This window comes from Giraffa tippelskirchi, chromosome 2 (genome assembly GCF_054371585.1).
Source record: "Giraffa tippelskirchi isolate mGirTip1 chromosome 2, T2T-mGirTip1v1.2.pri, whole genome shotgun sequence".
Lineage (NCBI taxonomy): Eukaryota > Metazoa > Chordata > Mammalia > Artiodactyla > Giraffidae > Giraffa > Giraffa tippelskirchi.
Window position 1 is genome coordinate 196,127,188 of NC_137276.1, and position 576,716 is coordinate 196,703,903.

A 576,716-nucleotide genomic window follows, 5' to 3' on the forward strand; every position below is an offset into this window, starting at 1 on the left:
CAAATCTGAGATTCTCTGAAGAAATACCCTGAAAAATACAATAGTGTCAAAAATAAATCAGAAAGTCAGAGTTTATAAAAAAAGAAGAGGGAATGTGGACTGTGATTTCTTACTGATGATGTACAGAACATCTAAGTGAGGCTGACATGTATCATACATTCCACAGAAATAAAGAACATGAATAAACAATGAAAATCTTCAGGGAAAAGGAGCCACTCATGACTATATGGGCATAATCTGAAAAATGGACAATTAATAGATACATTTCTTGAGAAATCTCTCCAGATATTTTTAAGCTTTGGAATAGGATCAGTAAGGCTATTTAATGGGATATCTATATATGTGTTTTTGCCTATTTATGTGTGTGAATAGATAGGTGATGATAGAAAATGATAGATATTTAGTATTTTTATATTTGCATACATACACACATGCATATACTTTCACAGGGAATTTCTATTAGATGTTATCTAAATCTCTCAAAACTCAAAGAGATCCAAAATCTACTCATAAAGTCATTATTCAGATAAATTTATGTCTGCAACATGAATTCAATTCCAGGGTCATCTGTCTCCTTTGACTTCCACAACTCACTAGTAGCCATCAGTGTATCTCTAATTCCTTGGGCTAAAGGCCTCTTGTCAATGTACTAAACTAGTAAGAAGCACTATCACTCAAAGATCATCTATCCACAGTAATCTTCTAAGAGTTGTTTCTAAATCTTTCTTATAGTTGTTCATCTACATGAGCCACTATCAGTCTTCTGAAGGCAGAAATAATGCTTGAGAGTTTATTGTATGCCTACCAATCTAAGGAGAGTTTTGAACTCATAACAAGTGATTCATAAATATTTACTCACAGATGCAGCTTGAAATTCCTCCTTAAGAATCTCTCAGTCGTGTTCGACTCTTTGTGACCCCATGGATTATACAGTCCATGGACTTCTCCAGGCCAGAATATTGGAGTGGTAGCCTTTCCCTTCTCCAGGAGATCTTCCCAACCCAGGAATTGAACCCAGGTCTCCTGTATTGGAGATGAATTCTTTACCAGCTGAGCCATCAGGGTAGCCCCCGAAAGAATCTAGCCCAGGCAATAAAACATTATTAAGATGATAAAATTCAGCTATGACTTTTAATGATGAAGTTAGTCATATTATTTTCAGAATCTTATGTCAAATATGAAACCAATAAAATCTGAGCATCATGGCAGGAATACTAGGGGTTGGAAGGAACGGAAGGCAGGGCAGTGTTTGGGGGTGTGGAAGAGGAAACTGCATAATAATGCACTTTTTAGAGTCTAAATTGAACTGTATCTTTGTGACAGTTATTTAGGAAATTCCAAGATTTTCATGGTTTCCCTAAGTATGGAGTCTGGGAATAAAGAAATAATCTGGCATTTATCTTGAGGAATTCAGGCAGCCGCTGAAGCCCAAATAAATCTAATTTTCGTGATTCTCATGATTTTAACAGCCATTTGCAGTGTGGAAACTGTGTGTTTGCTATTAAATTAGAACTATAAATATCATATCATCTGTAAACTAGAAATATGAATAATTCTGAAATGACCATGTGACTTCAACTGTGACAAATAAAATCAAGGCTATGAATTCTCACTATATTGAAGCATCAATCATTTCAGAGGCTTTAGGTCAAAGAGAGCAAAGGCATTTCTATGCACCCTTCTTTCAGAGCTAATTTACAAGCATTTTTAATGTAAGGTAGAAAATATAAGAATGTGACAAAGTGTCATTTTCATTAAAAACTTTAGGTTAAGCTTCTATCTACATATAATGTTTCAAATTATTGGAGAGAGATGTGGTCCTGAAGTGAAAATATAGGGCAAAAATCATAAGATCCTTCATGTAAAATTCCAGTACTTCCTTGATATCCAATAGTATATCAAACTTGCCCACCAAATTCCTTACACATAATGCAAATGCTGAATTTCTATGTCAGCAAGTATCATGCCCAGTGAAGAATCAGTATTTTTTTATAGGAGGGTTTGTAATATTTTTGAAGCAAATGCATAGGATGGTCACAGTAAGAACCCCTGCTCCTATCCACAAACGTTGGGACTCATGCAGAATCTTGTGTGGTTTAGAAAACTCATATGTAGAAACATGAGTCATTGATGTTGAGGATCATCAAGCAAAGAGAACTTCAACTCTCCTCATATAAGCAGTTATATCCCTAGTTCTCTTCTCACCATGTGAGGAGGACACAGCAGTCTGCAACCTGGAAGGGAGCCTTCATCAACTACCAAATCTGTCAGTGTCAGGGCCTCAGGACTTCCAGACCTCAAACTGCGAGAAATAAATTTCTGTTATTTATAAGTTAGCCAGTCTGTGGTATTTTGTTATAGCAGCCTGAACAGACGAAGACAGCTTCTGACTACAAATGAGTGGCTTTTCCACATGAAGCAATTCTCCAGTTCTTTTGGGACACCAACTAGATGTCCTAGAGTTTAATTCACTTCTGACACTATCTGGAGTTAACACAGACCCCCACAGGTTAAGGGCTCCATCCACACAACTGCTCCCACTTCAGACGCCAATCACAAGTCCCAAGTGGTGACCTGAATGTCAAATCTGCTATAAATCAGGGCTTCCCACCACCCCCTCTTCTGTTCAATAATTTGCTAGAATGACTCACAGAACTCAGGAAAGTGCTTTACTTACTACTATTGGTTTATTATAAAATATAAAGCTTAGGAACTAGCACATGAAAGAAATCCATAGAAAAAGGTATGGGAAAGAACAGAGTTTCCATGTCCCCTCTGAAAGCACCACTATCCCAACACCAATGTATTCACCAATCTGAAAGCTCTCTGAACTCCATCATTTACATTTTTTTATGAAGGCTCCATTACACAGTATCTCCTGGAGTTTGCTCAAATTCATGTCCATCGAGTCAGTGATACATCCAACCATCTCATCCTCTGTCACCCAAACGGCCCTCCATGAATAACAAAGGCACTCTTACCACTCAGGAAATTCCTAGGATTTAAAAGCTACCTCCCACAGATAGGAACAAAAGCCAGTTACTTTTGGGGGCAAGGTCAGATTCTTTGCTAAACAGCCTATCTGTCACAGTGGACTGCATACAGAAGGATCAAAACTCTAGAGACTGGAACTTAGTCAAATGTCCCACAAGAAACGGGGATTTTTTGAACCAACAGAAACCTCATTCCCTTGGAATGGTAGCAGAGACAAGAAATAGGGTAAAAATGGCTTCTGGGAGCACGTGCCTGAAACCAGGTGGCATGAACTTCAGAAAGGAGTGATGAGTTTAGATTCTAAAAGAAGCCAGGCACTTCATAGAGAAAGAACTAGCATTATCCACTGTTTGCTTAAGCCTACGAGTGGCAGTAGAAATTCTGGGATTACCGGGACCAGAACAAGGAAATATTATGACAGGTTTCATATGTGTGCATGTGTATACACCCATACAAACATACACACACACACACACACACACACACACACACACATCAGTACCAAGCAGACTAAAAGTGCTTCTTTCTCAGAGGCCAGAAGTTAGAAGATTTAGGCAAGAAAATGGCCAAACAGACCACACAAGCCATGCCGACAGTGATCTAAGAGACTGTTAGCCTGGTCCTTTCCCCAAGTGATTATTATAAAATCCTGAAAATGAAAAGGAGTGTCAGTTTCATAAAAACAGGACACGAAGATCTTAGGAGGCTATAATCTAATTCATCAGCATATTTGAGTCAATTACAGCATCTTTTAAGAAGATGGAGAAATCCTTGACACAGAATAAATCAACTCCAGATCTGCAAAAGTAAACATAGTTGGGATATAAATGGTTGAAGGCCCATGAGATTTTTTGACAACAAATGCCCATTTCCTACAGTTTCCTAGGATGGCTATTAAAGAAGTCAATGGTCCCCTCCCCCCTTAATTCTGCTCAGGAATTTTATTAATAATAATCATCTCTACACTATGGATGTGAGAGTTGGACAATAAAGAAAGCTGAGTGCCAAAGAATTGATGCTTTTGAACTGTGGTGTTGGAGAAGATTCTTGAGAGTCCCTTAGGACAGCAAGGAGATCCAACCAGTCCATCCTAAAGGAAATCAGTCTTAAATATTCATTGGAAGGACTGATGCTAAAGCTGAAACTCCAATATTTTGGCCACCTGATGCGAAGAACTGACTCCTTGGAAAAGACCCTGATGCTGGCAAAGATTGAAGGCAGGGGGAGAAGGGGACAACATAGAAATCTCATTCTATGACATTGGTTGGATGGCATCACCTACTCGATGGACATGAGTTTGAGTAAGCTCTGGGAATTGGTGATGGACAGGGAGGTCTGGCCTACTGAAGTAAATCGGGTCACAAAGAGTCGGACGCGACTGACCGACTAAACTGAACTACACTCTCAACTTTACTAATCTCAGCTTCTCTAATCCCAGAGACTTTGACATAGATGGAAGGGTTAGAGTTTTATACTACAAGATATATTCAGTTATGAAATTAAGTTAATAACAACGATTCTTTGTTATCCTTCTTCTGAACTGAAATAGCATGTAGAATTTTTTTTTTTTAACCAGACCATAAGCTTTTAGAGGGAGAGAAAATAAGTAGATCTGACTCAGAGAATGATCAGGGACCCCGATGTAATCTAACTTTCAAAATGAAGAAATACAAAAAGATATTAAGTGTCATGCCCAAGGTCACAGTGCTAGTTAGTAATATAACAAGATCTAGAAGGCAGTCTTCCTGAAGTGAAAGCCCCTCTCCCAAAACAAATCATCTAAAGCTATTATATCTACAGTTCAATGATCAATTTCCCAGTTGAAATCCTGCAAAATATACATATGCATAAGAAATTAATCAAATGATTTTTTTACCTTGCCTGTGCACATAAAGCTATGAAGGACAAGGTCAGAGTTCTCTTAACCAAAGGCTAAAGCATAGTAATTTTCTGCCTGCTAATATTTATCTCTCATCTCATAACTCATATAAGAATTTATTAAAGCCATGATTCATCCAGTTTTCCAGATTTCCTAAAAATTAGTTTCTGTACAACATTCCATATATCTTTATTTAATCCGCTATCAACTTACTTTACAGTGGTAACTTTGAAAGTAACTTGTCACTTTCCTCATTCAAACACAGCCAACTGAGAGAATCGAAATTATGAAAAACATGACTTTAGAAGACCACTCCTGCAACAGGCTGTGTTTAGTGAAGTGAGTGTAAAAACTAATACAGGCATAAAACTGAGTAGGACTCTGTGGGGCTCCTGGGAATGGAAGCCTTTCAAACAGTGGCTAATCAGGGAAAGGGGGGGTGGATACAGAGACAAGGGAGGAGCAGCCAAGAAACAACAGTGTAGACTTGGGCAAGGTCCTGGCTCCATCTCAAGGGATAACACATCACAATACCTTTGAGCTCTTCACAGAACTATGTGCTTAGTCGCTCAGTCCTGTCTGACTCTTTGCAACCCCATGGACTGTAGCCCACCAGGCTCCTCTGTCCATGGAATTCTGTAGGCAAGAATATTGGAGTAGGTTGCCATGCCCTCCTCCAGGGGATTTTCCTGACCCAGAGATGAAACCCAGGTCTCCTGCATTGCAGGCGGATTCTTTACCTTCTGAAGCACCAGGGAAGCCCTGAGATTACAGATTTATAATTTGTTGGGGATTACAAAACTATGAAAAGTAAAAGTGAAAGTTGTTCAGTCATGTCCAACTCTTTGTGACCCAGTGGATTATACAGTCCATTGAATTCTTCAGGCCAGAATACTGAATTGGGTAGCCTTTCCCTTCTCCAGGGGATCTTCCCAACCCAGGAATCAAACCCGGGTCTCCCACACTGCAGGCAGATTCTTTACCAGCTAAACCACAAGAGAAGCCCAAGAATACTGGAGTGGGTAGCCTATTCCTTCTCCAGGGGATCTTCCCGACCCAGGAATCGAACCTAGGTTTCAAGCATTGCAGGCAGATTCTTTACCAACTGAGCTACAATCCCTAACAAATGGAAGATGTCAGCATTCTTCACTCCAGAGAAACCACCTGAGGCCAGATTAAAGGAACCAGAGAAGCTCATCAAGAGATTACCTGAGACCATATTAAAAGTGTGCAGGCCCTGCACACCCCTTAATCCTTGTCAGGAACACTGCCCTTGATCCATTGCTATAAAATTCCTCACCAATTCCTCCCAGGTTAGGACACACAGTTTTAAGGGGCAGGAGTCTGCTGTTTCCCCCTTTGCCTGTCAAAGTAATAAAGCTGTTCTCTGTGTGTGTGCTCACTCATGTTCAACTCTTTGCAACCCCAAGGACTGTAGTCCACCAGGCTCCTCTGTCCATGGAACTCTCCAAGCAAGAAAATTGGAGTGGGTTACCATTTCCTCCTCCAGGAGATCTTCCCAACCCAGGGATCGAACCTGTGTCTCTGGCATCTCCTGTATTGGCAGGCAGATTCTTCACTACTGCACCTTCACCCCAAACTCTGTCTCTGAGATTCAATCTGGCACTGGTGCACAAAGGCTGAGTTTTCAGCATCAGACATTCCTTGGAGGTACCGTGGGTTCAGTTCCACACCACTGCAATAAAGCAAGTCACATGAAGTTTTTGCTTTCCCAGCATACAGAAAAGTTGTGTTTATGCTACACTGTAGTCTATTAAGTGTGCAACAGCATTATGTATAAAAAAGAACATATCTTAATTAAAAATGTTTCATTGCTAAAAATTGGTAACCATCAACTAGGCCTTCAGTGAGTAGCATTAGTAATATCAAAGATCATGGATCACCATAACAAATATAACATTTTAAAAGTTTGAAATATTGTGAGAATTATCAAAATGTGACACAGACAGGAAGGGAGAAAATGCTGTTGGAAAACTGGCACCAAAAGACTTGCTCAACACAGAGTCACCAAAGACCTTCAATTTGTTTAAAAAAAAAAAAAAAGTGTAGTATCTGAAAAATGCAATAAAGCAAATCACAACAAAATGAGCTATGGCTGTGTGTAGATAAGACACACTGGTACCCATGTACATTTGTTTGAATCCTTACCCATATTTAAAGGTCTATTTTAAATGAGAACTATTTCATGAACTCTTTCCCAGCAACCCAACCACAGTGATTTCTTCCTCCTGGGACATTTTACAGCGCTCAGTTTAAGAACAGCATGTTCAGCATTTAGCACACCCTGCCTTGTTCTACCACTTCTTCTCGTCTTCACACTGACCCTTTTGTTCTCCAAATTTAGGTGGGAAGAAGAGAGAGACGTTTTTTCATCACATGTCTTAGTTGAGATAAACTGGAATTCTCAAAAGGGGTTCTCCTAAAATGCTAAAGGAATTAGCAACATTGAAAAAACAAGAACAATGACATAGCAACAAAATCACAAAAACAGTCTTATTTACGGTGCACATTTTTTAACCGTCACAGATGTTGGGTCTAACCACAGACTGGTTTGGCTGGCTTAATTATAAAAGCCCTTAGTTTTTGTCTTCACCAACTCTGGCCCAGATGCTGTAAATCTAATCTGAAGAATATTCATGCTGCAGCCTTCATGCTAGTCATTGCTCTGGGTCCTGGGCCATCTCCATGCTTCCTCTGATGTTCAGACTGTTCTTTAATCTGGACAATTACCCCAGGTTAATTACCTCTGGGTTAGAAAAAAACCCAGGTTCTTACTTTCTGTGCCTTGTGGAAAAGCCATGCCTCTGGCAACTCCCTTCCCACCTTCCTCCCCAAATTTGAAGATACTCACTTACCAAAATATCTCAGGCTCTCTCCAGGTGTTCACAGACTCATGAAGCTCATGTTCAGAACCCATGTTTTTGAGTCTGATGACCTGATGACCTCAGGCAGGGAGCCCCACTTTGCAAAAGTCTCTCTCCTTATGTAATTCTCTGTCAGATTCTTCCCCCACAACCCCTGTTCATCCAGCACCAACAACAAAAGATTTCTTAGGACGCACATCCCCATCGGGACTCTCATTGAGTTACTTCCTGGAAAGGATACTCTTAATTTTCTGTTAATTTGTAAGCAGAGAAGATTGATACCTGGCCCTTCTTAGAAGAGGCTGATAATTCTTCCTCCTTTCTCAGTTCCTCCAAGAGGCTTTGCAAAAGTCTACACATTACAATTAGGCAGTGTTAAAATGCACTTATTAAGAAATACACATTAGGAAGAAAAGATCATTCTACTATGCTTTCTATTATTTTTTAATCATTAATCAAATTGAGATATTAACTTTTTTCCTTGCTATATATCCCCTTTCTCTTTTCTCCATTTAAAGACAACAGTGGCCTCTGTAACTCACTGCTTCAGGGGAGGCAGACCAAGAGGTAGCTTGAAAGCCTTTTTTATTTTGGAAATTTCTAAAGCCAAAACCCAATGTAGAATGTAGAGAATTCACAAACATAAACATACTATCTTTGAAGAACATAAAGGGAAGATGATTCACTCCAGACTAAAGATACATCTTACACAGAGGCAGAGAGACAACATCTGCAATTCTTCAGGGCACACAGGTCCTTGAAGGCACCCCACAAAACCTCATCCATCCAAAGAGTGTTGCCTATGAGGTGGGTATCACAGCTGTTCCTCACATCCCTAATCATGACAAGGAAGCCACAGACCATCACAGGATTCGACGATGCCATGCAGAGTGGGCCCTGACCTGAATTCCTCATTTACTTACACGGGCACCGTGGTCCACCGAAACTTAGCATCTACAAGTACCCAGAACTGTGTGTGGCTGACTCTGGAGAAGGATAGGAAATCCTCCAAAGTAAATGACATCCAATTTTTCACACTAAATTAAGTTACTTTTTGGATAACGAAAAAAGTTGTCTTATTTTTTGTACAGTTGAGTTTGTGGAGTGGGATTTCTACTTTTTAGTTTATTCCTGCACCCTGTTTTGCCAGTTACTTGTATGACACTTGAAGATAAAGATCAGTCTTAAACTCCTATATCACTAGAATTTGTCAGAGGGCCCTGGATGACTCAGTGTTAATGAATTCTGTTTGATGATCATTATCGAATTATAAAATCTTTGAACTAGAAGCGTTAGACAGTCTTTTATTCCAACCTCTTTATTTCACAGACAAGGAAACTAAAGCCCAGGGGGATACATTTTCCAGGTCACACAGAAGTCTTCACAGTTGTGTTTTCCTTCCAAACTTTATCTTCTAAAAGTTGAGGGTTCTATTGGCAGGTATCCTTTTGAAGACTGAGTCTCAGGAATTGAAACAACAGAGATACTTAAAAGATCATGCACATTTCACTTTGCCTCTCAAATCCCATCTTAGTGTTCAAACTCCTTTTGAGAATTTAAAGGACATTGGTCCAGACTGTCTTCTATACTTTCTGCTCCTGTAAGGATGTTCCCTCCCTCTGGACCACTAGTGAATGAGCCATGCTGGGTGACTGTATCTCTAAGTCTTCTCTACTATCTTCAGAAGAGTATCAGGCATCATTTCTGTCAGAGAGTATTCCACTCAGAGGTGTTCTTAGGGGACAGTAAAACTAGAAGACTGAGAAAGGTCTTGCACCTTAAGGGAGAAGATGTGGCTTTGCCAGATGGTGCTAAATAAAAGCCTGCAGTGTTACACAGCTCCTTTAAAGGGATCAAGTGCATGCCCTCAGCCTGTTTTTAACTAGCATCGCATTGAACTCAGAATGCTCGCTGCTTACTTGCCGCTGTCTTACGTTTTCTTTTCTGAAGGCTGTGCTGACTTCATTTGAACCTGATTTTATGTATATCTGAACTATTTGAGGAGGTAAAAGACTAAAATGCTATGAATCTGGGCTCTATTTTCCTCTGTTGTCACTTCTCGCTTCTCTTGGGCTTATCCATAATCCATAATATATGCACTTTCATCCAAATCATCCAGTTTTCGAGAGTTTTTCCTTCCCTTTAGGAGAGGGCGGGATGAATTGAGAGAGTAGCATGGAAACATATACATTAGCACATGAAAATAGACAGCTAGTGGAGGTTGTTATATAATAGAGGGAGCTCAGCCCAGTGCTTGGTGACAACCTAGAGGGGTGGGATAGGGGCAATGGATGGGAGGAAGGGTCAAGAGGGAGGGGATATGTGGATACTTATGGCCGCTTCATGCTGTTGTACAGTAGAAATCAACACAACCTTGTAAAGCAATTATCCTCCAATCAAAGATGAATATTTTAAAAATTGGAGAAAAATAGTCTTCCTTCCCTTTAATATCTGCATATATCAACAAAGCCTAGCCCAGGGGAAGCGGGCAATAGAGGTGAACAGGCAGAACACAGAGGATTTTTAGGGCAGTGAAGATACTATTTGATATTATAATGTAAATATCTGTCATTACACCATTTTTAAAACTCACAGAATGTACAAACCAAGAACGAACCTTTAGATCAACTATAAACTTGGGTGATTTTGATATATCAACACAGGCTCATCCTTGGTATAAATAAATAAATAAATAAATAAATAAATAGCATTCTGGTGAGTGGTACAGATAGTGGGGAAGGCTATGCATGTGTAGGGGTAGGGGTTACAGGAGAGATCTCTGTACCTTCCTCTCAGTTTTGTATAAACCTAAAATTGCTGAAAAATAAAGCCTTTGAGAAAATAGTTTTTTAAAAATTAAAAAAAAAAACCACCCAAGAGCTCCCATGAGAGCACATTACAATGGGAAATTCAGCATCTCTTTTCTATTCCTTAGACTATTGACTCTAGCTCCAAGTCTTTAGGTCAGATTTAGGTCTCAACTTCCTACCCCACAGTCTTGCTCACTGCAGCTGCTGCCTGCTCTATTTACCCAAATGAAGATAGAAGTTGTCCTGCATTTCCCAGAGCACCACTAACTTAAAGACAGTGGGTCTATTTTTAGTAAAGATATGGGGATAATTATTGGAGATAGTGGCACAGGACCAAATAAAAAATGACTTTAAAATAAATGTTTGGACATTTTTCTTTCTAAGCTTCATAATTAGCACTACCACTGGGAATTTCTCATTGATCACTTGTCTTTTTTGGTCTTAGTCTAGTAAAATGTCCTGGGTCCCATTATCATCTTCTGTCCCAATACCTGTCTCCTCTCTGCTACTCACTTCCAGATCCCTACAACCTATCATCCCTTCCGATGCCATACTAGACTCCCCAACTTCCTCTTACTTAATCATGAATCATAATCTATCTCACATTTATTTTATTCTCTATTCGAGACAAAGTGCTAAGGTTTATTTTTATATAACAAAAAGTCCTGTAAAAGAAATTTACTAAACAACAAGGAATTGGATTATGACATTCTTATGTAATGTGGGAGCAGCAGAATTCATTTCTTTTAATAACTAGTTTTTCCATATGAGAAAACACTGCCCATCTGTTGGTCTAAGAGAAGCAGTCATCTAAGGAGGATTTGAAAGTCAAACAACCTTTACTCATGCCTACTGCTCCAGCTCAGGAGTGATCAAACCACCCTGAACAATCTCCGCAGTGCTCTGGTTACAACTGCCTCTCCTAAATCAAGTTCTGCACGGTGAACCATATTTCAAGGCTTTATCAACCGTTATTTTGATCTAACAGTTTCCTTCCTTTTAAAAGTTTTGAGGTAGCTTATCTGAAGTCTACAATCAGTTCAGTTCAGTCGCTCAGTCATGTCCGACTCTTTGTGACCCCATGGACGGCAGCACGCCAGGCTTCCCTGTCCATCATGGACGGCAGCACACCAGGCTTCCCTGTCCATCACCATCTCCTGGAGCTTACTCAAACTCATGTCTATCGAGTTGGTGATGCCATCCAACCATCTCATCCTCTGTTGTCCTTCTGAAGGAGAAGTCTTTCTGCCTTCAGTCTTTCTCAGCATCAGGATCTTTTCTAATGAGTCAGCTCTTCGCATCAAGTGGCCATAGTATTGGCCTGCAAAGTACTGAAGTCTACGATAGAACCTTTAAAATAAGGTGCCAAGATGGTGGACTGTAATTGGTATGAGCCAGGCAACACTAGCTGGCCCTAGGAAGCAAGCTCCTGACATAAGGGGCATTACTGGATGGGAGGCAAGCAGTCTCTACTAAGAAGTTGCCCTAAAATATAGTTTAGTGTGATCAAAAGTGACGGTATTATCATATACAAGGACAGCTCCAGGCCGTCCTAATTACCTGCAGCAATAATGTAAGAAAATATCCACATCAATGATAGGTAGCCAACTCCCAAGCAACTTTAATGCTGTTCTGAGTGATCACAGACAAGTGCATTCTGAGTGTCTTCACCACCAGCATTCCTTTTGTTGCAAAGGAAATTGTCCTTTCATTCAGATTATCTCTTTTATGAAGTAACTTAGAGCATCCTATGCACCTGGAAACCAAAATGGTGATGTTACCATTAATTGACACTTGTGTCTGCTTCCTTATCTTTGCTCAGGTTGTTGGAGAGAGGCTGTTTTCTCATCTATCGGTACAATGCCAAGCACATCAAGAGAATGATCTACTAGACTGGATTGTGCTCTTATCAGCAAAATGATCTGATCACTGAGGAGTGGTTTAATTTGAACTAGTTTAAAAAGTACATGCTGATTAGTTACATAAATTATTTCAATATTTTTCTTCATAGAAAAATTAATTTATAGTTTATCTAATTTTCTAAGAGGCGCATTCAACATGAAAGAAAATTTCAATTAAAAAGACTAAGTCAGTTAGTGTTTGAAAGCAACTAATGAAAATGAATATTTCCTAGAAGGTCTCTTCTAATAGAAAAATTAAAAAGTAAAGGAGGAAGAAGAATTTACTTTTTCTTTTCATTTTTAAAAATGCTTGTTTTTTCTAAAAGCCAGAAATCAATTCCAGGATCTTTGCCATGATATATTGGGTACCTTTCATTTACTCATTCCATACCTTTGATATTTATGGAGGTACTGCTACAAACAAAGCATAACAAAGTGATTATGACAACTGGGTAGAACAACTTACTCTTGTAGCGATGATAACAAGACTGCTTCTTCCTGACTTCAAAGGAATGATTCTAATGCCCAAGTATAACTTTGAATTGAAACTGATACCGGGTTAGTTGTTTCATCAGAGCAGTGGGAAACCAGAGGATGAAGGAAAAATTGTTTCTTGCACTGACCTTATTGATATAAAGTCAATGAAACTTATAAGCACTGAAACAATATTTTCACCTCACCTCTCACTGTGATTCTGAGGGTGAACTTTTTGGTGGTTATTTTTGCCTAGGCAAGTAGAAACAAACATGGTGCCAACTTACAAAGTAATATATTTGTGCAGAAATTCACAAAGCCCAGTGTTTAAAGAACATTAAAGGTCATCAGAAAGGTCCCAAAATTACAGTGACATAAGCTAATGTTCTCAAATAAGAGCTTTTCATTGCTTCAGTCTATGAAACAAAATACTAATTTTTAAACATACCAAACATACTTGATATAAACAAACACATGAGCAAAACTACATGGTGCAAAAAACCCACACCAGTTATAAACTAGAACTTACGCCTGCACTTGCATGAAAGCAATTCAGTGTTACTGCTGCAGAACGTTCCACCGTAATCTATAATTGCATTTAGACAAAGATATTTGGTATGTGCATCAAGGTTAAGTTCTGCTTGAATTAATAGTCAGTACCTCAAGCCTGGATTGTTACAACCTCTGGATTGTCTTCTAGTCTCTCCACTACAATAGACTTCAGAGCACTGCCAGATTCATCTAACTAAAACACTGAATGGCTCCCCATTGTCTAATAAATTAAGAAGTCATCACCCTGGCATTTGAGGTTCTCCACAATATGGTACTGATCTAACACTCTATCTGACATGTGAGCCCTCCATTCCAACTGCATGGTGTTTTTCACTGTTCCCCAGATAAACAATGCTGACTCCCTTCTCCATAATCTTGTTTACGCTGTCATTCTCCAGATGTTAGATGTTCACAGAAAAACACAGATCCTTGATGAAACTTTCCTACTCTTTCCTTCCCACAGTGATTTTCCTCTGAATCTTGAGCCATTTTTTCAACCAGAACACTATTGGCATTTTGGTTCTGATAACTCTTGTGTGGCAGGCTGTCCTGTGCACTGCAGAAGGTTTAGTAGCATACTTGGCCTCTGTTCTACTGGTGACTCTACCAGTAGGAGTCACCCCCTCAGCAATGACCAGCAAAAGTGTCTCCAGACATTGTAAAATGTCCCCGATGGGGGCAAAATTTCCCTAGTTGTTCCAGATCATTATTGCCTGTATCATTTATGTTGGCATTTAAAAATGTCTCATATGTATGTATCTTACTTCCTAAGTTAGATTGCTTTAATATAAGTATTGTGTCTTACTTTATTTTGAATCCCTTATAGAGCACTGTAGTGAATACTCAATAAATACTTAAAACTTAAATGAGTGAGTGAAAGTCACTCAGTCGTGTCCAACTCTTTGCGACCCCATGGACTATACAGTCCACAGAATTCTCCAGGCCAGAATATTGGAGTGGGTAGCCTTTTCCTTTTCTGGGGGATCTTCCCAACCCAGGGATTGAACCCAGGTCTCATGCCTTGAATGCAGATTCTTATCAGCTGAGCCACAAGGGAAGCCCAAAACTTAAATGCTTAGTATCTAAAAGTTAGAAGGTATGTGAAAGATCATTTGACCCAATCTCATTTTTTTTTAACTGTGGAAACTCAAAAATAGAAAGTAAAACTAGTTGCCCAAAATGAATGTGTGTTGGCAGAATAGTTCTCTTCTACCCGATCAGGTAGTATTAATATTGTAGTATATTTCTTCTTATTGAGTTTATTATGAGAGACTTAATTAATTTCATATCAACACGAGCAAACACTAGTATATAACTTTATTGAAGGTTCCTTCTATGACTTTGCTTTAATAATGTGCATATATTTTATTAATACCCTTATATTTTTATATTTAATGGAAAAAGAAAAACCCTGATATAAGAAAGAGCCCTTAACATCTGATGGAAAGGTCAGAGTTTAGCATGTTCAGTTGTGTGGTCTTCAGGGAGTCACTTAACTTCATTGTATCTCCAATCTCATCTTTAAACCTCTTATTCTGCTAAAAATAAACTCCTTTACAGAGGAAAAACTGTTTTGTTGTTGCTACCATATCACCAGTACCTGGCACAAACTATGACATTCACCAAATATTTTCTGAATAATATCTCCAAACTGACAAACTGGAGGTATATCAGGGGCTTATTTTAACTTATCCTGAGAATAAAATGAGACCAAAAAAATCTTGGAGAGTGTGAAGTGTTAGACAAATTCAAGATATTTTTATGCTTTAAAAGTCTAAGCAATTCATATGTTTAAAAATAGTAAAGTAAGAAATCAAACTTAAAATTTGTGAGATGTTGCAAAGCAGTATACTTTGTGGAAAATATTAGTATTAAATGCCTGAATTAGAAAAGAAGAATGTTCTTGTATTAATAAACTCAGCTTCCATCTTAAGAATCTAGAAAAAGAATAAGTAAAATCCAAAGTAAGAAAGGAAATAATAATGATCGGAGCATAAATCAATAAAATTTAAAAATGGAAAATCAAGTGAGAAAAACTAATGAAATCAAAAGTTGGTTCTTAAAAAGACACTCCGTACCATATGTTATCAAAGAAAAGCAAATTAAAAGAATTAGCTACTACTACACACCTATTAGAATGGCCAAAATTCAGAAACTGATAACATTAAATGCTGTTGGGGATATGGAACAACAGAAATTCTTATTCAGTGGGAATGAAAAATGGTACAGCCACTTTGGAAGTTTGGAAATCAGTTTGACAGTTTTTTACAAAACTATATATACTCTTACCCTAGTTCCAGAAATGGTACTTCTTGGTGTGTACTCAAAGGAGTTGAGTATATATGTCCATGCAAAAACCTGCACCAAGGTATTTATAGCAGCTTTATTCATAATTGCCAAAATTTGGAAGCAATCAAGATGTCCTTCAATAGGTGAATGGATAAATTGTGTTACATCCAGACAATGGAATATTATTCAACACTAAAAAGGAATAAGCTTATCAATCACTAAAAGACATGGAGGAATCTCAATGCATTTTACTAAGTGAAAGCAGGCAATCGGAAAAGGCTACATACTGTATGAATCCAACTACTTGACATTCCAGAAAAGGCAAAACTATAACGACAATAAAAGGATCAGCAGTTGCCAGAGGTTAGGTGGAAGGAGGAACAGATGAAGGACAAAGTATTTTTAAGGCAGTGAAAATACTATCTACTACATACTGATAGATATCTGTCATTATACCTTTGTCCAAACCCACAGAATATGCAACATCAAGAGTGAAGTTAACTGTATCTTTGGGTGCTTTTGATGGGTCCATGTATGTTCATCCTTGGTAAAAAATGAACCATTCTGGTGAGGATGTTGATAATGGGGGAGGCTATGCATGTGTGGGAGGAAAAGTATATAATTGTTAACTGTCTTAATACGAACATATGAATATACCTTAATATGAAACTACTCTCAAATATGAACAAAGATCACTTGACATTGGCAAAAAGCCTCCAACAAAAGAAGAAACTGGAGACAAAGCAGAAAACAGAAAACGTAAATAAACTAACTATCCTCGGAGACTGAAGAGATCTTTGAAATTAGAAAAGGAAAAAAATTCAGAGAAAAAAATAAAACTAAATTTTTTAAAGCTCATTAAAAAATAGGATGAGAAATAAAATACATTTAAAATATGCCTTAAGTTTCAGGACTCTCTCAGGAAATGCAGGGAGAAATGATGGAAATAAGGAAAGGAGATACAAATAAGAGTATCAATACAGAGAATTCAACCAACAGTTGAACCGACAGCTCCAGAAAGAAAGAAAAAAAAAATAAAGCTGGAGAAAATGAGAGTCAAAAAAATGATTCAAAAATTTCTCAGAACTCAAGGATTTGAGTTTGAAATTGAAACCAGCACCGTGCTGTGCTTAGTTGCTCAGTCGTGTCTGACTCTTTGCAACCCCATGACTGTAGTCCACCAGGCTCCTCTGTCCATGGGGATTCTCCAGGCAAGAATACTGGAGTGGGTTGTCATGCCCTCCTCCAGGGGATCTTCCCAACCCAGGGATCGAACCCAGGTCTCCTGCATTGCAGGTGGATTCTTCACCACCTGAACCACCAGGGAAGCCCAAGAATACTGGAGTAGGTAGCCTATTCCTTCTCCAGGGGATCTTCCCAACCCAGGAATTGAACCAGGGTCTTCTGCATTGCAGGCAGATTCTTTACCAGCTGAGCTACCAGAGAGGCCTCAAAACCAGCACTAGATCAAATCAAAACCCTTAGCGATCAGCGAGTGCAGGAGATGCCATTCCCAGCACCTCTGAGGTCGGCCTTCACAACTTTTCTAGAGGGTAATCAAACGGGTAGACCTAGATCTCAGTAGGCAAGTGACCTTGGTTTTCCTTTCTAGCTGTACTCTGGAGGATTAGTGCAGCCAGACAGAAGGATGACTCTGAGACAGGACCTGATAAAGTTAGAGAAGCTAGGAACGCCAACCAGACCCATAGAATATTTCATACCTGGAGCTCAGGTAGTCTGTATTCTTGTCAAGTGTGTCTCTCTTTACAATCCAACTTTTCTTTATATAAAAGGAGAAGAGGGAATGAGGTAGTGTCGTTATTATTGTTATTATCATTATTATACAGCGTAATAGGAAGACAGTGCTAAAGATTTTAGGCAGTTCAGTTCAGTTCAGTCGCTCAGTCGTGTCCGACTCTCTGCAACCCCATGAATTGCAGCACGCCAGGCCTCTCTGTCCATCACCAACTCCCGGAGTCTACCCAAACCCATGTTCATCGAGTCGGTGATGCCATCCAACCATCTCATCCTCTGTCATCCCCTTCTCCTCCCGCCCCCAACCCTACCCAGCATTAGGGTCTTTTCCAATGAGTCAACCCTTCACATGAGGTGGCCAAAGTATTGGAGCTTCAGCTTCAACATCAGACCTTCCAAAGAACACCCAGGATTGATCTCTTTTAGGATGGATTGATTGGATCTCCTTGCAGTCCAAGGGACTCTCAAGAGTCTTCTCCAACACCACAGTTCAAAAGCATCAATTCTGCGGCGCTCAGCTTTCTTCACCGTCCAACTCTCACATCCATACGTGACCACTGGAAAAACCATAGCCTTGACTAGACGGACTTTTGTTGGCAAAGTAGTGTCTCTGCTTTTAAATATGCTATCTAGGTTGGCCATAACCTTCCTTCCAAGGAGTAAGCGTCTTTTAATTTCATGGCTGCAGTCACCATCAGCAGTAATTCTGGAGCCCAAAAAAGTAAAGTCTGACACTGTTTCCACTGTTTCCCCATCTATTTCCCATGGAGTGATGGGACCAGATGCCATGATCTTAGTTTTCTGAACATTGAGCTTTAAGCCAACTTTTTCACTCTCCTCCTTCACCTTCATCAAGAGGCTCTTTAGTTCTTCTTCACTTTCTGCCATAAGGGTGGTGTCATCCGCATATCTGAGGTTATTGATATTTCTCCCGGCAATCTTGATTCCAGCTTGTGTTTCTTCCAGCCCAGCATTTCTCATGATGTACTGTGCATAGAAGTTAAATAAGCAGGGTGACAATATACAGCCTTGACGTACTCCTTTTCCTATTTGGAACCAGTCTGTTGTTCCATGTCCAGTTCTAACTGTTGCTTCCTGACCTGCATACAGGTTTCTCAAGAGACAGGTCAGATGGTCTGGTATTCCCATCTCTTTCAGAATTTTCCACAGTTTATTGTGATCCACACAGTCAAAGGCTTTGGCATAGTCAATAAAGCAGAAATAGATGTTTTTCTGGAACTCTCTTGCTTTTTCGATGATCCAGCGGATATTGGCAATTTGATCTATGGTTCCTCTGCCTTTTCTAAAACCAGCTTGAACATCTGGAAGTTCACAGTTCACGTATTGCTGAAGCCTGGCTTGGAGAATTTTGAGCATTACTTTACTAGCATGTGAGATGAGTGCAATTGTGCGGTAGTTTGAGCATTCTTTGGCATTGCCTTTCTTTGGGATTGGAATGAAAACTGACCTTTTCCAGTCCTGTGGCCACTGCTGAGTTTTCCAAATTTGCTGGCATATTGAGTGCAGCACTTTCACAGCATCACCTTTGAGGATTTGAAATAGCTCAACTGGAATTCCATCACCTCCACTAGCTTTGTTCGTAGTGATGCTTTCTAAGGCCCACTTAACTTCACATTCCAGGATGTCTGGCTCTAGGTGAGTGATCACACCATCGTGATTATCTGGGTCGTGAAGATCTTTTTTGTACAGTTCTTCTGTGTATTCTTGCCACCTCTTCTTAGTATCTTCTGCTTCTGTTAGGTCCATACCATTTCTGTCCTTTATCGAGCCTATCTTTGCATGAAATGTTCCTTTGGTATCTCTAATTTTCTTGAAGAGGTCTCTAGTCTTTCCCAATCTGTTGTTTTTCTCTATTTGTTTGCACTGATCGCTGAGGAAGGCTTTCTTATCTCTCCTTGCTATTCTTTGGAACTCTGCATTCAGATGAGAATATCTTTCCTTTTCTCCTTTGCTTTTCGCTTCTCTTCTCTTCCCAGCTATCTGTAAGGCCTCCTCAGACAGCCATTTTGCTTTTTAGGCAGTGGACTATTTTTATTTTTTAAACATCACTCAGTCAGCTTACAAGGACAGCACATAAAGGGAGCTTGACACCGTTGTACAGCCTTCAGTCTGTTTCCACAGAGGATCAGGGCTCCCCCACTTCCCCTCCCTGCCACCACCCCTCACCCCTGCATCATAGACAATGCCGTGGGATCTCTCCAGCCTATGGCAAAGCTTGTGGTGTCTTCTTCCTTCCTGGATAATTTAGATTAAGCTTTTACCCTGAGGCCCTTGTTAAAATGCACATCTGTCACCTAGGAGATTAATACAAGCGCCCATCTGTTTGGTTCAGAAAGCTGGCCAGCAGCAGCCTGACACCGAGCTCATGACAAGAGCTCATGACAAGCTCTGTTCAGGGTATCCTGAACAGAGGCCCTGACATGGTCATGAACAGAGCTGGGTCCCAGGACCATCTCAGCTACTCATTTGCTGAGGACAAGCCTCAGCTTCCCCAGATTCATTTTTTTATCAAAGACAAACTCTACCCACAGAACTGTACTCAGTATAATTGTGCTCACAGACCTCTAAGATTCTGTCCCGCCTTAAAATTCAGTGGCTCTATATTCTGAATAGAATATATACTCTGACAGCTCAGTCACCAGGAATAAAATTTGATTTTTTTAAAGAATAAATATTGTATTTTAAATATCCATATAATATATCTGCATATGTAATTTTTTGAAAAATGCAAATAATTCCAGCTGGTTAAATTTAGAATACTTATATTAAAACCAATTCAACAATACTCTCTGGCACGATTCCCAGAACATTTTCATTTGATTGGGAATTGTTTAAATTTTAATTCATTTTAAGCTCTTCTTTCTCCCAATTGTGCTCCTCTTAGAAGGTCGCATTTGAAATATTGACTGCAATTGTACAGACTCTCTTATTAAATCATGGATCTCAGCAGTGATACTGCTACCATGTGGATGTTTTCTGGGTCACATGGAGAATGTGTAGTGGGGTAGAGAAAATATATTAATATGATTATGAATTGTTTTTGTGGATTCCCATTTCCTTCCAAGAGCACCTGCCAGAGGCTCACTTCTGCCCTATATCAGGATCAATACTAACATGCTCTTACTCATCTGATCTTTCCCTTTCTTTTTTAAAACATTTAAGATAACAGCAAAACTGTCTTCCCAAACACTTCTGTCAGTACAAACTCTAGAAAAGCACAGAAAAACTAAATCAAACTGTGCAGATTCCATTAAGTCAAACAGGTTCATTTCCTATAAATTCATGGGCTTCCCTGGTAGCTCAGATGGTAAAGTGTCTGCCTAAAATGTGGGAGATCCAGGTTCGATCCCTGGGTCAGGAAGATCCCCTGGAGAAGGAAATGGCAACCCACTCCAGTATTCTTGCCTGGAAAATCCCATGGACTGAGGAGCCTGGTAGGCTACAGTCCATGGGGTTGCAAAGAGTCGGACACAACTGAGAGACTTCACTTTCACTTTTTCTTTCATGATCACACTGCTTTCCCTTTCCTGACTGGTGTTTTTGCTGTACTCTCAAATTTTATTCAATCTGGATCCCAATTTTCACTGGCCTTGGGAAGAGAAAGTGGAAATAGTGGCAGCAGAGGCTGGGAAAAGGGCTGCAGACAGGGCTCCCAGTGGATGATGAAGCTCTATTTTGGATACAGAGCCTTCCTGCATCTTCATACCTGGCTTTTACCACTCTGTACAACAACCAACTTACACTTTTTCTTAACAACTCTTCCTCTCCTCCTACACCTTTACTGACCCAGCCACTGCTGGAGACTGAGATTTACCCTCTCATCCTAAGAGCTACAGTCCTTTATAGCTATATACCAGGCAGTGAGTTAGCCATTTCATATAAATTTTATCACTTAATCCTTAGACAGTCTTACAAGTCAGGAATGGCCTTGATTATTCTAAAACTAAGGAAATTGAGACTGGAGAGTTTAAATAACTTGCATAATGTCCAAAGACAATACAGAGTTGAGGTTAGATGTGTACTCAGTTCTGTCCCACTGTTTAAAATATGTATTTATGTAAAATGCATAATAGCCAGGAGGTAGTATTGGATGAGCACAAAAGTGATAAAGCCAGTACTATGGTTTGATCAAAAACTACATTAACATAACATCCATATGTCTACAGGAAATGACTTCCATGATCTCATATTCAGTGATTGTAAATGGCACATTGTCAAACTAAGGAAAGCTTTCAGCCATAAGTAATAGCCCAATTTTTACTGGCCAAAACATATCTTTCTCACACACAAAAAAGTCTAGAGCCTGTAGCCACACTGAAAAAGTAAAACGAAACATGTAAAGTTAACTTTAATAATATATTATATTTCACCCAATATATCCAACATATTATCATTTCAACATGCAATCAACATTAAAAATATAAATGATATAATTTTCTGTGTTATTATTATTTTTTTTTGTTGGCAGAGTAATGTCTCTGCTTTTTATTTTTTTTATTTTTTTTTCTTTTATAAATTTATTTATTTTAGTTGGGGGCTAATTACTTTACAATATTGTAATAGTTTTTGCCATACATTGACATGAATCAGCCACGGGTTTACATGTGTTCCCCTTCCTGGACTCCCCACCCACCTCCCTCCCCATCCCATCCCTCCGGGTCATCCCATTGCCCCGGCCCTGAGCCCTTGTCTCATGCATCGAACATGGAATGGTGTTCTGTTTCACATACGATAATATACATGTTACAATGCTATTCTCCCAGAACGTCCCACCCTCACCTTCTCCCTCAGAGTCCATAAAATTGTTCCATGCATCTGTGTCTCTTATTCTGTCTCGCATATAGGGTTATCATTACCATCTTTCAAATTCCATATATATGCATTAGTATACTGTATTGTTGTTTTTCTTTCTGGCTTACTTCACTCTGTATAATGGGCTCCAGTTTCATCCATCTCGGTTCTGTGTTATTTTTATACTGTCTTTGAAATCCAGCATGCACTTTGTGTTAACAGTATATCTCAATTCAGACTAGCCACATTTCAAGTGCTCTTAGCCAGATGTGGTTAGTGACTACCATACTGGACCAAAGAGTAAGAGAAGTTACTGCTGGAGTTAGATTCCTAGTAATTCTCAGAGCTTCCTCATATTTAGCACCTCAGATTGATAAAATGGTTACCAAAATACCAGACGTTGCATCAGTATCCAAAACAAGAAAACGGAAGAGGCACCACTAGTAAAATCCTTCCCAGAATACCTCTATTTACATCTAAGAACTATGTCCCAACATAACCCTTCATCACAAGAGGGGCTGGGAAAGTGGAAAATTTAAATTTTTCTTCTGATTTGCAGTGGAAGTATAAGAATATGGTAAGTCTCCTATGTACAAATGAGTTCCATTCAAACAGCATATTCATAAGTCCAATTTGTTCATAAATCCAAGAAAGTTAACCTAGGTACCCAATTTTTATAGATAACATCAGACATGTGAACTAACTTAACATGACTGGACATGCAAATGAACATTTGCATCTTTGAAAGTCTGCAACTTGAAGGTTCATATGTAGGGGGTTTACTGTAAAGGGGCTGGAAATAGAAATATATTTATTAACTGGCTAGCTCAGCCATAGGTATTAATTAAAAAAAAACAAGAGACTGTGTTTTAAATAAAGAGACATTCTAAGAATTACAGAAATATGCTCTGCTTCATTTCTGCAATATTTATATAATATTTAACTAAATGACAAATGGGTCTTCCTTTCAGAATAATACCTATATAGCTCACTCACACCATTTTCCAAAAGAGACAGAGATGGAATATCAGGAATGAAGCGTCTGGAGGGAAGAGTGGTTCTCAGAAGATGAGGGTATTGACCTCATTTTCCCCACATCTTTCCATGGAGAGCCTTTTATGAATACATGAGTGCACATAACTGAGCACCAAATGTAACACTATTTACTCAAATTCCTCTAGAGCTGCTAATGTCAATGTTCATTTTAATACATCACAATGTATGAAAGTGAAAGTCACTCAGTTGTGTTTGACTCTTTGCGACCCCATGGGCTATATAGTCCATGGAATTCTCCAGGCCAGAATACTGGAGTGGGTAGCTTTTCCCTTCTCCAGGGGATCTTCCCAACCCAGGGATTGAACCCAGGTCTCCCGTACTGCAGGCGGATTCTTTACCAGCTGAGCCACAAGGGAAGCCCAAGAATCACAATGTACATGCTTCTCTTAATAGTTTATAATTCTTCCCGGTTATCTGTTTCCAAAACAAAATAGCAATAAATAGATCTAAAATAATACTATCTTATACTATCAACAAAATTTTGTGGATACCTTAATGAAAAGGAAAGAGATCTTTAACTTCAGAAAAATGAATAATACATAGCTTTGACATAATTAACATTGGAACTTGAGTAACAGGAAATGGAAGCAAATTAATATAATATTATATTGTAGATAGTTTGAATTCCTCTGTCTTATTGTACAGATACTAAATATTATGGCAAACTTAACTACTGTCTTCTAAAGTACTTCTGTATGTTCTCTCTTCTCACAAAGATCTTAAGAATATTCTCAGTTATCTTAAACCATGATATGACACGGCATATTCTATTTAATGGTAGAAAATGAATCTATAATAAACTCATTCCGCTTCATATAAATTAAAGTTGGTACTCTGTTTATTCAGTTTTAAATATGCACATACATGTATATGCAGGCTTTCATATAACTAATCCTCTGAATATTCAAACAGCCCACTAGGTCATCTAATGGGATTGTGTGAAGTAAAGTTGCCATGAACTGGAATATAGGGCGCACTGCATGAGCTGACAATTAACAAGGATAAAATTCCTCAGATGAAAACATGAATGAGTTTAAACCATCAGAGACATTAGGCCAATAACATACTCTTTAATTATAATCTCCTGAGATTTGCATTCTGAAAAGGAGTAGAAATCCTTGGATTCTGTATGAGAAAGAGTAATCCTATTATAACTTCACTAGACTGTAGCAATTGAGATGAACTTTGTACAACATCATATAAAGGACACATGCTGACCTCACCACAACTAAGCCCCAGTTTCAAGAGATTCCTATGATTGTTCCTTAATACATTAAAAACCAAATAAAAGAACAATTTGTGCAACATAATATTACCACTAATACCATTAATATCACTTGAAATCCTCTGTTCTTGTTAAATGTTTGACAGCATGTCAAATGGTTGCATAACCCCTATATACATATGGATGCCTGACTCCTATGACACAGGATAATGATAGTGCACACTGCAAATCAGTGAGGGACTCCTTAGTGACATAAACTCAGTGCATAAATTGCCAGTGGGTCATACTTTCCCATCATTATAGTACTAAGTAAATATGCACTCAGGGCTATTAACACCATTGTGGGCTTTGACATATGCCACCATGCAGAGGCTGATGACCAGCTACATAAACACAGGGAATAGATCTCCTATATTGCCAAGGCCATACATTCCTTGGAGACCTGAAAATGATGCCTTTGTCATTTGAAAATGACATATGATCACAATGTTCTATTTGAGAACATTGTCGAATTAGTGATTATTTCAGAATTTAAGGGAGAAAAAATGAGAATACTTTCATTCTAATTAACTAAAAAGACTGAGGGAACACACTTAAAATCTAGTAATAACTCTGACCTCACCCCCAGCATCTCTCCTTGACTTAGACCTACAAGCAAAAGACTTTTGGTGCTGTAGACATGGATGAAAGCTTGGAGAAATTTTGAAGAATCAAAAATTTTAAACTCAATGTTAGATCCTTATATGTGCCTCTCCTGCACCCTATTATGTGACTCAACCCACCTCTCTACTGTCTGTTCTCCCCTCCGCTTGCTCTTCTCTTTGCCCACCCTTCATAAAGGAAAAAAAAAAAAAAAAACAACCTCCTATCTTCTTACAGAGTATTTCAGCTATTGCCAACCCCTGTACCCAAACTCGGCAAAGCAACACCTTTTGTATATTCCAAAGTCATGTCAATGAGTCATGCTTACTCTTTCACTTCCTATGAATATTTGCTGAAATAAAGGCAAAGTATAGTGCTATGACTTATAACATCATACCTTAGAAAGCAGATGTTGACAAGTTTATTTTAATCAGATTCTTCTATGATAAATGGATCAAACATTTAAATGACCTAAAGTCTAACTGCTAATAGTTTACTGTTGTGGTCTAAAATGTAAGCTAACAATTATGTAACTTAAAAAAATAAGGATTAAAAATAAATAATTTGCAATGTCTGTAACATGATATACAAAAAAATCAAAATTAGAATCAAGCAATTGATTTTTATATATCTAGCTACAGAAAACAATCTACTCAGTTTTTTTTCCTATAAATGAGATGTCAAATTGAAATAATTTGTTGTTGTTCAGTTGCTAAGTTGTCTCTGACCCCATGGACTTCAGTATACCAGGCTTCCCTGTCCTTCACTGCCCACCAGAGTTTGCTCAAACTCACATCCATTGAATTGGTGATGCTATCCAACATGTTGATGCCATCCAGCATATGAGGATGGGGATTTACGGAAACTTCAAAACCTAAACTATGTATAGCATTTTCATAGTCTACATTAAGCTTATTATACAGAAGTAGATAATTTTATTACTAGCTTACAAGCCCAAACTCTGATAGAATCAAAACATCATTAGCCACATGAAGGTTTCAACAAATGTTTATCCCTATTGATTCCTAGCTTCCATCTGTAAATGCCTTGAGCTTCTTGATCCAAGACATGTCCACAGTTTTCATACTGCTTTATGAGAAAAATGAAAATAAATATTCTAATAGAATTTCACTTCCTCCAATTTCATACTGAGAACTAAACCAGCCATTCAGGAAATAAGTCATCTTGAGTTAGGTGGTACTTAAGATATCCAGCTGCAAATTAGTCACTTTTCTGTAAAGGTAAAGGAAGTATGCATAATATTATTTTATTTAAAATATTGATATATGTGGCAAACAGGAAAATGTTGTAATCAAAAGAGGATACAAACATATATGAGTTTGATAATCTGCAACAGATAAAAATCCATTTAAATATAAAATTACTATTTCTAAAAGTGGCTACATCTTATTTTTGAAACTATAAATGAGTATTACATGCATCAGAAGGTGATAAATTATCTTGGGATTTTGGAGATTAAAGGATCATTATCAACTAATACTTCAACCAGAGCTTAAAGATCTACCTAACCTGGAGATTATTCTAATAATAATATTGAAACTTTTCAAAGACTTTTAGAAATGCCAAAACATTTGATTGCATCAAACTCTAATTTGAACTATGTATTTTAAAAGCCTAACTAGTAATCCAAAAAACAATTATGCATGTAATATACGCAATTTAATAATCTTATGAGTCAAATCTTTCAAGTTTCCTTACACTCGAGCATCTACATTTGAAACTTGAAAGAATTTTGCATTTAATTTTATGACTTAAAAGAAGGTAAGCTAAAATGCATCTACCAACTAATGCAATATAATAGAAACAACAAACCCATGCATTAAAAACAGGCATTAAGCATAATCTCATAAATAATGAATTGAATTAAATGTGTTCTTTATTCCTTACTAAGTTTTAGTTAATAAATTTAGCACTTACTCCACTATAAGCAAATAAATACAATTTTATTTAATTTTTAAAATAGTCTCTTATGATAATTATGCCTATCTCCATGTGGTTATTGAGGTTCAGAAAATGTAGGCAACTTTCCCAGCATTCATGTAGCAAACCACAGCGGGAAGTCAGGAGATTGATTCCAACAATGATATTCTTAGTCACCCTTCTAGAATCTCTCACATAAGATTTTGAGAAACAGAAACTTAAAATAGCTGTTTGAAAGGTAACACTTTCTGAATATATATGTGTGACAACTAGCAGGTCAAGTTCCCAGAAACTTTATATCACCAAAAGAAATGCATAGTATAATTTATGAATTGATAAACTAGGTATATGAGATATCCTTGATTCTACAACATATGTTTTTAAGCCCCAGCATTTTCTGTATTTTGTCTTGTGATCAAAGTCAAAGAAACCTCCTGTCTCCAGGCAGGGTATTTGTCTAGCTTTTGAGAACTTACCCAGTATCAGAGGCATCCGATTCTTGTCTTGGGTAGCACAACATGTGGTTACATTTAAACTAAAATTTGCACTACTAATTATGAGGAAATTATCTCAAGAATACTTAATTTTCATTAAAATGCAGCACTGAAATAAAAATCATTTTATTTATAAAAATCCATTTTCCTCACCTATAAAATGCTGAAGGGCAGTTATCATCAAATTGTTATAAAGATTAAGTGTAAAGATTTAGAATAGTGCTGGGCGTGTAATACGTACTCAATAAATGTGTACTGTTCCATGACAATGCTAATTATGAGACAGAAAAGGAGGATGCAAAAGAGCATGGAAAACAGCTGCAGGATATAAATCTATGAAAGAGAAGAAAGAACATTTCAACAGAGCCATGACCTACTTAATTTTTGGTATGGTAATAACTAAGTGCTTTACGGGACCTAGAAATGGGTAATACTTCCAAGGAAATAAAACAGTTTCATATTGTCATTGAAACATATCCAAAAATGCCACCTCAGACTCATGTAGTTTAAAGTACAACTCACGTTTTCTTCCCCCCAAAATCCCCCACTTACTCCCTTTTCCCAAAGAGCATGGTACCTACACCATTCCATGTGCTGTTAACATTTACAGTGAATTGAATAGGGCCCCTCTCACCTCTAGATTCATCTTCACCTGTGACCTTTTTGGAAATAGGGGCTTGCAGATGTAATTAGTTGAGATAAGACCATGCAGGAGTAGCATGGGCTACAAATCCCATGACTCGTGTCCTTCAAAAAAGAGAAGAGGACCCACAAATGCACCGGAAAGAAGGCCATGTGAAGACAGAGGCCGAGTGGAATGATCCTGCTATAAGCCACAGAACATCAAAGAGAGCCAGGAGCCACCAGAAGCTGGAAGAGGCAAAGGAAGATTCTTCCCCAGGGGCTTCAGAAGGAGTGTGGCCCTGCCCACACCTTAATTTCAGACTTTCAGCCTCCTGATCTGGCAAAGAATAAATTCCAGTTGTTTTAAGCTACTAAGTTTGTGGTATTTTGTTATGGCAACCCTAGAAAAGGAATACACCACCTCTGCACGCCCACTCCCATTGGTATCCTGCCTAAACGCTCTCTTCTCTATCCCAGTGTTAAGTGTTAGACGTTCAGTCCTGTCCAACTCTTTGAGGCACCATGGACTGTAGCCCACCAGGCTCCTCTGTCCATGGGATTGTCCAGGCAACAATTCTGGAGTGGGTTGTCATGCCCTCCCCCAGAAGATCTTCCCGACCCAGGGATCGAACCCGAGTCTCTTATATCTCCACTTTGGCAGGTGTGTTCTTTAGTGCCACCTGGGAAGGCCCCAGTGGATCCATTCAATTCCTCTCTGAACCTCCATGCAGACCTCATTGACTTTCTCTGATCACATTAACTATCCCTCTTCTCAACAGCTAAAGCTTATGAATCCACTCCTCAAAATTTAGCAACAAGTTGTCAGCCCTTCAAGGGGAGAGCCAAGTCTTACATTTGTTTAGCCTCACGGTATCCAGCACTTACAAGATGCCCAACAAAAGTACCTAAATGATCAAGTCCACAGCCCAGGCTCTGAAAAAGATTAAGAGCACAATCTCTGGGACCAGGCAACTAGGGCTCAGATGCTGGTTTTGCTGATTATAAATGTATAATGTCGACCAAATTCTCCTGTGTCCTCTTTCTGCCTCATTTGCCTTATATGTAAAATGGAGATGATGTCAGTACTTTTGTTGTGAGGTTCTAAGAGACTGAATGAGTTAACACTATAAAGCACCTAGAACAGGTCCTAGCACACAGTAAGTATGTGAAGCTATTCTTTTTATTACAGTTATTACCATATACAGAGAAAACACATATCAAAATACATTTGTTTAAGACTGGGTATGGACAGATGACTGAAAAGGAGCCATAAGTGAACCAAGTAAGCATAAAGAATTAGTCAAGCATTTTGCTCTTCAAAACCCCCAGTTATTTCCTGTAATAATCAGAAATGGCATTATTTTTGAAGGAATCAACTAAACATTTCTTTTCCTAGGAGTGTGATGGTTAATACTGTGTGTTTCAATTTCACTGGGCTAAAAGGGTAACAAGGTAGCTGGTAAAACATTATTTCTGGGTGTGTCTGTGAGAATGTTTCAAGAAGAGATCAGCATTTGAATTGATAAACTGAGCAAATATCTTCACTAATGCACAGGTGAGCTTCATCGAATTCACTGAGAGGCTGAATAGAACAAAAAGGTGGAGAAAAGCCAAATTTGCTCTCTTTGTTTAAGCTAGGATATCCATTTCATCCTGCCCTTGGATATTAGCACTCCTGGTTCTTGGATCTTCAGATGGAGGCCAGGATTTACACAATTGGACTCCTGTTCTCAGGCCTTTGGACTCAGACTGAATTAAACTACTGGTTTTCCTGGTCCTTCAGCTGGCAGATAGCATAGACAGTGGTGCTTCTTGCCCTCTATAATTGTATGAAACATTTCCTACAACAAATCTCCTCATTCATTCATAGATAGATAGACAGACAGATAAACAGATAGAATATGGTAGTGTAGTTGCTAAGTCGTGATTGACTCTTGAGACACCATGTACTGTAGCCTGCCAGGATCTTCTGTCCATGGGATTTCCCAGGCAAGAAATACTGAAATGGGTTGCCATTTCCTTCTCCAGGGGATCTTCCTGACCCAGGGATCGAACCAGTGTCTCCTACACTGGCAGGCAGATCCTCTGCCACTGAGCCACTGGGGATTTCCGATAGATAGATCTTGTTGGTTTCATTTCTCTGGAGAACATGGATTAACACCTTGCCTTCTCAGAAGATATTAGCCAACATTCCAAGTATCCTCGTAGAGTTTAGTAATCCCAAGTCCCCTTGTCTCCACTCAGAAATTGCCCTTGTCTACAATATCTTCTCTCTTTTCCCTAGGTGATCCCACTCCCACTTTGAAGGCCAATCTCCTACCTGTGACATAATTACTTTCCCAATTACTCAAGCCCACTTTAATTATTTCTTCCTGTGACCATAACACATAATTCAATGCACAGTCAAATACTGATAATTTATCATTTTATGTACATATATTATCTTTCCACTAAACTATAAGTTTAAGAGAAGAGTCAGCAATTTAGCAACAGATTGATTCCAAAATCCATTCTCTTTTTATATTTATGTATTTAAATCTGCATTTTGTACAAAGTGGTAAATGCTTTAATACAGTAAAAACATTCTAGACATTATAATATTTTTCCTAGGTCACTTAAGTAAACTCTGGCTTTTAAAAAATTGGGAAGGATAATTTATTGGCTGTATTTGGCACAAATAAAAATGTTCTTCAGTAGTATATACAAAGTCATATTTTGCTATTTGATAGTTATGTTTATAGAAAAATAATGAGAAAGAGAAAGTTATAAAAAATAAAAAGGCTTATAAGGAAAGTTTCAGAGAAATGAAATAATTTAGACTAAAGAAAGGAAGTGAGATGGATGAAATAAATAAGGTGAGTGTTAAATTTGATGAAAACTTGAACTTAACTTTCTGCAGAGAAGAGCCAGGTAAGATATAAGAAAAAATGCATTAAGATATAAATTTATAAAACATAAAACCGAGAAAGAGACAAAGATTCTCTTCTTTTAAAACTACTCAAGAGAATAACTATCTGAACAAGAGCATTTCCTGTTGTGCCTAAAAGCCTGGGAAGGGTAAGGAGCCTTATTCTGTAAATCCTGAAATCCACTTGAAAGAAACATATATTAAACATGTTTGGTTTTTAAAATAAAACTATCATCTGTAATTTTATTCCTGCTGCTTTTCCTCAGAGAGTGATGATTACAATCAATTCTTTAACCTTTTTAATTACAGGAAAATGGGCAGCTTAATTACACATCATGGGGTAAAGTACAGTGGGAAGCAGCTGCAGTGGTTGGAACTCAGGTGAAAGAGCAACAAAGGCATTGTAAAGAAAAACACTTCTCATCTAGTCAAATAAATAAGCTATAAGACAAGGCAATCAGACAAATAGAAGGGGAAAATCTCCACCTATATTTGTTTAGTTTGATATTTTAATTACTGAATGAACTTAGGGAAAGACTCGAAATAACTCAAAACCTATCAAATTTTGAATAGAATAATGCTTCACAGACTTCTTGAGAACAGAGATATTGTCATGTTTCCTTGTCTAGCCTCATTCCACAGCACAACCCTCAGAACCTCTGCTGCAACTAAAGAAAATTGAGGTGTACGGCAGTCACATCCAACGTGAACCCAGATAGGAAGCATGGATGCATCACTGCAGCCATATAGAAGCCACAGAAACATCACTCTTAAAGCTCAACCTGTTGCTTACTGGATAGCCCTTGAATCTATGTCAACCAAGGAAAGAGTGGCTTTCATCCATTCATTTAGAAGTATTTATTGCAAACCCATGACACTCCAAGCACAGTTCTAAGTATTGAGGACACAACAGTGCACAAGTGAAAGGGCCGGCCTTCGGTAGGGACACAAAGTATTCATCTCTATTAACAGGAGGGACAGCGGAGTTTATACAGATGCATGAAGGCTGGTTGGTTAGGCATGTAAATATATAGCTCTTCAGCTTGTCTTTGTTTTCTCAGTGAAGTAGGAGGCAGATTTATCAGCTGAAAGAAGAGAGGGGGAGTACTGAAGGTTTAGGAGAGAGAAAAGTGTGAAATAGCCATCTTAGAGAGTGAAAGAGTCAATGAATAGGAAATGAAATTCAACTCCCGGCAGTGCCAAGGACCCACAGAGGCATGAGTTAGTCACTCAGCATGGTTGGGTTCTTTCTTCCAGCTACCTTCAGTCATTCAAGAGCAGGCACAGAGAGCCAGAGTCAGATTTAACCAGAATTTTGGTTTTGCCAGACAAGTACCACAAATGGAGAAAGGAATAAAGAGTCCACATATAAAGTAAAGTGTCCTTTAAATGGAAAGGAACAGTGCTGATATTTATGTGTAAATTCACTTAATAACCATTAATTAAAATTGATTGTATTTCTAGTATATGTTTATTTATTGGCTTATAGTAACACTATTTTTGGTTGGCATTGGACACCTCCTAGTGTATGAGGGAACTTTGTCTATACCAGAAAAATAAAAAAAAAAAATGAATACACCATACGAGGAAGAAGGGAAGTACAAGAAGAATTAAAATAGCTTGAAAATAAAATAGGAATTTGGGGACAAAGGAAAGAGCAAAGCTGGACTGAGGGGCAGGAGGTTGGAAAAACTATTGTTTTGTGGAAAAATTAAGAAAAATGATTAAGTCCTGTATGATTCAGAAGCACATATGTGAGAGGGCAAGGTGACTTCTCATCACAGTTACTATGGAGAGGAAATCAGAGCCAGAAGTGAATTTGATAATTTACAAAAACCTCAGGCATACCAGTGGTCTTCCTACAAAGAGTGAAATGACAGTTATGTTAGTCATATGACATAACACCCAGGATGACTATTCTTCCCTGGAGCTGCATGGTTAACATTTATGAAACTGTTTTTTTGGCCCCCAAAGTGAAGGTTATTAAACTAGATATTTAGGCCCACTTTCAGCTCTTACATTCTGAAACTAAGGTTTTCCAAGAGAAAACAGAGTTAACTAACCCTAAGACGCTACACCCAACCTAAAAGTGACAAACTGAATATAACCTAACTTGAGTTCATTGCTACATCCTTAACTGGCCCTGTTCCCACTGGGATATATGTCTTAATGGACAAAGGGCACTCTCCAGCTGTCCCCATCAGCTTGTTTAAAGTGATTCTCACTGAGTGAAGTGGGAACAGGAGGCAATCACAATCAGGAGGCAGCTCTTCATGAGACAGGGCTCCCATAATCAAGCCACAAAGGTTTGGGGACAGTATGCTTTGCTGGCCTTAACCAGTTATTTCTGCCTTGTACGTATAATCTTCCTGCCTTGAGTGATTAAATGAATATGAACACTATGTTCTAATAGGTTAATTGTACGATACAGGAGTAAATGTTGTATCACTAGCTCTTTGTTTATCTTAGAAGGCTAACACCACTTCTTGAAAATGTAAAGCTGCATATTTTCCGTAACTAATTAACAAAGAACTTGATTAAAAGTTATGTACTTCATCTACTAGATGCAACATCTGGGTGAAGGATTTAAGAATTAAGATAGTTTCCAGGTGAAATGAAACAGATTCCTTAAAGGAAAGAATCTTATACAGCTACAATATTTACAACGCTTTTATCAAGACATTAAAACAGAAGCAGATGCTTCTCTATAATTCTAAAATATTAGTTACACATGGTATAATGCATTGCAGAAAACATAATAATAATAATGGATGATAGTAAGACAGAGCAGCTTTCTCCTGGAGTTGGATACAGAACAGATACCAGAGATTTTTCAAGTTAAACTTAATACAGATGGGACCACTGTAAATGTGCTGCAAAGTAAATATCACTCTAGAGAGATAAGAGGAAGTATCAATTTTTTTTTATAAGTATCAGTGTTGGGGATGATAGTGTAACACATATACTTTTAATAAGTATGAATTATTAATATTTAAATTAATCATGTAACTGTTCTTAAAATATTTTCAATGATGTACTTATATATGACTTAAAAGTCTATTCTAAATCTGTTCTGTGGGTTCATATGATGAAACATGATGTAGCTATGACTGGATTGAGTAAGAGTGGGCTCCTTATTCTAAGCACTAGATCCCAGTGCTTAATATCCATACAACACAAATTGAAAAAACAGTTCTGTGCCAGCGCTGTGCTAAGTAGAAGGAATATAAATACACACTAAACTTTTTTCACCCTGTGCCCTGGGTAACTCAGGAGAGAACATACCAGAGGGCAAGGAGATCTCTTATCAGATTCAGTACAGGCAGGAAACTGGGCCTAGAAGTGAACTTGAGAATTCACAGAAGTCTTAGGAACACCAGTGGTCTTTCCACAAAGAATGAAATGGGAATTTATGGAATTAATTGTCCAGTGGAAAAGCAACTGTAGGTAGGGATAAGCACACAAAAGCGTGATAAGGACATTGTTTCAGGTATGTATTAATATAAGGACCACAGGGACAGGGACAAAGCAATTAGGTACTACTGGAGCTGAATAAAGCTTTACCAAGAAGGAAGAGACATTCAAAGTGTATTTGGAAGGATGAGGAAGGGGGACATCCTATGAAAAGCAGACAGTACCCTAAGTGAAAGCACAGCTTGAAAGAGCAGGATATCGTCTACCTCATAAAACCTTCCAAAGCTATAATTTACCTGTCTAAAGCAAAGCAACAGGAGACATGGAAAAAAGACTTGACATGCCCATAACATGTCTAATACATATCAAATACTCTGCAGAATCTACAAAGAATTCAGAAGGCAATTTCATATGGCTCCAGACTTGAAAAAAATTGTGCAAAGCTCAGCTTCTGCATGATGAAGTTTTGTTCTAGAAACAAAATTCTTTCTGTTTTCAAAACGTAAATATCTTTATTTTGATTCAAGAAATGTTTATTGTAAAAATATGCACAAATCACAGGAAAATATAAAGGAGAAAATTAAATCAACCTCTTAGAAACAAACATTATTTACGTATCAGTGTATGATGTTTTAACACTTCCAGTGTATGTGTGGATGTATGTGCATGCCAGAGTGTAGTTCCAAATTTGAACAAAAAAGTACCACTTGGAATAATTTAATGTTGGAAAAGGCAGTCTCCTTGTGCGCAGACATCGACCCCACTGGGCCACATGAGAATGGACCTTGGATATATGTATAACTAAACAACTTCTCTGTACACCTGAGACTAACACAACACTGTAAATCAACTATATTTCAATAATAAAATAAAGCGAAATACAATTAAAAAAAAGAATGGACCTTGGGCATGGAACACTTCTTCACCAAGAAATGATAAATCCTTATAGCCTGTGCCAGGAAGATTCTCTTAAGGGGAAACAGCTTTCCCTATTGTAAGCTCAATGCATGCTCCTTCGTTCTGCTTAAGCATTACATCTTATTGTACCCACCCAATCCATTACTATATCTGTCCTGCACACGGAAGGGACAGGCTCTTGCAGTGGAGCTCCGGAGGTGTAGGTAAACTGCCCTATGTGAACTGCCAGGAGAGAAACGCTTGCCTTAGGGGACCAATCCCCACCACTAAAGCCGATTTTGTTCTGCCTCTTCTCTCTGTAAGTAAAGCATTGCTCCATACAGTGCTTCACTGTCGTAGAGATCAAGAGCATCATTTTTAATGACTACATAGTATTTTATGATTATTTATTCACCCAATCACTTTTTATAGCTGTATAATTTATTTTTAATCTGTCCTTACTTCAATTAATATCTTGATTGCATAAATACTGAAAATATTCTCTTAGGTTATTTGGGAAGTAGACTAAAGTTTTTACTGTATAAATTCCTATCCTAAAATAGAGTAAGCAGAGGCTGCTTCCTCCAGATGAAATTATCTGATCAGTCAGTCATTTCTGCACTCTGATTTTAAAATGTACACCTCCCTCTTCCTTCTCCCCATATTTAAGAATGCTTATTGACCCTAAAGGCCAGGAAAACTACCTGTGAAGTTATGACCAGACAGCAAGACATTTCCTTTGAAACTCTGGTGGTACATATTTCTACAACTCTTCAATTAATTTTTTTCTTTGAAAATGTGAAACCTTAATAGTTGTACAAATATTTAAATATTAACCGTTAAATTTGTTCAAATGAAATGGAACCTCTTCTATTCAAAACAGTCTTCATAAACATCAAGCATTATCAATCACTGCTTAATCTAGGCTTGGGTTTTCCAAGGTCTGAGTAGCTTTCTTACTTTGCTTTTCTTCAAAAAATGCAGAATTTTCAGGGCCAACCTTAGCATTTTTTTATTAAATGACCTGTTATAAGTCAAGTTTCTCCAGAGAGAAAGAACCAATAGGAGATATACATATATATTCCTGTGTATTTAATAATTCTAATTTCTTCAGAGTGGGCTTCCCAGGTAGTGTTAGTGGTAAAGAACCCACCTGCCAATGCAGGAGCCATAAGAGACGTAGGTTCAATCCCTGGGTCGGGAAGATCCCCTGGAGAAGGAAATGGCAACCCACTCCAGTATTCTTACCTGGAAAATTCCACAGACAGAGGAGCCTGGCAGACTATGGTCCATGGGGTCACAGTAAGACATGACTGAAGTGACTTAGGATGGACAGACGCAACTTCCTCAAGTCATTATAGATCCCATATCTACTTCTCCATATTCACTTTTGTTATTTGTTTTAAAGTGTTCAATTTTCACATTCCTCTTTAAACAGAGTACAAATTTTTGATTAGCCAAAATACATCACAGTTAATAAATATCAACTGTATATTTTTTTTAATTCCAATACTGAAACTTTAGAGAAAACTGTTTGATAGATTTAATATTTGTTTCTTTACTCTTCTGAATTTTAGTATCAGTTGCTGCTGCTGCTGCTGCTAAGTCGCTTCAGTCGTGTCCGACTCTGTGTGACCCCACAGACGGCAGCCCACCAGGCTCCTCTGTCCCTGGGATTCTCCAGGCAAGAATACTGGAGTGAGTCTGACACAAATATCCCAGCCAGCCTCCCAATTCTCTCTGATTTTGAAACATGTCTATTTCATAAAGAGGCTTTGTAGAAAAAATAGTGAGTCTGTTTTAAATTGTTGCAGTTTTTGTAGACCAACTGTCTCAGAGAAGTTTGCTAAAAACTGTTTATACAATTATGATTTTCCTAGCTACCACACCCCAAAAGTCAAAAGAAGCACCCCTTTGCCAATTACTCATAATTAGTTCCAGAATGCACAGTAATCTCAAATCCAAAATTGAATCAATCTCTCGCCTCCTCACCCTTATTCCTTTCCAGTGTTCCCATGCCTGTGAAACATATCACCTCTTACATTTGACCATAACAGAAAACTGGAAATTGCTGAATACTGCCTCTCCCTTACCACCTTACCAAATCACTCACCAATAAATGCTGATAACATGATTTCAAGAGGCTAAATCTGTTCTCTTTCTCTAATCCCAAGGTTACTGTCTAAGTTCAGGTCTTAACTGTTTCTTGACTGTATTTTAACATCAGCACATGGCCTCCTTGCCTCAAATACTTAGTCATTTTCCTCATCCCATTCCCTATACATTCCCCACCCAAGAGCAAAAGAAATTTTTCAAAAAATCAAAAATGAAAGGAACAAACAAGCAATGTAGTCAGATCATGCAATTCTATTTAAAATTCTTGAACTGTGTTTTCCATTTCACACGGAATCAAGTCCAAGCTCTTCAGCATAGTGAAGACTCTCTCATAACGTTGCCACTACAACATCTTCAGTCTCAACATTCATTTATTATCCATTTGTATTCTTGATCCACCATTATACAGAAAACTGCAGACAAAGTTCAGGAATGACTCCTTTATCCTTTCAGATTATAAAATAAACAAGTGATCCTATTTATAAGCAAAATTCAAATGTGTTATTAGTAAAAGTTTTGCCAATCAAGCCCTTTATCTTTATTTATTTTGGCTGTGCAGGGTCTTTATTGCTTCATGGGCTTTTCTCTAGTTGTGGTGCACAGGAGCTACTCTCTAGTTGTGGTGTTCAGGGTTCTCCTTGCAGTAGCTTCTCTTGTTGCAGAGTGCAGGCTCTAGGGTGCAAGGGCTTCAGTAGCTGCAGTTCCCAGGCTCTAGAGCACAAGTTCAATAGTTGTGGCGCACAGGCTTAGTTGCTCTGCAGCATGTGAGATCTTCGCAGACCAGAGATCAAATCCGTATCTCCTGCATTGGCAAGTGGATTCTTCACCACTAGGCTACTAGGGAAGCCCCAAGTCCTTTATTTTACAAGCAAGATTTGTTGTTGTTCAGTCATTAAGTCAGGTCCGACTCTTTGTGACCCCATGGACTACAGTATGCCAGGCTTTCCTGTCCTTCACCATCTCCTGGAGTTTGCTCAGATTCATGTCCATTGAGTCAGTGATGCCATCTAACCACTTCATCCTCTATCATCCCCCGCTGCTCCTCTTGCCCTCTATCTTTCCCAGCATCAGGGTCTTTTCCGATGAGTCGGCTCTTCACATCAGGTGGTCAGAATATTGAAGCTTCAGCATCAGTCCTTCCAATGAACATTCAGAGTTGATTTCCTTTAGGATTGACTGGTTTGATTTCCTTGCACTACAAGAGTCTTCTCTAGTGCCATAATTCAAAAACACCGATTCTTCAGCACTCAAGCTTCTTTATCATCCAACTCTCACATCCGTACATGACTACTGGGAAAAGCATAGCCTTAACTATTGAGACCTTTGTTGGCAAAGTGATGTCTCTACTTTTTAAAATGGTGTCTAGGTTTGCTACAGCTCCTTATTGCAAAATTCTGGCTTAAACTGAAAAAAAGTAGGGAAAGCCACTAGGCCATTCAAGTATGACCTAAATCAAATCCTTTATGATTTTACAGAAGAGGTGACAAATAAATTCAAGGGATTAGATCTGGCAGAAAGAGTGTCTGAAGAACTGTGGACAGAGGTTCATAACATTGTACAGGAAGCAGTGACCAAAACCATTCCAAAGAAAAAGAAATGCCAGAAGGCAAAGTGGTTCTTTCGAGGAGCCTTTGCAAATAGCGAAGGAAAGAAGAGAAATGAAAGGCAAGGGAGAAAGGGAAAGACACCCAACTGAATGCAGAGTTCCAGAGAATAGCAAGAAGAGATAAGAAGGCCTTCTTAAGTGAACAATGAAATGAAATAGAGGAAAAAAACAGTATGGTAAAGACTAGAGATCTCTTCTAGAAAACTAGAGAAAAGGATCATTTCATGCAAGGATGGGCATGATAAAGGACAGAAACAGTAAGGGCCTAACAGAAGCAGAAGAGATTAAGAAGAGGTGGCAAAAATACACAAAAGAACTATACAAAAAAGTTGTTAATGACCTGGATAACCACAATGGTGTGGTCACTAGCCTAGAGCCGGACATCCTGGACTGTGTAGTCAAATAGGCCTTGGGAAGCATTACTATGAGTAGAGCTAGTGAAAGTGATGGAATTTCAGCTGAGCTATTTCAAATCCTAAAAAAAATGATGCTGTTAAAACGCTGTATTCAATACATTAGCAAATTTGGAAAACTTAGCAGTGGCCACCAGACTGGAAAAAGTCAGTTTTCATTCCAATCCCAAAGAAAGTCAATGTCAAAGAATGTTCCAACTTTCATACAATTGCGCTGATTTCACATGCAAGATAGCCTTAAATTATTGGTTTCTCAGCCTATTTACTTAGTAAATACTTTCTTAAACTATTTCAAAAGTCAAAAGTGAAGTTATCATTTCTTCTTATATCATCATAAAAGAGGTGAACTAAGAATGCTGGTTCACAACTGCAGGAATTCCCTTGGTAAGACCTGAAATTAGCCCAGTACACAGAGTTTAAGGAGCACTTGAGGAAAGAGGCAGATGACTCCAGATGGATAGGGTGTAGTTATTTTATCTTGTTAACAAAAACATTTACTTATACTTGAGAATTAAAAACATAACAAATGAAACTTTATATATGAAAAATGAAAGTGTTAGTCACTCAGTCATAACCAACTCTTTGCAACCCCATGGACTGTAGGTCACCAGGCTTCTAGGTCCATGGGACTCTCCAGGCAAGAATATTGAAGTGGGTTGCCATTCCCTTCTCCAGGGGATCTTCCCCACGCTGGGAATGAACCCAGGTTTCCTGCACTGCAGGCAGATTCTTTACATCTGAGCCATCAGAAAATTTTATATATATTTTACATGTAATATATCAGTTCAGTCACTCAGTTGTGTCCGACTATTTGCAACCCCATGAACCACAGCACGCCAGGCCTGCCTGTCCATCAGCAATTCCCGGAGTTTACCCAAACTCATATTCATTGAGTCGGTGATGCCATCCAAGCATCTTATCCTCCATTGTCCCCTTCTCCTCCCACCTTCAATCTATCCCAGCATCAGGGTCTTTGCAAATGAGTCAGCTCTTTGCATCAGGTGGCCAAAGTATTGGAGTTTCAGCTTCAACATCAGTCCTTCCAATGAACACCCAGGACTGATCTCCTTTAGGATGGATTGATTGGATCTCCTTGCAGTCCAAGGGACTCTCTAGAGTCTTCTCCAACATCACAGTTCAAAAGCATCAATTCTTCGGTGCTCAGCTTTCTTCACTGTCCAACTCTCACATCCATACATGACCACTGGAAAAACCATAGCCTTGACTAGACGGACCTTTGTTGGCAAAGTAATGTCTCTGCTTTTTAATATGCTGTCTAGGTTGGTCATAACTTTCCTTCCAAGGAGTAAGCATCATTTAATTTCATGGCTGCAAACACCATCTGCAGTGATTTTGGAGCCCCCAAAAATAAAATCAGCCACTGTTTCCACTGTTTTCCCATCTATTTGCCATGAAGTGATGGGACCAGATGCCATGATCTTAGTTTTCTGAATGTTGAGCTTTAAGCCAACTTTTTCACTCTCCTCTTTCACTTTCATCAAGAAGCTTTTTAGTTCTTCTTCACTTTCTGCCATAAGAGTGGTTTCATCTGCATATCTGAGGTTATTGATATTTCTCCTGGCAATCTTGTTTCCAGCTTGTGCTTCTTCCAGCCCAGCATTTCTCATGATGTACTCTGCATGGAAGTTAAATAAGCAGGGTGACAATATACAGCCTTGATGGACTCCTTTTCCTATTTGGAAACAGTCTGTTGTTCCATGTCCAGTTCTAACTTTTGCCTCCTGACCTGCATGCAGGTTTCTCAAGAGACAGGTCAAGTGGTCTGGTATTCCCATCTCTTTCAGAATTTTCCACAGTTTATTGTGATCCACACAGTCAAAGGCTTTGGCATAGTCAATAAAGCAGAAATAGATGTTTTTCTGGAACTCTCTTGCTTTTTTGATGATCCAGTGGATGTTGGCAATTTGATCTCTGGTTCCTCTGCCTTTTCTAAAACCAGCTTGAACATCTGGAAGTTCACGGTTCACGTATTGCTGAAGCCTGGCTTGGAGAATTTTGAGCATTACTTTACTAGCATGTGAGATGAATGCAGTTGTGTGGTAGTTTGAGCATTCTTTGGCATTGATTTTCTTTGGGATTGGGATGAAAACTGACCTTTTCCAGTCCTGTGGCCACTGCTGAGCTTTCCAAATTTGCTGGCATATTGAGTGCAGCACTTTCACAGCATCATCTTTTAGGATTTGAATAGCTCAACTGGAATTCCATCACCTCCACTAGCTTTGTTCGTAGTGATACTTCCTAAGGCATATGTATATATAATATACGTATAATTATATATAGAGAGAGTATGTTGACATTTGGACACTGTTATAGCCATTTGAAAGTTTAGTATAATTTTAAATGGAAGTTTGTATTTAAATTTTCTAGTAATTAATTTGTTTTGTACTTTACAAAAGCATCAGTCCAAGACAGAATAAAAAAAAAATCTGGACTTCACCAAAGATAGTTTGAGAAGTTCTGTTGTAGCAAACTTTTTAACTCTGCCAACATACCAAACACCTAGAGTTTGACTTTGCATCTACCCAATTGCCATTAGCATTTGTTTCATTCTACTAGCATATTTAAAAGCAGAGACATTACTTTGTCAACAAAAGTTCGTCTAGTCAAGGCTATGGTTTTTCCAGTGGTCATGTATGGATGTGAGAGTTGGACAGTGAAGAAAGCTGAGCACCAAAGGATTGATGCTTTTGAACTGTGGTGTTGGAGAAGACTCTTGAGAATCCCTTGGACTGCAAGGAGATCCAATCAATCCATCCTAAAGGAGATCAGTCCTGGGTGTTCATTGGAAGGACTGATGTTGAAGCTGAAACTCCAATACTTTGGCCACCTCATGCAAAGAGTTGACTCATTGGAAAAGACCGTAATGATGGGTAGGATTGGGGGCGGGAAGAGAAGGGGACGACAGAGGATGAGATGGTTGGATGGCATCACTGACTCGATGGACATGGGTTTGAGTAGACTCCGGGAGTTGGTGATGGACAGAGAGGCCTGGCGTGCTGCAATTCATGGGGTCGCAAAGAGTTGGACACGACTGAGCGACTGAACTGAACTGAACTATACCTCTCTAGCATGGTCTCTTCCATGGTTGAGTTTCTAACACTGATACTCCCATGTGGCCCAGTGTCTACCACAGATACTGTCCAAAAGTCTTATTAGGTGCTATGCATCATGAGCCCAGTCCTGGCCTCCACAGACAGCCCACCTCAGAAGGGCCGATCAGTGCTGTTCAGGCTGTTCCCCACAGCTGCAGAAGAGCTTACCAAAGGTGATAAATGGTGTCAGTTCCCACCAATAGGAATGGCATTAAATTCCAAGTCCTGCATACTACTGGCAGGGATAATCTGGTGAAATGAATTTGTAATTCTAGCCCTGAAAAGCAACAGTCAACATCACAAGTACTAGTATTAGGCAGTCTATTCTTAAAAAGAAAAAAAAAAAAATTAAGCCTTTTTCATTCTAAATGACTGCTGTGTCTTACTATAATTCTCACTTACCCACTCAACTACCTATGTCATACTGCTTGAGTCCTTTTCTGGTTTTCCTCCTCATAAGTTAAACCTCTCAACTGGATTAAAGAGAATTTTTATTCATATTAAGTCTTTCTGGGGATGTCACTAAGATGACTGAATTCCCCTCCTTCCATGGATGCACCAAGTATACAACTACACGCAAATCAATTTCCTACAGAGAAATCTAGAAACTATTTGAGTGGCTCCTACACATCTGGTAACTGAGAAAATACCTCTTGGACAGTGCCTTACAGTTGGAAGGGAGCTCCCACTCCCAGATTCTCCTTGGGGAGCAAAGAGTTTATACCTCATTCTAGTGTTACAACTTTTAAGTCTGCCACCAAAGGACTAGATCCCAAATCACCTAGCTCTGAAAGCCAGCAGAGTTTGCATCACAAGGCAAATTGACTCCCATCTTCTTGCATTTTTTTAAACTGTTATTTATATATTTATTTTTGCCTGTACTGGATCTGCCTTGCTTCGTGCGAGCTTTCTCTAGGTGCAGAGAGCAGGGGGCTACTCTCGAGGGCTAGTGCATGGGAGTCTTATTGCTGTGGCTTCTCTTGTTGCAGAGCAAGGGCTCTAGGGAATGTGGGCTTCAGCAGTGCAGCACATGGCTCAGTAGTTGTGGTTCATGGGCCCAGGTGCCCTGAGGCATGTGGGATCTTCTCAGACCAGGGATTGAACCAGTGTCCCCTGCATTGCAAGGTGGATTCTTAACTACTGGACCACCAGGGAAGCCCCTTCTTTTGTTTTAAAAAGTTTTCTTAAAAAAATAAGTTCCAGAATGTCTAGTGTACATTTTATTGGGTAACTTCATAATAGGTTGACTAAATATACCAGGATATCTGGCCCATTTATTGGTGAGATGTCACCTATGTTGTTTTTCTATCCCATAAAACTATTTATCATGAAAGATGGTAATGGAAGAGCCAGCACCATTAATTGAATTCCAATTAAAAAATCCAGATATTTATTCTGATCATACCAACCTAGGTCCCATACCCACAACTAAACCAGAAAGATGGAATGAATACAATGGTGAGTTTAACATCAGCTTTCACCAAACATCATGGTTCTACAAATCAGTACTAAGAACAGAGTGGAGACAATTGGGTGCTGGGGGAAGGGAGCAGCAATCAAATAGTGTCTGCTATCATCAATAATATGAAAGGCAACCCGTGGAATGGGAGAAAATATTTGCAAACCACATATCCAGTAAGGGATTAATATCCACCCTATACAAGGAATTCATACAAAGTAACAGTAAAACACCAAATAACACAACAGGCAAAGTACCATAATAGACATTCTTCCAAAGAAGACATCCAAGTGGCCAAGAGGTACATGAAAAGGTGCTCAATATCACTAATTATTGAGGGAAATGCAAACCAAAACCACAATGACATATTATCTCACACATTTCCAGATCATGGTACACAGCATGTAACACAATAGGCCTTCCACAAATGTCTTACATTATGTAGGTATGCAGGTGTTTATGGATAGATAGATGGATGATGGAATAATGAGGTTAATTATCTCTATCCCTGGTAAAATGCTTTTCAAAAACCTAGGATAAATAGATTTGGTGTATCAAGTTTCATCATTATAATTAATTGACCTTCTCAACTACTAGAGAAAACAGTGAAAATGATGTATTTTCCATATGTAAGTTTAGACATAAGTAAATTCAGAATTAAAGTCTCAACTCGATAGCTTCTATAGGTTAGCATTAGCTGACGTCATGGTCCATGATCCTACTTACATCTTACCTCATATTACATTTTTTTACTTAATTATCATCAAATGTCTGATTAAACAAGAGATGTTAGCCATTCCTTAGAACAAACTGTGGTGGATTAAGAGTTTCCTCATGTGAGTACTATCAGTAGAAAATATCCTGCCTTTTTGATCAAGGAAGAGTATCTTAGAAAGATCAATGATGTATTCTGGTTAATCTGAATTAACATAAGATTATGTAATATGGAAATACATAATTCCATTTTAACTAGAAGATCAGACTTCTGTTCAATAATTAGATATTTGGCAAACCAGATTTCTCTGGGCCACATTCAGGACCCCAGAAATCCTCAAGTAACTTCAGAGAAAATGCCTGTGTGGTGAATGTAACACTCCTTCCCCCTGAAGTTGTCATTAAAACTGAGACCCTTGTGAACACTTGGCAATCTTCATATATAACAAAGAGATATGGCAGTAGATTCCCAGATGATTGGTTTAGAAACAAGTTGTCAAGCTATTGGTTTTAATATCTTATTTAAGATTTCGGAACCTTGCTGAGTGGAAACATTTGTTGAACTAATATAAAATGGACATAGTGAAGTACCTCTCTTTAATCTTATTTTGGATATACCCTTGAAATAGAAGATTTCATATGGAACAGAGTAAATTATAAGATTAGTTCTGAGCTCTAACACGATGTTGAAGATCTAGCTCCCAACTGAGGCACCGGTTTGGAAAATTTCTGTGTGGGGCAAAAGTAACAGACACAGAGATGTGAATGTGGGGATTTCATATTCCATTTAGATGATTCTGGAGCTCTCACTGTGTTAGGAATGTAGAGTTATTTTATATAATCAACAGCTAAAAAACTTGTGTGATCCTAAGGATCCTACAGTAGACAGAGAGGTTACAGAGGAGTCCTGCAAGACTCCAAAGACCCTCATCACATGAGCGAACACTTCAAGGCCTCACCCAAAGAGGGCACCACCTACCACTTTCAGAGTTTAAATAGGCTGCCAATTAAATAGTTTACAGTAGGGTTGGAATTATGCTATCTTCCTCACTGCAAAACATTCCACATTTAAGATTCACCTTCATGAATCATCTGATAAATGCTATTATCTCTGTAATAATCTACACATGATTAATTTAATTACACATTTAGTCTCAACCCAGGCTCCCTGTGAGGAACAGAAAATAGTTTGGGATTCTGTCTGGGTTTGGAGGCAAGGTTAATCCTCATACTTTTGCTTTGACCTCCAGGAGTAGGGAAGATGTTAGCTGAAAGTTAGGATTAGAAGCTCCTCCAGTTTCCTGGGTCCAAGTCCTACTTGTCAGACCCCCTACCTCATTATAAAATTCAGTGCTAGTGCTACTGACTCCAGAGCTGGAATAATTGCCAGATTTTACTTTTTGTCTTCCTGTTCAGTTGTTTGGCACATCTTTTCCCTTGGTTTCTTGATCTAACTTTGTCCCTCGCATTCATTGTATTGGTGGAAATCAAACAGCCCATTCCAAGAGGGAAAAGGCAAGTGATTGTTATGTTCTTTCAACTATTAGTGCCTTCAATTTCATCATGAGCATAACTTAATATCCATTCCATCCAAGGCAGGCCAGGGGCTAAATATGACTACATGCTAATGAAATAACCTCTAAGTCATTTTTAGCTTTATAGAATTGCTATTATTTGTCAACAGTATGTGACACAGTACCTTATGCTTCAGAAAACTAGCATCTTTCTTGCATGTTATCTATATGATTTCTATTTCTAAGGATAAATGAATGATTTATTTAAATGTTATTTTAATTCATTTTTATACATTAAAATATTAAATTAGTATGTGTTATAAGATTTCTACATTTAGCAGATACATAAAATGTTAAAATCTATAATACCCATATACAACAAAACAACATCCTGTCCTAAGTTGTTGATATGTAACATTATCCCTCTAGATATTTATGACAAAAATTATACTTGACTATGAGTCATAGCTATTAAATAGAACAGTAACTCTGTGTATAAGAAAATATGTAAAATCATGCATTTGGTTGGAAACACCATGGAAATGTTTCCCATGGGTACTTAATCTGAGCCTGAGGAATTATGAAGTTTCTCATTCTTATTAACATAGTTTTTAAATAGTGTATGTGTATGTAAAAAGAAAGCATGGTCAAGAAAATGAATAAAAAATTCATAAAACCTTGGAGAAAAATCTAAAGAAATTGATCATACCTTAAGAACAGAAATAATAAAACTAACATTTATAAATGAACTGTTATAAAATAATCCCTATGTATCTTTCTTCTGCAATAAACAGAATCAATTCATTGCTTTTGACTAAAAATAAAACAGACTTTTTAAATGAGTAGGATCAACATCTTGAAGAAGTTCTACAATGATCTGTTGTGTGCCTTAATTTTAATTAAAAAACCAAATGAATAGCATAATGGAAGCAAAGAACCAACATTAATCTTTAAATCAAAAGGATTTACAATGAGATTATAATTAATTACACGCCAAAAATATCTTATTGAATAGGGTGGTGACCTCAGTTACTTTGTTTAATCACTGGAACAATTCAATCTCCAAATAAGAATTTGGATCAATTCCAAATATATCCAATTAAGATTATCAATTCACTAAGAACAGTGACAATAAAACTCAAAAATGAACTCTTTAAAAACTTTTCTTTTTGATTAATGTATCTGCACCATTTTTTTTTAGTACTTAGGTCCTTAAGGAAAACAATCTTGGCAGTAGGACCCTGCTAGCCCCACAATGCCTGGGAGCAAACATTTCCATAAGTAATCATGTTGATTTTTTGTTGTATTACTGAGCACATCAGTTATCACTCACTAAACGCATGTGCAGCAGACCAAAGTAAAAAAGAAAAAAAAATGCTGTTCTTTTTTTCTTGACTACATTCTGGACAGTGACAGATTAGCAGATTTTATCCTAAGGATTTGGAAAAAGCCTTTAGAATTTTGATATGTTCCTACATGTGTGCTTCTGATCTCTCAAGCTCTGCAACAATACTATAAAGGTTCTCTAGACAAAACTTATATTACCAAAAGATTATAATTCATTTCTCTGGAAACCTGCAGGATTGTTACATACAGATGACTCAGAAACTGAAAACAAGAATGAATCATTTCTGGCATCTTATAAATGAAAATGTATTTTACTAATGCAAAGCAACTTTCCATTTACCCTTGAGTGGCCCTGGGAAGGCATTTATGAGAACACATTTTATTTTTTCAAATGTCTATTTTTTTTCCACATGAAATGACAAGTGTGTCAAGTATCCTAATTGCAAAATGTTAAATCAATTACAGAAGTTTCCAAACAGCACCTTTCAATGAACTTCAGAGAGAAACTAAAACAAGCCTTCTCTAATCAAGACAGGGGTAAGGAAGTCAGTCTGTTTCTCTTAACTTTAGTACTTGCTGATACAGGTTATATATCTCTGAGACTCCATACATTCTTTTTACACATACATACACACAATTTCATGTTTTTTAAATAATAATTAATATCCTCAACTAGTCAAAATGTGAATATTTCTTGAGTTCCCCTCTATGCACAGCACTCTGTCAATTTCCCCTCAGAATTCTGCCAAAATCGTCTGACTCTAGCTTCAACCTTGGCATTTGGATAATCTTAAAACTGAAGAACTGTTGGCATTCCTGAAGTCATGTGTAATAAATGACAGGTGTTTGATTAGTTACCAACATATCTAATCAGTGTAACAACATCAATAATGTAAATGAGACATGTCATTCGGATTTATTGTCATGCTCTGAAAATTTACATTCAAGTACAGATAAAAGCATTCTAAATGTAACCCAAATAAAACAATCTTACGTGCTTTATATGCTGAAACTCTGTCACTCAGTTGAACAGTTCATTGACACTGTCAAAATTAATTACAAAAATAATAGTCAATGATAAGAGCTGGCAAACTGGTTTCAGAAGGCTAAGAAGTTTCTTCAACATCCATTTAGGATCAAAACTCTGCAGGAGGTCTTAAAAACCTAAACACAGAGCTACCATATGATCCAGAAATCCCACTTCTGGACACACATCTGGAGAAAACCATAATCTCAAAGATACATGCACCCCAATGTCCATACAGCATTATTTATAATAGCCAAGACATGGAAGCAACCTAAATGTCCATCTACAGAGGAATGGATAAGGAAGATGTGTTAATATATACAATGGAATATTACTCAGCCTTAAAAAAGAATGGGATAATGCCATGTGGAATAACATGGATGGACCTAGAGACTGTCTACTAAGTAAAGTAAAGCAGACAAATGTTATACAATACCACTTATATGTGAAATCTAAAAAAGAAAACAATGAAACCCATGGCTGATTCATGTCGATGTATGGCAAAAACCACTACAATATTGTAAAATAATTAGCCCCCAACTAAAATAAATAAATTTATTAAAAAGTAAAAAAAAAAGAAAAAGAAAAAAATGATACAAATGAACTTACACACAAATCAGAAATAGACCCACGGACATAGAAAAATAAACTGATGGTTCAGTTCAATTCAGTTCAGTCGCTCAGTCGTGTCCGACTCCTTGCAACCCCATGAATCGCAGCATTCCAGGCCTCCCTGTCCATCACCAACTCCTGGAGTTTACTCAAAATCATGTCCGTCGAGTCGGTGATGTCATCCAACCATTTCATCCTCTGTCATCCCCTTCTCCTTCTGCCCCCAATCCCTCCCAGCATCAGGGTCTTTTCAAATGAGTCACATCTCCACATCAGGTGGCCAAAGTATTGGAGTTTCAGCTTCAACATCAGTCCTTCCAATGAACACCCAGGACTGATCTCCTTTAGGATGGACTGGTTGGATCTCCTTGCAGTCCAAGGGACTCTCTAGAGTCTTCTCCAACATCACAGTTCAAAAGCATCAATTCTTCAGCGCTCAGCTTTCTTCACAGACCAACTCTCACATCCATACATGACTACTGGAAAAACCATAGCCTTGACTACACAGACCTTTGTTGACAAAGTAATGCCTCTGCTTTTTATTATGCTATCTAGGTTGGTCATAACTTTCCTTCCAAGGTGTAAGCGTCTTTTAATTTCATGGCGGCAATCACCATCTGCAGTGATTTTGGAGCCCCCAAAAATAAAGTCTGACACTGTTTCCAGTGTTTCCCCATCTATTTCCTATGAAGTGATGGGACCAGATGCCATGATCTTAGTTTTCCAAATGTTGAGCTTTAAGCCAACTTTTTCATTCTCCTCTTTCACTTTCATCAAGAGGCTTTTTAGTTCCTCTTCACTTTCTGCCATAAGGGTAGTGTCATCTGCATATCTGAGGTTATTGATATTTCTCCTGGCAATCTTGATTCCAGCTTGTGCTTCTTCCAGCCAAGCATTTCTCATGATGTACTCTGCATAGAAGTTAAAAAAGCAGGGTGACAATATACAGCCTTGACGAACTCCTTTTCCTATTTGGAACCAGTCTGTTGTTCCATGTCCAGTTCTAACTGTTGCTTCCTGACCTAAATACAGTTTTCTCAAGAGGCAGGTCAGGTGATCTGGTATTCCCATCTCTTTCAGAATTTTCCACAGTTTATTGTGATCCACACAGTCAAAGGCTTTGGTATAGTCAGTAAAACAGAAGTAGATGTTTTTCTGGAACTCTCTTGCTTTTTCGATGATCCAGCAGATGTTGGCCGTTTGATCTCTGGTTCCTCTGCCTTTTCTAAAACCAGCTTGAACATCTGGAAGTTCACGGTTCATGTATTGTTGAAGCCTGGCTTGGAGAATTTTGAGCATCACTTTACTAGCATGTGAGATGAGTGCAATTGTGCAGTAGTTTGAGCATTCTTTGGCATTGCCTTTCTTTGGGATTGGAATGAAAACTGACGTTTTCCAGTCCTGTGGCCACTGCTGAGTTTTCCAGATTTGCTGGCATATCGAGTGCAACACTTTCACAGCATCATCTTTGAGGATTTGAAATAGCTCAACTGGAATTCCATCACCTCCACTAACTTTGTTTGTAGTGACGCTTTCTAAGGCCCACTTGACTTCACATTCCAGGATGTCTGGCTCTAGGTGAGTGATCACACCATCATGATTATCTGTGTCGTGAAGTGAAAGTCAAAGTTGTTTAGTCGTGTCCAACTCCTTGCGACCCAGTGGACTAGACAAGTCCAAGGTATTCTCCAGACCAGAATACTGGAATGGGAAGCCATTCCCTTCTCCAGGGGATCTTCCCAACCCAGGGATTGAACTCAGGTCTCCTGCATTGCAGGCAGATTCTTTACCAGCTGAGCCACAAAGGAAGACAAATGGTTACTGATGGGGAGGGTATATTAGGAGACTAGGATCAATATACTAGATGCTGATCAACATACTGCTGCTGCTGCTGCTAAGTCGCTTCAGTCGTGTCCGACTCTGTGCGACCCTATAGACGGCAGCCCATCAGGCTCCGCTGTCCCTGGGATTCTCCAGGCAAGAATACTGGAGTGGGTTGTCATTTCCTTCTCAAGTGCATGAAAGGGCAAAGTGAAAGTAAAGTCGCTCAGTCGTGTCCGACTCTTCGCGACCCCATGGACTGCAGCCCACCAGGCTCCTCCATCCATGGGATTTTCCAGGCAAGAGTACTGGAGTGGGGTGCCATTGCCTTCTCCGGATCAACATACAGATCTGTATATAAAATAGATAACCAACAAAGACCTACTGCACAGCATAAGAACTATACACAAGGTTTTATAATAACCTATAAAGGAAAAGAAACTGAAACAGAACGTACATACATATAACTGAATCACTTTGCAGTACCCTTGAAATTAACACAACGTTGAAAATCAACTACATTTCAATTTCTAAAAAAAAAAGAAGTATAGCAAACGAATAAACCTGTCCAGGGACTTCCGGCCTCCTTTATGCCGCCATTTTACCTGCGCTGGGTCTGTTCTCACGAGGTGCTGGTTCAGGACGGGGTGATGAGTCTGAGAAGGCTCCAGTGGAGGGGCCTCTCTCCTTGCCCTGCCACAAAGACAGGACCGAGGCTGGCGACACCAATGCAGGTGACCGGACCAGGCTGGAATACGGACCCCCATGCCCAGCGCCCCCTCCTCTCAGGCCGCTCCAGCCACACTGCGCCCACCGACTCCGGAGGCAGTGGCGGCGCAGTGGGACCCGCCGCAGGTAAACGCTCCGCCAGACTCTAAAGCCCGCGGTGCCCGGCACCGCTCACGGGCAGGCAGCCCAGGCCCAGCCTCTGGGGCGGCGGGGCGGCCGTGGGTGGGGCCCTGTTTCTGACAAACAGTGTGATGGCGGCGCGTGGGAAAGGGTTGCGGGCGGAGGGCCTGGCACGTATAAAGGTTTGGAGGTCAGACCGAAGCGGGAGGACTCGAGAAATCTGGGTTCATCGTGTATACAGTGAACAGTGCGACCTAGTGGCTCTGGATGGGCAGAAGGGTGGTTCCTTCTTTCTCAGGCCTTGCAGGCTGGTGGACACGTTATATGTTAGCGTTTGTTAGTCGCTCAGTCGTGTCCAACTCTTTGTGATCCCATGAACTGTAAGCCTGCCAGGCTTCTCTGTCCATGGAATTCTGGAGGCAAGAATCCTGGAGTGAGTTGCCATGTCCTTCTTCAGGGAATCTTCCTGTTCCAGGGATTGAACCCAGATCTGCCACATCGCAGGCAGAGTCTTTACTGTCTGAGCCATCATTTAGAAGATACCCAAATACCTCTGGAGAAGGCAATGGCAACCCACTCCAGTACTCTTGCCTGGACAATCCCATGGACGGAGGAGCCTGGTGGGCTGCAGTCCATGGGGTCGCTGGGAGTCAGAGGCGACTGAGCGACTTCACTTTCACTTTCATGCATTGGAGAAGGAAATGGCAATCCACTCCAGTGTTCTTGCCTGGAGAATCCCAGGGACAAGGGAGCCTGGTGGGCTGCTGTCTGCAGGGTCGCAGAGACTCGGACACGACTGAAACGACTTAGCAGCAGCAGCAGCAGCAGCAAATACGTCTGGAGAAGGGAATAGGCTGGAATGTGGGTGCTGGGAACAGTGAGGCACAGAGAACTAGAGTCCTTGTTCAAGAGCAGAGACCTGGTGCAAGGCAGCTCTGAGGACTGAAACAGACGTAAGTTAAGCGGAGGTCACCAGGTCCCAAGCGTGGGTGGGGATACAGGAGATTCCTGCATACCTGGAGCCCAACCATAGTTACCTTCCTTTTCTCACAGGTTCTGGAGGTTTTAAAAGTACTTAGAGATCCCACACCAGGCAAGGCACTGGCACCCCACTCCAGTACTCTTGCCTGGAAAATCCCATGGACGGAAGAGTGTGGTAGGCTGCAGTCCATGGGGTCGCTGTGAGTCCGATATGACTGAGCGACTTAACTTTCACTTTTCCTTTCATGCATTGGAGAAGGAAATGGCAACCCACTCCAATGTTCTTGCCTGGAGAATCCCAGGGATGGGGGAGCCTGATGGGCTGTCATCTATGCGGTCGTACAGAGTTGGACACAACTGAAGCAACTTAGCAGCAGCAGCAGCAGGGATCCCACACAAAGCAGGAGAGGGTGTCTCCATCCCTCAGTGGTAAGGACACTGCTGTTAAAGTGTCTGGGTGTTGTAGTGTATTAAGATGCTTCCCTTTGTATATTCTCAGTGCTTCGGTGTGGGGGTCCTGAGGATGTCCCCAAGCCCTCAGTCCTAGGGGCCCAACAGGGGTAACATAGAGGTATTCCCATTCCTGACAACCAGTGTAAACTGGTGTGGAAGGTTATCCCAGGAGCAAACACCAGCATATGCAGATGTTTGGAGATGTGACTAAGGTGGGACAAGGTACATACAGCAGGCCTCCATCTTTATGTTAAGAACAAAGAACCGAGGATCAGTAATCAGGCCTGTGATGAGGCTATCTAAGAAGTCTGGCATCATTTCTGGAGGTGATGAGAAGTTTGGATAAAAGGAAGTAGGTGGTGCTAACCAGTTTTCAGTAGGCTCCATTTGGCTGGGGAGAAAAGACTTTGGAGTTAAGGAAGGAGGCAAGGAGTCCAGGAGGAGATTATTGCTGTTGTCCAAATGAGTGTTGAAGGACCAGAACTGTGGCCATGGAGATGGGAGACAAGTTGGGATTCTAGGTAATTTTTAATGAAGAGACAAGTAGATTTTTGGATGTTGTAGGTGAGGGAGAAAAAGGAAAAGGTTAAGGATGACTCCATGGTTTTTGGTTCTGGCAGTTGAAGGAATATATCCTTCCTCAACTTGGATATGACAGTTGTCGGTAGACTCATCAGAAGTTTTGTTTTGGTGCTGTTAAGGTTCTGAGCTGTTTAGAAAACAGTGAGTGGAGACATCAGATGGGCAGCTAGACACACACATCTGAAATTTGGGGAAAAGCTCAGGATGGAGATTTTGAAAAGTGGTAGTTATTGTGAGGACTGAGTAGAACTGTGGATAACATTTCGAACATGAAATGTATGTCTGTGTGTGTGTGTGTGTGTGTGTGTGTGTGTCCCACACAACTGTTTTCAAGTATATTCTAATTTTTGAACAATTCTACCATGCCAAAAAGAAGCCTGCACCCTTCAACAGATATCACCCTCTTCTCCGCCACAGACCTAGGTAATTACTCATCTATTTTCAATCTCTTTAGTTTTGACTATTCTGCTTATTCATATAATGGAATTGTATCCTGTGAATTCATCTGTTACTGGCTTCTTTTACTGAGCGTAATGTTTTCAGGGCCACCCCCACTGTATCATATATCAGTACTTTATTACTTTATATGGCAAAATAGTATTCCATTTCTTGATACACCATATTTTATTTATCCATTCATCACTTAATGGACATTTGGGTCGTTTCCACGTTTTGACTAACATCAATAATACTGCTATGTGCATCTGTGTACAGATTCTTGAATGAACATATTTTCACTTCTTTTGGGAATATACTTAGGAGCAGAACAGCTAGATCATGTGGTAACTCTATATTTAACCATTTGAGAGACTGCCAGACTGCTTTACAAAGTGGCTTCATCATTTTATATCTCTACCCGCAGGATATGAGTGTTCTAGTTTTTCCAAACAGTCACCAATTTTTGTTATTATCTGACTTTTGATTCTAGTTATCCTCATATGTGTGAAGTGGTATCTTACTGTGATTTTACTTTTCAGTTACCTAATCATTAATAATGTTAAACATGGTTTCTTATGCTTCAGTTCACTTCATTTCAGTTCAGTCGCTCAGTCGTGTCCGACTCTTTGCGACCCCATGAACCACAGCACGCCAGGCCTCCCTGTCCATCACCAACTCATAGAGTTTACCCAAACTCATGTCCATCGAGTCGGTGATGCCATCCAACCATCTCATCCTCTGTTGTCAGCTTCCCCTCCCACCCTCAATCTTTCCCATTATCAGGGTCTTTTCCAATGAGTCAGCTCTTTGCATCAGATGGCCACAATACTGGAGGTTCAGCTTCAACATCAGTCCTTCCAATGAACACCCAGGACTGATCTCCTTTAGGATGGACTGGTTGGATTTCCTTGCAGTCCAACGGAATCTCAAAAGTCTTCTCCAACACCACAGTTCAAAAGCAACAATTCTTCTGTGTTCAGCTTTCTTGATAGTCCAACTCTCACATCCATATATGACTACTGGAAAAACCATAGCCTTGAATAGAAGGACCTTTGTTGACAAAATAATGTCTCTGCTTTTTAATCTGCTGTCCAGGGGGGTCATAACTTTCCTTCCAAGGAGTAAGTGTCTTTTAATTTCATGGCTGCAATCAACCTCTGCAGTGATTTTGGAGCCCCGAAAAATAAAGTCAGCCACCATTTCCACTGTTACCCCATCTATTTCCCATGAAGTGATGGGACCAGATGCCATGATCTTAGTTTTCTGAATGTTGAGATGTAAGTCAACTTTTTCCCTCTCCTCTTTCACTTTCATCAAGAGGCTTTTTAGTTTCTCTTCACTATCTGCCATAAGGGTGGTGTCATCTGCATATCTGAGGTTATTGATATTTCTCCTGGCAATCTTCATTCCAGCTTGTGGTTCATCCAGAACAGCATTTCTCATGATGTACTCTGCATATAAGTTAAATAAGCAGGGTGACAATATACAGCCTTGACGTACTCCTTTTCCTATTTGGAACCAGTCTGTTGTTCCATGTCCAGATCTAACTGTTGTTTCCTGACCTGCATACAGGTTTCTCAAGAGACAGGTCAGGTGGTCTGGTATGCCCATCTCTTTAAGAATTTTCCACAGTTTATTGTGATCCACACAGTCAAAGGGTTTGGCATAGTCAATAAAGCAGAAATAGATGTTTTCCTGGAACTCTCTTGCTTTTCAGTGATCCACAGATGTTGATCTCTGGTTCCTCTGCCTTTTCTAAATCCAGCTGGAACATTTGGAAGTTCATGGTTCACGTATTGCTGAAGCCTGGCTTGGAGAATTTTGAGCATTACTTTACTAGCAATTGTGCAGTAGTTTGAGCATTCTTTGGCATTACCTTTCTTTGGGATTAGAATGAAAACTGACCTTTTCCAGTCCTGTGGCCACTGCTGAGCTTTCCAAATTTGCTGACATATTGAGTGTAGCACTTTCAAAGCATCATCTTTTAGGATTTGATATCGCTCAACTGGAATTCCATCACCTCCACTAGCTTTGTTTGTAGTGATGCTTCCTAAGGCCCACTTGACTTCACATTCCAGGATGTCTGGCTCTAGGTGAGTGATCACACCATCGTGATTATCTGGGTCGTGAAGATCTTTTTTTGTACAGTTCTTCTGTGTATTCTTGCCACCTCTTCTTAATATCTTCTTCTTCTGTTAGGTCCATACCATTTCTGTGCTTTATTGAGCCCATCTTTGCATGAAATGTTCCCTTGGTATCTCTAATTTTCTTGAAGAGATCTCTAGTCTTTCCCATTCTATTGTTTTCCTCTATTTCTTTACATTGATCACTGAGGAAGGCTTTCTTAGCTCTCCTTGCTAGTCTTTGGAACTCTGCATTCAAATGGGAATATCTTTCCTTTTCTCCTTTGCCTTTTGCTTCACTTCTTTTCACAGCTATTTGTAAGGCCTCCTCAGACAGCCATTTTGCTTTTTTGCATTTCTTTTTGTTGATGATGGTCTTGATCCCTGTCTCCTGTACAATGTCACGAACCTCCGTCCATAGTTCATCAGGCACTCTCTCTATCAGATCTAGTCCCTTATGTCTATTTCTCACTTCCACTGTATAATCATAAGGGATTTGATTTAGATCATACCTGAATGGTCTAGTGGCTTTCCCCACTTTCTTCAATTAAAGTCTGAATTTAGCAATAAGGCATTCATGATCTGAGCCACAGTCTGCTCCCGGTCTTCTTTTTGCTGACTGTATAGAACTTCTCCATCTGTGGCTGCAAAGAATATCATCAATCTGATTTCGATGTTGACCATCTGGTGATGTCCATGTGTAGAGTATTTTCTTCTGTTGTTGGAAGAGGGTGTTTGCTATGACCAGTGCGTTCTCTTGGCAAAACTCTATTAGCCTTTGTCCTACTTCATTCTGTACTCCAAGGCCAAATTTGCCTGTTACTCCAGGTCTTTCTTGACTTCCTACTTTTGCATTCCAGTCCCCTATAATGAAAAAGACATATTTTGGGGGTGTTATTTCTAAAAGGTCTTGTAGGTGTTCATAGAACCATTCAACTTCAGCTTCTTCAGCATTACTGGTTAGAGCATAAACTTGGATTACCGTGATATTGAATGGTTTGCCTTGGAAACGAACAGAGGTCATTCTGTCGTTTTTGAGATTGCATCCAAGTACTGCATTTCAGACTCTTTTGTTGACTATGATGATGGCTACTCCATTTCTTTTAATGGATTCCTGCCCACAGTAGTAGATATAATGGTCATCTGAGTTAAATTCACCCATTCCAGTCCATTTTAGTTTGCTGATTCCTAGAATGTCGACCTTCACTCTTGTCATCTCCTCTCTGACCACTTCCAATTTGCCTTGATTCATGGACCTAACATTCCAGGTTCCTATGCAATATTGCTCTTTACAGCATCAGACCTTGCTTCCACCACCAGTCACATCCACAAATGGGAGTTGTTTTTGCTTTGGCTCCATCTCTTCATTTTTTCTGGAGTTATTTCTCCACTGATCTCCAGTAGCACATTGGGCACCTACTGACCTGGGGAGTTCATCTTTCAGTGTCCTATCTTTTCACCTTTTCATACTGTTCATGGAGTTCTCAAGGCAAGAATACTGAAGTGGTTTGCCATTCCCTTCTCCAGTGGACTGCATTTTGTCAGAACTCTCTACTGTGACCTGTCCTTCTTGGGTGGCCATATATGGCATGGCTCATAGTTTCATTGAGTTAGACATGGCTGTGGTCCATGTGATCAGGCTGGTTAGTTTTCTGTGACCATGGTTTTCAGTCTGTCTGCCTTCTGATGGAGAAGGATAAGAGGCTTATGGAAGCTTCCTGATGGGAGAGACTGACTGAGGAGGAAACTGGGTCTTGTTCTGATGGGCGGGGCCATGCTCAGTAAATCTTTAATCCAATTTTCTATTGATGGCCAGGGCTGTGTTTCCTCCTTGTTGTTTGACCTGAGGCCAAACTATGGTGGAGGTAATGAAGATAATGGACACCTCCTTCAAAAGGTCCCATGCAGGTCCTGCTGCACTCAGTGCCCCCAACCCTGCAGCAGGCCATCGACAACCCATGCCTCTGCTGGAGACTCCTGGACACTGATGGGCATGTCTGAGTTAGTCTCTTGTGACGTCACTGCTCCTTTCTCCTGGATCACTGCTGAAACACCATCACCAGGAAAATGCTGGATACCACCAAAAAAAGATACCCTGTGTCCAAGGGCAAAAGAGAAGCCCCAGCAAGATGGTAGGATGGGCACAACTGCATTTAAAATCAAACTCCATACCCACCAGAGACTCTCGGAGGGCTCAAACAAACCTTGTGTGCACCAGGACCCAGAGACCTCACAGAAACTGAGGCAGAGCTGTGTTTGAGTGTCTCCTGTGTAGGTACAGGTCAGCAGTGGACTGCTGCAGGGGCAGTGGCTCTGGGTGCAGTAGACCTGGGTATGGCATAAGCCCTCTTGGAGGAGGTCACTATTAACCCCACCATACAACTGTCAGAACTTACACAGGACTGGGGAAACAGATCCTTGTGTTCACCAGGACCCAGGAGAGAGGAGTGGGGTTAGAGTGAGGCAAGCTATGGATAGACCAAAAGTTGTACCTATTAGAATAGTGCATTATCTTAAGTGAACAAAATTGCCAATGATTGAATCGTATTTACAAGGCCAAAAAAAAGTTTGGGAAATTAAAACAATCCAGTTTAATCACTGGAAAGGTTATTCTTTTCATATTTTTTGAAAGTAATGCAGAGTTTTTAAGGTATTTTTTTTCTTTAGAAAAAGAAATCATGCCCTCCATTCCCTCCAAGTGGAATGGCCACTACTGTCTCTATTGTTAATTTAGTAAGGAGTAGACAAAAAAGTGAAAGGAGCTTCCATGAGGAGGTCCATTAGAGACTGGGAAGGAGCTGTGCTTGCCCAGGGAGCTTCTCAACTGCAAAGGTGCCTGAGCAAATCCAGAGCACCTGGCCTTCAGACTCTCTCAGAGCAAAGTCCTTCTGAAGTGGAGGGGGGAGCATCTCAAAGAAACCCTGCTAAAAAGGACTTAGCTCTGGTCTCCCCAGGCTTCCTGACTTTGTGAGTGAGTAGTAGGTTCCAGGCTAAACCTCAGATTTCATCTCTAGCCACCCTCCTCTAGGGGAAGGGAAGGGGCAGATTTTTTTCTCATGGTCTGGTCCAACAAAGATACAGTAGATGAGACATGGACAAGATGGAGGGAAAGAGGTGAAAGATAGGACCCCATGGCAAGGAAGGTAGAAAAGTGGACCTAGTGGCCAGCCCTCTCACCACAGCTGATACTAGCAGGGGATCCTTGAGGATCCTACCTGTTCCCCTAGGACAAACTTTTCGTGACAGGAGCCTCAGATCACTTCTCCTGGCTGAGATTTACACCCTCTACACCAGGCCCCTGCCCTTGGTTCTATCTAGTGTTATTGTAAGGATTGAGGTAGTTAGTTATTTTTACCAGAGTATCCATCACCTGTGGTTACTCAAAACACATGCTCCCAAGGAGCTTTCAGTTGTTACATTTAAGGGGAAAAATATCTTTCTTTTGTCCTATCTTTTGTCCGGTTAGATCCAACCGTGTTAAGGTACCAGTAATGGTGCCATCAGACAGTTCCCCCAAGGAGGTGCATAGGGCCAGGGTCACGGTTGGGGTTTCGGCCCTCAACCTCTAAATCCAACTTTAGTCATCAGGCTTCCTCCCTCTCCCATGCCAGATAAAGAAGCAGGGAAATGTTCTGCATTTAAATCATCATATATTTGGAAGGGTAATAGTTTTATGATCCCTGGTGTTGATGCAGATTTTTTTGCAATGTACCTTCAATTACTGGGTAAGTCTGTGCTGTTTTCTGTCAGTTGTCTGCAAACATGCAAACAGTTGCATGGTTTCAATGTCAAAGCCACTAGGATCTCCCCGTGAACACATCAGGGGAAAGAAAAGATGAGAGAGGAGGAAAGGGTTGACTTGAGGCATAACTTCTTCTGTGAATGAGAAAGCTCACGTGGACCATATGGGGCTCTGTGAGGTCCCACAAAAGTACTGGTGGCTCCCTGCTGGGCACCATTGAAACCTATTTACTATCTGAGCAGAATCTTGCCGGTGAGTCTACACATGAAAACCGTTTTCTCGAACAAGCTACTATGGCAGTCTTCAGATTGCCTTTACTGTCTGGTTACCCAAACATGTGTTTGAAATTACTGTTTCATTCCTTGGGGATAGGACAAATTGTTCACTGTAGATTAGATACTTAAAACACATTCGTTTTACCTGAGTCACATCTTTATGGAAACTTTCCCAGGATTGAATTTGCAAGAATCCGTGACTGGCATTTATCATAGTTATTAAGCATAATGAAATCCAAACCAATACGGGTTCATCTACTATATCAGCCTCAAGGGCTCTATTTGGTACTCTGAGGGCCCAGGTTGTGAATACTGCTTGTAATTGTGGCCTGGTTACTATTGGTTAGAGATTCCAATTTGAGAGAAATCAGTTTAGTTTATTTCAAGGCCATTTTAAGTTTGATTGAGCGGTTTCTGCTTCATTTAAAATAAAATCTCTTCAAAACCAGTTAAGTTTAAATCTTTAAAGATCTTATTTTCAAGAAAAGAAAATGGTAATGACATAGTTAATAAAGTTATTGTTATTCTAAAACATTATTAAAATATAGAAGGGGGAATTGGATGAAGACAGTCAAAAGGTATGAACTTTCAGTTACAAGACATTTACTAGGGGTGCAATGTACAACATGATGATTCTAGTTAACACTGCTTGTATAGCATATTTGGAACTTGTTAAGGAAGTAGATCCTGAGTTTTCATCACAAGGAAAAAAACATTTTTTTACTTTTTTGTATCTATACGAGATGATTCATGTTAACTAAACTTATTCGTGGTAATCATTTCACAGTTTATGTGAGTCAAAGCATTATACTATACACTTTAAACTTACACAGTGCTGTATGTCAGCTATGTCTCAGTAAAATTAGGGGAAGGGAAGAATTATACTTCACTCAGTCAGTTCGATTCCTGGGTTGGGAAGATCCCCTGGAGGAGGGCATGGCAACCCACTCCAGTATTCTTGCCTGGAGAATCTCCATGGACACTGGAGCCTGGTGGGCTACAGTCCATAGGTTGCAAAGAGTCTGACATGACTGAAGCGACTAAGCACTGAGCACAGTCAGTTCAGTCGTTCAGTCGCATCTGACTCTTTGCGACCTCTAGGACTGCAACATACCAGGCTTGCCTGTCCATCACCAACTCCCAGAGCTTGCTCAAACTCAAGTCCATCGAGTCGGTGATGCCATCCAACCATCTCATCCTCTGCATCCCCTTCTCCTCCCACTTTCAATCTTTCCCAGCATCAGGGTCTTTTCTAATGAGTCAGTTCTTCACATCAGGTGGCCAAAGTGTTGGAGCTTCAGCTTCAGCATCAATCCTTCTAGTGAATATTCAGGACTGATTTCCTTTAGGATTGACCGGTTGGATCTCCTTGCAGTAAAAGGGGCTCTCAAGAGTCTTCTTCAGCACCACAATTCAAAAGCATCAATTCTTCATTGCTCAGAGCTCTTTATGGTCCACCTCTCTATTTAGAGTAGTATCTATCACAAAATATACTTCACTATTAAGGTGTGATCCTATAAAAGGTTGGAAATCCCCATATCTGGTCCGGACCAATACTAGATCTGCTTTAGAGCAGGGTTTCCCAACAATAGCAGCGTGGACACCTTTGTTGTGAGGGGCTGTTCTGTGTATTGCAGATGATTAGCAGCATCACTGGCCTCTTTGCATTGCATGCATGCATGCAAAGTCACCTAGTCATGTCTGACTCTTTGCAGTTCTTTGGACTATAGCCCACTGAGCTTCTCTGTCCATGGGATTCTCCAGGCAAGAATACTGGGGTGAGTTGTCGTGCCCTCTTCCCAAGAATCTTCCTAACCTAGGGATTGAACCCACATCTCTTATGTCTCCTGCATTGGCAGGTGGGTTGTTTACCACTAGCACCACCTGGGAAGCCCTGGCCTCTATGCATTAGATGCCAGTAACATCCCCTGCCCACTGTAACAACTAGAAACATCTCCAGAGATGAGCCAGTGTCCCTGAGGGCTTAGAATCACCCACAGTCAAGAACCCCATCTAAAGAAAGAGCTAGGGTTATTTCAGGGTAGGAATGGGATCATCTGCATGAAGTGTCCCTGTCCTTCAGTAATCCTGGTATAGACACTCGCCTCCCCTGTCTAATCTAGATGTTTTCACCCAAGCCCAACTTCACATACCACTGATTCTACTGGTTTGAACAGACTCTAGGAATGTGTAATTTGAGATCCCCTCCTCCAAGGCAAAGTTAGAGAACATCGACACTGATTTCTTCTGACGAAAGCTATTCCCCATATCAGAAATTGTTCTTACGCTTTGTGTTAATGGGCAGAATGTACCTTCATTCTGTGAGCTAGAGCTGAATACTGCATTATGAATCTTTTCATTCATCACACAGAGCAATTCACAGTGTTCCTTTAGGGGGCTTGCACTGTACAATCACTAATAACAAACAAACAAACAAAAAACAAAAAATTGTCAGAAGCTATCACTACCTTCAAGAAGCTAGTAATCAACTCCTGAGCTATTCTGGAATGGTTTCCTTTCAGCATCACTCCTGCTAACCTCCACTCTCCACTGCCCTTCTCTGATAGATCCTGGCCTCACACAGGGAAACATATACACATACTCCTGTGGTAGTTGTCCATTTATTCTGAAAGACAGAGTTCATTTTTCTGGTATCTCAGTTCTACTTGAATTGACCCTACAGTTCCCTTAATCTCACCGAGCTTTCCTGATCATATACTTATTTCAATTCTTTTCACCACTGAAGAGTGATTCCCTTGCTTTGTACCAGTCTTTTGGTTTATATTTTTGTGAAACCGTGAGCACAGAAAGCAAATAAAAATATATAAAAAAGGAATGTTCATAATAGTCAGAATCCACCCTTATATTATAAGTTCACATACTGAACAGTTAGATGTTAGTAGCTACCTGGAGTACTGTGTTGAAAAGGATTCTCTTGCCAATGAAATGTGGATTCGGTTTCTAGCATGTAGAGAATGCTACGGACACTCAGAAGAGGGAAGTCCCAGGAGATGTGTGGGATGGTCTTTTTAAAAACATGACTTTTCACGAAGTTCCCATTCTCTGTGTGTTACTGGAAAACATTACAGGCAGAAGGAATTGCATTTGCAAAAGGTTTTAGCAAATGTAAGCAGCAATTCAAGGCATATGGGTTGGGTTTGGGGGCAGGATGAGAATATTGTGGAAAACAGGGCCAGAAAGTTAAAAATTAAAAAAAAAAGAACCCGGATTTTTTGTAAAAGTTTATCACTCTGGAAGCAGTGTAAAGAATGAATTGAAGATTTTTTTTTTTTTTTTTCCTGTAATGACCATGTTACCTTCTTAAAGAGAGTCCATCTGGGAGGATATTACAAAGGACTCTGAAGTTGAAGATCAGAATTTCAGCAGCATCCAAAGTCATATAATTTTAAATTTACATATAAAAGAGATAACACAAAACTTGCTCTAAGATGGTGCTATTTACACACTTGATGAAAGTGGTAGATAACATTTAACTCTTTATATACACCGTCTCTCATCCTAAGCACTTGCCTCTTAGCACTCCTAACTCATCTCATCCTCATGGCAAATCACAAATTCTCTCCAGCTTTGACTGTATGCTTCTTTGTGCTATGAATTCCCACTTCTATCAAGGGATAGGGTCTGTCTCTCTACCCCTTTAACTTGGACTTGACTATGTGAATTTCTTTCATCAAAAGGCATTAGCAAATAGAGGCTTGAAAATGATCTTGTTCTCGTTTGTTGCTCTGAGAGCACCATGTAAAGAAGCCTGGGTTAGCCTGTTGGATGATGAGACACGTTCAGACATGTAAATAAAACCACCCTAAGCTAGCCATCTTCAGCCAGGCCTCTCCAGATCAGAAGGATCTCCTAGCCAATCCTCGGAGTTGTAGAAATAATACATGTTTATTGTATTGAGCCACTAAGTTCTTGATGGTTTGTGACACAGCAGAAGCTTACTGATAAACCTCTCTGCAATCCCAGGAGATGGGTACTAATATTTTTGCCATTTTAGAAAAAAAAAATGAGACATTTAAAGACTAAGTAACCTATCCATGGTTATAGAGCTAACAAATGATAAAGACCAGAATTTGAACCCATACTCTAGACAGATGTGGATTTTGAAGGGGTTTGATCTGCTTAGCAAGATAAATCTGCTTAGTGTTTTCTCAATTAAAGAAATTAAGATTTTGCTAGTACTTCAAAATGGGAGTGGAGGACATACAAGAACAAGAATTCTGGGATAAAATAATTCACCAGGTTTTCAATCGCAGAATGCGTAAGTTAAAGAGAAGAATGATAACTGTGTTGCAGCGATTGTCAAAAATAGTAATTCATAGCCTATCAGTCAGCTACAAGACTCAGTAGCCTGCAGGGTCTTCTAGGTGGACCATTGCCAATCCACAAACCTATTAACATTAACATGTGTGATGTTACAACATGGCATGGATGTCTTTATTATGTACCTCCACAAAATGGTATCAGAATGCCTCACAGTTCTTCATATTCATTCTTTCTTTTCTTGTTTGGTGATGGCGGGTGAGAGGGATTTATTACCGTGCCACAGTCCCTGGACCCTAAGTGTTTGAGACACCACAACCAAGCATACAGCCAAAGATCCCTCCCAAATCTAAACCTGCCAGAACAGGAAACAAGAAGTTCCACAATAATTAAAAAGGTAGCAGCAAGAATGCTGTAAAGCATAGGCATCACAGTGAATACAGAGTTCTACCATAGAGGTAAAAGAGCAAATTTTGATTTATTGAGCTCTAATTCCATTGAGAGTTTCTGGTGACTCCAGCTTCACACTTGTGGTTATAGTATTCCCAGAACCCCTCCATAGAGTGATTTCCTGAAATGCACAGCTGCCTCTTATTTATTTTATTAACTTTACATAAAAACCATGGGAGCACAGCTTTCACGGTATTTCACTATGATTGGCCTTGTCTTTTCAAGTTTGGGATGGAAGGGGGAAAAAAAGCATAAAATGCAAAGAGAACACCATTTAAAAACTTAAACTTTCAAAGGAGTGATAAGTAGAAAGACTTTCTGCTTGAGGTTATAATTTAGCAGTGAAATTTCCTCAGACTAGTATATGATAATTGATTATATTTCAAAACAGATCAAAATGCAGATTTTTATACCATGAAGGACAGTTGTACAATATACAAACACCTAGTCAAAGAGACAGAAAAATTGCTGAACTTCTTGGTTGAAACCTTGTTATTAAGAAGTAAGGTAATATAATTTGTTGTAGAATCTATTGTGATCCATTCAAGTTTTTTCATCTAGAATACATCTGAAAAGATCCTTTGAAGTTGTCATCATTATTCCAAAATGTCACTGCAAAGAGTATTACCTTTAAAACATAAACCATTAGAGTCTGGTCCCAGATTCTGGAACTAAAATAGCACACTAGAATAGAAAAATCAGTTCACTGAGATGAAAAATTTAAGTTAAAATTATATAGTTATTCATTAAACTAATGATACTTTTATAGTTTTGAGATAAATTTGCATGTTTTAATAAATCCTAAAGAAGCTCTTTTGGGTAAAATCTCTAACCATTCAATGTCATTATAAAAATTAAATTAGTGCTAGTAAACCATGATATAGTGTTAGTGCCAAAGTATTTTGTTGCTTAACCAAACAAGGGTATAATCAGAAATTCTTCAGAAAGTCCAGCATATGGAGCTTATAGCTCTTCGATTATGTCAACATTTATTAGTTAAATAGAAATCACAAATCTTCTTTAAGGAAGTGAGCCCAGATGCCTGCAATTAATATTTCTCAGACCCACAGAAAATACTCTAACTTAATTCCCAGTATCTTTACTTTCATGGGCTAAAAACTCACCAATTATGTCATTAGAAAAAGCAATGGCTAACCAGAGCTTTGTTGTCATGTATTTTCATTAGCTGAAGCTAATTGGAGCCAAATGAGTAGAGCAGTGTTGTAAGGGCACGAAGAGAAACCTTGAGTCTTGAGGAACTGAAATAAACGAGGGTAATCAGTGGTGTGTGCAGAATATCCTGTGTTCAATTAATATAAATAGGATGGCAGTCAGCTGGGAAGTGCCACGGATCATGATGGCTTGTGGTGGGCAGCTGATGTCTTATTACACTATATAAACACAAACAACACGCCAGACGGAACTAGATCAAATAACAGGGAGTCAGGGAACCAGGAGCTCAAATGAAGGCTATTGCAAATTTCTCTGCTGCCATTTTACAGGACACAGTCTGGTCTAGATTGTCAATTTGTGTGTTGGATAGTAGGATGCACGGAAGTCCTCTTTTCAAAGATGAAAGATGTCGCTCAGGTAAGGTAAAGCTACTACTGTGTTCCAACCATGACAATTATTTTCACCCACACACCTATATAATAATATGTTATATATAATAAGCATAAGAATGATTTTAAGCTTGTATTTGATTTTTACAATAAATTTTGATCTAAAATATAACACTTTCTGGAAGAATTTCTTGATGTACTGGCATTCATTTCTTAGAGGATAAAAATTATACCTTGAGTTTTATTAGCATAGTATCTTTAGGAAGTGTCTCTTCTTATAATGGACATTTAGTTCCCCTTTAAAAATGAAGTAGCATTAAACTCACAATTTGAAGCTATTTTGTGCACAACATATTGAAGTTTGTCACAACTATATTGGAGTTAAGACTTTTTCTCCCATTTTTTCTCCCATTCTGACTTAAAGATGCCAACTCTGTGGTCATCATTAAGCATGTGTGTGTTAGGTATGTGTTTTCCAACAGACACCGAAGTAAACAGTGATATTTCAGGTAAGTTCATATTGTTGTTCTTAAAGCAATTTTGCAGTGAGAATCTTGGATATAGCGTAATAAGACGTCAGCTGCCCACCACATGAGATTCATGAACCAACTCTGTGACTTTCCGATAGAGTGTCAGCCTCTCTAGGTTTCAGTTAACTCACCTTAAGATGAGCGACTTGGTTTAGATAACCTTAAAGGCTTTTCCAGCTTTCAGAGTCTGCGTAAACTGAGAACCAGTCAAACCATATGAAACTACTGATATTTAAGGCAGAATGGTCTTTTTTTATTGTCATCTTTATGGCTGAAACTATTTCTGAGACTTCTGAAGTTCTAATCATGAGTCTTTACAGGAAGTCATGTAGGAATCAGAGAGCAAGCCAAATTATGTATAATTATTACAGAAAAAAATTACAAAATACAGCCAAGAAGAAAAAGGAAAATATAAACCAGCTATCATCTTAACTCCAAAATAGTAACATTCTTAAGATTTTAGTGAATACAAGAGGGGAAGAGGATCGAAGTACGGTGGAGGAGATGGTGGGAGAAAAGAGACAGATGATGAAGGCAATAAAACTAATAAATGATATAGTTAGTGTAGATATGGATATACATATGGCACGTATAGGGGCTTCCGTTTTGGCTCAGATGGTGAAGAGGCTGCCTGCAGTGTGGGATACCTGGGTTCAATCCCTGGGTCGGGAAGATCCCCTAAAGAAGGAAATGACAACCCTCTCCAGTATACTTGCCTGGAAAATTCCATGGATGGAGGAGCCTGGCAGGCTACAGTCCATGGGGTTGCAAAGAGTCCAACATGACTGAGTGACTTCACTTTCTTTTCTATGGCATGTTAAGACACAAATGATGTAAGATGGCAGAGCATACAATCATCATTTTTTAACTTGATTTGCACTTAAAAATATTTTATTAGGTTATTAAATGTTTTTCAAAAGCAACATAATTAAAGACTGGTAAACATATATGCTATACATAGATATATTCCATATGTGTGTAAGAGTGTATATTGTTGTGTTGTATAGTCACTAATTCATGTCCCGACTTTTTGCAACCCCAGGGACTGTAGCCTGCCAGGCTCCTCTATCCATGGGATTTCCCAGGCTAGAATACTGGAGTGGGTTGCCATTTCCTTCTCCAGAGTGTATATACATGTATATATATTGACTTATGTAATTTTATAAAAAATATCCTATAACTAAGTTATAATTTATGTTCATAATTTTTAGGTTAAATTTCAAGACATAAAAATAGTATGAGAGTGCTGTGTAAAATTTTAAAAACTTGACAAGTCATAAATCAAGCATTAATGAATGCCTCATTTAGGACCTAAGGCACTATTAGGATAAAATGATGCCATCCCTGGTGCAAAGGGAAGTGGGATGTGAGGAAGTCTCCTGTGCTATCTTGCTCTGAACGATTTTAATATTAGAGGTTTGTTTCCTGAAGCGAGCTTCAGGATAGGTGTGTGAGGCGTAAGAAGTTGAGATCATCTGTGAGATGTCCTGATACAGGGCAAGAGCCGCCATCCTCATTTAATTCATCCTCCTTCAGTTCTGGATGGAAGGGAGGCAGGACAAGTAGAACAAAGCAACAGAGACCAGTCTACAAGATCGTTTGAGGAGGTCTTCATTTCTTCCAAAGACGAAAGCAACAGAAGTAACAGAAGCAAGAATTGTGCAAGAATGTAGACAGGTCTTTCAGTAAATTCACAAAAGGAAGCTACACTCTTGATGTTTAATTTCCAGACTCATTACTCCCACTGTAAAATGAATAACTTCTCAAATTCAGCTTCAGAATTTAGTGGAGGTTTTTTTTTTTTTTTTTTTTTTCAGTTGTTGTTGTTTTTAAAGCTGTGCCATGAGGCATGTGGAATCTTAGTTTTCCTGTCCATGGATTGAACCCATACCCCCTGCAGTGGAAGTGGAATCTTAACCACTGGACCATCAGGGAAGTCCCTAGTGTTTCATCTTTGGAGATTTCCACGACTTTCAAAGGGTTACATTCACTAATTTTTTTTTCTGATTTTTAAAAATCAAATATCAAGACATTGTCTGACCATCAGTTATGGTCATCAGTTACAACATTTTGCAGTGCAGTGTTGAGAATGGAAATGGAGAGGATCCCATTGACCTGGAGGTGGCTGGGTGAGGAATTCGGCTTTCTAGGGTTTATGACCCCATGTTGAGGAGCACCTTCCCCTCGCCCCTCCTCCCACTGGATATCCAAGGTCTTGCCTTCATTTTCTTAGGCTAACAGGTTTCCTTGAGTACCGGTAGAGGAGGGGCATTGAAAGTGGGTAGTAAAAGAAGATTCAGTTTTTTCTCCTTCACTTCTGCCCCCAAACCTTATCTAAGTACTTAATCCTATTTCTTTTGGGGTAAACTCAGTTAATTTTCCACATTAAGAGTCTGCATCTTCCTTTTCCTGTAAGGTGGTGGTGAATTTTGGTAGTTGCCAAATTGCCTCAGTAGCTCCATGAGAAAGAATGTATGTCATCATTCACCAGAAGATGTTACACAGGTTGGAAGTATTGATACATTTGTGCAGGTCACCAAATCTGTCTGAGAAAGGGTTCAGAAATGCCAGAGCCCAGAATAGGTCACTGTAGAGTGCTGTATTTCTTTATTTCTGGGTCTCCCAAAGCCCAGAATAGAAGAAGCAGTCTGAAGGAGTGTGGAGGGAGCCACTTTGTGAAGAAAAAGAGGAGTCAAAAAGAACGAGAACATAGAGAAGATCTTAGCATTAAGAGACAAAAGAGCGAGAATCAGATATTTTATCTTATTCCTGGGTGAGGTGGGGTAGATGAATTTGTTTCAAGATCTTCATACTTCCACAGAAAGTGTTATAATCACTGGCTCCAACTGGACAGGACTGATGATACCTATAGTGCTGTACATGTTTCTGGAGGAAGTTTCAAAGGAGTCACAATAAGCCAAGGAAATTCCAGCAACCACACATGGAAAATTAAGAGCAAAGTAGCCGTGTGAGGGCAGGACAATGAGCAGAGCACACTTGCAGAAACTGTGTAGCCAGTTTCTTTCCTGCAGCCCACCCTTCTCTGGAAAGAGTTTCTTTTAATCAAGGACGAAATTTGTAAGAACTTGTTATGGGACACAGGTGCTGTGAGACAATAGAATTTAGAGTGCTGTATTTCTTTTTTTATTTCTTTTGTGTGTACATGTTAATTCTAAATACACATTTAACAACAAATCATTATACCCAGCTGCCTTCCTGTAGAGAAGTTAGAAATCTGCTGAAGTGTCGCCTTTCCAGGAGAAGATGATTCTAGATTTCTGAGAAGGAGCTGACGTTTAAGAGGGGTCTTCCAAAAAATAATAACACAAAGGGCCTTCATGTCCTTGGCCTTTTTTTTTTAACCATAAAAGTTAGTAGAAACAACATAATCAGAAAGGAAAATTTTTAAAATTTAAATGCCTATATAATTTTATGATATGAGGGACTTAAATATGTGTAGCAGTGAAAGGAAAGGACCTTATGAGTATAACAGTGAATTTGTTAAGCACAATGGGTAATACGACCAAATGACTAAAAGGAGTAACAGTCAATGTCACCACTTAGGATTGCCAAGAGACAATGTGACTACTTGGAAAAACAAAACAACAAACCTTTAGAATAATGATGTCTCTAAGCAAGGGAATATTATGTATCTTTATGAACAGTTGGTGCTATAGTAGTAGGAATCTCAACCATAGTAGCTTAAATATAAGAGATTTTTTTGAGGCCACCTCTCGAAGTCTATAGGTTGGTTAACTCAGTAACATGATGATGTCATCAAAAATCCAGGTTCTTACTCTGTGGCATAAATCACAGCAAGATCCTCCATGACCCACCTCCTATAGTAATGGAAATAAAAACAAAAATAAACAAGTGGGACCTAATTAAGTTAAAAGCTTTTGCACAGCAAAGGAAAGTATAGAAGTGAAAAGACAACCCTCAGAATGGGAGAAAATAATAGCAAATGAAACAATTGACAGAGGATTAATTTCTAAAATATACAAGCAGCTCTTCCAACTCAATACCAGAAGAAAAAAAAAAAAAAACCCAATCAAAAAGTAGGCCAAAGACCCAGACATTTCTCCAGACATACAGATGTCTAATAAACACATGAAAAGTTGCTCAACATCGCTCATTATTAGAGAGATGCAAATCAAAACCTCAGTGAGATATCACCTCACACAGGTCAGAATGGCCATCATCAAAAAAATCTACAAATAATAAATGCTGGAGAGGGTGTGGAGAAAGGGAACCCTCTTGCACTGTTGGTGGGAATGTAAATTGATATAGCCCCTGTGGAAGACAGTATGAAAGATTCCTTAAAAAACTATACATAAAACCCATTAAAACCATATGACCCAATAATCCCACTACTGGGCATATTCCCTGAGATATAATTAGAGATATAATTTAAAAAGACACATGTACCGCAGTGTTGATTACAGAACTATTTATAATAGCTAGGATGTGAAGCAACCTAGAGGTCCATCAATAGATGAATGGATAAAGAAGCTGAAGTTGTGGAACATATATATAATGGAATATTACTCAGCCATAAAAAGGAATGCATTTGAGTCAGTGCTAATGAGATGGATGAATCTACAGCCTATTACACAGAATCAAGTAAGTCAGAAAGAGAAAAACAAATACTGCATATTCATGTAAAGGCTACCCACTCCAGTATTCTGGCCTAGAGAATTCCATGGATTGTATAGTCCATGGGGTTGCAAAGAGTCGGACACGACTGAATGACTTATACTTTCACTTTCAATGTATAAATATGGGATCTAGAAAGATAGTACTGATGAACATATTTGCAGGGCAGCAATGGAGACTCAGGGCTTCCCAGGTGGCACTAGTAGTAAAGAACCCACTTGCCAGTGCAGGAGATATAAGAGATGTGGGTTTGATCCTTGGGTTGGGAAGATCCTCTGGAGGAGGGTATGGCAACCTACTCCAGTATTCTTGCCTGGAGAATCCCATAAACAGAGGAGCCTAGCAGGCTACAGTCCATAGGGTTGCAAAGAGTTGGACATGACTGAATTGACTTAACACACACACAGTGGAGATGCAGAGATAGAGAGCAGACTTATTAACACGGGAAGTGGGGAGGGAAGGAGAGGGTGAGACAAATGGAGAGAGTAGCATGGAAACATAAAAACTGCCGTATGTAAAATAGATAGCCAGTGGGAATCTGCTGTATGACCCAGGGAACTCAAACTGGGGCTCTGTGATTACCTAGACAGGTGGGATGAGGTGGGAGGTGGGAGGGAGGTTCAAGAAGGAGGGGACATATGTATACCTATGGTTGATTCATGTTGACATATGGCAGAAGCCAACACAATATTATACAGCAAGTATCCTTCAACTAAAAATAAATTTAAAAAATAAAATCCAGGTTCTTTCCACTTGTTTTTTCACAGTGGCCAGAAATGACAGCTGCAGTTCCAAGAGTTACATGTATTAACATTCAGAGACAGAAACATGAAGCACAAATTAATTCATTGCTTTTCATGAGTGAAGATTCAGTGTCTCAGAAACCCGCAGTAGCAGTCGGGGCCTACTCAAAAGAGAAATCACCCAGCCGGTTAAACACAGAAGTTTTATATAAGAATTATTAACTACAATAAAATAGTAACTATAAAATACAAAGAACCTCTCTATGGTATTTGAGACCTAAGGGTGAGTCCTGGAGGAACTCCAGCCTCACCAAAGAGGATGCTTCAGCCACAGCAGAGCAGGAAACTTGGCCCATCTGGAGTCTCTGGTCACATCACCAGCAGCCATGCCCAGTGCAGGCCCGGGAGCAGGGTCAGTTACCCATGGTATAGGTGTCCAGTGGGAGTCTGGCTCCCTTGTGTGCGGTGGGGAGAGGGAGCTAGAGAAGACCTTCAAAGGGCAGCACTGGCAGGGAGGGGCTTGCAGAGGGAGCTTTCTGTATGGATTCTGCACCTCCCTTCCCCTTGGGTCCCAGGTAGCTGCACACAGGTCAGCCAGGTTATGGCCAGGCCAAGACTGCAAGGTCACAGAGAGATTGAGTTCTGGGCCCTGGGCTCAGGCAGTTCTCACCCAAGGCCCCCACACCCACAGTTCAGGCTGCAAATTGAAGAAGTATGGGCTTCCCAGGTGGCTCAGTGGTAAAGAATCTGCCTGCCAGTTCAGGAGACGTAAGTTCAATCCCTGGGTTGGGAAGGTCCTCTGCAGAAGGAAATGGCAACCCACTCCAGTATTCTTGCCTGGAAAATTGCATGGACAGAGGAGCCTGGTGGGCTACAGTTCATAGAATCATTAAAGAGCTGGACACTACTCAGAGACTGAACAACTTCCCCCTACAATGTCTCTCCAGTGCCCTCTACTGAAAAATTTAGCATCATGAGAAGTGAAAAAAGTGAAATGTAAAAGGGAAATGGTTACAGGAATTTCATTATTTATCATAGAGTGTATGTCCAAGGGTGCATTCAGAGCTGAGAGGCAATACATTACGAGCTGACACAGCCCCGGATGACTTTCCCTCATATCTCCCTGGCCAGAAGTGCATGACATGCACATGCCTAAACCAATAACAGGTGGAATTAATCACCATATTTGGCTTAGACTAAATCAAGCTCTTTTTTTTTTTTTTCCAGTAGTCATGTATGGATGTGAGAGTTGGACTATAAAGAAAGCTGAGTGCTGAAGAGTTGATGCTTTTGAACTGTGGTGTTGGAGAAGACTCTTGCAAGTCCCTTGGATTACAAGGAAATCCATCCAGTCCATCCTAAAGGAAATCAGTCCTGAATATTCATTGGAAGGACTGATGCTGAAGCTGAAACTCCAATACTTTGGCTACCTGATGCAAAGAACTGACTCATTTGAAAAGACCCTGATGCTGGGAAAGATTGAAGGCGGGAGAAGAAGGGGATGGCAGAGGATGAGATGGTTGGATGGCATCACTGACTCAATGGATATGAGTTTGAGTAGGCTCTGGGAGTTGGTGATAGACAGGGAAGCCTGACGTGCTGCAGTCCATGGGGTTGCAAAGAGTCAGACATGACTGAGCAACTGAACTGAACTGAACTGAATCAAGCTTTACCTCCCTAGCGCTAGAAAGGTGCTTTCTTTCCAGAGCGCAAGACCCACAAGGCCAGTCAGGGCTGTGCCCTCAAGAAGAAGCCTGAGATTGGTCATGGGCAGACAACCCACAGCACATGCTACCCCAGGCTTCTATTTCAATGGTTTGGGATACCCCAGGTCAGAAAATGAATGGCAGAAACCTACAGTCTATTTTCTCCTAAAAAAATTTTTTTTAAGTCTGAAACTTTAGCAAAAGCATCGGAAACCAGATGATACCAGAGAGCAGAATCTTACAATATTTAAGTAGCTGAGTTAGAAGATTCTGTGTGTTTTTCATGATGTGAAAATTATCATTTTCTAGAAACTAAAAGCTTGTTATAAGAAGGGAAGATGTTAATTTTGCTTGCTATGAAAAGAGAATGGGAGAAAACTTCAAGTATCCGTCAAAAAAAATCTCTAATCCTCACTTAGAGAAGTCTCCAGAAACTATTTCACTATCAAACCACTGTCATCCTAGCCCTCTGATAGAACCTGACTTTTCCTTTTATTACTTGCTGATGTCTCTGCTCTTTTGCACAGTCATCTGAATGATCTCATCTTCCTCTTCCTTGCCCTGCTTTCTCCATGTGATAAATCTGAATTCACATTTACCACCATACACTTTAATAGCCACACCTTCAAAGGGAGTTGTGCCAAAATTGTGCTTGATGGTGAAGGTGTTGCTGACCAGTTCAGTTCAGTTGCTCAGTTGTGTCCGACTCTTTGCAACCCCATGGACTGCAGCACACCAGGCTTCCCTGTGCATCACCAACTCCCAGAGCTTACTCAAACTCATGTCCATTGAGTCGGTGATGCCATCCAACCATTTCATCCTCTGTCATCCCCTTCTCCTCCTGCCTTCAATCTTTCCCAGCATCAGGGTCTTGGTCACAATTTTGGTCACAATGTTACTAATTTAGAAATTACATCTGCTCAGTCTGAAACATTTGGTGGATAGTTTTTCTTATCTGCAAAATATAAGTAAATATATGGAGGACAGACATTGTAGTCCATACACAATTTCATGTTTTAAAAGATATTTTAACTTAATATACCATCACTTTTAATGGGATAAAGTCAACCTTAACATTAAAAAAAAAAAATCAAGTTGCTTTTCCCACTAAAGAATTATCTCCTGCCAGCCCAATCAGTAGTCACCTCTAAAATCTGATAGGAATCATCCATTTTAGGGAACATTACAAGAATTTACCACTGGGAGTCATATTTCTGAGTGACATGTAACAAAGCTTTGGTAGCAGGCTAGTATGTCATTTACTTGCTGATGTGGGATGTTGTCACTGAGAAATATTTGAAAGCTGCCAAGACCTTCCTGAAGAACAGAATGGCATCTTTATTTTGGTGATTATGCCTTCTTTGGGAGAAGAGGAATTGTATTTATTCACAAATTTTGGATATTGAGTATATTCAAGACTTCGAAGCATAACAGTGGAGTTCTATTTGGATGTGTGACTTAATAGTCGAATCTCATTTAACATATAGCTAAAATGTATAGTTAACTCTAAGTAAAATTTGGCTTAGAGATTTTATATTGGAAGAGATACAAAATCTTAAACTCATCCTATAACTAACTCAGGTTCAGCACCTCGATCTCCCAAGTGTAGGAAGAGGTGAAGATCAGATCTAGGCTGAAATATGAAAGGGAAAGCTTCCTTGGTGCATCCCTCTGAGCAACCACCTCCTTCCCTATAGTCTCTCACTGTTACACCTGGAAAGTGCCCTCAACTCCAGAATTTTCCTTCACTTTCCTCCCATCTTGATAGTCAAACACTCCAATTACCACATCCTCATTCAACCAGGAGTTAAGAAGAAAGGACTCAAACATTATGGGGTGGGGGTGGGGGGCGGGTGTTGAAGGAGTTAAGAAGAAAGGACTCAAACATTATGGGGTGGGGGTGGGGGGCGGGTGTTGAAGGCAGGAGGAAGAACTGGCCCTGTTTTAAGGTAATCGGGCAGTTTTTGTCTTATAGCTGAGTAGATTCAAATTCATGTAGTTGCCTGGATTCAAATTCCATGTTTGATCTAGTATTATCTGTACAACCTTGTTGATATTATTTAATTTCTTTGTGCTTCAGATTGCTCTTCTGCAAAATGCAGAGAAAAATCATACCTACCTGACATGGTTGTTCTTAGATTAAATGATTTGATATATATATAATTCCTAAAATAATGCCTGAGACAAAATAAGTATATCAAGTCAATGCAAAGCATTTTTCAAAATAGAGGATAAAAATGTTACTTGATATCCATATGAAGTTTAAATAATTTGAGTGTCAATAATTTATGAATATAAAAGTTTTTACTAATTTTGACTAGAAGGTAAATGAGCAATTAAATGAAGTGCTGAATTATATATTTATTATATTAAGAAATTTTTAACAAGTATAATTGTGGCCAGTTTTTGACATGTGCTTCTGTTAAATTTTAAATACATTATTTTTGCAAATTGTGCTATTCAATTCGGAGAAGGCAATGGCACCCCACTCCAGTACTCTTGCCTGGAAAATCCCATGGATGGAGGAGCCTGGTAGGCTGCAGTCCATGGGGTCGCTAAGAGTCGGACATGACTGAGCGACTTCACTTTCACTTTTCACTTTCATGCACTGGAGAAGGAAATGGCAACCCACTCCAGTGTTCTTGCCTGGAGAATCCCAGGGACGGGGGAGCCTGGTGGGCTGCCGTCTATGGGGTCGCACAGAGTCGGACACGACTGAGGTGACTCAGCAGCAGCAGCAGCAGCTATTCAATTAAATGAGTATTTATTGAACAACTACTGTGTGTAAAGTTATTCCAATTATTTGTTATTATGGGAAAACCCTCCCCAACATTTAGTGACATAAAATTGTTACTAATTTATTATGTTCATTATATTGTGGATCAGGAATTTGGGCAGAACATAGTTTCTCTCTGCTGCATGATAACTGAGGTCTCAACTGATGTTGAAGTTGAAACTCCAATAATTTGGCCATCTGATGCGAAGAGCTGACTCATTGGAAAAGACCCTGATGCTGGGAAAGATTGAGGCAGGAGGAGAAGGTGACGACAGAGGATGAGATGGTTGGATGGCATCACCGACTCAATGGACATGAGTCTGGGTGGACTCCGGGAGTTGGTGATGGATAGGGAGGCCTGGCGTGCTGTGGTTCATGGGGTCGCAAAGAGTCAGACACGACTGAGCGACTGAACTGAACTGAAGTGAACAATTGGGTTGAGGTGGTTAAACAGAAAAACTGAGGCCACATGTCTGGAGCCTCATTTATGGGCGGCTGTTGCATTTCTTGATTCTTCTCCATATCACATCTGCTAAGTCTGGAGTGTTCAAGATGGCGTCTCCTCAAGTCCTATTCCCAGGACTGGGATGGCTGGAACAGATAGGGCAGCCCAGGTATCTCTCTCTCACCTATCCTCTCCATGTGACTAGCTTGGGCTTCCTCAGAGCGTGGGCTTCTCATCTTTAGACTTCTCATATGATGGTTCATGACTCCAAGAGCAAGTGTTCCAAGAAGCTAGGCTAGAAGCTGCAAAGCTTTTTTTTTTTTTTTTTTATAAATTTATTTATTTTAGTTGGGGGCTAATTACTTTACAATATTGTAATAGTTTTGGCCATACATTGACATGAATCAGCCATGGGTTTACATGTGTTCCCCTTCCTGGACCCCCCACCCTCCTCCCTCCCCATCCCATCCCTCTGCAAAGCTTTTAATGACTTATCTCAGAAGCCCCCAAACATCACTTTTGCCACATTCTATTGACCTGTAAGTCACTAAAACTAGCACAAAATCAAGGCAAAGAAAATTAGAAATGGGAAGAAAAGCAAATAATTTGTATTTTTTAATCCATCTCAAGTCAGTCATCGACTTAATATATATTTTTTCAAGCTACTGCCCATGACAGTTAACCTTCTCAAAAGAATTTTTACCAGGTTGTAACTACTCTCTCCTTAATGTCCTCTAAGCTTGTGTTACCCCTCATTATATCACTTACACTCTTCTCGAAAAAGTTGTTAATGATCTCCATGTTCACAAATAAACTGGAAAATTTTCAGTATCATTTATTTTGATTTCCAAAGGGTTTTTTAAACACAGTTGAACACTTTCTTGAAAGATCCTCTCCTCTAGGCTTTTTGACACCTTTACTCTCTGATTTTTCTGTTTCTCTGGCTATTTCTTCTTAGCATTTCTACTTCCTTCTTTTTTTCCACCCTCTTCCTTATCACCACCACTATATCCTCACACACACCCCCATCAGTTGTCACCTCTGTTTTAACCAGTACTCAGTCCATTCATTTATCTTTATTTCTACTGCTACGAATCCAGTCAAAACCCAAACTCTCTAGCACCTGACTTTTTTTCGGTACCTCAACTACCATGCTCTTAACACTTCAGCATCTTTCTCCACACTCATCTCTCCAGATGGAAAATGCCATTCCTCCCTCCCTCCCGTCTGTGTCCTGGCTAAACTCTCACCCTACTCAGTGGTGAGTTTAGTCACTAAGTCATGTCCGACTCTTGCAGCCCCACAGACTGTAGCCCACCAGGCTCTTCTGTCCATGGAATTCTCCAGGCAAGAATACTGGAGTGGGTTGCCTTTTCCTTATCCAGGGACCCTACACAGAGTCTCAGCTTAAATATCATCACCTCAGAGACAACCTCATCTCTCTACCTAAATTAGGTCTTCCCACAATTCTTTATCATTTTTCTTCATAAAATATATTACTAATTACAATTATGTATTTGCTTATTTTATTTCTTTAACATTGTCTCTAGTAAGTAGGTTGTAAGTTTGATGAGGGCAGGAATACTATTTTTTAAATCATCTTTGTTGATATAATAGTGATAATTTTTCTCTCTGGAGTTAGATTACCTAATGTATATTCTGAGTATAGGACTAGCTATGACTTTGGGGAAGGTATATAATCTTTTATGTTTCAGTCCTCTTATCACAAAAATGTGGATAATAATTAAATATGTCTAATAGGATTGTGGCAAGGACTTAATGAAATAATATGTGTTAGATTAGCAAAAAGTCTAGCACATGGCATTGTATTCTCATTAAAAATTTTCCACTGGTATTTCTATTATTATTATTTCTGGTGCAGTGCATGGAACATAGTTGGTACTCAATAAACATTTGTTTTTCTTTTTTAATTTAAATTTATTTTTAATTGGAGGATAATTATAATATTGTGTTGGCTTCTGCCATATATTAATATCAACATGAATCAGACATAGGTATATGTATGTTCCCTCCCTCTTCAAGCTCCCTCCCACCTCCCACCCCATCTCACCCCTCTAGGTTGTCACAGAGCACCAGGTTTGGGTGCCCAATAAACATTTAATTATTGGATGAATGGTGAAAATTAAACATAGCTTGAGAAAGGTACTTTATTTCTATGTGATATTCTAATTTTTATATACATTTTATATATTTTAAAAGATATATTTTGAAATATAAGGTAATAGTATATGAAAGAACTAAGGGAAAATTATATCAGGCTAAACATTTCCCTTCCTCAGTGCCTGCTCTGTATTAAACTAAAACATGTCTTAATTATCTCTTTACAGATCATGTAAAGGTTAATTCCAATTAGTCCAAGTTGAATATTTACATATTTTGAATTAATGACATTCTGATTAATGAGTTTTTCTGTATGTATGGTTTATTCTAAACTAAAAGTAAATTATACATGCTGATAAATCATTAAATTTGATTCATATAAGCATTTTAATGAAATAATTGAATAAAATTTCTCATGAATAAGCATATATTTATGGAATTATTATAAGATAAAAATCAACCTGTGAAATTAAAAGAAAAATTACCTAATTAAAATGAAAAGGGAAACAAAAGGGTTCTTTTGTCTATAACATAATTATAATATAGTTACTAATTTATAATATGGTTTGGCTTTAACATTCTAGGAAAAGATTCATAGATGATAATCAGACTAGATTTATAGGGGTCAGTATAATAACGATACAACTTTTGTCCTTTTCCCTTCACACCAAATTTCCTATGAGAAAATAGAAATGAAAATTCACTCAAATTAGAGCTTAATATCTTACAAATTTCCAAATCAGTTATTCATTCATTGCTAAGCAGAAAAAAATAGTATTTCTATTTATGGTAAAATCCAGAAACAAATTTACTCATATATATATATTTAGTCAGATTTATTCTTTTTTTAGTAATTCAGTTTCATATTTTATTTCAGAATTAAATCCATTAATATTTCTGAAGGACATGTTCAGGGAATTGAATCATGTTATACATTTGAATATGTCTAAAATGAAATTTTGTTCAGTTATAATGGTTTATATAATTAACCATAATCTGCTCAAACTTTGTTGCAAAAAAATTCCTATGAGAATTTTTTAACAGCATTCATAAGAACACAAGGTGTGGGGCAGGGAGGTAGACAAGGAGCATATATTCATTTTGGTAAGGAAATCTTAGAAAAGGCCACTCATTTTATTAGGAAATGTTTTCCTAAGAAAGCAGTATTTGCTAATTCACTCCTTTTCTCTTAAGCCATAGAAAATCATGGCAATCCAAGATTTTGTTCTTATGCCTTTCCTTGTTTAAGAATGATAAATGATTTTATCTCACTGCAGCCCTTTGGCCAACATGTATGGGGTTTATTGCAGTCATGAGAAAGTTGCATAAGATGCTGGTGGCTTCTTTGTCTTCAAATTTACTGAAAATGTTTCTATAATCATTTTGTTAAATATCATCCTAAGTGAATTTTACTCTAATTCTTTGATTCCTACATTGTTAACTCTCATTTAATCAGGGCATTCTGGTTTTGCAAACAAAATTTATTTAGTTTTTCTGATGCAATTTGGTTTTTTATTTAAATCAATTGAAAAGGTACAATTGCAGGTACAATTGGAATTGTACCTGCAGATCCAATAGGAAGAAAAATCCTATCCTGCCTGTCATCCTTACTGGCTTAAGTTGTGACCCACCACCTCACTATGCCATTGCTGACATCACACAGGTGTGGCAAGCAAAATTTCTAAAATGCATCCCTGCCTCCACCCACACCCACACCCCTGCCACATACACACACAGAGATGTCTCCCATAACCCCAGATGAGATGTGATATGATATCATTCCTTTGCTTATGTTATACTCTGTGAAAGTTGACTTTAAAGCAGGGAGATTATCCAGGTGGGCCTGAGCTGATCACATGAATCTTTTAAAAGCAGAAAGCTTTCTTCAGCTGATAGCAAAAAGGCAAGTCACAGAGATCTGAAGTGTGAGAACGACTTGCTGCTATGAGGATGGAAGGAGCCACCATAAGAAGGATTGCAGATGGCCTTCTAGAGATAAAACCAGAAGCCCACTGATGGCAAACAAGGAAACGGAGGCCTCTCTAACATAACTGCAAGGAATTGAATTTTGCCAATAAACAGGGAAGATGCCATGCTCCAATTAATTACAAAGCCTGCAAATACCCTCTGTTCAGCCTTGTGAGACCTTGAGCAGAGAACCAGCCAGGCCATCCCAGACTTCTGACTTGCAGAACTGTGAGTGATAAATGGGTTTTGTTTTAAACTGCTAAACTGGGGATACTTTGTTATGCAGCAACAGAAAACTAATACAACTAGGAACAATCCTAACATTTACCAAATGACTCACGGAACTTATATGATGATTTGGGTCTGTAACAAAGTACTTCAATTTGTCATATGATGATATCCTAACCACTGAGCGAGCATACACATTAAGACAACTATAGTTTGCCCTGGTCTTTTAAGTTCCTTTTTCAGCAACAATAAAAATTCTTATCATTATTTTTTAAAAATTGAACAAAATCTACATTCTAACAACTCACAATTTACTAATAATATGACTGAAATTTGAATAAATATTGATTAAAGCTACTTTCTTAGAAGGGAGATTCCATTTTCACCCCAGATAGATCCATATTTGGAATCATTTTTAACAGTTTGATAATACTGCTTGTCAGCAGCAATATACATTCTTGTTCTAAAATGTACCTCTATCATCCAAAATATTATTCACAATTGCCCACATGTGCCTGCTACACATCTGTTTTCAGCTTTTCTATCCCTGTTCCTGGATTCTACTCTAACTTTTCAATGCAGTGATTTCTTAAAATTTCATCAACTGCAAATTAACCACCCTTCCCCCCTCCTCCCATTTCCAAATGATTATCCACAGCTGAAGACTTTACAACTTAACAGTACTTCTCTGCTTGCCTGGCATTTTTTTAAAGACTATTTTCAATAATCCCAGCATCTTAAAACATTTTAAAAAATTGATATGGATGTGAATGACTTATTAGCAGTCCAGTTGAAAGAAATTAACAAGTGATTTATTGTGAATAAAGGAAGAAATAAAAAATAACACAAAAATTTCAAATAGATGACCTAAAGGAAGATGCCAGTAACAGTAACAACAAAAAAAAATACAGAAAAAGCAGCAAATCTGGAAGGAAACAGTGAGTAGATTTTAGATAATATAATGTTTATTCAAATACTGAAAGGAGAGATTTGTACTAAGATTTAAAATTTTATACAAAGATTTACAACTTTATACTAAATCCCAATCTCCTCTCCCAAATTTTGGATTCTTCAACCCTCTATTATTAAGTAAATCTGTACTTTTAGTTTATACCTAGAAACTTAATTTCATTTGTATGTAATAAACTACTTAATGTTAGTATAAGCCCATACTCTCATGTAAGAAACCATCTTCTACTATATTTCTCTTGGTAATTCAGGGATTGACAATCTCCTTTAGGAAATGTTTTTTCAAACTTTATAGCTAGTTTGCTATTATGACCAAGCAAGGAAATTTCACTTCCAAGTATAACCACAAACCCAGCTACTTTCCTCTGTAAACTATTGTTCCAACATATTTCAGCCTGAAATTTTCCAGCTGTGCTCAAGGGCTTCTCGCAACCACATGGAAACTATTTCTTGGGGCTTATTTTTAATTATAGCCTTTACTCTTTTTTGGTTCTTCAGATATTTCTGCTCCCAAGGTTACATGATGCTCTAGAGACATAACATTTGTGACACCACCACTGTATGATATTCTACAATAAGGAATATCATAGGACAGATGGAAACATTACCACAGAATTTGGATTTGTTTTTGTAGTTTATTCAGAAGGATGTCCATACTACCATTAATATGTGTGCTTTGAACTCATCAGATGTTATTCATTCGGTTAGATGCCTGTAAATATACCACACAACTAGAATCCCACAAAATGTCATGCTAAGCAAGATCCATACCCTTAATGACAGAAGTGGTAACATACATTACACATCCTTCCAGTAGGAAAATGTAGTAAAGAACATTGTGTAACATGTCTGTCTTGAGAAGCAAGCTCCCATTGACTAATGCATCTTACTGGCAAAGCTTTCAAGTGAACTCTCAAGTGAAGTCCTGTTTATTTCTCTCAAATCATCGAAAGTAAGCCAGAAAGTTCAATAAGGTAGATATAAATGTTTTCAGTTCAGCTTGAAATAATGATAATGGATATATTCCTAGTTCTTCCTCAAATTACTAGAATCTCAAAAGTTCAGGTTAATTCTAAAGTAAATCCAGAATTTGTGTATTTCAAGAAGCGGTTAAAGAGATCCAAGATGTAGTCTATCCAATAAGAATGTACTGCTTAAGGACTAGTCAAGAATTGGCCAAGAAGATTAAAATGATTCCTTTATGTGGGTATCTGGAACATAGTATCCTGCAGTGGCTTTTGCCTGAATTTTTAGAGCTTTTTTAATTAAAAGGATCCATACACTATATTCAGTATAATTTTTTTTCAGTGAAGTGTGTATGAGGAAAGAGGTGGAGTGAAAGTAGTGTTTATTAACTGAAAATTAGTTAATGTAAAAGTGTTACTTATACAAGGTAGCTAATCATATAGGATAATTCCCTTTCTACAGATAATGAATCTGAGATTCAGAGACACAGAATGACTTTCCAGTAAGGGCTGAGGAAGATTTAAACTAAGCTGTCTGTTTTCCTTTTGAAATTCCAGTTCCCATACTTCTTCAACTATACAACACATGGTCCTCTTAAACTTATCACATTATTAATAAAATTTTTGTTTGAAAAATTACTATTGCCAGAGTTAAAAAGCAAAAATAACTGTGCCACAAGACAGTGGTTTTCAAAGTGGGGTTCCCTAACTAGCAGCAGCTGTATCACCTGGGAAATGGTTAGAAATAGTCTTACACTCTAGTCCTAATGAAGCAAAGTCACAGGAAGTGAGCCTGGGCAATCTGTGTTTTAACAAGGTTTCCAGCTGATTCTGGTACACATTCAAGTTTGAGCTCTAGAATAGGAATTCTCAACATTTGATGGTGTATCATTATCACCAGTACAACTTTTCAAACTCAGATGCATTCCCTACGGTTATTGCATATGTGTAATTCTCACTTGCAGAAAAGGTTGTGTGACATTGCTACAGAATGTTCATGAGAGCAGTGAAATTCAGTTAAACAAAGAGTTTCATTATTTTCACGTTTGGTCAATCTAATGATACACTAAAGCAGTGGTTCTCAACAGGGGACAATTTTCCACAATATATTTTACAACATCTTCACTATTGTGAGACTGAATTGTATCTGTAAGGATTTTATGTCAGATTTTTAATTGAATATAATTTTTATGTGTTGGAACCTGTAAGTGGAAACACAGTATGACCTAATACATTTAGAGTAACAAAACAGATAGATATTGCCTTCTGGATATATCTAGACTTGCCTTCTATCTATCTAGACTCTACATATGGTTATAGAGAGATGACGTCTTTGAAGAATAATATAAATATGTATAGGAAAAAACACCAACCAGAGTGGAGAAACCTCATTGAATATACTGGTTTCATGGACTGAATTGTGTTCCCGAACATTCATATATTAAAACCTTAACCCCCAATGTAACTGTATGTGGAGATAGGAAATAGAAGTAAATAATTAAGGTTAAATGAGGTCATAAGGGTGGGACCCAAATCCAATAGTACTGGTGTGCTTATGTATAAGAAGAGGAAGAGACACCAAACAGTTCAATCTCTCTCAGTACATGGACAGAGAAAAAGCGATATGACAACAGTGAAAAGGTGTCCATCTACAGGACAGGAAGAGAACCCTCACCAGAAACCAACCCTCCTAGCACTTTGATCTTGGACTTCTAGGCGCTAGTACTGTGAGAAAATAAACCTATGTTGCTTCAGCTACCTAGTCTGTGGTATTCTGCTATCATAGCCCGAGAGGACTACTACACTGGATGCAGGGAGTCCCCAGAAAAGACAACTCTTTATATTGGGAATAAACTGTGGCTGCTGCTGCTAAGTCGCTTCAGTTGTCTCTGACGCTGTGCGACTCCATAGGCGGAAGCCCACCAGGCTCCCCCGTCCCTGGGATTCTCCAGGCAAGAACACTGGAGTGGTTGCCATTTCCTTCTCCAATGCATGAAAGTGAAGTCACTCTGTCGTGTCCGACTCTTCGTGACCCCAAGGACTGCAGCCTGCCAGGCCCCTCTGTCCATGGGATTTTCCAGGCAAGAATACTGGAGTGGGGTGCCATTGCCTTCTCTGGGGAATAAACTAGTCCTGGAGAATAGCTATCTTTACCCACCCACAAATGACAGAGAAGCAGGGTTTGAATGGACCGGGCTTATTAGTAACTAATGTAACTTGCCAGAACACAGTCTCTGTTCAGTTTAGTCGCTCAGTCGTGTCCGACTCTTTGCGACCTCATGAACTGCAGCACACCAGGCGTCTTTATCCATCACCAACTCCTGGAGTCCACCCAAACCCATGTCCATCGAGTCAGTGATGCCATCCAACCATCTCATCCTCTGTCGTCCCCTTCTCCTCCTGCCCCCAATCCTACCCAGCATTAGGGTCTTTTCCGATGAGTCAACTCTTCGCATGAGGTGGCCAAAGTATTGGAGTTTCAGCTTCAACATCAGTCCTTCCAATGAACACCCAGGATTGATCTCCTTTAGGATGGATTGATTGGATCTCCTCGCAGTCCAAGGGACTCTCAAGAGTCTTCTCCAACACCACACAGTTTAAAAGCATCAATTCTGCGGCGCTCAGCTTTCTTCACCGTCCAACTCTCACATCCATACATGACCACTGGAAAAACCATAGCCTTGACTAGATGGACTTTTGTTGGCAAAGTAATGTCTCTGCTTTTAAATATGCTATCTAGGTTGGCCATAACCTTCCTTCCAAGGAATAAGCGTCTTTTAATTTCATGGCTGCAATCACCATCAGCAGTGACTTTGGAGTCCCCAAAAATACAGTCTGACACTATTTCCACCGTTTCCCCATCTATTTGCCATGAAGTGATGGGACCAGATGCCATGATCTTAGTTTTCTGAATGTTGAGCTTTAAGCCAACTTTTTCACTCTCCTCTTTCACTTTCATCAAGAGGCTCTTTAGTTCCTCTTCACTTCCTGCCATAAGGGCGGTGTCATCTGCATATCTGAGGTTATTGATATTTCTCACAGCAATCTTGATTCCAGCTTGTGTTTCTTCCAGCCCAGCATTTCTCATGATGTACCCTGCATAGAAGTTAAATAAGCAGGGTGACAATATACAGCCTTGACGTACTCCTTTTCCTATTTGGAACCAGTTTGTTGTTCCATGTCCAGTTCTAACTGTTGCTTCCTGACCTGCATACAGGTTTCTCAAGAGACAGGTCAGATGGTCTGGTATTCCCATCTCTTTCAGAATTTTCCACAGTTTATTGTGATCCACACAGTCAAAGGGTTTGGCATAGTCAATAAAGCAGAAATAGATGTTTTTCTGGAACTCTCTTGCTTTTTCGATGATCCAGCGGATATTGACAATTTGATCTCTGGTTCCTCTGCCTTTTCTAAAACCACAGTACAGAACTTGTTAAAGGAATGCAACAAAATCTAACACTCAACAACAAGAAATTTACCATGTCTAGCATCCAATCAAAAACTACTAAATGTGCCAAGAAGTAGGAAAGCATGAAACTTAACTTGTTTAAAAAATATATATATTGATATAAACAGGCCAAGAAATGCCAGGGATGATGGAAAGACCTTAAAAAAAACTACAATAAATATTTTAATATGCTCAGAATTTAAGAGAACATAGATATAATGAGGAAAGAATTGGAAGGTATAGAAAATACTCAAATGAGACTTCCAGAAATGAAAAATCTATTATCTGTCATGAACATGTCACTGGATGGGTTGTCAGCAAATTAAACAATTCAAGAGGGAAAAAGATAAGTAAATGGAAGATACTGCAATAGAAACTATCCCCCAAAAAGCACAGAGAAAATTTAAAAAATAAATAAATAAAATAAATAGAATCTCACTGTCCTGTGGGACAGTATGGAGCAGTCTAACCTGTGTTTATGGTGTCTCAGAGTGGGGGGATGGCATGTGAAAGAAAAAAATAGAAAAGAAAAAATATTTGAAGATATAACTTTTTCCAAATTTGATAAAAACTGTGAACCCAAAGACTAAAAAAAACATAAGCAAGATTTTAAGAAAAAGGAAAACTATATTGAGAACATTATAGTTAAATTGCTGAAAATAGGTAATAAACAGAAAACCTTAAAACCAGCCAAAGGAGAAGAAAGATTTGTTATGTATAGAGGGCAGTCATTAGAATGATTTCAGACTTCTCATTGTCAAAAATAGAAGGAAAACTACATTTTAACATCCTGAAAGAAAACAAAAAGTCAACCTAGAATGTTTTACTCATATAAATATCTTTTAAAACTACAAGTGAAAGGAACTTTTCATAAAAGCTGAGAGAAATCATATTAATAGTTTCCAGTCAGGAATTAGGAAAAATGAATAGAACAGGCAGAAGAAAAATGATACCAGATGAAAATGAATCTGTATGAAGCAGAGAAGAGCATCTCAAAAATGGTATGTAGGAAAATAAAAAAATACCTTCATCACCAATTTTAATTTATTTAAAATGTCATTTAAAATATTACATGAATTAATCCCTCCAAACCTGTATATTTTTGAAACAAGTTTCCCATGCATTTATTTCTGTAAATTTTCCATTTTTTTACCCTGAGGGTGCATTGCAAGTAGAGTAAATGTGAAAGAACTCTGTATCTTAATTGCATCCCTATAATTATTATTCACTCTTTATCATTTGGTTTCTTTTCGCTTTATATTCAGCTTTGTAGCTAGTGAGTGTGGATGACATTTAACTATTTTAAGAACATTTAGCCAGTTCTGAAGCACCTTCAGTGATTTCAGCATATAACAATTGCCTTCAGGAAACACTGGTGCTGGAATTCTCAGTCTGAAAATGAATGTAAATGGTTTATATTGAATGACATAGCAAATTCACTCAATAGGAAAGAGCCTAGTCTTTCTCACTGTCTGTCAAAACATACTCAGCACAGTTTAAAGGATCTACATTCTTGCAAATTATGTATTGAACATAATCATTGGGATTTTTTTATTCTTTCTTTCCCCCTGAATAATAAATTCAGTGAATATTGCTAAACACAGTTTAGTAATTGAATAATCCAAATGTTTTTCAAATAAAGTCCTTTCAACTATCAAATTATCAAATTCATGGCTGACTGGAGAATTATGTTGCAAAAAACTAGTGAAATATTACCAGAATCAAACATTTTTAATGGGATTTTTTACCCAAAAAGCTCTATTCCTTAAACTCTAAGCATCTCCTGTGCAAGGTATTTCCTGCAAAAATAGATATAAAATTAAAAAAGAAAACTAATTAAAAAATTCTTAAAAGTTTTTAATGTTTAGAGTTGGAAATTTCATAGTATAGCAGGAAGCAAAAAACTAATCTTGCATTTTGTTATAAACCCTCCAATGGCTTCCCACAAATTCTGGAATAAAGTCTATAGTCTTTGTCATTTCACCCACCCAACTGAATGTTTTGGTCTCTGCTAACATGACAGGATCAAGACCATCCCCAAGAAAAAGAAATGCAAAGTGGCAAAATGGTTGTCTGAGGAGGCCTTACAAATAGCTGAGAAAAGAAGAGAAATGAAAAGCAAAGGAGAAAAGGAAACATATACCTATCTGAATGCAGAGTTCCAAAGAATAGCAAGGAGAGATAAGAAAGTCTTCCTCAGTGATCAATGCAAAGAAATAGAGGAAAACAATAGAATGGGAAAGACTAGAGGCCTCTTCAAGAAAATTAAAGATATCAAGGAAACATTTTATGTAAAGATGTGTACAGTAAAGGACAGAAATGATATGACCTAATAGAAGCAGAAGATATTAAGAAGAGGTGGCAAGAATACACAGAAGAACTGTACAAAAAAGATCTTCACGACCCAGATAATCACGATGGTGTGATCACTCACCTAGAGCCAGACATTCTGGAATGTGAAGTCAAGTGGGCCTTAGAAAGCATCACTACGAGCAAAGCTAGTGGAGTTGATGGAATTCCAGTTGAGCTATCTCAAATCCTGAAAGATGATGCTGTGAAAGTGCTTCATGCAATATGCCAGCAACTTTGGAAAACTCAGCAGTGGCCACACGACTGGAAAAGGTCAGTTTTCATTCCAATCCCAAAGAAAGGTAATGCCAAAGAATGCTCAAACTACCGCACAATTGCACTCATCTCACATGCTAGTAAAGTAATGCTCAAAATTCTCCAAGCCAGGCTTCAGCAATACGTGAACTGTGAACTTCCAGATGTTCAAGCTGGTTTTAGAAAAGGCAGAGGAACCAGAGATCAAATTGCCAATATCCGCTGGATCATCGAAAAAGCAAGAGAGTTCCAGAAAAACATCTATTTCTGCTTTATTGACTATGCCAAAGCCTTTGACTGTGTGGATCACAATAAACTGTGGAAAATTCTGAAAGAGATGGGCATACCAGACCACCTGACCTGCCTCTTGAGAAACCTGTATGCAGGTCAGGAAGCAACAGTTAGAACTGGACATGGAACAACAAACTGGTTCCAAATAGGAAAAGGAGTATGTCAAGGCTGTATATTGTCACCCTGCTTATTTAACTTATATGCAGAGTACATCATGAGAAACGCTGGGCTGGAAAAAGCACAAGCTGGAATCAAGATTGCCGGGAGAAATATCAATAACTTCAGATATGCAGATGACACCGCCCTTATGGCAGGAAGTGAAGAGGAACTAAAGAGCCTCTTGATGAAAGTGAAAGAGGAGAGTGAAAAAGTTGGCTTAAAGCTCAACATTCAGAAAACTAAGATCATGGCATCTGGTCCCATCACTTCATGGCAAATAGATGGGGAAACACTGGAAACAGTGTCAGACTTTATTCTGGGGGGCTCCAAAATTACTGTAGATGGTGATTGCAACCACGAAATTGAAAACTGCTTACTCCTTGGAAGGAAAGTTATGACCAACCTAGATAGCATATTAAAAAGCAGAGACATTACTTTGCCAACAAAGATCCGTCTAGTCAAGGCTATGGTTTTTCCAGTGGTCATGTATGGATGTGAGAGTTCGACTATAAAGAAAGCTGAGCGCCGAAGAATTGATGCTTTTAAACTGTGGTGTTGGAGAAGACTCAATCTTGAGAGTCCCTTGGACTGAAAGGACATCCCACCAGTCCATCCTAAAGGAGATCAATCCTGGGTGTTCATTGGAAAGACTGATATTGAAGCTGAAACTCCAATACTTTGGCCACCTCATGCGAAGAGTTGACTCATTGGAAAAGACCCTGATGCTGGGAAGGAATAGGGGCAGGAGGAGAAGAGGAAGACAGAGGATGAGATGATTGGATGGCATCACCGACTCGATGGACATGAGTTTGGGTAAACTCTGTGAGTTGGTGATGGACAGGGAGGCCTGGCATGCTGCGATTCATGGGGTCACAAAGAGTCGGACACGACTGAGCGACTGAACTGAACTGAGTCAAAGCTATGGTTTTTCAGTAGTCATGTAGTGAGAGTTGGACTATAAAGAAAGCTGAACACCAAAGAATTGATGCTTTTGAACTGTGGTGTTGGAGAACTCTTGAGAGTCCCTTGGACTGCAAGGAGATCAAACCAATCAATCCTAAAGGAAATCAGTCTTGAATATTCATTGGAAAGACTGATGCTACAGCTGAAACTCCAACAGTTTGGCCACCTAATGCCTCATTGGAAAAGTCCCTGATGCTGGCAAAGACTGAAGGCAGGATGAGAAGGGGACAACAGAGGATGAGATTGTTGGATGGTATCACCATCTTGATGCACATGAGTTTGAGCAAGGTCTGGGAGTTGGTGATGGACAGGGAAGCCTGGCATGCTGCATCCATGGGGTCACAAAAGGTGGGACAAGACTGAGCAACTGAACTGACATGACAGGTCATCTGCTCCCTTTCTCAGCCCACTGTGCTCAATGTGCTAAATAGTTTCAAGGCCTAGTAACATCATTTCAGTCTGTTGACCTTGCCAAACTCCTTCCCCCTGAGGACCTCCCCAAACGCTGTTCCCTCTGCCTGGAATGTGTTCTACCTGTCTAACATCATCTCCTGCCATCTTCTCTTCTCATCTGTAACAATTTAATATATTATATTCTTTATTTTTTGTTTATTGCATTTATTTCACATAGTAATTGTATCTTTTTATATCTTTGCACTGACACTGTATTCCAGTAGGGAAATAGCACGTTTGTTTGGTCTCTTTCCTCATGTCCAGCAAGTGCCTGGCACAGAGTAGGAACTTCAAGTTTGTGGAATGAGTGAACAGCTTGATTTGCACATAAATTTATGAATGCTTTTTACCACAAATGCCATTTCATTCTTAGATGAAACCCACAAGCTGTGGTGATATTTGCTATTATTTTATATGCTTTAGTGGGTCTTTCAAGAACACTGTATACTGAAATTGATTCGTTTGGCATTACATGGATTCCTCGTTGTAATATGGAAGAGCAGTTAAAAGCATCATATGTGAACATTTAGAGGTAACAGATGCATAGAAATTCTAATGTTCCTTCCAAAAAATCCAATGCCATACACATGTATGAACTTGTACTAGAAAATGGAAGTACTTGTTTATGATAAGATGTTATAAAATGGAAAGGAAAATCAGTGCAGGCATTGGAAATCCCTGTTTCAATATGAGAACTCAGCATTCTGCCAGCATGGCAAGGTGAATCTGTGTTGCAACATCTCCACACTGTGGCCAAATCTAGAATCATTTACTTTTCTGTGGGAACACAAGCTTTTCAGGTCTTAAGTAAGGGTAATGCACACAAGCATTCATTTAATATTAAATGCAACTAATTTGAATAATTTCTTGAAAATTAATCTCTCAGAATTTTATTAGCACCCCTTAATCATCATGGCTTAATGTCATGCTGGCAGAATTTACTGTGGTTGCCTTTCTAACGGCTCACTCCTCTGTTTTTTATCCTACTCATATCCAAAAGCAATTTTTAAAAAAACTTAAATGCATGAATTTGAAAAACTGGAAACTATACCGTATCTCTCTTCCTCTATCTTAGCAGCAGTTTCCTTTATTAACCATTACTCCTTTCCCCAAAATATCTCTAATACACAATAACCTGAATTCTAACCTTAAGCTTAAATTTTACAGTTACTTCAAAGTTTTGTGCCATTACATTGAATACTTAAGATCAACTGTTTTCAATATATAGTCACTTCAAAGTGCCTTGTGTACATCTCTCTTTTTCTAGTATTGAGTGAGAAGTAAAAAGAGATTTCCTAAAAGATTAGAAAAGTGAGAAAAATCTATATAAATTTGCCAATTCTGCTTGGTCAAGCCTTTTTGATGACAAAAAAATTGAGTTGAAGTGAACTCTCAAAGCATTTGACACTTGATAATGAATTCTACTGCTTTGCTTCAAAAATATTAATCTATAAAATCTCTTGATTGGCTTGTCTGTTAATACTTTTACTATGTAATAGAGAAAAGGCATTTTGTTACCTAAAATCATTCTGCATTCTTACTTCATCCAACACTCACAACTTTCTATATTAGATTCTATAGATGGTATAGTAAAGATTTTTCCTAAGTATGTACCTACTCAGTTCAGTTCAGTTGCTCAGTGGTGTCCAACTCTTTGCGACCCCATTAACTGCAGCATGCCAGGCCTCCCTGTCCATCACCAACTCCTGGAGCCCACCCAAACGCAAGTCCATTGAGTCGGTGATGCCATCCAAGCATCTCATCCTCTGTTGTCCCCTTCTCCTCCTGCCCTCAATCTTTCCCAGCATCAGGGTCTTTTCAAATTAGTCAGTTCTTTGCATCAGGTGGCCAAAGTATTGGAGTTTCAGCTTCAACATCAGTCCTTCCAATGAACACCCAGGACTGATCTCCTTTAGGATGGACTGGTTGGATCTCCTTGCAGTCCAAGGGGCTCTCAAGAGTCTTCTCCAACGCCACAGTTCAAAAGCATCAATTCTTCAGCACTCAGCTTTCTTTATACTCCAACTCTCATAACCATACATGACTACTGGAAAAACCATAGCCTTGACTAGACAGATCTTTCTTGGGAAAGTAATGTCTCTGCTTTCTAATATGCTGTCTAGGTTGATCATAACTTTCCTTCCAAGGAGTAAGCGTCTTTTAATTTCATGGCTGCAATCAACCTCTGCAGTGATTTTGGAGCTCAGAAAAATAAAGTCAGCCACTGTTTCCACTGTTTCCCCATCTATTTGCCATAAAGTGATTGGACTGGATGCCATGATCTTAGTTTTCTGAATGTTGAGCTTAAGCCAACTTTTTCACTCTCCTCTTTCACTTTCATCATGAGGCTCTTCAGTTTTTCTTCACTTTCTGACATAAGGGTGGTGTCATCTGCATATCTGAGGTTATTGATATTTTCCCAGCAATCTTGATTCCAGCTTGTGCTTCATCCAGCCAAGCATTTCTCATGATGTCCTCTGTGTATAAGTTAAATTAGCAGGGTGATAATACACAGCCTTGACGTACCCCTTTTCCTATTTGGAACCAGTCTGTTGTTCCATATCCAGGTCTAACTGTTGCTTCCTGACCCGCATACAGGTTTCTCAAGAGGCAGGTCGGGTGGTCTGGTATGCCCATCTCTTTCAGAATTTTCCACAGTTTATTGTGACCCAACAGTCAAAGGCTTTAGCATAGTCAATAAAGCAGTAATAGATGTTTTTCTGGAACTCTCTTGCTTTTTCGATTTTTCATCGGATGTTGGCAATTTGATCTCTGGTTCCTCTGACTTCTAAAACCAGCTTGAACATCACGTATTGCTGAAGCCTGGCTTGGAGAATTTTGAGCATTACTTTACTAGCGTATGAGATGAGTGCAACTGTACGGTTATTTGTGCATTCCCTGGCCTTGCCTTTCTTTGGGATTGGAGTGAAAACTGACTTTTTCCAGGCCTGTGGCCACTGCAGAGTTTTCCAAATTTGCTGACATATTGAGTGCAGCACTTTCACAGCATCATCTTTCAGGATTTGAAATAGCTCAACTGGAATTCCATCACCTCCACTCGCTTTGTTCGTAGTGATGCTTTCTAAGGCCCACTTGACTTCACATTCCAGAATGTCTGGCTCTAGGTGAGTGATCACACCATCGTGGCTATCTGGGTCATGAAGATCTTTTTTGTACAGTTCTTCTGTGTATTCTTGCCACTTTTTCTTAATATCTTCTGCTTCTCTCAGGTCCATATGATTTCTGTCCTTTATTGAGCCTATGTTTGCATGAAATATTCCCTTGGTATCTCTAATTTTCTTGAAGAGATCTCTAGTCTTTCCCATTCTATTGTTTTCCTCTATTTCTTTGCATTGATCACTGAGGAAGGCTTTCTTAGCTCTCCTTGCTATTCTTTGGAACTCTGCATTCAAATAGGAATATCTTTCCTTTTCTCCTTTGCTTTTCACTTGTGTTTTCTCAGCTATTTGTAAGGCCTCCTCAGACAGCCATTTTGCTTTTTCCATTCTTTTTCTTGGGGATGGTCTCTATACCTGTCTCCTATACAATGTCATGAACCTCTCTCCATAGTTCATCAGGCACTGTGTCTATCAGATCTAGTCCCTTAAATTTGTTTGTCACTCCCACTGTATAATCATAAGGGATTTGATTTAGGTCATACCTGAATGGTCTAGTGGTTTTCCCTACTTTCTTCAATTTAAGTCTGAATTTGGCAATAAGGAGTTCATGATCTGAGCCACAGTCAGCTCCTGGTCTTGTTTTTGCTGACTGTATAGAGCTTCTCCATCTGTGGCTGCAAAGAATATCATCAATCTGATTTCTGTGTTGACCATCTGGTGATGTCCATGTGTAGAGTCTTTTCTTGTGTTGTTGGAAGAGGGTGTTTGCTATGACCAGTGCATTCTCTTGGCAAAACTCTATTAGCCTTTGCCCTGCTTCATTCTATACTCCAAGGCCAAATTTGCCTTTTACTCCAGGTCTTTCTTGACTTCCTACTTTTGCATTCCAGTTCTCTGTAATGAAAATGACATCTTTTTTGGGTGCTAGTTCTAAAAGGTCTTGTGGGTCTCATAGAACCATTCAACTGCAGCTTCTTCAGCATTACTCGTCATGGCATAGGCTTGTATTACCGTGATATTGAATGGTTTGCCTTGGAAACAAACAGAGATCATTCTGATGTTTTTGAGATTGCATCCAAGTACTGCATTTCGGACTCTCTTGTTGACCATGATGGCTACTCCATTTCTTCTAAGGGATTCCTGCCCGCAGTAGTAGATATAATCGTCATCTGAGATAAATTTACCCATTCACTGATTCCTAGAATGTCGACATTCACTCTTGCCATCTCCTGTTTGACCACTTCCAATTTGCCTTGATTCACGGACCTAATATTCCAGGCTCCTATGCAATATTGCTCTTTACAGTATCAGACCTTGCTTCTATCACCAGTCACATCCACAGCTGGGTATTGTTTTTGCTGTGGCTCTATCCCTTCATTGTTTCTGGAGTTATTTCTCCACTGATCTCCAGTAGCATATGGGGCACCTACCGACCTGGGGAGTTCATCTTTCAGTGTCCTATCTTTTTGCCTTTTCATACTGTTCATGGGGTTCTCAAGGCAAGAATACTGAAGTGGTTTGCCATTCCCTTCTCCAGTGGACCACATTCTGTCAGATCTCTCCACCATGACCCATCCATCTTGGGTGGCCCCACACAGCTTGGCTTAGTTTCATTGAGTTAGACAAGGCTGTGGTCCATGTGATCAGATTGGCTAGTTTTCTGTGATCATGGTTTCAGTGTATCTGCCCTCTGATGCCCTCTCCCAACACCTACTGTCTTACTTGGTTTTCTCTTACCTTGGACATGGGGTATCTCTTCCTGGCTGCTCCAGTAAAGCGCAGCCGCTGCTCCTTACCTTGGATGAGGGGTATCTCCTCACGGTCGCCCCTCCTGACATTGAATGTGGAGTAGCTCCTCTCGGCTTTCCTGCGCCTGTGCAGCCACTGTTCCTTGAACGTGGGGTAGCTCCTGTCAGCTGCCGCCCCTGACCTCGGATGTGGGTAGCTCCTCTCGGCTGCACTTCTGCGTGGTCCCTCACAGCCGCTGCGCACAAGTATTTTAAACTCTAATTTGCATAGTAAAACTCACATGTTCACGGTGAATTTCATACTTACACCCAGTCCAAAGCTCAATTCAGGTGGACAGGTTGTATAAAATTTCTGTGTATCTATATTTGGAAATGTAAAGGGATGCCTGAAAACATGGTATAGAAGCTGACTTGCTGCCCATTTCTTATTTAAACACCTCAAACTAACATAATTTACCCGCTACGGCTCTTAGTATATATGTCATTAGGTATCATGGACATAGTTTTGGGCTCCCGTAGAGTTAAAACGGGTCAGATGTGTGTCAGAGGTTTTCAAAATGCATCCCTAGATAGACATCAGTCTCACCAGTGAACTAAGAAACCTAAATTTCTTGGGGGGGCGATGGGGTGGTTGTGAGTGAGGCAGAAATCTGTGTTACAACAAACCGTCCAGATAGTATAAATGTACACTAAAGTTTGAAGGTCTTAGTGGATGAAATGGGTTTAAATTACAATGGAGCAGATTTCACTCAACATAAAATTTTTATTTAAAAAACTATAGGCTACTTGTAGTAATATTCTTTAAATAATAATCATTATGAAAATTTCTAAACAAATTCAAAAGTAGGCAGCATAATAATCCCTATTTACCACTCACCCTGCTAAAACAACCATAATTTTTTCAGTCATTAATATATTCTGTTTAATCTTGTTAGATGTAACAATAGTGTAATTGTTCTGTTGGCAAATTCCTCCTCCACTAAAAAAAATTACAGTAGTTCCCCCCTTATCCTTGGTATCAGTTTCTGAGGTTTCAGTTACCCATGTTCCGCTGTGACTCATAAATATTAAATAGTTCCAGAAATAAACAACTCCTAAGTTTTAGATTGTGTGCCCTTCTGAACAGCATGATGAAATCTGCAGCCATCCCTCTCTGATGGTCACATTGTCTGTGACAATATATCAAAGCTTGCATTAAAGTAACTTTATTTTACCTGATAACAGCCCCAAAGCTTAAGAGTAATGATGTTGGCAATTCGGCTATGCCAAAGAGAAGCTATGGATTGTTCCCTTTACGTGAAAAATGTTCCTTACTTAGTAAGGAAAGAAAAAAATTTGAATGCTGAGGTTGCTGAGATCTAAAGGAAGAACAAATTTTCATAGATAGCATGAAGTTGTGAAAATGGAAAAAGAAATTTGTGTTAGTTTTGCTGATGCATGTCAAACTGCTAGCCATAGTGTGTGATAATACCTCTTCCATCTTAACTAAGCACTTAAATTTACACAGTAAGATATTTAGAATGAGAGAGAAAAACCGTCACATAATTTTAATTACAGTATATTGTTTTACTTATTCTACTTTATTAGCTACTGTTGTTACTCTTACTTTGCCTAATTTATAAATTAACTTTATCATAGATATTTATGTATAGAAAAAACATAGGATTTGCTACTGTCTACTGGGGGTTAGTGGAATGAATCTCCTGTCGATAAAGGAGGACTACTGTATTTGCTGAAGTATTTAACAAAGAGTGAAATAATATATCCGGGATCTGCTTTATAAAAGAGAAAGAACTTTTAATAACTATAGTTGCCAGCACATTAAATGAGCTATCTAGGGATACAATGATTTCCATCTTACCAAATATGGTCTAAGAAATTTGGGTGCTGTAGAAAGAATGTCTGCATTACTTTTTAGAGAGGAATAGATAATCTCTAAGATCTCTTCAGACTCTAAACCATATAATTATATGATGAAATGCATTATTTTTATCAAATGTGATTTTAATTAAAGATATTTAAACTTCCAAGAATAATTTCTCATTGAAATCACAAGTAATATAAAAATATAAACAAATATCTACTCACATATAAATGATAGACATGAGTAATGTCATTAACTAAAAGTCTGTTTATATATCATAATTATGATATTAGAAATACAGTTTGCAAATTATTAAACCAAACCCTTACATATAATCACTATAATCACCATAGAGGATTTACTGCATAAATAATCATCTCCCAATACCAGAGGCACTATATATCTGCATTACAAACTATTGAAGAATATATCCCACATTCATGAAAATGTAACTGAAGAACTGACAGTATTCACAAATGTCAGCTTCATGATTCAAGGACATGGCCCACTTTGAAGAACATAGAACAGAGACAACATTTACCATGAAGCATAGAAAACATCTAGATCTGAGATGATGGTTGGATTTTACTTCTCTTTCTAATGTCAATTGATTAGGAATGGTGTCTGGAAAAATGCACTGAAGAATGTGTGACCCTCTTTGAGCTCAGTGGGAAAAAAATGGGAAGATTGATGACTGGTGTCCACCACAGGTTGGGGGTATAGGAGGGTGGGTGAGTTTGGAATCAAGTATTTGCCAATCTTGTAGTAGACTATTAATCACTGACTCTCCACAAATCTTTTTCCTCCCACCTCTACCACTTTGACTAGCTATAAAATCTCTCATTAATATTTAAATTGTTACCCATTCTTTCAGAATACATCCTATTCCAGCAAAGTAATAGTTATTTTGAGTGGGCAGAATTCTCTCTTTTTTTTAATCTTGAGAATGCATAAAACAGGGTGGCATTCCAGACTTCTTTTCAGCAGATACTCTTCATCCATCAGCAGTATAACAGAAAACATTAATTTGGAAAAGAGAAACCAGAATGATGTGAATAATCATAGTACCCCCGCCCCCCCAAATTGCTGATTCAATGTCCCTCCTTCTGTCTGGGTCCCATGATGTCCCTAGACTCTTCCTGAATAGTGATTAAAATTTTCCATTGTTGCAGCATCACTGCAGCTGTTAACTCCCACTGTTGGCATCTGCCCCAGTACCTTCTCTAGTTCTTGAACATTTTGTGATTTTGATTTCTACTTTGTATTTTCATTATTATTCTTTTACTGTTAATTGTAGTTATAATCACTCTAATTTTTTCTTGTTAACGTCAGTTAAGATCTCTGAACTTTTAAGTAGTTGATTTACAGTATCGTGTAGTTTCAGCTATTACACCAAAGAGATTTAGTTATATTATATTTGGTTTTCAGATTATTTTCCATTTTAGGTTATTTCAAGATATTGAATATGTGTTGTAAATCTTTCTTGGTTATCTGTTTTATACATATATATTGTTCTTATTATTGCCATACTGCTAATTTATCTTGCGCCCCCTTCTCCTTTGGTAGCCATAAATTTATCTTCTATGAGTCTGTTTCTGTTTTGCTTTAACAAAGTGTATTGATTATGTTTAAAATCTATGTACTGGCTTATTTAAATGATCTCCAATCCTTTTTAAAAATTCATTGGAGTATAGTTGATTTAAAGTGTTGTGTTTCAATTATTTTGTGTATTTGCCTATCCTATTGTGATTTTTCTCTTTCCTGTAGATTTTTGCTCCTTTTCTATTTAGAGATCTTTAATATGTCTTTTAGCGTAAATTTAGTATTGTTGAATTCTTTCAGTTTTTGCTCATCTGAGAAATTATCTCTTTCTGTTCTAAATTATAATCTTACTGGGTAGAGTATCCTAGGTTGGAGATTCTCCCCTTTCAGAACTTTGAATATACCGTGCCACTCTCTTCTGGCCTGTAGTTTCTGTAGAGAAATCTGCTAATAGCCTTATGCAGGTCCCCTTGTAAATGATTCATTTCTCTCCTGCTTTAGAATCTTCTTTTTGTTTACCTTTTGTCATTTTACTTACAGTAAGTTTGGTGTGGGTCTGTTTGGTGTCACCTTGTTTGGGGTCCTCTGTGATTCCTGTACCATAATATGTTTCTGTCTTTAGGTTGGGAAGTTTTCAGCCATAATTTCTTCAAATACATTTTCAATCCTCTTTTCTTTCTCTTCTCCTGATACCCATATTTTGGGTAGATTGGCAAGCTTTATAATACCCCATGAATCATGTATGTTGCTTTCCTTTTCTTGCTTCATTTGTCTTCCTGTCTGATATTTTGATTGGATGATTTCCATTATTCTGTCTTCTGGATCACTTATTCATTCCTCTGTGTCATTTAGTCTGCTATTCATTGCTTCATTGGTTTTTATCTTGGCAGTTCAATTTTCTAATTTTCATCAGTTCATCTTTATAGTTTCTATATCCTTATCACAATGATCTGCACTTCTATCAATAATCTTTCTTAATTTCTTTAACATTTTTATTAGCTCATTTGTGAACTTGGAGTGTAGTAGACTGGTGAGGTCTGTTTCATTATTTGTTCTTTCAAGGGATTTCACTTGTTCTTTCAATTGGCAGTAGCTCGTCTGCCTTTTCATTTAAATTTACATCTTTATGAATTTAGAAAAAACAGTTATCTATTTTGGTCTTTAAGGAGTGTTTTTATGTGGGAGCATCTCTGTATTGCTATGTGTCCAATATTTTCAATATGAGGGCTGATTTTGGTATGGATGTCAGCCATCTCTTTCCTCGGAGTATGCTGGACATTGTCCCCTTGAAGGGTGACAGGTTGCAGTGTTTAGAACCCAAGCTGGGTGTGAGTCCAGGCTTCATCTTTGCTCCAAGGTGTCACTGCCCTGTCCAGGGCAGAGTCCGCTCCCCAGTTGTTGGGGTAGAAGCCCTGTGGGTGGGTTGGATTAAACTTGCCCTTGAGTGCATGCTCTGCCCAAAAGAAGGTGATTGGTGAAGCGAGTATGACCCATGGTGTCACAGCAGACCTAGGCACCATCTGTAGAGGCACTGGAAGTTCCACGCAGAAGCAGCATAAGGTTGCATCCTTTTCTCTGTGGTGTTCATCCCAGGTCCAGTGCAAGGCTGTGGTGTAGATTAGGCTGAATGTCAGGGTGTTGTGGCTGCAGCAATTGAGGTGGCTATCCTGCTGCCTCTGTGCAGACGTCTTCCAGAACCTGTCTGCCCAGAGCGAGGGTAAGCTGCAGAGTGATGTGGGTGGGGCCAGGGTACTCTCTCTGGGAAATGAATCTCTGTGCTCCCCTGCCCAGGGGCTGTCAGGCTGAGATTCAGCGCTTATTTGCAGGTCATTCTTGTGACACTGCTGTGGCTCCACTCAGGCCCTTGGGTCTGTTTCTGTGGAACTAGATAGAGTGCTCTCTCTGCCTAAGATTTAGTGCTTTGCCACTGCATGTTCTATGGCGCCACCCACTGCATGCACTGACAACGGTCAGCCTGGCCTAGCCTGCCACCCCTATGTACGTGCTGACCATGGTCTCCAGGGCTCCTCTTGGATCACACCCCAGGTGCCACAGTCTCTCTTTGGAGCTAGATTGAACTTTGCCCTGATCTAGCGCCAGCCTGTGGTATGGAATGAGCAGAGCTGAGGTATTTGGCTTTTCAGATTGAGAAGTGTGGTGAGGCGGCAGCCACCAGTGCAAGGCTCTTTCTGCTGACTTAGCAAGCCAGCACACGCAGACTCCTCACGCGTAGAGTCTAGGCTTCTCCAGACCTCTTTCTGTCTCAGGGGATTTCTCAGCAGGCAAAGAAAGGGCTTTGTTACTTCATAGGGCACCCTATTACTGGGATGCCTAGATTGTGAGTCTACCTGCCCCCTACTCTGGGCAAGGGTCCACCCATGGAGACCACCTCTTCCTTAGTGATCCCTCCCAGAGGTGCAATTCCCAACCTAAGGCCTTTTTTTTTGTCCTGCCCAGTTACATGGAGATATTTCTTGCAACTGTGGTATGTGGTAGATCTGCCAGTTTCTAGTTAGTTTTCTGTGAGAAATTGTTCCACAGGTAGATGTACTTTTAATGTGTTCATAGGGGGAGGTGAGCTCTGTCTGCCATCTTAATGACAGTTTTTGTCTCTTTTATTCACTGCTCTTGCATTCACCACCATGAATAGTGCTTAGATCATAGTAGAAACAGAATAAATTCTTAGTGAATAAATGCTTAATAGATGATTAAGTTAACAACATTGCATTCAAGTGGGCATGCTGTGATTGGTTTAATTTCACATTTGGAGAGATGCCTTACTATAAACAAAGTTCTGTATAACAGATTTGGGTCAAGTTATGTGAACTAGACCTAGGATAAAATTCAGATTAAGATATATTTAACATTTTATTGCTATCAATTATTAACAATTATTAGAGTTAATTATGTTTCTTTCCATTCCCAAATCACCACTGAATTCTAGATATACACTGCCTTATATTTATACCATTGCTTTAATCTTCTAAATTGCTTCTCTACTCCAGTTGTTAATACTGTATTTTAATTTATTTTACAAACTGCTGTCAAATTAATCTTTCTAAAGAGCACTATGACAATCATACCCCAGAAAATGACTGTGGCAACTTTGCCTAATGCAAAGTCTCTCAAGCTGGCCCTAATCCACCTCTACAGACTTTCCTTCTACTACTACCTCATCAACTTGTGCTCCCACCACTGAGCCTTTGTGAGTTTCACCAATTCACCTATAAAGATGATCCTCTACATCAGAAACAGGCAACTATTTTGTGTTTAAAAAAAAAGATTAGATAACAAATACTTTAGGGTTTGTAAATCATACAGTCTCTGTTACAACTACTCAGCTCTGCCCTGTAGATACAAAATGAGCCCAACAGTAAGTGAATAAGCATAGATGTGTTCCAGGAATATATGAATTTCACATAATATTCATGTGTTACCAAATATTATTTTAAAAACCATTTAAAATTAGTAAAGCCATCTTAGCTCGATGTACTATACAAAACAGATGTTGAGTGAACTTTGACTCCGGGACCAATTTGCCACCCTTTGTTCTACATGGATGTAAATTCTGCTCATTTACAGTTCAGTCTATTCTGTGAATGCTTCCAAATTATTAGTACCAATGTGCCATCTTCTCCCTATCAAACTTTCTTCTGTTTATATAACAAAAAAGACCATATTCTGTACTTCTGTGTAATCCCAGCAGCACATTATGCCAATACTAGACACTCAGCATTTGCTGTTTGCTGTCACTACTGATAATAACTTTGATGAACATTAGTTATATCACATTCAACCGTACCTTATAAAAAGAAAAATTAAAGACCTGTTATTTTTAAAAAACTTTTTAATATTAGCTTATTTCTTTCATCCTAAGACATTTCCTCACCCCCTCCACATACATTATTATTTAACATTTCTGATATTATATTTTTGTTAACTCTATATATCCATTGAGTGTGATGCCAGGTTTTGGCACCAAAAAGTAATTAAATCAGTGGTGCAGCTTACAATCAATGGAATCAGACAAATACAGGACACTTCAATTCTAATTAGAAAAAGGAAAAATAATTCTTCTACAAATTTTTCTTTTGTTTTGATTTTGAGCTTAGCAGACCACAGCTTCCTAGATCTAGGAATATGATTTTGATTTGAAATATTCTATACAGCACTCAGATTTTGTCCTATTTTTAGTTTCAGAAAATACTACCATAATCTAAAGCACAAATGAAAGTTATTTTCCTCCCAAATATCTGAGTCCATGAAATAAAAGTCAAGAAATGATATGAGTCCTGCCCTTCAAACTTGTTTGCCTGCATATCCCCTGAAAGAATGCTTGTAAAATTTACTCCCTCACAAATTTTGAGTTGACATCCGAAATATTATATTATTAAATAGCTGAAAAGAAGTAATTTCTATTTTTAAATAAGTATTAATTTTTAAAAATGTATCCAACTTAATTGTTTTTCTACCAACCAGTATCTATTTAAACATTTACAGACTTTTACACCTAGAAATTTTACTTGCACTCCTTTAATTTGTACTTTATTTCCCTGCTTTCTTTTATTGAACATTGATTTACAATGTTTCAGGTGTCAGAATATAAATATTCTTTTTCAGATTACTTTCCATGATAGGTTATTAAATACTGAATATAGCTCCCTGTGCTATACAGTAGGTCCTTGTTGTTTATCTGCTTTATATAAAATAGTGTGTGTCTGTTCATCCAGGCCTGGTGTGCTGCAGTCCATGGGTTGCAGAGTCGGACACAACTGGGCAGCTGAACATCTGTTCATCCAAAATCCCTAATTTATCTCTACCTCCCTTTCACCTTTTGTAACTGTAAGTTTGTTTTCTATGTCTGTGAGTCTACATCTGTTTTGTTAATAAGTTCTTTTGGATCATATTTTCAGATTCTGCATATAAGTGATATCACATGTTACTTATGTTTCTCTTAATTGACTTAGTCAACTTAATTGACTTAGTATGATAATTTCTAGGTTCATCCATGTTGCTGTAAATGTCATTATTTCATTCTTTTTATGACAGAGTAATATTTCATTGCATATTTATTAATTTGTATTTCAGTTGTCCCACAGAATTTTATCCTAATATATTTTATTTTTTTAAAACTTATTAATCACTGTATAACACTTCTATGCAGGAAAAAAAATCACAATTTTTAAAAATTTTACTATGTTTAAAGTGTTAAACATGTCTTCTGGTTATTATAATTTTTAGTTTTATATAATTGACCAAAATTCTGTAACTAATTCACACACTTCACTGAAAACCCATGATTTAATGAAGTAGGTTATTTCTTATATAAATCATCAGTTTTTCATCAGTTTTGTCTTTTAAATAAGCATGAGAAAGTACACTTACACTAATAAGCAGAGAGGAATGAAATTATAATAGTTGAGACATTTTCTAAGAGTTGTACATTTTAGTGTATATAAATTTTAGATCAAAAGGAAAAAAATAGACAGTGATTTATTGCCAAGATTCATTTTAATAAATGATCTATCAGATGAAACCGTGTTTTTCTTTAATTTTGTTGAAACCAAGTAAATTTAATGCAAGCTTAGCAACCATCTGACTTGCAAAACTTTTGTCGAATGATAATTGTAGTGATTCCCTTTCCCTACACCAATTAATTAAAAATTTTTATTTTTAAAATTTGAGGTTTTGATACCACAGAGCAAAGCATTATAGTGAGGTGGAGGAGGGGTAAGAGTAACTGTAAAAGGAAGGTTGGAAAAAAGGAAATGGCATAGTGCCTAGACCACAGGCCTGGTCCAGTTAGTATAGGGAGAGGGCAGGTATTGAAGTTAAGGAAATTGACTGCCTTAAAACCCTTTATATCAGTTTAAATTTTTGGAGTCTTCAGGTACTCTCAGAAGTACATTTTCCTGTTGGAAGTCCACTAGTACAAAGTCCATTCTATGACATAGACATAGAACACTCAGAGAAAAGCCTTGGCCACAAGATGTCACTAAAATTCCATGTTCTACTTTAAGATGTTATTACAAGCTTCTTTACTTCAAAATAATCAACAGCAACATTTGAGTTTGAAACAAGAGGGTGATAAAGTATTCTTGATGCCTTCTTAATTTCAAAGAAAAAAATGTGATGGGGAAAGAAAGGATGATGAAGACAAGCAAGACAGTTTTTGCAGTATTATGCTATCTGAGCCTATACTAATTTGTTTCTAGCAAAATGCAATCCAATAAACTGTTTAGATGGAATTAAAATTTAGTAATTTAAAGTAGGGTACTCTTAAATGGAACATCTTGTAAAAATAAGTATTTTATTAAATCTCCTAGAAAATTAATACATTTTGTGGATGAAAATAAAGCTATCCATTTAATCAGATTAACCTTAGAAAATCTGTTTATTCGTCTACATAGCTGTGCAGCCCCTGAAACTTTTTATAATGCAAGTCCACTCAAATTTGAAAACTTAGCTATTGCTTAGTTTTTCAAGAGTGATGTATATTTATAGTACTCACTATATACTTCAGGTATTTTGAGAACTTGTTTATTGGCATGCTACATTTATTACCAGTAAAAGTTAAACTAATCACTATGCAAAGTCTAGCAATTAGGAACAGGCATATTTTAAAGTTACCTGTGTACAGTTCTCGGGACTTTCTCTAAGGTGCAAACCCAAGAGTTTCAAAAGACCCAGCTTTATAAGGACTAACTTATAAAATGAAGAAAGATATCACAACAAGCCATCTGAATGTAGAGATATAAATAACATAAAGTTGCCTATTTACTAATTATGATAATGAATGAATGCTTTATTTTGGCTAAGAAATAACAAAGAGTATGAAAATCATCTGATGAAAATATCCCCCCATCTATGTATCATGCAAAAACACACCCTTGCTCAACATACATCTAAAAGAATATATACTGATTAATAACATTCTGAAAATGTTGGTAATTGTAATTTATAAAATGTGAGTGAAAGACAATAGGATTTTTTTTATGTCATCTCTAACTTTTTATTGAAGTATAGTTGATTTACATCATTGTGTTAGTTTCAGTTGTATAGCAAAGTGATTCAGGTTTGGGATTTTTCTTTTGCAGATTATATTTCATTATAGGTATTATAAGGTATTGAGTGTTATGACCTGTGCTATATAGTAAACCCTTGCTGAAGAGACTGTCTTTCCTCCACTGTCTGTTCTTTGTCACAGCCTCCTTTGTCATAGATTAACTGACCCTAGGTGTGTGGGTTTGTTTCTGAGCTCTCTATTCTGTTAAATTTATCTATATTTCTGTGTCAATATCACACTATCATTTTAAAAACATTTTACATTAAAGTATAGCCAATTAACAATGCGATGATAGTTTCACAGCAAAGGGATTCAGCCATACATATACATGTATCCATTCTTCTCCAAACTCCCCTCCCATCCAGGCTGCCACATAACATTGAGCAGAGTTCCCTGTGCGATGCAGTAGGATATAGTTGGTTATCCATTTTAAACAGAGCATTGTGAACATATGGATCCCAAACTCCCTGTCTTTTCCCCCTATTCTCTCTCCCTTCCCTGGCAACCATAATTTTGTTCTCTTAAGTCTGTGAGTCTGTTTCTGTTTTGTAAATATGTTCATTTTTATCATTTCTTTTTAGATTCTGCATATAAGGGATATCACATTTCTCCTTCTCTGTCTTACTTCACTCAGCATGACAATCTCTAGGTCCACACATGTTGCTGCAAATGGCATTATTTCATTCTTTTTAATGGCTGAATATTAATGGAATCCAATATTCCATTATACGTATGTACCACATCTTCCTTATCCATTCCTCTGGGACGGGCATTTAGTTTTGACTTGAAAGTGAAAGTCACTCAGTTGTGTCCAGCTCTTTGTGACCCCATGGACTATACAGTCGATGGAATTCTCCAGGTGAGAATACTGGAGTGGGTAGCCTATCCCTTCTCCAGTGGATCTTCCTGACCCAGGAATCGAACTGGGGTCTCCTGCATTGCAGGCGGATTCTTTACCAACCGAGCTATCAGAGAAGCAGTTTTGACTTGCATTTCCCTAATAATTCGCAATGTTGACCATCTTTTCGTGTGCCTCTTGGCCATCTGTATGTCTTTTTTGGAGAAATGTCTATTTAGGTCTTCTGCCCATTTTTTGATTGGATTGTTTTCATGATGTTAAGCCTCATGAGCTGTCTTGATTAATATATTTAGTCTGAAGTCTAGAAGGGTTATACCTCCAGCTTTGTTCTTTCCTTGGGATTGCCTTGGCAATTCTGGGTCCTTTGTGGTTCCATATAAATTTAGGATTATTTGTTCCAGCTGTGTGAAAAATATCACAGGTGTTTTGATGAGGATGACATTGTTTGTAGATTGCATAGGATAGGATGACCATTTTAACAATATTCTTCCAATCCAAAAGCATAGGATATTTTTCCATTTCTTTGAATCATCTTCAATTTTATCAATGTTTTATAATTTTCAGCATATAGCTCTTTCACATCCTTGTTTGTTTATTCATAGGTTTACTTTTGATGCCATTTTAAACAGGATTGTTCTTTTACTTTGTTTCTAAACCTTCATTACTGCTGCTGCTGCTGCTGCTGCTAAGTCGCGTCAGTCGTGTCCGACTCTGTGCTACCCCATAGATAGCAGCCCACCAGGCTCTGCCGTCCCTGGGATTCTCCAGGCAAGAACACTGGAGTGGGTTGCCATTTCCTTCTCCAGTGCATGAAAGGGAAAAGTGAAAGTGAAGTCGCTCAGTCGTGTCTGACTCTTAGCGACCTCATGGACTGTAGCCTACCAGGCTCCTCCGTCCATGGGATTTTCCAGGCAAGAGTACTAGAGTGGGGTACCTTCATTACTACTATCAAGAAATGCAAGATTTTTGTATATTAACCTTGTATCCTTCAACCTTGCTAAATTCATTCGTTACTTCCAATAGATTTTGTGTGGAGATTTTAGAGTTCTCTATATATCATGTCTATATATCACCAGGGCTTCCCTGGTGGCTCAGCTGGTAAAGAATCTGCCTGCAATGCAGGAGACCTGGGTTTGATCCCTGGGTCAGGAAGATCCCCTGGAGAAGGGCATGGCAACCCACTTGAGTATTCTTGCCTTGAGAATTCCATGGAGAGAGGAGCCTGATGGGCCAAAGTCTGGGGGGCAGCAAAGAGTCGGACACAACTGAGCGACTCTCACTCACACACACACACACACACACGTCATCTGCAAATACTAAGTTTTACCCCTTTTGTTCTAATTTGGATATTTTGTATTTTTCTTGTTGGATTTGTCACTAAGACTTCCAATTCTATGAGAGTAGGCACCATGAGAAGCTATGAGTAGCCATCCCTGTCTTGTTCCTGAATTTAGTGAGAAGGCTTTTTTTTTTCACTGTTGAGTATTATGCTGACTGTGGGTTTGTCATAAATGGCTTTTGTCATGTTGAGTTATATTCCCTCTGTATCCACTTGGTTAAGAATTTTTATCAGGAATAGATGTTGAATTTTGTCAAATGCTTTTTTGACATCTTATTGAGATGATCATGTGTTTTTTGTCTTTCCTTTTGTTAATATGATGTATTACATTGACTGATTTGTGTATGTTAAACCACCCTGTGACACTGGAATGAATCCAACTTGATCATGGTATATGATATGTTTTATAAATTGTTGGATTGTTTGCTAATATTTTGTTGAAGATTTTTACATCCACAGTTGTCAAAGATATTAGCTTATAATTTTCTATTTTTGTGGTGTTTTATCAAGGTAATGGTGGCCTCATAGAATGAATTTGGGAATGCTCCCTCCTCTTCAATTTTTTGTAGTAGTCTTCAGTGAAAACAAGCTCAAATAAAATTTTCAGGATCATCACCCAAACAATGAGATCCAAATATCTGAGAACTCACCAGAACACCTGAGGAGTACCAAGAAGCCAGAGGGGCACAGTGGGTCCTTACTGGTACTGATCGCCAGTTCCAGGTAGACTCCAGGTGTCCTCTGGTGAATGTCTCTGATATCCAGGCAGCTGCACCATGCATATGTCAACAAAAAAACTAGTAAATCTAAGAAAGAAATGGAAAATTTTGAGCCAAATTTGAGGATTATAACCCAGGAAGAACATCTCACAAAGTTCCAAGAACCATTCTACCCATCAGAAGGCAGTTATACAAGTTTTTTTGAGACAGAAAGCCGTACACTGAATGATAGGTTATTGACAGTTTACACAATCCAGAGCTAAGCGCTCTGTAGCTCCTTACAAGATCAAGAAGGAAAGTTATCTTTTAAGAAGTTGTCTTGTTGATGCTAGGGCAATCTTGCTCTTTATGGTTAAGCAGCTATTTCTGCTGATGGGGGGAGGTTTGGTTGATGCATAATGTAGATACACAATACACAGTAGAGAGGAGAGAGGAAGTCAAAGGGCAGAGAAATAAATTTATGTTTGAATTCTTTCTATAAAATGAATTTTATTTCATAGCCAGCACTTCCACACTTTTCATGAGTCTATGCATCTTGAGCCCTTCTATCTGTCCCAATGGGGCTTGTCTGCTCCGTGGAGGACCCTGTGACTGGGCTGCCCAGTCTGTGGCTCAGCCTCCTTGCTCCCCAGGGTGAGGGTCCACCCATGCAGACTGTTTCTTCCTTTCACATTCCTTTCAGGGTTGGAGTCCCAACCCTACGCCTCTTCTTCCATCCTACCAGTATGTGATTTTTCTTAAAGCTTCCGTTGTGAACAAATTCTGCCAGTTTCCAGTTAGTTTTCTGTGAGAATTGTTCTGTATGTGGATGTAGTTTTGATGTGTTTGTGTGGGAATGTGAGCTCCATTTTCCTACTCCACCATCTTGATCTGAACCCTGAAAATAGGTTCTTTTAAAATTTTTTTACTCTAGTACTGAAAATGTTTCAAAGTAGCTTTATTTGAGTGCAAAGTAAAAGGAGATAGTTAAATTGATCTGACAAACTGCCAGAATATGGGTTATAAAAGGACAGAAAATAAGAGCATTGAATAGTTGCTAAAAAATGATAACGATTCCAGTTGTTAGGGAGAAAAGGTGATTACTGTGTTTTTTTAAACAGTATGTAAAATTAGGTCAGCATAAGATTTTAGTGTACAGCTTGTTCTATAAGAATGATATGTAAGCAATTTTATCGTATCCCATAAATCTGTTCCGTATTACCACGTTCATATGAAAGAGGAAGCTTGTCACTGCTTTGGTATTCTAATAGACATGTGAGGCCCCAAACCTCCTGTTTTTATGAATCCACGTACCAAATTTCTTAGTCATATACTTTCTCTCACAATAATCTTCTTGAATCATCATAAGAAAAATCTACCTGCAGATAAAGTTAAATGGGTTCCCAATCTGTCCTTTGCATGCAGTTCAAGAAAGAATTTTTTCATGTTATGTTGCAGTACCCTAATGTACCTAATGTTTCTGTAATAAGGCAAGAAAATGAGATGGAGGTTAGGTGGGGATAAAGCTCTATACAACAAAGCCATTTGCAGAAGACTTCTGTATTACAATTAACATTATGGACCTGAAGGGATGTCTCTTCAAGAAAAGTAGGTCAACGGGTTGAGTATGCCACATGAGCAAGGCACCTAAAATCAAGGAAAAGCCATTTACTGACATTAACAGTGTCTGAAAGAAATATTTTTAATCTTTGCTCTGATCTCAAAACCTCATGTGAACACCTTTCCTCTAAAAAAGGAAGTATCAAGGAAAAAGTTTTCACCTCATACCCAGTGTTCACATTATAAAAATGGTGTAGACTTAAAAGATAAAACTTGGTGTTTTCTTTCCCCTTCAGCATTGCATCAACATCTAGACCCTTCATAGTTGATCATTAACTGTTCTTTTTTAACAAGATGAGTTGACTTTTTGCATAACACTTTAATTTACCTAGCCACCACCTTCATAGCTGCCCTAATAGATGGCATTCCATCATTAAAAGATCATACTACATACTTTCTGTGTGTGTCTGCTTAGCTGCTCAATCGTGTCTCTTTGTGACCCCACGTACTGCAGCCTGCCAAACTCCTATGTCCATGGGGATTCTCCAGGGAAGAATACTGGAGTGGGTTGCCATGCCCTCCTCCAGGGGATCTTCCCAACCCGGGGATCAAACCCAGGTCTCCTGCATTGCAGGCATTCTTTACTGACTGAGCCACCAAGGAAGCCCACATCCTGTACTGAAAAATAAATTTTGGTGAAGACATCCTTTTTAGTCTTCACCAAAATATATTTTCCAGTATATTATTATTTTCTATATACACAGATTTTCAGGGATGAATTAGGACAAGTTAAGGACTTCTCTTATCAATATATGTAACACACATATACCCAGTAATGGGTCTGAAAATATCCTCTACAACACATATGAAAGGAATTACTCTTCTGTGTTGTCACTAAATTACAGAATTTTCTGATAGAACTTTTCCAGTACCATTTTTGTCCTGATTATATGTTATTAATGTTGAGACTGTTTTTAACAAGCTTTAAATAAGTCTTTTTTTTTTATATTATTATTGCTATTACTGTTACAGATTTGACTTTTGAACTGAGTCTACAAGTTCAGACCCACATGTAATGGACTGCTTCATGGTTGTTGGGAGGCTAGTGTTATTCTTTTATACATAAATAACTTCTGAGGATTACATCTGATGGCAGGAAACACAGGACAGATGGATATAATCATTAAGAGATGCTAAAATGTGCCTGAGTGTCCAAGAGACTGATCTAAGGTGGGGGCCCTCCTAAGGCAGGGACTTCAGTTACTCATCTTAAATGAGGCGGCTCCACACTACTAGGTGCTGAGTGAGCTGTAAGCCAGGTGTCTGGGACAGAAACTGACAACAGTATCCTACACTTGGCCTTAAGGAATGCAATTCAGGATGATGCTTCAATAATTTTGGACTCTCCTCCATCTTGTACAACATTTTAAACTGAGATATTTTATACTTACTCAGAAAAAATAAAATTACCTAACTAAATTCATTTACTAGAGAAATCAATGTTTTAAAAGGATCTGAAAACTTTAGCAACATGCAAATATTTGAGAGGCTATGTGCTACTGACCAATGGTATAGAGATTCAGTCCAAAAAGTTTTTTCAGATGTTTATTACTGTTCTTCCTTATATGGTTTAGTTGATATTTTGAAGACATCACTCATAAAATCTCCTGCACAGAACATACAGATTCTAACTCTATTCACACTGAAGTTCTACTATTTATATTATGGAATTTTTGTGAACAGTGGTATTCATTACTATTCAATCATTTTTCAGTTACTTATTTTTGTGAACTGGGAATAAAGAAGTATCAACTGTAAGATGCAAATCTAATTAATTTACATGAAAATTAATAGAAAGTACCTTAGTGAAGATGAACACCTTGTTGACTTCATGCTGGCTAAAGTAAATTGACCAACAGTCCTTGTATACATATGTATCTAATAACTAGAAAGAACAGTTAAAAATGAGATTTTCTATGAAAACCATATCTTACATTTAAAAGTTGGAAAACATGAATTATGTGCAAAAAATTGTAAAAATACATTTGAAAAAATATTTCATTTTTTTCCTTCTGAACTATGAAACTGTTTACTATGGTCTCCATTCTTTTAGCAGCATTGTTCTAATCTGAAAATTACAATTTTACCTACAATTCAGATTAAGCACCAAAAGATGTCAACGGTTGAAGTAGTAAGGGCATCAATGAGAGATCACAGAGAACCACCTTCTAATAATAATAAAATAAACTATTAACCAGTAATCATTGCTTTATACAAGTTAAAGCGAGAAGAACATTAAGAAACTAGAACAAACAATAAGCTACTTTATGTACCAACTGTATTCTGTTAAAATACCTGGTACATAGTAAGAGCTCAATAAACATTCACCAAATTCAAAGAACATTTAAGAGAAAACACTGATGTTATTTAAAATCAACTGTTTCTGTCAGTCCTAAACTCTTGCTCTAGCATAAGGTTGCTCTCAGAATTAAAATAATGGCTTATTCTACGTTTCTGTTAATTCCTAGGAGTCTACTGTTCATTAATTTTGACTGTCCTATTACTAGTTCCAGCATTAAAGCTCCTGACACGCTAAAATTTTCTAACGTTATCTAGTTTCTCCACTCTAAACTCATTTTATCATAAAGCTGTACTTCTCTAATAAGTGCAATCAGTACAGCAAAACCTTCTGTCTGCTCTACAAATGTTTTCCATTACACTTCCTGGAATAACTTAAGAGCAGGAGCAGTACCCATCCGGGGCCATGCTTCCCTCAGCAAAATCCTATCCCAAATCTGCCACTTGTCTCCAATGTCACTCCTACTAATCTCTTAGAGTCACAAATACTTGATTAATAACATCTTTATTTTTACTGGTGATTACTGGCAGTCTATAATTTGGCCTTCTGTCAACCACTTTACACTTTTCTTGACTAAGACATGGACTTATATTTTAACCATATGCAACAAAGCAAAAAGTTTTCACATTTAAGCATTTATAGTGATTAGAAAGTAGGACAGTATTTTGAAGGCTTCATACTTTTTCCCCTTTTTCTAGATATGACCTGTAATCTTTTTATGTATATTTCCTCTGTAAACAGAAGTACACACTGCACACACATCCTTAAAAATGTTTGAAAAAAACAAAGAATGCAAAGTGTTTTTCAATGAGCATGATTTATGAAGCAGCAAAATAATAATTTCCTTAACAATGAACTACAAATTCACTTAAAGTATTTTTAAGTTGCTGAGAAGGTATACAATCACAAAATCATGTGTAACTTTTTAAAAAATTGTAGCAGACCTTAGATATCATCTGGTTCACTTTTACAAGTGAAGCAATTGAGTTTAAATTCCTTCAAAATAAGGAAGTAGCAGTTGTCAGACTGGACTTAAAGTGCAAGAAAAAAATAGGCTTTGTAATTTAAAAAGAAAAACCAAAAAAATAAAAAGCCAGAGGGGAAAAAAGTCTCTACAACAAAACTATGTGAACTTTAGCACATTATTTAACTTTTGGGGCCTGTTTCTTCATCTTTACAAAAGCATAGACTTTAATAATTCTGTCTACCAGTGTTGTTAATTTGAATTCATATATTATTCAGGAAAATAACTTTGGCTTTATTCATTAAATATTTACTAAGTATCTAATATATGTGCTAAGTAATGTCTTTAGCAGATACACAAAGGACTAGGAACATATAAGGCTCTGAATAAAAACTAGCATTTGTTCCCTTACTTATATCTTTACTAAACATATTGAATACCTTGTCTCTGTGCAAAGCAATGGAAATACAATGGAAAAGTAAAACAGTCCTTGCTTTCAGCTTAAACTCTTAGTATGGGAAATTCAACTAACAATAATATCTAATGTGCTAAAACTGAAACAAAGTGCTCTGATAAATACCAATATTATAAAGAGGGTCCACTTTTGAGAAAACATTTAAGCCAAATCCTCAAAGATGAAAAAGCAGCCATACAAAAAGCTGGGGAAAGATTATTCGTGATAAGACAAGGTACACAAAACTCAAGAGAAAATCAAGTTTGACTTACAGAGAAATTTTCAGTTTTTAAACTCCGTTTCTATTAGAGTCCTTTTCTTTCTACAATAAGACTGTCTGCAACAACAAAAAAATTAAATTCTACAACTTTGGATACTTGCCAGTAAAAGCAGAGAGCTAAGTAAGCACAAGATAAATACAAAGACTACACGGCTATAGATGTCCGCTGGACCAAACAGTGTGTAAAAATGAATGGAATCAAAGCTAGACAGTGATAAAAAGAAGATTGTGATATCCGGATTTTATTTTGTAGGTAATGTAACACCAATGAAATTTCTGAATGTGGAAGATATGATGAAAGCTGTAGTACTTTAAGGAAATTTTAATGTCACAAATATGCAAGAAATATTAAAGCAAAGAAATATGAAATTATTACATAAGTCAAGGGTTAGGTAAAGAGGGTCTAATTACAGCAGCTAAAACAGAAAACAATACTATAGATATGGTACATCCAGACACGGCAAGAAACTGCACATATGAAACGACGACTATTTCTAAGGCCGAAAACACAATGGTGTCACAAACAGGAAGGAAAGAGAACTAGAGCTTGTGACACAGGGAGTTGAAGAAATCTGATATAAATTCTTACATTTTTAAAATTTTATTTAATTTTTTTAAATTTCCCAATTATCCAATTTATCCTTTTTCATAAGTAACACTGTCATACATTAACTGCTCTTTCTTCCAAGTGGTTTTATACCACTAATCAAGCAACTTAAGAGGTATAATATAATTACAAGAGGAAACAGTATGCATTAACACTCCCGCCTAATCCAGGTGAACAATTCAAAGGCATGTTTGCTTTGGAAATGTGACAGCAAATGACAGTTAGTCAAAAAAGATTCGCCAAAAACTACTTTAGGGACTTTGCTGGTGGTCCAGTGGTTAAGACCCCATACTACCACTGCAATGAGCAGGGGTTCGACCCCTGGTTGGGAACTATTAGCAAGATCCCACATGCCTCTCAATGCAGCCAAAAACACAAAACCCACAACTTACTGTAGATACAAGGCACTATGTATAGTAGTTACCACACACTGGCTCTCAAACTCTAAAATTTGGGTTTAACCCTAGGCTCTACTATCAGCTCTGAAAGCTTGGGAAATTACTCAACCCTATTTTCCAATAAGTGATAGCTGTCCACAGGATTAAATGAATTAAAACACACAATATGCACAGAAAAGTAACTCCCATATAATAAACACCCCAATTTAGCTATTATTTATATTGTGCAAGGCACAGGTGGGAATGATTGTGAAATAAGGAAGAATCACCAATTCCAGGAACTATTTAGGGAGACAAAAGTACCTTTAACAACTTGAGAGCAATTAGTGTAGTAAAAGATCAGAAATAGAAAAGATTAATTCAAGTTTATGAAACGCTTCAAGCAAAAAAGCTTTAAGTAGTTATGATGCTTTGTTCAAAAACATCCCATCAGATAAGTAACACAATTGGCAGTGAACAGCAAGAGATTCCTTCAATCCTTAAACTCATTAACTCAAATATAACTAATTTCATACTTGAGATTTAAGTTGTTTTAAAACTTATGATGAAAACTGCCAACCAAAGAACCCTCACTAAGTGACTCACTGAAAAGATAAATGAAATTAGGCCAGTGATTCCAGTAACATCATGCCTATACACAAGGAATTCTGGAGTTTCTGGTTTAATATTGTGGGGCACATTATAACTCACAGTAAATATCACTCAACACTTTACTGAAAGACTATAGGAAAGGTTCAAATTAGAAAAAATAAAGCTGAAAGGATTTAGTGCACTCTTAGACAATGCAGAAATATTTTTCTTCCAACTCTAGCAAAGGGCCTAATGCAGTTCTCACCTTAAGACATCTAAAACCAGAGATCTGAATTCAAAGTAAGTTTAGGTAAATCAATCTACTGATGTATTGTTTTCTCTTAAGCTTGATTCACTGACTTAGATTGCAGATGTTCAATAAATACATGCATATAAACCCAGATGTAGAAAGTCTTGTTTTCCAGCACCACAGCTGTGCTACGTGCATTCAAACTGGCTAGATACACATTTTATCACTTTCTCCAAAGCATGGCCATTAAACTTATCTTGTCAAAATAAAATGAATTCTGCATTAATATTTTTGTTTCACTTGATACTATTTTAGTAGGTTCTGTCATAACATCTAACACCTACTGAAAAAGAAAAACTCACAAGTTAACTATCATAAACTAACAGACTTTCTAGAGATTATTCTTAGTAAGATTTAGTCTTTTAGCTTAAGGACTTTGGTAAGAGCACAAAATCTTCTAAAAATAATTTAAGTCTGCAGGAAATAAATTATTATGGCAAGATTTGGATACTGAATATAAGGATCCCTACAGGACTCACAGATGTGCTTTAGGGAAGTCCATGAATTCACTGAATTATGCAAAAATTATAATACTATATGCAGAGGATGAGATAGTTAAGATAGTATCACTGACTCCATGAACATGAATTTGAACTAACTCCAGGAGATACCGGAGGACAGAGGAGCCAGTGTGCAACAGTCCAAGGGGTTGCAGAGAGTTGGACATGAATCAGTGACTGAACAACATATGCAAACATAATTTTTATAGAGAGAGAACATAGCTCCCTTTTTTCAAAAGGTCCCCCACAACCCAAATTTAAAAAAGGGCATCTAAATTTGTGAAAATAGATGCTGAGAAATGGTTTTCACTCATTTTTGACTTTTTAAGCCATAAGAGCCATTTTGTTAAAATACAATGTTTCTGATTATCTTTTTTATTTAGTTATACTACTATTATTTAAATCCTTTTCTGGAGCACTATTACACTAACTGGGCTTAACTAACTAGCGTTCCTTTGGCATAAAAATGTTGCCTTTCTGATAGCCCAAGAATGTTTTCCTGTGTTTGCGATTTTCTAGTTGATTTAATAACACTGGAGAGGGCTTTTTTATATTATTTGATATTTTAGTAAGACACATGAAATATGTTTTTTGGTATTCTAGATACTAGTAAAACATCCAAATACAACAAATACGTTTTCATTGTAACAAAAAAGGATATTGATGTGTCACTGTCAGCTACAGCCCATCAGCCTCCAGTAAACAGACCACGTATCCCTGGTTTGACCACTGAATTACTATGAATTAAGTGCACTTTTGGATGTTCTCAAAGGCCTGGCCAAGCTTTAAGCTTCATGAACAAATTTCTTCTAGATCTTTCTCTGACAGAAGTACACACTTCCCCAAAACTGTTTCTAGGCATCTTGGTGGTGGTGGTGGTTTAGTCACTAAGTCATGTCTGACTCTTGTGACCCCATGGACTGCAGCTAGCCAGGCTCCTGTGCCCATGGGATTCTCCAGGCAAGAATACTGGAGTGGGTTGCCATTTCCTTCTCCAAGGCATCTAAGGGCCCTCCAGTATATCCTACTCTGACCTTTATGTCAGTAAATTTTAATGGGAAGTTAAAATTTTATCCTAATTTGGGGCCTAAAAGTTTGTGCATCCACATATTAAATTTCAGCAGATTATATAACCCCAAGACCACCACTAATGACTAGAACCAAAGACAAAATCTAGATGCAAAAAAAGTCTTTTATACAGTAGGTTAAGTGTCTTTTACTCATTCATTCACCCATTCAGTTGGACATTAGGTCCCACTGTGTAGCCAGCTGTGGAGATTCAAAGGAAATAAAATATAGCTCTAATTCTCAATTGTGCTTAGTCACTCAGTTGTGTCCAATTCTTTGTGACTCCATGAACAGTAGCCCACCAAGCTCCTCTGTCCATGGGATGCTCCAGGCAAGAATACTGGAGTTGCCGTTTCCTTCTCCAGGGGAATTCTCATTTAGTATATCAGAAAGATTTCACATTTTTAAAGGGTGACTGAAAGGACATGCAGATTGCAGCCTAACTTGAACATTACACATTCAAAAATTCAATCCTGAACATACCTACAGCTAATTTCTGCCCATCCTGAGCATCTTCCTTCGGTATTATTTCTACAGTATTTGACAGCAATATAACAAAGAAAACATGGGAATAATTTTAAATTTTATCCTTTACTAAGGTTATCTATCAATTACATGTTAAAATGATACTTCAAACTTAAAGAAGAAAAAACCTAAACAAAGCACTATTCTTACAGCAGACTAAGGGATTTCCTTCCTTTATTAAGTTCTTATTTGGGGATGCATCAATTTGTACTCTTCATAAGAGGCATGGCACTAAAAAAATTACAAAGATCAGTCTTTCCCTCCTGGTTTCCAAAATGTGGAAGTCACCCTAGATGATCATGAGCTGAGTTAAAGTTAAAAAATTAATATGTACAAGTACCTCATCACAACATTTCCTAGCTGAATTTTTTCCAAATGACATTTCTGTAAATTATTCAATAAATTCAGATTCAGCAAGCAGCTGCTGGGTGATGAGGAATTTAAACTTGAAAACAACTGTGTAATCTGGCAATCTAATGTTGTAATTTAAATCCAGTAAAACAAATTAGAAGTGAAAAAAATCCTAATAATTTTAATTTATGATATCGGAGTATATCTCAATATATGTTTAATTTGGGATATTTATGGTCAAATAAGATTATTCAAGAGAAAAAATTCATTTAAATTAGAAACTGGGTATACCTTTTAAAAAATTTCAACAGTGTAATAAATGCTCTATAAAACTGTTAGCTGAAAGCTTAAAGAAATAAAGTCTGTTTTAAGAACAGCACTTATTACCCAAAATACTTCACAAAACGTTGCATATTATATTGCTTGGACAACAGATAACTCTTGAAAAATGTTTGTCAAATATTTTAAAAAGCACATTAAATTTTTCTCTACTAGCTAAATTACTGTACTTTTTATATGAGAATGTCATTCAAGTTTCTAAAATAACCCCTGACTTTAAACATCTCTAAAATATGTACCTCTTTTTAAAGCAATACTGTCATAAGATGCATTTGTAAAATTACCTAGATTTAGAAAAAAGTAACTGAAAAACTTAAAGGGGAAGCCTTGAACACTATTAATTTTTTCCCCAAGTGAAAAGTACAGATAGCAGCAGAATACCCACTAAGTGAAAATATTAACTGGTTTCTAAGGCACACTGTTAGTTACAACATCTGAAGTGGGATTTATTTGACGAATTGCATGAAATTTTCAGAACATTTGCTGCAACTCAAGTAGAAAAGAGGCAAGTGTTCACATTAATATGTTAGTAGTCAAGAAAGACATTTCAACTAAAATATGTCAACCCCCAAATATGAAATCACTTAGACATTACTGATGTAGTATTTGGATGAATTTCTGTATAGAAGATTTTTCAGACTGACATTGTACTCAGTGCTTCAAGGGCTAGGTAAAATCAGTTCTCTTTTGTTCAACAGTACCTAATTTCCACTAGATGAATCTTGGTCTCCAATCCCACTGTCCAGTGCCTGCCTTACATGGAGTGGTACTTCACTGGACCACATAAAGTGTTTACATTATAAAAGGCTTCTAGGTCACTTGGTTCAAACGTAACAGCCGGTTTCATTAATGTTCCAGGAGCAAGGGAACTCTCTCCTATAATTCTCAGGTTGATAAATTTGATTTTCCAAGTATTCTCCACAAAAGGGCAGCGGATGAGTCCAAAAATTTGTTCAAAAATGCCCAAACAAGTATTTCCTCGGTGGACAGTCCCAGCAACTCCAACCATAACGAGACCATGGGGAGAAGCAGCACATTTTAGTCCATGGGAATCTAGGTTGGGACTGAGAAAAAGATATTCCTCTTTCACTAGTGATAGCAGACGAAGGCTCACAATTTCTGCTCCATGGTAGTCTATCACATTTTGTTCAGATGTGTTGTAATAAAACCTAAGCTTGACATCGTGCCAGAAGTGCTGTGGCCCCCATTCATCTTGAGGTGGTCCCAGAAGAGGATTCTGAGAATTCAGAAGTTCAAAGAACCACTGACAGAATTCTTCACCTAATCGACGAAAATCAACCTTTTCAGCCTTTTTTTCTTCTTTCTCCTGCTGATTAATAAAACCAAGGTTAATTCTCGTATCTATTTTCTATCTAGGCTATTTCAGAGTCAAGTTTTAACGTACTAATTATAGCAGAAAGGAAATGAACCACCTATGAACTCAATGATAGTACACTCTTTCTCAAAAAGGGGAGGTCATTTAAGAAATTCTCAGTTTAAACTTCTGACACTTCTAAGAAATTAAGGTTCAACCGAGTCTCTTAAAATATCAGCATGAATTAAGTCAATAATAAAGATTTACATAAGCATTTTCTCTTGATTGTGGCAGTGAATCATAGGTATGTTACCTGTCAAAACTTTCAAACTGCTTTAAATGAATACACCTTACTGTGGTATATTTCATATGCAGCAAAGTTTATAATAAAAACAGTCTTTAAAAGACACTTCTAAATTTGACTGAAATAGATTATTTTCTATGAGATTAATTTCATACACAGGAAATAGGTTTTTCAAAGGAAATATTGTAAGAATACACCTGATAGACTACGATTCTATTCAACATGTATTCCAGAGCATAGTACTTCACCTAGATGCTTAAGGTCTTATACTTACTGGACACATGCTACTACTAAATGTACTAGGCACTGTGCTTGGCACTAAAGCACTATTTCCTTCTATCTTCACAAGTCTTATGACACAGATTTATTGTTAGGCCCCCTAATTTGAAGTCACATTTATATGATTTCAAAGTTAACACTCTTTTCAGTACATTAAGGAAACCCTAGAAGATCCTTTCCTAATGTGAAGGCAAACATCTCTCACTTAATTTAATGTGAATGTGTAGTTTAAAAACTTCAAGTTACCTAAAGGGTCAATAGGTATTTAAATATTCACACAGTATTTAAAGTGCACAGTGGAAATACAAAGAAATACGAACAGCCAATGTCAGCTGGAGGAAGTTACTAAAAAGGGACTTTTTTATAGATAACAAAAATTTCTTTCATTTTTGCAATTTAACGCCAAAGCAAGTCTTCAAAATAAGAAAATGCTTACAACAGCGTTCTTTTAAAGAAGGGGGAAAAAAGATTAGAGAACCAGAGGCTAAATTAAAACTAAATTGACCCTGCAGTCTATCTTGGAGAGGAGCATGGCAACCCACTCCAGTATTCTTGCCTGGAGAACCCTTTGGACAGAGGAGCCTGATGGGCTACAGTCCATAGGATCACGACTGAAGTGACTTAGCATGCACACATGCTGTCTATCTACTGTCTTTAAAAATCAAGTCTCCATTTGATAAAGGGCTGCAAAACATTTTTCCCTCACAAATCAACAGAATATCACATACACATTACTAAACATAAAAAAAAAGGTTCAAAAGATAGGGGATATATGTGTACCTACGGCTGATTAATGCTGAAGTTTGACAGAAAACAACAAAATTCTGTAAAGCAATTATCCTTCAATAAAAAAATTTTTTTTAAATACTTTGTCTTAGGTGCTTTATTGCTCTTCCGTTAGGATGCAAAAGATATAAAGCTAAAATTATAAAAAAATAAACATTAATTAACCATGTCACCCCAGATCTATGATTATCTAAAGATTCTTACACAGAACTATAGTTTAGGGTATCATCACTATGAAATCCGTTTTACCTGTTCAAAGAGTCTAGTCTTATCTGGCTCTGGTGTTTCCTTCAATTTTGGTTGTAACTGCTTTTCCCAGTAATCCTTTGCATGCTGAATAAGATTATGTTTTTCAGTAGCTGGAGGTATAATAACACCCTGTGTTGCCAAGTACTTAAATATGATTTCTCGGTGGACTTTTCTTCGCCTCAAAAGTTCTTCTGCACTCTGACTGTAGACTAATATTGCACGAATGGCATCTAAAAGAAAATTGTAAAGATTGGCAGAAAATCATGAGTCACTTGTAAATTTGTCCAGGGTTAGCAGAAACACTATCAAATGACATTTTATAAACTCTTCTCATGGTATTATTGTTTTGTATGAAATGGTTATCATTTTTACAAACCAGGAAGTGGGTTGTCAGGTTTTGGGTTTTAAAAATATTTCTTTATAAATTTCCCTACCTAAAATTTCTCCTTGCTTTTACTTCTCATAAGAGATTGTGAATTTAAGCATTTTAAGGAATGGTTGTATCTTAAGAAAAAAACTGAATAAGAGAAAAAACAATTTCTTTCTAATAAGGTCAATGGACCTACATTCATTTACAATCCCTAAAAATAGACAAAATTACAATTCTTTTCAGTTCAATCTCCTTACTCTACAAATAATGAAAGTCAGAGATACATGAGGTATCAACAATCATACTTGTAAGAAGTGGCAGAGCCAAGACCGTCTCTTTTTTTAATTTTAAAGAATTTCTGTTAAACAGACTAAACATTATTTTTACATGTGTGAGGTATGTAGTGAAAGTCACTCAGTTGTGTCCAACTCTTTGTGACCCAATGGACTATACAGTCCATGGAATTCTCCAGGCCAGAATACTGGAGTGCGTAGCCTTTCCCTTCTCCAGGGGATCTTCCTGACCCAGGGATGGAACTCAGGTCTCCGGCACTGCAGGTGGATTCTTTTCCAGCTGAGCCACAAGGGAAGTCCAAGAATACTGGAGTGGGTAGCCTATCCCTTCTCCAGGGGATCTTCCCAGTCCAAGAACTGAACCTGGTCTCCTGCATTGCAGGTGGATTCTTTATCCACTGAGCTATCAGGGGAGCCCGTATGAAGTATACACAATGGCAATAAAATGAACTCCTATATACACATGACACAGATTAAGACATAGGAATAACTAGTATTTTTGAGGTCCTCATTTTACCTTTCCCTACATAATACTATTCCCTCTCTCTTCACCTTACATGTAGATACTCTCCTAAATGCGATTTATCATTTCCTCGATTTTCGTTCTTTTTGGCTGCCTCTCGGGGCTTGTGGGATCTTTGTTCCTCAACCAGGAATTCCAGGGATTGAACCCAGACCTCCAGCTGTGGAAGCGCAGAGTCCTAACCACTGGACCACCAGGCAATTCCTTCAATTTTCTTTATAGTAGTACAACATAACCATGTAACCCTACAGAATATAGTTTGGTATTTCTCTGAATGGTCTATAAACCTAATCCATCATTATATTACTGTAATTTTAATTTTTATTGTTTCTGAGATTAAGCTATGTGGATAAACACAGCTATAGTCAACTGATTTTCAGTACTGTACCTAAGGTAATTATAGACTATACCACAAGGCATTTACTTTTGTTTTATAGACTTATTATGTGTATCCAAGTACAAATACTATTGCTTTGAACATTCCCACACTATTGGTGAATGTGACTAAAACTGTAATAGATTAAAATGCTGAATATAATTGATGGTGGATCTAAAAGCAAACAAGAAAGGAAACTACCCAGTACAAAAATGTCTCCCAGCACAGAAGGGCAAAGAGAATGATCATCACCTGGAGCCTGTTACAAAGGTAGAATTTCTGGGCCCTCTCCAAAACTACTGAATTAGAATCTCCATTTTAAGAAAATCCCCGAGAGATTCATGGGCACATTTAAGTTCGAAACACTCAGGTAAGCAATCTTCCATTTTAGGAAATAATATCAAACTTGTTTTCCAAAGTAGTAGTTCCAATTTACACTCCCCAGTAGTTGTCAAAGACTTACTTCACAAGATAAACAATATTTGATGTTTATATGTTGAGTTTTTGGAAATTTGGTACATATAAAAGAGACCACATATTTTGGGATTTTATTTCATTGCTTTCTTAAGATGTTGACTATCTTTTCCTATGCTCTCCCCCACCCCCAGAAATGATTGTTCAAATCACCTAACATTTTTGTACAGGGTAGTTTCATTTCTTGTTTGCTTTTAGATCCACCATCAATTATATTTTAATCTATTCACCAATAGTGTTAGAAGGTGATTATCATGTAAAATATATAAATGCCAAAGAACTACATTAATTCTAAAATTATTTTCAGTCTAACGTCTTAGAAATTCATTTGGTGTTCATGGTTCACTTTCAAATGAATGCTCTTAAACGGCGAAAACGTAAAAGAACTTAAAAGAGAAAGGCAGTTTTAAAACGCAGACTCTGATACTTAAGTCATAAGCTAATATAGGAGTCAGAAATTTTCCCATTTTAAAGTAAATTTCAGCAAATTTAAAATAAAACTAGTCAGGTAATATACAACATGATAAATGCTTAATGCTTAAGCTACTCATTACATTACAACCAAACAATATTTGTAACCCATGAAATCTACTCTACCGAAACGTTTATTTGGCTCTGAAAGTAATGTAGCCCTAGTACACAGAATCATCTCTGAAAAAATTTGGATCCAAAAAGAGACATAGATTCTAACTATCTGCCACTGTTTTATCACAGCAGTTGTTTTAAACTCATAAAGCAGCAGACTGATAGTATTCATGATATATTCCCCAAGCTCAAGAAAATAAGCAGCAGCTGACTCCTCCCCTGATCGAAACTGAAAAAGGAGAACACCCGACTTCCCAGAATTTTTTTTAAAAAATCATTATTCACGTACCTTGAATTTTCGAAACGAAACAAGCAGCATTTGCCCATAACATTTAAAGGATTAAAACCTGGAAAGCAGCGCCATTTCCAGCCCACCATTTCCCCCAGTGCTTGGCGAGGCGGGGCTGAGCCGTGACTACGAGGCAACACAGAAGATATAGTGGCCACGATTCCTGGGGGCTTCGCACAAGTGCAATCGCGGACGGGCCGTGAGCGAGACCTACCACGGCCTCCACTCACACGCTCCGGCAAGGTGGGGGCCGAGTGAGGCCCGAGGAGAGATGGCCATCCTTTGGGGGGTGGGGTCTACCCTTACCTTGGCGGTCCTCAGGCTGCACCAGACGGTTGGTGATAGTGTCACATAGGGCCATGATCTCGTCGTTGTCCAGCAGGCTGAGCAGGTTACGACAGCCCTCCATCTCCGTGTAGCTGAGCCCCGACATCTCGACCCCCAGAATGGGGGGAGAGGAAGCCTCCAACACTGTCGCTTCCTTAGGCCCACCAGGCCGGCGCCTAGGCAACAGATACCGGAAGTGCCTTTTCGGCCGTTCGCCGCCAAAGAGCCTCGGGTATTCCAGACCCATAGGCGGAAGTAGTAGTAAATGAGGGCACTCAGGAAACTCGGTGCTCCGATCGGTGGTTCCGGGCTGCTAGGAACTGAAAGAAGTCTCTCGCATCTCACTTTAGGGAAGCTCCACGTTTACACCGGAACGCCAGCATTCCACAAGATAAAACGAAACCCTCAATTCCTCAGGAGTCCAGCCTCCAAAAGAGCGCCTGGGAGGCCTGCGCAGTACAGGTGCGTGGAAAGCGGGCAGCGGCCCCCGCGCAAGGCGAGCTCCCGTGATGCAGCGGGGCCGGCCAATGGAGGCGTCTCTTCCCCGCCCGCGGGCCCGGCCCCTCGAAAGTTATCTGTGGCCACTTCGTGGTTGGGTGGTACACCTGTAGTTTGATATTCTTAAGTTACATAGTTGTGTGTTGAAACAATTACATAGTTGTGTGTTGAAACAATCTGGCTTTGTTTAACATTGTACTTGGAAACGTTTAGGAAGAAAATCGCCTACCCTATGCCACGCCTGCCCGCCTTTCAGCTTAACTCGCCCACAAGCTGGGGTCCGCTATTGCTTCTCTTCTGATCCTCGCCGGCTTGGCTTTCGTCGAGGCAATATCGCGAATGGTTTAAGGTTGGGGACTCTGAAAACCAGATTGCCAGGATTTTATTCCGTCATTTATTAACTGTGACCTTGAGCAAGCTCCTTGGTCTCCCAGTTTTCTGTCTGTAAATGGATACAGTAGAGATACCTAACCTGATGGGGTTGTTGGGGCGGGGGAGGAGGGTGAAGAACCGTAGCGCCTAGAAAGAGCCCAGTATGTATTAGCTCTTGTTGTCACTGTTAGTGTAAACATTTACGAGAGGGAACCTTCAGGCTTAAATGCACTGTCACTGGCTTCTGTCTCCTTCCGTTGTTTAAGCCATCGTTTAGATTTATTAACATTAATTAGATTATTGCCAGTTAGTACCTGAAATGTGCACACTTGCATATCCAAATAAACAAACTTAACTTTTATGTAAATATCACAGCTAAATATCAGTCAAAATGTACTGTGAATATAGTCTTAAAGATAAGGCATTCAAAGCATAGTTAAACTGACTTGCCAGTGGATGTTATTTAGGGTACATTTTACTTATCAGATACCAATTCTTCATTTTTCAATAAGCATTGATCGCCTATCATGAGAAATGACACAGACCCTTCTCCTAGAAGCTTTTGGGAGTGTTGCAAATAAAGAGATAAGTGCTCACAATACTGGTGCGGAGCCACATGAAAGACTTGCCCAAACTGTGTGTGCGTGTGTGTGTGTTCAACGTATTTACTGAGCACAACTTGCTCACTTTCACTTGCCAGGCACTGTTCTTTATGCTGGGAACCATTACAAGTCTTTTGGAGCTTGCATTTTAGTAGGAGGAGACAGAAATGTAATAATGCCAGGAATTTCTATGGCGAGAAGTCAGAGGGATGGAGGAGAGGATGTTGCTAATTTACATAGGCTGTGAAGAAAGGCTTCTCTAAGTGACACTGAAGGAAGAACTGAAAAAAGTAAGAGACTGAACCACAGGAGAGTGTTCTAGGAAGCATCAGCAATGGAGGTTCTGAGGAAAGAATAGAGTGCTTGGCATATAGGAAGGAGGCCAGGAGGCTGGAGCAGCTTGTGCAAAGAGGCAGCAGTAAGAAGTGAGGTTAGAGCTGTAGTCAAGATTGATCTAGAGCTGGGTTTCTCAACAGAGGCATTATTAACATTTTGGGCAGGATAATTCTTTTTTGTGGGTCTGTCCTGTACATTATAGGATGCCCAACTGCATCCCTGACCTCTACCCAATGGATGCCAGTAGCACCTTCTCCCCTAGTTGGACTGCCAAAATATCTCCTTCCTCAAATATTTCTTTGGCGGAGTGGGTGGGGCAAAATTCCCTCAGTTGGGAACCACTGATACAGAACCACCTGTCCAAAAGTGCTTTCTAAGATGAAACTATTTTGCATCTGTGCTAATATAGTAACTGTCAGCCGGCCACACGTGACCACTGAGCTCTTGTAAGGCACCTAGTATAGCTGAGTCAGTGAATTTTAAATTTTATTTGAATTTTAACAGTAAGTTGTAGCTAGTGGCTACTGTATCAAATAGTGCAGTCTAGAGTCTTACAGCCCATTGTAAAGACTTTGGCTTTTATCTTTTACCTCGGTCTGCATTTCCTATTCTCAGTCTCTCCAGACTAGTCACAGTGGTTTTCTTGCTTTTTGTGTCTTAAACTTACCACGCAGGTACTTGCCTCAGAGGCTTTGCTCTTACCTGGCACATTCTTCCTTCCTTCAGACGTCTGAGTGGCTGTCTTTCCCTTACTTCATTATTTCCCCTGTTCAACAGTTATCAGAAGTGCTATCATCATCTCTTATCATCCTGTTTAAAATCACCACCTACAATGCTATGCTTACTTATACTTCTCTAGCTACTTTTCTCTATATTGTACTTTTGCACCTTCCCCCCAGTAGAATGTGAGTTCTGGGATTCAGGGATTTTTACATGTTTTTTTCTTTTTCATTGTCTATTAACAGAGGCTGGCACATCGTCAGTATGCAATAAATATTTGTTGAATACATGAATGACCTGTAAAGCCATTGGAGGATTTTAAACCAAGGAATGGTATGATCTGACTCATTTCAAACTGGATCATTTTGGCTGCTGTTGTCTAGAACAGACTGCCAGAAAGGCAAGGATAAAGGCAGGGAACTAGATTAATACAATAGTCCAGGTGAGAGTGGAAGACATGATAACAAGTCAGGGATGACTGGAAAGTTTTGGTTTGGGCAACTGGAGTTGCTGTTTACTGAGAGGAGGAAGACTGGGAGAAATAGATTTCAATAGAGAAATCCAGAATTATCAAGAGAGATCTGCTTTCTGGAGAGTGTAATGATGCTCAAGAAGATTAAGCAAAGAATGCGTGAAGCAGAAAAAGAAGTACAGGTAGAAGGAGCAGCAGTGAAAAATGCATGGAACAGCATGACTGTTTTTGGCTAGAACAAGGACAGTACAGGAGCCATAACATGAAAAGAAAGTAAAGTCAGTAAAATTGTAACAGGAAGGGCTCAGCACTAGGCCCTTCAGGCACTTAATTCTTAAACTTTCAAGATTGGCTCTCCCCTTTTAACAGACAGGGAAGTCTGAACTCTGTGGGATGGGCTTAGTTGCCTTAAAGCTATTATGCTAGAATTTGAATACATTTGATCTCACATCTTTGAGCTCTTTTCATTAAGCTACATTCTGGTAGTTGGGAAGAAAAAAAGTTTTCTAGATGAGCAGATTTGGGGTATAACATCTGTTAAGAAAATATTCATTCATTCAACAGTAGTTGTTTAAAACCTATTAAAGGTGACTTCCTTAAATGCCCTGGAAATTGGGTTTCTAAGAATGCTCTATACATTTAATAGTTTACCTGCTAGGGAAATATGGAAAACCTTGTTGATATAGATCTGTGGTTTTCAAACATTAGTGTGTATCAAAACCACCTGGACAACTTAAAGACAGATTGGTCCCTCAGTTGATCAAAAATTTAGCATTTCTGTTTTCTTGGGGGCAGGGGCACAACCACATCCTTGTGACTTATGGAATCCTGTGAAAGTGCCGAGTCCTAACCACTGCACTGCCAGAGAAGTCCCCCAAATCTAGCATTTCTATTAAGTTCTCAGGTGATAATGCTGCTGTTCTGGGGACCACACTTTTAAGAATCACTGCTAGTGAAGAGAATGAAACATCAACCAGCCATGTCTGTACCAGACTTCATCCTTTGTCTCTGAAATCACTGATCCTCAGGCAAGTCTAACCCTCTCCACTTGGAAATTATTATCAGGTCCGCTCGTGCCCCACATTTGTAGGGAAAACTGCATGACAGAATGGAAACTACATGACATGATTTTAGGAGGAAACATCAGATTTTTCAGTGCCACCTCTGCATTTATTAGCTATGTGACCAGTCAGGTTATTTAACTTTCCTGAGCCTTTGTGTCTAAAAAGCACTGCTGCTAACCATCTTTGGGTTGTTTTAACAATTAGAGGTAACACACATAAAGTAAGCTGGTACACAGTAATTTTTCTCCATTTGCAGTACCTGTAAATAAGGCATGAATCTCTCTCCCATTTTTAGTTTTTATTCCAAGTAATACTAGATTGCCTCCATTTTAGGTATGGATGGATGTACAGCCCAAATTTCTGGCCTCATTATTGGTTGACTCTTGAAATCAGTATGAATTTTATGCTATGAAAGCAATCTGACTCATTTGTCTTGGAAATGTATTTAATATTCGATTGCTTCCCAGCATTCCTCAAATTTCAGAAAAGAAAAAATAGAAAGTAGAGATAACCCCAGTAACTTTATATCTAAATACCTCAATGCATTTATTTAATCATCTAAGATCATATGACCATGAATCATAGATGGTGAATCCTAGATCTCAGCTCTGGAATGCTTTAATAACTTTCTCATAGTGTTTTTCAAAGCATAGCATTTGTAATATTTGCAAATCACCGTAATTAACAGAATATTTATTCTTTCATTTTCACTGCTATCATCGCATCAAAGAGCTTCTCTTTCTACTTCAGCTCTCACTTTTCCACGTTGCAAATTATAGCAAAAATATAGGAGGTTTACCTTTGTTAATGAGCCAAAAGAGCAGGAGCCCTTGTGACAAAGGACCTCACTTTTAGGTACAGATTACTAACTGGCTTAAACATGTTCCCATTGAGGTATCAATTGTACATGGATAATGTACAATTATGTACATTATCATAATGTACATCTTATTTCAAAATGACTTCGCAGTCTTTAAGTTCCACCAGAGGCTCGTCATCTCTGAAGAATTACCAATGTAGATCAGTCCATCCACTGTCCTGGAGAGTTCTGACATTTGTCTTCCATGTACTAAGTTTGCAGAGGCTACTATTTCTTACTGAAACTACTTACCTGAAATAACTTTAGTAAACAGTGTTCTATCAACTTGGAATTCCTGCATATGGACATTAGTTTAAACAATGTCTAAAGATATCTATTTTGTATAAACTTTTAGAGTTTTCTGTTTTCCATGTATTTTAAAATCACTCAATGATCTGAATATAATAACATTAACTGAAATACCTCATTCTCTTATGAAACATAATATAAATTTCTTATTTAACATTTACCTTAAGCCTAATTCCTTTTGAAGTAATGTGCTACATAAAACTGAACACTTCATTACCAACAAGGACAATGTTTTATTGAACAAATCTATGTACAGTACAAAAAATTTCTTGAAATGAGACACTATTGTTGATTTATTGCAGTTCAATGGCTCAGTTTTAATTTGTACTCTTATAAAATGCAAAGTAAAATAATTTAATGTTCAACAAGGAAGCACAAATTTCCTTTCTTGCTGAATCTGTAATACCTTTCACATATTAACAATTCCAAAATGCATATGCAGCATTTAGTCATTCTGAAAAGGTGTTTTACAGTACCAAATAAATTAAAAAATAAACACTACCATTCTTTTTAGGTTTTTCACCCATACTACAGTTTGAACCAAATATGAAAGGAGTACGGCTGTACTTTCAAGTGTGATTTGAAAAGAATCACAAGTTTGATGTTATAAGTTATCTTTTCATTATATAATTGGTGGTTTAAAAGAAAAAAAAAATATGGCTAAAGCCCAAAGTACCAGTGTCCTTGTCCACGAAGGGTCTCCTTTTCTACCTTCTCCATAATATCTGAGCAGCAAAATTTCAGATTTGCTATTCTTCTGACCTTACTGAAACATAGCAGAAAGCTAGTATTTAATATTTCAATGGAAATTTTTATTTGACAATGAAGGACTGAAACTTGGTCCATGTAAGATAAACACATCCTTAAAATAGAAGGAGTAGAGAAGAAAAAGAGAAGAATTTGAGGAATAAGAAGAAAGCTTCCTTGTCTTCTGAATCCCACATTAGAACTATTGGAAGTTTACACACCTCATAAAAGCAAAATGATGTAAGTTTTATAAGGCATACATAAGAAAATGCACATATTCTTTCAATAGCAATTATTTGATAAGTAAAGAGGTTAGAATTAGAACAATGTGGTCCAATAGAATTTTATAAAACAATCTCTTGATGTATAAACCAATTTGATCTCAGTCTTTCAGAAAGTTTTCCCTTAGCAAAACAAAAGTAGAAATAAAACCTCAAAGACAAAAAAATAACAAGTGGAATATGTTTAAAACATTTTGGTATGAACTACAGAATGAAAACAATCTGCAGACATGGATTTACGTCAATAGTTACAACTTATAAAAAGTAAAAAGTAAAAAATGTGATAAAATGTTAAGCTGTGATTTTAAACTTCTGGAAAACATACAAAGCAGAAATATTTCAAAATAACTTCATTGCCCATATGAACTAGTTTCCAAACAGGCTTTTTTATTACATGACTGAACTGAAATAGAACTCAAGTATTATATTTTAGTATCAGGAAGCATGGAAAATGTTTTTTTCTTTAGTTGACCTTAAAAGACATAAAAATCTGATCAAGTTGTTTATGTTATTTAAATGTAAAATCCATAGCCTAATATAGGCTACATAACAAAACAAAAACCTGATTTGATTGAAATGGACTGACAACTATCAATTGCATAGTAGTAAATGCCTATGATAAATAAACTAATAAAATTGGGACATTACTTTAGATATCTGATTTATCATGACCTGGAAATCCTAATTTAATAAAGTCTGGATGCCGCCCATGAAGAAAAGTCTCACTTCCTTAGTAGCTTCATTCAAGAAGCTTTAATATCCAAAAATTTATAATGTAGGATCTGATGAGATTATATACTTTGAACAAGAATATACCAGTTGGAATCACTGGAATATTTGGTGGACATATTTGTATGTTAATAGCTCTGTTTTTAAAGAATATACCTTTGCAGCTTTTGTTCATTTTACCCCTGCTATAGATTAATACCCTATTAGGTAAAAGGAAGTCTTTAAGCTTCTTCTTTTAAAGACTATACAAGTGGAACACATCTGAGAGGGTATTTTAAAAAACTTTTTAAACAATTTATTGGCTATTAAGTTAAAATCTTCCTTAGGAAAATTACTGGTCATCAAAGAAAATAAACGCATCAATATATCTTACTGTGTTCTTGCTGTGCAAGTTTTTGTGTAAATATTTCCTTTTATATATAAAAATTACTATTCAGGCCAAATTTATCAGAAATAAATAAGAAAGCATGAGTAATATGGCTTATTTTAGAATAAACTCTCCTAATTGAATAAAACCAATGAATTCTTGACCTGATTCTTGGCTGCATTTTTTTTTTTTACAGCCAGTTATTTTCATAGGACTGTACTTAGATAACTCACATTAATGTCTAAAGGACCTTACTATGAATCATCAAGCAATGTCCTAACACTACTCTATATACAAACAGAAATATCCCAGTGTGCTTATACCATTATTCACATTGAAGAATTTGCAATTCAGTGTTTTCCTTCAACTAAGACATCTAAGACAGCCTTTAATGATCTTACATTCCTCCCATCTCTCCCCAGAGTTACTGATAGTATGTTTTCTATTGAGGCTGCTGCTTTATAGCTCATTGGTATCATAAAAATGGAAAGTGGAAGGTTCTGTCAAGAGCTCATTAGCAAAGCACTACTGTCGCCTGTTAATTTTCAATGCTGGCATGTCAATCATTGAACTCTGACCTAATCAATCCTCTGGAAACAAGTTACAATCTTTTATGGCTAGGATGGTGATAAGTCAAGTTTTATTCTATCAGTTTCTAAATAATAATAAACCAAATAGAAATGGTTCCTTAAAGCATGTTTGACCCAAAAGAAGGACAAAATCTGATTATGCATGACAAGAATCCTATTTGTAGAATACTTTAAATTGTTTATTGTAAACCACTCCTTCTTTTATTTATATATATATGTATATATACATATACATATATATATATATATATATATATATATATAAAATGGGTTAGTTTTTCCCTTTGTGTAAGGCCATAGCTGGTTATTCTTTTTGACTAGTTGCCTGAACATGTTTCTCACATAAGCGAAACTGAACATGCTGCTATTGATCATCATCAACTTCTTTAAAAAAAAAAATGTGGTTTTTATGGATAACTGGTACTTTGGGAGTTTTGTAATAACCCTTTTGGAGTCTAAACCAGCACATCTCCTCTGTGGGTTCATTCTAGAAAATGTGCTTTGTCTTTATCTTTAGTAATCCAAGATCGCTCTAAAATTAAGGCCATCAGGGAAATAGCAAACTGATGATGCATTTTCTTGTAGTGCTTTTTGCACACTACTGCTTGATCGACAGATCTTTCTGAAACATTTTTATCAGGCACCTGTAAAACAGAACACGTCTGTTAATTCATATTTTATAGATGTTCATCTAGTATTCTAAGTTAGATTTCCTGTTTATTTATACCCTTACTCATTCAAAGAATATTAATATTAGTAGAAAAGCATGTTCTTCTTTAGCTCAGTTTGTTTTTCAATTATTTTCTGTTTTTAGTTTTTTTAAATTTTTGTTTTTGTAATAGAGGCTCAGCTTCACTTGGTTTATATTCTGGCATGCAGATGAAAAACACTTTCATCATAATTAGTTTGTCTTCAGATTTCTTATTACATAAAAACATGGAATGAAGAAAAGCCTCAGATAGTTAAAATGTATGATCCGAAAGTATGAAAAAATTGTTTAAGTTCTGGCTTCCACAAGCTCATAGGCCTATGCCTATGCAAATTACTTGTGAATGTCAGTTGGTTGATCTATAAAACAGGAACAGAACCTTATGGTGATTGTATGGTTTACAGGAAATAATGTATGGAGTAGTGCTTCATTATCTGTGTTATACAAATGTTAATTTTTTTAACCTTATGACGATCTATGGCATTTTCTACTTCTACAGATATACCTACTGAGAAGACAGCAGACTTACTTTCATCATCTGAATCAAATCCAAAGAGGGTCTGACATTTCTTTTGTGCAAGGTGAGCCTCAAGTGCTTCTGCATTACAGTAGGTGGTCAGGCATTTGCCACATCTTAATCTTTTCACTGATTTTTTACAAACGTTATCTTGATCAGAACAGGCATCTACCCTATCAGTCAGAAATTTTCTGCGTTTTGGCATACTAAGGTACCGTTCATCAAGGTAACTGGGAGGCAATGGTCTGACATATGGCTTTGTTAAAATTAAGCCATATGAAGTATGTTCGCTCGTCGGATTTGGTTTGGAAGGTGCCTGAGATACTGGCAGGGTACTGTGTTCTTGTGGTACAACACTGGGTAAAATGGAACCGTTTTCTGTCCTGATTCTATTTGTATCAATTTTCAAAGCAGGATCTGATGAAACTAAAGGTGTTTGCTCTATTCCACTGTGTCCATTGACTAAATCATTAATACTACAATTATTTTCAGAATTTGGCTCTATGTCAGGCATCTTTTGGTCTGTCAAGCTTGTATCAGAAACAGTGCCATCAGAATGTTCATTTCCATTCTGAATTAAATGGTCTGTTTTCTTTTCCATACTTTCTATACATGTCTTTGGTTCTGTAATATCTTTCCTTGATTTGCTAGTAGAAACTGGCAGACTAATAGTCTGTCTCTCATTACCAGATGAGTCTTTTTCCTGATGATTAGATTTTGAGTCTGTAAGAACATCCCAAAGGATTGCTTCACTTGGTTGTGCAGATGATTCTGGTGTTTTACTTAAATAGTGCTGAGCTTCATGTTCATATAGCAGAGGAAGATCTTCAAAAAGCTCATGGCATTCTGGAAAACTACACTGAGCTTGAAATATCCTGTGACTTTTTGTGTGCTGAGCAAGTTGGAATGGCAGCTTAAATGATTCATTGCAATTAAAATGCAAACAAAAATACACATTTGGATAGCTGTGTCTATTAAGGTGATCTATAAAATGTTGAGAATCTTCAAATTGCCTTTGACAAAATTTGCATTTTCCTTTGCTCCACTTCATTACTGTTTGCCGCACATTTAAATCAGTTGGATGTACAGTCCTTGCATGCTTATTCAGAAATCCAATTCTTTTAAATATCCTGACACAGCCAAGAGCAGGGCACTTAAAATTTCCTTCTTGATCTGTTGCATATATGTCTTTCGGATGGCATACAGCTCCATTGATTTTATGAAGTACTGAACTTTCTTGATTCAGGTCATAGTCATCTTCTTCATAATCACCTTCCTCATCTTCTTCCTCCTCATAGTCATCCACACAGATAGGTAATGGCTCTGAGACATTATTTAAAGAAGTATCAGGACTGCCATTTTCAGTAATGTTTTCAATAACATCTTCTGATACATTTACAGGAATTTCAGTGAATTCATCCACATGTGCAGGGATGACGTCTTTGTTTCCATCACTGGAACCAGTAATAGTCTCTACTTCCAAATCCTTATTATCAGAATTCCCATTTTCAAATGAAATGAAAGTATCAGAACAACTCATTTCTTCCAAAGCAGGATTTTCTTGATCCTCTTGCTGAGCTGCCGCAATTTGCTGTCTCTGTATTTTCTTAACGTGATTCTTTAAATGCTTTTGCATAAGTCCTCTGTTTCTAAATTTCCTGCCACATATCACACATGAAAAACTGCCCTTTTTCTGATGAGCCTGGGCATGCCTTACAATGTGACCACCTAGAAATTCCTTGTTACATAACATACACCGATGCCTTGGGACATTGTGATCTACTCTGGAAGCATTAAGAGCTGTAAGGTTTTTCTTTGCGTTAATAGGGCATTTTGGTTGCACTCCAGATATATCATCAGGATCAAGCTCTCCAGTGCTCTGATCTGTAAGAGAGTCAAGCCCTTCCTCTAAACTGTGCTGATCCAATGCCTTTTTTACATTACCTGTAGAATTTTCCAGTGCACTTTCATTTAGAAATCTAACTGCTGATTTATCACTCAGTAATGCTACACAGTTTTTCTTAATCATTATGAAGTTCCAGAATTCAGGATCAAAAAACAATCCCTTTTTCAAAATTGGAAGTAATTCAAAACGAACACGATTTTGAACACTACTTGTGCCTTCATTGTATTCTTCATCTGGACGTTTGTAAAGCTCTTCAACAGTATGATAAGCTTCCAAGGAGCGTTCAAGAAAAAATATCGAGAGTGCACAAATCCTGAGAATCTCTAAATCATTTGGTAAAAAATGTGCAATTGTTTTATAAATTAGACATTTAGTTTTGGGATCATCATGAAGATCTAGTTGTAGAGCACAACCACATATTTCAACACAAATTTGTAAGCCTTCTTCTTCAACCTATAAAAGAAAAATATTAGCACTGAATACCTTCTAAAAAATCATTAACACTTACTAGTTTATCTTTTTAAAATGCAACTCTGGAAACGAAAGCTGAATAAACAAACATAGTATTCTAAACATGCAATTTACTTCAATGGGTAGCCTTGTTTACTCTTTTTTAATATATAAATAAATTTCTTTTGTTTACTTGAGAATAATCTGGAAAAGATAGCATTTTAGCTTTAATTTATTTAATTTTCAAGTTGACGAGCCTTACTAACCATAATACAAAATGTTATAACCTTATGGTGATTAAAATATAAATGCTTCATAAACTTATGGTGAATAAACTTATGGTTTATTACAAATCTAGATTTTTTTTAAAAAAGGACGGCTTATGGAAACTCATAAAGCTGCACTAAATAATATTACTTATTTTACTTATTAAGTAATATTATTTATCAAAATAAGCAGAGAAATGAAGAAGGCAATTACAAACTTTCCAAATCAGTAAGGAATCAGAATAATGAACGTACTGAAAGTTATCTGAAAAGTATTCAAGCTTTGAAACTTTACTGATGACTCAAATGTAACTGCATCAAGCTTTTAGTTGGGAATTTGTTGACTATCCACCTGAATTCAAGTTATAAATAATGCCTCTAGTGATTTGGAATGATCTGCTCATTTGAATAGAAAGAGATAAAATAATATGTTTTTAACAGTTGTGTGTATCATATTGCCTGCATATGGTAAATTACGGATGACAGGGAGGAACACTACTTTGCCAGCCTTATGTTCTCTAAGTTCCTTATGTGCTATGTAACCCTTACTTACAGTTCCACAAGCAGACCTTAACTTTGCATATCACTTTACCTAGCTGGTAAATTCCTACCTATTTCCTACTCATTCTTTGAGAATCTTAAATCACAGGGACAGTATCTCATGTGGTTAGTATCTTCTGTGGTTAGCATAGGAGTTGGCATATAAAGACCTTTGATAAGTGTTTGCAGAATGAATGAGATCAGATATATTATACCAATTTTAGTCTTCTGTAAATCTACCATTTACAACTTGGAATCCTTTTCTAAATTTAAATTTCTTATTGTTACTTATAATTTCTAATGGTCAGTTACAAAACCTGCATAAATTTTCCAGATACAGCAAATTCAAATCCACTGCTTCAAGACAGAATTCATTCTCTTTCTCCAAAGTTCTATCTACATCCTCTACCTTTCTTAACGAATTATAATGTACTTAGTTGCTGAAGTTTAAAAAAATTTCAGGATCATCACAAAAGGGAACAGGCTAAGGCTACTTTCTAACCTGAAAGCCTTTAACAATTCCACTACATTTAGGAATAGTTTCAACTTTTAGTGTAATATTCAGTCCCTTTTGGATCTCTAGCAACCAGAACCCCACAGCAACTAAACTCTTTGATTAGTTTCCCCACCCACACTCTCCTGTTAATGCCACTGGACAGTTATGAGAATCAAATAATAAAATGAGGAAAAGAGGCTCTGTAAACTACGAAGTCCTCTACACATATTAGTATTATCCTATTCTATCATTTAACACCCAGCTGAAAGCATCCTCCTTTGTGAAGCCTTTTCAGATATGCTATCTGTAATTTCTCCTTCTGAACTCACATGGCATTACCTGTGCCTCCTTTCACAGCAGTGAGGCATATGAATGATCTATTTATTCCGTCAGACAAAAATGTTTTTAGTAGAGTGTATAAGAAATTAAGCACATTTTAAATACTTATTTCATCTTTGAATTTTTCTTACCATGTATTCTTAGTTGACCATGCATGTGAAATTGAGAAAGTTCTAAGGTAATTGGCTGAACTTCACCTATATTTTAAACTTTCTGTAAGAGTCTCTCAATTTTTGGTGAAAAGTAAAAGTGTTAGTCACTCAGTCATGTCTGATTCTTTGCAACCCCATGGACTGTAGCCCTCCAGGCTCCTTTGTCCATTGGATTTTCTGGGCAAGAATACTGGAGTGGGTTGCCATTACCTTCTCCAGGGAATTTCCCGATCCAGGGATTGAACCCAGGTCTTCTGCACTACAGGCGGATTCTTTACCATCTGAGATGAGAATCATTTGTTTAAAAAATATAGAGAGAAATCTTTATTTTTAGAAAAGTTTTACAGGTGATTCTGATGCACTTCAAATATTAAGTGCAAAATTTGCACTCTACAGCATAGATTTTTTTTTTTCCATTTTTTGGTGGCATAAGAGGTTAATTTTGATGATGCATTAAAATGACATATCACTATTTAATAATGAAGCTTTTAATGCAGTTAGCTAAAAAGAACCTATAAAAGTCCTCTGATACAATGCTTTATATCATGGGAATATGATACAAAACTTTGTATCAGGGGACTATGATCACTACATGGTCATACATCTAATGAGTGATGTAATAATAAATATGATAAATGCATAAATGTATAAAAAATTAAAATATATTATTTAATGGATGCCTCCTTATGTATTTAAAAGTAACTCACATAAAGATTCAGTTAAATGGAGCTATCTAAAATGTAAGATAGCTTTATCTTTCCTATCTTTGTATTCAAAGTTCTGTTAATATTTGAGGAGAAAAAGTAACAAGATCTGTAGGATCTACTTTCATGTCTATATAAGAATCTTATGTAGAATTGTACACACTTGCCAGTACCCCATGAAAAACTTGCTTCAGAACTGTTTTTAAAAACAGGTAATGGGTTTTTACTCTTATTTTAAATAAACACTTTAAAAGTTTGTCCTTAGGTTTCAAAAATGCCTCAGAATTCATTGTTCCTTTTCACCTAAACATCAAACTTAAAACTATGAACTGTATTTCTCTATCACAGTGAATAGGTATTACCTATAGTTACACAAAGATCATTTGCAAATTAGTTAAGATTATATAAACAGGATTTAGAATAATGTTAAAAGTGACAGGCTTATTTAATTTTAAGAAAGATAACAGCTTCTTACAGAAGCAAGTTGTTCTCACATTAAACTTTATGTAATACTAAATTGGCTTTTTATCTCTTTTTTTTTTCAGTTATTTTCATTTATGTATAAGCTTTGTGTCTTGGGAGTTTTGAGGTTAGGGGGAGGGGAGTATATAATATATGGAGGATATGGCCTTAAAATCTTTCTTTACTTCAGTTACATGATCAAATAAATTTTATAAGAGATGCAAGTTTCAGTGAACTGTCTTTTAAATTTAACTTAAAATGAAGGGATAAATATATACTATTTACCTCATCTTTAATGATTTTCATGAAAGGAAATATGACTCTCACATTAGTTGCTGTTCTTAAGAGCTGGTAGCACTGATCTACAAAAACTTGTTTTGAAGGATTAGACTTTAGCTGAAGTTTACTCCATATGAAAATCAACTCCCTGTAAATGAGAAAAAAGAGAAATATCAAAAATACAGTTTATTCAAATACAGACATTAGCTATCTTTCCTTGATTCTGTACTGCCCTGGCTTGGATGTATACAAAGTGGGTGTAAGTGGATATTAAGTTAACTCCAAGCTACTTCTGAAGCTACCTGTTTGGGACTAACAGAAGCTGGGGGAAAAGGAGAGATCAGAAATTATGATTTGCAATGGTACAGAATGTATCCCAATCATATGCTAACAAACCTAAGGCATCTCTAGTACTTGATCAAAACACATTCTAATTTCAATGTACCAATATTAATCAGATTACTTAAAAAAATAACTTTGACCTTTAAATTAATATCCACTTAGAAATCAATGTTGTACTTTCTGCAAAGAAGAAACAATTCATACTTTTAAATCTATTAAGACACCAAAGGTACTACACATTAAAAGTGTTAAGTATATTATAGCACTGATTCTGAAATTTTATGTTTTACATCATCTACTCTTCCCTTACAATGTAGTACGTTTAAAGGAACAAGCTATGGACCATTTAAAATATTTCACAGGTAGATTCTTTTCTAAAATATGGACAGCAGAGGAATCTGGTGTGCTTCAGTCCATGGGGTCACAAAAAGTCGTACATGACTAAGTGACTGAACAACAATAGGAGCAAGCAATGGGTTTTGAGGCAAAGGAAATTGTAAGGTATAATTGTAATGTTTGGATATTACATTTCAGCAAATTAGAATTCCTTGAAAAGTGTCATAAAAGTTACAGAAAGCACCATAGTCTAAAAAGTATTAAAATAATTGATGAAAAAATATATATATATTTTTTAAAAGCGACATACTGATTATGTACTTTGAGCCCAGCACATAAAGCTATTAAATCTAAGGACAGTTTGACTACTATCATGAAGGTGCACATACTCTGTTTACAGAGACAATACAGAAAACACAAAACAAAAAATGATGGCAAGCAACACAGAAAGTAAAACCAAAATTTCACTTCCATTTCACACTAGCTATGTAGGTGTTCCTAAGTTTCAGTCCACCACTTACTTTGTATTTTTTTTTTTTTTAGCACACAGAATCCCTTTGGGAAGCTCATGAGGTTTCATACCATGCTCCCAAATCTCTAGCTCTGACTTCTCCAGTTTGCGTAACTGGTTATTTCAATTTAGATTGGTTTCTATCACTTTAATCCATTTCAGTTCAGTTGCTCAGTTGTGTCCAACTCTTTGCGACCCCATGGACTGCTTCTCTGTGTTTGTTGATTGCTCTACTTGGAAAATAATTATTTCTAAGATGAGCTTATCTTTCCAAGTCCTTATCAAGTACCTCTTCATGAAAACTTTCATGAACACCCCAAACTAAAGTGATAATTATTTCAGAACAGATCTTATCTCTCTTACTGATTTCATGCCTTTCATAAACTTCCTCGTTTTATAAGGCCTGTTTCCTCACGTTATTAATACATTGTAAATCTTCTCAATGACACACTGTATAGTGGAGCTAATGGAAAAGAACGGGGATTGGGAATAAATGAGACCTACTCAAGACGCCTACATCTCAATCAGGCATTATATACCAACTGGGATGGTACTACCCAGTTCACAGTGAACCACCATTTTCTAAGAATAGCCCTAATACACAGGGTTGGGACCTCAGTGGCCATGCCTTCTTTATGACCCTCCTCACTGTCCCTAAAATATTAATCTAAGGATGGGAAACTGACCTCACTTCAGTTAGAACACCTGGAATGGTCTCAACTCTAAACTATGAAGCCTGGGGAGTGTTGGCATTCTTCTGGTCTACAAAAAGAAAGACTGAAGCCAACTGGCAGATCAGAGATACTTGTAAAAAACCCCAGCTATCTCAACATCCTTGTTAGCAGTTATTTTTGAGGACCACCCATATCTCTGCCCTTTATGTGGCTTGTGTAATATCCCACTATCCATTCAATAAATGCTACTTTTTCCCTGAACCAGTCAGACATAGAATGATATCACTTGCAAACTGACAAGCATAAATTCCAACTCCATTTTGTTATTATTAATAGCTGTGTGGCTTTTACCTTTTTTATCCAGAATTTTCTTACACATGAAAAGCATTAAGACAGATAAGTGAAAACATCTAGGTAAAATGTCTAGTATATACTGATGTTTAATAAATCACTCACTGATAGTCTTCTTTGTGAAGACCAGAGGGACAGTTTAATGAAGCTTCTGTTTTCTTTTCCCAAAAAGGGTCCTTACAAAAAACATGGAACTTCCCTGATAGTCCAGTGGTGTAACAATCTGCCTTCCAATGCAGGAGATGCAGGTTTGATCCCTGGCTGGCAACTAAGATCCCACATGCCTCAGGGCAACTAAACTCACTCATGGCAACTAGAGAGCCTGCATGCTGCAGGTTAGAGAGCCCGAACCCTTAAGAGCCTGCGCACCACACAGGTAGAAAAGCTTGCATGCCACAATGAAGAGTCCGTACACCTCAATGAAGACCCAAGTGCAGCAAATAAAAAACAAACAAAAAGCCTCACAGCACTGACTTGGTGTACATACACATTTCCCAGGTAGCTCACTGCTAATATAACCATCAAGTTATCTAATTGCAGAGAGACTATAAAATGATTTACAGCCACCCTTACCACATAGATTTTTTTCATACTATACCCATTTTATGGTTAAGTAATATTTAATAGCAGAGGCTGCTTAGGTTTAAATCTTGGCTTCATTTACCCCATAAGATTGCTGGAGTAAATGAGATAATAAATATATAAAGCACAGACTAATGAAAGCACTCAGCCAATATAAGCAGCTATGATTACATTATTATTGATGGTGAGAGAACTAGATTAGTAGCTTGTTTCATTGGCTTGAGACAGAGTAAAACTGGACTGTACATCAGGTTTTGTCCTCAGAGAGGGGAGATGCAGAACAAGCTGAAGACCAAGATGAAACAGACAACACAGACCTTGTAAACTGGAAGAATCCTGCTCTTCAAGTTACAGTGAAAATCAGCTTTTAGAAGAAAAAAAGACCCTAGCACTCAGAAATATAAAGGAGAGAGGTAAAAGAAATAAGGGGGCAGGCAATCAGAACTCAGCCTACTCAGAAGGAAGGACAAAGAAGCAGGCTAAGGAGTCCTTTTTAGTTAGGCAGCTGGGAGGCACACACCCACCTTCTATTTTTAGGTGACTGTGGCCAGGAGCAGGAAAGATAGGCTCTGTTCTATTTTTAAAGTTCCTCTCTAAAGAGTAGAAATTGGTTAGCCAAGAGAAGAAGAAAATAAAATGTTTTCCTGGTCATTTTTCGGTTTGTTTATAGGTGATTCCAGTTTACTTATGAGTATGTCAAAATGAAAGACTAAAGATAGTCTTAAATAGTTTAATAAAGCCAAGGGTACAGAACATTCCTATCACCATAGAAAAGATATATTAAACAGTAATGACTATACATCGTTTCAAAATAATTACCTATCAAGAAATGATAATACTTTGAAAACTTCTTAGAAGTGTGTGTCTTAACCACTATCTCCTGATCCTCTTCTCTATTTGCAACTCCAATTTACATAGTACACTTTTGAATAAAAATTTGTATAATCTAACTTATAGTCCCACAGAAGATTAAGTCCACTAGTTTCTAGACCTAACTCTATTAATTACCTTTTGACTCCATCTCTGAATCTAAAGATTTTAATCTATAACATCTATATTAAATAAGTTTATCTTTACACCTCCTTTAAGCTATTGTTTTAAGTATCTAAGAACTTAAAATTTGAAAGCATTCATTAAAAAATATTTATAGCCCATACCATTTCATATTATTTTGTTAGGTAAATGAGACCGAGTTTTCTCTTAAGAATTGGTGACACGTCAAAGTGGTAGTATTGTGTCTGTGTGTACTGAGGTAGGGGAGGCAAAAGTTACAGGATTTTTTTCTAATTATTGTTGATTTTATCTAATAGTAAAATACTCTCAAATTAAATACTCTTAAATTAAAATACTCTCAAACCACATTCTGAATTACATGATTACTTGGATCATGTAATTGGATGCTTCATATGTTCTAACAACTTTTTAATGGTTTTTTAAATGCTCAGAAAAACTAACAGTCACATAATACCATTTATATTAGCACCCCCCCACACCCCCTAAATGAACTACTTAGCTATAAATCTAGCAAAATATGTATGAGATCTACATGAGGAAAACTACAGAACTCTGATGAGTGAAATTAAAGGAGTAAATAAATGAAGAGAGAGGCCATGTTCATGGACAAGAAGACTCAATATTATCAAGTTATTAGTTCTCAGCTTAATCTACAGATTCAACCCCAATCTAAATCCTGGCAGGTTATTTTATGGATATGGACAAACAGATTCTAAAGTTGTTATGGAGAAACAAGAGACCCAGAATAGCGAATACAATACTGAAGAAGAACAAAGTTGAAGGACTGATACTACCTAACTTCAGGACTTAATATAAACTAACATAATGAAGACAGTGTTGTACTGGTTTAAGAATAGACATGTAGATCAATGGAAGAGAACAGAGAGCCTAAAAATAGATGTACAAAAATACAGTCAATTGTTCTTTGACAAAGAAACAAAAGCAATGCAATGGAGCAAATTATCTTTTTAAGAAATGGTCCTCAAACAACTAGACATTCACATTTAAAAAAAGATGAATCTAGACACAGATCTTGCATGTTAAATGGCTTCAGTCATATCTGACTCTGTGCAACCCACCCTATGGACTGTAGCCTGCTAGGCTCCTCTGTCCATGGGATTCTCCAGGCACAGACCTTATACCCTTCACAAAAACCAACTAAAAATGGATCATGGTCTAAACAGAAAACACAGAAGACCTTGTGTATGGTGATGCCTTTAGACATAACACCAAAGACATGATCCATGAAAGAAATAACTGACAAGCTAGACTTCATTAAGATTGAAAACTTCTCTGTAAAAGACAGTATCAAGTCACAGACTATAAGAAAATATCTTTCAAGACTCATCCAATGGACGACTGTTATCAACAATATACAAAGAACTCTTAAAACTGGACAATAAGAAATCAAAAACCCAATTAAAAAATAGACTAAAGACCTTAACAGATAACTCACCAAAGAAGGTATACAAATGGCAAATAAGCATATGAAAGGGTGCTCCACATCATATGTCATCAGGGAAAAGCAAACTACAACTAAATTAAAACAACAATGAGATACCACTACACACCTATTAGAATGGCTAAAATCTGGGACACTGAAAATAACAAATGCTGGTGAGGATGTAGAGCAACAGGAACTCTCATCCATTTTTCATTGGTGGAAATGAAAAATGGTACAGACCCTTTGGAAGACAGTTGGGCAGTTCCTTACAAAACTAAATATACTCTTACCATAAGTTCCAGCAATCATGCTCCCTGGTATTTACCTAAAGGAGTTGAAAACTTATCTCCACACAAAAACCTGCACACAGATGTTTACAGCAGCTTATTCATGATTGCCAAATCTTGGAGGCAACCAAGATGTTCTTTAGTAGATAATATATACATAAACTGTGGTACATCCAGACAATGGAATATTATTCAGCACTAAAAAGAAATGAGCTATCAAGCTATGAAAAGACATGGAGGAAACTAAAATGCCTATTACTAAATGAAAGAAGCCTATCTGAAAATGCTATATACTGTATGATTCCACCTATATGATCCTCTGGAAAAGGCAAAACTATGGAGACAGGGGGCAGGGGTGGAAGGGAAGAGATGAATAGGTTGAGCAAAGAGGATTTTTAGGGCAGCAAAAATACTCTGTGTGATATTATAATGATATATATCACTATATGTTTGTCCAAATCCATAAAATAATTAACACCAAGAGTGAACCCTAAACATAAACTGGACTTTGGGTGATTAATATATGTCAATATAAGTTCGTCTTTGGTTAAAAAAAAAAATGTACCATTGTAGTGAGTGTTTTGATAACGGGGGAGGATATGCATTTGTGGGGACAAGGAGTATGTGGAAAATGTCTGTACCTCCCTCTAGATTTTGTTGTAAACCTAAAACTTATCTGAAAAATAATCTCTTAAACAATTTAAAAATAACACTCTAAATGTAATGCAAAACATAATTATTTCATTATAACACATTTCTTAAATATTAACACTGTTTATTACTGGCACATGATCATTTTCTTTTTTAACCCTTAGGTCTTACAACCCATTGTTTCTTGCACAATAAATGTGTGTGGGGAGGGGGGAGTGACTTAACATTTTCACATAACTTTTTAAAAAATAAGGTATAAATTCTGCTAACGAATTCTCCTTCTGCATCCCATCTCACCATTTCTTTGTCTGTATTATGAACACTTACCAGATACAGTACATATCCCCATTCTGGAGCTGAGAAATAAGAAAGGATTCACAAAGTTGCAAGGCTAACATAGTCTTGCCTTCTTTTTCAGTGTTACAGATGATATCAATTCCACTCTTACAATCAGTTTTCAGTAAATGCTATAAGATGAAAAGAAAACTCAGTTCATATCATTAAAGATATCTAGAAAGATAGCTGTAATAAATGTTTAAGCTTTCAGAAGAATTTAAATTTCTAATTTTCTTATACAAAGACAATGAATTATACAGAACTATTTTTATGTTTTTCCATAGTTTCACCATATAGCACCTACAGTTTATAATGACTACTTTTAACCTCAATGTCCATAGCTTGCAGGTATGTTGGGTCCATATTAGGAAAACATTAATTCTTTCATCTTAAAAAAACACCAAAGTAACAAACATTGGAATTTAATTTCTTAGTATTTTAATTAAGATGCAAAATCCTGAGGCTTCACACCAGAAACTCGCTCAACATGAATAATGCTTATCAATGAAAATTTTAATTTCATCATTTGTTAGTATTATACTCTAATTCAATGAGCTTAAAGAATGGTGTCAAAGGGAATACATCTAGATAATGTAATCTTACGGCCTTTGATAGTACTGTAAAAGGAATTTACCAAAAATGGGCTACATATTTTTTGGTAAGTTTAATAGGCAAACATAATCTCAAACAATACCTCCCGGAATAGGTGATCTTCTACAGGTGACATAAACAGACAGGTGAAGAGTGCTTGATGGAAGTACAAGTCTTTACTGATTTCTGGGTGATTTACACAGCATTTAATAAGAGCCATTGCTTCAGGTATGCGTTCACAAGCAATTAGGTATCTGGCACGTAGTTCAAAGAATAGTGGATTTTCAGAACTTAAATATTTGTTCACTATATTAAAAAGAAAACAGACTCTTATTATTCTCAAGAAAAGACTGTCTCAAACATTTTTCTGTGACACTTCAGCACTAACATGTAGTATCTAATTAAATCAACTATTTAATTAAGTAGCATTTTCCTTATTAGGAGTTTGTGAAAAGAATATATCAGTTAAATGATTGGGTAAATGGCAATAAAGCACAACAAAACTGTGCCCAAGAAATATTTGCTGATTCCTCCTCAATCTAAAGAAAGAAGCAAAATTTAAAAAAAAAAAAAAAAAAATACTCTTTTTTTTGTTCTCGAATGTTAAAATATGTTTCAAATGACACAGGATCTGGAATTTCTTTCTAGTGTAAGATTATGTACTTTGTCTTCTTACCATTATTTGCATTACTGTAAGATTAAAAGGCTAAATCCTAATCTGTCACTAAAACCATATTAATTCAATTAATTATAGAGAAATATAATCTGAATTAGTGAAAAGTTCGGTCATAAAAGAAATACATTTTATTACTTTCTAACAAAAAAGTAAGCTAAATGTAATGTCAAATAGGACTGCTTATTAATATATGTCCATTTATATATGCCCAAGGATAATTACTAAACTTAATACTTGCTTTTACACAATTTTAAAATATATAAACACCTTTACCTACATAAGTTTATTCAGACCTAACAACAACCTCATGACAGATATAATACTTGTTTTACAGATCACAACACTGAATCTCAGAGAGGTCAAATGACTTGCCCAAGGACAAAGAATTAATTAAATAAGTGGCAGAGCATGAAATGGAACCCATATTTCATGATTTTAAATCCAAAAATGTTTTAGTTAATTATATATATTTAATCAATAGCTTCTGAAATGCCTATGAATAATGTTTTATTTGGGCTTCAACATTTGCCTTGCAACTCTGTTTATAATATATGAGCAGCAGACACTGATTTGTACAGTTAATGCAAAAATAAACTTCAGACTGATCTTTACCCTCATGATCACAAGAGTCAAGTCATCCACATTAATGAGCTTCTAGAGCAGCTTTTCCCAAAATGAAGTATGCCAGGGTAAGTATAAAAGGAGTATGTATGAAAGGACTATACATAGTATGTGCTGTGCTGTGTTTAGTCGCTCAGTTGTGCCCGACTCTTTGCAACCCCATGGATTATAGCCCACTAGGCTCCTCTGTCCATGGGGATTCTCCAGGCAAGAATACTGGAGTGGGTTGCCATGCCCTCCTCCGGGGATCTTCCCAACCCAGGGACTGAACCAGGTATGCAGCATTGCAGGTGGATTCTTTACTGTCTGAGCCACCAGGGAAGCCTAGAAACTGTATATATATATATAAAGGCTATCAGCCTCACACCAACCAACAATGGGTTTGTTCTAGCTCCTACTTAGAGAAACCTAAAAGTTATCTGAAAAATCCAAACTCTTCTCTCCTATTCTCACTCCATATGAATCTGTCTTTGCCTAGCGCCTGTCCCCTCTGGCCACATTCCCCAGTCTCCTCAGAGATTCCTTCAAGACTGTCACCCCTGCCTTCCCTATATTTGATGGTTCATACATTCCCTCAATAATCCAACTCTTGCTCCTCCAATGTAACTACTGCCTCCGTCTTCAGTTTTTTTTTAATTCCGAGACATTCACATCAAGTGCTAGTTCTCCTTTCTATCCTTTATACAACGATACCACTGCCACATGTACCTTAGCTCTTTCCTTCTAGTCTTGTCCTACTTCTCATCTCATTCCACCACTCTGCATTATTTCTCCTGGTGTTATCTTTTTCTTCTCTCACATCTCTTCTTGTCCCCTACATTTGTATCTGGGAGTCAGCTTGCTCTTAAGCCCTAGAATCATAGACCCTTCCCCACTCAGTTCTACTCAGAACCCACTCCCACCCCTTTACCTGGGACAAACAGAAAAATCCTAACATAACTCAGGCAATTGGTGGTGTGCAGTGTTTTCCCCCCAGACCAATGTCTGAATGGTTCCAGCTGAGAGGTCTTGTCTTTTCCCTTTGGCCATGTTATAACTGCACTCCATAGGCTCTCTCCATGCTCTCAAATGTGTCCAGACTTTTGTGCTTATTGTTAAGTTTTGGTGACTCAAATGTTCTGGGGCTAAAAAATAATATGGCAAATACATATATATATATATTTTTTTTTTTGAAGAATTAATTAGAAATAGTTGACAGAGCTTTCTGCCTTCAAAAGGAGATTTTGGCTCATAGGACTCTAGATTAAAGAGAAAGTGATGTCAAAAAGGTATGCAGGTGGTAAGGGAATGAGGCAAAACTCCTACTGATAAAGGAAGTTTGGGAAATACTGCTCTAGAGTATTTGGAACTGAAATTTACTTACTCATTTAATTAGTCACACATTCACTTATGCATTCATGTGGTCATTCATTCAATAAACAAGTACTGATACTGAGCACCTACTACTCTGTACCAGGCACTGGGCTAGATGTAGGATATGTTAGTGTTTATCAAAACAAAAGCTAAAGGAGTTCCATACTTCACAGAGTTTCCTGTATAAGGGAGAGTCCATGTGCTTAAGCAGGGTGTTTTTTTTTTTTAAGGGTGTTCCTACTTAAATAGATTTTAAAAACATAACTGAAATGACAAATACAAACTCTTTGTAAATAAGTAGCATCTGGATACTAAATATGTTAACACTCTGAATTCCCATTTTAATAGGGAATTACTAGAGATCGTTTGGAGAAGGCAATGGCACCCCACTCCAGTACTCTTGCCTGGAAAATCCCATGGATGGAGGAGTCTGGTAGGCTACAGTCCATGGGATCGCTAAGAGTCAGACACGACTGAGCGACTTCACTTTCCCTTTTCCCTTTCATGCACTGGAGAAGGAAATGGCAACCCACTCCAGTATTCTTGCCTGGAGAATCCCAGGGATGGCAGAACCTGGTGGGCTGCCGTCTATGGGGTCGCGCAGAGTCGGACACGACTGAAGCGACTTAGCAGTAGCAGAGATCGTTTTACCTAATCTTGTGTCAAATCACTCTTGGGCTGGGTTAATATAGCAAACTAAACACACTTCATGTGAAAATGCATTACTCTTATTCAGTATTGTAAAATAAAAAACACTAATACTGCTCTAGTTAGAAAATGAAATATGTTTGTTTCTCACAAACATGTAGGTTTAGATTTGAGTCTCCTGTAGTACCTATCTCCTGAGATGCTGGCTGGGCTTTTAGAACAGCTTGCAACACAGGATCTTCCCATGGGCCACCATCTTTAATGATTCGAGTCACCAGTTCCAGATTCACATTTCCATATCTGCGGAGGTGATTCTGGCATTCCTAGGAGAGAAAAATCATTTTGGCTTTGAGAATTTAAAGGGGTTAAAAACTAAACTTGATCATCATTGTCAATAAAATGACTGATGGTCAATGAGGCAGCTGTTAAACTATGAAAGAGAAAGGGTTGCTTTAGTAACCTAGTTAGGGTGTCAAAACCCCATTCGTACACAAACAGGCTTTAATGCCAAAGGTTACACAGTTTGTAGATAACTGGACTTAGAAAATCCCATTATAGCGGGAATAAAGTGTAACCTAAGGAAAAAACATAAGGGATGCATCATTCCTAGGAAAAGAACCAGGTTGCAAAAATATAAAACGTGTATGTTCAGTTATATGAGGGCTCATAAAGTTTCCATTAACAATGGCAGGCCTGACAATAAGAAGGGAATAAAGAGGTCCTGTCCAATGCAGACTCTGGCTGGCAGGTAGGTACAAGTCCTTGTCCCTGATCCCAGATGTAGAATCTTGGTTGTGGCAGAGGCTGGAAGATGGACATTCTATTCCACTTTGTTGTATAAGTAGATTTATAGTCTTGGGATGAGAAGTGACAGGCTGAAGGAATGAATCTAGCCTATAATATGAAGACTCTGCATTAGATTTAAGATAAAAATACTATTGATAAGTTGAGCATTAACTGATAATTTGTCTATGCATTTGTGGGGATTACAAAAGATATTTGAAATGTTTTTATAGACTGGTGATTAAAATATGAGTTATATAACATAAGTTTGTAGACAATGTTAAGAGAACTTGGTTTACTGAATTTATAAATTTATTAGACTTAGATTTGCATGATTTAATCATTTGATTATGCATCTTAAGATTCATTATGTACTTTGTTAGGTGTTTTTTTTAAATATTTCATGGAATTTGATAATTTAAAAAGATTAACTGAATACCTGGTGAAGGTATAGATAGATTTATTTTTTAATGCTTAAATTGAACGTAAGGCCTTAAGAAAAAACTAGATACAGACGTTGGCAATGCTAAAAACTGGAATAAAATGCACATCACTTGTAATACAAACAACTGTCAAAATTTTTTTCTGTGCTCAAAAAATACCTCAGACATGAAAAATTTAGTTATAAAGTGAAGCTTCAAGATAAAACCATACATATTTACAAATTTTACTTAGATGAATCATTAGGCTACATATTCAAAGTGGCAATTAACATTTTGCTTTTATTAAATTGTCATGTTCTTTCATTATTTCAGTAGTCCAAAGTGATATCTATATGCCACTTTTCATTCATTGTTAAAATACATGAAAGAGGTTTTGTCTTTTAAGAGAACAAGGCAGTAGAAGAAATCAAGTTTCAAGATAAAGAACCATTCAAAGAAGTATCATTAAGTCAAAACATGAAAATAACTTCTAAAAGTTATTTATGGAATTCCCAAATTAAAATAAGCAGGCAAGCAAACAAAAACCTTATAAACAAGTGGGCAAGTTACTTAACCTTTCTGCTTTTTCAGTTAACTCCTCTAAAAAATGGATACTAAAAACACCTACTTCATAGGATTGTTGTGAGGATCAAACAACACATAGTACTGACAAGTGCTTGGGACAATGCCTGGCACATAACAAATACTTAATAAATGCAAGCTACTTTTTTTCTAGTATTTTTAACGATTCTGAATAAATATTTAATTTTAGGACACCCAACCACTTAGCATAAAATTAATTTCTATATTTCCATGTGTCAGCATGTTATAGCACTCATAAAAATAGGGTATAAAGTTATTGATCAGCCATGATTTTTTTAACACATGGAACATAGTAATGATCTGGGCAATGACTTCACAGATAAAAATAATAATCAGTTTCAAACCTCAAGGTAAACAAATTCCTAAATTACTCTAGACATATATATCGTTGCCCATACAAATTAAGCTACTGTAAGCTGGTTTTAGTCCAAACCACAAGAAATAAGGTGAGCTGGATGCCAGCCCATGAATCACTGGTGAGGCTTTCTCTCTGCTGTGGAACTCTTGGTGAGGCACCAATAATATGGCACTGTGGGACCTGAAATAGGACTTGGGCCTAAAGTCAAAAGATGATGAAACAGATCTACTGCTAATATCTGAAACTTGGCAGAAAATAAGAAACACTTGGAGGTCTTGTTAAAAGATGATTCCCAGACCCCAATTCAAACCTACTATTTTAATTATTAAACCTACTATTTAATTATTATAATTCAAAGTTTCTAAGGGAAAACCCTAATAATCTATATGTTTAACAACAGCTACCCCTCAGTCAGCTCTGGCATATGTTTTGATTTATCTCCTACATTTAAAGTGCACTGTCATAAATGTTTATACTATAAAGTATATACTTGTACTCCTACCAATCCTTCTATTAAAATTAGTAAATTAGCTTAAGTTTATTTCCTAAGATAAAATTATATTTAAGTGAAAGTTTTGTTTTTTGGTGTGTGCACTCCTTGAGTCAAATACAACATATTTTGGAGACCACTTCTATGGGGAAGTAAGTCTGGATAGGAAATAGAGATGAAATAAAGATTTCACTTTGGTCTATTTAATAAGACACAGAATGAAAGAAAAGTTTTTAAGTATCTTTTGGCTCGTTTTTCCTTAAATAGTATGGTGGCTTTTTTGAATGGTTTTCAACTTAAAGGCTTTCAAGTGAAAAAGGAAATACTTAAATCACTCTAGATTTACAACTTATCTTTTCTAGAGTATATTTATATTGTATTTTTTAGGAGGTTTAATTAAAAACTTGGACCTATATATTAACTTAATCCTTTATTTACCCCCACTGCATTGTGCTAAATATAATTCCCTTGGAAACTTACATTCAGCCTTGTGTCTTTGCCAAAGTAGAGAGAAAACATAACTTCCTCACTCTTCTTTTATAATCTGTTTAGTTCCAGAAGACTTTTCTTCCCCAAACTTGCTGCCACTTTGGAGTTGGCCACCACAACATGTCTGTGTAGCTGCAGGTCAGTGTTCTGGCCATTACACAAACTTAATCTGAATCCTTTCATTTATCATAGTATAAAAGTTCTTAATACCCAAACTTTATATTTAAGGACATCTGAATTTACCAACCTAACTCATTCACCTATTAATGAATACCATGACTCCTCTTTCCCCAGCCTGGTTTTTAATGTCTCCCAAACTTATCTCGTACTTCCTTGCCTTTTTTCCTACCACTCTCTCCTACAACTTTCTCCTGTCTTCCCACTGAGAAGCTTCCACTAGCTACCTCAATACATAATAATTCTCCAGCAGTATTGAAAATCTGTACAACTCCACTCTTCTGGTACTCATTATATAGGAGCAGGCCCTGAATTACTGACTAGGTGTTGCCATCTTACTTCCTAGGTAGTTAAAAGTTTCTTCAGTCAGAAAAGGAAAGGTATACTAGAGAAGACATATTCTTAATTAATAAATAACTTTTTAAATCAAATTAGGATTTTATAGAAATCTGTTAAAGTAGAAGCACTATGAAATATGTCTTATTTTGAATGAAATCAGATTCCAGAATAAAAGTATAAAATACCACGTCAAATTCATTCATAAGCAAGATATTGCAGCAGATCAAAGCAAAAATATAAAAGATATGCAATGTGATTGATTTATAAAAACAAAGACTTTAAAATACAGCAAAATCTGTATAACACTTTGAAATGAGAATGATCATATCTTTTACTATTATATTTTCATTAGCTATGGTAAAGTACTTCAAAAGGGGTAAAATTCAAAGATGTTATGAAGTTTTCTTTTACAAAAAGACAGTTGTCACAAATTTGCTGTTCTTTTCTGTGATAGGTTTCTGAGAAGTATTTATCTGATGTTTTTGAAAAAATTAGCATTCTGAGTTTTCTAATATAGAAAGAATAGTATACAGTGAGAAAGTTACTGCTCTGTAAAAGAAAGTTCTTAGGAGATGATCATTTAAAATAGATGTTTGGATGTATTTACATCATTACGTGACTGTTGTTGCCCCAAATCAATACCAACTATAGTGCTTGTATCTATGCCATTAAAAAAACTTAATTAGAATTTTCTGTTTAAAACATCCTTCATTTGGAGCATTTTAATGAGTTTTCAGTTTATTTGTTAAAAAATGGTTACTGTTCAAGAAAACAGTGATTTCAGAAACCAAAAATTTAGTCAAATTGCAAAAAAATTACAAAATTGCAAATTTTTATTAAAAATTTTTAATAATATGAACTTAAAATTTTTAAAAAATAAAGCACATTCAGTCATACTGGTGTCATTAAAGTTTCACGCTGTTAAAATATTATTTTACTACATATTTTTATGTTTTATAACAGTTGTTGTTTAGTTGCTAAAGTCATGTCCAACTCTTTTGCGACCTTATGAACTGTAGCCCATGAGGCTTCCCTGTCTGTGGGATTTCCTAGGCAAGAACTTTGGAGTGGGTTGCCATTTCCTCCTCCAAGGGGTCATCCCAACCCAGGGATCGAACCCATGTTTCCTGTATTTGGCAGGCAGATTCTTTACCACCAAGACACCTGGGAGCCCATACAGTATTAGTGAAAGTGTCCATCACACTCAGTCGTGTCCCACTCTTTGTGACCTCATGGACTGTAGCCTGCCAGGCTCCTCTCTCCACAGGATTGCTCAGACAAGAATACTGGAGTGGGCTGCCATTCCCTTCTCCAAGGGATATTCCTGACCAGGGATCGAACCTGGGTCTTCCACATTGCAGGTAGATTCTTTACCATCTGAGCCACAGGGAATATCTCCAAATACTATAGTATTAGTACATGTACATAAAATAACAACTATACACATATTGGGGATGTATGTTCAAACTTTAAAAAAAAAAGTCTGAATGGGTATGATATCAGAAGTGTAAGGATTCCTAGGTTTTAGGTATTATTTATTTATTTTTAATTTGTGTTTTGTATCAGTTATAAAACTCATCGTCTTCTATTGATCCTAATGGCTTGGCAGTTTCCTTCAACATCTGGTCTGCTTCTTCCTTGCCATTACCACAGTTTGCACTCTAGTCGCAACTGCTTCTAGATGAAGATAGCCTTCATCTGCTATCACTCAGATAGCCACACTAAAGTTTCTTATTTCTCCCTCTCCCCATTAGAGTGGTCTTGAACAGGCTTTAAAATGTTAAGATCATGAAGCATTTAAGGTAGGAGTATAAATAAAAACATTTTTTAAACCTATTCTTTTGACCCATACATTATTGCAAACACATGGTTGCATCATTTAGTAGATTAGGGAACACTGGAAAGAAGGCTGAGTTGGGAATAGGATTCTATAAGCCTCAACTCATTTGAGCTTAATTTTCTGATCTATAAAATAAGGAATTATTGGATTAAATTTCTAAGGTGACTCTCATCTTAAAATTATAAAAAATTGATTACTGCATATAAACTATCCATATTTCATTTTTAAAAATAACTAGAAACCATGTACTTATAAATGAACTATTGGGGCTTTTGAAAAAATAAAAATATTTAACTATGAGTATTGTTCCCTATTTAATAAACCTGTTTACATTTTTATACATTAAAAAATTTTTGGTAACAATGTAAATGTTACTTAGTTCTTTTCTGAAGGGGAAATCAATCATAAATCAAGTAAAACCACCAACTCAGAGTATAATCAGATTTCAGAATTAATTGGCAGTTGCCATGATAATGGGCTTCCCTGGTGGCTCAGATGGTAAAGAATCCACCTGCAATGTGGGAGACCTGGGTTTGATCCCTGGGTTGGGAAGATCCTCTGGAGGAGGGTATGGCAACCCACTCCAGTATTCTTGCCTGGAGAATCCTCATAAACATAGGAACCTGGCAGGCTACAGTCCATGGGGTCACAAAGAGTAGGACATGACTGAGCAACTAAGCACAGCACAGCACCTTCAATTTAAAGACAGAAAATTTAATTTCTGCATATCTTATTAAGAAACATTTACTTCTAATTTAGTTTAAAATTATTTTTACATAGAAAGTCTGAAGATTACAAAGAAATATATTTCTATGTGTGCTATCTGAGCGTGAAAGCACAACCTACCCAACTATCAATAATTTAAAATAAGTAATGAAATGATATGGCCATCAGAGAAGTGCTATTGTTACAGTTCTAACCTGTAAGATAGACCCTGAAGCAGAATTAAGGTAGCTGCAAGATTTACTTGAGCACAGATTCCTAGGCAAACTAAATATAAAATATGACTCCGTAAATAGGTCAGTCAAGAGAACAGGTCACAATATGGGTTATGCTACAAATTAAGCTCCAATAAATATTGTTGAATGAATGAATAAAATTTCTCAAGTCTTTGGTTTAATCATTTATTTAGAAATATCTGGGAAAATATATATTACTTCAAGTATTAATATGTTCAGATAATATGGGAACATAATTTTGAAACTGCTTCTCACAGAATGTCTTGTTCTTAAGCTGATATTTGTTGTTCAGTTGCTCAGTTGTGTCTGACTCTTTGCAGTCAATCCCACAGACTGCAGCATGCCAGGCTTCCCTATCCTTCACCATCTCCCAGAGTTTGCTCAAACTCATGTCCATTGCATGGAGTCAGTGATGCCATCCAAACATCTCGTCCTCTGTCATACCCTTCTCCTCCTGCATTCAATCTTTCCCAGCATCAGGGTCTTTTCCAATGAGTTGGCTCTTTGCATCAGGTGGTCAAAATATTGGAGCTTCAGCATCAAGCCTTCCAATAATAATCAGGGTTGATTTCCTTTAGGATTGACTGGTTTGATCTCCTTGCAGTCCAAGGGACATCTCCAACACCCCAGTTCAAGAAAGTATCAATTCTTCGGCGCTTAGCCTTCTTTATGGTCCAACTCTCACATCCATACATGACTAATGGAAAAACCACAGCTTTGACTAGACAGACCTTTGTCGGCAATATCTCTGCTTTTTAATATGCTGTCTAGGTTTGTCATAGCTTTTCTTTCAAGGAGCAAGTGTCTTTTAATTTTATGGCTGTAGTCACTGTCCACAGTGATTTTGGAGCCCAAGAAAATAAAGTCTCTCACTGTTTCCATTGTTTCCCCATCTATTTACCATGAAGTCATAGGACCGGATGCCATAACCTTAGTTATTTGAGTGCTGAGTTTTAAGCCAGCTTTTACACTCTCCTCTTTCACTTTCATCAAGAGGCTCTTTAGTTCCTCTTCACTTTCTGCCATAACGGTGGTGTCATCTGCACATCTGAGGTTATTAATATTTCTCCCTACAATCTTGATTTCAGCTTGTGCTTCACCAGCCCAGCATTTCACATGATGTACTTTGCATGTAAGTTAAATAAGCAGGGTGACTATATATTCAGCCTTGGCCTGCTCCGTTCCCAATTTGGAACTAGTCTGTTGTTCCATGTCCAGTTCTAATTCTTGCTTCTTGATCTGTATGCAGGTCAGATCTGTATGTAGGAGGCAGGTAGGGTGGTCTGGTATTTCCATCTCTTTAAGAATTTTCCACAGTTTGTTGTAATCCACACAGTCAAAGGCTTTAGCGTAGTCAATGAAGCATAAGTAGATATTTTTTCGGGAATTCTCTTGCTTTTTCTATGATCCAACAGATGTTGGCAATTTGATCTCTGGTTCCTTTACCTTTTGTAAATCAGCTTATACATCTGGAATTTCTCCGTTCATGTACTGTTGAAGCCTAGCTTGGAGTTATATTTAAAAACATTTTAACCAGAGCTACAAAGGTGGTTTTGAATACCAAGATGAGAAATTTGCCAAATCATTTATGAGAAATTTGCCAAATCATTTGGGAAATTTATTCCAAGTAGTCTAGGAAGGGGACATGATCCAGGTTTTGAGACAGTTTTAGTGGAATGTCAATAGTTCTAAACTTATTCCTATTAGCTAAAATAATAAAATCTGGGAGACACACTGGTCTTATGAAGATAATGAATATATACTCTAACTTCTTTTCATGTGTGTGTTAGTTGCTCAGTCGTGTCCGACTCCTTGTGACCCCATACACTGTAGCCTGCCAGGCTACTCTGATCATGGAATTCTCCAGGCAAGAATAATGGAGTGAGTTGCCATTCCCTTCTCCAGGGGATCTTCCCAAGCCAGGGATTGAACCCTGGTCTCCTGCATTGCAGGCAGATGCTTTACCATCTGAGCCACCAAGGAAGCCACTAAGATCAACACTTGCCCCAATAAAACAGGGTGGACATAACAAGCTATTAAAACTCCTCTCTTGTGGATGGTTCTTTTACTTCTGATTATTTTTTGCTCTTCAAGATGCTATTGCAGTAAGATAGCCTTGAGCCTCCTCCTGTTTGGGAGTTTTTATCCCCTATTTTCTCCCACCTCCTTTCCCTACTCACACAAAGAAGGTCAAACAGATGGAAAAATAGGGTGGAGTACCAAGAAAAAAAAAGCTTAACTAAGGCCAACTTCTATGCTCAGTCACTAAATTGTGTCAGACTCTTTATAACCCTGTGGACTGTAGCCAGCAAGGCTCTTCTGTCCATGTGATTCTCCACACAAGAATACTAGAGTGGGTTGCCATTTCCTCCTCCAGGGGATTTTCCCTGACCCTAGGATTGAACCCTGCATCTCTACAGAGCTCTAGCAGCAATGCTTTTAGATTACAGGTTGGGATTTTTTTGACTACTCCAGGGTCAATCTCTTTTTTCCCCCTTATATTAAACAAGTGAACAAAAATCTATATAACATTTATTTTTCTCTTGATTAATAAAATTATACATTATCTTGACTTAAAAAGAAACAAATTAGGGAGATACACATAAAAACCCATAAATCTACCATTATTGGGCATCATTCAGTTCAGTTCAGTTCAACTGTTCAGTCGTGTCGGACTCTTTACAATCCCATGGACTGCAGCATGCCAGGCTTCTCTGTCCATCACCAACTCCCAGGCTTGCTCAAACTCATGTCCATCGAGTCCGTGATGCCATCCCACCATCTCATCCTCTGTTGTCACCTTCTCCTCCTGCCTTCAATCTTTCTCAGGATCAGAGTCTTTTCCAGTGAGTTGGCTCTTGGCATCAGGTGGCCAAAGTATTGGAGCTTCAGCTTCAGCATCAGTCCTTCCAAGGAATATTCAGGACTTATTTCCTTTAGGACTGACTGGTTTGATCTCCTTGCAGTCCAAGGGACTCTCAAGAGTCTTCTCCAACACCACAGTTCAAAAGCATCAATTCTTCGGCACAAGCCTTATTCTTCCAACTCTCACATCCATATATGACTACTGGAAAAACCACAGCTTTTGGACCTTTGATGGTAAAGTAATATCTCTGCTTTTGGGCATCGTTAGTACTTGGATATTCCCAAAATATTTAAAACTCTTGTGTCTAGAATGGAACTTATCTTCTTTCTATATCCTCCTCTTCCCCATATGATCAATGCTCAGTTAGTGAATAGCACTAACTGAGGTTATTTCAAAGAAGGAAATGGCAACCCACTCCATTATTCTTGCCTGGAGAATCCCACGGACAGAGAAGCCTGGGGGGTTGCAAAGAGCTGGACAGGACTGAAGTCACTTAACACATACATGGTTCAGTTCAGTTGAGTTCAGTCGCTCAGTCGTGTCCGACTCTTTGCGACCCCATGAATCACAGCACACCAGGCCTCCCTGTCCATCACCAACTCCCGCAGTTCACCCAAACCCATGTCCATCGAGTTGGTGATGCCATCCAACCATCTCATCCTCTGTCGTCCCCTTCTTCTCCTGCCCCCAATCCTTCCCAGCATTAGGGTCTTTTCCAATGAGTCAATTCTTCGCATGAGGTGGCCAAAGTATTGGAGTTTCAGCTTCAACATCAGTCCTTCCAATGAACACCCAGGACTGATCTCCTTTAGGATGGACTGGTTGGATCTTCTTGCAGTCCAAGGGACTCTCAAGAGTCTCATCCAACACCACAGTTCAAAAGCATCAATTCTGCAGTGCTCAGCTTTCTTCACCATCCAACTCTCACATCCATACATGACCACTGGAAAAACCATAGCCTTGACTAGACGGACCTTTGTTGGCAAAGTAATGTCTCTGCTTTTAAATATGCTATCTAGGTTGGTCATAACCTTCCTTCCAAGGAGTAAGTGTCTTTTAATATCATGGCTGCAATCACCATCAGCATTGATTTTGGAGCCCAAAAAAATAGTCTGATACTGTTTCCACTGTTTCCCCATCTACTTCCCATGAAGTGATGGGGCCAGATGCCATGATCTTAGTTTTCTGAACGTTGAGCTTTAAGCCAACTTTTTCACTCTCCTCTTTCACTTTCATCAAGAGGCTCTTTAGTTCTCCTTCACTTTCTGCCATAAGGGTGGTGTCATCTGCATATCTGAGGTTATTGATATTTCTCCCAGCAATCTTGATTCCAGCTTGTGTTTCTTCCAGCCCCGCATTTCTCACGATGTACTCTGCATAGAAGTTAAATAAGCAGGGTGACAATATACAGCCTTGACGTACTCCTTTTCCTATTTGGAACCAGTCTGTTGTTCTATGTCCAGTTCTACCTGTTGCTTCCTGACCTGCATACAGGTTTCCCAAGAGACAGGTCAGACGGTCTGGTATTCCCATCTCTTTCAGAATTTTCCACAGTTTATTGTGATCCACACAAAGGGTTTGGCATAGTCAATAAAGCAGAAATAGACGTCTTTCTGGAACTCTCTTGCTTTTTCGATAATCCACTGGATGTTGGCAATTTGATCTCTGGTTCCTCTGCCTTTTCTAAAACCAGCTTGAACATCTGGAAGTTCACGGTTCACGTATTGCTGAAGCCTGGCTTGGAGAATTTTGAGCATTACTTTACTAGCGTGTGAGATGAGTGCAATTGTGCAGTAGTTTGAGCATTCTTTGGCATTGCCTTTCTTTGGGATTGGAATGAAAACTGACCTTTTCCAGTCCTGTTGCCACTGCTGAGTTTTCCAGATTTGCTGGCATATCGAGTGCAGCACTTTCACAACATCATCTTTCAGGATTTGAAATAGCTCAACTGGAATTCCATCACCTCCACTAGCTTTGTTCGGTTACTTCAGCTTAAATGCCCAAGAATATACTTGATTCCTCCTTATTTTCCTTACTTCTATCCAATCAGTACTATAATCTCAAATTTTAGTTGTTGATTATTGTGTGTATACTTTTATTTAAAACTTATAGTTTCTTTTTTCAGAATCATTTCTTATATTAATAGGATTTTCATAACAACATATTAACAATAGTGTGCTTACTTTTACTTGTTTCTTCAGATCAGTCCTATTTTTTTTCCTGTAACCACTCTGTGTAAATTCTTTGCTTTGATCACTTCTAAATCAGCTGGTTTCTTTCTTTTGTTTTCCTGATAAAAGATATGTAGCTAGTTTGTCTTCTAAGTATCTAGACTATTTCTGTTGCCCTCTCTCATAAACTATAGGGCTTGGCATCTGTATTATTAAGTAATACTTTAAAAACTCCAGATATTATTTGTTCTGGCATTTGTTACAATGAAGAAGTTCAACGCAGACGTGATTTTATTCTTTGCTTTGTGAGAATCCTAGTTTTTTCTATGTGAGTCCTGTATCTGTCGGAGTTTTTTTAATCCTAAAAATGAAGACTGTAATAAGATATGGCTGTATGTAACCATGAATTGAAATTAATTTTTAAAAATTATTTACTTCACTGGTTTGGTTTTTCTTAGAGCTAATCTGCTGTTGATAGCCTTCACTACACTTTTAATTTAGTGGTTTCCTCTCCATACAGTATTTTACTTCCATACATTCTTGAGGTTGTACTTTCTTTTAAATTTCACTTCAGTTTCATGGAAGATACTTGAGACTCAACCACAGTAAGAACATAACCGATCCTTAAAAAACAAAACAAAAAACCCCCCCAAAAACCATCTTTTATCTTACCATGTAACTGATGGTAATTCATGTTATTTAGTCTCTTTATTCATCTCTCCCTAGAGTATTTACAACAGAGAGCTGTTTTAGTAATGGATAAATAGGTCTCTGTCAAATTTTTCAAGTCCAAACAGAGAAGGTAAAAGTTTCTAAGTATGATTTGTTAAGAGTAATGGCCTGTGAGGCAGTAAATTATGAGGAAGCTATAGCTGGAGCTGTACAGCTGAGCTATTCAGAAAACTTTCTTACCTCTGGGTATTGGGACAGGCTGCATTTAGTTTGGGTCATACCATCATTCTCTCAATGAAAGGAATGCTCTCATGCAGAGCCATACATGCCATTTTTAATGTAGGTTTAACAGTTACATCACAATTCCTGTTCTGTTGGTTCTGCTGCACACCTAGTGTATTTTCAGGAAGCACCAACCAGAATGAGACTGGCCACATACCTAATGCCCCACTATTTGCTATTTCCTCCAGCCTCTACTATTAAAAGCTGGTGGGGGGAGCCATATATTACTGGATAGCACTGGATGGTCCTCTCTTTTCTCTCTCTCATTTCCGTATTTAATCACATTCAGTTAATCAACTGCCTATTATATAGCATTCACAAGGAATTTTTTTCCAAATTTTACATTATTTTTGTCATTTCACTGGGAGTCTATTTAATTAAATTAACGGATTTTGGAATTCAATTACAAGCCTATGGAAAGCTCACCAATGAATAGATTAAAAATAATAATAATGAAGTTGGTGCATCACACAAGAAATGTGTCATCTTCTTATGTTGAGGTAAAGAAAAATTACAGAAGCCAAGTACCAAGAAAGCAAGCTTTTAGGAGCCAGTACAGATCCTCCTCAACTTACAATGGGGTTAAGGCCTAATAAACCACTGTAAGATGAAAATACCATAAGTCGAAAATGCATTTAATTCATCTAACCTCCCAAACATCATAGCTTAGCCAAGCCTGCCTTAAAAATGCTCAGAACACTTATAGTGGGCTTGTAGTTGGGAAAAGTCATCTATCACAAAGCCTATTTTATAATAAAGTGTTGAACACCTCAGGTAATTTATTGACTACATTGAAAGTGAAAAACAGAATGGTTGTAAGTGTATCATTGTCTACTCTCATGATGGCATGGCTAACTGGAGCTACTGGGAACTGCTGCCGCTGCCCAGCATCATGAGACAGCACCATATGGCATATTATTAGCCATAGGAAGAGATCAAATTTCAAAATGTGAAGTACACTTTCTACTGAATGGTATGCTTTCACACCATCATAAAGCTGAAAAATCCTAAGTTGAACCATTGTAAGTTGGGGACAATCTGTATATGGAACATCTGGCTCTAAGAATGAAGTTTCCTCTTGGAATAAAGCACAGAGGAAAACATAGTCAATGGATAAGAAGAATATGATTTCATGAGTTCATGTACTTTACCAGACAGGCTATAGGGCTGCCTTAGGCCTTAAACCTGATCATTTTTCTAAGAACAATGCCAAACGGAGGACCCTATACAGCAAATACAATTACTGTTCCCACTTTACAAACAATGAAACTGACACCGAAATTATGTAATTTGCCCAAGATAACAGAGTGGCAAGTCGGGAAATGGGAAGGAAGTGGGTGGGGGAAGAGAATGAACAATTAACTCAAATCTGCCAAGAATGTTAGTTAGTCCCTTGCTAATTCAAAGTGTGATCTAGGGACCAGCACCATCAGCATCACGGCAGAGCTTTTTAGAAATGCAGATTCTCAGGTCCCAACCCAGAACTACTGAATCGTTAACTTGGATTTTAACAAAATTCCCATGTGATCTTTATGTACACTAAAGTATGAGCAGCACTGTGTTTGTCCTACTTCATATAGAGAAGAAAGAGCATGATCTTAGCTGATGTGAATCTGTATGAAACATGGATAGAAATGTACCACTTGGGAACTAGGGCTTCCACTAGTAGAAAGTATTTAAAAAAAAATTCAAAAGGTGACATTGGGTTTGTTTGGATTATCAAAGGTCGGTCTAAAGCCTGGAAAATTCACAAGCTTACAAATGTGAGGTTTTAAAAGAGTACACAGGATGGGCTACATGTTGGCCTTTCTTGAGTCCCTTAGGGCACATGGCTGGGGAAGCACCAGCAGCAGCAGTTCAGTTAGAAAATGACGACTCTTCTCCAGATGAAGCTAAAATGGGAGCAAAAGGTGAAATTTCTCCAAGGAGGCAGGAATTAGAGGCTTAGGAAAATTTAGAGTAGGAATGGGCCACAATATCACAAGTAGCAGAAATGCAGAGATTGAAAACAAACAGGAGAAGGGGTGGGTTTTAGAATTTGTTGAGGAAACAGAAAACAGTGCAAACCTATTGAGGCTGAGGAACTCTCTCTATTGAGGAATTAATTATTTAGATAACTGAATGGAAACTCTGTTGACAAAGCAAAAAAAGGATATACCCTTCACAAATATTACGATTTCACACATTTAAAACAGAAGTCAAATACTGTCTCATCAACTCTAAAAACACTTCAGTATTTCCCACTGAAGTTATCTGTCACTTTCTAAAATACTTGTAATTTACAAAGGTTTGACTTCTCGTCTTTCTGTCTCTAAACTAGAATTAAAGTCCACAATAGCAAGGCTTTTCTGGTTTTGCTTATTACGGTGTTTTTCCAGAGCTTAGTGCATAGCGCACAGTGGGAACTAAATAAATATTTACTGAAGCAAAAATTCAAGAATAGATTGCTAAGGACACAAGTGTCAAAGGAAAAATGGAATGGAAAATTATTTTAAAATACCTGAATATAGACTCTTGTTAGAATGCAGTTTCCATGAGAACAGGTATTTTTACCTCTTTTGCTGAATGTAAGGATGGATACAATAGAAAGTTCAATATAATGTAACTGATTCTAAGATGTGTTTTATTCATATTTTTATAACAATGAAATCAGATTGTTTTACAATACTATCTTTGAATCCATGTCAGCCTGGTAATGGTTATGATGTAGTTGTCAATTCTGCACGCAAGGACATTAAAGACAGCATGAAACCTTGCCAGAAGGTTTACTGGTGACTCAGAATAAAACCCAAGAGACTAGCAGAGCACTCTTTTAACTCTTGGATATCAAATGGTATAGGTAACATATAGGACAATTAATCTAACTTAATACCCCTGAAGCAAGAGTCCAAAGGTGACTAGTTAAACAGAACTTATTGTAAGTCATTTTAAGCTTTTAAAAACCCAGTACAAATGAGTTTTAGTTCTTTTACTAATTATTTTAGGAAATGCTACATCACCAACACTTCGGATGCCACTGAAGACAAAATAGTGTAGAAAAACAGACACTGACAACTGGAGAGGAAAAGCAATTCTAGAGTCAGATTCTGAGTGGGAAGAAGTTTTAGATATACCTTGGCCAATTAAGTTTGCTTATAGTTTTCCTGTTTTAGGACTTCCCTGATAGCTCAGTTGGTAAAGAATCTGCTTGCAATGCAGGAGACCCCGGTTCAGTTCCTGGGTCGGGATGACCTGCTGGAGAAGGGAAAGGCCATCCACTGTAGTATTCTTGGGCTTCCCTGGTGGCTCAGCTGGTAAAGAATCCACCTGCAATGCGGGAGACCTGGGTTTGATCCCTGGGTTGGGAAGATCCCCTGGAGAAGGGAAAGGCTACCCACTCCAGTATTCTGGCCTGGAGAATTCCATGGACTATATGTCAATGGGGTCGCAACGAGTCAGACACAACTGAGCGACTTTCACTTCACTTCCTATTTTATGTATGTACCAGAATGATCAATCATAAAAAGTATTTTAATTCAATCTAAAAGCTCTTTAAGTAAACATGAAATAAAAATTATAGGGGAGAGAAAGCATTGCATAATTTCTCTGTGACTCTGATGATTTCCTTCCTCAATGTAGAATGCAATATGTTGTCTGAACAATTATACCCCTAGGGGGAGCTCAAAGTCCATCTTCCTTTATGAGTGTGTGCTCAGTCACTCAGTTGTGTCCGACTATGCAACCCCATGGGCTGTAGCCCACCAGGCTTCTCTGTCCATAGGATTTCCCAGGCAAGAATACTGGAGTGGCTTGCCATTTCCTTCTCCAGGGGATCTTCCCAATTCAGGGATCAAACCTGTGTCTCCTCCATTAGCAGGCGGATTCTTTACCACTGCGCCACCTGGGAAGCCCCACATCTTCCTGTACTTCACCCCCAAAAAGGGCAATAAGATATTGCCAAGGACACATTAATGAGCCACAGTACTATATATTGCTTCCCAACAAAATGGTAAAAAACATCAAATGATATTGTATCTACAGGTGAGGTCTTAGATCTTTAGTCACTCCCTTCCAGATTTACTCTTCATTCATAGAGTATATGCAAAAAAAACAAAAACAAAAACAAAAAAACACCTACCTCCTCTCTTGGAAAGGCTATTAATGAAATAGAGGAGAAAATCAGAAAATAGCCAAGGGAAAAAGTGGCATGGGGACAGACAGCCTGCTTCTAGTCTAGGCAAAAAGACTGCTTTTTCTATGGCTAAGTTCTGCATGGGGTTTTTCAACGAAAGCCTTTAGCAATAAAAAGAATGCTAGCAATAAAAGGATGTGCTTGGGAAGCTACAGGGGGTGGTGGCAGCAGGCTCCAGTCTAGCAAATAAGGAATTAAAATCTAATGCATGAACTGCTTAGAAGTATAGCTAAAAGTTACTTTTAAGAGCTTTCTTTTGTGCCAATGTGAAAGAATCTTGAGCATTGCCACGTTAGGAAATCTAGAAGCTTATAATCAATATACTATTTTCAGGGGGAGCATAAGGGCCTGTTTCAAAGGTAGATTAAAATGAAAGTATAAACTGTTTTACCTGGAATGATCCAAGAATATCCTTTAAGGGCTCTTCATAAAATTCATCTCTTCCAAAGAACAGCAGCAACTCAAAGAAACTCCTAGAAAGAATAAGTGAATGGATTGATTTTTTTTGCCCCAATTTAAAAGATTGTCAAGAAATAACAGTTACATAATATCAGATATTTAGTTTTAAAATAGTTGGCTTTGAAAAACTGTATTAATCATTTGGAGTGAAGTGAAGCTAAAGTCACTCAGACGTGTACGACTCTGCAACCCCATGGACTAGACATACAGTCCATGGAATTCTCCAGGCCAGAATACTGGAGTGGGTAGCTTTTCCCTTCTCCAGGGGATCTTTCCAACCCAGGGATTGAACCCAGGTCTCTCCCACATTGCAGGCGGATTCTTTACCAGTTGAGCTACAAGGGAAGCCCATTAATCATTTAGGATTCATGTTATGTTTTTGGTAAAATTATAATAAAATGAAATATACTGAAGTTCTATATCAATAGAATTACTTGAGTCTAGTAGTAGGAGTAGTGTTAGTCACTCAGTTGTGTCCAATTCTTTGTGACCCCATGGACTGTAGCCTGCCAGGATCCTCTCTAGGCAAGAATACTAGAGTGAGTTGTCATTCCCTTCTCCAGAGGATCTTCCCAACCCAGGAATTGAACTCTGGTCCTCCTGTATTGCAACCAGGGGGAAAAAATGCAGTGGTATACCAGGTGGCAAAAACATGGCTACATATAAAAAATCATAGTCCCACTTGACCCCAGTATAACAGACCCCAGAGAAAACGCAAAATCTAATTTTTGTTTCAGAGGGATATAGTGGAAGCTCAGTCATGGCTGGCTCTGCAATCCCACGGACTGTAGCCCTCCAGGCTCCTCTCTCCAAGGGATTCTTCAGGCAAGAATACTGGAGTGGGTTGTCATTTCATTCTCCAGGGGCTCTTCCCCAACCCAGGGGTTGAACCCATGTCTCCTGCATCACACATGGACTCTTTGCCATCTGAGCCACTAGGGAAGCCAGAGGGATATAAGGGATGGGTAAAACTGACACAAAATGTAAAATATATTCACAAAAATACAAAAACATTAAAGTCACAATGAAACTCTCAGTCAACATTTGTATTACAGCAAAATCACCAATTCTATAGCTAAAAAGTAACACATCAGTCCTCAAACCCTAGGCCACCCTTGATTATCCCATTTATGATACACTGTCCAAATTCTGTGATTCCTCCTTTTTAAATAAGTTATTTGGAAAATACTGTTACTAAGTACTTTATGTGCCTTTAACAATTCATGAGTTCACACAGGAAGAAATATGACTTACTTCCTAATCATGAGCATGGGAACTATTAAAAATTAATATTATTTAGTAATCCTAAAATAGCACAAATGACAAAACCCTAAATTTTTTAAAAAATCTTATTAATCTAGAAGACTCAACTAGGAATACCTGAATATTTTTTAAACACTTTTGGCTCCCCTTTTTGAGGCATAACTGACACACAATAATATATTAGTTTCAGGTGTACAACATAGTGATTCAACATTTGTACATGTGAAGTGATCACAATAAGTTTAATTAACATCTATCACCACACATAGTTGTAATTATTTTCTTCTGATAAGAACTTTTAAGATCTACTCTCTTAGCAACTCTCAAGTATACAATATTATTAACTATGATCACCATGCTGTGTATCACATCCCTGTGATTTCTTTTATAACTGGAAGTTTGTACCTTTTGACTCTCTTCGCTCATTTTGCCTAACCCTCACTGTCCACCTTTGGCAACCACTAATCTGCTTGTATCTATGAGCTTGTTATTTTGGGGTTTTCTTGTTTCTTTTGGTTTAAAATATTCAACATATAGGTGAGCTCATACAGTCTTTATCTGACTTATTTCACTTAGCATAATACTCTTCAGGTTCATTCATGTTGTCACAAATGGCAGTACTGCATTTTTTAATGGCTGAATAATATTTATTGTACATATATATATATACACAAACCACATCTATTTTATCCACTAATCCACTGATGGACACTTAGGCTGTTTCCATATATTGATTACTGTAAATAATGCTGCAATAAACAATTGGTGCATATATCTTTTCGAGTTAGTTATTTTCTTTGGATAAATACCCAAGTATTATTATTATGCTGGCTTGTATAATAGTTCCATTTTTAATTTCCTGAGGAACCTCCAGATTGCACCAATCTACATTCCCACTAACAGTGTACAAAGGTTCCCTTTTCTCCAGTTCCTTGCCAATGTGTGTTATTTCCTGTCTTTTTATTTTTGCCTTTATTCAAAGTAAATCACTAATAAAGACAATTTTTAATGCAAATGAAGAATGTAACTGAGAATTTTTTTAATTATATAAAAGACCTAGATATTACACAATAATTACAAAGACCTTTCTAAATATAGCATAGTAACCATATTCCATAAATTGCTATATTTATTTATAAATTTGACTACTTATATGTTTTAAATGTCAACAGAACAAAACCACATAAAAGCAAAATAATACACTGAGAATCTTTGCTGATTTCCTTAATTAAAAAGCTTATACAAGTACATTTTTTTTGAAGTTAACAACCTAGTAGAAAACTAGAAGGAAGACTACTTTACAGAAAAGAAATTCAAGTGGATTTTTTTCAAATATGAAAAGATTCCCTACTGTAACTAAATAAATGAAATTATTAAGATGAAATTTCATTTTTCCTATCAAATTTACAAAAATAAAAACACTGAAATATCATATGATGGCTCTGAAGTACAGAAATAGGCTCTGATACCTAGTTGGGGGGTTGATAAGTGGCACTACTTCATTTAAAGGCAGCATGCTGCTGCTAAGTCGCTTCAGTTGTGTCCAACTCTGTGCGACCCCATAGACGGCAGCCCACCAGGCTCTGCCGTCCCTGGGATTCTCCAGGCAAGAATACTGGAGTGGGTTGCCATTTCCTTCTCCAGTGCATGAAAGGGAAAAGTGAAAGTGAAGTCGCTCTGTCGTGTCCATAGCAGTAGTCAAAAAAGTTTAAAATGCACATACACCATTACACTTACCATTTCCAGTTAAAAGAATTTAATCCTCCAGATATACATAAGTTCAAACACACACATATATATGGATATATATCCACAGATGGTTTGTAGTAGTAAAAGAATGGAAACACACTAAATGTCTACCACAGGGGACTGGGTAAATTAATTATAATATGTAGACTGGGTAAATTAATTATAATATGCCCATAAAATGAAATATAAATATTAATGAGAATATTACTGAGAATATGTCTACATCTGTATGGATAAGGGAAAAAAATTCCAGGATATACTGTTAAACAAAGATGGAGAAATCTATTCATTACATTATTACTGGTATAAAGGAAAGGAGAGAGTAGAGGACACATGTATACCAATGCAAAATAATAGACTACTAGCGATAGCAACAAACTGGTAGAAAATAATTGCCTTACAAAGGGGAAACAGAAACAAATGGTCAGGTCAAATAATTCAAGGAGAATTATTTTTCATTGTCAACCATTATGCATTTATTTTACCATCAATAAGTAAGTGTAATATAGCACCATCAATGTACTTCTGGAGTCTTCTCTATCCCTATTAATAAAGCATTAATTCACATCTGTCTCATCTTTAAATTTCTAACAGACCCCATCTCTTATCTTGCTATTCCACTTTACTTAAAATCCATGTTCAACATAGCTGCCATTGTTATCTTCCTAAAACATAGAATGATTTAATTACTTAGACTTACCAATTGCTGAGTAGATTGTATCATCTAAAGTGAAGACCTCCAGCTGACGCATTTGTTTTATAGATGGATAAAGTATTATTTTCAAATATTTTAGTCATTTTCCAATGTTTAAAAACTGATATTTCAGATTAAATATAGATTTCTCTGAGCTCTTAAAACACGGAAACCCCTTTATCTCCCCACAGCAAAATAAGCTGAGCAGGTACTACCTTTAGTCAGGGCATGGACTTTTTTCCAATTTGCCAGTTTCCATCTACCTCCCATTTCCTCAACAAACTGCCTACATGACTTATTACTTATATTCCCTTCCTATTCCATTTAGGTATTTGAGACCACTGATGAAGAGAAGGAAATTCAAATTCCTTATTTTGACATAAGAACCTTTATGTCTGACTCAAAACTACTTTTATACACATACTTGTTACCAAATTCCATGCACACGAATTGCAGCATTTCCTACATGCCTTAAAACTACTGTGTGCATAAAGGTGTTTGGATCTCTTGCTTCCTCAAACCTATTTATAAGACTTTACCCAGGAACTTAGCCTAACAACTCCCTCCCTTCTCTCCAGACAAATACATAGGTGATTCATCTGTACTATCAAAGTAGTGTACTTGGAATATATATAACATGGTGAAACAAGGAAATGTTAAATTTGCACTAGGTATAATGGGGTAGAAACTGCATCATTACATTGAGTAGATGGTTCTAATTACTACAGCACTTAATTTTACTGAAGGAGGGAGAGATACAAGGTTTTTAGTAGACATAAAATATATTACGGCAGTTAATTTAGAGATGAGTGTGCAGATTTATATGACCTGGTAGATAATCAAACAAAATATGCAGAATTATGTCTGTATTATGTGAACATGAAAGGGGAGCCAACTTAACAAGAGATCTGTATATCCCTACCAGCTACTACAATAACGAGGCCCACTGTAATGACATTAAAATGAGAAAAACCACATGAAAAATAAAGAGTTGTTGTTTAGTCGCTAAGACTCTTTTCTGACCCCATGGACTGTAGCCCACCAGGCTCCTCTGTCCCTGGGATTTCCCAGGCAAGAGTACTGCAGTGGGTTGCCATTTTCTTCTCCAGTTCAGTTCAGTTGCTCAGTCGTGTCCGACCCTTTGCGACCCCATGAATCGCAGCACGCCAGGCTGCGAGTTTACCCAAACTCATGTCCATCGAGTTGGTGATGCCATCCAGCTATCTGATCCTCTGTTGTCCCCTTCTCCTCTTGCCCTCAATCCTTCCCAGCATCAGGGTCTTTTCCAATGAGTCAGTTCTTCGCATGAGGTGGCCAAAGTATTGGAGTTTTAGCTTCAACATCAGTCCTTCCAATGAACACCCAGGACTGATCTCCTTTAGGATGGACTGATTGGATCTCCTTGCAGTCCAAGGGACTCTCAAGAGTCTTCTCCAACACCATAGTTCAAAAGCACCAATTCTTCGGCGCTCAGCTTTCTTTATAGTCCCACTCTCACATCCATACATGACTACTGGAAAAACCACAGCTTTGACTAGACAGACCTCTGTTGACAAAGTAATGTCTCTGCTTTTTAATATGCTGTCTAGGTTGCTCATAACTTTCCTTCCAAGGAGTAAGCGTCTTTTAATTTCATGGCTGCAGTCACCATCTGCAGTGATTTTGGAGCCCCAAAAAATAAAGTCTGACACTGTTTCCACTGTTTCCCCATCTATTTCCCATGAAGTGATGGGACCGGATGCCATGATCTTAGTTTTCTGAACGTTGAGCTTTAAGCCAACTTTTTCACTCTCCTCTTTCACTTTTATCAAGAGGCTCTTTAGTTCCTCTTCACTTTCTGCCATAAGGGTGGTATCATCTGCATATCTGAGGTTATTGATATTTCTCCAGCCTGGTGTTGCGTGTGTGTGTTAGTCGCTCAGTCATGCCCAATTCTTTGTGACCCCATGGACTGTACGTTGTCAGGCTCCTCTGTCCATGGAATTCTCCAGACAAGAATACTGGAATAGGTTGCCATGCCCTTCTCCAGGGATATCTCCAACCCAGCGATCAAACCCATGTCTCCCGTATTGCAGGCAGATTCTTTACCATGTGAGCCACCAGGGAAGCCCTAGAACAAGGTAGGACTCCCCAAAATATGCAGCAGTCTAGAGCAGAGCTGGCAAACTACTGTTTTTTTGTTTTTTCATAATGCATGAGACAAGAACACTTAAATTTAAAATTTTAAATTGTTAAAAACCAAAAAAAAAGGGGTGGGGCAAGAGAATAGTATTTCCTAACAGGTAAAAATTACATGAAATTTCAATATCATTGTCAGTAAGTACATTATTGTTCAAACAGAGCCACATCATATATTTACATATTGACTATGGCTGCTTTCACACCAGATAAAGAAACTGAGTAACTGCAACTAGACCTTAATAGTTAAGCCTAAAAATATTTGCTGTCTGACTCTTCACTCAGCCGTGGTCTAGAGCCAACACTCGGTTTCAATCTCAGCTCCACTATTTCCTTTATATGTGATCCTAGGCAAGTCACTTGGTATCTCTGTGTCTCAGTTTCTTTATTTATAAAACAGGAACAATAATAATAGCTACCTCTTGTAAAGCACTTAAAACAATCCCTGGTAGTGCCATATAGGTGCTTGCTAATAATAATACAGAAAAATTTTTATTATTAATATTGCCATCAAAGTTTCCTTCAACAATCTAAGAGGAAACCTAAAGTCTTCACAGATGAGTTTTTCCCAGCTGTGCATATGTCAGTTTTGTTGAAATACAAGACACCGATTTTTCCTTACTTAAATTATGAAGATTTTTAAGATACCTAACAAAATTCATCAAAATGCTTTACTTTAAAAATGAATTATTGTGTAATGTAATACTGGAAATGTTGAATGTGTTTCATACAATGCTTAATATTTGGATAAACTATATATTTAGTATAATGCTTAATATGTAACAGTCTATATATTAACCAATTATAATTAGTACTAGTCCTAATTATAGGTTACCTACAGTTCATTCAACTAAACTGAAGTACTTATTCAAAATAGAAATACCTAAATAAAGTTATTTATATCAAACAAATTATTTGCAGTGGGATGAGTATATTATAGATGGCATGCCTTTTGAATTAAAAAAATTATACCTTTTATAGTCATTTTTACTTTTATCAAACAGTATATTCCTATTAGCTATGTAAGCTTCAATAACTAGAATACCACTAGAGTCCCCATTTATGAAACAAACTATATTCTGGCCTTAGAATTCAGATCATATTTTCACATATACTACAAGTGGTAATAAGGTACTTCCTAAAATACATAGGCACACAATAATAGACTGTTTGGTAATTATGACCAGAATTACTTTTCGTTTCTGGGTCTCTGAAGCAGATTAAGTAATTTTCACATTGAAATACAAGAATATGAATTTGTGCATTTATGTACCACAGGAAAATTCCACTAAATTATGATGCTTAACTACCCAAATACAAGAAATCCACTTACCAATTTAAGCCAAATAAAATTAGATCTACATGAATTAAATAAGTATAGAATAGAATGTTATAAACTCTCAATTTTTAACAATTTCTTCTATAATAATTCTAAATCTTTGATCATATATTTCAACTTAAATGCTACTTAAGCTTAACAAAGAGCATTTAGTCATACTGAGCCATTCGAATGCATTTATCTGCAAAACAATTTCTTCAGTAATGTCTTTACTAAGGAAAGAAAAGGTCTGTATTTTTTTTCAAATATATACAGATAAAGAAACTGTACATTATTTTTTATAAATGATGAATCACTACCTTTGGTGATTCACCCTCTGAAAATAAGTAAAGCGCTGGCTAAAACAGCTGGCTTTTGCCTTGACTAAAAATTAAAATAGTTATACTAATATGCTCCTCCCATCAGTTTCACCACATTTCTAAGCCTCTAAGGAAGAGTGCCTGGTTGCACACTGAATTACACAGGAAAGGGGAAAAAAAGACTAATTTTAAAATCCTCTCATATAGGTTTTCACCTGAATTCATATTATGTACATGGTCCAAAAATTCTCAGGCCAAGACTTTAGCTAAGATTGGTCCTGTGCTAGTAGTATCTCCAGGTCTCTGGCTGAAACAAATGTAAATCCTTTCTAAATATCCACTTCAAACCCAGGCTTCAATTTTTACAAATAAATTTATTCCAAGAAAATACAAATTCACAATCTGTAAATACTGTAGTATTTGTAAATATTAGTAATAATGATGATGCCAATAAAAATCATAGCCTATATAAGGAAAGACAACACCATAAGCAAAAAGCAAAAGAAAATCCACAAAGACTTTATATGTTTAAACCAGATCTAGAATATAAAATGAGAATAATATAGTTTAAGGAATATTATCCAGTCACTAAATGTCTTGACTCTTTGCAACCCCATGGACTGTAGCCCACCAGGCTCCTCTGTCCATGGGATTATAGTGGAGTGAGTTACCATTTCCTACTCCACATTTAAGGAATAAAGAAATATTAAAAATTATAAAAAAAGATAACAGCAATCAAAAACTTATAGAAATAGAATCAACAAAATTAAAAGTCAATGAACATATTTAACTGAAGGTTAGACATAGCTGAAGAAAAAAACTAGTAAAACTAGTAAACTGAAAGATCTGTAAAAAAAATTAAGTGCAATACAGAGAGACAAAGAAATGGAAAACACACGCAAGGGTTAAAGACATGAAGAATGGAGTGTACAATTCTAACATGACTAATTATACTTCCACAAAAAAAAAGATAGAATGAAGCTAAGACAAAAACTAGGTAAGAGTTTTTTATAACTGATAAAAGATACCAGATCTAGAAAGCCCAAGAAATTTCCACAATGATTAACCTATACCTTCCTAATCAGAGTATTTATAAAACGCCAAACAAAAGAACAATGTATAAACAACCAGAAAAAAAATAAAGACTATTTAAAAGACATGGGAAATTAAATGAGCAAGAAGAGTCTAAGATGCAAATTAGTAAAGTGCGTGTGTGCTCAGTTCTGTCCAATTCTTTTGCACCCTCATGGAGTATAGCCCGCCAGGCTCCTCTGTCCTTAGGATTTCCCAGGCAAGGAAATGGAATGGGTTGCCATCTCCTTCTCCAGGGGATATCTTCCAGACCCAGATATCAAACTAGGGACTAGCGTTTTCTGTGCCTCCTGCATTGGCAGGTGGATTCTTTACTGCTTGAGCCATGAGGGAAGCAGATGCTAATTCACTAATGCAAATTAGTAAGCATACAATGACTGAAAAATTTGACAGCATGAAGCAATAATAATCATTTCATCTGGGTTTTTAAAAATCACAGTAAAAATATATAACATCAATAACATTAAAACTGGAACGAGAAGTTTCAGTCATTGTGTTCGAGTGCTCTTGAGCTGAAGGAAGATAAAAAGCATATAAAATATATTCAGTACTAAGCTCTCCTAATTTATATATTTGTATACCTGAAAGTAGAAAGTTGACTACAAAAATGAATATCCATGAAAACCATAAAACAGCATGAGCAATGAAAAGCAACTAGCCAATATGAAAACATTTTGAAATATTAAAACATTTGAAAGCCTTTATAGTTGAACCAGCATTACATTGGCACGTTAACAAACAGCCTAATGAAATTTAATGAAAAATCCAAAAATAGGACAGTTGCATGGGAGAAGTGAATACGTGACAAAAGCAGCATCTCAAATCAGGGAAAATGTTGACTTCATATCAGATAGCCCAGTATTAAAAGACAAAATTGATTCACTCTAACTTCCAAACATAAGAAAAAAATTCAAAATGGATCAAAACCCTAAATATAAAAAAAAAATTAATACAAATATCAGAAATAATCACATTAAACTTGGTTATAGAGAAATTTTTCTTAATTATGATTCAAAAGTCAGAAGCAGCATAAGAATACTGATAAGATTTTCTGTCTGGCATCATACTTGTGCTACATCTTTTTGTAGTTCACTCCTTCTGGGAATAAAATCCTTCAGCTTTTGCTTCCCTGAAAACATCTTTATTTCTCCCTCAAGAATTAATAGTTGAAAGACTTATTCCTGCAGTACTTTAGAGATGTCACTTGACTATGTTCTGGCTTACATAGATTCTGAGATGTCTGCTGTGGTATTCTAAATAAGGTAATGTCTTTTTTCTCTGGTGGCCTTCAAGATATTTTCTGTGATTTTCTGAGTTTAAATGTGATGCATCTAGGTGATCTAGGTGGCAGGCTGAGAGAGAGTTTAAAATTATTGTTTGTTGTTCTTTGTTCTGAGTTTTTTAGATCTATGGTTTAATGTCTTTCAGTATATTTGAAAAAACACACAGCTACTGTCTTGCATTTCTTCTGCCTAATTTTGCTTCTATTTCTGGGATTCTAACAGACTTATGTTATACAAGTTCATATTTTCTTAAAGTTCTTAGGCCCTCTGTTCTATTTTCTTTTTTTTCCCTTGTTATTTAGTTTAGGTAATTTCTTTTGACCTACACTTGAGTTCATTTATTCTTTCCTTAACTGTATTGTGCTAACTCTATGATAAGCCCATCAGAGGCATTCTTCATCCGTTACTGTATTTTTTATTTCCAGAATTTCCATTTGAATCTTTCTTAAAGTGTCCTAGCTCTCTGTTGAAATTCTCAATATATTTCAACCATGTTATCCACTTTTACCACTAGATCTTTATATGTGAATTTGATTCTACAAACTGCTTTGTCCCTTGATAGTGCATTCTTTTTCTTTTTCTTTTTCATGTGTCCATAACTTTTGGCTGAAAGCTAGACTTCATGATTATGAAAGTAAAGACAGATACTAATAAAATTGGTGCCTGGAAAATGACATGCCTTTTCTTCTGCCAGCCTTTACTGTGGGGCATTTAAATGAATCTAGTCATGAGTTAAGTGGGCTTGTGTTATTGCTATCATGTGGGTTGTTGCTATCATGACCTTCAGTGCACCGGCTTCAAATTCCTCCGCTGTCATCTTGTGTTGAAGGTGGAGCCTGGGTTGTCAGATAACATTTTAGGCTTTCTGAGCCACATTAAGGTCTCGCTCCCATTTTTTTTTCCTCCCCCTTTCCTCGTCCCAACTGCCACCAACCTCACATTTTTTTTTAATACCATTCTTTAAAAATATAGTATGTCTTAGCTTGGGAGCCATATTAAAAATGAAAACAGAAACAGCTTTGGACAGCATTTGACCCCATGGGCCACAGTCTGCCAACTCCTGAGGTAAAGAATAATCATGTTAAGCAGAGAAACGGAACACATTAAGACCCAACTGAAACTTTTATAAATAAAAAAATACAATGTCTGAGATGGAAAATACATTGTATGGGATTAATGTCAGATTAGACTGAAGAAGACAGTGTCAGTAAAAACAAGATACAGCATTATTAAAACAAAACACACACAAAGACTGAAAAAAATGAACAGAACAGTCAGTAATATGTGAGTCAACTGTGGATTTCCTTCAAGTGGTGTCCTTTAAGAAAATATAAGGGTCGTTTCTAAAAAAATTCTCGAAGGAATTTTACAAATTTGGTAAAAAGTACAAACCCAAAAGTCCAAGAAGCTTAAGAGTAAGAAGTGTGAGAGAAACTACTATGTAAAATTACAATCAAATTTCTTAAAACCAGTAATAAACTTCAAAAGACACTAATAAGAAAATGAAAAGGTAGGCCACAGTATAGGGAAAAGTATTTACAAATCACATATCTGATAAAGAATGTGTAACTAGTATAAAGAACTCTTAAAAGTCAATAAAGTAAACAATCCAATTTAAAAATGGGCAACAGATTAGAATAGATGTTTTACTAAAGAAGATATGCACAGAAGATAGGTACATGAAAAGATCTACCATCAACAGGACTGAGGAAATGCACCAAAACTGAGATACCACTATGCAACTACTTGAATAGCTATCATGAAAAAGACAAAAAGTAAGTGCCAGTGAACATGAGGAGACACTGAAATCCTTATAGATAGCTGGTTAGAATTTTAAAGGTGTAGTCACTTTAGAAAGAGTTTGGCAGTTTCTATGTTAAACATAAAGACTCTGTCTGCAATGCAGAAGACCTAGGTTCGATCCTTGGGGTGGTAAGATCTCCTGGAGAAGGGAGTGGCAATCCACTCCAGTATTCCTGCCTGGAGAATTCCACCAACAGAGAAGCCCTCTGTCTGTGGAGTCGCAAAGAGTTGGACGACTTAGTGACTAACACTATCATGAAAGTAAAAGTCACTCAGTTGTGTCCGACTCTTTGCGACCCCATGGACTATACAGTCCGTGGAATTCTCTAGGCCAGAATACTGGAGTGGGTAGCCTTTCCCCTCTCCAGAGGATCTTCCCAACCCAGAGATCGAACCCAGGCCTTCCTCATTGCAGGTGGACTCTTTACCAGCTGAGCCACAAGGGAAGCCCAAGAATACTGTACTGGGTAGCCTATCCCTTCTCCAGGGGATCTTCCTGACCCAGGAATCGAACTGGGGTCTCCTGCATTGCAGGCGGATTCTTTACCAACTGAGCTATCAGGGAAGCCCACAACACTATCATAGGATATTGCAATTCCATTCCTAAATATCTAGTCAAAGAAAATAAAAACATTTGTCCACTTGTACACAAATGTTCATAGCCAAAAAACTGCAAATAGTGCAAATATCCATCAATTACTAGATTTTAAAAACAAAATGGATTTTGTTTTGGATTACTATCCAACACAAAAATGAATGAGCTACTGATGTGCTAAAACATGAACTTCAAAAACATTCTAAATGAAAGCACTCATATGTAAAAGCCTACATGTGGTGACATATTGTTTACATGGAATGTCTAGGTATAGCAGCTATAATATTAAGATAGAAAACAGATGTTCCTTGGGCTGGGGAGAGACTAAGATTTGTCTGAAAGTGTGAATGAGGGATATTTTAGGGGTGGAGAATCGTAGTAATACTGGATTGTAGTAGTGGCTGCACAGCTTTATAAATTTACTGTAAATCATTTGCTGTTGTTTTTTAGTCATTAAGTCATATCTTACTCTTTTGAGACCCCATGGATTGTAGCCTGCCAGGCTCCTCTGTCCATAGGATTTCCCAGGTAAGAATACTGGAGTAGGCTGCCATTTCTTTCTCCAGGGGATCTTCCCGACCCAGGGACCGATTAATAATACTTAAATTGCAAGAACTTAGTGGAAATTATGACTCAATAAAGGTATAAAAGAGATAACTAGCAATGGGTAAGGAGTGTAGAGATAGAGATAAAAGAAAGCTGATGATATATTCATAATTATTAAAGCTGGTGATGGGCAGTTCATTATACTCTTCCTTTTAATTCTGTGTAGGTTTGAAAATTGTCATAATCTTAAAAATTTATAAAATACTGCATTAACAGCGATGTAGGGAATCAGGTCCCCTCTTATAAGGCTGGCAATATTGTAAATTGGCTCAACTTAAACAGAGAAAATTTGGCACTATCAAAATGATAAACCTAACATTCTCTGATCTAGCAATTCTACTCCCAGGATACCTGTACAATATGCAAAACTCCTTGAAATCAAATATTTCAGATTCAGGTCCAGACCACTGCAATAAGGCAAATATTGCAATAAAGCAAGAGACATGAATTTATCTTTTTGGTTTCCCAGTGCACATAAAATTTATGTTTATACTATACTGTGTAGTCCATTAAGTGTGCAATAACATTATTCATAAAAATGCATATAGCCTAATTTAAAAATACTTTATTGCTAAAAAGTGCTAACCATCATGTGAGTCTTCAGTGAGCTGTACCAGTAACATCAAAGATCACTGATTACAGATGATAATAACAAATATAATAATAATGAAAAAGTGTGAAACAGTGTGAGAATTACCAAAATAAGACAAAGAGACATGAAATGAGCAAATTCTGTTGAGCACTAACAGACCTGCTCAATGCAAGGTTGCCAGAAACCTTCAATTTGTAAAACAGTAGTTACCTATGAATCACATAAAGCAAAATGCAACAAAACAAAATATGCCTGTATATATTCCTAGGGCCATTCATACATGGCAATTAATTAAGGGGTTGTTGATAAAGGGTTCTTGATAGCAACAGACTGGAACAAAATCTAAACACTCATTAACAGAGTACCAGTTAGTTAAAATTTTTATATATCCATAACATTTAAATACTCTACAGCCGTTTTAATGACTGATGATAGTCCTTCCATAACGGGAAAAGATATCCAAATGAAGAAAGGGTGCATACTATAGCACCTTTTAGCATTTTTGTAAAATGGAGGAAAAGGAAACATGATTTTTTTTTGTATATGCATAAAATATCTCTGGAAGGAAACCCAAGAGAATGATTACATTGACTGTCTATGGAAATGGAAACTAGAGGACGTTTTCACTGTAAACAAAATTGAAGGATATAAACTGGACAATATCTATTTGTGTGTTCACCATACTTCCTGAATTTTGAACCACAAACATGTATTATACCACCTACTCAAAACTTAAAAACTGATACCAAGAAAATCTTAAAAACAGCTCCCCCAAAGGGCACATTATATACAGGGAAACAAAAATAAGGATGCCAGACTTTTCATCAGGGAAAAAAAAATCACACAAGCCAGAAAACAATGGATAGACACCTTTTAAAGTACTAAGGTAAAAAATCCTATCAACCAAATATAAAATCAGTGGAAATACCTTTCAAAAACAGGTCTTTGATCTCCGTGACAATCAGCACACCACCACACCACAGTATCGTATCTGTCTGAATGCTGACAACATTGTGATGAACCTATAGGATGAAAGCTTCACCCCAGGGAAGCTTTATAAAGGGTAAGAGGAGTTCACCACTGGAGAAGAAAAACAAAAATCTCTCCCTTCCTTGGTGTTTAAGGAGTCAGCTTGGGGTCCAGCACACCCCACCCTGCCCCCAGTATCAAGTGATGGTCCCCTCTGCTCCAGTCTTCTCCACCCTTCTTGGATAAACGAAGACTGACCCATTTTCAGAGGAATGACTTTCCTCCTCACTGTGCTGGCCTGAGGTGTTAGAACAGCATGTTATTTTTCAGTGACTTCCTACAGTGCGGGTTCCTCCATCAAGGGTGGGAGGCAATAACCACCATCCCAGGAATTCTCAATACATTTTTATTACCTAAACTGAGGGGGGTAAAAACCCCAGACGTCTCAGTCAGTTATGCAGAAGGCAACTGCTTAGTGATTAGGTTTGACCAAGGAGGCAGTGGTAGAAAATTGAAGGAGGAAGGGAGCAGTAAGAGGTCTTTCCCCCTTGCTCTTCTTCTGGGTCCTAGTTAGCAGTAATTATATCTCTCCCAAGGTCTCCTCTCACAAAGGTCAATACATCTTTCCCTTATCAACCATCTCCAGTCTCTGAGTTCTAGCATTCCATCTTTGTTCCTCTGTCCTATTTCCAGGGAAAACAGCAACTTAACTGCTAGTTGCTAAGTCTAGGTTCCTCTTCTTCATGGTCTGTTCTCTCAGATCTTCCAACAACTATGAAACTGGTTCTATAAATTAAATTCCCTCTACTGAATTATCTAGCATGATTTACATTTCCCTAACTAGAGCTTGATTTAAATAACCTATAAGTCTTACCTGTAACTTATAAACTTATCTTCACCTACTAAACCTATCTTTGGAGAAGAAAATGGCAACCTACTCCAGTATTCTCGCCTGAGAAATCCTACGGACAGAAGAGTCTGGTAGGCTACAGTCCATGGGACTGCAAAAGAGTAGGACACAACTGAGCGACTAAGCAACAATATAAACCTATCTTAATCAAAAAGAAGACAGGAGACAAAAATAAATTTACTTGTGATAATTCCCTATATCACCAGCAGGAAATTATATTCCATCCCCCCAGTTCCAAAATTAGAATGGAAAACTTGTTCAAAAGTCAATGGCTTAAGAAAAATATAACCAATAAGATACAGCCAAGATGAGTCACATATTTATTTTTACGAAGTATTTTGAAAATATGAGTGTATCTTGGTGCTTTCATTCTGGAATTTTTTAACTCAGATACAATTTTACATATAACATTATATTAGTTTCAGGTAGATAATATGATAATTCAATACTTGCATATATTACAAAATGATCACCACAACAGTCTAGCTTAACATCCATCACCACATATACATACACACCATGTTTTTTCCCTATGGTAAGAACTTGTAAGATCCACTCTCTTAGCATCTTACAAATTTATAATAAAATATTAACTAGTCACCAAGCTATACCTACATCCAATGACCTGTTTATAACTGGAAGTTTGTACCTCTTAACCATCTTCACCCATCTGGGCTACCCTCAACCCCCACCTATGGCAACCACCAATCTGTTCTCTACCTAGGAGTTCAGTTTTGTTTTAGATTCTACAACTGAAATCATTATGGTATTTATCTGACTTATCTCACTTAGCATAATACCCTCAAAGTCTATCCATATTGTCACAAATGGCAAGACTGCATACTTTTTTATGGCTGATGAGTTATGTGTTTATAGATATATGAATACACATACACATACATATCACATCTCTTTATCCTTTCCTGTACTGATGGATACTTAGGTTGCTTTCATATCTTGGCTACTGCAAATACAGCAATGAACATAGGGATGGTGATATCTTTTTGAACTAATATTTTTGTTTCTTTCATATTAATACCCAGAAATGGAATCACTATACCATATGGTAGTTTTTTAACTTTTTGAGGAGCTTCCATAGTAGTGCTTTCCATAGTGGTGGTACCAATTTACATTCCCCAAAACAGTGCACAAGGATTTCCTTTTCTCCACATCCTTGCAATGCTTATTACTTCCTATCTTTTTGATAATAGCCACTCTAACAAGTGTGAGGTGATATCTCATTGTGGTTTTGATTTGCATTTCCCTGATGATTAGTGATGTTGAACACATTTTCATATACCTGCTGGCCATCTTCATGCCTGCTTTGCAAAACTATCTATTCAGATCTGCCCATTTTTTAAAATCTGATTTTTCTTTTTTGCTGTTGAGTTGTATGCATTCTTTATACTTTTATATTTTGCATAACAACCCCTTATCAGACATATAATTTGCAAATATTTTCTCTCATTCAGTAAAGTTTCTTTTCAATTTATTGATGGTTACCTTTGCTGTGCAGGAACTTTTTAGCTTGATATAGTCCCACATGTTGATTTTTCCTTTTGTTTCATTTGCTTTTGGTGTCAAATCAAAAAAAAATTATCACTAAGAACAACATCAAGAAACTTACCACTTGTGTTTTCTTCTAGGAGTTTGATAGTTTCAGGTCTTGCATTTGATTCTTTAATCCACTGTTGATTTTTGTGTATGGTCCAGTTTTATTCTTTTGCATTTTGCTGTCCAGTTTTCCCAAAACCATTTACTAAAGAGACCCTCCAATCCCCACTGTATGTTCTTGGCTCCTATGTTATAAATTAATTGACTATATATGTGCTGGTTAATTCTGAGCTCTCTATCCTGTTCGATGACCTATATGTCTGCTTTTATGTCAGTACCATACTGTTTTGATTACTCTAATTTTGTAACTTATAGTTGACCCTCGAACAACCCTTGAACTGCACAGGTCCACTTATATCTGGATTTTTCTCCCCTAAATACATACTGTAGTACTACACAATCTTTGGTTGGTTGAAATCCATGGATGTGGATGGAACTTCAGCTGCAAGGGCTGACAGTAGTTACTTTCCATTGCACAGTGGATGGGAAAGTTGGTGCCCCTAACTTCCGCATTGTTCAAGGGTCAACTGTAGTTTGAAATCAGGGTATAATGCCTTCAGCTTTTTCCTTCTCAAGTTTCCTTGCCTATTTGGGGTCTTTTGTGGTTCCATACAAATTTTAGGAATGGTTAGTTCTATTTCTGTCAAAATTTTAATGTATTGTTGCAACAATTAATATATTGTTGCTAATATTTAATTGAGGATTTATACATCTATTTTCACTGGACATTGACCTGTAATTTTCTTTCAAGATATCCTTGTCTGGTTTTGATATTAAGGTAATCTTGGCCTCATAAAATGAGTCTGGAAGTGTCCCCTTCTCTTCTATTTTTGGATGAGTTTGAGAAAGATTTGTATTAATTGTTTGAATGTTTGGTAGAGTTTCCCAGTAAGGCTGTCTGGTCCTGAATTTTTGTTTATTGACAGGTTCTGAATTACTGATTCAATCTTACTAGTAACTGTACTGTTCAGATTTTCTATTTCTTCATGATTCACTCTTAGTAGGCACTATGTTTATAGGAATTTATCCATTTCTTCAGTTATTCAATTTATTGGGGTACAATTCTTCATCGTACAGACAGCCCTGCATATCCATAGGTACAACACACACAACACATCCATGGATTCAGTCTACCACATATGGAAAATATTGAAAGGGAAGGGAAATTCCAGAAGGTTCCAAAAAGCAAAACTCGAATTTGCTGAGCACTAGCAGTGATTTACATAGCTTTTACTAACTGTATTTACAATGCTCTACATAGCATTTACATTGTACTATATATTATAAGTAATCTAAGATGACTGCAGATACCATGTTGTTTTATATAAAGGACTTGAGCATCTGTGGATTTTGGTATCTCTGGGGAAATCCTGGAACCACGCCCCTATGGATGCAGTGAGACAACTGTAGTCTCTGATGATCCTTTTCATTTATGTGGAATTGGCTATAACAACTCCTCTCTTGTTTCTGACTTTGAGTCTTCTGTTTTTTTTCTTGGTGGGTCTAGTTGAAAGTTTGTCAATTTTATCTTCCCCAAGAACCAGCTCTTAGTTTCATCAATCTTTTTAGTTTCTATTTCATTTAGTTCCACTCATCTTTAGTTACATCTTCCCTTCTACTGACTTTGGGCTTCATTTGTTATTCTTGTTCTGATTCCTAGGAATATAAAGTGAGGCAACGCTGTTTGAGATCTTTTTTTTTTCTTGATGTAAATATTTATTGCTATGAACTTTCCCCTGAGAACTCCTTCCATATACCAAAGTTTTGATATACTTACTGTATTTCTACTTTCATTTTTCTCAGTACTTTTTGTCTTTGATTTGTTCTTTGACTGTCAGTAGCATGTTGTTTAATCTCCACATATTTGTGAATTTTCCAATTTTCTTCTTGTAATTGATTTCTACTTTCATACCATTGTAGTTAGAAAAGATGCTTGATATGTTTTCATTTTTCTAAATGTTTTAAGACTTGTTTTATGGACTAATATGATCTATCTGTCCCATACATTTGAGAAGAATGTGTATTCTGTTGCTTTTAGAAAGAATATTCTGTATGTCTGTTAAGTGTATCTAGTCTAAAGTGTCATTCAAAGCCAATGCTTCCTTGTTGATTTTGTCTGGATGATCTACTGATTAATTAAAGTCCTTTACTATTGTATCGCTTGCCTATTTCTCCCTTTAGGTCTGTCAATATGTGCTTTATGTATTTGGGTGCATCTGAGGGAGTTTACGATTTCTGTATAAGGAGCAATGAGCAAAATTTTGTCAAATTTTCAACAAGTAAAGATGTATTTCATATTTGTTTTGTTTTTTCTTCTGACTTTATTCCACAGTGAAATCCAACAGTATAATGATATAGTCTAGTTCTGTCAACCAAAGCTACTATGGGAAGGAAATCAAAAGAATGATCAAGCTTTCCTTCCTTTAGTTAGAAAAAACTAAATACCATTTTTAAAACTACACATATTCATCATTCTAGATTTTAATAGGTACTATAGGTGAGAATAGAGGATGTCATCTGATCACTTCACCTCTGCCAAAACAAATATACCAGTTAATAATCCCTTTATCTTTTTGCCTTTAAGAAGACTACAGTCTCAATGACTTCACTTCAAAATTAACAAAAGTAGTAATAAAAACCAAAATTACAAGGAAAAAAGATGCCAGTCCACATATAGCACCAAATGAAATTCTGAACATTTAAACATGGCCAATATAAGTAAATACATATAGGTTTGTCTAATTTGACTTTAAACATGACAAATCTTGAAAACAAAATATCCTAATGTAATAGCAGAGAAAAAACAATGTTGAGAGAACTTAGTAAGGGAATTTAATTAAGACCCCCAGTGAGCTCAAAAGGGATTTCTTCCTTAGGGAGAGAAAATAAAGAAAAAGAAGGCTAGACAATCTTCATTTCTCTATAAAATAAATGAAGTTCACCTGCCACAAATGATTAGTAAAGATAATGAATACAAAATTGGAGAAGGTTCAAAAGAGTTGCAGAGTCAAGAAGTAACAGAAGTGTTACATGTTGTAGAGAAAGGCTATACTGACTGAGGCCTACAAAACTAACACCTTTAATGGAGTCTTTGTTGTTGTTTAGTCACTCAGTCATGTCCGACTCTTTGTGACCCAGTGGACTGTAGCCTACCAGGCTCCTCTGTCCATGGGATTCTCCAGGCGAGAATACTAGAGTGGGTTGCCATTCCCTTCTCCATTTGTGGGGCCTACCATCACCCTCAAAAAAAAAAAGTCCTTTAGAATTAGCCTTTCTTCCTTTGATTTCTAGGCTATCCCCTAAATTAGTTGAAACCTGGACTTAAGTCATAAATGCAACCAAATAAAACATGGTTTAACACAGTAGAGACTAAAGTTAGGCTCAAATCCTATGTTTGAAATATGGTACAATACAGCAACATAATCAGAAATGGTCACTGATCTCTCATTATATGTGTGGCCCATGACAGTCTAGCCACTCTTATTAAAGAGGCAGAGTATACCCACTTAGTTCCATGAAAAAAAAGGCCCTTTGGTCTTCTCTCCCAATGCAAATTGGCATATATACTTTTAATGTTTGCCAGTGTATATACTAAATGCTGCTAGCTGAACTAGTTCTCACCTCCAGTACATCATGTGGGTCCTTTTAGACCTAATGTTGCTGCTGCTAAGTCACTTCAGTCGTATCCAACTCTGTGTGACCCCACAGACGGCAGCCCACCAGGCTCCTCTGTCCCTGGGATTCACCAGGCAAAAACACTGGAGTGGGTTTGCTATTTCCTTCTCCATTAGACCTAATGGCTGCCAAGCAAATCATTACCCCCATTACTGAACTCTGCCTGGAATGCTGAAATTATGAACATTTACTTTCTGCCCAGATAAAATAGGCTAGAAAGGCAACATTAAAGTTTGCTTTTATGTAAAACTGATAAAGTTTACACTGTCTGTCTGAAGGCCCACTTAGTTAAAGGTGTTTGGCTTTGTTCTACTTGGAAAACTTAGAAATCAACATTTAACTGATCTAAAACAAGAAAACAATAGGAAAATATAAACAGAATTTAATTAGCTTAGATGTGCAAAAATCCCCAAACTTCTCAGGTCTCAGTTTTCTTATCTATAAAGGAATTAACTTAAGGTGCTTTTTAGTGCCAACACATATGTACACACATGGCAAAATTTTCATTTCTTTAGAAAATACAGCTTGCAAGCAAAGTCAACCCAGATAAAAATTATAATTAGTCCATTTAAGAAAATTCCCTACATGACTATTCATTTCTGTAAAATTTTAAAAAACACTCAGGTAAGAAGCCAGAAAACAGAAAGCAGAATCCAGTTTCTTCTCTATAAAGAACATCTTAGAAAAAGTGTAGTTTTCAGAATCTCCCAGCCTATAGAAGGTAGATCTTCACATATGTATTAATTTACAAGGTGTGTATTGGTTTTTATGAAAGTGAACATATATAGACCAGGACAATACTACCAGAGAATATAGTGATTTTTAACATATACTATATATATATATATGTGTGTGTGTGTGTGTGTGTGTGTATAAAATATATATCAGCATAAGACATAATGTTATAGCTACTACTACTTTAGCTTGCCTATACATTTTTTGTTAAGTGAATAAAACTTTGAAAATACATGATATATATCATAAATAAGAATTCTACAAACAGATATGAGTTACAGTAAAATACATTAATATCCTGACATCCTGTCCAAGCACTTTGAACATTCTGTTTGCCATTCCTGGAAGTTTCTTTTGCTCCTTTATCTAATTTACTCTCATCATTCCTTTAAAACTTAGCTAAAGTATTAGTTCACCAAGCATATTTTTCCTGACCTCCTAGACCAGGTCAGGTCCCCTGTTATATTCTCTCACTATACCATGTAATTGTTTTATACTTATAATATATGCTACTGGAGTTGCTTGTGTAGTAAGTCTATAAGATCTTTAAAAGAAGATTTCATCTCTTATTTTCTATTTTATCTCTTAGAATGAAGCACAGAGATTTACAGAAGGAATGAATGAATAATTATAGAATAATTGTTAGAATAGTTTTCTGGCTCAAGTATTCCAATAAAATAGAACACTATACATACTCACTGTTCTTTTAATGGTACCATCATGTGGTTTTTTCTCCATTTTTTTTTTCTGGTATTAAAAATACAATTATCTTTTCCACTAAAGAAAATTCAAATAATGCAGAAAGTTTCCCCTATATGAAACATTACTATTTAACAAACCACTAAGATAATTTACTTTCTTTTGCCTAGCACTATTATTCTTTTCATGTGTAGTAAAAAAAAAAAAAAAAAAAGCAAGGAATGAAAGTCAACAAATGACTTTAAAAATCTGTTTAAGTACTTTTGAAAACTTTAAAAACATTTTCACATTACAACAGAAAGTTCAGTTCAGTCGCTCAGTCGTGTCCGACTCTTTGCGACCCCATGAATTACAGCACGCCAGGCCTCTCTGTCCATCACCAACTCCCGGAGTCTACCCAAACCCATGTCCATCGAGTCGGTGATGCCATCCAACCATCTCATCTTCTGTTGTCCCCTTCTCCTCCCGCCCCCAATCCTACCCAGCATTAGGGTCTTTTCCAATGAGTCAACCCTTCGCATGAGGTGGCCAAAGTATTGAAGTTTCAGCTTCAACATCAGACCTTCCAATGAACACCCAGGATTGATCTCTTTTAGGATGGATTGATTGGATCTCCTAAGTTAAATATTATATAGATGAAAGTGAGGGATAAATAATCCAAATAGGCACTGAATCAAGAATAGTACTTCTTGCTTAAAATTAATCTATTTCTTTCAGTATTTATTTTCTTCTCTTCAGAAATCAGCAGAGAATAATTGAAAATGTTTTGGTAGCTTTCAAAATATCATATAAAAATATTTTTTGAAATGACATCCATTATTTTTGTCTACCTACCTAGCCAGCTATCACACTATCTCATTCACTTCTTGAGTAAACTCCTTACCTTCCAACAAATCTGTGGTCCTCACATGGTAGCCAATATAGTATCCTCCTTTCCCCTTTTCCCCCTAGCCATGGGGTGTGTTTACTATCAGACAGGCCAAACGCTTATCACACGGTGATTACTTCAAGCAACAGGCAAATACCTCAGCCAGTCTTGAGTTCCCAAAATATTCTGGGAAATAGAAGTAGGAGCAGAGGGTTTCTTTTCCTTTGGTTAAAGTAACTTAATCCCAGAATTGTCAGCACTCCAAGAGAATGAAGCCAAAAAAATAGTGATGGAAAGTGACCAATTATAGATATTTTATTCTATGAATTCAGAAAATCCTGAAACTAGTTCTAGTCCTTGCTTTTCCATGGCTTAGTCATCTAATAAATTCCTCCATGCCCTTCTTATTTTGTTTAAACTGCCTGGGTAAAGATTTGTTAATTATAATCAAGAAATCCTGATATTTCTATATCCATTTAGGTATCACAAAAAATAAATATTTTTAAGTTATACACACACACACACACAATTTTATAACTGCTACACTCTTACAAGTCTACATAACGTCATACTCTAAACTCTTCTTCCTACCTACAATTTTTTTTCAGCTTTACTAGGGTACAAATGACAAATAGAAATTGTATATATTTAAAGCATACAACAGTAATCATATTAAGCCAGTTAATATATCTATCACTTCACATAGCTCCTATGACTTTAAATACATATAAACTTTTAAAGAAGCATAATATACATGCTCTCTTTAAAATTTATATATATATATCATATATATAAATCAAAAAACCATAAGGTTCGTATATATGAAATCTACATGTCTTCGAGATTTAAAAATGCTAAATGTACAGAAACGCTTCAACCCTGTCTCTTACTGCCAATGCCCCAGAATTAACAACTTCAGTATTTTTAATAGTTACTGATAATAAGCTTTGCTAGTATTTCTTGATTTACCAATTTTAACTATTATCTCTTAACTTCTTGCTATGATAAAAAAGAATTTAACTCCTCACACAACCAATTTCATCCTCCCAACAGTTACTCATTATTACTCCTCTATTATTTATCTTTGTAACTTTACTTACACTTTTATTTATGGTTTCATGTACTACTGAAACTCCATTTTGTAAAATATGAAATAAAGGAAGGCTATTAGTTCCCTTGTCCTTCACTTTCAACTCACAATTTCCATTAAGTAGTCTTATACTGAAAGGCTAATAATTTTCCTCTGTTCTGTAACTATAACTATTTGTGCTTTTATAAGCTTAAAGCCAATAAGCATCGTGTGTGTGTACGTGTGCACTAAGTCACTTCAGTCATATCTGACTCTTTGCGACCCTATGGACCATTACCCGCCAGGCTCCTCTGTCCATGGCATTCTCCAGGCAAGAACACTGGAGTGGGTTACCATGCCATTCTCCAGGGGATCTTCCCGACCCAGGGACTGAACCCACATCTGTTACATCTCCTGCATTAGCGGGTGGGTTCTTTCCCACTAGAGCCACCTGGGAAGTACCCTAAGCATCATGTATATGAAGAATATATAAATAATATTTATATAAATAACATTCACTGCATATCTAAGTAAGTGAGTTATCACTCTGTATCCTTTTCCTATTCAGATTATTTTTAATTTCCTGGAGTATCTAATTGCTTTTTTATTTCCTTTGCTTTGTCTACTTATATAATTACCTTAAATGGTTCCAAAGTCTCAAAGTTAGTTTCACATCTCCTACTGAATACTTCCCTCTTGAAGTGACATATCTGTAAGACCTACTATTCGGCAGTGACCCTGGAACCTCTCTCCTCTCTAAGTAAAAAATACTGTTTTCTAGATCCACTGTCATATGATCTTTTTATATTATAACCCATTTTTCTGGAGCACATTCTCTAATAACTTCTCAAGAAAGAGAATGCGGACAAATCAATCTTCCAGATCCTTACATGCCTGGAAATACGGTTTCTACTCTCATACTTCACTGACAGTTTGGATAAGTATAAAATTCTACAACTGAACATAAGTTCTCATTAAACCTGTAGAGATACTGATTCATTATTTCTACCACCCACTGTTGGTTGCATGAAAATTGATACCAATCTGATATTTGTTTCTTTTTAGGTGACCTAGTTTTTTCTCTCTAGAAGGTGTTCAAATCTGTTTTTTCATTCTTGGTATTTTCAACTTGCAAAATGATGTATTTATCTGAATATTTTTTCTAGTCAACGTGCTAAGCACTTCTTGGGCTCTTTCAGTCTGGAAGTTTACAACTTGTTTCTAGGAAATTCTTTTATTGTATCTTTGAAAATTTCCTCCAACATATATTCTGTAAATTATTTTTCTGGAACTCCAACTAGTTAAATAATGAAACTCCTACATGAGCTCACTGCATCAGTTTTTTTCTGACACATTCCTTCTTTTGGTTTTATTTTACATTCTGGATTATTCAACTTTCCAACTCCCTAAGAATTCTAAATTTTAACCATCTTATTTTCTTAATTTCCACAAACTCATTTTTGATATCTCATTATTCCTTTCACACAAAATAATATGTTGATGTTTTCCGTTCAGTTCAGTAGCTCAGTTGTGTCCGACTCTTTGCGACCCCATGAATTGCAGCACGCCAGCCCTCTCTGTCCATCGCCAACTCCCGGAGTCTACCCAAACCCATGTCCATCGAGTCAGTGATGCCATCCAACCATCGCATCCTCTGTCGTCCCCTTCTCCTCCTGCCCCCAATCCTACCCAGCATTAGGGTCTTTTCCAATGAGTCAACCCTTCGCATGAGGTGGCCAAAGTATTGGAGTTTCAGCTTCAACGCCAGTCCTTCCAATGAACACCCAGGATTGATCTCCTTTAGGATGGACTGATTGGATCTCCTTGCAGTCCAAGAGACTCTCAAGAGTCTTCTCCAACACCACAGTTCAAAAGCATTAATTCTGCGGTGCTCAACTTTCTTCACCGTCCAACTCTCACATCCATACATGACCACTGGAAAAACCATAACCTTGACTAGACGGACTTTTGTTGGCAAAGTAACGTCTCTGCTTTTAAATATGCTATCTAGGTTGGCCATAACCTTCCTTCCAAGGACTAAGCGTCTTTTAATTTCGTGGCTGGAATCACCATCAGCAGTGATTTTGGAGCCCAAAAAAAATAAAGTCTGACACTGTTTCCACTGTTTCCCCATCTATTTCCCATGAAGTGATGGGACCAGATGCCATGATCTTAGTTTTCTGAACGTTGAGCTTTAAGCCAACTTTTTCACTCTCCTCTTTCACTTTCATCAAGAGGCTCTTTAGCTCTTCTTCACTTTCTGCCATAAGGGTGGTGTCATCTGCATATCTGAGGTTATTGATATTTCTCCCAGCAATCTTGATTCCAGCTTGTGTTTCTTCCAGCCCAGCGTTTCTCATGATGTACTCTGCATGTAAGTTAAATAAGCAGGGTGACAATATACAGCCTTGACATACTCCTTTTACTATTTGGAACGAGTCTGTTGTTCCATGTCCAGTTCTGTTGCTTCCTGACCTGCATACAGGTTTCTCAAGAGACAGGTCAGATTGTCTGGTATTCCCACCTCTTTCAGTATTTTCCACAGTTTATTGTGATCCACACACAGTCAAAGGCTTTGGCATAGTCAATAAAGCAGAAATAGATGTTTTCCTGGAACTCTCTTGCTTTCTCGATGATCCAACGGATATTGGCAATTTGATCTCTGGTTCCTCTGCCTTTTCTAAAACCAGCTTGAACATCTGGAAGTTCACGGTTCACGTATTGCTGAAGCCTGGCTTGGAGAATTTTGAGCATTACTTTACTAGCATGTGAGATGAGTGCAATTGTGTGGTAGTTTGAGCATTCTTTGGCATTGCCTTTCTTTGGGATTGGAACGAAAACTGACCTTTTCCAGTCGTGTGGCCACTGCTGAGTTTTCCAAATTTGCTGGCATATCAAGTACAGCACTTTCACAGCATCATCTTTCAGGATTTGAAATAGCTCAACTGGAATTCCATCACCTCCACTAGCTTTGTTCGTAGTGATGCTTTCTAAGGCCCACTTGACTTCACATTCCAGGATGTCTGGCTCTAGGTGAGTGATCACACCATCGTGATTATCTGGGTCATGAAGAACTTTTTTTGTACAGTTCTTCTGTGTATTCTTGCCACCTCTTCTGCTTCATCTTCTGTTTCTGTTAGGTCCATACCATTTCTGTCCTTTATCAAGCCTATCTTTGCATGAAATGTTCCTTTGGTATCTCTAATTTTCTTGAAGAGATCTCTAGTCTTTCCCAATCTGTTGTTTTCCTTTATTTCTTTGCATTGATCGCTGAGGAAGGCTTTCTTAGCTCTCCTTGCTATTCTTTGGAACTCTGCATTCAGATGGGAATATCTTTCCTTTTCTCCTTTGCTTTTCGCTTCTCTTCTCTTCCCAGCTATCTGTAAGGCCTCTTCAGACAGCCATTTTGCTTCTTTTGCATTTCTTTTCCATGGGGATGGTCTTGATTCCTGTCTCCCGTACAATGTCACCAACCTCTGTCCATAGTTCATCAGGCACTCTGTCTATCAGGCACTCTGTCTATCAGATCTAGTCCCTTAAATCTATTTGTCACTTCTACTGTATACTCATAAGGGATTTGATCTAGGTCATACCTGAATGGACTAGTGATTTTCCCTACTTTCTTCAATTTAAGTCTGAATTTGGCAATAAGCAGTTCATGATCTGAGCCACAGTCTTCACCCAGTCTTGTTTTTGCTGACAGTATAGAGCTTCTCCATCTTTGGCTGCAAAGAATATAATCAATCTGATTTCAGCGTTGATCATCTGGTGACGTCCACGTGTAGAGTCTTCTCTTTTGCTGTTGAAAGAGGGCTTGCTATGACCAGTGCGTTCTTTTGGCAAAACTCTATTAGCTTTTGCCCTGCTTCATTCTGTACTCCAAGGCCAAATTTACCTGTTATGCCAGGTGTTTCTTGACTTCCTACTTTTGCATTCCAGTCACCTATAATGAAAAGGACATCTTTTTTGGGTGTTAGTTCTAGAAGGTCTTGTAGGTCTTCATAGAACTATTCAACTTCAGCTTCTTTGGCGTTACTGGTCGGGGCATAGACTTGGATTACTGTGATGTTGAATGGTTTGCCTTGGAAACGAACAGAGATCATTCTATCATTTTTGAGATTGCATACAAGTACTGCCTTTTGGACTCTTTTATTGACCATGATGCCTACTCCATTTCTTCTATGGGATTCTTGCCCACAGTAGTAGATATAATGGTCATCTGAGTTAAATTCACCCATTCCAGTCCATCTTAGTTCAGTGATTCCTAGAATGTCGATGTTCACTCTTGCCATCTCCTGTTTGACCACTTCCAGTTTGCCTTGATTCATAGACCTAACATTCCAGGTTCCTATGCAATATTGCTCTTTACAGATCGGACTTTGCGTCTATCACCAGTCACATCCACAGGTGGGTATCGTTTTTGCTTTGGCTCCATCCCATCATTCTTTCTGGAGTTATTTCTCCACTGATCTCCAGTGGCATATTGGGCACTGGAGATGTTTTAATGTCCTACAAATCTCAACTCTCTCTGAAAAGGCCTATTACAGATTTTATACTCCCCTTGTAATTTTTTTGTTTTCAACATTAACAGTATTTCTCCCAGAATTTTTATAGTTTGTTTTCATTGTGTTTTTACCATGATGAAGTCATTCCCCAAATGTCTGATAATTTTTGAATATCCATTAATATCTAAGGATTAATTTGGAACCCTATGAGCATGTGTAGAGTTTCGTGATAAGTTTTTTCTTTGGGGTAATTAAGTGATGAGGTAGCTGTCTCAAAGAAAAACATTTAATTGCCAGAATACAAAGGTCACTGCTCCAAAGCCATTTAATTTCTTGAGAAAAAAGAAAATATCAATGCTGTTTCCCCACCTGACAGGCCCTAAGGTCTGGTGAGTAACCTGAATGGAAAAACTGCAATTAATTCCTTTATCTGTATTCTCCCAAAGTATCTCATTCCCTACACTCTGTTTCATACCTTGCATGTTCAAATTCTGTACCTCCCTAGGATTCCAAGGGGGAGGCAGGACAGATAGTCTTCTTGCCATCTTACAAGGCTAGGATAATTTTGTTTTATAAGCTACCCACAGTTTCAAAAAATGTTTTACAAATAATAAAGTATACACATACATAAAAATAACTATACAAAACAAATGTTGCACAAAATAATACTTTTCCTATGAGACACACTCTGATATTTTCTGTTGTATTTTGCAATGCTGATAAATGAATTCACAACCCACTAATGTGATATAAGTCTAATTAAGGAGCCAAAAATAATTTAAAAAATTAAGTTGTGATTTGCTCTGCCATATTTCAAAGACCACTCCTCTATTTGTTTTCTTTCCCAAAGAAAACTGCTGAAATTTTTTTATTCACTGATGACTCTTCTCTATTTTCTTTTCACTGTATTTCCCTCTTCTACTTCTTTACTACTTTAGTAGGATCTAGGAGGGCAAAAATGATAAATACAAGTGCTCAGTTTGTGATCTTTAACTGAAAGTCCTTTACAAGTGTTTTTAAAGACCAAAGTCTCCTAACCTCTTTCTGACCTGATTTAAGTTCCTTCTGCTAACTATGATGGCCTCAATTGCTACTGGGACTTACAATTAAAGTTTGCCAAGAGACTCTGGGGAATTAAAAAGGAAAGGAAAGTGCTAATAGTTAACCTAAAAATCTTTATAACTATTCCATTTAACTCTAAAGCTAAAAGTAAAATTATGGTTAAATGTTCAAAATTAAACCTAAACACTTACATGAAGAAATGAACATTTCTTTTTGAGGAAGACTTTAAGAAAGGTTCTGTCTGCAGAAGAAAATAATCAAAAACCAATTCTCAAATAGATTAAAAAAATGCTCTTATGAGAAGTAAAGAGTACTTACAAAGCAAGGCTACTCAAAACATATTGTACGTGCTCACATTCATCTGGGAATGATGCACTGGCTGATGTAAAACAGCAAAGTGCCGTCTGAAGAACCTGAAGCTGTGGCAAAGGGACCTGCCATCTTCCAGCATAATCTTCAACCACCTGATAAGGAAGCAATCCAAAAAGTACATTATTAGAGAAAATGTTGAATTTGGATAAATCTTACCAGATAAAACATTAGTTCAGCATGAACACAAATGATTTAGGAGGGAAAAAAAATTCTTTATTGTTTGTTGTTGTTTAGTTGCTAAGTTATGTCCACTCTTTTGTGACCCCATAGACTGTAACCCATCAGGCTTCTATGTCCATGGGATTTCCCAGGCAAGAATACTGGAGTGGGTTGCCATTTCCCTCTCCAGGGGATCTTCGAACCCACATCTCCTGCATTGGCAGGTGGATTCTTTACCGCTGAGTCACCAGTGAAGTTCCTCTTTATTGTTTAGTTCCGTTGTATACATCTGAAAATAAAATGAACTATTACCTGAAAATGTGGGAAAAAATTATAGTATATAAAAGACCATATGGTTCAACTGCCAAATCTTTACCAAATGTTGTAATAAATGCTTTCACATCCTATATCTAGTTATTTTTCCAAAGTACCAATTATCAAATATTAAAATAGCTAGACAGCAGAAGATAGTAATAAATAAAGTTAGAATTAAGCATCCATTGTTAGAATTAAGCATCCATTATTATCATTATAATTTATATAAGACTGAACTAAACACTCTGGCAACAAATGAGTATTAAAGATACAGTGGTATGATACTCTTTCATAAACTGTACCATATTATGGGGAAAAGATTACAGAATAAAATCAGTCTTGGCTCTGTCATTTAACTAGTTTTATGAATTTGGGTATGTCATCTACCTTCTTTATGCATTAGTTTCCTCACCATAACATGAAAATAACAATGCTTATCTTGCAGATTTACTTTGAGGCTAAACTGGGAACAATTTATGAGACAACAATTTAGAACTATCAATTGCTATAAAATGTTAATTATGATCTCTCATATGCAAGACTACTGTATTCAAACTATCACATTCTAGAAATTCATCTTATAAAACCGGTTGACAAACTATGGCATGTAGGTCAAAGTCAGCCTACCACCATCTTTGTATGACCTACAGTCTAAGAATGGGCATTACGTTTTCAAATGGTTGAAAAAAAATTTGTGATGCATGAAAATTACATGAAATTCAAATTTCAATTTCCATAAAGTCTTAATGCAACATAACCAGGTTTAGCCATTTACATATTATATAATCTATGGCTGCTTTCCTACTATAACAGGTTGAGTTGTTATGATGAAATCATATGGCTAACAAAGTCTAAAATATTTAATATCTGCCCCTTTACAAAAAAAGCTTGCCAACTCCTGATTTAAAGCTGGTAAAACTAGAGAAGAGTAGAAAAGCCAAGAACATTTAGAGCTCAAGGACTTTTCATACTAATCACTTCCTGTTAGAGGTAATTTTCCATGGGTCCTTGTATTTCCAGTTAAAAGAGACCCAGACTGCCTTCATCCTTTCAAAGATGTTTATAGGCAACAGCCTTGAAATACAGAAATGATGTCTCTCTTCAAAGCAATGGCTCTCTCTGGAGCAAAGGTCAGGCAGATATGCTTGCCCACCATCATAAAATATTGCTGTTGTTTGTTGTTGTTTAGTTACTAAGTCGTGTCACACTCTTCTGCGACTCTGTGGACTGTAGCCCACCAGGCTCTTCTATCCATAGGATTTAAGATTAGGAGTCCCTAAGTTTGGGGTTCCTAAGCTGTGATATAAACTTACTATGAGTGCAGGATTCACCTGGACCATTCACATCACCTTTGTGATACTTGAGAAGCAAAGAGAACAACCGTGAACTTGAAGCTCATGTTGTTTGTTGTGCTATAAGCAACAGAGTCTGCTATCTCTGACCCAGGAGTTTGATGTCTTTGGCCAGCGTTTGTGAAACTGTGGCAGTCTACCTTAGATAGAATCCCTGACTTTTCACAGTTCTTTGACAATGCCAAATTGTAACGCCAGGTGGCTAGTATGTCTCCAATGTTTCTAGGAACATGTATGGATAAAGAAGAAAGCTAGAAAAAGCTAGAGAGCATCAGCTCTGTGAACTTGTATCTCCCTTCTATTATCTAGTACTTTTTAACCTGGGAATTAAAAACTACTACTAACTGTGATAATCCCAAGTAGGACAGATTTTTCCAAACCACCATAGGCAAAAAAAAGAAGAAGAAGAAGAATGTTAGATAAACGGTGGTTTCCTGGATTTAAATTTTCTCTTCACTGAAGCATCTGACCAACTTTATTGCCTTTTTGGCCCAAATAAAACCTCTCTGGTGCCACATTAAAAATAGGTACCTAACAAACTCACATTTTTCTATCTTTAGTTTGCCCTAATACATTTCTACTTAGAACCTTATTCACTTTCTATTTATGGGCTGGATTTATCTCCTTAGAAGAGAACTTTTCTATTTTTTCAGGTTCTATAATCATTGTAGCTTCCCTTATTCACCAAGATTCAGCTAGTAATACCCAACCTGATCTATCTGAACCCAAAATAGTAAAAGTACTTGCGTGCTGTACCTCCAATAGGCTTCCCATACTACCCATGAAGGAAAATAAATAAAACTAGTTGAAATTTACAAGCAGTTGGCCCTCAGTATCTGCAGATGATTGTTTATAGGATCACCCTGTTCAGTTCAGTCACTCAGTCGTGTCTGACTCTTTGCGACCGCATGGACTGCAGCATGCAAGGTTTCCCTTTCCATCATCAACTCATGTTCATCAAGTTGGCAGTGCCTTCCAACCATCTCATCCTCTGTTGTCCCCTTCTCCTCCTGCCTTCAATCTTTCCCGGCATCAGGGTCTTTTCCAGTGAGTCAGCTCTTCCCATCAGGTGGTCAAAGTATTGGAGTTTCAGCTTCAGCATCAGTCCTTCGAATGAAAATTCAGGACTGATTTCCTTTAGGATGGACTGGTTTGATCTCCTCTCAAGAGTTTTCTCTAACACCACAATTCAAAAGCGTCAATTCTTCGGCACTCAGCTTTCTTTATCTCTCACATCCATATAGATTACTGGAAAAACCATAGCTTTGACTAGATGGACCTTTGTTGGCAAATTAATGGCTCTGTTGTTTAATGGAGAAGGCAATGGCAACCCACTCCAGTACTCTTGCCTGGAAAATCCCATGGATGGAGGAGCCTGGCGGGCTGCAGTCCATGGGGTCGCTAAGAGTTGGACACGACTGAGCGACTTCACTTTCACTTTTCACTTGCACGCGTTGGAGAAGGAAATGGCAACCCACTCCAGTGTTCTTGCCTGGAGAATGCCGGGGACTGGGGAGCCTGGTGGGCTGCCGTCTATGGGGTCGCACAGAGTCGGACATGACTGAAGCGACTTAGCAGCTGTTTAATATGCTATCTAGATTGGTCATAACGTTTCTTCCAAGGAGCAAGCGGCTTTTAATTTCATGGCTGCAGTCACCATCTGCACTGATTTTGGAGCCCAAAAATATAAAGTCTCTCACTGTTTCCATTGTTTCCCCATCTATTTGCCATGTAATGATGGGACCAGAAGCCTTGATACTAGTTTTCTGAACGTTGAGCTTTAAGCCAACTTTTTCACTCTCCTCTTTCACTTTCATGATTCCAGCTTGTGCTTCATCCAGTGCAGCATTTCTCATGATTTACTCTGCATATAAGTTACATAAGCAGGGTGACAATATATAGCCTTGACCTACTCCTTTCCTGATTTGGAACCGGTCTGTTGTTCCAAGTCCAGTTCTAACTGTTGCTTCTTGACCTGCATAGAGATTTCTCAGGAGGTAGGTCAGATGGTCTGGTGTTCCCATCTCTTTCAGAATTTTCCACAGTTTGGTGTGATCCACACAGTCTAAGGCTTTGGTGTAGTCAATAAACCAGAAGTAGATGTTTTTCTGGAACTCTCTTGCTCTTTCGATGATCCAACGGATGTTGGTAATTTGATCTGTGCTTCCTTTGCCTTTTCTAAATCCAGTTTGAACATCTAGAAGTTCATGGTTCACATACTGTTGAAGCCTGGCTTGGAGAATTTTGAGCATTATTTTCCTAGCGTGTGAGATGAGTGCAGTTGTGTGGTAGTATGAACATTCTTTGGCATTTCCTTTCTTTGGGATTGGAATGAAAACTGACCTTTTCCAGTCCTGTAGTCATTGCTGAGTTTTCCAAATTTGCTGGCATACTGAGTGCAGCACTTTCATAGCATCATCTTTTAAGATTTGAAATAGCTCAACTGGAATTCTATCACCTCCACTAGCTTTGTTTGTAGTGATGCTTCCTAAGGTCCATTTCACTTTGCATTCCAGGATGTCTGGCTCTATGTGAGTGATCACACCATTGTGATTATCTGAGTCATGAAGATGTTTTTTGTATAGTTCTTCTGTGTATTCTTGCCATCTTTTCTTAATATCTTCTGCTTCTGTTAGGTCCATACCATTTCTGTCCTTTATTGAGCCCATCTTTGCATGAAATGTTCCCTTGGTATCTCTAATTTTCTTGAAGAGATCTCTAGTCTTTCCCATTCTATTGTTTTCCTTTATTTCTTTGCATTGATCACCAAGGAAGGCTTTCTTATCTCTCCTTGCTAGTCTTTGGAACTCTGCATTCAAATGGGTATATCTTTTCTTTTCTCCTTTGCCTTTTGCATCTTTTTTTTCCTCAGCTATTTGTAAGGCCACCTCAGACAACAATTTTGCCTTTTTGCATTTCTTTTTCTTGCGGATGGTCTTGATCACTGCCTTCTGTACAATGTAACAAACCTCCATCCACAGTTCTTCAAGCACTCTGTTATCAGATCTAGTCCCTTGAATAGATTTTTCACTTTCACTGTATAATCATAAGGGATTTGATTTAGGTCATACCTGAATGGTCTAGTGGTTTTCCCTACTTTCTTCAATTTAAGTCTGAATTTGGCAATAAGGAGTTCATAATCTGAGCCACAATCAGCTCCTGGTCTTGTTTTTGCTGACTGTTTAGAGTTTCTCTATCTTTGGCTGCAAAGAATATAATCAATCTGATTTCGGTATTGACTATCTGGTGATGTCCATGTGTAGAGTCTTCTCTTGTGTTGTTGGAAGAGGGTGTTTGCTATGACCAGTGCATTCTCTTGGCAAAAGTCTTGTTAGCCTTTGACCTGCTTCGTTTTGTACTCCAAGGCCAAATTTGCCTATTACTCCAGGTATCTCTTTACTTCCTACTTTTTCATTCAAGTCCCCTATGATGAACTGGCGTGTAGGGCCACCGAAAACAGACAGGTTATGGTGGAAAGTTCTGACAAAACATAGTCCACTGGAGAAGAGAATGGCAAACCACTTCAGTATTCTTGCCTTGAGAACCCCATGAACAGTATGAAAAGGCAAAAAGATAGGACACTGAAAGATGTACTCCCCGGGTCGGTAGGTGCCCAGTTTGCTACTGGAGATCAGTGGAGAAGTAACTCCAGAAAGAATGAAGAGATGGAGCCAAAGCAAAAACAACACCTAGGTGTGGATGTGACTGGTTATGGAAGTAAAGTCCAATACTGTAAAGAGCAATACTGCATAGGAACCTGGAATGTTAGGTCCATGAATCAAGGCAAATTGGAAGTGGTCAAACAGGAGATGGCAAGTGTGACACTGGCATTTTAGGAATCATCAAACTAAAATGGACTGGAATGGGTGAATTTAACTCAGATGACAGGATCGCCCACCCCATACCAAAATTTACAGATGCTCAAGTCCTTTATATAAAAGTGTATTTGCATATCATCTCTGAAATTACTTATAATACGTAAAACAGTGTAAGTACTATGTAAATAGTTGCAAGCACACAGCAATTTCAAGTTTTGTGTTTTGGAACTTTCTGGGTCTTTTTCCAAGTATTTTTAATACATAGTTGGTTGAATCCACAGATGTGGAACTCACAGATATGGAGGACTGACTGAATCTTCTTACACTGTTTAATGTCATGCCAGATACTAATATTGCACTTTAACATTCACTGTAACACTTTTTTTAAATATTTTCCTTAAAATATATAAAACTTTACATTACATTGTCTTTTTACTTTGAAATGTTTCTCCTGCACTATAACTTATCAGTAAGCACTCTACTAATGGGACATGGTCCCATGACGTCATAGTATGAAGGTCCTCTACCCGGCCACCATGCAGGGAGGAACACGCCTTACTGTGTTTGTCATTTTCTTTGGTGTTCTAGTAAGTAGCAGTTTCTACTGTTCCTCTAGATAGAACTGCTGTATAGAGAATTACATGCTTTATTTACGAACATTAAAATACATCATCCAAATTACTACAGACTGAAATGTGTTCCCCTAAAGTTCATGTATTGAATGATGTCTTAACCCCAGTGTGACTGTATCTAGAAATAGGATATTTTGTTATGGCAGCCAGGGCTGCCTAACATACAAATGTATAAAAATAACACAAATGCATCAGTTTAAGAACACCTAAAATATCATATAAGGTGATCAACTAAAATAAGATTATGTTTCTTAACTGAGTTCTCCTTATTTCTAACAAAACAGTGAAGACTGCCAAACACTAGTTTGTCACTAAGGAAACAATCCTGATATCTAAATCCAGGTTATAACAGACTGAGATCATTAACACAGTTATTCAGGATGACTTTACTTCTATTAGCTGGCCATTCGCATCCATGTCACTCTACTACCTGAAACCTCCCACTGTCATCAACATTATTTCAAACATTTCACAGGTGTCAACAGAGCTGTTCACTAATGTTAATTTCATTCTTGTTTACAGTGAATCCACCCACTTTTTAAATCTAACATACCATGGCCATGATCTTTTAGCAGTTAGTACTGTCATGTGATTAAGATACATCATAATCATTCTAAGAGCTTCAAAAAATGGCTGTAATACATCCCAATCTATGCACTGAATAATTCTGTTAATCTTCTAAATACCTAAAATAAACATTGTAACAAATATTGTTAGTCTTTTCCCCATCCCTTTCAGTATCATTAGGTTATTCATTTATAATACAGCTTATATATATATTTCCTAACTCTGTCCATTGAGAGGGCCTAAGAGCAATGACACCTCGGTAGCAGTATACACACTTAGGACCCAAATCTTGGTTTCTAAACACTCTTCTCCAATATCCTTGGGTCTCCTCAGGCACAAGGAACTTGGGGTGCTCAAGCCTTCCTCCAGCAGGGATGGAACCGGGAAAATATCAAGATAAGACTCGAAAACTTTGTGCTGCCAGAAAGTAATGAAATGCTGAAACAGTGATGGAATATAAGAACATGGGAGCCAACCTGAAGGCGCTCCGAGCAGTTAAAACTAGAACAATTTGAGCAACAAAATAAATGATGGTATCCATGAGTCTCTACTGAGAGAAATAATCTAATTAATCAATAAATGTTAGAGATGAGACTGCTTTTACTCACAGCAGAATACCAATTAATACATATCAATGAAAAGAGAGAAACAGAGAATCACCATTGGGCAAATACTATACACAGCAGTGAATGTTGCAGAAAAGAACCACGAATCTATGCTATTATTAGTGGGTGAAAAATTTGAGGAGTTGCAAGACTTGCCATCTTAAAGCAATTCCCACAAGACAGCTATCAACTGAAAACAGAAAGATAGTATCTTTGAGTGGAGAAACCTCACAGACACAAACTTAACCAAGCTATCAAGGTAAACAGCACCAATAACTAGTAAAGCATACTATCATAAACCTCTTAATATGATGCCCCAAGACAAAAGCATTTTTGTGGTAATTTTGCCCAAAATGCAAAAACCTCATTCTAATTATAAGAAGTCCTCAAACAAACCCAAACTATAGGATATTTTACCAAAAAAAAAAAAACCTGACCAGTGCTCTTCAAACATGCAAAGGTCATGAAAGGAAAAACTGAAGAACTGCTAGAGAGTGGAAGACACTAATAACTAAACACAATGCGAGATCAGAAATAATATCCTGAAACAAAGAAAAAAAAGAGCAATGATGGGAAAACTGGTAACTTTCTAATAAGGTCTGTAATTTACTGGATATTACACAATGTTACTTTCCTGAGCTTAATAAGTATATTCTTTTCTATAAGTATAAAATTAGTTCAGTTTTTAGGTTTAAAAACAAAATATTTTGTTCCAAACTTTCCCCTCATATTTCAATGTTCTCACTTATTTTGTGGATGCTATTTTATAATATAAATACATTTACTTTCCTTACCTTATTACCTAACTACACACCAAGATTTACTCTTGCCATTTGTAGAGTCAGATAGAAAAATAAAGCAGGTAGATTGCCAGCACTGTGGGAAGAATACAGGTTTTGGAATCAAGACAGACTGGGCTTTGTCATTTATTAGCTGGGTAACGTTAGCAAAGTTATTAACCTTCTCAATCTAGGTTTCCAGTAAAATGAATTTAATATTAATCACAGAGTTATTGAAGAACTAAGGTAATATGTCAAAATCCAGGATAATTCTGGGCACATAACAAACAGCTATTATTACCAGTACACTTTGTTTCAAAAAACACCAAGCAAGCTTAAGCTTACTCTGCTGACTATTTCAATACATCAGTATGAACTGGTTAACTGTTTCCAGATGTAAAATTACAACAAATTTTACTATTATTAGCAAGCAGATAAGTCACTCACAAATAAAACCTATTCAAAAGCTATTGCTGAGTTTCAACTATTTTGTTCAATATTCATTGACAAATAAAGTATATCCTAGATACAGCAATACAAATAAAATAACTTCATGCCTGAATAGATATTAATAGATTTTGGTACCTGTCAATTTTTCATTTGATTCCAAACTCACTAGGGAAAGCAATCTACTAAATGCTCCCTGTATAAACATTAAAATTGGCATAAAACCCCCTGTGTAAACATTAAAACAAGGGAACTCCAACAAAATATGTGGAAATGTATATGAATATCAAATTAACATGTGGAGTGAACAGAACTCTTCATTTGCCTGCATCTGGTGATATCCACAGATGTGTGTGTACATGATAAAGTCTTAACTAGCATGGGCTAAGCAGAACCCTGCATCTGACTTCAATTTGGCATGGCCACTAAGGCAAAAGAAATAAAAGCAAAAATAAACAGATGAGACCTAAACTTTTTTAAAAGCTTTTGCACAGCAAAGGAAACCATAAACAAAAGGAAAAAACCTACAGAACTGGAGAAAATAAATGCAAATTATGTGACCAACAAGGGGTGTGCAAAATCTACCAACTGCTCATACAACTCAATTAAAAAAAAAATCCAATCACAAAATGATCAGAAGACCTGAATAGACATTTTTCCTAAGATATACAGATGGCTAACAGGCACATGAAAAGATGCTCAATAATTAGAGGAGAAATGCAAATCGAAACCACAATGAGGTATCAACTCACATGTGTCAGAATGGCTATCATCAAAAAGTCTACAGGTAATAAATGTTGGAGAGGATATGGAGAAAGGGAAACTCTTCTACACTCTTGGTGAAAACGTAAATTGGTGTAGCCAACGTGAAAAACAGTATGGAGGTTCTTTGAAAAACTAAAACTAAGAATACCATATTACCATATGATCTAGCAATTCCACTCCTGGGTATGTATCTGGGAAGGAAAAAAAAAACTTTAATTTGAAAAGATACATGCACCCCAATATCAAGCAGCACTATTTACAGTAACTAAGATATGAAAGCAACCCAAGTGCCCATCACAAATGACCAAATTAAGATGAAACATATATACACAATGCAATATTATCCAGCCACAAAAAAATTTTAAAAAATACTGCCATCCGCAGCAATGTGGATGGACCTAGAAAATATTAAGGTTAGTGAAATATATCAGGGAAAGCCAAATACTATATGATAGTATTCCAAATACTATATGAGGAATCTAAAAAATAATACAAATGAATGTTTATGCAAAACACAGACTCACAGATATAGAAAACCAACTTGTAGACACCAAATGGGAGAAGGAAAGCAGGATGGGCAAATTAGGGGTGTGTGATTAACAGATACAAACTACTATATATAAGAGATAATCAACAGAATATACATAAGCGTAAGGAATTATGCTTATACCCATTATCTTGTAATAACCTATAATGGAATATAATCTGCTGAAATATTGAATCATTATGCTGCACATCTGAAACTATCACAAACTACTGTAAGTCAACTATACTACAATTTAAAAAAATTAGCATGACCTGGCATGATGGAATTGCAGGTGTTGTTGAGGCAATAATTATATTTTGAATCTTTTAAATGTCTTTTAGTCATACAGGTTTTTTAGATACTAGTAGGTGGAAATCTTTTTTTGTTCCTTCTGTCTGGTTTCTCAACAAAGTCCACAAGCCAAAGAATTAAACTGAAAAGCCAGTTAAGTTCCATATGGGTCTTAGAACACTAGTGTGTGTGAATGTCTAGACTTTAAGTTATTAATATTTGTCTTAGATGAGCTGACTTATTTTGATCCCTGTTAATTTTGTTCTCAGAGAAGAGCTCTTATATTCATGTGACTTGCCCAAAGGCTTCTAGAGTCACTGTCATAATATGATCTCTAGTAACTTCTGAGAATGATATGTACATGAACTTAATCAAAGCTATAGTTATCAAGATTTTATTTGAGTTCAATGAAGATGTCCAGAGGATTCTATTAAGTGCAGAGATAAAGAAAGGTCAAACTTAATGATTATTTAGGGCATAAATCACTTTCCTAGACTGAGGCAGAAGAAAAACTCAATGGAATTACTACACATCCAAAGCAGAAATTTAAAAGGCCTATGTCTCAAAAACTAACTTTAGGTACCAGGTATGCTTAGTCTCAAGAAGAACTAAATTTGTTTTTAAAAGATGACTAACTTTCAATCAAAATAACAGTGAAAGAGTTTAAAAAAAAAATAAAAGGAGGTCATGTTAAGATGGAAGAAAAGCGGGACTTTCTTAAGAATGAATTCAATCTCAGAAGCTAAACTAGTTAGATACGAAGAAAGAAAATGAAAATACACTGATATATACCAGAACTATGCATTCTTAAAGATGGAATTGGGGGGGAAATGTATTTAGCTGTTACTCATCAGAAAGGAAGAGTGACTGATTCCAAAGGTATCTAACAGAGGAATAGGAGGTAAACTGAAGCATGGAAGTTGCAGTGAATCAGAATGGAAATCAAACTATGGTAAAACAGTATTTTAAAGAAATAGATAGAAAATACATAATAACAGTAAGTGTAAAAACCACACACCATGAAGACTGAGACTGCTATTCAGTAACATAAAATCTGTACAGATGTGAAAGGATAAAAAAAAAAAACCTGAGAGACTATCATTGAATACCTGAAGCATTTCAGATGCATTTCAAATTACTAGTTATTATAGGAGGCAATGTCGGAGAAGGCAATGGCACCCCACTCCAGTACTCTTGCCTGGAAAATCCCATGGATGGAGGAGCCTGGTAGGCTGCAGTCCACGGGGTCGCTAAGAGTCGGACACAACTGAGCGACTTCACTTTCACTTTTCACTTTCATGCATTGGAGAAGGAAATGGCAACCCACTCCAGTGTTCTTGCCTGGAGAATCCCAGGGACGGCGGAGCCTGCTGGGCTGCCATCTATGGGGTCGCACAGAGTCGGACACGACTGAGGTGACTTAGCAGCAGCAGTAGCATAGGAGGCCATGTATGATATGGCACAGTGTCACAAAGAAAAATGCCCCAGGAACTCAAAGTTAGGCCTCAGGGAATGGACAGGAAAAGCAAAACTGAAGAAAAGCAAAATAAGAGGTTAAACCTTGGTTTGATGTTGAGCTGGTAAGATTTCCTTATATCTTGGAGATAAGAATGGGCAAAATCTGTTTCATAGTGAATGCTTTTCAGTAAATTCCAAATTCCTTGACTTTCATCTCTGATATTATAGGAGATCTTACTGAAGATAAGAGATAACTGAAGAATAATAAAACCTAAGCCCAAAAGCAAACAGAAAGGGAAAGAAAAAAGGAACCAACTTAAGAACAGGCTAAAATATAGACAAAAATAGAAACCAACTATGTTTATATGAAATGGCATATCCTATCATTGCTGAAGGACTTTCCTGGTAGCTCAGAAGTAAAGAATCTGCCTGCCAACGCAGGAGACGGCCCTGGATCAGGAATATCCCCTGGAGGAAGAACTGGCAACCCACTCCAGTATTCCTGCCTGGAGAATCCCATGGACAGAGGAGCCTGGAGGGCTACAGTTCATGGGGTCACAAAAAGTCAGACACAACTTAGTGACTAAATAACAACAATCACTGCTAAAAGGAATGTGACAAAAAGGAATGTTTACACTGCCAGTGAGGTAGAACAAATCATGCAAGGTCTAGAACAGTTAAAGTAGATTGAACCAGTCAATCCTAAAAGAAATCAATCTGAATATTCATTGGAAGGACTATGCTGAAGCTGAAGCTCCAATACTTTGGCCACCTGATGCCAAGAGCTGACTTATTAGAAAAGACCCTGATGATGGGAAAGATTGAAGGCAGGAGGAGAAGGGGACGAGAGAGGACAAGATGGTTGGATGGCATCACTGACTCAATGGACATGAGTTTGAGCAAGCTCTAGGAGATAGTGAAAGACAGGGAAGCCTGGAGTGCTGCAGACCACAGGGTCAAAAAGAGTCCGACATGACTGAGCGACAACAACAGAACAGTTAAAAGCAGAATAAAGAATGGATTTAGAGGAGCAAGTGGCAGAAGACATACTATCTTCACTGAGTACAGACATCAGAAATATTAAAAGTAGCTTTATTTCATTATGGTTATTTTCCAAATAATACAAATAAGCGGCACAAGAGGAGTGCTTTTATGATTTTAGCTCAATAGGCCTAAGAATTTCAGGGGAAGTGGCAAAAGTCATGGTAACACAGGGCTAAAAATGTCTTGGCACAGGCTGGGGACAGAGAAATCCAGAGACGAAGGCAGAACATCAGAGCTATGGTAATTGCAAGGCTCGAGTCTTGTGGAACCTTGCAGAGATTGTACTTTGAGCTTTACACACTACAAGTAAGTGATATACTCTTTACAAAAGGCAGTAAAGAAGCTATACCACTAAACAGAATCTATACTTACTGTAGCACAGGAGTTCCAGGACAATACAGAAAAAAATAGAAATTAAAAGTTTTTAATATGAAGGAAACCTTAAGGAAGAGATATCAAGTATGACCTGGTGCCTGGGGCTGTCATTCATGGAAATGTATCAACTTTGCAAGACAGAAAATCAGAAACAGCTTTCAAGCAAGCAGAAATGTTCAGGTAAAGTGCTTCCACCTCTCAAAAAATTATCATAAGCATTGAGTGGCACAACCATTTGATGAATTTTCCCAGTAAAACTTTACAAGTTGTAGACACTGGCAGTTGCTGTAACTGATTGGCACCCTGGTGAGGCTGAAACCAAAACTGACTTGATACCTTGATTTTTGTGCACCCATCTTTCCTCTAATATTCATTGTTAGTGATACCACTAAATCCTACTGGCAAAACTGATGGGAGTCAACTGTACTATGTACTAAGTTCAAGGAATTACTAGTGTTTCTAAGTTTAATGGGTGTTGGCTGGGTAGTGTAAGGAGCGTTTGCCCTACTGACCTTCTGGATTCTTAAAAAAGTATGGTTGGAGGTTAAATGATTTTCCTTTTGAGGTGCAAAAGAAGCCACTCCCAGTGAGAAGACAACCAAGCTACAGCTCCTGAAAACTCCCCAGCCCTAACCAGACAGGCACAATGGCTCTGATTAAGCAATATTCCAGGAAGGCAGAAATTTGGTATCTTAACCTGTTTGGGACTCTAGACTTTAATTTCTCTTTGTGGAATTAATCATAGGAGACCATTCATTTGATCCAAATGAAGTGTTTCTGACAGACATAACAAGAGGCAGGAGAATACTTATTCAAGCTGAAGAAGGGGGCAAAAACACTAGAGTAGCTGAAAGTAAGTAGCAGAGACAAAAAGTAATAGGAGACAAGTTAAAGAGCTAGACAGAGGCTAGATCATCAAGCCCTGCAATCCACTGCAAGAACTTTGGCTTTGAACCTAAGACAGAAAAACATGGAAGGTTTAGTTTAGAAGAGACCTCACTCTTACATCTTTAAAAGGATCACTTGGCTATGTGGAGAAAAGAACTGAGAAAACTGAAGCAGGGAGAGAAAATTTCCCAGAGGAAGGATGACCATGGCTTGGATCAAGGTCGTGACAGTGGTTGTAGCAGTCAGATAAACTTTTTCTCCCTTACTAGATGATTCAGTTTCTTGAAGGAAGGGGTTGTGAACTTTTTCTCCTTTAAGCTCCTATAATCATTAGGATGAAACTTTCCACATAGTACACAGCCAATGTTTTTTTTTTTTTTTTTTTTTAGGAATACCTTCTACAACACTTTATGTATATAGATCTATGCCTAAGGTAATTAAGGATAATTCAATAGATTGATATTAAGAAAAAATAAGTTTTATATATATATATATATATATACACACACACACACATACACACACACTGTCAGACAGGCATATATGCAGCATTTTATAAATACCTATTGAGTTGTGAGCACTTAATAGTTATTGAAGTTAAGTTCAAAATATAAAACAGAATACAAAGAATCTCAAGAGTTAAAGGGTAAAACATGTGGAATCTAAAACATGGCACAAATGAACCTATCTACAAAACAGAACTAGACTCACAGACATAGAAATCAGACTTTAGCAGGGGAGAGGGACAGGGGAGAAGAATGCACTAGGAATCTGGGGCTGGTAGATACAAACTATTACATACAGAATGGGTAAACAACAAGGTCTTACTGTATTGCGCAGGGAACTATATCCAGTCTTCTAGGATAAACCATAATGGAAAATAATATTTTAAAAGAAGGTATATATGTGTAAAACTGAGTCACTCTGTTTTGTTCAGCAGAGATTGGTACAACACTGTAAATCAACTATACTTTAATAAAAGAAAAGACTAGTAATTCAAAATAATAAAATTTTAAAACAATAATAAAAAAAAGGAGTTAAAGGACAAAACGGCTTCAGTTAATATAGAGTTTTAAAGAAACTACAAATAGAATATTTCTTTTCAAAAAAATCAAGAAAGGACTGCATAATAAGAGTTAAGTCCCATAAAGGGAAGCAGAAATTGCATATTTGCTCTTCACAAGCACAGGATGAAATGGAGGAAATTAAAATAATAAAAAAGGATGAATGAGTTTTAAGATTCTAACTCAGTTCTAATTTTTTTTCAACTGCCTCCCCTCTTGATAAGTTATACATACTCACTGTAGTAAATCTGGATTATTAAAAAAAAATCATCCATCATTTTCTGCCCACATATAACCACTATTAACACCTTGGTAATTTCTCTTTTCTAGTGTGTGACTTGGGGTTAGTTGCTTAACCTCTCTGAGTCTCATCTGTGCCATTCATAAAATGAAGATTAAAAACAGTACCTATCTCACAGGATTATAGAAAAGAATCAATAAGAAAGTAGCACAGGGGCTTAGATACTTTTTTTTAAAAGACCAGAAAGCTGTTTATTAGCCGCACATTGTCCATCTCAACTACTTAACCCTGTTATATCATGAAAGCAGCCATAGAAAATACAGAAGTCCAATAAATTTTTATTTGCAAAAGCAGGCAGTCTTGCTTATGTCACAATGGCTTACAGCAAAGGTTCATTACTTGTTGGTGTGTTTGGATGACTGTGGTCTGTGTTTGTTTAGTAAGATTTGAAAATTCTTAGGAGAATCTGATAAAAAACAAAAACTTTAGACTTGCTCACCAAGGAAATGCAAGTACAACTTCTTTTGCAAATAATTTTAGAGTTCACAGACTTCCTGAATTCACAAATGGCTCCTATAGTTTATCTTCAAGAAATCCTATCTCTAGTGAAGTAGCTCATTTGATTTTTATTTACAGCATCACCCCCCTCTAAATTACAGTGCATATGGTGAGAATGGACCAGCCTATATTCAAACTGTATAGTCTTCCTACAAACAAATTTTTCCACCTAATTTTTTTGTCATTGTATTTTATCTTCCTAGGTCATTATAAAGTCATTAAGAACATTTTTTAAGGCTGTATAGTTTATGATGTTGAAAAATGTTCAGCTGTTTTAGATGTTCTGGTTGCTTTTTTATTTTCAACTGATTCCTTTAATTACAGTTAATATTATGATGAATTGCTTTATATCCAAATTTATATTTCTCAGAAATTAATGTTGTAAGTCAAAAAGTACAAATTACTTTTAATGTTTCTAATCTATTTTGATGAATTATGGTTCAGAAAGGTTGTGGTGATTTCTGCTCCCATCATTTGAACATGAGATATCCATTTCACCACACCCTCATAAGCATGGAATACAAATCTTAAACTTTACTGATGAGTTCTATAACCTGAGAGATCTTTGGCAAGAGTTTCCAAAACATGGCAAAGGATAGATAATAAAGTCTAAAAATGCACATCCACTGCTCTGCATTGTAAAATTGTAAGATATTCAAGATTAATCTAAATAATATGGAGAGACAAACTTTAAAATTTTAATCATTAAGAAAAACATCTGAAATATATTCCGTAACCCTTCAGCCTTCAAAATACTAGGTAATAACATGAAGTAACCAGTTTGTAATCATCATAATTCTTGCATTTTAAAAATGACCACTAAAGTAAGCCACTGCTTCAGAGAGAAGCATATCTCACTCAAGTGGGTTGGGGGAAAAAATAAAAAGTTTGAAAATCACTTATTAGAGAGAACTTCTGATAGCTTAATTTTTTTTCTCTCTTTCACAATCATCAACATCTTTAGTTTCTGCTGTATTGAGTATTTTTAAATCACTACTTCTACTCAATATACACCAATATATATGCACAGATACTATAACAGATACTGAATGCTTATTCCTAGATATAATATATGTGTATACTGGAATGGTTAAGTATACAGGCTCTTGACAGATTGGCCAGGATTCCAATCTGACTTAGGCCATTTAATCTCTCTTGGTCTTAAATTTCCTAAACTGTAAAAGGAGAATAACGGCACATACCACATAGAGTAGTGGATTAAATGAGACAGAAGAGGTAAAACACTTACCACAGTATCTGACACACAGAAAACACTCAAAATATCACTTATATTCATAAACTCCAATAAAATAAGTAAACCTTTCAGATAACTAAAAATATAACACAGACACAGCAAATCATTGACAAGTGATTAGTGAATATTTAGAACATTTTAACTTCAGGGTAACTAAAACAGATATGGGTTAATTTTAGTAAACTCCAGTTATAGAACTATGTATTAGTAAATTGTGTACATGTTTTATCAGAGTATCAAATACACACACACAAAGAGCAATGTTGTGTACCCATCTATTAATATCTATTGATACAACTACTTCTCTAACTTCTTTCTCTTTTCATTTCTCTGTTTTACCATAAATGTAGCCAGAAAAGGAGGATGTCCCCTTCTCTCTCAAAGTTAATAAACTAATCAATTATAGTGTATCACTCAACACTGAATAAATATAGCTAATCATGTTCTCCATGCCTTCACCTACCCAGACAAGCCCTGAGGAACAAAAGTACAGACTAGTGGTCACTCTGTTCTCAAAATCAGCAAACTCAAATGGTTCTGCAGGTCAATTAAATCTATCTCTTTAAGAAGCTACCATTTTAGACCTCTGTTCACTTTAAATCTCTAACCACCCCCATATACTCTCAAGAGATGAAGCTTCCACCTACCCCAAAGCTCCTATACAAAGCACCTCTTCCATTTGTGCTTTGAATCTGAGAAGATCTTTTTAGGATCTTACTTTACAGATTAGCTTTCATTATTTCTTCCTTTCAAATGAATCATTCTCATCAAATTTTAAACACAACAAATTCTCAACTATTATAGGACAAATGAAAAAAAAAACTTCACCTTCAACCCACAATTTCTCTTTTCCACCCATATCTTCCCATCTCCTTTATAAATTATCTATATTACTATTTATGTCTTTTCTTCCCACTCCTCAAACTATTCCAGTTTGACTCCTGCTCCCATCATTACATGAAAACAGAGCTCTGCTTAAAGTCACCAAAGATCTCCATAATAATTCAATGGTTGGACATCAATAGTTTTCAATGCCAATTCACTTCATCCTTCATTCTTATCTTCTGTGACACCATAGTTCCCTGGTTTTCTCCAAGCTCTTTAATCTTTCTCAGACTTCATATCAAGTCTCAAAATTTCCATTAGGCCATTTAACTGTGGAGTTTCTTCACTTCTAAGTCCTTTTCTCTATATCTCTTTATGTGAGCTTATTCACATGCATGGCTTCAAATACCATCCACACAACTATGATTGACCAGACCTCACTTCTGAGCTCTGGATTATGTAAACCCAATCATCTTTAAGATCTCTCCTTGGAGACATCTTAAATTCAACATGCTCAAACTAAAGCAAAGAATCTCAGTCAAAGTCAACTTGCCCAAGAATGCCTGCCTGCATTTTATATATACTGTTTCTTCACAGACCTTATCAAAGTTATAGCTATATACAAAAACAGGGACAGTGCCTGTTTGATTATCACTGTATGACCAATGCCTTATATAGTCATTCATCAGGATTTGGGAGACTGGTTCCAAGACCATTCCTACAACCTCTATCCTGCCCACAGACACCAAATCTGCAGGTGCTCAAGTGTTTCATATAAAATGGTATAGTATTTGTATATAACCTACATATATTCTCCCGAATACTTTAAATCATCTATGGATTACTTAAATACCTAATACAACGTAAACACTATGTAAATAATTGCCAGTGTGCAGCAAATTCAAGTTTTGCTTTTTGGAATTTTCTGGGATTTTTCCCCCAATGTTTTTTCATCTCTTGTTGGCTGAACTCGGGGCTGTAGAGCCGTGGATATGGAGGGCCAATTTTATAAACAACAAGCATCAACCCTAACATCAATCACTTTTTTTCCTACTGTTTAAACACAAAGCCTTTCAACTGTTTTTCACATTCACCACTGCTTTGGGGAATTGAAGGTATTAAGTGGTTGGTATAAGAGTGTCAATATCCCGAACTTTAGGATCTTATGTCACACATTATAGAGACTGACCTCCTCTCATATTTAGTTGCCACCAAGTGTTCCACCACAGTGCTAAACAAGTGATGCTGATTTCGTCTCATCCCAGAGAGCGGACCTATTACTGAACAGAGTGTACCACTGAAATGATGAGCCAACGTGTCAGAGATAAGCTAAAAAATAAAGGTGATACATATTACATGGAAGCTGAAGACTACCTTGTATTAGATTCATCTGAAATTGCAAACTTTAAAAATACTCTCCAGACTAGGTATTGTAAAAATATAACTAGTTAGTATTTTAATAAATTATATTAGATTTTAAATGGCCTAATAGCCCTTTCATTACATATTAATATACACTTTATTAAAACAACAACAACTTTTGGCTGCAAGTTGTGTGGGATCTTAGTTCCCTGACCACGGATTGACCCCAGGCCCCCTGCAGTGGAAGCATGGAGTCTTAATCACTGGACTGCTAAGGAAGTCCCAATACACATTTTAAATAGCATATTAATTGACCATATTTTATTGATCATATTTTATTTTTCAAATACTTCACCATATACACCTTTTACCATATCTTTCTTTAAAGTTTTCTTTTTTGCTTTTACTTGTAATTGCTAAGGTACAGTTTAGCAAATTTTGGCAAGAAAATAAAGATCAGTGCCAACAATAACAGTACAATTGGTGCCTTAACGTCTGTTTGGCAAAACTGTAAAATAATGGTATCACTCAAAGTTTTAAAGCAATGACTTCATTTAAAAATATTTTCTTCTACCATTTTATCTACAAAAACTGAAATAAATTTCTTTAAGCCAATGTCATGGGTGATTATTAGAAAGCAGTAATGAATATATATTTTAATGCAAGACTGTATATAAAGAAGTTTAGGCTGTCATTGGTTAACCTAAAATTACAAACCAATTCATTTTTTTTAAAAAGCATTTCACATATTTTTGAGAAACAAAGGAGTTCAAATTTCATCATGCTCAAAATATTCTTACATTTATTCACGGTGAAATAGGGAGAAAAAAATAAAATGCATTTTTTATATTTTATTTTTCCTCTGATTATAAAGATAGTAGATTTAATGAAGAAAATACAAAAAAAAAGTAAAGAAAAATATTCATCTACAAACATATATCATTAATAAATTATCCACTGTTTACAATTTGATTTTTTTTTTGGTCTTTTTATTTACAAAAATGATATCACCTGCCTTCAGTGTCTTTTTCTGTTGTTATAATACCACTAACAATTTCCCATATCAATAAATATCCCATAAATAATGACTCTTAGGGGCTTCCCAGGTAGCTCAATGGTAAAGAATCCGCCTGCCAAGGCAGGACACATGGGTTTAACCCCTGGGTCAGGAAGAGCCCCTGGAGAAGAAAATCGCAACTCACTCCCGTATTCTTGCCTAGGAAATCCCATGGACAGAGGAGCCTGGCAGGGCTATATTCTATGGGATCACAAGAGTCTAAACAACAACACATGACTATTAGGAGAAAGGAGTCCATTAAATGTAACATTTTCCTAACTTTTGTTATTAGCTAATTTTTAATAATTTGCTCTTTCATAATGGAAAGAACTGAAAGTCAACCAAAAAAAGCATGCTGCTAAGTTACTTCAGTCGTGTCCAACCCTATGGACTATAGCCCGCCAAATTCCTCTGTCCATGGGATCCTCTACGCAAGAATACTGGAGTGGGTAGCATTTTCTTCTCCAGGGGGAAAAAAAAAAGCATAAAGAATAGCAAAGCATTTAGCTCCCTAAATACAGCCAACAAGGTCTAGGATTCACTTTGTTTTGTTTTTCCTTTTTATAATAATTATAATAACAACATGGAGGTAAACATCATACTTGCTAAAAGAATTGCAAGTGATTACTTCTGGGGAATATGCGGGGAAGGAACAGGACAAGAGTATGATCACTATTTTTTTATTATAATCTATGGCAAAATAGGAAAAATAAAAATAAAAACACAAACAAGAAAAGGTTGCCTCTACAATATCCATTCTTATTTTCTTCCTTCCTTATTAATAGAATCATGTGAAAGTGAAAGTCGCTCAGTCGTGTCAGACGCTTTGGGACCCCATGGACTTAAGGTCCATGGAATTCTTCAGTCCAGAATACTGGAGTGGGTAGCCTTTCCCTTCTCCAGGAGATCTTCCCAACCCAGGGATCGAACCTAGGTCTCCTGCATTGCAGGCAAATTCTTTACCAGCTGATCCATAAGGGAATCATAGACACATGTTTATCTGGGAGAAAAATACAAAAATATATCCTAACATTCTTTTCAGATGGGACTAGCTAACAAGATGGAAATCAAAGCTACTGAGTAGAATTTACAGCAAGATGTTTTTGGCTTACCCCAGAGACACCCCATTCCTGCTACATGGAACTGAGATTTGATGCTTAGAACTTCAGCAACTATTTTGGATCATGAGGCAAACTTGAGATAGAAGATAAAGATGACTAATATGAAAGAACAAATGATGATAAAACTACCATATCATCCCTACTAACCATTCAAGACTTTTCATATGAGAAATAAATATGTACTCATTTAAACTATTTAAGTCAGGTCTCTTCTAGCAGCAAAATGCAATTCCTCATATTTAAGTCTTATATGACTTATTAATAAACAAAGCACATACAAAAACATAAAACTAAATCAAAAAATAATTCCAGGAATAGTAAAAATGTATTATTATACTCTTAAGTAACTGCTCAAGAAACTATATTATGTAAACTTTATACCAAGACTAAGAGATAAGGGTTGTATTTTCCTAAAACAATTAAATTTTAATTTCTCTAAAGAGACATTAGCATGTATTTTGTAAAACTATGAAGTGAACTCTTTTTCTGTTAGATTATTTATCTGTTTAAAGTGCCTGCTACACACCGTGCTGTGCTCAGTTGCCCAGTCGTGTGGGACTCTTTGCGGCCCAATGGACTGTAGCCCGCCAGGCTCCTCTGTCCATGGGGATTCTCCAGGCAAGAATATTGGAGTGGGTTGCCATGCCCTCCTCCAAGGGATCTTTGGAACCCAGGCCTCCCTCACTGCAGGCAGATTCTTTACCATCTGAGCCACCAGGGAAGTCCAAGAATACTGGAGTGGGTAGCCTATCCCTTATCCAAGGGAAGTTTCCAACCCAGGAATCAAACTGGGGTTTCCTGCATTGCAGGCCGATTCTTTACCAGCTGAGCTACCTGGGAAGCCCTTCCTGCTACCCAGGGTGCACACCAGCTGCTTACAATTATTTGATGAGATGATTAAATACTTTCTTTCAAGACAGAGTATCCACCAAGAGTTCTAAAGTAAGGTTATAGCAGGATTTCTCAACTTTGGCACCAGATAGTTCTATCGATAATTCTATTGACCACTATGAACCAGATAATTCTTTGCTGTTAGGGCTGCCCGGTACATTACAGGATGCTCAAAATCTCTGGCCTCTGTGCACTAGATGCCAGTAGCAAGCCCCTAAGGAAGACAATCACAAATATCTCCAGACATTGCCCAATGTCTGGTACAAGAAATAAAATCTGAAAAATAATATAGTTATTTTTGCAAATCAGTTAGTGCTTCATTAGGAACATTTGTCTTTTCTAGTTAATTAACAATTCATTTTCTAAATTCTCTCTCAAGTTTACTGCAGGATACAAACTTCAAGTGACCTACAGATTAGATTATCTCTAAAGTTCCTCTTAAACCTTCAGAGGATTTCACATGTGAGAAATATTAATAGCCTCTATCTATTTAAGCCTATCTATGTGCTGGGTATAGTACTGAGAACCTCATGTTCATTCTCTCATTTTATACTTATGACATCCTCATGGGATGGCTATTTAACCCCACTATAATAAGAAATGATCTTAATCAACATATCGAAGTGCTTTCAGAAATACTTATATATATCATTCACTATATCCATTCTGGCACCGAACTAAGAAGGGTATCTTTAACTTACTTAATTATAATTTGTGATAAAAAATTTCAGTGTATCTAGCAACACAATTAAGTTGAATTACCACAACCTTCAAGTACTGGAGAAATGTTCACAGCGCCTAAGAAATCAGAGATAATTAACTGTTACTTGGAGTATTTTTTATACTGTGGCATAATGAAAGAGTACTTTTAAAATTTTCCATCCATTATTCCCTGAGTTCTTCAGTAAGTTTTTCTCCTCTCTTGTACAACTTGACCAAAAAAACCATAAAAGTCACTTTATAATTATTTGAGGATTGATTTGTAATTTCAATCTATGGTTCAGAAGAAATTGACAGCTGGGTCCAAAAATCCCAGCTTGTTCACCTGACAAATTAACTTGCTCAGGCCTCAATTTCAACAATATAACTTGCATAACAAGACCTATCTGAAGGCCTTAAGAGTTAGCAGGCCCTCTATAAAAATTACATTTCTCTTCCTTTCATCCTCAAATTAAATATCAGCTAAGGGCCAATTCTATTTAAGCATTTGTTGGGAGTGTACTAATAAAAGCCAAGGGAGGATATGATGGGGCAGTCAGTCAAACATTATTCAATGTAACTGGAAATGAACATTTTCAGTCTCCCAAATCCATCATCTCAAAAATCAGTTATAGGCTAAGGGATTATCCCCTTAATTTGAGATTTATAATTACTAGTATAGTTTCTCAAATAGAAAAGTTTATCATTAAATGCATTGAGTACATGCATAATTTTTCACTTATATTATCTACAGTCTTCTGTTTTACTTTTCCCTGTGGTAAAAGACACAGAACCATTCTTGAAAAGAAGTGTTCCTTCCTCTCCCTTCACCCACACAACTAACTGCCAAGAAATTTTGATTCATATTTCTCTCTAAAAGGAGGAAGAAAAATTGGAGCCTTTCTTCTCAACTTAACAAGGCTGTGTGTATAATTCATATATTGAGTTAACTGTCACCAACTCAAATACGTGTTATCCATTTTATGGATTACTCACAACTAGTAATTTACTAATGAAGGCAAGTTACCCTTAGCGAATATTAGGAAACCAAACATTTAAAAAGAAATAATCTTTAGGAATTAGACTGTATAATCCACTGCTTCCCTTACTGGCAAATAAAGCATAATTATTATACTAGAATCCTATTAATCAGTAAAATTCAACTTAATTCAGGTAATCTTTTATTCCATCTTAAAGTTTTAACACAAAAAAACACTTCACAAAGGTCACCTGCAAGGTGGAACCAGGATAGGAACCCTAAGAAGATAACTTTTGGTAGTGTCGAGTATGATAAAATGTTATGAGATTGCAGGTAAAAGTTGGTAACATGAAAGTATGTCAGTATAACACTCATAATTTAGCAATATAAAGGTTTACTAAGCTCTTCCTATTTACTTTTATTTCCTTGGATATTTTAGAAGGTAGTGGAGTTTTATAAAACAGTCAACTTCTTTTGTTCTTAAAATAATTTACTGTCACTATTTGGACACTGTATTTCACAAGCTAAATTTATTCATGTGTTCTTAAAATTGGTGTTAAGAAATAGAAGGAAAGTAATTAAAAGTTCTCCAAAAATGTTTTGGCCCTCAAACTAAATTTCGCATTCTACAGCAAATAAATTTACAAAGCTAAATGAAACCAAGGCCAAGATGCTCATTAATGATATAAAAAGCAAAATATAGAAAAAGATAGACTTTCTGTCTGTGACTCTATTAAAAAAGATCAATTGTAACATAATTTTACAGAAGTTTAAAACTCCTGCAGGTAAATAATCTACTGAAAACATGGTTTCTACATGTAAAACATAGAAGACAAGCTCTGTAAAGACACAACCTCTAAATTCTGAATGCCAATACAAAAAAAAAATTTTTTTAAGAAAGTTACTAAATAGAGAGCAATGCCAAAGAAAACTGACATACCCCGTATAACAAGACAATTTCCACCATCAAACAAACTTATCTATTTTGGAGAAGAGGGGGATATAATCTCCCTGAAAATGTCAACCCCACCCTTTTTTCCAAGCAATCTCTCAAAGCTTGGAACGACATAAAATCAAATTTCAGCAAACATGATGCTCACTTCTGCTTAGCTTTATTTCTTACTTGCTACCAGAATGAAATTAATGGCTAACTTTAATAGGTAAAGGATCCAAAGGGTTTGGATCCTTTACATATTCACTCGTTTAATTACTATCCCGATTTGATGGTAAAGAAACTAAGGCACAAAGAGGTTAAGTAATCTGTTTAAGATAACACAGCTAGAAGTAGTGGAACCAAGATTTGAATCCTATACATTCAAGATAATAAACAAAGGAATGAGATGGAAAAGGAGCAATTAAATTTTTCCCAGGAGTTTGCAAAATAATTGTGCTATGAAAAAGAACAAAATGTTAAACTATAAATATATGCAGAGGTAAATGTACAGATTACATAAATTTTACCCCTGCACAAATATGGTACTTTAATATTTGATTATGCTTAAACGTTCTAAATACATTAAATCGTTGTGGCAGTCGACCAAGTAAGTAATTTACTGTCACTGTTCAGACACTGTTTTGTTGGTTTTTTTTACAGGCTAAATAAAATACACTATAATTTAAAGGAAGAGGGGGTGGTGGTGATGTAACCAGAGCAATAGTTTCAGGAAAGCTACTTTCTCTATTAGCAGTTTATCAGAAAAGAGCTTGTGTGTATCGGGGAAAGGGGGTAAGAAAAGGAAAGATGACAATCCCATGGCCTTAACCCCACCTCCCAAAAAAGTAACTAAATCACCGTGGGTCAGCGCCTAAGCCAACTGGAGAACTGGCCCAGCGGGATCTCGTGAAGGGATGACAGGAGACCCTAACAGAGGGGGAAGGGTGGCGATGACAGGAGAGGGGGCGGTAGAGAGATGGCACGCCTCCCATATCCGAAAAAGGGGAGAATACGGGGGGCAAGGGGCGGAGAAAGGAAGGCAAGATATGTTGCCAGAGACTCCAAATGAGGTGACAAGAAACAGGATAGGAAATATAAGAAAAGCGGGACCCTCGGGCAGAAAGGGGTCTGTCTGGGGCAGGGGAGGCATGTCAGTACAGAGCTTTCCTGCCATCTGACCCTCCGGTCCAGCCCCTCCACCCGGGACAAACTCTCACTTTCTCCGCAACCCTAAACCAGCGCGGGTCAGCCCAAACCCGCTCCCCGCCCCCCACCCCAAGCCGGATAGGTGGAGGGGGGAGCTTCATCCTCACGCTTCTCGCTGCGCCGGTGGCGCGAGCGCCGGACACAGTCCAGATTCGGGGACGAGAAGAGCAGGAGAGGCAGGGAGGCCCAGGACCGGCTGACAAGTCCGGGCGGGCGGCCGACGAGCGCCTCACCTGACAGAAGCGTCGGCAGTAATCCCGACTGCTGATCCCGACGCCGCCACCACCGCAGCTGCCGCCGCCAGTGCCACCTCTGCCGTCGCCCGCAGCTCTAAGCCCGGCTGGGCCTGGCGGGGACTCCACAATGGCCACGAGCTCTTCTCCGAGGCGTTCGGCCTCTTGGTCGCTCTCTTCCTCCGCCATGAGGCTCTCGCCGCCCAGCGCGTACCAGCCCCTGCGCCGCCGCCGCTGTAGCTGCCTCGGCTAACCTCCTCCTCCTCTAGTTCCCTCCCCCTTCTCTCCTCCCCAGCCGGACGGGGGCCTCTCGGCTGGCTCTACTTCCGGCTCCGCCCACCCACGCCCCCAGCTTTCATTGGAGAAAGCTAGCCGCCAATCATGCACATGTCCGCCCTTCCACCACTATTGGTCAAATTTGCCGTCTGTTTGATAGACTTGCAGTCCGTTGGTCAATGTTGCTCGGCGGTTGCTGGGGACCGCCTACGAGCTCTGCCCCTGGCGGCGCAGGAGGACGGGGCGCGGCGGGGGACACGGCGGCCGCCGCGGGGCTCGATCGGGCAACAGCGGCGGCGACGGCGGCGGTGCTGCGGCGACTGGTCCTCCTCTCTCACCCTATTGCTCCTCCTATTCTTCCTCCTCCTTTCCTTTCCGGCCGTGTATCGTCCACTTCCCCTAGCGACGGCCCAGATCCTACGGTACCGAGGAGCTAGGGAGGCCGAGGGTGGGCCCGGCCGTTGGTGCGGGCTTTGGGCCCGGGGCCTTCCGTCCCGAGCGGGAGCCGGGGGCGGGGCCGGGGCGCCGTTGTCGCGGGAGGAAGAGGGAGGGGACGGGAAGCCTGACAGCGGCCGCCTCCGCCAGGCGCCTGCCGCCTCCTCCCTTGAGACTGCCGCCAAGTCGGCTGTCGAGTTCCCGGGCCCACGGCCGGCAGCTGGGACTCGGCCCTGCCCAGCTAGCGGGCAGGGGCGGTGAGACGCCGGCGTGCTGGGCTCCGCGCGGGAGGAGGGAGTCTAGACGTCGGGAGCGTCGCGAGCCCCGCCTTTCCCTCCTCCCGATCCCCGGGGCTGGGGCGCGCGATGAGGCTCAGATCGGGGCGGACGACTGAGGAGGGACTGGGCTGAGGAAAGCTGGGGTAAACGTTGGGACCCGGATTTGTGGACTCAACTAGGGTGATTTTAAACACACCTGCGTGGTGGCTGTTGTGGACGTTCTTCGTTTTTTCATCCACCCTTCTTCCCCCTCCTCCATTTTTTCTTTCCGTTTGTTTTTCGTGTTTTACAGTAAAGGCATGACTTCCCAGCACCTCAGGGAAAATAGGGTGCAAGCCCAGAAACTGTTTCCCCATCACCACTTGTTGAAAAACTGATTTGAAGGCATATCCGGGTTTGAACAAACGGAAAGTGCCAGGATTTAATGCGTCTTTGGTTTTGCGCTGGAGACCCTTCACTACTAGGTATCAAGACGAAAAAAACTGGAAACTCATCCGGTAAACATTTAAACTTTAAAACTTCTGATGAGTTTTATTTTTACCCAGTAAATGATTTGCTTCTTTTCTTTTGTTGGCCAATTACTGCCCTTAACTTTTTAACTTCCTCGTTTAAAACATCTTTACTTCTATGGAAAACACTTTTGTTCTTCGGTTCTGTAAACTCGAGCAACCTCTACTGGGTAGATACTTGCCTCTGCAGTAACACAGATATACTAGAAAACTTAAAAGATTTTGTAATGAATAGGCCTCTCATATTAACACAAGTGATTGCGTGTTTTATGCTTCAGAGAATAGCAAACATGTTAATTGTTTACAGTTTGAAATCCAAAGATAGAAGACTTTAAACACAGAATGATTTAAGGATTACTAGGCACAAATATGTAATGTTTTCCATAAATAGCTTGGAACCATTCATTATAATTGAGACTGACTTGGTGTAAGATTATACAACACATACCATAAAGTACAAATATGTGTAATGGTAATTCACTGTTAAGTGCGCAGGAATTGTCTTCTGCAATTGAAAACCTATAGCCTAAATAATATTTGACACATGAGAGCCTTGGGTTAACAGATTTTTATTGGGAAAAAAAAGAATAGAATTAAACCTATTAAAGCCTAAACTTTCCAAGAATACTGTGAAATGTTGAGTTCTCTGAGGTTATGTCCACAGGTGTCTAATACATAAATTCTTTTGAGAGAGATTTCATGTTAACCAGCTGTGAATTCTGTAGCATAGATTATTAATCTATTGGAATTCTCCAATGTTTTTGATTATGCTTATAAAGCACAGTTCTTCAGAACACACCTGGGAATTTTTCTCTAGTGTATTTAAACGGAACAGAATTCCATCTTGAAATCTATCAAATTCACTTCAGTTTCTTTTATCTGGACTAATGTAAGAGTTTAATCCAACAAATGGTTATCATTTACAAACTTTGTTATCTCAAGTTTTCAGTGCCTATAACCTTATGATTTTGGCAATGATCAGAAAAACCTGTTGTTGGGATAAATTGAGAAATTATTAAGCTGTTTCTGAGTTAAATATTTGTGAAAATAATCACTTATTATCCCATATCAAACAAATTGTGATTGAGCATCCATCATGTACTAGATACTGTGTTAAGTTCTTAGTTTTGGTCTAACTTAATAGTTAATAAATGAAATAAATATTAGCAAATGTAAACATTACTCTTCGATGTAAACAAAAGTGTTAGAAAAGCTACTTTGCATAGCTTGACTATCATCACCTTTTGGAAAGGTGTCTTAGTAGAGGTGTATATACATTAAATAAAAATGACTCATTAAATAAAAATGACTAATTTGAGCTCTATATTTTGACTGTAAAATTTAATGTCATTGTTGCTGCTTTTAATCACATTTGGCCTGTGTCCTTTCTTGACTTTTACTTTCCTTATTCCCAGAACAACTTTAGAAATTATATTCATCTCCACATAGAATTATACCAGCCTAATGGCTCACATGTTTGAATAAATTTTGTACATAATTCCTTGCAGTTGTTTTTCCTAAAATCTGTCATCCCAGAATTGTGAGGAACAAAGTTTTTTTAAAATTGAATACACATCTAAATTAGATGAGATTCACACAATTGATACCATTAATGTAGACCTGTGGTTAGATTTTTCTAAAGGATAGTGACATCTATGATAGTTGGAGTTCTTTTTTAATAGTTTGAATTTAATTTCATCAAAATCAAGGAATGGACTTAGTTGTACTAGTAACTGCTCTGGTTTTCCCTTCCCTTAACATATTTCAGGTAAGTTAAGACTTAATAGACAAGTCTATTAATAATAATTTGAATTAAATTTTCTGAAGCCTTTAATCTTATAATGTTTATACTTACCTTTTATTTTTGCTTCCTGCATGAAGTGTTATAACACTTACCTTTGTTTCTCTTGTCTTGAAAGAACCCCATTCAAAGTCAGAATGGAACGATTTGTAGTAACAGCACCACCTGCTCGAAACCGTTCTAAGACTGCTTTGTATGTGACTCCCCTGGATCGAGTCACTGAGTTTGGAGGTGAGCTGCACGAAGATGGAGGAAAACTCTTCTGCACTTCTTGCAATGTGGTTCTGAATCATGTTCGCAAGTCAGCCATTAGTGACCACCTCAAGTCAAAGACTCATACCAAGAGAAAGGCAGAATTTGAAGAGCAGAATGTGAGAAAGAAGCAGAGGCCTCTAACTGCATCACTTCAGTGCAACAGTACTGCGCAAACAGAGAAAGTCAGTGTTATCCAGGACTTTGTGAAAATGTGCCTGGAAGCCAATATCCCACTTGAGAAGGCTGATCACCCAGCAGTCCGTGCTTTCCTGTCTCGCCATGTGAAGAATGGAGGCTCCATACCCAAGTCAGACCAGCTGAGGAGAGCGTACCTGCCTGATGGATACGAGAATGAGAATCAGCTCCTTAACTCACAAGATTGTTGACAAGGAGGTTACCACCATTGTGATCAAGATAAATAATGTGGAGTATTAAAAGTTATGTGTTGATTGTGTGGTTCATTTTTATATTTATTTCATTTTAAATCATGTGATGCAGAATAGTTTTGCAATGTATATACAGTTGCAGGCAAAAAATTAAAAAAAAAAAAAAACACTGCAAAATGTATTGTTAATTTTAGTCACCAATGGTGTAAAGCAAAACTTAGGGTTTAGAGTGTGCTAGGATACCTGAAACCTGATGGTTATCTTTAAAATTGATGGTTTTTCTCCTGAAATGTTTGTGCATGGAAGAACTGCCCTGCTTTTTTACCCTGTTGCCATGTATAATTATTCCTTGTGAGATTACCTAATTACTTGGATTGACGACTAGCCTAGGAAATTGAAGCTGCTGCCAGGCAATACCACTCACAGTAACTTAAAGAAATTATTTCCCTGAAGAGAGGATCCTCAAAAAAGAAGGGAAGGTGGGAAGCTATTCTTATATCTTCAGATTCCTAGCAGAAAAAGACTGTTTATTGCCGACTATGCTTTACTTGTATATGATGTAGTTACCTTAACTCTCCTTCAGTTCTTCACTGTCTTTTTTTCCCGTTTTTTTTTTTTTAAAGCTTCATATATTTAGTAGCAGCTTCGAGTGACCAAAAGACTGAAATCTTCATGTCAGTGCCAAAAGCCACGGGGAATTTTGCAGTGATACGATTTTAGTCTCTAACTATAAACAGATTTTTGAACCATAGCTTTCAAGTGTCATCCTGAATTTGCAAACTTCTTTTTAATGTCATGGTATTAAAAGATTTCAAGATTGGCATTTTAATTTAAACAAGTAGATGTTTTATGATTGAGTTTCCTGTTTTTACAGAGAATTAGCAATTACTTTTTGACTGACAAATCAGATAATGAGATTACTTTTTATGCATTAATTTTCCATATGATTTTATAAAAGTTTATTTAGATAAATAGACTAGAAGTAAGTTTACTTACTTTCACTTTTACGTGCTTTGCCTCTGGTGGTACAAGGTTTTTAAACATAGATGATAAACCATTGTCTAGAAATACTGGCAAGGTTTTTTTGTAGTGGCGATCTGGCAGTATCCTGCATAACTGTTTGGGTGAGGAAATAAATCAGTTCTGTTAAAGGTCAACCATGTTCAGGAAATGAGCTCTATCTGAACTTCACTATCCTGTAAGGTTATTAAAGTAGCTTAGCCCAGTTGTCGTCTTTGTTGGATACCCAAAATATATTTTTTAAAAATTGAACAGCTGAAAACTTGGACTAGAGCTTTAAAAAAAAAAAGTCTTAAATTCTTTGAAAACATTCAAGTTAAAAGTGTTTATAAAATATATTTCTATTATAAGCACTGATAATTGATGCCCTATGTGATGTAGAGGGAGTTATCCTTGAGATCATTTTACCACAAATCTTCATTTAAAAAAAGCCAAAGTGAGTAAGAAAAAGATTTTGTTTTTCAGAAACAGCTTTCTATATCTTTTTTGGTAGATTTAAGTTCCTAGTTTGGGTTGTCAAAGTGCCCATCTGATTTTAGATTTATGTGAGGTTTTTTGGTTGTTTTCATTTTTAAAGAAGCCTGCCACCAAAAAAAATAATCACTTGTCAAAATTTGAGCTACCACGTTTTCTCATGTTCAGTTACGTTAAAGTAGCACAATTAATGCCTAGAATAGTGCTCTCACTGATAAAGCACGTGCAAGATGAGACCAGCAGCAAAACGTAACCAAATGTACTTTGTTTTTACTTCCTGTAATAAAGAATTTGCAGGCAACCATGTTTGATTTGAATTATCTAAGATGGTACAAGATCTACAAAGCTAGGAAAATAATTGAGTTTTATAGCATTCTTTTCAGAATACAAAGATAAGGTTAGATAATCATTCTAATTTTTTTCAAGACTCATGAATCGGACAGCTCCCTATTTAGATACTAATTTGCACTAACAGCAAACACGTAGTGGCAAAACAGCTTTGAGTAGTCCTCAGCAGTAAACTGGATGATGTTGCACTAGAAAAACACCAATAATTCACATTTGAATATTTAGTAGTTAAAACTAATTTGATAATCATTTAGGTCCCATATAGCTTGATGTATTTCTCCAGGCTCCTAACTTTTCACACATACACTATATCTAGAGGCATAATTTATCCTCCTGTTAGAATTATATCATGTCCTTAGAAGCGTTTTCCATCCTGTTGCGAAGGTTTAATATGTTTCTTTACTGATTGTGAAATTTTTCGTTCCCTGAAACTGGTTAACTTTACTTCATAGTTCAATAGACAAGGCAGAATGATTGTATTAGCCTGCTCAAACTGGTACAAATCTGTGAAACCATGGTTGGCATACATGGGATAACGAACAGAATATCTTAAGAGGCATATGCTGCTGTGGCGTGTAGTGGACATGTGTACAGACACTTTCAATCTTAACTATAGTGTTAGTGTGATGCTATACTATTGGAAAAAAAAATAGCACATTTTTTTCTATTTTATAAGTTGTATGCATAAACATAAGATTTGTTATGTTTCATTTATAAACTGCCTTCAACACATGCTTACCTGTTAAAATAGCGTTTTCTCAAAGTATGGTAGTATGTCTTCCAGAATTTCACTATATGCTTACAGTAAATAGTTCCTAACTTGTTGAAATGTTAAATTCCTTGTTGGTTTCTTTTGATTCTCTGGGGCATATAGCAAGCCTGAAAGACATTATAATCATTTGTTACAGGGTGAAAATTTAGAAAGATTGCATATTGGAGCCTAAATAGTTATTTTATTCATTATCATCTTTGAGTAAGACTTCTTTTATTTTAAACAAATGCTACTTCCAGTTAAGGCATTTGGCCCTAATGAATTTTCAGGGACCAAAATACTTTAAAGTTCTGCATCTTAAAATTGTAGCAATTAAGTAGCGGCTTGGGATTGTTCAGAAGTATTCATTGCTTAAAAACTATTGTGACAGTTGGCGAGATCTTCAAGCAGAAAGTTCCACATTCAGATCTTTTGCCTGAGAGAATCTGTATGTAAATGTTAATGGAAAATACATTTAAACAAAATGTAAGGTGGTCCAAAACAAAAGCCACAATTTGTCATTTGGTGCTTAGTCTTTGTAAGGGCTCTCTGTGGTTTGACTTGCCCCAGCTGCCTTTAAATGAGTACAGATCACTTTCAAACATGTTTATTAAACAGAAAATTCATTCTATAATTTAATTGAAAATCTTAGCCTAAAATAAGTTGTTTGGCTTCTAGTCAGCCCTGATTAAAATGTGAATAGTGAAGTGACTATCCTAAGCCTGGTTTATCTCAATCCATACTACCATAGATTTTTGAGGTAAATACAGTTCTTACGTAGTGGTATTCTACTTGTATCCAGAATACTGTATTCATTAAAATTTTACTATGTTCATTTGTGTATTCCCTTGCTTATTTTTTTTGCTCATGCATGTATACTTAGTATAAATTGTTGCTTTTAAAGTTTTGTCTCTGTGACTTTTAGAAATAAATTTCAAAAATTGTTTCAGAATTTTTTGAAAGCATGTTTTGTTTTGTGGGTCAATAGCATATATTTCATAATTCCAACAGATAATAAAATTTTATGAATATAGATTTATTTTCCTACTAGTTACATCTCTTTGAAAGATTATCGATCCTTACCCCCAGTATCAAAGCATATATTCTGTCAAATCAAATTCACATGATAGCTACAGATAGCACCTTTCCCCTAAAATTATATAGGTAATATTTAAATACACTTAATCAGTACTTTTAACTGGAAACATACTCTAATTTTCTACCTTTACAAATACTAACTATGGAAGTTCAGTTCAGTCGCTCAGTCGTGTCTGACTTTTTGTGACCCCATGAACCGCAGCACGCCAGGCCTCCCTGTCCATCACCAACTCCCAGAGTTTACCCAAACTCGTGTCCATCGAGTCAGTGATGCCATCCAGCCATCTCATCCTCTGTCCCCTTCTCCTCCTGCCCCCAATACTTCCCAGCATTAGGGTCTTTTCCAATGAGTCAACTTTTCGCATGAGGTGGCCAAAGTATTGGAGTTTCAGCTTCAACATCAGTCCTTCCATGAACACCCAGGACTGATCTCCTTTAGGATGGACTGGTTGGATCTTCTTGCAGTCCAAGGGACTCTCAAAATCAAGAGTCTTCTCCAACACCACAGCTCAAAAGCATCAATTCTTCAGCGCTAAAGGGCCTAATTTTCATCTCATAAGTTTTAGTGGGATTTTGAAAGATTTGCTATATCCTTATTCAGCACTGGAGGAAAATGTATAGAAGTGGAAACTGTCTTTTATTAGTTTTACATAGTTTTGAGGGCAAGTAGTCCTATTTAATGCTATTTGTAAAATATTAATGAATTTATATTTTTGATGATTCCCTGGTGGCTCAGTCGGTAAAGAGTCTGCCTGCAATGCGGGAGATCCGGGTTTGATCCCTGAGTCGGGAAGATCCCCTGGAGAAGGAAATTGCAATTCACTGTAGTATTCTTGCCTGGAAAAGCCCATGGACGGAGGAGCCTAACAGGCTATAGTCCGTGGGGCTGCAAAGAGTCGGACACAACTGAGCAACTTCACTTTTCAATGAATTTATAAAGTAATTGACTTGTTTTTTTCTGGAGTCAAAATGGTAGGTAGGGCCTTAAGAAATTTGTCAATACTCTTGTTTCCGGTTTAGTATCTCCAAACCATCAGAGACTTATCTTCATTCTTCCTAAAGAATCTCATCATAACCTTTATTAAACGTAAACCAATTGAATGAATGTACTTTTGAGTTTCATAATAGTTTCTTTTTTTTCTGTGTAAATTGAGTTGTATTATGCACCTATAATATGGTATCTCATGATGCAAAAATGTTCCTGGGATCAGACTAGCTAACCTAGCCCAGTGAAGATTAAAACTAGCAAGTAGAATAGGACTTGTGATACATTTTATACATATGGCATGACTTCCATCTGATTACAACTCCAGTATGTTACTTGATCTCACTTGTTTTATATGCATACTACTTAGGATGAATGCTTGGTGCTCTCTTGTTTAAATGTTGGGATCATAATTTAAAAGTTCATGGCCTCAAGTTCTTGGTTAAACATAATATGCAATCAACTAGTACTTGGTGAGTCCTTATCGTGTGCTTGAAGCTACTCTAGCCACTGGGGATATATGAGAGAAAATAAAGATGATTTGTTGCCACAACACAGTAAAAGGGGCAGAAGAGTGGGAGAGCACATGTCTTTTCTAGCCAACTTCTTTAAACCAATTCCTTGTAAGACTAGTAAATTACCAACAAAACACTGATCACTGGTTTTATCTTGATTCTCCCAGTCTCATTTTGTACAGAAGCAATAAAAATTGAAAATTTGCAGATTACATGGTATGCATATCCTATGAAAATCTGGTAGTGTATTTTATCCATCAAATATCAATTTATAGATTAAAATCTGTTAAACAATGAAAGTGTGAGTCACTCAATCATGTTTAACTCTCTGTGACCCCATTGACTGTAGCCCACCAGGCTCCTCAGTCCATGGAATTCTCCAGGCCAGAATACACTAGTTCAGTTCAGTTGCTCAGTTGTGTCTGACTCTTTGCGACCCCATGAATTGCAGCACGCCAGGCCTCCCTGTCCATCACCAACTCCTGGCGTTTACCCAAACGCATGTCCATCGAGTCGGTGATGTCATCCAACCATCTCATCCTCTGTCATCCCCTTCTCCTCCTGCCCCCAATCCTTCCCAGCATCAGGGTCTTTTCCAATGAGTCAACTCTTCGCATGAGGTGGCCAAAGTATTGGAGTTTCAGCTTCAACATCAGTCCTTCCAATGAACACTCAGGACTGATCTCCCTTAGGATGGAGTGGTTGGATCTCCTTGCAGTCCAAGGGACTCTCAAGAATCTTCTCCAACACCACAGTTCAAAAGCATCAATTCTTCGGCACTCAGCCTTCTTCACAGTCCAACTCTCACATCCATACATGATTACTGGAAAAACCATAGTCTTGACTAGACGGATCTTTGTTGGCAAAGTAATGTCTCTGCTTTTTAATATGCTATCTAGGTTGGTCATAGCTTTCCTTCCAAGGAGTAAGCGTATTTAATTTCATGGTTGCAATCACCATCTGCAGTGATTTTAGGGCCCCCAAAAATAAAATGTGACACTGTTTCCCCATCTATTTCCCATGAAGTGATGGGACCAGATGCCATGATCTTAGTTTTCTGAATGTTGAGCTTTAAGCCAACTTTTTCATTCTCCTCTTTCACTTTCATCAAGAGGCTTTTTAGTTCTTCTTCACTTTCTGCCATAAGGGTGGTGTCATCTGCATATCTGAGGTTATTGATATTTCTCCCAGCAATCTTCATTCCAGCTTGTGTTTCTTCCAGCCCAGCGTTTCTCATGATGTACTCTGCATAGAAGTTAAATAAACATGGTGACAATATACAGCCTTGACGGACTCCTTTTCCTATTTGGAACCAGTCTGTTCTTGCATGTCCAGTTCTAACTGTTGCTTCCTGACCTACATACAGGTTTCTCAAGAGGCAGGTCAGGTAGTCTGGTATTCCCATCTCTTGAAGAGTTTTTCACAGTTTATTGTGATCCACACAGTCAAAGTCTTTGGCATAGTCAGTAAAGTGGGTTGCCATTCCCTTCTCCAGGGGATATTCCCAACCCTGGAATCGAACCAGGGTCTCCTTCATTGCAGGCAGATTCTTTACCATCTGAACCGAAGCCCTATTAAACAACGGGACCAACCAATATAAATGCCTGTAATATAAGAATCTGCCACACATTTTAATTTTACTGCAATGCCCACGATAAATCAATAGTGTCACTGAATACTGGATATCAAGATAGTCACTGGTGTACTTCATCAATCAGACACTAACTAATGATTATGATCCAACCTCCTGGGTTGATATGTATATCTGATGACAGATTCCACAATCTTGTCTGTTTAAGCATACAAGCAATCAGTATGTAATAGAACACGGTGACTTTTTTATTTTTTTCTTACTATGCTCAATTAGTATCTATTCAGTAGTAATAATAATTTTATGCATTCCTTTTAATCTAACAAATTCCACTTTTATGAATTTATCAGAAAATAGCCAATGTATAAAGATATATGTAAAAAGTTCATTTTAATACTATAATCATAAAAAAACTGCAAGTGCTATGAATGTCCAGCAGTACTGGAATGGTCCAAAAATTATGACACAGCCATATCATGTCACTATTCAAGTGATCTAAAACAACAGATTAAAAGAGGCACAACAAAGCTACTCAAGGTGACAGAATTCCAGCTGAGCTATTTAAAATCCTAAAATATGAGGCAGTTAGAGGGCTGCACTCATATGTCAGCAAGTTTGGAAAACTCAGCAGCGGCCACAGGACTGGTAAAGGTCAGTTTTCATTCTAATCCCAAAGAAGGGCAGTGCCAAAGAATATTCAAACTAATGTACAATTGCCCTTGTTTCACACACTAGCAAGGTAATGCTCAAAATCCTTCAAGCTAGGCTTCAGCAGTGTGTGACCTGAGAAATTCCAGATGTACAAACTAGATTTAGAAAAGGCAGAGGAACCAGAGAGAAAAATTGCCAACATATGCTAGATCATAAAGAAAGCTAGGGAATTGCAGAAAAACATCTATTTATGCTTCATTGACTATGCTAAAGCCTTTGTGTGGATCACAAAAAGCCGTGGAAAATTCTTCAAGAGATGGGAATAGCAGACCACCTGACCTGCCTCCTGAGAAATCTCTATGCAGGTCAAGAAGCAACAGTTATAAAGGGACATGGGAAAACAGACTGGTTCCACATTAGAAAAGGAGTACATCAAGGCTGTATATTGTCACCCTGCTTATTTAACTTATGCAGGGTATATCATGCGAAATGATAGGCTGGATGAATCACAAGCTGGAATCAAGATTGCCAGAAGAAATAACAATACCTCAGAAATGCAGATCATACCACTCTTATGGAAGAAAGCAAAGAACTAAAGAGCCTTTTGATGAAAGTGAAAGGGGAGAGTGAAAAGGCTGGCTTAAAACTCAACATTCAAAACACGAAGATCATAGCATCTGGTCCCATCACTTCATGACAAACAGATGGGAAACAATGGAAACAGTGAGAGAGTTGATATTTTGGGGCTCCAATATCACTGCAGATGCTGACTGCAGTCATGAAATTAAAAGACACTTGTTCCTTGAAGAAGACTTCGCTGGTGATCCAGTGGCTAAGATTCCACAATCCTTTGACTGTGTGGATCACAATAAACTGTGGAAAATTCTGAAAAAGATGGGAATACCAGACACCTGACCTACCTCTTGCAAAACCTGTATGCAGGTCAGGAAGCAACAGTTAGAACTGGACATGAAACAACAGACTGGTTCCAAATGGGAAAATGAGTACGTCAAGGCTGTATATTGTCACCCTACTTATTTAACTTATATGCAGAGTACATCATGAGAAACGCTGAGCTGGAAGAAGCACAAGCTGGAATCAAGATTGCCGGGAGAAATATCAATAACCTCAGATATGCAGATGACACCACCCTTATGGCAGAAAGTGAAGAAGAACTAAAAAGCCTCTTGATGAAAGTGAGAGAGGAGAGTGAAAAAGTTGGCTTCAAGCTCAACATTCAGAAAACTAAGATCATGGCATCCAGTCCCATCACTTCATGGCAAATAGATGGGGAAACAGTGGAAACAGTGTCACATTTTATATTTTGGGGCTCCAAAATCACTGCTGATGGTGATCGCAGCCATGAAATTAAAAGACGCTTACTCCTTGGAAGGAAAGCTATGACCAACCTAGATAGCATATTAAAAAGCAGACACATTACTTTGCCAACAAAAGTCCATCTAGTCAAGGCTATGGTTTTTCCAGTAGTCGTGTATGGATGTGAGAGTTGGACTGTGAAGAAGGCTGAGTGCCGAAGAATTGATGCTTTTGAACTGTGGTGTTGGAGAAGACTCTTGAGAGTCCCTTGGACTGCAAGGAGATCCAACCAGTCCATCCTAAGGGAGATCAGTCCTGGTTGTTCATTGGAAGGACTGATGTTGAAGCTGAAACTCCAGTACTTTGGCCACCTCATGCAAAGAGTTGACTCATTGGAAAAGACCCCGATGCTGGGAAGGATTGGGGGCAGGAGGAGAAGGGGACGACAGAGGATGAGATGGTTGGATGGCATCACCGACTCGATGGATATAGTTTGAGCAAGCTCCAGGAGCTGGTGATGGACAGGGAGGCCTGGCGTGCTGCAGTGACACTTAGCAGAGTCGCAAAGAGTCAGACATGACTTAGTCATTGAACAACAACAACAGCGAGGGTGAAAAAGCTTTCAAAAAACAAAGATCACAGCATCTTGTCCCATCACTTCATGACAAATAGAAGTGGGAAAAGTGGAAGTAGTGACAGATTTTATTTTAGGGGGCTCCAAAACCCCTGTGGATGGTGACAGCTGCCATGAAATTAAGAAACTTGCTTCTTGGAAGGAAAGTTATGACAAACTTAGACAGCATATTAAAAAACAGAGACATCACTTTGCCAACAAAGGTCTGTATAATCAATGTTATGGTAGTTATGTACAGATGTGAGAGTTGGACCATAAAGAAGCACTGAAGAATTGATGCTTTCGAGTTGTGGTGCTAGAGAAAGTCGCTCAGTTGTGTCCGACTCTTTGCAACTCCATGGATTGCAACACTCCAGGCTCCCTGTCCATCACCAACTCCCGGAGTTTACCCAAACTCATGTCCATTGAGTCAATTATGCCATCCAACCATCTCATCCTCTGTCATCCCCTTCTCCTCCTGCCCTCAATCTTTCCCAATATCAGGGTCTTTTCAAATGAGTCAGCTCTTCACATGAGGTGACCAAAGTATTGGAGCTTCAACTTCAACATCAGTCCTTCCAATGAATATTCAGGACTGATCTCCTTTAGGATGGACTGGTCGGATCTCCTTGCAGTCCAAGGGACTCTCAAGAGTCTTCTCCAACACCACAGTTCAAAAGCATCAATTCTTCGGCACTCAGCTTTGTTTACAGTCCAACTCTCACATCCATACATGACTACTGGAAAAACCACAGCTTTGATTAGATGGACCTTCGTTGGCAAAGTAATGTCTCTGCTTTTTAATATGCTATCTAGGTTGGTCATAACTTTCCTTCCAAGGAGTAAGCGTCATCCTTTAATTTCATGGATTTTGGAGCCCAGAAAAATAAAGTCAGCCACTGTTTCCACTGTTTCCCCATCTATTTGCCATGATGTGATAGGACTGGATGCCATGATCTTAGTTTTCTGAATGTTGAGCTTAAGCCAACTTTTTCACTCTCCTCTCTCACCTCATCAAGAGGCTTTTTAGTTCCTCTTCACTTTCTGCCATAAGGGTGGTATCATCTGCATATCTGAGATTACTGATATTTCTCCCAGCAATCTTGATTCCAGCTTGTGCTTCATATAGCCCATCGTTTTTCATGAGGTACTCTGCATAGAAGTTAAATAAGCAGGGTGACAATACACAGCCTTGACGTACTCCTTTTCCTATTTGGAACCAGTCTGTTGTTCCATGTCCACTTCTATCTGTTGCTTCCTGACCTGCACACAGATTTCTCAAGATGTAGGTCAGGTGGTCTGCTATTCTCATCTTTTTCAGAATTTTCCACATTTTATTGTTATCCACACAGTCAAAGGCTTTGGCATAGTCAATAAAGCAGAAATAGATGTTTTTCTGAAACCTTCTTGCTTTTTCTATCCCAAAGGAAATCAATCTTGAATAGTCATTGGAAGGATTGATGCTGAAGATCCAATACTTTGGCCACTTGATTCAAAGAGCCAACTCTGGAAAAATCCCCGATGCTGGAAAAGGCTCAAGGCAAAAAGCAAAGGTGATGGCAGAGGATGAGATGGTTAGATAGCATCACCAACTTAAGGGACATGAATTTGAGCAAACTCTGGGAGACAGTGGAGGACAGAGGAGCCTGGCATGCTATAGTCCGTTGGGTCGCAAAGCACTGGACACAGCTTAGCAACTGAACAATAACAATTGTATTGAGTCTACAGAAAAACAGGTTCAGGTTGGCGCAAAAGGAAAGAGGGCTAGGAAAAAAGGTCTCCAAGGAAACAAATGGAATACATATTATTTTGTATTACATTCATATTATTTCTTTGATAATTTATTCTCCTTCATTTATTCCATTCTGTTTTTGACTTCTAAGACCTCCATCTTGTTTTCTGAACATTTTCTTTTCATAGCATCCCATTTTAGGTTTATGGCTGCAGAATTTTATCTTGTGATAACTAATTTTTTAAAAGCTTTCTTCTGCTCTTGCACTGTCTTTCTTTCCTCCAGGCTCCTCTATTTTGACTACTTAATTTTAATCTATCTCTTCCTAATTGGAAACATTATTTAAGTATATAGTGATTCATAGATGCTCTTTTGTATTTGAGAACGAAATAGCTGATTGTAATCCATATGTGCATAATTGGGACCTGGCAACAACTAATCAGAAACAATTTTTGAAGAACTCAAAAATCAAGTTGTTGAAAATCCCTTATCTAAGTGCTTTCAGTTTCTTTAAACTCACAGAGAGAAGGGTGACAAATGTAAATATTAATAAACAGAAACCTCAATCAAATAGAGTCTAAAGATCAGAAGGGGGAGCTCTCATGGCCTATAATGATGGTAATGATGGCAGAACCCGACAGGAAAAAGAAAGACACCTGTACTTTCCTAGCAAGGACTCAGCCAATGAAGAGCCATGAACTCTTTAAGACAACACATCCAACTTCCTTTTCCCTTTTATAAAAGCATTCTCATTCCTTACCATGTGTACAAATTTTTGTTTTCAGTACATTTATTTTTATAGTTAAGTCCTATTCATGGATATTTCACTTTGACTTTCCAGTTTTAATAGCTTTCTTTTTAAATAAATCTTTTGAAGTATAAAAAAAAAGCAAGTGAATGTAAAACATACCAAGGAAATAATAGCACTTGTGAGACTCAGGTAGAGCAAAATCCTCAAAGGCACCGCGTACTGCTACAAAAATACAACAAAACACAAAAGGTGATAAGGCACAGAATGGCTAGCTGCTCACCAAACCTGCAGATAAGGAACTGCAGTTCCCAGCCTCCCTGCCCAGATGATGGAGTCCTGGAGTGGAAATCAAATTTTTATCTCCATCTTCTATTCTCTTCCTCCTCTGATGACTGAACTCCAGGCTCTAGTGAAAGGAAGAGTTTGGGAGTTGAACTGTGTTCCTACAGAAATAATAGCAAGAGGTAATCTTCCTGGATGACAAGGCATATTGATGTGTGCTGCTTCATCATTTAGGAAGATTTCCCTCTAGAAAGTCTTTAGGGCAGTGAACTTTATTTCACTTGACTGCTTGATAGTACAATGGAGAGACACACACAGAAACACACTCACTCACTCCACACGCTTGTACCTAGTATTCTACTTGTTATACTCCTTGCTCTGAGGTTTGTATAACATTATGTACAATAACTAGGTTTTTTCTTTTATCAGCATTTGAATAATCAACAGAATTCATCATATTACTTAAGATAATCTACTTTCTGAGGTTTAACGAAGAATTTAATACAGGCAAGGGAATGCTCAAATTACAAATGCATCTCATCTGTTCATTGTAGCAGGTGCATAGTAGGCTTGAAAGGCTTTGGAAGCACCTTCTTCAAGTTGTGGGTGTATGACTATAAATTAGTAAAATCACATAAAAAAATTCCAAGGTTAAAGTTTTTCACTACTTGAGACTGACCTTTATCGAGTTAGTACCAAACAGGGTTCTTATAATAATGAGAGAATGAATGAATTTCTTAACATTATTTATATATGTGTGAATTGTTCTTTCGGGTACATGTTTATTTAACAAATTTCTAATTATGGGTGACATATACTCACTTTCTATTGTGTTTCGTGACTTATATTTTATGATGTCACTTTCATTTATTCAACACATATTACTGGGTACAAACTACTCACGTGTTGTGAGAGCACTCTTTGCTCTAGACCTGAGGGGACACAAGACTAGGCTGTTATTCTCAAGAAGAATCTCTAATAGGGGAAAACATGCAGAGAAAAAAAAATTGCAGTATAGTACAATAGAGCTTCCCAGGTCATGCAGTGTTAAAGAATCCTCCTGCCAATGCAGGAGATGCAAGAGACACAGGTTCAATCCTTGGGTCTGGAAGACTCGCTGGAGTAGGAAATGGCAACCCCCTCCAGTATTCTTGCCTGAAAAATTCCATGGTCAGAGGGCCGTGGCAGACTACAGTCCATGGGTTTGCAAAGAGTTGAACACAACTGAGTACACATGCACACACGCACATAGCACTAGTTCACTCTAGTCAAATAAAGGAAAATTAAAATATTAATGAGATAACTATTTCTGGCTGGTAAAGATGATACTATTTTTTAATGTTAGTTAGTCCACTCCAGTACTCTTGCCTAGAAAACCCCATGGACAGAGGAGCCTGGTAGGCTGCATTCCATGGGGTTGCTAAGAATCGGGCATGACTGAGCGACTTCACTTTCACTTCGCACTTTCATGCATTGGAGAAGGAAATGGCAACCCACTCCAGTGTTCTTGCCTGGAGAATCCCAGGGACAGGGCAGCCTGGTGGGCTGCAGTCTATGGGGTCGCACAGAGTTGGACACGACTGAAGTAACTTAGCAGCAGCAGCGGCAGCAGCGGCAGCAGCAGCGGCAGCAGCAGCAGCAGCAGTGTATGGGAAGAATGGATGTCTCAAATTTCTAAGACAATACAAATTATAGATTCTGGATACAATTTGGGAATAAGCTATAAAAACCTTAAAATGTGCAAATCTTTTGGTCTAGAGATTTCACTTCTTTGATTATGTCATGAATAAATATTCATGAATGTATGCAACCAATATGCTTCTAGGATAATTCACCCAGTGTTGCTATTATTAGTAAAAAAAAAAAAAATTAAAATAGTTAACAATTAGTATATTTTTCTAAACCAGCCATGCGATTGAATACTCACAACTTTTAGAAAAATATACTGTAGAAGAGGATTTAGACATGAAAAAATTTTCACATCATGTTTTTAAATGAAAAAAAAAAAGAAATTACAATATATCCATCCTTAGGTATTTACATTTATCTCTGGGTAATATAGTCACAGGGATTTTTATTTTCTGGTACATTCATATGTATACTTTCTAATCTGGAAATGTCCCTAGAGCAAACAACTGACCATTAGGTAGTGGGAGCCTATCAAACCCATTACAAAGAGAATCTGTTATATATGTGCTGCTTTTGAGTGTGAAAGGTGCCTAAGGTATGGTGGTCATATTAATTTAGAATTATACCCTAAAGGATCTGCATAAAAGGTGTCAATTGTTTCACTTTATGCTCAATACTCTGAAAATTCAGGAATCATTGATACTTTTGATAATCTATTTTATAAATTTGGCATCGTCCCTCTTTACCCAGCTGCTACTATGACACACTAGCATGTGTATGGTACTTAATAGCCCTGGCAAACTGGAATAGAGTGTGTGCTGATTTCTTTTTAAAGAATTTTGTCTATACTTTAAGTCTTAAAACAGCTAGAGCTGATTGATAGTGAACTCATAAAGTAGGTGCTATATCCTCAGTGATGAGAATAGTCTACAGGAAAAGTACTGTCAAAAATTTTTAAACTTGTTCCTGGCATTTGAGAGAATTGGTTGTCACCTTGACTGAATGAGATTTGTTGTTTCCTTGGAGTGAGATTTCTTATAATGACTGAATTTCTCTTATTTATAAAATCAATTAAATGAATAAATGCATTAATTATAAACCTTGGTGTTATAATTTTATCTACTCAAGTGCTATTTATCACCTGTATCCTCATTACCAGGCAAGTAGCCTGAGGAAAACTATGTTTGCCAATAAGTTAAGATGAAATCTATAGTTGACTTGCTTCTTATAGGTTCTTTAAGAGGGGTAAGTTTTCTGCTAGATATCCGAGGTAGGGACTAACAAGCCAGTAGGTTCCTATGGAAGGAAAATGCATTCTATTGGGCTGGCCAAAAATTCATTCAGATTTTCCCCAAAGTTGTTACGGAAAACCCGAATGAATTTTTGGCCAACCTAATATTTTTTTTTTCCACAAGAAATTATCCTGTAAACAGTCAAGAGTCAGTGGTTGTATAAGGCTAAAGTGACCAGAATTGTGATAAGAAACAGGAAGGATGTAACTGGGTAATCAGAGGAAATTCAATCATTTCTATGGCTTGGTGTTCTGAACATGGTTAATTTGGCATTTAAAAATAGTTTTCCATAGTATATAGTACAAGGAACTCTACTCAATATTCTGTAATGACCTATATGGAAAAGGATCTTAAAGTGGATATAGGTATATGTATAACTGATTTATTTTGTGTACCTCTGGAACTAACACAACATTATAAATCAACTATACTCCAATAAAAATTTAAAAAAATAGTTTTTTAGTTTTCTAATAAAATTCCATTTGAAAAATATACCAACAGAAAACACAAATGCTATTTGTACAACTGAAGAGGGTCAATGAACCCTCAATGTTACTTTAGGTTCATCCATAAATTATTTGCATGATTTGAACAAGCTTGTGTAGACTTCTATGAGCCTTAGATTTCACTCTTGTGAAATGCCAGATTTGGTCTATGTGAACCAAATACTTTGGGAATCCAAAATACTTTGTGGTTTACATTCTATCATTTAATGATAATGAGAAAAAGTCTGTGCATGCTGAGATGCTTGTAATTGCACACTCCATCTGTTTTAAAAGAGCAAAGAGATGGAAGTATTTAAACAGTAGGAGGCAAAGAAGGAAAGAGTGAGGAGTAAAATGAGCATTATGAAATTCCTGTCTTCACTTTTCATTCACATCGGTATACAAACAACTTGGGCATAAATGTAAAATATCTTAGTGTAGACCTTAGAAGTGGTGATTAAACTATGTTTAATATTTAAATATATTAAAATATAGAGAGCAGCATAATATAAGGTACAATGTAATACAGCTATAGCAGTATTAATCTGAGAACAGAGAGGAACAAAAAGTTCCTTTCTTTTGGGTACTGAAAAAATATATTTAAGAATATCATTTATATGCAAGAATTGCTGAATGGTAATTGGGCTGTTTGGTGGATTAAAAATGACTCCTAATTCGTTGACATTCCTCCTAAAACTGTGATACTTAGATTGGGACTTGACCCCATAGCCTTATAACTGAGGTCATACCTGGTCTCAAGACTTAATGAAGCCTGGGTTCTTGATGTCTCATTGCATAAAGAACTCAGTGAGAGACAAAGTAATAGGTAAGAAGTGGACTTACTTAGAAACACACTCCACAGACAGAGTGCAGGCCATCTCAGAAGGCGAGAGTAGCACCAGGGCATGGGGTTGTCAGGTTTTATACAGGCAGGTAATTTTATAGGCTAATGAGTAGGAGGAGTATTCTAGATATTTGGGGGAAGGGGTGGGGAGTTCCAGGAATTGGGCCATGGCCCACTTTTGAATCTTTATGGTCCACCTTGAAACTGTAATAGCATGGCACCTGTTGTTGTTGTTGTTGTTGTTCAGTCACTAAGTCGTGTACAGCTCTTTGCAATCCCATAGACCAAGCTCCTCTGTCTTCCATTATCTCCTGGAGCTTGCTCAAATTCAAGTCCATTGAGTCAGTGATGCCATGAAACCATTTCATCTTCTGCCATCCGCTTCTCCTTTTGACTTCAATCCTTCCCAGAATAAGGGTCTTTTCCAATGAGTCTGCTCTTCACATCAGATAGTCAAAGTATTAGAGCTTCAGCATCAACAACAATCTTTCCAATGAATAATCAGGGTTGATTTCCCTTAGGATTGAAACTGGTTTGATCTCCTTATAGTCCAAGGGACTCACAAGTCTTCTCTAGCACCACAATTTGAAAGCATCAATTCTTCAGGGTTCAACCTTCTTTATGGTCCAATTCTCACATCTGTACATGATTACTGGAAAAACAATAGCTTTGATGATATGAACCTTTATGGGCAAAGTGATGTCTCTGCTTTTTAATATTCTGTCTAGGTTTGTCATAACTTTTCTCCCAAGGAGCAAGGGTCTTTTAATTTCACAGCTGCAGTCACTGTCCACAGTGATTTTTGGAGAACAAGAAAATAAAATCTGTCACTATTTCCACTTTCTCCCCTTCCATTTGCTATGAAGTGATGGGATTGGATATCATGATTTTAGTTTTCTGAATGTTGAGTTTCACTCTCCTTTCACATTTATTAAGAGACTCTTTAGTTCCTCTTTACTTTCTGCCATTAGAATGGTATCATCTGCGTATCTAAGGTTATAGATATTTCTCCTGGAAATCTTGATTCCAGCTTGTGATTCATCCAACCTAGCATTTCACATGATGTACTCTGCCTATAAGTTAAATAAGCAGGGTGACAATATACAGCCTTGTACTCCTTTTCCGATTTTGAACCAGTCAGTTGTTCCAAGTCCAGTTTTAACTTTTGCTTCTTGACTCACATACACTTTTCTCTGGAGACAGGTAAGATGATCTGGAACTCCCATCTCTTTAAGAATTTTCCACAATTTATTGTGATCCACATAGTCAAAGGCTTTAGTATAGTCAATGAAGCAGAAGTAGATGTTTTTCTGGAACTCCTTTATTCATATGTTCATAGCACCACTATTCACAATAGCCGGAACATGGAAACAACCTAAATACCAGTCAACAGATGAAAGAATAAAGATGTGGTACATATATATAAATGGAATACTACTCAGCCAGAAAAAAGAATGAAGTAATGCCATTTGAGCAACATGGATGCAACTAGAGATTATCATACTAAGTGAAGTTACTCAGAAAAAGACAAACACCATATGATATCACTTACATGCGGAATCTTAAAATACAGCACAGATGAACCTGTCTGAAAAACAGAAACTGACTCATAGACGCAGAGAACAGAATTGTGGTTTCCAAGGGGGAGAGGGGAGGAAGAGGCATGAACTGGGAGTTTGGGGTTCGTAAATGTAAACTATTACATTTACAATGTATTAACAAGGTCCTATGGAACAGGGAACTATATTCAAAATCATGTGATAAACCATAAAAGTTAAATTCACTCAGTCGTGTCCGACTTTTTGTGACACCATAGGCTATACAGTCCATGGAATTCTCTAGGCCAGAATACTGGAGTGGGTAGCTTTTCTCTTCTCCAGGGGATCTTCCCAATCCAGGTCTCCCGCATTGCAGGCAGATTCTTTACCAGCTGAGCTACCAGGGAAGCCCCGTGATAAACCATAATGGAAAAGAATATTAAAAGAAAACAATTTATACATGTATATAACTGAGTCACGTTGCCATACAGCAGAGATTGGCACAGCATTGTAAATCAACTATACTTCAATTAAGAAATATTTTTACAAGACAGAAGCTGCCACAAGTACAGTGAGCTGACAGCTTCCAACAGCAGTGCCTTCAGGTTATACTCCAGGGTTCAAATCAAGGCCAAGCTGTCTTCAAGCAGCTCCCTGGAGAGACTAAACACAGCAGGGTAGTAGAGCATGCAATTTCTTCCCAATTCGAAACTATGGACAATTTTGCACAGTATGCCCCACTGGGCTGACTGAGACTTTCTCTGAGCTGCAGCATGGTCTGAGGCTCTTCCTCCCCAGTCTTGCTTCCCCTTTCACTTTCACATGTGTCAGACTTGCACTGTAGGTTGTAGACTTTCTTTGACCACTTTTGGTCCCTCTGCTCTTCATCTTACACATGTGCTATCTCCACTATAGCTCTTGCATTTCTAACTCCATGCTGGTGTTTGTTTCCAGGACAACACAGATAGGAGAAAATTAGTGTGTGTGTACTTAGCACAGCATAGCACAGCACGGTATTTATTTAAGAAGAAAGCCCAGCCCAGAAGACTTGCAATCTGATTTTTCCCATATGCTGCTACAAGAAATGGACTACTGTTACCCAGCATGCTCTGCTTTCCTTATTCTTTGTCCCATCAAGGCTTGCAGTGAAATGAATTTTGAGCTATCAAAAATAGATATATTTTTATTATACATCAATAGATTCTTTTTATTATAGCCTTCCCTGGTTTGACATATAGTATATTAATAGTATAAAAAGAATAAAAATACTATTAGCTCTTTAACTTATTTGTAGTTAACCAAATAGTTTCATTTTGTAGATCACAACTTATGATATTGGCTTGGCAGTACCAATTAGATCATTCTTGTTTACTTTTTTGGCTTTAAGAAATATGTGAGTGGTTTCTGACTTATTTAGAGTTAACATTTTCCATTTTCAATCTGTTGCTACTGTACAAAACATTGAAACTGAACAATTCAGATAGGAATAATTCACAGGATCTTTGAAGATTGTATAAGCAAATTATAAAAGAATACAAAAATATAAAGAAAAGAATTGTTTTTAAAAACTTGATGAATTTTGGAAATGCAAATATAATTTCAACATTTTATTTTTATATTAAGGCATATTGACTTGGTGAAACATAAAGGACCTCTCTAATTACACTTAGTTTAGCTGTTAAAACACCAAAAATTTTTTGTTAAACATCAAATTTGTTAAAACAGCAAGAGATTTATAGTTACTCCTCTATCTCAGTCAATCAAATCACTGAAGTTTATAGTAGAGAGTTTGTATTTCTCTAGACTGCAGCCTTTCTCCAATTACAGATACTTAGCCTGACAGTTAAGTATTCAAATTGGAGACATTTTATGAAAAACATGTGGTTTGTACTGGTGTGACTATGATTATTTACATTTCAATTTTTACCATGTATTAGTCTGCATACTGACTTTTTTGCTCTGTGGTTAGCATCAAATGTTTGGCACTGGCATATTTATATAAAATAGACTACTGTGGTGATACATTTCTGAGTTCACTGTTTATTTTTTGTGTCCACAAAACCCACAGAGCTACTAGGTGTCACGTGACAGCTGCACTGCAACAAATTTTTGCTCAAAGCCACACTTACTTTTGCCCCAGTTTAGTGGATTCTTATTGTATGCAATCCAAGGCTTGTCCTTGGAAGAAAAATGCCTGGCTGCATATCACAGGCACTTTCCTGTGATTTTTTTTTCTGAAACTGTAAATGTTCAAATTAATTTCAGTATAATAAAGACAAAAAATAGCAACTGACTTGTTACCTTGCATAGTAATTTAATTAAACTTATCTTGCCAACATTTTCTTCATTGCACATAGCCTTAAAAAAAACAGATGTCAGAAATCTTTGGGATATATTTTATAGATAAACAAGGTAAGAATATAAACAAATTTCTGGTACAGGAGATAATTCTTGAGCATTAAAAGGGCTCAAGCTATTTAGTAGTAAAATAGAAAATGTAAGAAATCACTTGATAAGACTAAGAAAATAAAGCATTTTAGTAGCTAAAAATGTACTAGGGATACACTGGTATCCCATTAGTCCTTGTTTTCATTAGACATATTCTAGAGGAGGAGACAGACAATAAGCAAATATATAAATATGACTTAATGTCAGATAGTGAAAGGAGCTATTATTAATAAACCATGTACTCAGAGAGCAACTATTCTAAGTAATTTTTAAAAAAAATAGCTGGTCCCTGAAGAAATGGCTGATTTCAGATCTTGGTCAGTAATAATAAAAGGTAAACTTAAGAGTATCTTCTTATACCAGAAAGTAAGAGAGTTAGTAAAGATTACACAATATTATATCAAAAGGACTCAGAGGCCAACTCTAAGAACCTCTTTATCAGTCTAGATTCAACTAAGAGAAGAGCCACACAATTATTATGGGAATAATAATTCCCATATGGAATTTTTATTCTTTGTTATAAGAATCTGAATTTACATGAGTGTGGAAAAACTGAGAAAGCAGCCAGAGGATCACACCTCTAATTCTTCAGCATGAAGCTGAAATCATTTTGAAAAGAAAGAATTCTAGAAGAGTTTGAGAAGCTGTCATTCCACCTACAGTGACTCTGAAGTGCGAGCTCATGGACAGATCTGTGAAGCCAATGAATCTGTCCATAGCAAACTCCTGCAAATAATGGCTTCTGCCTCCACTTTCAACTTTCAAATTTTGCATGCGTTCCTGTCACTGACAAACTCTGACCTAAAACCACACAAGAAAGGCGAATCTGGGAATGTGGTTTCCAGACTTAGAGAACGTGGCAGGCCTTCCAAGCAAATGGTGGCTCCCACTGTCCTAATACAGACAATTTGAATGCAGTATAACTATGATTAACTAAAATACATGAAATAGGATTAAATCCATGAGTTAATAATGACCCTAAGATTGATTGCAAAAACAGCCTAAATTATTTCCTTTCCTTACGACATGATTGCAGTTCTTCTCATCAGAAGGGAGAGCATTTTTCTCCATCCCTTGAATCTGGACTAGCCCTCCAACTCTCTTTGACTGACAGAATGCAACAGAAAGGACAGTGTGCCAGGTCTTAGGCCTCAAGAAGTAAGCATGCTTCTGCTTGCTCTCTTACACAGCTGTGCTTTCTCATTTGTGCCACCCTCCTACCATGTTGTGAAAAAGTCCAGGCTAGCCTGCTGGTCGATGAGAGATTACATGTAAAAGAATTAAGTCATCTCAACTGTCTGAGGTCATGCTATACCAGCCAGTTGCCTGCTGACCAACAAAACTCAGCCTGGAGAAGTTGAACTGCCCAGATTACTTTTCAAGTCTATTTTTTAAACAGTTTTATTGAAATATAACAGATATACAATAAACTGCACATATTTAACCTGTACAACTTGGTAAATTGTGACATATGTTTACATTCATAAAGCCATCACTGTGAACGATTTGACAGATATATCCATCATCCTCATTTAATTCTATTTATGATCAGAGAATATACATTGTATGACTTTAATCTCTTTGAACTGAAATTTGTTTTATGGGTCAGAATATGGTCTTTCTTGGTAGATGTACCATGTGCATCTGAAATGAATGTCTTCTGTTACTGTTGAATGGAGTAGTCTATAAATGTCCATTAGGTCAAAGTGGTGGTACTCTCCTAGTCTTCTCTGTCATGTATTAATAGACTCTTCAATAAAGAAAAAGATAGTAAAAATATTAGGCTTTGCAGGCCATAGAGTCTTTGGCACAATTATGCAACTCTTAAGGTGGAAATTAAAGTAATTTATATGAGATCTTTCTTTTTTCCGGCTCTTAGTGCTATAACTTTCCCTCTAAAGTAATGCTTTAGTGGTGTTTCACAGAGTTTGATCTGTTTGTTTTTATTTTTGTTCTATACAAAATATAGGCACTGAGCACTCTAACTTTTCCCCTAAATACTACTATTTTGTTACAGTGTGTAAACAGCCATAGACACCTTCTGTTGTGATGCAAAAGAAGCCAGACACAATACATACAAGTGAAAGAATGTTAACATAATAAAATATTATTTACAAAATCAGGTGGGACAGACAGAGGATGGATTTTGCTCTCAGGCCATAGATCATTGAACTCTAAGGACAATTAGATTTTACATCTACATGTTACATTAATTATTAAGACAATGGTATTAAACTCTCTAAATATACTTGTAGACTTGCCAAGTTCTCCTTATAGCTATAAATTCTGTTTCATGTATTTTAAAACTTTGTTATTTGGTGAATAAACATTTAGGAATGTTTTGTCCTTTTGATAATTGACAATTTTATCATTACGAAATGACATTCTTTACCCTGGTAAAATACCATGCTCTGAAATATATTTTGTATGATATTAATGCACACATGCTAAGTTGCTTCAGTCGGGTCCGACTCTTTGCAACCCCATAGGCTACATCCACCAGACTTCTCTGTCCATGGGATTCTCCAGGCAAGAATACTGGAGTGGTTTGCCATTTCTTCCTCCAGGGGAGCTTCCTGACCCAGGGATTGAACCAGGGTCTCTTATGTCTCCTTCATTAGCAGGTGGGTCCTTTACCACTAGTGCCACCTGGGAAGCCATTCTTTCTTTGATTATTAATAGCATGGTGTATCTTTCCATTCTTATACTTTTAGCTATTTCTACCTTTATGTTTGAAGTGTGTTTTTTTGTAGGTAGCATACAGTTGGGTCTTGATTTTTTAACCCAACTTGACAATTTTATCTTTTTAATTGGGGTGTTTAGACAATTTGCATTTAATGTGGATAGTATGGGTAGATTCAAATATATCATTTTATTTTTTCTACTTTATTCATCTGTTTTTTCTCTTTTCTTTTTCTTCATTTGGTTTAATTAAATATTTTATAAAATTTCATTTCCATTATTTCCTTATTAGCTGTAACTTACTGCTTTGTCATTTTTGTGGTTGCTTTAAGTTTTATTGTATATACCTTTATCATCCTTGCCTTGCATGCGAGCTCAGTCGTGTCTGAATCTTTGCAACCCATGGACTGTAGTCTTCCAGACTCCCCTGTCCATGGAATTTTCCAGGCAATACTCGAGTGGATTTCCATTTCCTACTCCATTACTTTATCATATGCATCTTCGAGTATATCAAGAGAACTTTACAATAGTACATACTTCCTTCTTCTCTTCTGACATTTGCATTATTGTGGTCATCATATTTTTTGTTATATAGCTTGTCTGTTATAAACTCAACACTGTACTGTTACTATTTTTGTTTAAATAATCAATTATCTTCAAAAAGATTTAGATAATAAAGAAATACTCATTTACCCATGAATTTACCATTTCTGGAATTATTCATTCCTTACTGTTGGTCATATTTGCATCATTTTCCTTCTAACTAAAGGATTTCCCTGAATATCTCTTATAGTGTGGGTATACTGGAGATCTTTCAGCTTTTGTATGTCTAAAGATGTCATTATTTTACCTTCATCTTTGAAATATTTTTCACTGGGTATAGAATGGACACTTTTTTTCTTTTCAGCACTTTAATGTTCTTGCTTCACTGTCTTCTTACTTGCACTGTTTCTGACAAGAAATCTGCTGTCACATGTGTATACTGTGTATTTTGCATTTTTCATCTAGCTGGTTTTAAGATTACCTTGGTTTTGAGCAATTTGACTATGATGTACCTTGGTATATTTTTACTCATGATTCTTGTGCTTAATATTTGGAGATGTGGCTTTACAGTTTTCTTTTAATATAGAAAATTTTATCTGTTTTTCTTCAAATAATTTTTCTATCTTTTCCTTTCTCTCCTCTTTCAGGGACTACAAATATGTGTAGATTAGTCTGCTTCAATTGTGCTGCAGCTCACAGCTCTGTTCATTCAAAAAAAAATCCCTCTTTTTTTGTGTGCTTTATTTTGAATAGCTCTACTGTGGTATCTTCAGGTTTATTAATCTCTAAACTTTTCTTTTAGAGTCTCTAATCTGCCATTAACTAGATTCAACATTTTCACTTCACACATTGCAATTTTACAAATTTGGTTTGGATCTTTTTAACGTTTCATGTCTCTTCTTAATTTGCTGAATGTATGAAATAAAGTTATAATAAATGTTTTAATGTGTTTGTTCACTAACAGGTATGTCCATTCTAGATGGGTTTTGATTAAGTAGCTTATAGCCTTATAATAGTAAGTCTTACTCTCTTGCTTCTTTCCATACCTAATAATACTTTATTGGACACCAGACAATCTAAACTTTATCTTGTTGGGTATTAGGTATTTTCTGCATTCCAAAAGGATTCTTGAACTTTGTTCTGGGTTAAAGTTTTGTGACCTGAAAATAGTTTGACCTTTCAAACTCTTGAATTTACGATTCTTCAGTGAGATCAGTTCAGTGCTTAGTCCATTGCCATGTAATCTCTACTCTTGAGACAAGACCCTTCCACGTACTGTTCCTAACAGTTGATATAAATTATGGGTTTTCTAGTCTGGTTAGTGGGGACAAACACTATTTGTGGCCCTGTTTGAGTGCTAGTCACTGCTGCCTCTAATCTTTTCTGTTGATTCTCCTCCAACCTCAGGTAATTTCCTCACATGCATATACTGATCAGTACTCAGCTGATATTTGAGGATGTACCTCTACTTATCCCCACAGTTCTATCAATGAGCAGTTCTCTCTTCTCTGGTACTATCTCCTCTGAACTCTAGTTTCTCTGGACTCACTAAAATCTTGCCTGCATCACCTTGATTCAGGGAGTATCTGGGATCTGCCTCAGCTTTCCCTTCCTTTGCTGTGGCCTCTAAATTCCCCCATGTTAGTACAATGGGACAGCCACTGAGCTTACCTGGTTTGTTTCATGTCTCTCAGAGATAACTGTCCTTTGTTGTCTAATGTCCAATGTCTTACAAATTGTTGTCTCATATATTTTATATTTTTAAAAATTATTTTAGGCAGGATGATAATCTGGACCTTGTTTCTCCACCTCGGGAAGATTCATAAGTGCTTTATTGTTTTAAGCTACTGAGTTTGTAGGGGTGGGGAATGGGAGAGTTTTTTCAACAAACTGATATAAATCCCACAGACAGAGGAGCCTAGCGAATTACAGTCCATCCGGTTGCAAAAAGTCAGACACGACTGAGCAACTTTCACAACTGGTAACTGCTACAAGATGCTGAGAAACTCATTATTTTGAAACTTCTTTTTTTTTTTTTTAAAAGAGAACCAATCAAGCATTTATCCCACCTTTCCTGTATGAACTCTACTGGTAGGTAACCAAAAAAATTGATCTGGTGAAGTTTTTCTTTATAACAGTACTCTAGTTAATAAGATAGAACAACAGAATTGAAGTTTATCATTTTAAAACTTCTAGTGCATTAGTGGAGCAAGTCAATACCAATAAATTTCTGCCTGTGTCACAAATTAGATAGTATAATTTCTGTTGGAAGAACACCACAACCCCTATGAAGCAGTTTCACCAAGAAAACCACATATGATCCAACCATCACTTCACAGGAAATACCAAAGGGGAAAGTAGTAATGAAACTCATTAGCAAAATCCAGAATGGGAAATGATACAGAACAAATGATCAAGTATTTTTTTCAATAAATAGACTACCGAGGGAAATGGTGGGGAGAGAGAAAAGGAACTTATCAACAAATCAGTAATACAGCTTATTTAAATACTGATTCAAACAAAGAAAACCTGATATTAATCAGTAACTTGGTCCTTTAAGCACTGACTGAATATTTGCTACAGTAGATAATTATTATATTTTCCCAGTTCTATTGATAAATGATTGACATACATCAGTGTATCAGATTAAGGCATACAACATGATGGTTTGATTTATATATATTGTAAATGATGACCACAATAGGTTCAGCTAACATCCATTTACATACACAGATGCAATAAAAGGAAAAGACAGAAGAAGAAAAAATTCTCCTTATGGAACTCTAAATTTATTCTTACAATGACTTTTTATATATCATTCAGCAGTATTAAATATGGTCATCATGTTGTTCATTACATTGCTAGTATTTATAACTGGAAGTTTGAACATTTGACCACCTTCTTCCAATTTACCCTCCCCCACACTCTGCCTTTAGTGACCACAAATCAGATCTCTTTTTCTATGAGTGGTTTTCTCTCTTTCTCTTTTTAGATTCCACACATAAGTGAGATCACACAGTATTTGTCTTTCTCTATATGTCTTATTTCATTTAGCATAATGACTTCACATTCCATCCATGTTGTTGTAAAAGGTATGAATTCCTCTTTTCTATGACTGAATAAATATTCCATTGTGTGTGTGTGTGTGTATATATATATATGTGTGTGTATATATATATATATATCTCAAGACTTATTATCTTTTTTCAGTTATGATAATGGTATTATGATTGCTTAACCAAAAACTCCATATAAAATATTTATGGATGAAAAGATATGTCTGGAAACTACTTCAAAATAATATAGGAGGGGAAAGTTAGTGTGCAACAAGGTGAAACAAGCTTGCCAATGAATTAGGTAACTTTTGAAGTAGTTCAGTTTGCTTTCCTATGTCTGGAATTTTTTAAAAATAAACATAAAAAGAGGATAACATATGGAAAAGTGACTGTATGACAATGAGTGCTGTTTTATTTGGGAGAATTAAGAAAGGTTTCTCTTTGAAGAGAAGGCTTTTGATCAGGAGACTTTTGAGAAGAGGCTTGATGGAAATAAAGTTGCAAAAGGAGAATTAAAGTCTACAGGATTTTTCAGTTAGAAAGCCACTGATGACATTCATGATGGGTGAAGTGTAGAGGATGAAGTTTGAGTGCAAAGAGTTGAAAATGAGCAAGAGGAGACAGCATTATTCTTTCCAGTAGCTCACTGTGGCGAAGGTCAGCGGACAGAGAGAGACAGGGGAGGACGCGTCTCTGCCTGGAATTACCTTCTGACTCTTAGATCCCTTCCTGGAGCCCCTTTTTCTGATCCTATTTTCTTTCAGCTTCAGGTACTTTTCTCCCACCTAGCTGTCGGTTCCAGCCCTGCATAATTCCTTTATGGAGCTGCCTTTAGGCCCCATATCACATACCAGGTACCATAAAGGGGCGATTGTTGGAACTCTTGTGCTGATGGAGGCTTTTATTTCTTCAGCTTTTGCACAAAGTGTTTTTTCAACTGCTTCCTCCTTTTGTCTGCTCTCTCCTATCCTGACTTCTGCCTTCACTATTCACTTTCTATTTTCATCCTTGTCTTGTCTTCTACACTAGATTTTTAGCATTGTCTTCTTACCCATAATCTTCTTACCTGTTTACTAAGAATTAGGTCCTTTCTGTACACTGTTTGGGGCTGCCTATCTCAACCCAGCCCCTGGAGATATGGAGTTTCCTGATGATATACCAGAGGAAACCACAGATTCAGTTATTAATCTACAGTTTTGGATCACCTCCATGGCCATTTCATGCCCAAATTAAAGTTCTCCATGGATAGCCAACCTGGCACTAAAGGTAGAACATTACTCAGAATCTCTGGGCTCATTAACCATTAACAGGGACTAGGGCAGAACTGCTGGCTCTGCGTTCAGAAGCCCAACCCCCTTGGCTCTGAGAGCCCTCTGGGCTCCATGCGTTCTCCTGGCAGTTCAGTCCTGCTGCTCTCTAACTTCTGTGTGATAACATGGGAAGGGTGCACAAAAAACTTTTGCTGAATAATGATGTATTATGATGCTTATCGTGACAAAAGAGCTTGGGCTCTAGTTTCCACTGCGATCTGAATTAGCTGCTGCTCTTCAAGGAATGTCATTTTTACTTGAAAGACAAACCCTGGCTACCCAGATGTGGTCACCTGACACATATTTTCTCAAAAATAAGACTATCACTTCAAGGAAATTAACTAACCGTATTTGTTGCCAATGATAACTTTCAAGTTTTCAAGCAAGGGAGAGCACCTCACACATGAGGCTTGTTTTAGTACTTTCCCTCCTTAACTTTTCTCCAGAATTATCCAAACTGAAGGTCAGAAAACTGTTTTCAATTAAGTGACTCATCCCATATGGTGCTCAGTATTTGAGACAATTCACTTGTGTAATTTTGTGTGTGTGCATGTGATAAAGGAGCTATTTCCTATAAAATCTGATTTCAATGCAAAGAACTATACTTTTAAAATGTGATTTAGCAATTTTATTATCTTACCAGTAAGGGGCAGCAAACAACAATGTTTGTTTGAAATAATAAGCTAATTTGGAGCTTGTCCTCTTATTTTTTGCTTTCTGAATACATCTCTGATCCCTTTTCCACTCTTTCTAGTAATGTGAAGCTACAGAGATTGATGATTAAAAGGTCATCCAGAAAATAGTAAACTATAACACTTAAAATATAATTCTAAGAAAAGATAAAATCTGCCAGTCCTTTGTGTTGACACATGGTGAAATCTCTTATAATTTCCAAATTACATCCTAGGAACTGCCACACACCAAGTTAAGTATCCATAAAACTTACTCATAGTCTATTAATGAGAAGGAAAAGGTGAAAGTAGTATTTTGCCTTAATTTTGTCTCACAAAATACTGTTTCTCATCTGAGCTTTAGTCACCTAATTAAAAATTTTTTTCATTTTAATGATTATTTATTACTTTGGTCACCAGATGAGAAGAACTGACTCATTGGAAAAGACCCTGATGCTGGGAAAGATTGAAGGTGGGAGCAGAAGGGGACGGCAGAGGATGAGATGGTTGGATGGCATCACCGACTTGATGGACATGAGTTTGAGTAAGCTCTGATAGCTGGTGTTGGACAGGGAAGACTGGCGTGCTGTGGTCTATAGGGTTGCAAAGAGTCAGACACGACTGAACTACTGAACTAAACTGATTAAGCATGTACCATAAGCCTGGAACCATTCTAGGCAGTGGAGACAAATGGTAAGCAAAACTGATATAATACCTGTCTTCCTGCTGCTTTTTTTTTTGAGTTGGGGAAAGATACCCAAACTAAGATAGGGGCTAAAGATAGACAACATAAAGAGAAACTTTGGACACCAAGTGTGAACAAAGACTAAGATGCTAGTGAAGGATAGACAAATGCCAAGTCCCACAGCTGGAGAGATTTATTCAGAAACTTCTTTTGAATCTTTCACTCTCTTTCAGTGAATCTTTCACTTTATTTTTTTTCTTAATTTTTACTGGAGTATAGTTGATTTACAATGTTGTGTCAATGCTGGTTTCAGGTGTACAGTGAAGTGAAGCAGTTATACATGTACATATATCCACTCCTTTTTAGATTCTTTCCCCATATAGGTCAGTGAGTCTTTCACTCTCTTTCAGAACCTTCACTTAAATCTTTCTAATCACAAATGCTGGTGTGAAAACAAATGTTAACTTTATTTTTCTTGTATTTCGATGAGTACTCTATCTTAAGACCCCATTCTTCTGAAGGATAAAGCTTAATTATTTCCAGTAAACTCTATTGCTCCGGGGATTTCTGAGTATTTCGTGCTTTACTCAAATCCAGAATCTGCCCTCCATACCCCTCTTTCTTCCTCTGTTTGGGAAAGTACATCTATTTCTCTTGCTTGGTCTGTGTCAGTGCCATTTTGCAATCTTTGAAATGTAACTCATGTTATAAGGTACTCTTGCACCCTTTCTCCATCATGGCATCAATATTAAGATGTGACTGCCACCAAGATCTGATCTTCTGTAGTGTCTTCATATACCCCTAGGGCCCTTGCAGGGCAGATACTTCTCTCTCTCACTTCTACATCTGGGGTCTTTTGAAAGAACTCTCATGCAACCAGTGGCCCTAGGATGCTCCCTGGGCCTGCGTCAGTCCCATTTCTGCCCCCATACTCTATGCACCTATATTTAAGAGACTGCTACTGTACTTTTCTAGAGTAGCTAAGTCTGTGGGAACTCAGCTGCTCAGGGTCATAGTGGAAACTAGGTGCAAAAACCTTTCACTCTCAGAGTCCCCTCAATATATTTTGGATTTTCTACCCCATAATTTGCAGTTTGATCACTGTGGACTAAATGAGACAAATATTCTCTTCTGATGCTATATGTTATATTTGCATCATGGTTTCTGAACCTGAAGGGCAACATTTGACATTTATTCCAGAGAAATTTCCTTGAACGAGGAGGGTCAACTAGCTAAAGAAAATGCAGGGGGAAAAATAACATCAAGAACTATTTCATATATGGACCTCTAGAGTGAACTACACTGTAATTTAAGAGTCAAACCCAAATCGACATTTAATTTCTATCTTAAGCATATTTCTCTCTTTTTTTTAATACTAAACTCAAAAGAGGTCTCCATTTCTCAGTCATCTAACAAGTAATAGTTTCAAGTCACATGGAATCTAAGCAGCAGAAACAGAAATACTTTATAAGATTTCATGAGCATTCTTGCTTCAAGTTCAGTACATCTGTACTGGAATATAGGGGGGGTTTGCTTTTTCCAGAATTTCAATGTTATCTGTAAGTTTTAAGTCAGCCTGCAGAGGGCAGCAAATACGCTTGCAGGAGGAGCTGATTAGCAACAAAGCACAAGTGCTAGTTCACCGTTTAAAGTCAACACTGAAAGATTTCATTTACGTAAGGGAGTTTTTTGTGGCTTTTTTGTTTAAGTAAAAATAAGTGCTTGGTGGCTTGTTAGTAAAAAAGAAGCAGTCAAATCTATGTTTAGCACTTATTACTCTGGTACTTCTAGATCTTTCTTGCAGACAACAGGACTTACTCCACCTTGGCTCTCCCCAGTAGGATATCACATATGCCAGGCACCCAGAATTATACCCCCTCCAACAAAAATAACTTTCTTGTATCTCTGCTTGTGTCTTCTTCTATGGGTAGTGATAATTTATAAAGAATAACTACTCTTGTTATATGCACAATATCTTTAACAGACATATATTATTAAAACCTAAGTATCTAAAATAAAGCCATTAATAAAAAGAATAATTTGTACTGCAGGGCTCCAAAATCACTGCGGACAGTGACTGCAGCCATAAAATTGAAAGACATTTGCTCCTTGGAAGGACAACTACAACAAACCTGCTGCTACTGCTGCTAAGTCGCTTCAGTCGTGTCCGACTCTGTGCGACCCCATAGACAGCAGCCCACCAGGCTCCCCTGTCCCTGGGATTCTCCAGGCAAGAATACTGGAGTGGGTTGCCATTGCCTTCTCCAGTGCATGAACCTAGACAGTGTATTAAAAAGCAGAGGTATCACATTGCTGACAAAGGTCTGTATAGTCAAAGCTACGGTTTTTTTCAGTAGTCATGCATAGATGTGAGAGTTGGACCATAAAGAAGTCTGAGCACCAAAGAACTGATGCTTTTGAACTGTGGTGCTTGAGTAGACTATTGACAGTCCCTTGAACAGCAAGATCAAACCAGTCAGTCCTAAAATAAATCAACACTGAATATTCATTGGAAGGACCGAGGCTGAAGCTGAAGCTTCAGTGCTTTGGTGAAGACCCAACTCATTGGAAAAGACCTTGATACTGAGAGAGATTGAAGGCAAAAGGAGAAGCAGGTGGCAGAGGATGAGATGGCTAGATAGCATCACTGACTCAATGGACATGAATCTGAGAAAACTCTGGGAGATGGTGAGGGACAGGGGAGCCTGGTATGCTGCTGTCCATGAGGTTGCAAAGAGTTGGACACAAACTTAGCGACTGAACAACCACAACAATTTTTAAAGTAAGGTTTACTTGGCTAAGGACAGTGGAATGAAGCAAGATTCCCCAATATCTAAGTCAATAATCAAATAAATAACAAAAAAAACCTACAAAAGAGGGGAGGATAAAACTTAACAGCAGCAACAAAACAAAGGGTCACAACCTAATGTCATAAAGAAATGGGGTCAAAGAAAGACAAAGAAAATGCTATCATGCTGTATTATACTTCTTAACCTTCCCTTCATCTCCCAGAAGAATTACCATGAAAAATGAGTTTAGAGTATTTTGCAAGTTCTCACTAATGTCATTTAATTTAGAAATACATGCACAGAGGAGTTAAGTAGGCATCCCTGAGAAAAATGAAGAAGAGATGCATAAAAATAAACCCTAAGTTGAAACTTCATTAGTGATAAGAAGGGTTGATAAGCTGAATATCTTGAACGGAACTGTACTATGTTGGAATGACAGCCAACCCAAGAATTCTCTCATAACAGAATCTCTGAAAAGAACTCAGATGCCAGGTCTACAGCAAGGGTAACACTCATCCACTGCAGGGCTCCACCCCTGCTATCCCCACACACACAGCCTGCACCTCTGCTGTCTCTGAACGCCTATAAGCTTGAAAGAAAGACCAACTGGGTACAGGAAAGATGGGAAGTGATTCAAGGAAAATCTACACTATGCTCAGTTGGGTAGCAGTATCTGAAGATAAATGTGACCAAGGTAAATCACATGGCAATTACAGAACTATGATAGAGCAAAAAAGAAGGGAAAAAATGGAACGGAGGGTTGGAGGGGAAAATAGAAGAAGGAAAGGAAAAAAATAAGAAAGACATAGTTCATAAAAGGCACAAGTCTGGAAGTAAGCATATCGAAAACTACAGAGTGCCCAATGCTTTATGCTACACAATAACATAATATCAATAAATAATCCAATAAAAGAACAGCCAAAATTAAGATGAAATTAAAAGGTTAAAAAGAGATTCAGAGATAAAACAATCTGAACACTGATGTATAATTGTAGATGTTACCAATAAACCATGATACCAGAAACACAATGTACTAAGTACCAGACTGGCCCTAATTGCTGAGCAAAACTATCTTTAAAAACCTTAAATGCATGCAAATATTAACCAAGAAAGTTAACACTACTTAGGGTAAAAATGAGTTAAAGGCAGGAACTCCAAAAGGTAAGTAAAGCACTGAGGTTGCTTTTTGCCTTAATGGCATTGCTGAGCTCAGATGATCTGAGGCATTCATTTTTAAGGTTTCAGGGATAAGAGACAAAGCCCACACTCCACTCAAATTAGGGGATTATATTAGGAGACCCCTTTTTAAATGACACTGGACCCCTGAAGTGTTATACTCGCAATTTAAAAATGAACTAGAACTATACACTGACACCAATATGGAACTTGGAAACAAAAATTGCCCATCTTGAAACATGAACATCTTAATTCTGACTGGAGGTTGAAAAAGGATTTCTCCTGAAAATTCATAACCACAATCTGACTTCCATTTAATATTGTATCTTGAACACAGATCACATGGCATTATGAAATACACACACACACACACACACACACACACACACAAACAAAACCCCTCCAATCAGCAGGTAGTTTAGTTTAAATTGATACACCACTGTAATGCCCACAGATGTCTCATGGAAACAAATGCTAATCCTCCCATGGAGGAATCCACCTGCATCCCAAGCCTCAAAGAATTTTCACAGATCAAGTTCAAATAAAAATGAGAGCCTGAGGTAAAAAGAAAAAATGTCAATGAACACACATGGAAACAAGGCATCATAAATATAAAGGCTCAAGAATCTTCAGATATAGGAATTGTCAGAAAAAATAAAAATCAATTTGTTTAAAATGTCCAAAATATAAAAGGCATGAAAGTCATGCGTAAAGAATACATATTTAAAAATCCAAGACTTCTAGAAATGAAAAATTAATAGAAACTTAAAACTCCATGGATGGTTTACACCAAATTGTCTGTAATTGAAGTCCAGAGATACAAAGAAGTAGAAAAATATGAAAGAGACACGAAGGACAGAATAAGATGGCCTAACAGATATCTAACTGGAATTCCACAAGGAGGAGAATGCGGAGGAGGCGGGAGGAGTGAGCATGGCGTAGGGACTATATTTCAAGATACTGATTGAGAACTTTTCACAATTGGTAAAAGAAAACAGTATTAGAAGCAGGAACTCCAATGAACCACAAGGAGGACAACTTAAAACAAATCCGAATTTAAGATCCACTACAGCTAAATTGTAGCTCCCTTAAAGAAAAAAGGGCTTCCCCGGTGGCTCAGAAGGTAAAGAATCCACCTGCAACGCGGAAGACCTGGGTTCGATCCCCGGTGGCTCAGAAGGTAAAGAATCCACCTGCAACGCGGAAGACTGGGTTCGATCCCTGGGTTGGAAAGATCCCCTGGAGAAGGGAATGGCTACCCACTCCAGCACTCTTGCCTGAGGAATCCCATAGACAAAGGAGCCTAGCAGGCTACAGGTCGCAAAGAGTCTGACACGACTGAGCGACTTTCACGTTTAAAGAAAAAAAGAAAGGAAAAGATGATGGAAAAAATCTTTAAAGTTATATGGCAGTTTTTTTCAGAGGAAGAAATTTATCCAAATCTCATTCTCTACCTTATCTCTAACAAATACTTTGTCTTATTCTTTCCATAAATACTTGGAAAAGTATATAGAGAAATCCAGGCTTTTTGTTAGTCAATTGGGACGGTTCTACTTTATTTGAACGGTTCGATTTTATTTCAGTTGACACCCGCAAGATCTTTTAAGACCAGTGTCAAGATGTAATATGAGCATCTGTATCTTTAAACAGGCAAACGTGGTATTCCGATTGCGCTGTCACCACAAAGTTAAATTCAGCTGAGTTAGGCTGACCAAGTACAAGACAAAGTTTGCTCTAAAGACTCATCAGGGAGATCCACTGCTGTGGCAAAAATCATTACCAGCAAGCTGAGTAGTCTGAAGTAAACTCGCCAATCTTTCACAGTCAAGTTAGTTCTACACGAACCCAGTAGCTGACGCGGAGCGCAGAGGTCTCTGTACTCACGAACTCGCGGGCTCCTGTGACTGCGCATGCTCCAAACTCCAAGCCCTCGAACTTCCGGAATGAGGGCAAGGCCCCAAGCGAACACAAGGGGGCAGGTGTGGCTGTGGGTTGTCTCCCGTGGTGGCTGGCGGTTTCGATTAACACCGCAGCAAGCAAGGCTCCGAGACTCCCGAAAGTTCCATCATATAAATCGCAGCTGTGTATACTAAACTGATAGTATAATCTAAAGAAGGAGAAGGACGGAGAATGCGGAGGAGAGGGAGGAACGAAGAACCAAGTAAAATCAAACAACTCACATCTCTCCAGGAAGTTCAATTACCTATTTACAGATATTTGAGAACAGGTGCAGATGTTTGTTTTTTTCCCTTATTATTTCCTTCTAACATAGTTTTAATAACTAGTGAATATATACCTCTCTCTATGGAGTATGTGCAGATTCAGTTCAGTTCAGTCCCTCAGTCGTGTCCGACTCTCTGCGACCCCATGAATTGCAGCACGCCAGGCCTCTCTGTCCTAGGTTTTATTTAATCATCTCTGTAACCTTTTCTTCCCGTCCTCTTATAAGTGCGAACGTTTTTTTCACTTCATCTCTATTAAGATTTATTTTGAGAGGGAAAAGGTGAAACAAGCTGTTTCTCAAAATCCAACACATACATACAACGTGATTACACTCACAACTCTTCTTAGGAACTCAAAAATTAGAACTCCTTGCAGGAATGAAGAAAATTTCTGTCCTTTTTCATTTGCTCTTGAATGTTATTTAGTAACAACATATCAGTAACTACTTTTTACTGATTTTTTTTTAATTCAAGAAAATAAAAGGAATTGTCTTCACGCTAAACAGAATTTTACAAATGATAATGTGAATTCTTTGAGCTAACGGAAGGACCAGAAGTGAAGTTATTGTAGGTTATACTGTCAAATAAAGGAGACTCATTTTATAGCTCAGTCTTCCATAAACACTGTGGAAAAACATTTGAACACTTAAAATCCACGTCTGCTTCATATATTCTTCCTTTGTAGTTTTTAAATAGAATGCTATAGGATGTTCTGAAATGATAAAGTGAAAGCCAACACTCATTATTTGAAGGATATGGTTTATTTCACATTTTACTGTGTTTTGGGGCTAAGCAACATCAAATTCCAGAATATATTTATTTTTATTACCCTTTTAATAGCAGCAAACTGAGCAGACTTTCATATTTCATAGACTTCAGAATTCATGTTTGAACATTTTCTATAGTTTGGGCAATTGCTATTAAAACTGTTAAATGTAAGTGGTTTTTCATTTTTTTTTTTTTTTTTTACTAAAGATAATAACCACTATATGTTATTTTTCATCATGGGTAGATTTGAGAAAAACACATTTAAAGTTTTGGCTCAGATTTAACAGTATACAGATACAATTCTAGTTCATTGATTACTCAGTGGAAAATACAAACATAAGAAGTCAATTATCCAACTTGAGCCGCTAGATGTTTTGCTTATGATATACTATAAGAACAGGGAAAAGGACAGAAGATTCCTAAAGCATGCATGCATTTATAATTGGAGTTATTTTTGTATAAGTATGGCAAGTAGAATAGATAGTATTTAAACGTTTAGATTAATAGGAAGATACAACAGAAAAGAAAATCAAGCTTAAAGTTATTGCTGGGTTGGGGTTCTATACTTTGAAACATCAGCATAAATGAAAATAGACAAAAATACGAACTCACAATTCACCTTTTATTCCCTTCTTTAGAAGTATGTAACTAGAACCTGAGTATGTGGATGAAGACAGACCCTTGGAGAACAAGGGAAGTTCAATCGGGCATCCAGAGTTAACACACTGTGTTCTCCACCATTGGAGTTGATTCTCAGGGACTTGTTGTAGAGCTGGGCAGTTTTAAAGAGTTGCCATTTCTGTGTCTAGTCAACCTAAAAGTGCCTGTACCATAATAATATGGGATAGTGAGGTGCATATAGGCCCCAATTACTTATCATCTCTTTTAAGATGCTTGGGATAAATGAAACTGTTAAGAAATGTTTCTCTGGCTTTTAAAAATATACAGAGTCATTTCCAGAATTCCCCAGGAAGTAAGAACTATTCCTTTTGAACTGAAGAACATATTGCATCTTCTACTTCACTGCAGAGATATTTCCTACTCTAAAATGCCATCCTCTTTTCATTCACATGCACATTTTGGAACAGAAGGGGGCTGAGGCTAGGCAAGGAGTAGGAAGAGGAGATATTCATGTCAGGTGGGCAGGAAATCAATAGCTGAGTTTTAATATGACTAAGTGTATTTATTTATATCTGTTTTAGAATAGCAGTTAAAAGACTGTCTTTAGAATAGACAGTTTAAAGCATTTTTATATAGTGCATATATCATTTACAATGTATAATTACCAAACAGCAAATTTTTCATAATGCATAGATAGTGCCAAAAGTTAATGTTCTATGAATTTCATGTCTTTCATTATCAAAAAATATTCTCTAATCATTGAAAAACAAGAACTAGCTTTCTATTTCTAGCAAAACACACATTACTTCTTAGTTTCTTTTTGGTAATAAGCGACTGGTATTCCTTTTTATTAAATTTAGGAATAAAGATAAATCAACTGTGAAAATTTCTAGTTACTAAGACACAGTGGAATTCACCAGGCCCACTTAGAGAAGGAGATCAGTATTCAAAAATATTTGTGATAAGTATGGAAGGAATATAAAGAAATAAACATATGTCCCTTGAGTAACTTGCATTACTCTTTTTAGTTGGTATAAGTATCAAACACTAATGAAGAAATTAATGATATGAAAAACAAATAAGGAATTATTGAAGACCATATTGTGTCCTTACAGTATTGAAAAAGAGTACAAATTTAGTTTCACAGAGGAAGTGGAATTTAATCTGTGCTCTGAAATATAAATTGCATCAGCGGGGGAGGTGGAGGGCACTTCACGTGGGAAGGATAAAATGCTGAGAGCAATTGAGAGGAGAATGAGCAAGACACACTGAGGGCACAGTGAAGAGAAGGACCGGGTGGAGACAGCACACGTTGAGGTGAGAGAGGCTAGTGGGGAATAAGATCTTCTAGAGAGTGGTTATCTTTTGTTAGTAATATTAAGGCCCTAGTACTAGGACCAAGCCAGAGAGTCTTATGCAATGTAATAAGCAATAGGGAGACATTATTGAATAGTTGCTTTAAATTTAATATTTTTATATAAATTAGTAGTGTTTTTTCTTACATTCAGTAGAGTCAAAAAAAAATTTAAGCCTCCAGTCTTCTTTTCATCAACTTAAAAGTTCTCATTTCAGAAGAAGAGTTCTCATGTCCAATGCTGTCTTCAAATACGAAAACCATTTAGGAGTTAAGGGAGTAAACTAAAACCCTAATCCTGAAACATATGGGAAATCACTTTGAATATATCGATAGAAGAAATCCATGCTGGAATAATTGCAGTTCTGATTTTAATAGCATAGAAGGATTGTATTGCGTCCTTCAAGAAAGCTAACCAGGTTTCCATAGTGCCAGGCTTTAGTAATAGTATGGCAGGATACAGCAAGGAAGAGACTGCTCAGTGCCCAGCAGGGCAGCTTTCCTGTAGCTGCAGATGGGGTTGTTGAGAGCTGTTGCTCTACTAAGGACAGAGTGCCCAGGGAGAGCCAAAAGCAGGAGGCCATCAGTTACTCACTTCTCTCCAGATACAGACGAAGCAGTGCATAATCCAGAACACCAGTGGTGTGCTCTGACTCATTCCAGACCTACCACAGAGGATAATGATAATGCCTGTTTACATTCTGTGGTCCATTAGTGTTTTTCAAGGGTGTTTGCTTTATCTCACTCTACTTCCTTAGACTTTCAGCTCGAATTTGAGGCAAGCAGGATAGATAAAACTTGCTCAACATCAAGTCAATGATTAGCAGAATCAGGACTCCCTTTTAGACTTTTATAATTTCAGATCTGGCTACCCCAGTGGCTCAGTGGTAAAGAATCCACCTGCAGTGCAGGAGACCCAGGAGACACAAGTTTGATCTCTGGGTCAGGAAGATACCCTGGAGGAAGAAATGGCTACCCACTCCAGTATTCTTGCTGGGAAATCTAGAGACTATTTGACTCCTTTAAATTGTTATTTCCTATGTGATGAAAAACTTCCATTCTTTGTCCTAGAAAATTTAAATAATATACTGATAATTTCTTTAACTGAGTGCTTTAGAATCCACTCAGCAATGCTGGTTTTTAATTGTTCAGTTTTGCGTTAGGCACTTTTCATATAGTGGCAGTTCTGACTGGATCTAACAAAATGATGGTAAAATTTCATTTTCAGTTATAACTGTGTGTGTGTGTGTGTGTGTGTGTGTGTGTGTGTGTGTGTGTGTGCGCGCGCGCGCACGCGCGCGCACGCGTATGCTCAGTCGTGCCTGACTCTTCGTGACCCCATGGACTGTAGCCTGCCAGACTCCTCTGTCCGTGGAATTTTCTAGGCAAGAATACTAGAGTGGGATGCCATTTCCTCCTCCAGGGGGATCTTCCTGACCCAGGGGTCAAACCTGCCTCTCTCAAGTCTCCTCCATTGACAGATGGGTTCTTTACCGCTGTGCCACTTGGGAAGCCCCCAGTTGCTGTAACTGTGTATATGTGTGTGCGCTCAGTCATTTCCAACTATTTGTGACCCTATGGACTGTAGCCCGCCAGGCTCCTCTGTCCATGGGACTCTTCAGGCAAGACTACTGTAGTGGGTTACCATGCCCTCCTCTAGGGGATATTCCTGACCCAGGGATTGAACCCACGTCTCTTATGTCTCCTGTATTGACAGGTGGGTTCTTTCCCACTAGTGCCACCAAGTATATCCTATAAAATACTTGACTAGCTAGCTGGGAGCTTTCAAGCAATGGTCTCTGGAAAAGCTCCTAGCTCCACCTTCATTAGAATAGCTGGAAAACCCTGCTAAAACTCAGATTCTGGGCCTCCATTCAGAATTCACCGAGAGTCTTTGAAATCTGCCTTTGTAGCCAGCATCGCAGGTAAATTCTTCTGCACACTGGTTTTTAAAATCTCAAATTTGAAGGACTCCTCTTTCTTTCTGCTGAAACTTGACTCTCCTTTCTCTTTCAAGTTCAGTTGTGTGCTGTGCTAAGAAAATTCTTTTTTTCCAGTTCAGTCCATCTTGAAGAAGTGAAGTGAAGTGAAAGTTGCTCAGTTGTGTCCAACTCTTTGAGACCCCATGGACTATACAGTCCATGGAATTCTCCAGGCCAGAATCCTGGAGTGGGGAGCCTTTCCCTTCTCCAGGGGATCTTTCCAACCCAGGGATCGAACCCAGGTCTTCCGCATTACAGGCGGATTCATTACCAACTGAGCCACAGGGGAAGCCCTCAGTCCTTGTTAACATTGGCAAAATCACACACACACACTACTAGGATCCCAGATCCACTCAAATCCTAGCCAGGCCAGCTAACACAAAGAAGAAATTGTCAATGTGTGTGTGTATGGGGGGATGTGGATGAGTAAAATTTTATTTTATTAATAAGAGTGGGGACAGGGAAAACTCAAAGGCAGCAAGACCTAGCAATATAATGTAATTATAATTATATAACAATTAATGATGCAACATATGAAATAAAATATGGTATAGTAATTATAATTTTTAGGAATGAATGTTAATTATACATGATTTAGGATTATTAACAGGATATCATGAAAAGTTTATTGGAGAGCATGAGAAAAAAGACATAACAAGTTTTGCTCTATCTTCATAAACCAGTAAGATCATTTTACTGTCCTTGCAGACCTAGAAACACTCCATGATAGATATTGGAACTATGACTAAACTTGAACTTTACTGAAAGGTTAGTTTGACAAGATTTATTTTCAATCAAAATAATATGATACATTTTTTCCTCAGAGTTTATCATTTCTGGACTAGTCAGGAAGTGGAAATTCTTTGAAAAATTTTTATCTTTCTCAGGCAGATTTTAAGCACTATCATGTTTTGTGCAGATTTATTATGATGTTGGAAAATATTTCTCTCAACAAGTTTCTCATTTAAATGATAGGGGAAAGCATATTGATTCACAATACCATGAAATTATCACAGTGCCATAAGAAAACATTACTTTGTTCATGACGGAAATATTAACTTGCCTTTGGAACTACTTTCTGGCAAAATAAAGGTCTAAATATAATCACTTTAGTTATTAGGAGGATATTAGAAACACATTTTCTAAAACAGTTTCATGTGGACATATTTTCAATTGAACAGGATTATTTTTGAAGGACTTTAACATATATTAAGGAAAAATCCTTCAAGTTTCCTTTCTACTGCAATACAGTAAACTTGATTTTCTGACCACAAGTCAAAAAAGGTCTTGTGTAAATTCATGAAGAAGCTGTTCACTCCACGAGGTAGAGGAAAGCATGTCAGGAGGAAGCAAATAACTACTCCCACTTTCATGATATTTGCTGGAGCAAATGTCCTAGTAACTGGTTTCCAGTTTTTCTCTATTTCTTTTTGACATAAAACTCTTGATACAGAGTTTAAGAGTTAAACTCTTAAGATTAAGATTGAGCCTGTGAATATGGGGATATGCTTTATAAGGAACTTCAAAATTTGGAAAAGCTAGAAGAATTTGAAAGTGAGTCCAAAAGAAGCTTTTCTTCACTTGGAAACAGGAAACTAGCATAACCTAGAGCACAGGGAGGGGTTTGAGGCAGGAGTGGAGGTGAATCGAGTTCACCAGGAAAATGAAAGGATGATTGTTTTTAGAGATTCAAAATGGAAATTCATCCTATATACAGGCTGACCTAGCAACTGCCAATACCTGGATAAACTGTTTATGCTATGGATTTGACTGAGTGCTGGTGGGGGTGGGGCATCTATTGTGAAACAAAACAAACAAGGAGGAGGGACACATATTCTCATACCAACCCTCTAAAACAGACCGTATTTCATAAACAGAAGGAAATTTTCAAACATGATTTGTACATGGCTATGATAAATGGTTGGGGCTGAATTTAGTACTCTGTAGCTTGGCTTCCTATCTTTCTTTGGTGTTTTGACCTTGCCATTTACACATCCTTCATGTGAAAATATTTAGAAGATATTAGATATATGGAAATATTAAATATTTAGAAATATTAGAACAAAAACAAATCCTCCACTTACTTTTCCGGTGCTGATATATTTAAAATTGTAGCAGGAACTTATCCTTTATTAGCTCATATTTAACCATTTTCTGTGATATTTATTGGGCTTCCCAGGTGCACTAGTGGTAAAGAACCCACCTGCCAAGGCAGGAAACATAAGAGATGGGGGTTCAATCCCTGGGTCGATATTATTTTCTTCTACCTTATCAGTTAAATATATGCATTATTGTATCGTTACACTTGTTATGGGTGTGAAAATTAATTTTCTTCAGGAGAAATCATCAGCTTTTAGTACCTTGGAAAATTTTCATTGAGAGAATAAATCCTAGGTATTCAGAGAAGCATATTATGTTATATGCAATCTGTTCTTCATACAATTTTTTAAAGTGCAAATTATAGGTTATTAGCCCCTATGTACCTACCCTTTAAAGACATTAAAGAGAAATCACTCATATTAGTTTATGAGGAATGGCATGATCTGTATCTTCATGTGGGGGAAACATGTAGATGGAATGATAATTACTGTAACATGTTGTGATCCCCTTGGAATAAAAAAAATGCTTCAAACACAAAGAAATAAACTCCTAATGCCCTGTCACTTAGAATACTATTTTCCTAGATTTGAGCTTTAGTCCAACTCAAAGAAGCATATGCATGCTTTAGTACATGCATATGGGTGAGCCTCACCCTGCTTGAAAATTTGTCCTTTAGGTTGATGGGTTATATCTCTTAGAGTTCTCTAATATTAATATAAAATTTCTGAGGTGGGTGTAAATAAATTAACAGATTATTTTAGCTTTAGCAAGGCCTTTGGATAAACAAATAACAGAGTCAAATTTTGTTGAGAAGGAGAAAAAGAAATAAGCAGAGAATGACAAGGTCTCAAGCAGGCTTTGACTGTCAACACAACGCACGGACCCTGAGAAATAAAGAGAAGAGGATAAAAGAGGCAACAAGAGCTTTAGATAAATCTCATCTGCTTCTTAGTTTTGCCTGGGCCAGACTGCTCAGAAGGCACCTGTGAGCTCTCACGTGTCTTTGTGTGCTTGGTTGTACCCAAAAGAGAAGTCATCATTGCACTAATAGGCTCCTTCTCATGAGTTCCTCATTTCTGTTGAGAACAAGTTATCTCAGTGACTCATGTCTGTGTGTCTATCCACCTGCTTATTAACACATTCGCTGTAGATTCTGCCTCCATAATATCTCTCTTCTGTTTCTTCCTTTATGTTCCCCAATGCCAGAATCAAGTTCAGGACATTATCACCTCTTGTCTACATTAATGATTGCTTTCTAACAAAAAGTTATTATGTACTCTCTCTGCTTAAATCCATTTAGCTTTTTTTTTTCTTAGAATTGCCCTAAACTTGTAATATTTCTGTGAAAAAGCATCAGTGACCACTCATTGACAGCCAGCAACCAAACTGACTGTAGACTTCTTTTTCTAACATTCAAAATCAGTCACAGTTATGACCAATTTCTCTTTTAATCTCTTCTTCTGCATTCTAAATAGCTGCCAAACTATTGTTATTTTATAATCATGTCCCACCAGATACTTCCAGGATGCAGTCTGAAATCTTTATGTTGCCACCACTTGAAGTATGCTCTTCCATATCTTGTGCTCAAGTGTTGTTTCTTTGATATTCATATTGGATAAATTCTTTATAAAACTTTCCTGATTTTTCTCAACCAGATGTGATCAGTTTTTCTTTTGAACTATCATAAATATATAAACAACTTCCATGCCAATCTTTGTTTTTTCTTTTCTATTATAGTGTCATTTTTTTGTTTCATTTTTTAGATTGTAAACATTTTAAAGCAAGAAATAGTGTATTTTTTCCTATATCTTCTATACAGTACATCTCAATGCCTTATATAAAATTAAAATTCTGTAAATACTTATTAGGTTGAGAGTAATGTGTCATTGATACATAAAAAAATTATGTACTCTGAATCACATGACTGGGAAAGAATATTTACAATATATATAAAGGTACACCTTAGAACAAAAGGAAATGTATTATTTTTTTCAAATTATTTTGCTTGATGGTAGATTAAAAGGTAGCATATAACCTTGCTGGTTCAAATGAAATGAAATTTTCTCAGAGCATGGTTCTTTTGTTTTCAAATCCCTGTATAAATATGGTAGATAAACTTATGAAATTGCTTTGGCTCACTGAACTTCTGAAGTGGACTAATTAGGAGATATATACATTTAATATACTATAGTTAGTATAATGTGAATCTTTGCTTGTTCATTTCTATCAACTGGAAAACAGTAGAGATTTTTTTGAAGTCATTGGAAAGTTCTAAGAATTTCTATCACATTCTCTCTAACAAAAAGGAAATATCTGCTAAAGTGGAAAGTACCATAGATGTTTTAGTTGGCAACTGAGCTTATTAACATTGACAGAAATGAAATATGTCATATTTTTAAAAAGACAGGCATATAATATCTATGGCAAGTAATGTAGGGTACTAAGTGCCTTCAATTTGATTCCTAAACATGACAAACTTAGAACATCTCTCCCTAGACCCTCCCTGAGTTATTTCTACTAAGGTAAGGCTTTGATTTCAAATGTTGATAATGTATGATTAAGAAAATATTCCTCTAGCAGTTCATATTAAACAAAAAGAATATGTTAAATATTCAGAGTTCAATATCCAGAATTATTCTGCAGTACCTAACTCATTTTATGATTACTCTTTACTATCTAAGTATAAAGACAGTATCAACCTCTGACTTTCACATCTCCTCCTGTCACACTAAGTCTTTTTTAGCTCCCCCCCTACTTCTTTTGCCCAGGGTAAGATGGAGATGGGACAAGGGTTAGGTAGGAGAAATGTGTGCTTTGTGGTGAATTTAATCTTTTCTATAAAATAATATGGAGAAGGCAATGGCAACCCACTCCAGTATTCTTGCCTGGAGAATCACAGGGACAGCGGAGACTGGTGGGCTGCCGTCTATGGGGTCGCACAGAGTCGGACATGACTAGGATCATATAATAAAGCAATAGGATTATATAGAAGTTATGGATGGAGGTATGTTATTAATAAATTCTTCAATAATTGTCATAAGACATAAACCCGAAAAATCAGTTATCAATAATATGTATTTTTCCAGTTAGCTTGTTAGGGACTTTGCATAGGCAAAATATTGTTTACAAACAATAAATTATTTTCTAATTTCACATACTCGAGAATGATGGTCAAAAATGTCTTTAAATCAGCACATTTTATATGCATGTTGCTATTAAAATATATATTAATATCATCTTAGCAGCTTTAATTCCTTCTAAAAATTTAAATGTTTTATTTAACATTCATTTAGTTACTTAACCTCAATAGAATCCCAACCTTTTCATAATAAACTTCTTTGAACTAACATCGACATCGCACAAGTTTTTGGAATGCTTTCTTGAAGTCTTCATTGAAGATTGTATAAATCAGTGGGTTTATAAGGGAATTGAGATATCCAAGCCATGTCAAAAAATTTGACATTTCTTCAGAAATCTTACACTTTTCACAGACATTAACAACCAATTCTTTTACAAAGAAAGGAAGCCAACATATTACAAATGCACCCAAGATTAATCCCAGGGTAGTGGCTGCTTTGCGTTCTCTTGTGCCTGAGATCTTTTGCCTTCTCCAAGATCTCTCATGCTTGAATTCAGACCTGGGACTTTTCACTGTGCTATGAATTTTATCAAAGTCCGTTGATGGATCAGATAAAGACTTTTCTAGCATGTACGGTGTGGAGACCAGTCTAGTGCTTTTCTCACCACTCTCCAAAAGGACTTGGCCATTCATTTCCTCCTTGGCAATCCTACTTGCTTGTCTCTTGTGGTATAACGTCTTTGCTGCCTTATATATTTTGTAATAGAGGATCAAAATCAATGTTAATGGGATGTAGAAAGCTCCAAATGTTGAGTAAATAGTGGAAACGATGTGGTCGTGTTTGATGATGCACTCATCCTCTCGACTAGTTCCTTGGTGCCTCCAGAATAGAGGAGGCATAGAGATAAAAATAGATATAATCCAAACTATGGTAATCATAATGCCAGCATGCTTGGGAGTCCTTTTCCTGGCATACTCAACAGCATCAGTGATTGCCCGGTACCGATCCAAAGCTATAGCAGAGAGATGCAAGATGGAACACGTACAGCACGTAATGTCAACACTCAGCCAGATGTCACAGACCACTTGTCCCATAATCCAGCTCTCTCTCACAATATACACAATGCTGAAAGGCATCACCAGGACAGCTACAAGGAAATCTGTGACCGCAAGGGAGCAAATTAAGTAGTTGGCTGGGTGGTGCAGCTTTCGGGTAACAATAATTGCAGCAATCACAAGTGAGTTAATGGTGGTTGTCATCAGTGCCAGCCCGGAGAGAATGAAGGACACCAGAATTTTGGATGGCATTCTGTTTAACAGTTCTTCTGAGGTCAAGTTTTGATACGATGAATTCAAGAAATCCATCTTTTTGTTGTTTTAGAAGATTATTAGAGCTGTTGATACCTGTAACAGAAGAGGGGAAAAACAGTTCAGAGGAGGTTTCGAAGATTTTTCTCTTCCTTGCTGAATACTGTTTGTTTGTTTTTAAGTATACATGTACGCTTTCCTAGAATACTCTATGGATTTAAAAAATGGAGTTGAGATTGCAATTTTCTTTTTCTTTTCATTTAATTTAGGAAATCCAAAGGCAACAGTAACAAACGATAACTTTAAAAATGTTTCTTAAAATAGGGTACAAATAAAACATATTTCATGTGTCAAGTACCCTATCAGTAAATCTCTATTACAGAATTGTGTTTAAAATCTTTATTAATCTTAGGGGAGGAGAGGGTGAGATGTATGGAAAGAGTAACATGGAAACTTACATTGCCATATGTAAAATAGATAGCCAATGAGAGTTTGTCGTATGGCTCAGGAAACTCAAGCAGGGGCTCTGTGTCAACGTAGAGGAGTGAGATGCGGTGGGAGATGGGAGGGAGGTTCAAAAGGGAGAGGATATGTGTATACTTATGGCTGATTCATGCTGAGGTTTCACAGAAAACAACAAAATTCTGTAAAGCAATTATCCTTCAATAAAAAAATAAATTAAAAAAATCTTTATTAACCTTAGCTATGTTTTTCTCTTTGTCTACAGAAAAACTTTAAAAGCACATTTCATTAGTATATATTTGTGTACTATATAATGTAATATAAGAAAATATCATTTTAAAAGTAGTATTCAAAATCATAAACAATTTTGTACTTAGCTCAAAGTTATGTCGAGGACATTATCATTGGGCTTGTGGAGACTAAAGGAAGTTTCAGTGTATTTTATGTCAGGATATAAAGGTTATAAAAAAGTAAAATAAGCAAGAATAAAATATTTTTAGTGTATTTCTGGCATTCCATGTTCATTTTATGAAATTAGGAAAATGTCACAGTGTTTAGTAGTCTTTGTGGATATAAGTAGTTAATTTGATTTACAGGGACAAAATAAAACTGGTTGGAACCAAATAATCATACAACACTGCCCATTATTACAAGGACATATATGACCTAAAGAAAACACTGAACAAGGTGAACTTGCCAATAAGAAAAACTCATAATGGCACGCACTCTGAAATGGAAATTATTCTTTACAAGACCTTACTTATAACCTTATTTTTGAAAAGGAACCCTCCAAACTCAGCTTATAATTTTTATTTCAGTTCATGCTGTTATTTAATTGCAAGTCAAATAAGAACAATTAAGAGTGCAATGAAATAAGATTAATCTTTTATTTATTTTTTTTTTGCATCAGCCCTTCTCTCTTTCTTTAACAATTCTTTGGTAACAAACCACATCTTTGGAAAAGACAGAGAAAAGATGGAAACCTGAAACTTTATTCTTGTAGTTATAACTATTATTGTACCTCTATATTCCTTCTTTATACTTTAAAATGGTTATGTTTCACTTATTGGAACTGATAGAACAATAATTTAAAATACTTGATATTTTTATATCAAATGCTTCTTATGGAGTGTGTGTATGTACATATACATACTATAAAAACTTGGAGTGCAGCATATTTTAATTTCCTACTTGTGGTTGAGTTACCAGTACTAAATTTAATTTTTCTTTTCTCATATTCATTGAAGGTAGTGCTGATGGCTTGCTTCCAAGCAAATTGAATGGCAGAAGAAATCTGAATACCTACTACCCATAGAATAAATATTAATAGTTGTCAGTATATAACTGGAAAGGAGTTGTATGTATATCTAAATTACTTATATCAACACTTAACCATTTGTAAAGGGCAACTAAGACAACTCCAGATAAAGAATGGAGGCTAAGGCTAAGAATAGCATTTCTCTTTAGAAATGCTAAACCAGTGGTTCTGGAATTTAGTTTGCCTCAGAGTCACCCTGAGGGCTTTTCAAACAGGTGTTATTGGGTCCCTCTCTCTGAGTTTGAGACTCAGTAAGTCTGGTGACTGCAGCCATGAAATTAAAAGACGCCTGGTCCTTGGAAGAAAAGCTATGACCAACTTAGCATATTAAAAAGCAGAGACATTACTTTGCCAACAAGTTCCATCTAGTCAAAGCTGTGGTTTCTCCAGTAGTCATGTATGGATGTGAGAGTTGGACTATAAAGAAAGCTGAGTGCCAAAGAATTGATGGTTTTGAACTGTGGTGTTGGAGAAGGCTCTTGAGAGTCCCTTGGAAGGCAAAGAGATCCAATCAGTCCATCCTAAAGGAAATCAGTCCCGGATATTCATTGGAAGGACTGATGCTGAAGCTGAACTGGCTAATTGGAAAAGACCCTGATGCTGGGAAAGATTGAAGGCAGGAGGAGAAGGGGACGATAGAGGATGAGATTGTTTGATGGCATCACCGACTCAATGGACATGAGATTGAACAAGCTCCAGGAGTTGGTGATGGACAGGGAAGCCTGTTGTGCTGCAGTTCATGGGGATGCAAAGAGTTGGACACGACTGAGCAACTGAATGAACTGAACTGAAGTCGGGGGCAGGCCCCTAAAATCTGCCTTAACAAGATCTCACAGGATGCTGATGCTATTGGTCCAAGGAGTCAGGATTCTGGGGGGTAATCCACATGGTTATTTCCTCAGTGCTTTGTCTGATCCTTTCACCTCTATGAGTTCCTTTTTGTTGAGAGCACCTCTGACATTTCTGCTGTATAACTTTCTTAGCATCTCTCTTTCTTACGTTCTTAATTTATTTCTTAGAGTTTCTCAAATAAATGATCTTTCTCTAGCTTTTGACTGTTTTGAATCCTGACTTCCTGCAGCTCTTGGACCCTCTGCCCTAGACCTGTTAGCTCCCCTTCTCCCACATCATCCCTACTCTTTTCACCCTGTTATGAGAGTTATACCATATAATCACATTTTCTAGATCAGTTTTGCACTACAGGACCTGGTAAGTAATGATGTGCTAATCTACACCATCAGGACATCCAAGAAAATCCTCGATGTGTGCTTTCAACTATCAGTGAACCTCAGTCTTCAGTTTTTTCCCTAGAAACATCTTTAAGGGGTCAGTGGTCACAAGTGAACTGCTTACTCCAAAGCCAACTAGGCATTAAAAACATGGTAGATTAGGGGACTCCCCTGGCGGTCCAGTTGTTAAAACTGTGTTTTCAATGCAAGAGGTGCCAGTTTGATCCTTGGTCAGAGAACTAAAGTCCCACATGCTGTGTGGTGCAGCCAAAGCTAATAATAATTTAAAAATTAAAAAAAATTTAAAAACATGGTAGATTAATTAATTTCTACACTTTTTCCAATCTCTCCCATTCTTTCATCATAAAATCTGCGCTATACAGTGAATAAAAATCTAAATGTTTTCTTAATTGGTTAATTCCTTTGCAAAAGTGTTTATTTACTGTTATAAGAATTGATTTAAAAGTGTTGACATTTTTCTGTATTATAGGTAAAAATAACTTTCCACTTTAATTCTCTTGATAAATAGTTTTGGCAAAAGAGCCTCTTCAGGAGATAGTCCTGAAATTACATTTTGAATAAAATATTAAACAAGAAAAAGTGTTTGGAAATAGTTATGTGTGTTTCCATTTATTTATTAATAAAAATTAATTCTGTAGGAAAATGGACCAGCTTAAAATTAGAAGGTGAATTATTTGATAATTCACCTGATTTCTCTAAGCATCCCACAGTAGCATTTAAATAGGCTCAATAAAATGGTACTTAATGCTAAGGAAAAAACTCAAATATGTCATATAAATTCTACTGATTATATAAGCATTTTTTCCATTATTAAATTTAGAAAGTTAATTAATCTTATGATAATTGTTTTTGTAGAAAACAAAGAAAAGAGGGAAACAAATGTAGTCAATCATAATTGGGTTTCTTTTTGTCTTATTTTCTTTGCCACTTACAATTAGAATTTCAGTAAACCATCTGCCTTCATTAATTCAGATACAATGTCTAATCAGATTATTTCTTATTCCTCCCTTTACATTTTAAGTTCCCACTGTGAGTCCTTGTGGTGCTAGGAACCACCTCTGGGTTACTGCACATAGACTATATCACACATTTATTCTCAAAGTATATTCTGTATTTTGAATGTGTTCATTGGGAAATAGGATTATAAGCAGAGCCTGTAGTCTCACAATTTATGTGTAGCCCTCTTCATAATAACTAAGAAAAACTTTCCCAGGCTTTACTCAGAATGAATATCTGCCAATGTATTGATTCAGCCACATGATACATTTCACTTCTCTGTTTACACAGTTTTTTAAATCTAATGTTGATTTATATTCAGGTGTCTGCTTGATCCTGATGTCCAAATGTACTGTTCTCATTCAGGTTAAACTATAAACTCATTTGGGCATAGCTTAATTTACATTGTAAACAAATGGCAGGACTATACACAAATAATTTTAATAATAAGATTGTAGAGAGGCAAGAAAGCAAAATTTAATTCTATCAAGACCTCAAAAGAACATACAACTTAGCTGTGCCAATTAGAATAATAATAACAGTAATATTTATCTTTTCTGAGTATTTACTTCTGTAGAGACTATACTAAGTGGTTTCCAGTCCTGTGGCCACTGCTGAGTTTTCCAAATTTGCTGCATATTGAGTGCAGCACTTTCATATTTTAGGATTTGAAATAGCTCCGCTGGAATTCCATCACCTCCACTAACTTTGTTTGTAGTGATGCTCCCTAAGGCCTACTTAACTTTGCATTCTAGGATGTCTGGCTCTAGGTGAGTGATCACACCATCGTGGTTATCTGGGTCATGAAGATCTTTTTTGTATAGTTCCTCTGTGTATTCTTGCCACCTCTTCCTAACATGTTCTGCTTCAGTTAAGTCCATACCGTTTCTGTCCTTTATTGTGCCCATCTTTGCATGAAATGCTCCCTTGGTATCTCTAATTTTCTTGACGAGGTCTCTAGTCTTTCCCATTCTATTGCTTTCCTCTATTTCTTTGCATCGATCACTCAGAAAGGCTTTCTTATCTCTCCTTGCTATTATCTGGAACTCTGCATTTAGATGGGTATATCTTTCCTTTTCTCCTTTGCCTTTCACTTACTTCTTTTCTCAGCTATTTGCAAGGCCTCCTCAAACAACCATTTTGCCTTTTTGCATTTCTTTTCCTTTGGGATGGTTTTGGTCAATACCTCCTATTCAATGTCACAAACCTCTCTCCATAGTTCTTCAGGCCTTTTGTCTATTAGATCTAATCCCTTGAATCTATTTGTCACTTCCACTGTATAATCGTAAGGGATTTGATTTAGGTCATACCTGAATGGTCTAGTGGTTTTCCCTACTTTCTTCAATTTCAGTCTGAATTTTTTAATGAGCAGTTCATGATCTGAGCCACAGTCAGCTCCCAGTCTTGTTTTTGCTGACTGTATAGAGCTTCTCCATCTTTGGCTGCAAAGAATATAATCACTCTTATTTCAGTGTTGACCATCTGGTGATGTCCATGTGTAGTCATCTCTTGTGTTGTTGGAAGAGGGTGCTTGCTATGACCAGTGTGTTCTCTTGGCAAAACTCTGTTAGCCTTTGCCCTGCTTCATTTTTTACTACAAGGCCAAACTTGCCTGTTACTCCAGGTATCTCCTGACTTCTGACTTTTGCATTCCAATCCCCTATAATGAAAAGGACATCTTTTTTTGGTGTTAGTTCTAGAAGGTCTTGTAGGTCTTCATAGAACTCTTCAACTTCAGCTTCTTAGGCATTAGTGGTTGGGGCATAGACTTGGATTACTGTGATGAGGGCATTATAGAGGTATGTATAAAGTGTCCTAGAAATACTGGTGAGGAGGAACTAGTCATACCATGATGAAACACTGGAAATCTCCCCAGGCTGAGGGAAAAGTATGAGCAAAAATCAGAGTATGAGCAAAATAGATGCAGGATGTATTCAGACATGTGAATTAGTTGAATGTGGATACTGAAAGGGTATATTAGAACCAAGCCTGGAAGTTAGGGATGATAGTTAACTAAGGAAGAAAATAAAAGGGCTGGCAAGATATGATAAGGACACTGGATTTTCTTTTATATGTAATCAGAATATTTCAAAATGTTTAAGAAGGTAAGTGACAGGAGAAACTATGTTTGGGCAGAGTGAGGTGCACAGGTAGGGTGATAGGGCTTGGTGAGAGTGGAGCACCTATTCTAGGGAGGAGGCATAATCAAGATTACAGAGCACTCTTCTAACTTTCTTGAGGCTTCCAATTTCTAAGTCAAAGATCTCTCAGTAAATGTCACATTGGACTTGAAAATATGTGGGTTATTTTCAAATATCTTTTGATATTGATTTCTAACATAAATCCACAGGCGTAAGAACACAGGCTCTGTATGATTTCAATATGTTTAGACCATCAAATTTTTACACCTGGTCTTATGTCCCTGAATATGTTCTGTTGTCTCCTAGTTTCTAGTCTAATTGGTTCATAGTGCTTTTCAGGTCTACTATATCCTTCTACTTCTCTGTATATTCCTTGTATTAATTTTTGAGAGTTTAATATTGAAACTCCAACTAAAAAAATCTTAATTTATCAACTTAAAAAATAATGTACAGTGAAACTATATGCAACCTTGTTCTATAATTTTCCAAGTCTCCTGTAAATGTGTCATCATATTTTCATAATTAAAAAAAAACATTTTAAAGGCAAAAAATTAAAAAAAGAGAGTTGAGAGCCCCCCCAAAAAAGATTATAGAACACTCTTAAGAATGTATTGTAGCTGAAATTAGGACTTTTATAAGGTCATTGGCATAAAATTGTCCTAGGTTTTGGTTATCCTCCATCAGTGATTCGCAACGATGAAATATATATCTCAGAGAAAAAATAAGTTGACTTAGGATCTGGATCAGGAATTGGGATGCAAACTCTGGTCAAAGGCCAAGGGAAGATGTTAGTGACAATGCTAGATCAATGCTAGTTACAGAAAAGACAAGACTAGAGAGGGCAATTCTGCACAGAAACAGATCAGGGTCTTAATAAATTTGAAGAGTAGGTTTAAAGCAGGCTCAGGTAATGTGCAAGGATGAGAGAAAAGGAGAGATTGCAGTTACTTTCAAAGCCTGAGACTGCAGAGTTTCAAAACGTAAGAAGTGATTCCAAGGCTAGGATATGGAAATAGTAAGAACTGCTCTAACTCTTTCAGACCAGTAAAGACTTGCTTACAGAGAGCCCTGTGGATCTGATTTTTACAAAAGCTTTACAGCACTTCTAAAGTCAATGAAACATTACACACATATATGTGTATAAATTTTCTCTTCTATATTTCTTTATCACGGCCTGCTGGATTTGATCTCTAAGTCTCTTGAATTTTGGCCCTGATATACTCTGCTCAGATTTGTCAGCTCAGCTTCCTTCTTGGCATGAATACTCACTCCTTCCCCACCACATCTTGCTTCAACTCAAATCTGCCCATATTCAACTTGGGTGATATACCTGCGAATTCCCAGATGTCTGGCCTAGTCTGACTCTTAGTCGGTACATTACCTTTTCTTTTTTTGTCTGCTGGATCCAATTACTCCTGTTTCTTTCATATTCAAAATACATTCACCTTCTTTCCTGGTCTCCCAAAACTCACAATCATGGCACCAGTCTCGAAGTCCATAATCTCATGTTTTACATGAGGTCAAGAAGCAGATGAGGCTCCTTGAGGCCACAGTGCCTCTTGATTCAGAGACCTATGAACTAAAAAGACAAGTTATCTGTTCCCCAATCCCCAATATAATGGTAAGTCGATGACGGCAACAGACATCCCTTTTCAAAAAGATGAGGAAACTGGTGGCTCATAGTGGCCACTGATCTGAAATTCACCCAGAGAAGTCAGAGTACTCTACACTGAGGGTTAGAAATGCACCTTCATTAGGCCCACTTGGGCTCTCTAATTCAATTCCCTAGTCCACTGTACTCTGTGGACCTTGAATCCCCTCTCTGAGCTCTTAACTCTCTTCTCAGAAAAGTCCTTTCTTTTCTATGAGAAAGTCTGGATTTACAGTTAAATAGACTTCTCGGCTTGCTTTCTGCCTATAGAAAATCTTTTCATTTCTATCTCTTTCCCCTTTGATCCAAGTTACTATTAAATTTCGTATTTCCCTATGAATCTGCCCAGAAGTCACTACAAGCCCCAACATGCCACATAATATTTTTCAAGACATTCTTCTCTGTACCTTGCACAGAGTGTGAGGGCTGTGGGATGACACTTAAGATTCTTAAGGTCTTGCTGTCTAGTGCTACTATGGAAATCTCTCTTAAACCTTTTGGAGCCTTAAGAAAGGAGTTTATAGTCAGATCCTTGCTCTGCTTTACCCTTAAGCCATTTTTACTTTGAGAATCATTTGCTACCCAGAGATGTCAGTGATAGGAAATAGCTTTGTTTTCTTCTCTGCAAGCCCAGGCTCTTACATATTTCTTCTAAATTTTGCTTGCAAACTTTAATTTCTCTCTTTATTTCTACACTATATTATATACAGCTAAGAAACTGTCAATTGCCACTTTAAACATTCTGCCTGGAAATCCTCTTGGGCATATGGACAAGTTCATGAATCACATTTTATCTTTCCTGGAGACTACACATCTACAAATTGTTTTGCTTGTTGCCCTTTTTCTAGAGTCTAAAACAGTTTCATCACCTCCACTAAAAGTTTGTTTGCTAACAGTCTCCTCACTCTTTTTTCAGTCTCTGCCTGCCAGCTGATCCCAAAGCCAATGTCATGTGTATCAATGCAGAGTTCATAAGAATGAATTGCCCTGGATTGTTGTCAATCTTGTATCGCTATAGCTCCCAATCCCTGAAATGTAGAGAAATAGGGAACTACATTTCCCAGAATCACCTTCTTTAAGGAGTCTGATTTTGGAGTTGGGTAACAAGAGGAATTCCCGCAAGGTTTGGGAGGCAGAAGAAGAGGGGAGTTCATGATTCTCTGACGGTGGCTGCAGCCAGATGAATGTGCAGATACTGACAGCAGCTTCTGTGTGCTCTTGGAAATAGTCATTGGGAATTTTGTGATATTTTTGAGATCTAACAAGTTTCCAACGAAGCCTTTGAGAACTACCTACTTGGCGGCTTTAGGCTAAGGTGCTTCACTGTCTGCTTCTTTAACTGTATTGAATTAAGATTTGACTTCCCTGACCTTTTCCCCTTAGCTTTCCCAACATTAATGTAAACCCCAATTTCTTCATTAAATTCCTTTGTTCTAGGAATATTTTGAGTGACTCTATTTCCCTGATCAGTTCTAGACTGATGCAAGCAGTTATTTTGCTAAGTGGTTATTGAAAACTAATAACTAAAGCAGCTTTAACCAAATCTTTAAAAATATTAAGAATATTTTCATTAAAACCATTAATGAAAGCAAATTTAACCAAATCTTAAAAATATTTAGAAAGAAGAGAGGAATTCTGATACTAAATTAAATTTATATATTTACACATTTCAAGGTTAGAATGATTCAGGCTATTGTTTTCATGAGACACCTGCTTGTCAGTCTGCTACAACTGGAGAAATAGTTAAATTAAAATTCCAACAATGAAAATCCTGCACTATATTCAGTGGACTCTGAAACTAGCTTAGACGCACCTGCTGTAGAAGAGGAAGCAAAGATGTGCACAAATTCAGTATGCTGTACTGGTTCCTTTGTTGCTGAAACCTAAAGAGGAAGAAAGTTGAGTATGTGTGGGAGTGAAGGACAGGTGGGGACATACAGGAAGATTCCGGTTGTGAAAGCAGTAAGAACTCATGTTTATTACTGAGACTGACTCTTCAGTTTATTGAAGTTGGTATTGTGAATAAAACCCACAAGTCCTAGAGTTAAACAGAATATCACTTAAAGGCTGTCTTTCCTACTAATTTATTAGTGTGAGCTTAGGAGAACTGTTTCAACTTTCAGAAACTTAGTTTTAATACCTGCAAAATGAAGATAATAAAAGTGAAACTTTATAAAGTGTTTTTGAAGATTAAGTAGAAATCCCTTAGGTGCCTGGCACCTAATAAACTCAGTGTTTATATTTGTCAACTGTAGTAGGGGTCTAGAAACTTCTACATTTAGAATGATTAGAGAAACCATGAAATGATCTAACAGGGTAAAAAGTATTATTTTTATTTTTACCTCAGTATACATCTTATAGTGTCTAATACGAAGTTTGTTTTCTAATTTCACTAAAGGAAGGTGGTGTGGAAGGAAACAATGTACAATCACCATGAATGAGGAGTTATGTACTCTCTCAATATTTGAGTTAAAATAAAAAAAGAGTAATATGTTAGCAGGTTGGAGAAGAAAGTTTTGAAAGAACATGTTTATGATCTTCTCTCCTCTGGCCTAGCAGTTCCTCTCCTTGAGTACTCAGTATAAGGGTAAAAAGTTCACTCCACAGTGACAATGGATACAATAATATCTTATGTAAGTGGTTGTCACCAGGAACTAGATAAAGAATATGAAAATTCTGTACCCTTACTGGAAAGTTACTGAAAAATTGAGTTTTAGCTATATGCTAGATGTGAAGAATATTTTTAAAAAATTATTTCTCAAGTTAGTTATGTTAGGTAGTTAAATAGGAAAAAAGAGTCCAGAATGGAGGTGGCTAAAAGACAAGGAAGGGGAAAGCCCGTGAAAATAGAACAAAGAAGGTCTGAGGACAGGAGTGAGGACCTCAGGTAGAACAAACAGCACTCCTGGCTAGCCCAATTTACATAGGGCAGGTCCAGGGGGAGGAAGAAACATATAAAAAGAGGAGCCAAAGGGCCAGGGGTCTCTCTCTCTCTTCTCTTTGTGTCTTTTGGGTCTGCATGCCCTCACGTGTCAAGGATGTATTTTCCTTTATTTTCTAAATAAAACTGAGCTGTAACTCGGAGCTGTAACACTGGCCCACCTGAGGGCTGTAATGCTGGTCCGTTGCTTCAAATTTTTGTTGTGACAAGACAAAACCGAGGGAATTACACACTCCCTCAACAGTTAATTATTAACAACTTGGTAAATATTTTAATCTAGATTTTTTATTCTTGGTCTAGAATAAAATATTGGATTGGACAAATTCTATTTCAAAATTTGGGACAACAATATCTAAGTGTATCTAAACAAATAAAAATGTAATGATAAATTATTTGGAAAAAAAAATCACATGCTTAGGATGTGTTAAAACTCAATGGAAGCTATTATTATAAGGTTAAAAGAGATCTAATTTTAGTAATGATGTTTGATTTAGCAATGTCCATTTTTATCGATGAATAATAACTAGTTCACCAAGCTAAGTTGGCAAGATTTAAGCAATTTCAAGCACAACAATCTCACTCTCTCTCTCTCTCTTTTTTTTTTCGCTTTTTGTTGTTGTCTTAACCAGCTTTTAAAAAGCATTAGACTGTTACTTATACTTTATGCAAATGGAACTAATGGAACTAAAAAATTTTTTTTCACTTGATCACAATATATGAGCTTCCCATTTTATTTGCCTTTTGTAAATATGTTAAACTGGAAGTATTTCTCTTCCTCTTCTTTCATCTTTAATCCATGTTTTCTCCTTGGGCTCCTTCACTTAAGCTTTATAAAGTACTACTTTACTTCTGCTAAGTTTAATGAGTACCAGCTAATTAACTGAATCTCATAAATAAAATAATTTTTATTGACATTTATTAGGCACCACTGGCTTGGTAGGATAGGTACATGAAGCAGAAATCTTGTAACATAGTGTGAGTGCTTAATTGCCGTCAGCTGAAATTAGATAGTTGATTTGTCATATTTAATTAATGATATTATAGAATGTTCAGCATTGAAACACAAGGCAGATGTTATACACCCATGATCTGAAGCACTGCTCAAATGCAATCTGGTCTTCCAGTCTGCTGGTTAACCAAGGCTATCAATACTAATTAAAATATGAAAAAAACCCTTAACTTTAAAATTTGGATAAGACAGGTGGTATTAAGACATACTTAGCCTAAACATCCACTGGTTTTATTTAAATACAAAGGACAAAGTAGTCACAGTTTTAAATAAGAAGGGTATCTTTTTATTTTTTCAAATTTAGTTGTATTTACTTAATGCTGTAGAATATAATATCTTGTTTTTCACTCTTTTGCACAGTAAATCATCTTAGACTGCCAAGGTACAAACTGAAGCCGAGTAAGGTTTAGACAGTAATTCATCTCCACGATAATTATGGGAAATCTGTCTACATCTGAATGACAAGAAAGAATTACTCATGTACTTTGGCTTAACATGTTTTTCCTTCTGAGATACTGAAATTCTACTATCAAAGAATTTTTCTCTTCTTCAAGATTTAAAATAGATTTTTGGTTATTTTTTTTTTTTCAACCATGCCTTGGGGGCATTCGGAATCTCAGTCCCCTGATCAGAGATCCAACCTGCATCCCCTGTACTGGGAAGCACACAGTCACTGCCAGGGAAATCCCTCTTCAAGATTTTTAAGCTAGATTTTTATAACTTAAAAACAAGTTCTCATTCAGTAGTTTCAATTACCTCTACCCTTTTAAAATCTTAGTGACTACTATATTAGTAGCTATTATAATCTCTAGATTAAAAGTATTTTAATATATGTATCTGTTTGGAATACCAGATGACCTCACCTGCCTCCTGAGAAATCTGTATGCAGGTCAAGAAGCAACAGTTAAAACTGGACATGGAGCAACGGACTGGTTCCAAATCAGGAAAGGAGTACATCAAGGCTGTATTTTGTCACCCTGCTTATTTAACTTATATGCAGAGTACATCATGAGAAATGCTGGGCTGGATGAAGCACAAGCTGGAATCAAGATTGCTGGGAGAAATATCAATAACCTCAGATATGCAGATGACATCACCCTTATGGCAGAAAGTGAAGAACTAAAGAGCCCCTTGATGAAAGTGATAGAGAAGAGGGAAAAAGTTGGCTTAAAGCTCAACATTCAGAAAACTAAGATCATGGCATCTGGTCCCATCACTTCATGGCAAATAGATGGGGAAACAGTGGAAACAGTGACAGACTTTATTTTTGGGGGCTCCAAAATCAGTGCAGATGGTGACTGCAGCCATGAAATTAAAAGATGCTTTCTCCTTGGAAGAAAAGTTATGGCCAACCAGGACAGAGTATTAAAAAGCATAGACGTTACTTTGCCAACAAAGGTCCATCTAGTCAAAGCTATGGTTTTCCCAGTAGTTGTGCATGGATGTGAGAGTTGGACTATAAAAAAAGCTGAGAGCCAAAGAATTGATGCTTTTGAACTGTGGTGTTGGAGAAGACTCTTGAGAGTCCATGGACTGTAACAGGAGATCCAACCAGTCCATCCTAAAGGAAATCAGTCCTGAATATTCATTGGAAGGACTGATGCTGAAGCTGAAACTGCAGTACTTTGGCCACCTGATGCGAAGGACTGACTCATCTGAAAAGACCCTGATGCTGGGAAAGATTGAAGGCGGGAGGAAAAGGTGGCGATAGAGGATGAGATGGTTGGATGGCATCACTGATGTGATGGACATGAGTTGGAGTCAACTCTGGGAGTTGGTGATGGAGAAGGAGGTCTGGCATGCTGCAGTCCATGGGGTTGCAAAGATTTGGACATGACTGAGTGACTGAACTGAGCTGAATATATGTATCTGAGACTGATAATAATAAAGTCATGTTTTTTAGAGAAAACTATTAAAAATTATAAACAATGTTTTGATATTTTAAAAATGACATGGTTAAACAATGATGATTTATGTTACCTATTGTGATTTGGGACTTCCGTATAGCTCAGATGGTAAAAAATCTGCCTGCAATGCAGGAGACCCTGCGTGGAGTTGTGGGTCCAATCCCTGGATCAGGAAGATCCCCTGGAAGAGGGCATGGCAACCCACTCCATGGACAGAGGAGCCTGGCAGGTTACAGTCCATAGGGCTGCAAAGAGCTGAACACAACTAAGGGACTAGTATCCACATTGTGAGTTAGCATAGAACAAATCTAAAGTGTCAACTGAATAGAATAACAAAATATCAGAGAACTCAATGGTTGAACTTCCTGATTTGTTTCCTAAGTTTTGAGCATGAATCAATAAATATTTATCAAGAAACACAGCATGTGTTAGGTTCTAAAGGTGATACATATGCATAAAAGATGCAATTCATGCCATCGAGAAGTATATGGAGAATCACATGGACACAGGAGCCTGGTGGGTTATAGTCCATGTGGTCACAAAGAGTTGGACACAACTGAAGTGACTTAGCAAGCCTGCCCAGAGAAAAGAGATATACACCTATTTAGCAAATGTTTATTTAGTTTCAGCACTATAGTTGGCACTCTAGATATAAAAATGAATATGTCTTAAAACATTTTCTCAAAAGGTTCACTCTCAGATTATATGAATCAGTGTACTATGACAGTACATTATAGTAGTCACTAAAACCAAAACTTCCAAACCTTTTCTTTCTATAATAGTAAGGCTGTTAACAGCCATAATTGTTGGCTAATCTATAATAAAAAATATCAAAATGTTTCTGTACCAGTCAGTAAATAAAATATTAAAACTATACTAAGCAGTAAATCGAATATACATTCTAAAATAATTTCGCTGGTTCAAGTCAATCAAGAAAACTATTGAAAAACTGTCTTCTTCTTTTACATAGAATTGACATTAGAGATCTTGAATATGGAAAAATCTTGGGCAGAATTTTGAACACAATTGCTATCGGTTCAGCAGAGGTTGAAGGAGGATTTGGCATGATGAACAATATTGCTACTGTTAAGAAATCTTTTCCAGTCTATGAGTTCTGCAAAGATGTTGCCCACTGGTGCCACTGAGGTGGGTAACAAGGTGTGGATATGGTTTCTGCATGGCAGCTGGTTTCCTTGGTTACGTGCTGGGGAGACAGAGGTGATAGCAGGGGCAGTTACTGCCCTGCTCCTCTAGAGCTGTCCAGCATGCTGAGGTGGCATTGTCGTCACCGAGACCGGTCTCTGGGTCCAGGTCATGTGGGAACCTGACATCTAGGTTCGTCCCTGACCGTGATGCCCAGGCAGAATGCCTAGCAGTATTGATTATGGTTCCCTTACCCACACCACATCTTTTTAATTAGTCTCTTTGTTAATAAATCCTTTTTGAATTATCCTAATTTGAATATGCCATCTATTTCCTGTTAGGAACCTGACTGATAATAAAATTCATAACTCCCTGACAATGACTGTAAGTAACAACAATTAGTTCAGTAGTGGGCATGTCTCCAACAACAAGTGAATCCAGACAAGGAAGTTTCCAGTAGGGAGAATTTTTTTTTTTAGTTTTATTTTTCCACTGGATATACGTATTTAAGCTTGGATCTCTTGAAATGCCTTTGCCACCACATGAAGCCTGAGAATGAAGCCAATACTTATAACCTGAAATGTACTACATTTACATGCATTTAGTAAGTGTACAAGAAAGAAGCCATGATTATTCATACAAGTTTATCATAGTTCTGTCTGAGACTCAGGGACAGAGAAGCCCTTACACTGGAATTTAAATTTAATAAGACTTGAAGATCAAGTTCATTAGGTCAACAGATGGTTGAGGAGTATGCTTCAAAGAAGGGTTTTTGGGAGAAGAAATATCAGGAAGAATATGGTACGAAAATAACTTGCATGGGTATTACAGTTGAGGCTGAAAAGTCAGACAGGAAGTAAAACCTTCATATACCACAACCCTGGAGGCCATGGAGAGCCACTGGAGAATATGAAGCAGGACATGCAAAGAATAGAGGCAACGATAGGAGATCATTAGGTATTTTAGGTGACAGATAGTGAGTCTCTAGCCAAGGAATGAAATAGAAGGCTGGAGAGAGATAAATCGTTTTTTAATATACGACAAAATGTGGCAGTTTATTTTGGTTTGGGAGGAGGGGAAGCTTGAAGAAGAAGAAGAGGGGTTAGCGTTAGAGTGACTGCTGTGTTCTGTGATGGGCAGCCGGTTGAACGATGATGCTATAATACATGTGACAGGAACACAGGAAAAGGAGGTTTGAGGGACATAGAAAAGGATAGGATCATGGTGAAAGTAATAGTTAAAACACACTGAGGCAACATATGAGACAGCCTATATGAATTCGTCTAGAGGCAGACCTGGATTGGAAATTTAATTTATAATTCACACATTATTAGTTGAAATCCTGTGTGTCTATAAAATCACCAGGGATTGGTAAAGACAACACATCAAAGAATGAATGGAAGGTGAAGAAAGGGAAAAAGTTAGTGTGAAGTAAGGAAAACATAAAATTTAGAAATTTATGAAAGGCAAAAGATATTTGGACACTTCAAGTTAAGAAATGTAATTTTTTTAACATAAAAATATTTTGATATATTTATGTAGCAAAGAAGGAAGCTAAAGCTCTCAGGCAAAGTAAAAAGTTTAACTGGCATTTGTTTTTTATGTCTTTCCTTATTAAAATATAAGCTATATAAGAGGAGAGAGACTTTAATCCCTGGGTCTGGGACAAAATTTGTCTCATAGAGTAGCTCTAAAAATATTTGATGAATGAAAAATACTCTGTGTTAATTGAGAGTGAGGAAAAGCATGCACTCTTACACACTGCTGATATAAACTGGTCCAACCCCATGTAGACAATATGGAAATAATATTTGATACAATCATTCTAAAAATTTATCCTAATATAAATAATAAATATCTAAGAATTTTCCATCTGTGAGAAATATGTACATCAATACAGATAAATTATGTACATCCTTCAGAGAACACAGAAGCTCTTTATATTCTGATATGAAAAGATTTCTAAAATATATTTTAAAGTCACAAACCAGAGTGTAGAAAAGTAAGGATAGTATGTTACTATTTCTGTAACATAAAGAACATTTATGAATACACTTGCTTATTTGTACATAGAATAACTCTGGAAGATACACAAGCAACTGGTAACTGCTGTAATGAAAACAGAAGTATTTTCTCCCTTAACTACTGCTGAAGATTGAAATGGAAACTACAATTGTTGATAGCCCCAAACAGTGGTCGTCCACAAATTCCTTTGTGATCAGTGACACTCCCATAGTTTAGAAAAAAACAACAGAGAGACTCTATCCTTTAGTCTGTTACTTTGTTTGTTATCAAGTACTTGGGTATTGGCACTATGTAGAGACATCCTTCAGAACACATGTGCTATCTTTCTTATTCAAATACTTACATAATCTGTACACTATCAAAAATGTCTTTGCTCCAGTATTTTTGAAGGAAATATAAAAACTGATGGTGACAACTGTGGTTGTCTTCAGGGAATACAAATGTGTGTCTAGTGAAACAGGGTTTGGAAAGAGATTCTAAAATTTTTATTTATTCTTAAATATTTATTACCTGTTTTATAAGAATGTGATAAAAAACTAAACAATCTAAAACTAAAAACAATTTTATTGAGCACATTAACTTGTGTCAAACACTTTCCTAAGTACTTTGTCTGTGTGGTGTTATTTGAGACCAGGAGGAAGGAGATAAACAAAAGGGAAAAGTCTGCAGCTAGTGAACATGTGAGCTTGTATGTATTGGGGGAGGGGGTGGAAATGGCAGAGACTTGGAGGTTTTTTTCTTTGAATAAGAGACTGTCATCTGTTGAGTGGGAGGAGGCAGGGATCATGAAGACTAAGATGAACATTTGGCATGGTTGCTATAGAGAATAGGAATGGAGGTGATCAAAGGCAGATAAAAGAATTCTGTGTATTGTTTAAAGCTGCATAGGCATCAATCTTTATTACAGCGCTGTTTTTCTTCAGAGATGCTCAGTGGCTCTGGTATAAAAGTGGGAAATAAACACTGTTAGATTATATATCTTGTTGTGAGAGAATGATAAAGTAGCAAGGGAGTAGAGAGTTGGGAATACTAGTAGAAAAGTTATTGTTTAGTTGCTTCAGTTGTATCCCACTCTTGGAGACTCCAAGGACTGCAGCCAGCAGGCTCCTCTGTCCATGGGACTCCCCAGGCAAGAATACTACAGTGGGTTGCCATTTCCTTCCCCAGAGGATGTTCCCGAACCAGGAATCAAAGCCGGGTCTTCTGCACTGCTAGTAGGTTCTTTACCGCTGAACTACCGGGGAAACACTTAGTAGAAAAGTAGCTAAAATCAAATGTTAAATGAAGACACCAAAAGGGAACTTCGATTCTCCCATAGCCTGTGGTTTCTGTTGCTCAGCACACAGTCTCAGAAGGTAGGCTTCCATAGTGAAATTCTTTCAGAAAGGCTCCAGCTAGCTCCGAGGGGCCCTCACCCACTCGGGGAAACAGCTGCAAACACCCTGCACATCTCTCGCTTTTCCTCCAGCGCACGGATTCTCCAGTGCCATCCCAGGCCCACAGCAGCAGCAGCAGCAGCAGCTGGGAACCTTTTGAAATGCAAATTTTTGTTCCTTCCCTGACACTGAATCAGAAACTTTGTGAGTCGAGTCCAGGGATTTGTGCATTAACAAACCCTGGGGAGAATTCTGATGCTAACAAACCTCCAGAGGATTCTGATACAGGTTCAAGTAAGCCCAGCTGCTTTAGCCTGAAATAGCCTAACCTGAGACAAGCACTTGGTTAAATATAATAATTCTATCGCTTCCTTCAAGTCTGAGCAAAACTCCTACTACTCTACTTAATATTTCAACCCACCTTTACCTCTCTTCCTCTTTATGGTACCCCCTCCCTCATCTTCCTAATCTGCTTTAATTTTTCTTTTGTTCCTTATCAATTATAATCTTTGTTATTATATACTTATTTGTTATGAAAGTTTTTGTCTATCTCTACCCACAAAGATGTAATTGATTTGAGTATGGGCATCTTTGTTTTGTTCACTGATATATTCCAAGTTCCCAGAACAAGTGCCTGATGTCTAGTACTTCAGTTCAGTTCAGGCGCTCAGTCATATCCGAATCTTTGCAACCCCAGGGACTGCCACATGCCAGGTTTCCCTTTCCCTGTCCATCACCAACTCCCAGAGCTTGCTCAAACTCATGTCCATCAAGTTGGTGATACAATCCAACCATCTCATCCTCTGTTGTCCCCTTCTTCTCCCACCTTCAATCTTTCCCAGCATCAAGGTCTTTTCCCAATGAGTCAGTTCTTCGTATCAGGTGGCCAAAGTATTTAACTTATACCATTTCTTCAGCTTCAGCATTTGTCCTTCCAATGAATATTCAGGACTGATTTCCTTTAGGATTGACTGGTTTGATCTTCTTGCAGTCCAAGGGACTTTCATGAGTCTTCTCCAACACCACAGTTCAAAAGCATCAATTCTTAGGAACTCTACTTTCTTTATGGTCCAGCTCTCCATACACGACTACTGGAAAAACTGTAGCTTTGATTAGACAGACCTTAATCAGCAAACTAATATCTATGCTTTTTAATATGCTGTCTAGGTTTGTCATAGCTTTTCTTCCAAGGAGCAAGTGGCTTTTAATTTCATGGCTGCAGTCACCATCTGCAGTGATTTTGGAGCCCCCCAAAATAAAGTCTCTCACTGTTTCCATTGTTTCCCCATCTATTTGTCATGAAGTGATGGGACCAGATGCCATGATCTTAGCTTTCTGAATGTTGAGTATTAAGACAACTTTTTCACTCTCCTCTTTCACTTACATGAAGAGGCCCTTTAGTTCCTCTTTGCTTTCTACCATAAGGGTGGTGGTCATCTGTATATCTGAGGTTATTGATATTTCTCCCAGCAAACTTGATTCCAGCCTGTGCTTCATCCATCCTGGCATTTCGCATGATGTAGTCTGGATATAAGTTAAATGAACAGGGAGACAATATACAGCCTTGATGTACTCCTTTCCAATTTGGAACCAGTCTGTTGTTACATGTCCGGTTCTAACTGTTGCTTCTTGACCTGCATACAGATTTCTCAGGAGGCAGGCAATGTGGTCTGGTATTCCAATCTCTTTAAGAATGTTTGTTGTGATCCACACAGTCAAAGGCTTTGGCGTAGTCAACAAAACAGAAGTAGACGATTTTCTGGAATTTTCTTGCTTTTTCTATGGTCCAGTGGATGTTGCCAATCTGATCTCTGGTTCCTCTGCCTTTTCTAAATTCAGCTTGAACATCTGGAAATTGTCAGTTCATGCACTGTTGAAGCCTAGCTTGGAGAATTTTGAGCACTGCTTTGCTACCGTGTGAGATGAGTGCAACTCTGCAGTAGTTTGAACATTGTTTGGCATTGCCTTTCTTTGGGATTGGAATGGAAACTGACCTTTTCCAGTCCTGTGGCCACTGCTGAGTTTTCCAAATTTGCTGGCATATTGAGTGCAACACTTTCACACCATCATCTTTTAGGATTTGAAATAGCTCAGCTGGAATTCCATCACCTCCACTAGCTTTGCTCATAGTGATGCTTCCTAAGGCCCACTTGACTTTATATTCCAGGATGTCTGGCTCTAGGTGAGTTATCACACCATCGTGGTTATCTGGGTCATGAAGATCTTTTTTGTATAGTCTTCTGTGTGTTTTGCCACCTCTTCTTAATATCTTCTGCTTCTTTTAGGTCCATACCATTTTTGTCCTTTATTGTGCCCATCTTTGCATGAAATGGTCCTTTGGTATCTCTAATTTTCTTGAAGAGATCTCTAGTCTTTCCCATTCTATTGTTTTCCTCTATTTCTTTGCATTGATCACTGAGGAAGGCTTTCTTATCTCTCCATGCTATTCTTGGGAACTCTGCATTCAGATGGATATATCTTTCCTTTTCTCCTTTGCTTTTCACTTCTCTTCTTTTCTCAGATATTGTAAAGCCTCTCAGACAACCATTTAGGCTTTTTAAATTTCTTTTTCTTGGGATGGCTTTGATCACTGCCTTCTGTACAATGTCATAAACCTCCATAGTTCCTCACGCACTCTGTCTGTCAGATCTAATCCCTTGAATGTATTTGTCACTTTGACTGTATAACTGTAAGGGATTTGTTTTAGGTCATACCTGAATGGTCTAGTGGTTTTCCCTACTTTCTTCAATTTAAGTCTGAATTTTGCAACAAGGAGTTCATGATCTGAGCCACATTCAGCTCCCAGTCTTGTTTTTGCTGATGTATACAGCTTCTCTATCTTCGGGGGCAAAGAATATAATCAATCTGATTTTGGTATTGACCATCTGGTGATGTCCATGTGTAGAGTTGTCTCTTGTGTTGCTGGAAGACGGCTGTTTGCTATGATCAGCGCATTCTATTGGCAAAACTCTGTTAGCCTGCATGCCAGGCCTCCTTGTCCTTCATCATCTTCCAGAGCTTGCTCAAACTCATGTCCATTGAGTTCGTGATGCCATCCAACCATCTCATCCTCTGTCGTCTCCTTCTCTTGCCCTCAAGCTTTCCTTGCATCAGGGTCTTTTCCAGTGAGTCAGCTCCTCACATCAGGTGGCCAAAGTATTGTAGCTTCAGCTTCAGCATGCATCCTTTCAATGAATATTCAGGGTTGATTTCCTTTAGGATTGGTATGATCTCCTTGCTATACAAGAGACTCGCAAGAGTTTTCTCCAGCACCACAATTTGAAAGCATCAGTTCTTCAGCACTTAGCCTTCTTTATTGTCCAGCACTCACATTCATATGTGACTACTGGAAAAACCATAGCTTTGACTACAGGGACCTTTGTTGCCAAAGTGATGTCTCTGCTTTTTAATATACTGGCTAGATTTGTCATAGAAATCAGAATCTTTAATTTTTATTACATATTACATGGTCTTCTTGCTTGGCTTTTACAGTTCATTATTTATGTTGAGGCAAAATGAGCATTTAAAAGCATGACTAGATGATTTTATTCTGCTCTTCAGAATTCAATGACTTTTCATCATACTTAGAATAAATTCTAAATCTTTAACCATGCCCTTCAAGACCTTTCAAGAACTGGTCCTTGTCTATCTTTTCTGTCTTCTATGGCATCACTCTCCTATACTCACTATTCTTGTAGTGACACAGGCCTTCTTAGTTTGGCTACTTCTTAAATTCAAACTCTCTTCTAAATTAGGGCCTTTGCACTGGCTGATCCCTCTGCTTGGAAGATTCTCTCTTTGAGAACTTGCTCTTGTTCTCATTTTCAGACTCTATCTACTATTTTTCTTCATAGTATTTATCACTACTGGAAATTCCTATATTTCCTGCTTGTATGTGATATGCTTCCCCCACTAGAATTTAAGGTTTATAAAGTAAGGATTTAGACTTTCTGACTCAATGTAGTAACTTCAATGCAAGGAACAATATCTAATATGTAAGTTTTCAATAAATTCTTTGACATTTTATTGCATGCTTCCCAGGTGCCAGGCTGTGTATCGGTAGCACAATTTTAATATAAAAAATTTAGTCTCTGCCCTTAAGAAAACTTCAGAGTATGAAAAACAAGAAAAAGAGCCAAATTTTCATTGTTGTAAGCGTTATATAAGAGCAAAGTGTAAGAGCTTCTATGGGCTATACAGTAGGTCCTTGTTTGCCTATTTTATATATAGCAGTTTGTATATATCAATCTAAAACTTCGTTACTTGTACTGTATATAGGAGTTTTCAACATCAATAAATTATGTAGATAATTCTGAAAGCTAACTTCACAAAATAATAAAATGTATAGGAGTTATTGTATTTGAAAGATTTCCTAGCCCTGTCAAATCAGTCATCATTTTATGAGTTTTAAAAAGCAATAACATAATCTAATTAATCAATAACTATTTATTTTATTCTTAGTAACTAATGAAATTGTTTTTTTGCCATTTGGGTTGAGTCAGTTGAGTCATCAACTTAAAATTAAGGCATTTACCACTTTTTGTCAGATGTCACTTGTCAATAAAATGATAAAATTACATTGTAAAAGATGTCCATGTGACAGACCATTATTTTTCTATCAAAGCTTAAGTTTAACATGCAGTAGAAATCAAACACCATATTTAGCAATCAATTTTCTCCTTTGGAAGGAAAAAGCTCACAAAAGTGGAAGAAAGATTGATTTAGGAGTTAATTATGCAACAGTTCTGATACCTCTCTTGGTGTTCTACTCTGTTTAGGAAAAGGAAAGACATAATATGAAGTCCCTAAAAGGCATTTTAGTAAAGAAGGTGTAAGGTCATCTGAGATGCAGAGGCACTAATATGGCTTTAACCTGGGTAGGGAAAGACTTAGTCATTAACCTTTTGGCGCTAACTTTAATAATAACTCATGGACACATGGATATTCGTTGCTTTGATCTCTCCTGGCTAATTTTCTATTGCACAAGTCATCTAAAATAAGTGTTTTGTCAGTATAGTCCTTGACATTTGTGTTAATTCTGTAATGCTTGCTTTTCTTGTATTACTCGTAGGGAATGTTGCCACTTATTCTCCTAAAGATAGCATTATTATCTGGTATCCTTGGAATATGTCTATTTTTTTTTTTTTGGAATATGTCTATTGACTTTAGTTTTAAGAAGGCAGCACATGATCAAAATGTGTTTTTATCTTATACAGAAGGTACAGAATGAAATGGCAGCCTCTCCTAAGTCTTCCCTTGGTTTTATAAGATCCAGCTCAATCTTACCATTTTCACTCTCCTATGTAATGATTTGACATTACTCCTTTGGGCTGAAGTTCATTTTTTTATATATACATATATATGAAAAAATAAGTGAAAGTTCCAAAAATAATAGGAAATATCTATTAAACAGCTTTTGGAACATGTTTTTAAAGATCATATGATGTAGCACATTATTTGCAAGGAAACATATGCCACTAATTCAAAGAGTTCATGCAAATTCATGTTACCTGGAGTAACCTCAATTTATGAAGGACATGTCCATTTATTTAAAAAAAAGAAAGAAAAATTGAATAAGCCAGCTTGATGAAAAGGGACCATTAGTACAAGTGACTTTATACCACATGAGGGCTACTCAGGGGAATGAAGAGGGATATGGAAAGGAGATTCTCTTACTTTTCTTCCAGATTTAAGTAGTCTGTCTCATCGGCATTTTTCTTTGCTCTTTCTTGTCTCTGCTTGCATGTCAACCAACATGAGATCCTTGCTACAGTGCTGGATAACCTTTCCATTCAAGTCCGGCTTCACCCAGCAGTTAATGGACACAGTATCTCCCTACCCTATTGATAAATTCTGAGAAGTTTGAATCAATTTCAGAGCAAGGTGTTTGGGTGACTATGTTGACAGAGCTGGCATCAGATCCTTGCTGAAAATCCACTAATCCCCACCTCTATTGAAAGTGAAAGTGAATGTCACTCAGGTGTGTCTGACTCTTTGCGACTCCATGGACTATCAGTTCAGTTCAGTCCACTCGCTCAATCGTGTCCGACTCATCAAGACCACATGGGCCACAGCATGCCAGGCCTCATGTCCAGCACCAACTCCTGGACTCTACTCAATCTCATCTCCATTGAGTCGGTGATGCCATCCAACCATCTCATCCTCTGTTGTACCCTTTTCCTCCCGCCTTCAATCTTTCCCAGGATCAGGGTCTTTTCAAATGAGTCAGTCCTTCGCATCAAGTGGCCAAACTATTGGAGTTTCAGCCCCAACATCAGTCCTTCCGATGAACGCTCAGGACAGATCTCCTTTAGAATGGACTGGTTGGATCTCCTTGAAGTCCAAGGGACTCTCAAGAGTCTTCTCCAACACTACAGTTCATAAGCATCAATTCTTTGGCACTCAGCTTTCTTGATAGTCCAACTCTCACGTCCATACATGACTACTGGAAAAACCATAGCTTTAATGAGACAGACCTTTGTTGGCAAAGTAATGTCTCTGCTTTTTGATATGCTGTATAGGTGGGTCATAACTTTCCTTCCAAGGAGTAAGCATATTTTAATTTCATGGCTGCAATCACCATCTGCAGTGATTTTGGAGCCCCCAAAATAAAGTCAGCTACTGTCTCCACTGTTTCCCCATCTATGTGCCATGAAGTGATGGGACCAGATGCCATGATCTTAGTGTTCTGAATGTTGAGTTTTAAGCCAACTTTTTCACTCTCCTCTTTCACTTTCATCAAGAGGCTCTTTAGTTCTTCTTTACTTTCTGCCATAAAGGTGGTGTCATCTGCATATCTGAGGTTATTGATATTTCTCCTGGCAATCTTGATTCCAGCTTGTGCTTCATTCAGCCCAGCGTTTCTCATGATGTACTCTGCATATAAGTTAAATAGGCAGGATGACAATATACAGCCTTGACGGACTTCTTTCCCTATTTGGAACCAATCTGTTGTTCCACATCCAGTTCTAACTGTTGCTTCTTGATCTCCATACAGATTTCTAAAGAGGTAGGTCAGATGGTCTGGTATTCCCATCTCTTGAAAAATTTTCCACAGTTTGTTGTGATCCACACAATCAAAGGCTTTGGCATAGTCAATAAAGCAGAAATAGATGTTTTTCGGGAACTCTCTCACTTTTTTGATGATCCAGCAGATGTTGACAATTTGATCTCTGGTTCCTCTGCCTTTTCTAAAACCAGCTTGAACATCTGGAAGTTCACGGTTCACGTATTGCTGAAGCCTGGCTTGGAGAATTTTGAGCATTACTTTAGTAGTGTATGAGATGAGTGCAATTGTGTGGTAGTTTGAGCATTATTTGGCATTGCCTTTCTTTGGGATTAGAATGAAAACTGATCTTTTCCAGTCCTGTGGCCACTGCTGAGTTTTCCAAATTTGCTGGCATATTGAGTGCAGCACTTTCACAGCATCATCTTTCAGGATTTGAAATAGCTCAACTGGAATTCCATCATCTCCACTAGCTTTGTTCTTAGTGATGCTTCCTAAGGCCCACTTGACTTTATATTCCAGGATGTCTGGCTCTGTGTGAGTGATCACACCATTGTGATTATCTGGGTCATGAAGATCTTTTTTGTACAGTTCTTCTGTGTATTCTTGCCACTTCTTCTTAATATCTTCTGCTTCTGTTAGGTCCATATCATTTTTGTCCTTTATTGAGCTCATCTTTGCATAAAATTTTCCCTTGGTATCTCTAATTTTCTTGAAGAGATTTCTAGTCTTTCCCATTCTATTGTTTTCCTCTATTTCTTTGCACTGTTCACTGAGGAAAGCTTTCTTATCTCTCCTTGCTATTCTTTGGAACTCTGCATTCAAATAGGTATATCTTTCCTTTTCTCCTTTGCTTTTCACTTCTCTTTTCATAGCTATTTGTAAAGCCTCCTAAGACAGCCATTTTAATTTTTTGCATTTCTTTTTCTTGGGGATGGTCTTGACCCCTGTCTCTTGTAAAATGTCATGAACCTCCGTCCATAGTTCATCAGGCACTCTGTCTATCAGATCTAGTCCCTTAAATCTATTTCTCACTTCCACTGTATAACTATAAGGGATTGATTTAGGTCATACCTGAATGGTCTAGTGGTTTTCCCTACTTTCTTCAATTTAAGTCTGAATTAACCATGGACTACAATGTATGGAATGCTCCTGGCCAGAATACTGGGGTGGGTAGCTGTTCTCTTCTCCAGGGGATCTTCCCAACTCAGGGACCAAACCCAGGTCTCCTGCATTGCAGGTGGATTCTTTACCAGCTGAGCTGCCAGGGAAGTCCTCCATTAGGAGTTAACATAAATCTTTATCCTAGTCCCAAAGTCGAGAGATAAGAAAGGAAGATAGAGGAAGAGAAAAACGAAAGCCAGAGAGAACTAGATGGAATTAAATTGGTGAGAAATATAACCTCCAAGAGACACTGGGTCTCATTATGCACTGATTTTATCACATTAGTGCTTTAATGATACATCCACAGAAGTTATGACTGGAAGTCAAGGACCAAAAACGGGTAACACGAGAGTGCCACCCCACTCCCTTGGAAAGCCTTGGCCCTTCCCCGGTAGTCTAAAGCCCATGTCTCCCTTTCATTAGCCTCATTCCTCCTCCCTTTGTATTCACTCTTTAAAATCAAATTCCTCTTGATTTTTGGGCCAGAAGTTGATATGTGAACTACACTACGGCTTCTCCACTCTTCGGCCATTAAATAAAGCTTTGACTTTGTTATTTGGCTACAGAAACCGTAAAGGAAAAACATCTTTTTCTTCTGAGGCAGAGGACCTTGGCTAAGGTTAGGGACTGAGCTGGGGTCAATGTAACATATTCAATAACACTGAAGAATTATATATTACTCCATCTTAATGATATTTGCTGGTATGATTATGTCAGGATAAAGAAATAACATCAGAACTTTAAGAGTGACTTACTTTGATCTGATGTATAATCAGCTGAAGATGAGCGTATTGTGTATGGGTAAGAGATATCAATATACTGCATTTTTATACTCTCATGAAAGTGAAAATTGTTAGTCACTCAGTCGTGTCCAACTCTTTGTGACCCCATGAATTGTAGCCCCTCAGGCTCCTCTCTCCATGGAATTTTCCAGGCAAGACTACTGGAGTGGGTTGCCATTTGCTTCTCCAGGGGTCTTCCTGACCCAGGGATCCAACCCCGTTCTCCCACACTGCAGGCAGATTCTTTACCGTCTGAGCCATCAGGGAAGCCCTTTATACTCTAACAGTTGTGGACAATTTTATGGCATTTTAATTCCTACTTGCTATTAGAAGATCCTTGAAAGAGACTGAATACCTGGGCATTCTTCTCAGGCAGGGTGAAAACTAGATTAGATGAGTGTACCTGATGGCTGTATTTTGGGGAAGTGGTACAGATGCTTCCCCAGTCTTTTTGAAATGTAGTTAATTCTTCTTTTCTAGGTCACTTTGTATTTGTAGGACTGTTATCAAGGCAGTCCCAGAGGAAATTACTCTAATTAAAAGGTTTGTTTATAGTGCATGGCTTTTTGCCTACCCTTTCTCTTGCTTCTTTGAAAAGAATTAATCTATTGATAAATCTTCAAGTAGAAGTGGATAAGTTAGTAGAAAATTGTGAAAATTGTGTTCCACTATGCAGTCAATTTTACAGGAAAAGAACCTCAAAGGACTTGTGTGGGTTTTGGGGAAAAATAAATTGGTTTGAGTTTTGGATCCTGCTGCAGAGGAAAAGGAAGGCCAAGAAACTGGCCTGGACTGGAGAAAGGGCACGTCACTAAACAGAAGAAAGATGCATTTAATTCCTTAGTATTAATCTCTGGATGTTTAAGGAGCTCCTGAAAGTGAAAGTGTTAGTCGTTCAGTCGTGTCCAAGTCTTTGCGACCTCGTGGACTGTAGCCTGCCAGGCTCCTCTGTCCATGGAATTCTCCAGCAGGAATACTGCAGTGGGTTGCCATTCCCTTCTGCAGGGGATCTTCCCAATCCAGGGATTGAACCCAGATCTCCTGCATTGCAGGCAGATTCTTTACCATCTGAGCCACTAGGGAAGGCCAAACCAAGCCCATAATGAGCTCCTATCAAGTATGAAGTCCAGTGCTCCGGTCTATGGAAAAGAGCTAATTGCTTTCAAAGAGTTTACAACTCAGCTGGAATAAAACTGCACACATATTGCTAGATAGGTTTGGATATGATAGGCCATGAGTTTATATGGAGTTAAGATCACAACAAACTGTGGAAAATGCTTAAAGAGATGGGAATACCAGATCACCTTACCTGCCTCCTGAGAGATCTGTATGCAGATCAGGAAGCAACAGTTAGAACCGGACATGGAAAAATGGACTGGTTCCAAACTGGGAAAGGAGTATGATAAGGACATCTATTGTCACCCTGCTTATTTAACTTATATACAGAGTACATCATGAGAAACCCTGGGTGGGATGAAGCACAAGCTGGAATCAAGAATTCCGGGAGAAATATCAATAACCTCAGATATGCAGATGACACCACCCTTATTGTAGAAAGCAAAGAGGAACTAAAGAGCCTCTTGATGAAAGTGAAAGAGGAGAGTGAAAAAGCTGACTTAAAACTCAACATTCAGAAAACTAAGATCATGGCATCCGGTCCCATTACTTCATGGCAAATAGATGAGGAAACAATGGAAACAGTGACAGACTTTATTTCTTTGGGCTCCAAAACCACTGGAGATGGTGACTGCAGCTATGAAATTAAAAGACACTTGCTCCTTGGAAGAAAAGCTACGACCAACCTAGACAGCATATTAAAAAGGAGACATTACTTTGCCGACAAAGGTCCATCTAGTCAAAGCTATGGTTTTTCCAGGAGTCACGTATGGATGTGAGAGTTGGACCATAAAGCAGAGTGCCTAAGAATTGATGCTTTTGAACTGTGAGCTCTTGAGAGTCCCTTGGACAGCAAGGAGATCAAACTGGTCAATCCTAAAGGAAATCAGTCCTGAATATTCACTGGAAGGACTGATGCTGAAGCTGGAGCTCCAATACTTTGGCTACCTGATGCAAAGAACTGACTCATTGGGAAAAGACCCTGATGTTGGGAAAGATTGAAGGCAGAAGAGGAAGGGGATGACAGAGGATGAGATGGTTGGATGGCATCACAGACTCGATGGACATGAGTCTGAGCAAACTCAGGGAGCTGGTGATGAATAGGGAAGCCTGGTGTGCTGCAGTCCATGGGGTCACAAAGAGTCAGACATGACTGAGTGACTGAACAGAACTGAAGATCTCTGGCCCTGAGATGGAAACATAGATGCTTTGTCCTGAAACCTTTCAACAGAATGGATTTTGAGGAGTCAGAAGCCAGAAGTTGCTACAAAACTGAACTACAAAATCATGGATTTCCTGTACAGGAACCAATGTTGCAGGTTAACACTTTGAGGCTGACAGACATGTCAAGAGAGGGAGTTGCAAAATTTGCACCTTGCAAGGTTGTCACTTGCAGAGTGTTGTAGTGACACAGTGGACTATGATACACAACCAGTGGCTCATTGTTTTCTTCTCTGTGGGCTTCATTTTACGGACAAATAAGATCTAGTGAGCGCATCTCTGGGTTTATTAAGTTCGTCACATTTAGGTAATTTGGAAGATCAGGACAACCCAGAACCTCCTTCCTACCTAATATTCTTATATATTATAAGAAGTGTTCCTAGAGACAGTTGTAGCAAAAACTTTTTCTATAATGTGATACTTTTCCATAAATATAGTATAACTTTCTGACTATTGTCAGATGCAAATTTTATTGCAAAATTTATTGAGGAGCCACTGCATGTTAGTTCTATACACATTCCAAATGTTTGAAGCAACTTAAAACTTTCTTAACTGTGGTGGATTCTTCTTTTTTTTTTTTAATGTCTGAGCCACCAGGGAAGCCTGAAAATTTGCCTTATCTATTAATTAATCAGGTATGAAAAATAAATCAAGAAAACAAGGATGTTTCAAAAGAATAAGACCACTAATTCACACTTGGTAGATTTATCTGGTTTGAAAGTTTAAATGTGTTACAACCTTTGCCGGTAGTAGTCTTACTACTATTTTTTCCTATTTGTTAAAAAATTCAGTAAAATATCATTGTTTCAATCAGAGTATAAAATCACTGTTTTAATTAACTTTGAGGAAATTACTGAAAAGTACAAAATACATAATTTTTTGATCTATCAGGAATTTGTGAAGAAAGTAAAAAAACAAAACAGTTTTTGGTGCTATTAAAGTGAGTCTTTATTGCATGCAACATTAAACTGAAGTACTGCCCCTGCTGCTGCTGCTAAGTCACTTCAGTCATGTTCGACTCTCTGCGACCCCATAGACGGCAGCCCACCAGGCTCCGCCATCGCTGGGATTCTCCAGGCAAGAACACTGGAGTGGGTTGCCATTTCCTTCTCCAATGCATGAAAGTGAAAAGTGAAAGTGAAGTCGCTCAGTCGTGTCCGATCCTTAGCGACCCCATGAATTGCAGCCTACCAGGCTCCTGCGTCCATGGGATTTTCCAGGCAAGAGTACTGGAGTGGGTTGCCATTGCCTTCTCCAAACTGAAGTACTAAAGAGAGAATATTTGGTGTGATGGTGGAGTGAGGAGTTACCTGCATTTGTTTAAGAACTATCTGGAAGCAATCTAATATTAATTATTTTTAAATGCTTGTTCCAAGTAAGAACAAAGCAAAGTGTCACTTGCATTCTCTTTTTATGTTTTTTTCTTCATTAGTTACATACTACAGAGATATAAATCTGAGAAGTACTGAATATAATGAAATAAGATGCCAATCAATGCAATTAACACAATTGTTTTCAAAAGAATCTGATTATTTCATATCTCTAAATATGAAAGAAAAAATCTATTATGTTTGTAATGAATTAATTCATAATACAGATATTCATTTAGCTTATTTTATTTTTAGAAACAGCTCTCTGACAGTACAATTCTCCTATGTTGACTTAAGTATAATTAAGTTCATGCTTCCTCTTTGCATAAGAATTTCTCACCTGTCTTATCTTTAGTTTTATGATGAAGCAATGTTATATTTATTCAAATAAAAGCTGTTTTGGAGTGAATGAGTTAAAAAAATCTGCATTTTGAAATAGCCTTTGTGGCTGTTTCTCACACTATCAATCTCTATTTCCCAAAGCAGTTTCTGCAAAATTTAATTAAGATTTCCTTTTTTTCCATTTTATTCTCCTTAAATACTGCTGTCCTAAATACTTGCTAAACTAGCAATTCTGAATTCCTAGACAGATCTAGTCAGTATTACCTGTTTGCAAAAAATTGAAATTGTCTTTCTTTTTCATTGTGGCATGTCAGTATCTGAAAGCTAAAAAATGCTTTTCATCATTTGTAGTCTCTGTGTGCTTTGTTTGATGCTATTTAGATATTTAGCACATTTAGGTTGCCAGACAGATTTAACAAACAAGAAAGTAGAAAATATTCAGTTAAATTTGAATATTAAATAAACAATGAATATTTTTAGCATGTCTAGAATGCTTATATTGACAAATTATTCATTGTTTACCTGAAATTCAAATTTAACATGGTGTCTTTTACTTATCTGGCAACCTTAACACACTTCATATTTCATAGGATTTGTGTAAACATTCAATTCCTTTTTAGATCCTATTTCTTCTCTTTTATACTATTTTCATTATCTCCCATTTTTCAGATTACAAAATGATAAAGAGTGAATTCAGTTCTATAATTGTTGCATACAGAGAAGTTGTCTTGCTGGGTAAGATACTAAATACTATGTTTGTGGGTAATACATTAAAATTATCAGAAAAAATCAAAAGCACAAGTAGTCATAACCCTGATGACATTTTCAACTCTAAATCTCTAGTCTAACTTTTCATTTCAGAATTTACTTTTAACCTCCCCCTTTCACCACTACCTCTCACTTCCAAACACACACACAGGTTTTAGGCTTCCTCTCTTGATCAGAGTTGGCTGGGCTGGGCTCTCTTCCAATGACAAGGAGGGACATGTCGTTGAAATTAGTTTTCTGGCTTTTGGCTAGTCACCAAAAAAACCATTCAACAGTATTCTCAGTATTCTCAGTATTTGTTCCTTAGAGCTAGCTCACTAAAACTATTAATGGGTGTCCCTATGGGTGGGGTGGTCAAATAAAATTGGGACATTCTGGGTTAAAGGCATATATCTACTGTAGAACTTCTCTGAAGCTTAAGTATGCTCCTTTTCACTACAAATCCATAAGAGGAGGCCAAAGTGAGACAGGCTGGGACCTGGGACCATTTGCTGAGGTGCTTGCACCTGAACAAACATCTCCAGCAACAGAATACAAAGAAAACATAAGGGACTAAAAATAACTGTGTACCTGAGAAGTGGGGCAAATTAGGAGCAAGACACACAAAAAAAGCAAAAACCCAACTGCTGCTTCTGAGGTGTTGGGAGCAAAAGAAGGGTATTGCACATGCGCCCTGCACATAGCGCCACCTAGAGGGTGGGTAGACCACTTACGCCACCCCTCCAGCCTGACACATGAACTTACCCTTAACCACTTAAGAAACCAGTTTGCCCCCACTCAGGGAGCAAACAAGGATTTGTTGTTGTTCCCTTGTGCTCTAGCATGAGTCCAAATAAAACCTTGACTGAATTTCTCATCTGGTCTCTGATCAATTTCTATTGATTAGAGTCCAAGAAACCTGGTTGATAACAACAATATACTGCTTTTCCCTATTTTTTTCATATAGTCAAAGTTATGGTTTTTCTAGTAGTCACCTATGGATGTGAGAGTTGGATCATTAAGAAGGCTGAGCACCGAAGAATTGATGCTTTCTGACTGTGGTGCCAGAGAAGACTCTTGAGAGTCCCTTGGGCATAAGGAGATCAAACCAGTCAATCCTAAAGGAAATCAACCCCGAATACTCATTGAAATGACTGATGCTGAAACCGAAGCTCTGGTACTTTGGCCACCTTGATGCGAAGAGCTGACTCACTGGAAAAGACCCTGATGCTGGGAAAGACTGAGGGCAGGAGAAGGAGACAACAGGATGAGATACTTGGATGACATTATCGAATTTATCGACATGAGTTTGAGCAAACTCTGGGAGATAGTGCAGGGCAGGGAGGCCTGCTGTGCTGCAGTCTACATGGTCGCAAAGAGTTCAATACAACTGAGCAACTGAATGACAACAGACCTTGTTGTGTGTGTGGCACGGCAAGTACTTTTTTGTGAGACATTGAGTTTTAGGAAAAACAGTTTGGGAATTCTGAATAAGGTTCCAGCTCATTTTCATCTGACTTCAACATCCCAGGGCTTCTCTTGTGGCTCAGTTGGTAAAGAATCTGCTTGTAATGCGGGAGACCTGGGTTTGATCCCTAGGTTGGGAAGATCCCTTGGAGAAGGGAAAGGCTACCCACTCCAGTATTCTGGCCTGGAAAATTCCAAGGACTGTATTGTCCATGGGGTTGAAAAGAGTTGCACACAATTGAGCGACTTTCACTCACTTCAATATCTCAGGTGGTTTGAGAACTAGAATAGTGTGACAATTCAGTCTCCCACAGTATCAGTCAGGTTGCATCAACAGAAAATATTTCAAATGGCCCACTCTGAGCATTGTTGCATTAATTTAAATTAAATAAACTCATATTAATAAATAACAGGGACTAGGGAATCACTGATGCAATGGACATGAACTTGGGCAAACTCCAGGATATGGTGAGGTTAGGGACGCCTAACCTCAGTGCTGCAGTCCATGGGGTTGCAAAGAGGAGGACAAGACTGGGCAACTGAACAAAAGGGAATACAGAAGGTACAGAGATCAGAGGGAGGAAAACCTGGAAATAACCTTTGTTGAGCACCTACATAATCTTAGAAACTCTGTAAATGTTCTGCACTCAATATGTCAGCAAATTTGGAAAACTCAGCAGTAGCCACAGGACTGGAAAAGGTAAGTTTTCATTCTAATCCCAAAGAAAGGCAATGCCAAAGAATGCTCAAACTACTGCACAATTGCACTCATCTCACAGACTACTAAAGTAATGCTCAAAATTCTCCAAGCCAGGCTTCAACAGTACTTGAACCGTGAACTTCCAGATGTTCAAGCTGGATTTACAAAAGGCAGAGGAACCAGAGATCAAAATGCCAACATCCGAAGGATCATCGAAACAGCGAGAGAATTCCAGAAAAACATCTACTTCTGTTTTATTGACTATGCCAAAGCCTTTGACTGTGTGGATCACAATAAACTGTGGAAAATTCTGAAAGAGATGGGAATACCAGACCACCTTGCCTGCCTCCTGAGAAATCTGTATGTAGGTCAGGAAGCAACAGTTAGAACTGGACATGGAACAACAGACTGGTTCCAAATAGGGAAAGGAGTACGTAAAGGCTGCATAGTCTCACCCTGCTTATTTAACTTATATGCAAAGTACATCGTGAGAAATGCTGGGCTAGATGAAACACAAGCTGGAATCAAGACTGCCAGAAGAAATATGAATAATCTCAGATATGCAGATGACACCACCCTTATGGCAGAAAGTGAAGAACTAAAGAGCCTCTTGATGAAAGTGATAGAGGAGAGTGAAAAAGTTGGCTTAAAGCTCAACATTCAGAAAACTAAGATTATGGCATCTGGTACCATCACTTCATGGCAAATAGATGGGGAAACAGTGGAAACAGTGACAGACTTTATTTTTTTGGGCTCCATAATCAGTGCGATTGGTGACTGCAGCCATGAAATTAAAAGATGCCTGCTCTTTGGAAGAAAAGCTATGACAAACCTGGACAGCATATTAAAAAGCAGAGACATTACTTTGCCAACAAAGTTCCATCTAGTCAAAGCTATGGTTTTCCAACCAATCCATTCTAAAGGAAATCAGTCCTGAATATTCATTGGAAGTACTGATGCTGAAGCTGAAACTTCAATACTTTGGCTACCTGATATGAAGAACTGACTCATTTGAAAAGACCCTGATGCTGGGAAAGATTGAAGGCGGGAGGATGAGATGGTTGGATGGCGTCACCGGCTCACTGGACTTGAGTTTGAGTAAACTCCGGGAGTTGGTGATGGACAGGGAGGCCTGGCGTGCTACAGTCCTTGGGGTCACAAAGAGTCGGACACAACTGAGTGAATTGAACTGAGCACCTACATAATCCTAGAAACTGTAATACGCCTACTATACCTTGTTTAGGTTAGGCATTGTTAGTATTGTTTATATTATTTTCATAATATCCTCACAACAAAAGTGTTGTACCCTTTTATAGATGAAGAAACTGAGGCTCAGAGAAATCTTTTTTGCTTTTAGTCACTAAATCATGTCTGACTCCTTTGTGACCTCATGGACTGTAGCATACCAGGATCCTCTGTCCATGGGATTTTTCAGGCAAGAATATTGGAAATTTCCTTCTCCAGGATAAGTCTAGTGATTTGTTTGTTGTCACATATAGTTAAGTTGGCACACTTGGGATTTGATGCAGGATTCTTTGGGCTTCAAAACTATATTTTTTCCCCTACTCATAGGAATCTACCTGAAAGTCAGTTTCTTTTTGGCTTCTCCGATTCTACAACTACCCAGACTACTTCAGTTTTGAGAACTACCACTCTAAACAGCAATTATTCTTTTTATTTTTAATTATCTGAACAACTACATTTTCTGGTAACTTACAATGACCACCACTCCTTTTTGTGATTCATCTAGTTCAGTTCAGTCGCTTAGTCCTGTCCGACTCTTTGCAACACTATGGACTGTAGCATGCCAGGCCTCCCTGTCCATCACCAACTCACAGAGTTTACCCAAACTCACGTCCATTGAGTCAGTGATGCCATCCAATCAACTCATCCTCTATCATCCCCTTTTCTCCTGCCTTCAGTCTTTCCCAGCATCAAGGTCTTTTCAAATGAGTCAACTCTTTGCATCAGGTGATCAAAGTATTGGAGTTTCAGCCTCAACATCAGTCCTTCCAATGAATACCCAGGACTGATCTCCTTTAGGATGGACTGGTTGGATCTTCTTGAGGTCCAAGGGATTCTCAGGAGTCTTCTCCAACACCACAGTTCAAAAGCATCAATTCTTCGGCGCTCAGCTTTCTTCACTGTCCAACTCTCACATCCATACATGACTACTGGAAAAATCATAGCCTTGACTAGACGGACCTTTGTTGGCAAAGTAATGTCTCTGCTTTTTAATATGCTGTCTAGGTTGGTCATAACTTTCCTTCCGATGAGTAAGCGTCTTTTAATTTCATAGCTGCAGACCATCTGCACTGATTTTGGAGCCCCCCAAAATAAAGTCTGCCACTGTTTCCACTGTTTCCCCATCTATCTGCCATGAAGTGATGGGACTGGATGCCATGATCTTAGTTTTCTGAATGTTGAGCCTTAAGCCAACTTTTTCACTCTCCTCTTTCACTTTCATCAAGAGGCTCTTTAGTTCTTCTTCACTTTCTGCCATAAGGGTACAAAAAGATCTTCACAACCCAGATAATCACGATGGTGTGATCACTCACCTAGAGTCAGACATCCTGGAATGTGAAGTCAAGTGGGCCTTAGGAAGCATCACTATGAGCAAAGCTAGTGGAGGTGATGGAATTCCAGTTGAGCTATTTCAAATCCTAAAAGATGATGCTGTGAAAGTGCTGCACTCTATATGCCAGCAAACTTGGAAAAGTCAGCAATGGCCATGGGACTGGAAAAGGTCAGTTTTCATTTCAATCCCAAAGAAAAGCAATGCTAAATAATGCTCAAACTACCTCACAATTGCACTTATCTCCCCATTAGTAAAGCAATGCTCAAAATTCTTCAAGCCAGGCTTCAGCAATACGTGAACTGTGAATTTACAGATGTTCAAGCTGGTTTTAGAAAAGGCAGAGGAACCAGAGATCAAATTGCCAACATCCGCTGGATCATTGAAAAAGCAAGAGAGTTCCAGGAAACCATCTATTTCTGCTTTATTGACTATGCCAAACCCTTTGACTTTGTGGATCACAATAAACTGTGGAAAATTCTGAAAGAGATGGGAATACCAGACCACCTTGTCTGCCTCCTGAGAAATCTGTATGCAGGTCAGGAAGCAACAGTTAGAACTGGACATGGAACAACAGACTGGTTCCAAATAGGAAAAGGAGTATATTGTCACCGTGCTTATTTAACTTATATGCATAGTACATCATGAGAAACACTGGGCTGGTGAAGCACAAGCTGGAATCAAGATTGCCGGGAGAAATATCAATAACCTCAGACTCATCTAGGGCGTTTTACAAATTGCAGATTATCAACCACTCACAGGAGTAAATGAAAGCTCTCAGGTAGTGAAAAGGCAGCTGTTCTCACTTTGCTGGCTGCCATTTTGGAATCACCCCAAGGATTTTAAAAAATATCGATGCCTATGTCCCACTCCCAGAAATCCTGACTTAATTGATTTGAGGTGTGGCATGGCGTTGGGATTTTAAAATATTACCAAGGTGATTGTAATGTGCAGTCAGGCTGAGATCATCTGTTCTTATAGATCATGTTGAGTATATAAGAATTTCCATAAAGAAACAAAGGAAATATTTTAATGTTATTTTTAATTTAATAAACTCATTCAAAAAATATCTGCTGAGTCAAAGGCCTTTTTCAAATGAACCAAGAGCAAGTTAAAACTTGGTATACTTTCCTAGTTAAATGATATTTGTATTCATTTGGGGTACTGTGGTGTAAAATATGTACTTTTTTCATCAGGTAGGTCACTGAGTCATTCTTATTTAATCTTTAAAACTCATAATCTTCCCCCAAACCATGGTGGTTTCCCATCACATTTCACTGTAGATTTAATTACCCTGCTAAGAAAAGCATATTATCAAAACAGCATGAAATATCTCCTAGTAATGTCCTAAGTCTTTTATTAAAGCATTTTTTACATCTCATATTTCTTTCTCTCTTACTCCCTCTGTCAGAAGTCTCATAATAGAACTTAAGCAAACTACCACTTTCTGAGAGTAACAACATTTTTCAAACTATTCTTTAATTTTGGATGTTAATTTGTTTTTTCTAAGTATCAAAGTTGAAGAAAAAGAACCTTTATTAGATTTGTTCTATAAACAATACAGTGTAATTTTTTAGGAAATGCTAAAGTAGTGACAATAACAGTGGTGTTTACTGGATTTGGAGAAAGCAAGGAGGTTCCAGAAAAAAAAATCTGCTTCATTGACTATGCCAAAACCTTTGACTATGTGGATTACAACAAATTGCAGAAAATTCTTAAAGGGATAGGAATACCAGACCACTTTACCTATCTCCTGAGAAACCCTGTATGTGGGTCAAGGTACAAGAGTTAAAATCACACATGGAACAACAGACTGGTTCCAAACTGAGAAAGGAGTATGACAAGGCTGTATATTGTCACCCTGCTTGTTTAACTTATCTGTAGAGTACATCATGGGAAACGTACGGTTGGATGAATCACAAGCTAGCATCAAGATTGCTGGGAGAAATACTAACAACCTCAGATATGCAGATGATATCACTCTAATGGCAGGAAGCAAAGAGGAACTAAAGAGTCTTTTGATGAAGGTTAAAGAGGAGAGTGAATAAGCTGGCTTAAAACTCAACATTCAAAAAACGAAGATCATGGCATCCGTTTCCATCCCTTCATGGCAAATAGAGGGGGAAAAGTGAAAAAAAGTGATAGATTTTATTTTCTTGGGCATCAAAATCACTTTGGATAGTGACTGCAGCCATGAAATTAAAAGACATTTGCTCCTTGGAAGAAAAGTTATGGCAAACCTAGACAGCATATTAAAAAGCAGAGACATCATTTGGCCAACAAAGGTCCCTACAGTCAAAGCTATGGTTTTTCCATTATTCATTTATGGATGTAAGTGTTGGTCCATAAAGAAGGCTGAGCACTGAAGAACTGATGCTTTCAAATTGTGGTACTGGAGAAGACCCTTAAGGGTCCGTTGGACAGTAAGGAGCCCAAACCAATCAATCCTAAAGGAAATCAACCTTGAATATTCACTGGAAAGATGGTAAAGCTGACTCTCCAACACTTTGGCCATTTGATGTGAAGAGCCGACTCATTGGAAAAGCCCCTGATGTTGGGAAAGACTGACGGCAAAAGGAGAAGTGGGTGGCAGAGGATGAGATGGTTAGATAGCATCACCAATTCAATTAAGATGAATATGAGCAAACTCTGGGAGACAGTGGAGGACAAAGGAGCCTGGCAGGTATGTGTCCATGGGGTCACAAACAGACATGACTTAGCTACTGAACAACAGCAACAACAACAGGAAGGACAAATGTGACTCTGTATTAGTTCTGTTCCTTTTACTCTAACTTTTGTGTTTTGTTGCCTCTGTTTAGTCATGTTGGCTCTTCACATTTTGTAAAACATGTTACCTATAGCCTTAAATTAAAAGACGCTTACTCCTTGGAAGGAAAGTTATGACCAACCTAGACAGCATATTAAAAAGCAGAGACATTACTTTGCCAACAAAGGTCCGTCTAGTCAAGGCTATGGTTCCTCCAGTGGTCATGTATGGATGTAAGAGTTGGACTGTGAAGAAAGCTGAGTGCCGAAGAATTGATGCTTTTGAACTGTGGTGTTGGAGAAGACTTTTGAGAGTCCCTGGGACTGCAAGGAGATCCAACCAGTCCATCCTAAGGGAGATCAGTCTTGGTTGTTCATTGGAAGGACTGATGTTGAAGCTGAAACTCCAATACTTTGGCCACCTCATGCGAAGAGCTGACTCATTGGAAAAGACCCTGATGCTGGGAAGGATTGGGGGCAGGAGGAGAAGGGGACAACAGAGGATGAGATGGTTGGATGGCATCACCGACTCAATGGACATGGATTTGGGTAAACTCCAGGAGTTGGTGATGGACAGGGAGGCCTGGCATGCTGCGATTCATGGTGTTGCAAAGAGTTGGACACAACTGAGCAACTGAACTGAACTGAACTGATAGCCTTAAATATACAGGATAGCCAATTTTCAGGGCTCTGACCTTTAAGAGTTCATTCATATAGCAATAAAGAGTTGTAGAACAGAGAATAACATTTGTCTTGTTAAAAGTTCACAGGAATATCCTGACCTGACCTATGTGAACAGTTGCAAGAACAATGTATTCCTGTACCAAGAAGTTTGCAACAACTGATCCGCCTCTCCATCACCTTGCCTTTAAAAGTGCCTTTGAAACACTTTGAGGAATTTGGGGCTTTGGGGGCATGAGCCATCCGTCTCCTTGCACAACCCTGCAATAAAACTTTCTTTGCCCAAATCTCTGATATTTCAGTTTGTTTGATCTCACTGTGTGTTGGGCATACAAACATGCAACCACATATATGTGGTTAATTGATTTTTGAAGAATGTGCCAAGGTTGACATAAGAAGTCTTTTTTAATAAATCACATTGGAATACCTGTTATTCACATGGAAGACTGAATACTGGTCCTTCATAGAAACACAAAAAAATACTTTGAAATGGATCACAGACTTAAAAGGAAGAGCACAAATTTTAAAAACAATAGATGGAGGCATAATATTTGAGACTGTAAAGCAGTGACAACCACAGCCCAGAATATGCACCAAGCTGAATAAAGCATAGAGTAGAGCCAGATTATCTTGGAGAACCTGGAAAGACTGACAGTGTACAAATATGTAGATGCGAGTAAGATGAGAGGTTGAAGACAGAACCATATAGTTTTCTCCTGACAATAGTCTTATGAGAATGATGCCCAATTTTACAAATGAGGAAACTGAGGCTCAGAGTGGTTTCTTAAAGTCTGCCTGTTTCCATATCAATATCTCCACTCAATTAGTGGTTTTGGAGATGCTAGTAGCTTTGGCTGCCCTTGATAAATGGATTCAAATGCTTTTAGAAACTAAAAGACCAGGTATAACAAATAATAAACATTAGAAGTACCCATTACTGTAATATTTGTTAAAAAATCAAAGTAATAAAAATTTATTGCTATACCTTAGTAAAATATAAATAATATCCCTTATTCAAATGTTATCTATTAAATCAGCTTAGAATGTGACCTTGTCTCCTATAAGTAAATCATTGACTTAGGGACCCTGACTGGACAGGATATGAATTAATGTTACTTTGAAAACAGAAATGCTCAAACAAGATGTTCTTCAGTAGTTGAATGGAGTGAAGTTGGGAACAACCTATGTCACCATCTTGGTGACATCACTCTAGTAGGTGAATGGATAAATAAACTGTGGTACATCCAGTCAACGGAGTATTATTCAGCCCTGAAAGAAATAAGCTACCATGCCATGAAAGACATGGAGGAAGCTTAACTGCATATTACTCAATGAAAGAGGCCAATCTACAAAGGCTACATACTGTATAATTCCAACTACATGACACTCTGGAAAAGGCACAACTATGAATACAGTAAAAAGATCAACGGTTGCCAGAGGTTAGCACCAAGGGAGGGATGAATAGGTAGAGCACAGAAAAATTTTAGGGCAATGACACTATTCTCTGTGATATTATAGTTGTGAATACATGCCATGTCACTACAAACTGGTCCAAACTCACAGTGTATATAATACCAAGAGTGGACCCTAAGCAAAACTATGGACTCCAGGATATAATCATATGTCAATATAAGTGTCATAAATTGTAACAAATGAACCATTGATAATTGAAGAGGCTGTGAATATGTTGGGGCAGAAAGGTATAGTGCAAATCTTTGTACTTTCACTCAATTCTGCTGTGAATCCAAAAGGGCTCTAAAAAACAAAGTCTATTTTTTAAAAAGGTCTGGGATAATGGACAAATACACATTGATTAGTTCTTTAGCAAGTACTCATTATATCATCTTGATTTACTTTTGCCTACATTGATCATTTTACCAAATGGATACTCATAGCGTCTGTCTCCTGGGGTTGTTGACAGGAGAAACTAAAATGATACATCTCAACTGTATAGAGTACTTCAGTTCAGTTCAGTTCAGTCACTCAGTCGTGTCCAACTCTTTGAGACCCCATGAATCACAGCACGCCAGACCTCCCTGTCCATCACCAACTCCCGGAGTTTACCCAAATCCATGTCCATCGAGTCGGTGATGCCATCCAGCCATCTCATCCTCTGTCATCCCCTTCTCCTCCTGCCCCCAATCCTTCCCAGCATCAGGGTCTTTTCCAATGAGTCAACTCTTCGCATAAGGTGGCCAATGTATTGGAGTTTCAGCTTCAACATCAGTCCTGCCAATGAACACCCAGGACTGATCCCCTTTAGGATGGACTGGTTAGATCTTCTTGCAGTCCAAGGGACTCTCAAGAGTCTTCTCCAACACCACAGTTCAAAAGCATCAATTCTTTGGCACTCAGCTTTCTTCACCGTCCAACTCTCACATCCATACATGACCACTGGAAAAACCACAGACTTGACTAGACGGACCTTTGTTGGCAAAGTAATGTCTCTGCTTTTCAATATGCTATCTAGGTTGGCCATAACCTTCCTTCCAAGGAGTAAGCGTCTTTTAATTTCATGGCTGCAATCACCATCAGCAGTGATTTTGGAGCCCAAAAAATAAAGTCTGACACTGTTTCCACTGTTTCCCCATCTATTTCCCATGAAGTGATGGGACCAGATGCCATGATCTCAGTTTTCTGAACGTTGAGCTTTAAGCCAACTTTTTCACTCTCCTCCTTCACCTTCATCAAGAGGCTCTTTAGTTCTTCTTCACTTTCTGCCATCAGGGTGGTGTCATCTGCATATCTGAGGTTATTGATATTTCTCCCGGCAATCTTGATTCCAGCTTGTGTTTCTTCCAGCCCAGCGTTTCTCATGATATACTCTGCATAGAAGTTAAGTAAGCAGGGTGACAATATACAGCCTTGACGTGCTCCTTTTCCTATTTGGAACCAGTCTGTTGTTCCATGTCCAGTTCTAACTGTTGCCTCCTGACCTGCATACAGGTTTGTCAAGAGGCAGGTCAGGTGGTCTGACATTCCCATCTCTTTCAGAATTTTCCACAGTTTATTGTGATCCACACAGTCAAAGGCTTTGGCATAGTCAATAAAGCAGAAATAGATGTTTTTCGGGAACTCTCTTGCTTTTTTGATGGTCCAGCGGATGTTGGCAATTTATCTCTGGTTCCTCTCCCCTTTTCTAAAACCAGCTTGAACATCTGGAAGTTCACAGTTCACGTATTGTTGAAGCCTGGCTTGGAGAATTTTGAGCATTACTTTACTAGTGTGTGAGATGAGTACTTAGCACATAGTAAACTTTTAATGTACTGTTATTGTTGGGTGGTGGTGGTGGTGGTGGTGGTGGTGTAAACAATACAACGTTTCAGACAATATGCTGGATGTCTTTGATAAAAGTGGTACGTAAAAGCTTATAGTCTGAAATCACAGCAATCACTATGTAACTGACTCCACTTGCACTAAGCAGTCCTGGAATAGGAAGGAAATCAATTGATGGGGTTTCTCAGGTTTTACAGCCTGGCCACTGGTTAGAGAAATTTTCAACAATGTGGGACTCACCAGAACATAACTGATGTTGACCCTGAGGTCCAAGATAAACCCAAGAGAAAGTGCAACCAGGGACATACTGATGAACTGAAAGACTAGAAGAAATTAAGAGTTTGTTATATATGAATGAAGAATTAAAAGTGGGGAAGGAAACATGATTTTAGAACACCAGATTTTGGAACTAGAAGATTTTCCAATTGAATAGATTGGTGTAGGCTTAGGAAGATCCTCTGGAGGAGGAAATGGCAACCCACTTCAGTATTTTTACCAAGAAAATCCCATGAACAGTGGAGCCTGGCCGGCTACATTCCGAGCTTGCGTGCTAAGTTGCTTCAGTCATGTCCGCCTCTGTGTGACTTTATGGACTGTAGCCCGCCAGGCTGCTCTGTCCATGGGATTCTCCAGGCAAGAATACTGGAGAAGGTTGCCACGCCCTCCTCCAAGGGATCTTTCCAACCCAGGGATCCGACTCTGGTCTCTTACTGTCTCCTGCATTGGAAGGTGGGTTCTTTACCACTAGAGCCAAGTGGAAGCCTGAGCTACAGTCCATGGAGTCACAAGGACTGGACAGGACCAAGAGACTGAGCACACAAGCACACAGACTAGTTAATAGAAGCCCAAGAAGGGGCAGCATTCTGAGGATGACAAAACAAAATCTACATGAAAATTGTTCCAGCTGGGAACTGTGAGGCTACACTGTCTTGTGTTTTGAATTTCCAAGTGTCCTGATAGGGAATAGGAGAAAAAGAAGACTTACACAAACCAAGTCTAAAAAATCTCTGACCTCCTACCTTTAGGTCGGCAGATGGTAATAGTGAGGTCACAGTTTGGGTGATACAAAGAAGATGGTGAGTACTTCAAGAAGCAGAGGATTTTGGAGACAAGTGAGAGTAAAGATATGAAAGTGGCATCTCCTGGCTCCAAGAGGCAGAAGAAAGATGACAGTAGCTTTCATTTGAACTTTATAACCTGCCATTAAGCTGTTCCCTGACTTCCCCGGTGGCTCAGAGGTTAAAGTGTCTGCCTCCGATGCGGGAGACCCGGGTTCGATCCCTGGGTTGGGAAGATCCCCTGGAGAAGGAAATGGCAACCCACTCCAGTATTCTTGCCTGGAGAATCCCATGGACGGAGAAGCCTGGTAGGCTACAGTCCATGGGGTCGCAAAGAGTCGGACACGACTGAGCAACTTCACTTCACTTCACTTTTCCCAGTATCACCTTTTTTCCCCTCAACACATACTTCAGGCTTGCAGAAATTTGGCAGTCCTTATAGTAGCTTATCTTTCTGAAGGAACTGTCATTCTCCAAGAACTGAGACAGAAGAGGTATGGATTTTTAGCCTAAAATGACTTTTTCTTGAAATGTGCATGCATACATTCAAGCTGCTTCTATGCTTAGTAACTGACTGACCTCGCAGTAGTAGATGCTTTTAAGTAATTACCCATTTCCTGAGTATTTAAAATAGAGGTATATGTAAGGCAGCCTTAGCAACTACTCTATAAAGGATCTTTGGTCTATTAGCAATACAGTTAACTTCAATTGTTGTGTGTGTGTGTGTGCGCGTTTGTGTGTGTGTGTCTTTGTATACAGAACTTCTTTTGTCTCTGAAGAATAAATTTAGACACATATTTTATTAAGGAGGGAGTCTGGTTTCAGAATTATCTTTGCAAACTATTTCTAAAACCTAAGCAGTAAATAATACTTACCTTATTTACTAAGGTAAATACTGATTGAATTTAGAGATACAAAATTTGGTTTAAAACAGAATAGTTTATGTAGCTAATCTGTAAATAAATAGAATCCCTCTTTTACACTTAAGTAGATATGCTTAGAGTAAGGGATTAGTGTTTAACAATACTGAGAGTGTTATTATGGTCAAGTACTTCTAATGGAAGGACTTTTCAACACAACTATCAGTGCTTTTATCAGAAAGTAAACATAATATTAAAAATCAAAGTCTTCACAGAATAGACCTGAAATTGTGATATTAAAAGAACAGTATATAAAGAAGGCTACCAACTGGCAGGAGAACTGAAATGGGACTTAAGTCCTCATCTTATTTGGGACTTTCAAATTTATGCATACATGGATTTAATGAAGAAGTAACTTATCAGGACAAAGATATGAATTTTTAGGCACAGTATATTGTCTTCGAGCCTTTTTATCCTAGTGATCTCTGCCTTTTTAAGTAAGGGTAGCTGTCTTTTGGTCTTTGAAATCCGTTTAGTTCACAGAAGGTACTATAATAATTAAGTAGGCTGCTCTGAAAATTTGGGGTGGCCATCTAAAATGAATGAAGCAGTTAAAATAGTCAAACTAAAATTCAGACCTTTTAAAATTGAGGTCAACTATATTTACTTTTCTTTATTCCCTCTAGGATTTAGGATTCAGGATAAGCCTTGATTTTTTAGAATATTTTTCTGAATATAATTATTTTCAGTAAAGTAAGTATCTGCAAATATTAATATTACTGGATAAGAATCTCTTTTCATTCTAACATAAAACTATATGTATGAGTAGTTTAATAAATTTTAAAACATAGCAGAAGGTATGATCCTGACAGTTTCATATTTTGTTTTTGCAGTATTAAACCAAATTTAAAGTCATCAACATTATTCTAGCTGGGTGTATTAAAGGAGAAACATTAGAATATCAAGTCCAACGGTAACTATCCTTGGTAAAATAAACACAATAATAATTCTGATAATAAGGATAAAGTTGGTTAATATTTTTGAAGAGTTGCTTTGTTCTAGGCATTTGAGTTTTCATACATTATCCCCATCAATCCTCACCAAAATCCTGGGTGGTAGGTGTTATTACCACATTTTACAAATGAGATAAATAAGGCTTAGAAAGTTCAGATAATTTTCACAAGGGCCTGAACTAGGAAGTGGCTATTGTTGGCTTTTTGGACACCCAAACTGAAGTTTTTAAATGCCATACTATAGAACTTCTCTAATACTTTCTGTACCTTTGACATTTGTGGCTATAGCTAGCAAAAATATTTCTGTCTTTCTAAATCTTATGATTTTTATGTAATACCATATGTGAAAATAGTTCTTCTAAAGTTCACTGAGCAAAAGAAAACTATCAATAATTTCCTCTTAGACTTAAAATTGTAGTAGTTGGAGAGGAGGAATTATTTTTATTAAAATTTTGTTAATTTAAAGAGAGAATTATTCTAATGTTTCCCATACAATCAATTTATCTTATATACCCAAGCCACCTTTTTTCTTGTACTTTATCTAACTTAAAGACAATTTGAAAGCAAAATACATCTATTTTTAAGCAATATTTTTTTTCTTTCAATTTTTTTTTGGCTGCACTGCACAGCATGTGGGAAATTAGTTTCAAAACAGAGACTGAACCCCTGCATTGGAAGCATGGAGTTTTAGCCACTGAACTGCCAGGGAAGTCCCAAGATACCTCCCTATTTTTAGCACAGTCCTTCCAGTAATGAAAATTTCAAATTACTCTGAATAAAAAAAAGACAATATTGTGATAGCATTAATATTATTTTGGTAACAAAAGTAATTGTATTAAATAATACTATAAACTGCTGATATTAAAATACAAGTTTCAGCTCAATCTGAGCTGTACAACTCATTGAATTTTTACACATGCTTGGTGGGCTACAGTCCATGGGGTCATAAAAGAGTCAGACATGACTTAGTTGGGGCTTCTCTGGTGGCTCAGTGGTAAAGAATCCGCCTACCAATGCAGGAGACACGAATTCAATTCCTGGATCAGGAAGACACACTGGTGAGGAAAATGGCAACTCACTCCAGTATTCTTGCCTGGGAAATCCCATGGACAGAGGAGCCTGGTGGGCTACAGTCCACAGGATCACAGTCAGATAGAACTTAGTGATTAAACAAACAAAAAACCACATCTGTGTAACCACATCCCAGGTAAGATGTACACAGAAGACTCCAGCACCCTAGAAGTTTCCTTCTCAGTCCGTAATTCCTTCAAGGATAATCACTGTTTTTTGAATTCTGTCACCATTATTTGAGTTTATTTGTTCTTGAACTTCATAAAAATGGAATTAAGCAGAATATACTCTTGTGTATGGTAGCTATCACTTAGCATAATGTCTGTGAGACTCATCCATTCATTAGTGGATCAGTAATTCTTTTTTTAAATTGCTCTGTGGATTCCATTGTATACTGTACGACTAATTGACCCTTTTAAATGTTGAAGAACATTTCGGATATTCTAGATTTGGTTGTTGTAAATAAAGCTGTCATGAACATTCTGTCAGCTTCAATTGGCACCTGCCAACTAGTAATATCTTTACAAGGATTAAATCGTGCTGCTGCACTGCTGATTTTCAACACCCCTTGAAAGGAGTTCAGAGTGTAGAGCAGAAATGAAGCACTTGATGGTTGCGAAAAAGCTGGCAGGACAGGTCTTCAGACAGTTACATATTTTCAGGAGTTGATTTTACAAGCCCAATTCTTGTATCTTCTCCTATCTAGACAAGCACTAAAATTGTTCATGATGACAGCTGTTTCTTATGACTAGCAGAAAGCTTCACCAGACTAGCAGAAACCTTCTGGAAAAATATGTGCTTGACTGCATGTAAATCACAAATATACCAACCTTCCCCACTGCCTCTTTGGGGCAGTTCCTCAGAGTTATCTGAGGTGCTGTCTCCCAGGCTGCAGTCCTCATTTTGCCTCAAATAAAACTTAGCTCGTAACTCTCATGCTGTGCATTTTTTAAGTTAACAATTAAAAAAAACTAGAATAAAAATAAAATATATATTTCATTTTAAAAGCGGTTTGAAGATACTCATTGAAAGAAATGCTTGAAAAAAAGCCCAAAGGTGTCCCCAGACTCAAAATATCCATGACCATTTTAAATACAACCATTAAATGATAAAATTAATGAATCAGAATACTTTGGGACAGAATAATATTATTTCTCTCCTTTTTACTCTTTCTCTAAATTTATCAGTATACATGTGAATTATCTTTATCCTTTTATCCATATTTATCAGAAGCATTCAACTTTTAGTGTAAATAAATATTTTAGAAAAGTTAGAAAAATTTTATTCATTTTATTCTTATCAAAAACAATTAACTATATACGTTCAACTACCATAGTGTAGTATGTTCTTTGGGTGGCAAGCTTACAGACTCTCTTATTTGATTATATTTTTTCAATAGTTTTCAAAAGTCTTAGGATTTAAACTAAGAACAAAATAAATCAATGGACTAGGAAAAATAAATTAGAGTGGGCCCTGCAGTTTTAGCTTCATCTCTCTCTCTCTTTTTTACTTTCTGTATCTATGAAAGTGAAAAAGTTAAAGTGAAATTCTCTCAGTCGTGTCCGACTCTGCGACCCCAGGTACTACACAGCCCATGGAATTCTCCAGGCCAGAATACTGGAGTGGGTAGCCTTTCCCTTCTCCAGGGTATCTTCCCAACCCAGGGATCGAACCCAGGTCTCTTGCATTGTGGGCAGATTCTTTACCAGCTGAGCTACAAGAGAAGTCCAAGAATACTGGACTGGGTAGCCTATCCCTTCTCCAGGGGATCTTCCCGACCCAGGAATCAAACCAGGGTCTCCTGCATTTCAAGTGGATTCTTTACCAACTGAGCTATCAGGGAAGCCCTAAGAAGAAAGGGAAGCCCTAAGGAGAACATCTCACTGACTTAAAAGGGTCAGTGAGATGCCAAGCTACCGAGAGATGGAGCCTGGTGGCAAGGAGCTGTGACATGAGTATGGAAGATAAGGTGCTACTCACACTCCTGGTCTTTTTTCTTGATGGTTTTTGGCTCCTTGTCAGTATTCTTCACATTGCTGTGTTTTTTGTTTTGTTTTGTTTGTATTTTAATTTGTGCTAGCCCTTCTACTGTCATTCAACACAAGTGTTGATTTTTGTGGATACTAGAGATAATCACTCAAGACCCATAAAATTAAACTCAAATCTACCAGATGGTTTACAGACAAGCAGTCAATTTTAAGGTAGAATTATAAAGTGCTGCTGCTGCTGCTAAGTCACTTCAGTTGTGTCTGACTCTGTGCGACCCCATAGATGGCAGCCCACCAGGCTCTCCCATCCCTGGGATTCTCCAGGCAAGAATATTGGAGTGGGTTGCTGTTTCCTTCTCCAATGCATGGGACTGAAAAGTGCAAGTGAAGTTGCTCAGTCGTGTCCGACTCCTAGCGACCCCATGGACTGCAGCCTACCAGGCTCCTCCGTCCATGGGATTTTCCAGACAAGAGTACTGGAGTGGGTTGCCATTGCCTTCAAAGAACTTTTAACAAGTGATATTAATACAGTGCTTTTCAGTTTACAATGGTCTTTCACGTTCTCTCATTTGAATCTCAGCAGAGTTCTAAAAATCCTTCTCATATACAGAGGAATAAACTGAAGCTCAACAGAGGTAAATAAATTGCCGAAGGTATTAATTAGTTAGTAGGAGCAACTTCCTCAGCTTGTAATGAGCATATAGTAAATAGTTGTTGAAATCTTAATCAAAGTGGGGAAATAAAACAAGATTTCTGATTCCAACTCTTTTCTATTACATTTGGTTTCATTTTTAGAAAAAAATTACTGACTTTTTTTATTTCTAAGACCTAACTTTACTGTTGGTGCACCAATAAAACTTTGTAATTCTTGTGATAAGAGTCTCCAAAACTTTTATGCTCAGATGCAATCTTAATATTATCATCTGAAGATTACGGTTTATTTTGGATTTCAGATCAGAGTATTTAAGGTATGTAGAGGGCACACCTACCAAGTGTCCATTAAAGATGAGCTTTCAGCAATTCTCGCTAGTAAAGTAATGCTCAAAATTCTCCAAGCCAGGCTTCAACAATACATGAACCATGAACTTCCAGATGTTCAAGCTGGTTTTAGAAAAGGCAGAGGAACCAGAGATCAAATTGCCAACATCCGGTGGATCATCGAAAAAGCAAGAGAGTTCCAGAAGAACATCTATTTCTGCTTTATTGACTATGGAAAGCCTTTGACTGTGTGGATCACAATAAACTGTGGAAAATTCTTAAGAGACGGGAATACCAGACCATCTGATCTGTCTCTTGAGAAACCTGTATGCAGGTCAGGAAGCAACAGTTAGAACTGGACATGGAACAACAACAGACTGGTTCCAAATAGGAGAAGGAGTACATCTAAGGCTGTATATTGTCACCCTGCTTATTTAACTTCTATGCAGAGTACATCATGAGAAACACTGGGCTGGAAGAAACACAAGCTGGAATCAAGATTGCCGGGAGAAATATCAATAACCTCAGATATGCAGATGACACCACCCTGATGGCAGAAAGTGAAGAAGAACTAAAGAGCCTCTTGATGAAGGTGAAGGAGGAGAGTGAAAAAGTTGGCTTAAAGCTCAAAGTTCAGAAAACTAAGATCATGGAATCTGATCCCATCACTTCATGGGAAATAGATGGGGAAACAGTGGAAACAGTGGCAGACTTTATTTTTTTGGGATCCAGAATCACTGCTGATGGTGATTGCAGCCATGAAATTAAAAGACGCTTACTCCTTGGAAGGAAGGTTATGACCAACCTAGATAGCATATTGAAAAGCAGAGACATTACTCTGCCAACAAAGGTCCATCTAGTCAAGGCTATGGTTTTTCCAGTGGTCATGTATGGATGTGAGAGTTGGACGGTGAAGAAAGCTGAGCGCTGAAGAATTGATGCTTTTGAACTGTGGTGTTGGAGAAGACGCTTGAGGGTCCCTTGGACTGCAAGAAGATCCAACCAGTCCATCCTAAAGGAGATCAGTCCTGGGTGTTCATTGGAAGGACTGATGTTGAAGCTGAAACTCCAATATTTTGGCCACCTCATGCGAAGAGTTGACTCATTGGAAAAGACCCTAATGCTGGGAAGGATTGAGGGCAGGAGGAGAAGGGGACGACAGAGGATGAGATGGTTGGATGGCATCACCAACTAGATGGACATGGGTTTGGGTAAACTCCGGGAGTTGGTGATGGACAGGGAGGTCTGGCGTGCTGTGATTCATGGGGTTGCAAAGAGTTGGACACAACTGAGTGACTGAACTGAACTCAGCAATTCAGATTAGCTGAATTGTCCAGAGACAGAACTATGCCCAGAGCTAGACCAATCAGACACTCTTCTCCAGGATACCTGAATATTTGAAATGAGAGATACAGAGACCAGAAAAGTTTGGTGGTTGAGGCCTGTTGATGGCAGTGGTCTAGAGAGCAGATTCATGAGGATCTCAGAGCTGCCTTAGTTTCTGATGTGGTCATTCTTTCTTGGTTTTTGTGAAATATCGCAGTATCCAAATATGCTTTCTGGCCAAATTGCTATGATTAATTTCTGTTGATTGAAACCCAAAGAATCTGAATCAGTAGAATATGGTAGAAAGTGCATTGAGTGTGTAGGGTATCTGGGTTCAAGTACAGAATATCATTTCATATATGAAAGATGTTAAGAGTTGGGAAAGACTAAAAAAACAGCAACCAGGGAGACTCTTCCTTGCCCTCTCTGACACCACGTCCTCATTGACACATCAAAGTCAGAAACAGGAAGTCACTCTGCCCTGATGCAGGACCACTGCATTTTCTCTACCAGTAAAGTGCCAGGTGCCACACGCTTCTTGTTCACGGCCATTGTTTACTGCTGTACTCACTACAGCCACCAACACTCTATGAATGGGAACCACCTTAACCGTTGAGCCTTGCTTCTAGACCATAGCTGATTCCTGTTAGAGTTGAGCTCTCACTCAACAAATCTAAAATTCATCATGCCTCACATCCCTGTTCATCTCCAGCTGACAAGGCAATATAAAAAGTTAAGATGTTTAATTTCTCTGAACTCATACACTGCAATCTTGCCAATAAAAATGGATGTGTTATCACATTATCACCAATAGAGCTGCTCTGAGAAGCTGTTGGACTCAGTTCTTTTTCACTCTTAGCTTTCTTAGCAACAGGATTACATGGAAACTGATATGTTCCTTCACACACAAAATATATACTTCCTCTCGCTCTTTACAATTTAATGTTATCTTTTTCTTTTCCTGTTGAGTAGTGGTCTTGCCTGGTTTCTGGGTTTATTATCTTTCAGGAGAGATGGTAAGCTGATAAAAGACAAAGGGCATAAACAGAAGAATAAATGGACTGAAATGGAAACAAAGTGAGGAGAGTCAAAACCTATGGAAGACAGTTCATTTCAGGAATGTTTCTAGTCAGTAGTAAGATTACATATGCACCCTGGCAAACAGCAGGATTTGTTTCTGGTATATGGATTGACTCCGTACAAGTGAGTGGTGTTCCTACAAGTGAAAATATTTACTTTAGGGATACAAAAAATTAGATTTAATCATGAAATGTAAAAAAGTATATGGACGAGTGATCCTAAATCACCTAAAGTATTACTTAGATCTGCTACAGCCATTCAAATAAAGCATATTCAATTCACAAATTTCATTATACAGCCATATGTATAATTAATTAGAAGTAAATGAGGATTATATGAACTACTTATATGTGTGCATGGTTAGTCAATCTGTCATGTCCAACTCTTGGTGACCCCTATGGACTGCAACCTGGCAAACACCTGTCTGTGGGATTATCCAGGCAAGAATACTGGAGTGGGTTGCTATTTCCTCTTCCAGAGAACTACTGATATAATTACTACTGATATAGATAAACACAATTTGTGGCACAAAAAGTGATTTTACAAAATAATTTATTCAGAAACTAGTAGACATTATATATTTCATGATTACCTTTGATACAAAGTTTTTAAAACATGCTTTAAAATTAATGCACTATAGAATCACCATCTGTAAAATTCTTTAACTGATATGTTAATGTGTTGTCAGTTCACTGAAGACCTATTTGCTATTCACTGTTCCCTGTCTTAAATACTTGTATATGCAGTATCTAGCACTGTGCTTTATACAGGGTAGGCATCAATGAACTTCTGTTGCATAATTAGCAAATGCAGTAATCCAGTCACAATGTTTGCAAATCCCAATTTGTATTTGTACAAATAGCACAAATGGTTGGAAAGGAGAAATCAGAAAAAACTTGCAGAAAAAAGGTTCATATTTATTTTTGCCTTTTCTTATTCAAAGAACAATTACTTTTATAAAATGTGGCATTGGGGAGCCTGATTTTTCTATGAAACATTGTCTGGGTCTACTTTACACGCGATTCTTTTCACTGGTAACATTCAAAATATAAACTGCTAAATGGATTTTTTAAATTTCAACAAACCATTTTCACAAATAAGAGGAAGACAAATAAATATTTCCTGTAATGGACGTGAAGGATCTTGTGTTCCCTTTCTTTCATAGTCTTTTCTTACCCATACTAAGAAATTATTGTCTTTTTATCATTCAGCTGTATTTTAGGCACTTGCTTTAACTATTAATTTATTTCCTTTGCAGGCCCACCAGTGACAATGTGCTCTTTTAAGAGTTATACCATATACCCATGGTACTCATTTTCTGCTTGACAGGACAGAACCTTTGAATTTGGGTAAGACTTCTGACTGTCATTTTTCTCTTTTATCTTCTAGTAAAAGCAATGACCAAATCTACTATTGCCCTCCTGGCTGTCACTTCACCCAGTTGTTGAGTTTAACTCTAGGCCATTTAAACTAGCTTGTTTCATAGTAGATCCTACAGGAAAATATTTAACTGAGTAATCTTCAGAATCTTCAGGAGACAGTAGTGCTGGGAAAATACATTTCTGCGAATTCCTTGGTGGTACAGTTGTTAAAACTCAGCACAGGGCCTGGGTTCAATGCAGTGTGGCCAAAAAAAAAAGAGGAAAAATCTTTTGTTAGACAGCTATGGGTAACAACACTTTTCCTATGTGACACAAGATTTTTCTCCACTTCATAAAAGTTAGTAATATGAACCCCAAGTGAACATAGTGACAATGCATATTACTGGAGAGGTCAATGAATCTTTTCTATTTTAAAGATCTTTCACCGTATAAAATCAACTGGAAAATATGTGAGTAATATTTAAGTTGGGAGAGTAACAGAAAACAAATCAATGTTACCTCAATAATGACTTCCCTGGTGGCTCAGATGGTAAAGCATCTGACTACCAAGCGGAAGACCCAGGTTCAATCCCTGGGTGGGGAAGATCTCCTGGAGAAGGAAATGGCAACCCATTCCAGTATTCTTGCCTGGAAAATCCCACAGACGGAGCAACGTGGTAGACTACATACAGTCCACGGGGTCGCAAAGAGTCGGACACGACTGAGCGACTTCACTTCACCTTCAATAATATATGTTTCATAATCTCTTTGAAATGTAATATGTAATAGGTGTTGTTATTGTTGTTGTTTAGTGACTAACTCGTGTCCGACTCTTTGTGACTCCATGGACTGTAGCCCACCAGGCTCCTGTGTCTATGGGATTTTCCAGGCAAGGGTACTGGAGTGGGTTGCCATTTCCTTCTCCAGGGGATCTTCCCGACCCAGGGATCAAACCTGCATCACCTCCACTGCAGGCAGATTCTTTACCACTGAGCCACCAGGGAAGTGGCAGTCTAAAATACAAGAGTTAATGAGAAATATTTTATCAAAGGAGGTCCACAGAATAGGGAACATGTAAACAAATTAATAATTAGAATGTTATCAGTGTTTTTTGATAAAGAGAAAAATAAAGGCTATTGCAGCAATAGGAGAGGTACCTACCTGAGGCTGTGCTGATAAGTGTGAGGCAAGAAAGATATTGTTCCCAGAAAAGTTTCGCCTATATACACATCCTAATTTTATCTGCTGACTGAAGTCAAGTATCTGGTTAATCTGAAGTTCCTGTTGAACTTGAGAGTCAGCAATGAGTCACCTGTAGGGAGGACCTTTTAAGGGAATTGTGCACATAACATCCAAGGCTCAACTACACACAGAAGATCTATCAATGCCAATTTAATCCACATTTAGATACTCTCATTTCAGTAATGTCAAAGGAGTATGAATCTGAATATCTGAATAACTGTATTGCTGTGTAAGGCACTCATAAAAGCTCATGCCTTAAAATATAAAATGAATGTATCGTGGTTTTTGAGAAATCAAAGAATAAATATTTCAAGTTAAAATTTTCACAACCTTCTGGAACTTGCCTTGCATATAAATTACATAAATATTAGTTACACATATTACATTTGTTCTGTGTCAAATTACCAGCAAAAACTCAATTCTTATGATAAATTATAATCTCTTTACATGAAAGAGTATAAGTTAAAACCAATCAATATATACTTAAACACTAGGTATTCTGTCATTTTCTATTTTGATAGAAGCTGTTAACATAACAAAAAGAAATATGTCCTGATATGTTATACTGACTTAAACCCAGCATTAGATACCTTCTATTGGTGGGGTACCTTCAAACACGATAGATAAACTTACCTTTTCAGAATAACAATGAAAAACTCAGTTGTGTACTTAATGCAGGATTTCCTCAAAGACCAAGTATTGAGCTACAGAAAATACTGTGTAAGATAGTAAATTAAAACCAAAGGAAATGTATAATCAGAAAACAAAGATGAGAAGCAGGAGGGAATGGTATCATTTCAATATGGCAGTTTCAAGTTGTAATAGGTGCCAAAAGGAATTGGAATCAAAAAAGGATCACTGAAGTATTGAGAAAAGAGAAAAAGGTATAACATTTAAGACAATAATATTAATATGCATATGAAGGATGAGCAGGAATATAAGTTAGATTTTAAGACATTAAAAGACTATTTACATAGAAAATTATTATAGCCAACATAGACTAGAATCTTTGGCAAGGAGTGTGGCACAGATCATAGCAACCACAAAATATTCATCTCCCTCCTAATTCTACCTGCTGCTACTGCTGCTGCTGCTAAGTCACTTCAGTCGTGTCCAACTCTGTGCGACCCCATAGACGGCAGCCCACCAGGCTCCACCGTCCATGAGATTCTCCAGGCAAGAACACTGGAGAGGGTTGCCATTTCCTTCTCCAATGCATGAAAGTGAAAAGTGAAAGTGAAGTCGCTCAGTCATGTCCGTCTCTTCGCGACCCCTTGGACTGCAGCCTACCAGGCTCCTCCGTCCATGGGATTTTCCAGGCAAGAGTACTGGAGTGCTTTGCCATTGCCTTCTCCGTAATTCTACCTAAAAGACTGTATTTCCAGGCTGCATTTGCAGGTCAGTAAATTCACAGGACCAAGTTCTGGCCAATGAGATACAACAGTGTTGTGAGGAATTTCCTGGATGAACCATGAAGGCTGACTGAAGAAAGCTGGTTGGGCTATTCTGTCATTTTTCCTTTTTCTCCAGCTTCAAGTCTTGGTGCCAGTGCAATGACTCAAGTTATAGTAGCTATCCTAGGCCAACATGGTGATCTTGAAGATACAACCTTAAACTAAGAAAGGCAGAACAGAACAGACTTGAACCAGGATTCCTGAAGACACTATGGATCTTCCATCCTGGACCTAGATTTCATGCTCAGCTTCTTTTACATAAAAAAATAAACTTCTCCATGCTTATGGAAATCTTTTTTTTTTTTTAATTTCCGTTTCATGCAGCTGAATTTAACCCTTTTGACAGAGACTGATTCTGTATCTCCAGGGCTCTTGAATTTCTTTTTATTTTTACTTTAGAAAAAAAAATTTTGGTTATGCCATGTGACATATAGGATCTTAATTCCCTGACCAGAGATTGAACCCACATTCCCTAAAAATGGAAATGTGGAGTATTAACTATTGGACCTCCAGGGAAATCCCCAGAGATCTTGAATTTCTATAGTGTCTACCACTAGTAGGCTTCTACAGGGAAAAAGAAAGGGAAAATATGATTTGATGCAATGAATCCTTTAAACACGTATCAATAAACTGTTCCACTTTTAAGTCAAGCAGATGAAGCATATCATGAATGCCAATCTGCTTGTTTTTTTTTTCCCGTTAGTGAATGTACACATGGTCTTGAAGAAAGTTCCTGTATCTACAGACTGACCAGAGGTATTCTGAAGCAAACAAGTTAGGTTGTACTGTGGCTATGCATAAATGACAAAATTTCTATGTCTTAAAATAAAATTTCTTGCTCTCTGTACATGGCAAACACGGGTTGATGATGGGCCCTTTTCCATGTAGTCACTCTATACCATAAGAAAAGTTTTGGTTTTTTGCAAGAAGGGAAGAATGAGTTGGATAGTTGGGCACCAGTATTTACTGCTGATGATATACATCTCCCCTCATATTTAATTTGTCAGAACTAGTTATATGGCCATGATTAATGTCAAAGGTATGGAAGTATAGACTTCCTCAAACCCAGAAACAAACGAGAACCAAATATTGGGAAACATGAGTGGTATTCACTACCCTACTAAAATGTAAAAGAATCTATGTGAAAACTTTCAATGCACAATAATAATGTTTTTACCTTTTGGTCACAAAATTTCACTATAATTAATTCAATTTCTTTGGAAAGATTTTCCACCAGAAAGAAAAAATAAAAGAGTTTCAGATGATAATGTCTATAAGACTAATCTCTCTTTTGGCAGGTGTGAGGTAATTTGACTGAGATACAACAAGTCTCTTTGCTTGAGAAGATGAGACTGAATCTTAAAGATCAGCAAACACCCACATGTTCATTCATCCATTTATTTAGCAGACACAGATGGAGCATCTGTTAAGCACAGTTCAGATAAAACCTACTAAAACGAGGGCATAGTGAGAAAGGTTTGAGAAGGGAAATGGGCATGATTCTAAATATTTTTAGAATTCTCTCTCAAAATATAATTTTATTTGGAATATAGCAATTACATCATAGCCTCCAAATACCTTTACGTTTTCAGATAGCTCTTGGAAATTTATTATATCATCATGATTAAAATACTTCTGTGACATTTATTCCAATTGGAGAATTTAAAAAAAAGAATATATTTGAGTAAACAAATAAGATTTCTCCATGGATAAGCTCTGAAGAAGACTTTCTTGACCAGCTGACACTAGCTAGCTACACAAACATTTTGAAATAATATAATTATGTGACTATTTTTCACCATATTCAAGCATTTTAATTCAAGAGTCATCAATCTAATTTATTTCCTTAGAATGTTATATACTGAGCTGCTCTAAATATTACTGAACCATAATCTCTTATAAAAGGTTCACAGCAATATAAGGCAACATTTTTAAATAACTTGAGGAAAAAATCTATGATGGGAAGTATGTCAATAAGGAAATTGCCAATTATGTGTTTATGTTCTAAATGTGTTGGTGTAACATTTTTGGATTTATTTGAAAAAGTATTTTTCCAAATTCTGGTTATTTCTTTAGGATAGATGACTCAAAATAAAAATATTAGTTCAAAAAGTATAAACACAAATTTAAAACAGTAAATTCAACATAGTTTCAAAGTGCTTCCAGAAATATACTAATTTACACTCCAATATACTACCAGTATATTAATAACTCTTCATTTTAGTTTAAAAATCTTGTCAAAATTATTCTATTTCTTTGCTATTTTCCCACCGCTTTTATGCTAAAAAACTCTTTCTCTTTTCAGAAACCACATTATTTATTTATATTTTTTCTAGTGATTATAATTTTGTTTTACTCTTACTTTTCATCTATTAATAATTTACTAATATTTACTTTATTCATTCCTTTTTCCTGCACAGTTTTAAACCTAGAATAGACCTTTCTCACAGTAGATATGATATAAATATTTCTAGTATAAATGATCAATACATTTGTTTTTACCTTTAAAACATGAATGTGGTATGGCTTAACAGGATCTTCCAAATCAATTTTGTTTTAAACAACTGATTATTTTTTATTATAAAGCACAGTTACATTTTTTATTTGTGTTCAAACCACTTGATTAAGAATGTAATTAACTCTTCATTCCTACTAATTAAAACCGTTAACAGTCCAGTTTGCCAAGTAATATTATTAGTAGACTGTCAACAGAAAAACACTTTTATTTCAAAACTGAATGTGAGAAAACAACTTTGGCATAGCATTCCTACAATAACTTATTCAATAGCTATTATTTCTAGTTCCTGGAAAGTAGTTGCTTTTTACAAAGCATACAGTTTGATATCAATACAGATACCAAAGGACAGGCAAGTTTCATAAGACCCTATAAATAAACAGCTTCAGTGAGTGCTACCGCTACCCAGAAAAATGCTTTTATGCAAAGGCACATTTAATACTGTGCTTCCCCTCTTTCAAAGAAGTGTTGGTCCCTGACCCAGTTCTTGGATGTCTTTTCTCTCTATGTGTATTCACCCCTTGGTGATTCATTTTATGTCTTTTATTTTTTTTTATCATGCATGTATATGTCCTGATGACTTTTAAGTTTTTATCTCCAGATTTTTTCCTCAGGATTTCATACTTATACACAACTATTCACTCAATATCTCTCCGTGGATGTCTGATATACATCTCAAACTTAACACGTCCAAGTTCAAATTCCTATTTTTCATTCTCTCCAAACTTGCTTGTCTTGTTGTCTTCTGTGTCTTAGTGGCAACTCTGTCCTAGTTGTTCTAGATAAAACCCTAAGGCGCTCCTCAGCTCCTTGTGCTTTGTATTTACTACATCAGCAAATTCTATCGGTTCTAACTTTAAGATACATTCAGAAATGAGCCCTCACTATCTCTTCCATAATCTCTCCAGTCCACAACTCCATTATCTCCTGCCCAGGTTAATGTTATAGTCTTCTCATTGCTTTCCTTGCTTCAGTCCTTGCCACATCAATCCAGGAGAGTGAGCCTGCTGAAACATAAGTCAGATCATGCCCTCCATCATTGCGAACCTCCAATGACTCTCTACCTTAAGTAAAAGCTGAAGCCAGAACAATGGTCGAAAAACCTACTCCCAGGTATCTATGTGGCCTAGTCTCTGACAACTCTCCCCACTCTCACCTACTTGGCACAAGCTACATGGGCCCCTTTGCTATTTTCTGGGCAGAGACAGGGAATGCACTGTTTACTTGCCCTGTCTTTAAGAATCCTTTCCCATACATCTGCATAACTTAATTTCCATTGCCTCCTTCCAGTTTTGTTCAAATGGCATCCTCTCAGTGAGGCATTCTCTGACTCTGCTAAACTTAGACTACTCCCTATCTTCCTTCTTTTTTTCTTTATACCATTTTTATCACCACCAAAATACTACACAATGAAGTTATTTATTTTGCTTTATACATGCCTTTTTGCACACATGTAAGACCGATGTGGACAGGAATTTTCATTTATTTGATTCAGTGATGGATCCCATGCATCTATAAATGACATGCGTGCGTGCTTGTGCCAAGTCTCTTCAGTCACATCTGACTCTTTGTAACCCTTTGGACTGTAGCCCACCAGGCACCTCTGTTCAGGGGATTCTCCAGGCAAGAATATTGGAATGGTTTGCCATGTACTCTCTTACAGGGGACCTTCCCCACCCAGGGATGGAACCCGCGTCTCTTATGTCTCCTGCATTGGCAGGCAGGTTCTTTACCACTAGTGTCACCTGGGAAATCTGTAAATGATATACTAATTCTTAATCCAAATGTTTGTATTAGGCAATTTAAACTGTTCAAAAAATATAAAACAATTTACTTCTTCTCTGTGAGCTTTAATTTTTATAAATATTCAACCAAGTCCTTTGTAAATTAATAGGCAGTCAGCTGGTTCCCATTTTATTAGAAGTAAAATAAAAGTTAAGAAACTGGTTACCACAGTCATCAAGACACTATGGTACTGGCACAAAGATAGAAATATAGATCAATGGAACAAAATAGAAAGCCCAGAGATAAACCCACGCACCTATGGACACCTTATCTTCGACAAAGGAGGCAAGAATATACAATGGAGAAAAGACAATCTCTTTAACAAGTGGTGCTGGGAAAACTGGTCAACCACTTGTAAAAGAATGAAACTAGAACACTTCCTAACACCATACACAAAAATAAACTCAAAATGGATTAAAGATTTAAACATAAGACCAGAAACTATAAAACTCCTAGAGGAAAACATAGGCAAAACACTCTCCGACATAAATCACAGCAGGATCCTCTATGACCCACCTCCCAGAATATTGGAAATAAAAGCAAAAATAAACAAATGGGACCTAATTAAAATTAAAAGCTTTTGCACAACAAAGGAAACTATAAGCAAGGTGAAAAGACAGCCTTCAGAATGGGAGGAAATAATAGCAAACGAAGCAACAGACAAACAATTAATCTCAAAAATATACAAGCAACTCCTGCAGCTGAATTCCAGAAAAATAAACGACCCAATCAAAAAATGGGCCAAAGAACTAAACAGACATTTCTCCAAAGAAGACATACAGATGGCTAACAAACACATGAAAAGATGCTCAACATCACTCATTATTAGAGAAATGCAAATCAAAACCACAATGAGGTACCATTTCACACCAGTCAGAATGGCTGCTATCCAAAAGTCTACAAGCAATAAATGCTGGAGAGGGTGTGGAGAAAAGGGAACCCTCTTACACTGTTGGTGGGAATGCAAACTAGTACAGCCACTATGGAGAACAGTGGGGAGATTCCTTAAAAAACTGGGAATAGAACTGCCATATGACCCAGCAATCCCACTGCTGGGCATACACACCGAGGAAACCAGAATTGAAAGAGACGCGTGTACCCCAATGTTCATCGCAGCACTGTTTACAATAGCCAGGACATGGAAGCAACCTAGATGTCCATCAGCAGACGAATGGATAAGGAAGCTGTGGTACATATACACAATGGAATATTACTCAGCCATTAAAAAAATGCATTTGAATCGTTCTATTGAGATGGATGAAACTGGAGCCCATTATACAGAGTGAAGTAAGCCAGAAAGAAAAACATCAATACAGTATACTAATGCATATATTTGGAATTTGAAAGATGGTAACGATAACCCTATATGAGAGACAGAATAAGAGACACAGATGCATAGAACAATCTTATGGACTCTGAGGGAGAAGGTGAGGGGGGGACGTTCTGGGACAATAGCATTGAAACATGTATATTATCATATGTGAAACAGAACACCATTCCATGTTCGATGCATGAGACAAATGCTTAGGGCTGGGGCAATGGGATGACCCAGAGGGATGGGATGGGGAGGGAGGTGGAGGGGGGTTCAGGATGGGGAATACATGTAAACCCATGGCTGATTCATGTCAATGTATGGCAAAAACTACTACAATATTGTAAAGTAATTAGCCCCCAACTAAAATAAATAAATTTATTAAATTGAAAAAAAAAAAAAAAGAAACTGGCTACCAACAACAGGTAAGTGTAAACATTTTTGAAAAGCTGTGTTAATAAGAGGATTCTGGTAGTATTTGTAGTGATCAAAGAAAAGTACACCTAAAATATACCATGGTATATTAATAATATTGATGACATAAAAACTTGGGGCATTTCCTCCTTTATATCTGAGATTAGAAAATAAATTGTTTTGATATTCTTAGTACATTACTTGGCTTGGATAGCACTGTGAAATGGCAATGTTTATTTGTGATATTTATTAATTTTGATAAATGAAAAATTTGTAAGGTTGAGGAGGACCATAGACAATAAAAATTAATTCTGTCACGGAAAACTTAATGTCAGTACTTACTTTATGGGGCATATTTAAGTATATTCCATGTCTTGTTTCTTACAGCAAATCTTGTTACAATTTCAGATCAAGAGGCATAGTTCCCTTGTAAGAGACTGACCAGTTACTTCAGTAGGTAAAACATGCAGCGTAAGCAAATATCTTGTCTGAGAAACAGCTGTTAAATCAAGCTTTCAAATATCCAAACTTCAATTTTAAAAATATAATTTGAATTTCCCTGAGTTATCAGTAAGCAACATTACTTATATAAATAACTTCAATAGGCAAATAATTATAACTCAGAAGAATGAATAAAAATATTGTATTTATATAAATCAAAAGCACTTTTAAAAAAGGTAAATGGAAACAGTCTTCAAGAAAAAAAGAAGGTGATAAACTATCATATCTTAGTAGTAATACCAGCCAGCATAGCACATGATAGGTAGTAATTTCACATTTTTAAATTAAAAATAAATTCATCTCCATATCAGATTAATTTTTTTCTAGTAAAAACTAAAGGAGAAGGAAATGGCAACCCACTCCAGTATTCTTGCCTTGAGAATTCCATGGACAGAGAAGGCTGGCAGGCTACAGTCCATGGGGTCGCAAACAGTCAGACAGGACTGAGCGACTGAACTGAAGAGGATCCAAAATGGATATAAGTAGAAATAAGTTTTATGAACATTGCAAAGTTTTAAGCAATTATTTGCCTTCAGGTATACGTTTGAGGTTGTTTTAAAGTATATACTTAAAATTAGGAATAAATCTTATTTAACTGTGCAAAGAGCTGACCCATTTGAAAAGACCCTAATGTTGGGAAAGATTGAAGGCAGGAGGAGAAGGCGATGACAGAGGATGAGATGGTTAGATGGCATCACCGACTCAATGAACATGTGTTTGGGTAAACTCCAGGAGTTGGTGACGGACAGGGAGGCCTGGCGTGCTGCAGTTCATAAGGTCGCAAAGAGTCGGACACGAATGAGTGACTGAACTGAACTGAATATACTAGGTAACATCTTTAATTATTTTTGCTTCTGAGATGTCACAGAGACCAAACTTCTCATCAACTAAGACAGGTTTTGGATTATTGATCAGATAACACAAACCCTTTTAAAGGAGCATATTTATGATTACATTATATTACCTGGGTCTCTGCTTGATAGTTCAGGATATAGGGTTCATAAAAGGTAAGAACTACATATATTCTTTTTTTTTAATGGAGGAGAAAGAAAGAGTGGTTTCATTACTTTGCCTGGCAAAAGGGGAACACAGTAGGCTAGACACTCAAGAACTGTCCACTGCGCCGCCACAGTGAATAGGGAGAGGTTATATAGTCAGGCAGGTTTATGAGATAAGGATCAAGGCAGTAACAATCTTCATTCCTTCTGCAAAGTTTCAAAAGGGTGGGGTCGCTGACAAGATTAAAGTATATACAGGGTCTTAGGTGGTCCTCTCCGAAACTTGAGACTACATATATTCTAAACTTCCCATTAAAATCACAAGATCATCTTTGTCATAACTGTCTTTTTATAACTTGATACAAGGAAATGTTAAGGAGACTTTAAACTATTTTATTATTTCAATGAAATACAAGTTCTGTTTTTAACAGAGGTCCCTGGTATAAGACATGTGATCTAAATCCAAAGCTTATAATGTCTAAATCACAGTTAAATTATTAATCTCATTTTCATATCAGAAATTCATTTACCAGACTCAGCAGGCTGGCAATTACTCAGCACAATAGGTTTTCAGTTATTAAAAAATCAAATGGTAATTGTCAAACATCAAACATGGGCTCATTTAAAGGAAATAAGAAAACAACCAATTTTGCTGCAGTATGGATTATTAAACAGGAAAGCCTCATTTGTGAAGAACTTTTACACTAACATTTTCCTTGTAGCATCTCAAACCTAGATATATGTGACTTTTTTCACCTTCTACTCAATAAAAAACTTGTACTACTTTGGAGGAAAAAAGACAATTTTCTCTACTTAAAATTGTAACATTATATCTTTTATGTTTTATAAATGCCAAAGTCTTTTTGGAACAACCTAAAATCTAAAAATGAAATAGTCTTCCATTACAATTGGGGGATGACATATTTTAGGATGAAAAATATGAATCTTTTCATATTGTAAATTTAGTCATTCTATCTCCCTTAGGTCCTTCTAAAATAATAGTAACTGTAGATGCTAATACTTCCTGAGTGCTTATTTTGTACTAAGTACTGTGTTAAACACTTTAAGCTACATTATCTCATTTAATCTTTAAAACATCCTTGAAGAAACTACTTTTATTCTCCTATTTTATGCATGAAGATACTGAGTTATAAGGAATTTAAGAAACCAAGAAGGAATAGACTGCAGAGGCTATGCTCATAGCCAGAAAATGGCCTCCCAAGGATTGTCCATACCCCAATCCTTGGAAACTGTGAATATCTTTAAGTTACATGACAAAAGGGAATTAAGGTACCATATAGAAGTAAAGTTACTAGTCATCTGATCTTAAAAAAGGAAAATTTTTCTGGATTATATGGATGGGTCCAACGTAGTCACAGAGTCTTAAAATGTGGAAGAAGGAACCAGTCGAGTCAGTTTCAGATGATGCAATATGAGAAACACTAGACCAGCCATGGCTGGCTTTGAAAACAGAAAAGGGCCATGAGCCAAAAAAAATCAGATGGTTTCAAGATACTAAGAAAAAAAGAAAAAAAAAAAAAAGATGGGGTTGCTTGTACATTTTTGAGATTAATTCTTTGTCAGGCACTGGGATGAACCTGAGGGATGAGATGGGCAGGGAGGAGTGAGGGAGGTTCAGGATGGGGAACACATGTACACCCATGGCTGATTCATGTGAATGTATGGCAAAAACCACTACAATATTATAAAGTAATTAGCATCCAATTAAAATAAATAAATAAATTAAAAAGATGGGGGAGGGGGCTCCAGAAAGAAATGCAGTTTTGCTAACGCCTCTGTTTTATGTCACTGAGAACCATTTCGGACTTCTGATGTCCAGAACTGTAAGACAAATTTCCATTGTTTAACTCACTAGGCTTGTAGTAATTTTTTACAAAAGCCATAGAAATCTAATACAGATTTTGGTACTGGAAGTACAGCAGTGCTGTAATAAATCCTTAAAATGTAGAAGTGATCTTGGATTTGGGCAACGGATTAAGCCTGGAAAAATGTTCAGGAAATGTCTAAATTACCTTGACAGCTGATTAGTAAAAATATGTATGTTAATCACCTTGCTGTGCAGAGTACCTCATGAGAAACACTGGGCTGGAGGAAGCACAAGCTGGAATCAAGATTGCCGGGAGAAATATCCATAACCTCAGATATGCAGATGACACCACCCTTATGGCAGAAAGTGAAGAAGAACTAAAGAGCCTCTTGATGAAAGTGAAAGAGGAGAGTGAAAAAGTTGGCTTAAGGCTCAACATTCAGAAAACAAGGATCATGGCATCCAGTCCCATCACTTCATGGCAAACAGATGGGGAAACAGTGGAAACAGTGGCTGACTTTATTTTTCTGGGCTCCAAAATCACTGCTGATGGTGATTGCAGCCATGAAATTAAAAGACACTTACTCCTTGGAAGGAAAGTTATGACCAACCTAGATACCATATTAAAAAGCAGAGACGTTACTTTGCCAACAAAGGTCCATCAGTCAAGGCTATGGTTTTTCCAGTGGTCATGTATGGATGTAAGAGTTGGACTACAAAGAAAGTTGACTGCCGAAGAATTGATGCTTTGGAACTGTGGTGCTGGAGAAGACTCTTGAGAGTCCCTTGGACAGCAAGGACATCCAACCAGTCCATCCTAAAGGAGATCAGTCCTGGATGTTCACTGGAAGGACTGATGTTGAAGCTGAAACTCCAATACTTTGGCCACCTGATGCAAAGAGCTGACTCATTGGAAAAGATCCTGTTGCTAGGAAAGATTGAGGGCAGGAGACGAAGGGGACGACAGAGGATGAGATGGTTGGATGGCATCACGGACTCAATGGACATTGGTTTGGGTGGACTCTGGGAGTTGGTGATGGACAGGGAGGCCTGGAGTGCTACGGTTCATGGGGTCGCAAAGAGTCGGACATGACTGAGCGACTGAACTGAACTGAAGAAAACTCAGAAGGAAATAAGCAACATGTTATTGGAAACTGGAAAAAAAGGGGATTACAGTGGCAGAAAACTTAAGTAGAATTGTGTTCTGCAGTTATATAGAGAATAGAACTTGTAAGTAATGAACTCAAATATTTAGTTGAGAAGATTTCCAGTCCAATTACTGAATCTGTGGCCAGATTTCTTTTTGCTTCTTAGAGTAAAATGTGAGAGAACAGAGACACAACAATGACAAACTATTATACAAAAAGGATCAAGATTTTATGACTTGGGGCATTCTCCATCCATCCAGATTGCAACAGACACTAAAATTAAGACATTCACTGTCAGGAAAATGTGTTCTAGTAAAAAGAAAACAAGTGGGGATGTAGCTAGACAATCTTTTGCTAATGCTTCCAAAAAGATTTAAAGGTCATGGACTTCATTCACGTAAAAGGTTCTTTAAAAAGACTGTGTATGATTCAGATCCTTTCAGCCCTTCATGCATGTGTGCATGCTTAATCATGTCCAATTCTTTGCGATCCCACCAACTGTAGCCTGCCGGGCTTCTCTGTCCATGGAATTTTTTTTGGTAAGAATACTGGAGTGGGTTGCCATTTTCTCCTCCCGGGGATCTTCTTGACCCAGGGATCGAACCCATGTCACTCGTCTCCTGCATTGGCAAGCAGATTCTTTACCACTGAGTCACTTGGGAATCCCTTTAGCCATCTCAGCAGAAGATATGTTAGAGGAAGATGACATGTAGAGAAGTCAGAAAAAACTGACATATTATGTACGAAACAGTAACAATTTCAATGATTCAGTTTACATCACAGATAATGAAAGCAAGAAGAAAGTAGATCACCTTTGAAGTGCTGGTTTCTAAGTAAGGTATGTGGAGGAGACTCTTCTACAATGAATTTGTGTGACACATGGGAGATCCATATGCACGCTAAGTTGCTTCACTCATGTCCTACTCTTTAGTGACCCTATGGAATCTAGCCCACCAGGCTCCTTTGTCCATGGGATTCTCCAGGCAAGAATACTGGAGTGGGTTGCCATGCCCTCCTCCAGGGAATCTTCCTGGCTCAGGAATCCAATCTGCGTCTCTTAAGTCTCCTGCATTGGCAGGAGGGTTCTTTACCACTAGCGCCAACCATAACATCCTTGAAAATTTTAGATCAGCAGAAATACTATCAGTTTGAATTTTAAAACAATAGGGAGAGTACAAAATGTAAAAAATAAAGGAAGGCTATTGGAATTCCAAAACTCTATAGGCAAGATACAGGATGATAACACCACTCAGCTACAAATACATAACTTCACAAAAGGAAGAATTACTCAGAGGATGGCACGTTGATTCCAAAGGGTGCTGCTCTGTATCACAAAGGACCATCCCCCAGCATTGAAAACAAACAGAGCTTGCTTGTTTGGATTTCAAAATTGGCTGTGACTGGTGTTGTGCAGACCAAGAATGTTTTATCCATTGAAAACATTCTTAAAGAACAAAGTCAAGTTAAAGACATTTTCAGATAAAAGAAAACCAATAAAATTCATTGTAAGTAAACATGTACTATAGAAAAATGCTATAGGACATTCTTCTGGCAAATGGTAAAGTGAAGTCACTCAGTCGTGTCCGACTCTTTGGGACCCCATGGACTGTAGCCTACCAGGCTCCTCCATCCATGGGATTTTCCAGGCAAGAGGACTGGAGTGGGGTGCCATTGCCTTCTCCAGAGGATCTCCCGCACCTAGGGATTGAACTCAGGTCTCCCGCATTGTAGGCAGACGCTTTACCTCCTGAGCCACCAGGGAAGTCTTAATGATACCTTTAACCTGTAGGAAGGAATAAGGCATATCAGAAATGGTAAATATAAGAAGTTAGCCTTTCCCTTCTTAATTTATTTAAAATATACATAGTTGATTAAAAGAAATTATAGCAATGGATTGTGGGTTTTATAACATATATAAATGTAATACATATGAAAAACATAAAGGATGGAGGAATAAATGAACAACGTGGTTACATGGCTTTGATGTTTCATGTTCAAAGATACTATATTAACTCCAAGAAGTATGTGAAAAGTTAAGGATGTAATTCCTAGAGCACTCACCTAAAAATAATTCAGAGGCAAAAAAAATCAAAGTGTACCTAAAAATACAGCAGATAAAAATGAAAGTCAACAGAGGAAAACACAAATTTATGTAACTGGAAGAGCTATGGAAAGGAATTCACCATCTAATTTTCACAGTGCAATAGGAAAGAGTTATTTTTGTGTTTTCTAAAATATTTATGAGCTCTATGGCCTTAAACTTTAGCAAGAGAAATTTAAACCTGGTATAATAAAGACTGTAAGGCATGTTGAATATTGTTATCCTATATAAGGGCAAAAAATGGTTTGTGTACCTATTATACAGGTTAAAGTCAGTAATGACTGTTGCTATATTAATGGAAAGTTAGCCCTTTATAAAGGAAATCATTTTTCTTTTTTCTTATAACTGGAGATTAAAGAAATATCATTTCTAAGCAGTGAAATGTTTCATCCTAACTTTTTGAGCTTTACTTTAAAATGTAATTATTTGGGCTTCATTCAAAATAGATAAAGTATGCACAGTGATAATAGTGAAAAATGTTCTTAATAGGTAAACCAAATTCCTAGTAAAACAAGTGAAGACATGTTCTCAGTGTTTTGCCTACAAGAAAAAGCCAAAATTTTATACTTTCTTAGGTACAGTGGGTTCTGAATTGATGATGCTATTTGACATGTAAGTCAAAGTAGTCACTCTGGCATTCTTGTCTGCAGTTATTTATTCAACTTCTCACATTTTTATGAGTCCAGAGGTTTCTGAGCACAACACTGAAATATTCCAATTATTATGCCATGTCCTTACTCAAGTAAACAACTGCTGAACTCTGACAGAGATAAACTCAATATTCTGCTCTGATTCTAAGCCTGGATCTTAACAAAACTGAAAAAAAAACATGGACAGTTCATTGTGTGTATTTATTACAACAGTGATGCTGAGAGGGGAAAGTTTAACACAAAATTCAATTAATAGGTTAGTTTGTCAAAGTAACCAAGAATGACTTTGGATTCAGGAAATAATAATAACTGACGGGGTTGGGGAGTGAATGCCAAAGAAGGAGGCATGTCTGAATACAGACGTGGCCTGATGTCAGAGTTTCATAGAGAAAGGACACTAAAAGAATTCCTAATGGTCTCCCAAAATTACAATCCAATGTATGTTATGCCTCAATTAAACAACAAAAACTGCCACCCAGTATTTCAATGGTACTCATATATTTACCGGAGAAGGCAATGGCATCCCACTCCAGTACTCTTGCCTGGAAAATCCCACGGATGGAGGAGCCTGGTAGGCCACAGTCCAGTGGGGTCGCTAAGAGTCAGACACGACTGAGCGACTTCACTTTCACTTTTCCCTTTCATGCACTGGAGAAGGAAATGGCAACCCACTCCAGTGTTCTTGCCTGAAGAATCCCAGGGACGGCGGAGCCCGGTGGGCTGCCGTCTATGGGGTCGCACAGAGTCGGACACGACTGAAGCGACTTAGCAGCAGCAGTAGCAGCAGCATATATTTACACACTATGGAAGTACCCTGGTACTTATCAATTGGTATAGTAAGTTAAAAGCTAGAGTTATTGGTTTCAATCTAGACAAGACAGTTGATTTCACAACTACCTACAATTTATAATTTTTTTTCCATTTTCATTTTGAAAAAGCATGTTACCTGAAACATCATTAATGCAAAATTACATATTCAGATTAATTATGATACAGATTTCGAAGCAAAATTCCATATCTATACAGTGCATTTTGAAATTTTCTAAGTTGTCTTCCATTTCAAGTATAACTTTGTATATGTGGTAACGTCTGAAAGATTGCATCCTTAAGAATCATGATTTTAGTGAAGATTAAATGTTCATACCTTTCTGTTTTTGTTATTGTTTTCCTGTTGGGTTTGGAGTCTACAGCTTTCTAATGAATTATTAACGGGCCAAGGAATTAAAAATGTTCATGATTTTGGACTCTAGATAATAAAACACACAGCAAGGTATCTATTTTTTTCTCAGTTATATTGAGGACTAGACCTGGAATTAAAAAAATGAAAACTGAGTATATATTAATCATAATTCAGCATTTGCTGCTTTCACCAGAATAAGGCCTAGGCTGATTGCAATAAGCTAAAGCTTGGTGGTATATGCCTACATAAATGCAACAAAAGAGAGGCAGAGTCACGGCAGGTTTCAAACATGCTCCAGTTTCTAGAAACCCTGTGCTTGTCATGTGCTTGTATGTGGGATGTCACATCTTCAGCAGCTTTTTTAGTTCATCAAGCACTGCTGAACCATCTGCAGTATACCAGGTTGCTCCAAGGACATAAAAGCAATGTAAGTGCATTTCCTGAGATCATTATAGTTTTGTTAATATGCTTTCATTGTGTGATTAGAAATCAAATTCTAAAATTTCATTTGGTAAATATTAAGTGCCTTATTATGGGCAAAGCATGCAGGGTTATTCAAAGATAAAGTGATATAATCTATCTCCTAGCAGCTTATCAAACCAATGAGAACTGTTATACAAGGTAGTAGTATTAAGCCACTAGTTATAATAGAATTTAAAAATCAGGATAAATTGATATAAGGTGTGAGTGCTAAATCACCTCAGTCATGTCCAGCTCCTTGCGACCTCATGGACCGTGGCCCAGGCTCCTCTGTCCATGGGATTTTCCAGGCAAGAATACTAGAGTGGGTTGCCATGTCCTTCTCCAGGGGATCTTTCTAACCCAGGGATGGAACCTATGTCTATGCAATGTGGGAGACCTGGGTTCAGTTCCTGGCTTGGGAAGATCCCCTGGAGAAGGGAAAGGCTACCCACTCCAGTATTCTGGCCTAGAAAATTCCATGGACTGTATAGTCCATGGGGTCACAAAGAGTCGGACAGGACTGAGTGACTTTCACTTTTACTTTCTTTACCATTGGGCTTCCCCCGTAGCTCAGATGGTAAAGAATCTGCCTGCAATGCAGAAGACCTGGGTTCAATCCCCGGGTCAGGAAGATCCCTTGGAGAAAGGAATGGCAACCCACTACAGCATTCTTGCCTGGAGAATTCTATGGACAGAGAAGCCTGGTGGGATATAGTACATGGGGTCTGCAAAGAGTCTGGACAAGACAGACTAACACTTTCACGTTCACTTTTCTTTACCACTAGTGCAACAAAATAAGCCATATATAGATATAGATATAGATATAGATATATAATATATATAAGGCAGCCACAGCTATTATATGCACTAATCAATCTAATCAAATATATATATATATATGATGCTACTTTATATACTACCAGCACATACCAATGAAATCAGTACAAACAGTAGAACAGCATATAATTTACTTGCAAAATTAACTGTGCAGAAAACAATCACAGGAGTTAGAGAAAGAGGGGAATCCTTCATGTTAAAGCACTCATTGATTTGGACAGCAGTAAACAAATGCAAAGTGAAGAAAGGACTGGTTTCTCTGATAGAACTACACACATGGTAGAACTACTTTCAAGAGTACTGCTTGTTAAATTTTCTGGAAATCTTGTTATAATTCAGATTCTGATTTAGCAGGACTGGGTTGGGAGTTAAGGTTCTACCTAACTAACAACTTTCCAGGTAATGCCAATGGTGTTGGACCCACCAGAGCAATTTACTTCAGAGCACATACTTCAGACTAATTTACATCCCAGTCTCTCTCTAGCCTACCTTAACCACAGAACAGATTCATGTAACTGTTTCATATATTAACAACGACATTTTTTGAAGGCAGGAATATACCCTTTAGTAGGAGTAAATATAAGAGTAATAAATGATACAATGCACTTATATTACAAATTAAGTTGTTATATGTAAGCCTCACAGTAACTGAAAAGCAAAAATCTATGGTCAGCTCAGTTTAGTGGCTCAGTCATGTCTGACTCTTTGTGACCCCATGGACTGCAGCATGCCAGGACTCCCTATCACCAACTCCCAGAGCTTGCTCAAACTCATGTTCATTGAGTTGGTGATACCATCCAATCATTTCATCCTCTGTTGTTCCCTTCTCTTCCTGCCTTAAATCATTCCTAGCATCAGGGTCTCTTCCAATCAGTCAGTTCTTTTCATCATGTGGCCAAAGTATTGGAGTTTCAGCTTCAGCATCAGTCCTTCTAATGAATATTCAGGACTGATTTCCTTTAGCATGGACTGATTGACTCTCCTTGCTGTCCAAGAGACTCTCAAGAGTCTTCAACGCCACAGTTCAAAAGCATCAATTCTTCAGCGTTCATATTTCTTTATGGTCCAACGCTCACATCCATACATGATGACTGGAAAAACCGTAGCTTTGACTAGACGGACCTTTGTTGGCAAAGTAATGTCTCTGCTTTTTAATATGCTGTCTAGGTTGGTCATAGCTTTGCTTCCAGGGAGCAAGTGTCTTTTAATTTCATGGCTGCAGTCACCATCTGCAGAGATTTTGGAATCCCCCAAGCTCCTGCATGGACTTCCCTGGTGGCTCAGATGGTAAAGAATCTGCCTGCAATGCAGGAAACCTGGGTTTGATTCTGGGTTTGGGTGGATCCCCTGGAGAAGGAAATGCCACCGACTCCAGTGTTCTTGCCTGGAAAATTCCATGGACAGAGAAGCCTGGCAGGCTACAATTCATGGGGTCACAAAGAATCAGATATGACTAAAGTGACTGACACTTTCACTGAGTGAAGCTCCTTTATGTGAATTCTGGTGATGATTTTTTTGGACTTTACACCACAAGCAATGACTACAACAACCACAACCACAGAAATGAATATGTGGGACTACATCAAACTAAAGCTTCTACACAGCAAAAGAAACCATCAACAAAATGAAAACACAATCTACTGATTGGGAGAAAATATTTGCAAATTATTTATTTGATAAGGGGTTTATAGTCAACATATGGTTCAAAATTGGGAAATGAGTGCATCAAGGCTGCTTATTTAACTTGTATGCAGAGTACATCATGTGAAATGCCAGGCTGGATGAGTTACAAGCTGGAATCAAGATTACTGGGAGAAATACCAGCAACCTTAGATATGCAGATGATAACACCCTAATGGTAGAAAGTGAAGAGGAACTAAAGAGCCTCTTGATGAAAGTGAAAGAGGAGAGTGAAAGAGCTGGCTTAAAATCCCACATTCAAAAAACTAAGATCATAGCATCTGGCCCATCAATTTATGGCAAATAGATGGGGAAAAACTGTGAAGAGTGACAGGTTTTATTTTCTTGGGCTCCAAAATCACTGTGGATGGTGACTGCAGTCACAAATTTCAAAGACACTTGCTCCTTGGAAGAAAAGCTATGACAAACATAGACAGCATATTAAAAAGCAGAGGTATCACTTTGCTAACAAAGGTCTATATAGTCAAAGCTATGGGTTTTCCATTAGTCATGTATGGATGTGAGAGTTGGACCATAAAGAAGGCTTAGAGCCAAAGAATTTATGCTTTCAAATGGAGAAGACTCTTGAGAGTCCCAAGGAGATCAAACCAGTCAATCTTAAAGGAAATTAATCCTGAATATTCACTGGAAGGACTGATGCTGAAGCTGAAGCTCCAATACTTTGGCCACTTGATATGCAGGGCCAACACACTGGAAAAGACCCTTATGCTGGGAAAGGTGGAGGGCAGAAGGAGAAGGGGACAACAGAGGATGAGATGGTTAGGTAGCATCACTGACTCAATGCACATAAATTTGAGCAAACTCCTGGAGATAGGAAAGGACAGGGAAGCCTGGCATGCTGCAGTCCATGAGGTCACAAAGAGTCAGACACAACTTAGCTACTGAAAAATGACAACAATCCAATATATGTTTAAAAACTCATACAAATTAATAGTAAAAAACTAAACAATCCAATTCAAAAAGTGGACAGAGGATATGGATATACATTTTCCAAAGAAGACATACCGATGGTCAAAACAGATATGAAAAGATGTTCAACATCACTAACACTAGAGAGATGCATATCAAAACCACAGTGAGATATCACCTAATACATGTTATAATGGATAGTATAAAAAAAAAGAAATAATAAGTGTTGAATGATGTGGAGAAAAGAGAAGCCTTGCGCACTCTTGGGATTGTAAACTGGTGTAACCATTATAGAAAACAGTGTAAGTTTCCTCCACAATTAAAAACAGACCTGCCATATTATGCAGCAACTCTACTTCTGGGTATTTATCCAAACATAAAGTATACTAATTTGAAAACATACATACATCCAATGTTTACTTACCTCAGATTTGTGATTTTTGCAGCCTGGATATCCAAAGGAACTGGAATTGGTCTGATGCATTATAAAGTGCTGACTTTTGTGGTAAAGCATCTCTCTATCATTCTCACTAAACATATAATACTTGGTTTTAGTAGGAGAAAGTCTACATACAATGTCCCATTGTTGTATAAAACAAAGAATATCCATCCTTCCCAGATAAAATTAATTTTATAGGTGATTGCGGGTATTTGAAAGAACTGAAACCTCATCCAAGAGTATGGTATTTCAGGGTTCCAAAATACAAATAATAACATTCAAGAAAGTAAAATACTTGTATAAGAAGTAAAATATGGATAGGCAAAAAGGTGAATTAATATGGAGTTGTTTCATGTTGGTAGAAAGAAAAGACTAAGAAGGAGCAAAACACGAAGGATACAGTTGTCTTCCTAGACTAATCAAGGTAACGTGCTGGCTGAAGGTGAAGTTTTTAGATCCAGTCCCAATACAGACAGGTCAGACTGAGCAATGTTCATAACAGATCACAAGCCACAATGAGCTGGACCTATTCAGGCTTGGGCACAGCTTGAGGAACACACATTTTTACAGTTCTCTGTATACTTTGGCCACCTCATGTTAAAAGTTGACTCATTGGAAAAGACCCTAATGCTGGGAAGGATTGGGGGCAGGAGGAGAAGGGGACGACAGAGGATGAGATGGCTGGATGGCATCACCGACTCAATGGACATGAGTTTGGGTGGACTCCGGGAGTTGGTGATGGACAGGGAGGCCTGGCGTGCTCTGATTCATGGGGTAGCAAAGAGTCGCACACAACTGAGCAACTGAACTGACTGAACTTAACTGTACATGATTTCACTCAGTGAAAGTTCTAATCTCACACTCAATATGTTCTAAAGACTTTTATTAAGTCTTGAACTCCTTTATTCACAAAAAGCATCCTGAAATTTACTGAAAGTAATTAGACAAGGTCCTGAGTTTGAGTTAGGGGAGTAGAGAGTGTTATGATACTTTTTCTCTTTTTACTACTGCATTCCTTACCAAAGGGGAAACAGAATAATGGCACACTTTACCAGCTTTCTTTCCTCTCTCTTTTATTTACTTTATGACATTAGAAAACTTTAGTTTGATAATAAAAACAATAGTGATATCATCATATCTTATGGTAGGCAAAATAACAATCCTTAAAGATGTCCATGCTCTAATCCCTGGATCCTGCAAATATGTTACCTTATATGATATGAACAGACTCCACAGATGTTTTTAAGGGTACAGATCTTAAGATGGGAATATTATCATGGATTATCTGAGTGAATCCAGTTTAATAATATGAGAAATATTTCCAACTGGGTCAGAAAGAAAAGACAGAAAAAGAAGGAGAATGTTGAAATGCGAGAAGGACTCAGGCTGTTGTTCCTGGCTCTGAAGACAGAGGAAGAGGGGCATGTGCCAAGGAAGGTGGCTGGGCTCTAGAAGCTGGAAAAGAGTAGAAAATACCTTCTCCCCTAAAGCCTTCAGGTGGAATAGAGCTCTGCCAACACTCATTTTAGCCTAGTGTGGCTTGTATTGGACTTCTCACTTACCAAACTGTAAAATGATCGATTTTCATTATTTAGACTGCTACATTTGTGGTAATTTATTACAGCAGAGGGGCTTCCCTGGTGGCTCAGTGGTAAAGAATCTGCCTGCCAATGCAGGAGATGAAGATTCAATCCCTGGGTCGAGAAGATCCCCTGGAAAAGGAATGGCAACCCATTCCAGTATTCTCACCTGGAGAATCTCATGGACAGAGGAGCCTGGTGGGCTACACTTTATGGGGTCTCAAAAGAGTAAGACATGATTGAAGTGACTAAGCACATAAGCATGACACATCAACAGCACAGAATATTAGGCTGCCACTAAGAAGAGTGAAAAGTTCAGTTTTCATACCAATTCCAAAGAAGGGCAGTGCTAAACAATGTTCAAATTATCAGACAATTGTGCTCACTTCCCATGCTAGTAAGATTATGCTCAAAATCCTTCAAGCTAGGCTTCAGCAGTACTTGAATCGAGAAATTCTGATGTACAAGCTGAGTTTATAAAAGGCAGAGGAACCAGAGATCAAATTGCCAACATTTGTTGGATCATAGAGAAAGCAAGGGAATTCCAGAAAAACATCTACATTTGTTTCATTGACTATGTAAAAGCCTTTGACTATGTGGATCACAACAAACTGTGGAAAATTCTTAAAGAGATGGAAATACCAGATTATCACACCTGTCTTCTGAGAAACCTGTATTTGGGTCAAGAAGCAACAGTTAGAACCTTACATGGAACAACTTACCGGTTCAAAATTGAGAAGAGTATAACAAGGCTGTATACTGTCACCTTGTTTATTTAACTTACATACAGAGTACATCATGTGAAATGCCAGCCGGATGAGTTACAAGCTGGAATCAAGATTTCAGGGAGAAATATTAACAATCTCAGACATGTAGATGATACCATGCTAATGGCAGAAATGAAAGAGGATTTAAAGAGACTCTTGATGAGTGAAAAAGCTGGCTTAAAACTCAACATTCAAAAAAATAAGATCATGGCATCCCGTCGCATCACTTCATGGCAAATAGAATGGGAAAGAGTGAAAGCAGTGACAGATTTTCCCTTCTTGTGCTCAAAAATCACTGCAGATGGTGATTGTAGCCATGAAATTAGGAGAGACTTACTTCTTGGAAGGAAGGCTCTGATAAATCTAAACAGCGTATTAAAAAGCAAAGACATCACTTTGCCAACAAAGGTCTGTATAGTCAAAACTATGGTCTTTCCAGCAGTCATGTATGGATGTGAGAGTTGGACCATAAAGAAGGCTTAGCGCTGAAGAATTGATGCTTTCGCATTGTGGTACTGGAGAAGACTCTTGAGAGTCGCTTGGACAGCAAGGCGATCAAACCAGTCAATCCTAAGGGAAATCAATCCTGAATACTCATTGGAAGGACTGATGCTGAAGATCCAACACTTTGTGCAAAAAGACCCTGAAGCTGGGAAAGATTGAAGGCAAAAGGAGAAGGAGGTGGCAAAGGATGAGCTGGTTAGATAGCACCACTGATTCAATGGACATGAATTTGGGCGAACTTCAAGAGGTGGTGGGGTCCAGGGGTGGCGGCCGAGAGGGGCTAGGCCAGGCCAGGGGCCGGGGGCGGCGGCAGAGAGTGGCTAGGCCGGGCTGGGGGCCGGGGGCGGCGGCTGAGAGGGGCTAGGCTGGGCCGGGGGCCAGGGGCAGTGGCCGACAGGGGCTAGGCCAGGCCGGGGGCCGGGGGCGGCGGCGAGAGGAGTCTCCCCAGGCACAAGGAGCAGGGGCTGCATGGGTACAGGAGGGCCAAGAGGAGTTACTCCACATTCAAGGTCAGGAGGGGCCGTCGTGAGTAGATACCCCTTGTCCAAGGTAAGGAGCAACAGCTGCACTTTGCTGGAGCAGCCGTGAAGAAATACCCCACGTCCAAGGTAAGAGAAACCCAAGTAAGATGGTAAGTGTTGCAAGAGGGCATCAGAGGGCAGACACACTGAAACTAAAATTACAGAAAACTAGCTAATCTGATCACACGGACCACAGCCTTGTCTATCTCAATGAAACTAAGCCATGCTGTGTGGGGCCACCCAAGACGGATGGGTCATGGTGGAGAGGTCTGACAGAATGTGGTCCACTGGAGAAGGGCACAGAAAACCACTTCAGAATTCTTGCCTTGAGAACGCCATGAACAGTATGAAAAGGCAAAATGATAGGACACTGAAAGATGAACTCCCCAGGTCAGTAGGTGCCCAATATGCTAATGGAGATCAGTGGAGAAATAACTCCAGAAATAATGATGGGATGGAGCCAAAGCAAAAACGATACCCAGCTGTGGATGTGACTGGTGATAGACACAAAGTCCAATGCTGTAAATAACAATATTGCATAGGAACCTGGAATGTCAGGTCCATGCTGCTGCTGCTGCTGCTGCTGCTGCTAAGTCACATCAGTCGTGTCCGAATCTGTGCGACCCCACAGACGGCAGCCCACCAGGCTCCCCCGTCCCTGGGATTCTCCAGGCAAGAACACTGGAGTGGGTTGCCATTTGCTTCTCTAATGCATGAAAGTGAAAAGTGAAAGTGAAGTCGCTCAGTCATGTCTGACTCTTAGCGACCCCATGGACTGTAGCCTACCAGGCTCCCCCATCCACAGGATTTTCCAGGCAAGAGCACTGGAGTGGGTCACCAGTGCCTTCTCCGTTAGGTCCATGAATCAAGGCAAATTGGAAGTGGTCAAACAGGAGATGACAAGAGTGAACGTCGACATTCTAGGAATCAGCGAACTAAGATGGACTGGAATGGGTGAATTTAACTCAGATGACCATTATATCTACTACTGTGGGCAAGAATCCCTTAGAAGAAATGGAGTAGCCATCGTGGTCAACAAAAGAGTCCGAAAGGCAGTACTTGGATGCAATGTCAAAAACGATAGAATGATCTCTGTCCGTTTCCAAGGCAAACCATTCAATATCACAGTAATCCAAGTCTATGCTCCGACCAGTAATGCTGAAGAAGCTGAAGTTGAACGGTTCTGTGAAGACCTACAAGACCTTCTAGAACTAACACCCAAAAAAGATGTCCTTTTCATTATAGGGGATTGGAATGCAAAAGTAGGAAGTCAATAAACACCTGGCATAACAGGAAAATTTGACCTTGGAGTACAGAATGAAGCATGGCAAAGGCTAATAGAGTTTTGCCAAGAGAATGCACTGGTCATAGCAAACACCCTCTTCCAAAAACACAAGAGAAGACTCTACACATGGACATCACTAGATGGTCAACACCGAAATCAGATTGATTATATTCTTTGCAGCCAAAGATGGAGAAGCTCTATACAGTCAGCAAAAGCAAGATCGGGAGCAGACTGTGGCTCAGATCATGAACTGCTTATTGCCAAATTCAGACTTAAATTGAAGAAAGTAGGGAAAACCACTAGTCCATTCAGGTATGATCTAGATCAAATCCCTTATGAGTGTACAGTAGAAGTGACAAATAGATTTAAGGGACTAGATCTGATAGACAGAGTGCCTGATGAACTATGGACAGAGGTTCGTGACATTGTACAGGAGACAGGGATCAAGACCATCTCCATGGAAAAGAAATGCAAAAAAGCAAAATGGCTGTCTGAGGAGGAAAACAACAGATTGGGAAAGACTAGAGATCTCTTCAAGAAAATTAGAGATACCAAAGGAACATTTCATGCAAAGATAGGCTCGATAAAGGACAGAAATGGTATGGACCTAACAGAAGCAGAAGATATTAAGAAGAGGTGGCAAGAATACACAGAAGAACTTTACAAAAAAGATCTTCATGACCCAGATAATCACGATGGTGTGATCACTCACCTAGAGCCAGACATCCTGGAACATGAAGTCAAGTGGGCCTTAGAAAGCATCACTACGAACAAAGCTAGTGGAGGTGATGGAATTCCAGTTGATCTATTTCAAATCCTGAAAGATGATGCTGTGAAAGTGCTACACTCGATATGCCAGCAAATTTGGAAAACTCAGCAGTGGCCACAGGACTGGAAAAGGTCAGTTTTCATTCCAATCCCAAAGAAAAGCAATGCCAAAGAATGCTCAAAATACCACACAATTGCACTCATCTCACATGCTAGTAAAGTAATGCTCAAACTTCTCCAAGCCAGGCTTCAGCAATACATGAACCGTGAACTTCCAGATGTTCAAGATGGTTTTAGAAAAGGCAGAGGAACCAGAGATCAAATTGCCAATATCCGCTGGATCATCGAGAAAGCAAGAGAGTTCCAGAAAAAACATGTATTTCTGCTTTACTGACTACGCCAAAGCCTTTGACTGTGTGGATCACAATAAACTGTGGAAAATTCTGAAAGAGATGGGAATACCAGATCATCTGACCTGTCTCTTGAGAAACCTGTATGCAGGTCAGGAAGCAACAGTTAGAACCGGACATGGAATAGCAGATTGGTTCCAAATAGGCAAAGGAGTCCATCAAGGCTGTATATTGTCACCCTGCTTATTTAACTTCTATGCAGAGTACATCATGAGAAACACTGGGCTGGAAGAAACGCAAGCTGGAATCAAGATTGCTGGGAGAAATATGAATAACATCAGACATGCATATGACACCACCGTTATGGCAGAAAGTGAAGAACTAAACAGCCTCTTGTTGAAAGTGAAAGAGGAGAGTGAAAAAGTTGGCTTAAAGCTCAACATTCAGAAAACTAAGATCATGGCATCTGGTCCCATCACTTCATGGGAAATAGATGGGGAAACAGTGGAAACAGTGTCAGACTTTATTTTTTGAGGCTCCAAAATCACTGCTGATGGTGATTGTAGCCATGAAATTGAAAGACGCTTACTCCTTGGAAGGAAGGTTATGGCCAACCTAGACATATTTAAAAGCAGAGACATTACTTTGCCAACAAAAGTCCGTCTAGTCAAGGCTATGGTTTTTCCAGTGGTCATGTATGTATGTGAGAGTTGGACGGTGAAGAAAGCTGAGTGCCACAGAATTGATGCTTTTGAACTGTGGTGTTGGAGAAGACTCTTGAGAGTCCCTGGGACTGCAAGGAGATCCAATCAATCCATGCTAAAGGAGATCAATCCTGAGTGTTCATTGGAAGGGCTGATGTTGAAGCTGAAACTCCAATACTTTGGCCACCTCATGCGAAAAGTTGACTCATTGGAAAAGACCCTAATGCTTGGTAGGATTGGGGGCAGGAGGAGAAGGGGACGACAGAGGATGAGATGGTTGGATGGCATCACCGACTCAATGGACATGGGTTTGGGTAGACTCCAGGAGTTGGTGATGGACAGAGAGGCCTGGCGTGCTGCAATTCATGGGGTCGCAAAGAGTCGGACACGACTGAGCGACTGAACTGACCTGAACTGAACAAGAGGTGGTGAGCAATGGGGGAGGCCTGGTGTGTCACAGTCCATGGGTCACAAAGAGTCGGACATGACTTAGCAACTTAATAACAAGAAGAGTGAATTAGCATGGTTGATTTTAAGACCCCTCTGAAATTGTATTAAGCAATAATAGTACGATGCAAATAAGTGTATACAATATTATATTTTTTAAAAGCAAATATTGATAAATCCCAAACATGTGGGTAATTACATAAGTAAATTTTGACAGATTATTATCTGTTAGTGACAATGAATGCCTTGAAAAGTACAGGATAAAGAGGAAGTTAATAAAGATAGCAATAAAAAACTACATGACATGCTTTCATCTCGGTCAAATCATACCTATGTAAATGCTACATACATAAAGAAATCAGAACAGTAGATCTAACTGCTTGTCAGATGATCATGATACACTAAAGGAAAAAGATCTGCAAAATAGTGGATATAATAGTTTTGTTTTGTAAAACAGAAATGAAAAACAAATATTTTAAAATGAATCAGTTTATATCAGGTATGAGAAAAATGTGGAAAGATGTACATTGGTAGGCAGGTAGAAATGGTTCACTTTGCATTTTAACATAGCTTTTGCTTTTATTAATAGTTTTATTTGTGAGATTGCTCTTGAGTAACCATAAATTACAACTACTTGTAGAAACTGTGGCATAATTTTAGACACACAATCTAATCAATTTCTGATTTTTAGGAGAGGGAATTAAAAATGACCATAAATCAGGCACAAGCAGTAGTTCTTAGGAAAATTTCAAAAGTGTGAGATTTATTTTGATTAATTTTTTTAGGTTTTTAAGTTTCACAGGAATCTAGAATTTCAGATAGTATTTATCAACTCCCCTTTTACCCTTATATATTTGCTATCACAATTAGTAGGATAATGGATTAATACTTTCTTTCATGCCCTTTCAAATATATAATGCAATTTTAAATAAGAGTTTTCATTGCCAGTTATTATCAAAATGATTGATTAATGAAGGGAATTTCAGAGATAAAGGCAAACCTTAGAGCAATATTTATAAGCTCACTTTGCCATTCAAAATGCTTTTAAAACTTACGCAAGACATGGCTTTAACTTCGGTTTATTCAATGTGAGGTTTCTTCTAGCCTCAAGGTGGATGTCATTGTGTAATGGTTAATAGCACAGGCTTGCAATATTACAAATTCTGTAATCCTTACCACCTGTGTGACCTTGAAGAACTCACTTAACCTCCTTGATTCTCAGTTTCCTTATAGGGATGACAATAATACCTACTATACTATACTAATAATAACAGTACACAGGGATGATTTTAGTACCTTCTTTATGTGACTGTGAAGATAATAATAATCCATTGTTTACACAAAATTTTCAAAAAGTTAACAGTATGACTCTTACACAAATATGAAATAAACATGTCAAAGATTTTATTCAACTCGTTGATTAATGACTAAACAATCAGATGACAAGGCTAATTCACCAGGATTTTGAGGAGCTGGGTATTTATAAGCATTTTGAAACATTATTAATACGAGATTTTTAGGTAGGATTAAAAAAACTGATCAATGTCCTATGGGATAATAAATCCATAACAGTTGGATTTATTTTTCTCCTGGATAGAAATTATTTCTATGTGTGTTAGAAAATAAATCTACAAGTTAATATGTAACTTTACTAAATCTAGACTTTTCATCAATAACAGTGAATTTAACAAAGCACATTCTCTATTAAATAATTTGGAATTGGTCTGTTAGATATTAAAAGCACTCACTCTTGCCTTATTCACATATCTAAAATAACTTTCTGAATACCATTTAATGGATAAGGACACTATGAAAATTAGTTACTTTTTTATCACTATTACGCATTTTACAGGTCAAAATGTTTTGCCACCCAATTAGGTTATCATTTTTCTGTATCACAATGCTTGTCCACCATGTTAGCAAATTCCTTTCATATATATATATATGTATATATATATAAAAGAACATCTAAAGAGTATTTTGGAGGTCACACATTGCTCTTACTACTTGCAGGAACCAGAAGGATAACTATGGATTTATAACAAATATTGATTAAGTAACTGTTTGTTTTATTCATTCACTAGTGTTTGGATGTGACTCTGAAGATACTACACTGAATAAAGACACAATGCTCTTCATGGAACTGTAGCTAATATTTATTTATATGTAATATTTATTTAAAACTCATTTCTACTTCAAATGTCAGTATATATGCCATTAGCATTGACTCAAAAAGAAGCCTACAGCAAAGTATTTTTGTCAAGTCATATCACCTTTCACTGAGGAATTTCTTTTCACAGCTTATCTGGAGCAAGTTTATATAGTAGCAGCTCTTCTAGTTCTGCACACTTGTTTTTTTAAACATTCAAAATATTTTTCTGTCTTTAAATAACCAAAATTTAGTGAGATGTCACTAAATGCTCGTTAAGCAGATCTTATTAAATCTATTGTGCAGCTATTAATTTCTATTTACTTTTTCAATAAAAGAATTTTTCTATAAAGTAAATATGAGATATCATCAGACATTAATAGATTTATGATGATAAACCAGAGCATATACAATAAAATTGTATCATTTAAATATATATCATTTATGTTATGGCCAAGAATATTCCTGTTCTGACAATACATCTATGTGCATATGCTGATAGACTCACGGATGTTCTTCACACTGCACTTCATTGAGTATGGGTATTTGTTATTATCTAAAAACATATATATATAGATGAATTTACACACAATGAAGGGACTTTACTTTATGCTATGGTTCTGAGGAAATCCATTTTACTTTTTCTCCCAACATGATATATACAAAGTCATGTATGTTTTTGCATATAATTTCAAGGGGCTCACAGACTCTCTCAGATTATATTTTAGTGCAACAAATATACTACAGAAGACTATGTCCACATTAAAATCTGAATGCCCAAAGAGAATATAGAGAATATAGTTTTTTATGCTCTGCCAAACTATTTTCAAGATGAAAAATTCATTTCCAAATTTAATGATGGTACTCAATTTATTTTGTAAATAAGACTAAAGATAAGTTTGCTTAAATTAGAGGAATACAATTGGATATGTGAAGTTAAAGGTTGTTTTTGGTTAAAAATTTTAAACAAGGAATAGTGGTTAGTTATTTCACTGAGATCATATTTACACTTCTATGGCTGATATTAATAATAGGTTTTAAATGAGGTTATCAGTAATCTCTGAAATATTTATGAATCATATACACCTTGATTAAATAGTGAGGTCCGATCATTATTTTTACAATTTAAATAAGTGGTGATTTCTCCATAGAAGGACTTGTGTATTACCTTCATGAGAATGACAGTGTATCCTGTGAGGCTGGTTTACTTGAAGCAACAGAGTAGTAATTACATGCTTCACTAAGAGAAGGTAAGTGTGCAAACCTAGATGCAGCACTTCTCTGTGCCACTCAAAGTGGGGATGTCATCAAGAGATCCCTAGGAAAACAGGAAATCCTAAGAGAATAACTGTAACAGGTACAATTATGAAGGCATATCCTCCTTCTCAGGAATGGAGGATTTTACCCTGTGCCAACTTTGGAGGATCAAGATTTTATTAGGAAAGGTGATGATCTCTTTTGCCACATCCAACATATCATATGCTTCATTTGGCAATTTCAATGCCACGTTTCAGATTCTTCATGGTACGTAAAAATACAGAACATTATTTATCCTCTAAAAATTATAAGTAAAAAATAAACCTCCTTTTGGAAATAATTTTCACCCAACCACAACATCAGCATTTGGAAACAAAATTGAAGCTTCATAATAGGCAGAAGGAAGTGTTGTTGAAGCTGTAAGGAAGCTTCCTGTTGAACTGGCAGGCTGAGTGGTGAGTCTTTTCAAAGGGAGAGGCAAAACCAAAGATAGCAACAGGGCAGATCTTACTGACTTTTTAGTATTTTTTTGAATGCTGATTTTGCACAACAAATAAATATCACTTGTCTACCTTTGAAACAAGACCACATCTGCAAATGGTTTTCAGTTGATAAGCCGCATTTGAAAAATCCAGAATGGAAACAAAGTGGTTTTCTTGTTTGGTTTTGTTGTTGTTGTTGCTTGGGAAGAAACAGAGTTGATAAACTATGAAATAATTATTTGTATTGTTTGATCCAGGAAGTGGAATCAAAGTACTAACCTATATTTTCGACGAAAACTCACACACTCAAAATGTTTTGTATTTAGCTCTTAGAAAGTCTATTTCTATTATAAATCCAAAATGAAGATTTAATTCATTTTAAATTTCAGGTGTTAATATGAATCTTGTGGCTGATTCAAGTCCTTTGGTCTCTGACTTCACTCTGTTTCCTTTGCTCTGTACTTAGTGTCTAATTTACTATTGATCAATCCCTCCTCCATGGGTAAGGTGTCAAATAAAAAAAGAATCTACACAAATTAATTCTCAGCTCAGAGCAATATTAAGAAGCTTAGTGGGAACAAAGGTTAATTGTGCTCCTTTAAAATAAAATTTTGGATTATCTGTAGATTTCAATTTTCCATTACCATTGTTATAGATAATTCAGTTGCATTTATACTGAAACTGAATGTTATAAAACTTTTTTTAAAGTAATGAAAAAGGCCTAAAAATATTCTTATCTTTCCCTAAGTATGAGATTAATATTTTTTAATACTTAACTAATCAAACTTAAATGACACTCTCAGCTCATGCTATGTCAGAGAGTACAAGTTCCCCACTTTGTCAGCCACTTTACAAAGTAGGTTTTTAAAATTCACATGTACTAACTGAACAATGTAGAGACATATGACAGCCTACTGGATTTCTTAAGGGATGAGCTGGAACTTACAGAAGGACCTGAAAATAATGTAAATACTATAAAACATCACAAATATGGAAAGGGACAGTACAGTTACCTCTCCATTCACACTCCTAGGTAGAAATCTTCACACCTTCTCATGTAGGTCTACAACAGAGTAGATTTCAGTTCAGTTCAGTTCATTCACTTGGCTGTGTCTGACTCTTTGCAAACCCATGGACTACAGCACATCAGGCCTCCCTGTCCATCACCAACACCCGGAGTTTACCCAAACCCATGTCCATTGAGCTGGTGATGCCATCCAGCCATCTCATCCTCTGTCGTCCCCTTCTCCTCCTGCCCTCAATCTTTCCCAGCATCACAGTCTTTTCCAATGAGTCAGTTCTTCGCATCAGGTGGCCAAAGTATTTGAGTTTCAGCTTCAACATCAGTCCTTCCAATGAACACCCAGGACTAATCTCCTTCAGGATGGACTGGTTGGATCTCCTTGCAGTCCAAGGGACTCTCAAGAATCTTCTCCAACACCACAGTTCAAAAGCATCAATTCTTTGGCACTCAGCTTTCTTTATAGTCCAACTCTCACATCCATACATGACCACTGGAAAACCATAGCCTTGACTAGATGGACCTTTGTTGGCAAAGTAATGTCTCTGCTTTTTAATATGGTATCTAGGTTGATCATAACTTTTCTTCCAAGGAGTAAGCATCTTTTAATTTCATGGCTGCAAGCACCATCTGCAGTGATTTTGGAGCCCAAAACATGAAGTCAGCCACTGTTTCCACTGTTTCCCCATCTATCTGCCATGAAGTGATGAGACCGGATACCATGATCTTAGTTTTCTGAATGTTGAGCTTTAAGCCAACTTTTTCACTCTCCTCTTTCACCTTCATCAAGAGGCTCTTTAGTTCTTCTTCACTTTCTGCCATAAGGGTGGTGTCATCTGCGTATCTGAGATTACTGATATTTCTCCCGGCAATCTTGATTCCAGCTGTGCTTCATCCAGCCCAGTGTTTCTCACAATTTACTCTGCATGTAAGTTAAATAAGCAGGGTGACAATATACAGCTTTGACATACTTCTTTTCCTATCTGGAACCAGTCTGTTGTTCCATGTCCAGTTCTAACTGTTGCTTCCTGACCTGCATACAGGTTTCTCAAGAGACAGGTCAGGTGGTCTGGTATTCCCATCTCTTTCAGAATTTTCCACAGTTTATTGTGATCCACACAGTCAAAGGCTTTGGCCTAGTCAATAAAGAGTAGACTTAACTGCTAGATATTTAAATGTTCTATCTTTGATCTTTACACTTCAGTGATTAAGATCCGGTGCAAGAAACTGCAGGAGTTCATTAAGTTACCTTAGGAGAGAAGGAGATAGACCCTGAGAACGTGTGATCCTTTTTGGCCTGGCTGTTTTGAGGTTAAATATTATATAATAACTGGATGCCAATTATTCCTACATCTCCTCATCCTTCTCAAAGTAAGATGTTTCTCTCAGGGCTATCATAATTGGGATGTACTGGTTTGGCCTCAAAGTTTGTTCAGGTCATTCATAATATTGTATGGAAAAACCCAAATGAAATTTTTGGCCAACCCAATATTTCTTGGCACCAAAGGGCAATATGAAATAACATTGGGAATAAAAGGTGAGTTTACCTTGAAGGCTGTTGAAATTGTGCTTCATTGCTTTCCGAGAAGGCAATGGCACCCCATTCCAGTACTCTTGCCTGGAGAATCCCATGGGCAGAGGAGCCTGGTAGGCTGCAGTCCATGGGGTCGCTAAGAGTTGGACACGACTGAGCGACTTCACTTTCACTTTTCCCTTTCATGCATTGGAGAAGGAAATGGCAACCCACTCCAGTGTTCTTGCCTTGAGAATCCCAGGGACGGCGGAGCCTAGTGGGCTGCTGTCTATGGGGTCGCACAGAGTCGGGCACGACTGAAGCGACTTAGCAGCAGCAGCAGCAGCTTTCCAATTTATTTATTAAATAAAATGACTAAAATATGATCCATTTTTCTAAGCTTTTTTTTTTTTTTTAAATAGGGCTTTGAAATTTCTTAGCTTTGAAATCTCAATTGCATGCATGCTCAGTCATTCAGTCATGTCCCACCCTTTGCGACCCAGTGGACTGTAGCCTGTCAGGCTTCTCTGTCCATGGGATTATCCCGGCTAGAATACTGGAATGGGTTGCCATGCCCTCTTCCAGGTGATCTTCCCAACCCAGGGATCGAACCTGTGTCTCCTGCATTCATAAAGGCAGATTCTTTATGAATCTGAATTCTTTACCACTGAGCCACCTGGGAAGCTCTGAAATCTCAACTGCAGAATGTTAAGTTTCATGCAAATGAGAAGCACACATACTGGAGTAATTGTTTATGTTTTAAAATCTTTGGTGCTTAGGTTATATGAAAACAGTGTTTACATAAAAATCATATTTGTTTATGATATAGAATACAAGATGTATCGTATACACTTTATTCATGGTTTGACCAAGAAAATCTAAGAAAAGAAAATTCTTTAAATAGGTAAGGGCAACAATAGAAACAATGATAATAACACCTTCCATTGTTCATCAATTAGCTATGGACCTTCAAACACATTCTAGGTGCTGTGGTAGTGTCAGCCATTCAAGGAATTTATGTAATAGTGGGTAAGAGAAACAGTATACAAATAATACAAATATTACAGGATATATGCTTATAGAGATGTATCAAACTGGAATGGGAGCATTAAACCAGGAAAACTGACTTCCTGAGATGAGACAAAGGTTGACAAAGCTTTATAGAGAACTCTACCTGAGAATATTAGATATTTACTGGACTTACAAGCAGAAAAAAGCATCCTAATTGGAGAGACTGGTCATGTAAAGCGCAGAGGAGGGAAAAAAACCATAAACTTTATGAGGAAGACAAGCAGCTGAAGAGCATAAGTGTCAGAGCTGAGTTTTTAAAAATATGCAAGTACAGAAGGCGAAGAAATCTGTAGTTTTACTTATAACCTAGGGAGAGTCATTGATACATATTAAAATAAGCAAACTGCACAAAGAGAAATAGTTTCCAGCTATTCTAGAATGAGGATTACAGAAACATAAAAACATGTTTCCTGATATAGAACAGTGTCTCACTCGGGTTCCCTTATCCTGGTTGAGGGAAATAGAAGAAATTCTTGCTACCCAAAAGAATTCAGTACAAGAGGGCCAAGAAAACATGCAGGGTTTCTGCAGGTGTGTTCAGAGTAGCGTGCGATAGTGCCTAGAAGTGGTAGGAGAATGCAAGATGAGAACTAACATATGGGGAGCATCCAGCACGTCATGAAGTATCTTTTAGCCCACAGAATCTTACTCAGTTTTCGCAGCAATCCTATGAAGTGTGAATTATTATCTCAAAGTTAAATATGGTTAAACTAAGTTCCAGAGAGGGGAACTTGTCCAAGATAATAGCAGTGTTCAGGCAGAGACAGGATCTGAAACCCTGCCTATGTGGTATCACAATTTACAGTATCACAATTTATACTCTTTTTGTAGAATCTCCCACCTCAAGTAGCATCTCTGTGATTGAATATATCATAAGTGTACAACCAACCATTTCCCAACCCTACTGCCTTTCTGGATGTGATTCTGAGCTGACTGTTCTCTGGTTTTATGGGGAAGGAGCGGTGCAGTCAGAAGCCTGATCCATACACCTCTGTGAAAGGGTTAATCTCTCAAACAGGCCACAGTGCTAAAGAAAAGGGAATAGCTCCAGAGATGGATCCAGAGATATTTTATAAGCAGAACTGAGAGGATAAGGCGATCCATTCAGCATATGAAGTGAAGGGGAGCTGAGCATTAAGGAATGACTCTTCTGACTTAGGAGTGAGAGGAAAGAAGGTCCAACCAACCAACATATAAAACATGGGAAGAGATACAAGCTCCATGATTAAGAGATCAAATTTGGCCTGCAAACAATGAGACATCCTTTAGTAATTATTCAAATGAATTCAGAAGAGAGAAACCAGGGATTTTGCAATAGCATGTTTCATACATTTCCTGGTAATTAATTTGTGGCGGGCCCAGGCAAATGAACACTATAGTGGACTATAAAATTCATTATCAGTTAGGTCAGAACAACTCTGATGACTATTATTCAAAATCACTTAAATATATCAAATACAACTTAAAGATCTGAAACTCTTTTTCTGGTGAGAGATATGCAAATCACACTGGAAAGTTCATTTATTATGCTACAGTATGAAAAGCTATAAGGAGAAATAAGACATTATGAAAAGTAGGAAAATGGATTTATTACCATGACATATTTTTATGTACTTTGGCTATTGCATAATTTGGGGTGATTTGGCATAATAATAGTTCTTATGATCAGTATCTTCAAGTCTGAACATTATTTTTGACTCTGAGAGGAAATACAAAATATGTTCCTAAACATAAAAATTCAGGAGTTAGGGAAGGATGTTTGGAGAGATGGACAGTTCAAATAAAAACAAAAAAAATTTTTTTTCCTTGTCTTGTTTTGAGAGCTTTCATCCTTACAGAATTATCTTGAGTTGAAAATAGGTAGAATTTATTTCTTTGAATCAACATGACATTTTGGGCTCTTTATATTCAAAAGAAATGCAAGAGTGTGTTTCATAGGTGAATGTGTTTATGAAAGCACACTTTAACACACTGGTGGTCATGTGTAGCTGTCAATCTGATTCCCATAATTCCCATAATCTATTTCTACTGACAGATTTATACTATGACTATGGTTTAATTCATTCATGAGTACTACTGAGTGTCTCCAATGTATCAGGCAGCATTCTAGGTATGGACTTGGGAATAAAACTGAAAATGTCCTTTCTTAGGGGGAGAGACAATAAATAGATCAACAAATAAATACAATTTCCGTAGGGGTTTGTGCTATGATGAGTGAAAGATGAAAAAGCCCGTATTACATAGATGAGCTTGAAATGGTGTCCAGGAATCCAATCATGTAGCATCTTACAGAGTATGATAAGGAATACATATTAGTATAGAACTGATAGGACTTGCTGATGATTTGGATAGGGGGTGAGTGGGTAAAGGAGGAGTTAAGAATGACACTCATAGTTTGGCCTGTGGTTTATGGTACCATAAGAAAGGGGCTTCCCTGATGGCTCAGATGGTAAAGAATCTGCCTGCAATGCAGTAGACCTGGGTTCGATCCCTGAGTTGGGAAGATCTCCTGGAGGAGTGCATGGCAACCCCTTCAGTATTCTTGACTGGAGAACCCCCATTAACAGCCTGGTGAGCCATAGCCCATAGAGTCACAAAGAGTTGGACATGACTGAAGCGACTTAGCATGCATGCAGGCACCATAAGAAAAACAGGGAAGATATGGGAGGAACTTCAAGAACACGATTTGGGACATGGTAATTAGACATACAAAGAAGACATCTTTGTAGATAGATAGTGGGATGGATGTAGATCGAACATTCAAAGGAAGATGTGGCAGAGCCATTTGAGATCTTAGTTTAGAGGGCACGGGCAATTCAGTGCTGAGACTGTACATCTGGAAAACTGTATGTAAATTTTTTAAGCCATAAGAACAGTTGAGATAACCTGAGTATGGATAACAAAGGAAAAGGAGAAACTCCTTGAGCATTCCAACATCTTCAAGTTCTGTAAAAGAGGATGACCTGCAAGGTTAGACTATGAATGGATCAGAGGGTCTTAAGTTAGAATACCTTTGCTTTAACTCAAACTGGCAACCCACTATGGCTTATAAACTGTTGACATCCTCTATCACAACTGAGAATCAGTGCACTGGAAAAACAAATCTTTTAAAATAAATGTTATGTAGAATGGAGACCACTGAGATTTCTAAATTTAGAATTAGAAATTAGTATAAGCAAAAATATTTTTCACAGATGGTAACATTATGGCTGTCCATTTGGGAAAAGAAAATGGCTCAATTATTAAACAGATCCTTCGAGTTGTGGTACTGTAGCATACATGATATGATATGCCATGCAACTGTTCAAAAATATCAAAGTCCATATACATGGTAACACAATTATCTTATGGTTGCATTAATCTTTTAAATAATAATGTGTACTTCTATATAACTGGAAACTTTGATCTTAATTTATCTACTTAAAAAATAATTGCAATATACGGTGGTGGAAACCCCATAGACTATTTCCCTCCAGGCTCCTCTGTCCATGGGATTTGCCAGGCAAGAATACTGAAGTGGGTTGCCATGCCGCCTCCAGATCTTCCCGACCCAGGGATTGAACCCAGGTGTACTGCAGGCAGTTTCCTGCATTGCAGGCATATCCTTTACTGACTTCCCTTTACCAGGGAAGCCCACTGTAATATATAGTGGAACTATAACTTTGTTCTGTATGTTCCAAGTCTCCTGCAAATGTGTTATCATACTTTCATAATTTAAAAAAGAAAAAAACCCTGAAATTTTATAAAACACTGTTTGATTAACTCAGATGACTGTGTAAGTCTGGAAGGTAAATATTATTTATCACCATTATGCTAATAAGCACACTGGGATTCAAAGAGACTGATTAATTTGAATGATGTCATCTGGCTATTAGCTAGCACATATATGACCTGAACAAGGAACTTATAACTCCTAATCCACCACTTTTCCAAGATCACTATTTATCATATAGTTTGATTTCTTTTTTACACTTAGAATCAGAGGCATATCTGTTGGCTGTACAAGTGGTGCGCTGCATGGGTAGCTATGAACTGTGCCCTCACACTGGGCAGTAAGCAGCTTGAGCAACGCAAGCAGCGGCTATGATTAAAATAACACTTTAACACTTGACTGAAAGGAGCAGGTCTTTCAGAAGCAGACACACAAAGCTCAGAAGCTAGAAAGGAAAACAATACATTCTGAATCCACACCAGTGGGAATAAAAACGTATCTCTGTATAGATGGCAAGAAAGTCCAAAGACAACAAATGGGCACGTGGAGTAAATACACTTGCAATCTGGAGACCATGGATTTCAGAATGACTGACCACAATCGTGGGTGGGGGTGGCGGGTGTAGGCAGTAGGGGGAGAGTCAATAAAGAAACCCCAAAAATTAATAAATAAAATACAACAATATACTTCAAATAGTCTCAGAAACCTTGTGAGATAAGAGCTAAAACCGATTTGTTATTCCATCAGGGATAATTATATCATTTCCCCAAATAATAAAAAAGAAAAATTGGATTTGTCAAATGATTATTATCTGTTAAATCTAAAATTCTGTTGTTTTCTTCTTATGATATTTTGTGTTTGTTTTTCATTTTCCATATATATTTCTCTTAATTCACTTTTATCCTTAATTCATGTTCACTCCCTCAAATGTTCCCTTACAACCTTCTAAGTTCCTCTCCTATCTTCTTCCAGTAGGTTCTTGGGCCTGTCTTTCCTTTCACCTTTAAACACTCCTTACCATAAGCGAATCAATTAATCAGTGGTGCTGGCCTTTCCTGGAAACAGGGCTCATAGTGACTTTCATCCCCCACCCACTTCCGCATGTGACTTCTGCTTTAGTTCCTTGATTTACCACATTTTTTCCCCATTTTCTTTTCAGTTCTCAACTTCTTTTTCTTCATCATTTAAATCGGAGAATGCTCATCATATTGTGATAGATAGAATTACAGTATTGGTTTTTATCACCACTCTGCCTCCTTACATTCCTACTCTTGTGAGAAGTAAGGATCACAGTCAATTTTATCTCACTCTCTCTTCTTAGCCCCTCCTTAAGGAAAAAAAAAAAAAAGAATGAAACAAATTATTTCTCTTCTATTCTTCTGAAATCTTTCCAGCCACTAGAAAACCTGGCTCTGAAGTATTGATATAGCCATAGTCCCTCCTTCCACTCCCCTACCAATAAACCACTTTTTAATGAAACATCAGATTTAGAAGTCAAAGAAAATAAAAAAGCTGTGTGGGTATGTGAACATATAAATTGTAATAGGTGAGTTATAAAGTGCATACTAAATGAAGATACTTGGCAAGTTATTTTTGTAGTTAACATTTATCAATCTACCAGGCCTTTGATTAGAGAACCAATTAGAGAATTGGAAGTAATTTAATTCTGACACTTGAGACACTGGTTTCATTGAGCTGCTCCTGATGACATTATTTATTCTACACAGGGGAAGAAGATGAGTGTTATCAATAATTCAAAGGCAATCACGAATACTTTGGGATTCGAGCTTTACAGGAAGATTATTTCTAGCAGGTGTGGGACATCAAGTCGCTAACATTTTAATACAGAGTAAGCTAAATGGCATCCCATGCTTTGTGGAATTAAGAGTAGAACACCATAGATTGCTGGCTGGGGTCAATTTCTTATGAAAAAAAAGGAACCCATACTATTGGTTTTACCTATTTCATAGAGTTGATAAGAGGATCAAAAGAGATAATATACTTGAAAGTAGTTTGAAAAATATAAATATTATATAAATGTAATTCATTATGAGTTCTTGTAATTCTTTATGATGACTTTTAAGAAAATAACATCATGCAGAAAACGTGAATCTAATAATCCAATTGATGTTTTTCATAGACTTTAAACACTCTCTATACACCAAAAGCATATATCATTCATTACTTAGTATCTTTAGGAGGAATAAAATGTTGAATAAAGCACTGTTGGTACAAAATGCCAAATATTACTAACAGAGTGGTTTATTCATTGGCAGTCCTATTGTTCCTTGTCTAAATCAGTTAGTTAGGAAATTAGTGGACACTACCTTCAATTGAAAAATAACCGGTTTATTTGAAATGTTTAAGGGGATGCCAACACTGACTTTTGATTTAGCATTGTTTGAGATAAAATTAAAATTTTACTTCCCTGTTAATTTTCAAATACAAAACATAATTAGAGTAATAAATACTACTGCTGGGGTTAAATCTGAAAATCTTAGTCACTTAGTTTTAGGCTCATTCTTCTCCCTTTAAGACAGAAAATTAGTAATATGAAAAATGAATTTGTGAGATTGATTTTAGCCAAGTGTACCACTATTAACTCTCAAGTTTATTACTTAACATTTACCTTCTGAATTTAAAGAATGTAAAAATATGATCATTTTATGAAGTGTTATTAAGTAATGACTCTAAAATCACATATTAGTACATTTCCAAATATCTAATTGCATCTTTGAAGGTATGTGGCCACTGTATTGCATATTTCTGAACATTTGGGGGATGGTAGTATGCAACACATTCCATTCTCTGCATATGAGCATAAATCATGTTAAAATAGTTCATAATTCTAGGAAACCAGTGTTACTGAGATCTTTATTTGTGTATATCTTTTGCTTTTAGGATTTTAGGATTTAAACTTACTCATTATTACTACTTTTCAAAGTTGGACTAAAGTATTTCTACTGCTCAAAAAGAAACTCAAACATGCACATAAAATGTAAAAAAGCAAAATATTAAAGTGAAAAATAAAAATTATATGTCAGCAATATCCTTGAAAACAGGGTCAATACATTTGAGTTAAATTGTTCACATTCAATACTTAATTTTTTCCTTGTTTTACTAAAATCTATAGTATGTCAATAGTAAGCATGAACTTTGGTTGAAATATTAACTGATATTGAATCACTTGGGGGAATTTATAAAGTATAAAATATTTTGCTTCATATTAGCTAATTATCTTTTACTATCCTATATACATTACTCCTACGTGGAAAATCCCATGGACAGAGAAGCCTTGTAGGCTGCAGTCCATGGGGTCGCTAGGAGTCAGAAACGACTGAGCGACTTCACTTTCACTTTTCACTTTCATGCACTGGAGAAGGAAGTGGCAACCCACTCCAGTATTCTTGCCTGGAGAATCCCAGGGATGGGGGAGCCTGGTGGGCTGCCATCTATGGGGTCGCACAGAGTCGGACACGACTGAAGCGACTTAGCAGCAGCAGCATACATTAAAAGTTTATAATCTTATACGTTGGCATGATAGAGATACTGGTTAATTATAAAGTTTTTTTGTTAATAAATAATTCATATCTCCCAATTTTGTTTCTTTATGTAACTTACCAAATCCCAGCATGAATATAAATGTGTAAAACAGAGCATAAGACATTTTTAAAAGGAACAGCATTATAATGATAATGTCAAGAAAAAAAAAAGAAAAATTAATAAAGGAAAGTCTAATTAACATGAGGTAATTTTCTAAACTTCTCTTATCATGTCGTGAATTTAGAAGATGCATACATGCAAACTAGATAAAAAATAAAACTACCCTATAATGATGAGCCAAAAGATAAAATAATTGACACTGATACATAAAAATATTCAAGGGTGAAGAAAAAAATCTTATGCTAATTGTATCAACATTTAGAATACTTGACTTCCCTGGTGGCTCAGACGGTAAAGCGTCTGCCTACAATGCAGGAGACCCAGGTTCCATCCCTGGGTTGGGAAGATCCTCTGGAGAAGGAAATGGCAACCCACTCCAGTACTCTTGCCTGGAAAATCCCATGGACAGAGGAGCGTGGCAGGCTACAGTCCACGGGGTCACGGGGTCAAACACGACTGAGCACACACTTCAGCAAACCTACTGCTGGATATTTATCACAAAGAAATAATTTAAATGAAGTAATACGGTATGCACATGAGACAATTTACTGAACTGTTTATAACAGCAAAAAACTGGAAGAAAATTCTCTTTGTTGTTCTACACATAACAGGATGTTGAAGGATATTTTTTTTCTGTTTCTTGGAATTTCAGACCAAAGCTAAAGACAGAAGGCAATAAGAACCCAATAGTAAGTTTATAAATTCACCAACAAGGTTCTGGTTTTTGAAGCTAGACAAATTTCCATAGAGCTTACAGAGAAGTTCCCAAAGTTACTCTGTGCTACAGACTAAATTTCTATGTCCCCTCAAACTTCATATTGTTGAAACCTAGCCCCTTGGGCTTCCCTCATAGCTCAGTTGGTAAAGAATCCGTCTGCAAATGCAGTAGACCCTGGTGAGATTCCTGAGTCGGGAAGATCCCCTGGAGAAGGCATAGGCTACCCACTCCAGTATTCTTGGGCTTCCCTTGTGGCTCAGCTGGTAAAGAATCCACCTGCAATGCGGGAGACCTGGGTTCAATCCCTGGGTTGGGAAGATCCCCTGAAGAAGGGAAAGGCTACCCACGCCAGTATTCTGGCCTGGAGAATTTCATGGACTGTATGGCCCATGGGGTCACAAAGAGTTGGACACAATTGAATAACTTTTACTTTCAGCCCGTGTGATAGTATTTGGAAGTGGTGTTTGGGGGAAGTTCCTTCATGAATGGGATTATTGCCTTTATAAAAGAGGCCCCAAAGAGATCCCCCCTCCTTTCCATCCTGTGAGGACACAAAACTAGGAGATGATCATTTATGGACAGAGAAGTGGTTCTCACCAGACACTGAATTTATCAGCATTTTGATCTCAGACCTTCCAGCCTCCGGAACACTGAGATATAAATTTCTCACAGCCTGTCCATGGTATTTTATTACAGCAGTCCAAATTGACTAAGACACTCCATTATACTCTCCCCTCACACCTGTGTCTAGGGTGAGTCAAGTGATGTTCCCAATGTGCAAAATTCAAAGGGGTACTTGCACAGCCCTGAGAGTAAATGCTTCCTTATCCAGGCTTCTTTCATATCAGTTATAAGTCTGACCTGTAGACGGAATTGTGGATCACAGTAAACTGTGGAAAGTTCTGAAAGAGACAGGAATATCAGACCACCTGACCCGCCTCTTGAGAAACATGTATGCAGGTCAGGAAGCAACAGTTAGAACTGGACATGGAACAACAGACTGGTTCCAAATTGGGAAAGGAATACGTCAAGGCTGTATACTGTCACCCTGCTGCTTATTTAACTTATATGCAGAGTATATCATGAGAAACGCTGGGCTGGATGAAGCACAAGCTGGAATCAAGATCATCAGAAGAAATATCAATAACCTCAGATATGCAGATGACATCACCCTTATGGCAGAAAGTGAAGAAGAACTAAAGAGCCTCTTGATGAAAGTGAAAGAGGAGAGTGAAAAAGTTGGCTTAAAGCTCAACATTCAGAAAACTAAGATCATGGCATCTGGTCCCATCACTTCATGGCAAATAGATGGGGAACAGTGGCTGACTTTATTTTTGCGGGCTCCAAAATCACTGCAGATGGTGACTGCAGCTGTGGAATTAAAAGATGCTTACTCCTTTGGAGAAAAATTATGACCAACCTAGACAGCATATTAAAAAGCAAGGACATTACTTTGTCAACAAAGGTCCATCTAGTCAAGGCTATGGTTTTTCCAGTGGTCATGTATGTATGTGAGAGTTGGACAGTGAAGAAAGCTGAGCGCTGAAGAATTGATGCTTTTGAACTGTGGTGTTGGAGAAGACTCTTGAGAGTCCCTTGGACTGCAAGGAGATCCAACCAGTCCATCTTAAAGGAGATAAGTCCTGGGTGTTCACTGGAAGGACTGATGTTGAAGCTGAAACTCCAATACTTTGGCCACCTGATTCAAAGAGCTGCCTCATTTGAAAAGACTCTGATGCTGGGAAAGACTGAGGGCAGGAGGAGAAGGGAACGACAGAGGATGAGATGGTTGGATGGCATCACCAACTCAATGGACATGGGTTTGGGTGGACTCTGGGAGTTGGTGATGGACAGGGAGGCCTGGCATGCTGCAGTTCATGGGGTTGCAAAAAGTTGGACACAACTGAGCGACTGAACTGAACTGAACTGTAGATGGTATGTCTGTAGCTTACATAAATGAGGACGCCACCACAAGAGAGAGACAGGGATAGACGGGTAGGGAATGGGGGACTGAAAGAGACATGCAGTGGAAGAACCTACAAGTTCATTATTGGCCATGACATGGCTGCAGGTCTCCTACGGATCAAGAGGACACCTGAGACGATATTTAGGTCTCCGTTGCCATCTCCACCGTTCCTCCTGCTCCCCAGGTCTTTTGGCTTCTGGATTTCCCTTAAGACTGTTCATGGAGTGGTACTGGCAGGATGGCTCAAATACAGCATCAGCTAGATTTCCCCTTGAAACTTAGGAAATATGCCACCTTCCTATGCTGAACTGTGGGTTTGACTCTTCACTGTCACCTTTCCACAGTCCTATCGCTTTGTACAAGGATTATCTTTAACATTCCTATCCGAAACTCTCTGGTCTTTCTGACAATTAGTATCAATATTGTCAATACTGAAAAAAAATATGGAGAGTTTTGTCATGTATGTATATGTTTAGTTCAGTTCTTTACAGATTCTCTGATTCACTCAGAGGGCTGTTTTATATCTTAGCAAGGTCTCCCTGTTGAGAGCTCTTTGAACACGAAGCAGATAAATATGTACAAAATTCCCAGCTATATTGCATCTATATAATTCTTCAGTAGAGCAACCAAGAATAAATCACAAGAACTCATTTTCCTTTTTAATAAGGGTGTCCCTTTGAAATCCTACAAAAGTAGAGTGTCATTTCTGATGGTTATAAGACAGTTTCCACGGAATTTGTACTTGTCAATTCCATTTCTGACAAGACATATCTTTCTACTAACTCTCCTGAATTTGACAGAGCTATTCTTTATATAGCATGGCTTCATCAGTAACATGAGCAATAGTACCAATGTAGCATCTGCAAAACCATGAATGATGAACATTTTGACACATATTTAAACACCTTGGTAGTCTTACCATTTGTCTTTAACTTTTAAAATTTAAACTTCTTTTATTTAACTTGGAGTAAAGGCATCTGAAAAATTGTTGGAAGCAGAGGCCAAAGCACATTCCAGCAGTGCATCTCATTTGTAAAACTTAACAGTCTGCAGAATGCCAAAAAGCACTGCTTAGCTCATATACAGAACAATAATAAAAGGTCAGAGCTCTAAGCAATTCAACAAATGTAGCATTCCCAACTGGTACAGTTGCAAGAAGTCATAATGTTAGCTAGCTAAAATGCATACCATTCTCTGCAGCAATTTTGCAAGGGGGCTGGTAAGGACTTCTATCTGACTTTTTAAAACTGTCAGGTTTTTATTGCTTCCAGTCCTGTTTATAACCATTCAGAAAATCATTATCACTATCAAAAATGCTTCTTTATCAACTATTTGTGTATAACAATACATTATATATTACAGTTGACCCTTGAACAACACCAGTTTGAATTACACGGGTCCACTTACACATGGATTTTTTTCAATAGTAAATATTGAATTTGAATTACAATACCACACAATCCACATTCTGTTGAATTTGCAAATGCAGGACAGTGGATACAAAGGAATCTTGATTGTGGAAGACTGACTATAAGTGATACATGGATTTCTGACTACTCAGAAGGTTAATAAAAATTCATGCATTGCATAGCATAGATGGGTTAACTTCTGCCTCTGTGAAGACTTGGATTAAAAGCCTGAAATAATTACTTACATGCCTGGCCTTGCATGTGTACTCAGTCGTGTCTAAATCTTTGCCACTCTACAGTCCGGGGCCCTCGGCCCATGAGATTTCCCAGGCAAGAATAATGGAGTGGATTTCCACTTACTTCTCCAGGGAATCTTCCTGACCCAGGGATGGAAACAGTGTCTCCTACACTGGCAGGCAGATTCTTTACCAGCTGAGCTACCAGGGAAGCCCCTGAAGGACAATTCTGCATCTGAGGTAATCGGTAGTTTCTAATTGTACTAACACCTTTAGTGTACAGTAAGTCAAGAATTTTAATCAGCAAACATTAAAGTAGTAGGAATATACATGTCCTACCATGTTACCTCCCTGAACAGAAACTTTCAATGTCTCTCTGGTAATAAGCTGTATAACCTCAGATCATCCACGTATAATTGGGCAGCAGTTTCCTCTTCTATAGTATGAGACGATGCTTTATTATTAGTATTGATTTGAGAATTAATAGAAACTTAAAGTAGCTAATATAGTATTTGCATCTTCAAATATGTTAATTATATAGGAAATAAGAGACAGCTCATAGTGCTTTTTAATATGGTACCAAGGGCTTCCCTGGTAGCTTAGCTGGTAAAGAATCCACCTGCAGTGCAGGAGACCCCAGTTCAATTCCTGGGTTGGGAAGATCCCCTGGAGGAGGGCATGGCAACTCACTCCAGTATTCTTGCCTGGAGAATCCTCAGAGACAGAGGAGCCTGGCGGGTTATAGTCTATGGGGTCTCAAAGAGTTGGACACTGTTGAGCAACTAAGCATAGCACAGCACAAGTTACTTTTGCAGGCTTTCCAAGTGGCATTAGTGGTAAAGAACCTGCCTGCCAATGCAGGAGACATAAGAGACACAGACTTGATCCCTCGTTCAAGAAGATCCCCTTGAGAAGGAAATGGCAACCCACTCCAGTATTTTTCCTGGGAAATCCCATGGACAGAGGAACCTGGCAGGCTACAGTCCACGAGGTCGCAAAAAGTCAGACAAGACTGAAGCGACTTAGCATGCCCAAAAGCTACTTTTGCAGTGTATCTTCTGATCCTACCCTAGGTTTTTGTTGCTTTTGGAATATACTAAGTTAATCATTTTTAAAGAGCTAAATTCTTAAAATTTTGTGTCAGCTCATGTTTTTTTAGACTCACCCAAAATATCTTAAACCTATTTCTATTCATCACACTCCTGAAAACACCATTTTTGAGCATGTTTAAAACTGAGGTATAGTTGATTTACAATATTTTATTAGTTTCTAGGTTACAATACAGCAAAGTGATATTTATAAATATTCTTTTCAATTATGGCTATTATAAGATACCAAATATAGTTCTCTGTGCTATACTGTAGGACTTTATGTTTATTTTATACATAGTAGTTCATATTTGGTAATCCCAAACTCCTAACTTATATTTGGTAACCATAATTTTATTTTCTATGTCTGTGAGTCTGTTTCTGTTCTGTAAGTAAGTTCATTTTTATGGTACCATATTTTAGATTCCACATATAAGTGATATCACATAGTATTTGTCTTTGTCTGACTTACTTCATTTAGTATGATAATCTCTAGGTCCATCCATGTTGCTGCAAATGGCATTATTTCATTCGTTTTTATGGCTGAGTAATATTCCATTGTATATATGTACCACATCTGTAACCATTCACCTGTTGACGGACATTTAGGCTGCTTTCATGTCTTGACTATTATAAATAGTACTGCCACGAACACTGCGGTGCATGTATATTTTCAAATTAGAGTTTTCTCAGATATATGCCCAGGAGTGTAATTGTTGGGTCATATGGTAAACTCTATTTTTTTGAATTTGGAGAACCTCTTCCATATTGTTTTTAAATGTCAGGTTTTTAAGCCTCCCCTGTTTACTATAGCCACAAGTTATTTTCTTCCATGAACTCTCATGATATCTTATTTTTACTATCTCTAAAATTGTATTTTTGTGGCAAATACCACAGGTTGGCCAACTCAATACCCCTTCCATATTTCTTCTCTCTCTTTTCACCACAGAGGCCACACAATGATAAGCAATCACATCAACTCCTGAAGATTATCTGTGTGTCCCTGCCCCATAGCTTTTTCAAAGTTTTGTGCTTATTTTGACATTTCAAAGATAGAAAGGCAAACAAACATAGTTAAGTTTTCCCAAATTCTGCCTGTGGTGTCTGAATTTCTCAGCAACTCTTCCTCTTTCAACAGATCAATTTTCTGGTAGCTATATAGGTGTGTCAACACTACAGGCATTGTCATGTCCTTACTAAATGTACCATATCAATTCTGACCTCATTTTACTCATTTCCAATGAATAACAACAGAAGGAAGGAAATGAGTCATATGAAAGATGAAGAAAAATATTATTATCTATTTTTATACCAAATACAGCCTTATTTATTGTGTCTTTTAATCATCACAATATGTATTGTGTTGTTCATTATTCAGAATTTTACAGACGGATATTAAGGCTTAGTTAAAGTACACAATTATACCAAAATCACACATTAAGTGATGTTGCTGAGAATCCAAGCCATGAGTTTCTGGTCCTATGGTCTTAATCACTCTGAATCACACCACACTGCCTCATTCACTACTTTAAGTGTGAAAGTACATACCATCAGGCACAAGGTATTTTTTTATTTTTACCAATTAGATCTTATATATTCTGGTAACCATTTTTTTAATGTTCAAAAACTATCCCAGCAGCATGCTGGAGTTGGCTCCCACTGGCTCCTGAGAGTCTTGGGGCACATTTCTTCCCAATTCTGTGTTCAGTGACTTCATGTTGGTAGTTTAAAACTGATCATATCAGGAGTATTTACACTATGCAAACCCTACAAATCTGAGATCTTGCTCTCCCTCCTCCAGCTGGCTGTTAAATATTTACCAGAACACCACTGGCTGGAATGCTTTCATTCAAATCTTCAAAAGCATCTTTTTATAATTATAACATTAACCTTCTTCCTTTGCTTTTATATACCTTTCAGAGCTCAGTTTTCATCTGTTGACTTTTGAAATATCATTGTCATGCCCTTTATACTTTAGTGACTTCCCACTATTACAAAATAAAATTCATCAAATTCCCTTTCCTCCTTATTTACTCACAGCCTTTTTTTGTCCCCTTGGAAAATTTCAATTTCAATGTACAGTTGTGTCAACTATCACATTCAAGTAGTTTGAGCACTTGTCTATATAAATGCTTCTTTGCATGACAGAACTTTAATTGAATATCCTGAAAATAACTGAACTGCAAGGAAAGATATATAGGTAATCATTTAGAGAAGCCAATGAGCCAGAGTATTAGATAATTCCCAAGTTTATGACCATGGTTCACATAAAATTCAAAATATTTCCTAAGTGAAAGTCTAAGAAGTATGGAGTAGTCTTTCTGAACTATGAGAAGAAATAAGTTAATGAAGTATGTGAAATCAGGATTATATACTAGCATCTACTATATAGTCAACAAGTACATAAAAAAGAGAGTCATATTATTTTGGGAAAAACAAGAGAAAATTCTAACATTTTCTAAGTACTAAGAGCTGATAGAAGATCTATCTCAGATAAAGAGTTCATTATACATATATCTGGCCAAGTGTTTTTTAAAATTAATAATTCTTGTGCAAAGTTACTCTCTATCCTTCCTCACATGAAATATAAGCTGAGTCAAAACCACAACTCAAGAAATTTATTTACCTGATTGTATATGATTCTTCACACATTTGAGTTCATACTGAAATTATTTATAAACCAGTAAAGACGGAAATGGGCTTCCCTGGTAGCTCAGCTGGTAAAGAATCCGCCTGCAATGCAGGAGACCCTGGTTTGATTCCTGGGTTAGGAAGATTCCCCTGGAGAAGGAACAGGCTACCGGCTCCAGTATTCTTGGGCTTTCCTGGTGGCTCAGACTGTAAAGAATCTGCCTGCAATGTAGGAGACCTGAGTTCTATCCCTGGGTTGGGAAGATACCCTGGAGGAGGGCATGGCAACCCATTCCAGTATTCTGGTCTAGAGAATCCCCATGGACAGAGGAGCCTGGAGGGTTACAGTCCATGGGGTCGGGGTCGCAGAGTCAGACATGACTGAGCAACTGAGCGACGAAGCACATCACAAAAATGGAAATGACTGAGATACTGTTAGAAACTAGTGATACCTGACATCTTCCTGGCCAAAATATCAGGAGTTTCTCTTTGAGATAGTATAACTCAATTTGATTTAAAATCATAGAGAATGGAAATTTAACTATTTTAATTGGGCCTTATTAAAAAAAAACTGTTTATGTGGGAGTGAGTAAAGATAATGTTGGCAGACGCAATCAGACACACTGTAAATGTGGGTTAAATAATAGCAACAAAAGAAGGTTTGAGCGGGAATGGAAAGTATTATTCCTATGCTTGTTGCCTGCTTGGAGCCCTGAGAGGCATGCTAACATCCAGAAATATGTCATCTGGTTGAGCCTGGAACTGGGCACTGCTGAAGTTTATTGTGGCAAGGACAGTAACACCAAATGAAATCAAAGACAGCATTTTGATGAAAGAAGTTTCTTTGGGGACTGCCTGTCCCCTCCACTTTCTATCAGAAAACGCAGTCTTGGAAATGATAAGGAATTTAAAGGATGACGAATATCAATTTTTATTTGATAGATATCAACTATCTTTGGTTATAATTCTAAAAAGAGTAAATAAAACAAGAAATTACCAATCAATGTCAAAAGACAATGACAAAATAGAGTAACTGACAAAACAAGAAAGAAAAAACAAGAAAACATTGAAAATTCGTTCAGGTAAAATGAAACCTGATATTTATGGTAGCTATTAAAACATTTATGAATTTATGAATCCACCTATTAAAAAGGAAAAAGATCCAGATTGACTATCCAGAATTAGGTAAAAATAAAAGTTAATAATATTTTGCTTACAGTGAAAGTCACTCAGTTGTGTCCAACTCTTTGTGACCATGTGGACGAATTCTCCAGGCTAGAATACTGGAGTGGGTAGCCTTTCCCTTCTCCAAGGGATCGTCCCAACCCAGGGATCAAACCCAGGTCTCCTGCATTGCGGGAGGAGTCTTTACGAGCTGAGCCACAAGGGAAGCCCTTTGCCTATAAGAAAACTCCAAATATAAAATGACTCAAGCCAACAAACATTCATTAACTTCAGTTCAGTCACTCAGTCTTGTCCAACTCTTTGCGACCCATGGACTGAAGCATGTCAGGCTTCCCTGTCCATCACCAACTCCTGGAGGCTACTCAAACTCATGTCCATTGTGTCGGTGATGCCATCCAACCATCTCATCCTCTGTTGTCCCCTTCTCCTCCTGCCTTCAATCTTTCCCAGCATCAGGGGCTTTTCCAATCAGTCGGTTCTTTGCATCAGGTGGCCATAGTATCAGCATCAGTCCTTTAATGAATATTCAGGACTGACTTCTTTTAGCATGGACTGGCTGGATCTCCTTGCTGTCCAAGGAACTCTCAAGAGTCTTCTCCAACACTACAGCTCAAAAACATCAATTCTTCAGTGCTCAGCTTTTTTATAGTCCAACTCTGACATCCATTCATACATGACTACTAGAAAAACCACAGCTTTGACTAGACAGACCTTTGTTTGCAAAGTAATGTCTCTGCTTTTTAATATGCTGTCTAGTTTGGTCATAACTTTTCTTCCAAGGAGCAAGTGTCTTTTAATTTCATGGCTGCAGTCACCATCTACAGTGATTTTGGAGCCCCCCAAAATAGAGTCTCTCACTGTTTCCATTATTTCCCTATCTATTTGCCATGAGGTGATGGCACCAGATGGCATGATCTTAGTTTTCTGAATGTTGAGCTTTAAGCCAACTTTTTCACTCTCCTCTTTCACTTTCATCAAGAGGCTCTTTAGTTCTTTTTCACTTTCTGCCATAAGGGTGGCGTCATCTGCATATGTGAGGTTATTGATATTTCTCCCGGCAATCTTGATTCAAGTTTGTGCTTCTTCCAGCCCAGCATTTTGCATGATTACATTGCATATAAGTTAAATAAACAGGATGACAATATACAGTCTTGACGTACTCTTTTCCTGATATGGAACCAGTCTGTTGTTCCATATCAGTTCTAACTGCTGCTTCTTGACATGCATACAGATTTCTCAGGAGGCAGGTCAGGTGGTCTGGTATTCCCATCTCTTGAAGAATTTTCCATAGTTTGTTGTGATCCACAGTCGAAGGCTTTGGCGTAGTCAATAAAGCAAAGTAGATGTTTTTCTGGAACTCTCTTGCTTTTTCAATGATCCAGCTGATGTTGGCAATTTGATCTCTGGTTCCTCTGCCTTTTCTAAATTCAGCTTGAACACCTGGAATTTCACAGTTCATGTACTGTTGAAGCCCGGCTTGGAGAATTTTAGCATTACTTTGCTAGCGCATGAGATGATAAAAAGTATAATAAGGCTAATATAAGACAAAATGAATTCAATTTAAAAAAAGATAAAATAAATTTCACATTGGAAAATTTGATGAACATATATCTTGAAGTGACCAATAATCAAATACCACAATATACAAATAACCTTACTTTGGCTATCCAACATGGAATCAATAAATATGATTATAAAGGAAGACTTAATGGATCTCTATAAATCAATAATAGGTCAATCATATAAAATAACAAAAGAATATATATATTTATGTTGAACACAAGGATAATTTTAATATTGGACACAGCACATGATTCACTGTTTTTCAAGTGTCCAGTGTATTTTACACAAATTAAACATTTGTAGACCAAAAAACAAACTCTACTAAATCATCTCAATAAAAATTATCCTGGTTACACTTTATGACCACAATATAATGATTAAAAATAAGCATCAAATGAACATATTTGAACACAAAACCCTAAACCCTATCATTTATAACAGCCTCTTCAGAATAACTGTTAAATCAAAGAGGAGCATTTGAATTCACTGGTACACTATTTGGTTTGTACTACTGAGAATGATAAATACTAATTCTAATACAATAGCTCTATAAATATAATTATATTCTTTTGCTTTGCTTAGAATATGAAATAGACAAAATTTTAGATTCAGAAATATTTTGGCCATTTTAAACAGCCAACAGAATAAACTAAAAATCCATTCATATTAATAAGAATTAAGCAAACTAAATAAAGACAAGCAAATAAAAACAAATGAGTGTTCTAGCTATAAGCACAAGGAGAAATATCCTCAACTGTAACCACAAAAAAAGAAATAATTATGACTCATATTAATATTTCATAACACAAAATACCAAGCAAAGACCCAAATAAGAAATGTGTGGAATGCATAAGAAGTCAATTATAAAACTTTATTGACAAATATGAAATAAGTCCTAAATAAATTGAGAGATATCATATTCCTCCATGGGAAATCCAGTCAGGCCTTTCACATTAATTTTTACTCAAAATTCTATTCCAATAAAATCTTAACTTTTCTGATATCTCACAAAATTATCATGTTTACTGAGAGGGAACAAACAGGAAATAATAAAGAAAATTTTGGAGAAGAGTGATTTTAAAAACTCTTGCCCTACAGTTGTCAAAATGTTACAAAATTTACAATAACTTAAAGTAGGACAGGTATACTGCAACTATCAAGAGGGAAAAATGAAACAGCATTGATTACTGTAAACAGAAGCACCTAGTAGGTGATAAATTTTACACTTCATACTTATGAGGACAGAACAACTTTTCAAGACATGGTTTAGGACAATAGGCTAACTCTTTAGTAAAAAGATTGAGACAGAACTCATCACACATGATATATAAAAATAAATTATATCTTGATCAAAGAGCTACATATAAAATAAATAAGATCATTAGAATTAGCAACTATCAACAAATATCCAACTGAGCTTGGGATGGAAAATTGTAAGCTTACTTCTGGTTTCATGAAACCAAAACCAAACCAAAGTAAAAAAAAAAACGAAATGCTTAATCACATAAAATTTAAATGTTCCATTTAAAATTTAAATATGCCATCACATGTTCAAAGACTATGACATCACCAGTTCAAAGACATCAACAAAGTGGAAAATTTGCCATATATGACAAAGCTTTGGAAAACATAAACATGTCTATGGTAATATGAGCAAAAAACACTGGTAGTTAACTTAAAAAGGAGAAATTCAAATGACCATGAAATTTAAAAAATTATACTCAACTTTTTGTTGTTGTTTAATTGCTCAGTCATCCCTGACTCTTTGTGACCCCATGGACTGTAGCCCACCAGGCTCCTCTGTCCATGGAATTCTCAGGCAAGAATATAGGAGTGGGTAGCCATTCCCATCTCCAGGGGATCTTCCCGGCCCAGGGATTGAACCCAGGTCTCCTGCATTGCAGGCAGTTTCTTTCTTTACCATCGAGATACCAGGGGTAATCAAATAAATATATATCAACAAGAATTGAGATATATAATATTGGCTATCAATTCCAGAAATTTTTTTTAAAATTTGATATAATGCTTAGTTTCTGTAAGAATGTTGAGGTAGAATTATGGAGAATTTTATTCTTTAAATGGGGCTTCCCTGAGAGCTCAATTGGTAAAGAATCCGCCTGCAATGCGGGAGACCTGGGTTCGATGCCTGGGTTGGGAAGATCCCCTGAAGAAGGGAAAGGCTACCCACTCCAGTATTCTGGCCTGGAGAATTCCATGGATTATACTCCATGGGGTCACAAAGAGTAGGACTCGACTGAGCAACTTTCACTTTCACTTTATTCTTTAAATATTATAAATATATGTTTTCAACAATGAGGAAAATGTTACAAGAATAAAATCACACTTTTATGTTTGGAAACACCTGCAAGTAACAAGAAAGATAATATTTCTTATTTTTAAATTTTACAATTCATTTTTGTTTTAAGCTAACAATGAAAATGGTAAAATTCATCTTAAAAATGAGTTCAGAGGGAGATGCAGTTTTTTCCTCAAATATTTTAGGGTTGAAGGCAACATATTCTATATTTGGATGATGACTGGGATGAGATTAAATGTGGATTTGTGTCCCCTAGTTCTATCACTGATGAGCCCCAAGCAATAGGACACACTGTTGGGAATCACACCCCTCTTGATAAAATGGGGATAATCATTCCTGATAAGGTGTGACGGAATGCAGTTATACATTGGAATACAGCTGTGAATATGATCAAAAAGTTTGTTCTTAAGCCATTACGAGCGTACTCACGGAATTATTCGTAGTTCAATCAGTTGGGAAAGAATCCGCCTGCAATGTAGGAGATACAGGAGACGTGGGTTCCATCCCTCCTTCAGGAAGATTCCCCTGGAAAAGGAAATGGCAACCCACTCCAGTATTACTGCTAGGAAATCCCATGGACAGAGGAGTTTGGCAGGCTTCAGAAGGTCACAAAGAGTCTGACAAAACTGAGCAACTAAGCATGCATGCACCATTTTGTTAATTATTTACTTAGTTTGTATGAAGGGCAGGGTATTTCTACTTTTAATATAGTGAGGTCCAATAACACCTTTGTATGCTAATCATAATTTCACTCACTCCAAAAGCTCTTACATCCCTATTGTTTTACTATGAAGCCCACATATCTATCTGTATCTTACATCAAATCAGATGTTTTTCTGAACAAACGTTCCAACATGTGACACTGGTTTTCATCTAACCTGCTTTAGTCACCGCAGATTTATTGTCCATAATTTTACATTTTTGGGGGCTCTAAAATCACTGCTGATGGTGATTGCAGCCATGAAATTAAAAGACGCTTACTCCTTGGAAGGAAAGTTATGACCAACCTAGATAGCATATTTAAAAGCCGAGACATTACTTTGCCAACAAAAGTCCTTCTAGTCAAGGCTATGGTTTTTCCAGTGGTCATGTATGGATGTGAGAGTTGGACTGTGAAGAAAGCTGAGCGCCGAAGAATTGATGCTTTTGAACTGTGGTGTTAGAGAAGACTCTTGAGAGTCCCTTGGACTGCAAGGAGATCCAATCAATCCATCCTAAAGGAGATCAGTCCTGGGTGTTCATTGGAAGGACTGATGTTGAAGCTGAAACTCCAAACTTTGGCCACCTCATGTGAAGAGCTGACTCATTGGAAAAGACCCTAATGCTGGGAAGGATTGGGGGCAGGAGGAGAAGGGGATGACAGAGGATGAGATGGTTGGATGGCATCACTGACTCGATGGACATGGGTTTGAGTAAACTCCAGGAGCTGGTGATGGACAGGGAAGCCTGGCGTGCTGCGATTCATGGGGTCGCAAAGAGTAGGACACGACTGAGCGACTGAACTGAACTGTGGTGCATTTATGTACTTTTTTAAAAGTGCAACACTCTTTACAGCTTTTCTCCACTTCGGTCCTGAAGTAGCTGTGATGTTCAGTGAAAACCTTTAAATACTTTTAGTGAAAGGGCATATTTGGGAAGATATTGATAGGAAGGAAACTTACATAGATTAGAGCTAAATCTTGGTAAACTTATTTAGGACAAAAATGAAGTCTGTCAGGATTTTAACCATTCATTTGAAAGCCCTTTCCGAGACTATGACTATGAAGGGAATAATATTAGTTTCTCTCTTCTGGTACCTTCCAGGTTGACGATGGCTGATTGAATCTAATCAGGTAACAGGGAAAAAGATCTACAGATGAATGTGAGACAAGATGGTTCTTTGAGAATTTAAAATCCAAGCTCCTTTTCTCAAAACAGAAAGGCTCCAAACTGTACAGTCTAGTCTTTAGTTATGAAAAGTAAGAATAGAGAGTTCCAGTGCTCTTTTTCAACTAGAATAAAAAGACTGAAGAGTCTTTGCCTTGTCAAGCACAGCTGCCAAGATTCTAAAGAAAAGCTAAAAGATGCTTTGAATTGTTAGCACAGAATTGTAGTGGCTGCCCTGGATAATAAGCAGACAGAATGTTGAATGACCACTTTCCAAATCTGGAACTCATTATTTCAAGCACTATTTAATAAGACACTATGAAAATATGCAACTGATCTATACATTGTTACTTGTACCATATAACTAAGTCACCCTCGCTTATAAATTGAGCCAAATTAGTCTTTTCCTGAAATGATCTTAGCCCAGAAGTCGTCAGGAATTTTGCTTGCTATGGTGAAGAAAAAAAAATCATACCTTATATACTTTTAAAAATAACACAAATGCCTCAAAAAGCCAAGTACTGTAAGGCATAAACAAAAACATAATTGTAAAATTAGGGCTTTTTATGGCTAGAGAATTTGCATATAACCTTGAGTGACTTTAACATATATACTGGTTTCTACTTATGTAAAACATCTATCTCAAAAAAGATTTTATTTCATTAATTCTCATTACGTGTATGTTAATAAACTGATATATATTAATTTACAAGATGAATAAATAACACAGAGATGAAAGATTCCAACTGAACTGGAGCCAAAGATCACTGCATCTTAGATAAGGCTGAAAGTTAAGCATTTGCAAAAGATGAATGAGTATCAGTAACTCTTGACTTAACTGAGAAACTTTTATTCAATGTTAGTTGACATTGTCTTAAAATAGATGAAAGGACTGAAAATGTAACCACATATTTTCCATTTTAAAAAAGAAGAGAAATGACTTCAGCAATGTCAATTCATATTGCATAAAAAATTAAGGTAGTAGGACACTTAAGTGAGTTATTGAGTGAGGTTATACAATTTTCTTCCCTTGAGATTTTATTATTAAGAAAAATAGCCATCTGTCTTGGAGATTGTGGGTACAGTAGATTATGTTAAGAAGCTTCTCTGAGTTTTGTTTTGTTTTTTCTTTTAATTTTATGAGACATTTTGAAAGAGTGAAATGCCATAAAGAGAACCACCACTGACTAGAGAAAAAGAAGTTTTTGGAGCGATTTTTTAAAAAACATCACTTCCCCTCAAGGGTACTTGTGAAGAGTTCAGTGTCACAACTTGTTGACAGATGTTCTTACCCCAGGGAACAGTAGTAGAAGTAGTTTCCCTTTGACACGTTGTACCAAACACTATGGTTCATTTGGTCTGGAGAAACAGATGAAAAAGACTCAACTCTTGCTTCCAAGGACTCAATGGTCTAACAGACAGGAGATATGTATAAATAAATAAAATACAAGCAGCATGGGGACTTCCCTGGTGCTTAAGTGGTTAAGACTCCCCACTTTCACTACAAGGAGGGCAGGTTCAATTCCTGGCTTGGGAACTAAGATCACACATCCCAAATGCCATATGGTGAGGCCAAACAATTAAAAAAGAAAAAAAAAAAAAACAGCATGGTGAAGGTAGTGTGGAAGTGAGTGAAAGGGCCATAACCAGTGTACAAGAGTGGGTTTTTTTTTTTTTGGCTAAGAATAGACTCTGGAAAGGAAAACAAATAAACCTGAATTTAGTCAAATGATTAAGAATTTAGTTAGATAGCATGACAAACTCAATGGACATGAACTTGAGAACTCGGGGAGATACTGGAGGACACGACTTAGTGACTGAAAAACAACAACAATAACCAAGAATTTGGTAGGCAGAAGGAAAGATACTCAGAGCCAAGGGATGGACAGAGAAGAAAACCACACATGTCAGATAAGTGTGAGCCATTTCCTACTGCTGAAGCATAACAGCTGCAGGTGGACAAGGTGGAGTGGCAGGAAGTAAACAGGAGCAGAAATACAAAAAGAAGGCTGGGAAAGTGAGGTACGTGGCTTGGCTTGTTCTCAGAAGGAAAAGGGGGTGGTGTCACCAAAGCATGGGATAGAACTAATCTCTAAAATTAATTTCATGAGAATGTGGGACAAATGATTCATGGAGGGAAGGCTAGGTCCAGGGAGATGAGGTTGAAGGTTTTAAAAGAATCCAGGCTAGGCATATTGAGTTAAAGCAAGTTAACAGATGATCAGGAAAACAGATTCAAGAGACCTATCAGACTGAATTTGAATGGGTACGGAGAAAAACTTTTTTTAACAAAAGAAACTGTGAATTTTTCTGACAGGATATGGAATATAGCAGGCTTGGACTTGCCTGGTAGCTCAGATGGTAAAGAACCTGCCTACAATGCAGGAGACCTGGGTTTGATCCCTGGGTTGGGAAGATCCCACAGAGAAGGAAATGGCAGCCCACTCCAGTATCCTTGCCTGGAGAATTCCATGGACAGAGAAACCTGGTGGCCTATAGTCCTGGGGGTCACAAAGAGTTGGGCACGACTGAACAACTAACACTTTCACTTTCAGATATTTAAGGAAGAAAGAAGATGAATTTAATTAAGAACCTGTTGACAGTGCCTAAGGGTCATTTCTTTGCCAATACAGTGATCTCCAGTGTCTGTAGTTTAATGGGGAGCTTTGGGCTGGATATGCAGAAGAGAGGGGAATTTTCCCAAGAGCAAGTCCCATTGGTGCTACTCAACATTGCTTTACTTGTACTAGGTCATGGCATTAAATACTACTGTGTCACATAGTGAGGAACTGATTCCCCTTTCAATTTTCTTTCCCTTTGGAGTAATCCCTTGAGAGAGTTTCAGTTTGGTCAAAATTTGCTTTTAACTTTTGCTATCTCCCTTATAAGCTTCAGGTTCAAGGCTTTTAGCTGGCAATAAGCATCTGATTAGAACAGTATCATCATTATTTTTGTCACAGTTCTTCTTAAAATCATTTTCTCTCATAGGTAGCAATAATATTGATTTTCCACTAAAACAGTGATAAGAATTTAATTTTTATTTATTTATAATGTTTTATTTAAAATCTGATTCAATTTAAAGAGAAAGTATTTAAAGGAGAAATAGTGTGAAGGAATAGAAAAAATCATGACGATAGTATGTATTGTTAGGACTTAGATACAGCAAAGATAACTGTTAATGGGCAATATTGAAACTGAGATTCATCCTTACATTTGGAAAAACTAGGATCTATCATCTTATTTGGGAGTAGCTAATAAAATTATTTCATAAGAAGGTCCAGGAAGGATTCCTTTTTCCCATGGATGGGCTTCAGTGAGTCTGCTAATTGACAAAAATTATTGCAAAGGTTTATACTTATGTGCAATTTTTTTCTAGAAAGCAGTTGAGTAAAGAAGGAGTGAACAGGAGACTAAATACAGAAGGTATTCAGGAACATTAGAGGGCTTTCTGTTTGCTTGTTTTAAATATGGGCATGGAGAAGGAAATGGCAACCCACTCCAGTATTCTTGCCTGGAAAATTCCATGGATGGAGGAGCCTGGTGGGCTACAGTCCATGGGGTCGCAAAGAGTCGGACACGACTAAGCGACTTCACTCACTTATGATATGATCACAGTACTATACTTAAATGATGAAGTCATTAAATCAAGAAGAGGATAAAGTGGCAGGTGATAAAAGGAATGGTTTATGAAGCAAGGTTCAGATTGGAGTGGGGCAGCTGTGGGGACCCAGAGCAGAGAGGGAGGTCAGCAGGATTACACAACTGTGAGGAAGGGAAGCAAGTAAGCAGATAAATATGCAGGAGTTAGAAGTGGTGAGGGACCTTCACTCCTGGGAGTCTCTGAATCCCCAGGAAAGAATTATCCTAAGAGTGAAGGAGACAGAGACAGAGTTAGTTTTGAGAAGGGTGGCAAGGTGCGGTCCACCTGCTGAAGGGAACTAGGAAGGATGTCCCCCCCAAAAAACAGGTTAAAAAAAAGTGTGATGAGAAGCTGAGTGTCCAAATGATATTAGAACTAAGACTTTACAGTAGCATCCCTTAGAATAGTTTATACCAATGTCCCAGGCAGCACTTAGCTTTAGGAATGCAGGAGATTGACCAAAGGACTGATTCAGATCTGAGGATTTGTGTGCAAAGGTCCCTGTTCTGTCATGCTAGTTCCATCCTTAACTAGTTTCTGGAATTTTATCTCTACCAATTATTAAGGGGTTTTACTCCCACCGTTGTCCTTTTTTTTTTTTTTTTTTAAGAAATCAACATTAGACAGTAAAGAATTCTCCTGCAATGCAGGAGACCGCAGTTCAATCCCTGGGTCGGGAAGATCCCCCAGAGAATGGAACGGCCACCCCCTCCAGTATTCTTGCCTGGGGAATCTCATGAACAAAGGAGCCTGGAGGGCTACAGTCCATGGGGTTGTAAAGAGTTGGACACGACTGAGCATGCAGACATATTTCTGTCTAGTTCATTCTCATTGGTCTAATTCCAACATTAAAGCTCCCATATTAAGAACAAATCTCCATGGTATGCTCCAGCTACTTTTAATACACTTCTTGAAGGACTTACTTTATATAGAACATTCACTTCCTCACTTCCCACTCTTACTTCTGTACCATTATTATTTTAAAGTACAAATAATCTTTTAGTTTTACGTATAGATTTAGTATTTTAAATAATTAACCTATGTGCACATAACTCAAAGGTATTGACGTCTATACAAGACTTAAGCTCCCTTTCCTACTACCATTCACCGCCCCCATCCCCTGTAGGTAAACACTATAATCCATTCTGTCAGTATACACTTTCAAAAATAGGTTCATTTGTGTTTTTTAACAAATGATAACACAACATGCACATTGCATTGTAACTTTTTCTTCTTAATATACCTTGAAGATTTTTTCATATTAGTATATAGTATGCAGCCTTAATAATTCTAGCAGCTAGATAATATTCCATTGAATGGATGCACATGGCTTATTTTGCCTGTTTTCCATTTACATGTGTTAATTTTCAATTGTTTATTAATATAAAAAGCTTCAGGGAATACATTTGAACATATATCATTTGTTCAAAGTAAAAATATGTCTATAAGATATATCCTAGGATTGGAATCACTAGGCCACCAGTCTTTATTCAATCCTTATCAGTCAATCTTTTGTCACCACCATTTCAACTGAAATAATTCTTATCAAGGTCATAATTCCAAGGCAATTCTTTGCCCTCATATAATTTAACTCTTCCATAGCACTGGACATAGTTAATCATCAGTTCCTCCTGCTTAAACACTTTCTTTTCTCAGCTTCCAAGATCTTATATCCTTCTAGATTTCCCCCTATTTCACTGACTGCTACATCTCAGTTTCCTTTTCTGGCTCCTGTTCTTTTGAGTGTCCATATTTTGAGCTGTTCTAGGGATCTTTTCTCAGTCTGATCCTTTAAATACATTCTCTCCTTAAATCATTTTGCAAGATGCCATTGTTTTAAATACCAGTTATACACTGATGCCTGCACCTGAATATCTAATCAAAGTGTGACTGTCCGTCTCTCAGTGGTGTTCAACTCTTTTTGCCACCCCAGAGACTGTAACATGCCAGGTTCCTCTGTCCATGGGATTCTCCAGGCAAGAATACTGGAGTGGGTGAATACAGGGGATCTTCCTTACTCAGGGATCAAACCCAGGTCTTCTGCATTGCAGGCAGATTCTTTACTACCTGAGCCCACAGGGGAAGCCCCCAGAATATCTAATAGGCTGCTCAAAACTAACTGCTTCTCCTTAATCTTCCCAAATCAGCTGGTGACAAATGCATTCTTCCACTTACTCTGGTCATAAATCTCAACATATGCCTTGGTTTCTTTCCTTCTGTCAGCAACCACATCTAATCCTTCATCAAGTCTTGTCACCCTTACCTCCAAATACATCCAGAATTCTGCCACTTCTCATCATTTCCATTGCTATCACTCTGGCTGAAAACTAGGCTAAGAAATTCTAGTAACCTCTTAATAATCTCCTTACCTTCCCTCTCATCTTTCAAGAGATATCTTGACACAATAGTAAGAGGATCCTGGTAAAAGTTTCCCACTAGAAATTCCTTAATGATTTCCCATTATACAGAGAAGAACACAGATACTCCATACCATGGGCTAACAGACCACATACTACTTTTGAGAGAAGGAAATACCACCAGGGAATGGCAGAAATTATCAGGTCAATACTCTCCTTCCTTTTTAATACTTGTATGTACTCATTGATATAATTTTTACCTATTTATGTCCATCCTTGGGCTCTAAAACATTTCTCATTATATTTTTTAAGTGGAAGTACTAGTTTCTGTTACAGATGCCAATTTCAAGTTTCCTTACAGCACTTCAAGTGTACTTCACTTTTAGAAAAGAAATTAGTATCTCTCACTTGTCTAAGGCTGAGGGAGTGGAAAGCAAGGTTTCTCACTTGACTGTGATACAGAGCACAGGGCTATGGCTCTGTATCAGATAACTACAGAAGCCTCCTTAGGGCTCTCAGGACTCCACCACCTAAGGGTTATTAGTGCTTTCTGTTAATAGCAATCAGGAAGTAACACTGCATCTCATTTACTCTGCCTCAAACAGCATCCTTCCCACCTCTTAAACCAAAATTGAAAAAAAAGAATCTTGCCATGGCTTTTCAAATATTATCATGTCTATGTTGTTTTACATCAGCCGTGTATTATTATTATACCAGAAGCTCAGCTCACTCGCTCAAACGTGTCCAACTCCTTGAGACTCCATGGACTGCAGCACGCCAGGCTTCCCTATCCATCACCAACTCCTGCAGCTTACTCAAACTCATGTCCATCGAGTCAGTGATGCCATTCAACCATCTCATCCTTTGTCGTCCCCTTCTCCTGCTGCCCTCAATCTTTCCAAGCAAGTACCTTTCAAAAATCTTTGAAATAATTTCAGTAACAGTTAATCAAATTCAAAAGGACCACACTGACTAGATAAGAAAAAGATAAGAAAAATCAAACTATCACTCCTCTCACTTGTAATTAACAGTTAAGTTATAAATTTACAAGACTTTGAAAAGAGACAGGTACCCAATTTTAAATTAAAAAATTTAAAATTTCTTAAGAAACATGGATCATCAGTTCAGTTCAGTCGCTCAGTCGTGTCTATTTGCGACCCCATGAATCGCAGCACGCCAGGCCTCCCTGTCCATCACCAACTCCCGGAGTTTACCCAAACCCATGACCATCGAGTTGGTGATGCCATCCAGACATCTCAGTCTCTGTTGTCCCCTTCTCCTCCTGCCACCAATCCTTCCCAGCATCAGGGGCTTTTCCAATGAGTCAACTCTTTGCATGAGGTGGCCAAAGTATTGGAGTTTCAGCTTCAACATCAGTCCTTCCAGTGAACACCCAGGACTGATCTCCTTTAGGATGGACTGGTTGGATCTCCTTGCAGTCCAAGGGACTCTCAAGAGTCTTCTCCAACACCACAGTTCAAAAGCATCAATTCTTTGGCACTCAGCTTTCTTCACAGTCCAACCCTCACATCCATACATGACAACTGGAAAAACCATAGCCTTGACTAGACGGACCTTTGTTGGCAAAGTAATGTCTCTGCTTTTCAATATGCTATCTAGGTTGGTCATAACTTTCCTTCCAAGGAGTAAGCGTCTTTTAATTTCATGGCTGCAAGCACCATCTGCAGTGATTTTGGAGCCCCCAAAAATAAAGTCGGACACTGTTTCCACTGTTTCCCCATCTATTTGCCATGAAGTGATGGGACCAGATGCCATGATCTTAGTTTTCTGAATGTTGAGCCTTAAGCCAACATTTTCACTCTCCTCTTTCACCTTCATCAAGAGGCTCTTTAGTTCTTTTTCACTTTCTGCCATAAGGGTGGTGTCATCTGCATATCTGAGGTTATTGATATTTCTCCTGGCAATCTTGATTCCAGCTTGTGCTTCCTGCAGCCCAGCCTTTCTCATGATGTACTCTGCATATAAGTTAAATAAGTAGGGTGACAATATACAGCCTTGATGTACTCCTTTTCCTATTTGGAACCAGTCTGTTGTTCCATGTCCAGTTCGAACTGTTGCTTCCTGACCTGCATACAGGTTTCTCAAGAGACAGGTCTGGTATTCCCATCTCTTTCAGAATTTTCCACAGTTTATTGTGATCCACACAGTCAAAAGCTTTGGCATAGTCAATAAAGCAGAAATAGATGTTTTTCTGGAACTCTCTTGCTTTTTTGATGATCCATCAGATCAATTTGATCTCTGGTTCCTCTGCCTTTTCTAAAACCAGCTTGAACATCTGGAAGTTCACGGTTCACGTATTGCTGAAGCCTGGCTTGGAGAATTTTGAGCATTACTTTACTAGCGTGTGAGATGAGTGCAATTGTGCGGTAGTTCAAGCATTCTTTGGCATTGCCTTTCTTTGGGATTGGAATGAAAATTGGCCTTTTCCAGTCCTGTGGCCACTGCTGAGTTTTCCAAATTTGCTGGCATATTGAGTACAGAATTTTCCCAGCATCATCTTTCAGGATTTGAAATAGCTCAACTGGAATTCCATCACCTCCACTAGCTTTGTTCGTAGTGATGCTTTCTAAGGCCCACTGGACTTCAGATTCCAGGATGTCTGGCTCTAGGTGAGTGATCACATCATCGTGATTATCTGGGTCATGGATATGTTGCATTATTTTTATCAGCACCTTTATGTAAGTCTTTTTAAGAACAATATGCTTAAAAACTTTATAAAGTAGCTTAGTAATATATTTATGTATTTAAAACAATGAAAAAACTGCCTTTACAAATATACTACTATTGCTTAATCCCAGCCATCTATAAAATTTGCCTGTGACGTAAAGTGGCAAAAACTGAATTATCCTTTAAATCTCATTCCAACAGAGATCTTTATACATTCCTAAGAGAGAACAACCCCTTGATACACCTGAAGCTCATCAGCTCTGTAATAAGTCTTAGTGGATGAAGCTTGGCAAATGATTCACACTGACCAAAGGAGGTATAGGGAAATATACTAAAATTCCCTTGGACAAAATAAATATGTTATTTTTCATATCTGGGAACTCCTCAGCTAATACAGGGGGCTGGCCCCTGGTGGCTCAGCTGTAAAGAATCTGCCTGCAATGCAGGAGACACAGATTCAATCCCTGGGTCAGGAAGATCCCCTGGGGAAGGAAATGGCAACCTGCTCCAGTATTCCTGCCTTGGAAATCCCATGGACAGAGGAGCCTGGTGGGCTACAGTCTCTGGAGTGGCAAAAAGAGTTGCACACGACTTAGCGACTAAACAACAACAGCAGCAAAGCTAGTACAGGTAGGTATAATATTTGTTCTACAAACATCTGAGTTTAATGAACTATCCAAAGCATAGAACACAACTTCGGATTGTAAACAGCGAATAACTACTTTACTTATGAAGCCAGACCCTGTCACAGATCAGAAGGGGTGGAGGGGAGCAAAAAGGACACATTGCTGGGATACACAAAGTGACGATACTTGAACCTGCTTATGTGTTTGAAGGAGAAAAGGAAAGACAAGGAGGAACAGCATCTGAGAGTCCAGAGGGAAGACAGTCTTGCTTAGGTTTGCTTTGGCTGTTGACACGCCCACTTCTTCAGTGAAAGCCAGCTCAGAGTCTAGTCCACCTCTCTCATCTAACACATCGACATTGGGGCAACTCAAACTTAAGGGTCATTAGATTGTTGGTCAACAAATCAAATTTTAAAGATCTGGATGTAAATGAAACCAGGAGAAAATCATTTTGACTGTGTGCTTCATTTTACTGGCTTTGGGTATAGCACACCAAACTGCAACGATGTAACAGCACAGATATTCCAGAAAAACTGAGGGGCGGGGAGGGTGATGCTTCCTGCTTATAAGTCAAATGAAATGTTCACTTAACAAATCATCTTCACTACATTACAACTGTCAAGATGCCTGGGCCGTACTTTACATGCAGCAAAAGAAGTCTTCTCAAGGTTTCTTCCAAAGCGCATTTTCTGTTCCCACCTTATCAGGGTCCACCTCTTTCATGCAAATGGAAATCACCCCAAACCCAAACACAGCACTGAGGCACCCAAAATGCTAATCTCTGGATGTAGTCTTCCTCCTCGTCTCCGTCTCCTCAATTTATTCCTTAATTTTCCGGGCACACGATGCGGCTCTCCCAGCTTCCGGAGGGACAGGAGCCTTGAGGATGAACCCTCACTCCAATCCCCGTTTCACCTTTGCTGCTAAATCAGAAGGTGACTTCCTTCGACGGGCAGGACCCACAGCAGCCCAGGACTTTGCTAACGCGAGGTGGAAGCTCTCTCCCGCCCTTTTAGCTCAGCGGTTCCTACCCTCGGGAAATCAAGTAGAAAACTGCTGCTTTCCCCGCCCGCCCCCCGCCCCCCGCCCCCCGCCATCTAGGTTTCCTCCCAGCTCCTCACATCTAATTCCTTTCCCCAGAGTTCTCCCCAGATCCCCCGAGGGATGTATTCAAGACTCTCCTGCCTGTCCTTCCAGGGCTGCATTCTGGCCCGCGCCCCTTCTCTCTCCACCACAACGCAGGAACGCTGAGAGCCTATCCCCGAAGTGGGGTGTCGCCGGCTCGGACCGCCAGCCCTCACCCCGGCGACCGGGCCGAGCCCCCGCCTCCCAGTCTGGACCACCTTCTCCGCCTTGGCCCATGCCTGCTTCGCACAACTTCAGCCCGGCGGAGCAGAGGTTGTACACCGAGTGCAAAAGGGCGATTCTGGAATTCCAGAGCTGCTCTTTTGCCCCAGAAGAACTGAAGGGAAGGAATTCGGCTCCAGCCCCGCAAGGCTTTCCGGCCCTCCCGCCCACGGCAGGCGCAGCGCTTAACTGCGCTTAACTCCCCCGCGCCCCTTCCCCACCTGCGCTCCGGCCGCGGGCACAGCGCGCTCTCCCGGGCTGAGCGCAGAGCCGCACACTCACCCGGAGCGCTCGCCGCAGCAGTCCGGAGCAGGAAAGGTGAATCCCGGGCCCGGGGTGGGGGAGGGGGTCGGGGGACGCGCGGGAGGGCAGGGGCTGCGGTGCGGGACGCCGGCGGTCGCCGGGCGGAGGGCGGCGCGTCCCGGCTGCTCTCGGGGCCGCGGAGCTGGCTGCGCGCTGCGAGACTCTGGCTAAGCGCCGGGGCGGGTCCCGAGCGCGGGTGGGCGGACGCCCCGGGCTCTCCACCATCCGGAATACTCCTCTTCTGTTGCCCTCATCCGTTCCTTCCTTCAACACCCCTGTTTCATCTGTCTTCTCTCACTTTTCCGCCTCCTCCCTCTTCTCTCTTCCTCTTCCTCCCTCCCTTTCCACTGATGCGTGGAGAAGGGCGGGGGAGGAAAGAAGTCCCGTCTCTTTAACTTGAGGGATACCTTGAAGATCATCTGTTCATGGAATCTGGAAATGACGTGAATAACCTTTCTGAAAGCATCTAAAATATACCGACTTTAGTCTCCTTCTCTTCTCCCCCCACCCCCCCGCCTTTTTTTTTTTTTTGGCTTCTCCTTCCCAGTGGTTCTTTTTATCCGGTTGGGTGGCTAGGAAGGAGCTGGGGTCAGATACGGAAAGCGGAAAGCGAAGAGGGAGTAATAGAGGGCGGTCCTCGGAAGTGGGACTGAAAACCATCCACCGAGAGGGCCCAGAGGGCCCAATTGGGTCTCTTTATCTACAATTTCACAAAACAGGCATCTCCTGAATATAATTGAGATTGAGGTGGGAGAGGAGAAGGGAGGTAGGCAGGGCAATGGGGCCAGGGTTTAGTTAAGGCTTTATTCCATGCTATCTGTAGTGATTTACCCTCGAGATGCATTAGAATTCATCTCTAGTCTTATGACCTGGATTTGACCTTGAGAAAATACTTGGCCTTTCCAGTTCCGGGCGTTAAATCTCTTCTTTAATCCAATGCTTTTGTAGCCCAGTAGACTGTCTCCCTTCAGTTGCAGCCTATCAGAACTCCAAAGACCTGCATTGACTTGGATCCTGGGCTGGAAAGATCCCTTGGAGGAGAGAATGGCAACCCACTCCAGAGTCCTTGCCTGGGCAGTCCTGTGGACAGAGGAGGCTGATGGGCTACAGTCCATGGACTTGCAAAGAGTGGGACATGACTGAGCAATTTAGCAAGCAGGGAAGTTTGAATGCTTCTTGGTAATGTAACAGAGCAAGACCTTATGGGGCCTTCCCTCCGCCTGCCTCTTGTCTATAGAAAAGTCTTAGCCTCCTAGGCCTTCCTCAAGTTCCAAAGAATATATTTAATTGGAGCGGGAGAAAATGGAGAAGGAAAGGAAAACTGTTAAGCAAAACAAAATAATAATAGTTTAGCTATTAAACAAAGTCAAGGACCAAGGAGGTCCTATGGTCCTCCTCAAGGGCCATAGATAATATTCTGAGCCATATCCTTTAAGCTGTTTGGCAGATACTGAAACCTCTACCAAGTGGAAGAAGTTAATTGCATGCTCCCCATAAGCAGGTAGGCCTTGGATGAGTTGAAACCAGGTTGATGATGTTGACTCATTACCTGTCCACAAGCTGATCATACAGTCCACAACCCCTGTCTTCATCTGTCTTTAAAAACCTTTTCTTGGGACTTTGCTAGTGGTCCAGTGGTTAGGACTTGGAACTTTCACAGCAGTGGTCTAGGGTTCAATCCCTGGTGAGGGAACTAAGATCTGGCAAGTCATGCAGTATGGCAAAAAAAAGTAAAAAGTGTTTCCCTGAAAGCCAACTAGGAATTCAGATCTCTTGAGTATTAGCTGCCTGGACTCTATACTTGATGCCCTGCAATAAATGCTACACGTTCCCTCATCACAACCCAGTGTAGTAGATTGGCTTAACTGCATGTATGTGCATGGAACCAAGTTTGCTTCTGTATCAGGAGGTGGCAGTTTTCCAGCACTAGACCAGGTCTCTAATGCTGGTACACTGGGACAGATATTTTGTACAGAGCACAAATGGATACACCCAGGACTGAGTTTACCCTGAGTCTATTGTCTTAGGTCCTTTTTTCCAGAAAAGAACTCCAGTCATTGAAAGCTTCTTTCTGCTCTCTCACCTGACAAAATTTTCTGCCATCCAAAGATGATCTTCTGTAAATGTTTCTTATAGATTAAAAGTGTATTTTCCAGCCCATCTTTCTTCTGTTGGTGAGCTCATGCTTGTTCTCTGACATCATATATTTAAATGAGATCCTGTATATAAAACACTAAAAATAATGCTTGGCATTTAGTACTCAAGAACTGTTAGCTAAACTATTATGGGTAATGACTTTGGGTTATCATTAGCATTTATTTCGTTTTTGTATTCCCCCATGTAATTCTTAAACGTCAGTTCCTTGTGCCATGATTTGCATGATTCCAGCCCTTATCTTACAAAATGTCTGACTATGTGGTTATGACACTCATTTAGGAAAGCATAGTGAAAATAATCCAAGAGGAAATCGAGATTTATAACCTTCCTAATGAACCACAGTAATTTCCATAGAAGATACAACATTGACTACCCCAATTTTACACTTGTTCCCAGAGTAATTTGTAACAAATATTTGTAGATGACAGCCATAGAGAGAGTCCAAGCTTATACCACCTCAACAAACAGATTAGGAATGTATTTACCCTCTGCACTGAAGGATGTTTCCAGGTGCCATATTAGGACTTGTGCTGGGAAAGATTGAAGGCGGGAGGAGAAGGGGACAACAGAGGATGAGATGGTTGGATGGCATCACTGACGCGATGGACATGAGTTTGAGTAGGCTCCAGGAGTTGTTGATGGACAGGAAAGCCTGGAGTGCTGCAGTCCATGGGGTCACAAAGAGTTGGACACAACTGAGTGACTGAACTGAACTGAATCGGAGCTAATAATTCTATAATACATTTGGGGGAGTAGAATATATTCAGTGAAGATGTATGGAAAGTCTCACCTGTGATGTGAAGAGGATGTAAGGTGCTTCTACTATTGCTACTTCAGCAAACAAATATGCTTAGGTATCAGTGATGAAAATGCACCTTGCAAGCTGCAACATGGCATTGTGTTCTGGAGATACTCCATTTGCTATTCAGTACACAGATTCTTAATCCAGTAAAGACACAGTCACAGCATTCAGGGTTACAGCCAGGGTTACTCTGAGTAAGTAGAGGATGAGTAATTAGGATGCTTCTTTAGATATGTTATTGCATTTTAAAAGCCTGATTCTCAGAGAGAAAGAGGCTAGAATCTCAGTTTTTAAGTTTACAGTTTTTAAGTCTTTTGCATGAATTAAGTCATCACGAATTCTTTCAAAAGCTTAGTTGAAAGATCCAGAAAGTGTCAGTGCTTAAAGGTCTTGTTTATTTTTAATCTTAAATATGCAGGGATACTTAACATATATTAATAGATAAGACACTAATAATCTATTTCTTGATCTTTGGCCAGAAAGTTTTCATTAAATGGCACTATTTTGATAATAATATCTATCCTAGTGAAGACTGAGTTGATGTTCTCTTGTTTCTTTCAATTAAGCTGACTGCACTAAGATAATTGTAAAACTCATCCATAAGGTGCAAAATGAATGAAAAAGCTGGGAAGCTGTAAAATAATGTAAGTAGTGTAGAAGGACACAAGTAGTGCAGACCAAAATAATGTAACCTTGACTTAATGGCTATGTTTTCCTTGAATTATTTGGCTAACTACAGAAGATTAACTTGACCTCATAAACCCACAAGTAAGATCCACTGACTCATTCTATGACATTAAAAGGTCACTTTTTAAAAGCATTAAGTACCTTTTTTTTATTTTAGAAAAAAGACTGCAGAGTAAAATAAAAATTCATAATGTAAAGTAAATCAATAAAATAAGCAACCTCTCCCTAAGTTTATGGGAAAGCATTTTATTTTTTTGTAATAATTCAGATTGACTTCATTCATTCATTAAATTCATCAGATGATTGCTCAGTTCTTTTGGAAGGAAGTCAAATACAAAGGTATGAAGAGGTTGAATAAATATAATTTAATAATTCTATAATACATGAGATAACCCCTGTTACAAAATAATGATTATTTTCTTGTAGGTATAAGATATGCCTAAGCTAATCTCTAGAGAACACTATCATAACTAAACTATCAATGGGAAAATTGGGTTCATAATTTAGATTGGTTCTTTTATATAAATCATTAAAATTCCCATTCTAGCTGGCTAAATCCACGAATTATTTTCAAACATGGGAAAAATGATGGAGTGGATAGACCACTTAACTACAAATTTCCAGGTCTGTCACTATGAAATTGTGAATTGGGCCACAGTTAGTTAATCTCTAAAACTGGATTGAGGAGTAGTGAACAAAATATATACAAATACTTAAATGATAGTCTTATCTGTTGCCACGTTGTTCTTTGTTCTCACAACTGAAAGAATGGCAGCATGGTGTTTTGCACACTATACTGTGTAATATAGCTGGGCAAAAATGTTGAAGAATATGTGATTGTAATAATGGATAGTTAGTAAAAGCCTATTATGAGGAAAGGAAAAAACCTGATGATCAAATTCATTTAAACAAATATGAACAACATTAAACTACTATATAATCAAACTCTAGCTAAAAATTTGAGTTATCTCAAGAGATAATCAATGTCAATAAATTCATATTACTTAGTAACTTTGATGATGTTTTAATTGTGTTTTACCTACAACCATTGTTTATATAAGTTTTAATATTTTTGATACCATTTAACGATTTCTCCTTTATTCTGTATTTGGTAAGGCAACAGGAAAATTACAGTTATCGCAGTTATCTGCATTCATGAGTAAACTAGCCATAAAGATAATGAAGGAGACTTGCATTAGAATTGAACTAATTTGAGTCTTAATTTCATCTAGTCATTAACTAGTTTGATAACTTAAAGAAGATATCTAATTTTTTCCCCAATTTCATCTTCCTAAAATTACATATGAAAGTAATGCCAAAGCTTTCTTTCTCCAACAGTTACCCTCAGTATATTGGGATACATATTATGTGAACTTCCATTGAGAGGGTAAACAATTACACAACAACATATAATCAAACATGTGAAGAAAGCAAGGAAATCAGAACAAAACAATTAGGTTTTGACACAATGAAGTATTGTCAAGGTCGCAAATCATTTGATCAAAACCCTATCAACACATACAAGCTAAATTTTAAAGATATCTCATAGAAATGTAATTTGCAACTAAACAGCTTCTGGATATCCAGATATGGTGCCTTGCATGCCTTTGTACCAGTGAGTACTCAACCAATTGGAAAATAAAATGGGAACATCGAAAAAATCAGTATGTACTTAAAATAAACAGTCTCTATTTCTTGCCCTATGTCCTGTGGTTATTTCTACATAGTTGTAGTTATAGAAAGAATGTCAATGAAAATAAGGATGCCTTTGAAAAAAATCAACATAAATGCTACACCTGAATCTTTGCCAGTGTTTAATAATATATATCAAACAGACTTTACTGTTATTAATGGAAATTTACTAGGACAAAAAAGTAGACTCCAAGTGTTACAATGGAATAAAATTATCTCAAAACATTAATATTGAAGATTGATTAATTTGTGTCCTTGGTGGAGAAAAAATTGTGATTATTTTTAAAATGATATGTTTATTATATCTTTATACTTTGTTTCTTCTTATGAATGTGGAATGAGACTAACAGCTTAGTAAAGCTTTTGATAAATTATTATTGCTGATTAAGGGCAATCCCCACAGGATTTTAATATAATTTCTCCAAAGTTCTATGCCAATTATGTAATGATTTAAAGTGTCATCATAGTCATAGTCCAAAGTTGAAAATGAGAGCCTAAAACAGGGCTTAATCAATTAAGCCTGCTACTGTATAAGAGGAGTCCTACTAACTACATTGGATGAGTAGTTTTTTTGAAATAGGGTTCACCCATAAAGTTTTCAATTTTCAAAGATAAAACAGTTTCTCAATGTTTTTTAATTATAAAGTTTTCTTTACATTTTAATTCAAAAACCAAACATATTATTAAGAGTAGTTATGCGGTGTTGTATAGCATACACTTCAAAGTCTGAGTTTTTGTAAATCTCTAGGATCAGCCTACCAACTCCAATCCCAGCCTGTACTTTGTTGTTCAGCCCTCTCCCTGGGACTCTTATCTCCTTTCTACCCTTTCCCTGTTTCTTTGCTCTTTCACTCACCCTAGTTTTATAGATTAACCCTAGTTAACAGTTTCTCACACCCTAGTTACAGTTTTTTTTAACAGCTTTTTTGAGATGCAATTATTACATGAATTATATTAATTATTATATAAAGGAGAAATAATTTATATAAAGAGCCTAGTATGATATATAGAAAACATCTGGTATATACAAATTCCCCATTAAATATTAGGCATTATACTTTTTTTTAAAAAGCTCGACTCCAGAGAACTCCTTGTCAAACATCATTTTAGTACTGCTTTTGCTTGTTGTTAACGTACCACACGCTCATTTATCATCAAGATTATTTGTACAATTAAATTTTCACTGCTTAGAGCTCCCCAACTTTCATTTGTTGCTTTAAACCCTCTTAAAGGTTCATGTCATAAACTTATGCTTGTTATTTTTGATGAACTCTTTTAAATCTGTCTATCTAAATCTAGATGATATGTAAAATCTAGCCCAGTGCATCTTAAACTTTAAAATGTAACTAAGATTTATTATGGTGATGACTTTGTAGTGTGTACAAAGATTAAATTATCATGTTGAAGACCTGCAACTAATGTTATTTAAATACCAATTTTAGGTCGTTTAAAAATGCATAGAAATCATTTAGTTAGAGATTTGTTAACTCTAACTAGATTTGAGACCTAGTTAAAAATAGATTTTAATTCTGTCAGTTTGTCATAGGGTCTGATATCATAACTTTCTACCGAGCATAATAACAAAGTTGCTGTTGGTCACAGGACCACATTTTGTGTAACAAAGTGATCCTTTACCTTTGTGATTAACACTCAGGCTTGCACTTACTCATTCATCCATAAAATATTTATTGAGGACCAGCTCTTTGTCAGTCATTTCACAAGTGACTATAATGCAATGATGAATAGAGTCTGAAGAATTGGAAACTAGTCCAAGAATTACAAAAATATGAGTAAAATTACAACCAGAACAGTGTATCTCTTCTAAGACAGTTTGTTTCTTCAGTATTTTTTATTCTATTCTATTTTTATTTTTAATTGAAGTATAATAGACCTGCATTACTATATTAGGTTCAAGTATACAACATATGATTTGACATTTGTATCATTACGAATTGATCACTACAGGGGAGCCTGGTGTGCTGTATGTAGTCCATGGGGTCACAAAGAGTTGGACATGACTTGTTTATTTGTTAATGGGAAGTTTCAACCTTTTAATCCCTGTCCTTATTTTGTGAAGCCCCTATTTCCTCCTCTTTGTTGACCACCAATTTGTTCTCTGTATCTGTGAGTCTGTTTCTGTTTTGTTTTGTTTGTTCATTTGTTCTGTTTTTTGGATTCCACATATAAGTGAAATCATACAATGTTTGTATTTCTCTATCTGACTTATTTCACTTAGCATAATGCCCTATAGGTCCATCCATGTTGTTGAAAATGGCAGGATTTCATTTTTTTATGGCTGAGAAATGTTCCACATTTTAAATATAGCAAGGTATAAATATATCCCTGTTGGCCTGTAAAGTTTCTGCTGTAGCTCAGACGGTAAAGAGTCCATCTGCAATGCAAGAGACCCGGGTTTGATCCCTGGGTCGGGAAGATCCTCTGGAAAAGGGAATGGCAACCTACTCCAGTATTCTTGTCTGGAGAATCCCATGCATGGAGGAGCCTGGTGGGCTACAGTCCATGGGATCACAAAGAAACACAACTGAGCAACTCACACTACGACTAGTCTTAGAGGTGCTCTTCTATCTGTTATTTTTATCTTACTGCTTTTAAGGTTCTCTGTTACTGTTTAAGGTTGTCTCTTACTTTTGACATTTTAATTGTAATATGTCTTGGAGTGGATCTCTTTTGGATTCATTTTATTTGGGATTCTGAATCTTAAACTTGGATATCTATTTCCTTCATCAGATTAGTGAAGTTTTCAGCCACTATTTTTGCAAATAGTTTTCCTTTACCTATCTCCCATTCTCCTCCCTCTGTGATCCATTAATATGAATGATAGTTTACTTGTTGTTCCAGAGGTCTCTTAAACTAGTTTAATTTCTAAAAATTCTTTTTCTTTCTTCTCTTATGATTGGATGATTTTTACTACTCTTATCTTTTGGATCGCTGATTCATTTTTCCACATCTGTAGTCTATTGATTCCCTCTAAGGCATTTTTCATTTTACTTACCATATTCTTCAGCTTTGACTGATGTTTTTGTTTATCTTATATCCTTTTTTTTTTTTTTTACATTCTGACTGAGTTCATGCATTCTTCTCCTGAATTTGGTGAGTATCTTTATGACTGTTACTTTAAACCCTTCATTTGGTAAATTGCTTCTCTATTTCATTTAGTTATTTTCCTAAATTTTGTCTTATTCTTTCATTTGGAAGGTGTTCACTTGTCTTCTCATTTTACCTAACTCTCTGTGTTTGTTTTTATGTCTAGGTTTATCAGTTACATCCTCCAGTCTTGAAAGAATGGCCTTAAAAAGAAATTGTCCCTTGGAGTCCAGTGGCACACTGTCCCCTGGTCACCAGCGCTAGATGCTCCAGGAATATTTCCTGTGTGGGCTGCGTGCATCTTCTGACTGTGGTTGGGCCGTGATTACTGCAGGTACATAGGCAGGCAGAGTTGGTTCCCAGGCTTGCTGGCTGCGAGGCTCAGTCACAGTAGCCGCCAGAATCCTAGTAAGCATCACTGGCTAGCTAGACATGGGTCAGCTGTGACTGCTGCAGTTGCCCTGGTGGGCAGGGATGGCCCTCCAGAGTAAAAGTCACTTTGGGGAGATATTAGTGTTAGCTGGGGTGGCCTGCCAGATGCGGCAGGTGGGAGCTACTTTGGAGGGGCCAGCTGTAGTGGGCAAGTTGTGCAGGGTGGGTCCTCAGGGAATAGGTGGAATGAGTTACTTTGTGTTAGTTAAGGTGAGGGAGAATGAAAGAAATGGTATCAGCCCACACCAGCTAGCTATGTGTAAGGAGAGTAAAAGAAAGTGATGACACCATTGCTTCCATCCTCAGAGAAACTTCCACCAGATCCCTGTCCCTCTGCACAAGCCCTGAAATTAGTCCATCTGTCCTTCTCATATGGCCCAGGTACTGTATAAGCTTTTGCCTCTGATCTGGGCCTGGGGATGAGTGAGTGCGCACGAGTCCTTCAAGAGTCGTGTTTCAGTCCTGTGTGGAAGCCCTGCTAGGTTTCCCAGGCCGGGGACCTGATAGGGGGCTCACAGTACTTGTTTCTCGGGGAGACTTCCACAGTTGGGATAGCTCTCCCACTTGTGAGTTACCACACTGGAGGTGTGGGTTCAGACTAGACCACGTCTCTGCCCCTGCTATACGTCTCAAATTGGTCTTTTCTTTATGTCTTTGGTTGTAGAATATCTGTCTGCCAGTCTTCAGTCACTCTCAGAGACAGTTGCCCTGTGTGTCGTAGCTTTGGTGTGTCTGCAGGAGGTGGTGAGCTCAAGACCTTCCTACTCTGCCCCCTTGCTCTGGCTAGTTCCAGGACACTTGTCATTCCTTATCTCCCTGTTCTTCCCAGCACACAACGCTGAGAACTGAAATTTGTTTTCTTTTGTCATAAAACTGACCCTTGATTTAAAAAGCTAGCCCTGTTTGCTTTGTGTGTGCCACTCTCTACATTTACTTTGCTTCTTCCTTTCTCCACCGTATTCTCTCATTTTCCTCTCCTAATACATGCTCTCTGTTCTCTCCCTGCTAACAATGATCTAGATCTGCTCAATGCATCTCTATGCTGCACCTTCCTCTACCAGATGCAACCACCATTTATTTTTCTCTTTGTACAGTGAAGGCAGCTGAGTATAGAGCATACCTTCCTGTCTTCTCATTCAAAATGAATATTAAACTGATCTTTGAAACAGAAAAAGAATTAAAATAAATATATTACTATTGTTTAAGACACTAATTATTAAATTTTAGAGTAGCATATATGATAATATTAGAGCTTCCTTTGGGGCTCAGCTGGTAAAGAATCCGCCTGCAATGCAGGAGACCTGGGTTCAATTCCTCAGTTGGGAAGAGTCCCTGGAGAAGGGAAAGGCTACCCACTCCAGTATTCTAGCCTAGAGAATTCCAGGGACTGTATAGTCCATGGGGTCACAAAGAGTCGGACACGTCTGAGCGACTTTCACATATGATAATATAAAAGTATTTGATGTTAAAACTTTAGTAAACATGATTATAACTCCACAAAAAATAGCTCTGTTTCATTAGAATAAAATACATCAATCTTTCTTTGACATTTGAATAAAATAACCTTCAGCCAACTTTCTGAATAAAACATTCAGAAATACCCTTAAAAAGAGCCAAAAACAACCCTAGTTTCCAGTAAATTGAATATTACTAATTAAGTAAAAACATGGCCATAATATTTATTGTGTTATCCTTCACATAATAGCATGTAATTAAGAAAACATTTGATACACAATTAGTAAAGCTGGCATCATAGGACAATATCTGTGATTAGCCCGTGCCGTTTCAGATGGCTAGCACACATCATTTCAATGAAAACACTAACTTTTTTCCTAGTCCATGGAACCACATATACAATTTCAGCTGATTTTAAGTAAATGTAAAACCGCAACACTTTTCCATTTCAGATAAAATTTATTTGCAATTAACTTGAAGGCAAATAGTCTCATCTATGGCATTCACCAGCTGCAGCATAACTCTGCTAGACTTCCTTCCCTGTTTAGTGTCTGCCTTATGTATATTCGAATTTTATAGTCCAACATATGTAGACGCTTCCATAATTTCATATACATAATTCATGCATAGCAAAAGCCAAGAACACACATTTAATATGGACAATTTAAAAATTCATAATCTTTTCAGCCACTGGGCAAATCAAGGTAGTCAATGAAAATCTGTCCAACTGGGTTTTGGATTAACTTGAACTATTTACATATAAATTTGCTTGCATATCTGATGATCATAATGATGAACTTAGTTAAAAGATAGTCATATATTAATACTTTCCAAAAGTTTGTAGCATGGGTTAATCACTTGCCATTTTATATTTGGGTTTAGTTTGACCTTTGTCATCCATTTATACAGGTTTAAATATTAGTTTATTCTTCATTAAATATGAAGTTGGGTTCATTGTTTTCCAAGGTCTTATCCTGGTTTAATTTTTATGATTTCATTGAATTTGCCATTACTTGGCTGGTTTGTATTTGTACAGAGTTACGATATTTATGATGCTGTATGTTTCCTCCTACATATTTTCATTGCATTAACATAACCTCTCACTAGGATGGCACAGTCCCGTCAGCCTAATGAGGTTTTTTCATGTGTAGTTGTGTTATAGATTATTGAATACTTTTCAATTTTTCTGTGTGTGTGTATAAAAAGTTAATAATATCAGAAACGTAACTGCAAAAATGGTAGCTTCTCATTTGAACCATCTACAAGGTTAGGTAGATTGTTTGTTTCCAAAAAGAAAATGTGCCTATAATTATCTATCAAAGGCTATCTATCATGGAGTCCGGAAAATGGTGTGAAACTTTCTTTACCTTTCCTATTGTGATTTTCTTCATTTGGTACTGGGCAATCTAGGAGGCTCTTCTCTATCCAACCAATGAGTCTTTTTTTGCCAAAAGCAGAAAGTTGAGAAGAGGGTTAGACAATAGAGAAAGGGTTTACAGGGAAAAGAAAATTCTTGCTTTCCTCATGCTATATAATATTTTTAAAAAGAGAGAAGCATCACTCTGAGTATTATCTGAAGAGCTTCTAATGTCCCATTATAACTGAGTCTTTTTCATTTTATTTTTTATCAGAGACAATTTAATCTAATTCCGGTTTTCATTTTGGACTTAGGAAAGTGAAAAGTGAAAGTGAAGTCGCTCAGTCGTGTCCGACTCTTTGCGACGCCATGGACTGTAGCCTACCAGGCTCCTCCATCCATGCAACTTTCCAGGCAAGAGTACTGGAGTGGGTTGCCATTTCCTTCTCCAGGGGTTTTTCCGACCCAGGGATCGACCCCGGGTCTCCCGCATTGCGGGAAGACGCTTTACCGTCTGAGCCACCAGGGAAGCCCCTTGGACTTAGGAAGACAGAGCTAAATCAACCTACACTTTTTATCTTTTCCAGGATGTTGGATGGTGCTGCATTTTACCCTTGGACCTCTAACTGCTATCCGAACCTTGGCAATCACTTGATAGCTTGTTTCTTCCACTTCCTTTCCTTCCTTTTCTCTTTTTTTCTCTTGCTTCTTCTTTGCCTCCTTCCCTTCCTCTCCCATCCTTCCTTCTTCCCAACTACTGTTGACATTTACTCTATTTTTTATCCTTAATACACTTAATAGGTAAACAACAACATCTCTCTTTGGAGAAAGGAAACTGCCTTTAAATTTCGTAAGGCTTGGCAAAAGTTAAAAACTTAAAGGATGAACAAACTAAGCCCCAAGTTAGCAAAAGGAAGAAATGAAAAAGATCAGACTAATTTATGATGAAGGAGCCAAGAACAAGCAATGGGAGAAAGGATAGTCTTTTCAATAAATGGTGTTGGGAAAACTGGACAGCCACATGCAAAACAATAAGTGGACCCCTGTCCTACATCCTATAGAAAACTCAACTCAAAATGGGTTAAAGACTTGATGTAAAATGTGAAACCATGAAACTCCTAGAGGAAATCACAGGGAGAAAAATTCCTTGACTTTGATTATGACAATGATTTTTAAGATTTGACACCAAAAGCAAAGGCAACAAATGCAAATATCAGCAAGCAGGACTCCATCAAACTAAAATCTTCTACACAGCAAAGAAACCATCAAAAAAAAATAAAAAGGAACTTATAGACTGGGAGAAAATATTTGTAAATTGTATATGATAAAGGGTTGATATCCAAAGTATGGGGCTTCCCTGGTGGCTCAAACGGTAAAGAATCTGCCTGCAGTGTGGGAGACCTGGGTTTGATTCCTGGGTTGGGACGATCCCCTGGAGGAGGGCATGGCAACCCTCTCAGTATTCTTGCCTGGAGAATCCCCATGGACAGAGGAGCCTGCTGGGCTACAGCCCATGGGGTCACAAAGATTCAGACATGACTGAGCAACTAAGCATAGCATAGCATAGCATAGCATATACAAAGTATATAAAGAACTCATAAAAACCAATAGCAAAAAGAAAAATTCTGATGAAAGAGTGGGCAGGGGGACTGAATAGATATTTTTCCAAAGAAGATAAACAAATGGCTAATAGGTGCATGAGAAGATGCTCAACATCACTAATCATCAGGGAAATGCTAATCAAAACCAAAATGAGATGTCACCTCACAGCTATTAGAATGGTTATCATCATGAAAGACGAGAAATAACGAGAGAATATTGGTGAGAATGTGGAGAAAAGAGAATGTGTATTGTTGTTAGAAATGTAAATTGGTACAGCCACTGTGGAAAACAGTATGGAGGTTTCTCAAAAAATTAAAAATAGCATTACCATAGGATCCATTCTCACATCTGGGTGTATATATCTAAAGGAAATGAAAATAAAATCTCAAAGAAATATATTGTACTCTTCAACGCAGCATTGTTCACAATACCCAAGATATAGAAACAATGTAAATGTTCATCAATAGTTGAATGGGTAAAGAAGATGTTGTATACTTACACAATAGAATTTTATTCAGCCATTAAAAAAATCCTGTCATTTATGACAACTTGAGTGGACTTTGAGGGCATTATGGTAAGTAAAATAAGTTAGACAGAGAAACACTATGATATTGCTTGTATGTGGAATTGAGAAAAGCTGAACTCACAGAAACAGAGAGTAGAATAGTGGTTACCAGGGATTGGGATGGAGAAAATGAGATATTGGCCAAAAAACAAAAATTCCAATTATAAGTTGAATACATTCTACAGATCTAACACACAGCCCAGTAACTATAGTTAATAATACTTAGTATATACTTGGGTGTTGCTAGGAGATTATGTCTTTAAATATTCTCACACAAAAATGAAATGATAGTTATGTGATGTGATAGAGTGTGAACTAACACTGTAGTGATAATCATTTGCCGTATATAAGTGTATCAAATCAACATGTTACATAACTTAAACTTATACAGTGTTTTATGTCAACTCAATAAACCTGGAAAATTAATTTAAAAAGAAAAGGAATTAAAAACATGAGAGGATCACAGCTACATGATACATCATAAAACATCTACTATTCAGTATAATTTTAGTACTGAATGAGGTTATGGCATTCAATTTTTTTCAAAATAAGTAATTCGCATATATATTTACTCATACATTCATTTGTTTATACATCCATCCACAAATGTTTATTGGATATCTGATATATGTCAGTTATTATATCTATGGTAACAAAGTAATAAAAAATCACAATTATAAGCACTTGAGGAGCTTATAATAGAGCTATTAATATCTTTTTTTAAAATAGAAAAAGTAAGAAAAGTAAAATTGCATTCTGTGAATAATTTAGGTAGAGACTTTGTTTTGTACACAAGTAGACATTAGTAGTTGTCTATGAAAATCTATCTCTTCCTTTTTTTGCTATTAGCATTCTCTTATTTTGTTAGGAACAAGATGCACAGCCCTGGGAAATGCATAATGTTTGTTTAATCCAGTCCTTAGAATTTTGTCCTCTGTTTTCCGGATCTCTCCTGCATCTTAGAGTGCCAATGAGACTGAAATGATAATACATGGAAGGGTTTCTGCAAAGGCTTTTCCTCTCTTGAAATAGGGAACAGTAGAGGTCAGAAGCAGTTGTTCTCATTTTTGTCTGCACAGAAAGCAGACAGGTTGTGGACCTATAGTAGACATATTGTGATCATAATCTCGGTTACATGAGAAAGAGATTAACACGCTAAAGATGGTGCAGCAGAGAGGTAGAAAGAGCTATTCCTTGAGATGTTATTGAGCAGCTGAACTGACTATAGCCACCTTCTACCTTCCAACTTTGCATTATGTAAGAAAAATAAACCCCTATTGTGTAAGTCATTATAAATTAGGTTAACTGTCACAGTAGAACAAATTCTTTATAGATCAGTTCAGTTCAGTTCAGTTCAGTTTCTCGGTAGTGTCTGACTCTTTGCGACTCCATGAATCACAGCACGCCAGGCCTCCCTGTCCATCACCAACTCCCAGAGTTTACCCAAACTCATGTCCATCAAGTCGGTGATGTCATCCAGCGATCTCATCCTCTGTCATCCCCTTCTCCTCTTGCCTCCAATCCTTCCCAGCATCAGGGTCTTTTCCAATGAGTCAACTTGTCGCATCAGGTGACCAAAGTATTGGAGTTTCAGCTTCAACATCAGTCCTTCCAATGAACACCGAGAACTTATCTCCTTTAGGATGGACTGGTTGGATCTCCTTGCAGTCCAAGGGACTCTCAAGAGTCTTCTCCAACACCACAGTTCAAAAGCATCAATTCTTCAGCGCTCAGCTTTCTTCACAGTCCAACTCTCACATTGATACATGACTACTGGAAAAACCATAGCCTTGACTAGACGGACCATTGTTGGCAAAGTAATGTCTCTGCTTTTTAAGATGCTATCTAGGTTGGTCATAACTTTCCTTCCAAGGAGTAAGCATCTTTTAATTTCATGGCTGCAATCACCATCTGCTGTGATTTTGGAGCCCCAAAAATTAAAGTCTGACACTGTTTCCACTGTTTCCCCATTTATTTCCCATGAAGTGATGGGACCAGATGCTGTGATCTTAGTTTTCTGAATATTGAGCCTTAAGCCAACTTTTTCACTCTCCTCTTTCACTTTCATCAAGAGGCTCTTTAGTTCCTCCTCACTTTCTGCCATAGGGGTGGTGTCATCTCCATATCTGAGGTTATTGATATTTCTCCCGGCAATCTTGATTCCACCTTGTGCTTCTTCCAGCCCAGCGTTTCTCATATAAGTTAAATAAGCAGAGTGACAATAGACAGCCTTGACATACTCCTTTTCCTATTTGGAACCAGTCTGTTGTTCCATGTCCAGTTCTAACTGTTGCTTCCTGGCTTGCATACAGGTTTCTCAAGAGGCAGGTCAGGTGGTCTGGTATTCCCATCTCTTTCAGAATTTTCCACAGTTTATTGTGATCCACACAGTCAAAAGCTTTGACATAGTCAATAAAGCAGAAATAGAGGTCAGGGGTGGTGGCCGAGAGGAGCTGCACCACGTCCGAGGTCAGGGGTGGCGGCCGAGAGGAGCAACCCCATGTCCAAGGAGTGGCAGCTGTGCAGGGGGGCCGAGAGGAGCTACTCCACGTTCAAGGTCAGGAGGGGCCGTCGTAAGTAGATACCCCTTGTCCAAGGTAAGGAGCAACGGCTGCACTTTGCTGGAGCAGCCGTGAAGAGATACCTCACGTCCAAGGTAAGAGAAACCCAAGTAAGACGGTAGGTGTTGTGAGAGGACATCAGAGGGTAGACACACTGAAACCATAATCACAGAAAACTAACCAATCTGATCACATGGGCTGCAGCCTTGTCTAACTCAGTGAAACTAAGCCATGCCATGTGGCGCCACCCAAGACGGTCATGGTGGAGAGGTCTGACAGAATGTGATCCACTGGAGAAGGGAATGGCAAACTACTTCAGTATTCTTGCCTTGAGAACCCCATGAACAGTGTGAAAAGGCAAAATGATAGGATAATGAAAGAGGAACTCCCCAGGTTGGTAGGTGCCCAATATGCTACTGGAGATTAGTGGAGAAATAACTCCAGAAAAATTAAGATATGGAGCCAAACCAAAAACAATACCCAGCTGTGGATATGACTGGTTATAGAAGCAAGGTCTTTATAGATACACATACACAAAAGACGGAGAAGGCAATGGCACCCCACTCCAGTACTCTTGCCTGGAAAATCCCATGGACTGAGGAGCCTGGTAGGCTGCAGTCCCTGGGGTCGCTAGGAGTTGCACACGACTGAGCGACTTCACTTTCCCTTTTCACTTTCATGCATTGGAGAAGGAAATGGCAACTCCAGTGGTCTTGCCTGGAGAATCCCAGGGACGGGGGAGCCCGGTGGGCTGCCGTCTATGAGGTCACACAAAATCGGACACGACTGAAGCGACTTAACAGCAGCAGCAGCATACACAAAAGAATCAATAGGGATGTAACAGACTAATATATATTAAAGCCAGTGGTTACAGGACAAATTTTTATTCCTAACGTTCATGTGAATTAAGTGAGTCATTGGTAAGAGCTTGGAAATCATTGTCATATTAATTTTTGGTTATAATTGGGTTTGAAATGTGGTACAAAATGTCAAGAATTTATTTTTAATAGAGAATATAATCTCTCCTGTAGAGATTAATGATGGTGGCTACACGTTAACATTTTATCTCCTACTGTCCTTTCTTTCAGAACTAAAAATGAGTTTATCATCTAGGATAAAGAAAGAACTTTGACGGTATTGAAAGTCTCTCTGAAATAGGATTTTCAAAAATACGGCATTTTATTCTTTACTGAATCATGAAATATGGTCCTTTGTTTACAAGATTAGAGACAATTTGGGAAGGAGACAGGGCAAGCATAGTGATTGCAGATGTGTGCTTAGTTGTATGAAAATAAATCTCCAATTAGTGTTTTTAATCCCATTCCTTCATAGAGAATATTGGTTATGTGAGTTATTAGGGAAAGTGAAAGTGTTAGTCTCTGTCATGTCTGACTGTTTGCAACCCCATGGACCGTAGCCCACCAGGCTCCTCTATCCATGGAATTCTTCAGGTGAGAATACTGGAATAGGTAGCCATTCCCTTCTCCAGGGACTCTTTCCAACACAGGAATTGAACCCAGGTCTCCTGCACTTAGGCAGATTCTTTACCGTCTGAGCCAACAAGGAAACACAGGAGTTACTAGAAAACCCTCACTTGACTAAAAACCGGTTCTGATTTTATTATCTGATTTTATGTTAAGCATGTGATATATCCTAGGCAGCGCTCTTCTCATTGGGCAAACAAGTGGTATATACCACCGCTGGTTGCACGGGACTGGCAGCTTATTGGGGAGAAAAGCACTTAAAAATAAGCACACCAATAATACAAATGTATGTGGATTGCTCTGTAAGATCACAGAGCAGAGTGCCTCACTGCATGGGGGAGTGAGTGGGGGCAAAGATGGCCAACCACTTTTCTGCTTTTCCATCTTCTGTCATATCCAAGGCTCACTTCTCCATTTGTGCTTTAGATTCAAACTCACCTCACCTCTTCTAGGACCTTTTGAGTAACATTTGTTGTTTCCTTTCTCATCTATATTTTCAAGTGTTTTTGTAAGTTCTTTTCTCACAGTCTAAACATGCTCATTCTCATCTTAAAAATATTAAAGATGGCCTGTCATAGGCCACTCCCCAACAATTCCCTGTTTCACCAGCGTGCTTCTCAACACTTCTGCCTACCGTTATAGTCTTCACTTCCTTTCATTCCACTCATTTTCCCATACCTGTAATTTGGGTTCTATTCTTACTGCTGCACTGAAACTGCCTTGTCTACAGTGCGAAATGACCCAAGTAGATGGCAAGCTCCATGAGATATGCACTCTGTCTGCCTCCTGTACAACCTTCCCTGGCACAATGTCGGAGCAGTGATAAATGTCTGAGAATTAATGAGTGATATCTTTTCTTTCTTCCTGCAGTCTTTTCAACATCATCCTCATTTTCTTTAGGCCATTCTTGCCCTCCTTGGTTTCTGGTACACCACTGTCTCTGTTCTCATTTTGCTTTCCTGGACATTTCCTATACTTCCTCTACTGGATCAATATGAAATTAGTCTTCTTTCTGAATTTTATGTTTGATTATTTTTTCTTCACACTCAATGTATTCCCCTAAAGCTGTTTGTGGTTCTCAAATATATATTGCTATAAAAAATTACTGTGAGAATCAGTATCAGTTCAGTCACTCAGTCGTGTCCGACTCTTTGCGACCCCATGAATCGCAGCACGCCAGGCCTCCCTGTCCATCACCAACTCCTGGAGTTTACCCAAACTCATGTCCATCAAGTCGGTGATGCCATCCAGCCATCTCATCCTCTGTCATCCCCTTTTCCTCCTGCCCCCAATCCTTCCTAGCATCAGGGTCTTTTCCAATGAGTCAACTCTTCGCATGAGGTGGCCAAAGTATTGGAGTTTCAGCTTCAACATCAGTCCTTCCAATGAACACCCAGGACTGATCTCCTTTAGGATGGACTGGTTGGATCTCCTTGCAGTCCAAGGGACTCTCAAGAGTCTGGGGCTTATTTGACACATCTGTTTATACTTCCTATGTTTGCTCCTATCAATACAGTGAAATCTTCTTGAAAAATTATTCCACCTCCAGAATTTCCTGTAAAATAAGAGACAGTGGATCCTAAACTCAGAAATCTAGTAATCAGTATAAAATAATCTTCTTTCTTCACCCATCTCCCCAGGCTAAAAGACACTAAGTCTTGCAGGCTCTATCTTCTTATTATGTCTGATATCTGACTCTTGAATCTCTCATATTGAATAACTTCTTATGCTACCAAAGTAGATTTTTAAGAGTTTCCTGAGCTCAATCATGTGCTTCTTGAATTCTTTCTACACCTGTATCTTAATGGTCTTTCTAAAGTATAAAACTAGTGATATTATATTTCTAACTAAAATATTTCAATGCCTGTTTTAGGATACTGTATCAGAAAATTTAATACTATGAAAAGATTCTCATCACTAATCATCAGGGAAATGCAAATCAAAACCACAATGAGATATCACCTCACACCTGTCAGAATGCCTGTCATCAAAATGAACACAAATAACAAATGTTGGCAAGGATGTGGAGAAAAGGGAACTATTGTGTACTGTTGGTGTGTATGTAAGTTGGTGCAGCCACTATGGAAGGTTGAAGGTTTCTCAAAAAACTAAAAATAGAAGTACCCTATGACCCAGAAATTCCACTCCTGAGTATATACCAGAGAAAACCCCAAAACACTAATTTTAAAAGATAAATGTACCTCAATATTCATAACAGCATTATTTACAACTGCCAAGATATGGAACAACCTAAGTGTCCACCAACAGATAAATGAATAAAGAAAAAGTAGTAAACATATACACAATAGAATATTACTCATCCATAAAAAGAATGAAATTTTACTGTTAGCAAAAACATGATGCTAAGTGAAATGAGACAGAGAAAGGAAAAAAAAAACTATGATATCACTTATATGTGGAATCTAAAAAACTAAAAGTAACTGGTGAACATAACAAAAAAAGAAGCAGACACAGGTATAGAGAAAAAACTAGTGGTTATCAATGGGGAGAGGGAAGGTGGGTGGACATAGGAACAGGGGACACAGAGGTGCAAACTATTAAACTACAAGGATATATTGGACAACATGGGGAATATAGCCAATATTTTATAATAACTGTAAATAGAATATAACCTTTAAAAATTGGCACGGCGGAGCAACTGAACTGAACTGATATAGTATACCTGTAACATACAGTATTATACATCAACTATACTTCAATAAAAATAATAATGCTGCTATTAAAAGAGAAAATTTAATACTATGTCTAAAAGTAAATTAACTGGATCATCCTATTAAAATACAGGGTGAGCCTCATGCATTTTTCCCTGCTTTTCTTTTACTCTCCCCATCATTTCATTAGCTTCATTCTCTTCGTTTAGTTGCAAATGGGATGACTATCTTCTGTTCCCAGAAGAAGGGTACTTCCTATCAGTTTTCACAACCATTTAAAAAAGGTCTTGAGCTTCATGCTATTGATAACTGGGCCTTCTTTGAACAATTCCTTTTGGATAAGGAATTGCAGTGTGTTGATTCATTTAGGCCTTGGTTAGCGTCTCTTGCTGAAACAACCACTATGGCAAGGGAAGCAGGAATACCCTGATAGTTGAGATCAATCACAGTCCACCCCTGAGCTTGGAGTGGGGTGATCCCACACATAGAGCAGCCACATAATGTGGTTAGAGTGGGTAAGCCTAAGACAGATTCACTGTGCCCCAGAGATGACACAGTTCTGTTAAGTGACCTTCTGGTCTACCATTTTTATCTCTCGTGAAATGCTTGTCTGTATTGTGGTTTTATGTGTATAGATCTGCTTGCCATTCTCTGAGCACACCAGTCAGTTTCCTGCATCTGTGTCTATACTCATCTGCTCTCTCTGCATGAAAAGGAAACTCCTATTACTTGTTTAAAAATGGGTGAAGACCCTCACCTCTGTGAAGCTATCTGTGATGCCACATTCCCTAGGAAGAATTTTTTAATTCCCTGTGGACTTCTTCCCCACCTTTACTCGCTGAATGGTATGGCATTTATTTTTTATATGTTTGAATTTTAAACCTTTTGAATCAGGGGGGTTTTCTCAGTTGCCTTGTAATCCTTAATACTTATACAATGTCTGGCAATAGATAAGGCTCATTAGAGTCAAGGACAACAAATGCCACATTCTCTAACACTTTAGGCAAAGGCGCATTTCAAAGGGAAATATATTTTCCAGTGAAAACTTTTCTTTTTTAAAATTAATTTATTTTAATTGGAGGATAATTACTTTACAATATTGTGATGGTTTTTGCCATACATCAACATGAATCAGCTACAGATATTCAAGTTTCAAATGTATAGTCAGGATCTGGAAGGAAAAAACTTTCAGGTTAGGCCGTACACAGAAAAACGTAAACGTTTTTTGACAAACAGAGTAAAAAATCAGTCTAAAATACATGGGAACTTGGAGTGGATGGCTAGGAAAGTTCTGATTTCTCATTCTGTTTCTTGACTGTTTGGGGAAAGAAGTAGAAACCTTGGTAAATGTCCCAGAACCCAAGCTGGCAGCAAACTTTTTAGTAAAGGAGCAGTGCAGCAGACATTTCTCACTTGTGAGAATAAATAAATACCTTACCTCTATTTCTGCTGGTACAGTCTTCAGATTTTCTTTATCTAAATTCCATCATCTCCCTTGTCCCCAATATCAAATAAGCCATTAGATCCTATTTATTCTTCCTTAGAAATGTCTCTCGTGTTTGTACTTGACAAACAAAGCTTTACAAAGGAATAGTGAAAGTATAAAGGAGTCATTCTGCCGAGAAAGTAAATTATGAAAGGGAAGATGGATTTGGAAATGTCTTAGGAGGCACAAGTAGAGAAATTAGCCAGGACTCTGAGGTAGTGGTCAGACTTTAAGGGAAAGAATGTAATAAATGCCTTATCAATAACTTTCTCAATTCACTGAAACCCTTCCCTTACTTACATAAAGAGAATACTACCTTAGAATTTTTCCTAGGGAAAGTAATATATCCATTTTCTAGGATGCTTGAGAATTTTGGAAAGCTAGGAAGTTTAGAGCACTTCCTTTATGTTCTTATTGTCTTGCTCCTTATTAAAATGCAGTTTCTATGCAAAACAAATAAAACTGCCATTGCCAACACAATTGGCACATATATAATCACTCTCCAAACAGCCTTTAGTGAGTGGAAGGACTGATGTTGAAGCTGAAACTCCAATACTTTGGCCACCTCATGCGAAGAGTTGACTCATTGGAAAAGACCCTAATGCTGGGTAGGATTGGGGGCGAGAGGAGAAGGGGACAACAGAGGATGAAATGGTTGGATGGCATCACCAACTCGATGGACATGGGTTTGGGTAGACTCCGGGAGTTGGTGATGGACAGGGAAGCCTGGCATGCTGCCATTCATGGGGTCGCAAAGAGTCGGACATGACTGAGTGAACTGAACTGAACTGAACTGAACTGAGTGTTCATAGAGAAAACAAAAAAGGTAAAACATCAATCAGTTCTTTTTAAAATGTTTTTGGTTACATGCCTTCTTTGATATTTTAGGTGGATATCTTTCAGCAAAATGATAAGAAAATACCTTGAGTTTCCAGAATTAAATCAAGTATTCTTTGCAGATATAAGACTGGAAAAATAATTTCAATATTAGCCTGAGACAAATAGTTCTACTTCATACAGATGGGGAACTGGGAAGACATAATTATAGTTATCAATGAAAAGTGAAAAGTAAAATGAAAGTTGCTCAGTCGTGTCTGGCTCTTTGAGACCCCATGGTCTATACATTCCATGGAATTCTCCAGACCAGAATACTGGAGTGTGTAGCCTTTCCCTTCTCCAGGGGATCTTCCCAACCCAGGGATTGAACCCAGGACTCCTGAATTGCAGGGGGTTATTTACCAGCTGAGCCACAAGGGTAGCCCAAGAATACTGGAGTGGGTAGCCTATCCCTTTTCCAGGGGATCTTCCTGACCTAGGAATCAAACCGAGGTCTCCTGCATTGCAGACAGATTCTTTACCAACTGAGCTATCAGGGAAGCCCATAGTTTTCAATAAAGAAGATCAAATTTAATTATTAAAATATAGGATTCCTTCAGTGACTCTACTTGACTAAGGAGATTTGAACAACAGACTGCTTTGAGCTCTGGAAAAAAAGACACAACACACATGAAAAGATGCCAAACATTGCTAATCATTCAGTTCAGTTGCCCAGTCATGTCCGACTCTTTGCGACCCCATGAATCGCAGCACACCAGGTCTCCCTGTCCATCACCAATTCCCGGAGTTTACCCAAACTCATGTCCATCGAGTCGGTGATGTCATCCAGCCATCTCATCCTCTGTTGTCCCCTTCTCCTCCTGGCCCCAGTCCTTCCCAGCATCAGGGTCTTTTCCAATGAGTCAACTTTTCGCATGAGGTGGCCAAAGTATTGGAGTTTCAGCTTCAACATCAGTCCTTCCTGTGAACACCCAGGACTGATCTCCTTTAGGATGGACTGGTTGGATCTCCTTGCAGTCCAAGGGACTCTCAAGAGTCTTCTCCAACACCACAGTTTGAACGCATCAATTCTTTGGTGCTCAGCTTTCTTCACAGTCCAACTCTCACATCTATACATGACTACTGGAAAAACCATAGCCTTAAACGACCCAATCAAGAAATGGGCCAAAGAACTAAACAGACATTTCTCCAAAGAAGACATACAGATGGCTAACAAACACATGAAAAGATGCTCAACATCACTCATTATTAGAGAAATGCAAATCAAAACCACAATGAGGTACCATTTCACACCAGTCAGAATGGCTGCTATCCAAAAGTCTACAAGCAATAAATGCTGGAGAGGGTGTGGAGAAAAGGGAACCCTCTTACATTGTTGGTGAGAATGCAAACTAGTACAGCCACTATGAAGAACAGTGTGGAGATTCCTTAAAAAACTGGAAATAGAACTGCCATATAACCCAGCAATCCCACTGCTGGGCATACACACCAAAGAAACCGGAATTGAAAGAGACACGTGTACCCCAGTGTTCATTGCAACACTGTTTACAATAGCTAGGACATGAAGCAACCTAGATGTCCATCAACAGATGAATGGATAAGAAAGCTGGGGTACATATACACAATGGAATATTACTCAGCTATAAAAAATAACACATTTGAGTCAGTTCTAATGAGGTGGATGGAACTGGAGCCTATTATACAGAGTGAAGTAAGCCAGAAAGAAAAACACCAATACAGTATATTAATGCATATATGTAGAATTTAGAAAGATGGTAACAGCGACCCTATATGAAAGACCTCAAAAGAGAACAGATGTAAAGAGCAGACTTTTGGAGTCTGTGGGAGAAGGTGAGGGTGGGATGATTCGAGAGAATAACACTGAAACATGTATGTTACCATATGTGAAACAGATGACCAGTGCAAGTTTGATGCATGAAGCAGGGCACTCAAAGCTGATGCACTGGGCCAACCCAGAGGGATGGGATGAGGAGGGAGGTGAGAGGGGGGTTCAGGACGGTGGGACCCATGTACACCCCTGGCTGATTCATGTCAATTCATGGCAAAAACCACCACAATATTGTAATTAGCCTCCAATTAAAATAAATAAATTTATTTTTTAAAAAAGAGTGATGGGACCTCAGTTTGTAACTAGATTCATTGATTGCAAAGTCCAGTTTTTCTTTCAGCACATCACATAGTATAGGCAAGATTTTTTTTCTCTTTAGGAAAGTCAGAAGCTTAAAGTCTCAAATGATAAATGTCTAAAGAAAAATAATGAAAAAATATTTCAATTGTATCATTAAAAGTTTTAAGTGAAGCAAAGAAAAGAAAGGAGCCATCATTTATTTGAGCCAGTGAATGTGTCAGAAGAATTCATGATCTTGTCAGTTTTGGTAATATTTTTCACACTTTCAGAGGTAGAAAAATTTCAAAAGACTGAAGTGATCTGATTTTCTTAAGATCATTTCATGTTTAAGTGGTACGTCTGGAATTATACCCATGTCTTTCAAAGAGAGCATCTGATTGCCAAGCCTATATTCACAAAAGGACACAGTCAGTGGTGACTTACTTTAGACTTTGCTGACTGGTTATGAAGAGATATGAACAACCTTACATCTGGCAGTTTAATCTGACAAATCTATACTATATTTTCTAAAGGAATGACTCTCATTGGAGGTAAAACCGTCCCCTTAGTACTCGTGAAACATGAGTCAGCTATCCCTCTGAGAAGCTCCTCTAAGTATCGAGGGTAGCCATTTTGGGGAGATCTCCACAGTCTTCTGAACGCTATATCAATTACAGAAGGAGTTCCCGTAGACACTTGAAGGAGAGAAGAAAGTTAATGGTGGCTTTTGTTTAAGAAGTGCCATGGGGTGGGGATGGGGTAAAGTAAATTTGGAAACAAAAATGTTGTTTATAATTGGAAGAATCCCTCAGTGAGGCCTATGTCAGCCAGGAGACACAAGTTGACAATGTCTCTCAGAGCATGTCCCAGTCATATGGTGTAGTTCCCAGTTCATTCTGAATGGTTGAGTCTAATTCTTGGTTTTGGAGACACTCCCTAGAGGCAGTTTGGCTGATCTGTTTGGTTCTTGCATGCCATCAGCTGGGGGATATCTGTGCCTTACGGAGCATTAGAGGAGCAGCTATAAAAATAAGGGTAGGAAAGATCCAGAAGTACTGACAAGCATTTTATGAGGAATCTGTGGGACATGGGACCTTTTCCTGCTATTTCCAATTGACTTCGTGCATGGTTAAGTGGAATAATGATCAAAGAATCATCAAAGATCTCTGGTATGTATATAAAACCCAGGAGTCAGTTCAATTCAAGCTGCTCACAAACAGCTGGGAGACTGGTGACAGGGCACTGTCTTTTACAGAGAGGCTTTCAAGGGCAATTCTGAAATATAAATGATCATAGGATCCCTCCCTCTCTCACACCTCCCAGGTCTAAGGTATTCCTTCCTAAGGTGCCAGGTTTGTTGCATTCTTTCTGCTACTCTAAAATCTATATGTGCTGTCATAGTTTCTGAAAAGTCATCTTTTTTTTAAACCATCCTCTGCTATCATCCGAAGGGATCTGGTACAAGAGTGACAGGGTTTTAGGATTTTTATCAAGCCTTCAGAGACCCAGGAAACACCCTATTTTAGCCTTGTGGGTTTGTTGTCTAGTGTGTTCAACCAAAGAATCATTATTATTATGTTCTAAAACTATGGACACTCAATGAGAGAATCCAGGTGACTGGGCCAGAATTTAGTTCAAATCCTCTAAGACTTCTTTTGGTTCAGTTGTAACTAGGAGAATGCACTACCTCTTCCAGTCTCAGTTTTCTGTTAAGGGAAAGAAAGAAGCCTAATGCTCAGGACTGGTCAGACTGGAGTCCCTAATTTTCAAAATAGGTCTACACATCCTCCCACAACATTCATCCTGATCATTAGATGCTCATTTAATGACCAAATTGCCATAATCAGGTGTGTGGATTAGGAGGCATGGAGGAAAGTAGACTGAGAAATCTTTTTGAGCTGGTGTTTAGAAAATTTTCCAATACTCAAAAATACTGGATGCCTGGGGATGGTGGGCAGTGTAGAAGAGCCATCAAATACCCATCAGGGCATTGTAGACATTGTTAAATGACTTGTGATAAAAGGAGCACCACAGTCAGACTGCAAGTGATCCAGAAAGTCAAACACATAATAGAGATTAAGTTTTAAGGATCACAACGGGGTGACTGGAGTCAGTTGCCTGGGGTGGGAAGCAATTCCATAACCTGAAAATGTGCTGACAACACTGAGGCACCATTAATTGCCTGAATAAGGGAATCAGAGAGCTAATGTAATTAGTCTGTAAGCACTAGGTGGGGGCCAAGTCCCAAGTAACTTGGTGTCTCCCACCTTGAGACAACAGGGCCACCTTCAGCAAGAGTCTGGCATGTGGTGGTAGCCTCTTCATTAGAAACAGAATCCTTTCCCCTGTGTCCAGGATATGATGGTGGGTGGATTGCCATATCTCACATAGTGATGAATCTAGGCAGTGACTCTTGACAATCTGGGCAGTGCAGGCTCAATCAGCAATATGAGTCCGGTTGGCCTCATCAGAGAATGAATCCTTTTTGTGGCCATCTGTACATGTGGCCCAGATAGTTTGATTTGAAGCCTCGTTGTGATACTTCATGGCCCCAAAGAAAGGTGTCTTTAATCTGACAGTTTGTAGTTTTCCATGTGGCTCACCAAACCTTTAGGCTTTATGCAACAGCTCAAAATCAGTGAAAATGTAACAGAGTTCGTCATGAGAAATATTTGTCTGAGCTATGAGAACAGTTGGAGATTTTCCCACAGTGGAGAATCAACATAGTGCTTTTCAGTCTGGCCCAGCTGGTCTGAGACTGAGCCTGCAAAAACCCTGTCACACCATTACATTTCAGTTTAGCAGAGCTGTCAATAAACAGGGCCATGCATTTTGGGGAATCTCAGCAACAAGAGTACCCATTGAGCAGGCAGCTTCTCTTCAGGCAGTGGAGAGGGGAATAAAGTGCCCCTCACGGGTCAGCTGCCACTTTCTCATGTAAAGCTAAGATGGCTGCTGGAGTTGGATGAATATGCTATTTCTACTTGACAAGTGAGACTTTTTGAGTATACTTTATCTTGTTGGTTGTGGACTCTAAACTGACTCCAAAATAGGGATGTTATGTCAGAGGTTTATGAGACCTTTCTGGATAAGTGTTTGGCTTCAAACCAAAGCCAATAGTATGCTAATGACTATTTATCAAAAATGCTATATTTAGTAGCCGTTTCAGGGCAGCAATTCTAAAACCTTGAGAGGGAGGTCCAACGAGAGGCTATCTCCAATTGCTGGGGACTTCAATATGCAAAGTGAAATCTGTGGTTCAAAAGGGTCATTAGGATTGTCACACTCAAAGGTAGAGAGCATGTTATATAATCTTCAGGAAAGTTTCCAATGGGACTTTTAATTAGGATACAGCTCAAAACAAGCTGATTTGTATTACGGTCAGTCACTGGAATCAAGTAGGAATTTCAAGTTGGGTACAAACTGCCTCAATGCCTAAAGAGTCCAAGAATACTGTTGGGGCCTCTCTTTGGTGAGGGGGTGCCAAAGATAGCTAATCTGACATCCTGAAGGAATTGATGGTTGTGAACCCACACATAGCTCCAAGGCTCAGAACTTTATCCGGATTTAGCTACCATCCCTTGAGTCAGAGGGGTTGTTACACCAGGTAAATGAGCATTTATGTTTCTCCTCACTCCGTCTGTGTGTGTGCCTGTGTGTGCCTTCTTAGATTTGGGGCCAGTTGGTTGTTACTTTACCTCAGTCCCATGACAGGTTTTTAAAAATTTGTGAATGTAAAGTTAGTCAACAATTTTTTATTGTGAGCATGAGAGTGGTGTTTCTTCCTGCTCTCTACATTCTAGAGTAGAAAAAAAAGTCATATGAGTAGCTTCTGAGGAACAAGCTAAGGAGAAAATAACAGTTCTCTCAATCATATCACAAACTAATTTTTAAATAAATGTTTAAAAATTTCTTTTATCATTTTGAACATGAACTAGTGGCCCTGTGCTACTCAGTGAATTTAATTTTCCCTTTAATTCCCACCCTTATTCTTCAGTGCCACCCTTATATCCATCAACCTGTTAACTTTCACAGCTGTTCTAGATTTACTTCCTCCTCCACCTATCCTGTGGAGAAGGCAACAGCAACCCACTCCAGTACTCTTGCCTGGAAAATCCCATGGACGGAGGAGCCTGGTAGGCTGCAGTGCATGGGGTCACGAAGTATCAGACACGACTGAGCGACTTCACTTTCATTTTTCACTTTCATGCATTTGAGAAGGAAATGGCAACCCACTCCATTGTTCTTGCCTGGAGAATCCCAGGGACGGCAGAGCCTGGTAGGCTGCCGTCTATGGGGTTGCAAGAGTTGGACACGACTGAAGCGACTTAGCAGCAGCAGCAGCCACCTATCCTGAATAGATATGATCTACCTTATTACTAGTGTATATTTGTAGATGGTATTGCAGGTCCACTTTATTTTTTGTTGAAGTATAATTGACTTACAGTATTACATTAGTTTCAAGTGTAGCACAGAGTGATTTGATATTTTTATACATTACAAAATTATCACCACAGTAAATCATCATCTGTCACCATACAAAGATATTAAAATGTAAAATGTTCTTGACTATATTTCCTGTAATATATACACTGTAATGTTGTGTATTATATCCTTGTCACATACTTATTTTGTAACTGGAAATGTATTTTTTAATCACCATCTCTTTTTCACAAATACCCCACCTCTCTGCTCTGGCAACCACTAGGTTATTCTCTGTATCTATGAGAATGTTTCTGTTTTGTAATGTTTGTTTGTTTTGTTTTTAAATTGCAAATATTAGTAAAATCACATGGTATTTGCCTTTCTCTGTCTGATTTATTTCACTTAGCATAATACTTTCTATGTCTGTCCAGGTTTTTGCAATGATCACACATTATTTTTTATGGCTGAATAATATTCCATTGTGTTTTGTGTGTGTGCATCAGTTCAGTTCAGTCACTTAGTCATGTCTGACTCTTTGTGACCTCATGGACTGTAGCACGTCAGGCTTCCCTGTCCATCACCAACTCCAGGAGCTTGCTCAAACTCATGTCCATTGAGTTGGTGATGCCATCCAACTATCTCATCCTACTTCTTTTTTAAAAATTAGTTCATCTATCAGTGGACTCTTAGACTGCTCCCAAACCTTAACTATTGTAAATAATGCTGCAGTAAACAGAGACACATATACATTTTCAAATTGGAGTTTCCTTTCTTTTTTTTTTTTATCATATAAATACCTAGAAGTGGTATTGCTCAGTCATGTGGTAGTTTCTAATTTTAATTCTCTTGAGGAATCTCCATATGGTTTTCCATAGTGGTTGTACTATGTACAATTTAAATTTCAGCTCATGAAGGATCTACCTGCAATGCAGGAGACCTCAGTTTGATTCCTGGGTGGGGAAGTTCCCCTGGAGAAGGGATAGGCTACCCACTCCTGTATTCTTGGGCTTCCCTGGTGGCTCAGATGGTAAAGAATCTGCCTGAATGTTCAAACTACCACAGAATTGTACTCATCTGACACGCTAGCAAAGTAATGCTCAAAATTCTCCAAGTGAGGTTTCAACAGCACCATGAACCATGAAATTCCAGATGTTCAAGCTGGATTTAGAAAAGGCAGAGGAACCAGAGATCAAATTGCCAATATCCGCTGGATCATCAAGAAAGCAACAGAGTTTCTGAAAAGCATCTACTTTTGCTTTATTGACTATGTCAAAACCTTTGACTAAGTAGATTAGAGCAAACTGTGGAAAATTCTTCAAGTGGTAGGAATACCAGACCACCTGACCTGTCTCCTGAGAAATCGGTATGCAAGTCAAGAAGCAACAGTTAGAACCGGACATTGAATGACAGACTGGTTCCAAACAGGGAAATGAGTACGTCAAGGCTGTATGTTGTCACCCTGCTTATTGAACTTATATGCAGAGTACATCATGAAAAATGCTGGGCTGGATGAAGCACAAGCTGGAATCAAGATTGCCAGGAGAAATATCAATAACCTCAGATATGCGGATGACACCACCCTTATGGCAGAAAGCGAAGAAAAACTTTTTAGTCTCTTGATGAAAGTGAAAGAGGAGAGTGAAAACATTGGCTTAAAACTCAACATTCAGAATACTAAGATCACGGTGTCTGGTCCCATCACTTCATGGCAAATAGATGGGAAAACAATGGAAACAGTGAGAAGCTATTTTCTTGGGCTCCAAAATCACTGCAGCCACGAAATTAAAATACACTTGCCCCCTGGAAACAAAGCTATGACCAACCTAGACAGCATATTAAAAAGCAGAGATATTACTTTGTTGACAAAGGTCCATCTAGTCAAATCTATGGTTTTTCCAGTAGTCATGTATGGATGTGAGAGTTGGACTCTAAAGAAAGTTGAGCACCAAGGAATTGATGCTTTTGAACTGTGGTGTTGGAGAAGACTCTTGAGGGTCCCTTGGACTGCAAGGAGATCCAGCCAGTCCATCCTAAAGGAAATCAATCCTTAATATTCATTGCAAGGACTGATGTTGAAGCTGAAACTCCAATACTATGGCCACCTGATATGAAGAGTGACTCATTTGAGAAGACCCTGATGCTGAGAAAGATTGATGGCAGGAGGAGAAGGGGATGACAGAGGATGAGGTGGTTGGATGGCATCACTGACTCGATGGACATGAGTTTGTGCAAGTTCTTGGAGTTGGTGATGGACAGGGAGGCCTGGCATGCTGCAGTCCATGGAGTCACAACAAGTCGGATACAACTGAGTGACTGAACTGAACTGAACTAGAAATTGTGAAGCATTCCATATTTTTGGAGTCTTCCCAGGTGGTGTTAGTGGTAAAGAACCCACCTGCCAATGCAGGAAACATGAGACACGGGTTCCTTCCCTGAGTTGAGAGAATCTCCTGGAGGAGGGTATGGCTACCCACTCCAGTATTCTGGCCTGGAGAATACCATGGTCCCAGGAGTCTGGCAGGCTACAGTCCATAGAGTTGCACAGTCAGACATGACTGCAGAGACTTAGCAGACTAGAAAAGTTAGAAATGCATATATGACTCATTTATGGTTCACATCCTATTTCTATTCATAAATGTTGATTTTTAGGACTTGAATGAAGTTTCCTGTAAAGAGTAAGATAGTAGACTTTGTGGCCTTTTCAGTTACTGTCACATTTTTTTTCTTTTATTTTTTTAAACAATTTTTCAAATACAGCGCACCCTTGAACAACACAGTGGTTAATCTTAGTATAACTTATAGTTGGCCCACTGTATCTGTGTTTTCTCAGCATTCATGGATTCAACCAATCATAGATCATATAGTACTGTAGTATTTACTGTTTAAAAATATCCACACATAGTTGGACACATGTGGTTCAAGCCTGTACTGTTCAAGGGGCAACTGTACATAAAAATCATATTAACTTATGGGCCAAAAACAATAGGCCCCATGATATAGATGGTCCACGGGCCATAGGTTTATAGTCTACTGCTTAGAATATTACATCTCTTCTTTCAAAGGCAAGACAATTGGAAAATCTAATGAGAAATAAAACTATTGAGAAAGTTTCATGTTAATTAAAACCGTATTATTGAGACATTTTTTCTCAGAAAACTTGAAAGGGGTATTCAAAGTCCATTTACTTAAAGTGATTTTAAATTATAGTATGTAATAAAAGGTCAGTTTTCATTTCAATCCCGAAGAAAGGCAAAGTCAAAAAATATTCAAACTACCACACAATGGCACACACTCCACATGCTAGCAAAGTAATGCTCAAAATTCTCCAAGCAAGACTTTGACAGTACATGAACCAAGAACTTCCAGATGTTCAAGATGTATTTAGAAAAGGCAGAGGAACCAGAGATCAAATTTCCAACATCCACTGGATCACTGAAAAAGCAAGAGAATTCCAGAAAAACATCTACGTCTGTTTCATTGACTACGCTAAAGCCTTTGACTGTGTGGATCACAACAAATTGTGGAAAAGTCTCAAAAAGATGAGAATACCAGACAACTTTATCTGCCTCCTGAGAACCTGTATGCAGGTGAAGAAGCAACAGTTAGAACTGGACATGGAACAACAGACTGGTTCCAAATAGGAAAAGGAGTCCATCAAGGCTGTATATTGTCACCCTGCTTATTTAACTTATAAGCAGAGTACATCATGAGAAACGCTGGGCTGGAAGAAGCACAAGCTGGAATCAAGATTGCTGGGAGAAATATCAATAACCTCAGCTAGGCAGATGACACCACCCTTGTGGCAGATGGTGAAGAGGAACTAAAGAACCTCTTCATGAAAGTGAAAGAGGAGAGTGAAAACGTTGTCTTATAACTCAACATTCAAAAAACGAAGATCATGGCATCTGGTCCCATCACTTCATGGCAAATAGATGGGGAAACAATAGAAACAGTGACAGATTTTATTTTCTTGGTCTCCAAAATCGCTGCAGATGGTGACTGCAGCCATGAAATTAAAGATGCTTGCCCCCTGGAAACAAAGCTATTACCAACCTGCTACTGCTAAGTCGCTTCAGTCGTGTCCGACTCTGTGCGACCCCATAGACAGCAGCCCACCAGGCTCTGCTGTCCCTGGGATTCTCCAGGCAAGAACACTGGAGTGGGCTGCCATTTCCTTCTCCAGTGCATTACCAACCTAGACAGTATTAAAAAGCAGAGACATAACTTTGCCGACAAAGCTCCAGCTAGTCAAAGCTATGGTTTTTCCAGCAGTCATGTATGGATGTAAGAATTGGACAATAAAGAAGGCTGAACATGGAAGGATGTTGCTTTTAAACTGTGGTGTTGGAGAAGACTCTTGACAGTCCCTTGGACTGCAAGGAGATCAAACCAGTCAATTCCAAAGGAAATCAATCCTTAATATTTATTGGAAGCACTGATGCTGAACCTCCAATAATATGGCCACCTGATGTGAAGAGCTGACTATTTAGAAAAGACCCTGATTCTGGGAAAGATTGAAGGTAGGAGGAGAAGGGGACAACAGAAGATGAGGTGGTTGGATGACATCACTGACTCAATGGACATGAGTTTGAGCAAGCGCCGGCAGATGGTGAAGGACTGGGAAGCCTGGCATGCTGCAGTGCATGGGGTCACAAAGAGTAGAACATGACTGAGCAACTGAACAATGTAATAATTATATTAGCTGTATTTCTGAGCACTTCACAGATTCTACTAGCTCAATCACCATAAAGTCAGAAAGCAATATGATTTTTCAGTTGAGAAAATTGAGGCAGAGAAAATTGTCACTTTCTTAATTCACATAATTAGTGACTGATGGTCATGGGATTCAAAAGAGGTAATTTCTCTCCCGAGTTCATGCTTTTGACTAATACTACATACTTTCTGTGGTGGCTTTGTAATGTGGCAAAATAGCTCAATCAAATTACATTTCTCAGAATTCCCTTCCATTTAAGAAGGTTACAAGGAAGATTCTTGGGAAATTTGGAGGATAAAAGAGAAGCAACAGTCATTTTGTGGCTCACACCCACTGCTACTGATTTACAGATTCTCTCTGGTGGCCTGAATCAGTAGCTGGGCTTGAAACTGCCCTATGATTCCCTATATCCTTGTTCAATTTCTAGACAACTAGTCAAGGTATATGTATTTGGCTTTGTGGTAAACGTTCTTGGTTTCTGTAGGAAACCCTTACTACCACTGTTAAGTCAAAAGCTTGTGTGTTTCTGACCTTCCTCATGGAGTTCCACCTCATGTGGTGTGGGTTCCAGACTATTCTTGAACTACCTTGTTTTAGATCCACCTTTATGACTGTCAGCTCTATGGACCAGAATCACTATTCCTGCATTTCAAAGGAAACGTTCTTTTTTTCCAAAGTTATATTTCTAAAGCCTATAGTGTTGCATAGAATGATGTAATTTATTTAATTATTCTCTAATTGATGGGCTTTCAAGATGTTTATTTTTTAATGTTTCTAGAAACAGCTTTGTAAATTTATTCTTAAACATTAGTTTACATTTTCTGAGTTGTTGGGCTCAAGGATAATGTGTATTCTCTGAAAAAGTTGTATCAATTTGGAATTCCACCAGTAAGGCATGAGAAAATTTTTGTCCCACTCATTTGTCAGTATTAAATGCAATTGTACTTTTATTTTTCTAAACTGATAACTGAAATATGTGCATTTGTTGCTTTAATTTGCATTTCCATGAATAATACCAAGCTTGAGCATCTTGACCTATGTTTATTCTTAGTTGTTTTGGTTTCTGTTTCTTGAATAGCCCTTTCTTTTTATAGATAAATCAGAGTATCAGTTTAAATTTTTCTTTTTAATATGGGTTGTTAAGATAGTATTCCTTAATATTTAGCTACTTTGTTAATATTTTTATATTTTTTCCACAAATTAATGAATCAAAAAACAAAAATGTGGGCCATCTACATACAATAGAATATTATTCTTTGGGTTATAAGATACATGGAATTGGGTGGCCAGATCTTGTGCAATTTTATTTTTAATTTTTGTGAGGACCCTCCACACTATTTTTCATAATGGCTGCATCATTTATACTCTCACTAATGAAATATAATGTTTCTAATTTCTCCATATCCTTACCAATACGTGAACCCTTGTTACTTTTTTGGGGGAGAGGAGATAATAGCTATTATTGAGAAACTTTTTTCTAAGGTAATTTAGGTGAGAAACTTGTTAGAAACTTTCCTTGTCTGTATTTCCAGGTCTTTTTCTCTTAGGCTTGTCAGATTTCCCAGAGAAAATTTTTCCAATATTTTGTGTGGAGACTAGTAGTTTGGCCATCAGATTTTTTGGTGTTATATTGTATAAAGGGTATGTGGTACTCAGCACCTACCATTGAGAATGCATGTATTCACTAATCCCCCTATTTTCAATATAGAGCCAGATCCTCAACTGTATCTAGTGTATTCTACCAGAAAGACTCTCCATTATATCCTCCTTAATGGAAATATTAAGGAGATCCTGGAGAATCCCATGGACAGAGGAACCTAGCAGGCTACAGTCCATGGGATTGCAAAGAGTTGGACATGACTGAGCGACTTCACTTTCTTTTTTTTTCTTTCTTAATGAAAATATATATCTAGTAAAAAGTAGTAGAGGTAAAGGATTTGGTGGGGTAGGGCTTTATCCAGGAGTATAAAATGACAATCTAAATGCTACTCAAACAACTTGAACCCAATCTTCCTGACATTTCTGCTTCCTTGCCACCCTGCTTATAGAGGTATCTGGTGCTATATGTCTATAAAACATTTGAGCATTCTGTGGTATAAACTGCCTTATTTCTCAAACTTCACTTGCTGAATTAAGGTTTAGTGTTCTTGATATTCTGTATCCATCACCTGTTCTTTCATTAATCTTCTGTTGTATACTTTGCTGTTCTTTCATGCTTGTCGGGTTATGTCTTTAAAATCCCTTTACTATAGATTTATTGGATTTCCAGGAGAAAGTGATATTATATTGCCATTTAGTGCAAAAATTCAAAAAGTTCAATTTAAATGCCAGAGTTTTATCTGGGGAAAGCTGGAGGACATTTGTTCCCTCCAATTTACTCTGAAAAATGCCTACTGCATGTTTCACGGAGTTGACTTTATCTCTGTTTATGTATATACAGAGAGTGTGCTTTTTTCACTTACTCTAAGTCGTTGGCCATCCCTAGTCACTGCCTCTGCATTTTGTCCATACTGTGTCTTTAAATAGGACTGTGTTCTACAATCTTGCACAGAGAATATCTTCTGACTCAGCTTTGCAGGGCAAAAGAATCCTTCTTTGATCTAACATAGGACTGATAGCACTTTTCCTCTATAAATCTTTAAAATATTCTTCCTGGTCACATAGTTCAGGATGGTTCTAATTAATCATTTCATGTTCAGTGTAACATGAGCTGTAAAATAAATCTAAATGCTCAGACAACAGTTTGAGGGAAATTGTGAAAGTCATATCAACATCTTTTAAATTATAGAATACAAGTGACAACTGACCCTCTCTTTTCATAAGAACATCTGTTTTGTATGTGTGTATATGTGTATGTACATAAATTTCTGCCTAAGTGGAACAGTTTTCTTTCTACTTGTATGAACTTTTGGATAATGATACAAATTTGTTGTTGTTGCTTTTTAAATCTGCTTATGTTAGTCTCATGAGATACCACGTCTGATACACACAAGCACAGAGCATGTATCATATCATATTCATTGATATAAAATCTGCCTATGCTATTATAAAAGGGTAGGGGAACTTATGAGTAATTATTAAGATCTGTCTTTCTCAATAGTAAATTGGGAATGGTATAGTTTTTATTATTTAGATTTGTCTACTGATTCAGCTCCAGTTGAGTCCTATATAGTCTAGAGGAGTTGTAATAAAAGCTTTCCAAAGATTTTGATGCATAAGCATCAAAGTTTTGAGATCCTGTTAGCAAAGTGGCAAATCCAGGTCAAAGAGGAGTCCTCCCAAGTTCTCTATGTAATTTAGAAATAAGCAATTTGTAGTGCTTTGTCTACCTAGAGTCCCTGTTATCAGAAATCATACAACTCTTATTATTCTCAGAGAGAATAATAGTTCTCTTCCTGCACACGAAATCTTCTGTGGGTTCTCTGGTGGTATCTGGTGAGCAGCAGCTGTCCCTGCAGGTTTGTTGCACAATCTGCAAGGGTAATGGAAGCACCTAGCCGGAAACAGCTGTATTCTGTATTAATTGTGAGCCTTTCTGGTCACCACAGAATAAGTGAACTCAGGGAGGGAATGTGCTATGATCTATTTTCAAATTGCTGAAATTCTCATAACATTAGGTGGAGGTAAGAACTAGTGAAATTTGAATTACTATTAGAAATGTGCTATCATCTTTATGAATAGGTTGAGGAAGTCCAGTTACACTAAAGGAAGATATGGTTATCAGCTATGAGTACCTTTTTCCTTATGGTAGAAGCTTAGAACGTTGATTTAATAATTTAATAATTATTTAATTATTATTCAGTTCAGGTCAGTTCAGTTCAGTTGCTCAGTCGTGTCTGACTCTTTGAGATCCCATGAATCGCAGCATGCCAGGCCTCCCTGTCCATCACCAACTCCCGGAGTTTACCCAAACCCATGTCCATCGAGTCAGTGATGCCATCCCACCATCTCATCCTCTGTCGTCCCCTTCTCCTCCTGCCCCCAATCCTTCCCAGCATTAGGGTCTTTTCCAATGAGTCAGCTCTTCGCCAAAGTATTGGAGTTTCGGCTTCAACATCGGTGCTTCCAATGAACACCCAGGACTGATGTCCTTTAGGATGGATTGGTTGGATCTTCTTGCAGTCCAAGGGACTCTCAAGAGTCTTCTCCTTAAGTTTAATAATTCTTTCAATAGGGAAACATTTACATGATAAACTATTGTTCTATAGGGTTTACAAATGTTTTTTTTTCTATTAAGGAGATATCTGTTCTTTTATATATATTTCGTAACAGCCTGTGAATATTTATTAAAAGATTCTTCCTAGAACTATGCAAGAAGAATGAAATATTGGGATATGTAATCGTTTAAAGTTGTTTTCCCAGCATAAAAAAGTTTAAGCATGATGTATTAAGAGATAGTAACAAAAGGAAATTACCAACTGCTTAAGAGGTAATCTAATGAAATACTTGCAAAAATTTTACAGAGAAAACATTATTGGGAGAAATTAAAGTCTAAGTCCTTATAGTAGAGAATATGAAAGATCTAAAATCAATGTTCTAAGCTTCTACCATAAAAAGTTAGAAAAAGAAGGACCAAATAACCCTAAAGTAGGTAGAAGAAAAAAATTTGCAACTAATCCTACAAAAATTTTCACTGAGCAGCTGCTTGTGCAGCTATACTATTTAAATGTATATTTAAATATCGAGGCTATCTTTGGATGCACATAGTAGTCACTTCCTTCTCTCTCTTTCCCAAACAAATATGGTAGTTGTGACATCCTGAGAAAATCTGCTCCAAGTCTCCCAGTCTACATTAAACCAGGTGTGTAAATCAGAGCAGAAACAGATAATAAAGATGAGAGAGAACGTATTGAAGCATGACTTGTCTTTCTGCCCTATGTTTATCCTTTTTAACCTATGCCCCTGTGTCAACTGCCATGGCATGCTTGATATATTTTTCTCCAGAATGTAACTCAAGAACATTATCACACTTCTTGTGTGTGTGTACTAACACAACTGCTTAGGCTAGGTCCATATTTGCTTGTGATATTTTTTTTGGAAATGGTCAATCTTTTAACTTTTATGAGATATAGTATAATTTAGAAATAGATTTGTAATGATTTATCTACCTAGAGTCACCTGTTACCAGAAATTACAAGGTCTACATCTGACTAATACTTTGTCTTGGAAATTTTATAGATATTGTTTAATGCAATATGACAATGCAAATAAGAGGACTTTATGCATAAAAGTTTATTTTTAATAACCAAATACATTATTTGCTGTTCAACTTGGTTTTTCAGTCTAATAAATATTTCGCTTCCCAGCAGTCTCCAAGCTAATTATCAGGTAGTGCCAGGACAGAGGTGATTAAGCAATTGTTTTCTCTCTATAAGGGATTCTGATTATTTCATTCATTTATATTAAAATATTAACAGTTCATTCTTTATGCTTTGTCTCTAACTTTTCCAAGGAAGTATATACATTACTTTTGAGACAAGGACAAAGTTATGTAAAAAAGAAACAAAATGATGAAAAATTAGACTGATAAATTCAAAACTCAATTGCTTTGGGTAGTTAGGATTCCAGAAATTCTATTTATTTCAGGAATACTTTACCAACAATAAAGACAGTGTTATTCAAAGGGTACTGGCTTATTGCTCAGGCTTGAAAGAGAAAGAGCATAAGAGGAAACAGCAAAACTGTTCAATCACTATATCACTATAGAAGTGCACTTAATTTTACTTAGTGAATAAATTCATAGTTTTGTTAGTTCACTTAAATGATTTACCATGCTATGCTGCTACATTATTAGTATCAATTCTGTGGCCATTGTAAGCCCACCAGACAAATTCAGCATCTAGAATTTTCTTCTCTCTCCATCTTAGAATAGGCAAGCACTGAGGACTTTTCATAAAAGTTATGGCTTTAACATGTGAAAGAGAATGTTTTATAAGGGAAACAAAATATTAGCATTTAACACCAAGTCTCAGATGCTTTTAGTTTTCTGAGAGATAAATTTGAAGGAGTGGAAGAAAATTATACTGGAAAGGCAGTTGCATATTTTTATCATAGATAGGTAAACTGATAGAAAAGTTAGTGAAGAACCCCATTGTGTGTGAGTGTAGGACACAGAGCATTTGAAGTACATTGCAAACCTCATGGTTGGTGACAGTGATGAGCAAATCTTCATTTTAAAAAGTGTGGAAAGCATACATAAAATATATTGTTTTTCAGCCTACTACATAGCTAAACGATCTATCATAGATACCACGTTAGTGGAATCATAAGGTTATAATTAATGTCTATTATACCTTCTTATAAAGGTATGTGAAAGTCAGGTTTATGTTGTAGACACCAGAGTACACAGTAGTGTATCTTACATTTTTACCCTCTCTTCAGTTCAGGCCAGCATATTCTAAAGGCCTTATTGTTTTAAATTTTTCACACATCCTAGACAATGACTATGGTATCATCTCAGGTGAACTCAAATCCTCTCTTGTGAGAGTCAATATGAATATCTTCAAACAGAATGAGCGGAAGTAGTTCTCTCCTCAAATACAGAGAGAGGAAGTCCCAGATACTTTGGATTATTTGTATTTTGTAAACCTGACCTGCTATAACCACAGTCTTTTAGGAGCATACAATTTTGCCCACAAGCAAGTTGACATAACAACCTGATTAAAACTAACTGTGAAACTTTAACTACCTGTGTGTCCCAACTATTCATCCCAACTGTTTACATCGAATGAAGGTTTTTCTGTCAAGTTTTGGGCTACTTTTCTATGACCAGTCTGAATCTATTTCTTATAAGATCGTGCATTAGAGTAGTCACTCTATTTCTAACCCCCATTTGACACTTCCAACCTCTAATGCCCATCCCCTTAGTTATCTGCCTCCATCATGGCACCAATGTAATTTTTAATTTGCTGCTCTCCCTGGATTTCTCTGCTAAGGGAATTCATTAGAAATGCAATCTGGCACTTGTTTATGGTTTTTTCCAATCAGTCTGATGTGGCTGACAGAGGTATTTCATCTGTAGTAGCAATGTAGATCATTTGGAAAGTTGTTAAGCATCCTAAACAGACTTTTTTTTTTTTTTTTTAATAGTAAAGCCATATTCCGTTGGCAGGAAATCCTAATCAAACTTTCCATACCTGTTAGATAAGGTCCTGAGAATGTATGTCTGATTTCTAGGTAGTGGGTTGATATTTCTGTGTCCATTTAATTACATTTCATTGTTTCCTCATGGAACATTACAGGGTTGTTGTTGTTCTGGCAATTTTTAGGTGAAAAAAAGTCAGTGACACTGCACAAATTTTCCTTGAAAAGAACTAGACAATTTATAGAGATAAATGCTGTCCGTGACAATCAAATACACTAAAATGAGTTTAGTTCAACTTCTCAGTTGTGAGTCTTAGCTAATGGAGATGACTGCAATTTGCAGAGCAATGAATACTTTCGGAGTAAAGAGAGCAGATTTGGAAACAAGTTCCATTTTAAGGATGTATCTACAGCAGACTAAATGTAGAGTAAAAGCTTGAGAATTGCTGATTTTCAAGATTGATTGAATATTATTTATGATAGCTGTAAAACAGTATCTTTTAAGTGTAATTTTATTTATATTATTCGTGATGTTTGTAGAACAATTTATTTTATGTGTAATTTTATCATTAGGCAGTGTCCCCACAGCTAAAGCCATGGTTCTCAAATTTTACTTTGCAACAGATCACTCTGGACTGGGTTGTCATTCCTGAGTGGGGAAGATGCCCTGGAGAAGAAAATGGCAACCCAGTCCAGTATTCTTGCCTGGAGAGTCCCATGGACAGAGGAGCCTGGCGGGCTACAGTCCATGGGTTGGACAAGACTTAACGACTAAAACCACCACCACCACGAACATTTAAGGATTGTTGTTAGAATGCTTGGAATTTTATTTTCTTTTGTTTTCAGAGCTCTCTTAGAAGGGGATGACAGAGGATGAGATGGTTGGATAGCATCAGCGACTCGATGGACATGAATTTGAGCAAGCTCTGGGAGTTGGTGATGGAGAAAAAAGCCTGGCGTGCTGCAGTACATGGGGTTTCAAAGAGTCGGACACGACTTAGTGACTGAACAACTACCAGAGAGATGTGGTCTTGCTTGCCCTGGACTACACTTTGAGAACTACTTGCTCTAAAGGTAGCTTTCACATTTGTACTCTTCCAGCATCTCTTATCTGATTGAATCTGCCTCATAATCAGACAATTCGATACCTTTTATACTCTAAATATCCACTCTTTTTGGCATTAGTTATGTTTTCCACAACTCTCTAGTCCTATATTATTCCAATATCCAACTTTTGAGAATGTTTGCTAGGATTTCTCAGTTATATGGCAAATTCGTAAAATAACATTTATTCATTTAACAAGTATTGTTTGTTTGGTTTCCTAACATGTACCAAACATCATTCAGGCACTAAGGTATGTTCTGGGAAAGACAGATAAAGTATCAACATTCCTTGATTATATAAATTAATAATGGCAAACAAGAAAAAAACAAATGAATAAACAAAATAATTTTAAGTACAGAGTATGATAAAACAGGGTGATGGAAATCAGGGAGATGCAGTGATGGATATGGAATGCGGTATTTTATAAGGTGATATTTTAAACTAACACTGAACTATAAGAACATAATTTCTTGTTTAGAATTTAAAAAAACACACAAAAAAGTTCTGGTTAATCTTCTATTGGAAACATGTCTATTTTAAATTCTCTAAATTTCTCAATTGTCCAGTCTTTACGCTTTCCTCTTTACCCTTTCCAAAGTGCAGTTGCACTTTGTTAAGAATAAGAGACCTCCTCAGATACACAGTCGTTTTGGAAGTCCTCTTTACCTTTTTTGTTTGTATCTGCTACATGGAAAAGATGATCTATGTCTTTGCTTCCTGACTTCTGCTTTCCTCCCATTATAGTGGGAGGATAAGCTACCTTCTTTTCCATAGCTCGGCCAGCCACTGATCTTCTTCCTGCCTCTTAAAATACTACACCTCAAGTTTCTCTCTGAATTGTTTCCTTTTCATTCTCTCTCCCGTTTAGAAACACACTTAATCTCCTGTATCTTCTTATCTATCTATCCATCATCTTTATCCATCTTGCCCTTGAACTTGCTACATTTAGTTACCATTTTATCACTCTTTTCCCTAAAATGGCAGAGTGGAAAGTGAAAATTTGGGAGTCAAGAAGACCAGTGTTTAGAATGCATAAAGGATGCATCTTTCCTTAAATATTTAATACAATATCTTTCAAAGTAGTCTGCCATTGACCTGCAGCAGCTGAAATCACAGGTGCAACTTCCTGAAACCTGAGCCCTTCTTCTGGCACTTCCCTAGTTATCAGTTATTCCTGACAAAGAGAGCTGCAACTCATTGAAGGAAAACATTATGATTTTTTTTATTGTATATGTAAGAATATCTTTTCATACTGAGATTTATCTTGTTGCACATGAATGTCAATAATTGAGATTTAAGCAAGTCTATTGTTAGATTTTTCATTAATATCAGGCATTAGTTGAATTTGGTGAATTTGGTCTACTTATACATACCAGTTAGCATACTACTGAAAAATGAGTTATTTAAATTATGTAGCTTATTAAGACAGACTTTCCTTTCAGTTTGCAAAATCAAAAGCAATAAATCCAATAGACTATTTTATTGTTCACTGCAGGAGAGTTACCACTCATAAAGACGAATTTCTGAGTGACTGTCAAATTAGATCATATGCTAAGGAGCTCTTTTGGAACTTCTTTTGGGAATTAGGGACACTTAAATATAACAGATAAATACTCAGTTTAAACTACAATGGTTCATCAGAAAAAAATATGCTTCAGATCCAATAAAAGTAGATTTATCCCCAAAGACTACTTTGAAAGACATTGTATTAAATATTTAAGAAAAGATACATCATCTAATGTCATTATATTCCTTTATGAAAATTGAGAGAGAACAGGAAAGAAAATATAGATCTCTGGCTTTGGGGTGGGAGTAAGATTTAGAAACTTGTTTAAAATGATTTTTCAACTTGATACTTATAGTCCAAAATCTACCAATTATTGTGGAATGCCTTGGCTGTGTTGAATTTTCCAGATTTTTATTGTGAGATTTAAGTTTGTTAATGAAAATATTATCAGTAATTAAATCCTGGTGTTGTTTAATTAAAACATGTTCTGATAAGCACTTGGCTGAAGTTCAGCAACATTTCATAACAGTCAGTAACTACCATATCTAGATTAAATAGAGTTAATTTATCACCTTGATGGCAGATGAATTATCACCTTCAGATGGTAGGTCAGCAGATAATGGTTTTCAGCTAGCAGGACAATTGGTCGCATTAAAAAAAAAAATAGAGCACTTTTCAACATTTTGCATAACTTACTGAAATGAAAAAAGAAATATCAAGTAAGATAACTTTATTTTCACTTTTAATGGTTTCACTTGACTTTAGGGACATGAGGATTAAAACAGGAGTTCAAAGTTTTTCTTTCATCATTGCCTCTCCTTTACTCTGTGTCACTCATACTGAGAATATTTTTATTCTTTAGTTTTCCTATCTTCCAAACATGTTTTGAAATTAATTCTTAAGCTTTTCTAAAAGGGAATACATTTTAAAAAACAATTAAGTTTTAAATGCCAATTATGTTTCTCTAAGATAAAGATAAGATAAACTTTATTTTCAGACATCACTTGATTTTTATCTGTAAAAAAATGTATTCCATATTATTCCATCGCTTTTAAAATTCTCTCTCTTTCTCTCTCACCCAATCTATCTCTCTATCTTCAATTGGATTTCTCTGCCATATACTTCCTATTTAGTTGAAGTGTGACCAGTCTAAGGGAAAGAGTATTTGGCCTTGATGTGAAACAAATTTTAATTGCATCATAGAATCCACTGTCAATTTCTGGGACAGTATTTGAAACACTGGCACTTCTTTTAGCTCTCTGCCACCCATGAGTGAGCCCACCAGCATTTAATGGGGCAAATTTAGCTTAGCCTAGCTAGGTTCTGCACCTACATTCCCCTGAAGCTACAACCTGGAAGTTTCAAGCCCATTCTCTTGACAGAGAGTATGAATGCTGCTGTCAGAGACAGAGGTGGATTCAGAAACTTACAGAATTTTGAAGGCCTCTTTTAAGGAAAAAGAATACAATTTATTTTTGCAAAAATATTACAGAAAGCATTTGACTATAGGAACATACGACTAGGGCCTCTTGTAAGGGACTGATGCTAAAGAGCTTTTTGCAGGAAGTGGGTAGGACATATAAAAATTCCTGATTCCATGGAAAAAATAATTCCTGATTCAGAGAGAAAAATCCAAATGTTTTCTGATGGTCATGGTTAGCCAGCCTGATTCCATAAATACATTTTATAGATAGCCATTTACTTATTCATCCTTTAGTTCAATGTTCTGTCAATGAGCAGGCAAATGCCTCTCTAAGATTAGGTTGAATTATTATGTAATTTTCACAAGCAGTTGCAATAGTGCCCTTTGAAAATGCTCAGCAAATGCCAGTGCGAAGGCATATGACCAGTGGATTTTGCTTTTCCTTTTTCTTATTTCATATGACCACATTTATTAGTTCTCAAAATATACTTTCAGCGGTATTAAGACACGCTAAGAGGTTTAAAGTGAGGACAGAGGAATATCTACACTCCAACTCTTAGTTTACAAACGTGCCATCGCATTGGATTAGAGGACCACTCTATATGGGTACATCTTAACTATTTACATCTGCAGTGATTTTATTTCCAAATAAGGTCACATTTGAGGGTACTGGGACTTAGGACTTCAACATATAGATTAGGGAAGTGGGGCATAACTCAAACCATAAAAGTGAGGCATGCTTTTTGTAAGCTTTACTTATTTAATCTCTTTCACTTGAGCACACTGATTTTGTAGATCTAATGAAAAGATGATTTAGATGGTTTATTCATAGACTAGATGGTTTAAACAATAGAAGTTAATTGTCTCACCGTTCTGGGGGTTGGCGGTCTAGGATCAAGGTGCTGGCAGGCCTGGTTTCCTCTGAGGCATCCCTCCTTGACTTCCAGATATGCCCTCCAGCTGCTTTGTCCTCCCTTGTGGTCCTTCTGTGTGCACAAATCCCAGTACCTCCTTCACTTACAAGGACACCAGTCATATTGGGTCAGAGCCACTCCTATGGTCTCATTTAACCTAATTACCTCTTTAAACGTTCTATCAATGAATAAAATTACATTCTAAGGTACCAAGTGTTAGGACTTCTGGGAGCACAAAATTGAGACCATAACAGATGGCCTACCATGTTTTTTTCTTATTAAAATATGCTCCTTGCCAGTGAAAATTTAATTTGGGTGTTATTTCAGTTACTACTCCACAATGTCAATTGTATTAGTTACACTAGGCATAAAACAGTCTGCTTGAGTACCTTTAGTGTACAAAGTTTACTGATTAATATAAGGCATACAAAGATGAGATACATGATAATCCTTGACCTTAAAGAATTTTCTAAAGAAGTTAGGAGAAAAAAGGGAAAAGAAAACTGAATGAGACTGTTGAGTGAATAGGTTTTTTTCCCCCAGTAGGGTAGGAATGACATTGCTACTGACAGTGGATTAGATAGATGTTAGGGTTGGAAACACAGAAAACTTTAAGGAAAAGGTAACTTATAGGTGCATCTTGAAGGATATGTGGGGTTTAAATAGGCAAAAATCATGTCTCAATGAAGCCAAATATATAAATACCCACAGTATGAAAAACAAAGCTAAAATTCTGTCTCTGATACCAACAGACCATGAAATAACTGTAAATATTTCAATAAAAAGTCTATATAGTTTCTTATTTGTGTATTATTATGTGAAAATTGGGATCTATTGGATCAATCAATCGTAAAGGAAATCAGTCTCGAATATTCATTGAAAGGACTGATGCTGAAGCTGAAGCTCCAATACTTTGGCCACCTGATGTGAAGAACTGACACATTGGAAAAGACCCTGATGCTGGGAAAGACTGAAAGCGGGAGGAGAAGGGGACGACAGAGGATGAGATGGTTGGATGGCATCACTAACTCAATGGACATGAGTTTGAGCAAGTTCTGGGAGCTAGTTATGGACAGGGAAGCCTGGTGTACTGCAGTCCATGGGGTCGCAAAGAGTTGGACACGACTGAGCAACTGAACTGAACCAATAGTAACAGCAAATGTTTATTGAAAAAATTACAGTTTCTAACACTGTTCTGAACACTTTATAGTTTTCACATAGTTAGATTTTACAATTAATGTATCGAGTAGTAGTTATGACTATCCTCGTTTTGCAGAATGTACACACACACACACACATACACAGATACACAGTTTCTTTTGTTTCACAGTGAATACCTTTCTGTATACACAGTGGTGTTTGTAGCTTAACAGGTTGGATAAATAATTTTTAACTGATTTATACAGAAAATCAAAACCACAGTGAGGTACCATTCCATTCCAGTCAGAATGGCTGCTATCCAAAAGTCTACAAGCAATAAATGCTGGAGTGGGTGTGGAGAGAAGGGAACCCTCTTACACTGTTGGTGGGAACGCAAACTAGTACAGCCACTATGGAGAACAGTGTGAAGATTCCTTAAAAAACTGGAAATAGAACTGCCATATGACCCAGAAATTCCACTGCTGGGCATACACACCGAGGAAACCAGAATTGAGAGACACATATACCCCAATGTTCATCGCAGCACTGTTTATGATAGCCAGGACATGGAAACAACCTAGATGTCCATCAGCAGATGAACGGATAAGAAAGCTGTGGTACATATGCACAATGGAATATTACTCAGCCATTAAAAAGAATACATTTGAATCGGTTCTAATGAGGTGGATGAAACTGGAGCCTATTATACAGAGTGAAGTAAGCCAGAAAGAACAACACCAATATAGTATACTAACGCGTATATATGGAATTTAGAAAGATGGTAATGATAACCCTGTATGCAAGACAGCAAAAGAGACACAGATGTATAGAACAGTCTTTTGGACTCTATGGGAGAGGGCGAGGGTGGGATGACATGGGAGAATGGCATTGAAGCATGTAAATTATCATATGTGAAACGAATCGCCAGTCCAGTTTTGATGCATGATACAGGGTGCTCGGGGCTGGTGCACTGGGATGACCCAGAGGGATGGGATGGGGAGGGAGGAGGGAGGAGGGTTCAGGATGGGGAACACATGTACACCCATGGTGGATTCATGTCAATGTATGGCAAAACCAATACAATATTGTAAAGTAAAAAAATAAATTAATTAAAAAAAAAAAAGAAAATAAATGGTTGTCTCTGGGCTGCAATCCAAGATATTTATTTACACTGCTATTTTGTTGTAGATTTAAGTATGATCACAATAACTTTTCTTTTCTTTGGATATTTATCTTTTCTTAAGTAGGAAGCATTATAATGTGATGTTGTTACTAATTATGGTGGTAGTTAAAGTCTACTCAGGGGAAAATTCTAATCTATTGAATGAGTAAATTTGTCCTACAATGTGTTCTAGTTGCAACAGGATGTTCTTTGTTCCTTAACCTAAACACTTTCCTGCTTCCAAAATGTTTTCTTAGATGTTTGCCTACATGTAGAATATGCTTTCTCAAGTCTGACTATTACTTTTACCACTGTTGCAAACATAATTGTCCCATAGCTGCCATGAATGTGCCAGGCACTGTCTGAAAGACCAATGGGCTAGGCAGTGAGCTAAGCATTCCACAAATCTTATTTAATCCTCAGAACAAGTCTATGATGTAGATATTATCTTCATTTTACAAAACTAAAGCTTTAAACACCATGCATACTACTTAACATCATCAAAACCCCCATTGAGTACCCACTTTCCCCATGAAACTTTCTAAATTCTTTCTTTTTTATGCTTTCACAATTCTTTGATCTCAATATTTAAAACCAGATTCACATTTCACTTATTATTCATGGAATGCCTTGACATATGTAATTCCCCAACAACATTTGGGAATAATCAAGAATATTGGATCAAAAATTATGCCCTACTCTTTATTAAAATGTTTGTATGTTAACTATTTTGCTTAGATATCTTGGTAACAATGTAGTACCAGAGAAGGGCAAATAAAAGGAACTGGAGTGGAAAAGTTGCTATATGCTTATAGATAAATGATAAAGGATCTTTAGATTAGAATGAGAATTATGAAAGCTTTATTAAAAACAAAATGAAAATCCTCTAAGAAGAATAAATCTAATCTCTAAAGAGTAGAATGAATGTGCCTTTCAAAGTCAAGCCAACTAAAATGGAAATGCTAATTTGTGGAATAGGTTAATTAGTTTCTGGTTTTCCTAAAATAATGAAATAAGGAGAAATAATAGATAGAATTTAAAAGAATATCAATCAAAAGAAGTTGGGATATGTATGATCCAAAATGTTGACTTCAGAAAGGAAAACTAGCCAGTCTTCTGTTTCCAAGAGTGTTCATAATTATAGAAAGAATATTTTCAAGTATGCCTCAGCTGTGAGAGGTAAAGATGCAAATAATGAATAATAAAATAACAAATCTTGCTTTCAAAGAAAAAGTCATACTCTCAAGGTAGATATATGAGATCAAATCTGTATGACAATATCTATGTTTTTATAAAGAAATGATATTTATTATTTTTCAAAAAATATTGAAAAAAATTAGAACATAGTTTATTGTGGTAGTGTTATTTTAATTGCTTATTTTTTGACATCTTTTGAATGTATTCCTTCTGTTCTTCAGAATATTGTTTTTCACTCTTATAGTGTTATATTCTTTATTATTCTTAAATATTTTGTTTAGCATCTTTTAACTATAACTATTTAAATGTTTAAACACAATAAATTTTACTTTAATCTTTTTAATGATCTCTTTAAAAAATTTTTTATCTTTCTCCAAAAATATTTAATAGTTTAGTGTTCTAACTTTTCCTCAGCAACATAATTCTTAATTCCATAGTCATTTGTTGAAGTTCTAATTTTGGCAAGTTTTCATTAGATTATTACTGTAGTTGTCATCAGAAAGACTTCTGTTAGCATTTTATCTGTCTTTTCTTTCTCTTTACGGTATTGAATATGTTTAGCCTCTCTCTTCCATATTCTTTGCAGCATGCCATTAGGCTCCTTTTCTGTTTTATTTTGTAATATTCAAATATGTTTGTGGGAGCAGGATACAATTGATAAATATTTTGTAAGTACATCTTAACTTTGGGGAATGTTAGAGTTTGTCTCATTATACTCATGTAGCAGCATATTTAGTTTAAAATATGCTATATTTACACTCTGAGGTACAGACTAAATACAAATTTGAAGATTAAATGATTACTTAGAATGAAATATAAATGTTATAAGCATTTCCTGGATAGAATTATTTTAATGTTCTATACTTAATATTCAATATTTTCTCATTGTACTTTTTTTCTAGCCCATTGATTATTTTAACTTTTGTCACAAGTCACCTTCTATTAGTAATTATTTGGTTAGTGTAAATGTGTACTATTTCCCCCAGTGGGTGTCAACTTTCTTGAGAATAGATATGTTTATATGTCTTTTTATTCTCCACAGGGCATAGTAGACAACCTTGCAAATAGTAGGTGTTAATAATTATGAATTATTTGATTACGTTTTTGTGAAGACCATGTTCATTGTATTGATGAACATTGTTAAACAATTGGTTGTTCCCTAGCTATCTAGACAAGTAAGGCCTTCTGTGTCCTTTTTTCATATGACTGGCCTCGCTAGATTTTTTTCTTTGACGGGAGTGAATTAGAAGGCACTGAAAAGCAGTCAGTCTGACTTTGAGGCCAAACTATAGCCACTCTGATGAGGCAGAGAGCAAAATAAAACCTGTCCAGCCTCTTTCCTCACAGTCTGCCAACCACTCACTTCACAGTAATGACATACTGGGAAAATGAAAAGCATTTTTTTGCTTGTGGGTATTGAATGACAAACTATGACACCTCTGCATCAATAGTTTTGCAGCTGTTAACTTGTAAGCTACATCCCAAATTTATCTGGCTTTCTTATAATAAAGAGTAGTGGTGGTGGTGGTGATGGTGTAGTCACTAAGTCATGCCTGATTCTTGCAACCCCATGTACTGTAACCTGCCAGGCTCCTCTGTCCATGGGATTTCCCAAGCAAGAATACTGGAGGACTAGGCTTTTCTAAAAACATCCTGTAAAAACTCAGTGAGATTCTAGCATCCAAAACAATACATGACTCACCCTAATACCCTGCCAAGTCTTCAATGTATGGCATATCTCCATCAATAAGGTAGTCTTTTGTGGATTATACAATGCTCTCAAGTGATTACTTTCTTTCCTGTTTTAATTTTTTGAGAGTCAAAGTTTGAAAGAATTCAATCAATTATTACTTCATGCAGAAGTCCTCCTTTTAATTGCAATTACTCATGGAAAAGATAGCATGGTAAACTCATAACATCAAACATACTGAAATGGAGGGAGAGAAAACAAAAACGTAAGGAGCAAAATTCAAATGCCTTTTACATAATTTTGCATCAAGGCCAGACCCATTCATAGTAAACGAAATCCTTCTGCTCATACACAACTGAGAGTTCTTCTTTACTTCGAGCTTTCATCCATGCTCTTTGCATTGTTTGGATGCTTTCCCAGCCATTCCAACCTCATTTATCAAGTGAATATCTACATATCCATCAGCTCTCAGCCAGAACAGTACTTCTTGAGCATCAGCCTTCCTCACCTTAGGCCTTCTGTTATTCTTTTTCATTGCACTCTGTAACTTTCCATTGTCTTGTGCATACTGTAAAAATTTGAGGTCAGGATCAGGTCTGTCTTGACCATTATGGTAATTTCTGCTCTGGCACAGTAACTGACAAAGCAGGGATAACACTAGGAAGGTTATAATGATCTGGCATTAAATTCTACTTGTTCTTGTGAAACCAGGTCAGTCCACCCATATAATCACATTGCCAATCACAGTTTCAGATTTTAGACTAACTCTCTTGAACTTACTGTTGCTCATTTTTCTCAAGAGATATCAGGGGCATTACATTATTCACTTACTCTCTTCAAATGATTACTTCCTTTCCTGTTTTAATTTTTTGAGAGCCTAGGTTTGAAAAATTCAATCAATTGTTGCTTGTCACAAGTTTCTAGTTTTTCTCTGCTTGATGATAGTATAGGATGTATAGACTCTCACAGAGGATATTATAATGATGCCCAAGCAAAGTCTGATTCACTAGAGTAAAAACTTGCTAACCCCCACATCGCAGGTAAACATCAAAGTGGTTTTCCTAGTGTTGAGCATGTACTTGAAAGTGAAAAGTGTTAGTCGCTCAGCCGTGTCCAACTCTTTGCAGCCCTGTGGTCTGTAGCCCACCAGGCTCTTCTGTCCATGGAATTCTCCAGACAAGAATACCAGGGTGGTTGCCATCTCCAGGGGATCTTCCCGACCCAGGGATCAAACCCATGTCTCCTGCATTGTGGACAGACTCTTTACCTTTTAAACCACCAGGAAAGTTCTGAACAGGTACATAAAGAGATCTTTTTATTTGGGGCTCAGTTTCCAGAAAGATGCAGATGGATTAAATGTGTATCCCTGTCTTTGCAGCAGCATTTCTGTTTGGAAAAAAAAAAAGCACGTGGGGTTTCAGGTAGCTGCAAGATACAACAAGTTACTGTATTTTCTTTGAGATGTTCTCACCTTCCCTACCATAGCCTCAAGGAAGGTAGCAAGCCAGATTTTCTGTGCATTTACTGATAAATATATGGATTCTTAACCTACATCATTAAACACTTCAACCTACTTCAGGATTTAGATCCAAAGTTGTGTGATGAGAACACAAAGATGACAAAAAAGAAATGAATATCAACCACAATCAGCGAATATAGTCTGTTGTGATTGATCCTTTATTTATTTAAGGCAGGATTTATAATGATCTTAATAAAATTATCTCATATGTATGTTACTTAAATCACTATCTTCTTTTTGTTTTTGTTTTTTTTAATGAAACCTCTTATGAGTAGATTCACGAAGAATATGAAAGGAAAGTTACAACAAAACCTATAGCTTCAGTACATGAAATAAGTGTTAAATCCTCAAAGAGGGAAATACTGCTCATACAGAAATCTAACAAAAATTTGAGGTCAGGTTGTTGGAGCACTGCTGTCACAATTGTTAGCTCACTACCGTCCATGGAGCCGCTCCTATTAAAGATAATTATCTGTTCGTGGAGGTGAAACATCCAAACAGGTTATAGACACTTTTATGTGATGTGGACAGATTTTAGAATTACTGATCTTGACTCTTTTTAGCCCCAAATAGTGCTGAGCTACTTGCATTGTGATAGATATTATGTCTGGATATTTAAGACAAGAGTATTCTAAATTAGATGTCTTTCAACCCTTTTTTAATTATCTAAAAGTATAATCAATCTTTTGAAAATGTTACAGCTAAGCCCAAAAATAAAGTAACATTTCTGAAGTAGGCAAGATAGATTATTTGATTAATGTTCTGTTTTCTTTGGGTATGTGTGTGCATGCTCAGTTACACAGTTGTGTCAATGCTTTGTGACCCCATGGACTATAGCCCACCAGTCTTCTCTGTCCATGGGATTTCCCAGCCAAGAATGCTGGAGTGGGTGCCATTTTTCCCTCCAGGAGCTCTTCCCCACCCAGATATTGAATCTGTGTCTTCTGTATCTCCTGCATTGGCAGGTGGATTCTTTACCACTGAACCACCTGGGAAGCCCTTTATTTGGATATAGCAATATTTAAATATAACAAATGGCCTGTCATATTTTCAAATGTGTGTGTGTATAGTTTGTATTTTCCTTTTTACTTGTAACTATATGGTGTTATATGATGTTTCCTTATATGATGTCTGAATCTTTTTGACCTTGACAGACAGATCATCAATAAAAATTTAATTACATCATTGCAAGTGGTGCCAGTTGGCTCAAAGCATAGATGTTCAGTTTGCTTCATGACAGTAGAAAAACAAAAGACACATGGTAATAATAGCTCAAAAATTGCATCATATACATGTTTTTGTCATTTTCTTGGGGCCTACAGACTGGCATATGACTTCCCAATTCCTAATGTCATGTTGAATCTTTAAACACTTAAAACTTTAATTTTCCTGCAGAAATCCACACTTGAGGCTCCACATCTCAGTTCTTCAGCCTCTATCACGTTTTACTGACAATAAAAAGACAAATCAATCAATCAATCAACACAAATTATAACTTTTGGTATCAAGTGACAAATAAGATACACCTAGGGATATGGTGGACACAACAGGGAGCAATAGAAGTTTGCACAATTTCTTTCAATAGAAAGTCCAAACTATTTTTACCTACTGCTGGAAATTGAGGGGATTCTTTTTTAACATGGATCTTATCACTAGGAGGCAGGATCTTGTATTAATGAAAACTGGTTTCTTTGCCATTTTAAGACAGTTAAAGCCAATTTCATAAGGAGTGTATTTTGTATCTGGGACAATCATCTAAGTGCAGAGAAAAGATAGATCTTATATTAGTTTTAAGTACATAATTTAGATTTTTCTAGTTAGGATAAAATACATAAGTGAATTTTTTGTTACGCTCTTTTAAGTTTAGTTTTAAAACTCTCTGCTAAGATTGTTTTATTTATTGTTTGGTGCTAAATAATCATTTAAAAGGAATTGAAAGTGAGAGCAATGCTTCTCTTCTAGCCATTGTATAGTTATTCTTAGCATCTACCTACCACACATGTGAATTATACCCAAGAAAGAAAGAGTACGACAAGGGAGATTTCAGACTTGATTTATTTCTTCATGGAACTTATCATTAACAAATAATCTCTCATGTGCACACATGAACATACAACACTGTGCTAAATGCTATGAAGGAAAAGTAGATGGTGCTATCAGAACATATCATAAAGAAAGCCTGTCTAATCTAGGCAGGGATAGCTAGAATAAATGATATTTTAACTCAATAAAAAGTAATATTTAAATAGGACTCTGGAGAATGTGGCAAAAGGTGGGAAGAATTTTCATGTGGTGGGTACAGTGAACAGACCTTGAGCAGAAATGAAGAACAAAGATGGGTGTGGATCACTGAGATGGTCTGGGAAGCCAGTGGGTGGCCAGATCCTGGAAAGCCCAGGAGGCCATGTTAAGTATTGAGACTTTGCCTATAGCTGTGGATGCCAGTGAACAAGAGAGTTAAATGACAAATATGCACCCTTAAAAAGAAAATACCTTACTTGGAAAAACAGTTGATAAAAATCTATGCTTACTCTTCTTTTTATTTTTACTTTTAAATTTATTTATTTTTAAATTGAAGCATAATTGCTTTATAGAATTGTATTAGTTTCTGACAAACATCAACTTTAAAGAAAAAATTGTGTAGTTAATTTACACTGATTCAAGTGTACAGTAGAGTGAATCAGTTATACATATAAATATAAATATATATGGCTTCCCTGGTGGCTCAGATGGTAAAGAACCTGCCTGCAATACAGGAGACCCGGATCCAATCCCTGGGTTGAGAACATACCTTGGAGAAGGGAACAGCAACCCACTCCAGTATTCTTGCCTGGAAAATTCCACGGACAGAGGAGCCTGGCAGGCTATAGTCCACGGGGTGGCAAAGAGTGCCACACAACTGAGCGGCTAACACTTTCACTTTCATATATATATTCTTCTTAGATTCTTGTCCATTATAGGTTATTACAAGATATTAACTATAGTTTCCTATGTATACAGTAGGTCCTTGTTGTTTATTTTATATATAGTAGTGTGTATTTGTTAATCCCAAATTCCCGACTTATCCCTCCTCCACTTTACCATTTGGTAATCATAACTTTGTTTTCTACATCTATGTGACTATAATTCAGCCTTCTATGTGATTGATTTTATGCAAAAGCTGTTAAAAACCTGTTTACTAGTACCTACAATCTCAGAGAGGCCAGGATCCTATTGGGCTGTGAAGAGTGATAAAACTGAATTCTAAAAGCTCATGGGCCATTTGTTCTAACACCAAACAAGTTGCAAAGATTGTGGTTATTTTTACCCCTAATCTGGCACTATTGTGATATTAAAATCAAAGGCTGGTTGTGAATAGCTGAAAATTCCATAAACAAAGTTAAAAGGCAGACAACAGACCAGGAGAAAATATTTGCAAGATTCAGTTAAAAAGTCAACCATTTTTGCCAATTTAAGGGAGTTTTATTCTTATATGCTTACTCTTCATATTTCCTCCTCCCAGCAGTCTCAAATCTGTACAATCCCAAAGCCTTGAACTATGTTCTAGTACCATCAGGAGTTTTCAGAAACAAAGATTCAGTCATTGAGGGTGATCCTACTTAAATGATCTACACATTCACTGATGATAGAAAGGTCCCAGTACGAATCTAATGCTCTCAGTAGGTTGCATAGATAAGAAAAAGCTAACAATTGTAAGGTGTTCTCTTAAGAATCAGTGTTATCAACCTGGTGGTGGCAGAAGCAGTGGAGTGGCTTATGGTGTTATAATCCTCAGGGTTATAACAAATAAAAGACAGAGAGAGTCTGTTTGACTCCTTAGATTGATGGATGATCCTCAATGGATAGCAAATGAGCAATTTGGCAAACAGGAAACAAAGGAATCTCAAAAAACATGTCTGGACTCGGAAATTGAAGGAATCTGGCCTAGAGTCAGGAGATGTTGATGGGTAACATGTGAAGGATATCAGGCTTCTTTGATGGACCAGTGTAAGAAGACCTATAGCTCTTCTTGTATCTATATACCTGCCCTGGCTTGGGTACCTGAGTGTATTATGATGTTTCTGACAGTAGTATTTATCTTTTTCTGCTCAAACATTGTTCTCCCTTAAAGATCCTCTACATCTATTTTTTCCCTTCCATTTCTCTTTCTCCCCCACTCTCTTTTTAATCTATCATAGTTTATTTTTAATCTCCCACTTTTCTTCCCCATTATTCCTTTCCTTTCCTTTCTTTTTCTTAAATGAATATGGTATGGAACAGAGGTGAGTGATTTACAATATTTGTTGTATTTATGTTTTAAAAATTTTATAATTTCTACACATTATTTATAATTTATCTAAAACTACAAACCACATAATTGAAATCACTGATAAATTGCTGTATTTGGGTAATATTTATTTTTATTATAAGTCAGCGTTCCTTGTTAGGGAAAAATAAAACAGAGATATTCTGCTGAAATCTAAAGAACAGAAGATGCGCTGTGATACCACTGTTGTTGTTGTTTAGTAGCTAAGTTATGTCCTACTCTTTTGCAACCCCATGAACTGTAGCTTACCAGGCTCCTCTGTCCATGGGGTTTCCCAGGCAAGAAGACTGGAGTGGGTTGCCATTTCCTACTCCAGGGGATCTTCCTGAGCCAGATGGAACCTGCTTCTTTTGCATTGGCAGGTGGATTCTTTACCACTGAGCCACCAGGATAACCCTGTGATACCATATCGCAGTAATAAAAACTCAGATTCACATTGTCTCCTATTTAGAGTGGATATTTTTAGTCATCGTCTGGTTAGTAGGTGAATGATAATATTGATTGATGAATCTTGAAAAGAACCAAGTTGACCAAGAGTTGTTAGGAAATTAAGAGTAGTGCATACCTAAAGAAGTGCTGGGCTTAAGGTTTTGCATGGATAATCCTCATTAAATCCTCATAACAGTCTTAGAAGAGAAGAACTGGCATGTTACAACTTTATCAACTATAAAATTGAAGTTTAGAAAGGTCAAATTAATTGCTTTCTAAAGAGGCAGTTGAAGAGGTGGGATTCAAACCCAGGTAGTCTTACTCCAGAACTAAAATCGAGCTTCGCTTGCATGGCTCAACCATCTCTTATCACTCCTACATCTGTAATGTAGCATCAACTCTGCAAAATAGTGATTGTTAGTAATTCACAGACAAAATATTTCAACTTAAAAATTAAATTGCACTTTCTTTGGATAACTATAATAGTTATGACTAAACAATCTTTCTCTATTTCACTTTATTTTATTGGCAATAAATAACATCTTTGTTCACAGGTAAGAATATTGCAAAACAAAATTCTAGCACAAAACATACTATTTAAAAAAATTAAAGCTATAGTTTGAGAATAAATAAAATTATTGAAGGCAAAGCAATGTTAAATTTGATTTTGCATCATCATATTTTCTTGGAATTTTCTAAAAGATACAAAGTGGTTGTAAATCTTTTTTTTTTTTTAAACATATTTGTAGTGAGTATAGCATATATTTCCAGTAAGCAGAATCTGGTCTTGGTAATGTATTTGGTAAATGTATCATTTATTTTTTATTGTCCTACTTTTAGCATAAAGTGTGCTGTTAGTTTAAATGATTGGTAAATTGTCAGAACAAGCCAGTTCTCATTCAGAACTTGCCAAATCATCAAATTGGCAATGGGGTTTTCAGGTTTCTAAAAGCTTCAGTACTTTGAGAAATGGCTACTATCCAAAGTTCCTGCAGAGGTTGAATTAGAATAACCCATATGCCTGAGGGCTTCCTTGGTAGCTCAGGCAGTAAAGAAACTGCCTGCAGTGCAGGAGACCTGGGTTTGATCCCTGGGTTTGGGAAGATTGCCTAGAGAAAAAAATAGCAACCCACTCCAGTATATTGCTTGGAAAATTCCATGGACAAAGGAGCCTGGTGGGCTACGGTCCATGGGGTCACAAAGAGTCAGACACAACTGAGCGATTAACACACACATACACACACATCTGAAAAGAAACATAGATTCTCTTGTGGAACAATCTTATGAGCCTGCAGGCCAGAAAAAGGTAGGATGTCTTTGATCTCTTACTCTTGGTCAGCAGGTGCCCTGGTCTGGGATGGCTTATGCTGCTAGAAGATTAGGAGCATTCATTGCCATTTTGTTTGGGTTTTTTTCTCATCTCTAGACACCATCTTCTTTTTTTGTGGATTTCACATATCCACCATAATGTGGAAGAAGTATCAAGAGGTAAATGGAAATCATTAGATTCTAGGTAAGGTTATTTTGATTCTGATTCCTATCAGGAATGTACTAACATTGATGAGCTAGTCCTATGGTTTCTCTGATTTCTGATTTTCGGTTACCATATTTATAAAATAGAGCTTGTACGTGGAGCAAAAATAAATTATATATGCCTCACTGTGAATCCTTCCCATAACTTAAAAATATCTGAGACATATAATAAAACATAAACACATGATAGTTCAGAATAGCAACTGAAAATTCATCTTACAAAAATGGAATGGTCCTAGGATGAAGACCCATTTGAAATACAAAGTAGTCCATAGGAGTAAGTGTATCAGAAAGGGGTGCATTGGCTATAGAATAAAGGAAAAGATCACAAGGAATATTTTGCAAAATTGTGCATTTTTACAAGTGGATGGGAAAAGTGATTTGAAGTAGATGAATTAGTCCCTGTTTTTCTCCCCAAATATATGGTTTGAAAGAAACAAAGAAACAATTTGAGCTTAAAATAAAGACTGTGTATGTAGCTTTGTCCCACATTCAATAGGAGGACTTTGACAGGCAATGGCAGACTTTTGGGGATCTATCTGACTGGATTCTGTCAGTTTGCCCATCTGGAAAGAATGGTGCTAATAGGCCTGTCTAAGTGCTTGATCTTTTACCTCATTTCAAATTACTGATTAAAATTTGGATTTATCCATCAATCTCTAATTATTTGGGTTAGCCCCAGTCAGCAGCTCGAGGCAAAATAATACATCACTAAAGTGTTAGAGAAAAGATAATACCGGGCATATATTAGCAGATGCTTTATAAATGTTCATTGAATAAATAAAGGTGTTAATCTAGTTTATTAGATTAAATGGAGACTACAGAATATGGCTTGTTATAAAACATCTTTCTAGCAGTGACTTTTCTTAAGATAAGACAAGGTATACTGAAAAATGCTCTTCCTTCTAAAAGGAACTTCTAGCTTTTTCCCCTTCTATTTTTTAAAAAAGATAAACAACTTTATTTGCCCACTTTTCTTCCATATTTTCTCATAGAAGAAGGAAGCAAAACATGTTAACACTGAACTCTGATGCACTATTAAATAAATCTTCACGTCTAAATGTGCCCCCAAGGTTTTGTTCTTATATTATTATATTTGTGCATTTATTTTTGATGAAAACATGATTTCAGAGTACAAAGCCTTTTCTTAATGATCTCAGAATGTCAATATATTAAAATTACAGAAGTAATTTCTGCCTAAATACTATGGTATTTTAGTAACGGAGAAAAATCACAATATAACCACTGACATATTAAAATCATAAGTTGTTTTTCATGTTTCTAGGTTTATCTAAGACTCCTTGGAATTTGCACTATTGTAGTTCACTTATGGCATGATGCAAAAGGGGATAAATAAGACTATTTCATTAGTTATTGTGTTCTAACAAAAATACATAGTTTAATGATTACATCCTGTGCTTTATATGGCAGGCCAGAGTTTATATTTTTCTTTTCTGACTGGAGCACTAACCAGGCTAGAAAAAAAAATTATTTAGCATAATAATTTGCAATAATCATGCAAGAAAGAATAACCTTATACAGAGTGAAATAGATTCTGTAGGTATTAACCTTGAAGCCAGCCTGGTCAAGCTGACCATTGTCACTTTCCCTTTATTCTTGGGCCACCAGCAAACTGGACACCATGGAGTGGAGACAATGGGCTGAACAGACAGAGGAACCCATGGGAAAGGGGTGAAGAAAGAAGATGTTGACCAGCTGGACCCAGCTCCCTGATGATGCTGGCGAGGGGGGAATCTGTGTTATGAGGAATAATTATGTTACTTAAAAAGGGTTTTTATTTGATCAATCTGGTGCAAACATGGAGTAACACCACAGAGAGGCTATGAAAGTGAAAGGGATTTATTATGCTCGCAGGTGCCAGAAGAGGGAGACGTAGGGTGTCACATAGGGAGACACACGGAAGGAGCTCCCAGAGAGCTGAGAGAGAGTGGGGGCCCCTTGGCAAGTACTGTAGTGGAGGGCAGGGTCAGGGTGGAGTGTACAAGCAAAAGCAGTGGAAGAATTTCATTGAGTGATTGAATGTCACTAGGTCATAGTCAGGGGAGGGCACGAAGGGGGACTTGTGGCAGGGACCAGCCTTATCACACTGGTGGACCTAGTCACCTGGATGGGTACTTACAGCCTGTTTGTGGAGACGTTGAGGCATCAGGAAAATACAAAGTTTTGAAAATTTACAGTACAGCATTATATGGCTAGACTCTCTAGATTTTATTCTCAGATTTTAAGAAAAAGACCCCTGTGCCTGTGAGAAATGGATGATAATTTTCCACCCAAAGTAGCTCTGTACAGGGTGATATAGGCCATTTGAGTTTGGAGAGCAGAATGTTCTGCCTATAGCTCTGATCATCAACTGTGACTGATGAATAAACTGTACAATTTATTATCATAACATAAAGACCCTCCCATATTTTTGATATTGAAGATACTGTAAAAATTAAAAATTTTGAGTGAGATAAGAATTTATTGAGAGATAATTTTCTATATAGGGGAATGGAACTTTGAACCCAGGAAGGTTAACTGAGATCTAGCATAACACTACCTCTCCTCCTCTTGCAAATGAGATAATTTTTTTTTTTCCAGTAGCCATGTATGGATGTGAGAGTTGGACCATAAAGAAGGCTGAGTGCTGAAGAATTGATGCTTTCAAATTTTGGTGCTCTCAAAAGACTCTTGAGAGTCCTTTGAACAGCAAGGAGATCAAATCAGTCAATCCTATAGGAAATCAACCCTGAATATTCACTAGAAGGACTGATGCTGAAGCTGAAGCTCCAATACGTTGTCACCTGATGCAAGAACTGTCTCATTTGAAAAGACCCTGATGCTGGGAAAGATTGAAGGTGGGAGGAGAAGGGGACAACAGAGGATGAGATGGTTGGATGGCATCACCGACACAATGGACATGAGTTTGAGTAGGTTCTTGGAGTTGGTGATGGACAGGAAAGCCTGGCGTGCTGCAGTCCATGGGGTGGCAAAGAGTCAGACATGACTTAGTGACTAAACAACAACAATGTTTAGAGAAAGGGGCTATGACCTATCAGTCTCATCAGTCAGTTCAGTCACTCAGTCATGTACGACTCTTTGCAACCACATGAACCACAACATGCCACGCCTCCCTGTCCATCACCAACTCCTGGAGTTGGTGAATCACAATAAATTCTTCAAGAGATGGGAATACCAGACCACCTGACCTGCCTCTTGAGAAATCTGTACGCAGGTCAGGAAGCTACAGTTAGAACTGGACGTGGAACCATAGACTGGTTCCAAATCGGGAAAGGAGTCTGTCAAGGCTGTACATTGTCACCCTGCTTATTTAACTTATATGCAGAATACATCATGAGAAACACTGGGCTGAATGAAGTACAAACTGGAATCAAGATTGCCGGGAGAAGTATCAATAACCTCAGATATGCAGATGACACCACCCTTATGGCAGAAAGTGAAGAAGAACTAAAGAGCCTCTTGATGAAAGTGAAAGAGGAGAGTGAAAAAGTTGGCTTAAAATTCAATATTCAGAAAACTAAGATCATGGCATCTGGTCCCATCACTTCATCACAAATAGATGGAGAAACAATGGAAATGGTGAGAGAATTTATTTTTTTGGGCTCCAAAATCAGTGCAGATGGTAACTGCAGTGATGAAATTAAAAAAGATGGTTCCTCCTTGGAAAAAAAGTTATGACCAACCTAGACAGCATATTAAAAAGCAGAGACATTACTTTGTCAACAAAAGTCCGTCTAGTCAAAGCTATGGTTTTTCCAGTAGTCATGTATGGATGTGAGAGTTGGACTATAAAGAAAGCTGAGGGCCGAGGAATTGATGCTTTTGAACTGTGGTGTTAGAGAAGACTCTACTGCATGGAGATCCAACCAGTTCATCCTAAAGGAAACCAGTCCTGAATATTCATTGGAAGGACTGATGCTGAAGCTGAAAACTCCAGTACTTTGGCCACCTGACATGAAGAATTGACTCATTTGAAAAGACCCCAATGCTGGGAAAGATTGAAGGTGGGAGGAGAAGGGGACGACAGAGGATGAGATGGTTGGATGGCATCACTGACTTGATGGACATGAGTTTGAGTAAACTCCAGGAGTTGGTGATGGACAGGGAGGCCTGGTGTGCTGCAGCCCATGGGGTCACAAAGAATGGGACATGACTCAGTGACTGGACTGAACTGTTGTTCCTGTCCAGTTCTAACTGTTGCTTCCTGACCTGCATAAAGATTCTCAGGAGGGAAGTCAGGTAGTCTGGTATTCCCATCTCTAAGAATTTTCCACTGTTTGCCGTGATCCACAGTCAAAGGCTTTGATACAGTAAAGCAGAAGTAGATGTTTTTCTGGAACTCGTATGCTTTTTCGATGATCCAACGGATGTTCATAGTAGGTTGTTATCCTGTCAGGATCAGAATGGAACTTTTCTAGTGGCTTATTTTTTTTTTTTTTTACCACTTATCCACTATATTTTGATTTTTTATTTTTAGTTTGAGGAAAATAACATGATAGTGAATTGTTCTTCCATCTAAAGTATTCTTTATGTATCTACTGTAAGATGTAAACAAGTCTATGATAAAGTTAGACACTAAAGACTGAGCCTGCATTTTTTACCCCAAGAAATAATAAAACCTGAAGATATATTCCCTACAGACACTGCCTGCAGATAAAAGGCCCACAGCAACTGAAATTGTCTTTAATGTCTTAGAGTCCTGAATTGGACACTGGCTTAGTGAATCTCAAACTTGGTAGCACTTTTTAAAAAGTTTTCTTTTTTATTTTTGGTCTTTATCTATCTATAGATGCAAGACATGTTCAGGGTGATAACAGAGATTGGGCACTATGTCTTTTTACCACTTTAATCCTCAGATATTCTTAAATTTAACAATTTTATTTATTTAAGAATAAAAAGGGATAGGTTGTAATTTCCCTAATTTTACTGATAAGAAATATGCCAAAAAGGAGTTAAGTTACCCTAACTAAATAGTAGTTCTGGAATTCAAATTCGGGTGTGTGGGCTCTAGAGATTGCACTTTTAAGTTTTATAGTAAGTGCTGCATAAAAAGCCAAACCTACTGAAAGGTTGAAGCTATGTTTTTAGTGGTATATTTAGATCTTTTGGATTTTATTCTAATTGACATGGTTTCTGTACCCCCACATCTCTCTCTTTGCCAATTCTAAAGACCTATTTTAATAGCACTTGTTTTCTAGAAATAATTCCCAGACCCAGTGTTTGTCTTGTGAGCCCTGGTAGCTTGGCATCTGCTAAGCATATACATTATTTCCACTATAAACGTTATATTTGTATTCCAGATATCATACTCCTAACTCCTCCATTATTTTTCTCTACATTCTGTGATCTTCTCTTGCAGTACCTCATCCTTTTATCCAAGATCATTGCCACCAAACATCTACTTGGATAGTTTTTGCCTTTAGACTTTGCCAAATCCCCTTGAACACTGACTTATACTTATCCCATTGGATTTCCACTTTTAGTTCAAACCAACCCTGAGATCTCACACATATGTCCTCTGCCCTGTAGTGTCCACTATTTGGTCCATAACTTTTCTAACTAGTGAGTTTACAGATGTAACAGCAAATCAACCCTAGATAGTCGTTAGAAGGACTGATGCTTGAAGCTGAAGTTCCAATACTTTGGCCACCTGATGTGAACAGCTGATTCATTAGAAAAGACCCTGATGCTGGAAAAGATTGAAGGCAGGAGGAGAAGGGGATGACAGAGGATGAGATTGGTTGGATGAGATCAACAACTCAATGGACATGAGTTTGAGCAAACTCTGGAAGATGGTAAAGAACAGGAAAGCCCAGTGTGCTGCAGTCCATGGGTTCACAAAGAGTTGGACACAACTGAGTGACTGGACAACAAGAAAACAGCATCCTCTCTTACTAGTTTTGATTTCAGAAAATGCTAGAAAGTATAGTCAGAAAGCTGAATGGTGAAAGGTTATGCCCCAAATGGATCTATTATGTATTTTTAAAGGGATGAAATGTAAGTACTGTATAGTCAGATAAAATATTGAAAAAAGCCAAACTCAAATTAGAAAAATTAAGAAAGACCTGATCTGCAGTTCCAAGTCAAAGTTTGCTTTTCTAAGAAACAAACCAATAGCAAACTAAAGAGATGTGGAGACACAATTATTCACAGTTTCTAGTGCTGACTATTGTTTGTCGCACTTAATCCATCAAGAACAAATCTCTGAGGGTGACAGGACCAGAACTGAGCTCAGGCATTCTTAAGCAGAGCTGCACTTTTTTTCACCTGAAGAGCTTTTAAAAATACGGATGGCTGGGCCTCACTTCCAAAGATCCTGATTTACTATATCTGAGATGAGACACAGACGCTGGTATTTTATTTAAAAGATTCTAAGGTGAAAGTGGAGCTTCCCTGATAGCTCAGTTGGTAAAGAATCTGCCTGCAATGCAGGAAACTTGGGTTCGATCTCTGGGTTGGGAAGATCCCCTGGAGAAGGAAGAGAAAGGCTACCCACTCCAGTATTCTGGCCTGGAGAATTCCATGAACTGTATAGTCCATAGGATCACAAAGAGTCCGACACGACTGAGCGACTGTCGCTTTATGGGATACTAAGGTGAATGTATTATTCAACTAGGAATGAGAACATGTAAAGAACCCTTGGCGAAATAACTGAGAAAGTCCAGTGCATTTTGTTCCCCCTATCTTTTCAGTCTCTCCTTTCTAATCTTGTGGCAATCTGTCTACTGGGGTCTCAGAGTGCCAAGGGCTCCTGGCTCAGTTCTTTCTATGTTTGGCCACTTTTCTCTTGGAGATTTTCTCATGTCATGGACTTGCCTCTCTGCTCTTGTAAATGGCAGGAACTGCTTGCTGAACCAAGTTTTCTAAGAGGTGAATAGATAATTGGGATTTAACATGATGAGTAGTATAGAATATTTTTCTCTTTACCCTAAAGTGAAAAGTCTCTATCGAAATTGAGTAAATTTAGAGACAAAAATGATCATCTAGTGCTCCTCTATTCTTACATCATAACTGGCTTCTTCTCTGTCTGTTCAAAAGTCTGTCTCTGAAAGCTGGGAGTGAATGTGCTTATTTTTCCCAGAGGCCTCAATTGCTTCTACAGATACTAATAGCTGTGAAAAAGCAGACATGTTTCCTGTGCAGTTGGAGCTTCTGCAGGTGGATTTATTATGAAGGCATATAAAAATAACAACAACAATGAAACAATTCAATTATGATTTGTAAAAATACTGAATGGAAATACACTTGTTCTCCATATAAATGTTTTCCCTTCTGTCAAACAAAGGCAGAATATGTTTACAATGTGTAGGGCATTGAATGACTTTTCAAAGTATGTGCCACTAGAAAAAAAGGCTTATTTTTGGAGACCTTAAAGATTGATATTTTAGGTATTGTTTTATTCTGATCACACTTGGGTATCTAACAAATCATCTTAGAATTCAATAGAGGATCTCTGTTAAGAATCAGTGCTATTGAAGCATCTAGGAGAAAATAAAACCTGCGGGGAGGGTGTTTGCTGTTTGTTTTTAAGCAAATAGAGATAATTTTGGCAAAGACTTGGTGGTCTAAGGATGAGAGTGTGATAAGTAAGTGTGTATCTATGGTTCTGGGGAAAGATATTAGCTTTGTAAAGTATCAATTATTTCAACATTAAACTCTTAAGAGATAATTATAATATTGACATTGTAGGATATATTGTTAGTAAAATAGGCATTTAACTAGGAAAATTAAAACCTGGCAAAACATAACTACAAAGAATAGATACTAAAAGAAAGAAAAGGGTACTCTACAGTTGAATGAAAAATACAAAGACCTGGGAATGAAAAGGCTTGGCATAAGCTGGCTGTATGACCTTTAGCAAAATGACTTCTCTGTACTTGATTTCTTTAAATGTGGCACTGGAAAAAATCATGTGTTAAAATTTTAAAGGTCTCTCAGGAAATTTAACAAAATATAAAAAATACTTTGAAGAGCATAAGAAATTTTACAGCTTTCTTGTTAAACAGAAACACAAAATTAAAACTACAATATATGTAGAAAACTTTTATTTAGATTAATCCATAATCAGAGATCATAGCTTTTATCTCTTTTTATAATTAAACAAAAAAAAAGAAAAATAACCAAAGGATTTCAACTCAAGATTAGGAAAAGACAGCAAATATTGTAAGATGTAAAGAAATAATCTAGAAGAAGAACTCATGAAATAGAATTTTAAATACAGTGCAGCAACACAATAACTACCTCTCTCTTTAGTGGAATTTGTGGATAGAAAAATGGATTCTTTTAGGAGTATCATACAGGAAAATCCATGAAAATTTTGATCAAAGAGTAAAGGAAAAACCTTAATATTAGGAAGGAGAAAAGAGATATGACCCTAGATATATAATAGAGTAAAACAACAAAAAGATAACAAATAAGTGTAGAAATATAAAAAATGGAAATAAGTGACAAGTGCAATAATACATGTTAAAATTTATAAGACCTGGCCAAAACAATACTAAGAGGGTAACCAGTAACTTTAATCTCTATGGTAACTCTTCCTGAAATAAAGAAGGGAAATACAGACAAATAGCTTCAAAGAATATGCTCACAGTTAGAGAGCATGCTAAATTATATAAGAATGAATCATGTTCAGCTTTTCTCACACACACACACACCCTCCTGGAGCCTACAGTGCTGATTCTCTGACAAGTTCTCTGATCCTGTGGACTTTGGAAATAAAATCTGTAATTGCTTAGGTTTGATGTTTCACCAACTCTACTACTCATCAGAAGTGCTGCTTTGAAGAAAATCTCAGAAATCATAATCACAGAACTAGGAAATAAAATTTCAGTCTGCTGGTACATTATGTAAGAAGGCTTAAGTTATGGAATTAATGTATTAATGGATAACGTGAATTTCTTAACACTGTCAGTTTTCTTCATCTCACATGTGTAACCCTTGTGAGTACCATGATAAACTTTGAGTACTTCCAGAATCACAGATTGAAAGATGAAGGAAAATGGGTAACAAAGAATTGATACCATTGGTGAACAGTTTTTTCTTAAAAAAGAACACCCTGAAATCTTGCTGAGAGGAAGAATCTGACAAATTAGTTTATTCACTCTTTCTTTGCTACTGTTCAAAGCTGGACTCACCCTTTGAAGTAGTTTCCATTCAGATGTCAGCAGCAGCAAAATCCTCAAACTGCCATTGCATTTGGTCACAGTAACATTTAGTTTCAAGGACACAGGGTGAGTGATGTGAAAAACAATTTCCCTGGGGCCTAAACAGAGTTAGTTAGTATGAGAGTAAATGTTTAAGTGTATGGGGTGTTCTATGTTGGTGTGTGTGTGTTAGTTGCTCAGTTAAATCAACTCTTTATGACCTCATGGACTGTAGCTCACCAGTTTCCTCTGTCCGTGGGATTCTCCAGCAAGAATACTGGAGTGGATTGCCATTCCCTTCTCCAGGGGATCTTCCTGACCCAGGGATTGAATCCAGATCTCTTGCAATGCAGGCAGATTCTTTACCATCTGAGCCACCAGGGAAGCAGCTCTGTGTGCTGGTGTGGAGTGCCAATCCTGAGTTAGAGTCAACTCATGTTCTTCAGCAAATTTACTTCTAGTGTATTTTTAGTACATGGAACCCCTAAATTTCAAGGGTACAGAGAAGTGATCCTTCATACAAGTTCTAAGAGTTGTACTTGTTTAATACATATGATTTTGAGTCACTGAAAATGTCCAGTTGGAATATCCAGGAATCTGGTAGCTAAACATATGGATCTGGAACTAAAAAGAATTAAGAATTGTCCACATGCAAATGGTTATTGGACTAAACCATCTTTCCAGACAGTCAGCTGTTTGAAGTTCTCATTACCAAATTCACTGACCAGAGATTCTCACAGAGTGGGAGAAGTAGAAATTGAATGAGCCACGGCAGCTTAATATCAAGACTTTGTTTTATTGTTGACTAAAGCATTTATCTATCATTATGAAAATGGCAACCTAGTAGAAGAGGTAGGTATTTAGCACTGAAAAGGAAGAAAGTAAAATAAAGAGATAGTTTGGAATATTTAGGAAAGTTCTTCCTGAAAGATAATATGAAAACTGGTACTTAAAAAATTAGTAGTACTTTATCTAGGTGAAGGGGGGCTGACAGAAGACATTCTTTGAAAACGCCATGAAACTTGAGTTATTCAAGAGATAGAAAAAAGACATGGGTAGATTGTAAAGGTTGGAGTATAAGTAGGTTTTAAAATGATTATCTTGTGAGTTCTGGTAGGGATTTTAGAAGCCATATTGAAGACGTTTGGAAGTTACCAAAGTGTATTTGGGAATAACTGATCAGATTTGAATTTTAAAAATTTATACTCCAACTTATGTATTGAAAAGAGGTCAGAGTTAAGAACTAAAATGATTAGAATGTTACTGAAGTAGAGAGAATATTGTGTTTTGGATAAAAGTGTTGATAGTAAGAAGAGAGATAGAATAGAATGAGCAAATTATTTATAAAATAGAATTGGTAATACAATGATTGGTCTAGAGGAAGATGTCAATATGGTGTCTGGCTTTTGGCACAAGCTGTTCTGTGGATGGGGTTATCATTTACTAAGTGAGAGAGGAGAAGAAGGAAAACTGATTTAGATGTGTTTGTGTAAGTGGAAATGCCTCTGACACCTAAGTGAGGATGTCAACAGGCATTTACACAAATGTTCTGGAGATGTAGAGAGAGAGGTCTTGACTAAAGATATAAATGTACTGATCAAGAAAAACAGTGGTTAAGAGAAAGAGATTCAAGATGATGCCTGGTCAACTCAGTCTCTGTTATGTTCATTGTACTATGTAGTCAGAAAAGTGCTGGAATATTTTTTATATTTTGTCTAGTTCTCATACATCTAGCTAATTCATCTAACTTTGATTTATTTAATATGTTTTGTTTTTTTTTAATGGTACCCATAAAACATCCTTAAAATAGAGTATTACATGCTGATGCCTCTTACAAAGACATTTATCCATTATTTTTGCCTTTTCCTCATGATTAGCACTAGCCATCATGTATTAGAAAGACAACAAAAATAGTTAAAAGGCCAGTAGGAGTTAAATAGAAAATTTTCATTATTTAAAATTTCATTTATTTGACAAAATAGGCAAAAATGACACTGAACTTGAACGAAATAGTAAGATATGCATTCATGAAACAATTAGATGACATTCAGCACCCAAAATCTAATGATTTGTTAAATGTTTTTTAATATGCTTAAGTCTCTTAGAAAATTCTTTTCACTATTTCTCTGTTTCACAAAAGGTAGTCATTTTGTATCTATAAAGGGGAAAATCACATTGTTGTAAGACCCAATGCTGTTATTATCTATTTTAAAATTTCAGCCAAACTAGCTGAGAGATATTAAAAATTAATTATCAGCCTGAAATTACCACAGGTAGATATTGTGCTGTCACCAAAAAAATAATGGGTGAATGGCAGATGCAATCCACAGTTGATGAGGTGCTATTTGTAACCCAGAACATGGTTCTGATAAATCATAAAGTGTATAATTAAGACAACAGAAATATGCACGTTGAGAGATAGGCTTGTTTAATATTCATCACATGAGGATACATATTGTTTAGTTTTTCATGCTTTTACTAAATAATTAAACTATTTCAGTTTTAAATAGGGCTCATATCTTTTGAGCTTCCCTGGTGGCTCAGAGGGTAAAGCGTCTGCCAGCACTGAGGGAGACCCGGGTTCTACCGCTGGGTAGGGAAGATCCCCTGGAGAAGGAAATGGCAACCCACTCCAGTATTCTTGCCTGGAGAACCCCACGGATGGAGGAGCCTGGTAGGCTACAGTCCATGGGGTCGCAAAGAGTCGGACACGACTGAGCGACTTTACTTTCACTTTCACGTTCATATCTTTTAATGAAGGCAATGGAGTATACGGTTCTGGATTCTACTTGTGAAAGCAGCTATAGGATGGTGTGCAGAAAGTGTTTGTTGAGGCTTTAGGCTCAGCCCAATTTCTCTGACATCCCCACCACTACAGTCCTCACCCTCCCATCACGTGCATCATTTTCCCATTTTTAGACATCAGTTCTGCACCATGTAGGAGAAAACTTGGAAGGTTTTCAGCTGTTTTTTTTTTTTTTAACTCAAATTCTGATAGTATACCTCATGTTAGAAAATGGTTCCAGTTTTTAGCAAGCATTTAAACATTCTAGTTTGCATGTATTCCTTCATTATTAATTCAACAAACATCAATAAAGCCAGTGCCCAACTGCTTTTCCTATTAGGAGGGATTCACTGGCAAGAGAGGAAGACTGATATGTTAATAATATGAGCACTTAAAATAATAGGTGTAAAAAGGCAGGTGAGCAAAATGATTGAAGAGCAGACAAAGCAGGATTTAGGAGATAATCTTCACAGAGGTGGTTGATAGTCACTGAGGCATTTATCAGGGAGAGATATTTTTAGGTAGAGAATACAATGATATGGAGGTGCAAAGCAGTGGTATGTGTGAGGTTTGCAAGTAGTTCAATAGGCCTGGTTGGCAAAGTCTGGGCAACTGACACAGGATGAAGCTAGAGAGGTCATATGGGATAGACTATAAAAGCGTTCTTATACTGTGGTAAAGAACCTGCCTACAGTGTATGAGACCAGGGTTCAGTCTCTGGGTTGGGAAGATTCCCTGGAGAAGAGAATGGCTACCCACTCCAGTATTCTTGCCTGGAGAATTTCATGGACAGAGGAGCCTGATGGGCTATGGTCCACAGGGTCGCAAAGAGCTGGACACAGCTGAACAACTACCATTTTCTCTTTGACATGGAGAATGCAGAGAAGTCAATATTGCATGTTATTTGATCATCAAAAATTAAGTTAATGTTTTTGGGGAGATGTTTAAATGAGTTTTGAGGAGACTTTGTCACATACAGTTAAATCAAAAAAGAGTCTTCTTTTTCCATGTAAATTAATCAAACTGTGTATGTGTATATGTGAGTCTTTGTGTGAGTGTGTATGTATGTGGGTAATTGCTGAGGGAAGAAAACCCAGTGCCTTTTTTATCTACAACTTAATCTGAGGTTGAATTTTCACTATATTGTCACAAATTTAACATTTAAGTCATTATTATATATATCAGTTTAGTTCAGTTCAGTTCATTTCAGTCGCTCAGTCATGTCCCGACTCTTTGTGACTTCATGGTCTGCAGCATTCCAGGCTTCCCTGTCCTTCACCAACTCCCAGAGTTTACTCAAACTCGTGTCCATTGAGTCGGTGATGCCATCCAACCATCTCATCCTCTGTTGTCCCCTTCTCCTCCTGCCCTCAATCTTTCCCAGCATCAGGGTCTTTTCAAATGAGTCAGTTCTTCACATCAGGTGGCCAAAGTATTGGAGTTTCAGCTTCAACATCAGTCCTTCCAATGAACACTCAGGACTGATCTCCTTTAGGATGAACTGGTTGGATCTCCTTGCAGTCCATATATATCAGGCGTTTTATAAATGATAGCTCATGTAATCCTTAGAACAATTCTATGAACTAAGATTATTATGATCTCTTGGCATGCTGCGATTCATGGAGTCACAAAGAGTCAGACACGATTGAGCGACTGAACTGAACTGAACTGAATTGATAAGACTGAGCCTCAGAGAAGTAACTTAACCTTATGTGATCACACCACTCATAAGTATACAGAAGAATCATCACAAGTGCACATTTAAATGGCAGTTCCTTGGATCCCACAAGCACAGATTCTTATTCATGAGGTCTGGGATATGGGTCTAGGATTTTTCATACTTAAGAAACCAAAATGATTGTGATGGAATTAGTTGAAGGATTCCATTTGAAAGCTAGTGTTGTGAGAGTTTTGACAATTTAAAAAGTAAGAATGGAAAACCTTTTGAGATTATGAGGTAAAAGCAAAAAGATGGAAAATGTGACAGCCTTCCTTTTGAGTGCTGAGTAATATTCCACTGTAAGGGATATTTTGTTTATCCATTTTTCTGTTGATGAATGTGGGTGGGTTGCTTCCACATTTTTTGGCTATTCTGAATAATGCTGCTGTGAACAGATAGATATCTCTTTCTCTTTTTAAACAATTTTAAATAAAATTCTCAATGTCAATTTAAAGTGAAATTAAAAGGATTCCTGGACATTTTGAAGATGCAGAAAACTTTCTGCTTTCTCTTTATTATCAAGTCTCATTAGACAATATTGTTTCATAAAACAGTTTTTGTCTCTTTCCTCAAAGCTGAATTCTTGGGAGAAATTTTGACTCAGACCAAACTTATTTTTAACTTCAGATCTCAGTATTCTTCCTGCTTTAAGTTTGCAATAAAAATAATGTGAACTACATGAAGTACTTTTAGTCCTCTTGTGTGTCTGAGACATTTTTTTTTTTTGTCTGAGACTTTTGATGCAACCAGAATGGTGATGCTATATAAGACCTTTCCTCCACCTATTCTCAATGCCCCTGAAAACGTAGTGACCTCAGAGGAAACCTTGGCAACAGTTATGTTCCCATGTCCCGTATATCTCATAGCCAGATATCCTGGAATGAGAAGTCCAGTAAGCCTTAGGAAGCATCTCTATGAACAAAGCTAGTGGAGGTGATAGAATTCCAGTTGAGCTATTTCAAATCCTAAAAGATGATATTGTGAAAGATCTGCAGTTAATATGCCAGCAAATTTGGAAAATTCAGCAGTGGCCAAAGGACTGGAAAAGTTTAGTTTTCTTTCCAATCCCAAAGAAACGCAATGCCAAAGAAAGCTCAAACTACTACACAATTGCACTCATCTCACACTCTAGCAAAGTAATGCTCAAAATTTTCCAAACCAGGCTTCAACAGTACATGAACCATGAAATTCCAGATGTTCAGGCTAGATTTAGAAAAGGCAGAGGAGCTAGAGATCAGATTGCCAACATCTGTTGCATCATCGAAAAAGCAAGAGAGTTCCAGAAAAATGTCTACTTCTGCTTTATTGGCTATGCCAAACCCTTTGACTGTGTGGATCATAACAAACTGAGGAAAATTCTGAAAGAGATGGGAATATCAGACTACCTGACCTGCCTCCTGAGAAATCTGTGTGCAGGTCAAGAAGCAACAGTTAGAACTGAACATGGAACAACAGACTAGTTCCAAATAGGAAAAGGAGTATGCCAAGGCTGTATATTATCACGCTGCCTATTTAACTTATATGTAGAGTACATCATGATAAATACCGGGCTGAATGAAGCACAAGCTGGAATCAAGATTGCCGGGAGAAATATCAATAACTTCAGATATGCAGATGATACCACCCTTATGGCAGAAGCGAAGAACAACTAAAGAGCCTCTTGATGAAAATGAAAGAGGAGAGTGAAAAATTTGGCTTAAAACCCAACATTCAGAAAACTAAGATCATGGCATCTGGTCCCATCATTTCATGGCAAACAGAAGGGGGAAGAGTGGAAACAGTGACAGACTTTATTTTTTGGGGCTCCAAAATCACTGCAAATGGTGACTGCAGCCATGAAATTAAAAGACGTTTCCTCCTTGGAAGAAAAGTTATGAGCAACCTAGACAGCATAGTAAAAAGCAGAGACATTACTTTGCCAACAAAGGTCTGTCTAGTCAAACCTATGGTTTTTCCAGTAGTCATGTATGGATGTGAGAGTTGGACTATAAAGAAAGCTGAGTGCCGAAGAATTGATGCTTTTGAACTGTGGTGTTGGAGAAGACTCTTGAAAGTCCCTTGGAGTGCCTGGAGATCCAACCAGTCAATCCTAAAGGAGATCAGTCCTGAATATTCATTGGAAGGACTGATGTTGAAGCTGAAACTCCAAAACTTTGGCCACCTGATGTGAAGAGCTGACTCATTTGAAAAGACCCTGATGCTGGGAAAGATTGAAGGCAGGAGGAGAAGGGGATGACAGAGGCTGAGATGGTTGGATGGCATCACCGACTCAATGGACATGAGTTTGAGTAAACTCCAGGAGTTGGTGATGGATGGGGAGGCATGGTGTGCTTCAGTCCATGGGGTCGCAAAAAGTCGGGTATGACTGAGCGAGTGAACTGAACTGATGCTCCCATGAGTATATTGTCTACAACGGGGAAAGGTACTGAAAGACATGTGGAAAGGAAATCTGCATATTCCAGTCATCTTATGTATGTATTATAGTCTTTGAAAGATATGGTGTTGATAGGTATCAATTATTTCAGGCTTTTGATTTACAATTCCCCTCTCTACTAGGTTAAGGTTCCAACCAAATGGAACAGGCCAACTGTCAGTTCTCAGCATTAAGTTTCCTCAATACATTTTACAATTTGTTCCATGGTCTACATTTTTTTCTTGATTATAAAAATCTATTTTAAATGTAAGTTAGAATAACTTAAGTTCACTCCAACTGTTACTTATGCACAACACACACATACTGTCAAAATCTGGTAAGGCCTACATATTTAATTTTAGTCAATGTGTCTGTTCTTCACTGAAATGATGACCAATGTTATTGTTACCCTTATGCACAAATATCCTTTTGGTTTTGATCACCTTGAAAATGATCTCAGAATGCATGGGGCTATTATTAAAAGTACAGACATCTTATCATCTTGGTCATATTGAATCATAAATCCTCAGAGTGCTTTACAGATACTGTGATTTTTTACAAATTGAAGGTTTGTGGTAATCCTGTGTTGATCAAGTCTATCAGTGCCACTTCTTCAGCAGCATTTGCTTACTTCATGTCTTTGTGTCATATCCTGGTAATCTTCACAATATTTTAGATTTTTCATTATTCTTATATTTGTTATGGTGTTATATGATCACTGGGTTTTGATATTATTATACTACTATGACTTGTTGAAGGTTGAGATGACTGTTAGCATTTTTTAGCAATAAAGTATTTTTTAATTAAGGCATGTACGTTTTTAGGCATAATGCAATCACACAATCGATAGATCAAGTATAATATAAACATAACTTTTATATGTACTGGGAAACCAATACTTTTGTATGACTCACTTCATTGCAATATTTACTTTATTATGGTCTGGAACTGAATCTGCAATATCTCTAAGGCATGCTGTATTTCTAAAGCTCTGGGGTGCCCAGATAAAAATTATGATTATTTGTATTGAAACCCTACCTGGAAAAAAAGCATTTTTTACCTGCTTTGTGAAATTTCCTCTTCAACTCAGAAGGGCGTATCTCACTTAGGAGTGAGCATTTTTATTGTTCATATGTAAGGCTACCAATATATTCCATTTCATTTTGATGACAAAGTGACTAGAATCTGATATTGAACTGCTAAATTTTTCCTCTGCCATTTTAATTTTCTCTGCAATTTAGGGATTGTGAATAATTATCAAAGCAAAGTTTTATGGCCCTTGAGAAAGCCCAAATGTAGCATTCAGTCATTTTTCCCCCTGTATTCTGAAGGTAAAGTTCCTCTATTGTAGAAAAGCATAACTTAGTTACTTCTGCTTTTGGATATACTTTCTTTCAGAAGAAAAATTAAACAATGTAAAGCAAAACATTTTTTTCTATGCTATTTTGTACTTAATATCTGAAGGTCTTTGTGAAATAAATTTTCACCTTAAAAGGTTTCCTGATGATGATGTATGTGTTTATGCATATATATTCTCAATATATCAGTTATGAAAGCCAAAATGAACTACATATCCATGTCTATTCATACTGCAACTTGAATGAAAGAATATGCAAGGTAGAATGTTTCTTTGAAAAGAAAATCTTGACAAATTCCATGACCTGAAAGTGCATTTTTTTTTCTCTTTTCTCAACTTATCTCTTAAATAGCTATTTGCTATGGTGATTGTTTTTAAAATCAGTTCAGTATTGCCCGTTTACTGCCACCCAATCAATTGTTCCATGAATAACAAGAGAAGAAGGAAATTCCTCTTAATTTACATAAATACTACCTAATACTTACTAATATCTGATATGCAGTTCATTTCAGTCGCTCAGTCGTGTCCAAATCTTTGCGACCCCCATGAACTGCAGCACGCCAGGCCTCCCCATCCATCACCAACTCCCAAAGTTCACCCAAACACATGTCCATTGAGTCGGTGATGCCATCCAACCATCTCATCCTCTGTTGTCCCCTTCTCCTCCTGCCCTCAATCTTTCCCAGCACCAGGGTCTTTTCAAATGAGTCAGCTCTTCGCATCAGGTGGCCAAAGTATTGGAGTTTCAGCTTCAGCATCAGTCCTTCCAATGAACACCAAGGACCTATCTCCTTTAGGATGGGCTGGTTGGATCTCCTTGCAGTCCAAGGGACTCTCAAGAGTCTTCTCCAACACCACAGTTCAAAAGCATCAATTCTTTGGCACTCAGCTTTCTTTATAGTCCAGCTCTCATATCCATACATGACTACTGGAAAAACCATAGCCTTGACTAGACGGACCTTTGTTGACAAAGTAATGTCCCTGCTTTTTAATATGCTGTCTAGGTAGGTCATAACCTTCCTTCCAAGAAATATGTGTCTTTTAATGTCATGGCTCCATGATTTTGGAGCCCAAAATAAAAAGTCAGCCACCGTTTCCATGTTTCCCCATCTATTTCCCATGAAGTGATGGGACCAGATGCCATGATCTTAGTTTTCTGGATGTTGAGCTTTAAGCCAACTTTTTCACTCTCCTCTTTCACTTTCATCAAAAGGCTCTTGATGCCAGTTTGGCCCCTGGGTCGGGAAGATCCCCTGGAGAAGGAAATACTCTAGTATTCTTTATTCTTGCCTGGGAAATTCCATGGACAGAGGAGCCAGGCTGCTTATAGTCAGTGTTGCAAAAGAGTTGGAGACAGCGACTAAACATCAACAACAACATAAAAGAATTGATATCTTCTTCTTTTATACATACCACTTTATTACAACATCTATAAACATGTGTTACATAATTAATGTGTTAAGACTTTGCACTTTAGATTACTGTGGGAATAATTTTACAATCAGTTTAGAAATTCGGTCTCTTTAGAACATTTTAGTTTTTATAAACCAACCTTAGTTTTTAAAATTCAGCAAGTGAATATATTTATGTCAATATATTTCATAAAACTGTACATGTAAATATAATTAGATAATAATATATATCATTTTTAAGCCAAAGGTAACTTTTTCTTTCATTTTTAGTTATATCAAGTGTTAATTCTTTTGAATATATGCAAGATTATATAGAGAAAATTCAATCATAACATTAAACATAAAAACCTGCTGGCTTTATAATACATGAACATATCTTTCTCAATATTCTAATTTCATTGTTTCTTACATGACCACATAAGAAAAAAACTGGCTTTATTTCTTGTAAGTTATACAATATTAAATTTCCAGTTTTCTAGGATCTTACCAAACTTAGATTCCTCTGGTTTCTCGTTCAAACTCAAAGTTAAAAAATGAAATATTTTCGTAAAGAATATTTTCAGTGTACTTGGTATGCTTTTGAAGTCCTCTCCAGGTCTTCGGACTATGAGTTATAACACAGCAGTTGTTTGCATTTATCTTTAACAGGTAGCAGCAGGTTGGCAAGAGATTTGAGGAAAAGAAGAAAAAATAACTTTTATATTTAAATAGCCAAATAAAACAATAAAATGCACTAAGTAATTCTGCAGTGTAGATCTTGACATCAAAAGATAGCTCTTTTTCTTTTGGTTCCATAAGTATTCTTGGGATGCGGGGAATAAAAAAAATTAATATCTCTCTTTCCAGCCTTTATTCTCTCCCACAATTTTTTTTTGTGACATCAAATGGTCTTTTAAGTGGGGTCCATAGTTACGTATTGAAGAAACAGTCCAATTTATGGCATGAATTCCACAAAGAATAATTTTATTTTCAATTATTTCTTATAGAGATGCCATATTTGAGAACAGGAGGTTTATTTATTACATCCTGTGTATTATGGTTTTAAAGAACTCTTCCCCTAGGAAGCAAGTAATTGTAGAAGTGAGTAATCTTCTATGTTTCTAGAAAAGTTTGAGAGAAGCCACTAAATTATTTCTGAGTAATCAGGAAAATGTACTTTCACATCTACAAATTTGTTTTCTCTCCTCCAAAACCAGTATCAGTGGGGAAAACACAAACTTTCTTGATAAAAATTAAATAAATTATACTCTAATACAATAATATTATTAAAAAACCAATACTTCTCAAATCTTGAAACCTATTCAATTTCTTGGGGATTAAAAAAATTTCTCTGCACAAAAACGGTTCCTATTATATGGTTTCTGTGCTTAAATACCTTCAATGCCTCTTTAGGTCTTTTAGGGGAAGAGACGAAGAATGATGCTCTTTCTTTTTTAATCTTATAGAATGTAAAATTTATAAAAACCTAGTATATAGTAGATATAATTGTCTTATTAGCTTCCAAAATTTCTCAAACAAGTTATGGGTACTTTTGTGGTAAAAAGAGATTGAGCAAAGAGAGATAAGGAGACAGAAACAGAAAAAGTAAGAGAGAGAGTGCTATGCATCTGCAATTAAAAATTCACATCTTAGTGAATTTCTTCTTGTTGAAACATGTGGATCTACCCCCATTTGTGTCAAAATTCCATAACGTGTTTTAACCATTAATCTATTAATAGTCAATGAACTATTTTTCTTTTCTGTCACAATTAAGAAATAGTGCAATAAATATTCTCCTGTTGGAATAAACGCACATTTCTTGGTCTCCCAATCAAAATATCTCATGCTTGCCCCCATATCTTTACCAGCTTGTTTCCCTGTTTACTTATACACATGAAATGTTCTAGGTAAGCTGATTTAATCACAAAATAATTGTTCACATTCTACTGTCTCAGTTCATTGCTTGCACCAAATAATCACATTGATTTGGGATGGCCTCACATTTATTTCTTCATTTACTCAATCTTGTGCATTTGTCAGGTTCTACCTCTCTTTCGACCAGCAGTGATTGCTTTCTCTTCAGTTATGTAAGACATCTTTTGTTAGTCTAAGTGCGAAAATATATTATTTTTTTCTTCCTAGCTATAGACACTTGAAAGACTTCCGATTATTCCTTGAGTTTCTAGCATAATTGCATATTTTCCTACTCATGGAGACACTAAATAATAAAAACTTGAGAGTAACGATTCCTAGATTTCTTTCTTAGTCAGTAGCAGTGTTAAAATTCTTAGAAAGTGAACAACCCACAGGTATCAACAAATCAGAATTGAGGACTGACTATGAAAGTGTCACTGGCTTGGTCGTGTTCAACTCTTTGCGACCCCATGGACTGTATCCTGCCAGGCTCCTCTGTCCACGGAATTTTCCAGGCAAGAATACTGGAGTGGGTTGCCGTTTTCCTACTCCAGGGCATTCTCCGGACCCAGGGATCCAACCCTGGTCTGCCGCATTGCAGGCCGACTCTTTACCATCTGAGCCACCAGGGAAGCTCAAATACACAAGTGCTGGGGAAAACGCCTGCAGCTCTCCTGAAGTATCAGATGTTTCTCTTTTAGTTGCTTGATTATGGAGAGATCAGATGCTGCAAGGAAAGACCTTGGCAATTGTGGTCTTTAGGAAGATACTTGAGGACTTAGGACACTGATTATGTAATTAAAAAGCCTGAATGAAATTATTTCAACATTTTAACAATAGGCCATGCAGGTGATGGAGGAAGTCATCTCCAGGGTGTGACTGCAGGTTAACCCTGAAGCGGGAATCAGTGGCTCCTCCTGCCTCCCAGTCTTTGTCTTCGGCGCTCCTGTCTGCTCCTGGCTTCCCTAGCGGGAACCATTTCAAAACAACACTGCAAGGCTTGAGAGAGGAAATAAAGTGTTACTGAGACTATCTGGGCTGTACTGCATGCGACTGAGCCCCATTAAGTCGTCTTTATAAACGCCTAAGATTCTGGGAAGTGGATGCAGAAAGCCACTGTTTTGAGGCGCCCAAGTAATAGGAAAATTCACTTGTTGAAACTGCCGCCTACAAATCTGGAGTGATTGGCGTCAATCTCTGTCTCTTCTTGCCCTCTGTACAGGCGATCTTGTTTGGGATTTCACCCGTGGAACTGTCGGCCTTTTGAACCAGCAACAGGTTAGTAATGTGGGAATGTTAGGTCTGTTAACCCAGACTTCAGAGATAGAGCGTATTTGGGGTTTGTGAGGGCTGCAGCCCAGGAGACACAGATTCAAGAAGCACTTGAATTGTCTTCTGATGGACTATAAAATGAAGGGGCTTATGATGGCAGAAAAGCGACAAGGCCACAGTTAGTTACAAGGGTTGTTGTGAAGAATTGTTTGGAGCCGGCAAGAAATAAGGGTGGTTGTTAAGAAAGTATTGTTTGGGGTCCAGGATGGTTGCATAGTTACAGGTTATAAGACCTGTAAGACCTTAATACCATAAGGTAGCAGCTGGCAGGTGTTTTTCTGAATATAACTGACAGTGTCCTTGGGTCTGGTATGGTTTATATAAAGTTCAAGTTCTCAATGGTCCAAGGGTGTGTCTGAGACCAGATCCTTAATGGCCACTCAACTCCATTTTTGTTTGTCTGAACTTTTATTACTCCATTATAATTTCAAGTTGTCCTCAATTCTATTTTTGTTCTGTAAAAATTCACAAGTGTCAATAAGAACTGATGGAGGCAGAAATGGAGCTATGAGAGATATTTGGTTTGTTGAAAGATGAATAGAACTTGACCATTAAACAAGGAAAAATAATAGCGGATAGTGCTGTGTTTTATTCCAAGTTGAAAACCCATGAGTAAGAGTCTGTGACTCTTGAGAAACAGTGTAAACTTCTGTTTACGTGGAAACAATGGGAATCAGAGACTGTTGGAAATTATTGGAAGACATTATCAGTTCAGTTCAGTTCAGTTCAGTTGCTTAGTCATGTCTGACTCTTTGCGACCCCATGAATCGCAGCACGCCAGGCCTCCCTGTCCATCACCAACTCCCGGAGTCCACCCAAACCCATGTCCATCGAGTCAGTGATGCCATTCCACCATCTCATCCTCTGTCGTCCCCTTCTCCTACTGCCCCCAATCCTTCCCAGCATTAGGGTCTTTTCCAATGAGTCAACTCTTCGCATGAGGTGGCCAAAGTATTGGAGTTTCAACTTCAACATCAGTCCTTCCTATGAACACCCAGGACTGATCTCCTTTAGGATGGGCTGGTTGAATCTTCTTGCAGTCCAAGGGACTCTCAACAGTCTTCTCCAACACCACAGTTCAAAAGAATCAATTCTTCGGCGCTCAGCTTTGGACTTCCACCTATGAGTATGGAACTCTAGGAATTTTAAATGAAATCAGGCTGAAATGAGTGGATTTGTGTTTTGAAAAGTGTTCAGTAAAGCAGATTTTTTTTTCAATATTAAATACTACAATACTTCACAGTTTGGAGTTTGTAGTATCTGTGGATGTAGAACTGTGGATATGGAGGGCCAGGTATAAGTTCCATATGGGTTTGCCACTGTGCAGAAGGTGGACACCCCTAACCCCAGAATTGTTCAATGGTCATCTGTGATGGAGGTGTGTGTTCCTATGTAATTTTTATTTTGGGAATCTCAGTTGCTCACAGACTCTCTGTGTAAAATAACATTTAGATAGTAACTGCTATGCTGAAGGTATTTTATTTTAGGTGTTGTCTCCACTACTGATTTAATTGATAATATCTGTTTCTGACCATTTCCTAATTAGGGTTGAAAAATAAAACACTTGTTGCTAATTGAGCATACAAAAATGATACAGGTGCAAAATATTTTTGTTCAAGAAATAATGTATTGGTAAAATGAATAAATATTACAAGGTCTGGCTGACAAATTAAAGAGAAATTCATGAGTAAAACTTTAAGTGTAGCGGGCTGAATGGTGACCTTCCCACAACCATGAAAAGTGAAAGAAAATGTTTGTTGCTAGATCATGTCCTACTCTTTGGAGCCCCATGGACTGGAGCCTGCCAGCTTCCTCTGTCCATGGAATTCTCCAGGCGGGAAAACTGGAGTGGGTAGCCATTCCCTTCTCCAGGGGAATCTTTCTGACCCAGGGATTGAACCTGAGTCTCCTGGGAGCCACCAGGGAAGCCCGTTTCTGTGTTTTATTTTCTGGAACCTATGAATGAAAGGAAATGGCAACCCACTCCAGTGTTCTTGCCTGGAGAATCCCAGGGATGGGGGAGCCTGGTGGGCTGTCATCTATGGGGTCGCACAGAGTTGGACACAACTGAAGCGACTTAGCAGCAGCAGCAGCAGTGAATGAAAAAGAGATCTTTGTACATATAATTAAGGATTTTGAGTTGAGGGTGTAAGGAGATCCTGTGTTATGCAGATGAGCCCTCAATCCAATGATAAAGATTCTTATAAGAGATGTACTCCAAGGAGGAGGCCATGTGATTGCAGAGACAAACATTGAAATGACGTGGCCGCAAATCAAGGAATATGAACCACCACTAGAAACTGAAAGAGAGGCAAGGAAAGAATTCCCCCTATATCCCCTGAGGCAGTGCAGCCCTGACAACACCTTTATTTCACACTTTTGGCTTCCACAACTGTGAGAGAATAAGTTTGTGTTTTTTAAGTGACCAAGTTTATAGTAATTCATTATAGCAGCCATCAAAAATAATGCCCTAAGCTTTTTAGATAAATGTTTAAATATCTGTGGCCAAGATAGCAGTTGAAAAAATTTCACATGGGCCGTAGAAAAACCAGAGTGATTTGAACAACTAAGGATCATTCACATATAATCTAAAGAATTACTGTGACAAATGTGTAATTGTCTTATGATCTCACTTAAGCTGGCTGTGAGTAAAAGACAGTTTCTGCTACTGGGGATTTTCCTTTTATGTCCTAACAGTGTGGTTCCTATATTGCTGAGAGATGGGCTGAGGGGTCATGTGGGAATTTTCAGGAACAGGAATTCTCTAAAACAAACAAAGATTATGCTGAAGTATTTGTGAAAGTTTGGCATGAAAAAGCACATGAATAGTCAAGTTATAAAAACAGGTCTAACATTCAGAGTAAATAAAAATGTATTTTACATTTGGTTTCATTTTTGTGAAATCATCTTTGCCAAACAATAACACAGAGAATAGAGCCTAATGAGTTGTTACAATTGGACCCGATCTTTTCAGTTCTAAATTCAGTATGATTTGTTTATTTTTTGGGGTGCTGTTCAGACAGTATCTCATTAATCTTTTTTTTGAGGCATTTTAAAAATTATTGTATTAGTTTCCTAGGGCTGCTATAACAAATGACCACAAAATGGTTGGCTTAAAACCACAGAAATGTGTTCTTCCACAGTCTGGGAGCTACAGGTCTGAAATTATGGTGTTGGCAGGGCTGTGTTTTTCTGAAAGTTCTGATGGAGAAATTATCCATCTCTCTCCTAGTTTCTGGTGGTTGCCAGTGATCGTTTGTGTTACTGAGGTGTACATGCATCACTGCAAACTCTGCCTCCATTGTTGCATGATGTTTTCCCTGTGTCTCTATGTTCAAATTTTCCTTTTTTTTTTCTTTTTAAATCAAGACATCAGTTTTTAGATTAAGGTTTATCTTAATCCAGTATGACTTCTTATTAACTTGATTATATCTGCAAAGACTCTATTTATAAATATATTGATCGAGGTTCTCCAGAGAAGCAGAGCCAATGGGACTTATGTGTGTATATTTGTTTTAAAGAGTTGGCCCATGTGATTATGTCTGGCAAGTCCAAAAGTTACAGGGTGGGTCAGCAGGTTGCAGACCAGGGAAGAGCTGATGTTGTAGTTATAAAGTTATTTGTTGTCAGAATTTCCTCTTATTTGGGGAGAGTTCAGACTCTCTTTAAAAAAAAAAAAAAAAAATGTAGCTGTCAACTGATTAGATGAGGTCCACCCTAAATCTCGAAGGTATCTACTTAAACTCTACTAATTTAAATGATACCCTCATCCAAAAATACTCTCTCAAGGAATATCCAGACTAATGTTTAACTGCATATCTAAGGATGTGATCTAGTGAAGTTGCCATATAAAATTAACTGTTAAAACAGTCATATTCATAGTACCAAGACTTGTGACTTGCCTATATCTTTTTGGGGGCCGTAATTCAACCCATAATACTTTTGTGTATATATATATATATATATAATTTTAATAACTTTCTTAAATATTTTCTTTTTTGCACAATACTGCTCCTTCTTTATAGTTGGAAATATAGGAATAAAACTAAACCATGTGTAAAAGTCCTGAATTTACAAAAGACAATTTAAATGTTCTGATTACTTTAGGCTGATATGCAATCAAGTTTTAGTTCTTTGCATGGGAAGAAAATATTCTCTTGCTATGTCTATATCATCATTATAACCCTGTCTAGCTTATAATTCAGTCACTTTCTCTGTAGTGATAGCCACACTGCTTTTATTTGTGATCAGGGTTTTATTTATTTATTTATTTTGTATTTTCATTCATTGAACTAATAATTATTTGTTACTGGGGAAAGGAAAGGCATATATGGGCCTTGCTCTCGTGATAAAAAATAAACAGGAAATAAACAAATTGTTAATGCTATTGGAGATAGCAATTTAGAACCAGGGAAGAATAAAAAGTGTGGGTTGATAGAGAATGAATTGAGGTGGGAGTGCATACAGCAATATTAGATTGTGATTCTTGGGAAAGCTTCTCTGAAATGAAGACTGACATTTCAATTGAAAAATGCTTTGACAGGAAAGAGCCACTGACCTGAATGTTTGGGACAGAATCTTTGGATAGAAAGACCAACAACTGGAAAAGTCCTGAAGACAGAATAAGCTTGGTGAGCACATGAGACAGAAGAACAGCAAGTGTGGCTGGGACTTGGTAAGAGAAGGGGAGAAGTCTGAGATCAAGATTTAGGAAAAGGGTAAAAGTTGGAAATTTTCTATTTTCTTAGAGTTTTATTGGGAAGTTTAAAGCAGGGGAAGAGGCATTATTTGAACTATATCTTAAAATATATGCTTTAAAAATCCTAGTCTTTTGATGGGATAATATTAAGGAGGCAATAATGGAGACAGGTTTTTTAATTAATTCAGGAATGTGCTGATGGTTTGAAATATGGTGATTACAATAGAAATGTTAAGAACTTCTCAGATCCTGGTAGGTGAAGTTCAGTTCAGTTCAGTCGCTCAGTCGTGTCTGACTCCTTGTAACCCCATGGACTGCAGCATGCCAGGCCTCCCTGTCCATCACCAACTCCTGGAGTTTATTCAAACTCGTGTTCATTGAGTCAGTGATGCCATCCAACCATTTCATCCTCTGTCGTCTCCTTCTCCTCCTGCCCTCAATCTTTCCCAGCATCAGGATCTTTTCAAATGAGTCAATTCTTCACATCAGGTGGCCGAAGTATTGGAGTTTCAGCTTCAGCATCAGTCCTTCCAATGAATATTCAGGACTGATTTCCTTTAGGATGGACTGATTGGATCTTCTTGCAGTCCAAGGGACTCAGTCCAAGGGTAGGTGAAGGTAGGTCTTTTTCCCACAGTGAACTCTCTATGCACTTAATGATATGTCAACTGTAAATCTTTCGGCAGTACCATTTATGGACTTTGCTTCACCTGTTGACAAGATAAAAGTATGCCTGAGGTTGGGGATGATCATTTGCATATCAGTGTCTGAAGATTAAATGTCATTTACCAATATTTTAGGTTTGACTAAAAGTATATTTTATCTGTTTTTCTAATAGAAAAAAAAGTAATAAAATGTGTTATTTACCCTAAAGGACAGACTTAGAATAATGATTTTATCTTCTTAAGTGTCAGTTTGAACAATAATCATTAATCCAAGACATGGTCCAGTAAGTTGAATGTAAATTGTTTGAGATATGAAGGTGTTAATTAGTTCAGAAAATGTTGACCTTTCCCAAATGTCCTTTTTGTGTTTTTATTATCAGTTTTCTCTGAGAGAAACTGATAGAATTATGAATTTCTCAGTAGAATATAAAATTAGCTGTGGGGTACTTTTCATTAATATTTTTGAGTAAGTAAATCTTTCTCCCATTCTTCCCACCAGCCAACCCATAGTAGAGAGTCATGAATATAATGGAAGCATTTATAGCTATGTCTACTTGAGACTATTTACTTGTATAATTTTTAGTTTACTTGTTAATAGAGATCATTAATAACCTTTCTTTATGCATTGACATAATAGGATTAGTAATCTCAGTACAAAAATGGTTAGAACTTTGAAAAGTTTTCACATGTGTTTCAGTTATCATTGTAATACAACAAACTACTATTTAATAGCTTAAAACAACATTGTTGTTATGCTCACAGATTCTGTGGTCAGGAATTTGAACAGGACATTGCCAGAAAGACTAGTATTTGCTTCACAATAACTGGGGCTGGGGACACCCAAAGTCTGAGGATGAATCTACGACAAAGGGTGGAATCATCTGAAAACTTGTTCAGTTACAAAATTAGCACCTGAGTTGGGTGACTGGTCATCTAGGACTATTGTCTAGACTGGAAGTCTAGGGAGTATTTAAATTAAAAATGCATATATCCTATGCCATAGGGATCCCATTTCAACTGTATCTTGAATAATTTTTTGAAGAATGCACGTATAAGGATGCTCACTACGACATTGTTTTGATAATCCAGAGCACATGATTTCCAAGCAAGGCAAGAGCTTATATGAGCCAGACTTGGAAAGCTGCACAACATCACCTCTTCCCATCTATATTTGTCTACGCCATTATAAATCTTTCCATATTCAAGGGGAAGGCAAGTAGACACTAACAGTTGGTAGGGGATTTACAGTGTATTGTAAAAGGGCATAAGGGCATATGGGAAGGGAGATAACATGATTGCTATCTGAAGAAAAGGCAACCTGATACAATATATAGAATATTTAGCACAGGATTTTTAATATGTAAGAAGCACTCAGTGATAATTATCGTTAGTATTTCAAGATAATAGTAGTTATAAAATATTCTTTAGTATATTTTGGACTATAGTCCAACTTGAGCTTTTTAATTATCCATGTCAATTGTTGTAGTAAGAGCTTTGCATGTTAAAAAAAAAAGGATCCTCAGATTCCAGAAGGAAATTTAAATAACAGATTTGTGTTTTCAATCGGTGAGAAAATTTAATCCCTTTATTGAAATGTAATAATTAGACTTAATTGTGGATGAAGCACAAGCTGGAATCCAGATTGCTAGGAGAAATATCAGTAACCTCAGATATGCAGATGACACCACCCTTATGGCAGAAAGTGAAGAAAAACTAAAGAGCCTCTTGATGAAAGTGAAAGAGGAGAGTGAAAAAGTTGGCTTAAATCTCAACATTCAGAAAACTAAGATCATGGCATCTGGTCCCATCACTTCATGGGAAATAGGTGAGGAAACAGTGGAAACTGTGGCAGACTTTATTTTTTTGGACTCCAAAATCACTGCAGCCATGAAATTAAAAGATGCTTGCTCCTTGGAAGAAAAGCTATGACCAACCTAGACAGCATGTTAAAAAGCAGAGACATTACTTTGCTAACAAAGATCTGTCTAGTCAAGGCTATGGTTTTTCCGGTAGTCATGTATGGATGTGAGAGTTGGACTATAAAGAAAGCTGAGCGCCGAAGAATCGATGCTTTTGAACTGTCCTGTTGGAGAAGACTCTTGAGAGTCCCTTGGACTGCAAGGAGATCCAGCCAGTCCACCCTAAAGGAAATCAGTCCTGAATAAACATTGGAAGGACTGATGCTGAAGCTGAAGCTCCAATACTTTTGGCCACCTGATGCAAAGATCTGACTCATTAGAAAAGACCCTGATGTTGGGAAAGATTGAAGGCAGGAGGAGAACGGGATGAGAGAAGATGATATGGTTGGATGGTATCACCGACTTGATGGACATGAGTTTGAGCAAGGTCTAGGATTTGGTGATGGACATGGAAGCCTGGTGTGCTGCATTCTAAGGGTCAGAAAGAGTCAGATACGACTGAGTGACTCAACTGAACTGGGATAGCGTGTTCTGATTCCAAATTCAATTTTTCTTTAATAAAAGTGTGATCCAATAAGTATTTTATTTCTCAACAAAGTTTTTTCCAGAACAAATTTTGCCATATACTAGTAAGTTAAATGGATTTAGTAAGTTTAACAGTAATTCATGTGTCTGATTTTGCCTTAAAGTTATAACTTTGTCAGTTTTCACATGTAAGACAAAAAAAAAGAAATGTAAAATTTGTGGAGAAAGTGAATATTTTTATTAACTTGTACTTTTAATAATATACATATCTAAGTATGAATTATCAAATCATGTAAGAAGACAGTTGAGTTCAGTTCAGTCGCCCAGTTGTGTCCGACTCTTTGCGACCCCATGAACCACAGCACGCCAGGCCTCCCTGTCCATCACCAAATCCCAGAGTCCACCCAAACCCATGTCCATTGAGTCGGTGATGCCATCCAACCATCTCATCCTCTGTTGTCCCCTTCTCCTCCTGCCCTCAATCTTTCCCAGCATCAGGGTCTTTTCAAATGAGTCAGCTCTTCAAATCAGGTGGCCAAAGTATTGGAGTTTCAGCTTCAACATCAGTCCTTCCTATGAACACCCAGGACTGATCTCCTTTATGATGGACTGGTTGGATCTCCTTGCAGTCCCAGGGACTCTCAAGAGTCTTCTCCAACACCACAGCTCAAAAGCATCAATTCTTCAGCACTCAGCTTTCTTTATAGTCCACCTCTCACATCCACACATGACCACTGGAAAAACCATAGCCTTGCCTAGACGGACCTTTGTAGACAAAGTAATGTCTCTGCTTTTTAATATGCTGTCTAGGTTGGTCATAACTTTCCTTCCAAGGAGTAAGCATCTTTTAATTTCATGGCTGCAAACACCATCTGCAGTGATTTTGGAGCCCCCAAAAAATAAAGTCAGCCACTGTTTCCACTGTTTCCCCATCTATTTGCCATGAAGTAATGGGACCGGATGGCATGATCTTAGTTTTCTGAATGTTGAGTTTTAAGCCAACTTTTTCACTCTCCTCTTTCACTTTCATCAAGAGGCTCTTTAGTTCTTCTACACTTTCTACCATAAGGGTGGTGTCATCTGCATATCGGAGGTTATTGATATTTCTCCTGGCAATCTTGATTCCAGCTTGTGCTTCTTCCAGCACAGCATTTCTCATGATGTACTCTGCATAGAAGTTAAAAAAGCAGGGTGACAATATACAGACTTAACATACTCCTTTTCCTATTTAGAACCAGTCTGTTGTTCCACGTCCAGTTCTAACTGTTGCTTCCTGATCTGCATACAGGTTTCTCAAGAGGCAGGTCAGGTGGTCTGGTATTCCCATCTCTTTCCAAATTTTCCACAGTTTTTTGTGATCCACACAGTCAAAGGCTTTGGCATAGTCAGTAAAACAGAAACAGATATTTTTCTGGAATTCTCTTGCTTTTTTGATGATCCATCTGATGTTGGCAATTTGATCTCTGGTTCCTCTGCCTTTTCTAAAACCAGCTTGACCATCTGGAAGTTCATGGTTCACTTATTGCTGAAACCTGGCTTGGAGAATTTAAGCATTACTTTACTGGCATTAGATCCCAAAGTTTATAGGTCATATAAATGAATAACTAGTGTAGTATCAAGGGGAAAAGTAATTTTTTCCACCAAATATATTTTTCAGCAACTGATACAAGCTAAGTACTATTACAGGTAGACACTGTACATGTACTGCTGATAAAGTAGCAAACAAACCAAAAAAAAATTTACCACGTATTATATACATTGAGCTTACAATCAAGTTACTTGTATTACTCACAGTGGACCCTGTCCAACCTCTGCTGCTGCTAAATTGCTTCAGTCGTGTCCGACTCTGTGCGACCCCATAGATGGCAGCCCACCAGGCTCCCCCATCCCTGGGATTCTCCAGGCAAGAACACTGGAGTGGGTTGCCATTTCCTTCTCCAATGTATGAAAGTGGAAAGGGAAAGTGAAGCCGCTCAGTCGTTTCCGACTCTTAGCGACCCCATGGTCTGCAGCCTACCAGGCTCCTCCGTCCATGGAATTTTCCAGGCAAGAGTACTGGAGTGGGGTGCCATTGCCTTGTCCAACCTCAACTCCCCCCAAAACATGCATACTGGATTAGGGATCTTTCATTCTTGATCCCGAGGCATCTTGGAATGTACTCAATGAACTTACCAAATTGGACTAAACTTGTTGATGTCTTCTACGTTAGACTTCGTGGATAAGAATAACTTCTTACTCATCTCTATTTCTCCACTGCTTAGTTCGGTACCTAGAATTGAGGGTTCCTTAAATTTTTAATTGAAAGAACAATCCCACATGTTTAACAGCTCATAGTTACTGCTCAATTACCTGACATTCTAAAAATCACTAACATTCTGATGCCTCCTCTAGAAACTTTACCATCTGCAGTCATTCCTGCCATGTGAAGCAGTCTAATATTTATTTATTCTTTTAACTTAGAATTCTCATTATACAATTTTTATGAGATTTTCTCATAAAAATGATTTCTTAGAGAATATCAATCATAAACATTTCTTATGAGCTATTAGTGTTATCTAACCTTTAGCTAGCTAGATATCTCTGAATACCATATGCATGCATGTGTCCATGTTCAGTCCAGTCTGACTCTTTGCAACCCCATGGACTATAGCCTGCCAGGCTCCTCTGTCCATGGAATTTTCCAGGCAGAATACTGGAATAGATTACCATTTCCTCCTCCAGGGGATGTTCCTGACCTTGAGATCAAACCTGTGTCTCCTGCATTGGCAGGTGGCTTTTACCACTGAGCCACCGCCATAAATCACAGGGTTAAGTAACTCCCTCTGATGCTCTTGGGGTGCTAAAATCTCTGCTGCTCCCACATTCACATTGAATACCATAGCAATTCAAATCTACCTTATTTTGTAATATTGAAAACATGGAAAATTAAGTTAATGGTTAAGACTATGCATGAGTGCTAAGTTACTTCAGTTGTGTCCAACTCTGTGCGACCCTATGGACTATAGCCTGCCAGGTTCCTCTGTCCATGGAATTTTCCAGGCAAGAACACTGGAGTGGGTTACCATTTCTTCTTCCAGGGGATCTTCCCGACCCAGGGTTTGAACCCACTTCTCTTAAGTCTCCTGCATTGGCAATCAGGCTGTTTACCACTAGCACCACCTGGAAGCCTAATTAAGACAGTAAACAAAACAAAAACAAAAACAAACAAACAAAAAGACAGTAAACAAAGTGAAATATAAAATATTAAGAAACAATTGAGACTCGATCCTTGATGAAATGAGTGAAGTTAGATTGAAATGACAAAGAAAAAAGATTTTTGTAATATTTACCTGTTCTTTTAAAATAGGAAGATCAATGTGTAGTTAGTTACAGTATTCTTCTGCAAGGGCTTGCATTTTCATGTAACAAGCTTCAAATGCTCTCATAATTTTACATTAAGCACAAAGGTATGAATAAATTGGTAAAATATTGTAAAACATTAAAGAATGTTAAGCTAAACAAACAAAGACAATCTTCTAGGCAGTAAGCCTGAGGGAAAGAAAGCGCATTTGAACTTCAGTTTTAAAAGCCTCTGCTAACCTCAGATCCAGCCACATAAAGAATTATATTCTGTGCATGACTCGGGGATCAACAGATGAAAGCGTAAAACTAATTTTAAGCATCATTGGTTAGAGCAACACTAAACCAATACTTAAAGTATGGTTTTGTTTGTGATCCCTTTCTGTCCTCTATCAGTCTGTCAGTCCCTTTCTTTAATTCATTTTTGTTGACACCCACCTCTTCCCAAGGACTATGTTCTTTATCTTGATGCCTTTAATGTTTCCCACTTTTAACTCTTATTGCCTCATTGAATGGAATTAACAAATAAAAGCACACCAGAAACTGACTTCCTGAAGAGTGAGAAGGTGAGAAACTGCTTTAGAGAGAAAAATGGGGATGATTACTCCTAGGAAGAGAGAGTTTGAAAACTGCTGGCAAATAAACAGGAAGTTTTCACAGAAAAATTAGGGTGCCCCAAAGTGGTCCCTAACGAAGAACTATTAATAGAATCAGAGTAAACAGTGGAGGAGAAAACCTCCACGTGGACTACAGGTGCCTTCATACTTGGTGTGATTTTAGAAATATCTGGTCATTTCTTGAAATTTTATTTTTGAATGTTTGAATCAAAATTACTATGCTGAAGAGACTACTGTGCTCTCAGTTTTGCCTCTTCTAGTCTCTGCAGTTGGGCAAGATGCTGAATCTTTAAAAAGTCACATTTTCCCCATGTATGTTGTAAAATGGTGTAATAATAGTAGCTATATTATAATAAGATTGATTCGAGGAATAAAAAATTTATGTATTCTTCACGGCACAGTGCATGATATATAGTGACTACCCTGTAAGTATTTTATTTATAATTATAAAGTTTATAAGGAAAAATTCTTTTATACGGCTAAACCTAATGATTCCCTGATAGCTCAGTTGGTAAAGAATCCGCCTGCAATGCAGGAGACCCCGGTTCCATTCCTGGGTTGGGAGGATCCTCTGGAGAAGGAATAGGCTGCCCACTCCAGTACTCTTGGGCTTCCCGGGTGGCTCAGCTGGTCAAGAATCTGCCTGCAATGCGGGAGACCTGAGTTCAGTCCCTGGGTTGGGAAGATCCCCTGGAGAAGGGAAAGGTTATCTACTCCAGTATTCTGGCCTGGAGAATTCCATGGACTACAGTCCATGGGGTCTCAAAGAGTGAGACACGACTGAGCGGCTTTCATTTTCACTAATGACTAAGATACCTCATTATACCATGCCTATTAAGCTAAACCCTCACAGTTTACTGGACCTGGAGACAAAAGTTTACAAAGATTTCAGTTAAAACCTTTGTTCTCTAGTTCCTTGTTTGCAAGGCTCAAGACATCTTTGTACACAATTTAAATTTTCTAACATCTGATTGGGTCTAAATTGAGAAGTTTACATACAAAAATGTTTACTATATTTTGGATCTTCTATTAAAATCAAATATTAATTTTAATATTTAAATTATATGTATGTAGTGTAAAAAGCTAACATGCTGTTTTCTTCATTAATTATATTGCATATCATATATATCAACATCAGAAAGGAAAAATTTGTGAAGTAAATTAAAATTAATTAACTATAGTGATGTGAATAGGCATAAGTTTATCCATAAGAATGGTGAAAATGTAAAAGGAGATGCTATACAAAAGTACAATATGATATATAAAGTTGTGTGTACACAAGGAAACCAAAACCCAAGAATAATCCAATATTATTAGTTTCTTTTTATAGATATACTTTGAACTTATCCAGCTTCTAACTCTGGATTTCTGGGGAACCAGGCCCTTCATCTTTCCCCCCTGAAATACTTTATCCAACTGAAAACTTCCCTGGGGCCACCTTAAAGCAATCAGATATTTTTGACAAAAATGTTTTTTCCCTGAACCTGTGTTTTACTTGGGATAAGTCTGAACCAGTTTTAACAGCCAAAAACATTTCTCAGTTTTACATTTTTCTCTGACAGTAGATGAGACACTCCCACTTTCAAGTCAAGATACTCAGAGTATCTGGACTCGTTATTTTTTCTTTCACGTCTACTTGATAATGCGCGATTCTGTTCTGTGTTTGTCAATTGTTAAAATAGCAATCCATACTAGTAATATTCTATTTCGAACTTTGTTGCCTAAAGTCAAAATTTCATCAAGTGCATTTTCTGCTTTCCAAATTGGGATAGGGAAGACTCATTCTTTATTATAGTGAAAATTAGTCACTTCAGTCATGTCTAACTCTGTGTGACCCTATGGACTGTAGCCTGCCAGGCTCCTCTGTCCATAGAATTCTCCAGGCAAGAATACTGGAGTGGGTAGCCATTCCCTTCCCCAGGGGATCTTCCTGACACGGGGATCAAACCCAGGTCTCCTGCATTGCAGACAGATTCTTAATCTGAGCCACCAGGGAAGCCATTTTTCCCTTACACTCCAAATACAGCCTGCAACCCAGTACCAGGTGTGTGTGTATGTGTGTATTTAATAGCAAAATTCCAATGTTAGGTATCAGTTCTATGGTTTTTGCTGTGGTGACAAACAGCTCCCAGGTGTGTGTATGTATATTTAATAGAAAAATTCCAATGTTAGATATCAGTCCTATGGTTTTTGCTGTGGTGAAAAACAACTCCAAAATCTCAAGGTCTTTTAAACATGAACATTTATTTCTTGCTTTCCCTATATGAGGACTGAGGTCAGCTCCACATATATTCTCATTCAAAAGTCCATGCTACAGCAGCAGGCCCCTATTTGGGTTAAGCTGTTGTCATGGAAGAAGACAGAAGCTAAAGAGATTGAACTGAACATGAAATTATTTGCAAAACCTCTATTTCAAAGGATGTGGCAGATATTTCTTGTTCACATTTTATTCGTCAAAGCAGTTTGACAGTGGATAGGGGAAATTTAATCAAATACAAGAGGGAATATGAGTATTTGGACACAGTAGTGTAATCTTACTCCATCATGTTAACCTTTCTGTGTCATGAGAAATGTTTTTGTAGATCTCCAGATAGGAATGCTAGAGAGATTAATACATTGAGTGGGACGTGGGCCAATCAGATTTGTAAGTTACAGGTTGAAATACTTTAGATATCTTTGTGCTAAGCATTTTAGGTAGATTAAGCATGACAAAGACCTGGGTACTATTTCTTAACCACCTTCTTTAAGATTGAGAGTAGAAAAACAACTTTACAAGCAATTTTATTGGCTTCCAGAGCCTAGGTAGATTGTTTGTCTCATAAGGGAGAATCACTAGAGAATTTGTTTCTCTTTCTCTCTTTTCTTTTTTCTTCTGCAGTTGTCAGGTACTTAAAAAAAAAAAAACAAAAAAAACAAAAAACCAGAGGTAAACTCAGGTATAGTCTTTCTGGAACAAGAAAAAAATGGGGAGAGAATATAATATTCTAATAACAACTCTAAAGGATCTGTGAAATAAATCAAAATATTTACTGCTGCTGTATCTAATGGCCACAGGCATGTTATAATATGTGATATTGGTTTTGTAACACAAAGTACAGCTCTTCTGGATGATTTGAAGATAATTCTCTAGACTGTGCAAATCTGTACAGGAAAGATGATATACTTGCGCTTGCTTTCTAGTGATTAGGCATCAAGGAAGTTGAACAATCTCTGCAACTCTTATTGTTCCTTTCTACTCCTAGTTAGTATTGCTTCAATTCCATTTGAAGAATTGGCATTTTCCTGATTTGATTTTAGAGACTGTTAATGTTTAATGTTTTGTATGGAAACATTATCTCTGCTCTGAAGGTTAATTAAGAAGATAGATAAATTAAATGTGTACCTATAATAAATTCAGTTGTGTTAAAAACCTTTGCCTAGGAAAATGAATAAATGTGCTGCCCGCTTAATAAGATTTTGATTGAAAGCATTCTGATCACCAATTACCTCTTGAAGAGGATGAACTGACTTTTGTGTTAGTCATTAAAATGGCACTTTACATCTCTACAGTCTTATTCTTTATACTTTCTATACTCTCTTCTTCCTGTCTATTTTAATAATCATTTTTTGTGTGATTGCTTATTCTAACAAGAAAAAATAACTTAGAAACAAATGGCAGATTTTTCACTTGCTAGTTGAGAATCAGAAATTCCTTTTCTAATTCTTCTTCCTTTCTTCTTTTATTCTTGGAATAGGTCAATGAATTTTATCTGCTCTTTCCTGTGAGAAAGAGTTATAGATTTGTAATGCTTTGGAGGTACACTTTAATTTTCTATTTTTAAGTATTTCCTTTTGATAAAGAGACAAAATGAGAACAGAAATGGTATAAAATTAATATTTCTTAGGATAAATTTTTGACTATAACCACATGATTCTTCTTGGTTCCGGTTCGAAGTTAATTACTTTTCTGGTAATTTCTCTTTGCAGTGTGGATAAACGTTGCCCTGTAATTTTGTTGTAATTTGTTTTGATCATAAGAAAAACTGGTCTCCACACTGTAAGTCAAGGGCTGATGTCAGCATCTCCAGTAATAATTGAATAATTCTTTAATTTTCTTAAAAATTGGTAATGCCTGAGGGAGATCTGAACCTAGCTAGAATAAATGGGAAGCTTCATTGTTAAAAAGACATTATTTTCAGTATGTCTATGATTTCTGGTTGAAGGTATATATATCTTGAGAGAAAATTAAAGAAAATGCCAAATATGATGCAAATTCGCCTCACAGCCAGTATGGATGCAAGATGTATTAAATTAAGATAAAAAATATTGAAACCAAATGCAGACATGAGTTTAGAACTCAAATTAGATCACAGAAAATATAATTATTCCTTAATGAGCCAGATTCTGTCAAACCATGGTTGCTGGTTGCTCCCTAGTAGAAAATATGAAGCTTATTAACCAACTGCAGTAACTCTCTCAGGCTCCTGAGAGGGCTTACTCATGACTTGGGTTGAATTCAGAAAACAACATTAAGAATCTGGAACACCTGTTATTCAACATGAAAATACCTTTTCAGTTTCACTTCTTACAATGCCAGTGGGAATTCTAAATGTAATTTTATCTCCATGACTGACCAACTCTATCATTTATGTGGAACCAAGCTGGAGTACTATTTTAACTTGTACTGACTTTATAAAAAAATGCTTTGAAAACACTGACTTCAGAATGTGACAATAATCTTCTGACATTTTATGCACAACTTACAATTATCCCATGCTTGTTGTACCTCCATACATAATGTTGCACAGAGATTTATGTGGAGAGTGGAAAACTCTCAGTGTTACTTGGCTTTCTGTAAAAGCATTGCTTTTTATCAATATTGGTTAAGATACCTAAAAGGTAGAAGCCCAAATGAAATGTCCTTTAGATGAAGGTAGAAAGAGAAAACCTATACAGAAAACTGGTTATAGAGCTTTGATATAGTCAGATATGATCAAAGAACTGAACACATTCAGTTCTTTGAGTGTCTCTTGTCAGAGATGAAATACGCTGGAGCCATTAAATTGGGTCTAAATTGGGATTTTGTTGATTAAGTTTAAGCTCTGTGACTACTGATATAGTTATAAAATAGCTCTAATTTTTTTCTGTTTTTGTTCTTTGATTATTTTTTAAAATTTATTTATTTTTAATTGAAATATAATTGCTTTACAATATTGCATTGGTTTCTGCCATACTTCAACATGAATCAGTAATAGGTGTATATATGTCCCTCCCTCTTGAAACTCTCTCCTATTTCCCACCAATTCCCCCCCCTCTAGGTTGTTAAAGAGCCTTGGTTTGAGTTCCCTGAGTCATAGAGCAAACTCCCATTGGCTAAAATAACTCTTAAAAAATTAAAAGACACTTGTTCCTTGGAAGAAAAGCAATGACCAACCTAGACAGCATACTAAAAAGCAGAGACATTACTTTGTCAACAAAAGTCAGTCTAGTCAAAGCTATGGTTTTTCCAGTAGTCATGTATGGGTGTGAGAGTTGGACTATAAAAAAAGCTGAGCACCGAAGAATTGATACTTTTGAACTGTGGTGTTGGAGAAGACTCTTGAGAGTCCCTTGGACTGCAAGGAGATCCAGCTGGTCCATCCTAAAGGAAATCAGTCCTGAATATTCATTGGAAGGACTGATGCTGAAGCTGAAACTCCAGTACTTTGGCCACCTGATGCAAAGGACTGACTCATTTGAAAAGACCCTGATCCTGGGAAAGACTGAAGGCCGCAGGAGAAGGGACCGACAGAGGATGAGATGGTTGGATGGCATCACTGACTTGATGTACATGAGTTTGAGTAAGGTCTGGGAGTTGGTGATGGACAGGGAAGCCTGGCATGCTGCAGTCCATGGGGTCGCAAAGAGTTGGACACGACTGAGTGACTGAACTGAACTGAACAGTTTGTTGTGATCCACACAGTCAAAGGCTTTGGTGTAGTCACACCTGAGCCAGATCTGCCTTTGAGTGTTTGAATGTCTCCTGCGGCATGGATCAGCAGTGGCCTGCCCTGGGGACAGGGACTCTGACTCCAGCAGACCTGGATCACCCAATGTGTTGCATAAGCCCTTGAAGAGGTCGCCATTAGCTCCATCATAGAGCTGCCATGCAGACGACCCACAAATTGCAGAACAATTATACCAAAGAGTTTCTTGCACTGTTAAGAAAGTTCTAGGACCCACAACAGATTTCCTAATCTGGGGATCCAGCAAAGGGACTGAAAAAACCCCAGGGAATTTGACTTTGGAGGCCGGTGGGATTTGATTACAGAACTTCCAAGTTAAAGTGAAAGTGTAAGTCGCTCAGTCGTGTCTGACTCTGTGATCCCATTGACTCTACAGTCCATGGAATTCTCCAGGCTGGAACACTGGAGTGGGTAACCTTTCCCTTCTCCAGGGGATCTTCCCAACCCAAGGATTGAACCCAGGTCTCCCACATTGCTGGTGGATTCTTTACCAGGTGAGCCTCAAGGGAAGCCCTTGTCCCAGAATTTTCAAAGGACTGGGGAAAAAGACTTTTGGAGGGTACAGACAAAACCTGTGCACATCAGGAGCCAGGAGAAAAGAGCAATGACCTCACAAGAGACTGACCCAGACTTGCCAGTGGGTGTGCAGGAATCTAGGGAGAAGCACGGGTGGAGAGTTTGGCCTCAGGCCAAACAACAGGGAGGGAACACAGCCCCTCCCGTCAACAGAAAATTGGGTTAAAGATTACTGAGCATGGCCCCAGGCATCAGAATAAGACCCAGTTTCTCCCATAGTCCCTCTCTTCCATCAGGAAGCTTCCATCAGCCTCTTATATTTATCCATCATAAGGGCAGACAGAATGAAAACCACAGTCACAGAAAACTAACCAAACTTATCACATGGACCACAGCCTTGTCTAACTCTATGAAACTATGAGCCATGCCATTTAGGGCCACCCAAAACAGAAGGGTCTACTCATTGGAAAAGACCCTGATGCTGGGAAAGATTGAAGGCAAGAAGAGAGGAGGGCAGTAGAGGTTGAGATGGTTGGATGGCATCACCGAGTTAATGGACATGAATTTGAGCAAACTCTGAGAGATAGTGAAGGACAGGGAAGTCTGGCATGCTGCATGCAGGCCATGAGGTCACAAAGAGTTGGACACGATTTGGTGACTGAACAACAGCATTGTTGTCTGCCCGTGTAGAAGTAAATGATTTCTTCTTCTGAACTCCATCAGAGTTTATGTGCCTTGTAATCTGTTTTGTACTTGGTGCCTTCTTTGTTGTTGTCCTATACTATTTAAGCCATCCTTGTTAGTATAGTGGTGACTATTCCCACCTGTCACACTGGAGACTGGGATTTGATTTCCAGACAGGGAGGCAACACACCCTTTGGGCTCACCCTGTTGGCTCAGTAAAATATCTGCCTGCAGTGCAAAAGAAGTAGGATACTTCTGTTCCATCTCTGGGTTGAGAAGATCCCATGCAGAGGGGAATGGAAACCAACTCCAGTATTCTTGCCTGGAGAATTCCATGGACAGAGGAGCCTGGTGGGCTACAGTCCATGGGGTTGCAAAGAGTTGAACACAGCTGAGTGACTAACACACATACAATTTAAATATTTATTTCTGTCTAAATTTCAATATATTTGTCATATAATTAGACATATAATCCTTAATTAGAATACATATTTTGTGGTATATCTTAATAGTTTTGAAAGAATTGTATATCATTATAGCCCATAAATCCTAGCATCATGCATTGCTCATTTCAAGTATTCGGCATATTTTCTTAGGCCTGAATTATACTACAACTTGTAGTTTTTCATAATGATTAGTATCTTCTCAGAGAATTAAAGTAAACATTGATGAGAATCACTAATTAATTTATTCATTCATTCTTATAGCAAATGATACTGAGTTCTCTCTAAGTGCTGGAATCTAGGATAGAAACATCGAATAGCTAAGAAAATTTTTCTCATGAAATTTAGAGTAAGACTTCTTTCATGTGCTTCTGAATCACCTGGTGGTTTTGTTAAAATGCTGATTCTGATTCAATACTTCTGAGATACAGCCTGAGCTGTCTGCATTTCCAACAAGCACCCAGGTAGTGCTGATACTCCTAGTCTGGTCCTAGAACACTCAATGAGTAGGAAGCACTAAACTCTCCATAGCTGAACACCTTGCTGAACACTTAATACTGGGTCACTTCTCTCTCATTCAGTCTCTCCTGAGAGAGGGGGATCTTGATTTGAAACACCCTTACATCCTCTTTAGCCCAGAAGAAGTGAACTCATCAGTGTGACACTTGGCCAAGTGAGGTATGTATGGGAAAGAGGCTTGCTTGTAGGATGTCAGTTCTCTGTTATAAACTCTTAACAAGTATGCTCACCCAAATTTCACTGAGGAGAGCTTAATCAGAGAGTACCACCAAGTTGCCTCTCAACCCAAAGAGTCTTCTCCATTAGTGGGCTTTAGCTCCACTCCCAGAATTTATTGCATTATGATTATGTGATAAAAACATGTTCTGTAATAGCACCCATTTCTGATGTGCTAGGGCTTGGGGTCTGAGTTAATACAGATAATGATGCTCTACTGTCCTAGCTCAGCTTTTGATTTCTCTCACCTTTAAAAAGGCACAAGAATGTGAGTTATTGATAGAATTACATGAAGTGATTTTCTAATTATGTTAAATTTTATACACTTCTACTTATCTCTAATTTAGATTGTCCACAGCAGCCCAGTAATTTTATTAAATAATTTACATCAAGCATACATGGAATCATTTAACATCTACAGTTTTCACATCTAACCTCTTATTAAGAAGAGCCAACTCTATTTATGCTCTGAAACGTCAGATGAAGTGACAATTCCACACTGTCTTCTCAAGCCATTTCCAATATTTCCCATTCCGTACTTATGTTATTAGCTTCGGAATAGTCCTTATGTCCTAATTTTTCAACCATTTCTCAGATGGGAGCTTCTCAGTATGATTTTCTAATAATTCCTTATTATCTTGATCGACATTTTTATTGCCACTGCCCTACCATGCCCTTGAGAAGTGACAGTTCTAGAACAGATTTCTATTCTTCATCTTTTTTTTTTTTTGCTAGTTTTATAATACCCTACAAATCAAGATTAAATGAAAAATTATATTGCTGTCATGGTCTCAAGTTACTTTTGGCAGTGAGCTCCTGGTGACTCATGCACAGTAAGTAGCACCGTGACCATGAAATATGCACAGTTCCATCATTATCATACAGGAAAAGAAGCTTACAATGCCACATAAGGACAAAAGACACACAGTAGCCATGATGATCTGAGTGGATTTCTGAACCATGGGGCTTGTGATTTCCTAATTCAGGGGCTAAAGAAGAATATTACTGGAGATTCTTCTTGTATTATAGAGCCATGAGTACACTTGTTTATATGAGTTGACTAGAAAACTAATTAGCTACCTCTTCATCCTTTCTTTTCAGAGTTTACCACACAACTCAGTTGCTTTTTATTTTATTTTCCATTAATGAATTTTTCTTATGGCCCTTTAAAAATAAATAGGCTTTAAAAATTATCATCAGTTTTTAAGCTTCAGTATACATCACCCATTTAATCTCTCTCATATTTCTCTAATGTTTCTCAGAAAAGTTGTTATAATAGTTTTGGATTTAGTCTTAGGAAAGCACTACTTATTATAATTTACCCAAAGACTTAAAAATAATCTTTAAGTGACTGATCCAAATGAATCTAAAGAAAAATGTTCTTTCCCACCCAGGCACCTTATTGAGTTTTATAATGTTCATAATATGAGGACATTTGTAGAAGGAGTCAAGGAAGATTCCTGAGCCAGTACTTTATATATATATACATATATGTATAATTTTTCTTTTAGAAGAAAGTTTTCCAGATATACATCCAGGAGTGGGATTGCTGGTAACAATCATATGGTAAGTCTAGTTTAAATTTTTGAAGGAGCCTCTATATTGTTTTCCATAGTGACTGCACCAATTTACATCCCCACTGTCAGTGTAGGAGGGTTCCCTTTTCTCCACACCTGCCAGGAGCCAGCACACGAGATCCCACCCATGACAAAGTCATGAGGAGAAGACCTGACGAGCAAGGCAACTCAGGCCTCAGGGATTTCGATAAGCTGCCTCGGTGCTCACCTTAAAGATGATATCTTTCTGATGCTTGCTATAACAGACTGCTCCCTAATTTCTGTGACTTAGGCAGAAGGCCTTCCCTGATCCTTTCCTAACCAGGTCAATTTAAAACTCTAATCGACATGCCTCCCGAACAGCAGCACTCTATAAGATTATCCATAAAAGAGAGTATTTTAATCTAAACTCCTCTTGTTAACATCTTAGTTTGCTTGATAAATGTGCCTGTGCCTTTAGAGCTAATGTGCATGACTGCTCCTCAACAATAAACAGCATTGAGAGCCTGTACGCCAAAAGGTCCCAATGGGCACAGAACCCTTTGAGGGGGAAAAAGCCTATTGGAAAACATAAGAAATATTACTCTATAAAACTGTTATTCGGTATATATTTACTTGCTATGTTTTTGCTGTTAATGTCCTGAGCCTGTATAATAAAGGTATAATAGTTAGAGAGTTATATAAATAAAGGTTTAGCCTTAATATAAAAATAATAAGACAGTTGTTAATTTAGCTGGTGATTTTTGTTAAAGAACTGACTTCTGTGCTACATTGTTTCAGCTTGCTGTACCATGACCTTATGGGACCGCATTCTTTTCTGTTAAGCTCAAGGCAAAAGATAGATTACAAAAAACAGGTTTTACTTTAAATCTTTGAGTTAATGAATCCTTTCTTTGTCATAATCCACTGTGCCTGTATTCTTTAAAAAACAAGTATTTTGGCTAATCAACCCTTATCACTAAAGAGTCATAAAGATGTTAGCAGGCCTCCAGGCCAGAAGATAATGTAAACAACTTAAGACCTTTGTAAATAAGATATATACAAAAAATATCCTGGTTTCAATAAGGGTCAAAAACTGCTGACCAGTTAAGCTGATTTGGCATGACTCTACAACTCAAGATATAAGAGCTCCCTTTGAAAAATAAAGCTCGGACGCAGACTCTGCCTCACACCTGCTTAGTCTCACTGTGTCTTCTCTTCTCTTCGTCGATGCTGTCCATCCTGAGGGAACCCCTGGACCAGCTGGAGCAGGACTCCGGTACACACCCTTTCCAGTATTTTCTTTTTGTAGACATTTTGATGATGGAAACTCTGACTGGTGTGAGGTGATAACTCATTTTAGTTTTGATTTGTATTTCTCTAATAATTAGTGATGTTGAACATCTTTTCATTTACCTGTTGAAAGAAAGTGAAAGTGAAGTCGCTCAGTTGTGTCCGACTCTTTGTGACCCCATGGACTGTAGCCCACCAAGCTCCTCCATCCATGGAATTTTTCAGGCAAGAGTACTGGAGAGGGTTGCCATTTCCTTCTCCAGGAGATCTTCCTGATCCAGGGATCGAACCCAGGTCTCCAGCATTGCAGGCAGACTTTCCGTCTGAGCCACCAGGAAAGCCATCTATATATTTTCTTTAGAAAAATATCTATTTAGGCCTTCTGCCCATTTTTTGATCTTTTTTTTTTTTTAATATTGAGGTGTATGAGCTGCTTGTATATTTTAGAAATTAATCCCTTATCAGTTTGCATCAGTTGCAAATATTTCCTCTCAGTCTGTAGTTGTCTTTTCATTTTGTTTATGGTTTTCTTTGCTGTGCTTAAGCTTTTAAGTTTGATTAGGTCCCGTTTTTAAAATTTTTGCTTCTATTTCTTTTGCCTTGGGATACTGGTAAAGATCCAGATTTTAAAATTTCCTTTTTAGGATTTTCCTAGTGGTCTAGTGGCTTAGACTCGGAGTTCCCAGTGCAGGGGGCCAGGGCTCCATCCCTGGTCAGAGAACTCCCACAAGTCACCACTGGGACTTTGTAGTCTATCTCTAGACTCTGTAGTATCTCTCTACAACAGAGATATCCAGAATGCTGCAACTAAAGATCCTACATGCAGCAACTAAGACCCAGTATAGCTAAATAAATAGATCAATATTTTTTAAAATTTCAGTAAAATTTACTTTTTAAATTGCTATTTTATTTTCTGCTAAAATATTCTTTTATATTTCTTAAAAAAAATTTTTTTTGCTCTTTTCTCTGGATATTAAAAATTTGATTCCTTTCCCCTCAATCTTTTTAATAACTGTAGTAATTATAATACCTATATCTTTACGTACATGAACTCTAGACTAAGGACTCTTGGTGCTACTTTGGCAATATTCTTTTAAGGTTTTATTTATAGTGTGTGCATCATTAATTTCTATTATAGATAACTGTTGCATTTGTTTTCTAGGGCTGCATTATCAAAGCACCACAGACTGGATGGCTTAAACAACAGAAACTTAATGTCTCATAGTTCCAGAGCCTAGAAGTCCAAAATGAAGGTGTTGGTAGGGTTGATTTCTTCTGATAGACTCTCTGAGTACAGGATCTGTTTCAGGCCTCTCTCTTTGGCTTATAGTTGGCCATCTCCCTGTTTCTCTTCACCTAGTCTTCCCCCGGGGCTTCCCGGGTCGTGCTAGTGGTAAAGAACCCAACCTGTTATTGCAGTGGTGGGAGGATCCCCTGGAATAGGAGACAGTACCTGCTCCAGTATTCTTGTTTGGGAAATTTCATGGACAGAGGAGTCTGATGGGCTACAGTCTATGGGCCACAAAGAGTTGGACACGACTGAGTGACTTAGCACACACAGAGTCTTCTCTCTATGGATGTGTGTCCAAATTTTCCAATTTTTGTAAGGAATTTTGTTAGATTGGGCTTTTCTGGTGGCTCAGATGGTAAAGAATCTGCCTGCAATGCAGGAGACCTGGGTTGGGAAGATCCCTGGAGAAGAGAATGGATACCCACTCCTGTATTCTTGCCTGGAGAATTCCATGGACAGAGAAGCCTGGTAGGCTACAGTCCATGGGCTCGCAAAGAATCGGACATGACTAAGTGACTTTCACTTCACTTGTTAGATTGGACTAGAGACCTACTCTCTTCTAGTGAAGACTTCATCTTCACTTAACTAATTACATCTACAATGATGGTATTTTCAAATAGGGTCACATTTTAAAACACTGAAGTATAGAACTACAATGTGTGAGTTTGGGGAAACACAATTATTAACTTTGTGATTCTCCCCCGCTATTGTGTATGTGCTTAAGTAGCTTTACTCCAGAAGGGGAATAACTGGGGCATGAAGAATGTTGTGTTGTTATTGCTGTAAGTAAAAAAAAAATATTCCTTGATGTAGGAATTACATGTTTTCATTCAGGTTAATATAAATATATATCCATTAAAATATATCAATTGTATGTTTTATGAATGCTACTGTGAAAATGCAAAATCAGTTGAATAAATTTAAAGATCTAATTGGCTTTATTCAATGATTCACAAATTGAGTATTATCCCTTCTAGCAAATAGAAAGGAACTCCAAAGAACTGTACAAGTGGAAGACTTTGATAGACAGAAATGGGTGAAGGACAAGGAAAGAGTGTATTGTTTCAAGCAAGGTCACCTTCCTTTAGGGGACAAAAAGGATATATCAGTATATTACTTCACTGGTACTGACCAGAAAATTCCAGACTGACAAGTTAAGATTACATTCCTGGGGGAAGTTAACAGGGCAGTTAGGTTAGGTATTGCCTTGGGTCTGATGATGTGGATTTAGCATAAGTGATTCCATTTTGGGCCTGTTGTCTCTTTTAATACTACTTTGTAGGGAGATTTCTTAGAATGTATAAGAGATAAAACAAAGTTTTAATATTCAAAAAATGAAATGCTATTTTCTTGGGGAAAAGCGGCTAGATGTTCTTGAATAATCCTTTTCATAGTTTTATTTTCCTGTGTTGTCCTATTAAGCAATTACCTGCTGATAAATCTTATCTAATTTAGTTTTTTCCCCCTTTCATACCACCCTCTGCTATCAGCTCTACATATATTTTGTCATAAATATGTTAAAGGGCAAGCATATAAATAGTTTTGGCTTTTGAATATTAAATTTCATTGCTTTAGATTCTGGTTTGACAAGGGAACTTACATCTTTTTTTAAATGCTATTTTTCTCTATGCTTAAGATGTTGCAATATCTTAGAAGAAGACCAAATCTTTCATAAATGCTTTTCTACAGCAGGTCAGGATAACATAACTGTTTCAGTATCCAAGCCACTAACACAGTTTTGGCATCACTTTTAAGAGAAAGGGGAGAAGAACAAAAATCAGCTGCATGACTGAAACAATATGGGATAAACTCAGAGATAATGAACTCCTTCCCTTGAAGGGTCCTTTATTGAAAAAAATAAACATTACCTGCAGAAATGGTTTAAAGACATTTGGAATGCTGCCCTTTTGATTAGAAAAGAGTTCCATCTGAGGTTTCTGATTCTGTATTGTCTAGAGGAGAAATTGGAGGCATCAAGCCTAAGTGTTGCTATTATGCAATACTACATGTAGTGAAGTCACTCACTGAGGTGCTCTCCAAGTTGCAGATAGTGCAGTTTCCAATGCCTGCTAATGAAGACTTTCCAAACGAGTAGGTGCCCTTTTGCTGAGAATGGAGAATGTTTGAGGTTAGAAGATTGTGACTTGTGCTTATAACTGGTTATAGCTTTATATTGAAATTTAACTATATTGCATAAAAAAAAAAGAGAAATCATGAGGAATTAGTGAAATAGAAAGCCTTATATATTTCCCTAAGGATTTACTTGCTTGAAGTAGTAAGTGCTAAAATCATGGAGACACATTTTATTACAAACTTGGTTATTATATATAACTAGAAATTTGATCTTATGATGCTAATGTTAGTTAGAACTTTTAGGTCAGATCAACCGACTGAGGTGGAAAAGAATACAGTTCTTTGAGATACAGTCTAGTCTTAGTTTTTTGAAGTGAGATACAATTCAGTCTTTGTCACTTGTTCTGTGTCCTTGGACAAATTACGCAACCTTCCTAAATCTCAATTTCATCATCTCTAAAATAAGAATAATATCTATATTTGCCTCAAGACATTTGTTACATTTAAATAAAGTAAAATAGATTATTTAGATTATTACTATTAAATGGATTATTTAGCCCAGTGGCTGGCACATACTAAACATTCAACTAATTAGCTTTATTATTACTAACCCTAAACAGGAAAAAGAGTTAGCCTAAAGATAAAAAAGCCTTTTACAATTTAGTCCATAAATATTTGTTATGGGTCAGGCATTGTTATAGGTGCTTGGGAGAAAGTGATAAGTAAGACAGATAGGATCCTTGTCTTCAAGGAGTTTCCATATTAGTGGATGTAAAGAGGTGGGTATAGAAAAAGACAGTAAACTAGTATGAAATGAAGTAAAACAATTTACATTATGAAAAACGTGGATAAAGAAATAGAAAGGGACTAGAGTGCTAATACTGTCTTAAGAGGTATCATGTGACTTGATACTTAAGAGGTATCATGTGACATCAAGGAGAAGGGACAGTGGGTACAAAGTAAGATGCTTGTGAGCTTGTCATCACTTTAAGAGCCGTAAAGGCCAATTACCTGGAGCAGAGTAATATGGAAGGTGAGGGAGTCATGAAAGGTGGATAATGATCAGTAGGTGGGGATGTGTCATAGAAAATTTTGGAGACTATCATCATTAAGGAATTGTTGAGGAATTATTGATTAAGAAATCAATAAACTTGTTGATTTTGTCACTGAAAGATTTTAAGCAAGAAAGTGACGTGCTCCAGATAACATTTTAGAAATGTCTTCCTAACTCAGGGGGATAGATTTAGGGCAGCAAGAATTAAAGCTAGCAGAGCAGTCAGGAGGTGATTGAAGTAGTCGTCGATACTTCTATGGGGAATGAGGCTAACTTGAGCTAGGATTTTGCACTGAGATTACTAAAAAGGTGGCATTTGGAATATATTTTTCAGTTAGAGGCAACAGGATGAATTGGATGGAAGGTATGAACAAAAAAGAGAAACAGCAATGATATTAGAGTTTGTCTGTCTAAGCAAACGAAGAGGTGGACTCATATTTTCTTTCTTGACTAAGTAGAATAGATTATTTAGACTATAAGTAAGGGTATATTAATAGTAATGTGCAGACAGAGAAAAACAACTTCAAAACAAGAAGGAACCAACCAAGTTATTATGAGTTTAACATTTTAATGCAGAAACGCTGTATTCTAAGAAAGCCCTGAAATGTTTGGTTTGATATATTCTTAGTATTTTGAGTGACTTTCTCCAGCAAATGCATCTTCATTTATTGGCGTTCTAGACTGAATTCCCATCTCCTTGGAAAATGAAGACGATGAAGGATATTTCTGGTTGATCTATACTGCTCAGGAAATGTTTGCCTTAGTTATTTGTGTAACATGTGAAAAATTGTTTAAAGTGCAGTGAGAAATAGGAATGTGAAGTAGAAATATAACTTTAGTGTTGAATTTTTAAAAGATTATTATAAAATCTGTCAGCCTACTATTCAATGATGTTCTATCACATCTTTATGAGCTTTCTCATAATTAAACAAATTAAAAATAGCCTTCTTCCCCAATAAAACAAACAAACGAAGTTTTCCTAAATTTAAATGGAAAGCCAGTAAACAAAAAGGCAGAAACTATAAAGTGCTGTATTTCTTTCGGCTGGAGTCAGAGAGATTTGAAGTATGGAAGGGACTGAACTCACCATTGTTAGAGGGGTGGCCACGTGGAAAGCAAGAGAGGACTTCAGGAAAACTATAGGAGAGAACACTGCCCCCCTCTGCATCCCTATATCCAGCAGACAGACAGCCAGGAAGCAGGGCCTCAGTGACATAAACACAAGTAACTAAATCCAGGAAACAACTTGAATGAACTTGGTGTAGATATGTTCCTAGAGCCTTCAGCAATCTTGCTGACATCTTCATTTTGCCTTTGTTGTTGGTGGTGGTGAATTGCTAAGTGGTGTACAGCTCTGCGACCCCATGGATTTTAGCATGTCAGGCTTTTCTGTCCTCCACTATCTCGAAGAGTTTGCTCAGATTCATGTGCATTGAATTGGTGGTACTATCTAACCATCTCATCCTCTGCTGCCCTCTTCTCGTTTTGTCTTCAGTCTTTTCCAGCATCAGGGTCTTTTCAAAAAAACTGGCGCTTTGTATCAGGTGGCCAAAGTATTGGAGCTTCAGCATCAGTCTTCCAGTGAATATTCAAGGTTCATTTCCTTTAGGACTGATTGATTTGATCTCCTTGCTATCCCAGGGACGCTCAAGAGTCTTCTCTAGTGCCACAATTTGAAAGCATCAATTCTTGGGCTTTGTGATACTTTGAACAGAAGACACAGTTAAATTACATTATACTTGGATTGCTGATGAACAGAATTGTGAGATACAGGAGTTGGTTTAAACCTAAATATGTGGAAATTTGTTATGATAGCAACAGAAAATTAAGTTGTTAAAAAAACCAAGTTGTTAAACATGTTGAAGAAGGACAGCAGGACCAAATTGAAGTCACTTGTGCTAAGCCGGAGGCCAGCAAGCCAAGACTTAATACCTAATCTGATTGTAGTTTCAACCACTCTCAGGAATGTAATCTTAACTCAGTCCATCTGGAATTTCCTGGACAACACCAGTGATGTAATCCATCTGATTACCCCTTTCATCTCCCGAATATAGATAAGACACTTCGCTCCTTCCTGTTACTGTCCCATTCTGTCTACAAAAGTCTCCCATTTTGTACAGATCCTCAGAACTCCTTTATGTTTGCTAGATGGGGTGCAGTCCAATTCATGACTTATTTAATAAAGCCATTTGACCTTAAATTCACTCAGTTGAATTTTGTTTTTTAACAGACTGGTGAACAAAGAAGTAAAGAGTAACACAAAAGAGGAAAGACAATCCTCAATATTTGTTTATATAAAATAACTATCTATAATGTATACTACTGATCATATGAAATGATTTGCCTTCCCTGTAATTTTAAAAAGAGAATTTTGAAGTGAAGAAAAAAATAATTATTTTCCAGGAAGAATTATGCTTTATGTCAAGATAGATAGGGAAGTTTTTTTTTTTTAATTAGCTATATTATTTCATTAAAAAAAGCTTAAAACTTTTTAAAAAGCTTAGAACTTAAAACTAAAATATTTTTAGATTCCAAAGAAATAGTACAATTGTTTTATTGATCTCGGAAGATTATGTGATTTTATCAGAGCAACTAGAAGAGATTTCTGGACTCTTTCATCTATATTACTTTGACCCTTGGCCAGTCACCTAACCTCTCTGTGACATATCTTTCTTATCTGAGACTGTGAATGTTAATGGAACCTACCTCATAAAGTTATTAAATGAGTTAAATGAGTAGGGAATGAATTAGAATTATAGACTAACAGAAACAAAGTTTAGTACTGTTTAAGTTAATGGTATTTCTGTATGAAAGGTGGGCTATTAGATATAAATGTATTGGGCTTCCCTGGTGGCTCAGAGGGTAAAGAATTTGCCTGCAATATTGGAGACCTGGGTTCGATCCCTGGGTTGGGAAGATCCCCCTGGAGAAAGGAATGGCAGCCCACTCTAGTATTCTGGCCTGGAGAATTCCATAGACACAGGAGCCTGGCAGGCTACAGTCCATGGAGTCACAAAGATTTGGACACGACTGAGCGACTTCCACTTTCTTTCATAGATACATTTCCCTAAAACCAACTTGCATGAGAAAAACTCACGTGTTTATTTGTACCTACTGTTTCAAATAAATGACCTATCTTTCAAGTCCTCTCCAGCCCTCTTGTATCTTAGACATCCTTATTGTCTCTATTTCCTGTTGTTATGATAGATTATTAACCTTCACAAAGCTGCTTTGTTGCAAGACCACCAATAGAAGTCTATAAATAAAAATATTGTATTCTCTAGTTTATTGCATTATGGGAGAAATGCCTATACTGAAATAAACTACCCTGTAAACTGGGGTGCATGAGCTATATCTTATTCAGCTTGAAAAGATGTTGACAGCAGTTTCTGGGGCATATAACAAGTACTTAATCAACACTCAATAAAAATATAATGTTTGACCACCTTGGCATGAAAATTCATTTTTGTCGAGAGAATTTAACTTTCTTATCAGATTTTTCTGGTTCCTCTTCCTAGCTCTAAGTATCTAATTCTAGGTAGTATTTATTGAGTCTTGATCATGCTTCTCTGAATTCTGAGTGCTTCACCTATTAACTAATTCTATTATATTCAGGCTGTTTTCCAGCTGTGTGCTTTCCTTGTAGCCTTGAAATATCTTTACTAACCTTGAACATTCCCTGCTTTGCAATTTTTTTTTTTTTTTTTGGCTAAGATGAGAGAACTCTTTTTTCTTTCTTAAGATAGTTCATGATCTGGTTGAACTTCTAGCCTTGGCTCTAATATCATCAGATCTGTCATTAGCCTTATAATGATCTTTCCCATGAGAGGAGGCAGAATTTGACTAATTCCTTCCCTTCATCTAAGAGTGAATTTACCAGAGGAGAAAATGGGAAGAGAAATAAAGAGATGTGATGTTATGAACATCATTGTCTAGTTGAATAGTTACTACCTGAGTTAAGTGTCTTCTCACATGTGACTCAAAGATGGACAGCTGTGTCAGGAAGTTCTTTATAACACTAAGAAGTGTCTGCTGAAAGCACTAAATGCATTTCCTTGGAAGTTGAATTAGTTGACCCCAGGCGATTACCATCCACATCTCTGTGATTCAGCAACTTTGTTTGAATGTCTAAAGGAATGTTAAATTACCAGTTTTATGCAGCTGCCCTCCCTGCCGATTCCGTGGCAAGATAATATGTAACCTCAGTTATTGCAAGCAATCTTCTGGGTCTATAAAGTGAGTTAGAGTGCTGCATGGAATGGCCAGTTTAAATTATAGTTATGGTTCATCTTTGGGCTGTATTACTCACCTAAATCAATTTGGCTGCACAAACAAATGCTATTTATAATGTGTATGTTTGTTTTCTTTTCACTTTTTTCATACATCTTTCTTGGGGAGTTAAGTAAAGATATTCTTTAAACTTAGTATTGAGTTTCTCAGGCAGTAGGAGCTGGGCCACTACTCACCAAAATAATGTCACCAGGTTCTTTATATCAAACGCTTCATTGTTTTTGATAACTTTGTCCTTGGGGTAACAGTTCTGACCTCATTATTTACCTATGTTCTTGGTTTCTCTCCTAAGACCAAGCAGAAGTAAGTAACAGTGGCCCAGTGAGACAGAGGTGACTAAGTGTTTCTCTTCTTCCTGAACTGCTAGAACTACTGCTGGTCTCTCCAGAGTTTGAGCTGAGTTGTCCAGCTGAAGACTCTTGTTTTCCAGATTCTCTTGCATCCTGGTGTGCTTTATCAGGTTGAAAGCCAATGGAAAGTGAGCACAAACCATTGTGACCATTTCCAGTTCTTGGCCTCAAGATACGGAGGAAAGAGGTGGAAGAGCACATGTAGGCACATATAAGCCTCCCCAGAAACATAGACTCTTAACTTTGAGACTATTTGTGAGACATAAACTTCTGTCTCAATTAAGTTACTGTCATTTGAGGATGTCTTTGTTACAGCAACTAACAATTTACCTTCACCTATATAGACTGTATACACTTCCCAGGTGGTGCTAGTGGTAAAGAACCTGTCTGCCAATACAGGAAACACAAGAGACACAGGTTCGATCCCTGGGTCAGGAAGAACCCCTTGAGGAGCTCATGGCAGTCGACTCCAGTATTCTTGCCTGGAGAATCCCATGGACAGAGGAGCCTGGAAGGCTATAGTCCATAAGGTCGCAAAGAGTCTGATACGACTGAAACGACTGAACGCATACGCATACAGACTGTTGCTCAGTTGCTACTTTGGATAATAACTTCAATTTAGTCCTGTAAAAACTGTGCTTGATTTAGAGGTAGAATGTAATTGTTGGTTAACAACACTAGCCTGAGACACAGGAGACCATGGCTCAAGTTCAGGTTTGCAACCAGTGTGAACTTGAGCAAATTATTTAGCTAATCTTATTCATGATAATTATCACTATCAAATATTACATAATGATATACCAAGCATTTACTTATTTGTTTATTGTCTACAGTCCATGGAATTCTCCAGGCCAGAATACTAGAGTGGGTAGTCATTCCCTTCTCCAGGGGATCTTCCCAACCCAGGGATCAAACCCAGGTCTCCCACACTGCAGACAGATTCTTTACCAGCTGAGTCACCAGGGAAGCCTTCACAAAAGGTGGGCTGCACAAATACAATTAATTTAAATACTTGTTAAAACAAATAACTTATCTCTGGCATGTAAAATAGGCTTGGAATAGTATCTATGCAATAAATATTTGTTAAATTAGTTGAACTTTTCTGGTCCTCTCTATACCATATAAAAATTGGATGAAATAATCTCTCAGGACTTTTCTAACATTTTATGACAATTAGTTTTAATAAAAATATGGGAATTCTGTCACTCATTATGATCTTATCAATATCAAAATAAATTATTAATTTACATTAGCATTCAGCAAATAGCTAATATGTAACAGACACTCAACAAAGTCCTGGGAGAAAAAGGGCCTGGGTGATAATACTGTTGGGTTTAAGAGGATGAACAGAATTAAGGAAAGGTGGTGATAGGCTATGAAATATTAGTAATTACCCTATTGCCTGGGATTAAGATGCAATGTATCGATACTATGATGAAGTATGACAAGTTTTAGAGACATGTAGAAAGTGCTGTGAGAACAGAAGGGAGAAATGTAACGTTTTGTTTTCAGAGAATAAAATGAGAAAGATTAGAGGTATTTAAGCTATTCTGTGCCTTCGAAGAAAGGCATAGAAAGTCATTTTGGACGGAGAGATTGATATAAATGACGTGTACTCCAAAAATAACAAGTAACTTCTTTGGCTAAGGTACACGTTGAAAAGAGTAGAAATATATGGATAGACATGAGGAACAGATTTTGATGACAAAGAAATCTGACTTCATTTGTACCAGCCTGTTTTTCTCCCACTCCCATTATGATAAATATTTTAGAAAAATTACGGTAGCAGCAGTGGTTCTGTAAGTGGGAAAACAAAAGCAGGAGTGACACAGAGACTTAGGGGATGTGAAAGGGGTGTTGTAGGGAATTAGTTAGACAAGGCTGGTCAATGAAAAGCAAATTATCACATACATAAAAATTGTCCTAAGTTGATTATATTTTTAAAAATAGTCTACAGAACTTCTGTCATATTCTAAAAGGTTAAGCCATGGAGTATTTAACTTCCACATATTAACATAATCTCAGTTAAAATCTTTAAAACATAATTTAAATATATAACCACTGAATTAAGTAGGAATGAGGACAGGTGGCATATTATTTTATTAAAATATTTTCATTTTTTTCTCTTTCCCTTGTCTACCTAGGTTTTAATCATAGAGATAAATTTGTCCCCCAAACTCTTATTTTTTCTTCCAGTGTGTCTAGACATGTCAAGAAACCTCAGAGAAAAATTGATTGTTTGACGAAGGCAGGGTGAGAACAGGCTGTTTTAATTTCTTCTGATCTTTTTCTCCAGACACCTAGATTGGCACAGGAAGATTGCAGAATTCCTCTGAAGAGATGAAGTATCTTCCTATAGAGGGAAGAATAATAATATGAAGCAACTGCTATCAGTACATGGAAAACCAGAAACTGTTAAAAAAAAAAAAAAAGCCATGACTTTTCTAAAGAAAAAGAGGAATAGAGCTTAGGACTAATTCTTTAGAAATCTGTATTGTTTTAATTTTCTCTCTCCAGATCTGGAGATTTGGGGAAAATAGGAAGGTTTCCAGTCTTCTGCATACTTAAAGGTGCTAAAATCTATCTAATGAATTGGTATAGGAAAACTCAATATTTCCCCATTGTATGTTTTAGAAGATCTGTCACAGTAAACAGTATTTTTTCACCTTCTGAATAATGGTTCTTTGAAGCTTAGGAGGAGAAAACTTTTGTCTTTAAAATGAGGTGATAATGTTAAACTAAGAACAAGTTATTTTAACAGCACTCTACTGCTAATAGAAGGGTTGATATTAAATGATGCCTTTCTCACAAAAATCACTTGGTCAGTAACATTTCAAGGGCCTTAAAGAAAAAAAGTAAGAGCAGCTATTTTAATGTTATAAAGGAAACTTAAACTTTTATATTTTGAGCATTCTGAGCACTCAGAAAGAGATACTAGGGTAACATCTGGTTTTTTTATCCTGATAATTTAAAAAACACAATTGCTCTTTCATTAGATTGTAAAATCGCAGAAGTGTGATAATGTTTATATACCTTGTCATTAGCCTAACCCTGTCTCTACAGAAATCTCTTCCATGTTTTCCCTGTCAGATGTCTTTCAGCCTGTGCATAAATAAGTCCAGTGATTAGTGCTGGGGCCTTCTTGATTTCTCAAATGCAGACTCTTAGAAGCTTTCCTTTATTTTGGTTCACAGTATGCCTTCTACTAATTACATTTAGGTCTTTTTTTGTCATTTTGATCACACAGCGTAATTATCTGTCCACTTTTCTTTCAACTTTTCCACAAGTGGTGTGGTTGGTTACTCCTCTCTTGATTTGTTTTGTTTGGTTACTATTATCTAACATAATGGTGTGTGTTTAATAATATGGTGAAGTCTTTTTTAGAATTTAATGTAATACTATAAGATTGATTTGGTAAGTAATATATTGAGCAGAATGATTACTGCCTCAATTCTAGACATTTCTGTTAAGACAGGCTAAAAGCAAATTCACTCTTATAGAGGTTTTATATGGACATTTACATATCTTTCATTCAATCAAAAACTAAAATTTTTTCTCATTAATATTTACAAACTAGCTCCCTCCTCTTCCTCCACCTAATTCCCTTCTGATACTTACATAGTTGTTTGCGAGACCTCAAAGTGGGGTCTTATTCTACTATTATCTTTGGCCTTGTCACAGTATTTTAGTCTTTCTGGTTAATCTGTCTTTTAATCTTTCTATTGTGTAAACTGAAGTGTAACACTTTAAAAGTTCAGGATTTGCTTTCATCATGTCATTAGTTGTAGTCATTTTTAAACTTAAGGTAGAGGACCCTAAAAAGTCACTTGAAAATAATTCTGACTGGGATATAAATCAAAAGAAATGGCAAATGATTTAGAAGCACTTTTAAAGAAAATCGGTAATAATGCTTCTTGGAGCTTTGCTAAATTGTAAAGATCATCCGCTGTGCTAGTAATAATGGTAAATACAGTGTGTGGGTGGTTAATGTTAGATCATTCAAATACCCTTTGGAAAGCTTCAAATACAGGAAAAGCCTAGAAGAAATGAATGAAAAGGAAACTATATGATAATAGGAGATGCTGGTTTGAATCGCTACCCTAGGAAACTACTGTCATAGAAGCAATTATGTTTTGTGCCTTCATCTTTGCACGTGTTCCTTCCTGAAATAATTGCATCCATTACATAGCTGGGATTGGGATGGTAACACAGTTTCCATCCTGATTTCTTACAGAGCCTCCTTCCTGACACAGGTACATTTGGGAAACACTCAAAATGTGTTTGACTCATAGGAGATCTAAAACTTCATACTCTCTAATTACACACTTCGTTAATGAGCCTCTGAGTAAACAACCATGCTTAAATATTTAAAAAAAAAAGTTTGCATTGAAATATCTCATTAGTACCATGCATCTCATAAAGAGTCAAAAAAAAATGTGGAATTTAAAGCGGAAGAAGCATTATTTTGTCTTTGCATCATATGATTGTGACTGGAAATCATCAAAGGAATTCATGTGCACTGTAATCACCTGGTGAATTAAAACATGCCAGTTCCCAGGTTCTTCCCCAGGCCAATTAAGTCACTCTCTCCAGAGCAGTGGATGTCTGTTGGGGTCCTTTAATGGACCGGAACCTGGTGGTATGGAGTCGATGATAAGAAAGTAAAAGAAAGAAAGAAGGAAAGAGGCTGATATTTTCTGGTTTATGCAGAACACCAACATAACTCTAAGACAAAGAGCATCACCTACGTAGGCTCAGGGCACCCTCTTGAAGAGGTCTTGAAAGCCTGCGCAAGTAAGTAGACACAGCAGGCCCCCACGCTCCAGAGAACTAGCCTGAAGGAGAGAGAGAGAGAAAGAGATGAAGAAAGACACGGGGACCCATGCTGTGATGAAAGAAGGGCGTTTATTCAACATATTGTGGGCATATATATACTGTCTTACAAGATAGCTTTTTCAGCAAAGATAGGGATCAAAAATCTTACAAATCACCGAGGAAACATAAGACCAAAGAGAGAGGGTTGTAAATAATCACTTTCCATATCAGAAAGGAAGAGGGTCATAAATAGGTACTTTGTATCGTATGGAAAAGCTAACGAAGGAAATGCCTGCATTTCTCAGTCCTGGGAGCAGCTTGACGGCTCCTCTTGCACCTGCATTCAGGTGCTAATAAGGAACAGAGGATTTATGTGAGACAGAAAACAGCACTTAGGAAGCCTCCTGTTAAATGCTCCTTAACAGATGTCATGTTTGAAGGAGGGACCTTTTAAAAATCCCAGTGTCAGGGCCACATTTCAAACCAGTTAAACCAATTAAATCAGAATCTCTAAAGGATGGAATTTAGATATCATAATTTTTAGCCTTCCAGATAGTTCCAATGTCCAGACAACTCTGAGAATCAGGTGTAGGTCCCATATACTTGACTGTTTAAAAAGCCCTCTATGCTATGTACTAGGTTGCTTCAGTCATGTTTGACTCTTTGCAACCCCATGGACTGTAGCCCACCAGGCTCCTACGTCCATTGGGTTCTCCAGGCAAGAATACTGGAGTCAGTTGCCATTTCCTTCTCTAGGGGATATTCCCAACCCAGGAATCAAACCCGCATCTCTTACATCTCCTGCATTGGCAGTTGGTCTCTTTACCAAGCCCTCCAAAGCATACTGAATTCAGGTCATCTTGTGAATCACTGATGTGAAGAAGAACTACCCCAGGATTTCCCTGGTTGTCCAGCGGTTAAGATTCCATACTTCCAATCCAGGGGGCCAGGGTTTGATTCTTGATCAGGAAACTAAGATTCCACGGCCTAAAACAAAAAATAAATAAGGAAAATAATAACTATCTCAAACAAGCAAATTGTCTAACCTGAGGCACTTAGATAGTCTTAAGAAGGACTAGGAAATCCGATTTCTGGGTCCAGTGTTCTTCCCATTCCACCTACCTTACACAATTTTTAAATTCTACCAATATTATAAAATATATTGTGCCAATATTTTTAGGGGTCTTCCCAGGTGGCACAGTGGTAAAGAATCTGCCTGCCAATGCAGGAGACCCGGGTTCCATTCCTGGGTCGGGAAGATCCCCTAGAGAAGGGAATGGCCACCTACTCTAGTATTCTTGCCTGGAGACTTCCATGGACAAGCTCCTCTCTCCATGAGATTCCCCAGGCAAGAATAGATCATTAAAGTAGAAGACCTGAGATTATTTACTAAGCCTTTGACAAAGTTAAAAATATTTTTGAGACGAGCATGTGAGGGCGTTCAAATACTTGCCAAATGAGTGGAATTTTGAGTGTATCTATAGGAAGAGGAGGTCTCTGGGGCCTTGTCTAAACATTGCACTATGGAGAGTCATCTGTTGATTCAGTCATCTAACATTTCCGTCACATCAGTGTGGTTCATCCCAAATTATATGATATGTGAAATGACAGAGTAACCAAGAAAGAGAGAGTCAGTCTTTTACTTTCAGATATATTCTTTTGTAATGTGGTGGTGTATAAATTTTGTAGGGCTGGTGTAACAAGGTACAACGAAATGGTGACTTAAACAAGAGAAATTTGTTTTCTATCTGTGTCCTAACTTCTTACAAGGACACCAGTGAGATTGGGCTAGGTCTCGTCCTAAGGATCTGATTTTAACTACCTCTTTAAAGACCCTGTCTAAGCACAGTCCTATTCTGAGGTACAAGGAGTTAGTACCTCAACATATGAATTTGAGGAGGACACAGTTCAGTCCATAATAGGCGGAAAGAACACTATTCAAGCACACTCCAATGTCTGCTGTTTAAAACAAAGAACACTGCTATTAGCTACATCTGGAATGTACATTTGGATCCCAGAAGGATAAAAAAAATACAACTTCAAGGTGATTGGCATTGTTAAAGTAGAATAAGTGTGTCATCTTTCTGCTTGGAAAGTAGTACTCACACAAATGTGTATCAAAATATATTTCCAAGTCTAGATAATTGTCTGTCAATTCACTATAGATCCTGACACCTGGAAGTTTTTCTTTGGATGTTTTTGACTAACCAGCCTCTTCATTCTATATGAAAACTCAATAGTTTTAACTCAATAGCCCAAACTAAAAAACAGAAAGTATCAATGAACCTATCTGCAGGTCAGGAATAGGGATGCAAAGGTAGAGAACAGGCTTGTGGATACAGTTGGGGAAGGAAAATGTGGGAGGAACTGAGAGAGTAGCATTGAAACATGTACATTACCATGTGGAAGACAGATAGCTGGTGGGAAGTTGTTGTGTTACACAGGGTGCTAAACCTGGTGCTCTGTGACAACCTAGAGGTGTGGGCTGGGGTAGGGGGTGGGAGAGAGGTTCAAGAGGGAGGGAATATATGTATACATGTAGCTGATTCATGCTGTCCTATGGCAGAAATCAACACAATGTTATAAATAAATTATCTTCCAGTTAAAAATAAACTAAAAAATTAAATACACAGCTTAAAACAAAGCAACATGTTTCAATGCTATTCTCCCAGAATGTCCCACCTTCTGGGAGAATGGCATTGAAACATGTATATTATCATATGTGAAACAGAACACCATTCCATGTTGGATGCATGAGACAAACGCTCAGGGCTGGGTCAATGGGATGACCCAGAGGGATGGGATGGGGAGGGAGGTGGGAGAGGGGTCCAGGAGGGGGAACACATGTAAACCCATGGCTGATTCATGTCAATGTATGGCAAAAACTACTACAATATTGTAAAGTAATTAGCTCCCAACTAAAATAAATAAATTTATTAAAAAAAAAAAAGAAAAAAGAAAATACAATAATAGTTTCCACAGAGTGATCATGGTTACATATGAAAGTTGAAACATTCCAGTTATTGTAAGAACTAAGATTTAGAAAAAATATGCTTTATATACTTTTATTTGTAACCTTGAAATATATGCTAATGTCAGATTTATCAAGAATACAATAAAGGATAAAAGTACAAAAAAAAAAAAACAAAGCAACAAAATTTGAGAAGTTTTTTAGGATTATGCTTTACTAACATGATTCAGGTACGTTTGTTACAGATGTGTGCATGAGCTTTCATAGCATTCTGACATTAGAACTATAAAAAAACATGGATGATTCAAGGAAGTTGTTGGCCAGCACTGAGATAAGTGAAAAATCTCAGTGTGATTTTTATAAACTAGAGCTGTGAGGGCCTCATGCTATTTGAAAAACCATAACATATGGTAAATCCATAGTGATTTGTGTTTTTCACAACTTGTAAACTACAACACATAGCAGTATTTTATATTAGAAAATAATTTGAAAAATCTTTTAAAATGTATTCTTTAATAAATTTTTAAGGTATCTTTATTTAGTTTAAAAAGATTTAGGTCTAATTTATTTGCAACAAAAAGTACTGACTATAAGAGTACAGTTTTAACAAATGTTTATACCAAAGTAACCATGGCTCTACAAAGATAAAGCATGTTCATCCTAGAGAGCTTTCCATGCGTTTTCCAAGTACATTACATCGAATCATCTTTTCTCCCCGTTTCAATAAAATTTTCCTCTTTCTTTCCAGCCTTCACTAATACTCTCTTCTAGACCTTTCTGCTTCTGTCTGCTACCCAGTGTCAAAAACCATGACATGTCTTAGTTTTCTTAGACATCAGAATTATGCTTGCAGTAGTGATTTTAGCTTAATTACTAAATAGAGTTTTGCCCGTTTTTTTTTCTGAAACTACATATAAATAGGATGATACAGTATGAATGCTATAGTGACTGGCTTCTTTTGCTCAATGTAGTATCTGTGAGATTCATCCAATTTTTTCACATGTATACTTATTTTTTCTCTTTTGTTACAGTGTAGTATCTTACTGTATAATCTTAATTACTCATTTTTATGATGAACATTTAGTGTGTTTTTAGCTTGGGGTTGTTATAATTTCTATGAAGACTTTTTGACTTATTTTTTGCAAAATTGTGTCCTTATTTCTCTCAGAGATATACTTGCTGTTGTTCAGTCGCTCATTCATCTCTGACTCTTTGTGACCCCATGGACTGTAGCATGACAGGCTTCCGTGTCCTTCACCATCTCCCAGAGTTTGCTCAAATTCATGTCCATTGAGTAGGTGATGCCATCCAACCGTCTCATCCTCTGTTGTTCCCTTCTCCTCCTGCCTTCAATCTTTCCCAGCATCAGGGTCTTTTCAAATGAGTCAGTTCCTTGCATCAGGTGGTCGTAGTATTGGAGTTTCAGCTTCAGCATCAGTCCTTCCAATGAATATTAAGGATTGATTTCTGTTAGCATGGACTGGTTGGATCTCCTTGCAGTTCAAGAGACTCTCAAGAGTCTTCTCCAACACCACAGTTCAAAAGCATCAATTCTTCGGCACTCAGCTTTCTTTATAGTTCAACTCTCACATTCATACATGACTACTGGAAAAACCATAGCTTTGACTAGATGGACCTTTGTTAGCAAAGTAACATCTCTGCTTTTTAACATGCTGTCTACGTTGGTCACATCTTTTCTTGCAAGGAGCAAGAATCTTTTAATTTCATGGCTGCAGTCACCATCTGCACGGATTTTGGAGCCCAAAAATAAACTCTTCCACTATTTCCATTGTTTCCCTATCTAGTTGCCGTGAAGTAGTGGGACCAGATGCCATGATCTTAGTTTTCTGAATAATGAGCTTTAAGCCAACTTTTTCACTCTCCTCTTTCACTTTCATCAAGAGGCTCTTTAGTTTTTCCTTGCTTTCTGCCATAAGGGTGGTGTCATCTTCATATCTGAGGTTATTGATATTTCTTCTGGCAATCTTGATTCCAGCTTGTGCTTAATCCAGCCCAGCATTTCTCATGATGTACTCTGCATATAAGTCAAATAAGCACAATGACAATATACAGCCTTTATGTACTCCTTTCCTGATTTGGAACCAGTCTGTTGTTCCATGTCTGGTTCTAACTGTTACTTCTTGACCTGCATACAGATTTCTCAGGAGGCAGGTCAGGTGGTCTGGTATTCCCATCTCTTGAAGAATTTTCCACAGTTTGTTGTGATCTACATAGTCAAAGGCTTTGGTGTAATCAATAAAGCAGAAGCATTAAATTATCAAATATTTTACCATAATTAAATTGTACTATTTTCTCTTTATGCATCTGTAATAATAATCACTGAATTTCTTTTATGAAAATTTTCAGTGATATGGTGATGTAATAGTTTGTGACTCTTATCCTGGTATATATGCCAAACTGGACTGTTTTATTAAAATGGCCTTGAGAGCCTCATTCATTAATCCCCTCTCTTTATAGACAATATAAACTAATAATGTATATGTTAATAGAATAGGGATTTAAACAAATAAAATTTTTTAATAAACTTTTATATACATATTTAATTTAAACTTAACAATGCCCCTGAAGATGATATTATTTTCTTTTGCTAGAAAAGGAAACAAAAACCCAGATTTTATAGAGATTTAAGTTGCTAATGTTCATAGCAATTTAATAACATATGTGGAACTTAAATCTATCTTTTCTAGCTACAGATCCAAACTCTCTGGTCTCTCTATAAATAGTAAGCATATATTTAAAGCAGGAATTCTATTATTTTCAAAGCAGAATGGTAATTTCAGCATTTAAATAAATCATATTTACTAAGAGTATATTAAATATTTTTATATATTTTATAATATATCTTTAAAATAAGATCCTTGTATAAATTTAGTGTTATATTCTAAAATTCATTGTTTGAAAAGCACTGAATTTGTTCATAGTAAGACTAGCATCTTATTTTGAGAATAAGTTTTTAAAAAAATGATATTTTTAAGCCAAAAGTGTTTTTCACATGTATTTTTATTCTACTTTGGTTGTCAATAAAACATATTGCAGAAATCACAATTGCTCCATAGTCTGGTGCTTTGTGATTTTAGGCATGCTCTCTAGTATCTTTGAAAGAATAATGATACTTTTAGAGGAAATTTCTTCCTGTTATTATACTAAATTTCTTTGTCTTGCTAGAATGCTCACTTGGTCTGCAGAAACTATTCTAGACTAGGAAATCTACTGTTTTTCTTTTTTTAAGCTTAGGTACACCAATACTGATAGTGTATGCTATTTGGATTGTTTCTTCATAATCATCTGTGAAAATATATAAGCATCACATCTTTGAGGCTAGAAAAATGGTTTAACTTATTTGATGTATTTTAAGTTTTCAAAGGCATCCTGTCAAAGTAGACTGGCAGTCAGAAACTATAGGTTCCCAGCTTATATCTGAAGCTGAAAAATCATCGCAGATCTCATTTTTTTAACTGTAAAATAAGAGATTTACACTAACTGAAGCTCAAAGATCTTTATAGCTCTAAAAATGTATGTACTCATTTTATGTATGGTCTTCTTTGTTTTTTTAAATCATGGTGACCCTGTCTGCTATTGCAGTTCTTGTTTTGAAATAGGGGTTTTATTTTTTCCTTTTTTAAATGAGAGGGAAATACTTCTTGCCAGATTGTGTCATGCTCATTTGATTAAAAGCTGATGCTTGGGCTATATATTACGATACTAATATCAGAGTCCTTGTTTTAGGTTCTTCTGGACAGAGACTTTATATTGCTTTTGAATAGAGTGCCATTCTTGCAGAAGGCTTGCTAGAATCCTCTCCCTTTGAAGAACAGCCCTTTATGGCTTTCCAGTCTTCATTTCCTCTGAATACTTTCAATGAGATTTTCATTTCATATCTCAGTTGACTTATATATTTGAATAGTGCACCTTGTTAAGATGATTTCACAAAACTAAGCTTTATTGAGAGTTTTTTCACTTAGCATCTTTCAGAAGTCATTTAAAATTTTCCATCAGAGTTGCACCTCATAAGCAATCACTGGCATGTAATGAGGGTTCAAAATTGTTCTTTTTAGTTGAATTGACCTCAGTTGAATTACGAAGAAATAAAATAAATGAGTTTGTAAAATATAAATGTTCATTTGTTTTAGCACTATTTTTGGAAAGACTATCTTTTTCCTTCTATTACCTAGGCACTTTTATGGAAATAAATTGACCATATTTGTGTGGATATCTTCTTTTTGAAAATGCTTATTCCATTTTGTGTTTTCATTCTTCATCTCTTATTACTCTGTAGAAATTCTTTATATATTATAAATATAAATCTTTCACTGAACATATGAAAATATTTAACTCTGTGTTGATTTTTCACGATTTTAATGATGTCTTTTGATGAGTGAGTTCTTCATTTTAGTAAAGTTCAGTTTATCACTTGTCTTTTTTTTGTTTAGGGCCTTTTGTGATCTGTTTATAAATGTCTGCCCAACCTAAAGTTAAGAATATGTCCTTTTATTTTTCTAAAGCTTTATCATTTACTTTTACATTTATGTGTGCAATCTATGTGCAGTTTCTTTATGTATCATTTAGGCATCAACATTCATTTTTTTCTCCATATGGATATTCATTAATACAAATAGTATTTATTCTTAAGCCCTCTTTTTCTCACGTGTGTGTAGTTGCACATTTGTCATTAATTAGGTAAACATATCTCTGTGGATCATTCTGGACTCTCAATTCTGTTTCAGTTTTTTTTTTATCCTTGTTTTAATTACAGTTTAAATAAAACCTTTGACATCTGATAGGATAAAGTGTTAGTTGCTCAGTCATGTCCAACTCTTTGTGACCCCATTGTCTGTTGCCTGCCAGGTTCCTCTGTCCATGAAATTTTACAGGCAAGAATATTGAAGTAGATAGCCGTTCCCTTCTCCAGGGGATCTTCCCAACCCAGGGATCGAACCCAGGTCTCCTGCATTGCAGGCAGATTCTTTACTACTGAGCCACGATAGGATAAGCCCTCAATTTTATTATTCAAGATTGTCTTGGCCATTCTTGGCCCTTAGTTATATAAATTTTGAAATTGAATAGTCTATTTTAACTATAATATAGCTTAGTATTAGCTTTCATAATAACTAAGATGGCTTGTTCAAATCTCCACACTAGACAGGTTGAAAAGTCTACTATTTTGTGTGACAAGTTATTTTAAAATACCAATGTGACCTATTCCAATTATTTGAATCTAAACAGTCTTTTAAAAATATCAGTAAGAAAGTGATTTATGTTCTTTAATCATTGGAAAGTGGTACTAAATTTGCCGACCTTCCCTGACATCAAAGTGGTAAAAATAAAACATCAACAACATTCTGTGAAGCAAAAAGAGAGAACATAGTTTCGGCAAAGATAAAATGTCTCATGTTCCTGAGCATGGTAGTTTTCAACCCTATGGTACTTGAGAGAAGTCCCTCAGGTGGGTGGAAGCGAAGGGCATGTGTTTCCTAGAGCAGAGTCCCCGCTGCCCATCTGTGAGAGACAGTCAGGGGGACGCCTCAGTGCCAGGTGCTGTTACCAAGTGAACAAGCTGGAGCATCGTTGATAATTTTATATTTGTATATGGTCTTTCTTGGTGATGGAAGATTTTCATCTTGCTTCCCACCCTTTGCCTGTAGATAACTACTTCCAATTTTCTTCAGTTAGTATTAAAGTTGTTTTTGGTACATAAGAAACATTTTTTCAAAGGAGTCTGTGTCAAGCCTCTCAATAATATAAGCTTCATTGTGGAAGAAAATGTATTTAGACAAACACATTCTTATCAATCTTTAAGAAGTGGGAGTTTTTGAAATGATGATTTAAAAAAAATCCAGATTCTACAAAGAATGTTTAAGTGATTCCTGAATAGTAAGAAATAGCCTGTTGTTCAGTTGTGTCCAATTCTTTGCGACCTTATGTACTACAACATGCCAGGCTTCCCTGTCCTTCACTATCACTGGGAAATTGCTCAAACTCATGTCCATTGAGTTAGTCATGCCATCCAAACATCTAATCCTGTGTTGCCCCCTTTTCCTCCTGCCCTCACTATTCCCCAGCATCAGGGTCTTTTCCAAAGAGTTGGCTCTTCATGTCAGGTGGCCAAAGTATCGGAGCTTCAACTTCAGCATTGTTGGAGCTTCAGCTTCAGCATGTTGGAGCTTCAACTTCAACATCCAGCATTGGAAGGAACTCCAGTCCTTCCAATGAATATTCAAGATTGATTTCCTTTAGGACAGGCTGGTTTGATCTCCTTGCTGTCCAAGAGACTCTCAAGAGTCTTCTCCAACACCACAGTTCAAAAGCATCAGTTCTTCAGCACTCAGCCTTTTTATGGTCCAGTTCCTACATCCATACATGATTACTGGAAAAACCATAGCTTTGACTATATGAACCTTTGTGGCAAAGTGATATCTCTACTTTTTAATACACTGTTTATGTTTGTCATAGCTTTTCTTCTGAGGAGCAAATGTCTTTTATTTGCACAGCTACAGTCACTGTCCTCAGTGGTTTTGGAGCCCAAGAAAATAAAATCTTCCACTGTTTCCACTTTTTCCCCATCTGTGTATCATAAAGTGATAGGACTAGATGTCATGATCTTAGTTTTTTGAATGTTGTGTTTTAAGCCAGCTTTTTCACTTTCTTCTTTCACCTTCATCAATTCCATTTCTGACTGCTTCCTATTATACCTAAAAGAAATTCTTGGACAATTTATAAATTATATCAAAGTACACAGATTATTTCAAATTTGAAGATGTGGAGGATTTTTGTATCAACTATTAGTAAAGCCTCTTATGTTGTATTCAGAATTGATTTAATGTATTTTTCCCTAGTTTTAAAAAATATTAGTCTCATGTGTACAATATTGTAATTCAATTTTTTTTACAGATTATGCCCATTAAAATTATGATATAATAGCTTTAATTCTCTATACTATACAGTATATCCTGTTGTTTATTTTATATACAGTAGTTTGTATTTCTTAATTCCATATTCCTAATTTGCCCTTCTCCCTCTTTCCCTATTTTTTCAGCTTTATTTATTGACCTTTCTTATCCACCGTGTACTGTGTCCACATTTCTCCTTCATTTAAAGCTCCCTGCTTGTTGATTCCTGAAGTGGTTCACGACCAGCTCTAGATCAGATCATCACAAGACAGATTTGAAGCTGTAAAAGCAGTGGTTCCCCTCCTACAACTAAGTGTTTCTCCCATGAAGAAGTGGGTGAACTTGTTCTTTATCCACTCTGGGATTATTATAATGGGTTGGTCTATTAGGCTGTCAATAAACAAAAAATATTTATAAACAGCACAAAATGAAAGAATGTCACAGTTTTTGTTGTTGTTGTTATGTCACCTTTTTTTTGGACAAAATATATCAGAACTATGATTATATCTGTTTAGTTCTAGATGTTCCAAGGGTATAGGCTGGCAATCCCAGATGTCTCCAAATATGCCTTATTGTGTGTGTACTCTTTCAGATAAAAAATATTGTCTTTGATGTTATTTTTATTTGGTGAGTTGTTAAGGATACCACAGAAATCTGATTTGTATTGCAGTTGATATTTTACTTAATATTTTAATGATTTTCCAATCTTTTTTCCATTCAGATAATATCTTTTTTGGTAGTTTTTGTGATATTATTATATAAATAGGTAGCAAATAATCAAGGTACAGAATTTAAAGTATGTATACTGAATATTACAGCTTCTCTCTTTCCCCTGTCCCTCACACTCAATTTTCAGCAGATATAACCACTACTTTTCTGTAATTTCTAAAGATATTAAGAGCATTTGTACATAAATGGATTAATACATATAAGATAGATATAGTTTTTCACCAGTGATTGAATAGTATATATGCTGTTCTACACCTTGCCTTACTTCATTTAACAATGTATCTTGGATTATTTTTCATATTTATCCCTGTAGATTTTCTTTATACTTTTAATGATGACATAGTGTTCGCTTATATGAGGTTACATTAAATATCTTTACCCAGGGTTTTAGCCAATTGGACATTAAAGTGATTTCCAGTACTAAATATAACAAATCATGTTGCAGTGAAGATACTTCTACATTAATTTCTTTACACACATACCTGTTCCAGTTACCCACCCACCATTCATATGTAGCTGTATCTCCTTCACACATCCTTTCCAGCATAGTGTCAATTTTTTTTTTGTCTTTGCTAACTTAATAAGAACCACCACAATATTGTGAAGTAATTAGCCTCCAATTAAAATAAAAAAATATATAAGTGAAAATAAAGTCTTTTATGGTCTTAATTTGCATGGGTATTAATCTGAATGAGGTTGTTTTTCTTTCTATGTTTGAATCATTTGCATTTTCTTCGTTAAGCTGCATGCAAGTAGAGTCTAATAACCAACTGAACATATCACTCAATTTAAACTGTCCCTTCTATAGATAGGAATTTCTCTGCTCTGGGAAGCACTCTACTTTATTTTTTACTTCTTTTTAATCAGCCCTAATATGGAAAACTCAGCAGCGGCCACAGGAGTGGAAAAGGTCAGTTTTCATTCTAATCCCAAAGAAAGGCAATGTCAAAGAATTCTCAAACTACCGCACAGTTCACTCATCTCACACGCTAGTAAAGTAATGCTTAAAATTCTCCAAGCCAGGCTTCAGCAATACATAAACCATGAACTTCCAGATGTTCAAGCCAGTTTTAGAAGAGGCAGAGGAACCAGAGATCAAGTTGCCAACATGCAATGGATCATCGAAAAAGCAAGAGAGTACCAGAAAAACATCTGCTGCTGCTGCTGCTGCTGCTGCTGCTGCTAAGTCACTTCAGTCATGTCCGACTCTGTACGACCCCGTGGACTGCAGCCTACCAGGCTCCTCCATCCGTGGGATTTTTCCAGGCAAGAGTACTGGAGTGGGGTGCCATTGCCTTCTCCAGAAAAACATCTATTTCTGCTTTATTGACTATGCCAAAGCCTTTGACTGTGTGGATCACAATAAACTGTGGAAAATTCTGAAAGAGATGGGAATACCAGATCATCTGACCTGCCTCTTGAGAAACCTGTATGCAGGTCAGGAAGCAACAGTTAGAACTGGACATGGAAGGACAGACTGGTTCCAAGTAGGAAAAGTAGTCTGTCGAGGCTGTATATTGTCACCCTGCTTATTTAACTTATATACAGAGTACATCATGAGAAACACTGGGCTGGAGGAAGCACAAGCTGGAATCAAGATTGCCAGGAGAAATATCAATAACCTCAGATATGCAGATGACACCACCCTTATGGCAGAAAGTGAAGAACTAAAGAGCCTCTTGATGAAAGTGAAAGAAGAGAGTGAAAAAGTTGGCTTAAAGCTCAACATTCAGAAAACTGGATCATGGCATCTGGTCCCATCACTTCATGGCAGATAGATGGGGAAACAGTGGAAACAGTGGCTGACTTTATTTTTCTGGGCTCCACAATCACTGCAGATGATGACTGCAGCCATGAAATTAAAAGACACTTACTCCTTGGAAGGAAAGTTATGACTAACCTAGATAGCATATTAAAAAGCAGAGACGTTATTTGCGAACAAAGGTCCATCTAGTCAAGGCTATGGTTTTTCCAGTAATCATGTAGGGATGTTAGAGTTGGACTATAAAGAAAGCTGAGCACCACAGAATTGATGCTTTTGAACTGTGGTGTTGGAGAAGACTCTTGAGAGTCCCTTGGACTGCAAGGAGATACAACCAGTCCATCCTAAAGGAGATCAGTCCTGGGTGTTCATTGGAAGGACTGATGTTGAAGCTGAAACTCCAATGCTTTGGCCACCTGATGCAAAGAGCTGACTCATTGGAAAAGACCCTGATGTTGGGAAAGATTGAGGGCAGGAGGAGAAGGGGACGACAGAGGATGAGATGGCTGGATGACATCACCGACTCGATGGACATGGGTTTGGGTGGACTCAGGGAATTGGTGATGGACAGGGAGGCCTGGCGTGCTGCGGTTCATGGGGTCACAAAGAGTCAGACACGACTGAGGGACTGGACTGAAATGAATTGAACTGAACTAAATCAGCCCTTAAATTGCATCTGGTTATTCTAGACCTGGGATAGAGAAACACAGGCAAGATAAAGACCAGGAAAATCTTACCTTCATTGTGCCACTTGAATCTTTCACTGGCGTCAGTTAAGTGTGACAATGCCAACAATGACTCTTTCACTTGTAGGATATTTTTTTGGGTTTCCCTGGAGATTTGCCTACTGGGAATCTGTGGGTGTAGCTTATTTGGTGAAGGCCACACTGTCTTTTCTTGGCTACTTTTTACTCCAATCCAGTCTCTGGGATTCCTCCAGTCAACCCACTTTTGGGGGCCCTTTGCCTTACCAATGGTTATGTTAGATCGTCTGCTTCTTAAGATGGCTCAAAGTGGGTCTCTCGATGAGTTCATACCTAGTCTCACAGCATCACATATTTTGATGTTGATGAACATCTAGGGAATTCCCAAACAGCCCTTTCTTTGTGTTTAGACTTTGGTTAGTTTTTTGGGTTTTTTTTTCCTTTAGATTTTCATGGCAACTGTTTTATTCCAGTTATTGGTTCGTTCCTTTCATTTTGCCTGTGGTGAAAAGAAACCAAAATTCCATCCCAACAACTTTGCCCAAAGAAAATTCTCTATCTGACTCTTTAGCCACAGACTTGCAGTTCTTTCACTTAATGTAACTTAGAAATGAGTAATGCACTGGCAGAATTTGCTTCATAATCACTGTAATGTCTTAGATTTTAGGATATTTGGGATTCTGTATATTGCTTTCAGTCTTTTAGGGATCAGCCCAAACTTGAAGAAAGCAGTAACAGTCACATTCAGCATCTTATTACACACATATGATACAAGAAAACCCCAAATCCCAGCAACACACGGTTCTCTCTTTTTCTGATTTTCCCAAAGCACGTTAGTCCATCCTAAGAAGGGAAATAATAATAAAAAAACTAATAAATGCATATTTATAACAGTAACCAACCTAAGCATTTAAAATATATTTAACCTCATTTAATTCTCACAGATACTATATCAGGTAGATACTGTTATCTTTATTTTATATAACAGGAAACTGAGTCTGAAAGATATTAAGTAATTTGTCCAGAATTACACATCTAGTTATTACTGAGCCCCAATTTTGAAAAATGTCTGTTTCCTGAATCTATGATCTTAACTATTACATTATACTGATTCCCATTAAAATCTTTATTTGCTTCCAGGGAAACAAAATGAAATATAAGTACAAAGTACCTTCATTTCTGGTTGCCTTCACATCTTTTGTTGGCAACTGAACTATTCTTGATGTGCAGACACAATGAAGCTCCAAAGTTCCTCTCCACCTTCTCTTTTCCTATTTTGTCTGTCCTATTTTTCAGTGTTTAAAAACAACCAATAATAAGTTTGTGTTCAAAAGTAGAAAAAGAAAATCATCATGGGATGTATCTTCCTTTTTAAAACAGTAATTTAAAGAGTTTGTATAGACAATTTAGAATGAAGTATCTTTGGATGATCTCATCTTGAATTTATCTTTGATCCTAATGATATTTTTATTGAGTTAATAAATAAACATTTTAATCTTAGGACTATGCTAATATTAATATTTTTTCATCTGGAAAGTATTTTCTAAAATAGGCTATATTTAACAAATTTAATTGCTTCATTTCCTATGTGGTCAATTTAAATTACTCCCCATTTTTCCCATTTTAATTTAACTGCAATTATTTTCATAAAATATATTATTTTTGTGTAATGGTTTCAAGGAAACTGGGAATCTATCAACTCTCTTATTTAATCACATTTTATTGCTTATGTTTCTGTTATCGGAAATTTTTAGGCTCATTATTCCACCAAGATTCCTGGCTCAGTCTGACAAATGTATGCCAGAAGATTAGATTTTTCTTCAATTTTTAGGTGGTTGCAAATTTGCCATGTGCAACTTTAGATGCTGTCAACTTTGTATGTCATTGATTATTTCTGTAAGATATAAATTGTAAAAGTCTCCATTGACAGACTTCTGTAAACAATAAACTTTGCTTCCTTTTCCATAAATCAATTTACTTTCTAACTCTAATACCCATTCCTCAGCCAGGAGAAAACTTCCCCTCAATTATTCCTGACACTGTGACCTTCTCTGTAAAATTGTGTTTCCTCGGTATAACACATGCAATTGCATCAAGTACATCTTATTCTCAGTATCAGGTCCACTTAAGTTGGTAAAATGCCTGATTCCGGTCCTCAGGACTCGTCACATATTTCTTTTGATTTTTTAGAACAGAGATAATCAGTGAGGCTTCCTACCTTTGTTCCCGTCTATGTATATACAATGCAAGCATTTCTCTTTGATATCTGTCTACTCATCTTCCTTGAGGTGTTGATGGCAAACAGAGCACAGGTTGCCTTGCTCTGATAGTATGGGGACATCTCTTGGCTTCACTGCTTGATGTTTTTGTTTTAATCTTTGGGGCAATAATCCCACTTTCTTTCCTGTTTTGCCAGAACACAATCTTTGCCCAGAGATCCCTTTCATTCATTCATTATTATTTTTTACGTCTAAATTCTTCTTAGGGTTTAGGGCAGGTAAAAACAAACACTTTAGACCACTTCTATATTATATGCTCCTACGAATTTCCCGAGGCACTGAAATAAGGGTTGGGCTGCTTGCTTGAGTGAGACCCAAACAAAAACAATAATAACAACCACTGCCCCACAAACCAGAAGAAAATAGGAGGGAAACTATTTCAAAATATTATAAAGCCATGTTAGTGTATTATAAAGCCACATTAGTGTAATATTTGTGTGATCAATTGCCAAATTTCCAAATGCTATAGAATGTTATAGAATGTGATACTTCAGTCAGGTTACTTTTGAAATATATAGTAAATTTTCCCTTGGGATGTTTCAGCTGCTGTGAGCTTTAGTTGTATTCATTTTTCTAGCAGTAGTATTAAATTAATTGCTGTGAAAGATTCAAAGTATGCTTTTCTTTTAGTAAGAAGCTGAGGACATTCGTAGAACAGAGGTTTGTTAGATAAGTTTTAAGCAACGTGAAAATTGTTGGATTCTGGCAAGTGTGTATTCATTATAATGGGGAAAAATTATGTATAACAGGACAAGTGTTGGCTGCTCTCCATGTTTTTCCTTGTTTTGAGTTTTAATTTTTGTTGGATAGAAAAAGAAACAAATTTACAGATTTGTGAAGACATCTAGGAGGTCAGAGGTGCAAAATTAAAGCCTTTATTCATTTTCCTCTGAAATTTACTGAAACAGGAACAATTATGATGATTTGATGTACCCCTGACTGATTCAACACAACTCCCATCCACCCAGCTCCATGAGAGGGGAAATTCACCAGGCACATGGGTGTAGTACAAGGGTCTAGTTGAACTAAAAGAGAACTTATTTACAGTTTGTGTGTTCCTGACCAAGGGAGCTTATCCTGGCTCAATCTGTGTGTGTGTTTTGAAGTGAAAGTTTAGCAGGAAGTGTTACATAGATTCCTGTGTGTATAAAAATATAATCTGTGTCACCTGGGACTCAAGGCCAGGATTACTAGGACTCAGCAATTATTAAACATAACCCAAGAAGATATAATTCCTCTTTTCCTACCTTACACTAGTGTGGAGGCATGTCACAACAGTAGACAATGGAGACTGTGGAATTGAATCAATATGCTTCCCAGGTAGTGCTAGTGGTAAAGAACCTGCCTGCCAATGCAGAAGACCTAAGAGATACGGGTTCGATCCCTGGGTCAGGAAGATCCCCTGGAGCAGGGATGGCAACCCACTCCAGTATTCTTGCCTGGAGAATCCCATGGACACTGGAGCCTGGCAGGCTAAGGTCCATAAGGTCACAAAGAGTTGGACATGATGAAGTGACTTAGCTTGTGGCAACAAAAGCCACAACAGAGCAGCAACTGGCCTGCCAAATTTGCCCAGACCTTTCCATTTTCTTTCCAAGATGTGATTGGCACTGACTGTGATTCTTCTTTTGGATAACTGAAGCCTTATAAAATTCTTGGATTTTCCCCAATGGTTAAACATTCTGCCTTCAGTTCAGTTCAGTAGCTCAGTCATGTCCGACTCTTTGTGACCCCATGAACCGAAGCACAACAGGCCTCCCTGTCCATCACCAACTCCCTGAGTCCACCCAAACCCATGTGCATCAATGCGGTGATGCCATCCAACCATCTCATCCTCTGTTGTCCCCTTCTCCTCCTGCCCTCAATCTTTCCCAGCATCAGGGTCTTTCCCAATGAGTCAGCTCTTCGCATCAGGTGGCCAAAGTATTGGAGTTTCAGCTTCAACATCAGTCCTTCCAATGAACACCCAGGACTGATCTCCTTTAGGATGCACTGGATGGATCTCCTTGCAGTCCAAGGGACTCTCAAGAGTCTTCTCCAACACCACAGTTCAAAAGCATCAATTCTTTGGTGCTCAGCTTTCTTTATAGTCCAACTCTCGCATCCATACATGACCACTGGAAAAGCCATAGCCTTGACTAAACAGACATTTGCTGGCAAAGTAATGTCTCTGCTTTTTAATATGCTCTCTAGGTTGGTCATAACTTTCCTTCCAAGGAGTAAGTGTCTTTTAATTTCATGGCTGCAGTCATCATCTGCAGTGATTGTGGAGCCCAGAAAAATAAAGTCTGACACTGTTTCCACTGTTTCCCCATCTATTTTCCATGAAGTGATGGGACCGGATGCCATGATCTTTGTTTTCTGAATGTTGAGCTTTAAGCCAACTTTTTCACTCTCCTCTTTCACTTTCATCAAGAGGCTCTTTAGTTCTTCTTCACTTTCTGCCATAAGGGTGGTGTCATCTGCATATCTGAGGTTATTGATATTTCTCCCGGCAATCTTGATTGCAGCTTGTGCTTCACCCAGCCCAGCATTTCTCATGATGTACTCTGCATATAAGTTAAATAAGCAGGGTGACGATATACAGCCTTGACGTACTCCTTTTCCTATTTGGAACCAGTCCTTTGTTCCATGTCCAGTTCTAACTGTTGCTTCCTGACCAGCATACAGGTTTCTCAAGAGGCAGGTCAGGTGGTCTGGTATTCCCACCTCTTTCAGAATTTTCCACAGTTTATGCTACTGGAGATCAGTGGAGAAATAACTACAGAAAGAATGAAGGGATGGAGCCAAAGCAAAAACAACACCCAGTTTTGAATGGGACTGGTGATAGAAGCAAGATTCAATGCTGTAAAGAGCAATATTGCTTAGGAACCTGGAATGTTAGGTCCATGAATCAGGGCAAATTGGAAGTGATCAAATAGGAGATGACAAGAGTGAAGATCAACCTTCTAGGAATCAGTGAACTAAGATGGACTGGAATGGGTGAATTTAACTCAGATGACCATTATATCTACTACAGTGGGCAGGAATCCCTTAGAAGAAATGGAGTAGCCATCATAGTCAACAAAAGAGTCCGAAATGCAGTACTTGGATGCAATCTCAAAAATGACAGAATGATCTCTGTTCGTTTCCAAGGCAAATCATTCAATATCACAGTAATTCAAGTCTCTCCTCTGACCAGTAATGCCAAGGAAGCTGAAGTTGAACAGTTCTATGAAGACCTACAAGACCTTCTAGAACTAACACCCAAAAAAGATGTCCTTTTCATTATAGGAGACTGGAATGCAAAAGTAGGAAGTCAAGAAACACCTGGAGTAACAGGCAAATTTGGCCTTGGAATACAGAATGAAGCAGGGCAAAGGCTGATAGAGTTCTGCCAAAAGAACACACTGATCATAGCAAACACCTTCTTCCAACAACACAAGAGAAGACTCTACACATGGACGTCACCAGATTGTCGACACCAAAATCAGATTGATGATATTTATTCTTTGCAGCCACAGATGGAGAAGCTTTATACAGTCACCAAAAACAAGACCAGGAGCTGACTGTGCCTCAGATCATGAACTCCTTATTGCCAAATTCAGACTGAAATTGAAGAAAGTGGGGAAAACCACTAGACCATTCAGGTGTGACCTAAATCAAATCCCTTATGACTATACAGTAGAAGTGAGAGATAGATTTAAAAGACTAGATCTGATAGACAGAAGACCTGATGAACTATGGATGGAGGTTCATGACATTGTATAGGAGACAGGAATCAAGACCATCCCTAAGAAAAAGAAATGCAAAAAAGCAAAATTGTTGTCTGAGGAGGCCTTACAAATAGCTGTGAAAAGACCGGAAGCGAAAAGCAAAGGAGAAAAGGAAAGATATACCTATTTAAAAGCAGAGTTACAAAGAATAGCAAGGAGAGCTAAGAAAGCCTTCCTCAGTGATCAATGCAAAGAAATAGAGGCAAACAATAGAATGGGAAAGACTAGAGATCTCTTCAAGAAAATTAGAGATACCAAGGGATCATTTCATGCAAAGATGGGCTCAATAAAGAATAGAAATGGTAGGGACCTAACAGAAGCAGAAGATATTAAGAAGAGGTGGCAAGAATATACAGAAGAATTGTACAAAAAAGATCTTCAGGACCTAGAGAATCATGATGGTGTGATCACTCACCTAGAGCCAGACATTCTGGAATGTGAAGTCAAGTGGGCCTTAGGAAGTCCACTATGAACAAAGCTAGTGGAGATGATGGAATTCCAGTTGAGCTATTTCAAATCCTGAAAGATGATGCTGTGAAAGTGCTGCACTCAATATGCCAACAAATCTGGAAAACTCAGCAGTGGCCACAGGACTGGAAAAGCTCAGTTTTCATTCCAATCCCAAAGAAAGGCAATGCCAAAGAATGCTCAAACTACTACACAATTGCACTCATCTCACACACTAGCAAAGTAATGCTTAAAATTCTCCAAGCCAAGCTTCAGCAGTATGTGAACTGTGAACTTCGAGATGTTCAACCTGGTTTTAGAAAAGGCAGAGGAACCAGAGATCAAATTGCCAACATCCGATGGATCATCAAAAAAGCAAGAAAGTACCAGAAAAACATCTATTTCTGCTTTATTGACTATGCCAAAACATTCTGCCTTAGAAATAAGGAAATAGGGAAATGGGTCTTACAGTATTTAATTGTTGACCTTATACTTAAAGTTATTTTTACCAGCAAGTGTGTTTATTTGGTAATGGCAGCGGAATTGCTTGTACATGACAATCCACTGACAGATCTGCAAAACACAGGAGAGAAATGAGGAAGAGGTTGGGAGGGGCTACTTTGAAGGAAAGTCCATTGCAGGAAAGTGAGAGTTTCTCTTTGGCACTTTTGGTGATCTCTAATTATCTGGGCTGTTGACAGCTTTCCTTTCAGGGCTTCCTGACTTCATTTTAAATGATGTTTTCCTTTATTGATTTTCACAAAATTAAATACTAAAGATAAATTTTAGCCAACAGTATATTGAAGAAAATCATCAGAAGACTGACACCACTACTTGATATCATGATTTTCTATAAACTACTGCAACTAAGACTGTGTCCTTGTTGATAGAATAAACAAGTAGATTAATGGAAGAGAACAAAGCTTCCAGATATAGACATAGAAGAAGATAGTCAACTAATCTTTGACAAAAAAGCAAAGCGATGCAATGGAGAAGGATAGTTTCAATGAATGCTGTTAGAAGAAGTAGATGTCCTTATATAAAAAATAAGTCTAAACACAAACCTTTCACAAAAACTAACTCAAAATGGATCATAGACTTAAGTGTAAAACACTAAACTATACAACTTACAGGCAATAACTTAGGGAAAAATCTAGATGGCCTTGAGTTTGGCAATGAGTTTTTAGATACACTTAAAACATAGTCTATGAAAGAAAAAAACTGAAGGTTGTACTGAATCAAAATTAAAATCTTCTGATCTGTAAAAGATACTGCTCAGAGAATGAAAAGATAAGCCACAGACTGGGAGAAAATTCATGCAAAAGACATATTTGATGAAGGACCAGAATATACAAAGAACTCTTAAAACTGAACAATAAGAAAATAAGCAACCCAATTTAAAATTGACAACAGATCTGAATCTTTGCCAGAGAAGATACATAGCAAATGAAAAGATATTCCGCATCATATGTCATTAGGGGACTGCAAATTAAGCAACAATGTGATACTGGAACTACCTATTAGAATGATGAAAATCCCAAACACCAACACCACCAAATGCTGACAAGAATCTAGAGCAACAGGAACTCTCATTTATTGCTGGTGGGAATGCTGTATGTTACTTTGGAATTCTCTGAATTTTCTGATAAATTTTTCTTGAGTATAAAACTGCTCTAGAAAATAAAATAATTAATTAAAAAAATAAAATCTACTCTGTAAAACAAACTGGTAAAATTTGCTATGTAACTTATGTGCAGGTAAGAAAATGAATGCACAAAAAAGTGTACTAACTTATCAGTGGTCAATTTTTTTTGAGGCTAAGCCTGCTCTGAAGACTTTGTCCTGGTTCAGATAAGTAGTTATCAACCTCATTCTACCACCTGTCTCCACACCAATAACCTCTGCTTTATACTGTATTAGTCTGTTTTGTTATACTACCATTTTCTCATGTAAAAATATATTTAAATATTTATAAGCATAATCAGTCCAGTTCAGTCACTCAGTCATGTCTGACTCTTTGCAACCCCATGGACTGTAGCATAGTAGGCCTCCTTGTCCATCACCAACTCCCGAGTCCATGTCCCATGTCCAAACCCATGTCCATTGAGTCTGTGATACCATCCAACCATCTTATCCTCTGTCGTCCCCTTCACCTCCTGCCTTCAATCTATCCCAGAATCAGGGTCAAGTCTTTACTAAAAACTTAGAAGTTATATAGAGAGGCAAAATAACAGATCAAATATAAAACAGAAAATGGCATATCTAATTTTCATACTTTTAAAAGTCTCAAGCCACTTGCTGCTGGAATTTTTTATTCAGCCCATTATCTTTGGAAGAATCCAGCTTTCTATTATTTTTCTTACTTTTCACTTGTTCTTCAATCATTTATTTCCTTTCCTTTTTCCTCAATAAAACTTTCTAAGAGAAAAAAAAATGAGAGGGTGAAAAATATTACCCAGCATTTCTTTTATGTTATCATGTAAAATATCCCAGTAATTTCTTTTCTATTTTTTTGGCTTTCCCTACCAAGTAACCTCAAGATGCCAGTCACTAGCCTGACACTCATCAATTTATTAACACCTCACCAAAGAAACATTACTCTCCAAACAGGAATATTGATGGTTCTCCTGAGCCACACTGTATAGATAGTTCCATTTTGCATTTCCATAATACTCTCAAAATTAATGTCAACATTCATAACATATAAGTTCTGTTTAACATGCCGAATACAAAAACTACTTCTTACCAGCTATGTAACTTAGGGCACATTACATGAATTTTAGTAATTTCCTTTCTTTATTGGTAAAATGGATATGATAATGGTCCTTAATAAGGTTATTATGAAAAATAAGCAAGTTAATATATGAAATAAGCTGAGAACAAGGTATCAGTGTTTTAATACATTGTGGCTTTACTAATTTCATGTATTCAGTTCAGTTCAGTAGCTCAGTCCTGTCCAACTCTTTGCAACCCCATGAATCGCAGCATGCCAGGCCTCCCTGTCCATCACCAACTCCCGGAGTTTACCCAAACCCATGTCCATCGAGTCGGTGATGCCATCCAACCATCTCATCCTCTGTCATCCCCTTCTCCTCCTTCCCCCAACCCTTCCCAGCATCAGGGTCTTTTCCAATGAGTCAACTCTTCGCATGAGGTGGCCAAAATATTGGAGTTTCAGCTTCAACATCAGTCCTTCCAATGAACACCAGGACTGATCTCCTTTAGGATGGACTGGTTGGATCTTCTTGCAGTCCAAGGGACTCTCAAGAGTCTTCTCCAACACCACAGTTCAAAAGCATCAATGCTTCGGTGCTCAGCTTTCTTCACCATCCAACTCTCATATCTGTACATGACCACTGGAAAAACCATAGCCTTGACTAGGCAGGCTTTGTTGGCAGAGTAATGTCTCTGCTTTTAAATATGCTATCTAGGTTGGTCATAACCTTCCTTCCAAGTAGTAAGCGTCTCTTAATTTCATGGCTGCAATCACCATCAGCAGTGATTTTGGAGCCTGAAAAAATAAAGTCTGACACTGTTTCCACTGTTTCCCCATCTACTTCCCATGAAGTGATGGGACCAGATGCCATGATCTTAGTTTTCTGAATGTTGAGCTTTAAGCCAAATTTTTCACTCTCCTCTTTCACTTTCATCAAGAGGCTCTTTAGTTCTTCACTTTCTGCCATAAGGGTGGTGTCATCTGCATATCTGAGGTTATTGATATTTCTCCTGGCAATCTTGATTCCAGCTTGTGTTTCTTCCAGCCCAGCGTTTCTCATGATGTACTCTGCATATAAGTTAAATAAGCAGGGTGACAATATACAGCCTTCATGTACTCCTTTTCCTATTTGACCAGTCTGTTTTTCCATGTCCAGTTCTAACTGTTGCTTCCTGACCTGCATACAAGTTTCTCAAGAGACAGGTCAGTTGGTCTGGTATTCCCATCTCTTTCAGAATTTTCCACAGTTTATTGTGATCCACATAGTCAAAGGCTTTGGCATAGTCAATAAAGCAGAAATAGATGTTTTTCTGGAACTCTCTTGCTTTTTTGATGATCCAGCAGATGTTGACAATTTGATCTCTGGTTCCTCTGCCTTTTCTAAAACCACCTTGAACATCTGGAAGTTCACGGTTCACGTATTGCTGAAGCCTGGCTTGGAGAATTTTAAGCATTACTTTACTAGCGTGTGAGATGAATGCAATTGTGTGGCAGTTTGAGCATTCTTTGGCATTGCCTTTCTTTGGGATTGGAATGAAAACTGAGCTTTTCCAGTCCTGTGGCCACTGCTGAGTTTTCCAGATTTGCTGGCATATCGAGTGCAACACTTTCACAGCATCATCTTTGAGGTTTTGAAATAGCTCCATTGGAATTCCATCACCTCCACTAGCTTTGTTCATAGTGATGCTTTCTAAGGCCCACTTGACTTCACATTCCAGGATGTCTGGCTCTAGGTGAGTGATCACACCATTGTGATTATCTGGGTCGTGAAGATTTTTTTTTGTACAGTTCTTCTGTGTATTCTTGCCACCTCTTCTTAATATCTTCTTTATTAATTTCATGTGTTAGAGACATAAAAATCTCTAAATTTAAAATATGCTTAATGTTGCAGTTATTTTATGGGAATTCTCTCATTTTGAACCTATTTCCACAAATATTCGAATTATCCATATACCAGCAAATTATAGTTGATACTTACCCTGCTAATATAATTGCCCATCACAGAAGACTGCTTACTATAGATGATCCTGATGATCAAAGCTAGTGAGTTCTGGCCTCACAGAAACAATCACATAGAGTCCAGAATTAGTCCCATTCCATCCAAACGAGGTAAAGTATTAAGACAAAGATGATCACCACGTTTTGGAGGAAAAGTGTGCTAGGAGCTGAGAAATGAAGTCGAATAAGAATTTGATTCTTTCTTTTAAGAATTACCAGGCAATCCTAAATCATATGTATATATGTATGTATGTATGCATATATATCCATATCTATATCTGTGTATCTCTGTGTACATATAATATGAATAAATATATTAAATCAATATATTTAAAAGGTCTGTGATCCTTAATCTTAGCAATAATGAACTCCAAAAGGGCTGGGAAAGCAGAAAATATAAACATAAATCTTGTTGAGAGAAATGTTTTCATGAAGGCAGGTACTTTCATAGGAGAGAGTCCCAAAGTCATTGGGACTTCAACCTGTATTTGAATAGCCCACAGGAGCCCTTTCTTATTAGTGCTCAACAATATAGGAGGATTTTGGCATCTTACTTTTTTGTGGCACCCATAGTAAAGAGAACCTCTGGATATTTTCTCATTGTTTAATACTTCTATGAACAAAGACAGCATTTTGTTTTTGAAAATTGTAAATTACCTGATGTCATATATGCAACAATCCAGCTTCCTTCCAAAGCCATAACATATAAGTAATACAGGAGAAAAGGAAAAGGGCAGGAAAATTGCAGAAATGCCCTAAAATAATTAGCTAGATCAGAATCAGACCTGGAATGCGCCTGAATCGCTTGGGAAAACTTGTTAAAACACAGATGACAGGACTCCATCTGTTGAGATTCTATTTTGGTAGGTCTGTGATGGGCCAGATACTCATGTTTAACAAGCTCTTCTGATGATCCTAAAGCACACTGAAATTTGAATAAGACTAGTAGAAGGAACAAAAGGAAGGTCTGGATGTAGGCCTATGGGCAGTCAGGCCTTAAACTCAAATCCCTAAGTGTGAATGGCACGGAAGGAGAAGCTGTTCATTCTTCGTTTAGATTAGTTGATCTTAATATTAGTTTCTAAAATCTTATATGTATTAACATCTTGGTTAATTAAGGCTATTAAACTTGTTTCTGTCAAAGTGACTAAGGATTAATTTATCTATCTATGTACTGAAAGTAAAAGTCGTTCACTCATGTCTGATTCTTTGTGATGCTATGGACTGTAGCCTGCCATGCTCCTCTGTCCACGAAATTTTCCAGGAAAGAATACTGGAGTGGGTAGTGATTCCCTTCTCCAGGGGATCTTCCTGACCCAGGAATCGAACTGGGATCTCCTGCACTGCAGGCAGATTTTTCACTGTCTGAGCCACCAGGGAAGCCCATTATCTACCTACAAATATGCAGTGATATTCTCAACACAGTTATTTTGTCTTTGCCTACGAAATAGTTAGGAAATCAAGAAAAAAGATCAGCAGTTACCCAAGCTAAATATGTATATTATTTCCAATGACACTGGTTTAATTGTTTGTGCTGATTCTTACCACACTATGTAATGATAAAAACAAATAAGATCAAATAGAATAAACAAACACAGAAAAATTAAGAAATACCAACTTCTACAGAAGCTTCAACCTAAAACATTATAAAGCAAGCTCTTCAAAACAAGGTGACAATAAAAGATCATAAACAAATATTTAACAATTATGGAAGTGTTTATCGTAAACTATTTTACTATATCTCTTAGTGTATACTGAAATAAATTCCAGATATGTTAAACAGATATGATATTTTAAAACTATAAAAAGTCAAACAGAATATTTTATTTCACCAGTTGATGAATATCTTTATTTATTTGAAGAAAGTTGAAATGGCAAGGAAAAAAATGATAGACATAAATGTATACATTCATATATAACACTAAAAATTGAAGTACTGTAATAGCTTAGAAAAAGTTGTATTTCCATTTCCACATAATGGCTAAATGACTCCAAAAAATTAAAAGCTAGATAAGATTTATAAGAAAAAAGGCCAGATTCTAATAAATGAGGGAGCCAAAGTTGTAAAAGGAAATTTACACAGAAGAAAACACAAATCAGTTTTATTTATGTACTTCTAATTTTTATGCTACTCTGCACTGAAAAAGATTTGTAGAAGAAAAAGTAAAGAAACAGATAGCAAATATTCATTCTCTTTAGTAATTAAATAATGGGTTTCATTACAATTTTAATCTCACTAAATTACATGAAATATTTTCTTAAAAGAAACCTATTACCAATACAAGTCCAGTTTGCAATTAATGATTATAACTTATAGTAGTAATGCTATTATAGTTGACAGTATCTTTTGGAAAGCAATATGACAGCAGATAGATAAAATGAACCATAAACATAGGCATACAATTGAATGAGTAGTAAGTTTAGCTGTTGGTTAGTAATATAATTTCAAAAAGAAAAATAATATTTGATGAAGGATTTTCATCACAGTATAATCTTTCATTTCAGCTAAGAGAACACTTCTTAATTTCTTATTTCTATTTAATTATTTTTATCCAAAATAGTAGAAATGAGTTGGTAAATTTAAATAAATAAAATAATATTCTGAAGTTTCTCATAAAATAATTACTGACACTAGGGAAAACCAAAAAATTCTGAAATGATATCAAATATAACAGTATAAATTAGAATGTCTATCTATTGCATTTCTTGAAAAATCATTCATTGGAAACAGTTTGGACATTGGGAATTCTCTGGAAGTCCAGTGGGTAGGACTCTGGGCTTTCACTGCTGAGGGCTCAGTTCAATTCAGACACTCAGTCGTGTCCAACTCTTTGCGACCCCATGGAGTGCAGCAACCCTGGCTTCCTTGTCCATCGCCAACTCCAGAGCTTGCTCAAACTCATGGCCATCGAGTCAGTGATGCCATCCAACCATCTCATCCTCTGTCATCCCCTTCTCCTCCTGCCTTCAATCTTTCCCAGCTGAGGGCTAAGGGTCAATCATTCCTGGTTGGGGAAATAAGATCTCATAGGCCTTGTGGTGTGGCCAAAAAAAAAAAAGAAAAAACAGATTGGACATTTGAGATTCATTCATTCATCTTGTTATATGTATCAGTAGTTCATTCCTTTGTATTAGTATCCAAATGTATAGATGTATCAGAGATTGTTTATATATTCACCAGTTGAGGGATATATGGGTACAGGTTTTTGTGTAGTGAAAACAACCAGATTCAAAAGGCTACATACTATAGGCTTCTGTGTGTGACATTTGGGAAAGAGACAAAATTATTATGACAGAAATCAGATTTGTGGTTGGGGTGGCAAGGGCTGGAGAGAAGAATGGCTTTCAAAGGGATGAGTAATTCATTTCCTAAGGCTGCTGTAACAACTTACCACATACTAGGTTACTTAAAACATATTAATGTTATAAGTGCTTTTGGTGAATTTCTCAGATGGAAATGAGAAATGTGTTATTAAACATGGGGTAAAAAGATGATTTTTGTTATTGACAGAATATTTGGCTAAATTGTGTTCTGACTTTGAGTGGGAATTAGAATTTGTAAAGTGATGAATTTGGATACTTAGATAAGAAGATCCCTAAGCAAAGGGTCAAAGGCATGGCCCAGGTTTTCCTTGCTGCTTATGGTGGAATAAAAGAGAAATGGAGGTAAAGTAAGGAAGGAACTGTTAAACTAAAAGGAACCAGCAACTGATGATTTGGAAAATTCTCAGCCTATCCATATTGTTAAAGATGAGAAGTTTGCCCTGGAGAGAAATTTGCCCCAGGTTGGACTACACGCAGAATCTCATCTATACTTGATTTAGATGAGTTAGAAGATGAGACTGGGACTTACTGAGTTTATCATATTTAGATGAGATTTTGGATTTAGAGTTGATGCTAGAATGAGGGTAGATTTGGGGGAATGTTAGGAGTGAGTGAATGCATTTTGCACGTGAAAAGGAAAAGAACTGGGGGGACCGGAGAGTAGACCACTGTTGAGTGAACTGTGTCCTCCAACAAAATATGTTCAAGTTGTAAACCATGGTGTCTATGAAAGGGACCTTATTTGGAAACACAGTCTTTGCAGATGTAATGTATTTCAGATTCAATCATTCTGGGTTACAGCAGGTCCTAAATCCAATGACTGGTGTCTTTATGAGAGAGTGAGAAATTTTTGACACACAGATGTACAGGGAGAATCACATGTGAAGATAAAGGCAAAAATTATAGTGATGTACCCACAAGCTAGAGTGCCAGGGATTGCTAACAGAAGCTAGAAGTTAGGCATGAAACAATTTCTTCAGAAGAAATCAGGTTTATTGACACCTTTGTTTTGGACTTCTAGCCTCCAGGACTGTGGGAGAATAAATTTCTGTTGTTGTAAGCTACCAAATTTATGGCAATTTTTTTGTAATTTATGGTCATTTGAAATCCCTAGGAAATTAATCCAGAGCATGAGAAAAAAAAAACTGGGAATGATAGGCCTGTTCTAGATCTTGAGTTCAATGTTCATCACACAATTATATCCATGTATCAAAATTCATAGAAATGGGCACGAACAAAGTGAATATTCCTGACATACTTTTAAAAGATGAATTTTAAAAACACATTGAAAGAGACTGTCAGAAAATAATGGGAAAGCATGAGGAAAGGAAATTAGACATGAAATTGCACATTGAACTTGGGGTAACTTGAATAGTGTATGTCTAGTTATTGGATAGCTATGTCTATGACTTGTTTTATGGCATATTAGTCATTATTATGGTCAACTGCCATAGCTCCGTTCTAAAGTGAAAATGTAGATGCAAACTGTATGCTTGTATAAAAGTACTATGAGAAATTCAAAATAATATGCAAATTCTTAATAAAGCATAAAATTAAAATGAACTACTTCATACATTTAATCTTAATTTCTTTACAGTTTTCCAAAAATCTTGAGGGAGTGAATAAATGTATATCAATTGAAGCTGGTAGTATAGTTTTTAAGATTACTTTTTTCATTTTGGAGAAAACTGTATTATAGGACATTAGCAGAAAGATAGAAAATGTAAAGTAAGTCATAGCCCATGGCTGTATTGGTAAGATTATGGGTTAGTAATATTTTGCCTTTCCATTTAAATGGCTACTAGTTCCAAAGTATTTTTTTTCACTTAAAGGACAGTGCCAATGAAGCCACTGACCTATAAAGAATCTTTTAAAGAATTCTATCTTATTGATCCATGAAAGATACTTCAAGCCATATGTACCCTCTTTTGAGCTGGAATAGCATGATAGACAGTTGGAATCTTTGAGGCTTAAATATACTTCATCACAAATATCTCCTGGTTCTGTTGACCTGGTCTCTTCTACTTTAAACAGGTGCCTGATGCAGTAAGGAGAAACTGGAGAAATAGTGGACGTGCGTGTGTGTGCATATTTCAATGATTCTGGATAGTCTAGATATACCATATGACTAACGTACGTTCTACTGGTCAAAATTGGCTCCCTGCTCTTTGTCTTTGCTCTTTCACACATAACTTTTAGGTAGATGGTCAACTTTATGAGGATAACTGTTGAGAGTACATTTAGCTCATACTTCTTCTGAGTTCTAATGTCTTATCTCCATTATATTCAACCAAATGGATAGTTACGAAGTCCAGTTGTCGTTTCAGGCTCAACATGTCTAAACTAGGAACATCAATTTATTATTTCATATGCTCTGCACCTTCCTGTACAAATGGATGTGTTGACTTCTCCCTTTTCTTCTTTCATATCTCACCACAGAGAATCCATTGTATAATTCTATCAGTTGTATCAGCACATTTCTACCATTCATTCTTTTCTTGCTCTCCCTACTGCAACTAGACAAATTCTGTTTCCTATAATCAGTTCAGTTCAGTTCAGTCACTCAGTCCTGTCTGACTCTTTGTGACCCCATGAACCGCAGAACGCCAGGCCTCCCTGTCCGTCACCAACTCCCTGAGTCCACCCAAACCCATGTCCATTGAGTCGATGATGCCATCCACCCATCTCATCCTCTGTCGTCCCCTTCTCCTCCTGCCCTCAATCTTTCCAATGAGTCAGCTCTTCGCATGAGGTGGCCAAAGTATTGGAGTTTCAGCTTCAACATCAGTCCTTCCAATGAACACCCAGGACTGATCTCCTTTAGGATGGACTGGTTGGATCTCCTTGCAATCCAAGGGACTCTCAAGAGTCTTCTCCAACACCACAGTTCAAAAGCATCAATTGTTCTGTGTTCAGCTTTCTTTATAGTCCAGCTCTCACATCCATACATGACCACTGGAAAAACCATAGCCTTGACTAGACGGACCTTTGTCATACAATAACAAAGAAATGTCTTTGCTCCTTTTTCATCCCTGTCCCTACTTATTTATTTCTTCCAATTCATTATATACATTGAGACATTTATCTAAAGTATATATTCATAGAAATATAATTGATAGCCATACTAATTTGAAAGTATAATAAATAAATATATTTGACTTATAATAATAAGCCAAGGTAGATAAAAGTTAAATACATGTACGTTTTTAAATAATAATATTAAGAATCATTCAAAAATGATTCTGTTACTCTTTTGGTCTAAAAATTTTTTATGAGGAAAAATGTGAAAAAATACTTACCATGATGATGCATGTATTTTATAGCTTTTAATAAGTGAATAGGGAAATTCAATAACAACATTTAACACTATGTAGAATATATTCACTGGAAGGACTGATGCTGAAGCTGAAACTCCAACACTTTGGCCACCTGATGTGAAGAACTGACTCATTAGAAAAGACCATGATGCTGGGAAAGATTGAAGGCAGGAAGAAGAAGGGGACAACAGAGGATGAGATGGTTAGAATGGCATCACTGACTCAATGGACATGAGTTTGAGCAAACTCTGGGAGTTAGCGATGGACAGGGAGACCTGGCATGCTGCACTTGCATGGTGTCACAAAGAGTCAGATATGACTGAGTGACTGAACGGAACTGAGAGAACATTTAATACTATGGCATTGGAAGAGCTGGAGGGAAGTGAGAGCATGAGTGAGGTCTGTTTTTCCAGTCTCCACACTTTTTTCTGCTTTAAATGTGTGGCCACCCCAGAAGATCTTCCACTGTAAATGCTGAGGTTTTGCTCATTAAAAGCTTTTCACAACAAGAAAGTGATATATCATGACTTTGGAGACGGATGACTTTTAGCTAACAATTAAATTTCTCTTGTTGCTCTTTTTATTTTTAAAATTTTACCTTGGGTCAATGGTAGCAATTTGTTTTTCTAGAAAATTGTCCATTGAACTAATTATTTGAATTTATTGATATAAAATTTTAACTACATAAAAGATTAAAATATTTATTTTTTAACTCTGTCCCTTTTTTATCCTACTGTTGAGTCTCTTGTCTTTTTAATTAATTAAAAAAATCTTGTTTTGTTTTTAGAAATTAGCTAATTCTATTATTAGCCTCTTTAGAAACCACTTGCCATATGAAAAATAGATGACCAGTGCAAGTTTGATGCACGAAATAGGGCACTCACAGCCGGTGCTCTGGGACAACCCAGAGGGATGGGGTGGAGAGGGAGGTGGGAATGGGGTTCAGGATGGGGGAGGGACACATGTACACCCACGGCTGTTTCATGTTAGTGTGTGGCAATAAACACGACAATATTGTAAAGTAATTAGCCTCCAATTAAAATAAATAAAAAATAAAAAAGTTTTTCTTCAACTATGTTGTTGAGATTCTCTGATCTTAAATCCTCACTCAATAATTTCTGCTTTTATTTTTTATTATTTCCTCCTCCCTACTCTCAAAAATGGAATTTATTCCATTATTGATTCATAAACTGATTCTATTATAGTCCTTTTATTTCGAACATTTCTTGCATTTTAATACCCTGAATACCACTTCTTTTTAAGTACAACTTTAGTTTCGTTCAAGTTTGTTTTAAGTAAAACTTCAAGTTTTGTTATTTTCATTGTCATTTAATTTCAAACATTCTGTGATTTCCTTTTTGGGTTTTCTTTTCACCAATAAAATGCCTAACCTGGAAGGCTCCACGGCATAGGGGAGCAGAGGCTGGGCCCTGGCACCACACTGCTGTGTTCAGTCCATCCCTATACTTGCTAAACCTGAGAACATAGGCAAGTTAATTATCAGCTCTGTGTACTGTTCTTTCGTCTAAAAATGTGTATAAAAAGTAATGGCCGCACACGGTTGTTATGAGGACTAGGTGAAGGGATGTCTGACCAGCACCTTGAACTGTACTCTGCTTCTTAAACTGTAGCACCCTCAGGTTATCTCAGGATGGAATGAGCTGTTTTTCAAACTTTTAATTTATGCATAGGTAGCATTTTGGAGAGTACTTGCAATATTTTCAAAATATATTTGGATAGGGCCACTGAGAAGAGAACCTCTAGCTGTCTCCTCCTGTTTTGAGACCATTTATCCACTTCAATATCCTCTGTCTTTGCCTTTTTGTCTTTTTCTTTCCCATGATGACATTGTCATTTGTTGCTCAGTTGTGTCCAACTCCTTGTGACCCTATGGACTGCAGCATGCCAGGCTTCCCTTCCTTCACTGTCTCTCTGAGATTGCTCAAACTCATGATGACGTCTTTGTTCTAAAATACATGTGCCTGTGCACACATACACTTTAAAATATTTAATCAATAACTTCTGTTTTTGAAACAGAGGAGGTCCTCAAAGCAAAATTAAATTCTTATTGGAAGTCCACAAAAACCAATGTTAGAATGTCAATGTATGGCACAAAACCAACACAATATTGTAAAGTAATTAGCCTCCGATTAAAATAAATTAATTTAAAAAAAGCAAAGAGGTGATTGAATAAATGAATGAGAGACTCAAAAAAAAAAAAAAAGAGTATCATCCTTACCTTCCTGAGAATTTTCTGACTCCCCAGAGAGATGACACGTGATAGCCACGAAAGTTTGGTAAATGTGTTTGAAGACATTATGCTTTTATAGAAAACAATGCTCAAGTGAGACTACCTATTTCTCAAACTCAGAGTTGTCAATATGCATAATGGTTGCTTAAAAATTAGACACTGATGAGGTTTGCCTTTATAAGTGAGAAAAATATGACTTTCAACTAAACAATCATATTTTTTACAAAAATTTATTTTCAAAGGGTAAAAACCATGGTTGCTCTTTACCGTCATACAGATATTTAAAAATATTTTAACAAAAAACAAACATGTTCATGGCACTTAGGTTGCAATGAAAATATACCCATGAGACAGGCAGAAATAACCTCAATATGAAAAGAACTAAAAGTGATACTTGGCAGGTTTATCATCAGTTATAACAACGTTAGATTTTTTCTCTCACATCAGAACTAGGGTTGATGGCATTGTGTATTTTTAAAATGAAAGGCTGAAAGCTTATGAGAGCAAAAAACAAAAATGAATGCTGTCTATCCTAAGATATATTCTATTTTGTGAGAGATGGAACTAAATCTAGAATCAACAATCTTGATTGATTGATAGAAAAATATCATTTTTGGGGGAGATGGGATGATAGGTTTGGTGGTTCATCTTTTAATATCAGTCAGACAGTTCTGTCACTCAGTCGTGTCTGACTCTTTGCAGCCCACCAGGCTTCCCTGTCCATCACCAATTCCCGGAGCTTGCTCAAACTCATGTCCATTGTGTCGGTGATGCCATTCAACCATCTCATCCTCTGTCATTCCCTTCTCCTCCCGCCTTCAGTCTTTCCTCAGAGTCTTCTCCAACACCATAGTTCAAAACCATCAATTCTTCAGTGCTCAGCTTTCTTTATAGTCCAACTTGCACATCCATACGTGACTATTGGAAAAACCAAAGCTTTGAGGAGACAAACCTTTGTTGGGAAAGTAACATCTCTGCTTTTTAATACACTGTCTAGGTTGGTCATAGCTTTTCTTTCAAGGAGCAAGCATCTTTTAATTTCATGGCTGCAGTCACCATCTGCAGTGATTTTGGAGCCCCCCAAAATAAAGTCTCTCACTGTTTCCATTGTTTCCCCATCTATTTCCCATGAAGTGATGGGACCAGATGCCATAATCTTAGTTTTCTGAATGTTGAGTTTTAAGGCAGCTTTTTCACTCTCCTCTTTCACTTTCATCAAGAGGCTCTTTAGTTCTTCTTTGTTTTCTGCCATAAGGGTGGTATCCTTTTAATATACAGTATCTTTTAATATATAGGATAATTAAATTTTATATATTTTAAAAGTATTGCATGTTCTCTCCAAAATGCTACCTATGAACAAATAAAGAGGTAGAAAACAGCTAGTTCCATCCTGAGACAAATGGAGGGTGCTAGAGTTTAAGAAGCAGGGTACAGAGCCTGAGCAGATGAAATTGTTCTCTTTTGCTCTTTTCTTCCCAACACTGGAAAATTGAGGATGTAGTGGGAAATTTGGATCTTAGCCTGGACTGGAAAGGAACAGTTAAGTTTTGATATCTTATCTTAAAAGTTGGCACAAAAGCTTGGCTGAACCATGTGGGACATACACGTGGAGCAGATCACAGTATAGACAGAATAGCCCTCCTTGAACATGTTCTTCAATTATAGTCCCTTTAAAAAGTGTTTAGAAATTATGTACTATTGAGAGTTAAATGTGTGGCTAAAAAAATCTTCAAGGAAGCAGTGTGAACATTCAGTTAAAACAGATGTCAAACAATGAAACATTATAAAAGTAATGAAGATGCAATGCTGTTTATCTGCTTATTCTTCTTTCAACTGAAAATGCAGGTTCATCCCACAGCAGGTACTCTCTCCAGCCTCAGAATCTGTCTAGGCCACTCATTGCCACATTAATTGCGTTCAAGATCTTGAGCTAATATATTTCCTTATTATCTTCTTCCCACCTCTTTCTGAATTTGTCCCTCATTTTTACTTTTTTTTGTTTTTTCCATTTTCACTGACTCACCTTCAATCTCAACCAGCATTTCAACACCCTAACATTTAGTGTTTTGCTAATTTTCTCCAACCTTATCTAGGTCTATCCTCTCACACTGAATTTTCTTTTGTCTCCTCAAGCCCACTTACATCCTTAGCCTCTGTGATTAGAGTAGAACTAAATCCTAGTTTAACTCTCTAAAGCAATCCAAAAAAGATGAACTCATTCATTTAAGTCTTTGCATTTAAAAGGGACTATTATCACTCAAATAATGGACATTGCAATGTTCTTATGAAGTATGTATGGTGAACTTATGAAATCAACCATGTAAGCCCACATCCCTATCCTCACTCTTCATCTTCGAAAGTGGAACTCACATGTCTCAGTAAATCAAAGCATTGTAAAAAGTAGAAATTGAATTGAGAATCACAATTTCATCAATGTTGATGAACTATAATTCAAAATTTATTTCAGCTCATCAAATCAACCTTCAATTTATAAATTCTTTACCAAAATATTGATAATACAATTCAAACTAAGATAAGTTATTCCTTTTTGTTTTTAAATAAATTCTCATTTATAAGCAATTCTGTAGAGGATAAGCATTCACCAAGTTTTAAAAAAACAAAAAAGTTCTTTAAAAAATACTGGTTTCAAACTCTATTATGATCATGACTACTCCCTTTGAAACATAACTACAAAATCTCAAAGAGAACCAAATATTAGCTGGACTCAAGAAAGAAAACTACAACACTATATATCATAATACTGCCTAATTACGATATTAAAGTGAGGGAGGCTTACCTGGTGGCTCAGTTGGTAAAGAATCTGTCTGCAATGCATGAGATGTGAGTTCGATCCCTGGGTCGGTAAGATCCCCTGGAGAAGGGAATGGCATTCCACTCTAATATTCTTGCCTGGAGAATTCTATAGACAGGAGCCTGGTGGGCTACAGTCCATGGGATCCCAAAGAGTCTGACAGGACTGAGCAATTAACGCTTTGTTTCATTTTGAAAATGAGGGAAAGAATCTGACCTGAAAGTAAAGTAGGACAAAGAGAATTTGTTTTCCTACTAAGTCAGAGAAAAGTTTGAAGAAATATTTAAGAAGTGTTATGAAACTTGTGAAGGCAAGGATATCTTGACTTCACAATCTTCATTGTTTATTTGCATTTCAGAAAACTAGTAATACCTTCCATATGTATAACAATAATTTGTGGATCATGGAACAAAAGCCTCATGTGACAAAATAAAGGAAAATACATTATTATGGAAAAGAAAAAAATTACTTGTGACAATAACATTAAGAAATTTTATTGTGTTATGCAATTAAAGTTAACAAAACCCAACAATGTAGCAAACTGACTACATTAACCTCTCCCAACTTATTGCCCTCATTTTTTTTTTTTTTAACATTTGGAGACATCTTATGTCATTAAGAGTGACAAGTTTAGGAGACATCTATTTAAATCCTTTAGGACCTTAAGATAGACAGAATGGTGGCAGTAAAAAACATTTAATTAGGAGTCAGAATTCCTGGCTTCTCATTAAGAATCTTAATGTCCTATATCCTCTGAACCATCAGAATAACTTGGCATTTAATTACAATAATAATTCTCATAAACAATGAATTTCCCTTAGCTTTTAAGGTTTACTGGAGAAGGAAATGGCAACCACTCCAGTATTCTTGCCTGGAAAATCTCATGGATGAGGAGCCTGGCAGGCTACAGTCCATGGGGTCACAAAGAGTCAGACACGGCTGAGCGACTTCACTTTTCAGGTTTACTGTAGTATATTCTAATTTCCCTTCTGTGTATCTTTCACTCAACTATGAAAGTATTTATTGGAGAGCAAACAAGTTTACAGGTATGACTCATTAGTTGCAATCAAAAAGAGAAAAATAGAACCAGGAATTAAAAAAACCAGCAAAGCTGAAGAATGAGTAAAATTACAGGATTTTCCAGTGATACAATCTTGAAAGAATAAAAGATGCTGAAAAACATATGAACATGATCCTTAGAACTGCACTCATACAGCTATTAGGAGAGAAGCAGGACAACGTGTAGCAGAGAGTGACAGAGTCAGGCCAAAGTTCCTAAGTGCTTGGAGTATGTTGGTATGAAGTCCTTGTGGGTGATGTCTTGAATGGAAATGCAATTTTGAAAGTCTATATGTAATAATATCTATCTGACTGGCTTCCATGAAGATTGCTCAGAGCTTTTGCCCTTTGAAGCACTCCAATTATTATTTACCTCTAGAGATGATGGTTGAATGCTGGAGTTAGGTAAAAAAATCTCAAATCATTGTATTAGGAAAACATTGAGAACGTGGGCAGATTTCTCTGAATCTCTCTTTCCCAATTTCACTCTCTTGACTTTCTCTCATACACACAAATAATTACATACTTCTTAATATTTCTACCCTCAGCAACAAAGCAAGAAATACTATAAAAATCTCATGAAAAATGGAAAAATTTAGGTGTTCAGTAAATAAGAATTCTATTGTTATAAAGTACACCTTTTATTAATTTGCTTATTTATTTATAACTCATCTATTCCTCAAAGGAATTGAAGTGGGTACTTTTAGGATATGTTGATGATTCCTTTATTTAGTGTGCTATGGTTATTGTTTTATTTTTAAAAACAGAAGTTTTTAAAAACAGAATTTTCTAACTGCTTCACTCCTCAGATTCCAAGTCTTTTTTTTTTTTTAACAAGATCTGAAGTATTTTAATTGCATAAGGATTTTAGAAATGTATCCTTCGTTAACAATAGGATACTCCATGTGGCAATGTTGCTACAAAAGTAATTGACACATCAAGTGTAAAGTAGTGCCTCTTGTTAGATCTGAAAAGAGAAATTCCAATGTAAAAGCTTTATTTCTTGAGAAGGAGAAGGCTTTTCTGCTATATGACTGACTTCTCACACAGTGCAGAGTGTATTTGAAGCAGATCTCTTTTGCCATGTGTAGGCAGCACAGCCCTGTGACAAAAAAGCACTGGAGAGGGAGGCAGAATGCCAATAAAGCACTATGTAGATACAGCAGGTAATAGTACTTGAAAAAGATGTGTAATTACTCCAAAGCTTTCAAATACCTGTTTTTATATACATTTAGAAGCTGATATAAAATATAAAGGAAAAAAAGACCATGGGAGTTGGTCACTTTCTTGGCTGACAGTGCTTCTAAGATTTATTATTGCATTCCTTACTTAGTCTTGTATTGTCTAACAAACTAACAAGGAAATCATTTGAAAATAGCTTTGATTGATAATCCAACAGTTTTGATGACAAGCAAACATTTTCCACTTTGTCAAATTCCTGATCAAAGAAGCTTTGGCTGTTTTGCAATTCATAAAAAGCAATGCCATCAAGTGCCCATGTTGAGCCTAAGTACAGTATCTCAATAAAGGGAACCAGCGTTCCTTTGGAGAAAGTGCTGATTTTCAGCCTGGGCAGGACACGTGCAAGATGAGATGGTAATATGTCACACCAAATAGCAAGGGACTGCTCAAAACGCTCATATGAAGAGGCTCTCACTGACTAAAAATCAGACAATTAGATCATCAAAAAAGATAATAACCACAAAAGATTGCATTGCTTCAAATATATTTAGATCTGTAGGTTTATAATGGTACTAAAATATTAACTAATAGCTCACAATTAAACCATGTCAGTGAACTAATCCTTTACTTTGAAAACTGGCACAAGGAGATCAAGTATGTATGAACGGCTGCTAACATCACAAAAAGAGAGAAAAGCAGATATTATGTGTCTCAGGGTGAAAGACGATTACATTACCTTTTAAGTAGTCTCGTAAAAATAAAGAAAATAAAAACCGAGGCAAATTTGATGCAGTCAACGAAATCCAGACTATGGGCAATTTCAAAGGGCACACTCCTCTTTCTTCAACACATAAATTTCATGGGGGAGGAAGGAGATGGAGAATATGACACTAGATTAGAAGAAAATTAATCAGCTGCAATACTTGGACCATAGGCTTATGCTGGTTACATGAAGAGCATGGATGCAGACATCGCCCATGGTTCCTGGCACGTAGAGAATGCTCCGCAATTATTATTTCATTATAGAGAAGAAGGAAATCTCTCCTCTGTTTTTACCTCTGGAGGCATTAAAAGATAACAATGTAAAATATTTTAAGCTAATTGGTAGAACATATTATTTTGAAGGGTGTATTTCTTGACTTTTCACTAAATTCTGTTTTTAGTTCTTAACATTTTTGGAGTGCCGATATTGCAGATAGATAACTTCCTGAATTTAGCAATAGAGAAGGTCACTTTTCTCTTAGCAATCTGAAATAAGTGTGAGAATGAAACACATCTGACTTTTCCTGCCTTGTTTATTGTGACATTTACTGAAGAAACTATTTTAAATCTTGGAATTTTCCCAGCGTCACTTTCCATTTTGTTGTAATATTCAACTTCCTATAAATAACAGCTTTCAATATTATCCACTGGTGACACTGATTATTTTTGCTAGGACTTTGGTTACTTGCTTCACTCTTTTAAACTTGTTCATAACTGATTTCTCTTGAGTACTGGAAAAATTTTTCATTGTTAGTGTTTCCAAAAGAAAAGGAAAAAAGGCTTACGCTAGAGTCACAATATAGTTCAATTAGTAGGAAATAAAACTCATGATGACATCCTTAGAATATATATGGTCTTCCAGGTAGAATATAATTAGTAAAAACAGACAGGGGAAGCAGAGGCAGACAAGTTTTAGTTCTTAAAATGTTATTTTTAGCAAGGCTGGTGTAAGAATTCCTTCAAATGCTTCTTGGTGATCTAGATATTTTAAACACATATTTGAAACATACTGTAAGTATGTGTGGCATGGAATGGATTACCATTCCTTTCTCAAGGGGATCTTTCTGACCCAGGGATTGAACCTACCTCTCCAGCATTGCAGGCAGATTCTTTACCATCTGAGCTACCAGTGAAGCCTTGTTCTATGCATATAGAACAAGTATGAAAAAACTTAACCAGGTGCTCTGAATGCCATAGTAGTTGACATTGGCATTTATTCTGCTGACTACTTGAATTCCCTTATACCTTGAGGGAATGTCCTGTGTGCAGTCTTCGGTGGGATGCTGAGCCTGACTTTCCCCTATTAACAGCAAAAGGGGTTGGGCATTTCCTCTCCCCACTGACTGGCATTGGTTAACTGGATGCTTCCACATGAGACTTTGCATTTGGAGTGAATAAAATCAAGATGTCATGACAGCTGAGGATTACTCACTGTGGCCATAGTACGGTCACAACACAGGGATGAAGATGGCGCATGTCAATGCTTATATGGTGTCAGCACTGGATCAGGAAGTACGTATCTAAGGCTCAGGATACTTAAAGTAGTGCCTTAACCACACTGTTCTTGTGGTATAACATTGACTGACTTCTCTGCTGCCTAGCCTTCTGTGTTAGTCTGGGTTTTCTAGGGGAATAGAAATAGGACTTCTAACCTCCAGAAGTGTGAGAATAAATTTCTTTTGTGTAAGTACTAGTTTGTGGTATTTTTTTTTTACAGCAACCCTTGAAAACTAATACAAAACCTTTATCACTTTTACAATCAGGTTTGTTTAGCAGTAATTGTATCTGGTTCGCTTTGGAAAAATAGTTCTCAGCTTTATCAGATTCTTTTATAATAGCCAATACCACTCCCTTTTACTATCCTGAAATAAAATTCATAGATAATACAATCCACCTATATAATTTCATAAAATACCAATTATTTTATTCCAATATTTTATGTACCAAAATTATACATTATCATGCCTTTAGAACCACCTAGTCAGTAAGATTAATTTATAATAATTTTATTAATTTGTAATAAAGTAATACATGTTTCAATATTTAAATGTCTTAGCAAGACTTCAGTAGAAGATGTAGAGAAGTAGTCAGATGTTTATACCAGAAGTAAAACATGCACAGGTTTTTTGTTGTTTGTTATTAATGATTCAAATACCCTGGGCAGCATTACAGTTTATGTTATGATTTTCTGAAATAGTTAACAATCTTTGTTGCTTTCCAACAAAAAATGATTATTTTATTTTATTTGCATGATAATTCACATGATAATTTCATCATTTACTTGATGATACCATGCTAAGTTATCAAAACTCAGGCTAATGATCAATTCTCTTTGGAATCATTAACAACATTCAATCATAATTATTCCTTCCTTATATTTCCCTACATCTGTACCTGTCCATTTTTATACATGGATATGTAGGTATATGAGCAGCCTGATGCTGGAAGTGCTTTAGTAAGAAGGTGCCAAGTGCTTTTGGTTCTGTAAGAGTGAGAAGATCCCATCACAGCAATTGTGGCAGGCGCTTCTTAGATATGGGAGATGGGCAGGGGGCAGGTCTGTGATGAGGACCCTTCATTTACCTGAATGGGCTTTGGCTGGGACCACTCAACTCTAGGGCCCCTCAACTCTAGGGTCCCCTCCAAAGTGTATTGGTAGGAAAAGCCTATGGAACATTAAACATCTGTAACCATCTGTAACCACAAAAGTAAAACAAAACCAAATCAATTTGCTAACTATGGTGTGGAACTAGAGAGAAAATGAACTGAACAGTGGGTTAGGGTTTGTGAGGGAGCGGATATCTAACATTATTCTCAGCTCTCCCAAGCTTATTTTACACCCTGGAAAATGGCAGTGTTTGTGAATTTTGTAGTGATTTAGTCACCTCTGAAAGTTGTGATATCTGAGGCTCCTTCATATAGGAGGAGTGCTTTGATATCTAGCAGGATATGTCTATCACACCTGGATCTGGATAAAGGAACTGAGAAAACCTTGACTTTGACAGATCAGCCCTCCCTGGTCTCCTTTTCAGGATCACTTTTTACCAAAATGAGCCCTCCCGCCACCCCCGCTTGCAGAATTGTCAACACCATTGTGTACGCTATCCTTAGACCAGGGTTACCATTTGAGCAATGGGTCAAGAAGGCTTCAGCAAAAAGAACAGCCTTGTCCCTGAAATAGAACCACATCAGGTAGACATTTCTCCCTCTCTTGATCATTGGTAACTGTAAGGAGAGATAAGGCAGGATGGCTTTAACACATAAAATGAAGGTTAGAAATGAACTTTGGTGAAGTTGGATAAGACTTACAGGAATACCAGAGGGTGAGAGCCATAGATCTGACCAAGATGTGATTTTTGCACTTAAATTATCAAGAGCCGTGATTTGTTTAAATACTTGTAAATTCTGGTTCTCTTCTTTTTCTCTATGTTCTAGTAGCATGGGTGTTTGATCAGTCACTTCAAACATGTTCAACTATTTGCAACCCCATGGACTGTAGCCTGCCAGGCTTCTCTGTCCCTGGAGTTTTCCAGGCAAGAATATTGGAGTGAATTGCTATTTCCTACTCCCAGAGATCTTACCAACCCAGGGATTGAACTTGTGCCTCTTGCATCTCCTACACTGGCAGGCAGATCCCTTATTATCATGCAGCCTAGGAAGCCTTCCATTACCTTAACTTTTTTTTTTGAGTAAGGAAGTCATTTCATTTTGATTTAGTCTATATAATACACTGGCCTATTCCTTTCCTTTTAATTGTTTAAAGATTTGTGTAACTTTTAAAATTATGAGCACATATGTACAGTGTAGCTGTGAAAAGAAGGGAAGCGAAAAGCAAAGGAGAAAAGGACAGATATACCCATTTGAATGCAGAATTCCCAAGAATAGCAAGGAGAGATAAGAAAGCCTTCCTCAGTGATCAATGCAAAGAAATAGAGGGAAACAACAGAATGGGAAAGACTAGAGATCTCTTCAAGAAAATTAGAGATATCGAAGGAACATTTCAGTAAAGATTGGCTCAATAAAGGACAGAAATCGTAGGGGCCTAACAGAAGCAGAAGATATTAAGAAGAGGTGGCAAGAATACACAGAAGAATTGTACAAAAAAGATCTTCACGACCCAGATAATCAAGATGGTGTGATCACTCACACTCACCTAGAGCCAGACATCCTGAAATGTGAAGTCAAGTGGGCCTTATGAAGCATCACTATGAACAAAGCTAGTGGAGGTGATGGAATTCCAGTTGAGCGATTTCAAATCCTGAAAGATGATGCTGTGAAAGTGCTGCACTCAATATGTCAGCAAATTTAGAAAACTCAGCAGTGGCCATAGGACTGGAAAAGGTCAGTTTCATCCCAATCCCAAAGAAAGGCAATGCCAAAGAATGTTCAAACTACCACACAATTGCACTCATCTCACACTTTAGTAAAGTAATGCTTAAAATTCTTCAAGCCAGTCTTCAGCAATACATGAACTGTGAACTTCCAGATGTTCAAACTGGTTTTAGAAAAGGCAGAGGAACCGGAGATCAAATTGCCAACATCCAGTGGATAGTCGAAAAATCAAGAAAGTTCCAGAAAAACATCTATTTCTGCTTTACTGACTATGCCAAAGCCTTTGACTGTGTGCATCACAATAAACTGTGGAAAATTCTGAAAGAGATGGGCATACCAGACCACTTGACCTGCCTCTTAGAAATCTGTGTGCAGGTCAGGAAGCAACAGTTAGAACTGGACATGGAACAACAGACTGGTTCTAAATAGGAAAAGGAGTCCGTCAAGGCTGTATATTGTCACCCTGCTTATTTAACTTATATGCAGAGTACATCATGAGAAATGCTGGGCTGGAGGAAGCACAAGCTGGAATCAAGATTGCCGGGAGAAATATCAATAATATCAGATATGAAGATGACACCACCCTTATGGCAGAAATTGAAGAAGAACTAAAGAGCCTCTTGATGAAAGTGAAAGAGGAGAGTGAAAATGTTGGCTTAAAGCTCAACATTCAGAAAACTAAGATCATGGTATCTGGTCCCACTACTTCATGGCAAATAGATGGGGAAACAGTGGAAACAGTGTCAGACTTTATTTTTTCAGGCTCCAAAATCACTGCTGATGGTGATTGCAGCCATGAAATTAAAAGACACTTACTCCTTGGAAGGAAAGTTATGACCAACCTAGACAACATATTAAAAGGCAGAAACATTACTTTGTCAACAAAGGTCTATCTAGTCAAGGCTATGGTTCTTCCAGTGGTCATGTATGGATGTGAGAGTTGGGCTATAAAGAAAGCTGAGTGCCGAAGCATTGATGCTTTTGAACTGTGGTGTTGGAGAAGACTCTTGAGAGTCCCTTGGATTGCAGGAAGATCCAACCAGTCCATCCTAAAGGAGATCAGTCCTGGGTGTTCATTGGAAGGACTGATGTTAAAGCTGAAGCTCCAATACTTTGGCCACCTGATGCGAAGAGCTGACTCATTTGAAAATACCCTGATGCTGGGAAAGATTGAGGGCAGGAGGAGAAGGGGACGACAGAGGATTAGATGGTTGGATGACATCACTGACTCGATGGACATGGGTTTGGGTGGACTCCGGGAGTTGGTGATGGACCGGGAGGCCTGTCGTGCTGCGGTTCATGGGGTCTCAAAGAGTCGGACACGACTGAGCGACTGAACTGAACTGAACTGATGTACAGTGTATTAACTTTGAATTAATGGTTGTAAGAGATAATACTTATTGAGTACTTGGTATGTAGAATTACTGTGGTGAGTCCTTCATATAAGCCATCTCATTTAATTCTTGTCAAAATGGAGAAGATAAAACTTAGAATGTTTAATAACTTGCTTTTAGCAATATTAGTGGTAGAACCGGGACTAAGATTTGTTCAATTCTGAAGCACATATGTGTTGCATGCTAAGTCACTTCAGTCATGTCAGACTTTTTGCAACCCTATGGATTTAGCCCACTAGGCTCCTCTGTCCATGAAATTCTCCTGGCAAGAATATTGAAGTGGGTTTCCATGCCCTCCTCCAGAGGATCTTCCCGACTCAGGGATTGAACCCATGCCTCCTGCAGCTTCTGGATTGCAGGTGGATTCTTTACTGCTGAGCCATTGGGAAGCCCCTCTGAAGCCCATACTTGTAGCTGTTTATATTGTATGTACTGCTTCCTTGAGCTGAGGCAGTCTCACGACTGGAAAGAAAGAGAATGAAGTTTTAGGATGGTGTTCAAGTCTTAAGCCTGCTATTATTTAATTCTGTGCCTTTAATGTCTCCATAAAATTATGGGATTCTATGGTTTTCAAACTGCGTTCATGAAAGCCGTAGAATTTGGCAGTTCTTTGGGGAGGGGTGAAGGATGAAATGGGCTGACACAGTTGGGCTGCAGAACTTGTAACTACTTTATTGATTCAGATTTCAAATAAATGTTGGTTCTTCTGCTTAAAGACACTTGAAATTATGAAATAATTGGCAAAGTGTCATCCTGGTTTAATCTGTGATTTATGATTGTAAAATATTCTTATATGTCTTAGATAAATACTGCTGAACTGATGTTATTTGATTTCCTTCAATGTTTTGGCTTCTCTCTGTGAGGTTTCCGATACTATCAATTTCAGAAAGTTTATCTGACACATCTTTCATGAGATAAAACATGGCTTTTATAAAACGAAGCTTAAGCATTAATAGAGGAAGCCAAGACACTGACTTAATCAGTTCATACACTGAAAGCTTCAGCCACATTCTCTTTGTAAATGTTTGCTAAAAGAGATCAGAGAAATTGCATTTAGTAAGTAATTTTTCTTTTATTAACTTTCTGGTTATTGAGTGAACAATTAAGGAAAAAATAAGCATCACTTAAAACTGATTTTGACCATTAAGGTTTATTTTGGGCTTCCCTGGAGGTTCAGACAGTAAAGAATCTGCCTATTTAAAAAGATTTAAAGTTATTTCATGTTTTGACTCCGTAAGCTTTGACAAAGCTTAATGAATAGTTTTTTAGGCCAGTAAAAGGATAACTAAAGCAGTAAGAGTAATCAAGCGCTGCTGCTAATATGATTTGAATGCCAGCTCAGATGAATTTGCATCCATATTTTTTGATATGAACATTTTAACATGATTTGCTTTGTGAGTGACTAAAAGTTTGCATTTTCTTTGAAAAGTGAAAGTAAATCTATAGAGGCACTTCTTAGTTTTGCCAGAAATCTAGTTCTGATAAAATCTGCATGCATGCTAAGTCGCTTCAGTCGTGTCCGACTCTTTGTGACTCTATGGATTGTAGCCCTCCAGTCTCCTCTGACCATGGGATTCTCCAGGCAAGAACACTGGAGTAGATTGCCATGCCCTCCTACAGGGCATCTTCCAGAGCCAGGGATGGAACCCTAGTCTCTAGTATCTCTTGCACTGGCAGGCAGGTTCTTTACCACTAGCGCCACCTGGGAAGCCCTGATACAATTTAGGAACAGCTATACATTTAAAGAATTCAGCATTATTTTAAGAGAGACTTCCAGCAAAAAATTGTTACCAAGTTCAAACAAAGTTTTCAAAATCATTCAAGTTTTAAACTATAGCGTTTTAAAATCAAATATTTCGTGAGGCATATATGATTTCTGGAGGGATATCTAACATTTTCCAGCCCAGAAAACAGAAACAAGAAAGAATGCATCCTTATCAAGTCAATTCCTATTTTATTTTATAGAATTTAGTAATTCACAAACATTTTAACAGTATTTTATTCATATTTTCTCTTTAAAAATAAAAAATTAACAAAGTAAATGAAAAATATAGCAACAAATTTAACTTAGAGAAAACTTTACTAATTTGAAAAACAAAGGATCAATAAATCCATGTCACACTATACTAGAAGCAGATATTTAATTTTATCTTCAAGATAGAAATGCTGATGAGGTAGAATAACTCTCATTATAATAAAGTTACTTCATAATTCATCATGCCAATAAAAAATGATGGAGATCATTTAAAAATCTGTGCTTTAGATCAGTAAGAGTTATTAGATTCCCCAAAAGGTAAAGTTTCATTACTTGGTATCTAGCTTACCATTATTAGAAAAATGAGCAGGAATGAGTAATAATATTGTTTATTTTATTCACACATTTTTCATTTTAGTATGCTTTGTGTCCTGAAAATTTTTCAATTGTATCATCAGATTTATTCCACTGCTTTTAAAAATCATAATATAATTCATTACTCTAATATCACCAGAATATTTTATTAATATTTATTAATTATTATTAATTATTAATATTTTATTAATATTTTTGGTTTTAACCAGTGCCAGAAATTATCACGGAGAAGGCAATGGCATCCCACTCCAGTACTCTTGCCTGGAAAATCCCATGGACGGAGGAGCCTGGTGGGCTGCAGTCCAGGGGGTCGCTAAGAGTCGGACACGACTGAGCGACTTCACTTTCACTTTTCCCTTTCATGCACTGGAGAAGGAAATGGCAACCCACTCCAGTGTTCTTGCCTGGAGAATCCCAGGGACGGCGGAGCCTGGTGGGCTGCCGTCTATGGGGTCGCACAGAGTCGGACACGACTGAAGCGACTTAGCAGTAGCAGAAATTATCACTGGAATTGAAAATAGCTTGAGTTCCTTAATATGAAACTTAGATATCTTAGTTTTTAATAAAAAATATGGCATATACAAATTTGGTATAAAATGTAAGCTCCAAAATGTAATATAATTTATAATTAATGTTAGTAAAAGGATTAAGGACAAAAACAAAAAATAAAATGATAATATTATCTATATTTTAAGCTAATTTTTTAATTCATTTTTTTTGCTATTAAACGAATTGTTTCAGGCATTCTGAAATATTAATTCACTTAGACAATATTTACTGACTATCTGCTATGAGCAAGGCACTGTTCTAATCATATTTCAGAAAATTGTGATTTATTTTAAATTCATCTAAGTTAAGTAAAATTTCATGCTGCTTAACATCTATTGAGCAATGTCATTTAAATGATGAGAAGACTGTTGTGCTTAGTATCTTATATATAGTTGTTTATAGAATAGTTGACTTTGGAGCAATTTTAAACTTAAATATGGTCAAATTTATCAGTCTTTATATTCCTCTCCAAGTGTTTTAAAACCCTCTCTTGTGATGCTTTCATATTTCATGATTATTTCATACTCCTTATTATTTTAAGTATTTTTCTTACACCTTGATATTTAATTAGCCAGATAAATCATCATTAGTATTGTTATTATCATTACCATTTAAAATTGTTGTTATTACTTTTATTGTCAATGCTTATTTAGGTGTACACAAATTTTATTCATTTCTTTATCATCATCATTTCTTAACTATCAGTGTTTTCTTCAGGAAATTTATTCCACGCTGAAATATTAAAATATACCTTCATAGTGGCTCATACAGTAAAGCGTCTGCCTACAATGTGGGAGACCTGGGTTCGATCCGTGGGTCGGGAAGATCCCCTGGAGAAGGAAATGGCAACCCACTCCAGTACTCTTGCTTGGAAAATCCCATGGACAGAGGAGCCTTAGGCTACAGTCCACAGGGTTGCAAAGAGTCGCACACAACTGAGCGACTTCATTTCACTTCATAGTTCCTTTAGATTAGTGCATTTAAACTTTGTTAAAAAATACCTTCTTTCCATTATTCTTTAATCATATTTAACCTGAATATACACTATTTTGCTGAATTATTGTTCCTATACACTTTGAAGGTATTATTTCATTATCTTCTGTGTGTGTGTGTGTGTTAGTCACTCAGTCGTGTCTGACTCTTTGTAACCCCATGGATTGTAGCCTGCCAGGCTCCTCTGTCCATGGAATTCTCCAGGTAAGAATACTGGAGTGGGTTGCCAGTACCTTCTCCAGGTGATCTGCTGGACCCAGGGATCAAACCCACATCACCTACATTGCAGGCAGATTCTTTACCAGTTGTCAGGCTGCTCTTTCTGTTTTAGTGATTTCTCTTTTCTCCGCACAGAGATTGTAAGTTTTTCATGTATCTTTGATGCTGCATTACAACTACATTCATGTAGCATGGATTTGTTTTTATTTTTCTGCCTACGCCTTGTTCTTTTGCAAGCTAAATATCTGTTTTCTTCAATTCTAGAAAAGTCTCTAAGTATTATTTTCTACATACTTTTCTTTATTCTTCTTCTAGAACATCAATAAAATGTACTTTGGAATTCTCCTATCTTCCAAGTGTCTCACTAGCTCTTTCACATATTCTTTCTTCTTTTTGCTTCTTTTCTGGATACTTTTCTTAGTTTTATCTGCCAGTTCACTAATTCTTCAGCGTTACTGGTCGGGGCATAGACTTGGATTACTGTGATACTGAATGGTTTGCCTTGGAAACGGACAGAGATCATTCTGTCATTTTTGAGACTGCATCCAAGTACTGCTTTTTGGACTCTTTTGTTGACTATGATGGCTACTCCATTTCTTCTAAGGGATTCCTGCCCACAGTAGTAGATAAAATGGCCATCTGAGTTAAATTCACCCATTCCAGTCCATCTTACTTTGCTGATTCCTAGAACGTCAACGTTCACTCTTGCCATCTCCTGTTTGACCACTTCCAATTTGCTTTGATTCGTGGACCTAACATTCCAGATTCCTATACAATATTGCTCTTTACAGCATCGAACTGTGCTTCTATCACCAGTCTCATCCACAACAGGGTGATTGTTTTTGCTTTGGCTCCATCCCTTCATTCTTTCTGTAGTTATTTCTCCACTGATCTCCAGTGGCATATTGGGCACCTACTGACCTGGGGAGTTCATCTTTCAGTGTCCTATCTTTTTACCTTTTCATACTGTTCATGGGGTTCTCAAGGCAAGAACACTGAGGTGGTTTGCCATTCCCTTCTCCAGTGGACCACATTCTGTCAGAACTCTCCACCACGACCCATCCATCTTGGGTGGCCCCACAAGGCATGGCTTAGTTTCACTGAGTTAGACAAGCTGTGGTCCATGTAATCAGATTGGCTAGTTGTCTGTGATTGTGGTTTTAGTCTGTCTGCCCTCTGATGCCCTCTCTCAGCACCCACCGTCTTACTTGGGTTTCTCTTACCTTGGATGTGGGGAGTATCTTCATGGCTGCTCCAGCAAACGCAGCTGCTGACCCTGACCTTTGATATGGGGTAGTTCCTCTCAGCCGCCACCCATGACCTTGGGCATGGGGTACCTATGCCCCGACCAATAACGATGAAGAAGCTGAAGTTGAAAAGTTCTACGAAGACCTACAAGAACTTTTAGAACTAACACCCAAAAAAGATGTCCTTTTCATTATAGGGGAATGGAATGCAAAAGTAGGAAGTCAAGAAACACCTGGAATAACAGGCAAATTTGGCCTTGGTGTACAGAATAAAACAGGGCAAAGGCTATTAGAGTTTTGCCAAGAGAACACACTGGTCATAGCAAACACCCTCTTCCAACAACACAAGAGAAGATTCTACACATGGACATCACCAGATGGTCAACATCGAAATCAGATTGATGATATTCTTTGCAGCCAAAGATGGAGAAGCTCTATATAGTCAGCAAAAACAAGACCGGGAGCAGACTGTGGCTCAGATCATGGACTCCTATTGCCGAATTCAGACTTAAATTGAAGAAAGTGGCGAAAACCACTAGACCATTCAGGTATGGCCTAAATCAAATCCCTTATGACTATACAGTGGAAGTGAGAAATAGATTTAAGGGACTAGATCTGATAGACAGAGTGCCTGATCAACTATGGATGGAGGTTCGTGACATTTGTACAGAAGACAGGGATCAAGACAATTCCCAAGAAAAAGAAATGCAAACAAGCAAAATGGCTGTCCGAGGAGGCCTTACAAATAGCTGTGAAAGAAGAGAAGTGAAAAGCAAAGGAGAAAAGGAAAGATATACCCATTTGTATGCAGAGTTTCAAAGAATAGCAAGGAGAGATAAGAAAGCCTTCCTCAGTGATCAATTCCAAGCAGTAGAAGAAAACAATAGAATGGGAAAGACTACAGATCGCTTCAAGAAAAATTGAAGATAACAAGGGAAAATTTCATGCAAAGATGGGCTCAATAAAGGACAGAAATGGTATGGACCTAATAGAAGCAAAAGATATTAAGAAGAGGTGGCAAGAATACACAGAAGAACTATACAAAAAAGATCTCCACGACCCAGATAATCATGATGGTGTGATCACTCACACTCACCTAGAGCCAGACATCCTCAAATGTGAAGTCAGATGGGCCTTTGGAAACATCACTACAAACAAAGGTATTGGAGGTGATGGAATTCCAGTTGAGCGATTTCAAATCCTCAAAGATGATGCTGTGAAAGTGCTGCACTCAATATGCCAGCAACTTTGGAAAACTCAGCAGTGGCCACAGGGCTGGAAAAGCTCAGTTTTCATTCCAATCCCAAAGAAAGGAAATGCCAAAGAATGCTCAAACTACTGCACAATTGCACTCATCTCACACTTTAATAAAGTAATGCTCAAAATTCTTCAAGCCAGTCTTTAGCAATACGTGAACCGTGAACTTCCAGATGTTCAAGCTGGTTTTAGAAAAGGCAGAGGAACCAGAGATCAAATTGCCAACATCCGCTGGATCATCGAAAAAGCAAGAGAGTTCCATAAAAACATCTATTTCTGCTTTATTGACTATGCCAAAGCCTTTGACTGTGTGGATCACAATAAACTGTGGAAAATTCTGAAAGAGATGGGAATACCAGACCACCTGACCTGCCTCTTGAGAAACCTGTATGCTGGTCAGGAAGGAACAGTTAGAAGTGGACATGGAACAACAGACTGGTTCTAAATAGGAAAAGGAGTCCGTATAGGCTATATATTGTCACCCTGCTTATTTAACTTATACGCAGAGTACACCATGAGAAACACTGGGCTAGAGGAAACACAAGCTGGAATCAAGATTGCCGGGAGAAATATCAATAACCTCAGATATTCAGATGACACCACCCTTATGGCAGAAAGTGAAGAAGAACTAAAGAGCCTCTTGATGAAAGTGAAAGAGGAGAGTGAAAAAGTTGGCTTAAAGCTCAACATTCAGAAAACTAAAATCATGGCATCTGGTCCCATCATTTCATAGCAAATAGATGGGGAAACAGTGGAAACAGTGGCTGACTTTATGTTTCTGGGCTCCAAAATCACTGCAGATGGTGATTGCAGCCATGAAATTAAAAGACACTTACTCTTTGGAAGGAAAGTTATGACCAACCTAGACAACATATTAAAAAGCAGAGACATTACTTTGCCAACAAAGGTCTGTCTAGTCAAGGCTATGGTTTTTCCAGTGGTCATGTATGGATGTGAGAATTGGACTGTGAAGAAAGCTGAGCGCCGAAGCATTGATGCTTTTGAACTGTGGTGTTGGAGAAGACCCTTGAGAGTCCCTTGGACTGCAAGGAGATCCAACCGGTCCATCCTAAAAGAGATCAGTCCTGGGTGTTCATTGGAAGGACTGACATTGAAGCTGAAACTCCAGTACTTTGGCCACCTGATGCAAAGAACTGACTCATTTGAAAAGACCCTGATGCTGGGAAAGAAAGAGGGCAGGAGGAGAAGGGGACGACAGAAGATGAGATGGTTAGATGGCATCACTGACTCGATGGACATGGGTTTGGGTGGACTCTGGGAGTTGGTGATGGACAGGGAGGCCTGGCGTGCTTCTGTTCATGGGGTCGCAAAGAGTCGGACACAACTGAGCGACTCAACTGAACTGAACTCACTCATTCTCTCTCTAGTGATGTAGAATCACTCTTCCTCTTAGGTATTTAACAGGAACCTACTTAATAAGCAGGATTTTTATATATTAATACAAGTTATACATAAAGACATAAATCATGTGATGCTTTACAAGTTTTAAGAAACTACTGTATTTCCTGTCCATTTTGTTTCTAAGTAAGATTTTTACTCTGTAATTTACAAAATGTAATTTAAAAATAAAAGCTATCTTTACTTAAATTTCTCAGTATCTTCTTTCATTATCATTTTAAATGATAATGAGATCAAGTTTGGTTATCTCATTTTAAGATTTTTTTTAATTGTATGTGTGATAGAATGCCAAGGCCTAAATAAAGACGTTTAAGAGATCAAGGGAAATATATTTAGTTACCATTTTCAACTTTCTATCTCTTGAAATATTTTGATGAAGGGATACGAATTGTGTCATATGAATATGAGATATGGAAAGAAATTGAAATGGTAGGTCTGGTGAGTTATGTTAAGATTTGATTACCTGATTCAAAGAGTCACATGGAAACACTTACATTAGGCAAGGCAATTGCATATTGATATCTGGAAAGATCATTTACATTTCATTGTGGAAAATAGGTGATAAAGTTTGATGACTAAAGGCAGGAAAAGTGATTTTATATAGAAAGTTTTGTATAGGAAGTAATTACACAGATTTCGTGATGGAATAGTTGTATGGATGATGAAAGAGTCAAGGTTCGTGGCACAGGTAACACAAGACCAGGGTCAAGACTGGACAAGGAACATCCGTTCTTCAGCAAGATAAACATGGGCTGTCAATGGGATAGCGAGGTGGGACGTTCAGTTGTAGGTTTGAAGTTCAGGAGAAAGCTTTGCCCTAAGACAAAAAGCAGCGGGAACTGGTGAAACCCAGCAGCTAGTGGAATACAGAAAATTAAGCGTTTCAAGAAAGCGAGATTAATTAACACTCTCTCAAGATGCAGAAAGCAAAGCAGAAAAGATTGAGGGATGTGTAAGAGGTTACAACAAGATCATGTTGTGAAATCATTTTCAGGAAATAAATTATGGCACCTACACTAAGTAGAATATAATGAAACTTGTAATATGTGGCCTTCATGTATCAAGTTGGAAATATAGAAATATTGAAACCAAGAAAGTAACATGTACAGTAAGGTGTTATTCATATGAATTGTTAAAATATAAAATATTTAATTAATATTGCATGATGTTATAAACACAGATATACACACATATATATATGGGAAGTTTAAAAAAAGACCAGTAGATTACACATAACTTCAAGGTATTAGGTCTTTCTACAGAGAGGTTGACAGTAATGGGTGCATTAGGTATGACTTTTAACCACATTGGTAAAATTTTACTTACTTTAATCAAAAAAAGAAAAGTGATCTAAAGCAAAGAATGACAAAATAGAAGCACACATTAACTCTTGATGATAAGGGAGACTTATTGTTTAAATTCATTGTATGTTTGAAATATTTCTTAATTTTCTAAAACAATTAGACTTGTATTGCATTTATGCAACATGCATAGATAAGAAATATAGTCAAATTTTAGTAGGGGTCAAGTTTTCTGGATATTTAAGAAACCCACACTTAACTGAATGTGAGGAGTGAACAATAGAAGCAGCAAATATTTGAGATTGTTTCAGAAATGGTTATATTAGCCAAAATTCAATTAATTCTCAAATCTAAGGAGAATACAATTATACAATTTTAATTCAGCCACATAGTCTTTACCAAACAAGCTGGCATATGTAGTTACAGTCATAGTTAATCTCAGCCTATTAAAAATACTTCAAATTGGAAAATGAGACACCGTGTGTTAATTTGAGTCTTCTGCTTACTGTTTTTCTTTAACAATGATACTTAATTATGGACACAGAAATTCCTTTGCCATTAATAATGTGTGTAATGTGCTAGATATATAATTTCTTTTTATAAAGAGGTTTGATCATTTAAATTTATGGAATAGCCAAATAAAGCCCGAGTTTAAGAATAAATAATACTGACTTAGTGGAGAAATGTAAACTCTCATAGCATTTCTATTTTTACTTTAAATAGTTGAAGAAAAGAGTTATATATATTTTTCCAAATAGAGATACCAAATACATTTTTCTTTAATTATCTATAGTACATATATTAAACCTTCATTTCCTATTAGCTGTTTTAAAACCATCCTTAATTGCCATAATCCAGTTTATTAAAAGTTTAAAAGATTTGTCAAAAATGAAAAAAAAATTCTAAATATTTCCCAGATATGGAGATTATAGTCCTTGAGTTCACTGTCTCAGAAGAAAAACAGTAACATACTACCATCATAAATTGGAGAAGGAAATGGCAACCCACTCCAGTATTCTTGCCTGGAGAATCCCATGGGCAGAGGAGCCTGGCTAGCTACAGTCCATGGGGTCACAAAGAATCGGACAAGACTTAGTGACTAAACCACCACCACCACCATCATAAATAAAAAGAACTTCCTTCAGAGAATTTAACCCTAGATTCTCTAAGAATTATTTGTATCAGCACACATGAGCCAATTTTAACAGCCAAGTTATGCCAGTATAAAGCCTGTAAATGATCTATGCTTATTTACATCAAGCTTTGATTACAGTTGTAATAGTTCTTTCTTAAGATAATAGCAGAACTGAAAATCTCACAGGGAGAACACATGCCTCCTGCATGGAACTGTCAGAGTAATTTTAGATATCTTGATTTTGAATTTTGATCTCCCAGGGTTCAGTCCTTGTCTGTTTTGAATCCTGGAGGACTATGAAAGTTGATATGTTCCAATGTGAAAATAATGAAGTCAAGTTCAAGGTCATCAATAAGCATTGTTACTTACAGAAAATAGTAACAGCTTGTTCTGACCAAGGAATAGTCAAGTGAGACAAAACATTATTCTCTTAACTTTTCTGTAAGTTGGAGCACAGCTTTATTAAGATTGTCTATATTTATTTCTGGAGAAGGAAATGACAACCCACTCCAGTACTCTTGCCTGGAAAATTCCATTGACAGAGGAGTCTGGCGGGCAACAGTCCATAGGGTCACAAAGAGTTGGACATGGCTGAGTACAAACACACACATATTTATCCCAGGCAGGCCTCTCAAATTTGAAACCGTTGTGTTTTTAATCAACTGTTCCACATGTGATATTAATCTTTGAAAATCTTAAAACTGAGAAGGTCATGTTTTTCCCATCTGCTGTGAATCACCAGAGATCGGTTCCATCTTAGAAATTTCACTCTCCAAAATGAACCCGCTTTCAGTGACACACAGTCTCTATTTGGAAAACAAAATTAATTGCAAAGCACCAATTTGTCTTGGATATTCATTATCTGTGCTTATTACTGTCCCAGAAAATTGTGTTACAATTTCCTTTTAATTGTCTTCCTGAGGATACACCTCATTTCCTGATGACAAGTGGAAGACATCCAAATGACTACCAGCCATAATTATGATATGTTACTTATTCAGAAGCTTTAGTAACTGTTCATGGTCGCTGAATGTTTATTAACTTGTGTTTCAAATTGTGACATTTACCTAATCTGGCCCATAAAATATTACAGTATATTATATATATGTGAAATTTGATGAATTGATTTTGATGGCTTCATAAGATTATTTTGTTTTGGAAAAATGTTTTACTATTGGCTTCTAATCTGTGTGAATAATTAATCTATACATAAAACATATATACATAGAGATATGGAAGAAATCAGGCTACAATGTTTCAATTATTATAGGAGGTATTATAAGGAAATAATTATATGATTGGTTAAGAAAGAGGTTTCCATGGGACCCTGAAGGCTTTTCTGTAGGGAAGAAAATAATTACCGAAGCATTGGTGTGGGAAGAAGAAAAATGATATGATATTTATAGGAAAAATGTAAGAATTTCTCCTTCGATAAAGTAGAGATCCTGCATATGATTGCAAGTTTTGAGAGTAAGTGGAACATGTGGACACGTATTTGAGAAAGGCCAGAGGCCAACAGAGTTCTTTTTAAATATCCAACCATATTATTCTGTTAGCTTGAGTGTTTTATTACATGTGCTGTGATCAAAGAGAAGCCCAAACAGAACTGAAGCCACATCTGCAGGAGTCATACGCAAGATTTAGTCATGCAAATGAGGAAAGTGACATTTTACTATCACTTTCATGTACCAAATCGATTTATGGGGCAAGCACTCAATAAATGTTAGCTGTTACTATCCTTGGTGATGTGACTGAAAAGAAATTTCTGGAGCAAGCACAGCTGTTGGATGCTTCCAGCAGGGGGAAGCAGACCTCTTCACAGTAAGGGTGGCTGATAAGGGTGTGCATTTGCAACTGGAAAGTACCAGGGAATTGCTTTGGCGGCATCTCAGGATCGTCTTTATCCATCGTTTTAGTCTTCCCTCTTTTGTAGGCATTTATTCCTTCAACCTGCATTTCTTTAGTTAAATCTGATGGAGGCAGTAAATATTTTAGGAACAGCATATGAACGTACATTATGTATTTTACACACTGATAAATTACTCTAGTGCAGTCTTATCAAGTATCAATTATGGATATCTACTCCTATTGAGTTTGGAATCTAGAACCACAGACTACTTGGTAGGCATCCTAGCCACAGACAAGCTAGAAATGTAAACATAATATTGATACCCTCACAACTGTGCCACTCCAGCTCAACTGTGGCTATGTCCCTTGACCTTATCTTCTTCAGTTCAAGGAGAAAAGCTAGCAAAGTTCACCTAATAATTATTTTTTCAGAATTCTAAGCTCATGGTTAAGCCCACCCAGACAAGTGGGGCTGCTGGTATCCACATGCCCTTGTTTCTCCAATTGTTGGAGTTTTCTCCAAGGTAAGGTGAGATTAGCCAGGATTGCTGGGTTTCTCCCAGAAACTCAGTCTCATCATCTGACATATCAACTTGGACATGACAGTGTGCTTAGAATTCTGGATAAATTGTTGGAACCTTATGGAATCATGATGGACTCATAGCACATAACTCTAACCCTTGAATTTGTAGCTTTGGAGTTGCCCAGGTATTTTTCTGGGAACAATGTCTACCATGAATTATTTATTACATTATTATGGATAATGTTGTAATTGTTTAGTTTGCTTATTTGTAATGTTAGTTTCATAATCTTATTTGGAAAGCAAACAAAAAATTACCAATAGGAACACTGGGGGTTGGACATGCTATCAATATGGAGTTTTAAGTTTTGTGTATCTGTGTGTGTGAGTGTGTGGGGAGCGGTGGTGGAGGGAGAGAGGGGGGAATCTCTTTGGATACTATGAAATTCAAGATGTTTAAAGATTGCAACAATGGTTAGTGGCACCCAGAGGACCGAGGGGAGGTAGAATGTCCACGTCTGGGAGGGAAGTAGGCCAGAGAAACCTGAAGGTGCAGGGATGCTGCATGGCAATATACACGGGGAATCACAGTGAAGCAGGCAGAGGAGTTTCTAGATGGGAGATGCAGGGCCATTGTGTGTGTTTATTCCCAGTATTGCCCAGCATCTGGTCTTTTGTGTACTGCCCTGTGGCCTGTACAGTATAGGATCCCCTGGATTACATATGGTAGTACTGGACACGGGAAGTAACAAAAAGCAACTCAAGAAAATCCTAAAAAAATATTTGTGAGGATTACATGACTTCATGTGTGGTAAGGGTCTGAAATATTTAGTTTGGGGAGTAAAAGAAAGGATGACCACAGAACACTAGAAATTTCAGAGTGGTGAGACAACTTTTTAGTTTTAAAAAAAGTCTCACTAAGAACTTGTTACTTGCTCAGTCGTGCTGATTCTTTTGTGACCCCATGGACTGTGCCACCAGGTTCCCTGGTCCATGGAGTTTCCCAGGCAAAAATACTGGAGTGGGTAGCCCTTCTTTTTTCCAGGGGATCTTCCTGACCCAGGGCTCAAACCCATGTGTCCTGCATTGGCAGGCAGATTATTACCACTGAGTCACTAGGGAATCCCAACTTTGCTCTTATCCTAGCAACTAAGTGTTTTTCCCTGTATGCTTACCTTGTGATTTTACATTCAGAAATGATCTATATTTCTCATTCCCTTAATGCAAAAATCTGATAGTTTTACTTTTCCTGCTGTCTCTGGGTTTCTGTACTATATTTCTTTTACTGTTCCCTTGAAATAATTCTTACCTTTCCCTTCTTACACCCTCATGGCTGAGCCTCCTTCAAGTCAGTGTTGTACTCAATCCCATACTTTAATCACATTAAATATAGAAAATCTATTATCATAAAAATGCATAAAGAAATATGTACTTTTAATTTCCACTTATTGTCCACTTACCACGAGGAATGGCAGGAAAGTCACTCTCCCCTGGGTGGTTATCTCTTCGATGTAAATTTTACTCTCTTCCACATTAAATGGGCTTCTCCAGTAGCTCAGTTGGTAAGGAATCCACCTGCGATGCAGGAGACTGCCTGCAATGCAGGCAGCTGGGGTCTAGAAGATCCCTAGGTCAGGAAGATCCCCTGG

General features: G+C 37.5%; 4 protein-coding genes and 1 non-coding gene across 26 annotated transcripts; 2 read left to right on the forward strand and 3 right to left on the reverse strand.

Moving 5' to 3' along the window:
* Positions 1–81,714: 81,714 nt before the first annotated feature.
* CGGBP1 (CGG triplet repeat binding protein 1) lies at positions 81,715–260,709 on the forward strand. 10 transcript variants are annotated; one of them, XM_081550925.1, is made up of 5 exons: positions 81,715–82,202; positions 83,065–83,140; positions 105,058–105,169; positions 135,899–135,980; positions 228,843–232,910. In XM_081550925.1, the coding sequence occupies exon 5, from the start codon at positions 228,862–228,864 to the stop codon at positions 229,363–229,365; it is 504 nt and encodes a 167-aa protein (XP_081407051.1). In that variant the 5' UTR covers positions 81,715–82,202; positions 83,065–83,140; positions 105,058–105,169; positions 135,899–135,980; positions 228,843–228,861; the 3' UTR covers positions 229,366–232,910. The 10 variants fall into 10 exon arrangements, 7 of the variants coding, with proteins under 7 accessions (XP_081407051.1, XP_081407041.1, XP_081407032.1 ...); XM_081550915.1 differs by lacking the exon at positions 83,065–83,140; XR_014071460.1 differs by lacking the exons at positions 81,715–82,202; positions 83,065–83,140; positions 105,058–105,169; positions 135,899–135,980; positions 228,843–232,910 and adding exons at positions 128,406–128,506; positions 129,518–129,605; positions 130,642–130,772; positions 132,805–132,867.
* C2H3orf38 (chromosome 2 C3orf38 homolog) lies at positions 116,133–127,242 on the reverse strand. 2 transcript variants are annotated; one of them, XM_081550882.1, is made up of 3 exons: positions 126,724–127,242; positions 123,508–123,737; positions 116,133–121,901 (listed from the first exon to the last, which is right to left on the reverse strand). In XM_081550882.1, exons 1-3 carry the CDS (start codon positions 126,989–126,991, stop codon positions 121,329–121,331), a joined length of 1,071 nt encoding a protein of 356 aa, XP_081407008.1. In that variant the 5' UTR covers positions 126,992–127,242; the 3' UTR covers positions 116,133–121,328. The 2 variants fall into 2 exon arrangements, with proteins under 2 accessions (XP_081407008.1, XP_081407007.1); XM_081550881.1 differs by having other exon boundaries at positions 120,996–121,904.
* ZNF654 (zinc finger protein 654) lies at positions 135,001–225,692 on the reverse strand. Of its 5 annotated transcripts, XM_081550859.1 has the most exons (9): positions 225,426–225,692; positions 198,926–199,071; positions 168,941–169,022; positions 152,115–152,250; positions 148,733–148,935; positions 148,030–148,169; positions 141,517–141,658; positions 135,929–138,275; positions 135,001–135,334 (listed from the first exon to the last, which is right to left on the reverse strand). In XM_081550859.1, the coding sequence occupies exons 1-9, from the start codon at positions 225,612–225,614 to the stop codon at positions 135,327–135,329; spliced, it is 3,393 nt and encodes a 1,130-aa protein (XP_081406985.1). In that variant the 5' UTR covers positions 225,615–225,692; the 3' UTR covers positions 135,001–135,326. The 5 variants fall into 5 exon arrangements, with proteins under 5 accessions (XP_081406985.1, XP_081407005.1, XP_081406978.1 ...); XM_081550879.1 differs by lacking the exon at positions 152,115–152,250; XM_081550852.1 differs by lacking the exon at positions 135,001–135,334 and having other exon boundaries at positions 135,473–138,275.
* A 14,036-nt stretch (positions 260,710–274,745) lies between the features above and the next one.
* HTR1F (5-hydroxytryptamine receptor 1F) lies at positions 274,746–399,801 on the reverse strand. 8 transcript variants are annotated; one of them, XR_014071470.1, is made up of 4 exons: positions 399,432–399,798; positions 283,624–283,821; positions 281,412–281,761; positions 274,746–276,171 (listed from the first exon to the last, which is right to left on the reverse strand). XR_014071470.1 is itself a non-coding variant. In XM_081550943.1 (2 exons), the coding sequence occupies exon 2, from the start codon at positions 276,130–276,132 to the stop codon at positions 275,032–275,034; it is 1,101 nt and encodes a 366-aa protein (XP_081407069.1). In that variant the 5' UTR covers positions 276,133–276,171; positions 387,055–387,150; the 3' UTR covers positions 274,746–275,031. The 8 variants fall into 8 exon arrangements, 2 of the variants coding, with proteins under 2 accessions (XP_081407069.1, XP_081407072.1); XR_014071475.1 differs by lacking the exons at positions 281,412–281,761; positions 283,624–283,821 and adding an exon at positions 387,055–387,150 and having other exon boundaries at positions 399,432–399,787; XR_014071480.1 differs by lacking the exon at positions 281,412–281,761 and having other exon boundaries at positions 399,432–399,771.
* TRNAG-ACC (transfer RNA glycine (anticodon ACC)) lies at positions 330,775–330,846 on the forward strand. The gene has a single exon. It is a non-coding gene; the product is annotated as a tRNA-Gly (tRNA).
* Positions 399,802–576,716: the final 176,915 nt, after the last annotated feature.

What these genes read in the sequence shown, in the direction of transcription:
- HTR1F (XM_081550943.1), bottom strand. Translation starts at nt 276,132, where the DNA reads ATGGATTTCTTGAATTCATCGTATCAAAACTTGACCTCAGAAGAACTG.
- ZNF654 (XM_081550852.1), bottom strand. Translation starts at nt 225,614, where the DNA reads ATGGCGGAGGAAGAGAGCGACCAAGAGGCCGAACGCCTCGGAGAAGAG. An exon ending in ACTGCCGACGCTTCTGTCAG is followed by an intron (nt 199,072 to 225,425) that starts GTGAGGCGCTCG and finishes CTTCCTTATCAG; the next exon opens with GTGGTTGAAGATTATGCTGG. An exon ending in AAGATCACCTATTCCGGGAG is followed by an intron (nt 148,170 to 148,732) that starts GTATTGTTTGAG and finishes TTCATCTTATAG; the next exon opens with CATTTACTGAAAACTGATTG.
- CGGBP1 (XM_081550925.1), top strand. Translation starts at nt 228,862, where the DNA reads ATGGAACGATTTGTAGTAACAGCACCACCTGCTCGAAACCGTTCTAAG.
- C2H3orf38 (XM_081550881.1), bottom strand. Translation starts at nt 126,991, where the DNA reads ATGGGTCTGGAATACCCGAGGCTCTTTGGCGGCGAACGGCCGAAAAGG. An exon ending in GCAGCCTGAGGACCGCCAAG is followed by an intron (nt 123,738 to 126,723) that starts GTAAGGGTAGAC and finishes ATTTTCTTTTAG; the next exon opens with ATGCCATTCGTGCAATATTA. An exon ending in AGACTAGACTCTTTGAACAG is followed by an intron (nt 121,905 to 123,507) that starts GTAAAACGGATT and finishes TTTATTAATCAG; the next exon opens with CAGGAGAAAGAAGAAAAAAA.